The following is a 573,622-nucleotide window of genomic DNA, read 5'->3' as shown; positions in this document are numbered from 1 at the left end:
AAAGGAGAAATCAAAAAAGTACCTTAAGACAAGTGAAGATGGAAATATATATATCACTATACTGAACACCTGAAACTAATAAGACACTGTATGTTAACTAACTGGAATTAAAATAAAAACCTTTAAAAAAAGTTTACAACACAGAAATACGGCGCAATACAGTCAATATATTTAATATTATTGTTAGAGCCATTCTTTCCTATGCCAAACTTTAAATGATGAACTAAGTAGGAGACTTTCTTTTGAACATCCCAATAAAAACTACACAAGAAAAATGTTTAATGCCATACATAATGTTGATCATCATGGGATGTTAACAATTGAAAAATGATTCTCAACTGCACGTGTTATGAAAATCCTGTGGAATCCTGGGGTGCTGGGGTGGCTCAGTCAGGTAAGCGACTGACTCTTGATTATAGCTCAGGTCATGATTTCGGGGTGGTGAGATCGAGGCCTGTGTCCTCCTGCTTGAGATTCTCTCGCTTCCTCCCCTGCTTTCTTGCTCTCTCTCTCTCTAAAAAAAGAAGAAAAGAAAAAAAGAAAATCCTATGGAGTTCTGAGTCACAAGTTTTCATTTGCTAAGCTGCCAAAAATTCCACTATTAGCACGCAAAGGGTTGCTAGAATCGATCATGTTGCATAAGATAATGCTAAAACTACCCAAGCTAAAAAAAAACTCTGAAAATGCCCAGCACTTATTATCACAGACTTAGGTTGTAAAGCAAGCACAAAAGACTAATCAGAATTTGGTTTTTAAGTAAGGAGGCATTGTTTTGAACTACTCTTACAGATCCCTTTGAACCAAAATGACTAGAAAGAAAAAAAGAAAGAAAATGTAAATACAACTTACCAAAATCTGTGGGATACAGCAAAAGCAGTTTTAGGTGGGAAGTTCATAATGATAAAGGCCTACCTAAGGAAATAAGAAAAATCTTAAATAACCAACAAATTTACACCTAAAGAGAAAGGAACAAACAAAGCCCAAAGTCAGTAGGTATTTTTTTAAGGAAAGAAAAAGAAGAAAACAAAATAATTGTACAATGTTTTTGTGGCTTACAAAAGGCAACACAAAAGTGAGGACTATTAGGACAAATAACCTGGACAAAGCAAGGTCCATTCTTCCATTCTCTGTTAGATGCTATGACACAAGCCATAATACATGGCAAAATGTGTTCCCTGTAGTAAATCCTTCAAATGAGTTAACAGGTATGAACACAGATATGACAGATCTCTTAAGGAGCAAAAGAAGTCAGCTTGTGTTATCTGTGTGTTACAACCAGAACAGAGAGCCAGTTTTCAGCATCATTACTTCACTTGATCTTCACGCAAGCCCTCGGATATATGCTATGGACTGAATGTATGTGTCCACCACCACTGCCCTTAAGTTCAAAGCCCTAGCCCCAATGTGGCTGTATTTGGAGATGGAGCCTCCAAAGAAGTAATTAAGGTCAGGTGAAATCCTAAGGGTAGGGCCCTGATCCTTGTAAGAGACATCAGGAAGGCACTCCTTCTTTTTCTGAATGCAAGCATTGAGGAAAGGTCACATGAAGAGAGAGCAAGAAATTAGCCATCTGCAATCTACGAAGAGCGCTCTCACCAGAAACCAAATTTGCCGGCAACTGGATGTTGGCCTTCCCAACCTCCAGAACTGTGAGAAAACAAATTTCTGTTATTTAAGCCCCCGAGTCTGGACAGTTGGTTACAGCAGCCCCAAAAGACTAATATCACATGGGTATCATCACTATCATCTATGTTATCAATTAGAAAATTTTGACCAAGAAAGATTAATAATTTGTACAGGGTCACACAATAAGCCATAACCAGCTCTCAAATTCAGCTCTGTCTGATGCCACAATCCATGTTCTATCTGCTTTATCCCCTTCTCTCTAGGAGGGGAAAATGGTGACGATTTCAAGTGTGATTTGAGACACTGTATTCAGCCCTTCTAGGCCCCAAGACAAGTCCTTTATCAGGTGTCTCAGTTCCTGAAAATCCACCATTAAACAATCTTTGTTCCAAAGTGTTCTCCCACTTTTTGGAACCTCCTATAAAATTCTGAAACCCCTAGAATGCATAATATTTTAAGCAAGGAATCTGACATGTAGCCCTTTCCCAAAGGTATAGCCTACCTGAAATGTTCAGAACATTGCCTTTGTCTAAGTATCAAGACTATGGGCCAACCAGTTGCTCCCCAATGCCATGATGTTACAAACATCAAACAAGGAGGCTTGAATCAATAAGAGATCATAATTAAAACTAAACATAATTATTACGTGATTTAGAGCTACTAAATTCTATTATAATTTCATCTTGAAACTGGGATATAATGAAAGTTTATTGAGAAAAATATGAGAGAACAAGCCTTCCGTTATACCCTTGACATTTTTTTTTAAGTCTCATCAACACTTGCAAGCCAGACACAGACTTCTCTAATCCTCTTGTTATCAATTAAATATCCATGTGGACACACACTCTCACAGAACATTTCAGACTGTGTGGCTTAATCCTACAAAAACATGTAGATAACCCAGCCATTAACTTTTTTGGTTATCATTTCAAACCACCATTCATTTAAGCCTGCTCTTGTTCTCCTATTCCCTACCTCGGTTACCATCCACCCAATGGCCCCAAACCAGAAACTTAGGCACCATCCCTGCCTTTTCCCTCTCCCAGCAATTAATCTCAGTAAATCTGTGGATTCACCCTCATAACCAGCTCTCAAAACTATCAGCTTCACACCCATCCCAAGATCTCCCCATCCCACCTCAGGTGAGTATCATCACTCCCTGCCATGACTGCATCACCCTCCTAACCTGCCTCCCCACCAATTCACTCTACGTGGGGTGGGAAACCTCAAGCATGTTTAAGGAATACAGAACAGTAGGGTATTAATAAATGTTTTTATATTTACCATACTATCTGTATGTGTTTCTCTTGACACATATCTATATGGTTGCTCAGCATGTGAATGCTACTTTCATGAAAGGTCCTCAATTCTTGTCAGCACCTCAGGGTGTGATGTTTTATGGTTTGAGGACAAGTCACTTCAATTCTTTGAGCTTTGGTTTCCCTATCTGTAAAATGATGTTATACCTTAACATCTAAGGTTATACCAACATTCTGAGGTTCTTTGACGTCTTAAATAGGCTTAGCCACCCACTTTCAAGGTTTTATTTACTTTCGTAATTCAGTGCTAGGGATTCAGTGTGTACTTTGGTGAGGGACGTGCATCGTATTTAAGACTTTTAGAGCTTCATGACTGAAATCTTTCTTTGGTGTTCTACAGTCCACAAGGGGGCACCTACTTTCTAGCAAGTTGAACATCTGAGCCTTGGCTTCACAGAAATCATCTCTTAAATTTCGGGGAAATTTCAGTTAGCACAGAATTATAATTTAAACTGCGCCTGTAACCTATTGAGATATTTCAAAAAATAATTGTTAGTACAGATTGATTTCAATTTTAAGAAAAAGTATCTCCACAAATAGGTTGAATGTGTGATTTTACCCATGATATTGGGGTTCTGGAATATATGAAATTCATATGAAGTTGGACTTGAAGTTCTATTCAAAACTATAGAGAATCCCCCATTCCTTAGCCATGTTCCTACTTAATGGCTGTGTTTCCCATTTAATTCTGCTTAATCTACCCCAGAGGGTTTTATGGAGATTAATTTAGCATATATGAAAATGACTACCTGAATGTATTGTTAAAGGCAGGAGTTTATTGCTGAAAAATCAGGATTCAGGATGTGTGTTAATTATCTTAACTATAATCAGATATCTCTAGAAGAAAAAGGTAAAATGAAATAATAACAAATCCAATTTTTCTGAAATGTATTTATTTGAAATCCCCATCAAATAGAAGAAAGGTACCCACATAAACAGCATGTCTGTACTTAGCAACATCATATTTTTTATGTTACATGGTGGCTTTACCAAAATAAGGATACTGAGTCAAACACTTTCATTATAAAAATGATTCTGGGCACAATTCTTCACAAAAACAACAAAATATTTTGGAGAGCAAATAAGCAGTTTTGGGGGAAGATTCTTCTAACAGTTGAGTGAAGTTGATTCAAAAGTGCACGGTTATGGGCCCCAGGTAAATTATAGGGCAGTTTGGTGGTGGAGGTGTGGGGATGATGAAGGGGTGGGGCGCAGTGGGTAGGGACAAGGGAGGGGAAGGGGGGCGGGGAGACCAACTGGAAGGAGTCTGAACAGGGCAAACAAACTAATCAAAGGGACATTGTCAGGCCAGAAGACATGAGGTCAGCACTTCCCACACCAGAGGGCAGCGGCCAAGCCAAGTGGACTCAAAGAAGACTCAGAAAGTCCCATCAAAGACACAGCAGTCACCCAGAAGGATGGTCAAGGCATCGGGAGAAGATGTGAGAGATGATGTCCACAGGACTCCTTAGGAGGTGGTACAATTAGTTGAAAAACATGGGCTTTTTCAATTTGGGTTTGAGTGACCTTGAGAACAAAGATTAACATCTCCCAGCCTCAGTTTCTTCAACTGTAAGATGAGGATAAATAATACCCACCTCTCAGTGTTGTAAGGATTTCATAAATTAATACATAGAAAGCCACCCATGGTAAGTACTACAAAGACATCACCATTATCATGGCTCTCCTCTCTTTCTCTTCATCAGCATTTGCATCTTTATCATTATCCCCACGGATTGTTTCCCTTCTAAGGTCTGATGAGGAAAGTTCTTAAGTGTCCTGTGGGCCTTCCCACACATGAAAGCTAAATTGAACAAAACTCTAATAAATTTTAACATACACCTTCCCTGTGACCAAGCAATTCCATTCCTGGGTATTTACCAAAGAGAAATGAAAATGTGTGTAAATAAAAAGTCATGCACCCAATGTTCACTGCAATTTTTTATTGTAGTAAAAACATTTGACATCAGAGCTATGGTTTTAGCAAAATTTTAAGCGTAAAAAATAAGTATTGGTAACCACAGGCACAATGTCATACAGAAGATCTCTAGAACTTATTCATCATGCATAACTGCAACTCTTTTCCCATTAAATAACAACTCCCAATTTCCTCCTCTCTCCTGACCCTGGCAACCACCATTCTATGCTCTGCTTCTATGAGTTTGGCTAGTTTGGATACCTCATATAAGTGGAATCATGCAGTATTTGTCCTTTTGTGATGGTTTATTTTATTTAGCATAGTGTCCTCCAGATTCAGCCATGTTGTCCCATATCGCAGGATCTCCTTCCTTTGTAAGGCTTAATAATATTCCCTTGTGTGTATACACCACATCTTCTTTATCCATTCACCTGTCAATGGACATGCAGGTTATTTCGATATCGTGGCTGTTGTGAATAATGTTTTACTGCAGTTTAATTATAATGACCTCAAACTTTAAGCCACTCAAATGGCCACCAAGTGGTGAATTAATAAATAAATTACTCTATATTTACCCAGGGAACAAACTACCGACACAATCAATAACACAGATGAATCTCAAATACATCATGCTGAATGAAAGAAGCCAGACACAAAATAAGGCATTCTAATGATTTTACTATATGAAGTTGAATACGCCAAACTACTTTATGGTGATAGGTATCAGGACAGAGGTTGGTGGGGACAGGACCAGGGTGGTACAGACAGACTGGGAGCGGGCTTGGGGAAACTGTCTTGGGCAGTGGGAATGTTCTAATCCTGTTTATGGTGTAGTTTTCACAGGTACACACATTACACTGTCCACTTAAGCTTTGTGCATTTGACTTATGTAAATTATACCTCAATAACCTTGCAGTGCTCTGGAAAAATAAGAAAACCAGACAAACAAGTCCATGATATTTAGCCAAGAAGCTCTCGCAAAGCTAAGCTGAGCGACCAAGATATAGTGAAGGCAGCACGTGCAGAGCTAGCTTTCCTGGCAAACAGACAGAAGCATATAGTGATGAATAAAGCAAGAGCAACTTTCCAGAAGAGTGAGCACATCCACAGCCATTCAGAAAAATAATCAGCTGACAGAGGCCACCCCAGCAAAAGGATATCCTCTGTGAAAGCTGAATTGTCATCAAGCATAATCAAGGTCTGTGAAAAGGGTTGATGGGGCACATCCTGAGCATTTGTCTATTTTCTATTAATGTGTCTATCACTTTCCCACCAGGTCCTCTGCTCTCCCTACAAAGTACATCCCTAATCCGGCTGCTTCTCATGGACTTCGCTACAGCCCAAGCCACCGTCATCTCTAGCTTGATTATGGCAATAAGCTCAAGTGACTGGTGTCCTTGCTTCCACCCTTGACCTCTACAACCTATCCTCAGCACAGTAGCCAGAGAGATGTACCCAAAACTCCGCAATAGTTTTCCGTGATCCTTAAAATGAAATGCCCAATTTTCACTGTGGTCCCCAAGGTTCACATGAACCTGCTGCTGTCCACCTCTCCAACCTCAGCACCTCCCCTGAGGCACCCCCTACTGGCTTCCTACTCCGGCCATAGCGGCTTCTTACCCTAGCTCAGATGTTCTGGACTGGCCCTGGATACTTATTATTCCCTCCACCTGGAAGGGCCCACCAACACAGCTTCTTGCTTTTACTTCATTTAAGTCACTATTCAAATGGCCTCTCCTTGGAGATAACTTCCCTGACTCCCCTTTATAAAATGGCACCACTTTTCTTATGAACCCGGATGATGGTTAATTTTATGTGTCAATTTGACTGGGCCACAACGTGCCCAGGTATTTGGTAAAACATTATTCTGGGTCTTTCTGTGAGGGTATTGTTGAATGAGATTAACATTTAAATTGATAGACTGAGTAAGCAGATTGCCTTCTATACTGTGGGTGGGCCTCATCCAATCAGTTGAAGGTCTGAATAGAAGAAAAGGCTGACTCTCCCCAAAGTAAGAGAGAATTCTCCTGCATGGTGGCCTTTTAACTGAGACATCCACTCATCCTGCTACTACAATAGCCTGCCACCTTTTGGACTTGAACTGGAACTTTGGCTCTGTAGATTTTGGATTTGCCAGCTTTCGTAATTGTGTTAGCTGATTCCTTATTACTTCTCTTCCTGCACCGCCAAAAACTGTTGCCTATCTGTATGTCTTCTTCAGAAGAATCCAGAGCTCTTAACCACATGGCTATGCTGCCTTCCAGTGGCATCTCTTGCTTGGGTTATTTCAGCACTTTCCTAGCCCTGCTCCTGTTCGTTTGCCATGTCACATCCAACCCTACCTAAAGCTCCTCAGAGGCTTCTCACTGCCTTCAGAACACCATCCAAGCATCACACCATGGCCAATTGTGACCTGGCTTTACACCCCCACCAAGGTCACCCCCCCATGGTCACCATGTCCCCTGGCCTTCCTTGCTCCTTCACACACATTATATTTCAGCCTTGTCAAACGTGCTTTGGTCCCTCAGACTCAACACATATCCTCTACGGCTGGCCTGCAGAGTTCTCGCCTGACTCTCCTGCTTGCCTCCAGCCTACCCTTTGGTTTTTCATTCACATGCCGCTTCCTCCAAGAGGCCTCCTCGGACTTCTCCAAACTACTTTATGAGCTCCAGATAAGCGTTCCCAGAGAGCTCTGGGCCTCCCCTGTCACAGACCATCACCTTCCTTGGTTTTAGTAGTTTAACTTCCTGCCTTCCTAGCTGGACAGGAACTAGTCTCTTTCACTTGCGTTAGGACAAACAACTAGCATGCATAATATACATTGTGAAGTGGTTGATTGAATTTATGAGTAATAGAGATACGATTATCTGCCCTTAAGAACCCACCTACCCATCTGTATGCAGTTTCTAGAAAAGGGAAATCTACAGAGAAAGAAAGCAGATTGGTGTTTGCCAGGGACTGGGAGTGGGAATGGGGAGTGCCTGCCTAAAGGGCAGGAGGAATTTCTGGTGTGATTGAAATGATTTCAAATTGGATTGGGATAATAGTTGCACAATTCTATAAGTTAACTAAAAATTGTTGAATGGTACACTTGAAATGAGAGCCATAGCCATGGCGTGTTAAGTTATACCTCAATAATTTTGTTTTTGTTTTAAGGAATGCATCCAGTGTCTGTTGGCTCTTTGCCAGCCAGCTCCAGAGATTTTTCTGATGGCGGGAAAGACACCCCAAAATCTTATGTAGCTTCACATTTTTATAAAAGCAATAATATCCAGACTTGACATTTCACGGTTTCCTACACCACTCTACCTTCTCCGTGGAAAGTTATTTTGTTACTTTAGATTCTTCAGGATTTGCACTCATCAAGTTTCCCGGCAACAGATAAGGAAGCCCAGAATCATGTAGCCATGAGCATTTCTATACTGAACATTAAAAAAGAAATCTTTGTAGATGAATTTTCTCCAAGACTAGCACGATGTGCACATGTGTTGGACGAGGCCAGAGAAATGTCCCGGTGGGAGCAGGCCAGAGATGGGAAAATGACTCAGACCGTAGAAGCTCTTTTCTCCAATTTCTGAACCCTTGGTGGAAAGTTGTTAAACAGTGATGTGATTGCAAGGGGATAGAAGTTCTCTGATTTCCCTTCTGCAAACGGAGCAAGAATTTGGAGCTCTTGAGCCCAACATGGGGGAGCCTGTGTGGGAACAGGCAGGCCTTAGGACCCCAGTCATATTCCAGGAGGAGCTCCTTCTTTGCCCTGGTCTGGTCAAATGAGATGGGACAAGGAATGACTTGCTGAGGGGCTGCTGCTATACCCCTGAAGGTGCCAAGTGCTAGGACAGCATGCCGCAGGGCCCAAACTGAAGAACCATGCTGCTTCTCAGGCCCAAGATCCCTGGACGGCTCAAAGCTGGCTGCCCCCAAAGTCTCTTGATCCTGTGGAATCTGGGACTGCCCGAGGATTGATGGCAGATCAGCAAAGCCAGCAGGGGAGAACACTCCACCATTCCAGCCTCCGGCTGTCTCTTACTGGGCATTTGCTCGTTTGCATGGGAATTATTGAGGATAACTGATTGCCATGGAGTTGGTTCATGTCATTTTATAAGGTGGAAGAAACAGGTCTCAGGAGAAAGAGCGATGAGAGATTACTGGACTGGAATACAGAAGATCTGAATGCAAGTTCTGGTTCTATGACTAATCAGCTTGTGACTTTGGGGAAATCACGTTTCCCCTCTGAGCATCTGCTTGTTCATCTGTTAAATGAGAGGCTAGATGAATTTTAAGGGTTTTTTTTTTACTCTGATAATAAGAATAGTACTAATTGTTATCTCCTAATCATATCCCTAATCAGAGGTGCCAGGTACATTTGCATTCAGTCCTAAGAGACAGGCATAATATTCACTGTTTGCAAATGATGAAAAGGACGATGAGGCTGGCTAACCGAATTGCTCAAGTTCAAAATGCTTGAAAACAGAATTACTTGGCCTTGCCCAAATGGGTCTTCTCTATACCAGGTCTGGAGACCCAACTACACAGCAGAATGCTGAGGCAATTGTTCCTTATTTCCTGGGCTCAGGGGCACCATCGACATTTCCAAAGGCCACTCGCTGCTATAGAAAAGCCTCTAGATTCCCTCCCCCCAACATTGTATTTAGAAAACTTTTAAGCATAAGAAAAAACACCCTTATACTTGTTTTCTCCTAGCTCTCACTGCTTACTTTGCCACACATCGAGCCACCTAGCCTCTATCCCTCTCTTTTTCCATGGATCGATCTTATTTTTTATGGAAGCCTTTGATTTTGATTAATTTTGAGAAAGTCTTCTCCCATCAAATTTTCTCAGTCTTTTCTCCTGGCAACATACCGTTCAGTCATTACAAGAGCCAATGCAGCAGGCAGGATCCCGCCCTACGGATGAACAATCGGGCTCACGAAGGTAAGCCCCCGGCTCAGAGTCACTTCGCTGAGAAGCACTGGTCCATCTCTCTCAGGCTGAAGCTTAAGACTTTAAGCCTTATGTTCTCATGCCCTCTTACATGGCACTTTTCCAAACATGGGCGTTATGCCTTCACTTTGACCAATCTTTGTTAATTTCCACTGGGGATGTTTTTCCGTAGGCAATTAACGTCTTTTATAGCCAAATGAAACAACAACAACAAAAAAACACCTCAGGGCTTATTCATTCTACTATGACTAGAACTTTTTTTTTTTTTTAAGATTTTGTTTATTTATTTGAGAGAGAGAGAGAGAGCGTGCGCATGAGCGGGGGGGGGGGGGGGGGCAGAGGCAGAGGGAGAAGCAGACTCCCTGCTGAGCAGAGAGCCCAACGCAGGATTAGATCCCAGGACCCCGGGATTAAGACCTGAGCCAAAGGCAGACGCTTAACCGACAGAGCCACCCAGGCGCCCCTGCTATGACCAGAACTTTAAATACAGTATCTTAAAAGAGAACATGTAAATTATGTGGCCCTTCTTCCATAGAGTTTAATATTTACAGTTTGATTTTGAGTATATGTTTACATGTGGAGTGTGTATTTGTGTGTATTCCATAACTTTACAAATCTGTGCCTCTGAACTCAGTTCACAACCTTGTCTGGGTTTTATTTATTTCTTTGTTTTGTTTTTATGTTCTTGAAATAGGAGGGGAAGAAGTTCCATCAGGTGCATACGTGTGAGTATCAGCACTCGTGTGATACGGGATTGCTCAGATGGCTCAGCGTGCCTCTCAAGACCCAGGCTTATTACCCTCAACCTGTCAACTTGGCTCAAACAAGTAAACAAATTCCCTTGCCAATCCGACTGAGCAGAAGGGCGTTGTTCACCAGAAATACCTTGGATGAACCAAGACCCAATCACTATTTGTATTTTAGGCTAGTCTTCCCCTCTGCTTTCATTTACATATGGGTGTGTCTGCAGTTATGGGAACCATCGTAATTCAAATCTTACCTTCGAAATGCTTAAGTGTTTTGTGCCATGAGTCCCTTTGGCCATCTGGTAAAGCATTGGACCTCTTCTAGAAAAAGGGTTTTTAAATTAAGAAAACAAAATGCAGAAGATAGTAAAGAAAACTAATTTTATTAAAATGCAATTATCAAAATGGATTCTTCCAGAAGTTACTATAATTTCCAACTAATGACGAGTGTTAATGTTATTTCAAGCTATCTGAAATATCATCTGGATATTTCATAATCTGAAATGTCATGATTTATAATATGATGTTAATATTGAATGAAAATTTATGAGATGTCTGTGTGCAGCAAAGTCATAGAAATTGTTAATATTTGAATTTTGTTACCCAAACTCACAGTTGAAGGAAATGCTAAATACCAGTCAGTATTAGTAAAAGTAAAGGTGGTTTTTTTCCTCCCCCAGAGAAGTTTACATATGTCTGAAATTCTATGCCATCACAGGAATGCTTAGTTTGGAAAGGACATTAGCAATTCTGTCTCAGGAGTTCTAAACCTAGATGGGTTTCACAATAATTTAGTGAATACCGAAGAAATAGAAATTCCTGGGACCTAACCATGACTTACTGAATTAGAGTCTCTGAAGTAAAATCCATGTATTTTTTATAAATCCCAAAGGTGATTCTGATGCCAATTAGGGAATTCACTGAACTCTTAATATTTCCAAAGAATTTCTCTAAAAATTTCTGATGTATATTGCCTTTCCCCCCCCTCAGCTCTTATGGACCTCCTGGTATTTTGAAAGTCTTTATCTCAGTGTATGAGTTAGGTAAACATTAATTCCTTCCTCCTCCAAAAAAAGTAAGGTATAATTTACATACAGGAACGTTTATATTTTTTAGTGTATCATATAATCACACAACTACAACAACTATCAAGATATGAAACAGTTACATGACCCTAAAAACTTACCTGTGCCTCTTTGGAGATAGCCTTCCCCTCTATCTCCAGTCCCTGGCAACAACTGGTGTTTTCTGTCCTAGTTGTGTCTTTTCCAGATTGTCCTATAAATGATTCAAACAGGCCTTTGAGTCTGGTCTTCTTACATTTAGCATAATGCATTTGGGATTCACGCATGTTGTTGTGTGTATCAGTCTGTCCCCTTTTACTACTAAGTAATACTTATTTCATGGTATTGATGGACCAAGTTTGTTTAGCCACGCACCAGTTAAGGACACTTAGATTGTTCCCATAATTTCTGGCAATTATGAATAAAACAGCTATGAATACTTACATACAGATTTTATATGAATATAAGTTTCATTCCACTTGGGTGCATTTCTAGGAGTGGAGTTGCTGAGTCATATGCTAAATATATATTTAACTATATAAGAAACTGCCAAAATATTTTCCCAAGTGGCTGTATCATTTTGCATACACACACGCACATGCACGTGCACACACACACACACACACGACAAACATGTTCATAACAAAATAAGGAGGAATACTCATGAGAGTAACTGATCACATGCTCATAGTTGGTATTTGTTACTACCTACTTACACTACCCATTCTGGATTTCCTTTGCCTTCAGCAACCACCTCAGCTAGTCATGGTTCTGATAACACAGAGAATAAAAGAGAGTAAGCATTGCTAAGAGGGTTATTTAAAATGGAGGATATTGAGGGGCACCTGGGTGGCTCAATCAGTTGAGTGTCGGTCTCTTGCTTTCGGCTCAGGTCATGATCTCAGGGGGGTGGAATCAAGCCCCATGTGGGTCTCTGCGCTTGGTGGGGAGTCTGCTTGGGGTTCTCTCTCTCCCTCTGCCCCTCCTCCCAAAATAAATAAATAAATCTTAAAAAAAATAAAATGGAGGATGCATGGCTTCTGTCTCAAATTCTCAGAATTGTTGAGAACTCGGCTAAAATTCAGTTTAGAGGGGTGCCTGGGTGGCTCAGTCGGTTAAGTGTCTGCCTTCGGCTCAGGTCATGATCTCAGGATCCTGGGATCAAGCTCCGCATCGGGCTCCCTGCTCAGCAGGAAGCCTGCTTCTCTCTTTCCCTCTGCTGCTCCCCCTTGCTTGTATGCTCACTCTTGCTCTCTGTCTGTCAAATAAGTAAATAAATAAGTAAATAACATCTTTAAAAAAGAATTCAGCTTACAGGTGAGGAATCTAGAAAAGTTGAGCAACCTGACCGTGATCTGCCACCTGAAGGTTAGGACTCCCTCTAACCCAGGCAGGCTTTCAGGACTATAGGAGTGTTAGCCCGGTGGCCTAGTGCAAGTCATGCAACCTCTCAGAATTGCAATTTGTGATGTCACTGGGGGATAGTAAGACCTGTCTTGCAGGGGCGTCATGAAGATTAGATACAAAACATGCTTAGTACAGAATCCACATTGCAGCAATTTCTTCATAGCGTCCACTTCCTGTTGTTCCCATTTACTATGCACAATCTCTTTCTCTTCCCAATGCCTCGGTGAGATGAACAATGAAAGGAGGAGTCAGCAAGGACAGCAGGAGGCCATGGGGGTATGGCCCCAGTAAAGGACCTTGAAAACACTTATCAGTTTGGTCCAGGTGTGTCTGGCCAATGGAAGACAGACTACGAGCCATGCCATGAAACTAGACAGGGCGTATTTATGGACTGGACAATGGAGAGCCTCATTTGACCCATACAGGGCATTATTCCTGGCCCGCTTTGGGATTCTTAGGAAAAAACTGAGCCTACTCCTACAGTAACATCATACCCATCACAAGGACTGCTACAGAGTGCCAATGGCAGCACTAGTCCATACATCTCATCTCGTCCCCACTGCAACCCCAGGAAGGAAGGATTATTTTGCCTGTTTCATAGAGGAGGATATAAACCTAAGCTCACTTGGCTCATAAGCCCATGATCATAAAATACTGTACTTATTAGAAAAGACTGCTGGAGACAAAAGGGGGAGAAACCAATTCAATAGGCTGTAAGCAAAAGAGGAAATATTATTATGAAAGCAGTGTTCAACAGATTTCCTGAGTACAGAACCAGAACTGGAAACTAGAAAGCTGTGCATGTGCATGCGTGTCCCCACGTCCCACTCCACCACACCCACCATCTTTTACCTCAGTCTTCTCTCTGTCTCTGTGGAGCACCTTCCAACACTTCCTCAGCCCTGTGTAGAATGAGCCACTCCATACTTCTAAGGTTATATGCTACTGGTCTATCCTCTCATGATTCCTTTTCAACTTACCAGGAGAAGAATATTTTAATCCCCCCCCTTTTTTTTTATTATCCAGGTGGGGATGTGAAATCTGAGAGAGGCCACAGAAATTCCTGAGTCCAGCTTACTCCTATGGGTAAGTCTTGTGTATCCTCAAAATGTGCTCACCCATCTCCATTTGGACACCTCCAGAGCAGCCAGTTTCATTGTGGGAGACCTGGCTGTTAAAATACCCACCTGTGTATACTGCTCCTGCCTCTATTAATTCTCCTCCAAGGAGCATACCAAGGCGGAGGGGGCAGGCCTGGGAGGCAGGCTCAGCCCCAAGTTTTCCCAGTTCCTCCACCTGCCCCAGGCCCTGGCCCTGGCCCATGAGCTCTGGTCATCAATGTTCCTCTGAAATGAGTGCCTAACCACACCAGGCGAGACTGCCACCCTCCATGTCCAATCTCTGGACAAGATTTCCCTGCTGTTTTTTTCAGCCCAGCACATGGCAGCTGGTGCTCAAGGGGACATATTATTCCAGAGGAAGACCTGCTGTGGGTAGCTCAGGGGCCAGAGGCAATGATGAGGACAGAGGTGGGAGTGGAGACCCCTCTGCTCTTGAGGATGCACAGGGAGGTAGCGGCCCACAGGAGGGCCCAGCCAAGAGGGGAAGTGCAGAACCCAGTCCCACCCCCACCTCCCCACCCCCAGCCCAGCTCAGTCACAGGCCCTGTCTACGCCTTTCTGAGGATGTGGCCAGTGCCGAGGGTGGAGGGGAAATTGTGGAGAGGGGACTCTTTGATGTGGCTGAGGAGAATGAGGGCCCAGTGAGGGAGGGGCTCATCGGTGGAGGGTGGGGGGACCCCTGAGAAGACTGGGTCTCAGGATGAGGGGGGAAACTACAGGCCTTTCTCTTTCCCAACTCGGGGGTGCTCAGTGTTGCAGCCTGGGCCTTTTCCCACTCCACCCCCACCCCGCCTCCCTACCTACAATCCTCTGCATGGGCTGTGGCTAGCAGTAGGGGGAAATGTGAACTCTGAGAGAGGATGGACTCTGCAGATGTCGAGGGCACCGGGGGGCAGGTCAGGACAGAGTTGGAGACCCCCCTGTACCCAGAGCTTAGTCTCAGATGCCAGAACCAGCTGGCTCCCAGGAAAAGAATCCGACTGGTCCAGCTTGAGTGAGGTGTCTTCCGAAGTTCATACGCCGGTAGAGGACCAATAGGAGCACGGCAAGCCGGAACCCCCTCTGGGAACTGCTGAGCACAGAGAAAGGGGATTGATGCTCAGGATGGATACAAACTAGAAAAGGTATCCTCCACAGCTGTACTACTTTCCTAGCAGAGGTTCAAGCATTTATTCATTTCAGAGAATTCAAACCAAGCGTGGCCTGTATTAACATAAGCATTAATTGAGGAATGTGTAATGAAGATGTTAGGTGCCCAAAGACATTGATTTAGGTAGAAAAACTAGTAAACCTGGCGTGTGGAGTAACCAGTTGGAGTGCACCAAGCCAGCTGCCTGGTGGAGACCCTAAATATTTTCTGGTTTCTACAGCAGGGCTGTCTGATAGGCCAAAAAACAAACAAACAAATAAACAAAGCAAGCCACCCATGTAATTTTAAACATTCTAGCAGCCACATATTTTAAAAAGTGGAGAGAAAGAGGGTAAAATTCATGTGAGTGATACATTTTATTTAACCCAATATCCAAAATATGATCATTTCGACCCGTAATCGATAATATTGTGAATGAGCTGTTTTACATTTTTTGTCCTAAGTATTCAAAATCGGGTACATATTTCACATGTAGAGCACATGTTGGATGCGACATTTTCACTGGAAATACCTGATCTGTATTTAGATTTCCTAACATGTACGCTGAACAAGTAGGGCCGTAATCACATGTTCCAGTTTTTATGCTACCTCTCATTCGTTATGTGGGATGGAACTAATTCTCGTCGGCGTTCCCAGTTCTTGCTCACCGAGTTAGTCTATCGCCCAGATTGTTCTTCCTATGGAGAAGAGATCATTGGTAAAAATGACCAGGCTGGGATTGTGAACCCCACGAAGGAAAATCGTAGCTGGAACCTGGGAGCTACATTTGTTCATCTCTTTGCTTGGTTTATGTGACAACAAATCATTTTGTCGCAGATTAACTATACTGAGTATGTAGGAGATTTCTGAGATTTTGTTACTTTTTTCTTTTCATTGAAACCATCAAGTTTCCTTAGGGACAGCGCTTTCGTTGCCCCCCTGACATTCTCTAATGGCACATAGCAGGCCAGGGGATGCTGACGGGCAAATGACTGGTGATCACATACAAGCAGCGAATGCTCGGCCCTTTCTGGCACTTCCTGTGGATAGCGCGTATCAGCAGGGAGGAAACAGCTCGGTTAGAGAACACCCAGCAAGGTTTCAGACCGAATGCCAGGTCCTAAGCTACCGGTAGTTAAGGCGTCTGGGTAATGGTCATAAGTAAAATCACGTAAGGACAGCACAGGTCTCACAACTTCTACTCTGGTCCAGGGACCGTCCCCCGCAGCAGATATGCGTGCTAGAGCCGTCGAGGATGCTCTCCTTCTCACGCTCTTCTCTCCTTCGGATGGCCCGGCCTGGTGGGGCCTCGGATTGTCTTATTCTTTTTCTTATTAGTGTTTTGATTCGAGGAAGGGAGAGACAGCTCCAGCTCCCTTTTCTTGGCCTCCCAGTCTTCGTCCTGCTGGTCCAGAGGCAGCCCCTTCTGCCTGGCGGTGCGCCGGTGGTCCCGGCACTCGGGCTCAGCCCTGGAGAAAGGAACACGGCGGCCCTCAGCCCCCCGCTGGCCGGGAGAACCTGTCCTGGCTGCAGCATGGGCCCCTCTTCCGGCCCTCTGCACACAGCCTGGCCACGCCAGCAGTCCAGGGGAGAAGGAAGAAGGTCGAGTTCGAGCATCTCCCAGGGCACCTTTAGGGATGCCTTAGACACTAAAGAAATGACTGGGAGATGGAGAAAACTGGCAAGCCCCTGAGTGGGAAGTTCTAGAGCTACCAGCATCTTAGTAGGTGGAGGTTTTCCTTCATTTCTTTTCCAATTGTATTTTTTCCTAAATATAAGACCATGTCTGTCCATTGTGTAAGATTTTAAAGTATGGAAACATGTACAAAAGAAATAAAAAATACTCATAATCACATATGTATGGTATGTATAGATGGATTTATGAAAAGAATAGCTAGGTGATATATAGACAGATGACAGATACAGAACAATAGAATAGATAATAGAGAAATAAGTGAATAAACCATTATATACACATGGACAAGGGGAAGCATATGAAAGTATCATCTGAAGTAAAGTGCAAAGCATTACAAAAATCACGATTCAATCAGAAGACAGCAAACCTGTTTGCCCCTCAGCCCGCATCCCCCCAACAAGCTAGAAGTGACCATTCCATATTTAGACCACATGGTACCCCTCCTCTGCCCTGTTCTTTTGACCTTTTCCACGTTCTAGCTGTATTAGTGCTATTTATGTAAACAAGTACCTCCTCTCTCAGGGAACTTCATGTCCAGCACTGTCTCTGAGTCATCTTTAAATCCCTTTTAACATCTAGTTCAAAGCCATGGGCATGGTAGGGCTCAAAAATATTTGTGAATGAGAGATTTACTCAGAAAATTGTCAAGTACTATCTAGGTTTCTTCTGAAATTCTCTTATATCCTTTCTCTTCATTATCCTAGCCCGGGAGCCCACCTGCTTGCAACAGGGGGTGTTAAGAAATTCCTCAGTGATCCCCCATCCCTCCACTATCTCTGCACGTCCTCACACATACACACAACCTATGCACATTTCCAACTTGATGCCTTCACTCCAAATCAAGAATCTTTCTCCCTCCTTCATTAGTCAGATCTTAGCTGTCTTTCAAGGTCCAGATTAATTTCCCCTTAATCAGGATTCCTTCTCTCTGAACCGTCTTAACTGTCAAAAGGGAAGTTCCTCGTGGAAGATGATGATAACTAGAAATGACTTACACGTGATGTGGCTGACCTTTGTTGTTTTGTCAGCTCAGCTCTGCTTGCCCATTTTTCCTGGTAATGGCACCCCCCCCCCACTCTTTGGAGAACCTCTCCTCTTCCATTTCAGTTATGCTGAGATCATGTATCACACTCATCCACCCACTAGTGGGGAGGGGCTGAGATTTTTGCAGAGAGAGTCTCCTCTTCCATTTCAGTTATGCTGAGATCATGTATCACACTCATCCACCCACTAGTCACTGGGGAGGGGCTGAGATTTTTGCAGAGAGAGTCAGCAGAGGAAAGCCAAGGACAGGATCCCCAGGAATTTCAGCCTCTAAAAGTCATGCAAGAATAGGAGCTCAAGAAAATCATGAGAAGAAATGATCAGATAGGTAAAAGGAGAAATAGGAGAGAATAGCACCAGAGAAGAGAAAACGTTATCCAAAGAGACACGCCAAAAGAGAAGAGTAATCAGATATCAAATTAAGTGGAGGTAAGACGTGAGTTGAGAAGAGGCCATTGATTTCGCAACAAGGATCTCCCTGGATGAGCACTGATTCAGTACAAAATGGAAAAGAAGTGCAAAGGTGGATGAGGAAGACACCCACATAGATTAACATTAAATTACATAGATTAACATTTAAGTAGCATGGAAATGCAGGAAGAGTTCGAGCCCCATGTAGGGCTCCATGCTCAGCGTGGAGTCTCCTTAAGATTCTTTCCCTCTCCTTCTCCCTCTGCCCCCCCCCTCAAATAAAGAAATAAATCTTTAAAAAAAGAAGGAAAGAAATGCAGGAAGAAGAAAGAAACAGCAGACAGTAAAAGGACCTCTAAATGTTTGTGTGTTTGTTCAATAAGATCTATTTGAACATGTTCACAGGTCAGATAGGACTGAGGGGGGGAAGAAATAGAAAAAAGCTAAAAATACAGGAGAATAAAAGATGCAACAAAGAACACAGGAATGATGACATTGTAGGAGATATAAAGGTTTAGGTCGGGGTCTATATGGAGGGACAACATGTAGGAGGAGGTTTAAACATGTAAACCCTTGGCTTCAATATTTTCTATGCAGTAGAAAGCCTACTTTCTGAGGGACAGGCTGAGGTATGACAGGGATGTGAGCTGTCAATGAAGGAGCAGGACAGGGAGACAGATTGCCAAACTGTTCTGAGGGCTCAGCTGAAGATAGAAATCCCAGAACTTCTGGTGGTGCCCATGAACTTATTCCTGGGTTTTTTCTCTCCCAGACCAAGCACAGGAGTGAAGATGGAGACTGATACAAGGGTGGGAATTCTGGGTCACATGGTACAGGAGGACAAAAGGTTGGAAATTTAAGAATCATGCGAACAGAGAGGAAGAAGTAGTATATCATGGTGTCCAAATGGCAGACAGATGGAAGATCATGAAACCTTCAGGCTGATGATCAATCAGGAGAGAAAGAAGCAGTTGAATGAGAAGAGGTCTTGATGCACACAAATACCTGTGTGATGATCCAGGAACTGGCAAAATGAAGAAAGGGAGCTATGGTCACAGAGTGATATAGAGTTTTTAAACGTTCAGAGAACAATGTTGCAGATGCTGAGGTCCACAATGGATGGAGGTCACTGAATGTAGGAGATGACGCAGGAATGGAGAGAAGAGTCTTTGAGTCAGGACTCAAGGTTCTGCTTTTACCCCCCAAATCAATTTGATTATGATTTTGAACATTTTTTTAAAGATTTTATTTATTTATTTGACAGAGAGAGAGAGCACAAGCAGGGGGAGCGGCAAGCAGAAGGAGAGAGAGAAGCAGGCTCCCCGCTGAGCAGAGAGCCCAATGCGGGGCTCGATTCCAGGACCCTGGGACCACGACCTGAGCCGAAGCCAGATGATTAACTGACTGAGCCACCCAGGCGCCCCTGATTTTGAATACCACTGTTAAGAGAAAGTCTCTTGGGTTACTTCTACAGATATCTAATCACATCGTAAGCAACTCTAGTTTAACTTCTGGAAGATAACTTCATTTGCACGTTCTTAGAAGGGCATTATACAGTCATTCCCCCTTCCCACTGTGAACCGCCCTATAGATAGATTTTCTATGGATCTCATTTTGGTTTTCAAGCAACGCTGCCCTCATTCACTTACTTTACTGCCTCTTATACGAATTACTTATTAACTCAACCAGATTATAAATTCCCCAATTTTATTTCCATCCCTCCCAAAGCTGTACCTGTCAAGTACATAATTGATACGTAATTCTATTTGAATGCAGTGGGTGAGAGAAAAAAATTAACAAGTGCTAGAAAAGTCTTTGGTGAGTGTGTGAGTAGAAGATTCATAGATGAATAGAAGTTTTTAAAGGTAGAAGGGCCCTTACAGCTGATAGCCTAATTCACCAGCTTCCTTTTTAATATGAGAAACCTGAGGGTCAGCAAGGTGGCTTAACTTGCCCAAGGTCACACAGCTGGTTGGAATACCTTTCAGGGATCTGAAGGGGCTCCACGAATCTTCTACCATGACCCATTTTCAAATTTGGTGTCCCACCTCTCTTATCTGAGATAATTGTTCTATCGTCTAAAACAATAATTATAATAATTAAATATTGTTAAAATTATTATAAATATGTATCATTATAATAATTATAACTTTGGTATAATAGAAAAACAGTAGATTTCACATAATCTAAAACAATATAGTTTCCACCCAAACTAGTCATTTCAGGGAAAAGAAATAAAAACAACAGAAATGACAGTCAGCTGAATTTGCTCGTTTCATTTTCATGGACCTCAGACAACTGAGTCGGCAAAGACCTTGACCCCAGGCTCCTGTTTCTCTACCATTTCTCTAACTGGAAATAAATGAAACTTACTTATCCAGGAACGCCACACAGGCGGTCTGCCCGTAGATCTGTGCGATCCTCTTTGGTGTGTCTCCAAAGAAGTCGGGGGCATCGATGGCGGCGTGCAATGCATGGAGAACTTTGAGCACATTCACATGGCCTGACTCGGCTGCAAAATGAGCTGGAGTCCAGCCCACATCAGTTACCAGGCAGGGCCTGGCTCCATATTCTAGAAGGAGCTGCATCACCTCCATGTGCCCTTAGATGTACCAGGAAGAAACAGGAGGAGGTTAAGATTAAAATGTCTCTGCCTGACTAGGGCCAGACGTAGCCTGGATAGTGTAAAAGAAGGGATGACACTTGCTTTGAGGCCCTTCCTGGTTTCCTAGCATCATCCTCTCCTCCGTCTCCGTCTCTTACCTGGGACTCAGAGCCCCACCGTTACCTCAGGAACCTTGCTCCCACCAGAGTCCTGGGCTCTGCATGTATTCCATCTACTCCCTCCAGGATCCTCCCTTCCCCTGTTCATTCCCACAGGCCCTTCCTAGGAATCTTGCTTCCCCTCCCAAGTCACCTCTGCATGCCTATGTGGGCACTGGTAAGGCTCACTCCTTTTGGCAGCCTCAGTGGTGATTCAAAAGCAAGTATTTTGCAACAACATGGATGGAACTTGAGGGCGTTATGCTAAGTGAAGTAAGTCAGAGAAAAAGAAATATCATAGGATCTCTCTTATATGTAGAATCTAAAAAAACAAAAAGACACCAAGGTCAGAGGTACAGTGAAGAAACTGGTGGTTGCCAGAGGCAGGGGCTGAGGGGTTGGAGAAATGGGTAAAGGGGGTTAAAGGGTACAAACATCGGTTATAAAATAAGTAAGTCCTGGAAATGTAATGTACAGCATGGTGACTATCGTTAATAATACTGTTTTGCATATTTGGTAGTTGTTAAGAGAATAGATCTTAAAAGTTATTGCACGAAAACTTTTTGTAAAAAAAAAAAAACTTTTGTAACTATATGTGGTGATGGATTTTAACTTCACTTACTGTGGTGGTCATTTCATAATATCTACAAAAATTTCATTACGTTGTATACCTGAAAGTGATATAATGATGTATCTCAATTATACCTCAATAAAAAATATTTTAAGTCTCACCTACTTTATAGTTAGCCAGATTCAAAGCACAAGCTTTCCATCCACAAGATGTGGGCTCATACCTGCTGGTAAGTAACACTTGCTAACTGTGGAATAGCAGACAGGAAACAAAGGTCTGAGGCCCAGTTTCCTCATTTGTAAGTGAAAAACGTTATTACAGGCGCCTGGGTGGCTCAGTTGGTTAAGCGACTGCCTTCGGCTCAGGTCATGATCCTGGAGTCCCGGGATCGAGTCCCGCATCGGGCTCCCTGCTCGGCGGGGAGTCTGCTTCTCCCTCTGATCCTTCCCCTCTCATGCTTTCTGTCTCCCATTCTCTCTCAGATAAATAAATAAAATCTTTTAAAAAAATAAATAAAATCTTAAAAAAAAAAAAAAGAAAAACGTTATTACTTACCTCACCGAGTTCTTGTGAAGTACAAATGAAATCACGGACATAATGCATACAGCATGATGCCCAGCGTACAGCAAACGTTCACTCAAAGGGGCTTCAGTACAGTTACCATCACTTTGTACCCAAATTTCTGCAAAACTCTCCCAGCTGATTTCTCTGCGGCTGGCCTTGCTTCCAGCCAATGCATTCTCCATACAGAAATCCAAACAGTTTTTTTTTAAAAGCAAGTTGACTATAATACTCTCTTCCTTAACATTCTTCAATGGCGTTCTATTGCTGAAGGCCTTGACAAGCCCAATGGCTGAGTTTTTGCCACTATCCTCCTCCAAGTTCGTAACTGAGCCATGTGAGGGGTGGGGGATACAGCAGTGAACATGACAGAGTCCCTGTCCTACCTTTCCTGTTGGAGGTCAAGAGGGCAGAGCACTAATATTAATTGAGAGCAAACTATGTGCTAGGCATGTACACCCATTATCTTAGCGAATCCTCACCGCAAGACTCCAAGATAATGACAGTTCCCACTGTGTAGGTGAATAAATTAAGGCCTAGAGACATTAAATAACTTGCTTAAAGTGCTACAACCAGTAAGTGGTGTTGCCAGGGTCGACATGTTCCATTTGGCTCTCAAGAAATGTTCTTTCCACTACCGCACACAGACTACTGACTGGTAACTTCATGAAAGGTGGACTCAAAGGGATGGATTTTACCCAGGCACTGCCCACTCACCTTTGATTGCAGCCCAGTGAAGTGGGGTTCGGTCATTCCAGTCCACATCCTTGTAGTTTGGGTCACAGAGACCTTTTTTCAAAATCTTTCTCACTAAATTGTAGTCTCCTGCAGCCACAGCTTGGTGGAGCTTTGTCATGTCCGACATTTTGGTCAATTCCATGACCAAAAAAAAAAAAAAACCTATGGGAAAAACATACTGCTTAGGAAATTCTCTACAATTCTTTATTCCATAGGAATAAAGTGATTCCATAGGATTCTTTATCATTTACTTTCTTTCTTACCTCACAAATTCGCATGTGTGTGTTCTGTTGAGGGTGTATTTGGATTTCAGCCACTGAGATTAGTATATGCCAGTCCCCTACTGAAGAACTATCAATGGCTCCCCTCTGCCCCCAGGAATATAGGATGAACTCTTGGTTTGGGGTTTTCTATTTGGCCTCAAACCACTTATCAGTGTTATTCCCTACTCCTATTCCAAACTGTGTGATTCTGAATTAGTTGTGCAATTCTGTGCCTTACCTTTCTCATCTATGGCATGGATATAATTTGTCAGAGTTGCTGTGAGGATACAGGGACAATCCATGTGAAAAATTTACTGACTGGACACAGAGCAGGCACTCCATAGAAATTTAATACTATTGGCACACCAATTCAGATGGACAAGACGTAAACATGCAAATAAAATGCTTACAAATTTTTTACAGCATTAAGACATAAACTGACAATTCTTAAACTATAGTCTACAGATGCTTAGGAATCCTGACTCTTTCCGGGAATCCATGAGATCAAAACTATTTTCATTATCATATTAAAATGTCACTGGCCTTGTTCACTGTGCTGACATTTGCCCTCATGGTTCAAAAGCAACAATGTAGAAAGCAGCTGGTACCTTAGCACAAAACAAGGCAGTGGCAGTGGCACCGAACTAGATTAGCAGTCATGGTATTCTTCACCAGCACACACAGAGTCAAAAAAAAAAAAAAAGGAAAAAAAAGAAGCTAGTTTCAATAAGGAAACTAAAGTAGTAAGAGTTCTTTTTATAAATGTTGACCTTTGACTACATGACTTCGTAAAAAATGATTTTAAAATACTGTATAACAAAATGTGTCAACATTTGGAAAGTCTGCATAACTCCGTGAACAAAGGACAAGCGGATGATGTTACAAAATCATGCATGGGTAAAGAGACTCATTCAAGATAAGACAATGGATTTTAGTGAGACACAGTATGAAAAGTACGAGATTGTTTTAGATTCCAACTTACTTGTAAAGCACTACCACGTGTCCAGTTTTGGTGTAGTATTAAAGACAAATATCCACAGTTATCTGAAAAGGTTATAAAATACTCCTCCCTTTTCCAATTTTATATATGTGTGGAACCAGATTTTCTTTCTATATTTCTTTTTTTTTAAAGATTTTATTTATTTATTTGACAGAGAGAGAGAGAAAGAATAAGCAGGGGGAGCCCCAGGCAGAGGGAGAGGGAGAAGCAGGCTCCCCGCTGAGCAGGGAGCGCAACATGGGGCTCCATCCAGAACCCTGGGATCATGACCTGAGTCGAAGGCAGATGCTTAAAAGACTGAGCCACCTAGGTGCCCCTTCCTTCTATATTTCAACCAAAACAACAAACTGAATGCAGAATAGCTAAGAATACATCTGTCTTCTATTAAGTCACATAGCAAAGAGATTCAACTACATAAAAAATAAATAAATAAATAAATAAATAAATAAATAAATAAATAAGCTGTTCTCACTTCTTTTGCTTTAGAAAATATCATTTTTCATAAAAATATCATTCATCTTATTGTATATTAGGCTTACTATGATTTTGTAAATGATTTAATAAACATTTAAATTTTTTCTAATAAGGTTAATATTGATAGCTATAATCCATATAAACAAAAGCTTTCTGGGGTTCTCAGGAATTTTTAAGAGTGTAAAGGAGTCCTGAGACCAACAAGTTTGAGAATTACTGATATAAACAAATAAAGGGCTGGGACAGAAGAAAAGAATGAGGAGAGAGCCACTTGAGGTGGGGCTAGCAGGAATGTCTCTTTGATCTCAACATTTAAGTTGAGATCTCAAGAAGAGTTTGGAATCAGCCAGACACACTGTGGCCCAGCAGCGGCATCACCTAGGAATTTATTAGAAATGTGAATTTCATAAGTCAAACAGAGAAAGACATGTATCATATGATCTCACTGATATGAGGAATTCTTAATCGCAGGAAACAAACTGAGTGTTGTTGGAGTGGGGGGTGGGGTGGGAGGGATGGGGTGACTGGGTGATAGACACTGGGGAGGGTATGTGCTCTGGTAAGTGCTGTGAGTTGTGCAAGACTGTTGACTCTCAGATCTGTACCTCTGAAACAATGCAATATATGTTAAGAAAAAAAAAAGAAGAAGAAGAAGGTAGCGGGAGGGGAAGAATGAAGCGGGGGAAATCGGAGGGGTAGACGAACCATGAGAGACGATGGACTCTGAAAAACAAACGGGGTTCTGGAGGGGAGGGGGGTGGGAGGATGGGTTAGCCTGGTGGTGGGTATTGAGGAGGGCACGTTCTGCATGGAGCACTGGGTGTTATGCACAAACAATGAATCATGGAACACTTCATCTAAAACTAATGATGTAATGTATGGGGATTAACATAAGAATAAAAAAAAAGGAAAAAAAAAAAGAAATGTGAATTTCATATCAGACCAACTAATGTACACTGAAATACGAGGACAGCCCTAGAATGGGAGAGAAGTACATAACACAATTAACATCCAATCTCCTAAGTGTTATGATGGTGGTGATTTTCTGGGGATAGAGGGAAAGGACCATTCCCCAGGACTGGGAAGTAAAGGCACTTTTTTCTGAAAGTGACCTAAGCTGGGTCCCGAAGGGATGAGTAAGAGTCATCTTGGGCCCTGGCAGTGATGGGAGATCCAACTCAGGCACAGTGCGTGTGTGGGGGAGGCACATTCTGCAAAGGGCAAGTGGCTCCAGCTTTGATATACAGACCAAGGAGCCACAAATGTTTCCTGTAAAGGGCTGGGTACAAAATTTTTTTAGCCTCCGTAGGCCAAGAGGCAAAAATCAAGACTATGATGTAACATTACATAACTATTATGTAACGAGAGAAAATCTCCAGCCAGAGATGGGCCATCCTGGGGGAGGAAGGGGTGGTGGCGGTGGGTGAACATGCTTTGTGCTCAGTAGCCCTCAGCTGGTGACAATCTCAGGGGGAAGAGCAACCAGCTTGAGGTGGGGGGAGGGGTCTGGCTGGTAGGAAGTTTACTTTCCTTCTATCCCAGGAATGCCCAGATCCCAGCATGCCCTCTCTCCTTTCCAAGAGCCCAACCATTTCAAGTTGAAAGCTGGTGGGAGTCAAGGTGACTTCATTGAACTAGTTCTATTGCTCAGTGCCCAGAAACTGCTGACAACAGAGTTCCCGAAGTGTAGGTGGTGACCAGCAGGGCCCTGGGCAGAGGCCAGGCACAGCTGTGGGCTCAGGAGACAGACTAGGAGCAGACTTGGGAGCAGCTGGCTTCCCAAAGCTCACAGGCTCGCCCACTAAGTGCTACCATCATAGGCGGTGACCACGGGCCCGAAAAAATGGAGTGAGCCACACTTGGCCTGTAGACCATAGTTTACCAACCTCTGGTCTATATAAAGTATCTGGGATGTAGGTAAAATGCAGATTCTGGTCTAAGATGAGGCCTGAGGTCCTGCATTTGTAGCAAGTCCCCACAACAACTACTAGTTCATAGACCACACTGAGTAGCCTTGGCTCGCTGGCTCTACGGGAGGGGGGAGACCTGAGGTAAGGGAGAGGCACTAAGGATGTAGCTGCTCTTCTTCCCTGATGGACTACATGAGAATTACTGGTGGGTTTTAAAAAAATAGAGGCCTGGGCCTCAGCCTGCAGTGCTTCAGGGATCATTAGCTGTATCAGACAAGAACATGCCTTTTTGCACGAAGCAAGCACCAGTCCATGCTAGGTAACAGAAGATGGCATAGGATACGCTTTAACTTTTTGGCTTATTTGTTTTAGTAGAAAACCCTTACACTGGAGCATTGGATCAATGATAACATAAAATAGTAAACAGAAGTACTAGAGGATTTCTAACCTGCAGCTATCACAAAAAGCCAAACCAGTTTTAGAATCAGTGTCATGAAACCCATGCTTGCCTTTTACACAAACCTTGAAGCGGGTTTATGCTTAAATCAACCCCATTTGTTTCACACTTGAGTTCACACCAAGAAAATCCCACAACTTCGCACAGATAAGCTGTAATTCAAGTAGAAGTTTCCAATGAACTGCTTAATGTATTTGCAGAGAAACCGATGAACTGATCTTAAAAATTCATATGGAAATAAACGCAAGGGACTCAGAAGAATCAAAACAACCTTGCAAAAGAATGAAGTAGGAGGACTCAAACTTCCTGATTTCTAAACTTACTTCAAAGCTACAGTAATCAACTTGTGATATGAATGAAGTACACTGTGTGGCATAAAGATAGATATATAGAGTGAAATGGGATAGAATTGAGAGTCCAGAAATAAATGTTTACATTTATGGTCGACTGGTTTTCAATAAAGGTGCCAGGAAAATTCAGTGAGGAATAAATAATCCTCCCAAATGGTACTGACACAATTAGATATTGCACACAAATGAAGTCAATCCTTTCCCTCACGTCATAGACAAAACTTAAGTTAAAATAGATTACAGATCTAGGGGCACCTGGGTGGCTCTGTTCGTTGAGCGTCCGACTCTTGGTTTCAGCTCAGGTCATGATCTCAGGGTCCTGGGATCGAGCCCTGCCTTGGGCTCCGCTCTCGGCGCAGTCTGCCTGTCCCACTCCCTCTGCTCCTTCCCTCTCTTGTGATCTCTCTCTCTCTCTCTGTCTCAAATAAATAAATAAATAAATTCTTTTAAAAAATGGATTACAGACCTAAATATAAGACCTTAAACTAAAATTCTTAGAAGAAAACACGGGAGTAAATCTTCATCACATTGAGTTAAGCAGTGGTTCGTAGATATAACAACAAAAGCATAAGCCACAAAAGAAAAAATAAATAAATAAGCTGGATTTCACCAAAATTAAAAAAAATTTTTTTAAAGATTTTATTTATTTTTTGACAGAGAGAGAGAGACAGCGAGAGAGGGAACACAAGCAGGGGGAGTGGGAGAGGGAGAAGCAGGCTTCCCACAGAGCAGGAAGCCCGATGTGGGGTTTGATCCCAGGACCCCGGGATCATGACCTGAGCCGAAGGCAGATGCCCAACAACTGAGCCACCCAGCCGTCCCCAAATTTTTTTTTCTGTAAACAATACCTTTGAAAAAGTATAAAAGCAACTACAGGATGGGAGAAGATATTTGCAAATTACGTATCTGATAAGAGACTTGTATCCAGAATATATACAGAACTCTTACAATCCAACAATAAAACAATAGCTCAATTAAAAATGGCCAAGGAATATAAACAGAAGTTTCTCCAAAATAATATGCTCATGAAAATACGCCCAAAATAATAAGTACATGAAAAGATGTTCAACCTCATTAGTCATGAAGGAAATGCAAATCAAAACAACACTGACACACAGCTCACACCTTCTAGGATAACTATAATCAAAAAGACAGATATTATGAGTGTCGGTGAGGTTGCAAAGAAGTTGAAACCCTCATACATGTGGTAGGAATATAAAACAGTGCAGCCGCTTTGGTAGTCCTTCAAAAAGTTAAACATAGAGTTATCATATGACCTGTAACTCCACATTTAGGTATATACCTAAAAGAAATGAAAATATATGTCTACACAAAAACATGTATACAAATGTTTACAAGCAGCATGATTTATAATAATGAAAAAGTGGAAACAACCTAAATGTCCATTAGTGGATGAATGCATGAATAAAGTGTGGGAGCTCATACATATAATATTATTTGACACTAAAAAAGGAATAAAGTTTGGCCCCTGCTAAAACATGGATGAACTTTGAAAACATGCTAAATGAAAGAAGCCAGGCACAAGAGACCACATATAGTGTGATTCTATTTATGTGAAATGTCCGGAATAGGCAAATCCATAGAGATAGAGAGTAGATTATTGGTTGCCTAGAACTGGGATGAGGTAGGAGTGGGAAGTGACTACTAGTGAGTATAGGATTTCTTTGGGGGTGCTCGCTTTGGCAGCACATATACTAAAAATAGGATTTCTTTGGGGGATGAGGAAATGTTCTAAAATTAGACAGTGGAGCAAAGCAAAGTTATGCTTTCATAACTTTCAATATATTAAAAGTCACTGAATTATATACATAAATAAATGAATTTTATGGCATGTGGATTATGTCTCATTAAAGCTGTTTAAAAAATGACTATTAATTAGAGGTTTTCTTTAAAAAATTATTTGTAGAAAACACCCAATTCACTAGCCTAAACTGACTACTGAAATTCAGCAAATTCTCCTTCACATAAATCTTTGTAAATTTGATTAAGTACACCTAAATATCTATCTAAATGTAAAAAAGTAGTCAGTAGATATAAGTTCTAATAAACATGAATGATCTATAATAACTAGTAAACATCTGAAGGCAGGAGTAATGTAAAAATACTTACTACCTTGTTTGAAATCTGAGGCTCTCAGCACTGGCAGGCGTCTTAGGGGCCAGAGCTTTGTTGTGTTCATGCCATGGAAACTGGCCCCTCCTTCCTCATTAAAGCTTGCCTATCAACGTCAGCTTCGGGAAGGGGTGCCCGCTCCTGGAGAAGGGCCTGCCTCTCTGCCTGCACCCAAGCTGGCCCACATCCTGGTCAGCTTCTCTGGTCCTTGACAGCTTCTCTTCAAATAGCGTTTGATCGAAATGCATGAAAATTGAAAGAAAGAAAGAAAAAAAAAGATTGCCAGTCCACAGGGCACTGTGAGGGAGATAAGCTGCTTGGGAACCACCATGGGGTGGTGGAGACAACAGGGCCCCTCACTTTCAAAACCAGCTGTGAGATCTTGGGCAAGGCCCTTAACTTTGGTGAAACACTTACTTCTCACCAATGAAATGAAGTTTTAACTCTTTTCTCATAAGGCAATGAAAGCTGAATAGCTGAAATAATTTATAAAGCACCAGCAACAGGGTGCAGGAAGAAAAGGAGGGAGGAAGAAAAGCTTCAGGTCATTTCTCCTTGCCTCCTCTCTTTGATTCCTTACTCTAGCATCTGCTATCTTTATGATGATGCTGGTCTAAAAGGACTTCTTCCAGCCTTCCTCTTGCCTCTCTTCCTCCCTCCTTTCCTTCCTTCCATCTCCTCTTCCCTCTGCTTTTCCTCTTCCTCCTCCTTCTCCTCCTCCTCCTCCTTCTTCTTCTCCTTCTCCTCCTTCTTCTTCTCTCTCTCTCCCTCTCTCCCTCCCTCCTTTCCTTCCTTCCATCTCCTCTTCCCTCTGCTTTTCCTCCTCCTCCTCCTTCTCCTCCTCCTCCTCCTTCTTCTTCTCCTTCTCCTCCTTCTCCTCCTTCTTCTTCTCTCTCTCTCCCTCTCTCCCTCCCTCCCTCTCTCCCCCTGCCTTATATCTGCCAGACACTGTGCTGGGCCTGTGGAGAGAACAAGGCACGCGTGTTCCTTTCTTCCTTGAGTAGAAGAGAATCCAAAGTAAAAAACAGAATATTGAAAAGCATTTACCATGCAAATTCTGTATCCCATTAGCAGATCCTACTTCTCGTAGTGTACAAAGAATTAATATTTTTGTAAGATCAGGATTTATCTTGGTCTTATTTTTATAAAGCTTTGTGCGCTATTTGTGTCAAAATTTTAATTTTTTTAGAGTGTGACTGAATAAATAACTTCCATCTGGGGTTAATGTCAAAAATCTACCCTCGAGGGTCTCTTGCCCCTATTTTGATAGGTCACAGAGGCCACTGGGTAATATCTGTGGCCCAGCCATTTATCTTTGGTCACACTGGCTCAGACACTGGGACTAACATTTCTGACTGAGGTGACTTCCATGGAGTATTTTGTCCATAGAAACCATTTTTAGATCTGGAAGAGACTCTAGAAATCATGATTCAAAAATTCATTTTAGAGATGAGAATGTTGACATCATGTTATTTAATTAAAGTCACACTGATACTGTGCTTTAATACATCTCTTACCATCTCTCCCACCCTCACTAAGCTCAGGATACATAATAGATGCACAGTGACCACAAGTTCAAGGGTGGGCTGGGCTGACTTGCCATTCCCTTGCATATTTACTGCTTACTGTTGACCCCTGCTCAGGACACTGCAATTTGATTTTCTTCTACCTCCCTCCAACTCTAAAGAAGATAATAATAACAAACCCATATAGACTTTGTCCTCAAACCAATACTTGTGAAGGAGGTGATACAGTGAGGAAGACAGAATGGTGACCTCGCACCTGGAGGGACAAGAAGGAATGAGATATTTATTGAATGCTTTTGTGCATCAGGCATTGTTCTAGGTGTTTTAGGGATATTACTCATCAATATATATATTTTAATTTTATTTATTTATTTGAGAGAGAGAGAGAGCACAGAGGCAGAGAGGGAGAAGCAGGCTCCCCGCTGAGCAAGGAGCCCGATGCGGGACTTGATCCCAGGACACTGAGATCATGACCTGGGCTGAAGGCAGACGCTTAACTGACTGAGCCACCCAGGCGCTCCATTATTCATCAATCTTAATATCAAGTTCAGAATATAGTTTGCACACAAGGAAACTGAGGCTCAGAGGGCTTAAGCATACTCAGGCCAGATCTGTCTACTTCCGGTTGAGAGTTGAATGTGAGAGCTGGTGAGACTCAGTGCCTGACAGTGTTACTAGTGAAGCCAGATGTCAGGGAATTTCCAGGGTTCCTGTATCTGAGACTGTGAAGGTGAGTGTCAGATTCCATTTGTGGCTTCCAAATCATTTGTTCCCTTCTGTCTATGTCCACCCCGTAGGGGTTTTCATGGAGCCTCCTACTCAGGGAGGGGATCTCTGGTACCCGTCGGCCCTTCAACCTAGCATCTCTTGTCCAGACATTTCAAGGCACTGCACTGTGCCTTGTGGGGTTCCCGAAATCCTACTCTCACCTTGGTAAATAGTCCCTGTATCAAACACTCATCAAGTCATCCAGGTTGAGGAGGCCACATGCTTCCTGCCAGGATCTGGACCAATAAAGTAGAAATTCTACTAGCAAAGGGGATGACCCAACGTGGAGTCCAAATGGCTGCATGTAAAATGGATTGAACACGGAAAACTTACGTGAAAAGGAGGCCAGATCCTGGAGAGCCATACTTGCCCTGTCATGATATCTGGACTTTACTTCTCCCCATGTACAACAGGAAACATCGACAGGGTCTGAGCAGGGAAGTCAGATAATTGTAAGAGCACATTTTTAGACAATTTGCTGCAAGAAGGTGTAATGTATATGCACAGAAAGACTTAGAAGGCAATCAAAATGCATACACTGTGATTCCGGAAATCCATTTCTAGGGATGCATCACAAAGAAATAATTAAAAACAGGCACAAGGATTTAAATGCAAGGATCGTTACTAAAGTTAAAAATGGTGAATAACCCACATTTCTAGTAAGTAACTCAAATTTCAATAAGGGAAAATATTATATAGTCTCTTAAACTGATACTACCAATTGGCTTGGTAAAATATTAGGATTACATTGCTAAATTAAAATAGGATCTTAAAAAATGACCAATAATTTGGTATGTGTGTGCTTGCTTATATGGAGAAATGGTTAATAGGATACACACCAAATTGGTATTAAAAACCATTTTTCTGGGGCTCCTGGGTGGCTCAGTCAGTTAAGCATCTGCCTTTGGCTCAGGTCATGATCTCAGGGTCCTGGGATCGAGTCCCGCATTGGGCTCCCTGCTCAGCGGGGAGTCTGCTTCTCTCTCTCCCTCTCCCTTTGTGCTCTCTCTCTCTCTCAAATAAATAAAAAAAAATCTTTAAAAAAAATTTTTCCTATAATGAGCATGTATGACTTGTGTAAACAAAAGAAACATTTTGTAATTGTCAAGGGTAGAGCTTTTGAGGACCTTGATTAGCGTAGTGACGGCAGGAATGGGAAGGCAGCATTGCTGACACCGTGCCTGTAGGCTCACATAACTTGGCCACTGGATAAAAAAGCCAGCTGATCCTACATTACAGTGCCACTAAGAGAAACCTGGGAGTCTTGGACGTAGCACAATGCTTCCTACATCTTGACTGAGGTTAGTAAGGCTGTTATCAATGGCTTGGGCAAGAAAAAATGTCCTGGAGACCAGTTTGGCAAGCCAGATCATCGAGTCCAGTTACTGAACGCATACAAACAAGTCACTGGTGACATCCACAGTTTCAGGGTCTTTACGTAAACTAAGTCTACAAAGGGTATGTAGACACTGCCAAAGAAGAAGGAAGGCTTAGCCTGGCATTGGAAAATGAGTTCAGGAAATGGCTAAAATATTGGAGGTATTCTTTGTCTTCTCTCCATTTTAGAACCTTAGAGACATGACCATCTGGGACCTGTCATCCTCTGGAAATGAGTGCTTCACCTCTGAATTCTTCTGCTTCAAACACCAATCATGACCTTGTACCTTTCCACTTCTGTCACTCTGCCTCAGGGTAGGTTCTTCCAACCCACTCAAGTCACCCATATTTTTCAGTTACTCCTGGTTATTCATGTTATGTATGTATGTGTATTGATATACATGAATTCTCTTTCCCGTATGCATATAGATATATATGTGTGTATGTTTGTGTATATGTATACATAGATATATTTCAAGTGCTCACTCTGTTTGCCAAATATTGTTCTAAGCAACTTACGTGCACTATCCCTTTCAGTTCTTACTGCAACCCTGCAATACAAATGCTATTATTATTTCTATTGTGCAGATTAGGAAACTGAGGGTTTAAAAGGCTATGTTTAATGCCCTGAAGTTTCCTGTGCCAGAGGATAAATATATTGTTCAGGTGGATGCTGAAGAAAAAGAAGATGTAAAAAGTTGTGCCGAATTTTTGTCTCTCTCAAAGGCCAGGATTGAGGAATATGAAAAAGAGCTGGAGAAGATGAGAAACATAATTCCATTTGATCAGATGACCATTGAGGACCTGAATGAAGTCTTCCCAGAAACCAAATTAGACAAGAAGTATCCCTATTGGCCTCACAAGCCAATTGAGAATTTATAAACTTGAGTTGGGGAGAAAGCTCTGGCCCTTGTATTGTAAATGCTGGACATTGAAAATAATGATAGAGTATAAAAAAAAAAAAAAAAAGGCTATGTAACTTGCCAAAGGCCTTGAGAGCTAGTAAAGGTAGAGCTGGATTCAAGCCCAGGTCTGACTGACTCAGCCCTTTTAATTACTCCTCAATGTCTGGAAAATTGTCAGGAAGATATGTACCAAATGTTCAGTAATTACTTAATCAGGTTGGGGTTGGGGGACCCCCCACTTTCCATGTTTGTTATTTTGTTTTGTTTAGATTTCTAACAACAGGAATGTATTACTACACCTTAACTAGGAAAAAAAACCTTCTTTCAAATTACCATCAATCTTATTTGCCCTTGGCCAATCTGCTCCTTTCCAATTTTCCAAGACCAGATAAGCCTCCTCTCTGGCCTTGTTCCTGGAATAACAAACATCACAGGGAGAAGCACATGACCAGACCGACTTACTCCATGACTAAGGAGTGAATTCCAGCCACCATGGGGCTCAGAAAGCTTCAAACATCCTCAGTCAGAGCCCATGACCATCCCCCAGATTGTGACCTCATGCTCTCTCTCACCCAAGCTACAGCCCTATCTCTTTCCTTTTATTCTCCATCAAATATCTTAAAGGTGGTCTACACTCCTTGTCATTGTATCTCCATTTCTACTCCTTACTGACTCTCTGCCTTCACCCTTCTATTATGATGCAATTAGTTTTAGCAGCCATATGCCTTCCTAATTGCTGAGCCTCATGACACTTCCTTCAATCTTCATTCATCCTATTTAATCAACAGTGTTGGTGATACTTACCCTTAAAAACCTCTTTTCTCTCTTGACTTCCGCAGGACTTCTCTCTCCCATTCTCTACCCTCACTTTGACTAACGTCTCTCAGTTTCATTCACTAGCTCCTCTTCCTCCTACTGTCCACGATTGTGATGTTCTTCAGAATTCTGTCTTCTACCTCTGCTTCCTCTGCAAACCCTTGATGGCTAATCCCATGCGTTCTCAACATTTTCACTTCCAAATAAATGACTTGTGCCCAGAGACTGAGACTGAGCTTCAGATCTGCGTGACCAACGGCCCAGGAGATGGCTCCACCCAAAGGTGCTAGCTCACTGTAGGGGAAGAAAGGCTCATTTTGTAGTGTTTGTTGTTTCTGTGGCATGAAGCCCTCCCTCTGTCTGATTTCAAGATATCAGTGTGAAGTCACTGAATACAGAGCTGGAAGGAAATGTGCACAGACAGCTGCTGAGCAGGAATAAGATCAAATCCACCTACCACTTGGGCAAGTGGCAAAGGCTCTCAAACATTTTTTTGACATATGGTAGAAAATACATTCTATGTCAGTTACCTATGTATGTATACAGTGAAAGCAAAGTTTCTGTGAAACAACACTTAACCTTATCACATGTGAAATACTTTAAAATCTGTCATGTTCCATTTCATTAAAAAATATTTGTCTGGAGGGCGCCTGGGTGGCTCAGTTGGTTAAGCGACTGCCTTCGGCTCAGGTCATGATCCTGGAGTCCCGGGATCGAGTCCCACATCGGGCTCCTTGCTCGGCGGGGAGTCTGCTTCTCCCTCTGCCCTTCCCCCCTCTCATGCTCTCTCTCTCTAATAAATAAATAAATAAATCTTAAAAAAAAATATTTGTCTGGGGAGGGTGCCTGGGTGGCTTAGGTCTTGATCTCAGGGTTGTGAGTTTAAGCCCATGGGGCCTACTTAACAATAAAAAAAAAAATTTGTCTCAACTCACCAAGTACATTTAATAGGCCCTTAATGGTTCATGGCTCCCAAGTTAAAAACATCAGCCTCAGGTCTTTCAGACTCAATGTATACAGAATTGTGTTTATTATCTCACTTTTACAATCTGTTCCTTTTCCCAATTTTCCTTTGTCAATTAACGGCTCCATCACCTACCTGGTTTCCCCAGCTAGAGATCTCAAGGCCATTTTGGACTCATCCCTCTGCTGTCTCCTTCACCCCTTGCTGATATCTCTTCAGAAGATCTTCCTATCTCAGTTCCCACTGTCACTATCCTAGTTTATACTATCACCTTTCACCCCATAGCTTCCTAATTCATCCCCTGTTTTCAGTTTCTCCAATCTCAATGCATCTTTTTTTAGTAGAAAATTGTCTTCCAGAAACCAGTAATGCTACTGCTTAGCTTACAAATGTTGATGGTTCCCCATTGCCCCAAGACATTTTTCTTTCATTTAGAAAACATTTTTTTTGGGGGGGGGGCAACTACTGTGTGCTAGGCTCCATATTGGATGCAGGGGAATAAAAATGACATTAGACCCTGTCCTTAAGGAGCTCACAGTCCAAACCCCATTGCATTACTCGGAAGACTCTGTTGGTCGTGCCAACTTACCTTGTCATCCTTCCCTTCTGTGCCATCCTATCTATACACCTGAGGCTTGCCAATTGCTGAATGTCAAGTTCCCAAGGAATATCGTTCACTTTTAGGCCCTGTGCCTTTGCTTATGTAATTCCACATTCTGTTCCAGCATGCCACACACTCTTGCTCTCTTTCTTCCAGATGACTTCCTACTCATTCACAAAAGCCACTGTCTTGGGGAAGCCTTCCTTTTCACACATTCCTATTCTTGAAAAGTTTTAAATACTTAATCACTGTAATCATGTACATACTTCAAATAGCTAAATTGTTCTAAAGTACTAAAACATAAAAACCAGGCCCTCCCACCTCAGCCCACCCCAACCCCAGTCCAATTTCCCCAAAGATAATCACTCTTACAGTGTTTCTTGTTGGATTTCTGGTGATATCCATGTGTTTCCAAAATAATATGCTATACTATTATTTCTTGGTGTATCATCTTAGGCACCATCTAATTTTTAGTAGGAGAGTGAGCATTTAGCTCACAAACACACTGGCCCTATCTTTTCTCTTCCCTGAGCCTTCTGATAGAATTACATCTGTATACTCAGGCTCTCTGCTCTCTCCGCTGCAGAATTACTATGCATCTAGACCTTTACTTCTGTCCTACTAACTGTAAACAGTATCTCTTGACTCTCAGTTTTCTAAAATGAGTCCTTTAGTAACCTAACCTTCTGTCCACCCTGCTTCCTACTTCTTCCTCCTTCGACCTACCTACCTTTATTTTTACATTTAAAAAATTAATCATATTTCCATTCTCTTGTATAATCATAGTTAATTCTACTTTGGCTTGTTTATAAGGTGATTCTAAAAGTTGAAAACCAATAAGCAATGTTCCCACTATGAAATTATGTGAATATTGTTCCTTATAGTCTAGTAGAGTGCTCTGATTATACTTCCTTCTCTGGGCCATTCAGAGAAGTATATTCTTGGACTTCTGGCTTAAATGTAGTCTCTGTGTTTAGATACCACCCAGTAGTCCAAAATCAATCTCTTGTAAGCTGTGTCACACTGGTAGTATGCTTTTTCTGGACATTTCCTCCCTTGGAGCTCCTACGTGTAATTTTTTAAATTTTAAATTTAATTAACTTAATGTTTTAATTTTTTCCTTTGCATCCATCACCATCCAAGAGCCCCAGGGGTTTCCAAGTTCCTAATCAAAATTTCAGTTTTATTGAATCCCCTTTTCTCCTCCAGTTTATTATTTTCATCAGGATAGGTTGGCTTCCAGGCTAGGCCTAGCTGTCATCCTGGAATTCCCTTGCTCTGCTCATGTGTGGTGGAGCCTCTTTTCCTTGGATCCTGTGCAGCGAGGATAGTTTTGACTTCTACCCTTTCCAAGGACAATTAATAACTCACTTTTCTGAATTTTCACAGTCCTGTGTCTACCTAACGAGACAGCACTCTGTGTTGTGATTTCCTTAGCCGGCAGGACACAGTCTGAAATAGTAACTGACATACATTGGCCCTTAATAAATACTATTTGAAAATACTCTTAAACACATTATTACTATTTATTTATTTATTTTTAAAGATTTTATTTATTTATTTGAGACAGAGAGAGAATGAGAGACAGAGAGCATGAGAGGGAGGAGGGTCAGAGGGAGAAGCACTCCCCACCGAGCAGGAGCCCGATGTGGGACTCGATCCCGGGACTCCAGGATCATGACCTGAGCCGAAGGCAGTCGCTTAACCAACTGAGCCACCCAGGCGCCCACATTATTACTATTTAATCCAATATCTTGATTGAGGGGAGAGTCATCAGTTTTGCTTATATTAAAGAAGTATATAAGCACTGTTATGTTGATGGGAAACAGGAGTAAGAAATAAGAAACAGCTCAACAAAGAATCAACTTATAAAAACAAGTACACAATTTTTTCCTTTACTACATAATATTAAAACAAAATCCATATCAGACCCACTTTTTAATCTATATGTCCGTGAAAACTTGCCATTCTTTTGGAACGTGAGGCCCATTCTTTATTAATTTCACTGGACTGGGTTGCCAGATAAAAATAAAGGATGCCTAATTAAATTTGAACTTCAGATAAGCAATGAAGGATTATTAGTATAAGTATGTCCCATATATTGCATGGAATATACTTACACATACCTATATATAAGGTTTTTTAGCTTTTGGCTGTTTATCTGAAATTCAATTTTAACTGGATATCCTGTATTTTTATTTGCTAAATCTGGCCACCCTACACTGAATATTTTCTCAGGGCACTAACCTGCTGTCATCAACCAACCACTGTCATCCCAGCAGAGAATCTGGTCTGATTTTGATGGGGAAAGCACAGAGCTGGCATTGAAAGAAACAAATAAAATATATCATACTTGCCTTCCAGACCTGCTTTCAAAGTCCACCACCTTTATAGCTGTGGCGCTGAGTCTCCAGCTTCTTCATCTGGTCTTAAGGTCAAAAGGAGAAGGTCCTTAGAGATCTCTTAAGTAGGGCAAAATGTACCCTTTCGTATTAATATTAATATTACATTAATGTCACAGGAGGTTAGCCCAGGAAGTACAGGAAAATGTCATTAAGCTGATACAGTTTTGTTTTGTTTTTTTAATTTTATTTATTTATTTGACAGAGACAGAGACAGCGAGAGCTGGAACACAAGCAGGGGAGTGCGAGAGGGAGAAACAGGCTTCCCGCTGAGCAGGGAGCCCGATGTGGGGCTCGATCCCAGGACCCTGGGATCATGACCTGAGCCGAAGGCAGCCGCTTAACGACTGAGCCACCCAGGTGCCCCAAGCTGATACAGTTTTATTTAAATTTTCATCTATGGTTAGGTTTAAATAAGTCACTGCTTCTTTAAAAACACTGATATTAGGTAACAGCGTAAATGTTTCCCAGGTGCCCGCTCTGTCCTAGCATTTCAACCTCTGACTGATGTATTTTGATTAGCTCCATTTTACTGATGAGGAAACCGAGAAGCTGAAGAGATAAAAAAAAAAAAAAAAAAAAAAAACTGGCCCAAGTCACGCCACTAAGTGTGAGAAATGAGCTATAATCCATGCCTTGTTACCACAGAGTCCTCAGAATAAAAATAAAATAAATTTCATCTGCAGTTCCGTCACCTCACCCAAACCCAAAAATCACTATTTAAAAAAATACAGAACTTTCATAAGGTCGCCCATAAATTTCCAACTATTTTCCCGGAGTCTCCAAATGAAACTTTAAATGAATACGTTTTAATTAGAAGGTGGACCGAGGAGAAAGCATTGGAAAACGAAGGAGGGAATTTGAGCTAAACCCCAAGGAACTGGATTAAACCGAGTTATGAGATTGCCCCTTCTTCCAGCATTTCGCGCCAGAAATGCCCTTCTGATTGCCCTCCCCTGTGGCTCCACGCAGAAATGAAACTGAGCCAGCGGCGGGCCTTCCAGGCCCAGGCCCCGCGCGCGGATTTCTGAGTCGGGGGTCTAGCGCACAGGGCACGGAATTGAGGAGTGGGCACGGTCCTTCAGGATGACACAGGCAAGCAGAGTAACTCGAACGCTGGTAGGACAGACCAGGCTGGCTCGATGCCGAGTGAAGCAGGGAGCAGGCGTGATCGGAATGAAGTCTGCGAAGAGAAATCGGGAGGCACAGCACCCGCCCTCGGCACGTTTGCGTCCGCCCCCGGGCGTGTTAAGGTAACCCGAGGGTGCGGGTTGCGGGACCCCGGGCCCCGGGGCAGGTCTGGGTGCGCCTGAGCTCGCTGGCGTCCCAAGCGCCTCTGCCTTCAGGCGGCCGATGGCCACACGCTCCTCCCCGTCCCTCCTCCCGCCGCGCCGGGGCGGCCCGAGGCCCAAGCCGACGCGCAGCCCACCCACCGGCCGCGCGCCCGCGGGACTGGGGCTGGCGAGGCCCCCGGCGCTGGCGGCGAGGAGCAGTCGGGCTCGGCGCGCTCGGGTCCGGGGGCCCTGGTTCCGGCGAGCAGCTCACCGCAGCACCGGGTGAGGAGGGAGCGCGGGCCGAGGCGGGAGGCGGCGGAGGCGCGGGGCGCGCTGGGCTCGGGCGGGACCCGCGCAGCGCGGGAGGACCGCCATCCCCGAGCGGACAGGGCCACGGGCGGGGGGGGCTGGGGGGGGCAGGGACCGCACCATGTCCGGCCGGGGGCCGACTCGCTGTCCCTGACCCCTCGCGACAGCGCTGGGATCTTTACGGGGGGGGTGACGGAATTCGAACCCAGTTCCCTCAAACCTTTCCCGGGGGAGGCAGCCCTAACCTAAGAATTCGGTGCCGAGAGGGAACCGGGAACAGGGAGCACGGGGAGATTTCTTATCTCTAGATCTCCGCTGGGACAAAACAAACAAAGGAACACCTCTCTTTGTGGAGTATTGCATTTTCCGGAGCCCAGTTCAGAGTAGTTGTAGGACCAGAATTGTAAGAACAAAGCACTACCTCTGTTCTGCTCGCTTGCTCTGCACATCCCAGAGCTCCCCCACCGCGGCTCAGATAAGATCATGCCTGCTCTATCCTGAGTAAAGGGGAAGCTTGCTTATAAAAAGTCAAACAAAATCAGGCGGCAGAGAACACTGTCTTCCCCATCACACTCTGTAGAAGCTTCTAGCTCCCCAAACGAAAAGGTCAGGCTTGCATTCAGGCCTGTGGTTCTTGGGGTTGCTGCAGAGGTGATGAGGAGGGAGGGAGGGAGAGGTGTGTGGGGCTCATGAAGGGGAGCTTGCCGGGTTTTTTTGAAGGACACAGGAGCTCAGGTTTAGGAGAGATTTGTGTGAACAAATCAGTCTTGTGCAAATTACCTTTGACCCAAGTGAGAATCCTGAGCTGGGACACTGGTATGTTAAGTAGGAGCTAGAAAGTGTATCCCTTAAAGTGTCGACAATCCCAAAAGGCTCAGGACCAGATCTTGGGTTCCCATGCAACTCAGGGACCAGGGTATTAAGTATTGACCACCACAGGGCATGGGTGAGCTGCTGGCACCCCAGGGGATTTCCTCGCAGAGGGAATTCTGGTGGTCCCCTAGAAGCTGGTGAGAGAACCCACCTCCTTGGGATTTCCCAGCTTGCACTCATTGCCCGTGGGCCCAGAGGGTTCCTTCCCTTCCCCAGACATTCCTGCAGGAGTTGCTGCTGTGGACCGCATGGTGATGCTCTTCATGGAACTGGGCCCTTTGTACTCAAGGCTGACACCGGGAGTTGTGAGGGATATTAATCTGGTTCAGCCACTCATTTTACAGTTGGGAAATCCCTTCTGAGGTGTGGTAAGGGCTTGCCCAGCACCCCAGGGCTTTCCCAAAAACAGACCCCTCCTGGGCAGCTGGTTTCTTATTTCCTCTCCATTGGACGTCTGTGCCCTTTGAACTTCAGTAGTGAGGAATATGCATTCCCTACGCAGTGAGGTTTCCCCGGCTAATACAATTTACCATCCTGTTTGAGACTCTCATCATAGAGCAGTAAGGAAAGTGCTAACTAGGTACCTGAGCAGGCGTGGGACCCCTTAGGAATGTCAGCTGGAGTTTAGGAATCTGTATTCCTTTCAGTGACACCCCAGGAAATGGGTATTTCCTGGAAAAGAAGGTGATCATCAGGTTATTTATACCTTGGTTCATCTTAAGGCTCATCTGATAATTGGCTTGACTGACCTCTTGAGACATTGAGAAATTTCCATGAAAGTGAACCATTGAAGAGAAGGTATTGAGTGAAGGGCACCTGAAGGGGAACATCCCCTTCTAAAATTGCATTGTCCCAGGGTTCTGAGGAATCTCTGTATTTTAAAGGAAAGGGCAGCAGATTCTTACTGCCTCTTTCTATGAAGCCAGGCACCTGCCATGTGCCTTCATTGTTACTTGCTCCATTTTACAGATATGACTCATAACACACTAATAGAAACAGTCTAATATATACAGGCTTGTAGTTAAAAAAACAACTTAGCAGTTGAGGAGAAAGAAGAAGCCTGCTATTAAGAGCCAATACTGATTAGATTAAATAGCCTAGTTGATTCCTAGAGCAAGTTTTTTGTTCATTCCTTCTTTGGCTTCAAGAGATATTTATTGAGTACCTACTATGTGCCTGGCACTGAGTACAGAGCAGTGAGTAAGACAGATATGGTCTCTGTCCTTATGGAGTCCACATTCCAGAGTCGAGGGACGAGCAAGGTAAATTCAGATACTACTAGATGTTTTTGGAGAAAAAGAAACAGAGTGCTGGGGTAGAGTACTGTGATGTGTGTGTATGTGTGTGTGAGAGAGGGCAAGATGGCCACGTGGGAGGGGCCCCAGCTTCTTAGACTGGGTTTTATTTTATTTTTTTTAGATTTATTTATTTATTTATTTGAGAGAGAGAGCACGAGAGCAAGCAGGGGAAGGAGCAGAGAGGGAGAGGAACAAGCAGACTCTGCACTGAGCCGTGGAGTCTGACATGGGCTCAATCTCAGGACCCCAAGATCATGACCTGAGCCAAAACCAAGAGACGCTTTAATCAACTGAGCCACCCAGGTGCCCCCTTAGATTGGGTTTTAAGGAGAGATTTTTCTTTTCTTTTCTTTTCTTTTTAGGATTTTATTTATTTATTTGAGAGTGAGAGAGAGCAAGAGTGGGGAGGAGGGGCACAGGGAGAAGGAAAAGCAGACCCCCTGCTGAGCAGGGAGCCCAGACGCTGGGCTCGATCCCAGGACCCTGAGATCAGGACCTGAACTGAAGGCAGACGTTTAACCCACTGAGCCACCCAGGTGCCCCCTAAGGCGAGATTTTTCTGAGAGATGACCTTGAGACGAGCCCCCAAAACACTGACAGATTGTTCTGGTGCAGGGACTCACAATCACACAGGCATGACAACAAGCTCAGTGCGTTCCTCGCATAGTTGGAGGGCAGTGCAGGTGGAGGAGTGAGGTTGAGGGCCAGGGGCCAGGTCACGCAGAGCCTCGTAGGCTGAGGTACGCCATCTGGACTTGAAGTGCAGTGGGAAGCCCAAAGCAGAGGCGTGTTGTGATTCAGATTGTTTCAGAGGTTACCGTGGGTGCACTGTGAAGAGCGGCTCATAGGAGGAGAAGAAGAGCAGTAAGGAGACCTGCTCCAGGTTTATTACAGTGACCCAGCAGACCGTGGTAGCAGTAGGTGGGCAGAAGCTGTTTCAGGAGGTCGAGTGGGAAGTTCTTTTATGCTTCTCTCTCAGATTTCCCATCTACCTAGGGACGATGACATTGCTACATCTGGTCCACTTCTCTCGTAAAAATAAATAAACTAGTGATTACACTCTTGAAGGTAAAGTAAGACTGTATTACTACTTTTTGCAAATGATGTGTGACTTTGAATTTCCTGTGCTTCATTTTCAAAAATTTTATAATAAAATTCTTTTGACTTTTTTATTCTTTACAATAAATTATGTGTCTTGTACATAAAATGCATTTTGATCTGTTCAGAAGGTTGATACATCTTAACTGTTACCCACAAAATACAGCATCCTAGAATGGAGTGAAACTAATTCTACAATACTAGCTGGCTTACTTTGGGGAGTTAAACGTGATTAGATAGAACCCCACATAGAAGATTTGAGTCTGGAAACTGGAATAAAAATTCAAAAGGAAGTTAGCATGTTTGCCTTTGTCCTGGATACGGCTGCGTGCAGATATGAGTGTAAAGATTTGTTGATCATTGAAAAGCTATACGTGGCAGCAGAATTTCAGGAGAGGGCTGTGAACCAGAGTTGAATAGGATTGTTTCCCTTAGTGAAGCACTCTCTCTCACAGAGGACTCTTGAACTTTCTGTGGTTGATCACTGACGGAAGTATAGAGGGCCAGGGAAGAGTTTTGAAGTTGTTTACCAACGAGGGTAGGGATGACCTTCTCAGGGACAGGACAACTAACTGCCACAGGGAGGCAACCCTCTTTCTCCTTCCTGCCTCATTTTGACGTGCAGCTTACTAGGAAGAAAATAGAGGTCCTTCCTCGTTTACACGGTGTGCAGTGGAGGATTCTGCTCTTGGTGACTCGATGGACTCCTGATTATCTTCCCCATTAATGATTTATCGGCCAGAGCATCTGATTTCAGCTTGAAGTGGCTCGTCTGGTGATTCAAATTGCAGACAAAATATGACAGGGATTGTGGGATCTGGACAGTCCCTTAGGGTTGGGAGTGGTTGGGGCATCTTTAAGGGAGAGGTTATCGTTTCTCCTAGAGGTGCCTAATTATTCTGTTTGAGTTATGTAATATTTTAAACTGTTGAATTAGCTGCTATCCTTTAAAAATCAGGAGATTTTACATAGAAATGTGATTTTCCAGCTTTTCTTGAAAAAAATCTAGTAATATTAAAAATCAGGAGATTTTACATAGAAATATAATTTTCCAGATTTTCTTGGGAAAAAAAATCTAGTAATATGGAGCTCTCAACCCTACACACACACACTCACTCACACACACACACACACACACACACACACTACGTGGCGGCATCAGCTGGAACAGGATGGTGGCGTTCCTTTTCAGATGGTCTCCTTTGCCACAGTCCCCACCACTGTTTTGTCTATCACTCATGTCCGGTTTAGCTCATTTGAGTTACCTGGCTGGCCCTCACAGGCTTCTGATCTTTTTTTTTTTTTTTTAATATTTTATTTATTTATTTGAGACAGAGAGAATGAGAGACAGAGAGCACGAGAGGGGGGAGGGTCAGAGGGAGAAGCAGACTCCCCGCTGAGCAGGGAGCCCGATGCGGGACTCGATCCCGGGACTCCAGGATCATGACCCGTGCCGAAGGCAGTCGCTTAGCCAACTGAGCCACCCAGGCGCCCGGTATGAGGAATTCTTAATCTCAGGAAACAAACTGAGGGTTGCTGGAGGGGGGGTGGGGTGGGAGGGATGGGGTGACTGGGTGATGGACACTGGGGAGGGTATGTGCTCTGGTAAGCGCTGTGAATTGTGCAAGACTGTTGAATCTCAGATCTGTACCTCTGAAACAAATAATGCAATATATGTTAAGGAAAAAAAGAAGAAGAAGATAGCGGGAGGGGAAGAATGAAGCGGGGGAAATCGGAGGGGGAGACGAACCATGGGAGACGATGGACTTGAAAAACAAACTGAGGGTTCTGGAGGGGAGGGGGGTGGGAGGATGGGTTAGCCTGGTGGTGGGTATTGAGGAGGGCACGTTCTGCATGGAGCACTGGGTGTTATGCACAGACAATGAATCATGGAACACTTCATCTAAAACTAATGATGTAATGTATGGGGATTAACATAACAATTTTAAAAAGGGGGAAAGTAAAAAAAAAAAAAAATCTGCCCTGCTCCATGACCACAGGCCATGGCAGTGGTACAGGTCTGGCAGGAAGCATGGGGAGGGCAGAGCACTCCAGTCTTGCTTGGAGGACTTGGGGAAGCTCTTCTCTCACTCTTCCTGAGATTGTTACAGGGAAGATGTCACGAACCCCAAGGAGCTGTGACCAGGCAAACTTCCTTTGGGTTAGTGTGATGTCTCTAAAAAATCTCTGTTGACCTCCCTGTGTGTTTCACTTTGCCTTCCTTTTTCCTCATCGTTGTCCCTGTGATTTTCCAAATGGCCAAATGACACTCCTTTTATTCAGTCATGGGCTGTGAGCACTACGGGTGGAATTTTCTCAAGCCCTCTGCTCATGTCCCTGTACATACTTTCTGTGGATGATGTTATATGATGAAAGACCCAGTTGTGACTGTCCGTCAGCAGGAGAGTGCTGGAGGCTGGTGAGCAGATAGCCTGACTCTGGTTCAGCTTCTTCTGTTGGTTATTCGGGAAACTCAGTAGCGGTTTCTCTGGATTCAGACACAGTCCTCTGCGGTTGCCAAGGGTGCTGGCATGTAGCTCCAAATACAAATTAGGGCAAGAACAATGAGACAGACGCTCATCTCTTCGGAGAAAAATTTCTAACTCTTTATTAAGTCATCTTTTCAATCCAGGACGTTCCTGAACACATTAGCATCATTAAAAGAACCGTGTTCATTAACTTCAGAAGATTACCATTTTAGGGTGAAGAAAAATCGGTGCTACCCAAAGTTGGTGTGTTGTGCTTAAAAGCAGGGACTCAGATATTCTGGGTTCAAGCTCTGCCTCCAGCCCTTGCTAGCTGTGTGATGAGGACAAGTCAGTTAAATTCTCCTTGCCTCGATTTCCTCATCAATACAATGGGGATAATTAAACTTCCCTTACAGATTGTTAGCGATGACTGAATAAGATAACCTGTTCCAGAAACTGAAAAATGCTGGGCACATATTAAGCCTTCAAATGTTGGCAACATTGCTATTTTATTTAGTGAACAAACTTTTTAAAAAAAATATTTTATGGAGCGCCTGGGTGGCTCAGTTGTTAAGCGTCTGCCTTCGGCTCAGGTCATGATCCCACGGTCCTGGGATCAAGCCCCGCATCGGGTTCCCTCCTCAGCAGGAAGCCTGCTTCCCCTCTCACACTCCCCTTGCTTCTGTTCCCTCTCTCGCTGTCTCTCTCTCTGTCAAATAAATAAATAAAAATCTTTAAAATTTTTTTTTATTTATTTACTGAGAGAAAGTGAGAGAGCAAGAACAAGGGGAGGGGCAGAGGGAGAGGGAGAGAATCTCAAGCAGACTCCGTGCTGAGTGCAGAGCCAGATTTGGGGCTCAATCTCACGACCCTGAGATCATGACCTGACCTGAAACCAAGAGTTGAGCAGTTAACTGACTGAGCCACCCAGGTGCCCCAGTGAACAAACTTTTTTGAGCAACTCCTAAGTGCCATTTTAAAATAAAAAGACAAATTATAGTGCTAGGTACTCATATGAAAAGACTCTAAACATACTATCAAATTAAAAGTGTATCTTGAAACACTGGAAACAAATTTTAAAACTATTTTATATACGTATATTTATATGTATGCACGTATATGTGTGTATGTATTCTACATGCGTGTTCAAGCATAGAAATACATCTGGAAAAAATCCGTTAGCAAGTTATTATCAGTGAAGAGACAAATCAGTTTTTTGAAGGGAGAACTTCTAAAGGGTAAAGGTAATAGACCAATACAAGATAGTTTTTGCTAATAAGATGTTAGCATAGCGCCCAATTGTAATATCATTTCTTATTATCATGAGTCTAATATGCTGTTTGTGGGACTACAAATACTCATTCATGAAGTCTATAAACATTCACGCAACACGACTGCATTCCAGGCCCTCTGTTAGGCGGTGGGAACATACATAAGACCTGACCTCTGCCTTTGGGAAGGTTTCAGTATAGGAGGATTATAGAGATCCCCCAAAATAAAACATCATCAGCACCAAAACAGTCACAGCGGCGGCAGTATGATCATTTCATAATTGTGATGGAAACATTCGCCAAAACTTAGGGAGTGTTCACTAATGTGCTAGGCATGCTTATGGATATTATTATGATTGTGAGCTATGATTGTTACAGTTACTATAGTTTGATGGGCTATTCTTTTTTTAAGGATTTATTTATTTATTTTGGGGAGAGGGGGCAGGAGGGAGAGAGAATCTTAAGCAGACTCCGTGTTGAGCACAGAGCCCGATGTGGGGCTTGATCTCACGACCCTGAGATCCCAACCTGAGCTGAAACCAAGAGTTGGACACTTAACCAACTGCACCATCCAGGCGCCCCTTGATGCTATTCTTTATAACCAAACCAGACTGCTACAGAGTTAGAGAATGAGTGACCAGAAACCTACTATGACTGCTAGAAGTGTTATTTCTGTGCTCTACGATCCAGCATTAGCAAGGATTTTGCCACCCTGATGCCTTTCAAAAACCCAGTTCAGACAATGCATGTTGCTTTGTTTCCAGGTGCTTTCTTCCCTTAATAATATATAAAGTCGTGTTGCTAGTACCTTAATCGCACTGATTTGTCAGCCTATTTAAGCCCTCTTTATTGCGTGTTTTTTTTTTCTTTTAATAACCTGCCTTGAAGAAGGTTAAGCTGAAACCACTGCTCAGCTTCCAAGATGTTGCCATCCAAACTGCATGCGCTTTTCTGCCTCTGCAGCTGCCTCGCCCTGGTCCATCCTATTGACTGGCAAGACCTAAATCCTGTTGCCCATATTAGATCATCAGGTAAGAGGTCTCTTTGTTCAAGGGCTTGAGCAGATGGCCCGTTGCCAGACTCCACGTGGCCCCAGAGCAGTTGCATGTGTGGACTTCTAACCAAGTTTTATTAGAAGGAGGCTCATGGAGACCTTGTGTTCTCCTGGGGTAGGGGACAGAGCCTCACTTGCTCCTCAATCCAACTGCAACTGAACAAAGTCCTGTCTTCTTCAACATCAAGACTGCAGGACAGAACCAAGGTGAGGCATTTCCAGACAAACTGGAAGCTCAGCTCGCAACCACCATGGAGAACTTCCTCAACCCGGCCCCTTATCTCTCTCGCCACCATAACCTGCTGTCACGCAGGTGCAGTGACACACCCTCCCCGGCGCTCCCTCAGAGGCAACTGCAAAACCTGCTCCCATGGAGGGGGATGGACAGGCAGTTGTCGTGATCAACAGGTGTAGTCCTGATTCGTTCTGGGAGGAGATGTGAGAAAACGGCAAGTTAGGGTCTTGGGGCCCAGAGGGAAACAGTATTTTCGCTGTCATCACAGGAAGAGGTAGGGACAAGCTGAAGAGCTCCGGCTGAGAATGGACGTGCATCTCTTGCTCTTTCTTACCTTGTGGTGGGAGGGAAGGAGAGGAGGTGGAGGTTTAGTCAAGCCCAGAAGAGGTGGCCAGAGTGAGGGAGCCACCTCTAGACAAGTACATACGCCATCACTAAGAAAGATCTTTACTGCAAAGAGATTGCTTCTGGAGCTTTGCGAATGCCTGCAAGTCCCAGAGCGTTGTGATGCATGCTCTTCTCTATCCAGCTTCCCCTCAGGTGAACCACGTAGGTGGCTTCTGAATGGTGTCACAATGTCTGTGGCCACACACCTGGTCACTCTGGATCTAGCTGTTCGGGTTTGATGGGTGACTCCTTATTGTCACATTTACAAAAGAGCTTTCATCACCCTGTGCCTGATAAATATTGCTCTACTTCATAGTTAGGGAAGTAAAAGCATCCGTAGAAAGGACTGTATGTTGTATCTACATTTGCGTAGGAGATGGCATAATATCTCACAGGTCCACTCATTCAACAACACTTATCAGGAAGCTGAGGCACCAGTGACTGAGACAGTGAGCTTGTGGACAAGCTCAAGGAGCTTCCAGCCTAGTTAAATTAATTTTCCCAGTACCTTTTCCAAGGATTGGAAACAAGTAGCATCTTACATGATGAGCAGATTGTCAGCGAGGAGACATTTACATCAGGCACTTCCTGTTGGTACAGGGTGGGAATTTCAAAACATGTCTTATATCCCCCTCATGTTTGAAAATCATTGGAAAACTGCCATTGGACTGGCAGAAACTGGGGGAAAGAGACACAACTTTATTCATCTTTGTAGCCCCAGCCTTGAGCCCAATGCCCCATTCTCAGTGCTCAAAAATGAATGCAAAAATATTTTGTAAATTATTAGAAATCATTTATTAAATAAAGTATTAAAGTAATAGATAATTGTTTATATTCGTCTAGCCAAATGAATATAGAGGAAATATGGTTATGCAGGTAAAGTAGGGGCTGGAGATATCCTTTTTGTGAGTGGAGGACGTAAAGCTGTGTAAGAAAATGTCATATTCCTGGCATATATACAATCCGCCTCAAAACCCAGGAATGAATATCAGGAATACTTGACAAATGAACACCACCGGAAATGTGTAACAAGATTCATAGCACTCAATGGGTTCTAATGCTCCTATTAAGCTAAAGTTAAAGAAAAATAGGACTTGACATGCATAAGTTTATTTTATGTGTAACAAATGAAGTAAAATATTTATTTTTTTACCTTTTTTTATTATGTTCAATTAGCCAACATATAGAACATCATTAGTTTTTGATGTAGTGTTTAACGATTCATTAGTTTTGTGTAACACAACAGTGCTCATCACAACACATGCCCTCCTCAATACCCATCACCCAGTTACCCCATCTCCCAACCCCCCTCCCTTCTGTACCCTCAGTTTCGTTCCCGGAGTCCAAAGTCTCTCATGGTTTGTCTCCCTCTCTGATTTCTTCCCATTCAGTTTTCCCTCCCTTCCCCTGTGGTCTTCTGGTCTATTCCTTATGTTCCTCATATGAGTGAAACCATATAGTAATTGTCTTTCTCTGACTGGCTTATTTCACTTAGCATAATCCCCTCCAGTTCCATCCATGTTGATGCAAATCGTGGGTATTCATCATTTCTGATGGCTGAGTAACATTCCATTGTATATATGGACCACATCTTCTTTATCCATTCATCTGTTGAAGGGCATCTTGGCTACTTCCACAGTTTGGCTACTATGGACATTGCTGCTTTGAACATTGGGGTGCATCTTTACCTTTTTTTTGAATAGTTGTTATTTTTTTTTTCACATTTATTCATCATTTTATTTTTTTATATACAACTAATGAATCGTTGAACACTACATCACAAACTTACGATGTACTATATGCTGGCTAACTGGACATATATAAGTTCTGAACCACAAACTGCATCCTCTAAAGGGTGGCCATTCAACCTGACAAGTCTCCTCCTGCCTCATCCTTCATGATGAGCCCTGATGAGCCCTGATCTAACAGATGGTTCGAGAACAGGAAATCCAGGACCATGACTGGATTAGCTGCAGGCCGATGAAACTTTCCGGCAACCGCCCTGGCACTGAACAGCCACAGGGCTCTGTAGACCTACACCCCAACCTGGGTCAGCTCCAGGTTTCCTGAGGGGTCAAGTGTCTCAGAATAGGCAGCCCTGTAGCCTCATCTTGACCTGTGGCTCCTGAATGCTGAGTGAGGAGGCTTTGGGGTAGCCCAGGTTTTAGAGAACCAGGGTACTCCCAGGTGACTGAGAAAGGTTCCCAGAGCCTATGAGGCATTGAGATCTCATAAGAGAAGACTTGTGTGACTTGGAACCCTCCCAGGGCTCTAGAACTGAACTCCTACTTCCAGAGGTAGTACCTCCAAGGCAGCTGTGTGCTCTCTGGGGCTCCTCCTCAAAATGTGTGAGCCAGAGTCCTCCCCCCTCCAACGTGGTACTGTCACATCAGGGCTGATGTGGGTGGCGGTGCAGCAGGAAACAGCTGCTCCTCAAGGAGGGAAAGACAGGTGTGGCGTCTCCCTATGGATTGGGGTCTCCCTGTTTTCACCACAAATCACGGCTTGGTATACAGTCTTAAATGGGAAAGAAAGAGCCTTTCTAAATAGGACTGAAGATGTTCACCTTCTGGGTGAAGTTGTTTTTCTTGTTTTTTTGTTTTTTTTGTTTTTTGTTTTTTAATGTCTGAAGAAACACCTTGAATCTGCCCAAAGGGAAAATGGTATGGTCTAGTTTGGATCTGCTAACACTCCTCTAAGGGCTTAAATCTGGGTAGCCAGAGTTAACTAACTCTAGGTAAGGGCCACATAACAGCAGTTGTCTGCTGATTATGTGTTGTGTTCCGTGCTAGGCACTTGACTTACATTATCACTTCATTCTTATAGCTGTCCTGCGGCCTGGTCAAGTGTTTTTGCCCCACTTCACAAATGAGGATAAGAGAGGGGAGTGAATTGCTTAGGCCAGAGCATTATAGCATCAGAGGTCTAGCTGGAATCCAAAATAGGATCACCTGGCTCTAATACCCCAGGTCCATTCAGCTCCTGCCTTCCTTGGAACTCCTTCCTTACCTTTGGACTATGAATTGTTGACCCATGTGTCAGACCAGGTGGTCTGGTACCTTAGCCTAGTGCTTTTTCAACTTTAATAGGCACGGTTTTTCTGAGTCAGTAGCATTGGGCTAAGGCTAATGATCCTGCATTTCCAAGCTCCAAGGTGATGCCAGTGATGCTGATCCATGGACCAACTTTGAGAGCAAGCCTTATGTATGAAGGGCTTGTCACTGGCAGGTCTTCACACATTACTCACCAACATGAAAGATGGACTTCTTCTCATAACTCAAAACCTTTCTGGGTGATGCCCTGTGACATCAATGTAAGTTCCATATCTAACATAGCTCCAAGTGTCTCAGTGGCAGAGGCAGAATGTGATGGAAAGCTTGAAGGAATCTAACAGAGAAATAGACTCTCACAGTCCAGTAAAAGAAAATATGTAGGCAAGCTAAATCAAGAAATGCGAAAGTCTGGATATAGTGATATTTGGACTCACCATCTTACAAGTAAATACGGACTTGTATGGGGTTTAGAAAGGAGAACGGATAAAACTGTGCAGTTACTTTGAAGAGTTTTGGCACAAAACAGGGAGAAACAAGTTTCAAGAGTGGGTGGGTAAAAGGATATATGCCATAAAGCATTTGATGCAAATGAGAGCCCAGTGGCAATGAAAAGCTTAGCTCAGCTCTCTTCACGAATATTTACGGAGCACCAACTATGTGCCAACATTAAGATCTGAGGACCCAAAGACATGTACACAGCTCTTAAGAAATAGCCTAGTGAGGGAGACAGAGTATGCAAACACATCATTTTAATATATAGGATAAGAAGAATGATAAAAATATATACAGGAAATTGATTTAATACTGAGGTTGAAATGACTAAGTCTAGGGAGTGAGGGAGAGCTTCAGAGAAGACCTGACATCTGATCAAGATGTTAAAGGTTGAATAGGAGTTTGCCATTGGGATTTCAAACACAGGAAATAGAATTTATTAAGGTGCAGAGGCATCAGACAGCTCAGTGTGTAGCTTGTGCTGGAGCATGTGGAAGGTAGATAACTTAAAGGAAAAAGCAGAAGAAGAGGATAAGGCAGTGGACCTTCAGATCACAGAGGGTCTTTCTTACCGTGCCCAAGAACTTTAGATTTAACTTGTGAACCTACGAACATAGTAAAGGGCTCAAAACATGGAAGATATTGTCTTCCCTTGTCAGAGTGGTGGTCATACTCTTGGGATAGAGTACAAATGCAAGAAAGTGCCCTGTAGAGGAAAGAAATTAATGTACTTTTAGTGAGGTTGCTTCTCCAGTTTGTTCCAATAGCAATTTTGTATAATTAATTAGTGGAGACCCAAATACCTATGGGGAAGGGGAAGGGCTATGTCCACCTCTGTCTTTATCCCCACACAATACTTTGCTTACATCAGGCCCTCAGTAATTATTTGTGTATTTTACTAGTTGGGTAAAGAAATGAAGGAGGCCAGGAACTAAGGGGTGTAACTTGTTTCCCTTGGAATTTCCTTTTGCATAATAAAGTCTGGAGTGTAATGAATGACAGTGAGATAATATCTACCTTTTTTTTTCAGCATGGGCCAATAAGATACAAGCTCTGATGGCTGTTGCAACCGTTGGCCAATCTAAAATCCCCAAAGGAAATGGATCTTACTCTGTCGGTTGTACAGACTTGATGTTTGATTATACTGAAAAGGTAATGCTTTGATTAATACCACTTATGCTTATATTCTAATACTGACTGTTACTATTTCCCACTAGAGGGTTTTAAAACTTGCCCTTGCCCTCACCTGAGAACGACTCATTTTGCTATTTGTCTTGTCCCATAAGAAGCCTTTCGCTAGTTAAGTCATTCCCCAACTTGTTGCTGTCACCCGACTAATTTATCAATAAACTCTCTTTATTTTCCCCATCCTTAATGGTCGAAACCAACATGCTCATACTTTCTTTTCACGCAGAAAGCATATTGTTCTATTTTGCTTCTCTGTCTACTATATTTCAATCACCACAGCAGCTTAAAAAAGTTTTCTCTGGACCTCTCTGTGAACAACAAAGGTATTTGGGTCTCCACTAATTAAGGATGCAAAATAGCTATTGGAACATATTGGAGAAGCAACCTCACTAAAAGTACATTAATTTCTTTCCTCTACAGGGCACCTTCTTGCGTTTGTATTATCCATCCCAAGAGGATGACCACCACTCTGACACCCTTTGGATCCCAAACAAAGAATATTTTTTTGGTCTTAGTAAATATCTTGGAACACACTGGCTTATGGGCAAAATATTGAGCTTATTTTTTGGTAAGATTTCCATTGATCCTGCTTTGTAGGCTCTAGAATATAAGAAAACCTTGAAAACAGCCAAAGTTTCCGGCAAAGATCAAAGTAGATTTTCTCCAGTCTAAACTTAGTATTTCTTAAAAGCCCAGATAACCATCAGAGAATCAAGGGTTCTCATTTGGTTTGTTCTGCATATATTGGGGTAGATGGAGGGAGTGAAAGTGTCAGACTTTCTGATTGGCTGTAATATCTGTCTCTGGCTGGTCTTTCATTTTCCTGCTTACATACTGTGGGGGAGTAATAATCTGGTGCGTAAGTAGCAGGCTGGCTGAGATGCCCAGTGCCCTGGATGCTCGGTAGGAAGGTGAAAGCTAATTTCTCACCTATGGTAAATGAGAGACTCTACTCTCATTCCCATTGCCCACCCCCAAGGAACCAGCTTCTCTCACCAAGACAATCTGCTGTGCATTCATCACTTCGTTTGTCTACATATCACTAATATAGATGTTTCCTTCCTTATCTGTTTGACCAGACACTACAGTTGGGCCAGTGTTAACTATGTCTTCAAATTTCCCTCTCAAAACTACCTACAACTTTTCTTTTGGCATTTATTTTAAACATCTCCTTGGGGTTTTCTTAAAAACCACTTTATCACAGAAATATGGAAATACAACTACACCTCTTTATGGTGCTGAATAAGTTATAAATCACTTTACGTATCACTTTATAAATCACTTTGTATATCACAGAGCGGTCATCACATCCAATCTTCATGACTCCATCTCCGTTTTATAAATGAGAAAATGGAACACAAATAACTGAGCATAGTAATGACAACAGCAATTGAGAAGTGAAGGAAGGGAAGACAATATCTTCCATGTTTTGAGGCCCTTACTAATGTCACGAGATGGGTGCTTTGCATATATTCCCTACTTAGGTAACATTCTCACAAAAGCCCTGTAAGACATCATTTGCTCTATTTTACAAAAGAGGACGGTGAAACTCAGAGAGTTCTTGTAACTTGCTCAAGATCAATGGTAAGTGGGAGAGCTGCATCCAAAACCACAACTGAGTGTGAAGTCAATGGTCTGTTTCTCTTGATCATAACCAAATTAGAATGAAAGGAGTCCCTGATTTGAAGATTCTGGTTCTCAGTGTAATGCTCCTGAGGTTCAATTTGGTTTCAGAATATTCCCTTTGAAGTTTTGCCAACACCTGGGATTGCTACTACCCTGAATTGAATACACCTATAAGTAGGAAAGCGTCTCATCTTAAGCACAGAGCTGGCAGTGGGAACTGATGATTAATGATTTTTTAGTCTTGAGAAAAACTACATGCTTCAGGTCCTTGGTTGGTAGGTATCTAGTAGCAGACTTTTTAATTAATTTACTAGTAGTACATAAAAACATAAATATAAATTCCATGGGTCAGGATTTACATTAAGATGATGTAAGTTAAATTAACCAGCAACATTCAAGTCAGAGAAAACACTAATTATCATCTCTCATTGTCTAGGTTCAATGACAACTCCCGCAGACTGGAATTCCCCTCTGAGGACTGGTGAAAAATATCCACTAATTGTTTTTTCTCATGGTCTTGGAGCATTCCGGTAATGTTTGAAAGGCTGAACAATTTTAATTCCTAAGGACCAATGACCAAATGCATCCCCCCCACCAAAAGGAGAGCAGATTTTAGAGTATCATGCTGGCTCCTGTCTTGGAGGAATTGGGGTTCCTCAAATATTGGCTGTGGTCTGTTGGTCAGTCGAGCCCTATCTTGTCAAGTAGTTTGTTCCTTCCTTCTAGCTCTTGGGGACTAGCCTCATGACAAGAAGAGAAGGGTTTACATTTTTGGCTGTCACCCTGCTATATATTATAATATCTACACTCTCAAAACCACCCACTGGGTTAGGTCTTCTGAGAAATTGACACCAAGATTGGATTACCTGTAAAAGACATTTATTGAGAGAAATGTCTGTGAAGGATAGAGGGAATTGAGCAGGAAAAGATAGGGAGAAACTTCAGGTCATGATGCAGCTTGGACATATGAGAAAGAGATGGGGAATGGAGAGATTGATATAAAGAGTCTCAGATTATAGCACACTTCAAGGAGAGATGGGACCAGGCCACCTGAGGGAGTGCTTGACCAGAAGTTGCTCATCAAAGGAGTCCTGCATCTCACCAGAATGGGCCTACATTAGTACCTATGCTTTGCCCCGTCACTGGGTGCAGCCCACAGGAAGCTTAGCTGGTGGTGGTGGATCTAGAGGGACAGGGGCTGGGTGGGGTCTTTAATGAACTGTGCTCTCTGTGGCATGATCTCTGAGTGGCACATTTTCATGACCTCCATTCCCTCTCCTCTTCTATCTTCTCAGCTGCCTACCCTTCTTTCTACCTCAGAGGATTATAAGACTTTCAAAAATAGGTGGCTTTTAGCTGGCAAGAAGTTGGGTAGTATCTGCAATAGAAATTATCTTCAGGGGGTGCCTGGGTGGCTCAGTGGGTTAAATGTCTGACTCCTGATTTTGGCTCAGGTCATGATCTCAGGGTCATGAGATTGAGTCATGCAGCAGGCTCCACACTCAGTGGGGAGTCTGCTTGAGATTCTCTCCCTCTCGCTTTCCCTCTGCCCCTCCCTCTGCTCATGCTCTCTCTCTTTCTCTTTCTCTCTCTCTCAATAAATAAAGATAAATCAAAAGAAATTATCTTTGGTACTTTAATTGTAGTCTAGTTATTTGATTTCTACTTCATCCGGCCTGCTGCCTGTTTCTATGAATAAAGCTTTATTGAAACACAGCCACATTCATTCCACGTTTCGCATTGTCTGTGGCTACTTTGGTGCTACGACAGCAGAATTGAGTGGCTGTGACAGATACTGTATTGCCCACTAAGCTAGAAATATTTACGTCCTGGCCTTTGACAGAGAAGGTTTGCTGATCCCTTCCTGAGTAGGTTGCGTATCTTCAACAGTAGAAGACAGAGTTCCTACTACCTCCCTTTTGTTCTCTATTGCCATTTCCTATTGAATGCATGATATGAGAAGATTGTGCAGAATGAAGAATGGAAAGGGGGCATGAATGCAGTTGCTTAGCACATGATTCTGTGTCCAATCATTTAAATAAGAGTTGACCTATGTTCAGTCTTTACCCTGTTTTAGACACATAGTTACAAGCACTGAACATGTATTAACTTACTTCATCCTTACAGTAATCCCACCAGGTCCCCCACCATTACAGAGGAAAGATCAGTGACTTATCCAAGGCAGATCAGTGGTGGATCCAAATGCAGGGATTAGACTGCAGGTCCCGTTCTCCTAAGCACGACACCGCACTGCCTTCCTACATATGCTGTCTTACGAAAACTTTATAACTGTTCTAAAGCAAAGGCGTTGTTAGTCCCATTTTACAGGTACTGACAAAGATTCAGTAATTACCTAAAGTCATATAGCTGATAAGTAGTGGGGCCAAGATTAAAACCCAGAACTCTCAAAAGTGATATTTAGAATCACCGCATCAGGGTTTCTCAATGTTGGGACTACGGACATTTTGCAGGAAATAATTTCTTATGGTGGAGGGTGGTCCTATGCGCTGTAGGATGTTTAGCAACATCCCTCTACCCACTAGATGCCAGTAATCCCCTCTGCCCAGTCATGATGATGAAGATACCTCCAGACGTTGTCAAATATCCCCTGAGGGGCAGAGCTGCCCTCTTCGAGAACCACAGTTATCTGGTTTACTCCCGGGCACTACTACGGGGGTGTAATGGGTTACAAGTTCCCAGGTTTATTAGCGGACCCTGGACCTCAATGCCTTCCTATTTATTTATTTATTTATTTATTTATTTATTTATTTATTTGAGAGAGAGAATGAGATAGCATGAGAGGGGGGAGGGTCAGAGAGAGAGGCAGACTCCCTGCTGAGCAGGGAGCCCGACGTGGGACTCGATCCTGGGACTCCAGGATCATGACCTGAGCCGAAGGCAGTCGCTTAACCAACTGAGTCACCCAGGCGCCCAATGCTTTCCTCTTTTTGTTTTGAAGGACAATTTATTCTGCTATTGGCATTGATCTGGCATCGTATGGGTTCATAGTGGCTGCTGTAGAACACAGGTAGGTCACCTGGGCTCTAACTTTCAAAAAGATTCATAAAAAAAATCAATGAAATTGTCAACTGTGGTTACATGATGAGGAAAAAAATAAAAGGAGACTGAGTTAAACTGTCAAGAGTTAAAAAGCAGCTAGCATTTCTGGTGTTTATTGTGTGCCCTGTTCATTCACCATCATTTAATCTTTGTAAGAACACTTTTAAATGGTTACTATTATCACTGTTTTAAGGAGGAGGGAAACGAAGCTGGAAAAGGGTAAGTAATTTGCCTCACCACACGGTGAGTAAGTGGCAGCCCTGGGATTTGATTTCTGGTGTGAGTCTCCAAAGGACCTCCTAGAATTGTGAAGATAGAATGGGTGGACTTGACCCATAGCAAAGACGTTTTCTTAGACCTCCCTTGGGGGGCCTCTTTGACTTTAAAACAAAGGTAGAGTGGAAGAACCCAGGGAAGTCAGAAAGATCAGAGTGAAGTTGGGGGTGGGGAGCATGGGAGGGGATGGAGAAGAGCAAGAGCGAGTGTAAGTCATCGAATGAATCTGTTTGCATTGTAGAGATGGATCCGCCTCTGCGACTTACTATTTCAAAGACCAGTCTGCTGCAGAAATAGGGAACAAGTCTTGGCTCTATCTTCAAAGCCTCAAATCAGAGGAGGAGGAGATGCCCTTACGCAATGAGCAGGTAGATGGCAGCAGGAGGGGAGGAGGTATGGTGACTAAAAAGCATATGCAAAAGGATGATGCTTGCTCATGTCATTTACATACTGCAAGGTGTGCTCCCCACTCTCCTATTTCCTGTTCCCCAAAGACCTGTCAGAAGATTCTGAGTGATAAAATTCCCTTAATGAAAAGCCTGGATCATAGTAAAAACAAACATAAAAATCCTGAGAGAAGACAGTACATATTCAGAAATCTTTTGCCGTAGAACTTCTAATTTTAGAAACTCAGAAGTGCTAGAAAAGAAACTCACAAAGATCCTCCCTCCCAAGGCGATATTAAAGACAGAGATGCATGCAGTAGGGAATGGTAGTAAGAGGCCAGGCCTTAAAATCCAACATTCTATGTTTGAATGCTCATGCCATCACTTCAGAGTGGGCTGATCTTGGACAAGTTACTTACGCTGTTTTGCCTCTATGCTTTATTGTTTACAACATAATGAATAATAACAGTATCTTTTTCGCAGGGGTGTCTGGAAGATGAGGTGAGAGAAAGCACACTGGCTTTCACCTGTGGGCCAGGCTTTACAGTGGGTGCTTTACCTATGTGTCCTTGCATTTAATCCCACCCACATTTCACTGAGGCATTATCACACAATAAGTGTATCACACAATAAATTACCACACAATAGATGGTGTGAGCCCTGAGCTCACACAGCAGGTAAGCAACAGAGCTAGGATTTGCACTAAGCTATAACTACCTGCAAAGCTAGAGCCCATGTCATGATGCTGGGTTGTCTTCCAGTCACTGATCACTTGGATATTTCCAGTTTAGAAGCAATCAGCCACGTTTCCCCCATGCAACTCCTACACAAACTCTAAAATAAGTGTCACAGCTTTTTACTTTGTCATTTCCTTTTTCCAATAATCGTATTAGGTACAGAAAAGAGCAAAGGAGTGTTCCCAAGCTCTCGATTTGATTCTGGACATTGATCGTGGAAGGCCAGTGAAGAATGTATTAGATTTAGAGTTTGATTTGGAGCAACTGAAGGTGAGCTTAAGAAAAAGCCATTTCCCTTGTCCTGTCGTTCTTCATTGTTCCTTTTCATCTGCTTTTCTACTGTAATGCAAGGTAGGCCATGACAGAGGGCTGCAAATTAAAAAAAAAAGGATATGCGAAACATTACAGCAATGAGGAATGTATTACGTTGCACCAGATATGAAATGGCCAACAGCCAGCTTTGAGCTACAAAAATAGCAATTTCTCTGGTTCAACTCATTACCTCCAGGGGAAGTCGTGTAAGTTCTTGGAGGGCGCTTGCATTGTTTTTGAGCTTGATCCTGAAATGGTGGTCAAAAGTTTTCAGCAGACTATTGAGAGGGGGTGGAAGACCATCAAAGTGGACAGCATGAACAAAGACCCAAAATTGTGTGTGGAGGATGGAGTACAAGGGATAGAGAGAATTAGAAGTACTTCAGTTCAGGCAGAAGATGATGGTCTGTTCTCCTGACACAGAGAAGAGTTTTTGTCCCTTAGCCAGCCCCTCCCTCTCCTGCCTCCCTGCTTTTGTACATGTTGTTCCCTTGGCTTGACACATTCTTCTCCCTGAGTCTTGCTTGCTCTTCAAATCGGGCATCACCTCCTCCAGGAAGCTTTCTTGTATTCCACTGCCAACCCTGGGCTGGTGAGTTATCTATCACGTGTGCTCCTTGGCACCACCCTGATGTACTTGCATCACGTATCTGAATCTCTTTCTCCACTGGTGGACTGGGAGCCCACTGAAAATGGTCTACAGTGCCTGGCACAGAGCAGGTGCTCAACAGACACGCATGGAATGAACACATGAATTAAACGTGGAGTGGGGAGAGGCAGAAGTCAGCAATGATGTTGGTGTTTCAAGTGTGGGTGCCTAGGAAGATCATCAGGTTCACTTCTGAACTTCTATGAATGCTCAACATGTGTATTTGTGTGTATGTATATGTATATGCATATGTACGTGTATGTATATGTGTGTGTGAGTGCATGTGATTGTGTGTGTATTTCTCTTACAAGAAATCAGAGTACTTAACCATGTCCATGAAATGAATAAGAATTTTATAATTTGAAAAACCATTCTATTCTAACCAGCTGTGAGATAATGATGAATATGTATCGTGCTTTTTCATATAGGACTCTATCGACAGGAATAAGATAGCAGTAATTGGACACTCTTTTGGTGGAGCCACAGTGATTCAGACTCTTAGTGAAGACCAGAGATTCAGGTAAGAGAAGGAGGCAAAGAAAGAAAACAGTAAGTTACTGGAAGAGGCAAAGCGATAACCCACATGAGATAGAATATTTATCAAATTCTTAATGAGGAAAGGATCCTTCAGGGTTTATAAGTCTGTTCTTTTGCCTCCATAAAGTACCTTATATGAATTTTCCTAGACAAAAACCATCTACTTTGCTTGCTATTAAAAGCTTTCCCCATTCCTATATATTTTCCCTCATCATTCTTATTTATCTGCTTAAGGGCTTAATGTTTTCACTTGGAAATTTATCCTTATATATACATTTTATCTATGACATAATGGTTGTGATATCAGTAGTGTATCTTATAGTACTTCTAGACTTCCCCAATATGCAAGGCATTTTTAAATTTTTTTTTTCCATCTTTAAGATCGATAGAGGTCTTGGGGCACCTGGGTGGTTCAGTCAGTTAAGCGTCCAACTCTTGGTTTCAGCACAGGTCATGATCTCAGATTCATAAGAACAAGTCCCAAGTTGGGCTCTGCACTCAGTGCAGAGTCTGCTTGAGATTCTTTCCCTCTTCCTCTCCCTCCTCCTCTGCTCCTCCCTCCACTGGCTCTCTCTCTCTCTCAAATAAATAAATAAATAAATAAATAAATAAATAAATAAATAAATAAATAAATAAAATCTTCTTTAAAAAGATGGATAGAGGTCTTAAATTACAGTAGGTGAGAGTCAGGACCAGACACCAGTCTTACAACTTGAAAAATATTTTCTTTCTTGAACCACGGCATCACAGACTTGATGAGATCGTGAAGAGCCAACCATCTAGAAAATGGGTAGGACCCTTTATGAAACTTCATCTCACAAATTTTTAAAATCAGTTTCCATAAGGGAATTCTCTTCTTTTGCCCATTTAGCACATAAAGTGGAGTGTCCAAAAGGTCCAAAAACATAGGATAAACTTACTTGTAGAAAGCAAGTTACATTTTCAAATGATATACCCAGTATGTTTTTCTTCAACCTCCAGACACTTTTCCAGGTAAAGTACCTCTAAATATAAAGCAACTGGTCCAACAGTTAACTGTGAAAAAGGCATAATAAATCAACTGCAGAGTGTTCAGAAGGTCTGGAAACATAGGGGGGCAATAGGACATATATTGTATGCCTTCAGACACTCCACAGTTTTGGAGAAATTGTTATTTAAGAATTTATTTTGAAAGCAATGTAGCAAAAATGAATAAAACATTTTAAAGATACTATATCTTTCTAAAGGTCACAATTCCTAAATGTCTCCTAAAGAAAATGATTATATAATTCCAAGTCTGCTACCTTATAAAGCTAATCATATTCCCTTCCCACACTGAGGTATAATACCAGTGAGATAACCCATAATAAACCAGGATGGTGTATGCCCATTAAACCTAACATCATTAGAAATTCCACATGTCAGTCAGCGTGTAACCAGCCTTCTTTTGTCATTGTCCCCAAACTCCTGCAGGTGCGGGATTGCCCTGGATGCTTGGATGCTTCCTCTGGATGATGAGATATATTCCAGAATTCCTCAGCCCCTCTTTTTTATCAACTCAGAACGGTTCCAGTATCCTTCTAATATCAAAAAAATGGAAAAATACTACTCACCTGGCAAAGAAAGAAAAATGATTACAATCAGGTAAGTATTAGTAAGTGATTTATTTCATCATCTGAAACAGAAACTTGAAACTTGGATAAACACCAAAAGATACCATTTGGTAGGCATGATAGAGTTGTTAAATTCATTGTTTAGACTTTCAGTGAGGGAGAATATTAGATAATTTCAGGGTCTAAGTGCATTTATGCTTGCTCTTTTTTAAAATGCAGATGTTTTGAGTAGGTTTTTTTTTTTTTTATGTTATGTTAGTACATCACTAGTTTTTGTTGTAGTGTTCCATGATTCATTGTTTGCGTATAACACCCAGTGCTCCATACGATACATGCCCTCCTTGATACCCACCACCGGGCTACCCCATCCCCCACCCCCCTCCCCTCTGAAACCCGCAGTTTGTTTCTCAGAGTCCATAGTCTCTCATGATTCGTCTCCCTCTCTGATTTCCCCCCCTTCATTTGTCCCTTCCTTCTCCTAATGTCCTTCATGCTATTCCTTATGTTCCACATATGAGTGAAACCATATGATAATCGTCTTTCTCTGCTTGATTTATTTCACTTAGCCTAATCCCCTCCAGTTCCATCCATGTCGATGCAAATGGTAGGTATTCATCCTTTCTGATGGCTGAGTAATATTCCATTGTATATATGAACCACATCTTCTTTATCCATTCGTCTGTTGAAGGGCATCTCGGCTCCTTCCATAGTTTGGCTATTGTGGACATTGCTGCTATGAACATTGGGGTACATGTGCCCCTTCTTTTCATTACATCTGTGTCTTTGGGGTAAATACCCAGGAGTGCAATTGCTGGGTCATAGGGTAGCTCTATTTTTAACTTTTTGAGGAACCTCCATACTGTTTTCCAAAGTGGCTCTACCAACTTGCATTCCCACCAACAGTGTAATAGGGTTCCCCTTTTTCCATATCCTCGCCAACATTTGTTGTTTCCTGTCTTGTCAATTTTTGCCATTCTAACTGGTGTAAGATGGTATCTCAATGTGTTTTTGTTGTTTTTTTGTTTTGTTTTGTTTTGTTTTAACAGCAATAGAGACAGTGAGAGAGGGAATACAAGCAGGGAGAATGGGAGAGGGAGAAGCAGACTCGATCCCAGAACCCTGGGATCATGACCTGAGCCGAAGGCAGACGCTTAACAACTGAGTCACCCAGGCGCCCCCCAATGTGGTTTTGATTTGAATTTCCCTGATGGCTAATGATGTTGAACATTTTTTCAGGTGTCTGTTAGCCATTTGTATGTCTTCTTTGGAGAAGTCTGATCATGTCTTCTGCTCATTTTTTGACTTGATTATTTGTTTTTTGGGTGTTGAGTTTGAGTTCTTTATAGATCTTGGATACCAGCCCTTTATCTGTAGTGTCATTTGCAAATATCTTCTCCATTCCATGGGTTGCCCCTTTGTTTTTTTGACTGTTTCCTTTGCTGTGCAGAAGCTTTTTATCTTGATGAAGTCCCAAAAGTTCACTTTTGCTTTTGTTTCCCTTGCCTTTGGAGATGTGTCTTGAAAGAAGTTGCTGTGGCTGATGTCGAAGAGGTTACTGCCTGTTCTCCTCTAGGATTTTGATGGATTCCTGTCTCACATTGAAGTCTTTCATCCATTTAGAGTTTATCTTTGTGTATGGTGTAAGAGAATGGTCGAATTCCATTCTTCTGTATATAGCTGTCCAATTTTCCCAGCACCATTTCTTGAAGGAACTGTCTTTTTTCCATTGGATATTTTTTCCTGCTTTGTAGAAGATTAGTTGACCATAGAGTTAAGGGTCCATATCTGGGCTCTCTATTCTGTTCCATTGATCTATGTGTCTGTTTTTGTGCCAGTACCATGCTGTCTTGAGTAGAGTTAATGTAAGTTCTTCATATACTGATAATTAAAATTTGCATTAGGATACATGCTATTTTTATTTAAACACAGGAGCAGGCTTATGCATTTGGGGGCTGGGGTAGGGAGAAGTATTCCATCATCAGCCTAGACTAGGAACTCTTTGGGAAAAAGGGCAGAGCACTGAGATCTGCAATGTGTACCTGTTTAGAAAGAATATGAATTTATAAATTCCCCCAAAGCTATAATCAGATGCCCTTGAACATCAGTGATATGCTGATATCATGGGTGTGAAAAAGAAACCCCAATAGAGTTTTGAACTCACAGTGTGATGTTCCAAGGTAGGGCTCATCCCTCTTCTGAAACCTGGTTATTTCGAAGAAGAAAAAAAGAGGGGGTGGGAAGGAAACATAAACCGTATAGGCAGTAAACCCTGCGGGGTCAGAGAATGGTGTGTTCTCCACCTGAGGTGTTCAGGAGAGGCTGCTTGGAAGACATGGGAGTAGAATTTGTCTTGAAGGATCAAGAGACTTTAGAAAAATAGTGAGGAGGATCTAGGTAGTTTAGTTAAGGACCTCAATTTAGCTTCAAGTTAGTTAAGGACTTCCATATTTGGATGCGCAAGTCTATTTAATTTTAAAACAGAAATAATGCAGAATGCCTAGCCTGCCTCAACCCCACTTCTTTACTAGACTCTTACTCTACGTCTTTTCCTTCCTTTCACTGCTAGGAACCTGGAAAGAATAGTCCATCCTTACTTCCATTTACACTTTTTTTAAATTAATTTATTTTTAATTTAATTTTATTATGTTAGTCACCATACAATACATCATTAGATTTTGTGTCCATTTACAGTTTAATTCCTGTGGGCTAGCTTCCAAAACCCCCACCAGTGTACTGAAACTGGCCCTACCGAGGACATAAAAGGCCCAGCAGCCTATTGCAGCCTGGATCTTGCTCTCTGCATCCATTTGACCTTGACCTTGTGGACTTGCCCTATTTCTCCTTCCCGGGATACTACAACCCTGCTCTTTGCTGCTCCTGTCATCCTTTAGACTGCTCCCTCCCTTTCTCCCCCACCATCTCCTCCTGAGGCCATTCCTGCCCTGTTGGTAGCATCCGGGCTTCTGCTCCTGACCCTGTTTCTCCCTGCTTTGTGCTTCTGACACCCAGGTTGTGATTGGAAGCAGGGAAGAAGGAACAGGAGGCAGGTGGCCCCGGTTCGGGTATAGATAACAGAGGGTGGTGGTTGGCTTATAAGCAGCAGCAAAATGAAGAGGAAGAGGTGCACCAGGTGGGGCTGGAAAGATGTGTTCTAACCTTGGAATCTCTTAGCTTCAGCCAGGGAAATCTAGGTAGAGATGTCTGGCCACACACTGGGAAAGTAGAGAATTTGTGTATTATACATGAAATCTTTGGAGTAGATAAGACCACCCAGTGGGTAAAACTTGGTCTGAGAACAGAATCTTGAGGAATGTCTATATGTATGTGAAGAGCCAGTGGAGAACAGAGTGGTTAGGGGAAGAAGGGTAGGTACAAACAAGGGAAGAGAAGGTCAAGGAAACAAAGGGGGGAAAAAAACCTGCAAGAAAGTGTCAAATGTCTCAGAGGCAGTGGAAAATGAGAACTAAAAAAAGGCCATTGTACTTGATGTTAGGCTATCGGTGGATTTAAGGAGCCTCATAAATGATACCTATAAGATATAAGCTTAAATAATACAAGGAAAATGGTTTTTTCCCTTAAATCTACTTAATCCCAGGCTTACGTGCAGTGTGTTTTGATTAGCATCAAGTAAGAAGTTAGGTGGTGTTGGTAAGCAAATATAATAGGCTTCTGGCTCTGAGTACACAGTCCCTGTAACATGTAATACATTGTATCGGCTCAAAAAAAAAAAAAAAAAGAGCTGGAATCATTTCTTCTAAAGCCAAGATGCCAGCCTGTGACCCGCAAATACAGCTAAAGAGATCAAATCTACAAGTTTTATTCCCTTAGTTTTCAGTAAATAGCCAGCTAGGATACTTCCTGCACCCTAACTATAAAAATAATTTTGCCAAACTATGTGATTTATAAATGTCTCATTTCTCTTTCAGGGGTTCAGTCCATCAGAATTTTGCTGATTTCACTTTTGCCACTGGCAAAATAGTTGGATACATATTCACCTTAAAAGGAGATATAGATTCAAATGTAGCACTTGATCTTAGCAACAGAGCTTCATTAGCATTTTTACAAAAGCATTTAGGTAAGAAACTAAGAGTATTTCATGACATAAACCAGGTGATTCTTAGGGCAAAACTGTCTTAATCCAGCATTAGTCCTGTTTTAACTGTCTCCAGCTGGTTTACAAGGTAACATAGCAGTAAATCAGTCTGAAAACAAAAGCGTGAGAAATTTAATTCTGCTGCTTTGCATGCTTTGTATCCCAGACAGCAGCAAGTCTGCCTGTTAAAGGGAATAGTTTTTCTGTGCAGACCTGGCCGACTCCCATGCTGAGGGGCCTGGCAGCTCGGTGTCTAGTCCCATCTCTTACTCAGAAGCCCCAGCCGTGGGCAGCTCCCAGGGAGGGGACCTGGTCTCCGTAATCATCTGTCACTAGTGAGGCTGTGCTGCCACCTAGAGGCACTGAGCTGTTTCATGCTCTCAAAAAGTTTTCTATGCTTATTACCATTTCTATTTTACAGGACTGCAGAAAGATTTTGATCAGTGGGATTCTTTGATTGAAGGAGATGATGATAATCTTATTCCAGGGACCAACATTAACACAACCAGCCAACATGTCACTCTACAGAACTCTACAGGAACAGAGCAATAGAATTTAGATTAAAAGCACTTTTTAAAGTCTTGTTTAAAAATGGTCTGAAAGTATGTGTGTGTGTGTATGATTTTAATGTATTTTCTCAAATAAATCATATTGTAAAATGTAGACTATACCATAAAAGTGATTGAAGCTTGGACTAGGACTTTTTTTCTTTAAATGTAAAGAAAGACAGATGTATATCAAAACCATGCCAGCCTAATTTTAATTTTAGTAAAATGATGCTTTTTGGTGTCAAAATCACGACTTTTACATTACTTTAGTGGACAAGGGTATCAAAATGGGCACAATGCTAATGAAAACATGTTGCAATGACATAATCCTCCTTAAAAATACAATACAGGTTTTCATGCCCCCCCCCCCTTTCTTTTTTTATTGTGAGTAGAATTGAGTTTTAGCAACATGGTATTCTAGGTAGAATTTGGAAGCACTTCCTTTTGACTTTTGGTCTTGGGAAGAAAAATTAGATCAAGCAAATGATAAAAGCATTATTTTACCACAGGATTAGGGATACTAAACAATTTCAATATGGTAAATAAATGGGGAGTGGCCAAGGGTAAGAATATTGGAGACAAGGCAAATGCAGCAGATTAAAATGGATTAAAGAGAGTTGATAATCTGTTTGCCTTTACTTGGTTATCTCTGGTGGATTCTACCTACTCAAGAAAGGTGTGTAAGACAGGCCAGGGATTCCAGTTATAATACATTATTCACCCAAAGGCTGTGAAGGATAACAAAGGAAACATTCAGAATTACTTTTAACTGGTTGATTTTTCCAATTAGTTTTACTTATGTTCTTTAATTCTGTATGAAGTGGAAGCAGAATAGCACAATACATGCATATGTTGCTTTAGTGAGCATTGCAGTTTATTGCATTTCTTACAAGTTGAAGGTTCAAGATTTGAGTGGAGGAAGTAACAGCAGGTGGGGTGGAAATTGCAAGAGAACTTGGGGCGCCTGGGTGGCTCAGTTGGTTAAGCGACTGCCTTCGGCTCAGGTCATGATCCCGGAGTCCCGGGATCGAGTCCCACATCGGGCTCCTGCTCGGCGGGGAGTCTGCTTCTCCCTCTGACCCTCCTCTCTCTCATGCTCTCTGTCTCTCATTCTCTCTCTCTCAAATAAATGAAATCTTTAAAAAAAAAAAAATTGCAAGAGAACTTGATTCAAAGTGGGGCCTGAAGATGGGACTGACTTGCTTTATCATCTCATGATAAAACGTGAATGGCTGAGGAGTAGCTTCTTATGGATGAACAAAGAAAGTGGTTTCTTGAGATGGAATCTATCCCTCGTGGAGATGCTGTGCAGATCGTTGAAATGACCACAGAGGGTTTAGGATAGGAGTTACACTTAATTGAGAAAGCAGCAACAGGGTGTGAGAGGACTGACTCCAATTTGGAAAGAAGTTTCTGTGAGTAAAATGCTGTCAAACAGCATGCGTGAGAAATCGTTCATGGAAGGAAGAGTCCATCGATGTGGCAAGCTTCGTCAGCTTGCTGATCAGTCAGCAGTCACCAACATGGAGGCTCCACCAACAAGACCCTCCACTGACAAAAAGATCACGACTCACTGTAAGCTCAGATGATGGTTAGGTTATTTTTTTTTTAGCAATAAAGTAGTTTTTAATTAAGGTATGTACATTGCTTTGTTTAGATAATGCTATTGCACATTTAATAGACTACACTGCAGTGTAAACATAACTTTTATATGCACTGGGAAACCAAAAAAGTCATTTGACTCGTATCTGTAGTGGTTTGGAACTGAACCCATGTATCTCTGAGGTAGGTCTGTATATGGAGGTTTATATAAGCATAAAACTTTATGCTTATACATCTGGGAGTCATGAGAAATGGTTTTCGTTTCCTGAGGAATATAAAAATGTGTGCCACTCATTAGTTAAGTATATTTTGGCTTAATTATGGTCTGGTTCCTATGAATTCTTCTTAATTGTTTAAGCCTTGTGAACAGGGATAATCAGGACTTCGTAAGCAAGCCTGGTAAACTATTCCATCCCTACCCCTTGTGCTCAGTTAATAAGTAACTGTGTATTTTGATTTGACACTTCAGGCTATCTTAATGTTTCAGGGTGCAAAAACACTCACTTTGAGCAGTTTGACTTCTCCTATCCTATAGCCATTCTGATTTTAAAAATTTTTGAAGAGTTAAACTCCTTAGCATGAAACTGAAGGCTTTCTATAACCTGGCCCTAATGTATCTTCACTGACCTTTTCTGCCACTAATCCACATCCATATCACCTGCAGGAATGAACCAGACTTGTCTATTCTTATCCCAGGAACAAGCAATATGCTTTCTACCTCAACTATGTTTACTGCAAAACCCTCTCCTTTCTACTTACTGAAATTATACCCAGCTTTCAATGTCCTTAGTTCTCACTGTTGCCCCACCAGGCTTCAGGGTCTGATAATGTTTCACAGACGTACATCTTCCCCCGACCTTCATGTAGCAAACTTCCTTATTCATTTTAGAAATGGATAACACTTCCAATTGTCCTGATGTCTCATTCAGTAATATCTTTTTAAAATCCTTTGTCGGTGGTATATGCAGATGCTAAAGGAGAATATAACCACACAAAAAAAAGACCTAATGAGTTAAAACTTAAAAATATAATAATGACCCAATGTGCACATTGAGTATCTTTCAGGGAAAAGAATGCTATTTCCAGTCTTAAAAGCACTTCGAGAAAGGTTTTACTATCCCGCTTGACAGATGAGGAAGATCAGGTCTCAGAGGCCGTGTATAACCTGTCCAGGTCACATACCTCGTCAGCAGCACATGGCTAAGAAGTGTCCCACAGCTAGGATCGGTACCACCAGCTATACAAAACCCTGTTTTAACAGCATGGGCTTTGAAGTTAGATGGGTCTGCGTTTGATCAGGTTTCTGAGGCTCTCCAGCTCTTTGGCCTGTAGAGAAGTTATGTAACTTCTCTAAAAAGCATCAGTTTTCTCACCCATAAAATATGGACACTATTGCCCCCCCTTGTGGTTGAGAATTAAATGAGAAAGGCACTTACAGCACCAGTTGAGGGACTGACCTATAAGAGCTAATATTGACGATTGCTGTTTCCCCCATTACTACAGATAATCCAGAACCGCAGATGTTCCAGAATCATATTTCCTTTTTAATAAAATGAAACCACCACACCTTTCAGGAGAAACTTTATTCACATCTGGGGTCGTATTAGAATACTTCCAAAATCAAACGGAGTATTAGTCAAATGTTTAACTAGATAGACAAGGCAAAGCTTCAGAAACAAAAACAAAAAATCTGGAGGAGTTACTGCTAACAAAGCCATCCCCCAAAGTAGCATCATATGATATACTTGTCATAAACCTATAATTTTCTATTTTAATTTAAACACTATATTCAAAAGAAACAAAAATAGGGTTTTTTTTTTTTAATTTGAGTAATATGTTAGCAAACTGTTTAGCAAAATAAATCCTCCTAACTGATTAGGAACATAACACATTTAAAGGGAGAACAAAGATCCCAGATCCATATATACAGCAACACCACTATAAATCCACTGCATAATCACCCTGAGATCTATTTTGTTTTCAGTGCATATCAAAGTTTTCAAAAATGACAGCTTCTTGTGATTACATGCTCTCGATAGGCTCAAATGCTCTGTCAGTCTGGGTGAGATGCCACTTGTTTAAGAGCAGTTTCTGACTGACTGGCACATGTATGGATCCACTGTTAAATCTATATCACCTCCAGACCCCTTTTCTGGAAAAAAAAAAAAAGAGAAGGGGGGGGGAAACCTTCAAGTTGAAAAAGAAAGAAACAAGAAAATTATTTACATGGTGCTATCACAACAAATTTAATGTCCTCTCAAAATGGTGAGAATTATTCTGTGGAGAAATTCCCGCAGAGATTGCTGTTGTTGTTTTTTTTTTTTCTTTTAGTAATTTTGTTCTACACTCTACCTGTTATCAAACAAAGTTTCTCTAAAATATTATAAAATTGGCATATTTTGTATTTTGCTAGAATGATGTTAGCCAAGCTGATAACCAAATAGTTCTCTTTCATTAGTATGTATTTTTCGAATAATATATAGCCACCCAGAGCTGATTTCCTTCTCAGTGTACCTCAATTCTAAGAACCAGTGTGCTACTTATGAACAAGATCATGCAATAACCAGTAACTTTCAACAAATTGAATCTTATGAGCTAAACTGAAAACCCAGAAAGAAATTCCAAGAGATCATTTCACATACAAAGATCATTTGAATGTATGAGCTAATCAACACTGGAAAATTCTCTAAAGTACTTTAAAATATAAATTTATCAAATTCACAATGTAATTTTCAAGATGAATTCAATCAACAAATAAGTTTTCTTATAATATTTCAAGAAATCCTCTTCTTGGTTATTTATCCCCAGAAGCACATTTAATATTTCTAACTAAAGAGTTTTGTTTTGTTTTTTCTACTACTGACATCTAAGTAAATTGGTAAACCATTTTTATTTGAGGATTCATGATAATGGTATCTTTAAGACTTAGCAAAGTGGTGATAACAGTTATTTTATTTTAAAAACACAAGTTACCCTCAATTGTAGTATCAACTGATGACATAAAGTAAAGGTCTTGCCCCCGTTTGGAATATAGCCTAACAGAAGGAACCTTTGGATTACTACCAATTTTTTGTTACAGACACAAAATGATTAAAATCAGAAAGGGGACCATAGATAAACCAGAAAAATGGTAAGCAATGAAAAACTTACCCTTTTAAAAGTATGACAATCTGATTTTATAGCAAAGAATCATCTGAGTACATTTCTATCTTCCCAATACTCATTTCTCTGAAACATGTCTACTGGAGCATCCAACACAGGGAATAAAGTACCTTTTCCAATTTTTAGCTCCCAAACCAACAACTCTGGAGTCTGGTACATTTTTCAAAGGGCTACTGTTCAAACACATTATCCATGGTGAGCCACAGATCCTTTATTAAAGACTTGATGAAGAGGGATATTTCTCCTATACTCCTTTCAACAAATAATAGCACTGTGTGTGTACATGAGGCCTATACAGAAATTAATTCATGAGACATATTCTTACAGTGAAATGAAATCACTCAGATGAAAAAAATTTCTAAAAAATATGTAATCAGAAAGACTCCCAGATCACAGTGCCTTGACATATTACCAGAAAAGTCACGTACAATTTAATACCTCACAGTATCCACTTTTTAAGGAAAACCAGTTCATTTGTAGACACATATGTAAGAGTTTCTTCAAATTTAAGGAAAGGATCATTTCAATCTCATTAATAACCAAATTTTAAAAAGAAAAGCCTTACTCATAAGTAGTCTCTATATTTGCTAATCGATGTAAGGCCAGAATTATATCTATACTATTTTATGAACACTTTGTCTCAAATTGTTACCTTGTATTTGGCAGGTATAGGGTAGTTCATCCAAACAGAATCTTATATGTATCTATCTATGCATTTGGCTGTGGCTTCTTGAAAATTAATGAATGGAAAAGATCACAATGTAAAAGAACATTTTTTTAGGAAATACTGATGCAATATAAATGAAGCAAGTTGTTATTTTTGACAAGTAAACAAAAGCATGGAATTAATATAAGGCTGTAGAGAGAGATGTTCAATGATTTTTTATAGTGGAACATTTTAAATGACCTCAATGTGCACCACTGGGAGAAATGGTTTAACAAGTGACTAACCATTCATGTCATCTAATATTATGCAACTATGGCCTTCTGGTTGCAGCCAAGGCAGAATGAGCCAACTACGGCCTCTCTCTCACACTGATTACAATTAAAAATTCTGGAAAGGGGGGCGCCTGGGTGGCTCAGTCAGTTAAACGTCTGCCTTCAGCTCAGGTCATGATCCCAGGGTCCTGGGATGGAGTCCCACATTGGGCTCCCTGCTCAGCAGAGAGTCTGCTTCTCCCTCTGCCTGCTTCTCCCCCTGCTTGTGCTCTCTCTCTCTCTCTGACAAATGAATAAAAAAAATCTTTTTTAAAAAAAGGTAAAAAAAAAAAAAAAGTAAACTGACACTGGAACCAACAAACTCAGGAGAGACAGAACTTGTGGTATGAACCTAACAGTTGATCACCTGCTAAAACAAAAATTTCAATATTTTCTAGAAGATTTTAACAGGATCCAAAGTTTTACAACACAATATTCAAGACATTCAGGACATAATCCAAAATTATTCAACATACAAAGAATCAGGAAAAGTTAATCATTTTTCAAGGCAATCATTAAATGGCAAGCCCTGAGATGACCAGGTACTAGAACTATCTGACACAGATTTTAAAGCAAGAAGTTCAACAAACTCCAAACAGAATAAACTCAAATGCCCAGAGATTATAATGGCATAGGAATTTCCCACCATATAATTTTAAATGAAGAACATAGCATATAAAACTACGCAGAATGAAATAAATTATGCTCAAAATATGCAGATGATATACTTACATTCCATATAAACAGAAAAAAAATTATGAAAGAAAACAAAACTGATCAATCTCTTTGTCTTGGATAGATGTATTACAGGTGACAGATACTTTTTCCTTTTTAACTCTGCCATTTTTCCAGATTTTCTACATCAAACATATTTTATAAAGGTCTCAGACATCAAACAATTTTCATGTTTAAAATCCCTCCAAAAAATCAAAGAGTAAAACATTAATAACTGGTTTGCCCAAAGGGATACCTGGCATAAAATCCAGAATCACTGATTTTGTTACTGCTGTTTTTCATTGTTGTTATCCCAGTATTAGTATTTTTTTTTTCTCCATCATTCCCAACACAAGGGCTTTGGAAATAGCTTAAGTCATCTTTCAAAATGAAAGACAATGCTCTCGTTAATTAGTGTTTATATAATTCCATACCTCAAATGGACTCTTATCCAATTTGGGTATGCCATTCCAAACGTTCTCAGGGTTCACTATCTCCTCCATACCATTTGAAAGGTTCAAAACCTGCAAGAGAAAAAAAAATTAATAAAAACTGGTAGTTTCCAAAAACTGTAAGTGATTTATGGACCACAGCAATCCTTCTTCAAATGAAATACCTCAAAAGGCAATGAAGATAATTTTATTAAACTTCAATTTTACATTTCAACTCAACAGAACTTCTGTTCAATTAACATACTGTGTATCTATGCCTAGAGATCAAAGATGGTTAACAATGAGATCTCGAGAAGTTCAAAATTTTGTGGAGAAACAGATCTATAAGAAGAACATTACAATACAAAGTAGAAAGTACAGACTTCTGTAGCAGGAATAATAGGAATAATATAGGTATCAAGCCAAGGTTTTTTGGTAGGAGGGGGAGGGTGAAAAGATGGAGAGATTTAGAAAATAATGCTAGTGAATGCTTCCTGGAAGAGGCAGTGCAAAATGAAAATGAAGTTGCAATGAAAATCTTTCAAAAATAAGTGAAAATTAACCAGTCTAGGAGGGGGATAGAATACAAGTGAATAGAACTACATTACTTAATATATCAGAGGAGCCAAGTAGAATGGTATACATAAGAGAAATCAAGCAGTTTGATGTGCATCTAATATAAGGTACAAAACATAAACATAAAGCTGGAGAATAATATGGACACTCAAACCTAGAGCACTTCCAGGGCCTCTAGAGGACCATGCCATGTTAATGAGCCTGACTTTTCTATCCTAGACTACTGGTTCTCAAATTTTAATGGCATTAGAATGCACATTCCTTGTCCTCCCCCCCAGATATTCTGAATCAGCCAGCCAGGGCAAGATCTAGGCATCCACAATCTAAGAAACACAGCAGGTGATTCTGATACGGGTGGTTTTCAGATCACGGGAGAAGCACCATCAACTAGAAAGCCCCAGCAAGTTTTACATGCAGGAATGCCCTACTCAGATTTGCGTTGTAGAGAATCAACTGAGGAAGACTAGAAGTAAACCAAATAGAAGGGTAAATAGAGTAATCTACTTGTAAAAATGGGACTTAAAACGAAGGCAGTGGCATTAGGCATAAAAAGCTTTAACTACGTGGTAAGAAGTGGAAAGTGTAGAATTTGGTGACTGATGGGATTTCAGAGGCAAGGGAGCTGAAAGAGCCTAAGAAGGTTTCTTGCTAGGATGCTTATATATGAACTTTGAAATGACTTCTGCACTGCACCAAAAGTACAGACATTCAGGACATAATCCAAATTGGCACCAAATTATCAGGAGGAATGATCCAGAAAATGTCTGCTCAATTGCATTTTCTAATCTGGTAACTTCCAGTAAAATTTCCTTAACAGTCACCAAGTACATTTGGAGATGAAACACTCCCACTTCACTTACCCTTGTGCCTTCTTCAGCGATTTCCAGAATCTCACATTTAGACCATGTGTTTCTTAGATTTGACCACACAACACATTTGGATCCAACAGTAAATCCTTTCAGAGTGTAGGTTTTCTCTGGTTGAGCTGCCAAATTGAATAAAGCCTCAATGCATACCTCTTAATCCCTTGATACACAAGCAAAGCATTTTCTTAATCTGCACTCACTATTCCTATATAATCAGCATCATGTCTGGTCTGAGTTTGTCTCTTTTCCTGAATTTTTATTTTAAATTCTCCCGGTGCCCCTTCCCAATATAATTCCTTACGGCTTTCTTCAAAAAAACACCACTATGATGTGATGTGTCTTTTTTAGGATATGAATCGGATTCCTGACTTTGAAACTTACTCTTAAAAGCTGGTTACTGTTGCCACATGTGATGTGGTCAATGGTTACAAGAGCCATTCCTTTTTTTTTTTTTCTTTAAGATTTTATTTATTTATTTGACAGAGAGAGACACAGCGAGAGAGGGAACACAAGCAGGGGAAGTGGGGGAGGGAGAAGCAGGCTTCCCGCTGAGCAGGGAGCCCGATGCGGGGCTCGATGCAGGGCTCCATCCCAGGACCCTGGGATCATGACCTGAGCCGAAGGCAGACACTTAACCACTGAGCCACCCAGGCGCCCCTACAAGAGCCATTTCTTTAGCGAAGCAGCATATTACAAGTTAGCAGACATTCTTATCATAAGGCTATTACTTATTATTATTTAAATGTGGCAATGAGGACTAAAAATCTAGGGTAATACTTAAATAAACCACAGTATATCCACAGAGTGGCATACCATAGAATTAAAATATTTTGAAAGCATATTTAAGGGATTAAAATGCAGGATTCAACACTACGATTGTGATTTGTGTTTAGTTTTGAAAACTGTACGTAAATAGACACACACAGGGTGAAAGACAATAGCAAGCAAGTGCATTGCAGCTTATCAATGGTGGGATTACGGTAATTTTCATTCTCCCTAGACTGCTGCTTTCTCTCTTTTGTAGAATGGCTCATATTTAACAATATAAGAACTGACTTATAAAAAGTCTAACACTGATTATTTTAAAAATCCTAAAAGTTAGCCATTTCTTGTAACTTTTAAATCTTACTAAGTAGCCAAGAAAACATCAGTAAATGTAATTTGTAAAAAAGCTAATGACAATAAATGTTCTCCAATATTTACTCATGGCTGTTCTCTTGTATGGTTAATATAAGCTCCCTAAATCTAGTGTTTGTTTAGGGGTTTCTAAATCAATGGCAAGGTATATGCATAAAAGAAAAGAGTTAAATTTGAAAACTGCCAAAGTGATCCCTATCATCAATTCATGCCTATAGTTGTGCTTAGCAAAGGAATGCTGTTTTTTTAAGACTTACCAAAAAAATAACCCCTTGATTTTAAAGCTTGTTTACATTTTAAACATAATTTCTTTTTGGAAACACTGATTTAAAGCATTCTACTTTTAAACACAGTATTAACAATTCAGCATTTCATACAGCATGATTCCACATTGATTTCACAACTTAATCTCCCCACATTTAAGATGCCCTTCATGAAATCTAAATCTGATTCTCTTTCCAGGTTCTAAACTTTTTCCCCCAAAATTCATTTTAAAAACCAACCAAGACAAAAATAAATAAATAGTCATTATCTTTGAGACAAATAAGTACTTTTGAAAGACACGGAGTTAAATAAAGTCTGAGGAATCACCTACCTGAGACATGATCTTGTAAAGCATTATCATGGTGCTTCCTTCCGGCTCTGGATTCTTCTTCAGAGAACAAAGTCAATGATGAAATGGCATCTCTGTTGTTATACTCTATAAATTCTTCTTTATATATATTCGTTTCAGTCTGCATGTTGGGATCACGATTCTTCCCGTGTAGGTGCAGTGGTGACCAGCACTGGTCCTCGAAACATTCCACACAACTTGACTCTCTTGTGTCTTCCGTACACGTGGGTCCTTGGGCCTTCTGATCAGCTCTGAGCAACACAGGGTTTATTCTGTCATCCAGACACAGCTGGGCTGTGGGTAATGCGAGTTCCAGCTGCTTCTCCACGTCACAGCTGAGGGGAAGCCGCACCGTAAATGGCTGCAGGGTGCCTTCTGGGTCACAGCCCTGGGGCGGCGGCGCGATGGGAGGCCCCAGGCCTAGCTCTTCCTTCTCTTCGTCCCCGACGAGGGAATGCTGTAACTCAGTGGACTCCAGTTCCAGGAACTCTTTGGATTCATCATCAGGGGAAAGGGGCACCTCGAGGGAGTTCAGTTCTAGTATCTCCTTTGTTTCGCTCGCCTGCGGTAGTAACGCGTTGAATCCTGTCATGAGGTATTGGTCATCAAACTTGGCCTTGTCAACCAAATGGCACTCTATATCACCTTCCAGGACCTCGGGGCCAATTTTATCTTTGCATGGGTTTTCGAAAGCTTCAAAAATGTTATCAGTGTCAGGGGCATAGAATTTACTTGGCTTGGTTTCGAGAATGTTGAAGTCTTTTTCAACTCTTTCGGAGAGCTCATCTGTCTGTGGCTCTACATACGGTGTTTTCTCTTGTCCAGCTTTACTACTTGGTTTCTTAAGTCCAACCTCAGGACTGAGGGACCCAAGGGCTCCCTTTATCTCTGGGCCTTTTTTTTCATAGGGCAGATCACTGTTACTAATACCAATCTTAGAATATTTCTTCATTTTCTCATTAATACTCTCGCCTTTGCTTTTCAAGTCAACAACTGCTAAAGGGATATTACAAACATCCCTTTTGATTTCTAATATTGTTATCTCCAACACATCTTCTGTTACTATTTCATAAAAGTAGTCATTTCCCTCCTGAGGGCACACACCTTCTGAAATATTAAATCCTGAGAGGCAACATGGAAAGGCTTGCATGGGGACCACCAAAAGTTCAGAAGGAATGTTCCAGAGAGCTTTGGGGTCCACACAGTCTTCAATGTTTCCAAAGTCTACAAGTCTGACGGATACAAGATAATCATCACAAATACTGGTGATAAGTGCCCGATAATAATGTCCATCTTCTCTATATCTCACTATGCAAGGATCTCCAATATGAGGGCATGGGACACAACTTCGCCTATCTGTTACCTGTTCTCCAGCAGTTTGTACTTCTACTTCTAAATACTGAAGTTTCTCAGTATCGGCAAACTGACACCAAAAATACTCCGGTCCATCTATCACAGTGGCATAAGCCCTTACCATCTTCATCTTTGGATTATACCAGTTAAGAAACAGTGAAGTGTCAATGTCAGTTTTGTTTACAGACTTGGAGCAGGCACTTTCAATTATTTGATTAGAAAGTCCTACTTGAGATTTTTCACTGAAAGCATATCTGCTAATCATATCTTCTGCTATGATCCCATGTTCATCCACAAGAATAACTTCCCATCTGCCTTGAAATTTAACAAATTCACATCTTATTTGAACCTCATCTGTCCTTCGAGAAAAGTAATGCATCATTTCCTTACATTTTAAAATCTCAGGGACCCAAAGTCCCCTCAAGGAGCAGTGAATGCACAATCCTGGTAACAGTGCATTCATAAGGTCAAGCTTACCTACCTTGTTAGTATGAACCATAGAAACATTGCCATAATCTATAAATTGTACAGATAGAAGGTCATTGGGTTGCTGTTCCTTGACCACAGCTCGATACCATAAACTGTCTTCCGGAAAAATGGCACATATTACATCTCCTCTCTGCAAAGGTGGACCTGAATAATATTCTGGCCTCGTTCTAGCATCATTTAACCTCTCTGAAAGATGAGTGATTTCAGCTTCATCTTCTGTTAATTGAACATAAAAGTCTGAAAGGTCATTTATATGAGAAACATACACAGCTGTTTTAAAGCCAGGCATTATAATCTTCTGAGGGAAGTCAGAAAATTTTAAAGGCAAATCTTTGTTATATGAATCTCCTAGGTTTCTCTCTGAAGGAGTAGCTTCTAGTTTTGTCGCTTTCAAAGGTGGCTCAGCAAAACTTTCTTCTTTCTTTTCTGGTGTTAGGGGACACACTTGATTACCTTGATTTCCCACAGAGTCCTGATACTGAGTGACTATGTCTGTCTTTGTTGAACTTCGTAAAATCTTGGTTTCCTTACATGCTGAGGTGACCTTAGATTTGTAGGATGTTCCCAATATCTCCATACTACGTAATTTGTTTTCTACTGGTTTACTTATGTACTCTGCAGGCAACAACTTCGTATTTTGCTTCTTTATTTCAAGAGTTTCAGTTGCAGCAAGGAGTGCTTCACTTTCTTTTTTTTTGGTCCCACCTTTGTAGCCGAGTAGCCCCACCTTCTCATTAATGTTAGCATTAATTTGAATACTGTCATCATGTAGTTCTATAATCAGTCTTCCATCTGGATCTTTTGCTACAACCAAAGCCTTCAACGACTTATCTAAAATAGTCTCCTGAAACCATGTTGTAATTTCTTCTGGTATATGGTCAGGAATATCAGATAATGAACATTTAACAGCTTGCATGGGCAAAAGTAAGACATCATATGCATCACTAGGTATTGGAAGCAGATCCTCGTTTGTTACCACACAAATGTTTCCAAAATCCACAAAAAAGACTTTATTTGGTTCTTTTTCTATTATTATCCCCCTATACCAGTTTCCATCAGTATACTTGGCAAGGCACAAGGTTCCAGGGATCAAGGGAGATGTTTTTAAGTTCAGCAAAACTTTACTTAATTGTGTAATATTACAGGACAACTGTTCTAAAATACTCGCATTTCTTCCCAGTTGGCAATAAAATGTCCAAGGGTCATCAACATGTGTTATATACACGGATTCTTCATTTCCAATTTTCATATCGTGTGTCGAATAGTAGAAAGAATGCAACTGAACAGAGGCCTCCAGAGGCTTCTGAAGTTTAACTGGTCTTGCGAGTCTCTTTTCTACCAAAAAATGGCATGCGCTCTGAAAGGGTGTGAGCAAATCCACAACATTAAACAGTTCTTCATCTTGTACTGAAGCCAAAGCAAATATTGTGCATTTTAATTCGAGATTCTCTTCCCATGCATTGTCAACAAACTCACTAAAAGCTTGTATTGCCTTTTCATCCCAAGCAAAAGGATTTTGACCAGTTGGTTGAATTAAATTATAAAGACTGCACCGAAAAGCCTGAGCCTTAACTTTGAGAAATTCTTCACTAATTGAGTAAATATTCTTCACAGATACCATTTCTTTGTCTCCATAATCTACGAACATTACTTTGACATGCTCTGCAGATTGTGCCCTGCTAATCACAGCCCTGGACCATTTTCCATTTACTGTTCGTTTTGCCAAACAAGCGGGGGTGGTCCCCTGGTAAGGAGTAGCTGTGTTCTTGCAGTAGTCCTGGATATTACACATCAAAGTTTTAAATCCTTGAATGTTCCTGGTCAGCTGACACCAGAAGTAGCCAGGGTTTTCAACATAAGACACTTTGACTTCTACTGTACTTCCAACTTTCAGCTCTCCTTTACAAGAAGAGCCTGGCTTAATTTCCAAGAAATTCTGTATAAGAGAAGAATAAGCAGATACTCTTTTCTCTTTTTCCTGCACAACTAGTCCAGTTGGAATATCTGTAATGACTGTTGTATCAGCCAAAATTTCTGAAACAGATGTAGTTTTATTGTCGCTCTTGGCTTTCTGTTCTACTTCTACCTTTTTGGCAGGAGATATTTTATCATTCTCAGCAGTAAAATGGCTTGAAACATGCCCTGGAGAGTGGACATTTCCGGGAATATTTTCCTTTGTTTCAAATTCCTGATACTTGGCATACCCAGCTTGAGCAATTACCTTACTAATGTTTTCTTCCCCTGTTCTTGATTCATCAAGAATCTCAATAACATATTGATTATCCTGCTTATCAAGGACATGGATAACTAATTCTTTGTGGAGTACGGTCTTTTTAAAAAAGGAAACTGCCTCCTGGCTCCAATTTTTCCCCAAAGGCCAAATATCTGCTAGTGTGCACCTGAGAGCCAATATGGGTAGCCGCCTAAACTGGGGAAGCAACATCTTCACGTCATACCAATCCACATTTTCCAAACTGCCACGGTCAACTAGAAACACATCCACACTCTTGTCATCTAATCTGGTGACCATAGCCCGATAATAGCCGTTTTCTTTCCATTTGACACAGCAAAGGTCATCGGGTTCGGGTTTCAAAACTATGCCATCCAGCTTACTGGCTGAGGAATAGAAACTGCACATTCTTCTCATCAACTTGCTGAAAGTGCCTTTGTGTTTCCTCAGCCTAATCCAAAACTTGGAAGGATTTTTCACAAACTCCACCTGGGCATCATAGAAGGCGTTTATCTTTAACCTGATAGATCTTAAGGCCGGGAGTGAAATCTCTTCATCCACTTCTTCAGCAGGAGACTGAGACTGAAAAGCTGTTTCTTGTTCTTCCTCCTCCTCCTCCTCCACTCCCTGGCTCTGAAGGAACCGGTCCGCCAAGCAACAGGACTGGACTCCGAAGACACAATTCAGATTGATCCCATCTTCTCCATACAGGGTGACATAATAAACGTGCTCAAAGGAACAGTAAAATTCAATCTTTGCATTCACGGCCTGGCCCAGTATCAGGGCCTTCAGGTCACCGACCTGTGACCGAGACCAGCCTCGGCCACCGTCCCAGAGTCCATACAAAGCACAAGGGTAGGTCACCACCGGCATTCGGAAGTACGCAGGCAGCAAGTAGCGGAGGCTGCTACAACTCACTAACTCCTTCCTTCCATAGTCTACGTGGAGCACTTGGGCACAGCGCTGGGGCCGAAAAGTCTCAAGCAAGAGCGCTCTGTACCAATGTCCATCCAACCCACAGGATGCACACGGAGAGCCAGGCTTGTCTGGGCTCTCCTCCCTCTCCTCCCAGGTGGCACTGGTAGAGTTCTCATCCCCCGTCCCCGGGAAACCCCGGTAGATCTGGGCCATGCTCTCGGACAGGCGGTGGATCTCCTGCGAGAGGCTCCGGAGCTGGCAGTGAATGCGGTGGGGGTGGCACACCTGGGTCACCACCACGGGCTCCGTCACGCCCAGCTGCAGCTGCGGGTAGAAGTAATCCAGGCCAGGCTGCTCCTGCTTGGGAGGGACGCGCGGGAGGCCCGGGGCCCCGGAGCCCATGCTGACGGTGGCCGCCGTTAGGTAGCGCTTGAGCAGCGAGCGGAAGAGGCGGTCGGGCACCTGCCGCGCCAGGCCGAGCTCCTGCATCTGCTGGAACAGCCCGGGCACCTCCAGAAGGACCAGGCGATGGAGCAGCAGCACGTCCAGCACCCGCCCGTGCACCTGCTTGCCCTGCAGGCTGCTGAGGAAGTCCACGGCACTGGACGGCCAGTGCTGGGGCTCGCCCCCACCTCCGCCGCCGCCGCCCGCCGGCACTAGGCCGGCCAGCACGCAGCCCAGCACCTCGGACGGCAGGTGGAAGAAGTCGCTGCGCCCCGGCGCCAACGAGCCCGCGCCCGCCGTGATGGTGCGGCCCTCGTCGAGCAGGAAGACGCGGCTCTCCTGCGCCTGCTGGCTGACCACGCGGCAGCGGTGCCACATGAGCCCCACCTGCACCAGGCACAGCTCGCCCGGTGAGGCCGAGGCGCCGCCCAGCGCCCACGGGCCGCGCGTGGCCGCCGCCTCCTGAATCTCCCGGCTCAGCCGCACGTACTCCTCCCGCCGCTGGCCCACCAGCCCCCAGAGCTGCACGGGGATCACCTCAGGGTGCACGTCCACGAACGACACCCGCAGGACCAGCGAGGCGCCCGGCGTGGGCAGCCCGGGCGTGGAGCACATCTCCGAGGCGCGGCGCGGCCGTCGGCCCCCGAGCGGTGAGGGCGGCGCGTCCGGCCCGCCCACGCCCCGCGCCCGCTGGGGAGCCCCGCGGACTCAGGCTCAAGGCACAGGGGGCCGGGAGAGACGCCTGGCGAGGCGTCCCCTCGGCGACTCGCCCGGCGCCGCGCTCCCCGGACTCGGCCGACTGGTAAGACCGGCGGCGGGACCAACCGCCCACGGTCGCGCCGCGCAGGCATTTGCTGCGCGCGGCGCCCGGTTCCGGGCGCGGGAGGCGGGCCGGGCCGGCGGCGCGTCGCAGGGGAGCCGGACCCCCGGGGAGGGCGGGGGCGAGGCCGGGCGGAAGGGGCTTCGAGGGCCGTTCGGCGGCCCGCGCGGTGGCAGCTTCTCAGAGCGCCTCCCACCGTGCGGGACGCGGAGGGAAGGCCGGGCAGAGGGCGGGGCGCTGGGAACACCCCGAGTCGCTTGCCTTTCGGCCGGCCGCGTAGCCCTGAGCGAGCCCCGAGTGCCCGGCGCGGTGCTGGGCTGCGGGGAAACGGGAAGGAGACCTGGAGGCGCCAAAGGCACGTGCCCGGGGCGTTAGGGCCCGAACTCTCAAGAGGGCCCCGCGCTCCCGGCCGAGGCTGGGGCGGAGCGAATGCCCTTGTGCACCTTTAGGGTTGTGAGCCCCAGCAAGTTGCTTACCCTCTTCCATGAGCCGTTCGGTCACTTGAATTGATAGAGTTGTTGGGAGGGTTACAATAAAGTGAGAACATACTTGGAGACTGTTAAATCTTCCTTCTCCACAATTACTGGTCTGAGTTTCCCTGCTTTTTTGTTTGCCTGGTTCTGGCTTCCCAACCTTGGAGGCATGTATTCTTTTACTCACAGAGCTGGCACAGAACCGGACTTAAAAAGGGGGGTCTAGAGGAGCGGAAGAAACATGACTCGATACTCTTGCTGTATCTACTACGGCAGCGGACCTCTTGGCTGGACTCCTTGTTCTGTTCCCGCATCTAAATCTTAACGAAGGTAACTCTCAGAAGACTCGGGGAGGGAGGGGAAGGGAACCTACAGTGGATTTTCGTTCATTTGCCAAGTCAGGCACATTTGTGGGAGTTTCTTATGTCACTCCTTCACATTTTGAAATATCGAATACAATGTAGATAAAATCAAGACAGTGCTTAATATAATCCTGGCCTAACAGTGTAAATCTTCGCATTTTCAATCTATCCAGTTAGATGTAACCCCATGTTGCCAAAGCCTCCTGTGCTTTTTTCTTTTTTAAAGTTTTTATTGCTTGCTTGTTTGCAAGCTCTACATCATGGGGCTTGAACTCAGGACCCTGAGATCAAGAGGCACATGCTCTAAGGCACTGAGCCAGCTAAGAGCCTCTCCTGTGCTTACTTTTTAATGGCAGTTGTCCTTGAGCATTCCTGGAACCTATCATGGGGCTGAGGCAATAAATACTGAATGAATAAAAGAATCATTTGATTTCTTTAAAAAGTTAGATTTTTATCTGATAAACTCATCTTTGAAAATTCAGTTTTGTTTTACAAATTTAATTAATGCTTTATATTCATGATGGAAGAAAAATAAACATTTGATTTAAAAACATCTAGCAAGATCTAGCTGTGATGTCCTCTTCCTCTACTATCCACCCAGGTGGAATTGATTATCCCTTCCCTTTTACACACCTCTGTTATATTTAGTGTTTGTGACATATGATATATCTATCATGTCATGCAATTGTTTACTATTTCTCTTCCTACCAGAATATGAACTTCTTGAAGGCAAGGACTCCTTTCATATATTTAATATTCTCAGCGCCTAGCACGATATGGAACTTTTAGTCAACATGCAATAACTGTTTAACAAGAGAATAAGTGGATTACCTGGCACTGTGTCATTTATGGTGAAAGGAAGTTGTTCATTATAATATGGTCTTATTATCATCTGGAATTGTTTGATCATCCCATGGACTAATGGAGATTTCAATTCTCTATATTAGCTCAAGCAGTATAACCAAACTCTGATGGAGACTGCAGGGTTGTAGACAGAGTAAATGACTTCTGTTTTCTATCGAACTTGTCCCCCAACCTCCTTCTATGGTTCAGGGCCTTTACTCCTGGATAACAGCGGCATACCATTTGGCCATTATAGGCTGAAAGCCTTTTGCTCCCATCTTCCCAAATATTTCCAATGTCCCACGTCTGTGTCTAGGAGAGGTAGCTTTACTTGCTCTGTATTGCTCTGCTGCTGGACAGGGAACTTAAAAAATCAGACCACTGCACGTGAAGATTAAGCTCCTGCTACCACCATCCATCTCTAGAACTTTTCCATCATCCCCACCTCTGTTCCCATTAGACACTGACTTCTCATTCTCCCCTATTCCAGGCCATAGTAACCACTATTGTACTTTGTTTCTGTGAATCTGGTTATTCTAGTTATCTCATATAAGTAGGATCATACAATATGTGTTCATTTGTGTCTGTCTTATTTCACTCAGCATATTGTTTTCAAGATTCATCCATGTTGTATCATGTCTCAGAATTCCAATGCTTTTTGAGGCAGAATAATATTCCATTGTATGTGTGTGTGTGTGTGTGTGTATATATATATATATACACACACACACACATTTTGTTTATCCATTCATACTTTCATCTATGGACATTTGGGTTTCCACCTTTTGGCTATGTGAAAATGCTGCTATGGACATTGGTGTACAACTATCTGTCCAAGTCCCTGCTTTCAGTTCCTTGACTAGGTACCTAGAAGTGGACTGCTGGGTCATGTGATAATGTTATGTTTAATATTTTGAGGAAACCCTATACTGTTTTTTATATAGTAGCTACAACATTTTGCATTCTCACCAGCAATGCCCAAAGGTTCCAATTTCTCCACATTTCTCACCAATGCTTGTTATTTTCTGTTGTTGATGTTGTTGTTGTTAATAGCCATCCTAATGGGTATGAAGTAGCATTTATGAATTTTTGCACCTACGTTCCTAAGAGATATTGATCTGTAGTCATCTTTTTTATAAATGGATTTAAGCATTTTGGATGATAAGTAAAAAAACAAAAATAAAAACAAATGAGAAGTCAAGGCTGTCCTGAGCTCTCTTGGCTGCATTAGTGAGTTTGTAGTGCAACAGAGAATCCTGGAGCAGGACCAGATTTTAAAAGGCAGGGAGGAAGGATTTGTACAATATTTTTTGTACAGATACTTTTGTACACTATACAGAAGTTTGTACAATATTTGTGCAAAATTTGTACAGTATTTTCTGTAATATTGGGAAATGTCAGCTCACAAGGACTGTGGCCATCCTGGAAGAGGTATATAGTTGACAACTGAGAAAACCTGACTAAAGCCTGAGAACTGTGTAAGGGCCAGAAACACAGATAATGGCAACATCTATCATTTACTGAGCAATGGTGAATGTTTGGGAATTACCAGCTTAAGTGTAGTAGCTGAAGTCACAGAACTGCCTGACTCTTCCTAGAGACAGTGAAAAGTGACAAGAGGGCCAAGAACAGAACCTCAGAGAACCAAAATTTAAGTACGATGCAGCAAAGAAATGGCCAGTAGAGACTGAAAAATAGTAAGCAACAGAAGGAAATAGTCTCATGGAAATCAAAGTAGAATATGGTATTAAAAAAGAAGAGAATGACTCTCCAGTGTTTCAAGGCATTCCATTGTTCTCTTCCTCCTCTATCCTCAGCCAGTGACTGTGCCCAACACTGTAATTATCAGTTGTCAATCCTTTTTAGTCACAGCAGAACTGGACTAATAGGAGAACTGGATCACTAGCAGAGATGGATTTATTTTAAATTAATAAATTTATAGTGACAAGGCATAAGCATTCTTTTTTTTTTTTGCTAATATAAAGATTTCAAATCTGATACCTAAATTAAGCCAATTTTTATTTCAATTGTGAAAAGTAAAGATTAAGGTTTAAAAATTATCTCTAAATTTGCTATTACCATTTTAACTTAAAAATACATCAGGACAAAACCATGCCAGGACAAAAACAAAACCTTTTACAACCAATCAGGCATTTTAAGACATTTATTTTAAAAATCAGAATAATGCACTAGATTTACTCACATATATTCCTGTTTGTTACCAGATACTTTCAGCAAACAGACATCTTTAAGCATCTTCATCTGCTTTAATCAAACCTTCAAAGTGGTTCCTGCTGCTGTTGACAATCACAGCAGCCTGTTGGGGGTAAAGTACGGGGAGAGAAAAGTAATCATGTATTCTTCAAAATTCAAAAATAATAAAACACTTGAGTGGGTAAATGTGCATTTGTATGCTACCAATGAAGGTCAAAATAGTGATGTAATTTCCATACACACTGTAAAAGGAAGAATAATAGAAACTGGTCACATTATTAACTACTAACTAACCAAATATTTTGTATTAAACTATTAAATTCTCGGGGGGTTTTTTGTGAAATAGCTATTTAACTATTGAATATTTCTTAAACATTATAACAATTACATATGTTTAAACACACACGATCTTTTGAAAATGCAGTTAAGCAGTTAGTATGGTAAAGAATCTCATGAAATCACGTGTTACTGACCCAACGTTAATTATTCTGAAGGTAGGAGAAAAACAACATATGACTTTATCATGTTTGCTCCATATATACAGACACACATCCTCAGTAAGGGAAGCAGTAGGAGCACAGAAGTGTTGAAAATGTGGAAGTCTTCCGAGATAATTCTAGATATTAAAATAGGCTTTAACCCAAAAATGAGCATGAATGGGGGGTAGTGATGGGAGCAGAGTTAGATGGGGAGCACAGCAGGAGCACTGCATGAGAAGCAGCCAAGTGAAGAGCATCTCCAGAGAAAAAAGTGGAGCAGTGCATTTGCAAGGAGGTCGAGTGCAGGTATGCAGTGAAATGCAAGGGGTAGGAAAATGGCTTGGAGTCAGAATGAGAGGGTCCTGGATGTGGCATTAAAGATGCAGTTGAAAGTAAGAACTTAGGGTAACATGCCCAGAGTTGCCTGAACAAAGAGAACTCTGCTACTCTGTGAGGGAGGATTTTCTCCTGAGACAGGCCACCCATATAAAAAGTTTGTATTATACTTTAAGGCCTGGATAAACCTTAACCAAGTTTGAAATATGAGAAGTTAATCAAATTCAGGAAAAAGCAAATCCCCACAAATTTTTTAAAATCCTGGCTTTTTTCTCCATGACATCAATATAATGCTCACCCTCAAGTATATGCAAGTTAAGATTCTAGAAGATTCTAGAGTTCAGTCACTTCCTCATATAAAGAAATGGAAATCAAGAGAAATGAAAGGACTTGCTCATAGTTATGTTACTTTGTCAGAAGTAGAACCCGAATTGGATAAAGTTCTTTAGAATTCATGCTCAATCTGCCCTCCGCATTACCTGGCATTTAATAATAATATATATTTGTTTGATAGTCATTTTTAAAGAGTCCTGGTTTAATTGGGGAGAAGAGAATTGATTACCCCCCTCAATTTTTTAACCATCATGTATTATAATAAAATACACTTTTTTTTCCAGTGGAGGTTCTGAGGGAATCTGTTTTCATTAATGAGAAGAACATGTAAACTATTTCAGTTGTAAATAAATGGTTGTGCTTAAAAAGGTGAAGATGACAGAACAGCATTTTTTTTTACATTTAACACCTCCCTGAATTATTTCCTTTTTTTATTTCCTTAGCAAAAGGAAATTTCAGACTAGTCTATGATAGATTCTTAAAATAATGAAGACAAAATTAATTGATTTATGTTATATATAATTGTAATAAATTTTTGTTGAGTACCTAACAGCAAAGAAATACTAATGAGAGTAAAGATTTATATAAAAAAAAAAAAAGACATGGTCCTACTATTAGTGGGTTATAACGAAATAGGACTTGGAGCACTTGATAAAGACACTTTATTCCTTACTAAAAGCAAATTTAAGAAATGTTATCTCTAGATATACATACTAATTCACTTATACATATAAAAAACGATTGTATATAACTAAAAATAATTATTTTTCAATGAGAAAAAAATCATTTGGGAAGAGAAAAATGTGGAAGCTAAGCAAAACAAACTTAAATGCTAGGTATTCAATAGGATAAATACCACATTCAGTAGTATTATAATCAACAAGTGAGATTGAAATGGTTAAGTCTTTTAGTATGGACACAAAATTACTGAAATTTTTATTCCTTTTTATTTATTGTGGGTTATTTTGAAGAGGATCAAGATGATTTCAAGTTGGTAAAGATAGAGCAAAATTCCAAGACACATTAATGAATATGACTTCACCGGAAAAATATGAAATGTGAAGAGACATATGTGTTAGATATAAAGGATTTGGTCAGAAGGTGGAGGTCCTTAATGTTCAAGCTAAGGCATGGTGACTCCATTTTAAAATTTGTGTTAAAGACAATTCAGATTTATTTAAAATGTATAAGACAGAAAAATGTCATAAAGACAAATCTTTTTTTGGAAGATTCAAGAGCACTGGACTGGGTTGTTGTGAAGATAACATAAGGTATTGACTGTGTACTGAATTAGTATATAATAACTGCCAATTATAATAATAATAATTAGGAAATCTATATTTTTATCCAGGCTCTGTTATGAAGTAACCTATGAGCATAAGCAGCTCTACTTCTCTGGGCTTCTCTTTCATAACACGTAAAATGAGAGGATTAAACCAGATGATCCCAAGGAGTCACTTCAGGTTAAAAAATTCCAATTTCATGTTGAATCCAGATATCAAGGAACAGTCTCAGTATTTAAAACAGTGTTTTCACCCCACGCCCCTCAAAGAATAAAGCTAAATAATGTTTTTCATGGTCCAGTTGGTATATTTTGATCCAGGCTTTACTTAATTTTAAAAGTTATAAAACATGAAAACCCAAAGAGTTCCCAAAGGTGGTCCCAATGCAGAACACTTGGGAATTTAAGTACATAATATTATTTTAAATATATTTAACAACTCAATTCATACAGATTGACAGATGCAATGGAAAAGTAGACCACCAACAGATGTTGACTAAACTCCACATTCTGAAAGTTTCATAGAAAAACAATAAGCCACTGCATATTAGTACATCACATTAAAATATATTTTAAAGTATACTTCCCCTTTTAAATGGCAGTGATTATACATTAGTGCAACCACAGAGCACTTGTAAACTTTTTTTTTGTTCAACATCCTCTATGTCCATGACAAACTTTGTTGGGTTAACTCCAAGGTGTTTCTTGGGTCTAAGCTTTTTGAGTGTTCCTATGCCTCCAGAAATGCCCACTGTCTGAGGTTGGGGGAACAGGTGGCATATAGGTCAATCTGAAGAAAAATCTCACCTTTCTAAAATAAGAAGAGGGTATTTGATTCAATGATTGGAGACATAAATGTATACCATAGGCAGTTTATACTCATCACTCATTAGGCAGGAAGCTTTTCAGAACTGGGTAAGATTCAGGCTAGAGACAGCTTCAGTGTGATTTCTGAGTTCTCTCTCTCTGGCCCTTAGTGTTAGGGAAGGAGAGATGAGAAAGGATGCCTGTCTGAATTGGCTGACTTCATCTCAGCCTTGCTTTTGAAATGCCCCTGAAAGGCTGATAATAACAAGTTGCTTTATGAAAAGGACCTACCCACCTAAGCTTTACTCAAACAAGCTGCATTTTTTTATATATCGAGATTCTTGGGGGCCAGAGACAAACTCTGGTTGCAATGGCATATGTAACAAAGCAAATGCTCTTCTCTATGTTCATCAAGACTCAGTCTGTGGCTGTCGGGAAGTCCTTAGCATGTGCAGTGGAGTGCTAGTCAATAATGCAGATCTAACTAAAGATGGGACACTGCCAGAAAGAAGCTTCTCTCCTTGAAATCCAAGTATCATCTCAACTTGATGTTTTTTGTCCTCTTGTCAAGAAAAGGTACATCAACTTCCTTCACCACTAGGGAAATTCAAGATGTTTATTCATGAATTTTCATTCACCTCCCTTTAATTTACAGTATGTGCACTTTAACAACAGAAAAAGGAGTCATCAAATTTCAATTGAAAATACTGACAACAGTTTAAATATATTTCTGAATCACTACGTATGTATGTATTCTTCCAGATTCCTATTGTCTACTTCAGGTCTGAGATGCTGTCTCCCTTTTGGCAATTCTCTAAGTAGGCTCCTCAGCATAGAATAGCATCTCAAAGGTCAAATCTTCTCGCCCAAGTGCTCAGGATTCAAATCTTCTTGAAATTCTGTGCCGGGTCTCATTAGGTGGCCTTGTGTAATCCAACCAGATTGCTTTTGAACAAAAAGAGGAGTCAAAGAGAACTTGGGTTTCCAGAGAAAAACAAAGTGCTGCCCCCTATAAATCACAGTCTCTGTGGAGTAAGGTGTCTTCCTAAAGAGGTAGAAATAATAGGGGTGTGTGTTGTAGATGCCCATATTTCAATGATACTGAACACAGTATCTTTAAGGGCTGCATCTTTAAGGGCTTAAAATGGACTGACTCCACTCATCTCTCTGATTTTTTCATAAGTAAGCCAGAACACCAGTGACCAAGGGGTCTGAAAGATTAACCAAAGAAGTTAGTGCATATTTCAAAGTGATTATGAATATTCTACATTTATGCATATACATCTTTGAATGACAAAGTAATTTTGAATCCACTTAGGCTGAAAACAAATACTTTGGTATTTCACCTTTATAGAGCACTTTATAATTGACAAATATTTTCATGTCTTATTTCTCATAGATTTCTCTGAACAATTTGCAATAGAAAGGAAAGGTAATGATATCCCTATTTTACAGATGAGGACATTGAGGCTTAGTAATCAAAAAGCTGGAGTATAGGCTTCTGGCTTCCATTCTAGGGTTCCTTCTACTGAACCCTTCCTGGCTAAGAGGCTGAGACTCGGTATGCCTGAATTGTAGACTGGGCTTCTCTGTGTGTAGTTTGTCTGTGGAGCGTGACAAGGAGACAGTTAAGAACTTGAAAGTGAAGATGAAAGATTATCCTTTGAGAGTTAGATCATAAGCTCAACACCTGATATATCACAAAATGGATATAAAATTTCACATTAAATAGAGAAAAGAGTTTCCAGCTCAGAAAGACTTGACTAACTTGAATGAAGGTATAACCGCATCAAAAGGAATTATAAAGGGATGAGGGTTTTTCAACAACAGAAGATAAAAACAACAGAGACACAGAAGGAAATTGCAGAGGAAACACTGGAAGTAATCATCAGAGAAAGGGTATCTTGGATCCAGTTCCTGTCTGGTTTGGTTCATAGGTGATAAGTAATATTGACCAGAGAGAAACTATCATACTAGAGTCAAAAAAGAAGCTTGAGCAATTAGAATATAAAATGTATTTGGTTAGAGAGTTTGCACAGCAATATTTATGTCCTGTGTTTGGAAATACTGAGCATGTTACATTGGGAGACAGACTTTACCAGTGGATTTAGAACACATCTTGGCTAGTTAAATATAATGGAGACATGGACAAAATAAAGAATATATATATAATATTCTTGTGACAACAAAAATGAAGTGAGCCAGTGATATAACTGCAATCAGATCAAGAAATAGAGGTCTTAGTTAAGAGTGGATTATGTAATCATTCCTAGCTGCTCTGGTAGTCAGACTTCTGTATGCAAATGAAGTAAATATTAATCAGTGAGTGAGCAAAACATACTACCTTTACCTAGTGGAAGGGACTGAGGTTGAATGTAGCTGGGTTGTGAATAGAAGTTAAACAGGGAGATCAAATAGCCAATAACAGCAGTATTATACAAATGGCGTATACTGAGCCGCTGTGTGGGAGCACATGAGGGCATGGCATGTTTACTTGTTTTTTCTTCCGTAGCATAGTTATAACACGGTAAATAATGCAAGTGTATATGAACCCGTGTTGTCTGCTCTGGTCTGCCTGTTGGAAAACAGAGTCCTTCTCCGTGCCTTTTACTGTGGGGCTGAACATAAGGGCTCTTGGGTATTCCTAAATACTAAGATTATGAATAAGCTCCTCCTGTTACTATCCTATGTTTAGCAAGCAACCTTCTGATTATAACTTGCCTTCACGTATAGCTTGAATTTAGGAGGAAGCACACTGTTCAGAGGACTTCAGCATCTGGATCCCTTGCCAAGTGTGTTTCTCAACATGAATGAGTCAATACTGTGGTTTGATCATCAGTTTCAGTGAGTTCAGTTGAGGGTGAATCTGTATTTGCAAGGCCAATTTACTTGGAAGTGCCCATGAGTCAGCTTTTAAACTCAGGGTCATACACTGTGGCAGATCAACAAGGCAGTGCCACCCTGGTTACCTCTGGTGGTTAGCCAGCCTTTCTCTAGTAACATCTCTTTACCACTACACACTCTTTCCCCTGACAACTTTTATAACGAGCTGCAGGATGTGGAGACACTCCATATATTGTATTAGTTAGGAGCATGGGTTTAGAACTGAACAGACCTGCAGTCAGTTCGCAACTCTGCCACATACCAGGTATATATATGAACTTGAGCAAGTTTCTTATACTTGGAGCCATGGTTTTCTCATCTGAAAAATGAGGATAACACCACCTGTTTCCCTAGGTTCTTATAGGACTTAAAAACAAATAATGTGTATAAAGAGCTTAGCACAGTGTCGGTCATATATGACGTACTCTTTTTTCTCATTTATACTTCTTGAGTCTCATGCATAAAGAGAATGGGTCAGATTAAATCGTCTCAGTATTCCTTTGTCTTATTCTCCCTGCCCCCATACCTCCTGACCCTGATTCTGTTTTTCATTAATGGTCTCACCATCCTTACAGTCTTCCACACTAGAAATATAAAAGTTCCATTTCCTTCCGTCCCTCCCCCACCTTCTACATAGAGTCAATTATTAAATCCTGTAGAGCTAACCAAAAATGGCCCTAGAATCTGCATTCTCTCCATTTTTACAGTTATCTCCAGGCTAGACCAAGACTTCCTTTCTTGGGTTCTAGCTTTCAGTGTATCTTCTACATTGCTGCCAGAATAATCCTGTCCCCAAACAAACCTTAGTACTTTGCTCCCACAATTAAACAGCTCCTTGCTTACTACAGGTTCCACCTAAGCCACTCAACTTGCCCCACAAGGTCCTTCTTAACCTGGTCCTTAAGTACTTCTCTAGCATTCTGCCCCACCACATCCCCTCTGAGGACCTGTTCTTCAGCTATACTGAATTTTCTGCAGTTGTCCAAACCTATTGGGTCCACACATGACTTGATGCCTATGCTCATGTTGCTCCCTCATGACTTTCTTTTTAAATGCCCACTGATCTTTCAAAGCTCAGATCAGATATCATCTCTGTGAAAGACTTTGTGACTTCCTAAACAGGCAAAGCCATTTTTTACTTCACTATCCATGTTCTCACCCCATTTTGTTCATACCGTAAGTAGAGTACTAATACAACCTGCTTAGTAAGACCACGTCCTCTGGAGTCAAACTTCCTGGGTTTGATTCCTGACTCCATTAAATAATAACCACCTAACTTGGCCAAGTTATTCAGACTCTTTAAGCTTTTGTTTCTCCTCTGTAAAAGACATATGATAATAACCTACTGAAGAGATTATTGGGAGAATTCCGTGAGTTAAGCCATGAAAATGATTAGCACAGTGTTGGTGCTAATACCAAGTGATTTAATAAGACTGGCTTTATTATTCCTGAAATTTTAACTACTTACATGTCTGTCTTCTCCAACACATTATAAACTGCTCTCACGCAAAAAAATAAGCATCTTACTCCTTAGTGAGATAGTGCCTGGTTCATGCAGGCCAAATCAGGATCTTCCTTTCCATTAAGAAATATCCACAGATTTGAGATAATTTCAAGGTATAATCAAGACAATCAAAATAAGGTTTTATACTTGGGTACACTTTTGTATCAGATATTGCTAAGGGCTTTGGATATTAACTCCATGTCAATAGATACCCACTATTGCTTGGTGATGTCATTTATTCCCAGAACTTCAATTCCCATCTATATGTAGATGGTGCTCACCTCTAAATCTCCATCCCCATATGCTCTGTAAGATCCAGATCGATATATGAAGGAGCCATCTAGATATCTGTTCTTAGATGTCCTATGAATACCCAAAACTTAAAAAATCTAGAACTATGCTTGCTATTCTACCACGGAATCTTCCCTACAAATGATCTCCATGTTAGGAAACTACATCATCTGTTGCTCAATTTGGGAATCTGGGAATGAAGCCCAACTATCCTTATCTTCTCTGACCATTTTCCCCTCCCCATCCAGTCATGCTTCTAGCTCCTTGCTATCTCCTAAATTATTTTTTGAATCTTGTTCTGTCCCCATTGTAATACTCTCATGCAAGCTATCATTATGTCTCATCTACCACTACTCTGGGCCTTTCCCACATGGCAGCCAGAATGATCTTTTTAAAAACATACATGTCATCAAGCCGGTGCCCCTCATACTTACGGGTCCTACAGCCCTTCCCAAACTGGCCTCTGCCTGTCTCTGGCCTCATCTTGTGCCTCTTTCATCCATGTCTCCATGCCTTGGCCTGCTGGGTTTCCTTCAATTCCCTGAACTCATCATGTTCTCTGTCCACTCCAACTATCCCTCTACCCAGAATGTTTTTTCTGCTCCTTTTACCTGGCTAAGTCCACTCATTCTTCAGAACTCAATTTTAAAGTCCGTTCTCCAAGGTGTTTCTAATCTCCAAGCCTAGGCTGTGTGTGCTTGCTATATATTTTCATAACACCATGCACTTTTCCTTTACCACTCGTCACTTCTAGTTTTTTATTCAGTGTTTGGCCTTACCTAAATTAGAAGCTCCAGCACTAGAGGAAGGCCTGAGATTCTCCTGTTCATCCCAAAGCCAGGCATTGAGTACAGGGCTTTGCATGGACTAGGTGCTCAATTAATATTATTATATTGTGTAAAGTGTTGATTGTTTGAATTTCTAAATCCATGACTAGTTCATTCTTTCAAATATGTTCTAACTTACAAAATAATTGAGTACCTTATTTTTATTATATATCTTATGTTACTTGAATAAGTCGATCTAATTCTACATCTTAGCTTACCTCAGTAAAAAGTAATACCCAGATCAAATAAAAATGACATGCTTTCTTACTAAGCCGAGCTTTGTGGTAGTAAGTATTAATGGATATGCAACATTTGCCAGCAAAGTAACAAATTTTGTTTGAAACAGTAACATTTTCATAGGAACAGTCTCTAGTATAAAATCTTTATACCTGTCCCAAACTTACAATACTTTGGCTAAATGGACTATTAAAGGTTTTACATTGCAGAAAACCCTATCCACTGGCTTTCTAACAGAATGTCAACCTATTCATTTCTAGATGTAATTGAATTATTTTACTTTAATCCAGTAAGGAAGGTGATGGGACTCTGAGGAGAGGTAAAAAGAAAACAAAAAGAGATATAAAAAGGAGAGAAAGAATTGTGGTTTGGGGAAGAGCCATGCTAAAAACCAAAAGAGAAAAGGGAAAATATTTGTGTAGATTAAAAGCAATTTAAGTACAAAGAAAACAAAAACAAAGGAAGGAAAAACCTGACGTTACCATTCTCAGCCAAGATGGTAAAAAGCCTTTATATAGACTCATGAATCCTTCTCCTTGAACAGCCTGAATCAAGCAGTCAGTTGATGATTTATACAAAAGTCCCCTAAAAAGGAAAGTGGACAGTTTGCTAAACTTTTTGTGTGTAAATAGTTGTATAAATAACACATAAATTAAAAAATAATCTAAAGAAACTTACTATAAGGAAACTTAAACATTTTCTGCTATTTTAAAACAAATATTTGTGGTTCAGTATATATAAATCACCTCTTTTGAGTTTAAAGATAATTTCTTTAGGTGTCTAAGGTTGACTCTTCGGATTCATCCCACCCTTAGTCTTATACTTAGAATTCACTCCACCTGATCTCTTCCAGAGAGAACATACTGTTTTATATCAAATCAAATTCTCCATGTTACCTGTAAGTCATAAGCTTCTGAAGAAAGTGCTCTGTAAATTCTCAGCAGAGTATATTTTCATAAACTCTTTGAAAACAATAAAATCACAATAAATACCTTGTGTCTAAAGAATATGATCATTAAATTAACTTATATCCCCAAATGCACAGTATTTTTCCATCAGACAAAGAGCAGGTAATTACATAAAAACAGTTTGCTGGTTGAAGACATGATCACACAGATATATTTCTATCAAGAATAAATACAAGGAAACATCTTTAAGGAACATTATTATTACAGACATTTGAACACATGGAGAGTGATGACTTTGTATCTACCTTCCTTGTTTATCTCGTGGTTGATTCATTATTCGGCTTTTGATGACATCAGCAGGGGTTCCCAGAATAGAAGCTACCAGTCCAGAACATAAACTATAAATACAAATAAATGAATTTGAAGGATAATAAATATAGCGGTTTCTAAATTGTAAGAAAAGGAAATTTGATAGTTAGAAAGAATGGAATACTAAATATATTACTGTATTATTCTTCATAATAATCTTACTTTTGCTTAAAATCAATGCTTAATGAAATCATTAGAGGTAGAAAAAAATAAAAACTTTTTAAAAAGAATGTCCAGTCAACAAATATACATTGGACACCTACTGGTGACAGGCACTCTTCTAGGCAGTAAAGAGGACACATGGGATCCTGTCCCTGAGGCCCTTACTTAGGAAGAGGCAGAGAAGAAATGAATAATTTCAGATGCCGTTAAGTGCTACAAACAAAATAAAATGGGATAGCATGATAGGGAGTAACTGGGTGACAAGCCGTCATGGAGAGGCTCTTGAGTGACAGCAGAATGGTGAGGAACAATTATGTAAAGAATGAAGGAAGAATGTTACAGGCCAGAGGAACAGCCCAGGACAAGCCCTGACTCAGAAATGGCCATGGTGGGCTGAAGAGAGAGAGCGGCCGACATGGCCACGGCATCCTGAAGGAGTCCAGCCAGATGAAAGATTGAAGAAGCAGGCAGAGATCATCCCATGAAGGCTATTGAAGGAGTGTGATTTTATTCTAGATGTGAACAAAAGTCACTGAGAGGACCTTCCACAGGGCAATCACCTAATTTGGTTAATATTTAACCAATAAAAAAATCACTTTGACCAGTTTAAGCCTCACTCACTAAGCTATTCCATTTGAATATAATCTTACTTTCTTCTGTCCGTCCTAAGGAATCTAAAATACAAGCCTAATTATAACATTTTCCCTTACTTTATGCCATCTAAGACTCATTCCCTATTACCTGACTTAGCTCATACACTGGCTGTCATACATATTACTCCAAGATCATATCTCTCTTCACCCATTACACTCTGACAATATAACTAAGTGTAGCTCTGTATTTACCATACTATGCAACACCTCCATGCCTGCACCCCTACCTAACTGGACAATTCCTGTTTATCCTTCAGTCTATGCTCAGGCATAAAGTCTAATGAGTTTCTGTTTATCCCTTCTCCCTTTGTCCAACAAGGTTAATGGCTCCTTCTTGTCAGTTACTCAGAAGAGACAAAATGGCTGTGGTCAACCTACTGCAGAGTCAGTCGCAATTCAGTAAATGAGTGACTAAAAAGTTAAGAAATCACTAGTAGTTCATTATACTTGTGGGCATGAGAGGCAATACAGAGCATGAATTTCCACAAACTGAAAACCCACGAGCTGCTTTAAACTTTTCCACAAGAAAGACCTATGATGAGAAAAGGGGTGGTTGACCTGAGTCATGGAGAATGAAGTCCCGCATCCCATAAGCTGAATCTACAGAAACTGGGATCAAGGCAGCCTGAATAACAGCTTATGTTTGGCTAATGGAAACCTGGAAAGGAAAACTGTGAAAAACTTTTAGGTCCTTCTGGGACATCAAATACCTCACAAAAATAAGGACCACTGACTTCTGTCCCAAGGCTTTTGAAGTCTCTGAAGGCTCTATGGCAGGGAAGTTGAAGCTACCTAAGGAATCTTCATACTCTCTCTTACTCTAAACTGCTGTAGCAGAAAGTACCCAGATTTTGTCTACCTCTTTCAGGTCAGGATTTATAATTCAAAGGGGAACATTACTTTAGAAATACTTGAATTCAAGGGAAGGAACCCATATAACCTTTTTCACATTACAGCAAATGACCCAACTGTGCATGTAATGTCCTTGGGTCTCTGTCCACACGACAGGTATTGTCTATGTGGAAAGAGCTCTTGTTTCACCATATACATTCCAGTAGGTGTATACTACTGCTCTTTTTATATTCTTTCCTATTAGTTCAGATTCTTTGAAAGTTTAATACCATTGGTTTTAATATACCTTAATATTTTCACAAAGGAACCTCTTAACTAACACCTAATATAGTGTGATCTGGCTAGACTTCTTTAAAACATAAATATTAAAAGACAGAATAATGTATTCAGGAGGCCTCAAGGAAGATGGTATCTAGAGTCAAAGGGAAAAGATAGAGCAATAAAAGGAACATTGATTTCACCCAGGTTACTTGCACTGAAATGGACATTGCTGCTTTTTGCTATTGGCTTTCATCACTCCTGGCTAGCAACAGCCCAAAATGAAGCCAAGGACACAGCTGAAGTGATAACAGACAGAAAGTGACTGGGGGAGTCTTCTAATCTCTCCAGGAGGCCACGTGGCTATCTGCAAGACCAGGTTCAGATACTCCATCAGCACTGTTTCAGAGAAAGCCAGCCTCTTAAGGATGAACTAAACAAGCATGCTCATGTGTCATCTTCACACAGAGTAAACTCGCCTTTCTTACAGTTTTACCTCTCAACAGCCTCATGATTTAAAAAGAAGAAAAATAAGGTTATCCTGCTCTTTCTGTCCTATATCATTTCCTGACCATTAATTCAACTCCCTACTTTTCCTCTGTTTCCTTGATTAACATAACTTGCTACCTGCCTTCCCACCTCACTAAAATCCTGGCTTGTCTTTTCTGCTCCTGCCCTACCCCAGGACTTTTTACTTACCGCATTTTTAGAAATTGTGGTAAAATAAACACAACATACAATTTACCATTTTAATCATTTTTAAGCGCACAGTTCAGTGCTTACACCGTTTTTATTCTTCTTTATATCAAATTTTTTTTTTCCTTAGGTGTTGGATGTCTCATATAAAGCTCTCTGGTTGTACAGCTACAATCCCCTTCATTTTCTTCTAGGACACAGTATCCAGAACTTCCAGACCACATAGCACCATTTATCTACTTAGATTTGAGTTCATCATTAGCAACTTCTGAGCTGCCTCATATACCACACATATTCATACCAACCCATTTAAAAAACTGATCCAGTGGGTACAGCTTAAAAAGGAAACAAATGCCCATCATCCTAAAACCTGAATTAGAGAAGAGTAAGACTAAGTTATTTCACATTAGGACTGGAATATATACAGCTGGAAATCTTGTTTTTCCACAAAAGACAGATCTGTTTGGTAGGGTAGTATATGTTAGGAAGATTTACACCTGCCAGGAAATCCATGATTCTTTGGCTAGATGTGGTATTTCAAAGACCATTTGGATAGAAAGACAATGAAATAGAGTGTTAATATCAATGTGGTACTATAGGACAGACCTGAATATCTTGGTTCTGGAGTAGATCGTAACACCAGAACAGACCAGCATCTTGAAAGATGAAAACGTCTCACAAGGTGACTCAGCTGGGTAGAAACTGGAGACAAAAGTCTGGGCAGAGTGAACAGCATCAACAAAGATAGTGCAGGAAAGATGGCAAGGGTAGATACAGATATAATACATATGTTTATCAGGATGGAAATAAGAAGTGGAAGGAGGCCAAAATCCTCAGTTTTCTCTGAAAGAGGAGGCCAGACTATTGGCTACAGAAAGTCTGGTGTAGCTTGTGAACAAATCTGGGTGAGAATGTGGAGTGGAAAAGAATGGTAAGCAAAGACATAGACAAAGATTGCTCTAGTAGCACTAAAGATCACACTTATTTTAAGAGTGGAGGAATGAAGAAAAACTGCTCTAGGAATATAAAGCTAAGGTGAATCTGAATTAGGAATTGCTTATATCTATATATCTCCAAATCTCATTGGTTCAACACTATTAATATACTTTTGGGGTCATCTAAATAGCATAAAGCATTCTGGAATTTGGACACAAGATCAGAAGCTAAATGAAATGACTATAATGTTATGAACACTAGACATCTATAAAGTAACTCAATCTAATGGATAATCTGAAATTATGTTGCAAAGAGATAAGATACTGCTCCTTCCTGGAGTGCTCTTCTTCCTGTCTCTGTCAAGAGCTACAGCTCTTCAAAATACCTAATTCTAGCTCCTTTATAGGCCCCTCCAAGTGGTTTTTTTTTCTTCCTCTTCTGAATGCTACAGAAACTAGTCACTTTGTTTCAGCATTTAAGACTTTATTTATTTATTTGAGAGAGAGAGAGGGGAGGGGTAGTGGGAAAGGGAGAGGGAGAAGCAGACTCTCTGTTGAGCAGGGAGCATTGACAACGCAGGGCTCAATCCCAGGACCCTGGGATCATGACCTGAGCCAAAGGCAGATGCTTAACTGACTGAGCCACCCAGGTGCCCCTGTATATTTTTATATTTGTCTTGTTTTCCCCTTGGTCAACTCCCTGCAAAGGAGCCTGGATTACCCTTTGTACCCACTGCAGGGCCCTGCAGGTGCCTTTATCATAAAAGATGCTCAAACATATCTGTGGAATTGAATTGGAGAATTGATCAACAGAATCTGACCCCAGGAGGGTCCCATCAAGGTGCAAATATTTGGGACCATTTAATATGAAACATTCTGCAATTTTGTCTCTCTCTTCCCCATTTTAACTGCAAAAAATTTTAAGAAAATTGTTCTTTTTAAATGTACTATCACATTACTCTAAGGGTAATATCACTAGATTCTCGATCAAAAGAGACAAAAGGTTAGAATTTATGCCAAATATGAAGAAAAGTAATATAGAAAATAATTCAAACTAAAATAATCACCTACCTCGATAAACCATGAGTCATGATATTGTCCTCAAGTGGTGTATTCAGTACCAAATAGTGTTTCACTGTATCATAAGTGGTTAAATCTGGCAATAAAAAGAAAAAGAAGGCTGAAATATTCATTTGGCAATGAATTTCTTTTATGTTAAGAATATATTAGTCTTAGGATGCCTGGGTGGCTCAGTCGGTTAAGCCTCCGACTCTTGATTTTGGCTCAGGTCATGATCTCAGGGTCATGAGATCGAGCCCTATGTTGGGTTCCACACTGAGCATGGAGCCTGCTTAAGATTCTCTCTCTCTCCCCCTATCTCCCTGTCCCTCTCATCCCCCTGCTCACATACACACTCTCTCTCAAGAAAAAAAACATAAAGAATAGGTTAGGCTTGGGGCAGGAATGTGTACAAGGATGAAAGATACCATTATCATTCTCAAGCATGGGAAAGTGACCTACAGATGGAGGGGGAGAAAAAGAGGAAGAGAGACAGACACTCAATTATATTGTTTGAACATCTGAATCCAGCTATGCCTAATGTCAGCTCAACCCCTGGACTTCTTAGTATTTGAGATGATAAATTCCTTTTTTAATCCTAAGTAGGTTGAGTTGAAATTCTGTCACTTATAAATAAAAGGTCCTGGCCATTATTCTACATTAAGCTTTTTATATATTTTTTTTCTAATGACAATGAAGAGCTGTTGAAGAGCTTTAAACAGGGCAGTGATATATTACAACTCTGGAGTTTTATAATGACTACCTACAGTGAAGTACAGGAAGTAATTATAAAGAGGCAAGAATGGATAGATGCATTTGGTCATTCACCAAATATGTGTCTACTGTGTGGTAGTAAGCATTATTCTAGGTGCTAGGGTAAGAGCCATCGACAAACTGAACAAAATCCTCATTCTTTGTTGAGGGATGAGACAGCAAGCAAATACGTAAACCACAGCATTTCAGATAGTTGTAACTGCTCTGAAGACAAATAAGGCAAAGAAAGGGGATAAGAATATCAGAAGGTGGAGAAGAATGATGTATGTGAATTTTAAAGATATGATCAGGGAAAGCTTCTTAATAACATCTAAACAGAGACCTAAATGAAACATGAGGAAATAAACCTTATAGCTATCTAAGAAAGGGTGTCCCAGGAAAAACAACATATGTATTATATCCCTGAGGCAAAAGTCAGCTTGGTATGTTAGAGGAACAGCAAGAATACTGGTCTAACAGGAGCAGAGTAAGCAAGGGCTAGAGAAGTAGCAGAGTCCAGAAGATGGGGAGATACAGAAGCCAGGGCAGGATTTTGAGCAGAGCAGTGATGACTCTGGATTACTGTTTACACGGACATTTTGGCTGTTCTGCTGTGACTAGACTACAGGGAAACAAGACAGATTAGAGATGAGACTATTGCATTTATTCTGGTGAGAGATGATGATGGTTTGGATAAAGGAGTTGTGGAGCACTGGTCAGATTCTAGATATGTTTTGAAGGCGGAATCACCAAATTGAATAGAGGGAAAGAAAGGAATCAAAGATGACTACAAGATTTTGAGCTTAAACAGTTTGAAGGGCAGAGCTGCCATTTTTGGAGATGGTGAAAATGAGAATTGACTAATTTAAAATGTTTTAAGTAAGATGATGGAGTGGTGACCTTGATCAGAGCAGTTTCCAATGCATGGTGGGACAAAATGGCTGTGAGGTAGGTATAGGAAGACTAGTTTGGAGGCTTCGTAGTGATCCAGTAGAAGGAGGTAAATAATACTTGGACAAAGGAGTGGCTCCAGGGATGAAAAGAAATGGATGGATGTGAGATACAGCTAGGAGACAGAAGTGGTTGGACTTGGTGACTGATTGGCTATAAGGAGTAAGTGAAAGGAAAGAGACAAAACTCAGGCCTAGGTTTCTGCATTGTTCAAGTGAGAAGGTGAGATATCAAATATTGGGGTTGGGAAGAATGGAGAAGGAAGTAGTTTGATAAACGAGTTTGGTTTGGACACAAAGTGATATATTCAAGATAACCCAAATAAACATGCTGAGTAAATAGCTGGAAGCTGGAAGAGAAATCTGAGCTACAACAGATTTTGAAGCATCAAATTGAGAAATTACAATCAGTAAAGATTCCTGATAACTAAAATAGGTACCAATATGATGCAGTAGCCATGGATGGACTGAAATAGCAAAATAAAAAAAAAAAATAGATTTACTTCCTTTGATGTTTAAGTGATATGTTACTATTACCCTCAAAAAGGCCATTCTTGGGGCGCCTGGGTGGCTCAGTCATTAAGCACCTGCCTTCAGCTCAGGTCATGATCCCAGGGGCCTGGGATTGAGCCCCGCATCGGGCTCCCTGCTCGGCGGGAAGCCTGCTTCTCCCTCTCCCACTCCCCCTGCTTGTGTTCCCTCTCTCACTGTGTCTCTCTTTCATTTTCCCTTTTTTTTAAAAAAAGGCCATCCCTTCATTTCCTAGAATCATATAATTTTGGTCTTAGAAACAATCCTTTCATTCAATAATACGTTCATCAAATGTTTACTGACTACATAAGGGACTAGTTAAATAATGATAAATAAAACATCCTTGCCTTCAGGGGACTCATTATTGAGTAGAGGAGATAGACACACAGTAGAAAGCAATGGAATGAGGTACAAGTGATCACAGAGATAAGCACCAGGAACTACAGAAACTCATAAAAGGGCATCTCACACAACACGGCTAGGGAAGGGTGGTTGTAGGGTTCAGGAAAAATACAAGGTAAAGAGACATTTCAGTGGAGTATGAAAAGATCTGCAGAAGGATACCAAATAGAAGAAGAGGGAAGTTGAGAAAGTAGAAGATGAAGAGCAGCGTGATATGTGCAGGCAGAGGAACCTTCTAGCTCATGACTCTCTGCTTCACTCTTTACTCCTGAATCAGTGAATTGCTCAATTCCCTGAAGGCACCTGTTGGATTGTAAAAACCTTCTATATTATGTTATGAAATTTCCACTTTCTTCTGTGAGTGATGAGAAACCAGTAAAAGGTTATAAGGGTCCCAGTAACATGTTCAGACCTGTGTTTTAGATATATCCTTCTGGATACTGGGTATAAATTTGAGGACAGAGGAGAAGACCAGCCTGATGGCTATGGCAGTGCCCTAGCTGTGTGGCTTTGATAGTGAGAATTGTAAAAATGGTTATTTTAAAGACACTAAGGTGGTAGGTATTGGAGAGGGTACACTTTTAAGAAATATTTAGAAGACAGAAGCAAGGGATGCCTGGGTGGCTCAGTCAGTTAAGCATCTGCCTTCGGCTCAGGTCATGATCCCAAGGTCCTGGGATCGAGTCCTGCATCAGGCTCCCTGCTTCTCCCTCTGCCTGCTCTGCCTGCCGCCCCCCTCTGCTTGTATGTTCCCTCTCTCTCTGACAAATAAATAAATAAAATCTTAAAAAAAAAAAAAAAGACAGAAGCGGTTACTGACTGACTATGAGAAGTGAAGGGCAGGATGAGTTAAGGAAACGTTCAGATTTCCAGTCTGGGATGCCTGCTGCACAAGCTGGGGGAAGAGCTGGACATTCTGGATATAATGATTGTCACAAGGTTACATGTGCCAGTTTGGATCTTGGAGGAGAGTGTGGGTAGAGAGGAGGCCTTAGAAATAGTTTAGTCCTATCTCCTTATTGTCACAATTTGCTTGTTTTAGGAAATCCTTTTCATAGATCACCATGGAGAAAAGGGAAAATACTCTAGAGAAAATATTCAATTAAGGTGTTACAACATAAAAGAAGACTGCTGCCAATGTGTATTACTAAAAATAATAAAATAGAATTTTTCATTTTCCCTGATGTCAGTGCTTATCATTACAATGGTGAAGGCAGTTAGGACTTATCAGAGTTCAATAAAGTTTCCATTACCTCCCATATTCACCAGTGCTGCTCTTTGTATATTGGGTACCCAGCCTGCCCAAAGCCCACGTATTCCTCCTTCAGATAAGATTTTTGCAAATGCATGATGCACACCACGAAATCTAAAGGAAAAATAATAATGAAATGTGAAAATATGCATTTCTATGGAATGCAACTGGATAAACTTCACCTATAGCTGTTATGATTTGGAGTAAAATAACATCTTAATTATCCAGAACTGTTAGAAATTTTTAAAAAGTCAATCCTCACATATTCTCATAAAAGAAATGACATTTTTAGTCTAAAGAGTAGGGAGGCCAATCTTATAATAGAAGTTCTTAAAATTGAATACTTTTTTGGCTTATAAAAATTTACTACCCTATCCTGATTTTGTTCATTTTTTTTTTTTTTGTACACAGGTGAAAAATGGTGCTGAACCATGAATCAAATCTGGAAACCTCTGTTATAAAATAATAGTCTGGGTTTTATATAGTCAGAAATACCTAGAGTCCAATGCCACCTTTACCACTTAGTAGCTGAGTGGCTTTTACTTAGGTACTACATTCCCTGATTCTCACCAAAAAGATAATATGACATATTTATTGGGCATGCATAATTGCTATAATGTTACATGGGAAGTTATATTCACAAATGATGGTCATTGTAGTTAAAATCTGTTATGCACTTGTTAAGCACAAGACTTTTTATATACATAAGATAAATTTTATTCCTTAAAACTCTATGAAGTGTGAATTTACATTCCAATTTCCATCTGAGGAAACTGAGGCTTAGAGAAGTTAAGGAACTTGACTAGGGTCAGAGCTAAAATGTGGTAAAGGCTGGATACGAATCCCGGGTTGTCTGACCCCAAGGTTGATGTTTTTTACAATAGGAAATGTTTTTTACTACTATATCAAACCAAAAATTTCCAACAGTGAAGACAAAGGAAGGGGAAAAATTGATGAGATGAGTTAAAAACTCAGATTTTTCTGGATCCCAATAGTTCTCTCCATATAGCCAACCATGGCAACATCACTTCTTCCTGCTACTTTAGTAATTAATTAGAAGTTGTTACAAGATGACAAAATGGATCCTAGGATTCTGTAAACTACTTGGTTAAGTCTGAGTGGTACCCTTTTCTCCTCTGTGGTGGGTGTTCTCTCTGTTTGGAGGGCTCAAGGGGGGCCTGGACTGCCAAGCCCAACCTCAACTTCCACTGAGCCAGCCAGAGGAGCAGCACTGTGAAGAGCAGTGGTCAGTGAGAGTGATGGGCTCCCAAAGGAGGTCCCAAACCCTCCTTCACCTCTGGCCCAGCCACAGACCTGCAGTGTTCAGAGGAGCAGACCTCTTTATACTCAGCCCAAGGCATTCTGCACTTTTCCTCTTTTCTGGGAGAGGTCTATCAATCTCTAAGATTTTGCCCCTTTCCCAGAGAAACAGACTAAGTGGTATTTTAATAAATTGTTGAACATGAAGTCTTTTGAAGAAAGGCAGACTTCAATAATGTAGAGTAATGCAACAGGAGAATTTTGTATCACAAAGGCCTAATAAAAACCTTCCTTAAACTTGGGGAAAAGAGGAGGAATGGGATTAGACAAGGAAGTGGGAAGAACTTGTAAGGTCAATCTTGCTATTTCCCTTCTTTCAGGGATAAAGGGAAAGGAACCTAGCTTTTAGCCATGGAAGAGCTGAGGCAGTCTGTCATGCAAACCTTCTGAACAGTCCCTTTTAAAGATAAAGAAACAGAGAGTAGGAGTGCTAAGTGACTTCTACAACACTAAACCACAACAACAAAATTGGGGTTCATACTGGGGCAAATTGCAAATTTTAGTAATCAGACTCTTTATATCAAGCTGTAATGGGACAAGTCTAGCTGATTAGGCTGGGAAAAGCAGCAAACAACTACGAACACATATAATTTTTCTGATAGAGAACACGGGCACCTTATCATGCAATGAAAAGATCCGTGTTAGCCCTCCTCTTAATGAATACATCCTCCAAGTTGAAAGAGTCAGAATTAATGTCTTCACTGAATGTTGGATTACAAACATGCATAAATCAGTAGGTACATGTTCAAACTATGACGGGGGGAAGGAATGGAATCAGTTAATTGGAGAACTTACCGCAAAGGTTTTCCTTCAAGTTTCCTTTTTCCTTCCATTTGCATCTGAACCTTCACTAGATCAGTTGGGTTGGCTAAAAATTGGCCAACAACACCAGCCATCATGCCTCCAATTACTGATTTCCTAATTACAAAGGGAGATACATTTTTTAATAGTTTCTGTTAATTTTGCAAATTTTGTAGTGAACAGTACCAAGCTGGTCCAGCCCCTGCATAGGGGATTTAAGACAAAGTGAAGAAAAGGATGGACATACAAATCACAGAGGAAAGTAGATGGTTTGTCTGTTTATTGAAGGGAGGGTTAAAGGACTATAAGGAGTTGAAATTCAAATCTGGTTTCAGGGGCCTTCTATGGCCTGAAATCCAAAAGAAGGGCAGTTGCTTCAAAGTTATAAATATCTGAACCAACCATTTAATTGTAGTTTAATTCTGACCACAGGGGAATAAAAACAGCATAGATGTAATCAGTCTAACACACAAAAGCTGGTAAGTCAGAGTTTGTAAATTACTATTTTAGTAGTTTTGCAAAGTAAAGGGGGGTTGATAACTTTTTTCTCTTCGAAGAAACTCTCTCTGCCCCTAGACTCTTCCTTCTCCTCACCTCCCAAAGCCAACAGTGATCAAATCTAGACTACTATACTTAAACATGCTTTGAATCCATCCCCTCCTCTCCATTCCAGCTACTTGTGTTGCAGACCAGACTCTGATCATCTTTTACCTTTTCTTTGAAGAAAAGGGATAATTTCTTTCCTTTTACTCTAAAACTATATTTGAAGAGGTACAAACGGGTATAAAGTAAAAAGAGTCCCTATTATGAGTTCCCTTCCTCTGAAGCAATCACAATTACTAGTTTCTTATGATTTCCTGCACATAATAATAATGCATTCACTGATTGCTTATTATTTCAGGCCCTGTTCAAGCATTTTAAAAAACATTTATTTTTCATATCAACCCTATGACATTAGTACTACTGTTAAATCCTCTTTACAGATAAGGAAACTGAGGCATAAAAGCAGTTAAAGGACAGCTCAAATCACACAACTAGTGAGTGGTACGGCCAAGGTGTAACAGCAGGAAGTCTGAGCGCAGACCACACAGTCTTAAGCACTAAGTTACAATCGATAGTTTGTGTACACACAAATGTATATGTATAAATACTCATTTTTAAAAGAACATATGTAGGGGTGTCTGGGTGGTTCAGTCAGTTGAGCCGCCAGCTCTTGGTTTCTGCTCAGGTCATGATCTGGGGGGTCATGGAATCAAGCCTCACATCAGGCTCTGCACTCGGCTTGGGGTCTGCTTAGGATTCTCTCCCTCTCCCTCTGCCCTCCCCTTCCCCCACTTGAACTCTCTCTCTCTCTCTAAAATAAATAAATAAAATCTTAAAAAAAAAAAAAGCACAAATGTAGAATGCCAGGTTGTATACTGTTCCACACCTTAATTTTTCCCTAATAATATCCTTTAAGATATATTTTTCCTAATAATGTATCTCAAAAGTTATCAATTCATATAGAGCTGCTTCATTTTAAAAAAGTTTCATAACATTCCATTTTATGGACACATAACAATTTATTTAGACAGCTTAACTTTTAACTAAGAAATCTGAACATTTACATGGCATTTGATAGGCCCTGCAAATTGTTTTCCATAGAACTTGTATCAATCTCCATCAACACCAACAGCCTAGGAGAGTGCCTGGTTCTCACAATGATGAACACAGCACTGTTTTTTCTCTTTGAGAATGTCATAACTACTGCCTCCTCAGTAATTGTGACATAATTCTAATTGTTTAGGCATCTGTCTCTATTACTGTGTGCTCAGTGATATCTTTTTCATTACTCTAGCCTCGGTATTGGGTACAGGACAGGCACACCATGATCACTCAATCAAAAATACCTCTTGATTGAATTGTTCTGACTGGGTCAAAAGACATCAAGCCCATCTACCCTGAGAGTTGACTTCACAGTGAAATATTTCCTTTGAACCCTTTATACCTTTCTCTTCTGGGGGAATTACAGAATGTAAGGATTATTAATCTATTTCATCACTAATCCTGGGAAAACAATTAGTATAGCTTAGTACATTATAATTTTTTTAAACAAAGCCAAGAGATTTTACCTGAAAGGTGAAATTCAGCTTATTGCTATTTTCTTATAGTTGTGACTTAGATTTTTTTTAGCCCAGAAAAGATATTATAGACATCCTTATAGGTTAGTCATATAAAACCTACCTCATTCTTTCAAAGCTGTATATTATGCTTCCCTGTATATATTAAAATTTATCTACTTCCAAATTGATAGTTATTTAATTTTTTTAAAAAAAATACTATTCTCAACACTGCTACAGTCAATATCTGTGTGTGTGTGGGTCTGTGTGTTTATGCATAGGTACGGGTATTTCTGAATGTGAGTATATCATAAAGGAAGAGTTGCTGGGTCAAAAGATTACATATTTAAACACTTTAACAGGTACTATATTCTCCAAAAAGACTATATAGTAACTTACATTCCTGTTAACAGCTTAATGGCTAAAAGATAGTTTTAGTTAGTTTCCCTGATCACTGGTGAGGTTGAACATTTTTAAATGTTTAATGAACATTTATATTTTTTCTTTTGTGAATTTTGTCTGTTGATATCCTTTCTCTATTTTCTTTGTGTTTTTATATTTTTTTAATTTATTGGTATGAGTTCTATGTATATTATTTATAATAACTTATTTTTGTTTCTGTTACAAATATAAGTGATATGCACTTACATTCATTATCTCATCTAATCCTACAAAAACAAAAGCCTGATGGTAGGTATTACTTCTACAGCTAAGAAAACTGAAGATCAAAATGGTAAAGTAGTTTAACTGGATTACATACGTACTAGTAGAGCAGGAATTTGAGCCTATCTCTGTGTAATTCAAAAGCTTGTCTCCCAGTAGAAAGAGGCATGAACATTTGCAACGACGTGGATGGAACTGGAGGGTATTATGTTGAGTGAAATAAGTCAAACAGAGAAAGACATGTATCATATGATCTCACTGATATGAGGAATTCTTAATCGCAGGAAACAAACTGAGTGTTGTTGGAGTGGGGGTTGGGGTGGGAGGGATGGGGGGACTGGGTGATAGACACTGGGGAGGGTATGTGCTCTGGTAAGCGCTGTGAATTGTGCAAGACTGTTGAATCTCAGATCTGTACCTCTGAAACAAATAATGCAATATATGTTAAGGAAAAAAAAAGAAGAAGAAGAAGAAGAAGGTAGCGGGAGGGGAAGAATGAAGCGGGGGAAATAGGAGGGGTAGACGAACCATGAGAGACGATGGACTCTGAAAAACAAACAGGGTTCTAGAGGGGAGGGGGATGGGAGGATGGGTTAGCCTGGTGGTGGGTATTGAGGAGGGCACATTCTGCATGGAGCACTGGGTGTTATGCACAAACAATGAATCATGGAACACTTCATCTAAAACTAATGTTGTAATGTATGGGGGTTAACATAAGAATAAAAAAATGAAAAAAAAAAAAAAGAAAGAGGCATGAAGAAGGTGCTCTTTTAATATTGGGACACCTGGGTGGCTCAGCCAACTAATATTGGGACACCTGGGTGGCTTAGCCAGTTGATCTGCCTTCGGCTCAGGTCATGATCCCAGGGTCCTGGGATCGAGTTCTGCATCGGGCTCCCTGCTCAGCGGGGAGCCTGCTTTTCCCTCTGCCTGCCGCTCCCCCTGCTTGTGCTCTCTCTCTGACAAATAAATAAATAAAAGCCTTTTTTAAAAAAAGGAATTCTTGGGGCGCCTAGGTGGCTCAGTTGGTTAAGCGACTGCCTTCGGCTCGGGTCATGATCCCGGAGTCCCGGGATCGAGTCCTGCATCGGGCTCGGCAGGGAGTCTGCTTCTCCCTCTCCCTTTGCCTGCCTCTCTGCCTACTTGTTCTCTCCCTCTGTCAAATAAATAAAATCTTAAAAAAAATAAATAAATAAATAAAAAATAAAAGAATTCTTTTAATATTAAAATATTAAATAATATATATGCAAATTTTCATATACATATGCAAATGTATGTTTGTGTACAATGTGCAGTAAATGCTCACTTATTTGGATTTATATTCTAATTATTTATTATTTTAAGCCTATAACTTGAGGCAATTTGGGTACAAATACAAAATTTTATACAAATCTAATGGATACACATTAGTGCCTTAGGGTCAATAGTATATATTATTGTCAAAACAAAACTTACCAAAGGGGATAATGCTTATCTTCACTTTTGCCAAATACAACTTCACGAAGATGTTCGTAAGTGACCATGCGGCCTCCAGAGTACACTGTGTAGAATGGATCATTTAAAAGGTGAATTCAGCTAGATGTTTAATCAAACAAGAGGGCATTTGACCTGGCCAGTTGATCTCTCTAGCTGGGTTGTTCTCTCATGCACACGTGGTCTTTTCTTGATGTTTCTGTAAAGGTGGCATGCTTTCTTAAGCCTCAGGCCTTCTCACATGCTGCCTGATTTTTCTTGAATGGATTCTTCCTCTCTGCTTTGCTAACTCCTCCTAGTCCTCCAAGACTCAATTCAAAGAACATGTTTTCTAAAGAGTGCTCCCTGACCTCCAGTGTTCTAGACTGCCACTGCACCTGCCAAACTTCTCCTCTGTTCCCCCAGAACTACCCAGGCATACATTGAATATGACATTTATCACATTAACTAGAGATTAACTTGATTTTGTTGCTCATCTTTCCATCAGACCATGAGCTTTTCAGGGCAGGTTTTGTGTGTTTTCATTACTCTATGTGCCCTAATACGGAGCTTGGTACACAGCAGGCATTTTCATTTAATAAACATGCATAACTTCACAGGATAATTCATTATATTGGGGTAACTTTTTCAAAAAGTTTGTCAAAAGTATGAAATGAATCTTAACTGTAAAATACAAATGAAAAGAAGTGAAACTCAAAGCAAGCATGGGAAGCAAAGGAGAAAATATTAAAAAAAAGATTGGGAAATAAAAATCATTAAAATCAGTACATGGTATTCATAGAGAGCACTTTCCTTGATATTTCAGGAAGTCTGATAAAATATTTTAACATATTCACAAATACACAAAGCACTAAAACAACAATAGTCTCTGTACACACTTCTGGAAAGCTCTTGATGAAGACACTCTCACTCATCTGAAGAACTGAAGCTTTAAAAATCATAAGCTGGTAAGTGTTAGTACTGGACCCTTTTCTGGTCAAGGGTCCCTACGTACTTGCAGAAATATTATGAACGTAGGGGAGAAGAATGCCGCACCTGTCCGACCTCCATTTGAAGCCAAGTTTATGTTCTCCTGTCCACAAGCTGAAAACCCAACAACTATCTTTGTGAGTGCCACTGGAGAAGCAGAGCAGAAAAGTATTCTCACTGGCTGTGGCACAGTTACAATTATTTCCTTTTAAGAGGGACTAAAGGCCCACACAGGTAGGTAGGTAGCTTGGGGAACTGAGGCAAAAATCAGCTGCACTGCAATCACTCAATTGCCAGTATTGGATCAGTCATCCCTGTGCTCTTTCAGAGTTGCCTAGTCTGTAGTGTATGGGACAAAGACTAGTGATATTTGGCATTTTAGTCAAATATATTTTGGTTTTCAAAGAACATGAAAAATTTAAATTTTGTGTTTTAAAGTTTCTAAAGTGGAGGAAAATATCAATTGCTCATTTTTTTTCTTAAAAATCTTCGAACATTTAGAGAAGTAGAGAAAATAACTCCCTCTGTATCCTTGAGATGTATCAATTGCTAACATTTTTGCCATACTTGGTTCATTTTTCTGCTTACTTATTTTGAAGTACATTACAGACATCATGACAGTTCATCCCTAAATGTTTTTATATGCATTTCTAAAAATGTAAGGCAATCATTCCTTAATAATTGGTGGTTAATTTTCTTAAGAGAATATTCATTTATCACTGTAGTAGAAAAAACTACTGGATTTGGGCACAGCTAAACACAAAACCAGAGGACACAAACACAGAACTCATAACAAACTTACCAGCTGGAATCAAGATAGATACCTATGTGTCTGTAAATGGCAGGTGTCACTCCTTGCCAAAGCTTTAGAAAGCCTTCTTCTTGAATAATCCCTAGGGCTGTGCGTACCATGCCCCTATAGGGAGCAGATTCTCTTGCACTGTCTCCCAACCGAGCAAGGGCAGCTTCTCCTTGCATTTGGAGTCGAGTTTTTGTGAGATCGAGGGGAAAGGTTGCTAATAAAAAAACAAAATGAGGGGGAAACCCATAACATTCAGAGAAACAAACAAAAATTCTAAAATTCTAAAGTCACAGGACTAATATTTTAGTCACCACAAGATTAGTGATTCTCAAATTTTAGAATACATCAGAATTAGTTAGAGAAATTGTTAAAAATTATTTCCTAGCCCCATGCCTATGGATTCTGAGTAGGTTGATGGGGATTTAGAAATCATTTGATTCTTATGCACTCCCAAATTTAAGAATCACGTCCCAAAGCACCCCCACCCCCAGATCATCAGGAAAAAAAGTGACAAGACTTGGGTTCTTTTTACTCAGAAATTTCAGCCTAAAATCTATGTTAGTCCTTAATTTTTGCTTTCCAATGGGAATAATTTCAGCTATCCATATTCTGTGATGCTCCTTTGACTGCACCCATGATTAAGACCCAATGTGACTTTTAGAATACTATACTAATTCTGATAGGTTCATAATAAGTGCAGGTGAAGCTGCATTCTGTAATTTCATGGGTGATATTCACTGATCTGAAGTTTGAGATACAGAAAATGTAATATAAAGTTTACACAAGGGTAGCATGCTCAATATACTTTCAATTAAGGCATATATTGAGTTGTTTTTCCAGTACTGGGTTTTATGTGTGGCCTCCTCATGAGGACCAATTGTACTTGAAAAGTTTTTTTCTAACGATTACATTTTGAATTCAAGAATACATTTTACCTTGAAACAGTGAAGCTAACTGGCCCACATTAGGAAGATCAAGCTCATAACTTTATACTCATAATGTCCCGAATAACTGAAGTAATCAGATTCAGGTAAGTTCATGAACATTATTGACATTACATGAGTCTTTTCAATGACCACCACCTGATAGAAAATCATAGTTATGCTTTTTTCCAAGAGAAATCAGAGTAGGGGGAAGAGAATATTAAATCTTACCACTGGTCTTTGGAAAAAATATCTTGCTGATAGTTCCCCTAAAACAGAAGTAGTTTGCATGTAGAGAATTTAAACAATGCCTTATTAACATACGAACCCTGAAAAAACTATATAGGTTCTTCTATATTAACATGGGTTATGCCTCTCAAAATAATTCTGGTTTCCTTACTGGTTACTTAAATAATGTTTCAGGTTCTGATCCTAAAGTGTTTTGTACTTAAAACCATCCCATATTTTGATTTTCTAACTTCCCATCCCCAGCCCCCACACCATTCTCCACAAACCTTTAACAAAAGGAATGTTTCTTTGCCATTGGTCACAGGGGGAAACATCAGGTTAAAAAAAAAAGTTGGAAATATTTAATTCAGTAATCTGATTTTAAATTTTTTTTGAAAAAAGTTGAATTGTATTTCGGTAAAAACAGTGGATAACAGAAATTTTTCCCATCAGCTTTAAGAGAAGAGAAAGAGAAAAAATAGAGGGTCCAAAGGGCAAGAGTAGAAGAGCACAAAGGGCAAAACAATGGATCCTGTGCTGGCTGTGCTGGAAATACAAAATAAGTTAATTTTAGATGAGGACAAAGTAACATTTTCTAATGATAACACACCAAAACTGTTGCTTGTTTTGTTTTTCAACAGGCAAGAAAATGAAAGGGTAATCTTAAAATGCACAGTGAAGGCTTCACAGGGAACACACAGGCACTCTGCTCACAAAATTATTGGAAGGAACACCACCTGCTCATGCAAGGGCATCATAATTCTCCCTAGGTGGCCTCGAGTTTTCTCTGACTTGCTTATGCATAGGTAACTATCGGTCCTCTATGTTCTTACGATATTTAATGCTTTCATTATAATCAGTAGCACACCGTAACTGTCTGTCACTGCATGTCTCCCCACCCGCCTGTAAGAAAGGTCAGGGCTGAGTCTTTTAAGCACTATCACCACAGTCTAATATTGTAGTAATTACAACAATGTTGCAATTAATAGGTGCCCCGCCTTGGATTTCACATTTATATATTATCTACTTCTCAGACTCCTGAAACGCAGACACAGTATAGATGAGATAAGCTCAAGGAGGACAACTGGCAGATGTTGAGAAGATGCTCAGTAAGTGACAGGTTAATAACTTAAGTCCTGCGAGTCCACGAGAGATAATGGCATGGCGAGGCTATGTAAGAATATAAACCAGAGAGATTATTTCACTAAGGATGACGAGGGGACTGTGTTCTTAAAAGGTCATCCTCACAGATGGGAAAATGATTCCTAGAGACGAATGACAGCTCTTGCAGCTCCCAAGCGTAGACATTGAGACACAACAGCGCACCTCTGAGGGAGACGAAATTGGAAGGAAAAGACCTTAGTGACCTCCAGTGCCGCCTCGTCGCAAAGCCAGCCTTGTCCCCGCCCTGCCACAACGGCCAGGCAGGTGTGCAAGAAGAGGGCGCAACCCAGCGGGCCGCACACCCCGGGGGGCCGAAGCCGCCCGCCGATGCCCTCACCCCCCACCCGCAGCGCGGCACCTCGACGAGTCGCGGGGGAGGCCCAGGCGGGGGCGGCCGGGTACCTAGCTCGGCCACGGTAGCCGCGCAGCCTGACAGGAGGAACTTGCTCGCTCGGGGCCATCTCTGGGCAAGCGGCAAAAGCCTCTCCTCATCCTGTGGAACCGACATTCAGCAGCAAGACGGGACGACAATATACCCCTTCTGGCCGGCGCCCAGCGCCACGGCTGGCCTGCCGCTCTGCCAGGGCCGCCCGTCCTCAACCGGCGAGCGGTGGAGCGGGGACCATTTCCCTCGCTGGGCTCAGCCAGCCGGCCTCGCGAACCCGCAGCTTTCCTCGCAGCTCCGGGCTGGAGAGCTCCACAGAACTGATAGCTGAACAACAACGCGAAGCCCACGAGGCTTCTGGGAAATGTAGTCCCCCGGACCGCGCGCCTCTTGGGCGCCATTCTCTGATTGGCCGTGAGCGAGGCTCACTCGGCGCCGCCAGCCCCGGTCTCCATGGCAACAGAGCACGTTCTCCCCCCGCCTTCCACCCCTCGGCACCCGCACCAGTTTGGTCCAGCCCCTGCGCTGGGTCCAGCGTGGCCGGGTCTGGTAAGACTTGTGGAGGTGGGAGGAGGGAGCGATGATGCAGAAGTCATCTAAAAATTGGGGCGGGGAAAGCAGGCTACAGTTAGGAAGGCAAACAAACTGCGGAAGTTGTAGCAGACAAGTTGGGAGGTCCGGTAGGTGCCCCCACCCAGCGGGGAATGAGCAAGTGCCACGGCGGCAGGACTTTTCCCTTTTCTGATTCTGGAAGGTGCTAGACAAAAACATGGAACTAATTTCCCCGACAGTGATTATAATCCTAGGTTGCGTTGCTCTTTTATTATTCCTTCAGTGGAAGAATTTGCGTGGACCCCCGTGCATAAGGGGCTGGATTCCTTGGATTGGAGCTGGATTTGAGTTTGGGAAAGCCCCTCTAGAATTTATAGAGAAAGCAAGAATCAAGGTATGTGGCCTTAGCAGGTGGGGTTTCCGGAGGAGGTAATAATGTTTTCTTTTTTATTTTCTTTTTTTGGATCTCAAATGCAACATTAAAACACAGGCAACATACCTGCTGTCCACAGACGATCATTCCTCAGCTATCAACAGCTAAACCTTATGCAAGTTTTTTCGAAAGAAATGGATTTTTATTGGTTATTAATAGATTTTTATCAGCTTGTAGCTTCCTTTTTGGAAGTAGGTATTAATTTATAAATGCTAGTTACTTCATCGTAGTTTAAAAGTCCTAAAGGTACACATATTAACTAAACACTTGGCAATAATTCGGAAAGACAAAAATGAAATACGGTTAATTTAAATTTATGAAAACGTGTAATAAATTAGTATCCTAACTGAATTTAACACCAGGCTGCTGTAAAAATTACTTGCAAACTTAGTCTTCACAAATTTAGCCCGCACTGTATTTTCAGCTGGTGTTATTATTTGATGATGATGAGATCCATTTTCACTGCATACTAAGGAGATTAGTAAGTTGTTGTAGTAGATGTTTTTGTCCTTAAAATAGCTTTCAAATATAGTGTATCTTTCAAAAATAGTATGTAAGTTACTGCCAACTTTTTTCCTTTATTTCAACGAATGCTTCAGTGTACATTCCCGTGTGTGTTGTGGGGTTGTGCTTTTGGCACTTATCCAATTGTTTCCTCAGAATAAATTCCTAAAAGTGGAATTGCCTAGTCCAATGACATGAACATTTAAATTGTTCATCTTATTGTGTCACTCTTGCAAAAGAATGTAACAATATACAACTTTTCTTGATCTTTGAGTGTAGGGGATTGCCTAGTTCCTCATATTCTGGCCCACACTAGGTGCCATAATTATTAGGAGTTTGATATAGGAAAAATGTTATATTTTAAAGGAATATTTCTTTGTCTCCCATAGCCTTCCTTAGTCATGATTTTGATAAATTTTAAGGAACGTTATTTACAAGCATGTCTCAGAAGGTCAAGCAAGGTCAAAAAGATTATTCTGTTTGCTTCTAAAAGGTTTGTAGTTTTCCATTTTACGTTTAGGTCTGTGATCCATTTTGAGGGTTTTTTTTTTTTTTTTTTTTTTTGGTTTGGGTTTTTTTGTATGGTAAAAGTAAGGGGTGAGGTTACTTTCTTCCCCATCTTGATGTCCAGTTGTTCCAATATCACATCCTGAAGGACTGTCCTTCCTTCATTGATCGCCTTTGCAGCTTTTCAAAAATTAATTGGCCATATATATGTAGATCTATTTCTAGCCTTTCTATCCCAGTCCATTGATTATATACCCACTCCTTTGTTAATACTACACTGTCTTAAATACTCTAGTTTTATAATAAGTCTTTAAATCAGGCAGTGAAAGTTCTCCGTATTTCTCTGTAATTGACTTGGCTTTCAAGATTATTTGCATTTTACTCTAAGTTTTAGAACTGGCTTGTCAATATCTATCATAAAGACTGCTAGAATTATGAATGTAAGTTTGTTAAATCTATCGAAAAATTGGGGGAGAATTGACTTCATAACCATAGTAAGTCTTCAAATCTATGACTGCTGTGTATCTCTCCATTTATTTAGCTATATAATTTCTTTCAGAAGTGTTGTGTAGTTTTTGTGATGTGGTCTTGCCTGTGGTTGTTAACTATTTTATATTTTGAGGCTATTGTAAATAAGATTGCTTTTACTTTTGTTTTCCACTCGTATCCTGTTGAAACATAAAAAATACAACCTGTTTTCTGTATATTAACTTTATACCTTGTGACTTTATGCTAAATTCAGTTGATTACTTCTAGTAGTTACTTCAGAGATGCTTTAGGATTTTTATACATAAAACAATATGTCTTGTAAACAGATAAATTTACTTCCTTTTTTCTGATCTTGACGCTTTTTATTTCTTTTTTCTGTATTGTAATCAGTAGGATTTCTAGTATATTGATGAAGTGGTGAGAGTAGACAAGCTTGTCTTTTTCCTACTATTAGGGGAAATTGTTCGGTATTTCACCATTAAGTGTGATATTAACTGTAGATTTTTCAAAGGTGCCTATTTCAGTCCTGACCTTCGGCCCACACATAGAATTCATAGATGCCACCAAAGAAATAAATAGTGACTTATTATCTGTTCATGTCCATCGTTTCCCAGCTGCCAGTGAAATCCTTATTTCACCTGATTCTACCTCATCGTACACAGAAACAGAAGCATCTGCATTTGTTTTAAAAGTTGCAAAGTATTCCCTGAATCACAGTTTACCTAAACAGTGACTTAATGATTGACATAGTTTGTTTCCCATATTTTGCAGTTATAAATATTGTAGGAACAAGTGTCATTTCTATGTGTGAAAATGTATCAATAGAATGAATTATCAGATTCAAAGTATAAATGCATTTATAATTTAGAGTGAAATAGGAAACGTTTTGAGTGTGTTGAGCAGAGGAATGATGGGCTCTGATTTAAATCTTAAAGGTTCACTTTGGCTGCTCAGTTAAAAACAGGAATGCAAGAACAAAAGAAAGAAGATAAGTTGAAGGTTATTGCAATAATCCAAACTTAAGATCATTGTGGTTTCGGAGACTGTGGTTTCAACCATGGTGATGGCAGTGGAAATTTGGGAAGTGGCTGGATGTATTTTGAAGGTGGAAGCAGCAGGATTTACTGGCAAGTTGCATGTGGTGTGTAAAAGAATGAAAAGGGCCCAAGATGACTCCAAGAAGTTTGGCTTGAGTAGCTAGAAAATGAGATTTGCTGTCAAGTGAAACAGCCACAAATACAAGAACTTACTGGAAGGGAAGAAGTTATCAGAAGTTCCACTTTAGCTATGTTGGAGTTAGATAAAAAATAAAATAAAATAATTAAAATTTTAAAAATTAAAAAAAAGATATGGTGAGATATGTTGGAGTTTGGGATGTTGATATCCAAGTGGGAATACTGAGTTAAGCAGCTGGATAAATAAATTTGGAGCTTGCAAAAGATGTCCACTGATGCATAGTTTCAGTCTCTTCTACCAATCTTCTATAGCTGTCATTTCCCCTGAAATTCTTTTCACATATTTATTTCTATTTAATGTTTTTTTTTTCACATTTCTATACTCTCTTTTCCTTAGATTCTTTATTTCCTGTGGGTTATAGTCTCCCTTGTGCTTCTCATCATTGTCATCTCTCTTTCTCTTTTTTAAGATTTTATTTATTCATTTATTTGAGAGAGAGAGAGAGAGCACGCATGAGTGGGGGTGGAGGAGAGTGAGAAGAAAAGAAAGAATCAGACTCACCACTAAGCATGGAGCCCAAAGCGATGCAGGACTCCATACAAGGACCCTGAGATCATGACCTGAGCCGAAACCCAATTGGACACTTAACCAACTGAGCCACCCAGGCACCCCAGTCATTGTTATCTTTTATTCAAAAATGTCTTTATTGTTTCTTTCTTTCCTGCATTCCTTTATGTCCTAATTTTCCTCTTTTGTCTAGGTGCTTCTTCCATGGCTTCTTATATTTCTTCTTTGCTTATTTCCTTTGCAGTTGCAATTATTACATTAATTTTTTTATTCCAAAAATAATTTTATATTACAGGTTTTTTTTTCTCCTTCTTTTATCCATGGACATCTTTTTGTATTACAGGTTTTAGGTACCCCATGGAGGAATGTTTTTGGTGAGTTACTTCATCTATAAGGAAGTTCTGCTCTCCTTTTTTTTTTTTTTTTTTTTTTTTTAGAATTTTTCTTATAGTACTGAATTTTTCCTTTTTTGTTTAACTGTATTTTAAGGAGTTGAGTTGTCTCGGACCAAGGAGGTTTTGCTTGGGGGCAGTTGCCTTCCAGGTTTCTTAACCTTTTATCCTCCCTTGCTACAGGGAAAATATAGTGTCTCTATGCACCCATGGCTCTGCTTTTAGGATATAATCTTGCAGATTTGAGCTCTCGCTGCCTTTCTTCAATAGCTGCTGCTAGTAAAAGAGGCGACCCGTCTTCCCAGGTGTACTTTTCACTTTTAGAGGATAGTGCTTCCTGGAGCCCATTTTCTGTGTTATCTTTTGCTACCCCCCCTCAATATCCATGGCCTGTTTATCTTAGCCCATCTCATAGTGGTTCCAACTCTGTATATTTCGTTCTCATATCTCAGAGTGTATATTTCCGAGCTTTTCCCTTGTTGAGCCCCATCCCATGCACATCCCCTTTTTCTTTCCCACCATGCTGTGATATGTTCTAAGAGCAGAACTGAGGAGTTCTGTTGTTGGGGTTTGGGATGTTGATATCCAAGTGGTATCCAAGTGGATGTTGATATCCAGGGGCAGACTCTTGTAGTTAGTAGATTTTCTTCTTATTGTCTAGCTCAATATGTTGCTTGTGCACCTATGTTTCATTCTCCTTGTGGCTCTGTGTGATTTCCAGGAAAGAAGTGGAACAATTCAGAAAGAAGTTGCCATAATGTCACTACCAAAATTGGAAGTCAATCTTCTTAAAAATTAGGTGTTTTTTGCTTTTTTTTTCAGATAGGTCCATATTCTAAAGTCATGAACATATATACAATGAAAGATCTTCCTCTCATCTCTGTCCTCTAGCTGCCTATCTTCTCTTCCAACAAGAATATTTCCATTCTCTTGTATAACTTTCAGAGATATACTGTGAATGAAAAAAAAAATGAATTAGGAATGTTTGCTTCTGAAAAAATGGGGTAGTTGTACTTTCCCCATCCCTCCCACTAAGTGCAGCTAAATCATAATTGAACATTATACATAAAACAAACATAAGAAGATTCTCAAAGGTGGGGAGGGGAAGGCAGGCAGCTAGGGACCATGGGATCTGATGAACAATATGGCACTGAATTTCCTTGATTTTTTTCTGCTTCACATATCTAGATTGGACTCTAGAAAAGCCAGCAACCTGGAGATGCCTGTGGGTACAGATAAAAAAATAAGCCTCAAGACAAGCCTAATCTCTGTAGGTAAAGGGCCAGGAAAGGAGCAGCCTAGCAAGACAGAAAACTTTTAGACTGCAACTGCTCCAGGCAAACACCACAGGAAAAAATTATGGCATCACCTCAGTCAGCAAGTGCCAAGTGAAAAAGGCTATCCCTAAATCCTGGCCAGGCTGTAATGAAGTAACCCTCCCCCTCCTAGCAGGGGTGGTGTCAAAGGAGGTGTAGAGGAGGGTCATGACTTTCCATACTGTTCAGCAATAATGAGGCCATCCCCACTGCAGTGTTAATGGAGACCACTCCAAGAGCACAGGCCATACCACCAATGAGAAATAACAAGGAGTCCCCTCCTACTCACTGGAGTGGTGACCCATGAGCCTTAGAAGATGGGTCAGGAATTTCACTACCACTTAGCAAGAAAGAGGCTACTCCTCAAACACCTTCTCACCTCCAGGCCAGTGGAGGTCATGTGGGAGCAATAATGAGGAATCCCTTCTTATCCCAGCCAGAGTGATACAAGAAGAACCTAGTAGGGAGACTTGCTTTCACCCTCAACCAGCAGGAACAAGGAGTCCTCTCCCCATGCTGAGTGATAAACCTAAATTTCTATCCCCCGATGTGGCAATAATGAGGTGGCATTCCCCTTCTCACACCAGAATAATGCCAAAAGAAGCCTGGAAAAAAGATGAGTTAAATAAAATGCAGTGTCATAACATAATATCCAAAATATCCATATTTTAGTAGAAAATCACTCCTCATACCAAAAACCAGGAAGATTTCAACTTAAATAAGAAGAAACAATCAATAGATGACAGAGATACTAGAATTATCTGACAAGGATCTTAAGGCAGCCATAATAAAAATGCTTCAACAAGCAATTGTAAGCATGCTTTAAACAAATGAAAAAAATAGAAACAGAAAGTCTGTAAAGAAATAGTATATACAAAGAAGAAACATGGAAATTTTAGAACTGAAAAATACAATAACTAAAAAAGAAAAAAACCCTCAGTGGATGGGTACAACAGCACAATGGAGAAGAGTGAAAAGAATCAGTGAACTTCAACATAGGTCAATAAAAATTGCCAAATATGAAAAACAAAGAGAAAATAGACTGAGAAACAAACAAACAAACAAACAGAACTTCAGGGACTGTAAAAGACCTAACATGTCATCAGAGTCCTAAAAACAGAAAAGAAAGAGAGTGAGTCTGAAAAAGTATTTGTAGACAGTAGGGCTGAAAATTTCCCAAATGTGGCAACAGACATGAACCTACAGATTCAAAAAGCTAAGCTAATCCCAAACAGGATAAACCCAAGGAAGTCCACAGCAAGACAAATGACAGACAAACTTCTGAAAACTAAAGACAAATATAATTCTTAAAAGCAGCAAAAGACAAATGGAATTTTATCATAATGGGGAATGAAACTGGAATTATAGCAGATTCTTCATCAGAAACCATGGAGACCATGAGGAATGGCATATCAATTTTCAAGTGCTCAAGGAAAAGAACTGTCAACCTAGAATCCTATCTCCAGCAAAAAATATCCCTTAGGAATTGAGGAGCCAAGACATTCTCAGTTGAAGGAGAAAACTAAGAGAATTTTCTTCTAGAAGACCTACTATCCTAAACAAATGACTAGAAGTAGTTCTCTAAACAGAAAGGGACGAATGAAAGAAGAAATCTGGACATCAGGAAGGACACAGTAAACAGAAGATATGTAAATACAGTAGACTTTTTTTCTCCTTTTGTGACTTCTAAATTATGTTTGGTGGCTGAAGCAAAAATTATAACACTGCTTGATATTGTCCTAGATGTATGTATTACATTACAAATGGGAGAGGATAAAGTGATATAAAGGGAGATTCACTTGAAATGGTAAAATGGCCACACTATGCAGCCCTTGTGGAAGACAGTACGGAGTCTCCTCAAAAAGTTAAAACTTTTTAGAACTACCCTACTATCCAGTGATTGCACTACTGGCTATTTACCCCCAAAATACAAAAACTAATTCAAAGGGATGCATGCACCCCAATGTTTACTGCAATATATTTACAATAGCCAAGATATGGGAGCAGCCCAAGTGTCCATTCACAGATGAATGGGTAAAGAACATATGGTATATATATATACATATAATGGGATATTATTCAACCATAAAAAAAGAATGAAATCTTGCCATTTGCAACAACATGGATGGAGCTAAAGAGTATAAGGCTAGGCAAAATAAGTCAGTCAGAGCAAGACAAATACCATATTATTTCATTCATATGTGGAATTTAAGAAACAAAACAAACAAAGGGGAAAAAAAGGAGAGATAGAGACAAACCAAGGAATAGAGTCTTAAGTATTGAGGACAAACTGATGGTTACCAGAGGGGAGGTGGGTGGGGGAAGGGTGAAATAAGTGGATTAAAGAGTCACTTATGAGCACTAAGTAATGTATAGAAATGTTGAATCACTACATTGTTCACCTGAAACTAATATAACACTGTATGTTAACCAGGCTGGAATTAAAATTAAAAACTTCAAAAAGTGGCTGTATCAATTGACTATGATAAGTTATGTATATATACTGTAGTAGCAGGAGTAATCACTAAAAAATTCTACACAAAAAGGTCCACTTAAAAATACTACAGATAAGTCAATGGAATTCTAAACAATGTTCAACTAACACACAGGAAAGCAGATAAAACAGAAAAACAAAAACCAGGGAGAACAGAAAAATACAAATAAAATAACAGAGACTTAAACCCTAATACATCAATAATTTAAGCTATGAATGATATAAATATAATTATTAAAAGATATTTGCAAAATGGATTAAAAATGGTGCAACTATATGATGTATAATAGAAACTCACTTCAAATATAATAAGATAAGCAGGTGAAAAACAAGATTATGGAAAAAGATATATTGTGCAAGCATTATTCAAAAGAAAGTAGGAGTGGCTATGTTAATAGCAGAAAAAGTACCTTCAGAGCAAAGAAAATTACCAGAGACAGAGGGGGACATTATAAAATGATAAAGGGGTCAATATGCCACAAAGAGTTAGCAATTCTAAATGTGTATGCACCAAATTACAGAGCTGTGAATTATGTGAAACAAAAACTAAAACTGAAAGAAGAAATAGACAAATCTACAGTTAAAATTAGACATTTCAACAACCTGAACAATGGGTAGAACAGCTACATAGAAAATCAGCTAGAATATAAAAGACCACCAACCAAAAAAGATCTAATGAATATGTGTAGAACATTCTACTTAACAAAGCAGGTTATGTATTCTCTTCAAGTGCCTATGGGATATGACAAGATAGACCATATTCAGGGCCATACACCCCCACAAAATTTAAAAGAATTTGAATCATACAATGTATTCTCTGTCTACAATGGAATGAAACTAGAAATCAATAACAGGAAACTCTCCAAACACTTGGAAACAAACAACATATTTCTAAATAATCTATGAATTGAAGGGAAAGTCTCAAGGGAAATAAAAAATTATGCTGAATTGAAAGAAAATAAAAATGCAACCTATCAGAATTTGTGGGACACAGCTAAAGCAGTGCTGAGAGAGAAATTATCACTAAATATTTTCATTATAAAAGAGCATAAGTGTGAAATGAACAAAGCTTGTCTGTCAACCCCCTCCCCACAAAAGAGCAAAGTAAGCCCCAAACTAGAAAAAGGAAGGAAATATTAACAGCAATCAATGTAAGTGAAAACAAAAAAATATAGAAAAAATCAGTGAAAGAAAGAGCCAATTCTTTGAAAAGATCAATAACTTTGAAAGACCTCATACAAGAAAAAGAAAAAAAAGACACGATTATTAATGTCAGGAATAAAATAGGGCGTAGCATTGAAGACATCAAAAGGATGATAAGGGAACACTATATGCAACCCTACACATAGAAATTTGACAACTTAGATGAAAAGGACCTAATTCCCCCCGCAAAACGCAAACTACCACAACTATTAAGTATGAAATAGATAATTTGAATAGCCCTATATTTGTTAGGAAATTGGGTTCATAATTTTAAAACTCCCAAAAAAGAAATCTTAAGGCCCAGATTGTTTCACTGGAGAATTATGTCAAATGTTTAAAGAAGAATTAACATCAATTGTATAAACAATCTCCAGAAAATAGAAAAGTTTATTTTATGAAGCTAGGATCATCCTGATACCAAACCAGATAAAGACAGCACAAAAGAAGAAAGCTGCAGATCAGTATTCCTTATGAATACAGATGCAAAAGTCCTCAACAAAATACCAGCAAATAAAATCCAGCAATATATAAAAGGAATTATAGATCCCATGACTCCATGGGTCTCTTCCAGGGATTTAAGACTGGTCCAATATATGAAAATCAGTTAGTGCAAGCCACCATATTAACAGGTGAGAGAAGAAAAGGCACATGGACATATTGATTTGTACAGAAAAAGCATTTGACAAAATACCACACCCATTCATGAGTTTTAAAAATTATCAGAAAAGTAATAATAGAGGCTTGTTCAACTTATTAAAGAATATCTACAAAAATTTTACAGCTAACCTCAATCTTTTTTTTTTTAAAGATTTTATTTACTTATTTGACAGGGAAAGATACAGCGAGAGAGGGAACACAAGCAGGGGGAGTGGGAGAGGGAGAAGCAGGCTTCCCGTGGAGCAGGGAGCCCGATGCGGGGCTCGATCCCAGGACCCTGGGATCATGACCTGAGCCAAAGGTAGATGCCTAATGACTGAGCCACCCAGGTGCCCCTCAATCTTAATGGTGAAAGAATAACTGCTTCATCTCTGATTGTAAACAAAGCAGGGATGTCTACTGCCAACATTTTTATTTCACATAATGCTGGAAATTCTGGTGAGTACAATTAAGCAAGAAAAAAAAAATCATATGGAAATGTCTCTATTGGCAGATGATGTGATTGTTTACTTAGAAAATCTCAAGGAATCTACAAAAAATCTCCTGGAATTAATCAGTAAATTCAGCAAGATCACAGAATATAGTCAACATACAAAAATCAATTGTATCGCAACATACTAACAATGAACATGTGCAAATGGTAGTTAAAAATACAATACCATTTATAGTCACTCAAAAAGAGAAAGAAATATTTAGGTGTAAATCTAATAAAACATGTATAGAACTTTATGATGAAAACTAGAAAACCTTGATGAAAGAAATGAAAGAACTTAATGAAGAGACATACCGTGTTCATGGATTGGAAAAGACAACATAGTAAAGATGTCAGTTCTCCTTAAATTGACATATAAGTTTAATGCAAATTCTATCAAATTTCCAGTAAGGTGTAGATATAGACAAGATTATTAATAATCCATATGTAAAGGCAAAAGAACTAGAATAGCTAAAACAAGTTTAAAAAAAATAAAATGGGAAGAGTCGCTGTACTCAGTTTCAAGACTCATTACATAGCTACAGTAATCAAGATTATGTGGGTGGAGGGATAGATACAGAGATTGATGAAACAGAGTTGAGAACCCAGAAATAGACACACTAAATGTCCAATAGATTTTAGACAAACATGCAAAAGCAATTTATTGAAATAAAAGTAACCTTTTCAACAAATGGCAGTGAAGCAGTTAGACACCAATAAGCCAAAACCAAAACCAAAACAAAATGAACCTTGACCTAAGTCCTGAGTCGTATATAAAAATTAATTCAAAATAGATCACAGACTTTTATGTGAAACATAACACTATAAAATTTTTAGAAAAAAATAAGGAGACTGTCCTCTTAATCTGGGGCTGAAGAATAGTTCTTAGACTGAGCACCAAAAGCACAATCCATAAAAACAAAAACTGACAAATGGGACCTCATGAAAATTACAAGATTTTGCTCTGTGGAAGACCCTGTTAGGAGACTGGGAAGACAAGCTGTAGACGGAGAGAAAATATTTGCAAGCCACATATCTAATGAGAGACTGCTATCTACAATATGGAAAGAACTCTCTGCACTCAACATTTAAAGAACCCCAACAAGTCAACTAAAGAAATGGCAAATGACATGAACAAGTTCCTGAAAAGGATATAAAGCTGGCAAATGAACACATGAAAAGATATTCAACATCATTAGCCAGTTGAGGATATGCAAATGAAAACCACAATGAGATATCACTACACACCTATCAGAATGGCTAAATAAAAAAGAGTGACAGCGCTCAGATGTTAGTAAGGACAGAGAGAAACTGGATCATTCATAGATTGCTGGTGAAAATGTCAAGTGGGACAACTACTCTGGAAAGCACTTTGGCAGTTCTTTAAACAAGAAAGCACACAGCTGCCAGCAATTCCACTTCTAGAGAAATGAAAACATGCGTTCACACAAAAACCTGTGCACTGATGTTTGTAGCAACCTTATTTGTAATAGTCCTAAACTGAAAAGAATACAAACATTCTTCAACCATGTTTAAACAAGCTGTAGTACATCCATACTATGGAATACTACTCAGAAATGTAAAGAAATGAATTATTGATACATACAGCAACCTGGGTGGATCTCAGATGTTTATACCAAGTGGAAAAAAAGCCAATCTGCTGAAGTTTCCATTATTCCAAATATTCATCTTTTCATCTTCTATTTGTATACCATTGATTCTATTTGTATATCATTCCTGAAATTCAGGACTATAGAACTGGAGAACGGGTTAGTAGTTGTCAAGGGTAACCAAAGAGGTGGCGGTGAGAGTAAAATGGGTGTGACTATAAAAAGGCAACTTGAGTCATCTTCGTGGTGATGGATATACTCTGTACCTTGACTTCATCACTATCAGTGGCCTAGTTGTGATAACATTCGATAGTTTTGCAACATGTTTACACTAGGGGAAACAGAGTAATGCATACATGGGGTTGCTCTGTATTATTTCTTATAATTGCACATTACTCTATTGTTATCTCAAAATAAAATGCTCATGAAACAACACACAAGCACCATTTCTACAACATACTGTATGCACTTGCCTTTGCTTCATAACATCCAGACATTGCACAAAGGAGGACAAAAGCCAAGCAAGTAAGACAGATACACCCCCACTGCCATAGAATTTGTAACATCGGACGTGATCATTTGTACAGTGCACTTTTGCCGTAAGTTATTTTAAATACCTTGCATCAGCAGTTATGTCAATTCTTCAGTGTGTTTGAACTTGGCTGTTCTACACTGTGGTCCAGGTACCTATATGTGTTACATAGGCCACTTTCCTAATGGAAAGTTAAGAATTCTTATTTGTACAAAACTTAAAACAGTAGAAATTATTCATCTTCTAAATATTGATTAGCAAGTAATTGTAGATAAGTAATACTGGAAAGTCATGCAGACGTCCGGATCACCAGTGTAAGAAAATGAGACTTCACTGTTTGGTGGCTTCATGGTTTTCACGCCCACAGTTGCCTGATGAAGCCCAACAATGGGTTGTAGGAATGATCATGTGCCATTTCAGGGGCACCTAGAAATGACTGCAATATTGGAGTAGTGACAAGCATAATGTTTTGAAATACTTACAGTAACTGTAACAGGATATGAAAGTATGGGTGACTGTTCCAAGAACGTACATGTTGGATGTGGTATTGTAAAGTTAGTGCCAACACAGGAGGAAATGAGAAGGAGAGGTTCGAAGGAAGATGTTTATTATACTCACGGGTCTGAGAGGGGGGCCTCTGCAGGCCATGCAGGGCCACAGGGAAAAGCACTGGTATCAGTCAGGAGGCAGAAGATAACAGCCAGAGAAAAGCCTGTGCCTGAGCCTTTATTGGGGCTTCCTCAGGAAAGGCAAAGCAGGGCAGGGAAAACAATTTAGGATTGGCTACTTTGAATAATTCTTTTCGGCTTTGGGCTATACAGGTGGTTTCGGGTTGCCTGGTACCTAGCCTTGGAATGATTTTGGGCAGGGGAAATACTGGTGTGTGAGCATAAGATAAGGAAGTAGATGGGGATATAGACTGAAGATTGGTTGGTTTGCATGTGAAAGATATGCTTCTGGCTGGCTGAGCCCTTCACTCTCTCCAAGAACTGGCTAGCCCTGGGAGGGCAGTCTCCACCCAGTAGTGAAGCCTCCCAATAAAGTCATGGACTTCCTGAAATCAAACTCAGGACTAGCGTGTGTTTGTAGGCTGCTGGTAATCTCATAGAGGGCAGTTCTGATGATGTGGGATGACAGGAGGCATAGACATAGAATGAAGAGAAGGCAAGAACGTAGAGTCCATAACACAAGTGAGGGAGCACTGGCATTTCACAGGGGCAGGACCTCTCATCTGTGCTAACCTGGGGTGAGGCACAGAGAATGGGTACAAATGTGTATCTTTGCAAGATTTGGTGATAAGAAGTTGTGAGTGCTTTTACCTGATTGCCTGAGTTTCCTAGTGAGTTAGAAAGCAGGAACGGTAGATATCTCAGAGTGGAGAGGGTTGGTCAGGTATCCAGGGGAAATAGTAATTTTGGAAAGTGAGAAAGTGAACACATTAGAGAGCTTTTTAGGATTGCAGGACATTGTTGAGTGACCACAGATTTAAGTCAGCTGTTTTGTATCTTTTTCTTAAGGGTCTGGAAATATCACAAAACTGAGCTAGAGGTTGCTCGTAAGCCTACTGATATCTGGAAAACAATGTTTAAATATCACTGTTTGACATAATTTCTAATAATTATTTCTAGGGGCGCCTGGGTGGCTCAGTTGGTTGGGCGACTGCCTTCGGGCTCAGGTCATGATCCTGGAGTCCCAGGATTGAGCCCCACATTGGGCTCCCTGCTTAATGGGGAGTCTGCTTCTCCTTCTGACCCTCCCCCCTCTTGTGCTCTCTCTCTCTCTCTCTCATTCTCTCTCTCAAATAAATAAAATCTTTAAAAAAAATAATTATTTCTAATTATTATTTCCTACTACAAGAAAGGAAGTTTCAAATAACGATCAAAATGAAGGTTAAGTATTAGGACAGAATAAATTATGATTTGTATAATTTAGATTTGGCTGAATCCAGCAAAATTTATAATTAATTATCATATATAATCATAATAATTTGTATCTTGACTATAACTTCAGCATTAGGGTTCTTGCATAATCCATGGCCCAGTAACTTATTAGAAATCCTTACTAATATCTGTATTTGTGTTATCTTTCAGTATGGACCAGTATTTACAGTCTTTGTTATGGGCACCCGAATGACCTTTGTTACTGAAGAAGAGGGAATTAATGTGTTTCTAAAATCCAAAGAAGTAAATTTTGAACTAGCAGTGCAAAAGCCCGTCTATCGTACAGGTAAAGAATATTTTCAGATAGTTTGTTTGAAATACAACATCGGAGTCCAAGAGTAGCTTTGTTAACAATCATATCCTTGCTCCTCTAGCAAGAATGTTGACAGCCCCTTCCTTATTTTACTCTTTAAAATCAGGATGGAAGGTAGAAAGAGTATCTGATGAGTTTGGTCGTTGAAAAACAAATTATTGGCAGCCTCATGTAAGTCTTAATTAGATGTGGGTAAGAGATGAGGTTACCCCACTGCTCTTTATTTTGGAAAATATTTGGAATCTGTATCCTGTTACAGCTCCCAAGATGTCCTTCACTCTGCTCTGCTGCTGTGTAGACAATGCTTCACAGGCTATAGCTCTTGGCTTGATCACATGTTGCTACTCTGTTCACTGACAGTAGAATTCCACTGCTTAGTACGCCCTTTACTGTGGCATTTCCTGACACATTCCATAGGGCTATTAAGGTAAGTGGGGCTTGGCCTCATGTAATTGGTGGCCTTTTGTTCTCCCTTGTCAGAGACTGCTAAATTGTATTTGTCAGCATGCTTCCGGTGTAACTGTCCATTTTATTTCTTCCCAGGCTGCAAACATGCGGTGCTGAGGCCATTTGTCCTCCTAAGAATGGGGAGCTGTTTCATTTTGGTGCCCGATTCTTTCTCTGCTTCTCTAATGTCTGTGCTTGCTTCTGTTGTCTATGGCTTCTTTCTCTTGGTTTCCTTTTTGGCTTCTTTCTTAGGTTCCTCTTCATGTAGCCTCTCATGCATCTCTTGCCATTAAAACAAAACAAAACAAAATTTTAAAGCTGTCAGTGACCAAGAACATGATGGTTATTTCTTCTTGTCCGCATGAAGATCACAACATGTTGGTTAAATTCTTTGACTATTTAGTGCTTCTCGGTATTTAAACTATGGAATTCCAGATCAAAGAATATAAATATTTTGACGTCTGAAGGCTCTTGATCTGTAAGTTCACATATCCCTCCAGAAAAATATGCCAACTTACTCACCGATCAGGGATGCATGGAAATGATCAAGTTTTTTCACCTCTGCCTCCTCTGGGGATTTTCATGTTTAAATATTTCTATTTTAATAAACAAAATATGTTAATATGTGCTCTTGAGCCAGCCTCCCATTCCTCTCATATATCCCCCTACTAAGGAGAAGATGTATGTTTGGGAAATCGAAATATTATTTTTATTTTTATTTTTATTTTTATTTATTTATTTATTTTGGAGATTTAATTTTACATTTTTTTATTATGCTATATTAATCTCATACATTACATCATTAGTTTTTGATGTAGTGTTCCATGCATTGTTTGTGTATAACACCCAGTGCTCCATTCAGTACGTGCCCTCTTTAATACCCATCACCAGGCTAACCCATCCCCCTACCCCCTCCCCTCTAGAACCCTCAGTTTGTTTCTCAGAGTCCATAGTCTCTCATGGTTCGTCTCCCCCTCTGATTCCCCCCCTTCATTTTTCCCTTCCTACTATCTTCTTTTTTTTTAACATATAATGTATTATTTGTTTCAGAGGTACAGCTTGTGATTCATCAGTCTTACACAATTCACAGCGCTCACCATAGCACATACCCTCCCCAATGTCTATCACCCAGCCACCCCATCCCTCCCATCCCCCACCACTCCAGCAACCCTCAGTTTGTTTCCTGAGATTAAGAATTATTTTTAATTAATTTATACAAAATGTAACCTACACATAATAGGCTGACGAACTAGAAAACTAAGAACTATTTTTTGAAAAAGTTACTTTACAGACAATAAGACAGGATTAAAGAAAAATACAAAAGAATAATGAGTTTAAAAACTGATACTCTTACTAACCGAACTCAAGCAGGAGTGTGTATCATGGAAGGAACGTGAACACTAATACAAAGGAAGTAATGGAGCCAAAGCTCCTCATGGGGTTAGGAAGTGTAGACACTTGAAGGAGAAATCGAAGTTAGTAGAAGAAATGTGTGGCTTGTAGTTGTGGGTGTGTGGGAATGGGGTGAAGTTGGTCAGGGAGAGAGTGTTTTGAGCAGATAGAATGTCTAATAAAAGTACTGAGGAAATATGAATATAAATATTGGAAATATCACGCTGTACCTGAGATACAAATTTGCGGGGAGAAGGGTCTGGAAATATCACTGGAGAACTAGAAAGATGGTAGAAGGCCTTGTGTAAACTTTGTTAAGGGTAGGAAGCCAATGAAAGCTTTTAAATGTGGAAATAAAAATCACTAGATTTGTGTTTCCCAGAGGCCCTCCTAATCACCCATTTGTAGATCACCCCTGAACGTGAATTTCCCTATAGACTTTTACTATCTCATGGGATAGGTTGAATCTTTGCCTCCTTTTACTTGCAGGAGGTGATTTTATGTACTGGGAAGACTTTGGCTCCAGTCCCTACTGACCAAGTAGTAGTATAGGTAGATTGACTGTTTGCTTCAAGGAGTTGTTGCTTCTTTTGAAAATAGTTTTCTCTGTTTATAGCGTCAATTCCAAAGAATACTTTTTTAACACTGCATGAAAAACTTTATATCATGATGAAAGGGAAAATAGGGACTTTCAACCTATATCAACTCACTGGACAACTGACTGAAGAATTAAATGAGCAACTGGAGAACTTAGGCACTCACGGGACAATGGAGCTGAACAACTTAGTAAGGTAAATAGATGCATTAGTATTATTTGATCTTGTTGGTTTTTGTTTTGGGAGGTTTTTTTGGAATAAAAAACTTTGAAGCCTGTGCATTGAACTTTAAAAATTATCTGGTGGATTAATGAAGTCTATCTAGCTAGGTAATTAAGAGATTATATTAGTCTTCTAAATTTTAATTAATGGAGCAATTTTTCATTAGCACTCCAATTTTAAGGTGAGCCAATACAATCATTTTAATACACTTACAGTAATTTCTCCTCAGTTATTCCATGCCATGTAGAATGTACCTACCTAGAGGGGATGCTGAGCGACAGGTGAGACAGGGAAGGGTGCTGGAGGGAGTCAAGTGGCCTCAGCCATGTTCTGAAGCTTTCTGGCAAAGGTAAGGGCTGGGCCTAGGAACCTTGAGAAAAATTCTTCCAATGCATAAGGAGATTTGGTAAATTGAAGTTACCAGTTAGGCACTTTTCCATCTCAGTGGGATACTGGGATGCTGAAGGCAGGATTCAATAGTTCAGACTCATAAAAAGAACAACAGTTAATATTTTGTTAGAGGTCCAGAAAGAGAGAGAGGAAAAAACCAACCAAACAAACAAAACAAGGCAAGCAACCAACCAAACTTTTAGCGTGCCCAGTATCTACAATAAAACCAAGCAAATTCTTGGCTATCTTTGAAACTTTGGGGGAAGGAGATCCTGAAAATTTTCTAGTGAGGAAGGGATGGCAAATAAAACTGAAACAAACAGTACTCAGTGTACTAATCTAGGTCATATTAACAATCTTTGATATTCTTTCCCTTATGGATGCCACAGTAATCATTTTTCACTTATGGCAAAATGTAATGATGATAGGTACTATCCTTCAACGTGTAGTAGTTTAAATCTGTAGGATCCTGTGAGAGCTTGGCATATTTGGTAACTAGTATTGCCCTGATTCTTTGGCTCTCTTTTGCTGCTGTCTAAAGTCATGGACTGTATCTTAATTATTGCTATTATTTGCTAAATAAGTACTCGTTGAAATTATATTGAATCAATTTATTTCTACACATCATCTCACGTTTGTCAGGATCTAACAATGCTTGCTTAGAAAGCATTTTAAAATCTTCAGATAAATGAACCACAGTTTCAGTTACCCCTAAGTTATCTTGACCACAGTAAGCAAATATTAAAACCTTTCAAGAGTGACTCTTTCCCAAAAGAATCTGCCGCATATTATTATCTACCCCTAATATATAGCTATTAAATAATGCCCTTTATTGTGTCCTTTGCCTTTCTTCTTTGGTCGTTGGGTCTGACTTTCTATGTGTTTTTCTTTGTAGGCATCTCCTTTATCCAGTCACAATGAATATACTCTTTAAAAAAGGTTTGTTTCCCACAGATGAGAGAAAAATCAGGGAGTTCTATCAGCATTTTCAAGCTTATGACGAAGGTTTTGAGTACGGGTCCCAGATGCCAGAACATCTCCTAAGGTAGAGAGCTCTTCCCTACAATTAATTCACTGACCAAGCTCCTCCCAGCAATTCATACCCGTCTCATTTCCCTGTCCTATGTAGAGAGAGCAGCATCTACGAGGAAGAGACAGAAGCTACTTCTTAAGACCAGTTTGTTTTTGGTGTGTGTATGACTTGACGAAGGAACTGAAGAAGAAAGATGCATTATTTCCTTTTTTTTTTCTTATTTTGAGGAGCAAAAATTTAACAGGGAGTAAGAGAGAGACAGAGAAGATATGAGAATGAAACAAAGAATTTATTTTGAGGCCTTTTATCCTGTTTACTGCTTATTATGATCACATTCATTGCTATAGTTTGGAACCATGCTAAATCATCAAGTGTGACCCGTGGTTGTCCTTGTTCTCCCTGAGACAAAAGGAGGTGTGGTCAAATGTATTTTTCACAGCAGCCTCAGGGGTTTGAATGTAAAATAACACATGATTTTTTAAATGTCTTAGCAGTTGGTCTATAGTGGTGACTGGTCAAAAAATATGAAAAAGATCATAGCCAATTTGCTTTACCTGACTTAAGCCAGCACCTGTCACTGTGCTAGTTCTTCATCCTCCAGGAACTGGTAACAGCCAGAGTAAAAGTAGGACAAGCAGGTCATGGGCTCTGGTTTTTTGTTTGTTTTTGTCTTTGTTTTTTATTCAATGCCAATCCTATAGGGATTCAAACATTTTTTTGCAAAACACCCCACTAAGATGTGGCTGCCTACCCCCTTGATTTTCCTTGTGATCTAGTAAGTCTGAAGGTAGACCTCGAATGAAATTCTAGAAAAACTGAAGAAATTTGGAGAAATAATTATAATTCCATAGATATTCCTCCTTTAACGCCATGACCTGTTATTCCTGATGTGCTTTCACATTAATTTATGCACATGTTTTTTTCTTGCCTAGAAACTGGTCAAAATCCAAAAAGTGGCTTTTAGCACTTTTTGAGAAAACTATTCCAGATATGAAAACATATAGATCTGCAAAAGATAATTCCATGGTAAGTATCCCTGAGCTTTTTTTGTTAAAATATGTGGGATGAAAACAGTAATAAGCTATGATTTTTAAAATAATTTTTTTGTCAAAAATCATGAGATTATTTAGGTAACATTTTGTGTCAAGTACTGTGTTGGATTTCTACACTATTCTATTAAACAACCTCATAGTAATGAGGTAGGTATTAATAGTCTTCTACGTAAGAAAAAAACTAAGGCTACAGACAACAACATCTAACAAGGTGCTGAGGTTTTTATTGATTTATATATTATACAGTTGTGTCAACAGTGACAGGTGGGAGTTATGGCACATCAGACAAGGACAGCAGAGCTCTGCAAAGCAGACTTTGTTCTTGATGTCACTACCACTAATTATTTCTCTTTTCAAATAAAGGGAGGTAGTAGGTATAACTTGAAAAGCAAGGCACTGGAAGCCACTGTTCGAAGTGTCCTAGGTCTGTGGTTCTTCAGGTGTGGTTCCTAGGCCAATGGTACCAACATCGCCTGGGGACCACTCAGTCAGAGCCTCTGGGGTGGAGCCCACCAATCTGTGGTTGCATAGGCCTTCCAGGTGGTTCTGATGCTTGTGTAATGACAAGTTCTCAACCCTGCCTGCTTATCAGAATCTCTGGGAGCTTTTGAAAACTACCTGATTGTCCAGACCCCCCCCCACCTCGGAGACTGGGATTCACTTGGTCTGAATACGGGCTCAAATCCAGTCCCCAGTCTCATGACCTTGGGCATGGCACCTGGCCTCTTGGCTCAATTTCTACATCTACCTCATAGAATGTGGGGATTAAATGAGTTAATATTTGTGAAGCAGTTAGAGAGTAGTGAGGACTACATAAGAGTTTATACCGTGTGTTTATCATTAAAAATCAGACCTTTTATTTATTTTTTTGAAGATTTTTATTTATTTATTTGAGAGAGGAAGTGAGAGAGAGAGGGTGTGCATGCATGCACAAGCAGGGGCGAGGGGCAGAGGGAGAGGGAGAAGCGGACTCCCCACTGAGCAGGGAGCCCGACACGGGGCTCCATCCCAGGATCAGGAGATCATGACCTGACCCGAAGGCAGATGCTTAACCACCCAGGTGCCCCCAAAATCAGACCTTTTAGTATTTATAGATGATATCTAGTGCTTTTGTTCACTTGCCTTTCATAATTATAGCAAGTGTTATCACAAGCAACTCTACCTAACACTGGAGAGGAAGATTGCTTCAGAAAAAAAGGGATGTATGAATGTTTAGATATCTCCCACCTGAATAAAGGGAATAGAAAGCTACTCTGGAATGCCCCACATTGATAAACAGTGTTTCAGCTAAGGATTCTATTTTACAAACAGACCCAGACAAACACATTTTTGTTTGCATAATTTTCCAGGATTTAGGGGTGAAGAGGCATGTGTATAAAAGCTGCACCCAGGTAGATCTGTAATAGATGGGCCTGACAAACAGGGTTTTTAATGCCCCAACTAAAACTCTCCACTGACAGTACTTCTAGAGTAGCATTTCTTTTTCCTACTCTGAAGAAATGAGGCGTTTTTAATCCTACGTACTCTAACTCTCTATTTGAATAAAGACAGATTTTGAAGTTTGCTGAAGCTAATCCACTGTTTAAGACTTTGGGACAGAACTCAGTTTGAACATTCAGGAGCAGTTTTCATTTTTTTATGTATCATTTCTGTTTCTTCCAGCAGTATTCACACTGAGCTTGTGTTTTGTACCCAATTTTTTTTTAAATGTGGTCTAAGAAGAAAATAAAAGATTCTGTTGTCTTCTGTATAAGTAGATTTCAATGGCCTAGTTAAGCAGAAGACTGGAAGAAGTTTTCATTTTTTGGAAATATCACACACACATTTCATCACATCATAAACATCAAGTGTGGTGATTTCTCCCTTGTTATTCTAGATATGTATTAAACTAGTGTTTTCATTTAAAACGAACATTTCACCAGAATAGCATATCCAGAGAATGAAATCCATGTATAGGATTTTCCATGAGATGTAAACTTGGTGTTATAATAATTTTATGTTGTATGATAGAAACTAGCAGTAAATAAAATTTATACTTAAATGATTTTCAATTTTGCTAGCCCATTGTTACAGTAACAATAACAATAAGACATTGCTAACATTTATGGGGAGCTTACTCTGTGCTAGGCATAATATTACACATTTCACAAATTCGTGACTCATTTATTTTTCACAGCAACTCTAATACCCAGCAAACTGGGGATTATTAAAACCAGAAAGCTGAGGATTAGAGTGGTTAACCACTTTTGAAATATTACATGTCTTTGTAAGTCACAGTACTAGTCTCTCATCGTGTATTTTCTTTGATGGTGATTTAACAGTTGTTTCATGTATCCTAAGATCTGAAGCAAAACTACTACATGATGGTACAATACAATTCTCTTAATCCCTAGTCCATGAGAGTTGTGGGCTGTCTCTCTCATGGGGCAGTATAGGACAGTAGCTAAGAGTGTGGGCTCTGGAGCCAGGGCCAAGCTCACAGAGTTTGAATCCCAGCTCAACCACCGACAAGCCACCTGTCCTGGCAAAGTTCCCTAACTTAATTGTGCTTCAGTTTCCTCAAATGTGAAATGGTGAAGATAAAAGTATCTACTTCTTCGAATTGTGCTGAGGATTGAATGGTTCGATACTTGCAAAGCACTGAAAACAGTACTTGCCTTCGCAAGCAATGACTAGGCATTAGCTGCCATTATTTTTATCACCTGAACCTGAGTTATTTAAGATTCAAAATACATGAGTAACTTAATGAAAATGTGTCTGAATTTCTTCTCCATGATGGGGAATGACCATTGACAAAGGTGTGACTGGGAAACCTCCCAGTGAAGATAAATCTTTCATGGAATTTGTGTGATGACCTGAGAGCAACCATCAGTGGCCTTGGATGGGGCCCTGATCTTAGTTGGCACCATTCCAGTCAAATATCACTTCTCTGCATATTGTGGTATTTATACCATATCCTGGCTTGGCAGTGCTTTCTCCATGGTGTATAGGCTGAGAATCTTCATGGCAAATGGGGGAAGGGTTGTCTCTGGAATGCTCCAGATATCTGTGTTTCTGTGTTGCTTGCATTTTCCTAAAAGCAGAGGTTTATTTTAAAAATTTGTCAAAATGATAATATGTACTAAGTTTTGTTTTAAGCTCTTGATGGGTAGTAACTGATTTAATTCTCACAACAATCCTCTGAGGTAGGTACCATGTTATGACCATTTTATAGATGATGAAATTGAGACACAGAGCTTAAAGTAACTTGTCCAATGTTACCCAAGTCTTGACTAACTAAGCCAGGTTCTGGTTCCACATGTGAGGATCTTGGAAGTTGCCACTCCATCCTAACAACAAGTACAAGGCTGAACAGACCAATATTAGAATTATCAGACTGGGACTTTAAAACAACTATGATTAATATGCCAAGGGCTTTAATGCATAAATTTAGACAGCATGCCAGAACAGATAGACAATATAAGCAGAGAGATGGAAATCCTAAGAATGAACCACAATTAAATGCTAGATATAATAAACAATATAACATAAATGAAGGATGTCTTTGATGGGCTTATTTGTAGACTGGCAGAGCTGAGAAAAGAATCTCTAGAGGATATATCAGTTGAATCTCCAAAAACTGAAAAGCAAAGAGAACAAAGACTAAAAAAAGAACAGAATACCCAAAAACTATGGAACTGTGGGACAACTGTAAAAGGGATAGCATACATACAGTGGGAATACTAGAAGGAGAAGAAAGGGAAAAAGGAACAGAAGAAGTATTGGACACAATAATGACAGAATTTTCCACAATTGATGTCAGACACCAAACCATAGATCCAGGAAGCTCAGAGAACACCAAGCATGTAAACACCAAAAACATATCATTTTTAAATTACAAAAAAACAAAGATAAAAAATCCTAAAGAAGCCAGAAGGAAAAAACACCATATCAATAGAGGAACAAAGATAATAATTATATCTGACTTCCCCTTAGAAACCATGCAAAGCAAAAATAGTATAGAGTGAAATATTAAGAGTTGAGTGAGAAAAAAAAAAAAAGAAAACACACCAATCTGGAATTCTGCACCCTGTGAAATTATCCTTTAAAAGTGAAGGAGAAATAAAGGGTTTTGCAGACAAACAAAAAATGAGGGAGTTTGTTGTCAGTAGACCTTCCTTACAAGAAATATTAAAGGAAGTTCTTCAGCGAGAAGAAAAATAATACAGGTCAGAAATTCAGATCTACGTAAAGAAGGGAAGAGCATCAAAGAAGAAATAAGTAAAGGTGAAATAGAAATTTATTTTCCTATTCTTAATTGATCTAACAGGTAACAATTTGTTCAAATTATAGCAATACTATATTCAGATTATACACACACACACACACATATATAGACACACACACTTATGTGTGCTTATATATAAATGAAATCATTATGTGTGGTTATCTGCATGCCTGTCTGAATCCTTTATCATATCCTTCTATAATAATAATCCAGTAAATAAAATGTTTCTCTCACTTTTAGCCAATTAACTGAACCTGAGGAAGGGGTTGTGGGAACCTCTGATTTATACAGCCAGTCAGCTGGAAGTACAGATAGCAGCCTAGACTTGTAGCTGGCATCTGAAATCCAAGGAGGAGGCTCTTAGAACCTCCAATCTGTAGCCAGTTGGTCCAAAGTACAGGTAATAACCTGGGCTGTGACTGACATCTGAAGGGCAGGTGGGAGGTGGAGAAAGGGTATAGTCTTGTAGGACAAAACCCTTAACCTGCAGAACCTCATGCTGGGTAGATGGTGTCAGGATTGAGTTGAACTGAGTTGAATTATAGGGCACCCAGGTAGTGTTCTGAGTATTTTTATTGTTGTTTGGGACTCCTCCTTCCACATATACACACACATTAGAAATTGGTACCAGAACTCCAGAGCGAGGATGTCCTCTTTACCACTCCTTTTCAACATAGTACTGGAAGTCCTATGCAATAAATCAAGAAAGGAAATAAAAGTTACACATATTGGGAAAGAAGACATAAAACTGTCTTTGTTCACAGATGTCATGATCATATTTGTAGAAAATCCAAGAGAATCAACAAAAAACTACTGGAACTAACAAACAATTACAGCAAAGTTGCAGGATACAAGTTAATATCCAAAAGTTAATTGCTTTCCCATGTACCAATAAAGAATGTGTGGAGTATGAAATTAGAAACACAATGTGCCATTTACATTAGTATTCCCCAAAATGAAATACTTGGTATAAACCTGACAAAAGGTATATAAGCTCTGTATGAGGAAAGCTACAAAACTCTGATGAACAAAACAAAAGAACTATGTAAATAGATATTTTATGTTCATGGATAGGAAGATTCAATATTGTCAAGATGTCAGTTCTTCCCAACTCAACCTATACATTCAATGCAGTCTCAATCAAAATCCCAGTGAAGTTATTTTATGGATATCAACAAACTGATTCTAAAGTTTATATGGAGAGACAAAGACCCAGAATCACCAACACAATATTCAAGGAGAAGAACAAAGTTCTTCAAAAGAGCAATGCTACCCAACTTCAAGATTTACTGTAATGTTATAGTGTGGTATTGGTGAAAGAATAGACAAGTAGATCAATGGAACAGAATAGAGAGCCCAGAAATAGACCCCTTTAAATATAATCAGCTGACTTTGACAAAGAAGCAGGAGGCAATATAGTGAAACAAAGATAGACTCTTCAACAGATGGTGCAGGAACAACTGGACATCCACATGCAAAACAAACAAACAAAAAGAACACATCTAGATAGAGATCTTATACAATTCACAAAAATTCACTCAAATGAATCACAGACGTAAGTGTAGAATGCAAAAGTATAAAACTACTAGAAGATAACCTAGGAGAAAACCTAGTTTACCTTGGGTATGGTGATGCCTATTTAGATATAACATCAAATGCACAATCCATGAGAGAAGATGGAAGCATATGAAAAGATGCTCCACATCATATGTCTTCAGGGAAATGCAAATGAAAACAACCCTGAGATACCACTACACTCATTCTGGTCAGAATCTGGAACACTGACAACAGCTCACCTCCTGGTGAGGACGTGGAGCAACAGGAACTCTCCTTCATTGTTAATGGGAATGCAAAATGGTGCAGACACTTTGGAAGACACTTTGGTGGTTTCTTACAAAACAGAGCATACTCTTGCCATAAAATCTAGCAATTGTGCTCCTTGATATTTGCCCAAATGACTTGAAAACTTATGTCCACACTAAAACCTGCATATGGATGTTTATAATAGTTTTATTCATAACTGCTAAAACTTGGAAGCCACCAAGACTCCCTTTTAAATAAACTGTGGTACATTTAGGGAATGGAATATTATTCAGCGCTAAAAAGAAATGAGCCATCAAGCCATGAAAAGACATGAAGGAACCATAAATGTATATTACTAAGTGAAAGAGACCAATCTAAGAAGGCTATATAATGTATGGTTTCAGCTATATGACATTCTGCAAAAGGCAAGATGTGGAGAAAGGAAAAAGATCAGTGGTTGTTGGGGAGGGAGGAGAGATACATTGGCAGAGCATAGAGAATTTTTAGGGCAGTGAAAATAATTTGTATGACATTATAATGGTGGATATATATCATCATGCATTTGTCCCAACCCATGGATTTTACAATGCCAAGAGTGAACCCTAAGGTAAACTATGGAATTCAGGTGATTGTGATGTGTCAATGTCCTTGATCCATGGTAAAAAAAAAAAAATACCATTTTGCTGAATGGTATTGTTAAGTAGGGAAGACTATGCATGTGTGGGGGTAAGGGTTATATGGGAATTCTTTGTACTTTCAATTTTATTGTAAACTTAAAATTGCTCTAAAAAATAAAGTCTTTAAGAAAAAAAAAAACAAAACCAAAGCCAGGATTTGAACCAATGCAGTAAAGCAGTTGTGCTCTAGAGTCCCTATTCCTAATTACTATGCTACCGGTAAGTGTATAAAACCCTTAGCATGCCTCAAGCTGCAGACCTAGGAATGGCAGAAATAATATATTTGAGATTAAGGAAAAATTCACGGTCTTTGTTTATTAACATCATTCTTTGTCACATAGCTGTGGTTTGATAAAATGTCTTTCTTTTAACAGACGTTAATGCAGTCTATGCTGGATATCGTAGAGACGGAAAGAAAGGAAGAAATGAGCCCCAATTATGGGCTCTTATTACTTTGGGCTTCTCTGTCCAATGCTGTCCCTGTAAGTATATTAGTAAAGTAAGGATTACACTTCTGTCTACTGCAATTTCAGTTTTTTTCCTTCATTATTCTTTCTTTTTTTCGGTCTTTTCACTTCTTGATTATGGGAAAGAAAAAGGCTACAGTGGATTTGGTTGTGAGCTAGAAAAACAAAACTGAATGCCTAATGAAATCTGATAAGATCACAAAGGAGGCAGAGCAAGATGTCAAGTGAATTCTGCCCTCTGCAAGGCAAGCCTGTAGCAGGCTAAGGGAAAAACTTGCACCTTGGGGTTGGTTGTGACAACACCTGCTTATGGAGTACTTTCTTTGTCAGGCAACATGCTTAGTATTGGTGCTGCAAAGATGAGTAAGTCTTGACTCCAACATTGTATTGGGGAGAGAGTAGGTAAATGGATAGTCTGGGATAGAATTGGGCTTGAATCAAGATAACCCCCGCCAGAGCTATAGAATCTCATGGAGAGAATTTAAACCCTCAGCCTCCATTTCCTCATGGGTAACAAAGGGATAATACAACTCCTGATATGGTCCTAGGACTTGGGTACATAATAAATGGTAACCCTCCTTTCTCCACAAGGTGGTTGTGAGGATTCAGTGACATAAACCCAACTGGTGCCCAGTGAATATTAGTTCTTTGTCCTCTGCTCTACCCATTCTCCTTCAGCACACCATTCCTGTTTGTGTTTCTTGGCGTCTTGGTCCTGTAAGCTTCCCCATGAATGGAGCTGGTGACTTTGGAACTCACAATACTAAAGAGAGCAGAGACTTTTTAACTGTTTCTTTCTAAAGCTGTTATGAACTAGATTAAAGGCATGTGATATGTCTGCCCCTTCTTGCCTGATGCACATCAGGGAGGATCTCACATTAGCTTAAGCTGCACTGGTATTATTTGAGGAATTAAAGGGTGACCTTTTTTACATATTTGTTTTCTACTGAACAGGAATATTCAACCCATCTCTAATGATAAAGGTGGCCATTTTCTTTTTTCTTCTAGCAAATAGAAATGAGATATTTCAGGTATTATTTATTTCTCCTTCCTCTTAGTGAAGGCTTTTAAGTACTGATAGTCTAGTTTCTTTTCACATGTTATAAAACTGATTGAGTAAAGAGCAGAAATAGAAATTCTGGCCTCTCTGCTATATGTAGTTCATCTGGCATGGGCAAATAAAAATTGTCTAATCCTTTCCCCTTCTTTATGTACCTCTGATATTACGCCCTGATTTCTCTTTGCATTGCTTTCTTGGATACTGATTAAGCTATAGCAAAATGAAAAGGCGAACATCAGAACAGCTCCCAAAGCAGCAACAAAACAGCCACTCCTGTCACAGGATTAATTTTCAAGATCTCATTAGAGAGATCCTCCAGAAGAAAGGGACACAAAGCCCCATTGATCTGACTCAGGGGAAGTCAGTTCTTTGGAATTTGTTCCTGGCACCGGCCTGAAAGGATTTAAATAATGAATTTCAGAAAGAAAGTGTCTGATGATTAGTGAGAGTTCCATTTTGCTGGCTGTCGTTGGCACCTCCAAGAAGCAGCTGGTGTGCAGGCAGAGACCCTGGAAAGGCTTTAGAGTCAGGCCCAAAGCCAAATCCCAGTGCTGGGTGACAGCGAGCCAAGTGTTTAACCTCTCTGAGCCTCAGTATTCTTATCTATAAAATAGGATGAATGTTATTTACCTCATAGGATGGTCATGAGCATTATTATTTTTAAGATATGGAAAGTGGCTGACAGTCCCTTGAAGAAAGAAGGTGCTCAGTGAATGTTAGCTTTCTTCTTTTATAAAAAGTAAGGCCATCATTTCAATCATTACTTTCAATGGCCCATTAATAAACTGCCCTGACTTCCAAAACTGGACCACTCAAATGCCCCAGGGTGGGAGTGGCCACTGCTATCTGGCTTCTGTGATCTCCCATCAACACTTAGAGAACCCCAAAAAGCCCCGCCATTGGACAGGTGGTGGGGCCTGGCCTTTCTTGGTGCCCAGGTCAGATTCTCTTCTCTCCCATTCTGGGCTCTGCCTCAAAGCCCGTGGAACTCAGAGCTAGGGCTTGAGGTAGTCTGGGGACAGGACAGATCACTAGAAGGCTCCATGGTGGTCGAGGTGAACCTTGGTAGACTGGCCCAAAATATTAACCATAATCAGTGAAATCATTTGTATGGGAAAACCATTTCCAACTTACAAGAAATTCCTGCCAAATGAGATTTTTAGGAACATTTTTCCAAAACGAGTTTCACCGCTGACATTTTATCTTTGTTATCGCTTCTCCCAAGCTCTTTCTGAATCCTGACCCCACGACCCCCCCTCCCACCCCGCCTCACCCTCAACTCCCACAGCCTGTGTTGTCTATCCCACCCATTGCCTGTACACTTAGTTCTTTTTTTCTCCTGATTTTTATTTCATATCCCCAACTAGATGTGAAAGTTCTTTGGGCAGGAATGATACCTTATACGTGTTTGTGTTTACCATGATTGTAGAAGACTGTCTGACCTGTTATAGAGACTCCATCAGTATTTGTTAAATCTCTTTTGAATGGAGGAATAAGTGATGCTGAAGAACATACCCATTTCATCTTCTCTTACTGGGCAGGGCTTTCCTCCTTGTCCCTTTCACCTTTGTTCTTACTCCAAAAGAATTGCAGTGGCTGCTTGTGAAGTTCAGTGAGCCAGGTGGCCCTTCTCCTTTTTGAGCAGCCCTCATAGACCTAACCCCTTTGGCAAAATACTAATTGCTACTTTGGGGAGCAATTTTTAACTGGGAGTATGCAAAGATCCCAAGGTCATTTATTCTTGTTTGTTTCAGTAATATATGTAAATTTCTTATTTACTCATACCTGTCTTTTATGTGACTCTTCTTTTTTAAAAAATGTAATTGAGGGGCGCCTGGGTGGCTCAGTCGTTAAGCGTCTGCCTTCGGCTCAGGTCATGATCCCAGGGTCCTGGGATCGAGCCCCACATAGGGCTCCCTGCTCTGCGGAAAGCCTGCTTCTCCTTCTCCCACTCCCCCTGCTTGTGTTCCCTCTCTCGGGCTCTCTCTCTCTGTCAAATAAATAAATAAAATCTTTAAAAAAAAATAAAATAAAAATTAAAAAAATAAATAAATAAATGTAATTGAGTTTTTTACCAAGTTTAAAAATGATAAATAGCACCTTCATACAGCCATTTATAATTTAGCTGAATTCCTTGTGTTCATTACAAAATAAGTATTACCCAATTTTTGTGAATCTCTAAAACTCTAAGCACTATTTAGTATAACTCTGAACCCCTCTTTTGTATAACTGAAAATCTGTGTGCTATCACTAAGCTATTTTTCCCCCAGTATGAACTTTGACCCTTTAAATGAGATGAATTGAGTTTGGAGTGGTCATTAATTAAATCCAGTAATTCAGCACTTCCATCCGTAGATAATAGTAGCAGGGGCCTGAGTGGGGAGACAGAAGAGAGCTCTCTGAGCATGTTTCTTCTACTGTAAAATGGACTGGATAATGTCTAGGGTAAGTCTTCGGTACTCTGAATCATGCCACGGAAAGAGGCTCTCCAGATGGTGGTGGCCTTGGTTCTCTGGTACCGTATTTACCCTGGCACCAGTGGGTTTCATGCCCCAGGGCGGAAAACCATGAGGAGTATTGAATTTGGCTTACTTGACCGTTTCCCTTCAGACAGTTGCTCTTCCCTTTTTGGCCACAGAGGGGAGTATTGGGATTATGTAAAGGTACTTAAAGTTACCTCACAAAAGAAACAAAAAGACTTGTTTCAAATATGAAGTAGTTTCGGAGTCTTTCAGGACTGATTTTCCTAGATGAAATTTCTTTTACAATACGTGTTTACAGAAAAGAGGCAAGGGAAACCCAAACTTCTTTTATTGATTTTATACAGGTTTCCTCTAGTGTGTAATCTAAAAATAGAAACAGGGGCGCCTGGGTGGCTCAGTCGGTTGAGCGTCTGCCTTTGGCTCAGGTCATGGTCCCAGGGTCCTGGGATCAAGCCCCACATAGGGCTCCCTGCTCTGCGGGAAGCCTGCTTCTCCCTCTGCCCCTCCCCCTGCTTGTGTTCCCTCTCTCGCTGTGTGTCTCTCTGTCAAATAAATAAATAAAATCTTAAAAAAATAAATAAAAAATAAAAATAAAAATAGAAACAAAAACATCTACCCGAGTTAGTGGAAAATTAATTTTTGAAATATATGGCAGTATAATTTTAACCTTGTAATATCACAATGAGGAAAGATGTGAAATAATTTTCTTTGGTCTAGAGAGAGAATTTGCAAGCATGCTATGTTCAGTAACATTCAGGTGTGAAAGGACCATTATTTTTGTTATTGACTACTCTCATAATTTAGTTTATGGGATTTGAGGTATATTTTTCTGCACTTATTGAAAATTACCATATTTTATTTGCGGAATATATGATTTGCTCATTCATTTCTATTTCACGAAAATTAAATTTTAAAAAATATTTTCATTTGGATTAACATTTTAAGTGTCATAATTTGCTGTTTCTGAATATTTAATGCATGCATATATAATATTTTATAATGTGTATTAGTAAAAAGAATCCTTCATTTTGTAGTAAAGATAATTTATATAAACAACAGAATTAAACTATAGTGACAGAATAAAAGTATAGATTTGACCTCTCAGAGATCTGTAACATCTCTCTTGTTCATAAAATCTAGTTGTTTCCAAAACTGCTCCTTACTAGCATGCTTTTAAGTTTAATTTAAACATTTTCCTGGTTTCTTTTAATGTTTATGGTGAATACTAAGTATGCTTTTATTCACTGTCAAAGGAGGTTGTATTGTGTGATACATGTTTTTTGTTTTGTTTTTTTAAGGTTGCATTTTGGACACTTGCATTTGTCCTCTCTCATCCCACTGTCCATGAGACCATTCTGGAAGGCATATCTTCTGTGTTTGGCACAGCAGGTACTAAACCTGAATGAACTTACCTGGTTGCAGAGATATCTAATGTGTGCTTGTCACATGTTATGGGCAAAACTAAATGCCCAGAATTTTATAGAAATTGAGCATAATCCAAAATTGAACACAAGTTGTTGTGTGTTTCAGGATATAAACCGATCAGGAAGAGTCCTAGAATTTAATTACTGTCCAGGTGATTTTAGAGGGCATCTAGTCTAACCCCCTTACTTTCCAAATCATGAAAATGCTGGAGAGATTGTGATTTGCCTAATTTCCCTACTTAAATGTAAATACACACACACACACACACACATACACACACAGGCTTTTTCTTCAAATCTCTTGGCCCCTCAATTATTTTTGGAATTCAGGATTTTCTAGATTTTGTAAAAAGTAATACAGTGCATATATTACATAACACAGATGTCAAGTAAGGTTTTGTCACCAAAGGAATTGTTTTAAAAGTTAGAGATTTGGGGGGTTAGAACTGTAGATGGGGATTGACACCTTGTATTTTTTAGTTCAGATTTGGACTCTTCGATCATCATCTGTTTTAAAAAAGCAGAAATAAGCTTGAATGGAGAGAGCGTTCAACTACTTGTTTATTTGACCTGTTTGGAAGTAGTATCTTTTAGAAAAACCTAAATATGTCAAATTATGTATTCTGATATAAAAAGAATAATAAATTACTTGGAAAAAAACAATGTAATAGAACAAAAGGTAGGATGCCAATTGACAGCACCCCCCTGCTTCATGATTGCTGAAAATATTTTATTTGATATTTCATTCTTTATTTTCTACTGCTTCTTAATGAATTAAAGGCAGAAAGCAAATTGGCTTGCTCAACATCACTATCTAAGCCATACTGTCTCTTGAGCCTTGAGTCTTATCTCATAGAAATAGTGAGGATTAGAATCACTGAGTACAAACCATGCTAACAAGTTAGATTCTGGAGATACGTTAGTGAGTACAAGAGAAAACTACTTGCCTTTATGGAGCTTACCTCTACAAAGTTAGTGGAAATACTCATGCCTTTACATCCACAAACAATAAAAGGGAATGTGTCCTTGACCGTCACATTTCCGACTTCAGCATTTCCTTACTAGAGTCTACTCCTCATTTAGGGTTCTCCAAAATCCTGGTCTTTAGGAAATCAAGAAGTAGTTATGGGATGGTGGAGATAATGCTGGGAGCCTGTCTGACCCAAAGGCTACAACAGAAGTATTACATTCATCTAAGTGTCTACAATACTTGAATCTTGAACTCTTGAGCACAGTCCAATGGAGAAAGACAAAACCTTTATTCTTTTTCTACATTCTGGTTTATTTTTAGAACCCATTGTTCTCCACTGACAGACAAAGGCTCCTCCAAATAGTGATACCAGTGTATTAGCTACATATGTATCAATGCTTTCAGTTTTTAAGACTCTTGCAAACTTGAAAACAATTTACATAAAATATCAAATTTTTTTGCTGTGTTTATACGGAAGCAATTCAGATCAATTCATGTATAAGATGTAGTAGCAGCTCAGGAATTTAGATGTGAGAGGAAATTACTCACTCACTTTTGAAGGTTGATATTAAAGAAGATATCCACGTGCCCATACAAAGGATCCTGTCAAAGAAAGCACATTAGAGTGCATGGAACAAGAATCTGACTCAATACAGCAGTTCTCCATTCTTAGTTCTTCACTATTACAAGATGACCATTTCTTTCTTGGAGATGTCCTTAGTGACCTGGACACCTCTTCACATCTCTATGGCCTCAGGCATGTTGCTCAACTTTCTTATAAGTTTCAGGGCACAAGCTGCTATTGAATCATTGGTCCTTTGTGTCTGGCTTTTTTTCACTTAGCATAATGTTTTATTTTGTATCATGATGTTATACATTAATTGATTTTCACATGTTGAATCTCCCTTGCATTCCTGGGATAAATCCTACTTAGTCATGTGGTATAATACATAAAATTTTAATGGCTATAAAATATCCATATTACATATAGGTATTTATATCCATAGAGCATATATCATTTTTATGTTGCTGGATTCAATTTGCTAGTGTTTTATTAAGGAATTTTAGGAATTTTACATCTATATTAATAAGGGATATTGATTTATGGTTTTCTTTTCTTGTATTTGTCTGGGTTGGGTATCAGGATAATTCTGGCTTTATAGAATGACTTCAGAAGTATTCATTCCTCATATTTTTTGGAAGAGTTTGTGAAGGATTGATGTTAATTATTCTTTAACTATAGGATAGATTTACCAGTGAAGTGATCTGGTGCCGAGATTTTCTTTGTGTGAAGTTTTTGATTAATTCAATCACTCTACTTGTTACAGGTCTATTCAGGGTATATATTTCTTCTTTTTTATTAAAATATAACTGACACATAACATTGTATTAATTTTAGGTGTACAATGTAATGATTTGCAATATGCATATGCTATGAAATGATCACCACAATCAGTTTAGTTAACATCCATTATCACACAGCTATAATTTTTTTCTTGTGATGCAAACTTTTAAGATCTACTTTCTTATCAACTTTCAAATGCATAATACAGTGTTGCTAACTGGTTGCCATTGCTGTACATTACAGACCCAGAAAAATGGGGACACTGAACGAATTTGCATGTCATCCTTATGCAGGAGCCATGCTAAACTTCTCTGTATTGTTTTACATTTAGTAACACTATTTTTTCTTGGGTCAGTTTTGTAGTTTGTGTCTTTTTAAGGAATTTGTCCATTTCATCTAAGTTATTTAACTTGGTACATATAACTTCATATTATTGCCCACAATCTTTTTTATTTCTGTAAAATCACTAGAAAAGTATCTCCCTCATCCTTGATTTTAATAATTGTGTCCTATCTCTTTTTCCCTTGGTCAGTATAGCTAAAGGATTGTCCATTTTGTTTTCAAAGAACTAGCTTTTGGTTTTGTTGATTTTGTTTGATTTTATTTTTTTATATCACTTTTCTATTCACTATTTCATTTTTCTCTGTCCTCATCTTTATTATTTATAATTTATATCTCTTTATGAATATTCTTTATTTTGTTCTTTAAACACAATTTTTCTTAAAGTCTTTGACCATATTTAAAATCTCTTATTTAAAGTCTTTTTTTTTTTTCATAAGTCCAACATTTGGGTTTTTTCAGGGATAGTTTCTACTGATTGCTTTTTTCCCCTGTGTATGGTCTATGTTTTCTTGTTCCATGTATTATTGGATATTTCTCATTGCATGTCTTGCATTTTTTTTGAAAACTGGACATTTTAAATAATACAGTGTAGCAACTCTGGAAATCAGATTCTCCTGTTTCCTCATGGTTTATTGCTGTTGCTGCTTGTCATAGCCTTGTTTGTGTGTTTGTTTATTGACTTCATTAACTAATTCTGGAAATTGTGTATTATTACACTGTATTTTGTATTATTATCATGTGTGGCCACATATGTTTCTGCTTGGTTAGTTTAGTATTCAGCTAATAGTTGGACAAAGATTTCTTTACACTAAGAACCAATAAGACTCCCATATTTGCATGTTTAGGATTTTGTTTGCATGTTGGAGCATGCCTTCAACACTCAACTAAGCAGTTGGTAGCACTGCCTTAACTTTCACTTCCCACTTGCACAAAAACTCAAGGTCAGCCATAGGTAGACAGTAGAGCCTTCTCAGGTCTTTCCTGAGCCTGAATGAGGCCTTGGGCATTTGTGCAGTCCTACAAAATTGCATGCATTTTTATATTTCCAGGAATACACTGGACCTTTTAAAGCCCCGGGGGTGTCTCATTCCCTAGCTCTTCATTTTAATCTTTTTGGTTTGCCTGTTGTTTGTCCAAACTGTTATCTATTGCCTCCCGTAGCTGCAAAGTTAATTATCCTTAAAGGTTTCCAACCAACACCCCTGGGGGAAATTCCACTGTGTGAGTTCCAAGTCAGGTCAGATAAAGATAGTCTTATAAGTGGGACCTTTCGGGACCTGCCAGATAGGTCACATAATAAGAACTCTCTAGGAATGAGGTCTTGAAGGAGTTCCAATCTTATTCTGACCCCTCTGGTAACTGCTGGGCTGCTGGTTTGCACTGTGGTTGTAGGCTATTAGTTTTCAAGGCTACCTTGGAGCTATGGAGAGAGGGATGGGAATAGAGCAAGTTAAAGTGTCATTAAGCTTGTTCTTACGAAGATTTAGCCATTTTTCTTGGATAAACACTCCCTGGGTTGCTGCAAGCCTTTGGTTAATTTCCAAAGTTCTGAAAAAGTTGATTCTGACAAATTTTATCAGATTTTTCATTGATTTTAAAGAGGGACTCTTTGGAGTCCTTAGTCTGCCCCCATTTTTGCTGACATTACCCTGAACCGTAAGTTTTAAAATTTCCTTTAGGAAACCTTCCAGATTCATTGTTAACCCTTCATTCATCTATTTATCTGGTGGCCCTCAAATATCTTTTTGAGTACTCACTATGTCAAGGCATTATATGAAATACCAGGGCTAAGAAGATGAGTGTGTGGTGCATGCTCTCAAGGAAGTTCATGAATGAAGTGCGTTTTATAAAAATGAAAACAGATTTGGAAGTTTACAGAAGATGTTAGGAGAGAGAACGGAACATTTACGATGTTTCTTTGGAGATGTGCACTTGTTGATGAATTCTGTAGGTTCTCTGTACTTGGAACCTTTTCCTTGTTTTTATTCATCTTTCAGTCAGCTTGAATGTCATTTCCTCAGATAGATCTTTTAGGCTTGCCCTGTCTGAAGTCACTTTCCCTAACTCTGTGCTTAGTGATTCTCTGACTCACCTCACTATTTCCTTCATAAGAATGATTTTTTTGTTTATCTATATCTATCTATCTCTGCCTCCTTCATCAGAACATAGTCTCTCCAACAGCAGGAACAATGTCTGTCTTGGTCTCTATAGGATCCCCAGCTGCCTAAAACCCAAATTACACAACAAGTATTTTCTGAACAAATTTAATGAACAAATACAAGCATATATTTTAAGAGATGAATGTCTTAGTTTAGCTTTCATTTGCGGTTTTATCACCTATACCATTAGACAGCTTATATGAAATGAGTATTTTATGTAAAGAAGTTTCGGATAAGTTTCTGCCTCTAAGTTTTGAGATAATAGAACCCTAGTTTCAGCCAATATCTGGTCTGTGCTTTGAGACACTCAGTAGTCTCAAGTCCAAGAATCCACAAGAATGGTAATGAATGCTGAACATGTCTCTAGGGTTTTGAACTCTATAAAGTATCTTCTTGATTATGGTTTTATTGTACCCATTGATCCTGGGTGAAATATACATTATCAAATTATTGAGTATCTGATGAAGAATATTTTGCTTTGTTACAGAGTTTTTGGGCATAATTCCTGGAAATTAGTCATTTTGTTTTAAATTTTAATGTGTAGATCACCACACATTTTTTCAGTTGCCTGTCCTAACCTCAAAAACATAGTGCAGATATGGGGGTCAGAATGCCTGCATTCAAATCCAGTCTGAGATCCTTACTACTGGTTAATTCCTTATTCAAGTTGCCAAATTCTTTAAGGCTTTTTCCTCTTCAGGCAAATGGCAAAATAAGAATGCCCATCTCATGGAGTTACTAGGAGAATATGGTAAAATATAAAGTCGACAGCACAATGTCTTTCAAACTGTAATCATTTTATGAATCTTAGCCATGACCAAAACTGATATAACCGTATTAGTTATATGAAATTTTATAACCTTGCCATATCATGAAATTAGTAACTATTATGACTTCGAGTTTTTCTACTTCTAAATATTAGTCAGTGTTGTTTTTCAAAATATAGTTTTCCAGGTGCTTGGATGGCTCAGGCGGTTAAGCATCTGACTCTTGATTTCAGCTCAGGTCATGATCTCAGGGCTGTGAGATCAAGCCCCACATTGGGCTCCACCTGTCTCTCGGTCTCTCTGTCTCCCTCTGCCCCTCCCCTCTCTCACATGCACACATACATGTTTTCTCTTGGTCTCTCTAAAATAAAATGTATATATATGTATCATAGTTTTCTGGAGTGTTTACAGCAATAATTGAATTATTTTATATCAGTTGGTCATCCCTTTAAAGAGACTGAATGCAGTAGAAATATAGCATGAAGATATTTCTGTCTAATATTATCCTAGGAGGTAGAAATAGTAGCAACAATAATAGCTAACACTTAGCTAGCTCTTAGTAAGTACCAGGCCCTGTTCCAAGTGCTTTTCTTATTGACTCCCTAATCCTTGAATCATCCCTCCTAAATGTTATTATTTATATGCATTTTAAACATGAGGAAAATGATGTGCCAATTAGGTAGCTTACCCAAGACCACACAACTAGTAAGTGACAGAACTACAGTTTGAACCCATGTTGGCCTGGCTCAGGAGTTGATAATACAAATTATCAAATCTCCTTATTTCAAAATTATGCTCGGAATGTCTGAATTAACATGCTGAGGTCCAGTTTCCAGCTTAATTCCAAGGCGTGAACATATTAATCTTCCTAAAGCATACCTCTAATTACATTGCATGTGTATTCAGAATATATTCCTGGAGTAATGTTCATACCCCTGAGCCTGAAACCATAGCCTGATGGTCTGATCCACCTTTGCAATCAGTATAATAATCTAACTAAGGTGGCCCCTTGAATACCCTCTAAAACTCTCTTCATTTTCTTTCTGCTGTGCTATTTAGTGTAAATGTAACCCTAAATGTGATTTAATTTTGATGCCTTTAGAAGACCATACATAAGTAAACTTGTAGATTAGAAAAAGTATTTTCTAAACTATGTACTTCATTCTTGGGTCAGAAAATATGACTACTATGTTCATAACCAAGGTGATTTCTAAAACAAATGTATTATAACTGTCAGGAGAGTGTAATTTACCCCACCCAAAAAATGGTGACTGATAATAAACACCATAAAAGATAGCTAGTTTGTGGTTTATGTGTAGGATCATCTTTACTTATTGTGTACCTATGCCTTCTTCTGACCAAGGCCACCTGAACAGGTGGATCCCTAGTTAATGACCTCTGAGGCTCTGTTCCATTAATCACCAGTCCCTTGGTAAGTTCAGCTGCTCTACTGGCTCTTTGCCCTTGATCTGTCAGATCCAGGTACTCTGTACTCAGCAACATCGAGTGACTTCACATCTCACTCAGAATAAAATCTAAAGCCTTCATGTGCCCGTGGAGACTTTTTGTCATCTCAAAAATCTTGTCTCTGTCACCCTGCCTCTTATTTATTTCACCCCAGCCATATCCAGTCATTCATTGAACAAATATTTATTGAGCTCCTATTATGTGCCAACAACTATTTTAGGAGTTTGGAGTGCACAAGAAAAACAACAATTACTTCCCCTTTGGTGCTTACATTCTGGTAGGGGAGACAGACAATAAATCAATGTAATGCATAAGTAAGCCCTAAAAATATTAGATGGGGACAAATACTGTGTAGAAAGAAATCAGAGCAGAGCAGGGGAACAGGTGGGAGCATTCAGTAGCTGGATCAGTGTGGGTCTTAATGGCAGATGAGATCCAGGAAAGGACTTGAAGATGGTTAGGAGTTAGACAAGCAGGTATGCAAAGGAAGAGCTTGTTGGGGTCAGAGACTGCAGGTGTGGCCTCACTGTGTTCTCACAGAATTCTCTTGGATTGACATCATCTGTGGCATTTTTGTGGCATTTTGTCCAGAGAAGAATGTGAGCATATTTCTAACAAATGAGAAATAACCTGATTTACTATATTAGGAATATATAAAGAGGAGATGTCATGGTTTTCATTGCAGCAGACATCTTCCCCTTTTCTTGACAAGCATATGCCTCATCCTTCCTAGTTTCCATCCTCACAAGAACCTGCTAGAATCATGGCTTCCAGACTTCCGTTTTCACTGACCTTCTGCCCCTATGGATGGATATTTCAGGTGGAAAAAGTTCACTGTGGGACACCTGGGTGGCTCAGTGGGTTAAGTGTTTGACTCTTGATTTTGGCTCAGGTCATGATCTCAGGGTTGTGAAATCAAGCGTTGGGCCCTGTGCTGGGCGTGGAGCCTGCTTAAGATTCTCTCTCTGCCCCTTCCCCACCCACCCTGCTGTCCTCTCTCTCTCTCCCTTTCCAAAAAAAAAAAAAGTTCACTGCAAGGTGATTGCAGCAGAAAATCCGGGTGGATGTGTCTTCTCTTCCTCATCGAGCCCCTCTTACCACCACTGGAGATCACTCCCCTTCTCCTCCTGTGGCTCCATTCACTTGCCCGATAACGGAACTTTATCATTTCTTCTTTTTTTTCTCCACATTAGTCACTCTGGTTACTCCTTCTATAATTTATCAGCAAGGTTTCTTAGAGGTAGCTGCAGAACCTAACTAGGCTGATTTAGTGAAAAACCAAATGTATTACAAGTTTATGAGTTCACAGAATGTCTAGGAGGACCGAACACCTAGGCTTGGAGGATACACAGCCTGAAATCATGCTCCACATCAGGCTGCAGAGCTGCCGTGGCAAGCGCAACACTGCCACTAAATGCCGAGCACATTGTGGCCACCGGCCCAAGACCCTAACGATGCTGGGTCCTCAGGAACCTGATCCTGCGAAACTTGCAGTTGCTGCCCCAGAACACTCTACCAGTCTCCACTTCTTTAGGTCACTAACTCTTGACGCAAAGCTTGGATTGGTCAGTCTGACTGGTAAGGTCTTTTCTTCATGGTAACATCCTCGCTTCAAGGGTGGCAAAGAAAGCAAGAATCTGGCATTTTTTGACTTGATGATAGGCAAGCTTCTGTTAAAACATAGCGTTCAGATAGTGCATAGCCAAAACTAACACATATCAATATGTGTATGTAACATAATATATATCTTTACATAGGTACATGAGTATAGGAAATAAGTATATTATATTACTATATAAATATATTTTTATTAATATAAACACATTTCATAAATATAACTATGTACCGTTATATCTGTATATCTGTGTACATATTCACATGCATCCCTTACCTGTTCCCAGGTGAGGTGACCCCTTGCTAACAGATTCCATGAAAGGAGACAAAGTATAGTTAAGTCTTCTCACCTTTCTCAGGAAACGTCATACTTGTACGAACTATGAATTTTAAAAAACAGTGCAATAATTAACTGACACACCTTTGTATTGACCAAAGACAAATGCTCGTCTTCTTTATTCTGTTTATTTAAAAGTTCACGCACTTACAGTTCGAACAAACTTGTTATATGTGTTTGATAAAGAAAGGGAAGGTTTTTTTCTGAATCTCTTCTTCTTCCTATAGGGTTTTATCTAGTCTCAGTATCCTGAATGTTGTACCCGTAGAACTGTTCTAAGAAGAAAATTAAGTTACTCATATTTTTACTTTAACATTAAACTACATATTATGCCATGTTTGGCTTTATTTAAGTATTTACATTTTAATTTAAGTGTCCTTCCATTAACCTACCATAATGGTTTACTTCTCTTCTCTTTTTTATTTTACTTAAGGTGTAGAAATACATATTTAGATGCTTCTTGCATTTTTAGCATCATAATACTTTGTATTTTCAAGATAACTACTAAAGGACTGCTGGATCATAAGAGATTAACCAACACAACATAAATACTCATATTTATGAGCAACTGCCCAAAAGCAATCTCAGGCATTAACATTTGGGTCCTGTTCAGACTATTATAAAGCAATTTTCCTTTCTAATTCTGGACCCCCATGCTGAATGTCTGTCTGCCCACCAGGAGAGGGTCATTCTATCTTAAAAACAAAACAAATAAAAATGCAGTTGTAGTTTTTAGCTGGTTGTATTGGCCCTTTCTACCTATTCTTTTTAATGTAAGGGAGCATTAATACTTTTTTTCATGCAGTTTTACTGTGTGTTTATTTAAAGGAAAAATTCATAAAATTTTTATGTTAATATACAAGGAACCAGATTAGAAATAGAAATTAATAGAAATTGTATCTACATAGAAATGCATCCCTGTCTTCTACAGAGTCATCCATTTGTGCATCATAAAAGGTACATTACCAGATTTCCATTGGATTAGAGTCAGGAACTTGATTCATGAGTTTCAGTCGGGCCACTCACTAATAGTGTGACTTTGGATACAGGAGAAAATTTACTCATTGCCAACCATTGTTTTTTGGTTCCCTTGTGTTCTGATTTAGCAGCAGTCCTGACTGGAGACTACTGACATTGACGCTGTCCGAGTAGCCAGATGCTATTACTTGGTGACATTGACTTACATGGCTACATTCACCATACATTGGTGAGAAAAGATTCTGTCTCTGCTCCTAATTATAAACAAGTATAAAAACTAGCAGAGTGATAGGGGTGCCTGGGTGGCTCAGTCGTTAAGCGCCTGCCTTCGGCTTAGGTCATGATCCCGGGGTCCTGGGATCGAGTCCTGCATCGGGCTTCCTGCTCCATGGGAAGCCTGCTTCTCCCTCTCCCACTCCCCCTGCTTCTGTTCCCTCTCTCGCTGTGTCTCTCTCTGTCAAATAAATAAATAAATAATCTTAAAAAAAAAAAAAACTAGCAGAGTGATAAATGAAGTTCAGAACATATGGTGATGTCCTAGGCAGAGTCCATGTTGTTTGTATTATTTTAATTACTTCATCAGTTTTACTTCATCGCATTTAAACATTTTCATTTATTCTTGAAACCTTACCTATAGTCACTTCTTACCTATATTATACTTTGTATACAACTTCCCTCCACTTGAATGTGTCTCAATACCATCTTGCCAACCAATAACAACATTCTTGGGAGGACTCCATCATGGCATAACAGAGACCTAAGTCCTTCCGCTAACTGAAGAAGCTCACTCGCATTATCCCTCTGCAGCCTGCCAGGGTTCAATGGCTGATAGCCAAAGTTGTGTCTGTGATCAATTCTTAGCCCTTTGTTGCCCAAAATATTGAGAAAAGTGATCAAATAGCAGAGCCAAGGGCACTTCAATGGAGTCATGAACAGAGGAAAGTTATTAAAAAATTTCTCTCTACTCCCTCTGGTTGCTTGACAATATGAACTTAATATGGAGGTTTGGGAGGTTGTAACATCATACGGGAAATTTCTTGCATAGCCTTCTTTTCCTTTGCTAGCGCAGCTTTTTAAATATGGAATGGACCCAGCAAACATTCAGTTATGCTGGAGCTTCTCAAAAACTTCTTTTCATTCATCAACCTTGAAGACCTTACATCGATTACCTACGAAAGTATTTATTAATGGAGGACATTCCATCTGGAACTGTTCCATTCCACTCTAAATATATAATTTTCTCATCTTCTTTTTCCCTTGACCTTACAGACAAGATGGTGTCCCTTTAGAACGTACAACTTGTCACTTTCGAATCCATTACCTGAGCCATGAAGGCCAGGGTGAAACTTGCCGGTAAGATTTCTGTTCCTCGAGAGATTTCCCAGGTGGCTTTGTTTCTGCCAGCATTTCTTGCCTTTCATACCTGATGTGTGTCTTCTGATACTCTAACTCGGGAGACTGTGTGTGAAGTCACTCTCTCTTTTATTGCCTAGCTTCAACAGCCTGAAAGAGATCCTTCGGATAGCTGTAGATCATTTGATATCCTGTTCAAATTTACAAGCTTGGAGATGGGTCCTACTCTGGCGCTTCTCATTTTATTAAGTCTTCTGTTATCTCACTCAGTGGACACGTTCATCTGCTTTATTTATCCTCTACATTTTTCATTCTGACACAGCTCTTTTTCCAGTGTGTTCTGTTAGAGAATTATTCAGGTATTTGTATAATCTTTCTTCCCCTTTAGAAAATACTGAGGTAAAAGCCTTGAGGTTGAGTTGACAGGTCCAAAGAACACCATCTAAAAATTCAGAATCATTATGTAGAGTTTATAAATAAAGGGTATTTCTAGTTCAAAATATATTTAACATTTTATTATCTGCCTACTGTTGTCTTCTGTAGTCAGTCTCTCTCCCTTATATTTATTATCAATTGGACTATGTCCTTTATTCCTTGAAAAAGTCACTGTAATTATAGAGCAGGCTTCATTTCATGTTTCAGTAAATAGAGAAACCAATAACCTCTTTTCAATATATGAAAGAAATATTTCTGAAAATAACAGAAAGTATTATTTTTTTAGAGGAGAATCTTATATGGTTGACTTGGTATGGTGGCATTAAACTTTTTTTGAAATGATAGAATGGGATTTGGAATATTTTATATGTGTATGTATCAGAAGAAAGGGTGGGAGGGGTTGGTTTGTGGGTTATCAACTCCTGATCTTCCATCAGTAAAAATAACATTGTTCCAAGCAACATAGCATTCCTTGGTGCCTTTTTTTTTTTTTTAAGATTTTATTAATTTATTTTAGAGAGTGCGAGCAGTGGGGAACAACAGAGGGAGAGGGACAAGCAGACTCCCCACAGAGTGTGGAGCCTGATGTGGGGCTCAATCTCACGACCCTGAGATCATGACCTGAACTGAGATCAAGAGTCAGATGCTTAACCAACTGAGCCACTCAGGGGCCCCTCCTTGCTATTTTTCTCTGTCCATAGCTATCACTACCTCCTTCAAAGAGAGTCAGTCTATGGTTATGAATGCCAAACTGAAGTCACTGAGCAGAAGCTACTTCCAAAAGGTATTTCTTCTAATGTTTCAATAGATGTCAGCCCAAGTACCATGCACTGGTTATCAACCCCAGAGGAGGATTCTAAGCATTTCTGCCCATTGCAGCTTGGTATCAGAGTCTTCAGGAAAAAAAAAAATGCAGTGAAGCACTAGATGGAACAGCATTTCCATACATAGAGAAGAGACAGCAAACTTAGCTTTGGTAGTGGGTGTCAGTCCCCCTAGCTTACCTAAACTCTGTGCCTCAATGGAAGGGACTCTGTGCCCTCTCCCGTTGGAAGGACAGATAAAACAGTGTGGTTGGCCAGATGCCATATATTGCACATGCTTTAAGCAGAGACAAAGGGGCATTCACTACGCCTGAAACAAGGAAGGATATTCCCACACAAGGTGGTAAGACCAGCACAGGCCATGTGGGCTCTGTATTTCCTGGTGAGGAGTGCTCCAGGCCCAAGGCCCATTCTTATGCAACTGAGTAGGAGTCCAAAGACTGGCTTTCCCAATGACAGGAACATGCCTCTTTGATAATAAAATTTTATCTTAATTCCTTCAGATGCCAAAAAGTCATGTCTACCCCTAGAAAAATCAGAAGAACCAGAGCTGGAAGTTCCAAAATCACTGAGGGCTTGGAAGAAGCTGGAGGCTGGAAGAGAGAGTGAACTGTGGTTTGCCAGCCTCCAGTAATGCCCCAAAAGCCCCTAGTGCTCATATTCCCAGAATCTGTGGACAGCCTCTCAGCTGCTTCTTTGCTTTCTCATCTATATCCACTACCAATGCCTTAAACTGCCTTTTTTTTTAAAGCCTTCCTTTTCATTTTACATCTGTCCTTCCTATTCATTTAGCTGGTATTTGTCTTGTACAAAGAAATTGGGTTAGGACATGACCTATATAGAGGAGTTATAACATTTTATAAAAGTATAGTTTTAAACTAAACAACCTAAATAAAGAAAAAAGTACACATGTTCCTCTACAGAAAGGTTTAATATCATGAAAATGCCAACCCTTTTCAAGTTAATACATATTTAATCAATTTTAATGAGAATTTGATGGATTTGAGGTGGGGGAGAATTAGATAAATGACTTAGATTTTTTTTTTATTTAAAATGTAAATAAAAACAAATGTAAATAAAAATAAAAACTACTGGAAATATAAATTAGTAAGACTAGATTTGTCCTACGGATACTAAAATGTATTATAAAGCTGCTATAACAAAAGAGAACATAGTTGGTACAGGAAAAACAATTAATGAGCACAACCCTTATTATTTACCTTTTGCAAACAAGCAAACTCATGATCTTTTCTTACATCGGGCTCCCTGCTCAGCAGGGAGTCTGCTTCTCCCTCAGACCCTCCCCCCTCTCATGTGCTCTCTGTCTCTCTCATTCTCTCTCTCAAATAAATGATCTTTTCTTTCAAGATTAAAAAAAATTATAGGAAAAAACATTTCTAAAATTCTGTTTCACATTCTTGAGGCAAAAGTTTAAACTATCAACATTTGCGGGGCACCTGGGTGGCTCACTAGCTTGAGCGTCTGACTCTTGAGTTCAGCGGAGGTCATGATCTCACCTTCATGGGGGTAGAGCCCCACATCAGTCTCTATGCTGGGCATGGAGCCTGTTTGGGATTCTCTCTCTCCCTCTTCCTCTGCCCCTCCCCCACCTCTCTCTCTCTCTCTTAAAAAAAACTATCAACATTTGCAATGAATTAATATTCTAGAAACCTGCAGTCATTGGAGAGACTATACCTATCAAGAATTTATAGGAAACTGCAGTGAACTAAAAGCACTTAACTTCATAGGCTACCATGTACTTTATAAACTTTCATCTATTCTCATCTCGCTCTTGAATTTTCTATTAATTTAATGTCTTACAGAGTTTTGTCTCACAGAACATGTACAATAAGGCGCATGTGTAATAATGTGCATGCATAGAATGAAGTTAATATTTTGTAAGAAAGAAAGACCCAAAGACTACATCTTTTTTTTCCTCAAAGAAATATTGGAGAGATAATATAGAATACCGATTTTTAAATCAAATTTTTGCAGGGTCTCAGCACAATAAGTTCACAGTTTGCTTGATAAAATGGGAGCGCAAGCCTTGTATTTTCAAGAAGGGTAGAAATATCTTTTGCATATGTTTTCTCACCTCTGGAGCTTCTCTGAGTGGACCTCCCTCTCTCAGTCCTTTCTTCATATTCCAGAGGTTTCTGAGAGATAACTGAATGAGGCAACAGGATATAACTGACCTCAAGGGATCTCTTCTACTCTTTCTTTAGTTAACTCATTATCTTTTTCTTCCGTGTGTGTGTGTGTGTGTGTGTAAAATCGTACTTACTCCCTAATTATTTTAGGTGCCCCAATAAACTCCCATTCTATGTCCTCAGATGCCATAAATCCAGAGTCACCCTCTACTACATGGACAAGGATCTGAGCATTCGTCCAGAGGGAGGGGAAAGAGGCAGGAAGATAGGAGAGGAAAAGGGAGGAGGAAGGATTAGAGATTGGAAGACTGTCATCGTGTGGGATGGGTCCTTAAACAGCTCAGACCTCTGACACAAGGGAACCCCTGTTTTATTCCTCAGGCCCCACTACCCACTGACCTTTCTCCATCACTCTATCCCTTCTTAAAAATAAAACAGCCTTTCCCTTTCTCAACACACTGGTTTGTTTTTTTTTTAAATTTATTATGTTATGTTAATCACCATACATTACACCATTAGTTTTTGATGTAGTGTTCCATGATTCATTGTTTGTGTATAACACCCAGTGCTCCATTCAATACGTGCCCTCTTTAATACCCATCACCGGGCTAACCCATCCCCCCTCAACACACTGTTTATTCCTTTCACATCTGCTCTAAAAATTCCTTTAAACTTGATCTTTTCTGTTTAAAGACATTTGGTTGTGGTGTGCTCTGTGTCCTACCGATATGAGTGGGGCCTGGTCTTGTGGCCCATACTAACTGAAAAGGTCTAGCCCCAAACACAATCCACCACATCAGGGAAAACCTGGGTCTTGCTGTGCAGAATAATTACCTCATAATTTGCATCTTGCTTAAACAACTTCATTCTGTAACCTTGTTTTCTCACTACTTCTTTTCATCATTTTCTTCTTTCCATCCTTGCTACCCTTTGTTTCTCAGTTCTGGTCTACTCCTGTTCTAGGCCTTTCTCTCACTGTCTCTCAGTCCTCAGGAATAGAGGGAGGTACATATTTGGAGATAGGAAAGGTCATTGGAATCTTTATCCAAAATTAAAAATAAATTTTCCCTTCTAATAATCAGAGGTCAGTTTCACAATATTCTTTTTAAATTTAAGAGGATAATTGTAGAAAGCTATTGCTTTCCCCATTTGGGAGACAGGCCAACAAACAAATCTTCATCTCACTAAAAATTAGCAGAAATCTGTAACTAGCACATTCTTACTACCTGTTACTGTTATAGGGTCATCTGATATATAAAACTCGTTATAAATAGTGTTATCTATTTCAGGACATTTTATCCACTCTGATTCTATTTGAGATGTGCTAACTTTTCCCAGTAAATATAGGTTTCTCCTGGGAAGACAATAGCAATTTTGTAAAATAAGAAAATATTGCTGGAATAAATTAGAGGCTAAAAATTGAATTTTTGGACATTGTTTATCCTATGAAGTTTTTAAAATTCCTGAAGTGAAGGACTGGATGTAAGATAATTCTTTTCCCCTCTGGAATACTGTAAATTATTTATTAGTTCTCTTTAGCTTTGTCTCTGTTCTCTAAAAACTGGTATTTTTTTTTCAGGAGCTTATCTTGAGGTCCCTGGTTGAGAAAACATGCCAGAAAGCTAGTTTCCTGCCCTTATTTTCTGTCAGCAATTAATGTCAGTGCTTCATTATTTTTGAGTATAGGTTTTAGAAATGCTATGTTCTTTTCAAAGCTGTTATATAATTTCCCTAAATAAGTCTAAAGTAAACACTAGCTTTTTGTTATTTGATTTTTCTTTTTAAACAAATTATTATACAATTTTGGAAGCAAATTTCTTGATCACATTTTGGTGGGAATCATTGCTCAAGGCTATGACATCAGTTTATTTTTCAACCTTTGCCTCATGTATTTCTATAGGTTCATTGTCCTTCATGTGTACTGTGACCTTTTGTACACACCTGAGCTTCAGATATTTTAAGCAAGCTGCTCCATGAATATGAAAAGGCAACGTTTGTAAAGGATCTCCCAGCCTAGAATAGCAAACAGAACTGAGAATCCATGCTTTCAAAAGTAAAGAGAGAGATGATGGAATGTGTAGGGATGCACTCTTTACATTCCAGTGGGAGTTGATGATCTGCCTCTTGTCACCTTGCCATGTGTCCCTGGGTGGTAAATACACCTGTCTTTCACCGTGAAGGAGCACGGGGCCTCCTGGGTATTCCACCCCTACTTTGCAAACCCACCTTCTGATTCAGACTCCTTGGAATTATGTCTCAAAAGGTCTGAATGACTCAGCAAAAGCCTACTGTTCCCCTTTGTTTCTGTCAAAACATGGATTATTTCCCCAAAATTGTTAGTTGAATCTTTATGTAGTGTTGTTCCTGGTCTATAGATACAGAATATTTATACTGTACATACTTATTCACTTACTGGTTTTGGGTGCATGCAAGTATATGTGTGTGTTTGTGTGTAGGGGGGGTGTAAGGAGAAGGGGCTTGATTAAAGAACCAGAGGACTACAAAGAACAATTGACTTTAGTGATTCTACTTGAGTCATGTTCCTTTTTTTAAGTCCAAGAAATCATAGCTTTATGATTAATTTTGGAATTTAAGTTGCTTTTCTTTCTGCCTGGTTGAGTCCTACTCATCCTTCCAGGCTTAGCTGAAAGCCCAGCCGTAGGCAAGAGGGGATGAACACCCCTGCCACTTGTAGCCTCTCTGGTGAAGCTAATATTACAGTCATTTATATACAGAGAGTATTTTGTGTCCTTGTGTCCAAACTCCTTTAGGGCAGGGACTGTGTCTTTCTCATTCCTTTCTTCTCTTTCTCCTCTTAGGGGAAGTGGTGGGTCACGGTAAACAGGGACAGAGGTTTGAAGGCAAATCTGACATGTTCAGTTTGTCTCCTGGGGCACATTAACTCTGAGGCTTGATAGCTGGCAGGTAGTTACGAGGAATAAATGAAGTGGTCCAAGATATTTGTGACATTAGATGGTCAGTAAATTAGTATTCCTCTCTTCCTGTCTCTTACAGCACCTATGCCTGGGCAGGCACATAACAGATAGGAAGCAAATATATATTGAGTGAATTAATGGCTAACATAAAAGAATTCCAATATATAACACATGATTAACAGGTATGATTCATTGTGTTGTAACGTGCTTGCCATCATGACTATGGAATCCCAAACCATCTATATTTTAGAAATGTTTTACTGTTTCTGAATGCAAAATCATCCTTTCTCTTGTTTGGTTTCAAATATCCTAAGATGTGGTTTGACCTTTATTGCATTTATGCCAAGACTTAAAAGATGGTTTCTGAATTTTACCCCAAATCACCCATAGCTTCTTCCCTGGTTGTCTTCTGTACTGGTCCCAATCTCCGTTAGGCTCTAGTTCATTTGATGATTACCTTGGCAATCTTCCAGTGGAGCCATCTATTTTTAGAGTCAAAATGCTGGGAGGGCGCCTGGGTGGCTCAGTTGGTTAAGCAACTGCCTTCGGCTCAGGTCATGATCCTGGAGTCCTGGGATCGAGTCCCGCATCAGGCTCCCTGCTCGGCAGGGAGTCTGCTTCTCCCTCTGACCCTCCCCCCTTTCATGCGCTCTCTCTCTCATTCTCCCTCTCAAATAAATAAATAAAATCTTTAAAAAAAAAAAAAAAAAATGCTGGGAGAAGAAACCACAGATGTGCATTGAAATATGCACAGTATGGGTACAGAGCCATTTCTAAGACTTATAATAAGAAAAGCCTTTAACCTAAAGCTGTTGTTTGAAAACTTAGCATATTTCCTTTTCTTTTCCTTTGTCTAGTCCCAGAATACTACTCTGTTTGTCCAATATCACACTGGGATTTGAAAAACTAAAAATACTTTATCAGAACATCTATTTTCCAAGAGTACTCTGTATCTCTCATACATTTTGTTTAAAAAATATTAAAGAAGACAATTTAGGTGATAAAAGCAACCTTATTTAACACTTCATGAAATGGGCAGTCTCCTTTTTGCAAAATGGGGTGGGAGGCAGGAAGGTTTTATAGGATAAAGAATAAAGAACAAGGAAGAGACAAATAGAAAATACTGGCTGGGGCCACATAGTCAACTTTGTTTGGGGTGAAAAGAAACAAGAAAATAATAAATATAGAGCCCAGATGTGGCTTGGCATTTGGGGATTGGTCAACTGAAGCAATGTGTGTTTATGGTCAAGTGGAGCATTTACAGGGACATGAAAGTTATCTGAGTTTCTGATGTAACCCACTGAGCAGGAAGCTCCATCTTGGACCTAGAAAGTTCTTTCAACAACTTATATATCATATTAGACTTTAAATATTATTTTGAACTCAAAACAAACTTTTGTTTCTGTTATATAATACAAAACATTTTTGCTCTTTATAATTCAATTAGTTTAATAAGAATACTTATTTTAAATATTTATTTATTTATTTGTTTATTTTTTAAAGGAGCTCAGAAACTTCACTATCCTTAGGGTCAAAGTTCTTTAGGCCAGAATTATGCCTGTCTTATGATAGGTAGGTCACTTTGGAGTCACAGAGATCTGATTTTAAATACAAATCCTGCCTGCTGATAGTCATCTATCCTCAATCAAGTAGAAAAATATTTATTTTCTGTATCCTGTAGCTGCAGTAAAATAGAAAAAAAATAGAGGGATTGTTTGTCTAATGTAGATTCTCTAAATAGATTTTTAGAGAGAAAATAATTTTTTTCAAAGAAGAAGATTTAAAATCTGAATTGTAGGTCACTGCCAATTTATTTGTAGCATCCATTTGTCAAGGGCCCTAGCTTACTCAGGCCATCTTGGTTTTCAAGATAAGTGAAATTGGTCTGAAACCCTTTCCAGCATTCTAGGAATCCTTGAAGGGAGGAATGGGGAAGGCAGCAAGTAATGGAGGCCTGTATATCTTGTAGCTTTCTCTTGACTCCTGGCTCTTGCCTTTGCTGATTTCTCATTTCCCACTCTCTTTTCCCTTCTGCATGTTTTGCTCCTTTTTGGTATTGCATTGCCTCACTGGACATCACACAGATCTTTATTTCCCTAAGTGCTGACTTAAGGCTATGTCTTAGCAGACTTTTCAGAATATTAAAAATATGGAACGAGGAAAGAGAAAAATACGTTGCAGCCAGAAACAACTTAAAATTGAGTATTTGACATCAAGTTGAATATTCTGTTCTTAAAAGTCTTATTGACTATTGCCCTAAAGAATTTTCCTTGGCCTCCTATTAGGTAACCAGTTATCTGCCATGTAGCTGGGTTCCTTCTCTTCTCTCAGATCTCCAGCCTTGTCTTACTTACCTTGAAGACTCCAGCAATTCCAGTACCTTCTCACTTCCCTTTGTCTCACCAAGGACATTCAGGCTTTATACCATAGGGCTTCATCTTTTAATGCATGCCATTTGTCAGTGATTTTCTTTCCTTCTTTCTTCCTTTCTTCCCTTTTTCTTTTTTCTTTTCTTTCTTTTCTTTCATTTTCCCTCCCTCCCTTCATTCCTATCTTCCTTCCTTCCTTCCTTTCTTTGCTCAAATACACTCTAAAAGAATTTAGGATCCCCTCATACCTTTTTAATTTGATGTGTAAAATTTATTGTTCTGCATTTCAATAATCTCAAAGGATACCATTCCTGGTATATTGCCTACATGCTTTTAGTCTATTTAAAGTATTTAAATGTCAAAAATTGTAGATTTAGTTTGTTCGGTTATAGAAAATGGCTGCCTTATAACCTAATTCCCAAAGCCAGTTCTTATTACCAAATTAATCAACCAATCCAACTTGTTTTCTAAATGGAAAAAATCTGTTTTATTTTTCTCAATTCAATTCAAATAAATATGTTAATATGTGTCAGTCTGATGCTCATCTCACTCTTGAATTCTAAGATAGACATGTGGACAAACATGGAAACAGCTATATGGTTTGTGTGCAAGGGCTAGTGGACAAATAGATGAAATAAGACCTGTCTGTTTTCAATATTTCTTTTCTGTGTCTGCTTTACTTTGCTTTCAAGGGCTTCTCTTTTAGGTACAATGTGTTCTCTACTTGTCCTTTTGTTTGGCACTCAAGAGATTTTTATACTGCAGGGAAAATGTGCCAGTGTGAATACCAAGATGACTGAGAGGCAAACTTTTATAAAGTGAGGGAAAGTTGATGACCTTAGGGAGGTGGGGAAAGAGAACTGAACTACAGTTTTTTCTTACACAGACCAATTTCAGAAGAGAGTAAATACGGAAGTATCAGAAAATTGATTTCCTTAACATTATTGTGTCCATGTGCCCTCTGTTTATGAATGTGATTTGGAGCCATTATCGTACAGTATTTTTTTAAAAGATTTTATTTATTTATTTGACAGAAGAGAGAAAGAGAGCACAAGCAGGGGGAGCAGCAAGCAGAGGGAGAGGGAGAAGCAGGCTCCCACTGAGCAGGGAGCCGGACATGGAGCTCTATCCCAGGACCCTGGGATCATGACCCAAGCTGAAGGCAGACGCTTAACCAACTGAGCCACCCACGTGCCCCAGTATATTTTAAACAAAGGCATTTCTTTTCCTAAGAGGCAGTTTATATTTTCCATGTAAAATTGCCATATATTACAGGACTATTCAGATTCTATGCTAGCCATTGTCCACCTGACTTAGTTATATAAAAGATATATGTAATAGAGATCACACAGAATTTATAGTACTCGTAAAATTCAAATGAATTGGAATTAAATCTGAGCTTGTGAGCAATAGGAAGTACACTGAGGAGCAAACCAGGCACTTGTTCCTTTGAAGCCTATTAGTCAGAAATTGGCAAGCTTTTTCTATATAATGCCATATAGTAGTTGTTTTAGACTCTATGGAACATAAGGTCTCTGTCACCACTGCTCAACTATGCCATTATAATGTGAAAACAGCCCTTGACAATATATAAACAAATGAGTATTTTTGTATTCCAATAAAACTTTATTTGCAAAAAGAGATGACAGGATGGATTTGGTCTGTGGGCCATACTTTGCCAGCCCGTGCCCTTAGCTGTAGCCTCTTATAAGGGAGAAGAAGAATAAGACCTGATTATATGGCTACTTGTAAACTCAAGTCAATGACCTCCAGAAGGTACATTGGCATTCTAGTTCAGATGAAGATAGCGTCTTTGTAGCTATAAAAATGATAAAATTTTGGACCAGTTCTGAAATCCTGGCTAATTAAAAGTTCAGAGTTAATTATCACATTATTAAGTTTTAAGGTTCATAATAAATAAAACCCCTTTGCTATCTTGTACTTTCATGTTAAAAAAAGCTAGTGACTTTTGGTGTCAATACAGTTGACCATTAAACCACACTGGCTTGAAGTGTACGTGAATTGTTTAAAATAAATATATTGGACAATATTGTTATAGGTACTGACAGATGATTTATCTTATAAACAGATGATGTAAACTTATAGTATTCATAAATACGATACCCAATATTGTCAATGTATTCTCTTTTCCTTATGACTTTCTTAATAGCATTTTCTTTTCTCTGGCTTACTTTGTTCTAAGAATACAGTATATTATATATAATATACAAAATACGTATTGATCAACTGTTTATGTTATCAGTAAGGCTTCCAGTCAATAGTAGGCTACTGGGGGGGCTTGGGTGACTCAGTTGGTTAAGCGTCCAACTCTTGGTTTCAGCTGGGGTTGTGGTCTCCAGGCCGTGAGATCAAGCCCCATGTTGGGCTTCACACTCAGCATGGATTGTGCTTGGGATTCTATCTCTCTTCCTCTCCCTCTGCCCCTCCCCCATCTCACGTGCATGTGCGCTCATAGTAGGCTATTAGTAGTTAAATTGTTGGTGAGTCAAAAGTTATTACATGGATTTTTGACTGGGGGGTGGGAGGGCAGTCAGCACCCCTAATCCCTGCATTGTTCAAGAGTCAGTTGTGTATCCACTCAGAATTTCTAATTTAAATCTTATTTTTTGCCTACTCAGTGTGTTTCCCTCCATTGTCTTAAAGAGGTCATTTAAAAACTGATAATAAAAACTATTTTAAACCCAGATTATTTAATAAAATTCAAGCATTTCTTCTACTTCTTTCAATCTAGCACAGTGGTTCTTAAAGTATGGTTGCTGGGCCAGCAGCATCAGTAGCACCTGAGAACTTGCCAGAAATGCAGATTCTTAGGCCCCACTTCAGACTTACTGAATCAAAAACTTTGAGGGTAGGGCCTTTAGATCTGTGTTTTAACAAGCCTCCCAGGTAATGCTGAGGCATGCTTAGTGTTTGAGAACCACTGGTCTAGCATATACCAAGTTCTCAGTAAATTCTTATTTATTTAAAGATTCTCACATTCTCCCTCAGAAATGTCTCTAAAATTTGACTTCTCCTCTGCATCCCTCCCATTGTTGTTACACAAAATAAAAACTTCTTGATTTCTCCCTCCACTATTTTAGACGTTTATCCATTTACTCATTCAATAAAAATTTATCAAGTACCTACCACGTGCCAGACAGTGTGCTGGATACTAAGGATACATCAAAAAATAGAAAGAACAAGATTGTGAAAAATATGACATCATATCCAACAATCAACAATAAGCCAAATTATTTCATATATTAACAGGAAATCTAAAGGAAACAAAACAGCATGCTAGTGATTTGGGAGACATTAGCTGGTAAGGGAAGGGCTTCCTGAGGAGAAAATATTTTAGCAGAGGTCTGAAGGATAAGAAGGAGCTAGCCTTTCAAACAGTTGGAATAAGGCAGAAGAAATAATAATAATGATGATGGTTACATTTACTGAGTTTTGGCCATATGCCAGTCATAGTTGTAAGAACTTTACATGTATTAACTTTTTTAATCTTCACAACAACCATATAGGGCAGATACTTTCATTATTCCTATTTTGTAGGTGAGCAAACTGAAGCACAAAGAGGTTGGATCATTTATAAAAAGGTCACACAGCCCCCAGGATTCAGTATGAGATGAGATTAGAGTGTTAGATGGGGGTCTCATTTGCCAAAGTAAGAATTTTGGATTTAATTCTAAATAGCATTGAAGCCTTCAATGGGATCTGCACAGGGTACTGACCTGGTCTGATTTACGTAAGGATGATAGCAGAGCCAGGTGGGAGCAAGGAGCGTGATGGGGGCTATCACCATGGGCCAGCTGAAAAATGATGGTGCATTTGGACAAGAGTGATAGCTATGGAGATGGAGTGATGTGAATGGCAGTAAGATCTATTTGGCAGATAGAAACAACAGGTTTTGGTGATTAATTAAATGGGAGTAAAAGGGAAAGGGATGAATCATAGATGACTTGGGCTTGAGCAACTGGACAAATTTTGCTACCATTTGCAGTGATAGCAAGACCAAGGGAGGAAAGGCTTTATTCTGGTGGGGAAAATGAAGAGTTCAATGTTGGCCAAAGCATGCTTCAAGATGTCTTTTAGACATCCAAGCAGTGCTATCAAGAAGCCAGTTGGATAAACATAAGATGGATCTCAGAAAGGTGATCAAAGGCAGAAGATAAAATTCTTGGTATGACCAGCCTGTTGGTGGTATTTTATAGAAAAGCATTTGTTTGAATCCTCAAGAAAAAGAATCTACCTAGAGAAGAGAAGGCCCAGAAATGAAACCTAGGCACTCCTGGGTCACACTCAGAGGTTGGATAAAGGAGCCATCTCTCACTAGCTCTGGCTTCAGCTGGTATGGGCAGCCTGGGACTTCAGTGGAACACTGATCTAGTTGATCTAGTGACTTCCTGCACTGAACTCTATTCCAGCTAGCTGAATTCCTCTTCTGTGAACATGTCCTTCACTTTGGTGTATCCAATCCTTTGTTCTGGTTTTACTTCTTCTGGAAGCCTCTCTGACATCTCCTTCGCAACCACCCATCCCCACCGACCCCAGTCTGGTCATTGTCACCACTGTGCCCCATAGCACATTGTGTGCCTCAGTGCAGTAACCCTTACCCCATATTAACTACTTTTAGTTCTTTGCCTTCTCTATCAGACTATAAACTCCTTAAGAGCCAGGGCTCTTCCATTCATCTTCATCCTCAGCACTTGGACACTGCTCAGAGGTTCTCAGTAAATATCTGCTGGGTGAATGATTGAAAGACTTCCTCAGGCATGGTATCCAATTAGTATTGGATAGGCTCTCAAACTGTAGCTTTTCTCCCAACTGAGGTTTCAGGGAAAAGAATCATTTTATCAGCTATAAAACAAAAGTTGATCAGGAGGGTGTGGTTTCTAGAGTTATTACTAAATTCACACTAATAATAATGGTAACAGTAATAGATACTACCTTGTACTGAACACCTACCACATGTTAGTGCTGTAAGTTTGTGCATCATTTATAAACTCATAAATTAGAACCTCAGAATTCCTCATTTTAACACTGTCTGGGGAAAGCACTTACCCTTCCTTGCCTTTAGTTTCTTATATCCCCTGCGATGCTTAGTTAGCACTTTGCTCTCCACTAAATGCCAAAAAGATATTTGTTCATTTGATTTAGTAGTGATATCTCTGGCATTTGCAACAATTTCAGTCCTTTTTTCAAATAAAGAATTTCTAATTCCGACCATGGATTTTCTAAATTATTTTTTCTGAATTAGCTTAGAAAGTACAGGGATACTTCAAAAAAAGAGTAAAGAAGTACAATTTTGGTGCCATTAGCTTTCCATGGCATATCGAGATAGTTTTCTGATGGTAATAATGCCTTTGGCTTGCAATAACTGCTTGTTAGAGGATTTTCCACAGGCACACTCAGGCATATGGTATGTGCTGGTAATGCTCAGACAAATGAAAACCAGGGTTTGTTTGTTTTTTGGTTTTTGGGTTTTTTTTGAAAGATTGTCTTAGGATCCATAGCCATTACTTTATATAGCTAATTATCTTTTATGTCCTTGTTAAATAGCTATTGATGATGCCTGTATAGATAATGGGAGTTTTAAAAAGTTTGGGAACGTTGGCATAAATAGCTGTCTCTACTACAGGATTTCTCAAAACCTGTAATATGCTAATGTGTTCAGTGAATCACCAACAGAATATTAACATTTCCTGGTATTTGGTTGGCCATAAAACCTTTCGTCTGCTTTAAACATTTGACATCTTGAAAATGTTCTTTCATAGAGCACAATTTGGAAAAACTGTTATATTTAGGTTGTGAAGATGCAAAAGGCATACCTATTATTTTCCAGTCCTTGTAATGGAAAAGCAAAAGCAACAGTTTTGCGAGACACTGTCTGTGAAGGTTAAGCAAGTAGTCCACATTTGTCTCTCTTTAATATTAGGTTACTTAGGTCTGAGCAAATAAGCAGAAGGTCTTAATAAAGAACAGTGCTGTGGGGGTGCCTGGGTAGTGCAATCAGTTGAGTGTCCAACTCTTCGTTTCAGCTCAGGTCGTGATCTCAGGGTTGTGAGATCGAGCCCTTGTTGGGCTCTGTGCTCAGTGAAGAGTCTGCTTGGAACTCTCTCTCCCTTTCCCTCTGCCCCTCCATGCCACTCTCTCTCTGTCTCTCTGTCTTTCTCTCTCTCAAATAAATAAATAAATCTTAAAAAAAAAAAAAAAAGAACAATGCTGTGTATCACTATTTCATTGTTGAAGTTTTCATCCTCTCTTAGCCCAAGACAGGAAGTCCCCAAATTCCCTGGTCTCCACATTTTCCAGAATGGCCTTGAAGGTGGCCTATAATGGCCTCAGTGGATCTCTCACTGTTCCATCACATTTACCTCACCTTCTAGGCCCTCTACACCCATTACCATTTTCTGAACATACCCATGCTTTCTGCAGTCTTCCTTTTACTCTTCCTCTTTCCTTTGCCTGGAATATGCACTCATTTATCTCCCCATGTTGAAGCTGGACCATTTGTTAATTCAATATTTATTTACTAATGTCTACTCTCTGCAAAGAACTAATTATAGTTATAGTTTTAGAGGAAGACACTCACAGAATTTTTTGTTTTTCCTTTAGTTGGTCATGAACCTCCCTGCTTTTATATTAGAACAAAATACTGGAATAGTTTACATGTCACAGAACAGTTTCCTTGCTTGTGTGGTGTACCAGTTAACCGTGTGCTTGTCTCTTACCTTCTAGTAGACTAAGTATATTGCAAGAATGCCTTAATTGTTGTAACTCTAGTAGAGCCTAACTCAACTCCTGGCCCTTATTCAGAGCTCAAGAATCTGTCAAGTCGAATGGAATGTATAGATGCCCCTATGGGTACTAACAGAACTATAGCTCAAAAAGCCTGGTTCCCAGATTCCACCAAAGACATTTGCTTCTGACTGCTCAGGAATTCCATATGTACTGACAGATAAGATTTCCCAGGCAGCACCCACCTAGACCTCTCCTGTAGGTTGGGCTTGCTTTAGAACTAGCCTTATCCAGAGTGTAAGAGAGACATGCCTGGAGACCTTACATTTCACTCTTAACCCATTCATTCCCAATACAGTTGGGAAGCAAATGTGAAAGTTGACTTAACTAAACTGACAATGTTGTTGACTTTTATTAAGCAAATACTGTCAAAATCAAATTGAAAGCTGAGTTGTTTTAAATAATTTTCAAAATGCAAACATTTCATTTGAAATACCATTAACTGAAATGTCTAATTGGACTGAAAGACCCTAACCATATTTTGGGTCCTAAAAAGATTCACCCCAATCCTTTTTCAGGTGCCTTCAATCTAAACATAAGCTGAAGTATGCATATTACATTAGGAGTGTTTGATACACCTATGTTTAGAGGGAGAACTCATCATTCCAGATGTAATACATGTGCCCCATTGTCCCTTTCCTCATGTTCTTTTTGGGCCTTCTGAGATGTATGGTTGAAAAATCAAAAGCAAAAATAAAAATGAATCATCAGGGAAGAGGTAGAAGTAGTAAGGCAGATGGCTTCTCAGATCTTTTACTTTATGCTTTTGATGCCAATCTTTTATCACTGTTTCCTTAAGTAGAAGAAGAATTTGGACAAGAAAGAATGAAAGGAGTGAAAATTGAACACTTTTCTGATGGACCCTATCTTAATCATTTGATAGCCGTAGGAAGGTGAAGACCAAGGTTGGATCCCAGTCCATCACCTTGAAATAATCAACCATGGTTTAATTTGGGGGGCCATACATTTGATCTTGGTAAGAGGAAAATGATAAAAAGAGTCACTCAGTTACTAAACTTGGTATGCAAAAAGTAATAGCAATGCTAACATTTGTTGTCAGAGGCAGCTTCTAATCTGTGGGTTGATGATCTTCCATGAAATCACTTTCTGGCTTCTTTAAGTGCACCTTTTAAAAATTTTTTGGAATTCTCTTTACAGGTAGAGATAAGATGAAAGTATCTGAGGATGACTTGAAGAAACTCCCACTAATCAAGTGGTGTATTTTGGAAGCCATTCGTTTAAGAGCCCCTGGTATCATTACTAGAAAAGTGCTGAAGCCAGTTAAAATTTTGGTGAGCTTTGGTTTGGTTTTAAAAATGAGCACTGGGTATTATATAAGACTGATGAATCACTGAACTCTACCTCTGAAACCAATAATACATTATATGTTAATTAAATGAATTTAAATTAAAAATCAATCAAAAAGAGAAAAAAATAATCAACTTTGAAGGAAAAAGAGTACATATAATGCCCATATATTATTAGATAATTCCTTAAGTTCCATGAAACACTAATGATGCTGGAACAGTTTACTAATAAGAGTTGTGCAGCAGCATCTTATTAATATGGATATTTATCTGTTGACGACTATTTTAGCTAAAATATAACCCTTTAATAATTATTCTGGCTATGTGATTGCATATCAGAATTCGTATAATCCTATAGAAATCAAGCAGAAATGCTATGGATAATAGCAACTGATATTAGCAATCAGCACTGAGTGAGGGAGAGAAGTCCTTTCTTTTTTTTTTTTTTTTTTAAAGATTTTATTTATTTATTTGAGAGAGAGAGTGAGAGAGAGAAAGAGCACAAGAGGGGGGAGCAGGAGAGGGAGAAGCAAACTCCCTGCTGAGCAGGGAGCCCAATGTGGGACTCAGTCCCGGGACTCCAGGATCATGACCTGAGCCGAAGGCAGTCGCTTAACCAACTGAGCCACCCAGGCGCCCGAGAGGTCCTTTCTATGAGCAAAGTAGGAGAAAATTCTCAAGTGCTCCATAAAAGTTATGTGCATGTGGCTAACTTTCAATTTAATATTTGGCAAACCATGCAGAACAAAATATTTTTTTCAAAATGGCTTGACGTAGGGCCTGCATTATCCAGATAGATCACATTTAGTCAGCCCTCAACTCTTACTAGCTTTTTTACACACAGTTTGAGATGGCTTGGATTCAAACCAAGGAAAATTTTTAGTAGTAGAACACAAAAGAAACAAAAAATCCAAATTTTATAAAAATTGCAACTTGCTACATCTAAAGGAGACATAGTTTATTTAGCAGATCTTACATAAATTATAGCATTTAGTTTTAGTGGGATTTTAACAATTTTTGTGGGGTTTTTTGTTTGTTTTTTTTAAAGATTTTATTTAATTGAGAGAGAGAATGAGATAGAGAGCATGAGGGGGGGAGGGTCAGAGAGAGAGGCAGACTCCCTGCTGAGCAGGGAGCCCGACGTGGGACTCGATCCTGGGACTCCAGGATCATGACCTGAGCTGAAGGCAGTCGCTTAGCCAACTGAGCCACCCAGGCGCCCCAACAATTTTTGTTTTTAAATAATCTATTAAGTACTTTAAAATATGAGTATAAAAAGGGGTGCCTGGGTAGCTCAGTTGGTTAAGCATCTGACTCTTGATTTCAGCTCCAGTCAAGATCTCAGGTTCTTGGGATTAAGCCCCATATCGGGCTCCTCACTCAGAGGGGAGTGTGCTGGAGATTCTTTCTCCCCCTCTCCCTCTGTCCCTCCCCACCCCTTGCCCCTGCTCACACTCTCTCTCATAAACAAATAAATCTTTTTTTAAAAAAAATATGAGTATAAAAAGATATGCTTTGATGAGATATGGTCCAACAACTTGGTGCAATTTAGTAGAGGAATGTGTTTATTACTCTGAATAATACTATAGTTTTTATTGAAATTTTATTAGCTTTATATCTGGCTAACAGATAATTAGCTGAATTATGGAAGTTACTTACCTGCTAGTAGGTATCTTGATTGTTATTTTAAGTATACAGATCCTATACATGCTTTGTTACATTTATACCTAAATATTTCAGTTATTTGGAGCTTTTGTAAATGGTACTTTTAAAAATTTTGGTTCCCAATGGTATTACTTGTTTGTAGAAATGCAGTTGATTTTTATGTGTACACCTTGTATCAGCAACTTTGCAAAACTCAACATACTTATTGGTCCTACAAGTGTTGTTATAGATTCCTTGGGAGTTTCTATGTAGATAATATTTTACTTCTTTTATTTCTTTTTCTTGCCTTATTACACTGGCTCTAATGTCCAGCACTGTGTTGAATGATAGTAGTGACAACAGATATCCTTGCATTGTTCCTGATCTAAAGGAAAGTCTTTCACTATTAAGCTAAATGTTAGCTATAGGTTTTTGGTAGATACTTCTTTTTTTAAAAAATATTTTATTTATTTGACAGAGAGAGACACAGCGAGAGAGGGAACACAGCAGGGGGAGTGGAAGAGGGAGAAGCAGGCTTCCCATGGAGCAGGGAGCCCGATGAGGGGCTCGATCCCAGGACCCTGGGATCATGACCTGAGCCAAAGGCAGACACTTAATGACTGAGCCATCCAGGTTCCCCTGGTAGATACTTCTTATCAAGTTGAGGAATATCCCTCTATTTCTAATTTGCTGAGAATTTTAATTATGAATGGGTGTTGGATTTTGTCCAGTGTTTTTTCTGCATCAGTAGATATAATCATAAGCTTTTTCTTTTTAACATGTTGTGATGGATTACATTTATTGATTTAAATGTTGAACCAGCCTTTCATCCCTGGAATAAATCTCATTTGATCATGATGTATAATTCTTTTTATACATTGTTAAATTTGTTTTACTAATATTTTGTTGAGGATTTTTTGCATCTCAGTTCATGAGAGATAGTGGCCTGTAGTTTTCTTTTCTTTTCTTTTCTTTCTTTCTGTCTTTCTTTTGTACTGTTTTGTCTGGTTTCTATAACATGACAATCTCTTAAAAAATAGTTTATGCTTGTCTTTCCCCCTTTCTCATGAACACCCAGATTCCTTTCTTTACTTCTTTATTCTCTCTTCCACCCTCCCTTCTTACTCTTTCTCCTTCCTTCCTTCATTCTTTCCTTTCTTCTATCCTTCCTCCTTTTGCTTTCTTTATTTCTCTGTGTGTGTGTGTGTGTGTGTATGTGTGTGAAAGACTGTAAAAAGAAAAATCAGCAGTATGTTTTCCATCTTCTTCCTTAACTCTTTTCTTTTTCTCTCATTTCCTCTTTCTGATCTCAGATTATAAATTTATTGTGGCCATTAACATCTCATATTTTTTCAAAGGTAATTTTACTCATTCAAGAACTTTACCAAAAGAAACACCAAGCTCAAACACATGCACACACATATACACTTGTGCATGTACAACCCCGATGATCCTTTATCTAACTTGCTCCTTGTATGACATCAATACTGAAACCTATGTTTCATCATAGTATAAATCTTTGATTTAAACATTTTTTAAACATTATTATACTTTTCATGCTTCAGAGTTTTAATATTTATTTCAATGGCCTTATAATAGGCCACTGAATTGGTAGCTTAAATATTTAATTATTTCCTAACTCTTGAGAATTTAGATACTTTCCTTTGTGGTTATTTTAATATAGTAATTATTTGCATCTTTGTGCATAGTAAATTTTTTTAATGATTATTCTTGAACTTTGTTTTAATAGTGGATTATTGGTCCAAGGCAATAAGCATATTTATGATTCACTGCATATAATACCCTTACACAACTGAGCTGTTTTATAATTCTAACATTATGGATTCCCAATAAAAATTTTTAATTAAAAGTAATAGATGTCTGAAACAATTAGAGAAGTTATGAAAAGATCATAGTCTCTTACCTCCACTTCCTCACATTCACAGTTTCTTCCTAGAGGACATGAGGCCCAGATGGATCCAGGCTCACTCCAAGCCCTAGTGGTGGCTCTCTTAGTGATCGGGCAACCCAGAGACATGTACTCAGGATGCCATCTTCCAAGAATGCTCCAGAACTTCCTTTCCTTATTTTTCACAATATCTTTTTAATATTTGTAAAAGGTACAGCAGTGTCTTCTGTACTTACTATTTCTTTTATAAATAAAATAAATACAACCTTTCCTCCGAGGAAGCGTACGCTAATCCCTGTGAACTCCTCCCCTGCAGAGTTGAGGCTTTAACTCTGAAAATGACAACTTGCACAGCTTTTTCTTATTATTACATAAATAAATCATGGTAATTATTTTTCAGGAGGAAACCATTAAAAAAAGCTAAAAGAGGAAAATAAAGATTGCTCAAAATTTTACAAGTCTGATGACCACTAAGAACATTTTGGTATTCTCATAATTTCAGATTTTTTTCCTGTAGTCTGTGCATTTTAAAAAATTCAGTTGGGGCCATAGTGTGCTAATTTTCTCATAATCTGCTTTTATATTAATAGTAGTTCACCAAAGTTTTCTGTCTCAATAAAAGACATCTACACCACTTTGAATTGTAGCATAATAATCTAATATTGGACATAGTATTGATTTTTAAATCAGTTCCCTAATCCTGAATGTGTATGGCTTCCAGTTGTTTATAAACAGTGCAAAGATGGGCATCTGTATAGCCAAATCCTGGTACACATTAGTAATTATTTCCTTAGTATAAATTCATACAATGTGGTCCTTTTAACCTTCATAAGTTTTCTAAAACAGGTGAAAAGTCTGTTGAATATATTAATGGGTTCCCAGAAATTTGGATTATAAAAACATTTCAAATGGGGTCATCTGTGTCAAGTAGTGGCAGAGGTTCATGTTTCCTACACCGTTGGACAACTGGTCAAAGTTTCTTGCTGTGAACACAGCAAGTGCTCTCCCACTGCTCTTTCCTGATGTCATCTGAACATGGTCTCATCGTTTATTTTTTGCTTCTGTACTTACTCCTTTCTATATTTTTGGAACAAATTAAAACAGACAAATATTATCTACTTTCTTTGACTTATTCTATTCCTTCTTTTTCTTTACTATACTGTCTTTCCAAAACTTTTAAATTTCTACCAGTATTCTCTTTTCAAGGTTTTATACTTTTGGTACACAGTTAATCTGCAAGAATGCCCAGAAAAGAATAAACAAGGAAGTGTTGGAAAATATGAATTATTAAAGACTATTAATTATCTTCTCAAGGTATTAAAACATGTTATAAAACTACAACAATTAAAATGGCATGAAATTTAATAAAATAAAATGGTATGATAAGGTGTCATACTAGATGTTCAGTATCAGTATAACAGACTGGAAAAATAATACAGAAACAAACCATTTTGTACATAAGAATGTAATATAGGATAAATGAATCATTATAAGTCAATGAAGGGGAAGAGATTAATATGTGGTTTGGGATGACTGGCTAAAAAGTGGGTATTTTTTAACTTTCAGAGTAGCAGTTCTCAAACTTTCTGTTCTCAGCATTGCTTTGTATGCTTAGAATTATTGAGAACCCCAAAGAGTGTTATCTATGTGAATTATATCTACCAATATTAACTTTATTTTAAACTAAAGCTGAGAAATTGTTATAATATTTATTTGGTAAATAAAAATAACAGGAAACCTATTACGTGTTAAAATAATAACATGGTTTTATGAAACATAACTGTATTTTCCAAAACATAAAAAATGTAGAATAGCATCATTTTAAGTTTTTGCAGATCTGTCTAATGCCTTGCTAATAGAGGACATCTGGATTCCCATAAATGTGTCTGGAATCAATCTGTTGTGATTTATTATTTCCGTTCATGGAAATAAAGAAAATCCACAGACATGTCACTGGAAAAGGAATCAATATTACAATAGCCTTTTCAGATTGGCTGTTCTCTCATACCTCACTCAAACTCAACAGTGGGAGTTTCTCTCTCTCTTTTTTTAAAGATTTCATTTATTTATTTGAGAGAGAGAGAGCACGAGCAGGGGAGGGGGCAGAGGGAGAGGGAGAAGCAGACTCGCCACTGAGCAGGGAGCCCGATGAGGGGCTCAATCCCAGAACCCCGGGATCATGAGCCAAAGGCAGATGCTTAACCGACTGAGCCACCCAGGTGCCCCAAGAGTGGGAGTTTCTTAAAAGTTTGTTGCAATCTGAAATATCAGTGAATTTTTTGTACTCAGTTACATGAAAATCCTTTGGTTTATCCTATACTTTGAATGAGTCTTTTACCCAGGAATGATTTTTGACCTCGCAGAGCCTCTGAAAAGGTCTTGAGAACTCCCAGAAGTTTCTAGACCACCTTTGAGAACCACTATGTTAGAGAGAAAAGGGCTGCCAGAGCTTAGGGTTCATCAATGAAACCACAAAAATGAACAGATTTGAATATATTGCATTAAAATTTAACATGTCTTTTTTTTAAAGTATAATCCAAGTTAAATGTAAACCAAAAATTATGAACAAATATAAATATAAGTACAACACAGGGGTAAATAGTTTTAATATTTAAAGAACTTGCAGATCAATAAGTAAAGCATGAATATAACATAGATTATTGAGGACAGGACATGAACACAAGAGTTCATGGGAGAAAATAACTTAACATGGAAAAATGCTCAACAAAGACATAAAAATGTATATAGAAACCAAAAATAACCTATTAAAAATGTCAGATTAGCAGAGAAGAGGGCAATGAAATTGGCATTCATATATTACAGCTAGAAATATATTTAGGCGCAAGATTTGAGGGAACAGTTGAGCAAACCGTATTAACAGCCTTCAAAAATATCCATGCCCTATGTCTTCTGAACATCTATGTTAAAAGATTTTATATGAAAAATGCTTTGTGGAAGAAGATGCTTTTGATGGCATTTATTATAGAAAAGAACCTAGGGAATGATTAAATTATTTATGGTTTAACCTACCCAGTAAAAGATTAAACAAACATTGGAGATAAAACTTCACAATGTGTCTACCATATAAAGGAAAAAATACTTATGCTATAATATTAGGTGAACAAAGTAAGATTCAAAAATTAACTATTCAGCACGATAAAACTATGTTTAACAACAACAACAACAACAACAACAAAACACTAAACTGGTAAAAGTACTGGAGGGAAGTCTAGCCAGTTGATGACTGTTTTTTGATGTTAGCACTCTGGTTGTTTTCTAGCTTTTTCTATTTTTCTGAATTTTCTAAAATTTTGACAGCATTTTTTATCATGCAAAAATGTATGCTTTTTAATTTTTTTAAAAGATTTTATTTATGGGGCACCTGGGTGGCTCAGTTGGTTAAGCGCCTGCCTTCGGCTCAGGTCATGATCCTGGAGTCCCTGGATCGAGTCCCGCATTGGGCTCCCTGCTCGGCAGAGAGTCTGCTTCTCCCTCTGACCCTCCCGACTCTCCCCCCTCTCATGCTCTCTCTCTCTCTCATTCTCGCTCTCTCAAATAAATAAATAAAATCTTAAAAAAAAAAAGATTTTATTTATGTATTTTGAGAGAGAGAGCACGCATGAGCAGGGGGAGGGGCAGAGGAAGGGGGAGAGAGAGAACCTCAAGCTGACTCCATGCTCGAGTGGAGCCCAACGTGGGGCTCTACCCCAGACCCTTTATGCCATTCATCAGCCTGGCATCTGCCTCTGTGACAGGAACTTCTTTCTGGTCTGCTCCGTGTTAACTCTGTTACTGAGATTCCATTTGAAGTCTTTTATTAGCCAGTGTTGTAGGCTTTGGCAGCCGGTAGTCTCCAAGTCATAATTATGGCTCAAAAGCCACTAAAGGGGTCTATTTGGTATGGAGAGGAAGGGCAGCTGTTGACTTTCCTGGAGCCCTGTCCCAGGGGTCCCCAGCCCCGCCTCCAAATACACATCAGAGTCCTCATCAGCTGATCTCAGAGTCAGCCATGAGCTCTCTAACCCCAGTTCCAGGAGGGGTAGAAGAAACAGACAGGTTTGGGATCTTACAAGTCTTTCCCTACTTCAAAAACGGTAAGAGGGCACCAGCACAATCCTCGCTCTCTTCCCAGTTTGAGAGCTCTCTCCGGCACTTCTGGCACTGCAATTGCCAAACCTCAAGCAATATTCAGCCCCCACTGGAGCCAACAGGGCTTCTCTTTGGTTAAAAAATGGTGACCCCATGGTCAACTAATCTTTGACAAAACAGGAAAGAATGTCCAATGGAAAAAAGACAGTCTCTTCAACAAATGGTGTTGGGAAAATTGGACAGCCACATGCAGAAGAATGAAACTGGACCATTTCCTTACACCACACACAAAAATAGACTCCAAATGGTTGAAAGACCTCAATGTGAGACAGGAGTCCATCAAAATCCTAAAGGAGAACACAGGCAGCAACCTCTTCGACCTCAGCCGCAGCAACTTTTTCCTAGAAACATCACCAAAGGCAAGGGAAGCAAGGGCAAAAATGAACTATTGGGACTTCATCAAGATAAAAAGCTTTTGCAAAGCAAAGGAAACAGTCAACAAAACCAAAAGACAACTGACAGAATGGGAGAAGATATTTGCAAATGACATATCAGATAAAGGGCTAGTATCCAAAATCTGTAAAGAACTCATCAAACTCAACACCCAAAGAACAAAGAATCCAATCAAGAAATGGGCAGAAGATATGAACAGACATTCTTCCAAAGAAGACATCCAAATGGCCAACAGACACATGAAAAAGTGCTCAATATCGCTCGGCATCAGGGAAATCCAAATCAAAACCTCAAATGAGATACCACCTCACACCAGTCAGAATGGCTAAAATTAACAAGTCAGGAAATGACAGATGCTGGCAGGGATGCGGAGAAAGGGGAACCCTCCTACACTGTTGGTGGGAATGCAAGCTGGTGCAGCCACTCTGGAAAACAGTATGGAGGTTCCTCAAAAAGTTGAAAATAGAGCTACCATATGATCCAGCAATTGCACTACTGAGTATTTACCCCAAAGATACAAAAGTAGGGATCCGAAAGGGTACGTGCACCCCTATGTTTATAGCAGCAATGTCCACAATAGCCAAACTGTGGAAAGAGCCAAGATGTCCATCGACAGATGAATGGATAAAGAAGATGTGGTATATATACACAATGGAATATTATGCAGCCATCAAAAGGAATGAGATCTTGCCATTTGCAACGACGTGGATGGAACTGGAGAGTGTTATGCTGAGGGAAATAAGTCAATCAGAGAAAGACATGTATCATATGACCTCACTGACATGAGGAATTCTTGATCTCAGGAAACAAACTGAGGGTTGCTGGAGTGGGGGGTTGGGTGGGAGGGATGGGGTGACTGGGTGATGGACACTGGGGAGGGTATGTGCTCTGGTAAGTGCTGTGAATTGTGCAAGACTGTTGAATCTCAGATCTGTACCTCTGAAACAAATAATGCAATATATGTTAAGAAAGAAAAAAAAGAAGAAGAAGAATGTAGCAGGAGAGGAAGAATGAAGGGGGGGCAATCGGAGGGGTAGACTAACCATGAGAGACGATGGACTCTGAAAAACAAACTGAGGGTTCTAGAGGGGAGGGGGGTGGGAGGATGGGTTAACCTGGTGATGGGTATTGAGGAGGGCATGTTCTTCATGGAGCACTGAGTGTTATGCACAAACAATGAATCATGGAACACTACATCTAAAACTAATGGTGTAATGTATGGGGATTAACATAACAATAAAAAATTTTTTTAAAAATGATGACCCCAGGGTGCCTGGGTAGCTCAGTCGTTTAAGTGTCCGACTCTTGATTTCAGCTCAGGTCATGATCTTAGGATCATAAGATTGAGCCGCGTGTCAGGCTCTGAGCTGGGCATGGAGCCTGCTTAAGATTCTCTCTTTCCTTTGCCCCCCCCACCTCTAATTAAAAAAAAAAATAATGACCCCCCCTTCCCATACACCACTTCCTGCTACCATAAAAAGACATGTTTTTAATTGTAAGGTGCTTATATTCTAGGTGCATAAGGTAAGTGTTTTGCAAATATCTTGAGGACATTTCAAAATCCCGCAGGGTTAAATAGATAAGTGGCTTCCAGTGATTGGTTCTGGGAGTTACTAATAAAATGTTTCTGTCTCAGTAAAGCTGACAGCCATCTAGTGGTTACACACTATGGGAGAGCTCTTTGTCCTATGGTTCCTGAACATGATAATGGAAGAGTGATTTTATGACACGGTTTTTAGTTCTTAGAATAATTTATATATCATGAAAACCTACGATAGCATAAACAGGGAAGGACAATGCAGACTCTTCTGCTTGAGGAAACACGCTACTTAGCCTCAGTCCCACAGCCACAGCGATCCCAAACGCAAAATCAACCAAAGACACACACAATACTCGCTTTGTCCTATGTCTTCCTAACCAGTTGTCTTCATATTCTTTCTGCCCTAACAGTTGCTTCAGGAGTGAGGGGAAAAAAAAGAGAGAGAGAGAGAGAGGATCCACTGTCCCTTCCTTGACACTACGATGAGTGTCCCAGGGACAGAACACCCACTGCCCTGTCCTCGGTGCTACTATGGCCGGTGTCCTGTCTCAGATTTTTCTGTTCCACAACCATAACCTAGGGGTCCACTGTGGTTCCCATCATCAGAAGCACTTGCTGCAAACCCCAGTATCGAATATCAAAAGCTGCATCACAGCAGACATATACTAGTTTCTAAAATGTTCTCATTTATCTCATTTATCTAATATTTTTCCCGTGTAACCAAATTTATAGGCACATGTAACTAATCATCAGAATTAGAACATAGCCATCGCCTAAGCTGGAAAATAGAAATGATCCTTCCAGGAAGGGGTTAGATTTTCTCACCATTGATTATAAAATGTATGTGTCTTCCCTACAATATAGTTGGAGCATTATTTTTAATGACCCAAACTCTCCTGAAAGTAGATTTCAAAAAAATGACTTGAAACTGATTTTTCTATCATAGAATTACACGGTTCCTTCTGGTGACTTGTTGATGTTGTCTCCATTTTGGCTGCATAGAAATCCAAAATATTTTCCTGAACCTGAATTGTTCAAACCTGTAAGTTATCTCTTTCAATATACATTGTCCTTTGATTTTAATTTCTTTTAAACCAGGAGTATGAATTCATAGATTAACTATCCCTCTATCATTAAGCATCCCTATTCTCTGGTAACTAACAACCAAGTTGACTACAAAGGAAAAATTTAGACTTGTAATATGGATGGTATAACACAAATGAGATAGAAAAGTTTTTTAAGATTCACCAACTTTAAAATAAATGACCTGAAACCAGCAAAGTACATGAAAGTAAATATGTCTGGTTCTGACAGAAGACTTATTTTATATTTGTCAGGCAAATTGGTTTTGTTATTGGTTTCCAAGGAGTATAACAAAAGAAGAACAAGGCAAATTAAAACTACTTTGCTGTATCTTAAAATTGAGGAGTTATGGGGCTGAGCAGAATCTTAAGAGTTCATTTAGTCCATTCTCTGCCTTTAGGTAAACTTTTTAAAAAATGGCATCCAAATGTATTCATTCCACATCCCAAGTTCCCTCCAGTAAGCAGGACTGCCAGTAACTGACTGAATTTATTACCAAGGGCAATTCTGTGATGGAGCCTGAGACCTTATTATAAATAGTCTTCCTTTTCTGAGGTCAATTCCGTGGTTGATTTACATTATCATTTACATTTACCACTTAAGAGAATTCTTTTTAAACCTTTTTTATTTATTGGTTCACATTCCAAAAACACAATTGTGTCTGATATTAATAACAGGTTGGGAAAAAATTACCAACAGCCCTGCAACTTTATATGCAAGGATTAGCTGTACAAAGTCATTTTTAGCCTAGAGAAATAAAGTTAAGCTTATTTATATAAGGCTGATTTGGAAAAAAAAAAAAATGCTTTCTTCCCACAGGAACGTTGGAAAAAGGCAAACTTAGAGAAGCATGCTTTCTTGGACTGGTTCATGGCATTTGGAAGTGGGAAGTACCAGTGTCCTGGAAGGTCAGTGAGACAGCTGGGCCACATTTATCCAAAAAGTCTAAGAAAGATGATGGCTCTGAGGGGGGGGACATTTTGGCTTAATCACCCTTTTCTTTATTATCAAACTACAGGGAGATCCAGGAGACCGCGTTTTGTTTGGTTGGCTAGTTGTATTGTGCGATATCTTTGTGGGAATGTCTACAGTGGCTTCTGATGAACCTCATGAGAACAAAAATATTATAATTGCTGCTACATGATGAAAGCAGGGTTATTAAAAATTTTTTTATAGAATGGATTAGAGTGGGGTGTAACTTAGGTTATATAATCATGCTTATATTCCATGTGAGAGACATGGAGTGGTAGGATCTACCAGATTGGGAAAATAATCAGAAATAGGATGGGTCAAGGGGAAGGATTTGTGGAGGACTGTGGCTTGAATGTAGGTGGCTGGAAGACGTGATGGAAATAGAGAAATCAGGAACAAGAGCAAGTTTGGTGGACGAGATGTTAAGTTTTCCTTTGAAAACTACTTAGTCTGAGATGTGGCAAGTATGTATCATATAACCAAAGTCTGTAGGTTAAATCTGAATGTTGAATAAATGGAACAATAAATAAAACCTCCATAGTCTAGTTTTTCTGCTTTTAAAAGTCCTTAACTTTTCTATTTAAGTAGCCAAACCATGAAACGTTGTTTCTGAAGACAGAAAAGCAGAATTTTTCAGGAAAGTGATGACTTCATTTGGACAGTGTTCTAGCAAGATGGATCTTTGCACTAGAAACTTAATCCCATAGATCTTTAGTATAATCCTCAGAAAACTGCACCCATTCTAAATTTGTATACCAAGAGCCAATTTATCTTCTCATATACCAAATCCATAGTGAGTCAGAGAAAATTGCCTTTAAAGTAACTGACGATCAAAGTTCATCATGAACACGTAGCCTTATGGCCTTGCATCTGTCACCCCTTGGAGTTCTGGCCACTGAAGCAGTATGAGAACCCCTCTCATTAATGAACACAGAAGGTTTTGCTGAATTTAGTAAATAAGTATTCAGTGCTGCTATCAGCTGCCAACCAAAAATCACAATGGAAGAATATTGTTCCTGCTCTGAATAATGGGAATGATGGAAATATGTTTGGAGGAAGAACCCCTGCTAAGCACTTCCCCATTGCTGGGAAACCCTTGGAAACAGGTAGGAAGGGAACTCTTCCCAGGAATTCTATTGCTGGAGAAGTCTGGTAGTTTTGTAGAAAAACAGGAGAAAGCAGCAAGAACTACCAGACTTCTTCAGCAATGGTAGCATGCAGAATGAGGAGTTCGCCTTACAGTGGACATTCTCTTCTTAAACTAGGAATTTAAATGAAGGAATAGAACAGGGGATTTCCAGTGTCGAGTGGATATCTCTGAGAGTTGATGATCTCAGCACAAAGGAATGTGCTTCCTGTATTGTGCTTGTGTGGGCAGACACACACACATACACACACCACCCTCCATCCAACAGCCTTAATTTCCCTTGCTTCCCATCCCTGCAAGAGGATGCCTGGTGGGCTGTCTCACTGTGGTCGCTGATATGGGTTACATTCCAGTGTAAAACAATAACCCTGATCTTTGGCAAGATACCTCACTTACAAAAGCTTGCTTGGTTAAGAAGAGGGTTTAGTAAGAGTAAGTCTACAACAGTTGAGAAGTGGAAATGAAGCGTGGATTCCTCAGGAGTAGAAACTGTGATCTCTACTTTTTGTGTATGTGTTTGGGTCCTTCCTATATCCTGGGGCAGTACTAGGCAACACTTGTATTGAATTACTAATGAAAATTACACAGTGATGGGAAAATTAGTTCAAACATAGGTCTGGCTGATAGTAGATTAATAGTAGTAGGGTTCAACCTAACAGATATCTCTGGAGCACCTAATATTAGTATGTTTATTCTTCCATTCAGTAAATATTTACTGAGGGTATGCTCTATGCCAGGATAGGGTTCTACGAGCTACCTTGGAAAACAAAATAAGGGATGAAGTCCCTTCCCTCAAGGAGATTATTGTCTTAACTCCAGTCACTTCAGGAACCACTGGGGAAATTCAAAGATGCATAACATTCCTGAGTCACTTATAATGTAGCTGGGGAGATGAGACAGAGCAACATGAAAAACAAGCTCTACTTAACAGCATAAGATGACCCATGAGAAATGCCAAATGACATATGTACATAATAACCACCGTAGGAGTTTTGAGGAAGGAGATTAGAAAAGGCTTATGGACTCGATGAGAGTCATCAATAAGCAGCACAGAGGAAAGCTCACCTTCCCAAGGGGCAGTGATATCAAAGTTTGAGGGGAGCAAGAAAAGTAAGCACTCACAGGAATGGGATGGAATGCAATGTACCTGTACGTTGGGGTTTGTGAAGCTCTGCATACAGTTGGTTCTACATGTTTATTTGAATGATAATACAATCTTAATAACTGTGCCTTATTCAGTAAAGTATCCCGCAGTACTTGGAGAAGTACTTGTATACTTAGAAATAGTTGAGTGCTTTTGAGGAGGGAGCACACTCAAATCTCTGTGGATTTCATGATAAGTTGCAAAGTCAGTTTACTCTGAGGAGTTTGTTACATAAACAAATGTATCCCCTCAACTCCGGTTGTTAAGTAGACTTGAACAAACTGTATTTACTTACCTAATTGTTTCCTAACATTTTCACTATGCTGTGCACAAGTCCTGGGGGCGGGGGGGGGGGGGGGGCGGGGGCTATAAAAAAGAGTTGGGAGTGAGGGTGGAAAGGGGTAGATGTGGTCAATTCCCAGACAGAGTCAGGCTACCAGACCCCTTTATGAATTGTTAGCCCTGCTTCTCTCTCTTACTGCTTTACTGAGGAGCAGTGACTTGCTGAAAGGAGCCCAGAAACCATTGGCAAAATTGCAGTCAGCTCTTTCCCAGCCATTTCATTTTGACACTTCATTATGAGGCTAAGATTTAAGTCTGTCAAGCGCAGAAGAAGCAATTCAAGACTGACTTTTGATACTGGGGCCAAAGTGCTCCTAAAATAAAACATGTTCATTTCTGAGCAGAGAATGTCAGAGAAGACCCTCTTTTTCTTCTGTTTACAAACTAGATCTCCAGCCTGGAACACAGAATACCTGGATGGGATTTCCATCTGTGAGAGAAAGAAAGGACACTCTCTGCCTGGGTGTCTTCCACCGCTCTCCCCTCTTTGTTTTTGTTTGTTCGTTTGTTTGTTTGATGGGCTTTCTCCCTTCATCCAACTCAGTGACTGCTCTTTTTTTTCTTTTTTTTAGATTTTATTTATTTATTTGACAGAGAGAGACACAGCGAGAGAGAGAACACAAGCAGGGGGAGTGGGAGAGGGAGAAGCAGGCTTCCCGCGGAGCAGGGAGCGCGATGCAGGGCTCGATCCCAGGACCCTGGGATCATGACCTGAGCCGAAGGCAGATGCTTAACAACTGAGCCACCCGGGCGCCCCACAGTGACTGCTCTTGAGCAAGTTAGATGTCTCCTGTTCAGAAACAGGGTTTAATTCCCAGGAAATGAGGACTGAATTAAAACTGTACGGTGTCACCATACCGCCCATGGGCTATTGTCTACCCATTATCTAACATTCTCTTCCCTTCCTGACAGCCCTCGCTTTCGTTTGGGGATCCATGGGATTCTGGGGTGCTGATTCCGCCCCCAGCTCCATAGGAGTGGAGCACTGTTCCCTAAGCCCATCCGCAAATCCCATCCCTGTCCCCTCCCTCCTTCCCATAATGATCGGTTTCATTGTCAGAGTAGGTTTCAAGCAGTGCCATTAACTACCTAGGTTTCTGTTGAGACTTCTGGGTCAAACAATCATTCCCTGTGGGATGTGAATTACAGAAGCACTTGGCCCCCAAAACTGTTGGCAGCTATTTTGAGACAATGAAAGCAGGCAGTGTTAGGATGCAATTGGTCCCGTAGAGCAGAGCAGTGGAGGCAAACTGGCTTCCTGGGAACATCGCTGAGCTGCTGGAGTGATCTCTGCCTGAGGCCAGCACCAGCTCTGTTTTTCAGGTACATAAAGCAATGCATTGTCAACTTCCTCTAGATCAGTGATTCTTAAAGTGTGATCCCCAGACCACCAGTAGTAACACTACCCGGAAACTTGCAAAAAATGCACATTCTTGGGCCCTTCCCCAGACCTACCAAATCAGAAACTTTGGGAGAGGGGCACAGCGATCTGTGTTTTAACAAGCCTTCCAGGGGATTCTGACGCAGGTGAAAGTTTGACAACCACGAGCCCAGAATACTTTGCCTCCTGCCACCAGACTGATTTTATTTTCCTAAAAGACTTCAAAGGCGGATGAGGTTATGGGGAAAGTCCTTCCCCTTTAAGTCGAGTAGCCATGCATGCATGAAGGATGCCTGTGAAAGTCTGTCAGTCTGCTGCCTTCCCTGAATTCCAGGGCGAGATCATTCTATTTTCATAAGCCGCAGCTGGTAGCAACTCGGAATATACTTCAGAGCCCCTGCTCCTGGCAACCGTGGCAGTTTTCCAGCCCATGCTGCCATTGCCCGCAATGACTTCTAGTAGGGGGGGAAAAAAAAGCAAGAGATTTTCTTTTCAAAAGCAAGAGAGGGAGGCAATATCAAAATCAAGACGTTAAACTAAAATCTTTCGCTTCCCGTAATCTTAGCATTCCTTTTGTACCCCCTGTTTCTTTCTGATGGAGCCCTGTTCTAGACCCCTGGCCTTTTAGAGTGACCCTCTACTCCTCGCTCTCTTTGGCCTTCCATGATGGCTCCCACCTCCTAAACCAGGTCTTCATGCCCCACCATCAGGTGACATTAGAGTTTCCTAAGCCTTCTCCCAGGCTCTATTATCTCTTCTTTCAGTCCATCTTACTCGCTACCCACAGATTCATTGTCCTCAAATAATCATCTCAGACTCTCACTCTCATGAAGACTCTGGTGCTGCTGTCTGCAGGCCAAGCTCAACAGCCTAGAACTCCAGGCTCCCCACAATTTGATGCTGATTTACACCTTTCTGAACACGGGGAGGCGCCTCCCAGAGGGTCTACTAGCCCCCAGCTACAGTGCCCACTCCTTCGCTTGCTCATACGCTCTGCTGCGTGTGGAATGCCCGCACTCAACATGTCTACTTAGTTAAAGCCCGTTTCCTTCCGTCCAGGTCTAGCTCAGGTTTGACCTCCACCAGAGCTATCACCGATTGCTCCAGATCACAGCACTCTCTGCAGACTCCAAACGTCCACAGCCCTTTACTCATAGTGTCACCCTGTCTCTCCAGGTGCATTCCTAGCGTGAGATCTGTTGCGTCAGACTCTGTGCTCTCGAGGTCTGTGTAGTGCTCCCTGAATATTTATCTACAAACGGGGGAAACACCCAAGTACTAAGTATTTAAGGAATTTTCAACATGTTTATATTTTAATGAGCTTTATTTGTAGATGTGCAATGTTGTCCTTGTAAGTGTAAAAAATAAATTTGTTATAAATAATATGCCTCATTATTTTCACTGTTTTGACATAAGAGCATTAAGAAAACTTTCCTAACATGAACATAGCTCAGTTTGCTTCTGTAAAAATACAAATTTATGAAGCCCATTCTCTTTGACATAAAAGCTTTTAATGTTACAGGGACGTATAAGTTAGTCTCTGATATTTTAGGCATCAAACAAAATTCAAGAACATGGTAAAGGCTTGAAAACACTTTTTTGCGATTGTAGAAAAAATGACTAGTGAAAAATTGAGGTAATTTTCCTACAATATTCAAATATTTGGCTTTGGAGAAAAGTATCATTTTTAGTACATATTACTTACTATCTGTATTATTAATTCACTTTACCTTTCCTCTAACTAGGATATCAATCAAAATGCTTAGAACTAATATGAAATATGTTAACTTTATGCTCTTTTAATAACTAATACTAACTTAATAACTAAACTGACTTAACCCTCAAAGATAAAAGAAGAAAAATATTAAAGCCTCTCTCAAGCACAGTATGAATTGGTCAAAAGCCTCCATTATCATTTTACCTTATGGGAAGTGCAGTTTTATGATTTTAAAGAACATCGCAGGGACTCAAGTTAGTTAAGGAAATGCCTTACAGATTGTAGTGGGAAGCTCTTTTAATGAATTCATATTTTTCCAATTATTTCTAATCAAAATATATGTAGTATTGCTAACATGTCTACTCTTAAATAGCTTGTGGACATTGGTCTTGCTTACGTTCTCCTCTGCGTGTAGAGGAACTATATGTTGAGGGTCTTCTGTGTGTCATAATGCTTAAAGAAATGGCGTTTCCACACACAGGTAGAATTTTTCAATAAGCGCAATTTATTCACTAGGTCTACAGCACATTCAGGATCAAAGACCCAACACTGTCACTCAAGTCCTCCATGAACAGGATCATCCTGCTCCGCCAGCTTCATCTCTCATCACCTCACCTCCTAGAGGGCAGGGCGTGAAGCCCTCACAGGCCCCTCGATGTTCCAGGGCCCCTTGTGAGCCTGTACCTTGGAACAGGTTGTCCCTCTGCCCCGAGTGCCTTCCTCACTGGAACGGCCGCCACCCTGCCCCCCAGAGTGTTCATTGTCCTTAGGCTGCGGCAGTGCGTCTGCGGAAGTGCCAACGGTCCTCTATGCCAGGGGGCCCAGCTCATAGCTGTGCACTGCTCTCTAGCAGACTACTGTCAGACAAGGGCTAAAGCCAGAGCTGCAAGGAAATAGGATTTGTTTGGATCAAGTGGAACCTGCGAAACTGTTTTGTAATTCACAAATGCAGAACTAGCCAGTATTTCTCCAGTGCTGCCAGATAAGCGTTGAATACTAGGAAGCCACGGCTTATTCTACCCCCCAAAACGTCAGCTGGGTTATCTGAGAAAGGGATCTCATCTAATTTACTTCCAGGAAAGGAGCTAAGTACTGAGAATTGGTCATTTTAGTAACTGGGAACTTTGATACTGAATTTCATATGTTGGTTGGTGCCCGCCACATTTTTCATTTGATATGGGGGCTCGTCCCCTCCATGAAATACTTCATGGGGCTTTAGAGATAGCACACTTTTTTTGTTATTCTACCCCTTTGGCTACTCCTTCCCAGTGTCCTTTGCTCATCTTTCTCACCTTCCTGACCTCCAAATTTTGGAGTGTCCCAGAACTCTCTTGTCAAATATCTAGGTGTTTTGTTTTGTTTTGTTTTCCTATTTAACTTACTCCCTTAGTGAGTTCTCTTGTCCTATGGCTCTAAATAATCCTCTGAATAGTGATGACTCTGTATTTATATCTCATATGTCTCCAGTCCTGACTGAATCTCTCCTAAACATCAGGCCCATTTACCCAGCTTCCTCTCAGCGTCTGCACAAGCTATGCTTAACAGGTCCAAAACTGAGCTCCAGAAGACAGCTCCCCAGCCTGCTCTTCCTTCGTCCTCACTATTGCTGAGGTAAATAGCAACTGTATCCTTGCATTTCCTCAGGTCAAAAACTCATTGTCAAGTCAAAAGTCATTCTTGACTCTGTCTTCCACATCTATAATGCAAAGCCCATCATCCAGAGTATATCTGGTCTCTCACTCTGGCTCATGACTATTTCTGCCATCCTGGTCCAATTCACCACTTTCTATTGTCTGGAAAATTGTAATGGCTTCCTAATCAGTCTTCTGGCTTCCATCTCCATCACCTTATGTTTTATTCTCAATGTAGCAGTCAGAATAATTCTTTTGAAACCTAAGTCATGTTTGCTCAAAACTGTCCAATGGCTTCCCATCTCACCGAATAAAATGTAGTCTTCAGCATGCCCCGTGGGCTCTCTACTTGCCCGGGGTAGTTCTCTGACAGCACCCCCCCACCCCGCCTGTTCATGCTCATCTCTGGCAATACTAGCCTCCTCGCTGTTCCTTGTTCTCCTTTCTCTGGATTTGTGCACCTTCTACTCCTTCTGCATGGAATTCTGTACTCAGATATTCATATGGCATATTCTCCTCCTCCATTCCAGTATCTGCTGAAATGTCACCTCCTCAGGGAGACCTTCTTCACCTGAAATATTGTAGCCCACACCATCACTCCATTTCCCCTTATCTTGTCTTACTTATTATTTTAGTACTTATTCTTGTACTTTATATATGCATTCCTTGTTTATTTGCTGCCTACTTACTACCTCTCTGCTAGAATTTAAACATTTTTATGAAAGCATGAGTGGTTTTTTGTTTACAAAAGTAAATTTTGTTAAGTTCAGCACTTAGAAGAGCATAAAGCACAGAAAGACAATAAACATTGAATGGATAAATGAATGGAGATCTCATTTTATTATAAGAACTCTTAGTATGTAACCTAAGTGACAGTTCACTGTTCCCATAACTGTTACTCTTTTCCAGGAGGGGTAAGGAGGAAGGGCATGTGACTTATATCCACACCCTTAGTTGTCTCCTCCAAATTAGACCCTTAGTGTTCTGCGATGTTTGCCACGGTCCCAGCTCCTCGTGGAAGATGAGGTGCTGTTTCTTTCACACTATCTCCAGCAGAGAGAGGAAAGTGAGGCTCTTTACACTTTCTGTTATTTTATTATCTTTATTCTTCACAGCACTGTTGTACAGGACCATGTAAGTGCATCACTCGTGACTGCATTTAAAAAAAATTATACAGGTTTGATTCCAGACCATTGTAACAAAGCAATTATAGCAATAAAAGTGAGTCAAATGAAATTTTTGGGTTCCCAATGCATATAAAAGCTATGTTGTGGTCCGTTAAGTGTGCAATAGCATTATATCTAAAAAATGCATGTACCTCACTTTAAATACTTTATTGCTAAAAACATGCTAACTATAAGCTAAGCTGAACTTTCAGCTAGTGGTAATCACTGATCACAGATCACTATAACGAGTTTAATAATAATGAAGGTTTGAAATACTGTGAAAATTACCAAAATGTGATTGAAAGACACAAAGTGAGCAAATGCTGTTGGAAAAATGGTGCCCATAGACTTGCTCAATGCAGGGTTGCCACAAATCTTACATTTGTAAAAGAGGCAATATCTGTGAAATGCAATAAAACGAGGTATGCCTGTGGTATAGTCAGGAAAATATAAAAATTGTACATGGGCGCCTGGGTGACTTAGTCGGTTAAGCGTCCAACTTGTGATTTCAACTCAGGTCACGATTTCCTGTATCTTGAAATTGAGCCCACATCAGGCTCCTTGCTCAGCCCACTCAGCCAGGAGTCTGCTTGAGATTCTCTCCCTCTGCTCCGCCTCCTCCACTCATGTGCATGCGTGCTCTCTCTCTCTCTCAAATAAATAATCTTTTTGTAATTGTACATAAAATATTTCTTTTACCAGGGCACCTGGGTGGCTCAGTCAGTTAAGTGTCTGACTCTTGATTTTGGCTTGGGCCATGATCTCAGGGTTGTGGGATTGAGCCCCAAGTTCCCCAAGGGCTCATACCCCCCAGGGGCTCCATGCTCAGTGCAGAGTCTGCTGGAGATTCTCTCTCTCCCTCTCCTTCTGCCCCTCCCACTCATGCTCTCTCTCTCTCAAATAAATAAAATATTTAAAATATATATATTTCTTTTACCATAACTCAGGAGAAAAGCACTTCACAGGAAGTCCCCTGTCTCTACCATTGACTCCTGTACACAGGGCTGTGCTTGTCTGTTGCAAAATAGCCACAGAGCAGTCACCCTCCTTTTCACTTCATCCCTTCCCCAAGGACTTGCTTTCACTCCAAGATCCATCACGTTTCTCCATTAGTTCATTTCTCAAAGTCTGAGAATAATACTGGGGTCTTTCAGCACGACTGTCCACCATTGTCCTTGGGACTTGAGTTCCTCGAAACAGTTCTTCATGGGCATGGCACATCATCTCCCCCTCTCTTAAGATATGCTCAAAATGTGGATTCTTCAAATTCTGTACTGAATAATTGACTGCCATTTCAATATCTCTCTTTCTCTTTCACATAGCTCTCAAAGACAATCATCTTTCTTTCCTATGAGATGGTTTGCTCCAAATCTATAAAGAGGAAATTAAATATTTACCCCCAAATTATCAAGGCTGGTCTCTCTCACGATAAAGTTAGGGTATTATTATAAAGAACAATGGGAGGAACACTGAACATGTATTTCTTATAAATCACAGCATCACAGCTGAAGTTTTGCCAGCCTTTGTCCTGGGCCCATTTCTCTATCAGTCAATTAAAAAAAAAAAAAGAAAGAAATATAAACAAACAAACAAAAGAACAATGTTTACTTTTTTCTTTCAAATCTTCAAAGATGTTGTTCTGTTGTCTTCTGGCTTTCATAATTTCTGATGAGAAGTCCGTGATCATTTTAATTAAATAATTAATTAATTTGCTTATTTATTTATTTATTTATTTATTTACTTTTTATTTATTGTGTTCCCCCCCCCCCCGGCTGCTTTTAAGATTTTTTTTCTTTGTCACTGTTTTTTAACAATTTGATTATGATTTGCCTTGGAATAGTTTTCTTTATGTTTCTTTTGCTTTGGGTTCATTGTGATTCTTAGCTCTGTAAATTAATAGTTTTAACAAATTTGAAAATGTTTTAGCTATTATTTCTTCAAATATTTTTCCTGCCCACCTATCTGCATCACCAAATTACATGTATGTTAGACTCCTTGATACTATTTTATAGGTTACTTATACTCTGTTTATTTCTTTTTTCAGTCTTTTTAATTTATGTACTTCATTTTGGATGTTTCCCATTGTTCTGTTAAGCTCCATGATCTTTTCTTTTGCAGTGTCTTACCTTCTCTTAATCCATCCAGTGTGTTTTCATTGAAGAGACTGTATTCTTCAGTTTGAAACAGAAGTTCAGTTTTGTTTTGTTTTTTTATCTTCCGTTTCTTTCTTCATTGTGCTTCTACCTTTTTGAACATCTGGATTATATCTAACTGGCTGTCTGCAATGTCTGTCATTTCAGGCTCTATTTCTTTTGAATGATTTTTCTCTTACTTATGTGCCATATTTCCCTGTTTCTTCTAGGCATGGTAATTTTTTGAATAAATTCAAGACATAAATTTTAAATTTTAAGGTACTAGATTTTATTGTATTCCTTTAGTTTTAGGCTTTACTGTGGCATGTAGTTAGTTGCTCAGAAAAACAAGTTTTCAAGACTTGTTGTTAAGCTTTGTTAAGGTAATGCAGGAGTAGCATTTAATTTTAAGATAAGATAATACCACTTCCAAGGCAATAACCTTGTAAAGACTCTATTCAATTGTCCAAGCGTTACAAGATCTTCCCACTCTTGCATGTGGAAACACAGGCTTCCATATCTTGTGGGAGCCCTGGGCATTACTCAGGTTATAGCTCCTTAGCTTTATTTTTCATCTTTCATCTCCACCTCAGTAGCTTCCTTTCACATGCTGAGTTGAGTACTCAGCCAAATACCCAAGGAGACCCCATTGTATTTCTCTGAAGCACTCTTGCTCTCTCTGTGAAACTCCCTCCTCTCTTATTCTTTCCTCCAAATTCTAGTCTCTTTAGCTTCCCTGAACTTTGATCTCTGACTTTTTAATTTAGTGAGACTGTCAGGTCTGTGTGGGTTTTCCCCTCCTTGCACAGTGACCTGGAGACTGCCATGGACGGTGAGTTGGAGATTTCAGGGCTCACCTCATTTATTTCTTTTCTCTTGGGAATGTCCATCCTACACTATAAATCTTACTCAGTTTTTGAGTTATTTAGAGCAGGACATGGCCAGAAGTGGAAGTTCCATTTTGTTAGAAGTTTGACAAAAATTTAGTTGGGAGAAATTCTGAACCTGAACACAAATTAGCAGAATTGCCTTTTCTTAGAATTGCTCTTTGATTCGAATCAGTAAATACTGTGTATGTTTTATTTCATAAACATTGATAGTCTCTTAGAATAAATTGTTTTTAGCACATGTAAGTAAGTAGGGTTAAATTTGCATCATAAATATTTGTGAAGAGGTGATGTGTTATCCAAGTGGGTTTTAACAACACCTGGAGTACTCAAGATTTCATTTGAAGTAAAATATAGACAAGATGTTTCAAGAATACTAGTAGGAAACAAATGTAATTATCTGAGATGAATATAAGATCATCATATTCATTCAGTCACTCAGTAAATATTGAGGAGTCAATGGAACAATGGTTCCCACTGTTTGTGAATACTGTTGTTTATAAGGGAATACAGGCATGCAAACAATTTACTGAAATATGGTTAGATATAGTTGGATTGTAGATAAGGACATTGGTGGAAGAATATGTAAAGTGCCACAGGAACACAGAGAAGAAAGAAAGCTGGAAAGGGCAGGAAACTGAATTTGTTTTATGGAAGTCATCTCTTTCCATCATCTATTCATTCATTCATTCATTCATTCATTCATTACATTACATTCATAACATCATTTAGTCACCAGTACAGTGCTCTGCACTGATAAGTCCCAACAATACAATTCCTCCTCTAGGAGAGAAGTGGCTAATAAGCAATTGTAATTCAGTGCAATAGATGCTATGGCTGAGATGTGCACAGGGGACCACAGAAGTGGAGAGGAAGGGCACCTCATCATGGAAGCAAATGATCAGAGAATGCCTCCAGAGGAGACCTAGCCTCAGGTAGGGAAAGGGCTTGCAACAGAGAGCATCACCATTCAGGAAATGTTAGGTATACAGGGGGCTAGAGCATGGGTTTCAAAGAGGAGTCAGTGGGGAGGAAGCTAGGAGATAGATGGGGGCATATTTTCAAAAGGCTGTCTGTGTTCTCTTACGGCATTTTGAAGAAAAAAGGGAGCATTGACAGATTGTGTGTGTGTGTGTGTCTAAAATGAGGATAGTGATAGATTAATGTTTTAGAAAGTTCACTCCAATGGTAGAATGAAGGATAAAGTGGAGCAAAGTGAAACTGGAAGCAGGAAGATTAATCTGGAAGCTGAGCTAATTTAGTAATCCAGGAAACCAATCATGAAGAACCACACTGAGGAAGTAGTGGAGGGATTGGAGATAAGACAACAAGGAGAGGGATCGGGTAGTATTTAGAAGATAAAACAAAACAAAAGGACTCAATGCCAAATTGGATATAGAGGGTAAAGAGGAGGATTGAGTCTATGATGACTTCCAATTTTCTGACCAGTTGGACTAAATGTATTCATTAAGAGCTAGGACCCCTAAAAGGCATTACCTACCCCAAGGAGAGCTCAAAACAACCCACTGAGATGCAAGAAAAAATAGCAGAATTCCATTTATACTTTTCTCTATATTTTTTGTTTCTATTTGTGTGTGTCTTGCAAAATATATAGTAAACTAATATACTAGTATGTGTATATACTTTATAAGTAAATGAATATCAGTATATTGTCGGCTGTGCTCAAATATTTCATTATCAGGGTGTATGATAGAAAAGTTTGGAGACATCTGAGTGAAGGACTACAAAAGGAATAATAAATGTGGTAGTTATGGGGAATTTGGTAGTAATGGGGTAGTTATGGGTAGTTATTTGCCTATGAACAGTTAGGCAGTAATTTCTAGTGGGCAATAAGAGTCTAACTCAGACAAGAGCATCCAATAGAACTTTCTGTGATCATGCAAAATGTTCTAAAGATGTACTGTCCAGTATGGAGACCAGTAGCCACATATCGCTATTGAGCACTTGAAATATGACTGGTGCAACTGAGGAACTGAAAATTTTCATTTTGTTTAATTTTAATTTATTTAAGTTTGAATAGACACATGTAGCTAAATGGCTACAATGATAGGAAGCACTGATCTAAAACTTTGAAGAGAGACCTTCAGCTCTCATTTATTGAGTGCTTCCACTGGCTAAGCATTTTATATACATTTCTAAGCAATTCAATCATCCCAGCTACCCTCTGAAGTAGACAGTATTATAAAAGAAAAGAGTAAGTTCTTCCTTACTCTCTGCTTTTAATGGTCAAAGTTCATACTGTGAAGAAGAGCATACTTGCTCTGAAATATGTGTACATTCTAGATATTCTCTCTTGGTAGATATTTATGCATCTTTCACAACCAAGTGCCAATTTTATATTTTTCTTTCAGGTGGTTTGCTCTATTACAGATTCAAATATGTATTATTTTAATACTTTATAAATATGACTGTAGTCTTCTGGATCCATTACCAAAACAGGTAAGTGTTTTCAGAATTTTGAATATCATGGTTTTCAAATTTGCTATAAATTCTAACCCCTTGGTTTTAATTACTAGAGATAAGCTGCTAATTTCCTCACCTAGGCTTGATCTTAACAGGTGTCTTACATGGAACCGGACTGAGAAGATAACCCCTTAATTCCCTTACTTCTGAGTCTAATGTATATGCCATGGTAGCACAAGACCAAGACCAAATAGCAAAAAGCACCACTTACAGTGTGAAGAAGGTCCTCAGTGAATTCACCAATTTTGACACTGTTCCCTATGCTAAATAGGCATGGCCTTGATGTTGGGCTTGTTTCCCTAAAGAGGCATATCTGTGGGTCCCAAACTGAACCATCAGTTTTAGAGGCAAGTCATAGCCCTTAGTCCATTTGGGAAGCAATGTCATGGAAGAAAAGAGCAGACAGTGAGCAACCGTAAAGACAGTAAGCAAGGATAAAAAGCCTGTGACCTTATTCCTACCGCTGACCATTGAATGGTCTAATCATTGAACTCCTCTGTGTTTCTATAGGTCTGCTCTCCTAGACCAGTGGCTTTCAAACTGGTGCAAACATCAGAATGACCTGGAGGGTGGGGGGCTTTTTAGAACACAGAATACTGGGCCCCGCCCCTAGAGTTTCTGATCTAGGACATCTAGGGAGGGGCAATAATTTGCATTTTTAACCAGTTCCCGGTGCTGCTGATGCTGCTGGTCTGGATAACACTCTTAGGACCACTGCCCTAGGAAATAGGGAGAGTGCAATTTAATTCCAGATGTTTGGAAGTCATTTTGAAGACTCTGGATAAAATGTGCTGTTTCAGCTGAGGGTGAAGCTCAGAAGTTAAGCATTGCAATTTCAGGGCTATTCACATAGCATGTTGTGCTTTGATTTATTCTTGATATAATAAGGCTAGTGTATGGAGGGATAAATAAAACTCTTGGGTGACATTTCAATAGAAATTATGTAAGTGCTTAAGTGACACAGACAATATTGTATTACTCATAAATATGCACATTTCAGCACTTGCCCCTGATTTCTTTTGCACTTCTATTTTGAGTACACTAACTAGCAGTGCTGAAGAGCCCTCAAAATCCTACCATGAAAGGGAAATCAAAAAACCCTTCATAAAGGTTCTCAGCAAGTATAGTTTTATTATCAAAATGAAGAATAGGGCCAGGCATATACTCACAAAATACCAGTTCCTGGTCCACTGAGTTGGATGTCACAATTTTGCCCAGGACTGATTCCCCATCCAAATATTTTCCCACCAGTGAGAGGACACAAGAATGCCTTACCAGATTAGAAGGATGACATTTGTTAAAACCATGTAACAACTAACCCTAGCGATCAGTAATTTTTTTTTTAAAGATTTTATTTATTTATTTGAGAGAGCGAGAATGGAGAGAGAGAGTACATGAGAGGGGGGAGGGTTAGAGGGAGAAGCAGGCTCCTCACCGAGCAGGGAGCCCGATGCGGGACTCAATCCCGGAACTCCAGGATCATGACCTGAGCCGAAGGCAGTCGCTTAACCAACTGAGCCACCCAGGCGCCCCGCGATCAGTAATTTTGACCAGTTCCTTAGGCAAGATTTTGCCCAGTACTTTCTTCCTAGCTAAGAAGTCTATTAGTTATATTTATTATACTCTTATACACACATTCTATTTCTGTTTTGACGCTACTAAGAACATTTTTAAAGAAATATCTCAAAAAAAGGAAAGAAAGAAATATTATCTCAGTTTGTAAAAAGTGTGTAAGTGAATTCTCATGATCTCAAAGGGCATTTCATTTCATAATTCTTATTCTAGAAAGAGATGAATTGAAATTATGTAATTATTGGAATTGTTTTAATAAATTGTAAAATGAGGTGATCAAAAACTACAGGAAATGACCTTCAAATTGCCAGGCTCTTGTAGGAGCTGGGAGGGGATGTGTTGCCTGGGCATGTTCTGAACACTCTTGTCAAGCACGGGCACATCTCTGGGCTTGGAAATCAGCTTCCTCAAAGAAATATACTTGTCATAGTAGCAAAAATCAAATGCTAGAACCCCCAATTTTAATTTTGCAGAAGCCCAGTGTTTTATTTTATCTCAAAGGGTCTTAGGAAATTAATTTTAACTCTCATTAAGAACCAAACACTAAGCAAATACTATAAAGCTTCCCAAGATCCATGACCAGGCAGCAGTGTCCAGATGCTGGCAATGGGGGCTGTTCGTTTTGAAGCATTTATAAGACCAATTCAATTTTCTTGCAAAAGCAAGCACATTTTTGCTAATATAGTGAAGTTTTGCTTGTTTGGTTGGTTGGTTTTGTTCTGTTTTGTCTTTTGGGGGGTCATGAATCCTTAGATAATCTTACGAAGCCTATGGATCCCTTTCTAGAGAAGTACATAACTTTTCATACCCACAAATTTGTTTGCAATTTCGAGGAGTCCATGGCAACCCTGCACCTCGTTCTATCAACTCCCCTAGGGATCTCCTTCTTAAGAAGCCCATGCTGTGCCTTGTTGCATTCAAACTTGACCATAGACTGATGACTTAAATTGGACTGATTGTCTTTTCCTTACTCTTGATCTTCCCCCAACCCTCAAGGCTGATAGAACAAATTGCAAACGTTCTGTTCCTTGAATGGAAGGCTAAAATTGATGCTTGACATTATAAGACACTTCAAGTCTTCCAAGCAAACACTCTAGTCTCTTAAACCTAGACTCCGTACTTTTAGAGACAATTACACTTGAATAAACCTTCGGTCTAAAACTGTTGGCTTATGTCTCTTAATTTCTATATTTCTTCTGCATTTCTGCTTTTAGAGTCCTCTCCATTTGGTGGGTGTCCAACAGCCAGAAGGACAATGCCGAATTGAATTTAAACAAAGAAAATGACATCTGTTGGGCCTAAAGAGTGCCAGGGCCTTCTGGAAGAGTGACTGTCCCCATCCACTAGCCTGGCAGCATCTAGCTCTGAGCTCTACTAAAACATACGGCTTAACTTTGTTTTAGGATTTAGTTCAAGAGAATGTAGGTAGGTGTGTTTGGTAACTTAAGAGTAGACCAAGAATCTGATATCACTCTCACCGATATGAGATCTGAATATATGGTTTGTAGAAAATGTTTAAGTGATTTAAAGAAGAGGCGTTTCTTAAGGAGTTGTAATTTGGTTTCATGCATAACTGTATTAAAACTTTAATTAGAAATAATGCCTCTTGAGTGAAAATCTTAGTAAACTGTGAAGGCAACATACTTTAATTTCTGTTTTGAAAAAGGCTGAAAGTCTTAAACTCTAAGGAAATATTAAATAGTAATTTCTGGAAATTTTTTAGTTTTCTTAATATGATTCTCAGCTGGCAATTGGAATTCTTAAGTTCCATTCATATAATTCTTTATGGTAAATAGGACTAGTGCTGAAACAATGAATAAAATGATAGCTTTCTAAGACCTGCGAAGACAGGGAGCATGTCTTACACTCATTCCGTGCTCAACTACACCTAGGACATCCCCTTCGGTATAAGGTTTATTCAGTAAAGGTATACTGATTGATATATTGATTTGTATTTTAATTGAAGGTGAAAGCACTCTTTTGATTCAAGGCATTAGTAGTTATAGGTGAAGAGGTACTATTTTTGTGGGTAGAAACACAAATAAAGTGATGTCAAGGCAAATAACAGCATTTGAATGTATTACTTAGGACTTCTGCCTGAAATATTTACTAGGAAACCCTGAAAAGAAATTCCGTCATGCACCGGGGGAAACATACAACAGTAGTAACAGAGTGATCAGTGATGTCATGATTTGTCCTCTAATATTCAGTAAAATGCTGCTTGCCTCCTTTATTTCACAATAAATAAGCTTTGTGTGCATGTCGTCCTCTGGATTATTTGCTCCCCTGTGCTAGAATTATCCTGCAGAGTTGATAATGATTGCTTAGTCATCTATTTCCTATCAATGAGCAGATGACTCCCTAGGAGAAAATTAAGTACTCCGGAGTGCATTAACTCTTGCAGACTAATACAGAGATTCTGAAGCTTAGCTACCTGGTGCTTGCAGCTTAGCTTAGTGGGTTTGGGGTGTAGAGACTGGAGGGGCTGAAGGAAGCAGTTTAGAAGACCTGGCAGGGTTTGCTAAATATGGCAGGAGTGTTCTTGGGGCAGACATGTCTTCCTGAACATCTGAGGCCCACAATGAAACACTGTATTTGCCTGTAATATGCATTTCAGCTGAATTTGCGGCCACTCGGGGCTAGTGTTTATCTCCATATTCTTGCTTGGTAAGGATAAATGTTAGCTGACAAGTTTATGCACTTAAAAAAGAATGCAGACGCAGGAGATCCATTGACCTTTGATAAATATAAAATAATGGTAAAAGAAATATACTTGGAGGTCCCATATCTTTTTATTTTCCTAGCCTGGGATTTTATATTATATGTCTAAATCACTGCTCTGTCCAGGGTAAAGAGTTCAAAGCGGCTGGCTCTCCCCTGTAGTGCTGGTGTAGTAAGAACTCAGTATTGCCCTCTTCTGGTAGGTCAGGCATTCAGCTGGGGCAGTGACTATGTCTGCTTTGGTAAGAGCCTCCATCTTGTCAGCCATTGTCCAAATTTCCTTTCAGGCCTTGATCAACCAACCAAACATTTTGCCATTGCCCAAGAGTCTATGGATATTCTTACCTCAGACTATTTCTCCCTCTACACAAAGGACATGGCCCAGTATACTGCTCAAAACTCTGCCCAGTGGGAGAATTTCCCCTCACCACTGTCTTTTGGGGGCACTTCTGAATGTGGCTGAGTGGAGTGAAGTCAGTTTGCTCCATCATATCAAGCCAACCAATATGTCATCCGGGCCCAAGACTTTTTCTCTCCTCTCTGTCAACTAGTTATAGCCAGTGGGCCAAAGGTGTGAATTGAGAGAGATGCATCAGTCTAACAGAGGTAAGTGATGACCTGTTTATGTAACTGACTCCTGGACTTGCTCAAACCTGATCCCAAATGTACCATATTCATTGTATTATAGATTGCTGCTGCAATATACTTTTAATATACTTGGTAAATATAACAATACCCAGTTCATGATGCACAGCTCTGGTCAAATATTCACTTGGCATGTTCAGGCATTGGAGGCTGAGAAGTATGTCAGGAGTTGGTTTTCAAATGATAAATAGTTTTCAGCTGCAGAAGGCATGATCTTGCTCTGGAATCCTAGGGATCTACCCATCTATCTATTGGCCCATCACCACTGGTAGTGGTAGTGCTTGAAGTGCAGTCAGAGCTTGAAGATGGTACTGGTAAGCTGACAGTGGAAGTGGGAGTAATCTTGCTTGCCACTGATGAACTTGAAGGCATGTTCTTGTAGGGTGGACTTGCATGGAGGCACAAGATGGCCAAGCTCTTATCCTTTGGATAGACTTTCAGAAAGTACTCTGATGTCAAGTGCTTGTCGAGATCTGGGTAGATATTGAACTTGGGTAGCCCAGTCTTAGGAGGCAGGTTATCAAAGTCACCGTGGTTCTTGTACTTTTTCTACCTGAAGCCCATGTAAACACCGTAGAAGAACAGAGTTGCTGTTGCACAAGCAGTGTGCTGAAGAAGGCATAGGAGGAGAGAAACAGAGACACACATAACATGGAAGGGGTTTTCCTGTGAAGGGGAGAAAAGGGAGAGTGGTGTTTGGAAGGGGACATGAAAGGATTTCCTTCCTTCTTTCCTTCCTTCCTTCCTTCTTTCCTTCCTTCCTTCCTTCCTTCCTCTTCTCTCTCCCTCCCACCATCCCTCCCTTTCTTTTATACAAGGAAGACACTAGCATATTTCAATGTTTATGGGAAGAAGCCTGTAGAGAGAGATACATTGAAATAACAGTCAATGGAAAAGATAGTTTTTTGTGCCAGACCTCTGAGATGGGAGGTATTGGGATAGAGATCCTACACACAGGAATTAGCTGTAGACAGGAGGCAGGAAGGTGACATATTTCACTCTGAAAGAAACAAGGAGGAAGGACTCAGGGTAGAGGCAATAGCAGGAAATTGAGCAAATTCTCATTTGATGGGTTTTATTTTCCCTGTTAAATGGAAGGTGAGTTATTTCCTGAGAGTGAGAGGGTGGGAGAGGTGGGGGCAGCAATGACGGGAGGGGAGATATTCTCATGATGAAATGCCATGGCCGTTTTGTGTTTGAGCTCCCGAGGAACTTCCATCAGCCTGCAAGACAGCTGGGAAAATAAGATTAATGCAGATTGGGACTTTGACCATTGGAGGAATGTGTGGCAGGAGAGATGTGTGGTTGACAGTAACCTAAGGAGTATCAGGTGGAGAGGGAAGGAAGAGGAGGCAGAAGAAGCCCGAAAAGAAGAAACAGTCAGCTGGGGAACTTGAAGAATCAGTGTAGTGGGAACAGATAGTGAGAGACCCGGGAGGGCAGAAGGCTGTGGCCAGAGGACAGACTGTCTCAATTTAAAATTTCAGAGGACAAGGAGTTAGGGGTGGGATGACAGTGCTCGAGGGGAGGCTGACATGGTGGTCAGGTGAAGAGAATGGAGTTCAGAAGGTAGCCGTGATGGTATTTGTCATAGCCACCACCTTATAGCTGTGTCCATATGGTGGAAGGGTGAAGCATCTCTGTGGGCTCCCTTATAAGAATAGTAATCCCATTCGTGAGGGTTCCCCTCCCCCCCATGACCTAATCACCTCCCAAAGGCCTCACTCCTAATGCCATCAACTTTGGGCATTAGCATTGTACCATATGAATTTGTCGGGGATACAAACATTTAGACCATGGCAGGAAGTAACCCTCACAGTTGCTTACCTTTCTAAGTGGAGCTCAGGCTACGGATTTTGCTCTGATAGAGGACCCTGGACAGCACTCAAAAATGCCTCTCTGAGAACAAACTGGTGGTTGCCAGAGGGGAGGGGGATGGGGAGATGGGCAGAGTGGGTGAAGGGGAAAGAGAGATATGGGCTTCCAGTTATGGAATGAATACATCATGGGGATGAAAGGCACAGTATGGGGACTATAATCAATGATATTGTAAGAGTGACGGAACAGGACAGGTGGTAGCTAACACTGGTGGTGAGTACCACGTAACATACAGACTCTTGAGTCACTCTGTTATATGCCTGAAACTAATGTAATGTTGTGTGTCAATTATATTCAAATAAAAAAAAAATAAGACCCTACCCCACAAATGCTTCTCTGGGTCCTGTGCCTCTTGGTGTAGCAGTCCGGGAGATGGTGGTCACCTCTGTTACCCCCACGAGAGTGGACCACGGCACCCGGCTTTCATCAGCACAGTATCTTTTGTTTTAGAAAAGGTTTTAGAATACACATCCCCATATTTCTCCATTAATGTTGGCTTTGGGTTATCAAAATGAACTTGATTGGAGTTTTGTTGTTAGCTTTACAATCTCATTTTTTGGTATTTTAATAAATAGCTAAAGGTTATTACTGACTCGGGAAAAACTTGTATAAACTATTTTCTTGACAAAATAACTATTACTTTCTAGAAACCAACAGTAAGACTTTTTGTCACCTGAGCAGTTACCATATGCTGCTCACTTGGCTAAGCTCACCTCTCCATCCATTTATTTTAGTCTCATAAACACATTTAGTCTGATGTGTTCAGTTTGTTTCTATTATTATTCCTATTTTACAAATGAGAGAAATGGAGCTTGGAAAGACTGAGTGACTAACTCAAGATCACATGGCTAATAAGTGTTGGAGGCACGATATGAGCCCAGGGCTTCTGGCTGCAACACACAGCCTCGTAACACCAAACAGCACTGTATTCTTCCATAAGACAAAATGTTACCCACAAGTGACAGCACTTTTGACCTTTGTGTCATCGTAATCCACACTCTCAGTTCTCTCTTAACTCCCAGGGAAAACGTGGCTAACTTGTGGTGTAGCCTAGATTAGCAAGTATAGGAGGAAGAGGACTCCTGTTTTGCGCCAGTTTCCTTCCTCCTCAGCTTCCTTCTCCACCCCGACCCCCAACCCTCATGAGAACCTCCAGATTGACTGGCTTAGAGTGAGACCCCACAGATGGCGGAGGGGGCCATCCACTGTTTCAAGGAAAAAATCTGATAAAAAATGCATCTTTTGGTAGGGGTATATAAAAATATTGAAAAGATATCATAAGTTCCAATAATATATCATACATTGTCTATTGAGACAGCAATTGGCTTTTTTTTTTTCTTTTAGCATTGTTCTACCTCCTTCCTTGACAAAAACAGTCATTGACAAAAATATTGATCATTAGGGACCCAATAGGCCATAGGGTAAGAAAGATATATGGATTTTCTCTTCTGGCAGAGTCAGGTACTAGTTAAATACCAAATCGTCTTAGTTTAAGCTTTGTCTTCAGGTGACTCGGAACTTTGGGAAGAATTCTTTACAAGTGACCTAAAGCAAAGGGTGTGGTGTTTGCTTCACGATGCATATAAACTCTCCTTTGATTTTTATTGTTGTTGTTACTGAAAATAAACATGTGTAGAATACATAATTTGAGATATCAGCCTAACATCTGGTTTTACTGCTTAAGAAGCTAAAATCCAAGTTGGAGAATGTTATGTGCCCTTGTAGGATGTTCCGTGTTGGTGAAGACAGCCTTCTGAGCGAGACGGTTTAAGTGAGTGTTTCTCTGAAGACAGAAAAATGGAACAGATAAGTAAATTTCCAACTTCTTTGGACAGCAAAACTTTTCATTGCTCAACACATTGATGTGTAGATCTCCCAATAAAAAGACAGATAAAAGCTGATAAGTCCAACTTAGCGTTAGTTGAATATACTTCATTGTTTGTCGAACCCATTAAATGCACCCCTCTGCAGAGCCCCAGGGATCAAAACAGTACATGCTGAAAAACGCTGGACTAGATGAGCTCTGTGTGGCAGAGACATTTAATGCCTGCTGAATGGCAGGCGCTTCCCCAAACTTCCCAGGACCCGACAGTTATGCAGGGTCATGTGACTAGTTTGGGCCAATGGTCTGTAAGTAGAAATGATGGGTGTCAATTCCAAGTTGAAATATGGACGTAGGGATAAAAATCGTCTTTATTACCCTCTTTCCCCGATACTGTGATGGGGGAGCTAGCAGCAAAAAGAAGGCAGAGCCTGTATCCGCCTTGGTCCCTGAGTGTCGATGAGGAGGGAAGAATCCTTTCTCCAAAATTTGCGCGAGACAAATTTGCACGTGTGAGCAGGAAATACTGATATTTGCCAGACTGCCTGAGCAATCTCAGAAAGGAAATCTAGCTCGTGTTCTTTTTCATGCCTGTAGTCTTCTTTTCTGCAATCTAAAAAGCAATGAAATATTGGTAAATGTTACAACATGGATGAACCTTGAAAACATGCCTAGTGAAGAGGCCAGATAGAAAGGACTATGTATTGTATGATTCCATTTACATGAAATATCCAGAAAGGCAAATCTGCAAAGAGAGAAAGCAGATTAGTGATTGTCTAGGGCTTGGGGAGGAGAGGGGGGAGAAGGGTGAGATGCCTGAACGAGTGACAGCTAAGGGGCAGAGGGTTTCTTTTGGAGGCCATAAAATGTTTTAAATTGGTTGTGGTGATGGTTGTACATCTCTATGAATATATGAAAAGCCATTGACTCTTACACTTTAAATGGGTAAATTATATGGTATACCAATTATATCTTAATAAAGCTTGCCATTTGCAACGTGGATGGAACTGGAGAGTGTTATGCTGAGCAAAATAAGTCAAGCAGAGAAAGACATGTATCATATGACCTCACTGATATGAGGAATTCTTAATCTCATGAGACAAACTGAGGGTTGCTGGAGTGGGGGGGGATGGGAGGGATAGGGTGGCTGGGTGATAGACATTGGGGAGGGTATGTGCTATGGTGAGCTCTGTGAATTGTGCAAGACTGTTGAATCACAGACCTGTACCTCTGAAACAAATAATACATTATATGTTAAAAAAAAAGAAGAAGAAGAAGAAGATAGTAGGAAGGGGAGAATAAAGGGGGGGGAATCAGAGGGGGAGACGAACCATGAGAGATGATGGACTCTGAGAAACAAACTGAGGGTTCTAGAGGGGAGGGGGGTGGGGGGATGGGTTAGCCTGGTGATGGGTATTAAAGAGGGCACGTACTGAATGGAGCACTGGGTGTTATATGCAAACAATGAATCATGGAACACTACATCAAAAACTATTGATGTGATGTATGGTGATTAACATAACATAATAAAAAAATTAAAAAAATAAAGCTGTGAAGAATAAGCAATGTGGTATGACTCTTAGAACACAAAGCAGATGTGCAAAAAACACAACTTTTTTTCTTTTTAAGATTTATTTATTTATTTGAAAGAGAGAGAGTGCATGCAAGCGGGGGGAGGGGCAGAGGGAAAAGGAGAGAGAGAATCTCAAGCCAACCACCCACTGAGCATGGAGTCAGACCAGGGCTCAATCTCAGGAGTGAGGAGCCTGACATGGGGCTGATCTCATGACCCATGAGATCATGACCTGAGCTGAAATCAAGAATCGATGCTTAACCGACTGAGCCACTCAGGCGCCCCTCAAAACCACAACTTATTAAATACTCTATAAAGCATCAGAGTTCCAGATTCTGAGGTCCTGTTCTTTGGGGCCAGCAGCAAATCCTATATGAATAATTAATTCTGAGGCCCCTCTATCCCCGGAATCACAGTGAAATTAGGGATGTTCCCAGGTGCATAGAAAAAGGGACAAGTGCCCCTAATCACCAATGTTTCCAATCTGCCTCTGGCCTCACTGCCGTCCACTGAAGTCCCAGGACTTCTTGCAGTCTCTGTGCCTCCCTCCGCACAGCTAGAACCCTGGGGCTCTCACATCTCCATCAAGCTCTTCGGGACTTGGCTCTCCCAGACTCAGCCACCTCCCCCCTTGCCAGGCCAGTGGGAGCTCTTTCTAGTTAGGGAGTGCTTTTTGCTTCTCCAAACTGCACTGCGGTGCAGTTCTCCCTGTTCTTTAAGAGTTGGCCTTGAAGGCTCATAAAACCCCCAAGGTAGCTGAATTTGAAGGACAGACGGCGGTATGGTAGTATATCAGTAGATGCCCACTACAGGCAGAATTTGTGGGGCAATAAGTCCCAGCTACAGGCTTATCAGCATCTTCTGTCACAAAAGGAGGAAGGGCGAGGCAGCTCAGAGCAGTGGAAAGAACTGAGTTTAGACTCAAACCCCTACATCCCAGTCCTGGCTCGTGCATTTACTGCTTAGTGTCTCTCAGCAACAGTTTCCCAGCAGGCTAATTCCAACAGCCACCTCACCCTAGAGCTCAGACTGAATCACTTTGTGAATTCTGCTACCTATCCAGTGCCATATGGCAATAAGACACTGTGATGATTAAAATGTTTCTGGATCGACTTCTTGGCCCCTACCCTCCCCTGCAAACTGAAGTCTATATTCACCGCAGCCCTCGGCACTGCTAGACCTAGGAAATTTCTAGCTGTCATATTTTCAGGAACCCTGCTGTGTTTTTCTCCAGGAGCTGTAAGCCCTGCCACTCTGCTCTTCCTGTGACAAAAGTCCTCTCACTTCAGTTTTAGACAAACAAATCTCTTGTCTGAGCCCCACGCCCTTCACATTCTCCTCGGCCAGCTTGCTGTGACCAATTTGACTTCTTCTCTGACTGACTGTGTAGAGGTGTCTCTCCCCTCTGCTTTCTCTTGGGGAAGAGGCTACTGTGAACCCCTCAATGGCCTCTTCCGTGAACATGCTCTTTTCGGGTGAGGTGAAGGCCAACGCCAAACACAAAGGACAAAAAGACTTGTCTAGCCCCCAGTTGCATTTCCAGCATTCTTTTCCCAGGCTGTGCTAATCTGTCATCTGGCCAAAGGGAAAAATAAATACAAAATCAAATAAAAATAAGGCACTATCCCCCATACGTCAGGATCTGAAACATAAATAGATTATACTTCATAAAAATGTTTCTAGATGAGCCCCCAAACCGCAATCCAATTTGTAAGACTCTACACAGTGAGGTTTTGCTGAGGTTTTTCTATGTCATAATGTCTTTCAAGAAAGTACCTTTGAGGATATTCATTCACTCATTCATTCATTCATTCATCTAAAATGAGCCAACAGAGTGTCAGGCACTGGGTAAAGAGAGAGAGAGAACACATTCTGCTCTCAAGAATATCCATATTAATAGAGGAGTCAGACTATCTTCCTCCCAAGAGCCCTTCTAACATCACATACCCATTACAACCCTATGATCTATGATATAGGTACTAACATTCTCTCCATTTTCAAAAGAGGAAACTGAGGCACAGAAGGGTTGAGTAACGTTCCTAAGTCACACAGGCAGCAGGTGGTAAGCCAGGTGTCAATCTAGGCATTTTGGTTCCAGGATCTATGCTAGCTTTGGCTTTGCTTCCTTTTCTAGTCACTGTTCATATTTTACCCCAAAGGAGTGAGTCCATCGATGGTTCAGATATTGTGTTGAAGCCTTTCAAAGTCCCACACCTCTAAACACCACATAGGAAATCAGCTCTTCCAGTAACTTATAAGCCCAAGCATATCTGAGACGTTTTAAGTATCAGGGAGCAGTTCTGTCCACCGGGAGGTTGATTTAGTGCATTTTTAGTTCTTTAAAAAAAAAATCTGTTTTTGCTAAATCTTTGGGAGGAATAACATATAATCAGAGAAAGGAGACTCGAACCCTAGTAAAAAGCATTCAGTTGGGGGAAAAAGTCCATTCAACCTTCTACCAATTCCCCCACGTAGTTCGTTTCTATGAAACATTGTGCTGACTGCTGGATCTCAGCTCCCTGTCTGCCTCCCTTCTCAACAGCCATCCATTATCAACCCCCCACCCCCAGCACATACACACACACACACACACACACGCTCAGATACACCACACATTCTTGGGACTTTCTGAAATATGGGGCGTGCTTCCTTATCACAAGATTATATGAATACATTTCAATACAGAAAAAGAAAGCAGAGCATCTTTAAACACAGTGGATGCAGAATGAACTGCTGCTAACAAAATCCCAGAGTGGATGAAGGTCTTGTGTCACCTCCCAGCGAGGGGCATCATAGCCACACCTTCCAGAGCCCAGAGGAGGCTCTCCTGTTGTGATCCCCATCTTCCACGTGGACAGACAAAGGTCGAAACTGCAGACCCCTTGCTTTGTGCCTTTTCCCTTCATACAGTGCCACTTTCTCCTGTTTCCAGTTTCCCTTTCCTGACCCAGGAGCCTTTTCCGATTGTCACTGAGATCGCCAGACCCTTTTCCACCAAACTGTTTCTCCTTTCCTCCAGGAGACTCAGCATTACATTTCCCAGCCTTTCTTGCACTTGGGTGTAGTCACGTGACTGAGTTCTGAGCAGTGGAATTTGGACCTGAGTGGTAGACTTCTAGGCGAGCCTAGTAAAAACTTTCCATGTAACCACTCTCTTCTCTTCCTCTATCTGGGTATCTGGGTTTCAGTGAATGGCCCTGAGGCCCCAGTGGAAGGTGAAACCATGGACAGAAGAAGTTGGGGTCCCTGAATACTGTGTGGAGAAGGGTCACCTCCCACCAGCCCAACCCACATTGAAATGTAAAGAAAGTACTTGATAAAGATTTACAGTGTTGAGCCACTAAAATTTGGGGATTGTTAGTTCAGCAGATATCCAACCCCATGCGTTTACATAAGAATTGTGTAATAAAATTTAAATGCTGTGCTGTCCTCTGAATCAGATTTAAATAAACATCAGCATCACTTGAAAATTATTTCTGTTACCATGCCATGAAGAAAACTAAACTGAGTTTTCTTAGTTCGGAGTGCAAGTACCATAAAATGAAATGAAACAAAATTAATTTAAACCAGATTAAAATTTTATCTGATTTGATGTACTGCCTTTCATCCATCAATAAATGGAATGTGGTGAAATAGCTTTATATATCCTTCAAATGTTTATGTTCTATTTATATGACTCTTCAAGAGCTATGTCCCAACGAGCTTGTTTTTGTAATTCTGAACTCCTTCAGAAAGTAGTTTTATATTTAATGCAACATGTTTGATTGTTGCTAAGCATCCATTTGGTGCAAATTAATAAAAACACAAGCACTAGCTTCAAAAGCCAAAAACAGAATGGGGTTGGAGAGGAGTCCCTAGAATTATTTCCCTCTGATTTGGAAAAACAATGTTTCACATGTGAAACCCTACCAGGTTTTGTTGTTTTTTCTTTTTTCTTTTTTTTTTTTCTTTTTCTTTGCTTTGCTTTTGCTTTCCCCCTTTATCAGAGGCTTCTTCTCTAGTTGAGAAGAGAGCATAAGTGCAAAATTGTGATTGTTACATGCTTTTTTATTTTTTTTAAGTTTTTATTTAAATTCAAGTTAGTTAGGGGCGCCTGGGTGGCTCAGTCATTAAGCGTCTGCCTTCGGCTCAGGTCATGATCCCAGGGTCCTGGAATCGAGCCCCGCATCGGGCTCCCTGCTCCGTGGGAAGCCTGCTTCTCCCTCTCCCACTCCCCTTGCTTGTGTTCCCTCTCTCGCTTTGTCTCTGTCAAATAAATAAAATCTTTAAAAAAAAAATAAAATAAAAAATAAATTCAAGTTAGTTAAATATACAGTGTAATATTAGTTTCAGGTGTACAATTTGGTGATTCATCACTTCTATACATCACCCAGTGCTCCTCACAATTGTACTCAGTACTCCCCACCACCTGTTTCCCCCATCCCCCACCCACCTCCCCTCTGGTGACCATCAATGTGTTTCCCCGCTATGTGCATCTTTTTTGCTTCTTAAATTCCACATGTGAGTGAAATCATATGGTATTTGTCTTTCTCTGCTTGACTTATTTCACTTAGCATAATTCCCTCCAGTTCCATCCATGTCGATGCAAATGGTAGGTATTCATCTTTTCTGATGGCTGAATAATATTCCATATGAAACACATCTTTATCCATTCACCTATCAATGGACATCTGGGCTCTTTCCATAGTTTGGCTATTGTGGACATTGCTGCTATGAACATTAGGATGCATATGCCCCTTCTTTTCACTACATCTGTATCTTTGGAGTAAATACTTAGTAGTGCAATTTCTGGGTCATAGGGTAGTTCTATTTCTTTTTTTTTTTTAGTTTATTTATTTATTTATTTTATTATGTTACGCTAATCACCATACATTACATCATTAGTTTTTGATGTAGTGTTCCATGATTCATTGTTTGCGTATAACACCCAGAGCTCCATGCAGAACGTGCCCTCTTTAATACCCATCACCGGGCTAACCCATCCCCCCACCTCCCTCCCCTCTAGAACCCTCAGTTTGTTTCTCAGAGTCCATAGTCTCTCAGGGTTCGTCTCCCCCTCTAATTTCCCCCCGTTCATTTTTCTCTTCCTACTATCTTCTTCTTTCTTTTTTTTTTTTTTAACATATAATGTATTATTTGTTTCAGAGGTACAGGTCTGTGATTCATCAGTGAATTGTGTAAGACTGTGATTGTCACATGCTTAGAGGTTGGTTAACTCCTCTCTAATTCTTCAACCAGGGAAAAGCCTCATCTGCAGCCGGGAAGTGCCTGGCAGGTGGAGAAGGATGGCAGAGCCAGGACTGGACTTACTGCAGGTATGAAAGGATGAGAAATGACTCCATGTGGTCATTCCAGGCAGTGGAAACTGCAAAGGAAACCAAGGATTAGTTATTGCAGGAGAGACACTTGTAGGCACGTGAACCCGAAGACAGCTGCTAAGCCAGAAGATCGGAGACGCCAAGTCCAAGTTTAAAAAAGATATGCGTGACCGCACTGCAGTTAAGGGAGACTCTCAGGTTGCATGTGGCTAGCCCACCCGAGTCCCAAGTCTAAAGGCTTCCCCTTGACCATTTAGCCCCCCTCTGCAAGCTTGGTGGGCTCCATGGGGTTTATGAGTGCTTTGAGCAGTGGACCTGCTGCCAGAGGGGGAATAGGGTAGGGGATTCTCCACACACAGCAAGTCAAACTGGGCTGAAGCAAAGACACAGGGCTCAGACCAGGATCACCCTCCTGGTTGACAAATAGTCATCGTGCTGATTGCTGCTAAGGACAGTCTTCATCCTATGCCGGCAGGAAGGAAAACTAGCGTGGCCCTTGAGTATAGGAGATGTACAGGGCTCACAAGGTGGGAATGTAGGACACCAGGTCGGCTCCTCTTGGGCTCCTGGCTATGGCTCATGCACGGTGTTGATAGCAAAGAGGCCAGGCTATCTTCAGACACTGAGCCTGCTCCTCTGCCTGTTCCCTTCAGATCATGCCCACCACCCTCTCTCTTTTCCCTCTGACCTCTCTTGCTTATTTCCCTTTCATCTTTTCTTTCCTTCTGCCATATGATCTTTTTCTAATCTGGGGACTGTGGTGAACAGAAACCTTTCTTTTTCTCAAGTTCTATTTTGCCCAGATTTCATTGGCCAAAGCAAATCCTATGCCCTCGCTGAATGTCAGTGTGGTGAGCACTGGGGGGTGAGCAGTGGGGTGAGCATCCTCATATAGGGATTGGCCATCATCCGGCTCCAGCCCCTTCTAACAAGTCGGCTGTGGACAGGATTGGACCTGTAGACAGTGAGGGGACCAACTTATTCCACATTAGGGCATCAAGGAGGCAGAGGGAAAGGAGTTTGATTTGAACCTTGAAAGAACTATTGAAGTCAGACCCCAACCCCAGGCAGATTTTGGCCTCAGTGAGGAAAGAGTAAACCTTGGCACAATCCTAGGATTACTGAGCAGTAATTGATAAAATTTAGTTAATGGATGAGCCATGTGTTTGGTCAAATTAACTTGAAAGAGAAAAATGTTAACTAGCCTATCATATGCAATAGGAACTTTGAACCTTGGTTTTATGGGGTTTCGCGGGAATGGCAGCAGAAGGTAATAATGAAATCTTTGGGAAAAATTGTATTCGATGAGCCAGGGGACCTCCAAAGATACTCAGTTTGACAAATATTACTTAAATGTCAAATGAAGAGTTTCAGTCTATATTGGAAAGGAAACTTTTTCTTGTTTTCTTTGTTGTTGCTGTTGCTCCTGTTCCTTTAATTTCTCTTCCCCTCCTCCCCCTCCCCCACCTCCTCTCCTCCTCCTCCCCCTGATCTCCCCTCTTCCTCTCCCCCCTCTCCTCCTCCTCACCCTCTTCCTCTTCCCCCTCCTCCTCCCCCTCCTCCCCTTCCTCTCCCCTCCTCCTCATCCCCCCTCTTCCTCCTGCCCCTCCTCCTCCTCCCCCTCCTCCTCCTCCCCCCCTTCCTCCTGCCCCTCCTCCTCCTCCCCTCCTCTCCTCCTCCCCCTCCTCCTCCCCCACCTCCTCTCCCCTTCTCCTTCTCCCCTTCCTCTCCCCTCCTCCCCCTCTCCTCCTCCCCTTCCTCTCCCCTCCTCCTCCTCCTCTTCCTCTCCCCTCCTCCTCCCCTTCCTCTCCCCGCCTCCTCCTATCTTCCAACCTTTTTCTTCTTCTCCCTTTCCTCATCACTATTTCCATCACCACTTTTTGATTTCTTTGAGTGTTCAGTCAAGTCTTGTGGAGTTCTTCAAATTGTACTTTTTAATACTAAAATGTACACCATGGGGCACCTGGGTGGCTCAGTCGGTTAGGTGTCTGCCTTCAGCTCAGGTCATGATCCCAGAGTCCTAGGATCAAGCCCTGCATTGGGATCCCTGCTCAACGGGGAGCCTGCTTCTCCCTCTCCCTCAGCTTCTCCCCCTGCTTATGCTCTCTCTCTCTTTCTCAAATAAATACATAAAATCTAAAAAAAAAAAAAGTACACCAATTTTCTCACTTAGCATTATATTTGGCTACATAAAAGGAAAATTCCAAAGTAACAGTCATGTAAGCATACAAGGGCTCATTATGTCCCATTAAGGACATCCGAGGTCAGCAGCCCAAGACGGGCTTGACACTCCATAGTGTCACCAACCTGACACAGAGAAGGGCAAAGAGACCTGATAAGGTCCCATATCAAGTTAGTGGCCGAACTTGGACCACTGGAGCAGAAGACGAATTCCATAACTTGAACAATGAAACTCCAAATGATTTCTAAATTTAGCTTATTTTGAGCTTGCTTTTTATTCTCCTAACTTCCTTCTTTTCTGTGATTTCCTTCAGCTCCTTTGTTGGTTTTATCTTCCCTTTGCAGCTTCCATGTGATGAAACACACTGCTCAGTCTTATTCACCAGGAAAACCAGAGGTGTCAGAAACGCGGAAGTCGCCGCCTCTGAGGTGATACAGGCTACCTCCTGATGGTTCTGACAGGATTTTGGGAGGTAAGAAGAAATACTGCCCAGAGCCCAGAAACGGAATGTAAGAGAAAAAAAAAAAAAAAATCAGGGAGAATTCACCTGGTTACAAAATGGGACACAAAGGTCCTGTTGACTTAATCATTTTTGGTGCTTTTGGCCTTTTTCCCCTATAAATAACTGTTGGGCTAGACTAATATTATAAGAAGGCAGTAGATGTGGTAGAAAAGGAGGCAGGCTTTAATTTCAGGGCCTCTGGGCTTATGTTCAGATACCACCCATCTCCTAACTAAATGTCTTGGGTAAATTATTTCCATAGCCTCAATTTCCTCATGTGTCAAATAGAGGTAATAGTCTCCACTATTAGCAATAGTTTCCACCTCCACAGGCTGGTTGGCAGGATGAAATGAGATAATATAAATAGACATTTTGGCCCTCCTTCTTTATTTATTTATTTATTTACTTGTTTATTTAATTATTATTATTATTTTTTTTTTTTTTTAGAGAGAAAGAGCAGGGGAGGGGCAGAGGGAGAGAGAGAATCTTAAGCAGACTCCATGCCCAGCACAGGGCTCGTTCCACCACCCTGAGATCATGACTTGAGCTGAAATCAAGAGTCGCAGGCTTTAACCGACTGAACCACCCAGGTGCCCCACTGGCCCTTCTACGTTCAACAAATGACAATGAACTACAAAGAAAACAAGTCGTATGGAAATTCATGTTTACAGAATTAGGTAAATTAGTTACTGATAATTTGAATTTTTAAATAATAATTACAGTGGTTTAAAATATTCTATTCCCAAAGGAAGTGCGGCCATTCAATTTTTTAAAAAATATCCAACGTACAAACAATTCAAGGAACAGACTGACATCTATTTTACTTACTACTGTGTCCAGACTGGAATGGTTTGGGGTGCATGACAAATATTCAGTAAATATTTGTTGAATGAATAAATACATGAATGAATGAAACAACTTTCATTTATTCTCAATAAACTTGGCACCATAGTTATTGCTGGAAGCATAAATAAGACTCACCTTTCAGGAATCTCAGATTTTAAGTATAGACAAACCGACAAGATAATTTCAGGTAATGATTAAGTGCTGTGAGAAAAATTAAACAGGATTATATGATAGAAATTGACTCAAGAAATGTGAGGGGGCAAAAAGAGCTTTAGATCTGATGGTCAGAGAAGTCCTGAGTCTTAAAGGAACACTAGTCACAGCACGATATAGATGTATTGTTGAAGATTTCTTCAACAAGCACCGTATATACATTTATTTGACTTAAATGAATAGAACTCTGTTTAGTTCATTTTGGAAGTGTTTCTCCAGGCATTCATCACAAGGCTTCTAGTCACAGATATTGCTCTCTCCCAGATATTGCGAAACTTAAAAATCCTGAGGCTTTAGGATCTCCCTGGGACAACTTTGAAATTGTTATATTGAGCAGTGTTTTCTAAAGTATGTCTTCATGAAACATAAGACAGTCATAGAGGTCTGACAATAGAGTAACATGTATTACATACATCCTGATGTTTTCTCATCCTTCTTTTCTTTAGAGACAGAGAGAAAGAGAGAGAGAGAGAGAACATGCACAAGTGGGGGGGGGAGGCAGAGGGAGAGAGAGAGAGAGAGAGAATCCCAAGCAGCTTCCACACCCAGCACAGAGCCCAACATGGGACTTGATCTCACGATCCTGAGATCATGACCTGAGCTGAAATCAAGAGTCAGATGCTTAACCAGCTGAGCTACCCAGATGTCTGTCTCATCTTACTTTTAAATTTTTATTTTATTTTTTTAAGATTTATTCATTTATTTGGGAGAGAGAGCGCGCGCATATGTGCATGAACGGGAGGAGGGGCAGAGAGAAAAGGAAAGAAAGAATCCTCAAGCAGACTGCCCGCTGAGCACGGAGGGCTTGATTCCAGGACCCTGAGATTATGACCTGAGTTGAAATCGAGAGTCGGCTGCTTAACCAACTGAGCCACCCAGCACCCCAAATTTTATTTTAAATTTATTTTTTTCCTCTCTCTGTACACATATTAACATAAAAATACAGTTTGGGAAATACTGTTATTGTGTAAAAGATGAAACTTTGGTACAAATAGAAAGGGAAGAAGTTGGTCCTTTGTCCATAAGCCTTGCAATTCTAAAATGGGATATTTACACAGAGCTTTCAGAAACTTAAAATAAGCTCTAGATATCATATTTACCTACATTACCCACTTTGACTGAATCCATTGAACTGAGAAGAGTTACTCATGTTTAGTTTTTTTGGTTACTGGAGGTTTTCAAAAGTAGTCCTGATGTGAAAGGGGCATATACTTGGGTTCCCTTAATTTTGCTTCATGAGTATCAACAATGTTCAAGCAGATCTATCTCTGGTTTGGTTGGGTTGGCTTGGCTTGGCTTGGCTTTAGCATAAGGCAAGCAGTGAAATATGGCAGAAACTTCATGAGTTTTTTGGGGTTTTTTTAAGATTTTATTTATTTGAGAGAAAGAGTGAGTGAGAGCACGAGCAGGGTCAGGGGTTCAAGGGGCAGAGGGACAAGAAGACTCCCCGCTGAGTAGGGAGCCTGACTCAGGGCTCCATCCCAGGACCCCGGGATCATAGCTGAGTGGAAGTCAGATGCTTAACTGACTGAGCCACCCACTTCATGAGCTTTTGCGTATGAACACCACACTCAGTTCCTTTGCTCCATCACTCACTAGAAGTGATTTTAGACAAATTACTCAGACTCCCAAAGCTTCACTTTTCTCATCTGAAAATAGGGACCGTAATCACCATATCCTGCTTTTTGCAGGGGGAGTCAAGCTGATGGAAAGGGCCTGGAGGAGAGTGTCATTCTAGCCTCTTTCAGAAATGCTAGCATGGGAACTGTATATTCTCCCTCTAAACCTCTTTTCAAACCCCCACTGGAAATTCAATGGGAAAAACAGAATGTTTGCTCTTTGTTCCTGCAATGATGACTCACAGACTGCTGATTTATTGAATCAATTAGTGAAGAAGTAAAATTAGTGTCCTATTTTATAGGTGTGAAATGAGCTGTTCAGCAAGTACCTTGTAGGATATACAGCATTCTAAGCCAGCGCTTTTCTGGATACTTTACTTTGCTATTTCACCCAAACCAAGCTAACAGGAGTTCAAACTAACAGGAGTCCCTGGCTAATAAAATAATTTCTCCTTAGCTGCCTGAAATGTTCTAAAGATGTAGAAAATCTCAACAAGTAATGACTGAATTCATCACATCAGCTGTCTAATAATAACTATGAGCTCTCCAACTGTTCCCACCACAGCATCGTGGAGAAAAGTCAGATTGCCTACGTCTTGGATGACTACACCATTTTCAGCAGACCACACGCACAAAATTCAACACAATTTAACTTTGATAAGAACTGATTAACAACACCATTTTAGAAGATTGTTTAACAAAACATATTTTTAGGCCTTAGAAAATGTCCATGAAGGATTTCAAGCCCATAGCACACAATGTTTTCAGTTCTCAGGAATTGCTTCATGAGTCATTCCTAATATTAACCCAAAGTTGAACCAGTGGTATGTTCCTTTGCTTGGATTATTTAGTTTTAATCTAAATGTTGATTTCAGAGCTGCGGAATATAAAAGTAGACTCAGACTAACTGGCATGGAGAAAGAGAAGCAGTGTATCATTGGAATGAGGGGAGCCTGAACATTCCACCACATGTCCTTCCTTCTTCTAGGATGCATTGCCTCCTGATGGAAAGTGGCTACAATTATTGATTACATCCTGTTTCATCAGAATACCGTAGGAAAAATAAATCAGGACCAGAGTAGGAAAAATCCTGGACTTAGGAGGCAAGCCACTCTCTGAGTTTTACTTTGTTCTTCTGTAAACTGATGATTTCATAGATTATTTCTAAGAAATCTTCCAGTTTTCTGATTCTATCATGGTCCAAAATCCATACATAACTTTTCTCTTTTTTTTGACTTCTCAAGGCATCCAGATACCTTCCATGTTCTTTCTTTACAGTTTGCTTTCTGTTAAGTCTTTAACAAGAAGCCAAGTCAGTCTAGTCTCCCCAAGACAAATACTGGATTATTGGGAGAGAGGCTAAGGAGTGTTTGTGATGGTGGAGACCGACTCCCTTTTCCTGAAACAGAAAATCATGAAGTTGAACCTTTAGTTCTACCTGTTGGTCTTTTTCACTACCTGCTGCAAATAAAATTGATCATTAATTGGTGATCCTTTCATCAATCAAAAGTATCTTTTACCATCTTCTGTGACATGAATGATATGTCAGGAATTACTAGAATAGTAAGAAAAGTTAAGGGCTTTGTCTTTATTACTGAGGTTTTTACATTCCAACAAGAGTGAAAAGGCTTGTGTAAATAAATAGTTGATACCATAGACCAAAAAGATAGCATGTGTTAAATTGTGTGGTATTGGCAATAAGTGCATAGAAATTCCTTTGCAAGTTTTGTTTTGTTTTGTTTTTGTTTTTGTTTTTGTTTTTTTTGTGGGGAAAATAATTGGGGTAATGCTCCAGGGAGAAAAATGAATGCTAAACCTTGAGAGTGGGAAGAATTAGGACGGAAATGGCAGACATTGTAACAATTGAGGAAAGTTTAAGGAAAAAGATATGAAAAGGTGATGGGTAGGGGCACTGGTTCCCCATTATCTTCTCATCTTGTCAATTAAAACTTGCCAAATAGTGGCACCAAGGACAAAGCACATTGTGCCTGGCTAACATCTAAGGATGAGGAACTTTCCTGAAACAAAAGGGACAGGGGATGCACGCAGGAATGTACGATGCCGTCTGCAATTAGAAAATCCAGTAATTAACTTGAGTTTTCCCTAGCAATTGCAATAGTTGAGTTTATCCCAGGGCCTAAGGAATTCCCAGGTTTTAAGAAGGATCCTACTGGCTCTCCTTGCTTCATTAAGATTACCTCTCTTAGATAATGTGTCTTTTTCTGGGCATGTAGGTGAGGATCAGAACCTTCCTTAGGCATTGAGAGAGAAAGGTGACAGGAGTTAATTTATCAAGTCCAAAGACTGTTGAGAAATGTGGCAGTCATAGTAATTTTTTTCAAGCTAAAAGGGACACTTAAGATTACTGAGCTTTTCATTTATATATGGAAGAATAATGTCCAGAAGTTTAGGTGACTTACCCAAGGTTGTCACAACTGTTTTTATATGAGAACAGTTTGATTATAATTTCACTATAATGTTCTTCTTTTAGTGAAAAATATTTATATTATTTTTCCCATCTCTCTGCTATAATGATAAAATCCTTACCCAAACAAAAAAACAAAACCATTTTTTAACATCGCACGTGTACCCAAATTCTTGTCCTTGGACACTAATTTGAAGAAAAATTGCACAAGGGATACATATTTCTTATGGAAAATTTAAAAAGACAAGTAAATACAAAAGGGAAAATTAAAACAGTCTGCAATTTTGTCCTTAGAGAAAACCATGGCTATATATTCCATGTATCTTTCCTGTGCGTTATATACATATTTTTAATCTAAAAAATGAGATTTTACTGTTTTAATGGTGTGCTATTTTTCAGTTAATATTTGTAAGCAAGTTTTAATGTAAATGCACATACTTCTAAGCCTCATTCTTGACCCTACATAAAAAAAAGGAGTTGTAGTCATCCCTGGTGAATTGCTTAAATATATTCCATAAAATGCAAAGTTTCTTCAAAACTACTGACCTTGCTTGAAAAAAATATGCATTTGAGCATAGATATACAGAAATATGAAGCTCTTCCCCTTTTAAAATCAGATGATATTATCAACTCCTATTTTAAACTTGTTTATGGAACTAGAGTAATACGGAACATAGATATATAAAGGTGATTACAGCAGTGGAAGTTTGACCTTTGAAAAATCCTTCCCTGTATAAACAAAATCTGGAATGTTTTAAAACCTCCAAGCCAGTCAGTTTCTTTTTTTATTTATCACAAACCTGGATCAACATAGAATGTCCCCTTTATTTAGAGTATGGAATGAAAATGCCTCTGTTCCCTAATCATACATGAAGGAGGTGTTTCTGGACACCATGTGTTCTTTGCCTCAAACCCACCTGGCTCTGCTGGACTCTCAGGGCCCTGCAAACCTGGCCTCACCCTGCAGCCCTACCTGACTTCCCCGAATTAGTGGACCTGCTTGTTTGGTTCTGCTTGAGTTTTTCTTCACTGTCCCACACCCATCCTGTTCTTGCTCCCAGCTCCATTTTTATACTGATAAGGCTTCCAAAGAATATCCATCCTTTCCTATTCCAACCTATCCTTCCTTTACATTACTTCCTTTACTTTAGACCGTTTGGTATCCTGTGTGTGCCAAGCTTCTCCAAAATCACTTAAGACAAGAAATTTCCAAATCCTATGGTAAGTCTTCTAATGTCCTCTTAATGCCATGCCACATTATCTCCATGGACTACATTCTCCTTTATTGCAGTGAGCACAAATTCAGCTTGTTTAACTATAGGTGTGTTTATGGTGGTCTTTGGCTGGAGGACATTGACACCAGAGATTCCTTGAGCTATTAGAATCATAGTCCATTATCTTGACTTTATTTCTTTCAGGGAATGTGTATATTCTTTTGTTTCCTCCCATGTAAAGTCTCCAGACCAACAATGAATGAATGGAATGTGAAATTAAAAACATAGTACAATTTACATCAGTACCCCCCAATAAAATCTTTAGGTATAAATTTGACAGAATATATATAAGATCTATATGAGTAAAGCTACAGAACTCTGATAAAAGAAATCCAAGAAAAACTAGATAAATGGAGAGATATTCCATGTTCATGGATAAGAAGACTCAATATGGTCAAGATGTCAATTCTTCCCAAATTGACCTACAAATTCAATGCACTCTCTATCAAAATTCTGGCAAATTATTTTGTAGGTATTGACAAACTGATTCTAAAGTTTATATGGCGAGGAAAGACCCATAATGATCAACACAATATTGAAGGAGAAGAAAAAAGTTGGAGGAGTGATGGCACCTGACTTTAAGATATATATAAAACTACAGTAATGAGGACAGTGTGGTGTTGGTGAAAGAATAGATCAATAAATCAATGCAACAGAACAGAGAGCCCAGAAGTAAACTCACATAAATATGTGGACAAAGACGTACTGACAATGCAACTGAGCAAAGATAGTCTCTTCAGCAAATCCTCACAAAGATATTTATAATGTTATAGCGGCTTTATTCATAACTGGTGAAGCATCTTTAAAAACTATTAATGAATCGTTGAACACTACATCAAAAGCTAATAATGTACTATATGTTGGCTAACTAAACATAAGAAAAACAAAAAACAAAAAAACAAAATCTACAATGCCCAACATGCAAAAAAACCTAGGTGTTCTCATAGCCTGCTAGTGAGTGTCCATTATTAAGAATTTTTGAAGGGGCAATTTGGCAACATATATTAAAATCTACAACAATAAACATAAATCTGTTTTAGGAATTCCATTTCTAGGGATTGTTTTAACAAAATTATAGATTATGAAATGATTTATATTCAGACTAGTTCATTATATTATTTATAATAACAAAAAAAACCCCAGAAACAATTAAATGTTCAACAGAATGGGCCTGAAAAATAAGTTAGTTTTAAATCCAAATAATGAAATACCATTATGCCATTAACATTCAGATTGTTGTAAAAAAAAAAAAAAAAAAGCAAGAATCATGAATGTGAAAAAATGTCTATAGATTATTAAATAAAATAAGCAGGTTACAAAACATAATGTATAATATAATCTCACTTTGTTTTTATTAAGTGTCATGTTCTTACAACTTTCTTATAAATTTGAAGTTATTTCCAAAGAAATTTAAAAAGAAAGTATGTTTGTAGGTAGATAGATATAAAAACAGATAATGGATAGGTGGAAAGAAATATTGATATATAGATGGACACATAATCAGCAAACACGAAGGGGGGGCTTATTCTTTCTTAGGGAAATTGTAAACTAAATATTCCAAATATATAGGAATAGACTGCCTGATCAACATTAAATCAAGGCCGATTAGGAGACAGAGGACTGGAAATAAATACACTAACACATCAGCAGTGGATATCTTCAAATGGTGAGGTTGTGCTGATCTTCGTCCTTGTGCTTTCTCTCCCTCCTCTGACCCCTGAGGCACCCACATTTGGAACCTGGCATCTGCTGATCTGTGATATTAGTTTGCTTTTTATATCTGAGTGTTCTGCTTCTCAGAGATATTACAAGCGGAATATCCAGGAAGTATGAATGGACTGCCAGACCAACATTAAGTCAAGGCTGGTTCCGGGTCAAAAGATTTTAAATGAAAAAATGAAATGGAAAGCATAGGGGTTACCATTTCCTGTGGTAGTTTAAGGAAAGCACACATGGTGAAGTGGGAGACTTACTGCTTCAGTAAGTCCAGACCCTAAGTGGTTCAGAGCACAGGTCTGAAGCCCGGCTGCCTAGCCCTATGCAATTGCCCTCTGCCTCAGCTTCCTCCTCTGTAACGTGGGGATATTAACACTGTCCACAACAAAGAGTTGGCGTGAAAGTTACAACAAATTAATACTTGTAAAGCACCTAGGATAGTGTCTGGCACTCAAATATTAGTTCTTGTTATAAAGAATAATGTGTTTCTTTTCTCATTGTAAACATAATGCAGAAAATTCAGAAAGTAGATATAAGGAAAAATAACTATCCATCTTCCATATTGTCAATGCTCAGATATAAAGTTCTCAGATAAAATTACTCTTAGTATTCTGACACACAGGGCACCTGGGTGGCTCAGATGGTTAAGCGTCTGCCTTCGGCTCAGGTCATGATCCGGGATCGAGTCCCGCATCGGGCTCTCTCCTCGGCAGGGAGCCTGCTTCTCCCTCTCCCACTCCCCCTGCTCGTGCTTTCTCTCTCTGTCAAATAAATAAATAAAATCTTAAAAAAAAAATATTCTGACACACATATTTTCAATTTGTTTCTCTCTCTTTGTATGTATGTATTCACACATATTTTAACTCTTTTTACAAAAATGGAATCATACCAAAGAGAACTTTATAAACTTGTCTTTGTATTTACAATATGGGGATTATTTTTTATGTAATTAAATATTTATATGAACATTTTAAGATGTTCTAGTGTTATTTGAAAAACAACTAAACCATAAAATAAAATTAATTTAAAAATTTTAAAAAAACAACTAAACCAATAAAGGCAGATTTGACAATTGGAAGTATCGAATGTCTTTCATATGAGTCAATAAAGAGAATGAAACATAAGAAAAATGTAATTGTCTACTCTAAATATTCAAACAGTAAAATTAGGAAATGTCAAGAGATTGTGTATAGAGCTTTTAAAAGTGCTAAAAATAGTATTAAGGACATTTATAAACTAGCCATGTTCTCCTTTTAGGAGGAATTTGGTTACTTAATTTTATAAAATAAAGTATTAAATTATTTTCCCTCATTTTTTATTTTATGGCTATTTATAGAAAGAGAAATAGTTGTACTTTATTCCAAGAACAAGGAGATTTGAGCTAGTTCTTTGAATGCTTTTACAAATTTAGCCATGATCTGACAAAATCAAATACACTCCTCCAGCTATTTAAGAGTCTCATTCCAACTCCAGTGCAGGTGTGTTCTTGCCAGGTGGGAGAGGGATGGTCCTCCAGACACAGAGAAAGTGCTCTGGTGTAGTGTTTGCTGAGGAAAGAGAGCATGGTACAGATGATCTATGGGAGCTAGAAAGGGTGGGGAGGGGGAGGTGGCAGTTGGAATACCAATGACTTGGATTTGGGCTCCATACATGGCTCAGGAGCCAGATGCATGGGATCTAATCCTGCTACTGTAGCAATTCTGTAACTTCAAACAAGTCATTAACCTCTGGGTGCCTCATTTGCCCCTGGTTGTACCTCTCTCATAGAGCTCTAGTGAAGACCACATGGAAAGTGCTCATAACAGGGTCTAGCGTACACAGACTGTGCATCATAAGGGTTAGTGCTATCATCATCATCATCATCATTAATTTTTATGTTTTTTTAGGATTTTCCAAGGCTTAGACCTCCATGCTCTGCTGTAGATATCCCCGATAAAAAGAGAAGTCAGCAGGTGGAGAGGTCCTGGACCATCTCTGCATGTATGTGTGTCAGGGCAGAGACCTGAGGAAAAGCAGTTTGCACTGGCCCCTTCCATGCTACCCCCTGCCTCTACCCAACCATGGAAGAGAAATCACATAAAATAAAGAACACTCTAAATGGGAAAAAAAGAGCAGAACTGTCAGTGACTGTCAATGCATAAGCTTGCTGGGGACCAGGGGGTCTGACATACCTTGAACATGTGAAGGGACATGGGTTGACTATCTAGTTATAGAGATGAAGCCCAGGTTTATATTCATACCAACCTCTAAAGCCTCTTCTCACCAGTACCCCCCTGAGCCATGGCCCAGCAGTCTGGAGTTTTGGAAATCCGCCCCCGCATTTTCTGTACCCTGAGGTATAGAGGAAAGGAAATTTTCAGCTGAGGTAGGAGGTGTGAGACAGGTAGAAGGCAAGAGATCCAACATCCAGTTGTGAAGTGAAGACAATTTCCAAGGCATAACTGTCCCCTCTCCCATACTGCCATGATGCTACTTTCTGTGCCATCGACCCTGCAAGATGGTTTTCTTTCCCCCTTCATCTGAATTCTGCCTCTGAGATCCCCTTCTCACTCTTGGCTTCCAAATGTCCTTCTGTGTGGAACTCCAGAATCAGCTTTGAAAACTAGACTTATTCCTCTGGTCCGAGTCTCTGGCTGTCTTGGGAGCACCCCCGCTTGAGTATCTGCATAAAACCAGGAGTTCAACTTTTTAGAAACAGAACCATCCCCTCCAATTCAAATCAATTCAATTCTGAAAATGTTTCCTGAGGGCAAAGCCCCTTTCATGCAATTGAAATTATTAGTTTACTCCTTTACCTTAGCCTTACCCACTAGGTAAGGAACATAGGACCATGATTTTGCTTTTTAGATTTATAGCTCCAATGTCTGTCATAGTACTTGGTAGGTGGTGGATAGTAAATAAATACTTTTTGAGTGAATCATAGATTGAATGAATGAATGAATGAATGAGTAAAAAAATGATACAAAGATGAGTGTGTGCTGCCCCTGCTCTCCTCAGACTCTCATTTCTGTTTAAGAACACAAAACACACTGCAACAAGGCTATACAGAAGCACTTAGGAAGTGAACCAGGAGAAGAAGGGAGAAAATAAGTTCCATGAATGATCTGATGAAAAAGAGGAAAAACTTGGTCTTCAAAGCCTTGGTAAGACCTTCCTCAAATCGCCAATGACTGTCGGTAACACCACTGAGATGCTACTACAAATAACATGCTACCCTCACACTCTCACCTGGACATTCTAGAAATGATAGAGTACTTAGAGGTTGTTTGGGCCCATTCCCCCATTGAGCATATTAATCTTGCCTATAGTATACTGGTCTGGTGATTATGGAATCTCAGGCCAGATTACAGTTTACAATTCCAGATCTGGGATTAAAAATTGAAGCCACCCAAGAGATAATGATTGTTCTCTCTTCCTTAGGGAACATTATTCAACCCTTGCCCTTCAAATCCAGATGATTTCCAAGATCTTTTTTTTTTAAACTTGAAATGTCTGTGATGCAGTTGTTTCTTATAGCAGATAAGTTCTCTGTGCCTTTGAAAGAATGATAATGAAAACTTTGCTAGAACTGAAGTGAATACTTTATATATCTAATTTCCAATCCTCACTGCAACTCTACAAAATATGTATTTTTATATCAGTTAGGATGCTTTTTGGAAAGTGACACACAATCCAATTCCAACTGTTTTAAGCAAAAAGAGAGAATTTGTTGGCTTAGTCTGTAAAAAGCTCAGTTTGTGGAGTGCAGGCATGGCTGTATCCAGGAGTCCAAACAAGTTCTTTGACATCTTCTATCTTCATTTTTTGGTTGTTCTTTCTTTCATTGTGCAGGCAGGTTCTCTCTACATAATGATCTCCAAGAGCTCCATTCTTACATCTGTATAGCTCCAAGTCTAGGGCAATAAAGAATCCCTTAGCTCATAGGCCCAAATCTTAGCCAGTATCTCATTGTCCCCAGTTGGGTCATGTGATCATCCTAGATCTAATCATTGTTATGCTCTTACTGGCCTATCTTGGCTACAAGCTCAATCACATGCTCAAACATCACTGTGGAAGAAGTGTTCCTCCCTCCAACATTTAGGATAATGAATAAGAGATAGAGCAATCATAACAGGTTTGATCTTAATTTCACAAATGAGACAGGTGAGACTCAAAATAATTAAGCTCACACATCCAGGGAGCAGCTGTACCACCCAGGCTCTGGTAAGAAACAGAATCGAATTCAATGGGTTAAAGACCAACAGGCCACAGCAGAACCACTTTGAGGCCTGAGGGGCAAGACCTGGATCCCAAGAGGAGAGACCACCTGATAGCAGCAGTAGCAATGAGGGACACCACTGCCGAAAATGCAAACTGGAGAGGGAGCATGGGATGGAGGCAAGATCCCTTGACTTATTTCTCCTACACCCCAATCTTCTTCCCAGTAGGTCCCACTGGGAACTAGGAACCAGCCAGTTGGGGATGTAGCCAGAGCACAGAGCCGGGAAGAGAGGGACTGGGATGGATACAGAAGGAAAGAGGGAGAATAACTAAACATGGCAGCTATGTCAATTTCTGAACCCAGCCCCAGGTGCTCCAAAAGATTTGCCTACTCCCTTACCCATCTTTCATACTTAGGAGGAGTGTGTGTGGTTGGGCCTCTAGGTAAGAACCTCTAGATAATGAATCTATAGGTAAGATGTTGCTCCACTGTAAACTTAACTGACCTCTCCCTTAGCTTCTGACTCTCAGATACCTTGAATCCGTAGCTTCAGGTATTTGTTTCTATGGTGAACTTCCTCGTGGCAATACTCATCTCATCATTCTGGCACTAAGATTCAGAATATTTTTATTTGTTCAGTGCTTCACCAGAAAAAAAGCTTAAGCTGGGAGGAGTGCTAGCAGGGCCCTTTCAGATATGACCCACTTCTTTCCATCTAAAGGAGAATGCATTGATTATCCTTCAAGGAACCTCTGAGATCTGTGCTCGAGTTAAGATAGACTGCTGGGCTACAGGGCTCAGCATCTTAAAAATATAAGACTCCAGGGTTTATGTTAAATAAGGAAATGAAATGAGAATTCTGACCATTGAAGCAAATGCCCAATGCTATCTAAACCTGGGGACTATTGTTTTTCTGGCAGTATTGACACTATCCCTTCTAATCTAACACAGTGTGAACTCTCCAAGCCCTTCTCCCATAGGTGTGTAGAGGATATTTCTATGTTTTGACACAGAGATAGCTGGTATACCTTGTGATTATTTTGCATTCCAGAAAATACACTGGGTTCCACCTCACAAAAGATGATTGCTTTTGAGAAACCGAGGCAGATTAGCCATTGGCAGTCCTGCTTCTTGTCTTCCCGAAGGTTGACTGGCATCACCTTTTCTCGCCACCATCCCAGTGGTCTGCACTTGGACAGTTGGGAACAGTCCTGCACCCAGTCAGAGAAAGATCTGAAGGGTGCATTGAGGTCATGCACCCTGGTCTGCACCCAGGTCATGCACCCAGGTCATGCACCCAGGTCATGCCCTGGATCTGAAGGGTGCATTGAGGTCATGTCTACCAAAGTTTCACCTAAAATAGGCCGCAACATGGTCTCTGCCTGAAGATTTCAAGGCACCTGCCCTTTGCCTAAATTTGTGTTTAAAAATCCCTGTTTTATGGTAAAGTGGAATTCCATTTCTATCATTCTCTCTGGTGCTTTCCCTGCCTTCGAAATTGATGGTGAATAAGCAAACATTGTCTTGACCACATTTCATCTTTCCAAATCCTGAAGATAGTGATCACATATCTTTTTGATTTTTCTACAGAAACTCAAGCTAAAAATGTCTATTTTCTCCTAACCACTCATCACATGATTTGACTTATAGACTCCTTCTATCTTGGTTTCCCAGCAGCAAACACTTTCTAGTTTATCATTTCTCCAATAAAATGTGACTTATACTCCCAATGAGGCCTGACCCATGCAAAGCACCATGAGGTCACAGCTTCCAATAATCTGTTAGGGTTTTGTTTTGTTTTGTTTTGTTTTCTTGCTGCTGTGTCATGAACTTGGCTCACACTAAGCCTGACTTCAATAAAACCCTTGGATCTTTTCACAGGGACTCCTGCCAAGCCACAGCTCCTCCCTCAGTATTTGTGGTATTGATAATTTTTTTTAAAAAGTTTACATTTTCTTTTATTATAAAAGCAATACACAATAATTAAAGGGAATTTAGAAAATACAGTTAGGTAATTTGCTGACTTTTAAAAAAATCAGCAACCATCCCACTATCCAGAGATATCTGCAGCTAATACTTTGGTGATTATCAAGGGTAGCAAAGTAAAATGCCAAAAGGGTTCAGGCCAATATTGTAAATTTGTGAAACAGGCTGGGAGTGAAACAGTAGGGCATGGGTGTGCCTATTGCTGGCTAAAGATGGCAGCTATTACTCAGCTTGAATCACCTACTACTCTCTAGAGGTAAGGGCTACAAAAACCCAGAACCTGATATTATGATTTTCTTTTCCTCAGGAGACACTGTAAATGCAGAATTTTATGAGAAATCTGCTTATTAAGTGTTGGAAACCCATTTATTTTCATCGAAGTATTCATGTCTTTGGACTCTCTTGGGTCTTTGAGCTGCTAGTTGTATGGTTTCTCTGGTGACTATCCTTCCACCTTACTTTCTTTCTTCTCTCACCCTCATCTTCTTCACATAACCGACAACAACTTGTGATCACCTCAGTTAACTCTAACTATCTTGGCCTTGGCCAACCATCCTCATGGGCTCCCTTCCCAACATCACTCTTCTCCTCTTGGGCTGCCTTTCAATCTTGTCATCCACATATTTTTCTCATCCCCTCCTCAGAGCCTGTCCTGGGTTATATCCCTCCTGAGCTTCATTCCCTTTCATAACTCTCACTCCAATTTCAATATTTCCAACAAGATTTGGTCCAAAAACTACCCTCTTTTTGCTGTACTCACCACTTTCATGCTGTGGAAAATTTCAGGGTTTAAAGTCTGAATGACCCAGGTTCAAACCCAGATCTGTACTTGACTAGGTGTCTAACTCTGTGGAAAATTGCTTTGATATCTCTGAAACTTGGTGTCCTTAGGCATGATGTTGGAAATAATAATGTGTACCCTGAAAAACAGTTAGAGGGTAAATAACATAGAGAGAGCATCTCAGGAAACCATAACTGTTGTGATACCATTATACTTTATTTTAACCCAAGTGTAATTAACATTCAGTGTTATATTGGTTTCAGGTGTACAACATAATGATTCAAGAATTCTATACATTTCTCAGTGCTTATCAAGGTAAGTGTACTCTTAATCTCCTTTATCAATACTTGGTTTTATACTTGGTTTTAATCATCATCATAAGTCATAAGTGGATGCTTACATTAACTATTCCCCTCCAACTTGATTAGGAAATTGTAGCTACTTTAAAATATTCATTGAATATGTGATTAATAAAAGAATGAGTGAATGAAGCAAAATCTACAAGAAGGCTGAAGGATTCAAGTTTTTCTAAAATATAGAGATACAGGGAAGCAATCCAAACTCAGAAAGGAAGAAAAGAGCTCACACTGGGTGATTCTTGTTCTTTACTATCTGATACTATCTTTTTATGTTCCCAAAAATTGTTGGCATCAAATCAAGTATCTCATCAGACTGGTATTAGTGGTTCTAATTAGTTATTAAATAGCTTGTGGATTCTGCAATTTTTCAAATATGTAGGAAACAAAATTTTGAATTCATACCTTTTGGAAATATCTTATTTTATTAGAGATTTGTCCTTCAGTTGTCCAGTGGCAGACTTTTCCCGGAACATTTTATGAAGGCCTAGGAATACATATATGGCAGTGTCAGTCTCTGCACACGTGCTCACCCTGCTGTGCCCCCTGGAAGCTCCACCCAAGCCCTGAAGCCAGAAAATGCCATAGGATCTAAGAAGGTATCTTGTAGACCTAATAAATATTTTTTGAGTAAATTAATGGACCATTCTCACTCCCTGCTCTTTACTAACTGTATAACCCTGGAGAAAGTTATTTTAGTCTCTCTGAAACTTAGTTTCCTTGTCCACAATGTCAAGAATAATGATGCCTGGAGTCTCTCACTCTCTGTGACCTCCAAGTTAGGTTGCTTTGGGCTGCAAGTAAAAGAAAACCTGGCTAAAAATGGCTTAAACAATTGGGACATTTATTATCTTACTTACCAAGATGGCCAAAGATAGATGGCCCAGAAGTTCGCTGATAGCCTGTCTATGGTTCTCCTGGATCTCGTCATGGCCATACCATGGCCACCATCACATCCCCTCATGACAGCATTCAACACAGGAGGCAAAAAAAAAAAAAACTTCCTAGAAGCTACCAGCAGATTTCCCCTTATGTTGCCTGGCCAGACTTCAGCCACATTCTCATACCTAAAGAGGGAAAGGAATTATTATGATTGGCTTATACCAATCGTGGTTCATCCCCTGGGGCTAGAGCAGAGAGCACTTCTTTCCCGGGTATCTTGCATCCCCATATCTGAGTAAAATGGGGTGCTGAACTTCTGAGAAAAGGAAGAAATGCTTATTGAATAATGACAATTAATAGTAATAGCTATGTGCCAAGTTAGCTCTGTGCCAAGCACTGTTCTAGAGATTTGACATATGTGAATTCTTCATAACATATCTTTGTGAGGTAGGTGCTATTATCCACACTTTACGGATACAGAATCAGAGGTGTTGAGAAGTCGAGTTGGTCTCCCAAAGGTGCACAGGTAGCAAGCTGATAATAGGCTGACTGGCTCGGACACCCATGTGATTAACCCTTAATCTGTGCAGCTTCTCGCATTGGTCTGTCACCCTTTCCATTTGACGAAATAGTCCTGAACTCTCCAAAGTGAGGTCTTAGGAAAGTGAAATGAGTACCTGACAATTGAATAAGTACTTGAGTATTGTTGCCAGGGCCCATGCCTTGTGGATAATTTCTAACAATAACAATAATAATAAGACCTACCTATTGTAGGCCAGGGGTCCTTATGATATTATCTCGTTTGATCATTTGATTGACAGCAAGTTCACTATTCTTCCCCCCATTTTACAATGGAAAATGAGGTCGATTAACTTGCCCAAGGAGGTGAGACCTGGGTTTGATCTCAGTTTTCCTTGATTATAAGGTGTTTGCTCTTCCTCCTTCACTCCACAACCTATAAAAAATAATAAACTAATAAAGTTTACATCTGCATTAGTCAGGAATCAGAAAGCATCTCCAGTGTGGAGGGAATCCTACCAGTGAAATACTGACCAAGCAGAGTCACCACTCAAGGAGGCAGGAATTGTAAAGTTGTGCGAATTAACCAGCCAGTGGATTTGATCATGGACAGCAAGGGTCTTTATGAAGCTGGTCCTTAATATAGGGCTGACAAGAGTTTGTTTCCACTTCTATTAAGTTATTTACTACATTCCAGCCAATTTATAGTAAACTCATTGCTGTCCTATTCTCAAAATTAGACTGTAAGTTCTTTGAAGACAAAGTCACATTTTCCTTATCTCTTGATCTTTCATGGTGCCTAGCACAACTTTGTATTTACTGCATTCCCAAGAACTATGTGTGGCATTTAAAAAAAATAACTTTTTTATTTTGGAATAATTTCAGACTTACTAAAAAGTTCCAAAGATGGTACAGAGAGTTCCTGAACACTCTTCCCTCAATTTTCCTGGTATTAGCATTTTACATAAGCTGCATTATTTTTGATACCAAATTAACTAAGCTGTCGACTTTATTCAGATGTCACTAGTTTTTCCAGTAGTGTCCTTTTCTGTTCCAGGATTCAATCTAGGATATCACATTGCACTTAGTACGAGTGGCATTTTATTTTGAATATCTTTTATTACTTCAAATGTCTAAATGTGATAGGAAAGGAACAATATAAGTACATAGAGTTTCTGTGTGTAATAGTAATCTTAAAAATAGCCAGCAAAAAAAATTAAAAAAATAAAAAAATAATAAATAAATCTTTTAAAAAATAGCCAGCATTCACTAAGCTTTTACTAGGTGCATGCTGGGTACAGTTCTAAGAGTATACAATCTCCTTTTTTCCTTACAAAAGCTCTGTGAGGTACATGCCATCATTAACTCCATTTTATGGATAGGAAACTAAGGCAGGGGGCATCATGTCACTTAGCTACTAAGAGCCATGACTAAAAAGACAGTCAGACTCTCAAGTTAGATATAAATGTGATATTTGAGAATAAGCTGCAAAGATGTGAAAGAATGATTAAGCAGGCTTGTTTTACTATTGTGTTGTGGTGAGAGGTAAGACTAAAAAACTTGCTATTCCTTCCAGACTTGTTTTCCAGGTCTTCGATTTTTCCATCCACCTCTTGTGAATGAAAGAAGGACAGCAGCATGCTGGAACCCTGTGACTTTCGAAAACAGAACTGAAGGTCCTGACACTGAGTCTGAAATTCCCTTCCTGTCTTATGCACCAGAGTCTTGTGGCCAAGCCTGAGATATAAATGATAAATGAATGTGGTTGGTCATCACTTTTTCCCATCATAAGCCTCTGCCCAAGGGCTATCGTGCTGGAAGGGCAGAGGTGTTGAAAGAAAGAATGGAGGTGAACTGGCAGAATACCATGGAGAGGCTCAAATGGCAGGCTGGCATCTGCCAGACACAGAGTGTTCTAAATGTGTCTTAGTTACAGTGACTCAAGCTCCATTTAATTTACAATGGGGAGACTAATAAAACAACAGAAATGGAAAAAAAAATGCAAAACCAAACGTCTGTTCTTTAAATTCCCAAGTTTTCTTTTTCTTCTTCTTATTCAACACAAGAGTCTGTAAAATCGGCTTTTCATTCAAAAATTCCTATTGGGAGCACAGAAATTCATTGTGTCGGTTTATAGTTGTGGTTGGTGGTTGATAAACAAGCCTTTATATCTTTTTTTTCTTTTAATGATAGCAGTGGGACCAAGGAGTTAAGGGGTGGACTTGCAGCCGGCTACCAAAGCAGATCATAACAGATTCATGTATCTGTTCATTATTCTTTCAACAAACATGATTGAGTCCCTACATGTGTCAGACATGGGGCCACATCCTCTTTCTCTAGAAGAGGTGATAGACATGAGACCAGATCACTGAGTAGCACAGTCCCTCTGAAAGAAATAGCTCTGCACAGCTTTTACAAATTGTCAGTTATGACCCTTAGAGCATGCCGACACATGAAATAGAACAGATTAATGTTGAAAATATCTTAGTCCATTGCACAGAGTAAATAAAGGTATTCTTTCACAAACCTTTCATTTCAGCAATATACAGGGTGTGTGTGTGTGTGTGTGTGTGTGCGCACGTGCATATGTTCAGATGTGTCTATAAAATATATTTCTTATCATGGCTTGCCATCAAAGAAGTTCCAGCAGCATCGATCTGACCTTTAGTGGGGAAACAGAAGTGGAAGTGGTGAATTCTCTCTTGGAATAGAAGGAGGGCAGATAGAAAGAGTCTCCATGATATTGAGTTGCATCTTGAAGAATGGTTTTAACCAGGTGGATTATCAGACAAAGGACATTCTCAGCTAATGAGAGCAGAATAGCAAAGGCAGATGGGGACCCAGCAGCCTGACACAGTGTGGACACCACAAGGTCCGCTTTTCTCCTGAGATGTGAGCGCTAAGGAATCTCCAAGGCATACACCATCAGAGGGCCGGGAAGAACTGCTGCCCTGTGTGTGCCTGAGAGGAGAGCTTCTCAAATTCAGTGTGTACACAAGTCACTGGAGGACCTGGTTAAAATATACAACCTGGGGTGAGCCCTGACACTCTGCATTTCTAACCAACTCCCAGGTGATGATGATGCTTCTGGTCCAGGGACCACACTCTGAGAGGTAAGGCCGCTGAAGCCTGACAGGTATGCACAATACTCTTCCCATTTTATACGTAAGGAAATTGAATAACTTCCTCAAAGTCGTAGGGCATGGTGGAGCAAAGATTCGGATCTCAGGCTCATAGAGTCCTGGGCTAGGTGAATGGCTGGTATTGATGGTACATTCAGTCCTGTCTTTTTTCTGGGCAATTTGCTCATCCTCATTCAATTTTTTTTCTTCTATGAACTGGAATATAAGTGCTTATGAAGCAAAGTGGAAATAACACATACTTCACTAGGTTGTCTTAAGGGTTGAGTTAAATAATGCATATAAAGCACTCAGCATAGTGTCTGACACACAGTAGAAGGCCTATAAAATATTATTATTTAGATTCAAGCACTAGGTCTGAGACCTGAGATTCCAGAGGTTTTAGAACCAGAATCGCTTGTTCTCCCAACCCCCAACAATTCCTCAGGATTCTTAGACAGCTGGCTAGAAGATGGTGGGGGTTGGGGAATTTTTAATTTGTATTATTTGGGATAATTTTTGCATTTGTTTTGTTTGTTTTGTTGTTGTTGTTGTTGTGTGTGTATGTGTGTTTGTTTTTAGGGAGTGAAAGCAGAAGTTTCTGTTCTTAACCTGGTCAGAGAACTGAATCTCATTAAAGATATATGGCAGTGGAAACTGATTGGATTTTCTTGAGGTTCCTAATGCCGACTTTAGGTATATCCTTAGCCTATCATAGGGGCACAGTATCCTTATAGGTGACATGGAAATCCTGAGCTCAGATTCTATCAGATGCCACCAATCCCAGACCCAAACTGGGTGATGATAACCATATTTCCTCACTTCTTTTCCTCTAGGTAGTATTACCTTTGGCAGAGGGGTACTCTATCAAAGAAACAATATATTTTGTCCTGAGTTAAATTCCAGTCTCTGGTGGCACATGTTAAAATTAAGTGTATTGATTCTTTTTAAAGATTTTTTTTTCTGAAGTAATTTCAAATTCCCTTGAATTTTTAAATTCCTTTCCTCTTTATACCTTGCATGTGAAAATTCTGATAAATTATTATTACTTTACCACTTTGATCCTTAATTTGCTGTGTGTTGAGAAATGTCTCACTGAGTACAAGGCTTAAACCCAAAGAGCTATTATCGCCCAAGTGAAATTTGGCTGTGGGCAAGTGAGAATTAAATGAAATAAAATTAATTTAATAAGAGAAATGAATTTAATAAGAGAAATGAAACTAACTTCTCAGCCTTGGTTCCTTTTGGTGCATCTTTGGCCCTGAGATGAGATAAGGTTTCACTATTTCGCTGCCAAGTATGGAAAATGTAGGAGAACAGTTGGCAGATTGGCAAGTCTTTTCACAAGGAAGTAGAGGAAACTATTTTTATTGAATTCTGAAATATTAGATCTAGAAAGAACTTACAGATTGTATAAACCACACCCCTTCCCAATATTTTACAAATGAGGAAAGGGAGGCCCAGAGAACTTAGCTTCATGTCACATAGCTACTTCATTATAGACCAAGGAAAAGCTAGAAATTTGATTCTCTTTTCTACTTTTCAGCGGCAGTTTTATTTTTAGTGCTTATTCCATATTCCTCCCCAAACTATTATTCTAAGTGTGATAGGGGAGGTGGTTACAGTTGCCTTGAAGTTGAAACTACAGGTTGTATAATGTTTCCAAAATGCAGGTAAGAGGATATCAAAGGTTAGTATAAGCACTGCTAAACTGAAGAGCTCTGAGCTAAGGTCTGGGGCAGCTCCTGACCACACGAGTGGAGGGAGTAGGGTTTCATTGGATCCCAGGTAGTCTTCCTGGAGTGATAACTTTTTCTATCAGGTGACTAGTAGCCACCAAATACGTGCGTGCGTGCGTGTGTATGTGTGTGTGTGTGTGTGTGTGTGTTGAGGGATGGCGGAGAACCAAGGCATGTCTCAGATACTGCCACAGCCCAGTCTCACCCAGAAGTCACCGTGCTCCCATAATCCCCAGTTCCTAGTTGGTTGGGTCCCAGGCACGTTTCCCATGGATGTCCATGTAGCCCATCTGAACTGCTATTTCAGACCGAGTGTTCTAAATCAGGTTTTGTATTTTGGCAGAGGAACGGAACCCTTTTTCTAATATTACTTCTGTGGGAAAGTGTTTTCTGAGTTCCAAACAACTCAACTTACAAATACATTTTTGGAATATGACCCATTTATACATATATATATGTATATATGCTGAGGACTGCCTGTTCTGGGGGTAAAAACAACTTTATCATGTACAGCTCAGTGTACCAAATGCAGGTGTATCTTACATGAACTTATTCAAGGAATATTATACGATGGGCTTAAAATCTGAAGCATGTTTAGGCTTTCTTCCAGGAAGGGTTGGCTACAGGGTTAGCAACGCCCCATAGGATAGGATTTAAGGGTCCAAAGAGCCCCCCTTTCCCCATTCATGCCCTCAGCTTGGTCTTACCAAACTATCTGAAATTGTCAGTGCCAGTTAAGGCAGGGGGTCTATAGGTACAGAATCAGTTTGTTGGGAAAAACTTTTTCTTCAACCCAGGTTCTTTGTGTGGGTTTGATTTTTTATATTTCAGATTTCCAGGCTCCACTTCTGGAGACTCTGATAAGTAGGTGAGGGACGAGATTCAGGAAAGTATTTTTTTTAAAAGCTCTCTGGAAAATACTGGTCAAGTTACTTCTGAGTCAAGACATTTATTGATTCACTGATCGATTCATTCAATTATTCATTCCTTCATCAAATATCAAATTTGCTCATTGCTATATACATATGGGTACTGGGGATAGAATGACAAGAAAATCACGAGTATCACAAGAGAAGAAAGTGATATGAGTACTATTGATGTTGCCTGGTGAGATTTGGGATTGAAATCATAAGAGGCTTTGCAGAAGCATTGATCCAAAGGGTAACATAGTTGAGAAATAGAACAACCACATTCTTGAGCCAGATTGCCTGGATTCAAAGCCCAGCTTTACCACTTACCAGCTTATGACCTCTGTCAAGTTGCTTAAACTTTCTGTGCCTCAGTTTCCTCATCTGTAAAATGGGGGCAATCTTAGTACCTCCCACAGAGGGTTGATGTGAAAATCAAATGAGCTTATGTAGGACAAATGTTTAGAATACTTGTTTCGAGCTTTAGCGTGTGTCAGAATCCCTTGGAAGTCTTGTCAAACACAGATTTCTGGATATCGCCCCAAGTTTCTGAGTCAACAGATCTGAGGTGGGCCCGAGAATTTGCATTTCTCACTATTTGTCCAGTGATGCCAATGCTATGGGTCCTGGGACAACTCTTTGAGAATCACTGTCTTAAAATGTAATACATAGCATTTGTTGCTATTATTTTCAGTTGATCACTGATGGAAAAATTTGAGCTTGCCCAGCAAAGGCACCCAGGCAGAGGGAACTGCCAGTGCATAGCCTGGGAAACTGAAAGCAGAGGGCATGCTCCAGGAACAGGGAGAAACAGGCTGGCGAAAAGACAGGATGGATTGTGGCCATCAGACTCTGAAGAACCTGGCCCCATTTAAGTATAGATGTTATCTGAGAGTAACCAGAGACCCTATTATCCGCCATTACCACCTTAGCACAAATTCATTTATCAGTGTAATCTGTCACCTTGTCAAATCCTGGAGGAATCTGACTAATGCCTGGCAAATAGGGATGCCCTATGGGTGCTCCTTCTTTGGAAAATCAACCCACATTAATGAGTCACAGGCGTCCTTGAGGGCGATCAGTCATCCATACCCCTGCAGGAGGACTTACCTCACTACGGGACTTGGAGATCTGTTATCATACCTAGAATCAGCCTATTGACATCTGCACACTCATACTCCTGGTCCCCAAAGCATCTGCTTTTCTTTGCAGACTCAAAAAAAGTACAATAACAGGAGAAAGCTTCTTGTGTCCATCTAGGTATGAATATTTTCCACACTCTGGACCATGAAAGACTTACTTATATATACATTTTCTACTCCATGGACTGTCAAAGGAGCATTAAAACCAAAACACAACCTATCTGTCATTTTGTTTTTCTTTTTGTGGGGTTTTCTTTCCCTTTTTGGGAAAACCAAATCATTCATGAGTTTCAGTTTAACAGACAATTCCCATATCATAGCCAGCCCCTTGCACATTCTTGTTTCTGTGAAGGAAGCTCAGATCAGCCTGGCTGCCCTGTGGTTGTTCTTGTGCATGTCATTCTACCAACGTTTTAACTGTACAGCTTTATATACTCCACATGCTCCAAAGCCAAGTAAGATCCAACCTGGGCAATAGTGGCTTTTATCCTGGCATGGTGAACCTGAAGCCGCTGTGAAAGCAGACTAGATTATTTCGGGGCATAGCATGCTGTAATGAATGGGAAAAGAGAAATCTGAGCGATAATACTGATGTATCATGCAAAAATGAAGAAGGAGTCAGACAGAGGGAAACTGCTCTTACTGCTGTATCAAAATTGAAGGAGGAGGAGGTTGTGGGCGTAGAGAAATCATTTATAGGAGAAAATGCTCTGGTAGGCAGAAAGAAAGAAAACCCACATATAAGTTTGCAGTTGACTGCCTGTACATTGCTCTTCAGTTATAGGTGTCTTTGTGAGTGTAGGGTGTATGCACGTGTGTGTGTGCATGTATGTATGCATGCCCATGTGAGAGACACAGGGCTGTGCAGAGAGCTCTGTGCTTGCTTTAATGCTCTGCTGTCATCAGCTTGAAATTCTTAATCCTTTTTGATCAAAGGGCCCTGTATTTTCATTTTGTGCTGGGTCCCCCAAATTACATACCTGGTCCTGGAGAGAGAATTAGTTTCATTGATCTGAGATGACTGGAATATGGCATACAATTTTAATTCTTAATTTTTAAGACTATTTAAAACAAATGTGTGCCTCAACTTACCTGTTCAACCTTTCTTACTACTTTCTGTACTACCTCTGTGCTTTTTTCACATGGAAGTCCTTACAGCTGCCAACACAGCCATAGTCATTTGATTTCTTTTCTTGCTATAGAGTAGAAGTCGGCTAACTTTTTTTTTTTTTTTTTTGGTAGAGGAGGAGATAGCAAGTATTTTCAGCTTTGCCGGTCTTGAAGTCTCTATCGCAACTACTCAACTGCTGTTGTAGGAGAAACAGCCATAGACAATACATAAATGAATGAGTGTGGCTGTGTTCCAATAGAACTTGATTCACAAAAGCATGTTGGGGCTGGTTCGGCCTGGAAGCCATAATTTGAGGACCTCTATCTTAGAGCATTCTCCTCTTTTTGATGATGGTGATGCAGCCAATAAGGAAACAGACGATAGTGTTGATGATGATGATACGGTGATGGTAATGATGATGGCTATGATGGCTAAATTTTACTGAGGCCAGACATTGGGTCAAATGCTTTATAAACATTTTAGTATAATTTTCACAACAATGTATAGTATGGTTACCATGATCCTGACTTCACAGATGAGAAAACTGAGGTTTAGAGCAGTAATTTATTCAAAGACATCCAGCTAGTAAATAGCAGAATGGAGATGAAAACTTCAGACCTGCCCTGGGCCCCAGTATTTTCAGTCCTTCACTTCTTATACCCTTATTGCAATTCAGCTGCATGCTGGGCTCTAGAATTGATCCAAACTTTAGGCGAGAGGGATGTTGTAAGGAGCTCCAGCCTCAATGATACAATCAAGCTCTCCTTAGAGCCTCCTGAGCCTCTTGGTATCCAAAAACCATTTCCCACCTTAGGATCTTGGTAATGGAGTCTCTCTCTTGTCCTTTCTCCAAGGTTTTGTTTGTCAAGATGAGCCAGTGTTTCTATGGGAGACTTCTTGATGACAACAATGTGCTTAGACAGTTATTTTTGTCTTCTATGGTATTATTTGAGGATCACAGTGAGTCTTTTGGACTGGGTTTGGCCCAGTGTTAGAAGAATTTCCTCTCCCTCTGCCTCCATCTATTCTCCATCTCCATGCTTGTCCAGCCCTAAAGGTGAATCTTGTCCTGGCTGCTCCTCCCCTCCCCATCTCCCCCATGTTATAGTAAAGTTAACAAGGCCACAGATCATCCCCTACAGGGTTAGTGTGGCTCTTGAAAGGTCCACTGCCTTATTTTCTTCTCCAAAGTCAATTCATTTTGAAGACTAACCCAAGTCCTGACCTCTCTATAGCATCTTCCTGCACCGTTCCTATACTCACAGAACTTTTCTTTCTTTCATTGCCCATTACACAGCCCAATCTTTTGTTTTTCTCTAGTTGTCTTGGGAGACTTATGCTTATTCATTTCTCTTTCAAAATCCCTGTGATTTTGTACACATATTACTTTTGTTTATTTTTTTACATGTAAAAAGCGTGGTGGACATTAGGTAGTAGGTATTATTCATTATTATTAGGGATTATTGATGGGCTGGTAAGTTACATGAGATTGCCAAGGTGAGGGAGAGTTTATCTGTCACAGTGATGACATGTCACTAGTGAGAAAGAGAAAAGTGGCCTGAACAGCTATGATCTGTCAGGCATGATCAGCTTGGCCTTGGTGTTATCCTCTTGAATACAAACAGTTTCTCAAAATATCCTAGGACCATGAGGCATCAAGACAAAAGCAAGAGCTTCTGCAACCACATATAAACAGAAACAAAAATGTATCCAAACTAAAAAAAAATGATCAAACATTCCACTATCCTGGCTAATATGAAAAGTCTTTCCTTTGCCAAGTATAGCTGTAGACTTACTTCATTTCTCCTGCCTTATAGATAAGATTTTTTAATATTTATCCAAGCAAATTAGTATTCCTCCTTTCTAAGAGCATCCAATGTAGAGCAAAGCATTGCTTCCTCAAACCCTCTCCAAAATCACTTAAGACAAGTCTAAATCCTATGGTAAGTCTTCTAATGTCCTCTTAATGCCATGCCACATTATCTCCATGGAATACATTCTCCTTTATTACAGTGAGCATAAATTCAGCTTGTTTAACAATAGGTGTGTTTATGGTGGTCTTTGACTGGAGGACATTGACACCAGAGATTCCTTGAGCTATTAGAATCATAGTCCATCTCTTGACTTTATTTCTTTAAGGGAATATGTGTGTTCTTTTGTTTCCTCCCATGTAAAGTCTCTAGACCATATACCAACAATGAATGAATGGAATGTGAAATTAAAAACACAATACCACTTACATCAGTGTCCTCCAGTGAAATATTTAGGTATAAATTTAACTATATATATATATATAGTCATATATATATGACATATATGGGTAAAGCTACATAACTCTGATAAAAGAATTCCAAGAAAAACTAGACAAATGGAGAGATAGTCCGTGTTCATGGATAAGAAGACTCAATGTGGTCAAGATGTCAGTTCTTCCCAAGTTGACCTACAGATTCAATGCACTCTCTATCAAAATTCTGGCAAATTATTTTGTAGGTATTGACAAACTGATTCAAAAGTGTATATGGAGAGGCAAAAGATCCAGAATAGCCAACACAATATTAAAGAAGAACAAAATCAGAGGGCTGATTCAACCAGACTTCAAGACTTACTATAAATCTACAGTGATTAAGAGAGTGTGATATTCTTGAAAGAATAGATCAATAGATCAATAGAACAGAATAGAGAGTCCCTAAATAGAGCCACATAAATATAGTTAACTGGTGTTTGACAAAGGAGAAAAAGCAATACAATGGAGAAAAGATAGTCTTTTCAAGAAATAGTGCTGGAACAACTGGACATCCACATGTGAAAAAAATATGTTATACACACAGACACAGACCTGACATCCTTCATAAAAATTAACTCAAAATGTATTATATACCTAAATATAAAATGCTACAAAATATAAAACTCCTAGGAGATAAAATTGGACAAAATCCAGATAACTTTGGGTATTATGAAGACTTTTTAGATAAAACACTAAAGACACAATCCATGAAATAAATCATTGATGAGCTGGAACTCAATAAAATTAAAAACTTTTTTTCTGTAAAAGACATTGTTAAGAGGATGAGAAGTCCAGTCACAGAGTTGGAGAAATTATTTACAAAATACATATCTGATAAATAACTGTTATTCAAACTATAAGAGAATTTTTTTTAATTTTTTATTTATTCATTTGACAGAGAGAGACACAGCGAGAGAGGGAACACAAGCAGGGGGAGGGGGAGAGGGAGAAGCAGGCTCCCCGCAGAGCAGGGAGCCCGGCGTGGGGCTCGATCCCAGGACCCTGGGATCATGACCTGAGCGGAAGGCAGTCGCTTAACCGACTGAGCCACCCAGGCACCCTATAAGAGAATTTTTAAAACAATGACAACAAGAAACAAGAACAACAAGAAAGTGAACAACCCAATTAAGAAATGGGCAAAAAATATGAACAGACATCTCACCAAAGAATATATATAGTTGGCAAATAAGCATATGAAAAACTCAAAGAATGTACAACAGCAAAAGTGAACCCTAATGTAAACTATAGTATCAACTCTATGGTTGAAACTGATGTGTCAGAGGAAGTTCATCAATTGTAAAAAATGTACCAATTTGGTGGAAGATATTGGTAATGAGGGAGGCTATGACTTTGTGGGTGCAGGGAGTATATGTGATATATCCATAACTTCCACTCAATTTGTGATGAACCTTAACCTTTAAAAAACAAAGTCTATCAAAAAATAAGAATACCCTCTGCACTGTTGGTGGTAATGCAAACTGGCGCAGCCACTCTGGAAAACAGTATGGAGTTTCCTCAAAAAGTTAAAAATAGAACTACCCTATGAACCAGCAGTTGTACTGCTAGGTATTTACCCAAAGGATACAGAAATACAACTTCAAAGGTGTACATGCACCCGATCTATAGTAGCATTATCAACAATAGTCAAACTATGGAAAGAGCCCAAGTGTCCATCAACTGATGAATGGATAAAGAAGATGTGGTGTATATAATCAATGGACTATTACTCAGCCATCAAAAAGAATGAAATCTTGCCGTTTGCAACGATATGGATGGAGCTAGAGTGTATTAAGCTATGTGAAATAAGTCAGTCCAAGAAAGACAAATACCATATGATTTCATTCATATGTGGAATTTAAGAAACAGAACAGATGAACATATGGGAGGGTGGAAAAAGAGAGAGATAGGGAAACAAACCGTAAAAGACTCTTTAGGATAGAGAACAAACTGGGAGTTGATGGAGGGGGGTGGTGGGGGAGGAGCTAGATGGCTGATGCATATTAAGGAGGGCTTTTGTGATGAGCACTGAGTATTGTATATAAGTGATGAACCACTCAATTCTACTCTTGAAACCAATATGTTAACTAACTAGAATTTAAATAAAAATTTGAAACAAACAAACAAAAAGAATACTGTATCTCAGTGGGAGGAAAATGACCATGTTCACTTTTTATAATAGCTAAGATAAATTGAATGTTACATGTATTAATTAATCTTCACATTGAATCTTACGTTTTTCAGAGTTTCTGCAATAAACATATTACTTTCATCACCAGAAAATTTTCTTTGTAAATATCTATTTACAAAATAGATGCTATTAAGATCAAAGTCTTCAGGTTGGTGATGATTCTAGGAATTACTTACTGCAAGTGAGATTTTGTCTAAAGGATTAAGGATGTTTTACAGGGGGGTCTTGGAGTGAGTGAGACATGATGACTATCTTTACATATTAGAAACACAGTCATTTGGAAAAGGAGTTGGACTCTGTCTCCATGGCTTTAAAAAGTGAACTAGAACCAGTGAGTGAAAATCCCAGGAAGGCAAGATTGGGCTCAGTATATGAATGCCTTTTCAGCTGATTCTTTTTTTTCCCTTCTTCTTCTTTTAAAGATCCATTCATCCATTTTAGAGAGAGAGAGAGAGAGCACATGAAGGGGGGCTGAGGAGGGGCAGAGAGAGCGGGAGAGAAGCAGACTCCTGGCACTCTCTATCACTCTCCATCCCAGGAGCCTGAGATCATGACCTGAGAGGAAATCCAAGAGTCCTTTGCTTAACTGACTGAGCCACCCAGGCGCCCCAGGAACCAGAGAATTCTATTCAAAATTGGAATTCATCTAAATCAGTGAATATTGGGGCGCCTGGGTGGCTCAGTCGGTTAAGCGACTGCCTTCAGCTCAGGTCATGATCCTGGAGTCCCGGGATCGAGTCCCACATCGGGCTCCCTGCTCGGCGGGGGGTCTGCTTCTCCCTCTGATCCTCTTCCCTCTCGTGCTCTCTGTCTCTCATTCTCTCTCTCTCAAATAAATAAATAAAATCTTTAAAAAAAAAAAACTTAAAAAAAAATAAATCAGTGAATATTTATGAATTTATGCACCCAGAAGTTTGGAAGAGTAGGAGTCTAAGGCCATTTTCAACTCTGAAATTCTGTCTTTATTTATATTGGTGCAGATTAATCAGAGCGAAGAGCTAAGGTTTACCTTTTTGTTTTTGTTGTTTCTTGGTTTTGTTTAAGATGAAATTTTACATCAGCCTTGGAAAACACAAGGTGGTGTGTGGGTGAGGGAAGAATAATTGTGAAACTTATCCACGGCTTCAATGCAATTTTAATATCGTTATCAGGAAACAGAAAGGCATAAAAAGCAAAAGGAAAGAGGCCTATTTATATAGCAATGAGAAAGCAGAACCCAAAACTGATTTAAATATTATTTATTCCCTCTTTGAGTTGGTCCGCACTCCCACCCCCACCCGGCCCTTCTTCCTTCAACTTTCCCCACTTTCCCTATTCTGGTCTTGTACACTATTGACTTTCTCCTGCCATCAGCCCTTGTCACCCATGAGCCACAGGCTTCCTCAGGCTCTGAATTGCTGTATTTTGTAAAGCAGACGGTAAGCTTGTTGAGCAAACAGATCTAGCCTAGAATCTGCTTCACTTTCAACCGTTTGCTGTAGGATAGCAGCCTCCCACTTGTCGCCGGCTCTCACACAATAGGAGTCCTCGAAGCCCTCTGTCCCCAGGTCAGGCGGCTGCGAATCCTGGCAAAGCCGAGGAGCCCGTGCAGGGCACCTTCAGCGCGTGGGCGGGGCGGACGCAGGTCTCCAGCCAGAGGGCGCCACACCCACCCCGCGCAGACGCCCCGAGGGCGGTCCAGGGGCTTCCCGACCTTTCCCGACCGGAGTCGGGGGCTCAGTCTGCGTGTAAGAAAAGTCTCTCTTCCACTACTCCCCAACCACAGTTTGCTTCTCCGCCAGTTTCTTCTGGGCCGTCGCTGCCCAGTCATCCCTAGCTTCACAATCCCTGCCCACTCCGGCCCCCCAGGAGGCCCCCCACCCGGCGGTAACTCCGGGGAGCCCCTCCCCGCTGGGGCCGGGACTCCTGAGGACTGGCATCTGCGCTAGGGGGCCAGATGGGCTTCTCCGCTTCCTGGGCACTCCGAGGGGAAGGCGGGGTGTGGCGGGGGGAGGCTGAGGGCAGGGTGGGAGCCCGGAGAGCGGAGCGGGTGCGGGCTCGGGAAGGGCGCCGGGTCAGCGGGGGAGGGGAGGAGAGGAGGCCACACAGGGGCTTTCGGTTTCCTGGGGTCTGATTGGAGGTTGGCCCGATGAGTCGGAGCTGGGGGCGCGCCCATCTCCGCTGGCTCCGGCGAGAGCCGCCGGCTCGGCCCCTCCCCGGAGCCGCTTTGTCCCGGCTGACGGCGGCCGAGGTTGCGGGGAGGAGCGGGCGGGAGGCCGAGAGCCGGGGACGCACGGACCTCGAGACCGGGAGGCGGGGCGCGCCGCGCACGGCCCCACGCCCAGGCCCGCGGGCCCCGCGCCCGCCCCCACGCGCTCGCACCGGCGGGCAGGTGAGCAGACAGCGCCGCGCCCGCACTCTCCGGCCCCGCGGACGCCCGAGCCGCCGCCTCAGCCTCTGCCGGCGCATCGCGGACGCCCAGCAGGTCGGTTATGTAACCGCGCTGGCCCGCTCGCCCCTGCGCCCTGTCCTGTCGGGGCTGCGCGCTGCGCCCCGGCCGTGCGGGAGGACGCGGCAGGGGGCGGGCGAGCGCGGCGGGGCTCTGGGGCCGGGCAGGGGGAGGCAGCGGCGGAGGGGCGGGGGGTGGTCTGCTCCAGCTGTCAGCCCCCGCGGCCGCCTCGGGGGTGGGGATGGGGGGCAGAGGTCTGCCTTGACCCCCCTCTAGAGGGCGCGGGTCTCAGAGAGCCCCTGCCCCATTCCTAGTGGCCCAAGAGTTCGCCTTTCCAGTAGCAGCAGGTGCATAAGTAGAACAGCGAGGATGACGCCTGTGGCCCCCGGGACTGAGGTTTGGAGAGAGGGAAAGGGCGGGTGGACTACACTCTGAGAAAAAAGGAAGAAAACGGAGAAACTCCTTTCCCGGTGCTTACAAAGAAGTGCCGGGGACGAGGAAGGTACTTTGAGGCGCAGCGCGCTGGGAATTGTCCTGCCTGGGATTAGCGGGCATGGGTCATCTAAAAATAACTTCAAGTTTGAAAAGTGAAATAGAAGGGGTGTGCCGAGTTTGTCTGCCTGTGGGATGCTTCGCTCTAGAAGTCACCAGAGGGAACAGGCAAATCCCGGCCGCCTGGCCTCACTGGTTTCCAGGGTGTCTCGGTTTGACTTTTAGTTAATGATTTATTCTCCAAGGCACTGTCTTTTTCTTATCCCAGAATGAATTATAGCGGAGTGCATGTTTTCAAGTGTTCAATGGACATCTAATTTAGAGTTCGCTGCCCGAGCTTTTTTTTTTTTTTTTAGTAAAAACAAAAGTTTCTGGGCTCCCTTTAACATACAGTCCCACAAATGAAGGTGAAAAAAATGCTACAACGTTCCAGTCCATACTTCTTCCTTACTTCAGCTAGAATCCCACTTAACCTGGCACACAGAGGGTAGGCTTTAGAAAAAGTAGGACATTTTAAAAAATGCCACTCAACTTTATCACATATTACATCAACATCAAAACACAGGGCAAATATATCACAAGTACAGGGCAACACTTGCTAACTGGCCCCCTCCATTCTGGGGAAACAGTGAAGTCAGAAAATCTCAGAAGCTGGAAAGGATCAATAAGCAGGTCAGCACTGTGGAACAAGGCAGGGGAGTGAGCATTTGGCTGCTTTTCAGTCTAGCCATTGATTTTCTTTAGCCTTAGTGCTATTATCTTAAGTACAATCAGTCATTGCATTGAATTAGTCTACAATGTGAGTTGCACTTTGCTTTCAAATCCACTGCAAATCAAATCAGCATTTATTGAGCACCTACTACCCGAGTCCAGTCCACAGAATTTTGTGAGGGGAAAAGTGTCCTCAAATAAAGCTGCAGGATTGCAGGAGCTTTCAGAATGTCTGGTGTGTGCAGGCCCTGCAGAACCCAACTAAATCTGGGAGGATGTGGTGCTCTCTCTCCATTGATGAACATTTAAGAAGCCTAAGTGGGAACTTGAGAGATTTGCCATTTGCAAGTTCGTATCACACTCTTTTGAAAAGTACTTACATAATCGTTTGCAGTTAGTTATATATATTACAGAAATGAGCTTTAATTGAGATCAGCTTTGATAGTCACTGAGGTCTCATTTTTTTTTTTTTATTCCTTTTACTTTGGGTACCATCCACTTGGTTTATTCAACAATTCTTTGTCACGCATGTACTGTGTGTTATGTAGGGCCTGTGACAGTGGATAAAAGAAGGAGGCCCATGCCTTTCAGGAATCAATCTAGCAGAAAAGAAGGATAAGAAAATGAGTGATAGTGATCAGTGTGGTGAATGGTTAGTGGAGATAGGAACAAGTTCATTGGAAGCCCAGAGAAGAAGGGTGGAGGGAATCTGAAAGAGCTTGCAGAAAAGTTCATGTTTGGGCTACATTCCAGTAGACAATTGCAATTTTCTAGAGAAGGGGCTAGGTAGGTGTTCCACATGGGAGTAAAGTTTGTGTTGAAAGAACATCTGGGTGCTCTGAAGTGAGGGGGTGGCAGGAGAGTTGTGGGGGGATGTTTCAATGAGCCTGGGATATGAATATACTCTGCTGAAGAGGAGAAATTATACAGCCTTTATGAGAGAAATGATTTGATCTAATTTGCATTTTTTTTAAAGATTTTATTTATTTATTTGAGAGAGAGAATGAGACAGAGAGCATGAGAGAGGGGAGGGCCAGAGGGAGAAGCAGACTCCCTGCGGACTTGATGCCGGGACTCCAGGATCATGACCTGAGCCGAAGGCAGTCACCCAACCAACTGAGCCACCCAGGCGCCCCTAATTTGCATTTTGCACAAGTGACTTTGGAGGTGATAAGTAGGTGGTGTTGCAAAAGGGGAAGGAGCTGAGATTTTAGACCACTGGAGTGATCCAAGCAAAAATAAATAAATAGATAAAATTAGTTGTGCCTGAACCAGGTAGAATAGAGAAAGAGAAGAGAGATCCTCAGAGAGCCATTTCGGAGGGAAAATCAGAGGCACTAGGTCACCAAGTGGGTAAGTGTGTGTAAGGAGTTGATGTCTAGATGGATGGTCAGATTTTTAACTGAGTTAGGAATTAAGTGAGAAAGATTAGGTTTGAGAAAGATGGGGAATTTTAACTGAAATCGTTTCCTCTAAGATCAGGAACAAAACAAGGATGCTCACTCTTGCCACATAGTTCTGGAAGTCTTAAATACAGAGCAATTAGGCCAGAAAAGTAAATAAATTGAAAGGCACCAAATAAGCAAGGAAGAAGTAAAACTCTCTATTTGCGGGGTGCCTGGGTGGCTCAGTTGGTTAGGCGGCTGCCTTCGGCTCAGGTCATGATCCTGGAGTCCCTGGATCGAGTCCCACGTTGGGCTCCCTGCTCGGCGGGGAGTCTGCTTCTCCCTCTGACCCTGCCCCCTCTCATGCTCTCTCTCTATCTCATTCTCTCTTAAATAAATAAATAAAATCTTTAAAAAACAAACAAACAAAAAAAACCTCTCTATTTGCAGATGACATATATATATATATAAAACTCTAAAGACTTCACTAAAAAACTGTTAGAACTAATAAACAAATTCAGTAAAGTTGCAGAATATAAAATCAATATACAAAAATAAGTTGCATTTCTTTTTTTTTTATTTTTTTTTAAAGATTTTATTTATTTATTTGAAGAGAGAGACACAGCGAGAGAGGGAACACAAGCAGGGGGAGTGGCAGAGAGAGACGCAGGCTTCCCGCCAAGCAGGGAGCCCAATGTGGGGCTCGATCCCAGGACCCTGGGATCACGACCTCAGCCAAAGGCAGACACTTAACGACTGAGCCACCCAGGCGCCCCTAAGTTGCATTTCTATACACTAATAATGAACTATCAGAAAGGGAAAGTAAAGAAACAATCCCATTTATAATTAAATCAACAAGAATAAAATACTAGGAATAAATTTGTCCAAGGAGGTGAAAGACTTGTACACTGAAAACTATGACATTGATGAAAGAAATTGAAGAAGGCACAAATAAATGGAGAGATACTCCATGCTCATGGGTTGGAAGAATTACTATTGTTAGAATGTCCATACCACTCAAAGCAATCTACAGATTCAGTGCAATCCCTATCAAAATACCAATGGCTTTTTCACAGAAATAGAACAAACAATCCTAAAATTTGTATGGAACCACAAAGACCCCAAACAGTCAAAACAATCTCAAGAAAGAAGAACAAGCAGGAGGCATCACACTTTCTGATTTTAAACTATGTTACAAAATTATGGTAACCAAAACAACATGGCATAAAAACAAATACATAAATCAGTGGAACAGAATAGAGATCTCCAAAATAAACCCACAAATATATGGTTAATTATTTTATGACAAGGGAGCCAAGAATATACAATGAGGAAAGGATAGTTTCTTCAATAATGGTGTTAGGAAAACTGGACAGCCATATGCAAAAGAATAAAGCTGGACCACTGTCTTATACCATACACAAAAATTAATTCAAAATGGATGAAAGTCTTGAATGTAAGATTTGAAGCCATGAAATTTCTATAAGAGAACATGGGGGGTAATGCCCTTTACGTTGGTCTTGGCAATGATTTCTTGGATTTGTCAACAAAAGCAGTGAAAACAAAAGCAAAAATAAATGGGACTACATCAAACTTCTTCAAAACAAAGAAAACCATTAACAAAATGAAAAGGCAACCCATGGAGTAGGATAAACTATTTGTAAATCATTTATCTGAAAAGGGTTACTATCCAAAGTATATAAAGAACACATATAACTCAATAGCAAAAAAAAAACCCTAAACAATCCAATTAAAAAATGGACAGAGGATCTGAATACACACATTTTTTTTTTCAAAGAACACAGGCACATGGCCAATAAGTACGTAGAGAAGTGCTCAACATGACTAACCATCAGGGAAGTGGAAATCAAAACCACAATGAGGTATCACCTGACACCTATTAGAATGACTATTACCAAAACAAAACAAAAAACAAAACAAAAAAACAAAAGGTAAGTGTTATCAGGTGTGTGGGAAAAAGGGAATCCCTGTGCACTGTTGGTGGGAATATAAATTGGTGTGGCCATTATGGAGAACAGCATGGAAGTTCCTAAATGAATTAAAAGTAGAACTATTACATGATCCAGCAACCCCACTTTTGGAAATTTATCAGGAGGAAACAAAATCACTATCTTGAGAAAATATCTGCACCGCGTGTTCACTGCAGCATTATTTACAATAGCCAAGAGATGGAAGCAACCCCAGTGTCCACAGATGAATGAATGGATATATATAGAATAGAATAGAATAGAATAGAATAGAATAGAATAGAATATTAATCAGCCATAAGAAGAAGAAAATCCTGTCATTTGCAACAACATGGATGGACCTTGAGGGCATTTTACTAAATGAATAAGTCAGACAGAGAAAGATAAGTACTGCATGATCTCATTTATATGTGGAATTTAAAGAAACCAAGCTCATAGATACAGGGAAGAGATTTGTGGTTGCCAGAGAGTGGGGGATGGGAGGTGGACAAAATGGGAGAAGGGGGTCAAAAGGTACAAACTTCCAGTTATAAATAAGCCCTGGGGATGTAATATATAGCATGGTGATTATAGTTAATAATCCTGTACTGTATATTTGAAAGTTGCCTAGAGAGTAGATCTTAAAAGTTGTCATCATAAGGAAAAAAAAGTGTAACTATGTGAGGTGCTGGATGTTTACTGAACTTACTGTGGCAGTCACTTTGCAATATATACAAACACCAAATCATTATGATATACACCTAAAATAAATATAATATTATATATTATATATCAATAAAACTGAGGGAAAGGGGAAGTTAATGAGAAAGTAGGTTTGAGAAAGATGGGGAATTTTGACTTTCAACATCAAATGAAAATGCTCCGTAGGCAATTTTATTTGCAAAGGTAATTTCTTTATTTCTGGTGCTAACCTTCTACTCATCTCACCTTCATTCCTGAGACTGTTAGGCCTGCCTTTAGAGAAGATGGAGATGAATTTGATAGCAGAAAGTTGTTTCTACCTACTTCCCCAAAGGTGAAAGTATGAGCTGTCAATTATCTGAACTAGACTAGTAGTAACAGTAAAAATAATTTTAATGATAATAATAATATAACATTCATTCATTGTTTATGCTGAGCACAAAGAAGTTAGAGCTCCATGAATTATCACATTTGACCCACACAATAACCGAATGAGGCAGACGCTATTGTTATTTTCATAATTGATAAGAGACCCAAGGCAAAGAGAGAGTACCTTATCTAGGCCACACAATAAGAGGCCTGACCAGCACTCTGAATCACCAGTGTGAATTAATACCATTGGAATAAGTCCTATGAGTCTGGAATGTGTTTTTTACCCTATGTTTGAATATTTGTGGCTAATGCTGTAAAAGAGAACAGCCCTGAGTCAGGAGGCCTGGCTCGCGTCTGGGCTCTACACCTGATTTGTTGTGTGACCTCTGCCAAATTACAGCCCTTCTTAGGCGTTAGTTGTTTTAAATCTGTACATTAATGGGAGAAGAGCTTGACTAGATGATCTCTAGAGTCTTGACATTTTGAAGTCCTGCCACCATGTCTCAAATTGTACATTAGAGCCACTGATTTAGGTTAAAATCATGCCTGCCTGGTAACTTTTAGTTTATTCTTTTTTTAATTTTTTTTGAGAGAGAGAGAGAGGGAGAGAGTACGAGGGGGGAAGACGTGGATGGAGAGGGAATCTTAAGCACATTCCACACTCAGCGTAGACCCCGTCAAGGGGCTCAATCTCACCACCCTGAGATCACGACCTGAGCTGAAATCCAGAGTCAGATGCCCAACTGACTAAGCCACCCAGGTGCCTGCTCACTTTTAGGACAGGAATATGACTACTACTCCTGTTACCACTACCTCTTCTTTTTCTTCTCCTCCTTCTTAACAGTATAGTGATTCAGTGGTTCTATACATGACATGGTTCTATACAGTGCTCATGGATAAGTGTACTCTTAATCCCCTTTATCTATTTCACCCATCCCCCCACCCCCCACCCCTCTGGCAACCATGTTTGTTCTCTATATTTAAGAGTCTGATTTTTGTCTTTTTGTTTGTTTTGTTTCTTCTTAAATTCCACACAGGAGTGAAATCATATGGTATTTCTCTTTCTCTGACTGACATATTTCACTTAGCATAATACCCTTTAGATGCATCCACGTTGTTGCAAATGGCACGATCTCATTTTTTTTTTTTTTTTATGGCGGAGTAATACTCCATTGTATATATATACCACCTCTTCTTTATCATTTCATCTATGGATGGACACTTGGGCTGCTTCCCTATCTTGGCTATTGTCAATAATGCTGCAGTAAACATAGGGGTGCATATATCTTTTTGAATTAGTGTTTTTGTTTTCTTTGGGTAAATACCCAGTAGTGGAATTCCTGAATCATATGATTCTATTTTTAATGTTTTGAGGAACCTCCATACCAATTTCCACCAACAGTGCCGGGCATGGAGCCTGCTTGAGGCTCTCTCCCTTTCTCTTTGCCCCAACCCCGCTTGCACCCCCCCCAAATAAATAAATCAATCTTACAAAATTTAAAAAATGAAGAAGACTAACTCAAATGATGGCCTGTCCTTAACTGTGTGATGTGAACTAGTCTATAGTGCAGGTACTAACTAACACAGGGGTGTCTGATGTTGGGGGAGCCCAGTTCAGTGAGGGGAAACCTGAATGAGCACCTATGTGGAAGACCGTTCCATAGTCACTGATCAGTTTCTTTATCTTAGATGGGTCACTCAACTTCTATGGGACTTAGTTTCCTCATCTCTGAATAATTAGGGTGATTCATGTACATGTTGCATGGCTGCAGTAAGGAGTGACAAAGATAACAAAGTAGGCACTGCCTACCCGAGTGCCTCGTTGGAGGGGCTCAGCCAATGGGAGTCCTAACCCCTTATTCCCAGCAGAACAGACAAAAGGAGGTAGAGCGTTTCTTAAGAAAGCCTTCTTCTACTTCATAGTTTGGCTCAGGGCCACCCCTTAACGAGCATCATTTCTCTTAGAAAGTAGTAGATATTGAGAATATAAAAACACATGGCATGTTAAAAACCTTCCAAGATGTGAATCTCAAAGTATCCATTAGTAGATACAAAGAAGGACTTGACCAGACCGGGCCAGGAGGAGGCTGACCAGGCTGTAGAAGTGGGTCCTGCTGGTGAAGAGGGGGTGGAGAACAAGAGTTACAGACAAGAGGTAACTGCCGGAGGGGTGTTTTAGTATAAACAGAGAAGGCTGAAAGTCATGGTGAAATCATACAAGGGAATGCTATGCAGATACTGAAAACAGTGTTCACAAAGATTGTTGACTTTACATGAAAAGTAAATTCTTCCATGTAAAGAAGCTTCAACGTTCCATAACACAAAGTTTTAGGCTCTCCTTTTGTCATATCATAAATAGGCCAAGATTACCATTAAAGAAATAGTATGCCTAGGGTTGGCAATCCTGGATCCCATTATTATGGGATTATTACTATGGCATCAAATAAATGTCGACAGAGTTTTCTTATTAACTTCCTACTCTGTGTTTGTGTGCATGTTGCCTTTGCCTTTAACATGTTCCCTGTCCTTGTGTTGTCAGCCGCCAGGTGTCACATGTTGTAAGTTAATTAATCGAGTTGAAGCTTTTTTTAAGAAGCAGCCTTGAACTCAACCAAAGCTGTTTTTCAAGTCTCTTAAAGTGTACCATCATGAATGGTACTTTCTGGAAGCTAGAGAAAAGTTTCCAAAAATAGCTCAAACTTCCTGAAGTTCAGAATGCCCACAGAAAAGACTTTCTATTATTAGTATGGAAAAGGGACTTATTTTCATATCTGATTTCCCCCTACACAACTCACTTTGACACGGGGATGAAACTTGGGTTTCCTACGCTTTGGAATGTGTGCATAAGAAGATAGCGTCACAGTTAACAGTTGCTGTTGGAACAAAGAATTGTATGATTTGAGAGCTATATCCTAGTTTTTATTCCAGTTGCCTTAGCTCTTTGTGGGAATAGCTGCTTTGTTGTTACATGCACTTGAGATAGGCCTCCTACAAAATATTACAAGTTCTTTGAGGGCACGAGCCATGCCCTAATACTCCTCTTACGGTGATGGGGACAAAGTAGAAAAAGCATGGACTTGGCATGAAAAGGCCTGCATTCTCATCCTGGTGCTGTCACTTCCCAGCTATGTAACCTTGAGCTTTTCATTGACCTAACAGTTATAGGAGCTGGTATTTGTTGAATGCTGCCCTTGTTCCAGACCCTGTGCTCAGCACCCTGCATATGTTATCTCATTTAATCCTTACAACAACTCCACCATGCGGGTGTTATCATCACTATTTACAGATGGGCGCACCCTGAGGATGGGGGGCGGGGGGAGCAAGCCACTCAGAGCCCATTCGCTGGATCGCCGTTTCCTTAGCTGTACAAAATTAGGAAAAGAATACTTGATCTTCCCACCTTACAGAATCATGAGGATGAAATGCTGTGAGTCTGTGAATGTGCACTGAAAAATGCAAAGCCCTGCATGGATGCTAAGGATGATTGCCACGGTGGGGACCTCCCAAGAGATCAGTTATAGTTGGGCCTGGGGTAGTTGGGGAGGGAGGGCCACTGTGTATAAAATGCTTTTATAGAATGCATTACGCAACCTGTATTTCCTGGCCCTGTTTATTGGTTAGTTTGTTTGTGATGCCTGTTTTTTTCAAGGGTAACTTGTCTGTACTAAGACTTGACCAGACTGGGCCAGGAGGAGGCTGACCAGGCTGTAGAAGTGGGTCCTGCTGGTGAAGGGGGGGTGGAGAACAAGATTTACAGACAAGAGGTAACTGCCAGAGGGGTGTTTTAGTATAAACAGAGAAGGCTGAAAGTCAAAGCCGAGGTCGAGAAAGGCATAGACCTGATGTGGAGTATAAGAAATCATCACCAGAGCTTAAGTGCGAGAGACAGGTGGAACATGGAATCTGCTCAGGAAGGCTAGAAATATTCCCCCAGTGTCTGCTGAGGTCTGTCTCCTTGGCAGGAAGACTAGAGACCCTCTGGCCTGATTTTTTAATGGTTTCTTTTTCTTGGACATAGGTGCTTTCTATAAAATTAAAACAGAAGAGTATAAAAAGAGAAAATTAAAATCACATGTATTACTATGAGCAAATGATAATTACTACTAACATTTTGTTGTATGTCCTTTCAGGCTTTTTATATGCATTCCCAACGTAGAATTGGGATTGTACTGTGTATAGAATTTTGCATTCTGTGCATTTCACCAAATGTTTTAAATAACTTTTCATGTAAAGTCGACAATCTTTGTGAACATTGTTTTCAGTATCTCCATAGCATTCCCTTGTATGATTTTACCAAATTCATTTACCTTCCCCCCATTGTTGAGCATTTAGATGATTCCCAATTAACCAAATTATCAAATTACTTTAACTCAAATAGATGGACCTTCTTAAGGCTTTCTCTGCATGTTGACTTTGCATTTAATTGTTGTTCCAGGAGGTTGTAGCAGTTAACAGTCCCACAAGCAGTGCGTTAAAATGTAGGTCTCACCTCTGTCCTGCTTACAGGCACTTTTTTGGTGGAAGTGAGGGATGGTTGGTATTAGTGCTTTCCAGAGATAACCTTTACTCTGGAAATGTGCCTGCTTAACAATTACTTCAGGGAGGTTGGGCTTTTTTTGTGGGAGTTGAGAATGTGTGGGTGGAGGGATCTGGTAGATTTTACATGCATGAGGGTTTGTAGGAGAGTTGACGATAGTGGATTCACTTTTCTCCCTGTGGTTCTTTTATCAGGGGCTTGGCATATGATGCTCTGGGCCGTGTGGGGCCAGAACCCTGGCAACTGTCATTGCAGCCTTTTGAGTTACTAAAGCTGACTTAAATGAAGTAGAATAAGCAACCTCTGCTTAAGGGAGAACTGGTTCAGTTTGCCTTTAAATCCTGAAAAATAGGCACAGCAGGTTTGCATCCTTATTTACTTGAGTTGGGTTTGACTGGTTCCCTTTCACTGTTGGCAGGGCCTTTGGGGCAAGCTTCAGACAAGCATGTCTTTTTCACCTTCCAGGAAATGGAACACGATGCAGAGTAAACTATTTTGTATAAATAACTAGGTTTTCCATTGGAATCTTCTTGAAATCACTTAAATGGTTATCATTCTAGAATTTTAACTTGGTGATTTATCAGATTAGTCTTTCACCAAAAGTCTCTGCATTCACTATTAGGCTATCATCAACCATGTTGGCTATATTGACCAATTTATTGAGATAAACAGCCAATTTGTATCATTTTCCCCCATGAAATTTTCTGCAAGACAGGCTAAATGCATATAATTTGTTTTTTATTTTGACTTCTGTAGCCATTAAAGATAAAAGTCTAGTATTGGGGTCTCACCAGGACAAATCAAAGTCCAATTTATATGTATCTCTTGAGGTTTAATAATTTGTCCAGAAAGAAATTATTTATTTGATTATAGGTATCATATGAATTTGGAAATAGAGGATGGTAAATTCAGATAAATTAATGGTAGTTCAGGCAAAAATTTGTATGCTCAAGAGCAAAGTCCCAGCTTTGACAAGACAAGTGAAAGCAAAGTATTAATTCATGAATGTTAATTTTTTCCTGCTGTGTTGCATTAATGATATTCATTTGATCTTTTATGATGTATGGACAGCCATTTATAAAAAGATTAAATTTTGGTCAGCCAAGATATTCAGCAACTGATCTATCGTAAATGTGTTTATTTGGTATCCTTTATTTTCTTATTTTTCTGTCTCTTGGTGATTTCTGTGCCACACACAGCTGTTGTTTAGCATTAAACCTCAAAATTTGACAAGGTGACATTTGGGTGAAGCTCTGTATTGAAATACTTGCTCGGTCAGATATTCAAGGCGTACCTTCTGACCTTGCGTCTAAGTGCCACAGTTCATGGAGACCCCAAGGGGATTCTTGGCTCACATCTTGGATGTTGGTTTGGGTTCTGCCTCCTGGGATATCATGGGTGGGGAGAGGGGATTCCTCATTCTGGTCTGCAACTACACTAGGAGGGCTGGTGTCCTTCTGGAGGGCCAGGGAGGTTGGCACGGCCCCCCCACCTGTGTGTGGACTGATTTGGAAAGGTTGTCTCCTGGTAGAGGTGAGATAAATGGTAAACCTGGACAGCTCGCCTTGCCTCCCCTAGATGCAAGTTACTCTGATTCAAGACTTCCTTCAGGCTGTGTGAAAACTGTTCAGACCATTAAACCAGAAACTGAGGACATTAAGAAATTTAGCCTGGCTCTACATAGGCTCAATTGTATATTAGTGACATTATTAATAGCTTACATGGGACATGGGACAGTCCACAGTGGTCCTGTGGGAAAACCCAGATGTGTGGTTTTGCCTGTGTGGTGCTCTGCTTTTTTCATGCTGCTTTTTATTAATCTAAGCAGCTCCCAGGAGGCTGCAAGGCAGGTGCTGTAGGGATGACCCTGTTATTCCTGAAATGGCCTTCAGCGTCTCCGAATGTGGAAATCTTCAAATGTAGTGGCTCCTCATGAGGCTTCTAGTTTTATTCTTTAAAATTGCTTTTTAAAAATCTTACATTTAAGTAGGACTCTACTTTTTGCAAAAGCTCTTGTCTTGGTGAGAAGGCCCAGTTGTATACCAGGCCTTCAGTGTTTCTTCTCACCTTGAATAGAACCCCTTCCTCACAGGACGCCTGGCTGGTTCAGTTGTTAAGCGGCTGCCTTTGGCTCAGGTCATGATCCCGGGGTCCTGGGATCGAGCACCGCATCGGGCTCCTCGCTAAGTGGGGAGTCTGCTTCTCCCTCTGCCTGCCACTCCCCCTGCTTGTGTGTGCTCTCTCTGACAAATAAATAAATAAATAAAATCTTAAAAAAAGAGAGAGAGCGAGAAAAGAACCTCTTCCTCTTAGCCCAGCTGTCACGATACTCTCACAGCCCTACCTGGCTATTGTCTTACAACTCAAGCCAAGGTGTGATACTATGAGAAGGTTATTTTATCTGAACAAAATCAGAAGTAGGTTAATGGATATTCATGAAAACCAATCCTAGGTATTTTTATGACAGTGTAAATTTCAAGGACATATCATTAAGGAAAGAAGATCCAAAGAATAATAAAGATTAGAGACATTCACTAACTGGTGTTTGGGGGCTGTTCCCAGTGTTTCTGCCAGCCTGATGTGGTGGATTTCCCAAGAGATCCCAGTAGCACCCATTCTGCCCCACCTCCCATCGACCATGAGCTCTCTTTGAGTTATTCTATTTCTAGAAGGCTGATTCTAGATCATGACAGAGTCCTCCCTCTGACTTTGTTCAGAGACTTTCCTTTTAGAATCTGTCACCCCCATTTTTCTTCTCAGGGCCCCTCATCTCAGTGATCCTAGGCTTTGAAAAGCTAAAATAATACTTCTTCCTTCCAAAAGACTGGATAAACAAGTAAAGTTACAGATAATCTTCTTCCTGCAAAAAAAAAAAAAAAAAGTGATGTTCTGACAGTAGAATATAAACACTTAGCTAAAGGATATTTTTTTAAAAGATTTTATTTATTTGAGAGAGAATGAGAGAGAGAGAGAGAGCATGAGGTGTGGGGGGGAAGGGTCAGAGAGAGAAGCAGACTCCCTGCTGAGCAGGGAGCCTGATGCAGGACTTGATCCCGGGACTCCAGGATCATGACCTGAGCCGAAGGCAGCCGCTTAACCAACTGAGCCACCCAGGTGCCCTTAAAGGATATTTTTTTTAATGTAAAAAAAGGAGAAACTTATAGTCATTTGAGATCATCTCAATTTAAGAACATCTAGTAGAAATGGGTCATTATCTAGTTTGGCGACAGATCCTCCCTGAGACAGTTATTTTCCTTGCCAGATGTTTTTTTATTCAGTTTTAATTATTCTTTTTTGATCAGGCCAGTCCTTTTAGTGATTTTCCAAAATTATGTCTCTTTTTTGCTTTTGGTTTCCTACTATTGAGATATTTGGTTTTTTTTTTTAAGATTTTATTTATTTGAGAGAGAGAGAGAAAGAGGGAGAGAGGGAATGAGCAGTGGGGAGGGGCAGAGGGAGAGGGAGAAGCAGACTCCCCGCTGAGCAGGGAGCCCAACCCTGGGCTGGACCCCGGGGTCATGACCGGAGCAGAAGGCAGACAGTTAACCTACTGAGCCACCCAGGTGCCCCTTAAGATACTTGTATGCAGTCTTTATAGTATCCTGCTCATTGCTTAAGCCATTCATATACCTCTTTTCTTATCCTAGGATTGGTGGTGGCTTATTTTTAATATACGAATACCATTATGAGGTTATTCCTTGTATGTTGCAGAGCTTCTGTCAGTCTTGTCTGCTGTCAATCATGTCAATGTGAACACTGCCAAATATGCACATTCCTTTCCTAATTACAAATTGACTTTTTTATGGCTACTTATCAGTGAACCCCAGGAGACCAATAATAATCATTGAGACAGGGCTGCTAGAGACCAGATATTATTTGTGCAGTTTCCTATTCTAATAAATAATGAACCACTAAGTTGTTTATCAATAAATCAAAAGTCCTTATAATAAATAAACTAAGAAGCAGTTGCATACAATTTGCGGATATAGAATATTATAGAAAGGCTACACATAGTAATAATTAGGATAAGAACCGTTTTACTAATGAGAACTAATTTAGAGCACATTGCAAACGGTATAAAATTATAGGTGGACATTCTCCTGTTTCTGCTTCTTAAAATTCTGGTCTTCCTTCAAGTTCCCTCTTTTCTAGATTTCCCCAAGCCCTGAGCCCTCTAAAGAGCCACTCTTTTTTTTTTTTTTTTTTTGAACCTGTATTTATGGCACATACATGGGCTAATCTTTATATCTCATTCACTCATTCATTCATTCACTCACACCTATTATACATCAGGTCTGTGTTAGCCACTGGGGTATGAAAGCCAGTAGGGCGGAGTCCTTGTCTTTAGTGAGGTTAGGGTCCAGTAGATTTGAAGCTTACTTGTTTGCCTACACCTCCTCTGGACACTAAGTGCCCTGAGGGTGAGCTGCCTCTCCTCCTTGGTGCTGTGACCCCCACTGTACTCCTCACCACCGCCGCCCTTCGGGGGCACTCAGTCAGTGGTAAAATGAACTGGTCATTAAATCCAGCCTAAATAATTCGGAAGCACAAGAATAATGATCCCACCACCTTCCAGTATCTTGAAAGCCTTTGTTCTCCTCACATAATTGCTAACTGTAAAAATAAGGAACTCCAAAGATAAGTGTGTCTGCTTTTACTTGGTGTGTCAAAAGGCCTCGTCTCAGAAAGGGGTCTGCTGTCGCATCCCTCTTCCATTCCGCAGCCCAGGGATGGCCCGTGGGGTGTCTGGACCTCCCGCAGGCAGACGTCCTAAAGGCTTCTGTCTCAAACTCAAATTATTTTGAAATGCTTCTGTTGTGGTAAGACAGTGTGTTTTCCCCCCCTCCCCTTTTTTTTTTGGTGAGGCTGGGATGTGTGACTAAACAGAAATAATTGTGGCTATTGAGTCCCTGTTAAGCAGCAGGCATCGGGCTAAGCACTTTCCACATGTTACCACACATGTCGTCTCTTCACAGCCCGCTGAGCTAGGCTCTATTTTTATCCCTGTTCATTTAGATGCGGGGACTGAGGCTGGGGGAAGTGGAGTACCTTGCCTAAGGCTTGCAGGTAAACACGAGGTGGCGCCAGGCTTCACCAGGGGCCCCTCGGCCTCTGCTGCCCATCACTCCCGGTCACAGTGAGGCCCGTGGAGGCATTCCTGGGCGAGGGGCATAGGACCGATGCATGGGGACATTTAAATTTTGAGGGCTTTTTTACCTCACTGATAATCCAAAAGGATATTAGCCTATTCTGGGTCATCCAGATGACCATCTATTAATGAATAATGGTGCCATGTGATTTTGGTGCCTGAATGTATGTTTTTATGTCCAGTCATGTTGGTGCAAATACTACTTTCGTTGCCATGGGCTTATAGGAATGGACTGGTGGGCTTCTGTCATTTGCCACACGTGATGGCATGTGATGGTGTAGAGCACTAGTTAGTTTTGCAGGGAATGGCCTGTAAAATGAGGGAAGAGAGGCCTACTTCAAGGTGGGTGGTGAGAGCATTCAGAACTCCAGAACATCCATGTTGCTGTTCTTAGTATGAGTCACAGTGAGAGTGGAGGGTTATTTTAGCAAAACAGCATCACCTGAATATCACATCAATGTTGTTCATTTGAATTGGATTTTTTAAAAAAATTTTCCTTGTTAAGCATCTGCCTTGGGCTCAGGTCATGATCCCAGGGTCCTGGGTTCGAGCCCCGCATCTGGCTCCCTGCTTGGTGGGAAGCCTGCTTCTCCCTCTCCCACTCCCCCTGCCTGTGTTCCCTCTCTCGCTGTCTCTGTCTGTCAAATAAATAAAATCTTTAAAAAAAAGAAAATAAAAAAAATTTTCCTTTGTATTTGGTTAGAATATTTAGTTGGAGTGTGATGGTTTCAGAGGAATTGAAACCTAAGAACTTAGTTTTCTGTTTGGACATATTTAAATATTGTCACAATAAGAATGGTTTAAGTCAAAATTGGGACAGAGGCAGTATATATTTCTTTTCCTAAAAAAAAGCGGTCTGTACATTTTTCAGATCTGAGCAAACTGAATTCCTCTGCACTCCATGGTGAAAACTTCCAAAACAATGCTCCTCCACCCACCAAGGGTCTGGCCTTTAGGGGTGAGGCGTTGACATTTCCTTTCAACCTGTCAACCGTATCTGGGAAGGTTAAGGTCTGACCTTAGAAGAAATTCTCCCTTGCTGTGGTTCTCTGACCAGCCCTATTAATCGAGGTGCCGTTATATTCTTTGTTACTCTTTGTCCTGACTCCCATAACTGACAGTGGTGTGTGCCCATCACCCACGGTTTATGATCACTTGCTCAGCACCACCATGAAGATTTGTGAATGCCAGCTAAGAAGTAGTACCAGCCCCACGTAAGCAGAGGAGATAATGACAGTGTATTGAGATTTAAAAGGCTTGATTCAAAAGGTTTGAAAGGTCTTTCATTCTGTCCAAAATTACTACATCCGTTGCTTTTTTGGGTAAAGAAAAGGAAAGCCCTGTTAAATGCAGACACTCAGAGAGGAGGGAACATGGGACAGTGTGTTTATCCTTAGCTCTTTAGTATTGCTTCCGACGAATCCCTGGTAAGATTTTTGTAGCCCCGGAACAGACGCCAGCGAGTTGTGGTGCCGAGAAAGGAGAGGTCGGTTTTGCAGCATGTGGGCAAGCCGCGCGGCTTGTGGGCTGAGGTCTGCAAAGCTGGGAAATAAACCTGGCATGAGAGCAATTTGGAGAGCCTTTAGAAGAGAGGGCATTTTTGTTTGTTTGTTTCTGCATTCAATTTATTGGCCTTCTCTTGTGTAACATTTTAATAAGATTTCCCTACTTTAGTAAAATGTGTAGAAGAGCGTCAAACACCTTGAAGTGCCCAATTGGTATATGTGACTACTATTACCACCGTCTAGTACTGTCCTGACAGCCTGCGTGGTACAGAGAGAACGCCGTGAGGTGCAGAGCAGGGAAATCAGAAGAGCTGGGCTTTTGTCCTGGGTGGGCTGTGATTTCCCCACGAGAGATGGGGCCTTCCCTTACCCACTTGGGCCTCGGATTTCTAGTTTATACCATTAAGGGGTTGGACAAATTCACAACCAAAGTTCCTGCCAACTCTTTCTTTTTTTTTTTTTAAAGATTTATTTATTTGACAGAGAGAGAGACAGCGAGAGCAGGAACACAAGCAGGGGGAGTGGGAGAGGGAGAAGCAGGCTTCCCGCGGAGCAGGGAGCCCGATGCGGGGCTCGATCCCAGGACCCCGGGATCATGACCTGAGCCGAAGGCAGACGCTTAGCGACTGAGCCACCCAGGCGCCCCCCTGCCAACTCTTTCATCCTTTATATATTCTCGGGTCTTTGCAACAGATTATTATAGTGTCCTTAGAACCTGCATTTCATTAATGAGAATGGCCATCTGTTATTTTTTTTTTAAATGCTCACCTTGAAATGCAGGGCTCTTCTTAGGCAGGGGCTATGGAAATTCTTACTTTGGTCATCTCTAATGATAAAGGTATTCAGTAGCTTTCCAGGACGTCATTGGGAAGTGCTTGAACGAAAAGCTCAGCAAATATTTCCATGTGTTTAGAATTAGCCATTAAATGGTAGGAGCTGTGGCCATTCCTTTCTTCAACGTTATTTTTAACTGTACTGCCTTCTGCAAGGGTACTTTCATTGTAAAGATGGCAAGATGGATGGATCCTAAATCCCAGCCAAGTCTTCAAATGACCTTGGGGAGAAAAGGATAGCACTGATTTTGTAGGAATCATTAACTTTACCTTATTTTTATGCCTGGCATCTCTTTTCAGTAGATACTAGTTATACCACTAGTTAACACCTGTCTAGCTTTTATTATGTGCAAGGGGTTAAGACTTTTTTACCTGTAACATGACTTTGATCATTACAGTATCTCTGTCCATTTTGGACAGATGAAGAAATTGAGGCCCAAGGAAGTTAACTGACTCCCCCAAAGTCACACAGCTGATCAGTGGCTCGGCTGGGATTCAAAGCCAAGCAGCGGTGTTCCAGCATCTGTGGTTTTAACGCTATTTGACACTCGCTTTTATACAAAATTACACAAAATGGCATGGACTCAATTTTACTATTTTTATGAATTGAGCCTTAAAGAGCTCACCAGTAATTTTATCCTAAAAAGGATCAGAATCTTTGCCCCTGCATCCCCATTTTTGACTTTTTATGCTAGTAAGTAAGCTATTGGGCATCCGTAGAGTTCTTGCAACATTAGGTTCTAGAGTTGTAGAGGGGAGAAAGGAGGACTCTGTGGAAGGAGAGATGCTACTGAGCGCTAACTGTAGCCGAGGCTTTCATTTGCTTTCTTCCTGTTTACTACTTTCATGACTTCAGTGACACAGAGGCCTGCACCCATCACTCAATACAGATGTATTGAGTGCAGAACCAAGGTAAGGTAGGGAGCTCAAGCCAAAGGACCTGGCCGCCTCCAGGAACCTTACAACCTATGAGGGTTGCTTCCGTGTGTCATGACTCACCATTGTGTCTACTATGCGTGAGTGCCTTGCCTATTAGAAGCCCTCATGAAATATTATTGGAAAGTTTTGGATTGATTAGGTGACTGTTGATAGCATTGTAATTATGTTACTACGAGTATTCACTGTGTTGTTTTCTACCTAATCATCAAAAGAAATCTTTCATAAGCTTTATGGATCACTTATTTTAGTTGCATGCCATGTACATGGCCATGCATGAAATATATATATTTAATTTTTTTCTCATTATATTAAGATTCAGGAGATCTTCATTCTAGTCCCGATTCTGCTTTTCTAGCTGTGAGACATTGGGCAAGTCATTTAACCGCTCATTTTCTACTCTATACAATGAGAATTGTAATATCTGCCCTGTGATCTCATAAGGCTGTGTGGAGGATCAGATAGGTTTGGGGATGACAGATGAAAAACATTAGTATTTTCAGCATCACCCATCAGTGCTTCCTCATTATCTAGTCCTGACTCCTTCATGGTGTCACCTTGCCCATCTGCATATTTTTTCTTTCATTTCAAGTTTTAAAAGGGAGTCCATGAGCACACCTGTTAGACTAACACTGAAAAGGTAAAAGAGAAGGAAGACCCCTTTTGGTGACTGATGACATCCCCACTTGACTCTGAAAGCTTTGACAGCACAGATCTTGGTTGTCATTTTGCTTTGTTTTGTTCATCAGGAGCCTGATAGACCCTCAATATTTGTTTGTTGAATGAATAAACATAACTCTTGACCCCCCAGTGTTGGCTCGTGGAATCAAAGAGCCATCCTGCTCTGCGCCAAAGCAGAAATAGCACTTATCCTCAGACACTGGAGAGTATAGCATTTCAACAACTCTTTTTGCATAATTCAGAAATTAACCAGAGTGGAGGGAGATAGGTGATTATAGCAAACTAAATATTAAATTGAAATAAGTAAAGACTGAATTCCAGTTGTTTTGCCTGTTTGAAGAGAAGTGAAGCCTTGAAAATCATCCTTAACTTCCCTTCAAGTAGATTGACCTGGAGAAATAAGGTAGGAATAGCAACCTGCTCTCATCTCCTTTAAAAAAAAAAAGCACCCCCACCCAACCTCCATGGACTTAACAATTCACTGCCTGCCAGCAGTTAAAAATAAGCCACTGGTATTTACTGTCAAGGAGTTAGCCTGGCCAGAAAATGACTTTTAAACTGTCAGAAGTATGCTCAAATGAGTTTTGTTTGTTTGTTTGATTGTTTGTTTGTTCGAAAAATGGCCAAGAGATGCTTCTATGATCCTGTCCATGCTTGCTCCTGTAGAATTAGTAGAAGGTAACATGCAACTCTTAACAGGGTTTCTCCTTAACTAATAGCCATAGACTCCTAAGAAAAGGGTCCTCGGTCATGTGCAGAATGACCTCACCCCCAACCTGATTTCCAGGTGACCAGTTATTACCAGGTGGTTATTGACCTCCCTCTAAGACATGTACTAGCTGCTGAGGGCCCAAACTGTGTTCTTTCCATGGTCAGATGGGGCCTCTTCCTGTTAGAATGTGGACTGGAGCCGAGATAAAAGAACTTTTTCCATCTAAACTGGTTGCGGGTTAATGATGCCAAGGCCAAGGAGGAAATGCTCAAGTCAAGAATGGCACAGTATTCTTAGGCAGGTTTTGATGTTACTCAACCCTGAACAACACCGACGCATGTCAGGGCTTTCTGGGGATTTTTTGAAAATTGCTTTAACATCAGCTTCAATGAAAATAAAGGATTTTCAGGTATTTACCTGGACCAAGAGGATACATTTCCAAAGCTTCTGGGACATCCTTATGCAGAGAAACAGGAAAGTCATTTTAATCTGGTATTTGTCAGCAATTGAACAAAACACCTAAACAAATCCTTGGAAATCCCCACCAGTGCCTGAAAGAACTGCTTTACCAAAAAAAAAAAAAAAAAAAAAGCATTCAAACCATAAGACAGATATGTTCACCTAGAGAAAAACAAGCCTTGACTTTCTCCTAAGGATACAGTGGGACTTTGGCATATCATATCTGGAAAGAAAATTCTATACCTTTTACTGCCTGTTTTCCTTTCCCAGCTACTCACTCCTTTATCTTGTACAATTTATCTTTTGTTCCTCTTTTTTGTAGCTGACCTTTCAAAGGTCATGGAACCCGTAATCTGGAAACCAAGGTTACTTCTTAGTCTTTAGCTTCCCCTTGTATGTAGCATGAATGCCATTGACCATTCTTCCCTTCCTGAAACCCATTCCCTTTACTTCTGTGAGGTTTTTTAAAAAAAGGTTTCCTGATTTCCCACCTTATCCATCTCCACCCATTTCTTACTTTTCAAACCTACCATCGCTTCCTGTATTAGTCCGCTCAGGCTGCCAAAACAAAATACCATAGACTGAGTGGCTTAAACAATAGAAATTTATTTCTCACAGCTTTGGAGGCTGAGAAGTCCAAGATTAAGGTGCTGGCTGGTTCTGTTCTTGGTGAGAGCTCTCTTCCTGGTGTGCAGACAGCTGCCTTCTCACTGTATCCTCCCATGACCTCTTCTTTGTGGCTGTGTGGAGAGAAAGAGAGAAAGAGAGAGAAATCTTTCTCTTCCTCTTCTTATAAAGTTACCAGTCCTATCAGATTAGGGCCTCATCCTTATGACCTCAGTTAACTTTAATTTTCTTCTAAAGAGCCTTCTACAAATATAGTCACATATTGGGAGTTAGGCTTCAATATATGAACTGGAGGGGGGGGGACACAATTCAGTCCATGGCAATCTGCTCCTGGTCCCCAAAATTCATGTTCCCCTCACATGCAAAATACATTCACTCCACTCCACTACCCCCAAAGGCTTAACCCATTCCAGCGTCAACTCTAGAGTCTAAAATCGGAAGTCTCATCCAAATCAGATATGGGTGAGACTGGACCTCAGATCATCCTGAGGCGGAATTCCTCACCAGCTGCGAACCTGTGAAATCAGACACGTTGTGTGTGTCCAAAATATAATGGTGATACAGACATACGTTAAATATTCCCATCTCAAAAGGGAGAAACCAGAAGAAAGAGAGAGGTGATGGGTTCCAAGCAAGTCTAAAACCTAACAAGGCAAACTCCATGAGATCTTGAGGCTCAAGAGTGATCCTCTTTGGTTCTGCCCTACAGGCCCACTGGGGTGGCAGAGCCACCCCCATGACTCTGTGGGATGGCCCTGTCCCTTTGGCCCCATGGGGTGCCACCCCCTCACCTGTCCGGGAGGGCCTCCCCTATGTGGCTCTGTGCCCAGGCCAAGCCCTCTTTAGCCAAGTAGGAAGCAGCTCTTCCTACTTGGGGCAGAGGTGGGAGTGGGAGCCCTATGATCTCTAAATCATCTTGGGGGTCTTTCTTCCCTTTTCTTGTTTATTCCATTCTCTACAAAGGTGGAAGCTTTCTTTATAGCTGTCCTCTTCTCTTTCTGAGCTATCACTGAAATCGCCTTTAACATCCGCATTTCTACCAAGCGTCCCCTTCTTGGCAATCACGCCTTTCCTAGCATGCACCTCAGAACTCTTCCAGCCTTCGATCAGTACCCAGTTCCAAAGCCACTTTCATGGTTTTAGTTATTCGTTACAGCAGCACCCAATTCTTAGTCCCTAAATTAGTCTGAGTGGGCTGCCATAACAAAATACCATAGTCTGAGTGCCTTAAACAAGAGAAGTTTATTTCTCTCAGCATGCTGGAGGCTGAGAAGTCCAAGGCCAAGGTGTCAATTGGGTGCCTGATGCAGACTCTCTTCCTGACTTGCAGACAGCTGCCTTTTCGTGTTCTCGTATGATCCCTTCTTTGTGTGCACTGTGCGGGCTTGGGGGGTGGGGTGTGCGCTCTTCCTCTTCTCATAAAGCCAGGAATCCTATCAGATTAGGGCCCCACCCTTCTGACTTCTTTTAACCTTAATCACCTCCTAAAGGCCCCATCTCCAAATACAGAGAAAGTGGGGTCTAGGGCTTAACATATGAATTTGGAGAAGAGGGGGCACAATTTAGTCCCAAACACTTCTTGCAGAATCCTATTGATAGCTGCTTAGGGCCACTTCCAACCATATACGCCTCTCACCCTTACCTGAGTTCTTGGGAATTGTGTTAAAATGAGTATCTGATGATGGCACTCTGCTGCTTCAGCAACATTCCCCAGCCCTGGCTTTTACCAATCAGCAAGATGCAGATTTTATGTCTGAAATGTACATGACAGGATGGCCTCACTCCTACTTCTCTCCCATGCCTGAGTTTAAACTCCTATAATTTTCTGAATATTTGTGGAGCTCTCCCTCTTCCATGCATTTGCTCAAGATTTTCCTTCAGCCTAGAGTGTTCTCCCCCTCTTCCCACTCTCCTTCCCCTGCCCTTTCCCTAAATGTCTGCTGCCTCCTCACTCTCTATTCCCCAATACTGCCTGCTTCTAAATCATTTTTGGATCCTCCTCTCCACCTGGATCCCTGCCTCCTTTGAATCCGCAGAGCACTGCCTATTCCTCTCTTCTGTACTCACCTCATCCTCATCGCTCCCTCCATCCTGGGTCTGGGTGTCCCTCTGGAATCATGGTGCCTCTCCTTTACCACCTGCTCAGCAGTGGGTCTTTCTGTCCAATTCCAAATCATCTAAGAGCCCTTTGCACACAGTAGGTTCTCAATACAAAATCTTAAAGGGGGCATATATGAGGTTGTATGTAATAGCCAAAAGTTAAAATAGTATCTCCGCTTTCTAAATTCGCTCTCATTCTTTTCATGAGGAGTTATGTAAACTGTGCTCATAAAGATGGAATTACAGAAGAAAATGGTTTACTCCCCGTGGATATCTTAAATAAATTATTCAGACCTGAATGTAACCAGCAGTCTTTTATTATCTGCTGTAAAAATATTTCAGTGATTGATCTGACAGTTATCAGGTGAAAAAAAAAATCCCACGTTAGTTTTAGATAACATGTGGTTTCATCTGTAAAAATACTGCTCAGGCCAGACACTGGCTGAGCCTCCACTGCACAAGCGCTGTCACTGATGGGCATGGTATTCCCCTGTGATTACTTTAGGTTCCTGGTGGTGACATGGACAAGTCCAGACCATTAGAATTCTGAGATTTTACTGGTGACTTATAAATTATAGTTTATCATTAAATAGAATAAAGAGAGGGGTGCCTGGGTGGCTCAGTAGGTTGGGTGTCTGCCTTTGGCTCAGGTCATGATTCCAGGGTCCTGGGATGGAGCCCCACATAGGGCTCCCTGCTCAGCCGGGAGCCTGCTTCTCCCTACCTCTGCCTGCTGCTTCCCCTTCTTATTCCCTCTCTGTCTCTCTGTCTCTCTCTCTCTCGTGAGTGGCATGCGTGCTCTGTCAAATGAATAAATAAAATCTTAAAAAAAAAGAATAAAGAGAAGAAAAAAATAGCACAGGCAGCCAGTTAATTCAGTACACAAGACATTGATTGAGTGCCTATTGTATGCTGGGTATTGAGATATAAGACAGAGTGTGTGTGTGTGTGTGTGTGTGTAACATAATCCTTGCTATTGAGAAGCTATAGAGTAGGGTCATAATTGATCTTGGTGAATCAAACTGTACCATAAGACATTGCATATAGCAGAAGAAAGGAGAAGAAAGCATGGGTATATTTTAGGAGTTTCCAAATTAATGGGAGAAGACATAAATGTATATGTACATTTAAATATGGTTTATAGCAACAGAAAAGCATGCATGCACGTAACTAGTCAAATTGTCCTAAAGCACGACTCCTAATTGTTCAGACCTGTGAAGCCTAGGGAAATCACATTGTCATTTAAGCAAAAACTACAGACTTGAAGCTTGATACTCAGGCAGCCCCGATGCTAGTCCTGTGAATGCTTTCCTTCTCTGTGGGCTGCTAAAAGCCACACCTAGTAGTTCTACTCTGGAAATAAATACCCCTATCTTACTACTTCAGAAGAATGCTCCTCCCATACCTTCCTTCTCAGATTGATTGGCTTAATTCCTTTGGAAGAGTCCTCTGGATTCCTTCTTCTTTCAAGGAAGCTTATGTGTCTTGGAGTGGGCTAACACCAAGGTTAAGTTTTGATTTCCCCATTCATTCCAGAAATTCTAGTGATTCCCAACTAGGTATCACAGATACAGCCCAGCGTTTGCAGACTTCGTTGGAAAGAAGGCAATTAAACAGTTCCAGTACAGCAAGATTAGGGCTATGATGGAGAAATACAGCATGACCGAGAATTTATCTTGGAGTTAAAAATTTTCAGTGGCCTATTTGTTGCCTGGGTGAGTACTGGGGATGGAGTGAGGAGAGTTGAAGATAAACTAAGACAGGAGCTACAAAGAGACTATCTCTGGACTTTGTTAGTTGCCGTTGGGTATCTAAAATATAGCCATAGGTTACAGAATGTTGCTGTTCAAAGAAGGTGCCCATATATCCACTTTTAGAATTTATGTGGTGCTTTTATGTTAGGAGGCATCTGCCCCCTTTTAAAATAGAGGTTTCTGTTGGGTTGTTTGGAATTTGAAAAGTATTTTCTCGAAGAAATGTCAGAAATTATGACCAGGTCCCCCAGTCTGGCTAGCCCAAAAGGCTGTTATATGCATAATGTACTTGATATAAAGTACCAGCTTTTTGGTTTGAGAGATCTTAGAAACTGTCTATGTTGCTGCAGGAAAATGTTCAGAATTCCGTGTTGGAATCTAAGCAAGAGAGTTTTTTTCCTCTGTAGCCTCCATGGGGACAACAAGATTTCCTTTTTACTCACCCCCCTTTTTACTATGCAACATGAAGAGAAATTCTACCAGGTTCAGGGCCAAGGGACTTGGGATTGGTGCTCTAGGAGAGGAGGGGCTGGCCGGTGGGGAAAAGTGTGTATGCATGATTGTTGATGGTTGAAGGAGGTTCTCAGCAGTATTTTAAGTGCTTTACATGTATTATCTCATCAGATTGTTACAACACATCCAGGAGATGCTACCATCGTGATTCCTGTAAGATGCTGGTATGTTCCAGGACTCAGACCTTGGACTTCCGCTCTGTCTGAACTCCCTTGTCCAGTCCCATGGCTTTACGTATCATCTGTGTTATCCCCCTCCCCGCTAAACTCTAGACTCAGCATTAACTGCTCATCACTGAGATGAATGATAGGAATCTTCTCCTTAAATGTCCCAATATGAACTTCCATAGTCTTCTCCATCTTTGTAAATGGCAGCTTCTAGGTGCTTCTAGGTGCTCAGGTCAACAACACTGTGGCATTATCCTAGAATCTTACCCTGCTCCATATCCAGTCCATCAGCAAATGCTTCCAGATAGATAAAAACTATCTGGAATCCTTTTGCCTCTCGCTATTTCAGTTGCTACCTCTCTGGTGCCTACCACCATTATCTCCTTCCTGAATTCCTAGCAGTAGATTCCTAATTGGTCCCCTCCTTCTGTCCTTGCTCTCTTGGTCTACTCTCCAAAGAGTGGCCAGAGAAATTATTTTAAAACATAAGTCAGTTCATGAACTCCTTTATTCAAAATCCTTGGAGTAAAAAGTCAAGTCCTCTCCTAGGCCTTGTACTACCAAGAGGAGTACGTGTCCTGGCCTCCTGCTTTCCCTCTGGATGCATTTCCCACCACCCTCCCTTCCTCACCATACTTCAGCTACAGAAGCCTCCCAGCTGTTCCCCAAACACACCAAGCTCCTCTGGCTGTGGGCCTTTTTCCCCTTCCCTGCTGGCCTCTTTACCTGATCGGTCCTTCTTCTAGATACCAACATGGCTCACCCACTTCCTTCTTTCTCAGAGACAGAGTCCTGACATCTCTCCATAAAATATATGAAAGAACAAGTGGCCTATGCTAATCATGCTACCCAGGTTTTAGGAGACTGGAGGAGTCCTCTGAAGGGTATCTGTGCCTGATGGTGTGGCGGGTCACAGCACCAGGAGGGAGGGGAACAAAGACTGAGCTAAGCAAGTTGCAGACAGACTTCATTCTCCCCCATGTCCATGTCAAGGCCAAACCATCTTAAAGTGGATCATTACACTTTTTTTTTCCCCCCTCATGTGATGTACTTCCCATGTCCTTTTTTAAATACCCATACACTGAGTACATGTTTATTTTACTTTTATTTTTATTTTATTTTGAGGGAGAGAGAGAGCACACACATGTGGGCCCAAGCCGTCGGGGAGGGGCAGAGGGAGAGGGAGAGAGAGAATCTCAAGCAGGCTCCACACCCAGCACGGAGCCCTCCATGCCCCAATCCCATGCCCCTGAGATCATGACCTGAGCCAAAATCAACAGTCCGTCGCTTAACCGACTGAGCCACCCAGGTGTCCCCCACTGAGTACATTTTTAGTGTTTTATGTCTAGCATTTGAAGTAATTGTACATTATAAGTGAAAAGACTACCAAGGTTCTGTTTGGAAGAAGAGAAAACCCAGTTTTAAGAAGTGTTAAGAAATGGAGGAGATGAGAAAGTACAGGAACTGGTGGAGAGAAGGAAAATGAAGAATTGTCTGGGTTGGTGAAACAAATATTTTTGGGCATCTGCTCTGTGACAGACGCTGTCACCCAAAAGGCAGAACTATTAGGTAGCTATAAAAAGAGACAAACAGCAATGGCTTCTCAAAAAGCTACACTAGCCTAAAATAATGTCACTCATCTTTCCTACTCCCCCTGTACTGAGTTAGGCTTTAGGGATCCGGTGGGGTCTTTGACCATCTTAATAAGAAGCTTTGACATCTTAATGAGAAGCTTCAGTTTTGTTGGCTGTTTTCCAGTTAAACATGTGGAGTGATGCTGGGATTCGCTAGAAGAGCAGGAAGTTGAAGGGACCCTAGTGTTCTCCCCTAATGTAAAGAGGCTTCCAATGCCGTGCTGGAATGCTTGGCACGCCCCTCAGACTGTTCTAGTTGTACTGGGCAGGAGTCTGCAGGTCACAGTGGTGAAGCTGCCATTTGATTATCATGGTGTCTGCCATGATGATTTCTGCTCATTAAAGGTACAAGGGTTTCCATCTGCTCTTTTGGAGAAGTAGAGAGATGATTTACATCCTCCTCCCACTTCATTTCTTTTTTTTCTTTTTGTACTTTTAAGTTTTTATTTGAATTCCAATTAGTTCCTACTTCATTTCAAGCATGGCCTTTGGCGTCGGGCCACGTAGAGCAATGTAGAGCAATGTAGAGCAAAGGTGGCCACCAGTTCTTAGAAGGTATATATATAAAGTGATTAATCCACTACCTGTGTCTTCCACTGACTCAGTCTCTCTCCCTAAACCTTCTGTTGGTCTCCCCCAGAAACCTTACTGCCAACGCAGGTTCTATCCTCTATCCTCCATGAGCCTGGCCCCTGATCTGTGGCTGGCAGAGTGAGAGATGGGGTGAATTGGCCCCTCAAAATAAATGGTCCCACTTGCAGCAGGCCCAAAGGACTTTAATGAAGGTTTTGGTTTGGTTTTTTCCTAAGCTAGAATCTGGGTCAGCTCTGTCTTGTAAACAACACATGGCACCAGAAGTGGGGGACTAATTTTGGATCCTCCTGACTTGTGAGTTTCTGACAATGTGGAGGACACAGGCCAGCCTGTGTTGGCTTCTCCAGTTGGGGCCCTTGGTTGAACAGACTGAGGGCAGGCAGCTGCTCCTGGAAAGGAGAAGAGATGCTCTAGGGTGCAATGCGGAAGTCCAATCAGCATTTGCTCCTGTAGGAACCTAATAGATACTGTGCCTGTAAGTTTGAAAGAGGGAGAGGGGAGAAAGAATGAACATTTTCAGCCAGAAAATATAAAAAGGGAAGGATTTTAAAAAGTGAACCGAAGCCATCAGGGCTATGACTTACTTTCAGATCAAGAGTGAACTGGTAAATGTGCCAGCAATGAATGATAAGGAAAGAGAGGGTGGGAACACACAACTTGGATTTAACACAGCAGGAGACAATGGAAATCTGAGACTCAGGAAGTCACTCACTTGAGAAAGTGGTAATCAAAGGTGAACAAAGCTCTGGGACATCTATTAGGAGAGAGAGGTTGGTGGTGGGGGAGAGGGACAGAATGAATGGGAGAATAGTGATAGCTCTGGGTGGGTGGAGGCTGGGGTGTTATATTCCATTAGTCTTGCCAGCACAGAAGATCAGGAGCCCTGCTGGGTGCCAGCCATTACCGGAAGAAGCAAGAATGCTCAACATATGGGAGGAGATGTAACAATGTCAATAAATGGGTTCCGTTTGCCAAATGTTGTAAATAACAACGCATGTGCAGAGAGGCAAGCGGAGGGGAGGCACTGGGCAGCCCTCCCAGGGTGGAAGATGCATGGCTGGTGTTGGGGGGCCTCTAACAGGGGGGAGAACTTTTCTGTGAAGCACCCTGGAGCCTGGTTGAGCACTGTGGCATTTTTAGCTAAGTTGGAGAAGTGTGCCGAAGGGAAAGAGAATGGCAAGTGACACTTTTAAGTCTGAAGCAGGGAACATGTATTAGCAAGCTAAATACACAGGCTGAGAAACTCCAGCAAAGTCCTAATTCTTGCTCTTAAAGTCACGTGAGACCCTGGGCCTAACCCAAAATACGCCTTCCTTGGAGAGTAAGCAATTATCTGAGAACACGTAAGTAGTCAAAGGTGCAACCAACCATACGATTAACAAGTGCAAGCCAGTGGTCCTAGCAAAGGCTAGCGTTTCCTGAGTGATTATAGCTGCTGCCTCTGGCCTAAATTCTTCACCAGGATGATCTCACTTGAACCTCTCAATAGCCTTCTTCCCCTCCCCCGCCATCCCCCTCCTCCCCGCCCCAAAGAGAGAGAGACAAACCAAGAAACAGACTCTTAACTATAGAGAACAAACTGATGGTCACCAGAGGAGAGGTGGATGGGAGGATGGGGGAAATAGGGGATGGGGATTACAGAGTGCACTTACTATAATTAAAAAAAACAATGAAAAAAAAAAAGAAACTCTCAATAGTCCTGATTTATAACTCTGGAAACTGAGGCTTTGTGAGTGAAACTAACTTGCCTAAAATCATCAAGTAAAATGGCTGTGGAAGGAGGATTCAGACCTAGACCCTAGAGCCCAGCCACCACCACCAGTCAGCAATGGGTGGAGAGCTGGGATTTGAATCTGGGTTTGTCTGACTTCTGAGTTCTTGCATTTCTTACCATAGAAGCACAAACTCTTCTGAAGACCTGAAAAATGGAATGCTCACCAAAAATTTGGGCATTTGGGAGTGGAGGAAGGGTGTATTTAATCCATATAATAACCCTATGAAGTTGGTGCCCTTATGGTCTCCGTACTGCTCAGTAACATGTCCGAGGTCGCACAGCTAGAAAGTAGCAATGCCAGGATTCAGACCTGAAAGACCCAACTCCAAAGCCCACACTTCACTTTCCTCTATACTCTGTGCCTTGCTGTGACTGATGACTCCAGGAACGAGGAGAAGATGTCATGTGAGAGACAGTTACAGAATTGCTCTGTTGAGGACTAAGATGGCCAATACTAAAAATTGTTAACATTTATTGAGCACTCACAGTGTGTCCTAGTCATTGTTCTAAATGCTTTATTTGTGTTAGCTATGAAATCCTCAGACCAGTCCTGTTCCCTACTGTTAAAGAAGAAAAATTCACCTAAGTAATTTGAAGATCTAATTGGCTTTATTAAGTGATTCATGAATTGGGCAGTATCCCATCCAACAAGTAGAGGGGAGCTGCGAAGAGTTATACAACATGGAGGGTGGGACAAGAAAGTTATCAGCCACAGGAAAGATAGGATTGTTTCAGGCAAGATCACCTTCCCCTTCCTGGAAGGCAGGAGGGTCTTATCAAGTGGATGGCCATATCTTCCTTTGGTGGTGGTGGTGGGGGGGAATGGAGAGGGCCCATGTGACAGGTTACCATTGCTGCTGATCAGAAAATTCCTGACTACCTGGTTAAGACCTCATTTGGGGGGGAGGTTGAAACTACAATTAGCTTAGTATTAAGCCCGCGTTTGGTGACTTGGCCTTGCCATAAGGGATGCCAGTTCAGGCGCTTGGTTTTCTTCTTCTTCTTTTTTTTTTTTTAAAGATTTTATTTATTTATTTGAGAGAGAGAGAATGAGAGAGAGCAAGCACATGAGAGGGGGGAGGGTCAGAGGGAGAAGCAGACTCCCTGCCGAGCGGGGAGCCCGATGCGGGACTCGATCCAGGGATTCCAGGATCATGACCTGAGCCGAAGGCAGTCGCTTAACCAACTGAGCCACCCTGGCGCCCCCTTGGTTTTCTTCTTAATGCTACTTTATGGGTAAGGAAATTGAACACAGAGAAATTAAGTAACTTTCCAAGGTCAGGCAGCTAGTATGTTGGGAAGCTGAGAATCACATTCAGAACTTGAACTCCATTCAATTCAAGAAAGGCGACCTTCCAAGGATAGGGTCCTATTGAGCAGCTCCTGGGGATATCCAGGTGGGGAAGACCCAGCCACAGCCCCTGCCCTCAACACCGGTGAGGGCGGGGGGGGGGGGGAGATTAAGAAAAGCACAAGGAGCAGCAAAATGAAGTGTCTTGAGAGGTGGGACAAACATGTGACAATGGGGTCAGCCAGGGATGATCTCATCTCGGTGCAGTGCGGCTCAGAGTGGGGTCTGAAGGCAGTGGCCCCAGAAATGACTTCAGGGTGAGTGGCGTGTTGCTAGGAGGGGCTGGGGGTGGCAGGAGCAAAGCTCAGAAGTGAGGAAAGCTCAAGGAAGTTGGTCAGGGCCACCCAGCCATCTGTCAATGTCATACGAAAGGAGCGGTCAATAATTGCTTGATGCTGTTGTTATTACTGAGAGAGCCGGAACTTGGGGCTGAGACTAGGGAGAATTTTCCTTCTCGGCCCTAGTGAGAAAGGAGGTACATTTGGACAGGAAGACCGTCGTCTTCTTGTAGGGGTCCTGGTTTGCTGGGCCAAAGAACGGTTTTTACTGAATTTGATAGATCTTAGGGAGTTACGGAAGATTTTTAATGTGGAGGTGACATGGTCTTTTAGCTGTATTTGAGGGAAAAAAGTAGCATATTGTATGCAGGGCTCTGAAATAAGGCTATTTCTCTCTCTTCCTCATTCTTTGCCCTATTGCATTAAAAAGAGCTTACAATCAAGCAGATCATCCTCTGCTAATCTTATCAGAGAGAGTGCTACCTGCCTCCTTGGCCTCCTAATGAGTTCTGAGCAGCTTTCTAACCCTCCCCCTCCCCCTCTAAGCAGGCTTTCAGTCTGCCTTTACTTTCTTTCTTAGAAGGTCTGAACAACTCTGACCCTTCTTGGCTGGATTTTCTCAGAGGTGGGGTGCCCCATCTCTCCCTCTGTGCTCTAGATCCTTTTCACTGTGTTTCTCCCCAGTCCTCTGAAAGCAGAAGGTGAAAGATGACAGGATAAATCTGACTTTAGCTACCATAGCAACCTTCACCTGCTTTGCTGCTCACTTTTGAAGTGTTACCCTCCTGTGAAAAGTTATTTTGCATATAATTGCTAGGCTCATCCAGAGGCTTGGGGCTTTCTTTAAACTGCTTCTGATAGCAATAATGAAAGGATGGTCTTGTGCCTCCACCCTGGGCTCAAGAATACAGAGTCCACAATGGTGCACGCTCATGGTTGCTCATTCCCCTTTCATTCTTCCTGTTCTTAAAAAAACACGCAGTAAGAAATGGTGAATCTGTGGCGATGTTATACAGGCTGATTTGAGCTGCCATTTACAAATGGCTCAGGTTTAAATACTTAAATCAAGTTCTATGAAATGTTTAGATTACTATCCAGTTATAAAGACTGCCTGATCTCTTCACTTGACCCCAGGAACCTCTCTCTCCATCACTTCTGTTGTGTACTGTGCTCCCAGTGGCTGAGCCGTAGGCTCCACATTAGAGTTCCCTTGCCCTCTGGCTTGCGATTGGGTCTGGCCAATGGAAGGTGCCAGCAGGTCATAGAAAGAGTGCAAGATGGGGATATTTATCCCTCTAGTTCCCTCTTTGTGGTGCCACCGTGGATTGCTATACCCCTCAACCAAAGGTCTGTCAGGCTATTGCTAGCCCAGGGTTTTGAAATATCTTTTGTGGTTTCCTTATCCCCTGCCCACACTTCTGCAAACAGCTGCATTATTAAACTCTTTTCAAATGATCCAGTTTGAGTATGCCATCTGTTTCCTACTGGGACCTTGACTAATACAATGACCAAAGCTCTTCTCCTTTGGATGGTATGTTCTAATTATTGCTTATTTTATCTAATAAACTTGGGGTTCATTGTGGGTCATTCTTTGTAGAAATAGATTTTCCTGTCGTGAAGAACAACCTCCTCAGTCCTCCCACGCTTCATAAAAGATGGTGTTTTCTCTACTTGCCTCTTCTCTTGCAACAAGTCTGTTTGAAACGTGTTTTCTTGATGATGTCAGTTAGTATTGTGGGAGTAGAATACAAATGCCCTATCTGCTTGTTCCATCTGACCCTGAGTAAATTTGAGATTCTTCTTTCCCTTTTTATTTTGCCCATTGGAAGAATGTTCAGGATTTGCAATCTTCCTGGGAGACCGTGGGCATTAAAACCCTGCATGCACATTATTCTGGTCAAGTTTGTAGACCCATCACTTCTATAGATTCCAGTACAAAAGGAGATGATGAAATGACTCCTCCTCCTCCCCAATTTCATCAAAATTCCTGAGAAGCTGCTTCCTTGGGAAACTGAATTAATTGAATTATTTTCCTGTGGGTGCTTAAGGTAGAACAGTGGTGCCAGAAGGTGTCCTAAAGGGAGCCATGACTGAGGAATATGGATAATTTCCTTTGAAAACCATGAGTGGAAAACTGTATGTTCCTGATTCTTTCAGGACTGATCCCAAATGGTATCAAGAATAGCATGAAGTTCACGCAACTCAGCAGGTGTGAAAATTCTGCCACCGAATTAAATAGGTCCCATTATATTTCAGAAAGAGCTCTAATGGGTTTCTACGGAGCAGAGCCTAAGAATATCATGTCTCTCCTTTGTATGTCAGGATGGCTCGGATGGTTTGTTGTTACTAATATTATACTTCAGTCTCCCTTTAAGATGGACAAAAATGATCAAAAGGCCTGGTGTATCCCTAAGAAGGTCTAGATATTAAAATACCAAAAGGGCATCAAAAAGACCTACCCATTAGGCCAGACCAAAAATGATAGCTGAGGATATGATTTAATTTAAAATGATTATTGTTGTTCATATAAAAGTTTTCTTCTTTGTCCCAGCTATCACTAAAGGATCAATTTTAGAGCCAAAGGGATTTTAAACACTGTAAAACTTAAGAGTTTTCTATTCTTTGAAAGTTTGAACTGGATTCATTTAACCTTATATTCAACTTAAAAAAAAAATAGCTGTAGACATTTCTTCTCTATTAATGCAACATTGCATTCTTAGTTGTTATCCTTACTAGTCAATTTGGCATTGTCATATTTAAGTTCCTCCAAACCAACAAACCTCCCATAATCCCTTGACTTGTTTTTCAGTCAAAATTGAACTTAAAGTCAAAGTGAATTATTCATTAATCATTTCCAGCTATCCTCTTTCCTTATTTATCCTGCTTAGATGGCCATAGCATGGAATTGAGGTATTTTTTTTCCTGTTTATTGCTCTTATTGCAAAAAGTCTTACATTCCTGTTCTTCATTTAAAAAGCAGACAAGTTAAATCTTTAACATTCTTGTCTAAGGAAAAAGAAACCCAGTGTAAGTTGCTTTTTTTTAAGTCTAGCTCATTTCCCCCCCTTTGTGGATCATTATTTACTGTTTAAAAAATTCTTACTTTCTGGTTTGAGTAACCTGGAAAATGAAAACTATAGGCAGATATGAGTATCAAATTAAAGATTTCAACACTGGAGAAAGCTTTTGTTTAAAGGTTATAAATCTCCCTTTCTTGAGCATCGTTAAACCCAGAGAGAAATAGTAACCTCTTTTGTGTATTTTTTTCTAAACATGGAAAGATAAAACTCCCCAGGTGAGAAGAGACCATAACAGAAATGCCAGCCAGCCAGCCCCCTAGTCCTTGGATTCTCTCTGGGACCATTCCGCTGGATGTTTGTCACCTGCTCTGTGGAGCTTACTCAGTGGCTGTCACCGATATAAGTTGCTCACTAAGACATGAGGCAGGACATTTCTGTTTCAACCTGAATTGTTGAAAGATCCATGGCACCTTTCATTAAACTGTATTCTTTCTCCTTGGTTTGACTTCTTTCTTAGCACCATATACAAACATTCTATTTCCTCTTTCAGAAGTTGAAGGCAACTATGACTTCACTCAAGACTCCCTTCCTCTGCTTTCCTAGGCTATGTCTTCCCATGCCCCTGTTTTTCAGATGACATGACTTTTGGCCCCTGGATAAGCCTAAATAATGTCCTTAGAAAGACTTCTAGTTTTTCTGTAGTGAGTGGTACTCAGAATTGACTGTGATGTTCTCTCCATGTTGAGGGGACTCAAGATAGATTACTACCACCCTAGCCCTTCCAAGGTGGTGTTAGCCTTTTTATAGGACACACCTCACACTATTAATGGGATGATTTTACTTGGTAGTGAAGCTAGTATAAATATGAGTATCTCCGTGGAGGTTTACAATCTGGTTTTTGTTTTTATATTTTTTTGTTTTGTTTTGTTTGCCATGGCTCTCTGCTGTTCTCATGGGATTATTTGTAATTACCCCTCCTTTTATATCCAGACTTATATAAGACTTTCTTTTTTTTTTAAAGATTTTATTTATTTTTTAGAGAGAGAGAGAGAGAGAGAGAGAGAGAGCGCAAGTAGGGGGAGGGGCAGAGGGAGAGGGAGAAGCAGGCTCCCCGCTGAGCAGGGAGCCCAGCACCCCAACACTTTCTAGACCAGAAACCCTATGAGCAAATGCATGGCTTCCCATTTGCATGAGATATACCGTATTCCCCGAAAGGTGGAATTTTTTTAGAATTCTGAATTCAGAAATCTGAATCTCATGCATATTGATAACACTGTGACAATAATGATATCCAACAGAATCAGATGCCTCTATGAAGTCCCTTCTCCTGGGTTTAAGTGTACCAAATAAATGTTTGCAGGGAATGAAAAGTAGGGGTTTTGGAAAGCTTAAATCCTTGTGTAGAAACCCAGCAATACATTATTCTTGTTTATCGAGGGAGAATTTATTCCCTTATCTGTGCAATAAACATTTATTCATTTGCTCATTCTTTGATCTATAGGCATCTTTAAGTTTCAGGTGACTAGTCTTCATAGTAGGAGCTGTACCATCTTCAAGTCTTTTAATGTTTAATAAGTGCTATAAGGTTATCTGAGGATCTTGGATAAAATCATTTTCACATTATAGCAAAATAGTGAAATAGTTGAAAAATCTTCCTGTCTTCAAGCTTCCTCCTTCATTAAAATGAGTCAAATTCAAGCATTTATATTCTCATTGCTACTAACTTTGTAGGATTATAACCATTATGTGTTGTTAGTGGTGTTTGGGAGGGACAGGATTGTTTGTTTTCTTTTCTTTTTCTTTTTTTTTTTTTTTAAAGATTTTATTTATTTATTTGAGAGAGAGAGAGTGAGAGAGCACAAGAGGGGGGAGCGGGAGAGGGAGAAGCAGGCTCCCCGCAGAGCAGGGAGCCCGATGTGGGACTCGATCCCGGGACCCTGGGGTCATGACCTGAGCCGAAGGCAGATGCTTAACCAACTGAGCCACCCAGGCGCCCAGGATTGTTTGTTTTCTATTTGAATTGCTCCCTTTTGTGTTACAGTCATCATTGCCTCCTACTGGAGTCACCAGCCACACTCCTACCAAATATTGGAGCAGCAGCTCTATTCGTTTCTCATTTTAATGATATGGGCTTAACCCTCATGGACATTCACGTGTTCACACACTTAACAGTAGGGATGGCAACCACCTCCATAGGGCCAGGTTCCTCTGCTATTGCCTTGCTCTGGATGAGCCAAGAAGGAGTAATAAATAGCTTTAATTCACATATTATTTTGGAGGCTTCCAAAGACATTCGTGTGCTTCATCTCGTTTGACGGTCATACTTGACCATAAGATAGACAAAGTCGTGTTCTTTCTCCATTTTGCTGATGTGAAGACCACAGTCCAGAAGGCACGCAACATTGAGAAGGAGTGGAGCCTAAGTGTCCCTGTGGGGCCCCTGCCAGCATCTCATAAAGATGTGTCTTCTCTGCATGTGAAGAAGTTTTGAGGTTCTTCCAGGGGACCCTTTATATTTTAATAGTGAATAAGGTTTTCCTTTACCAGATGCACATGGTGATGGAAATTTATGCTTTCTAAATATCAAATAACAGAAGAATGGTTAAATAAATTATGACAGATCCATATACTGGGATACTATGTGTCTATTAAAATTAGTGTTTTCAAAGAATGTATAATGGTACAGGGAACTGCTCTTGATTTTATCAATGTTTTGAGAAAGAATTGGGATACGAAACAGCAGGATCCCAGTTTTTTTCAGAAATTATATGTGTGAAAAAGCACTAGAACTAAATATACCAAAACATTAGTACAATTTTCTCCAGATAGTAGGATTGTGGTTTGCTTTTATTTTCTTTTTAAAATACCTTTCTGAATTTTTCAGTTCTTTTCTTCAGTGAACTTGTATAATTAAAAAACATCAATGTTATTTTAATTACACACTGCAGATTTTTCATTTTAGCTAGAGGAATCCTTTGAGTGGTTCTTGCTATCTTCCATTTATAAAATTCCATTTTATAAATCTAACCTTAACATCGAAGTGAGTAGGTTGTTTTCGGTATTAGTGGATACATTTGAAGTAAGTATCATTCATGTATATATTTTAAGTTGACTACTATAACTCATTTGCTTGTCTGTTATTTTTTGAACATGACTCCTTTTTACATAATTCATTAATTCCGTCAAACATCATTTTGAGGCCTTTCTATATGAACCAGGCTGAAGATACACCGATGAAGACAGGTCAGTGTCTCTTCTCAAGAGACACCTAGACTAGTAAAGCAGTAAGCACAGTGCAGGATGATCCATGGGAGAAGGCTGTGCAGGGCGCTCAAAGCGGGCAGAGGAAGGAGGCCATGTTCACGGGCCAAGGGGGAGGTTGGGAAACCTTCCCAGAAGAGGTGCCTCTTGAGCTGAAGGCAGCTCTTCTCTTTCGGATGACCAACCTCAGACTTAGAAGTAAGAATCATACATGTAAAGGCAATGGTTGCTTCAAAGTTGTTTTACAACAGTTCAGAGTTTTGAAATGAATTTAAAAAGATAAACGAGTTCTTTGGGGCTCTCTAGGACCTTCACATTTCTTTTTAGGAGTTCTTTTGGTCTTCAGAGCTTCCCTTTCTTTCTCTTTGCTTGCGTTTACTAAAGGTTAGTGGTAATACCAAAGCATAATAATCTTGCTCTGAGATTATCATAATGTCGTGTTTTTACAGCATTTTATATTACTTATCCTTTTATGTACTGGTTAATGCTGATGTTGATCAGTTCTTCCATTTCTCTTTCATTGCCCCACCTCTTCCTCCTCTGCAGAGGAAGGGAGGCAGAGATGTTTTTGTTCTCCTTTTATAAAGATAAACTGAGTCATCGAATGATCGATTGACTTCTTCAGATTACGAGCTGACTCAGTAATGGGACTGGAAAGAGAAATCAGGGTTCCTTTGTACAAAGCTCTGACTTCTAAAATATTTCTCCATATAAGTAGAATAGGTTGTTTGCCAAAAATGCATCCACCTTTTAAATCTTTACTGCAAGTAATGAGCTTAAAATAAAGTCTCTTGAAGATAATCGTATTGTTACAGCTTAGAACAGAAGTTAAGGCTATTTGAGTAGATTAAAATGAGCCCCGAGTAAGGCTTAATATTCCATCTATTTAATTAATTAGTTCAGCAATGGATTTTTATTTCCTTCGGAAAAAGAGTAATTGAAACATTCTCAGAAAACATTTAGGAACATTTTGGGATCAGTTTTGATTAATTTAAAATTTTTAAATAAGAGGGACAGGATTAAAAATAAAATCAGTATTGACACATAATAGCTATACTTCATGCTACTGGATGATTCTGACTTCATTATTAAGAGGTTTCCTAAAGGGGCTCCTGGTTGGCTCAGTTGGTTAAGCGACTGCCTTCGGCTCAGGTCATGATCCTGGAGTCCTGGGATCGAGTCGCGCATCAGGCTCCCTGTTCTGCGGGGAGTCTGCTTCTCCCCCTGACCCTCCCCACTCTCATGCTCTCTCTCTCATTCTTTCTCTCTCAAATAAATAAATAAAATCTTTAAAAAAAAAAAAAGAGGTTTCCTATAATCCATTGATGAAAATTATACTATTTTAATGCTCTTAGTAATTATTCTTACTATTAAAGTAATTAGTACTCTAATAATAAATGATGGTTATTATGCATATTACAGTAAATATTTGAAACAACAGTATAAATATGAATATGAAGGAAAACAAATACAAGTATTGCATTCAAATATTTGTAATTACAAATATTCATATATTTTGGATTAATTACAGAATAAAACAAAGTTTGAAAGCTGTACTATATTTTTATTTAAAATAAATACTTTGGGACACCTGGGTGGCTTAGTTGGTTAAGCGTCTGCTTTCGGCTCAGGTCATGATCCCAGGGTCCTGGGATCGAGCCCTGGATTGGGCTCCCTGCTCTGCGGGGAGGCTGCTTCTCCCTCTGCCTGCAGCTCCCCCTGCTTGTGCTCTCTCTCTCTCTGTCAAATAAATAAATAAAATCTTTAAAAAAATTAAAAAATCAAATCAAATAAATACTTTGTTGATATAAATATAGCAAATGTATTAATTGGAATTTTAAGAACTTTAAAATACAGGAATGGTTCTGTTATATTTTATGTGGAATAACATTTTTATTTACCACAACTACAATGATCTGCTTTTAGAGTTATTACCTCACATTTTTAAATTTTTGGCTCCTGTCCCAACCAGACCCAAGATTTTATATGAAATGCATTATTTATATTACCATCAAGTGATGCTTATCAGGTTCCCACTTGGGCTTTGTTTCTAGGAAAAATAGAAACAGAAATACATAACCTCATCACCTGAATGATATATTCAGAGTTCAAGAGAGATATACACGGGAACCCCTACTTGTCTGGGGATCAGAATTTGGGTCTAACAAATGTCATGAGGGCAGAGAGATATTCTGTGGCACCCACCCATCTGTCCTGTACTCGGCAATGCTGGGACTGGGGAAATGGAACTTACTGAAGATGACCCAGCGGCCACATTAGAGGTTTCTCTTGGTCTCACTTGTGTACCCATGGACAAATTATCTCACCTTCAGGGCTTCTAATTACTGAGCATGACAGGCATGAAAATAGATACAAAAGAAAAAGGTAGATACTGTCCTCAAAGTATGTGGGGAGACTGATAAAATCTATTGCAATGTATCAGTATCAAAAAATGATAAAACTCTCCAACTGGCTGCAGCTGGGTAGAATTTTGAAATGTTGGAGTGAAGAAATAATAGAATGAATACAGCTAGGTAAGATGAATACTAGAAAGTTCTGTGATGTGGGCAATGAGGAAAGGGAATCTGTATCTATATACTGTGGATTAGCCAAGATAGTACTTATTTTCAAAATCCAGGATTCACAAATTACTTAGAGTAATCATGCCAGGCAGAAGGCACAGGGGTGTGTGTGTGTGTGTGTGTGTGTGTGTGTCTTCATTATGGATAAACCATTAACTATTAGAGTTACCACAATGAGGATTCGGGTGGTGATGAAGTAGATTGTACTTCCTGAAATACAGACTTGTACTGATTTTGTCCTGTTTCATTTCTGTGGTCCAGGGAAGTGAGCTGTGGTGCCAAACTCTCTGGATTTGAATTCTGGTCCTGCCATTTTATCATTGACATAGTAAAAGTTACTTCCTTGCTTTGTTCTTCAGTTTTTCCATCTGTAAAATGGGGATAACATTGGTACCAATCTCACAGACTATTGTGAAAATTTAATAGGTTAGTTGATGCATGTTGATCATTTGGAACAGTCCCTGGAACTCGATAAAGGACAGGCATTAGTAGTAGTGGTGGTGGGAGTGGTATATAATTCATCCTCTAACTCGTCAAAGCCTTTCCTGAGTCTGTTTGATTTTCATAAGGAAGCAAAGGCTCATATAACTTTCCCGGGTCCCATATCTAGCAAATGCTGGGCAGCTGAGCTAGAGCCCCCAGCCTCCAATTCATATCTTGGTTAAGTGGGGTTTTTTGACCATAGAGCTGACTGGATTGTTGCCTGGAGGCAGAGCTGGATGGGAAATAGTGACTCAGAGATCAAGGGGGTAATGTGAACTTTCTGGGTCTTCCCCCTTCTCATAGTCCCTGCTTCTAATCACACTCCCCTGCGCTGCCCCACACACTCCAGAACCGTGGCCTTAGAACCAAGTGTGAAGGAATCAATGTCTACTCTAACACGCGTCCGTCTTTGTGTCCTCAGGAATGAGGGGAGAATCTTACTTCATTGGAATGAGGAGCCTGGGGCAGCAGGGGCACATCCCAGAGGATGGAGGACTTTTCTTGCTCTGCTGCATAGACAGAGACTGGGCTGTAACTCGGTGTTTTGCAGAGGAAGCCTTTCAAGCAATCACTGACTTCAACGACCTCCCCAACTCATTGTTTGCGTGCAACGTTCACCAGTCAGTGTTTGAAGGAGAAGAGAGCAAGGTAATGAGCCTTTTTTGCTCCAAAATCATGGGGAGATGTGGCATTATCCCAAAATATTTCCATGGCTTATTTGTGATTGATGTTTTGAAGTTTTGGAAAATGTGTTGTTGGCTCTATTCTTGGCATGCATAGCAGGAGGAGAAAAACTTCTCTGTTATCAACTAACTGTGACAAGGTTGTGGATGTTGAATTAGATCTCATCCTCAGAGACTCACTGGCCTATCTAACAGAGCAAGTGGTATTAGGAATAGCGATTGCAGGAGATACTCCTTGGGCTAGGAAGCAGATGTTGTTTAAAAAAGTTTTATTTTTTCCTATTCTGCCAAAACCATGATTTGCCTTTCTCAAAATGGTGCAAGCTCTCTTGTACCCCTACCCCTCATGCAGTTTGGCGAATGTTCCAAACATAGCTGTGAGCGGAGTCCCACAGGTGTTATTAGAAAGGTAAGTTGGCCGGTCATCTGAGTCTTGCTTTGCTCAGTGACACCACACAGGGTGGAATTGTTAAGTGTGTGGTAAGAATTTGAGGAAAAGTTGTTGATTTGAAATGATTGGGCAATGAGGTTGTCTGTGTACAAGTATTTTCCAGAAAATGAAGTTTCTCATTTTAAGAAACAAACTTGATTCAATGTAAGTATTCTTGGAAATCAGAGTTAAATATTCTGCTGGGAGATCTTTTTAAATGCATTATTTTAGATTTCTCTGACCTTTTTAGTGGGGTCTCTGAATAGATCAAAGCTTCCCTGTGATGTGGATTTCTAATTGCAAACACCCACTATTATAGTATATTATAAAACATGGGCAACATCTTTTGGGGGGAAGGGCCTTTTTTCCTAACCTAAAGTATATGCCTCTGTGTGAGATGTAAGAGTAGGATTTATGATTGTCATTTCACAAACTTGGGCTGATTTTGCCAATTGCTGAACGTTCCAAACTCCTTTGCCTGAAAACGATTACTGGAAGTCTTTTTTTTTTTTTTTTACCTGGATTTTATTGGTTTTGTAAGCAATTCTGATAGCCTGGAGGATTAGGAATTATAAAGATAATTTTATATTGATATTACTTTGGAGTTGAACATTAAAAAGATAGGCTAAAAATAGCTTGAAGTCCAAGGCCTTAGATGTGATTAGAACCTCCAGTGTTGTGATCCCGTGACTATTTGGAGTAAGAAAATGGCACATGATCTCTTTGAAAGAAACTGAGAATTTTGCTCTTGGATTATAACCAGTTTATAACACAGATTATAATTTACTCAGAGACAGTAATTTCCCCCCTGAAATCTGCCTGACATTAACTATGAAATAAGATTCTGTGTTTTCTCATTCTATCATCTGTTTATCTAAATTAATCAACAATTAGAAAGATTTTCCTTAGAGGCCAAAAGAGGATTTTGATTCTTTCCTGATTAAGTACTTCCTGGCAGATTGAAACAGTAAGACCTAGGGAGAGCTTATCCCATTCTGGAGTGCTGCTCAAGCATAACTGATCTACTGAACCAGGATTGGTTATATAGGAAGACAGAAGCTTGGGGAGAGTTCCCGCATCTATTCTGATACTCTGATCTGTGATTGAATCATGGATTACAGAATACTCTCATTTAATTTGTATACAAAGTTGGTACATTGCAGCTTGACCAAAGTATTTGGTTTTAAAATGACCTCGATAAAATATTGAGTTGAAATCAACAAGATGTAGTTCAATGGAGCCAGTTTCAAATTATTTAGACCACATTTTTATAGCCAAGGAGGTGAATTTTATAATTGGCCAATGTCTACATAATTAGACTTATTTTTTTATTTTTATTTTTTTTTTAAAGATTTTATTTATTTATTTATTTGAGAGAGAGAGAGAGTGAGAGAGCACAAGAGGGGGGAGCGGGAGAGGGAGGAGCAGACTCCCTGCTGAGCAGGGAGCCCGGTACGGGACTCAATCCAGGGACTCCAGGATCATGACCTGAGCCGAAGGCAGTCGCTTAACCAACTGAGCCACCCAGGCGCCCCATAATTAGACTTATTAAATCAGATAGAAAGTCTTCTACCCTGAATGATTTTATGGCTCCCGTTTGAGGAAAGTCTATGGGATATCAAATAATCTGATCTAGATTCAGTTTTGATTCAACTCTATGTACTAACTATATATATATATGGTTAAGGATGACAAAGCAAGATGATCAGATACCAAATGAGTTGACAATAGCAAGGAGGCATGATCATGGGACACTGGAAAAATGTATTTGGGGAGCTTGGGACCCCTCATTTTCCCTGCACATCTTTCTCTTTAAGTTCTAGACCTTTATAATCTTCCTTTTTCCTCCATTGTTTTTCAGTATCTTAACAAAACTCATTTGTTTTGTATGCCAATCTCTCAGGAAATTCTTTCCACAATGTTCAAAGTTCATGAATCTAACTCACAAAGTCTGATGATCATTATCTTTCCCAAAGGGTGGACATTTTAGGCACCATGCTAAGTTGGTGAAGAGATATTTTTAGGTGGAGGGAAAAGGAACAAGAAGCATTTCTAGCACTCCTGCATTTGCCCGTGGACAAAGATGGCCATGGTGATGTTCTAAAATATTTGGCCTTGGGAAGATGCACTTAGCAGCCTGAAGTTATACCAGGGGGACAAGGCATTGGAAATGATGCTTAGTATTCATTGCAGAGGTCCAGGTGGGTAGCTGGCAACATATAGAACTTGTTAGGGCAGAGTCCTTTCTTTCTTGGCACGGTCTACTTCTGGTTCATTGTTTCTTGATATTGATGGACTATAGTTTAGATTGTTTCTTGCAGTTATTATAAAGCATACATTTTTAACTTCCTTAGCTGGGTAGGAATTTAAGTTTTTGCTTTCTGACTATCATGAATGAGTCTTGCACCAATCTCTTCTCTGTCTTCCCACTTGTCTGAGATGATTTTTCTGAGCTCTTCTCCTTTTTGAACTAATTTGGAAGCCACTAAATGGGACTATTAATATAGGTAACACCACAGGATATGATCTTATTATGCTTGTTTCTGTTTATCAAAGTAATAAATATTCTGATAAGTTCCTTTTTGCTATCCTGTTTATCCTATTCTGACACCTAAAGAACATTTTAAAAACTGCTTTGTGAAAATTGTTCACTCCAATTTTCTGTTAGGCAGAATTCTGTGAGATTATATTTTGATTTGATGCTTTTTGCAAGGAGTGAGCACATACTTCAGAGTGGCTTGTTGTGGTCCAGATGGTTGAGATTTGTTTATATAACACAGAAGAGAACTGGAGCTGGAGGAAATTGGCATCTGCAACCAATAAATGCAGATTGCTGTTTGCATGCTACAGCTTGAAACATAAATATTTTTGTAGGAAGCACATTTAGAACTGGGGTCTTCACAGCATGCAACACCTAAAAGCTACTAGGGTTCATTTCCCTTTGGCATGCTCCCCTTGGTTTGCCTTTCTGGATCCAGCTGGACTACAGAGACTCATCTTGAGACAGGTGAGGCTGGAGGGATATCCTGGGGGCTGCCCTGCATCTGTTCTAAAGATAGGTGAGGGTTTGCTCAATGGGATATTGGCATTCACTAGTAGGTAAAGGAGAACAGGGAAACAACCACCATGAAACATTTAGTCAAATGCAATTCAGTAAGGAGAAGCCTGACTTGATAATGGCCTCCAAAATGATGAATTTATTCAGTTCAGTTTAATAATAATAATAATCAGCAATAATAGCAGCAAATATTTATGTAGCATATAGCAAGGTGCCAGGTGCTCTTCCAGATGCTTTACAAACAGTAAAGCCTTTAATTGTCGCGACTACCCAATAAGGGTGGTGTCTTTCTGCTTCTCTACCTCCTGAGCCTGTATCAGAGTTGTCTTCCCTGGACCCCTCTGCCTGGTTCTGCCCAATGTGTAAGCAGAAGTGACCCATCACTTCCAGGTCAAGCATTTAATTACGAATGTTTGACCCTGAAGAATGTTCTTTTCACGCTGCTGGGGCAACTGGCATTGTGCCAGGTGGTGCCTGCTCAGGCAGTTTGGATTGTGGGGTGAGGAGAGTGATGACACAGAGCGGAGTCCTGGCCAACCCATGAGGAACATGTAACATGACAAGAAAAAAAAAAAAAAAGCCTTTGTTGCTTTAAACCACTGGGAGTTGGGGGTTTATTCTTAAGAGTGTAACTTGGATACAGTAAGCACAAGTCCTCTTGACCTTTAATTCTAGTTCATTACCCACCATACCTCACCATTTCTAAACTCTACTATGGAAAACAGGTTCTAGAAATAAATTTGGCCATCCACCAGCATCAACATTCAAGTAAAAGAATATAAGGCAGAGAACTCAGGTAATTTAATAGCAAGACTCAAGGTAAACATAAATGTGTTGGTTGAGTCCAAATCAGTTCGGTTGTAAATGTGTAGCAAAGGATAAACAAGAAGATGATTTATTGTAGTTTAAGCGTCGCTGAAGATACGTTGAAAAAATAAAAAATGAAGTAGTCTATAGTGACCTAAGGGTGGGAAAATGATAACTGAGCATTTGTTTTAAATACTAAAGCAGTTAACAGTTAAATTAGCTACCACGTATTTAAGGAATACTTACAAGTTTCACTGTTTTTCTTGTGCTATTCATCCTTGATAGGTGAAAGTGACATTTACAAATAGGTTTGTTGCTTTAAAGAAGATCTAAATTGTAAAAAAGACAGTGAGTATCGTTGTACTCAGTGAAGTTATTCCTGTTTTGTCTTTTCTCTGGACGATGACTGGGAACCATAATTAGTCACCGCTAATCACTTGGGGGCACCTGCCAGATGAGCGGCCCAGCGTGGGGCAGATTTGAAAGCTGCTTTGGACATTCCCTGGAACCTTAACCTTTCCTAAAGTGACTGAAATATTCCAGAGGCATATTTAGTGCCTTGCTTTTCCACAGCACTGAGTGACCCCCTGGGGCTCGAGTGTCTGACAAGCCACTCTAAATGCCCCACTTAACTACCTGAAAATAATTGAGGCCGTGGAAAGAATTAAGCCTGATGCATACAGAGTTGAGAGTATTTGGTTTCTGTGCCAAAAAGCAGGTGAGCATATATTCTTGATGGCACCTGGGAAAAATGGCTGCCATGTTCCAATTAGTCCAGGATAATATTAAAGAGGGACAGGAAGCTTTTTTCCCTTCTTGGAAAAACGAAGGTACTTGGAAACCATTTCAGATGGTTTCCATCAGAGCTGTGGCTAGCTTATACAGTGACCCTGTGAATGATGAGAAGGTGCCCCTGTGGGCAGAAGCAATCTTAGGACATAACTGCCTGGGCCAAGATGGGTGAATTTGAAAAAATGGTGCCCTTTTCCCTGAGCTGAAGGGGTGGATGCAGCCCTGAGCAGTTGTGAGTGGCTTCGCAAGTGGAGGGCAGGCTCGGTTTCATTCTCTACTTTCTTCCCAGGCCAGGAGCCCCCGAAAAGTGCACACAAGACACAACCATCCCAGTGGCCCTAGTCATAATGGACAATTTTCAGTTACTTCAAATTTAAAAGGATGTATAAATTTGAGGATAACTGTTGAGTTGTGTTGCCTAAGAACTTTCTTTTTTTAAGAGGCAGTTTCAGAGCTGGAGCCCCAGGGAAGAGCAGGGGAAGGGGCTTTATTATTATTTTTCTTTGCTTCCACCAGCTAAAAATGGCATTGGCTTCACCCTACCTTTATGGACTTCTTTGATTCTGTTCTTAGGTCAGTGGTCTGAAATTCTGGGCCTGTTCAGAGGTAACCAGAGAAAGTCAGAGAGTTTGGACGTGAACTTTAAAGCAACACCCAGGTATCCTTCACAGCAGGCCTGACATTTAGCTCCATGGATGAGATCAGTGTGATATGGATGAGCTGAGAGCCAATTGCATTAATATCGTATGATCTTTGCTGTATGAGAGTGGGGTTATTAGAGCATTGCTCATACTTCACTGTTATCTACTCATTTATAATTACCTACCCATTTATAATTTTGCATACAGCGTTCAACTATACTCTCCTGCCTTTTAAGAAGAATGGATATATAGAAACAGAACCTGTGTATTTTTTTTTTTAAGTTTGATCAATTTCTGGTGATGTTTTGGTAATATGTTTTGCTGGGGATGTTTTATTATACAACATAACCATTGTTTGAACTATAAGCACCATAATCTTCCATCCGTGTTTTGAGGTGGAGACCCATTGATCAGATACATGACATGGGTAAGATTTTTCATCAAACATGTTGAAATATCATATCTTGTACTTTGTTCAAAGCCTACAATTTCCCCCCATATTTGCAGCTATTACTAACTCCAGGTCATTTAGTCTATTATTTATGCATAGAATACACTGCCTCATATGATGGTCTGGTCTTACATTCCAGCTGGATGATTGTAAGTGTCTTGAGGGCAATAGAGCAAGATCATGATTCTTCTGCATCCTGTAACCTCCCCTGAGGTCCTGGATATAACGTGGGCACTTACACACTTACACCCTGTGTGAGGACTTTGGATCTAGATCCTGCCTCTACTGCATACTAGTTAGGTGATCTTGGCCGACTTAACTTCTCTGAATCTCCGTTCTCTCTTTTATAAAATGGGGTTGACCATACCTTCTTTATAGGTTTGTTACATGGTGAAATGAGGTGAAATGGGTAAGAGGAGGTGGTAAAACGCTAGGTCTTCTTGGTAAACATTGGTTCCCTTCCCCATTCTCTTTCATCCCCCTCCCCACTACCCAGCCTGTGACTCTCTGTCCCTGGTTCCAGGAAGGAAATCCCCCATGGCCCATGTCCTGTGGAGGTAGGAAGAAAGGCTGGGTTTAGCCACTCTTTGTAGAATCCTAACGAAATTATGCTTTGCTAGGAAAGCCTTGGGTTTCAAGAAAGTTTAATTTCAGCCTTTGCCACATGAAAACTGTTTCTGTGTTTGTTCTAGGATACATGTTGTTCAGGGTTCCCCAAATAAGGTTCATGTGTTGTTTCTTTCAGAGCATAGTACTGAGAAAACTTTGTTTACTTTGGGGAACTGGTATTTTTCTCTCTAGGAAGATTATGTAACCTCCATGTTTTCTTTTCTTAGCTTCCAGGAAGCTCAAATTAAAAATTAATACTCAATCATGGCTACTGTATTTATTCTTAGTGATCTTGATATTCTGTTTCTTTTGGACCTAATTTGGACCAAACCTTCTTTTGGACCATAACCTAATTATGCATAGGTATAATGCAAGAACATTTTCTGAATTATCTCATCAAACTTTGCTCATATCTTCATGAGAACTTTAACTATTGTGTCTTTAAATATATAAGGAGACTGGCCCAGGAGTCACTAAGGTTATATTTTGCAGACGTTTTAAATGCCACTATGAATAGAGAAAAACAAATCACCTAAATTAGTAGAGTATATATTTTTAGAATAATATATACACATTTTTTTGCTGTAATTCATATTGTTTGGAAGAATGGTTTTAACATATCTTCAAGGAAAAAAATGTTACGTGGCAATCACAGTTAACAACACCTCCCACTGCAAATGTGGGCTTCGTGTGTTTAGAAAAGCACCTGGTCACATAACTTCAGCTTGACTCTTAAATCTGACTGTTATTCTGATATTTAATTGGTGAGAAAACGAACACATATAAGCCACTTGAGGATATGTGTATTTAAGTTTGAGCTTCTAACGTTATCAGTCTAGTTTTGACTCCTAAACACCTAGAGCCAAATTATTTCATGGGAAGGTGCTCTGGTTTCAATGCCTGATCCTTGAGAATTATATTCTTTCCTTCAAGTAGATTATATTCCTCCTTGGTACTACATTCTCTCCAGTCGTAAGACTTGGACCAGAAGTGCATTTTAACTTTATCGCTATGTGGATGAAGTTCGAGGTTTTGCGAGGAGCATAGAAGAAGAAAGGAGTTTAGCACTTCAAATAGTTTCTTTCAAAATTTTCAGAGGAACGAGCCTTCAATGTGAGAAATTTGGCACCAATAACTAGCTTTCATTAAATTTGCTTCCTACCCCTACTCCTGCTCTAAATGTGGGAGTCAGGGGGGGCGGTCATCATGATTTAGAAAGAGGGGGGGAAGGTGAGTTTACATTTGGTTTCCTGGCCCTGCCCTTGCCCTGCTTCCTGTTGACAAATGGGCTCTCAGCTCCATTGGGGTTGTCTTTTCCCTAAAGGAACTTCTCTGAGTTTACATATCTAAGCAACTACGGTCTCTTTCAAAAGGACTCCTCTTTGGGCATCCCTGATAGCATGCTTTGCAGTGTTTTGAGTGAGTTGCAAAGCCTTCATATTTAGGGTGGGTTTGAAGTTGTGGAAACAAACTTAGAGCCGTGTATGGTGATTCAGGGGGGTAACTAACCCTAGTAAAATAATTTTTATTTAAAAGCAATATACCATAATGAAAAATCGCTACAAAATAATATGAATGGTTTTCTTTTGGTGATTGGGACCTAACTTTGGGGAATTCCAGAAATACACAATGAAAGCATTGTTGCAACAAGGTCACCTTTTTGAAAAAGAAACAGTCTTACATGTAAGACCTAGTGTATTGAATAGGATGCAGTTGGGTTTTGTTTTTTTTTTTTTAATTGTATCTATTTATAATGCCCCCAGCCTTGACTTTCAAACCCCTGTCTCTGGCTTTGTTTCTTGCTGAACAGAGCAAGCCTTAAGAACAAGTACATTGGCTCTGTGGTGTGGGAAACGTGTTCCCAAGTATCTCCTACAGTGCTCTATAGTCTTTTGGACTTGAAGATTATTTTTTTCATTTTTTTAAAAAATTCAATAGCCAACCTATTAGTTTCAGATGTAAAGAGTTCAGTAATCCATCAGTTGCATATAACACTCAGTGCTCATCACATCACGTGCCCTCCTTAACGCCCATCACCCAGTTACCCCATCCCCCCACCCATGTCCCCTCCAGTAACCCTCAGTTTGTTTCCTATAGTTAAGAGTCTCTCATGGTTTGTCTCCCTCTCCGATGACTTCCCATCAGTTTTCCCTCCCTTCCCCTATGATCCTCTGTGCTGTTTCTTATATTCCACATATGAGTGAAACCATATGATAATTGTCTTTCTCCGATTGCCTTATTTCAGTCAGCATAATCCCCTCCAGTTCCATCCATGTCGATGTAAGTGGTAAGTATTCATCCTTTCTGATGGCTGAGTAATGTTCCATTGCATATATGAACCACATCTTCTTTATTCATTCATGTCAATGGACATCTCATCTCTTTCCATAGTTTGGCTGTTGTAGACATTGCTGCTGTAAACACTGGGGTGCAGGTGCCCCTTCAGATCACTACTACATTTATATCTTTGAAGATTATTTTCTGATCAAGAATTCCCATCCCTAGAAGATACTATATCCTAAGGTATACTTAAGATAAATCCTAAGATGTACAATCTACATACCCAGGGAAGGGCAGTGAGTCATTAGTATGGTGGCAAGGAGAGAGTACTGCATTAATTGAGAAACAAAGGCAGAAGAAAAATGGTTACATTTCTTTACTACTTACAGCCTATTGACAAGTCCTTGAAACAGGCAGAGTGACATTCCTCTAGGAACTCAGCTGCCTCGATGTTAATACTTTGCTAAGGGCAAAAGACAATCTTAGCCCAACCCCCAGGATCCTCTAAGTCTACGTTAACATATAAAAATTCCTTTGGAAGCTTCCTTTATCTCAGCCCTCCACCCCCAGGATACATGTTGGCAATCATCCTCCGAACATATGACCCACCAATGTACGTTTGAAGGGTCTCATGACTGAGGGTTTACTACACAATAATAAATGACATTTTCCTAAAAATAGCTAGCCCCCTCAGGATCCTGGAAACCTTGTTTCCAAAATACCTGGGAGGCTTATGCCGCTATCCCTAACCACCTCCCAACTTAAAGGTGGAGAATGGGCCACTCCTCTTGACCCCAGTGCAGCTCTTTCTGACCACGGGTCCTGTCCCCGTGCTTTCACAAAACTACCTTTTTACACCAAAGACGTCTCAAGAATTCTTTCTTGTCCATCAGCTTCGAACCCTAACATCTTTCCTACATCATTCATCAGTCTACTCAATCCAGCCATCAAATTTTAAACGATTATTGAATATCTACCATGTCCCAAACATTGCTCTTGGCGACTGAGAGTATAAAAATGAATGAGGTGCGAGCCCTCGTGAAGCATTACGTTTCCTGGGGTCTGGTAATGATAGCACAAGTCGGGTGAAGTGAGAGATGGAGATGGACGCAACATATATAGGAGCACAGGGGAGGGGCACACCTAAGAGGGGAGGGAGAAGCCTCTGGGATATGTTTCTGTTTTTTGTTCGGAGCCCCTTCCTTGCCCCCGTACAACCGTCTGGACCCAAATGGACCCATCCTTTGCAGTGCAGTGTGCTGACTGCGGTGTCCTGAGGACAGATTTTTCAGCCTGCCTCTTGTGTAATCAGCACTGTTGTCCTGTCTCATAGGCCCTGCTCTGAAAGGACAACGGATGCGTGTGGGTGGCAGAGGGAAAGAACGGACTCTGACTCTGGCAGGGGCTTCCTCAGCAAGCGAACCAGGCCACCATGACTTGCGTCGCGTGGATGGAACATTCTATATGTGACCCACATGTCCTAATTTTCTCCTTCAGTGTGTGACATTTTTGCTTTCCTCAGAAGGTGAGCTGTGAGCTTGCTTCTTTTAAAAGCTGCAACCTGTGAAGAGAGAGGGTGTTCTTTGACAACATTACATCATTGAAGCCTCTAGGTGTTGAGTCATCATTATTTTTAGGCAGCTCCATGCTTTTTTTGGTTGTTCTAAGAATAGCCCTTGTGTCTGGACTCTACAGAAAGTCACTTCAGTCAAGATCCTGTCACCACTCCAAGTTGGAATGGAATGCTTTCTTAATTGCCAGATTCAGGGCACACTCTTTAGAATTTTGCCTCCCAAACATTCTGCATTTTTAGGTTTTCCACAGTCAACATGATGACTTTGTCAGGAGCTGTCACTTGGATTTTTTCAGCCCTTTGTCAGACTTACATATTGTTGCAAACACCAGGAACAACAAAATAAAAAGCCTTCCTCCCTGAAGGGTTGGCTCCTTCTCGTTTTTACTCAGTGCCCATTTTGGTTTGCGAATTCCTTAGTCAGTGACTTTACCTGTTTTGACATTTCAAGACGCATTTCCATGCCTTGTGTTTCATTAAGCAACTCTAGATTCCTCACATTTGGGGCAGGGTAGAGGGTGCTACTGTTGGCATTTGTGCAGGATCAACTAAAAGCAGCCAAAACAAATGTTATTAGAGGCTGTTAAACTAAATAAGCATGTAGATTGTAAACCGTATTAGAACTTGATGACAGGGCAGTAAAAGGGACTGAGCAAGCTTAGAAATGGAACTCTGTGGGTCAATATAGAGGCTGGTTTTCCCATTGCCTATTCAGAGCATATGCCCGAATATGATCAATTTATTTTATGTGGCACTTTTAAGCCCATAGGAGTACTAATGGCTTGTGAGCATAGCCAAATGCTATTCTAACTGAAGCATAAAGGGAAGCAACTGCTTGGAATAAAATGAGCCAGCTGTTTAATATCATAGGATAGTATACCTTTTGTGTCTGGAGGTGACGGAAGGGCAATCACGAGATCGGTGTCTGTGTATGGCTGAAAGCACCAGTGTTGGTGTGATGGACTTGCTGGGAAGACAGCTTTGTTTTGAGCCATCCACAGGGTCGGTTCTTCTTTTGTTATCTCAGATCTCAAAACCCTCCCCACATGGGCCACCCTGTCTCTAGAGAAATGGTGTAGCACAGTGATTAGGAGAGAGGGGCTCTAGCACCTTTTAGCCTGGTCTAAAACCCAGCCCCACTGCTTGTCACTTGTGTGACCATGGGCAGTTTATTGAACCTTTCCAAACCTCAGCGTCTTCACCTGTAAAGCATCAAGTAAGAGTATTTACCTCATAGGGTGGTTGTGAAGATGTAAGTGACATAATCCATGATGCCTTGATCACAGTAACTGCAAATGTTGGCTAGTAATAATAATTTCTGCCCATTCGTCTGATCTTTTGCATTTGGCATCATTTAAAACTCATAGGACTCGGGGCGCCTGGGTGGCTCATTCAGTTAAGCATCTGTCTTCGGCTCAGGTCATGATCTCAGGGTCCTGGGATAGAGCCCCGCGTCGGGCTCCCTGCTCAGCAGGGAGTCTGCCTCTTCTTCTCCTTCTGTCACTCCCCCCTGCCCATTCTCTCTCTCTCTCTCTCAAATAAATAAATAAATCTTAAAAAAAAGAAAAAAGGAAAAAACCTCATAGGACTTGTTTTCCTTGTCTTATGGTTGTTGCCTAACTCATCAAGAAGCAGTGCACTGGTCGGCCTGCCCTTGTCCATTCCCTCTGCCCCCAGAACTTCTAAATCAAGATCAGGGGTAAATGAGATGACTTTCTTTTGGAATTTGAACAAATACCAGTTTATTCCCAAGAACGAGCCCAGAGGAAAGCTCATTTGCTATCTGTCCTACATACAGTGCCTTGAACAGCCATACGTGCCTTTATCGCACCAGTAAATTGCCAATCCTGAATTGTCGTTCTCCTAACACCTACCAGAAAGCTTCCTTTTCTTTTATGTTGAATGTCAAGTTAAAAAGGCTAGCTATAGTCATTTGGCTATTGCATTTATATACTTCAGTGAGAAGCCTGATGCATGTTGGACTTTATGTTACAGTCTGAACAATGTCCTTAGAAGTTTCTTGAAAAGACAAGTGAGTTTTGCCTTCATGATTTTCTTCCCATTTGGTTTATCGTTTCATCAGTTTCCAAAGAAAACTGGCTTGGTCAACCGAGCCTTCTTTATGAGTAATTACAGTCATTTCAAATTTTAATTTCAGGAAACAGAAGTGTACTGAATACAAGATACTTGTCTTTGCTGGTGTCTCATCCTTACTTGTAGCAAATTTCGAGTATGTGTTAATTGCGATTGGCAACGTAAGTGGGCCCAATTACTTTAGAAGGGATTAACATTTACATTAGAAAGAGAAGGTAAATGTGAAAATCAGAATATGATTTTTTTTCATATTCATTAAGTACTTTAAGAGTTTTGTTTGGAAGATTCTTCACTTAATCCAAGCATATTTTTCTGAAGAAAATAGTACAGGAAACACAACAAAATAGATGAATGAAAAGTGGCATTTCTGTGGAAGAGAAACATCATTATAAAAAAGATTTAAATTTGTATGAATGACTTGGTTATACTTAAAGAAGTGATTTAAAAAATAATTCTCTAGGGCGCCTGGGTGGCTCAGTCGTTAAGCGTCTGCCTTCGGCTCAGGTCATGATCCCAGGGTCCTGGGATCGAGTCCCACATCGGGTTTCCGGCTCTGCGGGAAGCCTGCTTCTCCCTCTCCCACTTCCCCTGCTTGTGTTCCTGCTCTTGCTATGTCTCTCTCTGTTAAATAAATAAAATCTTTAAAAAAAAAATAATTCTCTAGAGAATCCTATACAGTTGAGGTAGACAGAACAATAGTTCATGCCATTTATGTTAACTTTTAAAATTTCCTTTGGCACAGGTTGTTATTCCTGTAATACTGATTATTGCTTGGCACAAACAAGGTGTGAGGATTTATGTTCTGATCTATACAGAAATCTCATCATTAATAAAAAATGCATTGCAACAACATATTTCACTGTCAGAGATTTTGTTGCTAGGAATAGATGTAATATGGGAGGCATAGAGCCATGGCCTGATCTAGTTCAGGGCTTCTCCATTTTGTCACTATTGACATTCTGAACTGATAATTCTTTATGTGGGGCTGCCCTGTGCATTGTAGGATGTTCACTAGCATCCCTGGCCTCTCTACCCACTAGATGCTGGTAGTATCTCCCGCCACCCCACCCACCAAGCTTTGACAGCCCAAAATGTCCCCAGACCTTGCCAAATGTCCCCTGGGGGGGCAGAATCACCCCGGGTTTGTGAAACACTGGTCTAGTTGATAGTTTCTAACCACAGATTAGAGGAACTGCCTGGACATTTCTTAATCCCAATTCTAGGACCTCATATCACTGGATAAGAATCTCCTGGGGTGAGTTTCTGGAAGCAACGCTTGAAGAAAAAGTTACAATCCAATTGTTGACATCTCATTCTGAGTTCTTTTCTTTCCTCCATTCCAAATGAGGAGGCTGAAATTTTTCAAGTTTTCTCTTCATAAACCTCCTTTGGACAGTCATTGGCTTAGTGACATGGAGACTCCTGTAAGGCAGCCCACTGAGAGGTTCTTCCTTCATTCCCAAAAAGCTCTTTTGGAAGATCGCACAAGAATGTGTCTCCTCAGACCACAGGAGACACTGAAGCTTCCCATTTAGCTGCTGCCGTGACTGCCCCACACCCAGGATGCCAGAAAGGGTGGCATTCAGGCCAATGAAGATTTTTGAGAGAATTTGTTGAGTTGTCATTGATTGGTGTCACTGGTATCATGGGTAGCAAGTCCTCATGTGGTGGGACTCAGCACTTTTATAATTTTGGCATATATTTGGTGTGCCAGGAAGAACTGCTGTCTTTGTCAGGCGTGTGGTGTGAATGGGGCTTGAAGAAAGGTGGCGTTGGGAAAATGGCTAATCATCAGCACATTCACCAGCTGAAGGAAATTTTAAAGTACTGAAGATAAATTCATGACCCTCTGAGAATGACACGGAAGTCTCGGATCAGGGTTTTATAGGTATCCTATGTTATTAGTGCCATTTTATGGTTATACCCAGTGGTATGTTGATAGTGAGTTCTTACCAGCTTAGCAGATTGTGAGCAGCGTCTTACAGCGTAGCTTAAAATTGGCCATGGGAATATTTACACTATGGAAATGAGCCAGCTCTGTAAATCAGATTTGTTTGTTTTCCTACAGTATTAGTGCCCTGTAGCTGCTGTAACAAATGACCATAATTTTCAGCATTGTAAAAAAGAACACTAAGATTTGATATTACATCCCTGATGATTATTATTGTTAACCTAAATTTGTATGACACATAGAGTTGAAGAAGTTAGTTACTTAACCAAAGCCACCTTGAGAATGCTCATAATTTAGGGCTTTCTTAATTGGTGAGCCAAGGTTGGTTGGTTTTTTTTTTTTTTCCCCTCAAAAGTAAAATAACAAGTATACTTAAAATCCGAGGATAATGTTGTTCAATATGTTACAGAGAGCACACACTGGTTCTCAGGTTTATACTAACTTAACTTTTTAACTCTTAATAGAGCAGAATGACATATATATCCCACTTTCTCATGCATGGTGGTGAAATGACACAATTAAACAAGCCTCCTCAACTAAATTATTTATTATCACAGTTTAAGATTTTGGTATTGCTAATACCTTCAGTGCATTATCAGTTGCCTAATTATGGTAGTAGTTGAGTTAATGAACCCGTTGGCCAAGTTTGCTGCTAACTGGTTCTTTTTAAGCTTCCTGTGCAGCATTGTTTTTAAAGACATGGATGGCTTTTGATGAAGCACATAAAACAAGTAGAATCAGAAGATGAAATCAACACACAAATTCATTATTATGGTGAATTAGCTTTCCTAAGCTGATACAAAGTGTAGTTAAAATTTTAAGTACAGCTTTTAAACTGTCTTGAAGAACAGTGTATAATTCATTAGTAGGGAAGTGGAGTGAGAGCAACTGAGAGAATTTCCTATAAGCCTTCTACTTCAGTCCCAACATTTTTGTCTCTGTGTTTGGGCCTCTGTCTATCTAATTTTGAACAGAATTGCCATGATTTTGCTATATAAGTATGCAGAGGTAGCTTGTGATGCAAACTCAAAAAATTCCAGGGCTTCCTTTTTCCTATTTTAATTGGAAATTACATAAAATTATTCTGATACTGTGAAAGTAGGAATTCGTTCTAGTGCTAATGACACTTTTAAATGTTGGCTAGAATATTGGCCTGGGTGAATCAGTGGACACTCTAGGGCCTTTTTTCCCCTTTTTATCTCCAACTTTTAAATCACTGTCAGGTTGAAATGAAAAGAGGCCAGTAAATAAATGGCTTACTGCTGTTCTACTTACGTGAGGACTGTAATGTGTGCACTTCTTGTGGAATTCGAGAGCAATTTTAATAATATGACATGAATCGCTTTGCTGGCCCCTAGGAACAAATACTTCTAGTTCTTCTAATACTTGAGAGCAACATGACGGCGCATGAATCACCACCAGCATTTCACTGTTGTTGAGTCCTAACCAGGACAAGGAGTTGACTTTTTAAGGTTGTTTTTCCCCGAGTGAATTTATTGAGGGCTGATATGTATTAAATAATACCTTTGGTGTAATGCTATTTTTTTTCTCTAGAGGTTTTCATTAACATTTAAAAGTGAGTCATTTTTCTTTTTAAATAAGGATCTGCCATGATGTCTAAAATTCAAACAGGAAAATACAAGTGTGTGTGTGTATGTGTGTGTGTGTGTGTATGTCTGTATCTATTATATATGTATTGATATGTGTAGATAGATACAGATGTATATATAGATACATAGATGTATATAGATAGATATAGAGATACACACACACATATGATTCTGGGAAGATAGTTAACGAGAAGAAAATCATTTAGCTGTTGCTTGAACTTTCCAGCAAAAAATCCCTCCAGGAGCACATGCCACTTCCATATTCTGTTTCTGCCATCATTCATTCATTATTTATACCAGCCATATTCTTCTCTGCCAGAGATCATTTTCCTGATTGATGGCATCTGGAGCCCTCTACACAAAAGTATTTTAAAGGCTGTATCAGGGAAGATGACTTTTTCTTTTCCCTCGTCCCTCAATATTTAATAACTCTTAGACCCTACAGCTAATAGCCTCCCTTAGTTTCCTTCTCTGTAGTTTCCCATTTCATACAAATGTGCTGGGAATTTGCTATTGCTCATCTCTTTAAAGAATGCAACCTTTTATTTCTCAGTCAGAATAAATCAAAGGGAAACCACACCAAGTAGGTGATAGGGGGTTGCAAATACAAACTGCCCATGAGACGTTCAGTTTTAAACCACATTAGGGAGACTAGGTGGATTCAATTTAACTATAAACGTAAGTGCATATATTCCTTTTGTCTCTCACTTTATTCTCCTGAACAGTTTCCTCCAAGCCTTTAATTGCCCCCTACACCCTAATTAGTAACTGCCAAAATTCTTCCCTGATCTAAACCACCTTCCTGAGCCAGGTAGCCAATAGCTCCTCTTGAAATTCAGCATGTTCTAAATTAAACTCTTGTTCTTTTCCTGCTCACCACGTTTCCTTCCACTTTTCCCTGCATTCCTGACCTGAACGTCCCTTCACCCAGTTCTTCAGATGAGCAGCTCTCCTCTCCCTCACCCTCACCATCAACAACCAATCCTGATGATTCTATCCCCTAAAGTCCTGTCCAATTTGACCATTTTCTTTTATCCCTGGTCCAAGTATCTTCCATGTGGACTGTTGGAGTTACCTCTTTCCTGATCTCTGACTAGCTCCCTCTTGCTGCTCTTCAATCCATTTCACTCTGTACATGGAGTCTTTGTGTTGTTCTTGTTACTGTTTCAAATCTTAAGTCTTATTGTGTGTAATAACTCACCAAAGTCTTCCCATTCCCTTGACGATAAAGAAATGATCCTTTAAATTGTAGTATTCTTGGCCTGGTCATCCAGGCCCACCCACCTCATAGCTTTTCCCTCACATTCTCACATCTCCTGGGCTCTCTGCCTTCTTTCAGTTTTCAGGAGTTGTCATGTCCCCAGGGCCTTTGCATGTGCTGCTGCGTCTGCCAGCATCTGCCATATGCACCCTCATCCCTACCCCTCCCGTGCCAGTCCCAGACCTCATTAATTCCTCTGTTATGCATTTTCATGGTGTGTGTTTCTTTCCTTCAGAGTGCTCATCTCACCATGAATGATCCATCTATTTATAGGATTAACGAAACTCTAGGGTCCGTGAGAGAAACATGTACGCCTTACTTGACATTTTCCAGCACTTAGCACTGTGCCTGGTGTCCACATTTGTTGAGGAAATGAATGTGTGATACTTTTAATATTTTCTATACAAAATTTTTATATTTCTATATATTTAGGTATACTTAGAAATCAGTCCCTCCAGTGCTGCTTATACGGATGGAGACATCTCACATGGAACCAATCTATTTCTTCCAGAAATTAAAACTTTGCTTACTCTAAAGATAATTTTTTCCTTCTTCAGTATAATAATTAAGACAACTCTGAAGAGTTGGCCGCCACCTACAAAGGACGTCACCTGAGTTACTTCATTTGACTCCTACTGCAAAGATGTGAGCTAGATGTGGTATGCTGGTATTCACAGAGATGTGGCATAATCCAGGCTTGAACTGTGTCTTTTGGTCCAAGACCAGATGCCTCTGTTGTGATAAGTTGCCTCTTAAATGGCACGTTCAAGGTATACCCCCTAGATGTGTTTCTGCAATTCTGTTATTCGTGCATATTTTGTATCCTGTGTTCCCCTATATTGAATGGAATACTTTAGGTGCAGTTCCCTAACGGACCCTGGTTTTTATAATCTTAGGTCATCATAGTTTCTGCCTATTTCTCACACTGTGGTTTGCTTTTTAAAATCATTATAAATATAATTTATATTTTATTATAAGCTTTTACTCAGTTGATTGCCTGGCACTGTTTCTGAGGCTGAGGTCATCCGCCTTTATTTTCTGAATATTTATGTTATTTACATTTAAAGGTGACACCTTGACTGTATGAATTTATCTCCTCTCATTCTTGATAGTAAAGATGTATTGGTTTCTCCTATTTCTCTTGAAAAACCAGAGCCCATTGTTGATCATATATCAATACAGATATATTGCTTTGAAGGTCATGTGACTCTGAGAGCTGGGTTAAGGAAGTAGGATGTTAATAAGCATTTAAAATGTGCGTTGTTACATTCATCTGATAGATATGTCAGCATTTATTTATTCAATACAGATACTTATCCAGTCCTGACATGCATCAAGTCCTTGGGAAACAATTTGATGAAAAATAATGGCTAATATTTATTGAGCTCTTACTATATGCCTGGCACTGTTTTAGTTATTTTATATATGTGAACTCCTTTAGCCTTAATAACAATGCAATGCAGAAGGTACCACTATTTATGCTGACTTACCAGTGAGGAATTGAATCACAGGTTCAGCAACTAGTCCAAGATCAAGTAGGGATGGGGATCTAGAAAATCTGGCTCTAAAGCTTACGCACATAACCACTAAGCTGGGCTGCTGAGAGGAATCAGTAGCATTTCTTAATGAACATCAAACGAACATAGTAATCAAGGACAATGTGGTTTTTGCAAAAGGAATTGACTATAATTTTTTGTGATTATTTATTTAATTTCCCTGAGATTTTGGCTTACATGGTTCATTTAGTCAGTCTTTAAATAATGTGTAAGCATTAATCAAGATTTCTTATTCTTAGGATTTCTAAATTCAGTCTTAATTATTTTAGGGGTTCAGGAAACCATCCCAGTGATAGTCCTCCCGCTTCATCCCCCTCAATGAGGTGATCCTCCCTTCCATCTACTCCCTATGACCGATCCTACATGGAAGGGGCGTTGTCATCACCATTCTGTTTAGGGGAGTGAAGGCACTTTCCCAAGGTCACGTAGCTACTAAGTGGTAACAAAAGTTTTGCAGACTCAAACCCTCTGCTGTGTTTGTTACAAGTCTCCCATAGTTCAAATCCTTTCCCTACCACTTCCTAACTATGCCCTGGAGCAAGGGATTTAATATTTCTGTGCTTTGGCTTCCTCATTTGTAGTATGAATGTAAGAATAACTAAGGGTGAAGATTAAAGTAAAATAATTTGTATAAAGTGCATAGAACATGGCCTGTTTTGCAGTAATTGCTCAATAAAAAGTACCTCCTCTGCGACCTGCAGATCTGCTTGTTTTTCTTTTCCATTCCAGTATGCTAGGTGGGTTTTGTATTGAGGAGGAATTTTGGTTTTTCATTCATTTACCTTTACATCTTTGCATTAGCCAGCTGTTCCTTTTCTTCAAGACTGGTACGCACTATGGAGTGTTCAGCTGAGTGCTGTTTTCCCATATACATTAATGAAATTGGTCAGTACGGGAAGCAATAAAATTGGATGTCTTTTTCAAAACTGCTTGAGGATGAAAAGATTACAGTTGCAGAAAGCCCCTGTTGTCTTCAGAAACATTTATAGGAATACTGAAAATAAAACTTAGAGAAGGACCTTTAAGTATAGTGAAATGCAGTTATGAAACCATTTTAACTATGTCTAGAAACAAAAGAATTTTATTCATTTAAAATAGCAATTACATAATGATGTAATTTCTTTGGGAAGGAGTATGACACACCTTTAAAAGAAGTCATCAGTTTCTCTCTGAACCAACTGAGAGTTAAAACTATTGCTAAGTGAACCACTGAGAACTGTTTCATATATAATCTTTAGTAGGGAAGTAAACTCTATTTCATAAGGTTGGCTGTGCTTCTGAAGATCAAGAATTAAGGTTTTGATATTTGCTTGTTTCTTTTTTTTTAAGGTGAGTAGGCACTTAAATATGCAACTCAAGAAACGAATCGTAGGTCCTCGTACTTTATGTAGTTCAAATTGTAATTTAAAATTTTCAGCTTCTGATTTTAGAAAAATAAGCAAGAAGACATCAGTAGAGATGGAGAAGTAAATTTAAATATCTTTTTTTGAGGGGGAGCGCTTGGGTGGCTCAGTCAGTGGATCATCCAACTCTTGATTTCGGCTCAGGTCATGATCTCAGGGTCATGGGTTCGAGCCCTGTGTCAGGCTCTGTGCTCAGTGGTGTGGGTGGGGCGGTGGGGAAGGAGAGTCTTCTTGAAGATTCTCTCTCTCCCTCTCCCTCTGCCTCTCCCCCCACTTGCGTTCTCTCTCTCTCTCAAATCTTCAAAAATAAATAAATATCTTTTCTTTAAAGCTGGTGTCAGTCTAAATATGTTTTCACTAGAATAACAGTTGTTAAAGTATAGTCTGAAGATCCCTGGTGGTGCCAAGACCCTTTTAGAGGTCTGCGAAGTAACCACAACACTAAGACATCTTTGCCCTTTTCACTCTCCTTCCCTCACAGGTGCACGGTGGAACTTTCTAGAGGCCACATGATATATGATGATGCCATCTCTCCAACAACTAACGTGAGGTGCTCTGTGCATTCTCATGTTTTAAAATTATCTGTTTGAATTTTTAATGTGGAAGATATCTACTGATGTAACCCAAACAAACAAACGCTGCTTGGGATCCTCAATAATTTTTCAAAGCATAACAGGTCCCTGAGACCAAAATGTTTGAGAACCTCTGCCCTAGAAAAATAACTTCAGACAGATGAGGCAGTCATCTTGCAAGTGCTGCTGATGTCCAGCCAGTTGAAAGACGGGGAGCCACAGACATGGCCGTAGACATTTCGTTTTCATTGCCCATTGCATTACTTGATATGTGTCTTGTAGCCACCAGCTCCCAGGTCTTGGGCCAGTCCTCCCCACAAGAACACCAGCTCCGTGAGGGTGAGGGCTCTGCTGCTTTGTCCACTGCCACCTGCCCAGTGCTTCCAACAGTATCCGCGAGCCCCCCAGTATGTCTTGTTGAAGGAATGGATTTTAAACCACGACACTGAAATCTCTAGGACGATGAGCTAATTGCATGAGGCGCGTGATCTCTCCGATTCCCAGCAGCCCTGTGTGGGAGGTGCTGTTGTGACTCCATTCTGTCTCCACTCTGCAGAAGTGGGGCTCCTTGCCCAGGCCACATAGCTAGTCTGTGGCAGCTCAAGGACTGACCGGGTCTGTGGACCTCACTGCCTGCCCTCCACGTGAACGACTCTGCTCTAGTGGCCCCTGGTTCAGGTCAGGTAAGCCGGGGCTTTGGCAGGCATCGCAAAGCTAAGGAATTCCATCTAGAGAGGTCCATTCATTCAGGGGAAAAAAAGCAAGGCGTTCCAGGGGAAGGTAGCAGGCAGGATCTTGTGTCGAGTTTGGGCCAGAAAGGAGGCACTGGAGGTGGACTGAGAGACTGACTCCATGACAAAGGCAGGCCACTTCCTGGCTGGTTTCACGCTTTTTGCTTGTGGGGTGGGACTCCGTAGTGGTTAAGAAGGGAGGGCTCCAGAGCGCGGCTGCTCAGATGTGAGACCCGGTTCTTCCGTCTGCTGGCTATGTAACCTTTGGCAACTTGCTGAAGCTTCCCTGTGTTCTCTGTACAGTGCGTGCGATGATAATATTTTCATCGACCTCATAGGATTGTTTGGGATTAAATGAACTAATAAGATATGTGTAACCAGATGGTGCATTGTACTAGCAAATTCTATGTATGTCCATGAAAGCGGGAGCTATTTTTTTTATTGGTGATTGTCTGGGACTCATCAGTGTTGACTGAGAGCAAAAGAGGTGAATCCAGGTTCCAAGAGAGTCAGAAGCAGGGCTGTTAGGATGGTGTGGCCCAGTGGTTAGCACACAGGCTCAGGAACCAGAGTTTGGCTACTTGCTCGCTGTATAATCTTGAATTATTACCTTTTTGTGCCTTAGCTCCCTTCACAGAGAAGAGTGCTCACCTCAATGAATTATAGAAAACAGTGAGTTAATGACTAGAAACTGTTTAGAAGAGTGTCTGGACCACAGTAAGTACTTGACATAGTTCATGCTGTGTAATTGAATTACATCTTCAGTGATTGGAAAATACAAGTTCAGTCCAATCTCAAAAAATCAATCAAAGAAGTGGCAAAAATCATAATTATTTAAGACAGTAAGATTTTAAAGAGTTTAACTCAATCACAGTAAAAACGATGAACGAATGGGGCTCCCACAGTTTGTACAGTGGGTAGAAAATTTACAAAGAAGGCAGAGCCCTGTGCGTGGATTCCTGAGAGGAAGGGTCAGTCTTCTTTTTTTACCTCATGGCTCCCTAGTGCATGAGGGAGGGAGTAGGGTTGGGCCAGAGCTGCAGCCAAAAGGTCAGGTGTTCGGTAGGTAGGAAGCTCTCACTCTGTCTCTTTTCCTTTCTTTTCTGCTTCTTATGGAAACCAGAGTTTCAGTTCGGTCTGCCATAAGGAACAGGGTGACCCTAGATAAGCCACTTGACCTCCTGGGACCACCGTCTCCTCATTTGGAAAGGGGAAGGGCAGATTGAATTATTCTTAAAGTCCCTTCCTAGGCTGACTCTGGGAATTCACTTGAGCTATCCAGAAATACTGGGACTTCTGGAATGAAATTAGGAATTCAGATGGTCTAGCACACATGCTTGGGCCCACCCCTTCAGAGGGCGCTGGATATCCCAAACGAAACATCTGGAGATCCCCAGGAAGGAAGGTCCTCCTGATCTGGTGGCCTGGAAACCAGGGGAGGACAGCCTGAGGCAAGTTTGTGAGCGGTGTCCTGAAGTGATGAGCGTACTTAACAAGTAGTTCGTTATCTTAACACAGTCATCACTCCCTATGAAAAATGCCCTTGAGAGCTTTCTGTCCTCTTCCCCTCCTTGTCAGTACCTCATCAGGACTCCTGTGCTCACGGTCCTATTGTTATCACATTTTAAAATTAGCTTCTTGGGACCGCTGGGTGGCTCAGTCGGTTGAGCGTCTGCCTTTGGCTCAGGTCATGGTCCCAGGGTCCTGGGATCGAGCCCCACATCAGGCTCCCAGCTCAGCGGGAAGTCTGCTTCGCCCTCTGCCTCTGCTCCCCCTGCTTGTGCTCGCTCGCTCACTCTCTCACAAATAAATAAATAAAATCTTTAAAAATAAAATAAAATTAGCTTCTTAATCCTTTGGGTATTTTCAACTTCTCTGCCTTGAGATAGGCATGCACCTGGATGCGGTTTTGCGCAGCGTTTGTGTAGCATGATGGCAGGTAGAGATGCCCTCCCTGTCCTAGACGTCCTCACTCAATGAAGTACATTTCCTCATTGTTCTTATTTTTGTTCTTGGTGAAATAAACCGGAATTTTCTCAAATAAGTTTGGCTTTGAAACTCAATGGCTCTTTCTTTATCTTCATTCACTAAATGTCTGTAGCATTTTAAGCCTCTGCCTGGACTATGTCCTCCGTTGTGAGTGATGGCACCCTTTTTCTATGAGGCTTTGACTCAGTTTCTTTTCCTTCCACTTCCTTTCTTCTCTTGACTGCCTCCACTTTCCTATCCTTAGCTCTTGCTTTTTCTTTCTATTCTTTTTTTTTAAATTTTATTATGTTAGTCACCATGCATTACATCATTAGTTTTTGATGTAGTGTTCCATGATTCATTGTTTGCGTATAACACCCACTGCTCCATGCAGAACGTGCCCTCCTCAATACCCACCACCAGGCTAACCCATCCCCCCACACCCCTCCCCTTTAGAACCCTCAGTTTGTTTCTCAGAGTCCATAGTCTCTCATGGTTCTCCTCTTACTCCTGTTGAAAAACAAAATCTAACCACGTAGACTGGAAGATCAGACTGTCTTTATTAAGCAATGTATGTGGGTAGCATCCCATTTAGCAAGGGGAGGGGAGCTCTAAGGACCTGTACCAAATGGAAGGTTTTTGTAGGAAGGAGGGTGAGGCAAGAAAATTATTAGCAAAAAAAAAGATTGTTTCAGGAACAGTCACCTTCCCTTAGGGGGAAGGCGAGGGGGTCTTATAAGGTAGATTACCTCATCTTTGGGGGATGGAGAGAGCCCATATGACAAATATCCTTGCCACTGCTGAGCTGAAAGTTCCTGACTGATAGGTAAAGACCACATTATAGAGGGCGGGGGCTGAGGGGGTGGTTGAACCTGCAGTTAGGTATTAAGACCAGATTTGGTGACGTGGCTTAAGTGACACTATTTTGAGCCTATAGTTTTCTTTTTAACACTTGGGAATTGTGTCTATTAATAGCTTCATATCCCCTTTAAGCAGATGCCTTCCAAATCCTATATTTTGATATTTAGATTTTTTTCCCTTGGTTAGTTATGTATATCGTTCACTAGACATTTATTGCATACCTTGAATAGTGCACCGTGTTGGTGCTGAGGATATAAAGATGGGTGACTTTTTAACATAACATAATAAAATTAAAAAAAAAAAACGGGTGACTTTCTCTGCTTTCAGCAGTTCTAATGGAGTCTAATTGAAGTAACAGACACCCAGTCTGATAAAGCCAACCAGTCTGATAAAGCCAACCCAAAAAGACGGTGCTAGAGTATTTTAAAAACTACTTTTGGAATATGGGGAACTAAATAAATCTCCAAGGGCTATCAAACAAAGGCTTCCCAGACAAGAGGTCATGGGAGGTGGGTCTTGAAGGTTGAGTAGGAGTTTGTGAGCTGTGACATCTCCAGACTTCCTTCTGTTCTATTTTTCTGGTGTTCTGCTGTCACCTCAAACTCAACATGTCAGAGTTAAAGAATACATTTTTTTCCCTAAATTCTATCACCCACTTGACTTTGCTATTTAATTCTTCCCCCCGAGTCATTCAGGGAATACACTGTAGTCATTTTTGTCTCTTTTCTCTTTATTGCATTACTGTCAGACAGAGAGTCATCCCCATTTTTCATTTGTCTTTTCCTTCAGTCATGCCCACTGCCCCAGTCAGCTCATACTCTGTCACCTGCTGTCTGGATTATTCCCGTGGACTCCTAGATGGCCATTCTGCCAGAGGTCACCTTCCCCATTTAATCTTTGAAGTCATTGCCATATCAATCTTTCATAAACACATTTGATTTTGTCACTCATCTACTCAAAAATAATGGCACCCTGACATTTGTTCAGTGCTTAGTTTGTAAAGTGCGTTTCTTATTTTTTTATAAAAGATTTTATTTATTTATTTGACAGAGAGAGAGCGCGTGCGCAAGCATACAAGCAGGGGGAGCGGCAGGCAGAAGGAGAGGGAGAAGCAGGCTCCCCGTGGAGCAGGGAGCCCTACAAGGGGCTTAATCCCAGGACCCTTGGATCATGACCTGAGCTGAAGGCAGACGCTTAATGGACTCAGCCACCCAGGTGCCCCTAAAGTACGTTTCTCTGCTTGACTTACTTCACTTAGTATGATCCCCTCCAGTTCCGTCCATGTCGATGCAAATGGTGGGTATTCAAAGCAGTAGCACGGAGGACCATAGGGGAAGGGAGGGAAATCTGAAGGGGGAGAAATCAGAGAGGGAGATGCACCAAGAGAAGTGACTATGGAGTCCGGGAAGCAAACTGAGGGTTTCAGAGGGGATGGGGGTGGGGGGATGGGGTAACCTGGTGATGGGTATTAAGGAGGGCACGTGTTGTGATAAGCACTGGGTGTTACACACAACCAATGAATCATTGAACACTACATCAAAAATTAATGATGTACTATACAGTAGCTAACTGAACATAATAAAAAATCTACATTTTATAATCATCACATTTTTTGCTGTGGGATTAAAAGTTATTTGCAAATAAAAAAAGTGCGTTTCTTTAAACGATCTCATCTAATTATCACAACAGTCTTGTGAAAGAAATTCTATAATTCCCTGAAGATCTCTTAAATTTAGGATCCAGTAGTCTGTGAGGTCCTGGAGGCAGAGATGACATATTGTTCATCTTAGCATCCTCAGTGCCTAGGACTGTGCCACCAGAAATGATGTCCAGTAAATACTGTGCTGTGTATTTGTTTCTCCCTCCTATCAGCACATCGTATGTGCTCCCAAATTAATTTGATCAGAAGTCATTGAGATTAAGTCATAAAAAGGGCAGTTTCCCCCCCTTGTTTCAGTGCTCATACTATTTGTCCGTGCACTGCCCAGCAATCAATCACCTCCTTAGGCCAGGACACTTACTATTGCTGGACCTTCCTGGAACCTCAAGATCCCTAATGGATTCTGAACATCCAGTGCTGTGTAGACGCAGAACCACTCCTTGTGATTAGCTTTCCTTAATTAGGCAAAGACCTTGTGCACACAGTAGGTTTTTTAATATAATTCTTAAAAAAAATTATTTATTTGAAAGGGAGAGTGTGTGAGCTGGAGGAGGGGCAGAAGGAGAGGGAGAGGGAGAGAATCTCAAGCAGACTCCCCATTGAGTGCGGAGCCCTACGTGGGGCTTAGTCTCATGACCCTGAGATCATTACCTGAGCTAAAATTGAGAGTCAGGCACAACCGACTGAGCCACCCAGGCGCCCCTTTTACATCATTCTTAATATCAGACTCAATTTACTTGCCTTGTGTGCTTTTCGGTGATGCTGTATGGTAGTATGGACCTAGAGAGTCTAAATGCACTAGTTTTTCATGTTTAAAAATGTGGGGATTCTGTGGCTTATAATGTGTTCTCTTTATTTCCAGATCTTGTGTCCTGAATTAATAAGAAAACTGGTTGTAGAAGTGATAACATTAAAAAAACTTAAAAAACGTTAATGAAGTAAAACAATTTGGATCTGAATCTGTAAGAATTTGAAATTTTGAAACCTGGCAGCACAGAATAGCCAGAAACTCTACTCCTGTCTGACAGGGACCAATTTGCATAAAAAGAGTGAATAGCTTTTTTGGTTGTTACTCGCCTTAGGAAACCATAGAACATAATTTATCTCGCATTTTATTTTATTTTTTTTCATAAACTATCTTGCATTTTAAAAGGCAGTTTGCTGACATGAGGAATATGATGAACCAGCAAATGACTTGGAAACGTGCTTGACTTTGCAATAACAATTGAAGTTCTTTCTTAGCCCAAATGCTTTTGAACGCGTCAGGCTTTCTTTCGAAGAGCCTCTGCTGCCATCTGCTGGTCTGCATTCAGCAGCACACTTCTAAATGAAGGGATGACACGGTTCAAGAAGGTGTTACTTTGAGGGAAAAAAAAGCATCTTCTAGTTTAATTATGTTTTAAAAATAGAAGTAAACACTAAAATGAGATGAGGTTACAAATAATCACTTAGAAAAAAGTGCCTTTTTATAGAATCTTAGACATAAATATAAGATAAAGCAGGGATTTGCACTGGGTCCCCGGAAAGTCGTACATTTTCCTGTAGAGGAAAAGTATAAGAAGCACGGGAAACTTACTTCTATGGGTGAAGTCCGGTTGTGTGAAGCAGAGATAGATTTGAAGTGAGTCAAGCTCCAAACTTAGGCATTGTGCGTGTGGATGAGGGAGAACTGGACTGGGTAATGATAGAGGGAGGGCCCCGGGGGGATTGGAGATGGGCGGGAAAGGCCTTCTCAGCCAGCCTGCTCCAACACTGGCTGCATCAGAATCCCCCAGAAGGCTTGGTCAGATGAAGATTGTTGGGCCTCATGCTGTGATCGACTGAGAAATGTTTAACAGCTGGCTCTTTGGGGAAAAAGACTTTGATTTGTAGCGGTGTCTGATACCCATAGCGTAGGTTCTCCCACTGTGGCTGATTTCAGGCTACCCACGTGGCACCACTAAATGCCGAGTCAAGAAGAGATGCACTGTAACACACCAGCATACAGCATTTCCGCCATACACCTGCGCTAGGTGCAAATAACCTCAAGGGCAGAGCTAATAGTAAAAGGAAGCAGTGAATTTCGAATATTTATTGTTTCCATTCCAAATGCAGTTCATCTACTTGAAAGCTTATATAGTTTCATATTTAGCAGTGGTTGTGTTGAACAATCAGCTGGTAGATTTCCTAGGAATTTCACAGTTGGGTCTCCAATATGGGTGGGAGCTGGCCCCAGCACACACTCCATCTCCAGAGTGGCCTGGGTAGATTTCTGGGGTCTGGGGTGGGGCCCAAGAATTTGCATCTGTAACATTCCCAGGTGATGCTGGTGCAGCTCTCCATGGCCCATCTGAAGCTCTGCGCTGGAACGGAACACTGGAAAGTGACTGGGGGTGTTGAGTTTGCGTGGGGAAGGGAGGTTCTCTGAGAGGGAAACATTTGAACGGAGCCCTGAACCACGAGACAACTCCAGCCTTGGAAACGCCTTGATCCCAATCAAGGGCACTGTGCAGGATTTGCCTTGCATGATGGGAGCAGGGTTAACTCATCCAGCGTGACCGAGATGGGCAGTTATCAGGGGGAGTGGGAAGTGAGCCAGTCCCTGGAGGATTGCTGCCTTATTCTCCACTCTGAAGAGGGCAGGCTCCTCAGCCAGAGGTGGGGAAGAGCATTGTGTATTTGAGATGCAAAGTAGCCATTTTGGAGTGGGAGAAAAACAGATATTCCAAGGCAGTCTATTTAGAATTCGACAATGTTAAGTGGCCATTGGAGATTTTTGGTTATGAATGTAAAGTGAGATCAATTGGCAAGACTTGTCATTTTCTCTAGTAACGCTGAGTTGCCAGGGCGCTGGTACAGAGGAGGTGGGTGATGGAGGAGCCTGAGCTTGGTCAGACGGGAATCATGGAGGAAGGGATCTATGCAGTGATTAAGGGTGCTTGCTGGCGAGGCATCTGAGTTATGTGAGGAATTAAGGACATGGGGTGACCTCGATGCCGGATGGTGGGAAAGGGGGAGCCCCACTGATCAGAGGGCTGAGAGAAGTGCAAGAATTGTTGGAAAGGTCAGAGAGAGGGATGCATGAAGTGTTTTCTTTAGACACTCAAGTTGTTTTTTTTCTCTGCTGTCATCATAATGATACACTTTAGCCCACTACAGTATTTAAGATACTTTGTTGAGATCCTGGGAAATCCCTATATTACCATAATTTTCCTTTCTTGAAGTTCAAGTAAGGTTAATAATGATAATGATACTAACTTGTCTCCCAGATTGTTAATGTCAAATGACATACCAGATTGGAGGGGGATTTGCGTGAGAGCACAGTCCAGGCAGCTGGACTGGAGTTTCAGATCGCTTCATAGCTGTGTGGCTCAGGGCACAACACAGTGGCTCTGAGCCTCGATTTTCTCATCTGAGAAATGGGTCTGATAGGTTCCCCCATAACGTGTTAGAGTTAATAGTGTGTGTAAGTCATGGCACAGTGCCTCGCTCTTAGGAAATGGCAGCTTCATTCTTATTCCAGTATCATTAGACCTTGAATACAAATACTTAGGAGAAAGTTTTAGCTTGTTTCTCTGAAATATACCACCCTAAGTGAAATTGAATATGTTGGATCATGTCAATGAGATGTGTATAAAGAATACGAGAAAATTGGTGCATCCAGTCTTTTGCCCCAGCTCCTGTGATTGCTTGGGGAAGAACAGGGACTTCAGAAAATGACCAGAAGGATTAATAGCAACTGAATGGGAGAGAGATTCTTTCCCTGCAGTACTCGGTTATCATAAATGAAGAGCTCCTTTCTCTTTGTCCAAATTGATATGTCCCTCTGTTGGTTTTATAGAACTAAATTTTAGTCTGTGTTCATTTTCATAATCTTTTTTCATCAGTTTGTTTCTCTCTGTTGCCTTTTTAATCAGGAAGCTTAGAAACAAATCACAGGTCTTGAAGGAGAATCTTATTTGAGAACTCTTTGAGCTAAGATAGGCAAATTAAACCAACAGTGAGATACGGTTTTTATCTCCCCAATAGGCAAAGTGAGTGAAAAGAAAATGATGATACTCAGTAGGGGAGAACGTGCAGTGAATCCCCACTTGAAGGATTGTAAATTGGTACCATCTTTCTGAAAATCCATTTGATAATACAGCAAGAGTCATAAAAATGCCCATGTATTTTGACAGAGCAATTCCCCATTTAAGCATATATTCTAAGGAAATAGTAAAACGGTATTGGATAAGAATTTAGGAATAAATATATTCATTACAATGAAAATAACAAAATAAATAAAGGGGCGATAAACCAAAGTCTAGCCATAGGAGAATGATTTTCAAATGATGACACATCCATATGATGGTAAAAATTGAATTTTTTTTTTAAATGGATATAAAACAGAGTGGTTCTCGTGATTTCAAGTCTATAAATAATCACAGAAAAAATGTACTGAAATAAATCTATCACACCACGAACCATTGTTATCCCAGTACGGTAGAAAATTGGATGATTTTCATTTTGTCCTTTTTTTAAGCCCCTCTACATTTTCCAAATACTTCACAGTAACGATGTATTGTTTTTATTTTAAAGATAAAAGATTAAGAATTGTTGAACTTATTAAAAGGTACAAGACTAGATCCTTCCACTTTTCAACCCCCTTTTTATTTTCAACAGTTGGATTCCTGCCATTCCTTCTCTACTGGAATTGCTCTCTTTTTTAAAGTATGTATGTATGTATGTATGTATGTATGTATGTATTTATTTATTTATTTAACAGAGAGAGAGAGAGAGAGAGTACAAGCAGGGGGAGCAGCAGAGGGAGAGGGAGAAGCAGGCTCCCCGCTCGATCCCAGGATCCCAAGATCATGACCTGAGCCAGAGACAGATGCTTAACTGACTAAGCCACCAGGTGCCCCAGGAATTGCTCTTTTTGAGGTTATTTGTACCTTTAACTGACAACTCCACCGCCCTCAGTCTACTTAATTTCTCTATATCATCTTACACAGTCGATTATCCCTTTATTCCTTGTTAATACTGGCTTTATTTAGACATATTCACATACAATAAAATTCACCCTTTTAACATGTGCAGTCACTCCTTTATTAAAATACTCTTCTTTTTAGGGGCGCCTGGGTGGCTCAGTCGTTAGGCATCTGCCTTCGGCTCAGGTCATGATCCCAGGGTCCTGGGATCGAGCCCCGCATCGGGCTCCCTGCTCCGCGGGAAGCCTGCTTCTCCCTCTCCCACTCCCCCTGCTTGTGTTCCCTCTCTCACTGTGTCTCTCTCTGTCAAATAAATAAATAAAATCTTAAAAAAAAAAAAACCTCTTCTTTTTAAATTTCTATGGCTGGGCAGTATCCTGGTTTGTTTGTTTGTTTGTTTTAGTCATTGGGTATCACCCACATGCCAGGCACCTGTTCTCCTAACTTTACTCTGCCATTCCTCTTCAGTCCTCCTTGCTGGGTCCTCTTCCTCTGTCCTGTGAAGCATCTGTGAAGCTCTCTTCTCTCTCTCAGCATTGTGCCTGTAGCTGGTCTAGTAGATGCTCTCAGCTCACCTCAGCCCAGTGTATCTCCTGAGTTCCTTCACCCACGTGCACTATTAATGCCTGCAAGCTGCAGGTCCATGGCTAAACTCGACTCTCTGTGTCCCCAGCCCGACATTTTCATTCCTGTGCCTCTTTCTGTATTTCGAACCTGATTAATGCTGTCGCAGGTCCTGCAAGTCAATCACAGTAGTTCTAGAGGCACATTTGACTGTGACTGTTCTTCCTTTACCACCCTGTCTATTTAAAGTATCCTGATGCTATAGCTTTCAAGCCATTCCTAAACCAGTGCCTTGGGTTTGCCCTTGTTAGCTTGGCCTCTCTCATACGGATAAAGCAGTCGTCTCTGGGAAGCCTGTCTCTATTTTCCACACAGATGCCAGAGTCGTACTCCTAATGATTGCCCTGGTTATGTTGCTCTTCTGCTCCAAAACCATTCCATCAGAATAAAGCTCAAGCTCCTTGGCTCAGGAGACATACAAGACGTACATGATCTGGTCCCGGACTGCTCTTCCAGGCCGACATATCACTATAGCGCCCTGTAACTCACATGCAGTCCAGCCCAATTTGAGAATTCATGATCCCTGGGCACACAGCCTTTACTTACCCATCACAGTGTACTTACTTTCACCATTCACTTTCTCCTCTGTCTCTCCTCATTAAAATATGGCCCATTTTCCAAGACCAGTTCAAATGATCCACCTTCTAGGAAGTCCTTTGTCATTCCTCTAACTGTGAGTAACCTTTCCCACCTTTCACTCCCGTAGCTATTTGTCTGGAAACTTCTAGCACTTGCCAGAATCTACAAGGCCTTTGCAGTTTTGCCATTTGTGTTGATCTCCCTCTTATACTAATGGAGCTGCTGTGCCTTACTTCTCTTTGTATAATTCATGATATCGGCACAGGGTGCTCTGCAAAATGAGCACTTAATAAATATATTTAGCCTTGAAAGGGAACTCAACATACTGGCATTTTCGCCTCTAATCTGGTTTCTTTCTTTTTTTTTTTTTTTTAAGATTTTATTTATTTATTTGAGAGAGAGAGAATGAGAGACAGAGCATGAGAGGGAGGAGGGTCAGAAGGAGAAGCAGACTCCCTGCCGAGCAGGGAGCCTGATGCGGGACTCGATCCCAGGACTCCAGGATCATGACCTGAGCCGAAGGCAGTCGCTTAACCAACTGAGCCACCCAGGTGCCCCTCTAATCTGGTTTCTAATGCACAGTGTTCAGGGCCCCCACAGATTGGCGGATTACCCCCACCTCCTTGCCACCTTTCGATATCTCTGAATGTTTCGAAATAGAGACAAACACTTAGTTACTCTTTTTGGGGGTCAAGTGGCTCCCTCAAACTGATGGGAAAAACTCTAGGACTGGTCACCGAGCTTTGTCTGGGCCCCATTCCTCACTCCAATCCACCAGTGATAGCAGGTAGCACTTCTCCCTCATTCAAGGAAGTCACACTTTCACTCTGCAGGGGGTTGATCCGGCCGGTTGGGTGAGCAGAAGTAGTTCGGAACTGTGTGCTCTGCTCTGCAACCATAAAGAGACTTCATTTTCCAGAATCTTCACCTGTTAGCATCCTCAGCAGGGGGCAAAGAGAAAAGACAGGAAAGGGGCATTTAGTGCTCACTACTGGAGTCAACTTGGATCTAAAATATCCATCAACATATGCTCGAAAAGGTTTTTTACAGTCACAAAGTTAAAAAAACAACAACAACAAACCCAAAACTCTTAACATATCAAATTGCACTCACGCTGTTGTTCCATTGTAATGATTTCCTTCAGTGGTATCTTCCGATTAAGCTAATCCACAAGTTAAGAGAGGACTTTAACTGCCCTACAGAACTGGAGGGAATTTTCCATCTAAAAATCTAAACAAGACATCTATCTTGATTTCCTAATTTAATTAACCTAATTAATGTATATAAGTACTGACTATTAATGTGTTTTCAAGATGTAATTTGTTCTTTAAAAGACACACACACTTCTGTTCTTGTATTATTTTCATTCAGTTTGTCTCTGAGAATCTTTTGACTCAATGCTGCCTCTTTCCTCCTGGGGGGAGTTTTGTTTATATATATATATAAAATGAAGTTTTGTTTCTCTTTTTTTACTTATATAATCTACCAGTATGAGTGAAAGTGCTTTTCTTTAGTAGAAGTTAAATCTTTAATACTACCCAGTTTATTCATTGCACCTTATTAGAACAGCAATTCTGGCTAAAGAGAAAAGAGAAAGGATCATTTTTGAAATGAAGAAAAGGGATTAAGTATAAGAACATAAAATTATGGAATTTCTTTATAATTTATTCTTGGCTCATTTGGTTCTAAGTTATTTGGAAATTTGAAAATAGATGTACAATATTACATAGAATGGAAAACTATTAATTCCTCTTGATAACTAACTGTACAGGCTAAATTTAAATCAAGAGAACGAATTGTAGGAGCGCCTGGGTGGCTCAGTCGGTTAAGCCGCTGCCTTCGGCTCAGGTCATGATCCCGGGATCCTGGGATCGAGCCCCGCATCGGGCTCCCTGCTCGGCGGGAAGCCTGCTTCTCCCTCTCCCTCTGACTGCCTCTCTGCCTACTTGTTCTCTTTCTCTCTCTCTGTCAAATAAATGAATAAAATCTTAAAAAAAAAAAAAAAGAGAACGAATTGTAGCATTGGCTGTAGGGGGATAAGGGTCAGTAATGGACGAGACACAGCCTAAGTTTCTTTCCCCTTCTATGAGCTCTTAAGCTGCCATTGGTGTTGTAAGAATAACCATGGGTACGCCCAACAGGCAGCCAAGATTGAGCACCTGCCATGTGGTAAGCGCTTTACGTATGTTATCTCTAACCTTTAAAGTAATAGGAAAGGTTGACCAGCTCTATTTTATGGATAAGAGCTCAAGAGATGTTACATGGCTTGTCCAAGGGCATCCAGAAAGTAAGCAGAGTAACCAAGTTCAATCTCATAGGGTTTAGAACTGGGGTGACACTAAGAAGAGGTGATAGAGTAAGTCATTCCTTGCTGAGAGGATGTTCTAAGTTTAAATATTTGACTCCAAGCATCCCACTTTTTATCCTTTATTTATGCACACACTTCTACTCTAGCAATTCTTGAGTGCCTCAAGTCCTTCAGGACAGACCTCCAATCCATCCCTTTTCATGACCTTACTACCTCCTTACCAACTTAAAGGTTATGCCCCATCACTATAATGGCCTCCTTCGGAATGCTCTCAATATTTTTGTTACCTTTACTATATTCTCCTGAGAAAGACTTCACCCTAGCTTACCTCAGTTCACGTGTCTGCCCCTGCTGGAGAAGAATACACAACTGGCTGACTCTTCTCCCTTTATATTCAATAAAAGAAACCACAATTGGACATTTAATCCTACTGGTGTTTCTAGTGTAGATGTTCACTTTTTCACTCTCTTAAATGGTTGTTTCACACCTTCATCTTTCCTACAGAGCCAGTCTCAGATGATGATGGTGCATCATGCTTCATTGAGGAGCAAGCAGGATCTCTCCACCTTCATCTTTCTTCATGCCTCCTGGTGTACCAACCTGATTCCATATTAACTCATGTTCTCTGCCTTGTCTCCTTTTGCAAAGGTGGAAGTATCTCTGCCCCTAGCAAGGGCCCAACCTTTTCACTGTGCTCAGAGTCCCAACCTATCTTGCCCCCCAAACTTTTTGTATCTACAGTGAGCCTTCACCCCCACATGATGAATTGCTTTCTTCCTACTGGATTTTTCCTATCGGCATATAGAGATATCTCCTCTCCTTGAAACAAAACAGTCTCCTCTCTGCCCTATGTCTTTTTTCAACTATTTCTTTTGTCCCCTTTACAGAAAATCTTCTTTTTTCTATAATCACTGTCTCCCTACCTCATATGGATTCCTCAGCCTGCTTCCAATCAGACATCTCTGCCCGTTAATCCACTAAGAAGCTGTCATCAAAGTGATAATGACCTTCCTGCTGCCAAACCTGATAGTTATCTTTTTCCATATCATTCTTGACCTCTCAAGAACATTTGACAAAGTTGACCATTACTTCCTCTTCAAAATTCTTTTGTCTTTCATGACACTATAATCTCCATTTCTCTTTCTTACTGATTACTTCTTCTCAGGGTCCTGTTCTCCTTTCCCTCATCTAAACTTGAAGTGCCCCTTAGGTACGTAATCGGCCACCTTCTATTTTTTTTTTTCTTTTAAAGATTTTATTTATTTGAGAGAGAGAGAATGAGAAAGAGAGTACATGAGAGGGGGGAGGGTCCGAGGGAGAAGCAGACTCCCCGCCAAGCAGGGAGCCCGATGCGGGACTCGATCCCGGGACTCCAGGATCATGACCTGAGCCGAAGGCAGTCGCTTAACCAACTGAGCCACCCAGGCGCCCCTCTATTTTTTATTTATATATTCTCCATAGGTGGTCTCATTCACCCATGTCAATGCCAGTGACCCTTTGACTGCCTACCTCTAGCCTTGTCTGTGCTTCGGAACTCCAGGCTCAAAGATTTAATTGTCCACTGGACACTTCCATGTAAGTTGAAACTTCTCCTCAAACTTAATGTGGGTAAAGCAGACCTTTTGGTACCCTCTCAGGAAGCCTGTTTGTCCTGCTACATCTCCATAAACACCATTACCACCCACTCAGTTATTCAAGTCAAAAATCCAGGAGACATTCATCTTCCTTTTCCTCCCTTAACATATAATCTATATACAAGTTCTGTAAGATCTGTGTCTTAAAAAATCCTGGATCAGACTTCTTCACTCTATCTCTACCACTCTCATTTCAGATTAAGACACCATTATCTCTTGCTTGTAATAGTCTCCTAGTTGGTCCTCCTGCTTCTGCTATTGGGCTGTCTACAATCCATGCTCCTCACAGCATCCAGAGAGACTTTTACAAAGTGCAAATAGGATGATTATGTCAATTCTTTATTTAAAGCCCTCCAATCACTTCCCAACATACTTAGAATAAAGTTCAGAGCTCCTTACTCTGCTTATGCCCTGCTGACCTTTCAGATATTATCTCATCTATTCTTCTCACCCATTATGTTTCCGCCACACATTCTCTCTCTTTCCCTCCCCCCTCCTTCCTTGAGCCAGCTCTTCTTTCTTCTGCAGACACTCTTCTTCTTGATCATGATAGGATTGGATGTTTCTTTTCATTCAGATCTCAACTTAAGTGTCTTATCCTTAGAGATGAGACTTACTCTCATATCACTTTTTCATTCTCTACTTGAAAATGATCTGATAAAAAATCGCTTCTTTTATGATTTGCTGGTTGGTTAGTTAGTTCATTTCGCTCTCTCCCAATCAGCTCCATGAGAGAAGGACCTTGTGTGAACCCCTTTCTGCTCTATTCTCCATGCCCGTATCCATTTTGTTGATGAATGAATGAATGCACCAGTATGCCAGAAATAAAATCTACTCACAAGTCTTGTTTCAGGGATAGAATGGACAGCGAACGAAAAGAGTGGGTTGGTACAAGAAGCAATGAAACTATGCATGTCTTCTATGTTAGTTTGAGGAACTTGAAATGTATGAAATAAAAACAGTAATAAGCCATTCAGAACTACTGAGTAAGACTGGGGAGGGGTCAATATGCCAAAAACTACCCCGAAGTAGCTGCTGTGTTCTGGCGTTTTTGATATAATTTAATTTTGTCATGGTGGAAGGACCAAAGAACAATGAAATGACCCAAGCAGGAAAAAAAAAAAAAGCAACATTAACTCAAGTAATCCACGGATGAAATGACCAGCCCTTAAATAATTGAGAACTTACTACATTTTCTAAAAATGTATATAACTAAAACCATATATAAATAAAAATATATAAACCATATTAACTCATGCTCTCTGCCTTGTCTCCTTTTGCAAAGGTGGAAGTATCTCTGCCCCTAGCAAGGGCCCAACCTTTTCACTGTGTGAAAATAATAAATAAATAAAAACCATATATAAATAAAAATGCGTATAACTTTACTGTCTTTTGCTACCCGAGAATCAGCTGAGTAGGCTGGGCAGCTGTACCTGAGTAGTTCTTCTTACCCAAACTGTACCTCTTCAAGGGTGTCCAGGGGGATGCCCTGGTCCTACAGGAGGAATGGGGTCCCCTATGACGGTCCACTGCTTCCTGTGCCCTTACTGTCTTTCTAAGGGCCGGCCTGCTATTGTGCTCTGGCTGATCGGTTCACTTACATGCTTGCTGAGGACTTGCATGTACCAGGCACTGTGCTGGGCCCAGGGCTGCTACTGCTGCCTTCCCTGCCTGTCCAGTTGCTTCATCTCCTTCAGGTTTCCCAAATACTGCCACCTGTCACACCACTTTGTCCCTGAGCAAGGGCATTAGTAGGAAATATTTTTCTAGCATAAAAATACTTCCCAGGCAGGGACGCCTGGGTGGCTCAGTCGGTTAAGCGTCTGCCTTCGGCTCAGGTCATGATCCCGGGGTCCTGGGATCGAGTCCCGCATCGGGCTCCCTGCTCTGCGGGGAGCCTGCTTCTCCCTCTGCCTCTGTCTCTCTCTCTGTCTCTCATGAATAAATAAATAAAATCTTTAAAAAAAAAATACTTCCCAGGCAGAGACTATGACTTTTTTTCATTGATTGGTTATGGAGGTGGCTGTCCATGATCTGTATTGGTAAATATTTTCTTGTAACAATCTTTTAATTTAGTTGTGTGGAGTCCATTGATTAATGGATTGATTCCAACATTTCCTTAGTTTCAAGCACTGAACTAGATGCATGGATGCAGAGAGCAAAAGGACCCTGTCTTTGCTCTCTGAAATTAAATCTGGTGAGGAAAACCATGTTTCCGCTCAGCTTCTAACCATGTATTTTTTTGAAAATACCAAAGAGTGACCTAACTCCACACTAAAGACCTAGGGCAGATCTAGTAGATAATTAATTGCACAGGCTCCAGAGACCTGTTGAAAACCCAGCTCTGCCACTTAGTAACTGGGGCCTTGCAGAAGGTCCTTAATATCTCTGACCCTTGGTCCTTCATATGTTAAATGTCAGGAGAGTTAGAATGTAGGAAAAGTACACAGAGTAAGTGTTCATAAGTAGTAGCTACAATTATAATAAGAAATAATTGTTACTTGACACTCTTATTTAAATATTAAAAAGTCACTAAGGGTTCCTTTCAACAAAAAACATGATACGTAGATGAATAACATTATAACAGACCCTTCTTAATATTTTTGTTTGTTGAGTTGTTTCCTGGGGGGCAACAACAATCATGTCTCTAATTCAGGTCTTTTGCGGTTTTTGCTTGTTCTGTAGAGAACCATAGTACCCTGTAGTGAAATTTTTGAGCATCTTCATGTGAATAAAGGACTTCACTGAATACCCCATCCAACCCCTGTTGATGCTTTGCTGAAGGCAGGTTTTGGCTACCTTTCCTAAGTACTGCACGTACACACTTTCCCCACTTCCCTCCACTCTGTTTTCCACCACTTGCCAGTCCTTCCATCACCATCCTTTGCAAGGAGCAACACAGATTTATGACTTTCCCGACACACCAAGCAGGGTACCCAGACTCTACTCAGGGACCTGGTCTCTTCATGCAACCTAGTCTGGCTTATTAGTATGGATGACTTAAAATCTGTTAGTCCTATTCTATGACTAAATGGTAATTATAGGACTCTATTTTATAGCATGAGCCATCTCCTAGACTCAGCCAATGACATTGCCTTTGAAAACTTGAGTTTCTATATGGCAGAGGGAGGCGCCAGCCACTAGGTCATAGAATGGTGTTGGTCATAATTCCTTGCGGGTCAGAGCCTTGGTGCTGGCTTTGATTTCTTACCTTAAAAGCCTATCTCACCTCAAGTAACACAAGCAATGGGAGCCACATTCTTTTCAAATTCACCAGAAAGTTTAAAACTTGCCTTTAGTGAGCACGACCCCTGTGTTCTTAGATAGCATATCCTACATCAGGGTGCAAGCTGTTGAACTGTCTCTAAACAGTAAAAACCCCTCTGGACAGACACACCTCAGTCAGTCTGGTGGAGAGGTCTGGTAACTTCTTTGCCAGAGAGGATAGCCTCAGGTCCATCGTTTGAAGCCCCTGGCCCTCATTTCATTGGTCACTGTTAAGTGATCAATGGCAGCACGATAGCAGAGTAGGAGAGCTGTTAGAGCTTCTAGAAGCTCCTGTTCACCTGACACTTCACCATGGGCCAGGTGTTTCTCTAACTTTGTGCGTGTGTTAAAATACACATAACAAAGAATAAAAAAAAATAAATATTAAAAAAAAATAATAAAATAAAATACACATAACATAAAATTCACCATTTTCACCATTTGGAAGTATCCACCTCAGGGACAGTAAATACACCCACGCTGTTGTGCGACACCTCGATCCCACCATCAATCTCTGGGAATTTTGTCGCCTCGTGAAACTGAAACTCTAGAGCCATTAAAGGAATTCCCCATTCCTCCCTCCCCCCCAGCCTCTGGTACCCTTGTGTCTACTTTCTGTCTCTATGACTTTGATTACTCTAGGTACTTTATATAAGTGGAATCATGCAATATTTGTCCTTTTGCATCTGGCTTATTTCAGTTAGGAGAAGGTCCTCGAGATGCACTGATGTTGCAGCATGTGCCAGAATTTGTTTCCTTTTTAAGACTGAATAATATTTCATTGTAGGTATATACAGTAGTCCGCTTATCCACAGAAGATATGTTCTAAGAGCCCCAGTGGATGCCTGAAACTGCGGATAGTACTGAACCCTATATGTACAATATATTTTCCTATACCTACATACCGATGGTAAAGTTTAATTTATAAATTAGGCACAGTATGACATTAATCATGACTGATAATAAAATAGGACACTTATACAGTATACTCTAATGAAAGTTATGTGACTGTGGTCTCTGTCGTTCTCTCAAAATATTTGATTGTGCTGAACTCACCCTTCTTCTTGTGATGACATGATATGATTACATGCCCACGTGATGAGATGAAGTGAGGGGAATGACGTAGGCACTATGACGTAGCATTAAGCTGACCTGCTGTTGATCTTCTGACGGTGTCAGAAGGAGGAGCATCTGCTTCCAGGCCTCAGTCGACCAAGGTAACTGAAACTGGTGGAAAGCAAAGCTGTGGGTAAAGGGGAGGACTACTGTACCTCATTGTTTATTCATCTGTCAGTGGGTGCTCTGTGTCCTTTTAGATAGGGTATATTCTATCAGATCTTCCCAGCCACCAGAGGCTCTTCTTACTGTTGGATATTTGAAGCAAGTGTCTTCAAAGGTTTCAGGTATTTGTTCATGGTTACATGCTAAAAAGTGGAGTTGCTGATAGGCAAACCTATCCCTGCTGAGCTACAGAGCCCGTGAGTTTTCTCCCCCTCCCAGCTTCCTGTGTGCACCAGCCACTGTTCAACAGTAAGGATGGCCGACATCGTGCTTGCAAAAGGACTTCGAAAGCCACAAATTGACAAATAGCGTAAGATCATATTATCCTGTTAACATTAAATATTTTCCAAATAACACTGTTAATTTATGTGCTTTTGAATTACCCAAAGAAGATTTGCTCTACAAGGTAGAATTTTTCACAGAATAAGAAAATCATATTTCCTACAGGCTATTCTTAAGAGTCTGCTTCTTATCTGGAACCATAACCAAGACTAGGCACTCAGAAAATATTTGAACACCACAGTAACAGGCAAGGGATTGTATTTGTAAAAGCTGGTCTGGTCCCAGAACCGGTTGACTTTTTGTCAGGCATGCATTCTGCCTTGTGGCCAGAAGGTGGAGCCATACCATTTCAAATACCCTAGGTGCTGTTTACTATTCAGCCTTTTTTAGCATGTCCTAATCAACTTCAAATAGAATGGGGTCTATTATTGAGAATATCTCACATCACCTGCTATCTCAGACCTTCGGTCCAAAATATTTTATGAGTTTTTACATAGAGAAAAATTTATAAAGGGATGCAAGAGAGAGTAAAATATTAGCGTAGTTCCTGGTACCTCATGGGCTCCTTTTACATAGTGAAAGAATGAAGGAATGAATGAATGATTCATTTGAAAGCCTGTTATAAAAAAGTGAGATTGGAGAAAATGGCCCATGGAAGCAAACCACAGTCCACCTTTTGTGGCCTCTCCCCTCTTAACGTTGTGGAATGAAAGTGTGGGGTCTAGTTGTAAACATCTATACTACACATTTTAGAAATGCAATGCCACGGAAGTCAATTGAATATGTAAACTGCAGCCAGAATTGATTAAGTGGTATTCGAAGCCCATAAAGGAGTTAAGAAACCTTTGAAAGGTGAAGAAGAATAATGTAAGAACAAACTCTGTTATATTATTTCTGGTTTTATTATATAACTTTTCTGTATCTGCTAAATGTGATTTTTAGTATTGCATTCATATTTGCTCATAGAATTGTATACAAAAGAAAGTTGATCTGTAGGATTCTGGGATTGGATGAGAATGTTGAAAGATCCTTTTAGGCTATTCCCTTTCTTTACACAGAATGCCTAATATTTATTTATGAACTATGTTCCTAAAAACTCTAAGATAACGTCAAATAAATCAACATAAAGGAATCTAGTCTATTAGCATAATTTAAGACATCTTAATGGCAAGCGATCTTGGTTTGGATTTTTGTGGTTTGATATAACCCTATGAAATTCACAGGCCTTGGAATGTCTCCCAATTCCCAAGGTTTTAGGTGATGGTTGGCCCTTTCTTCACTCCTCTTGACTTTCTGACATAGAAAAAGCAATGTGCAGGAGTAAACGTGATGCTAGCCATCCCTAGGAGGATGGCATTTCTCTTGGCCAAACTCCTTCTTGTTGGAAAAAGCAAAACCAGCAAACCAGGTAGAAATGTCCTTCCCTCGCCAAGCCCCTAACCAATCTATTTCATATTCCTTATTATCTGGATACTCAAAGTGGTTGAATAACTCAGTCAGGTAGAGCGCCAAGATAGAGAAGTGAAGGAGACGAGTTCCTTCTCTGCGTGGCTGGCAGCTTTGCTCTCTTTGGCTGGCAGGAAGGAACTATACCCTAACCTTGGTCCCTGCACTAGGAGTCCTAGTGGTGCATTGGGCATCAGTCTGTCACCATCACCAGAAACAGGAACCGTGCTGGAAATACTCAAGTTACGCGTGCTTCCCTCCTAGCAGAATCTTCAGTACGGGAAAGGCAGCCCATCCAGCTCTGCTTTTATAATAGAGGGAGGCCAGGCTAACGTGCGAGCTAATTAGTCACCATCTTCCATAGCAGGGCAAAGGAACCCATGCTGCAGTCTGAGCGGCTCACCAGCTGGTACCATCTGCGGCAGGTTGCCACCAAGAGCCTGCAGACATCCCAGCTGTTCCGCCCTGTATCGGATGGCTCTAAACATGTAAACAGGTACCCGGGCAAAGTAGGGAAGTAATAGGAACATCGTCAGTGAAAGCTCTCTCTTCCAGGTATCCCACAGAGGCTGCCTAGGAAACAAAATGTTTGTGATTCCAGAAGGACTCCGACTAGAAAAGCCTCAGAAGTTGTTTTAGAAACAGCTTCTCTCCTGAGGGAATAATCATGGATTTTGTAAATATCAATCTCCACAGACTGATGACTTTGAAAAATCAAAGCTGCTTCTTTCCAGATGGGCAGTTTCAGGGTTGGACAGTACCATTCCATTTTAATCTCCAATTTCTTATTTTATTATACTTCTTTGGGACATACTCAGGCTTTAATTTTTATATAGTCTTCAATCAGTATTCTTCTTCTTCTTTTTTTTTTTTTTTTTCTCCTCCCTTTCCCTTTAGAGGCATACTTCTAAAGGCCTGGCCCTCTCTAAGATCAGATCATCTCACCTTTATTTTTATCGAGTACTGTTAAATCACCCATCCATCGGAAAGTCTCTGGAATTGCCTAAAGAGACACCTTGGGAACTTTGGCATCTCTGGAGGCCCATGTGGCTCAAATCTGAGCTGTATCCCACTCACCTGGCTCCTAGTTAAAACCAGCAGGCCCCACCCTTAGGGATTCTGCTTCAGTAGGTCTGCTAAGGGGCCTGAGCCTTTGTGCATCTGCCAGGTTCCTGGGAGTTGCTGATTTTGTTGCAGCAACTGGTGCAGGGACCGCACTTAGAGAACCACAGCTGTAGGTCAAGGTATGGGTTTCCAGACTCAGTTGAACATAAAATCACCTAAATAACTTAATGACAAATGCAAATTTCCTGACCCTGTCACAAAACAGGATATTAACATCTACAAAATAAAATGATATATAATTATCAATCTTGAAGTAGACTTCTTTACCCCAACCCCCACAGATATTTTTAAAAATCCTTATCCTTCAAGGGGCTCCTGGGTGGCTCAGTCAGTAAAGTGTCTGACTCTGGATCTGAGCTCAGGTCTTGCTCTCAGAGTCACCAGTTCAAGCCCTGTGTTGGGCTCCATACTGGGGGTGGAACCTACCTAAAAAAAAAATCGTTATCCTTCAAGGTCTAGTACTCTGTCCATGAAGCAGTTCCTGGCAGCAAGAATGCTTTCATTCTTTTTTTAATTTTTTTTAGATAAGAGGAAAAATTTTAATGTTATGATTTTATATTGATGAATGTTTTCCCAGACACAATATAATATGATAGATCATACAACCTCAGTGACTACTGATAAACTTTTTTTTTTACTTTTACTTTTTTAATACATTTTTAAAAATTTTATTATACTGTGTTATGTTAGTCACCATACATTACATCATTAGTTTTTTTTGTTTATTTTTTTTTAGATTTTTATTTATTTATTTGACAGAGAGAGAGACAGCGAGAGAGGGAACACAAGCAAGGGGAGTGTGAGAGGGAGAAGCAGGCTTCCCGCGGAGCGAGGAGCCCGATGCGGGGCTCGATCCCAGGACCCTGGGATCATGACCTGAGCCGAAGGCAGACGCTTGACGACTGAGCCATCCAGGCACCCCACATCATTAGTTTTTGATGTAGTGTTCCATGATTCATTGTTTGCGTATAACACCCAGTGCTCCATGCAATACGTGGGGCCCTCCTTAATACCCATCACCAGGCTAACCCATCCCCCCACCCCCCAAGAGTGCTTTTATTCTCATGAACAATCAAAATATTGTATTTTTCCCGTTCTTACTACTATTTGAATGTAGACTTTTTGAAGATGGGGTTTTTGCCTGAGTGTTCTTGGAATTCTTCTTGAGGACTTCGATAAAGCGACTGACTGTTTAAAAATTTTTAAATCATTACTTTCTTTGTTTCTCATGAAAAATCCAAGTTTCATTTCCACTGAGGTCTTTGTAGTTGAGTGGCTGCTACCGTATAAGGAAAGATGCAGTTTTGTTTTGTTTTGTCTTATTTTTAAATAAGTGTGTACTACCATTAACTCCTGACTGCATTAGCTTCGGACCTGGTTTCATGTAAATCTGGTTATGCTGAGGATGCTGAGAGGGAGCTCTTGCTGTGTTGCGTTTCTGCGTGTTGGGCTTTATCTCTTTTCGTGCCTCCTTCCACGTCCCTACCCCTCCGGGAGTCTATGGCTACTTTACCAAGTAGTCCGCCCAGAAGAGTTGATGAGGAACAGAGCCACTGAATGTTTTTCTGCCACTGGGGGGCATTACAGTCTCAGTCCCATGCTCCAGGAGCTCAGACTTTGGAGTTCTAGGGTCAGTTTTAGAGGTTTCTGTCACGTTTATTAGACAGCGAAGGTCATGGGACCCAGTTTTTGGATATTTGTTGCTGAATCCCCCAGCACCTAATTGTATAGCTAGTTTCCAAAGGAAATACTGTGATTTTTATTTCAGAGAAACATAAAATGTTTGTCTAGTTTTCTGAAACATAAAATGATGGGAATAAATCATAAAGTGGAAGGGATTAAAGTGCTATTATTTCCACTGGTAATTTATAGCCACGCCATTCAAGGAAGTAGCCTCTAAAACTGTAAAATGTGTCTTTTAAAGTGTTTACAGACAGCTTATGTTAAAGCCAAGGGTTTACTAGAAGCAGAGCGCTAAGACCTGTTTCTCTCTCGAGTCATTTGTAAACATTAACAAAAAGAGGGGACAGAAACATTTCTTTCAAATTGCTGTAAACCTCAAACAGCTCTCCCTGGTCTCCCATCAAAATCCTTAATGCCTGTGAAGGCTGAGTGGTCAGTGAGGACCGAACTAAAGGTTTATGCCTTGGATAAGCACATTTGAAGCCTGAGAAAGAAATGAGAACAGACCAAGAAATATCTGCCAGAATTTAATGACATTTGGAGCAATGGCTTTATCTGAGAAAATTAGATAATACTATCTTTTTTTTTACATTGAGTATACGTGGCAACACTCACATCCAAATTTGCCAAGCCTGTTACAAGATGGTAGAGTGAATCTTGGCATATTAAATGTCCTGGTATGCCACCTTTTATTGCAAAATAGATTGCATCCAGCTATTGCTTAATTTTTACAATACATTTATGAGATCATAACTGGTTTTCTTCAGAAGAAAGAACTGCTCAGAATTCAGGGAAGTGCTTTTATCCTGGCATGTAGAAAAGGAAATGAGAGCTGTGATACAGTCTTACAGGGGTTATATGGGTTTTTTTTCTACAGCTTCCTATGGAGAAGCTGATATGGCAATGTGGTAAGCATCTGCCTGGTGTCATATAATTCAGATTTCCCAGACCCTGCCTTCCATTTAACTACCAGGTTGCCTTTTTTCCATTTTTGCAACATTTAACCTCTAACAATTTGTTTGTATTACATTTAGAAAGGAATTGGTAGGTTCAAAATCAATGTATTTGATGTATCCCAAAGAACTACTTTTTTTTTTTTTTAATTTAAATTCAACTAGCCAGCATCTAATACATCATTAGTTTTTGGATGTAGTGTTCAATGATTCCTTAGTTGTGTATAACGCCCAGTGCTGATCACATCACATGCCCTCCTTAAATGCCCATCACCCAGTTATCACAAGGAACTCATTTTCTGAACTGTATTAAAAGTATATTTATTTTGTGGATTATACTACATTTCTAGAATAATTTTTATTCCAGCCCACATTTAAGAATTGAATATATAGCTAGTACAGTACTCTAGACCTGGCCGCAGGGTAAATGTTGACAAGAGTAGGGTTTTAAGAACAGCTTTAATAAGCAGATCCCAAATAACATAAACAAAAATATACTTAAGTACTTACTTTATAACAAATTATCTTTATATAGCACCTTAGATACAAATACTTAATGGTTATGAAATTATAAAGATTGATATTTCAAGCAGCATGGTCTGTGACCAAAAGAGAAATCCCATTCCTCTTGCAAATCACCTGCTCTATGCTTAGACCTCCCCCCACCCTGTACCCTGCCCCAAAACACAAATGCCAAGTGGCCAGTCCCCACCTCAGAGGCCCAGAACACTTGCTCTCTGTACAGTACTGTACAGTGATCTTGGGAGTTTTTGGTAAACTTTTTTGTGCATGCCAAACTTTTGCTACTGTTAATAACTCACTTTGTGTGAAGCTCTATTTTAAATAGTGTGTGAGCAGGTAAGGGTAGATAGGAATGAAAAATATATTCGCGATTCCACCCTTTGATGACACATCCCACTAACCAGAATCTAGCCAGCAGGCCTTGGAAAAGCTAAATATCCAAGGTCGAGAACTACCCAGCAGTCGGGCCTTGCAGAATTATTTTTTATCACAACACACACACACACACACACATCTAGCCATACAACACACAGGTAAAATATTTTTCTTCGCACATAATAAGTGCTTGGTAACCATATGCTGGTTGGTGAGCTGAATCCAGCTCTTTTGGGAATCCAGCTCTTTAGGGTTTTGTACTCAAACTTCTGCTACTTGAGCTTTTCAGATGCCACGTTTGCCACGTAACTAAAGATGTGTTAATGGTTGTGGTGGATTCGGAAAGCTTACAGGAAATCTTAGGGCAGAAATGAACTTAACACCAACTACTTGCGCTTGCACGGTTCACGAGTGACTTTGAAACTCATCCGATCCCACTGGGGGCAGCCCGGGCCAGCCTCCTGCACACCTCAAGTCAGACTCAAGCAGGCACACGCCCTCCTGGGGAAAGCTTTGGGGGGGGGGGTCTCTTGCTGTGCTTTTTTTCTCTGTGCGCTTCTTAATACCTTGGACAATGAGAGCTGGTGGGGAAAGGCACCCAAATCTCAATGTTCTTTCCAGAATTCAGACTGTAAGGAGACCCTTGGGAGCACTGGCAATGGCCCAGTAGTAGGGATGGGAGATACATTCCCCAAACACGAAGCAGAAAGAGAGAAGACAGTGGGCTGGTTCCTGCCCAGGTGGGAAGGATGGAGGAGGAAAGGTGATTCTGGGGCTGTGAGGGTCTGATGCGAACCTATGGGCAGTGTTGTGCTGCAGGAAGGGCTCTGTGAGGGAACAGCTTTGCCTAATTTCATGCTGAGAAGCACGCTGTGCTGTTTACTTGTGATTATACTGGGAGATGGTTCTCAGAACCTAGCCTGTGGGAGGACCACTGGGAAACTTGCTAAAAAACAGAGTTCTGGGTCCTTTCCCAGAGGTTCTGTTATAGTGGCCTAGAATCGGGCTTAGAAGGGTGCATGTTTAACCACTATTAGGGGTGTTTCTCATTTGGGTGGTCAGGGGAGGAGATATATATTTATATAATATATAATATATATAATTATATATATTATTTTATATGTTATATAGAATTGTATATAATATAATTATCTTATATGTTAAATTATAAATTATATAATTATATGATATATATTTATATATAAAATGTATATAATATACAAATTGTATATACATATATATAATTATATAATTTATTTATTTAAATTCAATTAGCCAACATATAACAAATCATAAGTTTTTGTTTTATTTATTTTTTATTATGTTATGTTAATCATTGTACATTACATCATTGGTTTTTGATGTAGTGTTTCATGATTCATTGTTTGAATATAACACCCAGTCATAAGTTTTTGATGTGATGTTCATTGATTCATTAGTTGAGTGTAACACCCAGTGCTCATCACATTACGTGCCCTCCTTAATGCCCATCACCCAGTTGCCCCATCTCCCACCCACCACCCCTTCAGCGACCCTCAGTTTGTTTCCTGGAGTTCCGAGTCTCTCATTGTTTGTCTCCCTCTCTTATTTCTTGCCCTTCAGTTTTCCCTCCCTGTCCCTATGATCCTCTGTGGTTTCCTTATATTCCATATATGAGTGAAACCATATGATAATTGTCTTTTTCTGATTGACTTATTTCACTTAGCATATGCCTGGGTGGCTCAGTTGATTTAAGTGGAGGGTATATTTTAAGGAGCACCGTCTGTCACAGAGAACAGGGTCTGAAGCAGAAGGAAGCCTTTCTTTTCTTACAAATATTGGTCTTTTTTTTTTTTTTCTTGAGTATGGCCAGTACCACCTTGTCCCCCCACTGCTATGGGATAGTAGACACAGGAGCCTTAGCCCAGGGCTCCCCTACCTGCAGTGGGGTGTGGAAAATGCCCTGGGATTTCTGGGCCATAGGAGTCAATGCTGATGTGAGGGCAGGGGCAAGAGGAAGAAGCAATGAAAAGCATCACCTGTCAGGAACTAATGAGAGACACTGACTCCCAGGCAGGGTCAGGCTGCCTTCACCTCTAAGAACAACCAATCATGTCTCCCCGCTGTTTGCATTCTGGTCCAAGAAAAATGGTAGTTGAGGATGAGAGGGGGTAGGGAATGAGCTTTCCTGGAAGCCTGGACTCAGTGGGCTTTAGTAAATGCTAAGGAGAATGGAAGACCAGGCCAGGTAGAGAAATCAGTGAAAGCCAGGCAGCCGTCTCAGTGGAGGTGATCGTATGAATGGGCAAAGAAGAGGGAAACTCCCATTTTAGGCAGAAATATGGGAAACCAATGACTAGAGGTGGAATCCAGAGCCTGGAGGAAATTTCCAGATATAGGATGTTTGTTTCTGGCTAGGAGATAATGGGTGGGATACTCGGTATTCCATGAACGAGAAAGTTCACTTTGCAATTGCCCTTGTGTAGTGCTTTGAACTGTGCCCCTCCCCCAAAGATAAATCCATCCAGTACCTGTGAATGGGACTTTATTTGGTAAAAGGGTCTTTGTAAATATAATTAAGTTGAAGATCTCAGGGTAAGATCATTCTGGACTAGGGTGAGCTCCAAGTCCAATGACAAGTGTCCTGAGAAGAGGAGAAGAGAGGCAAGGGGAGGAGAGGCAAGAGGAGGAGAGGGGGAGAAACGTGGTGGCAGGGATTGGAGTGCTGTGTCTACGAGCCAAGACACAACAAGGATGGCCGGCTGAGAAGGGGACTGTCCCCTGGAGCCTCCAGAAGAAACCAACCCTGCCAACACCTTGATTTCAGACCCCTAGCTTTCAGAGCAGTGAGAGAATGCATTTCTGTTGTTTTAAACCACAGAGTTTGTGGTAATTTGCAACCCTAGGAAACAAATACACCTTTCCTGCAGTTCTCCATGTTATAGATTTAGGCAGCTTGGCACTCTGCTTTGAAAATGCAGATATCTCAGAGAGTTAAGTGGTTATTAGCCATTTGAAACAATTTTTGTTAATTAAACATTTTTCCCTCCTAATGATCTGGGAAAGGAAAATAGTTGTTATTATCAGAGATTGGAGGGAAAAACTCAGGGAATTGGAATCAAACACTTTACTTCAGGCCTATTTTGTTACTAGCTGTTTGACCACGGGAACACCACTTAACCTCTCTGAAACTGTTTTGCTATCTACAAAATGAGAATTTTAATGCTTATTTATCAGGCTGCTGTGATATGAGGAGTCAGGAAGATAGGCCCGGTGGAGCTGTTTGTAAACTTTGGGCAATTCTATGTCTGAGCGCACTTGTTTTGCAGCAGGAAATACTTTTAGAGAGAAGAATTGCTAGATTTGGGGAAGAGGTAGAGCTAGAATGAAGCAGAAGATAAGGACAGGTAGCCCCAAACCTCTGCTATAAAATGTTTCCTGGTCTAATGAAAAAGGAAAGGAAAACTTGTCTTTTAAAATGTACTCCAGGACACATCATTCTTCCTGGCCCAGGAACATTTTATATTAAAAAGGCTTTGATCGGGCGCCTGGGTGGCTCATTCGGTTAAGCTTCTGCCTTTGGCTCAGGTCGTGATCCCAGGTTCCTGGGATGGAGCCCCTGCATCGGGCTTCCTGCTCAACGGGAGTCTGCTTCTCCGTCTACCTCTCCCTCCTGCTCGTGATCTCTCTCATGCTCTTTCTCTTTCTCTCTCTCTCTCAAATAAAGAAATAAAATCTTTAAAAAATAAATAGAAGGGCTTTGGTCAACTGATCTGGGATCCTAACATGGTTTTTAATGTAATTTCCATGAGTAAAAAAAATGTATTTGAGGTTCCAAATAATACAGCACCCAACTTGTGGAACTGGATCCCTTTCTCTGTTTGTGACATGGTGTTAGGAGCATCAGTGCATAAGATGAAGTGACAGCTTAGCGTCCTGAGTTTATGTAGCTTCTAAAGGTACCGTGTTCATGTGTGGGGAGCATTTTTTTGTTCTAGAACAGTGCTTATCAAACCTGGGCAGTATGCAGACACTTCAAAAAAGACAAAGATTTTTCTAGACTTCAATTTAATATTTTTCACAGTATGCTACTTAAGTGAATACAACACAAAACTCAGTAGGCACAGGATCTCATTGAACGACATGCTAGCTCTCCAGATTGCTGTTTTCTTTGCAAGCTGCACAAGGCCCACATGGAAGCGCTACATCTAAGGGACCTGCAGTTGGCATTGATCTTGGCACCACCTCCTATTGTGTGGGTGTCTTCCAGCACGGGAAAGTGGAAATAATTGCCAACGATCAGGGAAACTAAACCACCCCAAGCTGTCACTTTTACTGACATCAAACGATTGATCAGCAATGCTGCAAAGAACGAAGTTGCAGTGAACCCCACCAACACAGTTTTTGATGTCAAATGCCTGATCGGACATAAAGTCGATGATGCTCTTGTCCAATCTGATATGGAGCATTGGCTCTTCATGGTGGGGACTGATGCTGGCAGGCCCAAGGTCTAAGTAAAATACAAGGGAAAGAAGAGGTGTCCTCTGTGGTTTTGACAAAGATGAAGGAAATCACAGGGGCTTAGACAGAAAGGTTGGCGCTGAAAGGAATGTGCTCATCTTTGACGTAGGAGGTGGCACTTTTGATGTCTCAATCCCCACCATTGAAATGGGATATTTAAGGTCAAATCTACAGCTGGAGACACCCACTTAGGTGTAGAAGACTTTGACAACCGAATGGTCAACCATTTTATTGTGAAGTTCAAGTGCAAACATAAGAAGGACATCCACAAGAACAAGAGGGCAGTCCATCACCTCCAGACTGCTTACGAGTGTGCTAAGCATACATTGTCTTCCAGCAACGAGGCCAGTATTGAGATTGATGCTCTGTATGAAGGAATTGACTTCCATACCTCTATGACTTGTCCCCGATTTGAAGAATTAAATGCTGACCTGTTCTGTGGCACCCTGGACCTTATAGAGAAAGCCCTTTGGGATGCCAAGCTACACAAGTGTCAGATCAATAATATTGTCCTGGTGGGTGGTTCTATCCATATCCCCAAGATTCAGAAACTTCTGCAAGACTTCTTCAATGGAAAGGAACTGAACAAGAGCATCAGCCCTGATGAGGCTGTTGCTTATGGTGCAGCTGTCCAGACAGCCATCCCTTCTGGAGACAAGTCTGAAAATGTTCAGGATTCCCTGCTGTTGGATGTCACTCCTCTTTCTCTTGGCTTTGAAACTGCTGGAGGAGTCATGACTGTCCTCACCAAGTGCAATACTACCATTCCTACCAAACAGATGCAGACCTTCCCTACCTACTCTGACAACCAGCCTGGTGTGCTCGTTCAGGTTTATGAAGGTGAGCGTGCCATAACCATGGATAACAACCTACTTGGGGTGCCTGGGTGGCTCAGTCGTTAAGCGTCTGCCTTCGGCTCAGGTCATGATCCCAGGGTCCTGGGATCGAGCCCCACATCAGGCTCCCTCCTGGGGGGAAGCCTGCTTCTCCCTCTCCCCCTCCCGCTGCTTGTGTTCCTGCTCTCGCTATGTCTCTCTGTCAAATAAATAAATAAAATCTTAAAAACAACAACAACCACCACCACCTACTTGGCAAGTTTGAACTCATAGGCATACCTCCTGCCCCCCGTGGTGCTCCTTCTGTTGAAGTCACCTTTGATATTGATGCTAATGGCATCCTCAGTGTCTCTTCTATGGATAAGAGCTCAGGAATAAAACTGAAATAAATAAAATAATAATAAAATATAAAAATAAAAGAAATAAAACTGAATTTAAAATTGGCACCAGAAAATTAAATAAATAGGCACAAAATCCCTGTGCTTATTGCTTTCACATAGGCCAAAACATTAAATACAATAAAAACTAAAAACAACCGCTATAAAACGCTGGTTCATTTAGTGTGACTGATGATACTCTTTGCTACAGTTTAATCACTGATCACTTTGTGAATTGGATAATGAATGCTGACACAACTTCTTCTTTTTTTTTTTTTTATTTGACAGAGGCACAGTGAGAGAGGGAACACAAGCAGGGGGAGTGGGAGAGGGAGAAGCAGGCTTCCCGCCGAGCAGGGAGCCCGATGTGGGGCTCGATCCCAGGACCCTGGGATCATGACCTGAGCCGAAGGCAGACGCTTAACCGACTGAGCCACCCAGGCGCCCCTATTTTATTTATTTTTTAAAAGATTTTACTTATTTATTTGAGAGAGAGCGTGCACGTGCACTCACACAGGAGCAGGGGGAGGGGCAGAGAAGCGGACTCCGCGCCGAGCAGGGAGCCAGACGCAGGGGCTCCATCCCAGGACCCCGGGATCATGACCTGAGCTGAAGGCAGACGCCTGACGACTGAGCCACCCAGGCGCCCCATGACACAAGTTCTTTTGAGTTTGGCATGCCTGGTATTCCCCAGGACTTTCTCTATTGGAAATTCTGCAAACCCTAATTTGTGCAGTGGGCTGTGGCCTTTACCAACTGCAAATACATCACCTATTACATTTGATTCTGTTTCTTTTCTCGTTAGTCTGTGAGAATTAGAGTGGTAGCACTTGTCAACCTTGCAGACATAAAACTAAATGCAAATATGGGCACTGGTCATCTCTAAGATACCATGATCATCCAGATGATCCAAACTATGTCTCTATCATTATGTTAAGGTTGTCATCTTAATGAAAACACCACACTAAAAATTCTCATAGTGGTAGTCATGGACCACTTTGAAAATATCTTTGGAACTCCAGCCACTCCCCACAGTTGAGAAACACTGGTATTATACAGAACTGGGTTTAATATATGCATTACTTTTTTTCATTTTATATTTACTACAAATGTAATAAACATTCACTGTAGACATTTTAGAAAACTGAAATAATTCAAAAAATAAAAGAACCATTGTAATGCCATCACACAGAGAAAAACTACCATTAACATTTAAATATTTCTTGTTTCCCTCTGCAAATACACTGTATACATATTGTTCTATACCCTATTTAAGAAATTTTTCTCACTTAGCCAAACATTGAGGGCAGCTTTCTGGATTACTAGGTATTCTTCTACAATAACATTTTGATTGCCTTCAATTTGTCAATTCTGGGTGTCTGTCAGAATGTTCTTAATTGAATATTTATACTATTTCCAGTTTTCTGCCATCACAAACTTGCTGTGATAAATGTGCTTATTCCTAAGTTTTGTTGCACATAAATAATGAGCCTATTTACTCGTAGGATATTTTTCTAGTATTAGAACTTCTCTATAAATGAGAATTTAGGAGGCACCTGGGTGGCTCAGTCGTTAAATGTCTGCCTTCGGCTCAGGTCATGATCCCAGGGGCCTGAGATCGAGCCCCGCATCGGGCTCCCTGCTCCGCAGGAAGCCTGCTTCTCCCTCTCCCACTCCCCCTGCCTGTGTTCCCTCCCTCACTGTCTCTCTCTCTGTCAAATAAATAAAATCTTTTTAAAAAGAGAGAGGGAGAATTCAGAATTTAAAAGATTTGTGCACATACTAATTTTATGAATCAAATATGTTATATATAACGATGTGGCATTGATAACTCATAACTGGGTGAGAATGCACGGCTTAGCTGATCGCCAAAAACTACTTGTCTGTTTTTGGTACTTGGGGACAGAAGAGTTGACTTAAAATGGAAACTTTTTAATATCATAGGACATCAATTTATTTACATATAAAGGGTCTGTTATTGCCATTGCCTATTAAATAGTCTTCCTTTTTTGCTCTGATTCCCCACACAGGAATGAGAGAGATCCTGTTTAAAAGGTAAGGCAGATCCTCTCTCCCCTTTGCTCCCAACACTCCACTGGCTCCCATTTCACTAAGGATGAAAGCAAAAGGTCTTACAGTATCCCGCAAAGTCACATGTGACCTACTTTTTATGGAGAAAATTTAAAAGAAAAGGAAAATTAGAGGGCATGAATAAAAACTAGCAGTATCTCAGACAGGGAGAAACTTCCACTTATCTATTAAAATCCTGAGAATCAGTTATACATAACCCATGTCTATAATAAGAAATCTCAACATGAGCCTGAATGTCCTAACTTGGGGACCAGTTTTTTTATCCATTGGACTGTGTTCAAGAATTATACCACACCACGCTTTTATTCTTCTAGCGTGCCCAGCCACATTTTGAACTAATAAGTCCTAAATGTGGGACTGACATAGGCATTAATAAAAAGTAATGCAGGACATATTCAGCACATTTTAATTTACGCAAATGCCAAATCCTAGACACTCCACTGACGTCTCTCGGTTAAGACCCGTGTAGGAAGACCTTATTTCGGCACCTTTCTGTCTAAATTTATTGCTGCTGACGAATCGAGTTCTTGAATTCTAGGGTGCTCAGCACCTGTCCAGGACTTAAATCCGATCACTGTTAATAACAACGCAGTATCACTTCCTCACCAAACAAGAGAAGCATTAGCTATTGTTAGAACAACGCATCCTTTTGAGTAGACACTGCAGGGCATTGTCACAAAGCATGAGCCTCGGAGAGTTGACTGGTGGCTCAGCTTTCAAACGTAAGTCATCTTGTGTGTTACTTAGCTTTCCGACTTGAACTCACAGACCTAAGAACCTACATTTCCTCAGCGTTCAGACATGTTCCATTGCCTGCCAAAGAAATGAAGCAAGAGTTGTTGATTTACTCTGGAAGCTTGCTCACCCTGTTGGCCACGCTGGGGATGGCAGCAGGCAGGGCGGGGAAGACCTGAGGGGAAGCCGTACCACTGGTAGACTGGGGAGCAAGCAGGCAGGTGGGAGAGAAAATGTAGGAGGCTCCACCAACTACCACAAACTCGACCAACTAAAATAAAGCAGAAAAAGAAAAAAATAAAGGATAGGGAAGAGGCTCTAAGAGGCAAGAAAAAAAGTAGTAAGGGGTCAGGCATTCACTGGAGAAGCCAGTAGGTGCTAGAGAAGGTAGGCAGCAGAAGGCAGAAGGAGGACCTTAGGGAAATGAATAATGTGGAGGAGGAAGAGAAAACCATCCTTTTAGGAACCAACTGTGATGCTTGTCTACTTCCCTGGCAATAGGGGCCAGGGTTTCAAGTATTACATGCTAAAGAAGGCAATCTGTTTCTTTTCTTTCTTTTTTTAAATTTTTTTTTTTTTTAAGAGAGACAGAGTGTGCATGTGCAAGTAGGGGTGAGCGGTGGGAGGAAGGGGCAGAGGGAGAGGGGGAGAGAGAATCCGAAGCAGGCTCCACGCCCAGTGCGGAGTGTGTTTATTGTGCTCACCAGGCTTGATCTCACGACCCTGAGATCATAACCTAAGCCGGATCCAAGAGTCAGATGCTCAACCAACTGAGCCCCCCAGGTGCCCCTCAGTGAATTCTCATAGCACCACAAGTCAGTAATGTTATTATTCCCGGTGTCACGGGGGTCGAAACTGAAAGTTAAATAGCTTTCCTGTGGCTGGTTTGAGCCATGGCTTTAAATTAACAGACATCAGCTCCAAAACCCCACGCTTAAACAAATGTACTGCATTTTGGTAGTGCATAATCATTGGAAAACTATTAGGAAGAATTTCAAGGTCATCTGGTTCTGTTTTCAAATTCCAGGCTCTGGACTATTTCAGGCTGAAGATGAGATTTTTGATGGTCTGTTGCAAAATTAGAAAAGTAAGGCCAATGTTATGAAATTTTGATATAACCAAATTTACTTACAGAACTTTTTATTCTGATATTGTGTCATTCTTTTTTTGTAAGCCCCTAAAAAATGACATTTCTTTAATGAGAAGATGTTAATAATAGTAGGGTTTCTATTAATGTACTTAGGAATATAAAAACTTGGTGATCCTGTGTTGCTACCTGCCATGTTTTCAATTGTACTGGTCTAGGAAATCCAAAGCTCTTGGGACCACTGATCCATTTTTAACTCATACTTAGCGATTCCCCACAACAGCCCTGAAAGATGGCCACGCAGGTTTTGGTTTTCACGTTCCCGATGATAGAATCCACTACTTTTTGACAGAGTTCATGCTCTATTGGGAGAAATTTCTTCCTTTTATTGAAATACAGTCTATCTTTATCTCATTAATGGAACAACAAAGAATAAGCATATCCTACTAGATCTGAAGGCAAGTGTGTGAGGCACACATCACGTACACTTTCATCCTTCCAGAAATTATTCTCTGTTTTCTTGTGTATTGGCTGTCTTTCCCATTATGCATTCAATGTCAGCTTCATGAAGGCAGAGAGCCTTGCCCCAGCATCTAGGACAGCGCCTGGCACAGAAGCAGTGAGCAGTCAATATTTGTCAAATGAGTACTTTGTAAATAGAGACATTCAATAAGTACTTGCTCAGTTTAATAATAAAGCTAATTCATCGTCTACTTGATGGCCCTTCAGATTTTACATAGTCCAAGTCCCCTCTCATGCCCCCCCCAATAAGTCTTCTTTCTTTTTCCAGACTAAGAATGATCAGTCCCCTGAGTTGCTTCCCCTGTGGCAGAGTTTCCAGACTCTCACTGGTGTTCTGCCTTTGCACCACCCAGAGCATCAGTGGAGGTGCTACTGGGAGCATTGTCCAAACACCGAAGAAGACAGGGCACGGCACCATGAGGCTTGGCCATGGCCAGCTCCGGGGGGTCTCTTTCTTCTCTGACCTTCATAACATGGCTGAAGTCTATCTTGCTTAGGTCACACCATATGGTTATCTGTTAAGCTTGTCCTTGAGACATCTCCTAAATCCTTGTTGCGTTTATTTCTATGAGGTAAGATGTCCGCCATTTGGCAAAGCTTAATATGTATCCCCTTTCTATTGCATCTGGAGTTTTGACCTATAATTTAGCCTATTGAAAGCTCTTTAAATCTTGACTTTTCATTCATTCATTCATTCATTCATTCATTCATTCATTCACTCACTCAACCAGTGGTTCCTGAGCATCTACAAAGCATCAGGACTCCTCTTCAGAGCCCACCTCCTCTCTGCCTTTGTGTCACTGGTGAGCACAATAAACACACTCGGTGTTGTCATCGCCCTGATCCGCTGCAGTCTTCTGAGTTGGCATCTTCCAACAATCAGTGCTCTTGTGATCGGTAGCTTAATGAGCTAGGAATCCCCCAGCTTCTCCTGTCATCTAGCCCTTGCTCTGCTTAGGACAGAATGGGAGCCTTGTCCATGGTTTTGTTAGCTCTTGCTCTCAAGATCTGAATTGTGGCCCTGGGAACAGAGCAGATGGCCCCCTGAAGAAGGAAATAGATGGAAAGGTACTCTGCTATTCATGTCAGCCTTATAAGCAAAGACCCCCCCCCCCCCCGCTGCCCCATGCATGCACAGCTTCCAACAGAGCCAGGTATCATAACTCTTCCCAAACACGGTGGGCTGAGGACATCAATTCTCTTACACCTGCCCTGCCCTTCCTGCCCATCAGCTGCCATTTAGCAGCCACATCTTTGGGGAATCCTTATGTGCCAGGCACTTTCCTTTTGTGACCTGAATCATTTCCTACAACTGCCCCATGAAGTGCAGGAACTGTTACTAACCCCATGTCACAAACAAGGAAACTGAGGCACAGGGTGGTTGTGAAACTTGCCCAAGTCTGGGAGTTGGAGAAATGGTGCTGGCGTATGTGCCAGGCTGCCTGAGCCCACAGAACCCACCGCTCCCCTCTGACACAGGAGCTGTGGTTTCGGGGCCTGGCTGGCCTTTGCCTCAACTTCCTTTGCTCAGGGCTGTCCCCAAAGACTCTCATTCTCCCCGCCATTCATATGGCTGCTATGACATCCATATACCCTGCTGTCCACTTCACATACATTTTCTCACTCAACTGCATACAAGGGAGCTGTTGTTATTACTGTTCTATGGGTCAGGACACAGAAAGAGAAAGTAGCTTTCTCAAGATCAGTATGCTTCCAAAAAGGATTCTCCCCGCTCCTGGGTCTGATTTGCTCTGCTTCCATCTACCTACTTCTTAGGCCTCTAGATGAAGTCATTCCCAGCACTCTGCTGATGCCATTCCCTGAGAGTCTAGTCTTCTTCATAGAAACGAGGTTAACGTGACTCAACTGGACTTCTGCCAAGCAGTGGAAGTTTATAGCAATCGCAGTTTTTTGTTTGTTTATTTTGTTTGATTTTTAATGATAACAGGTCAATAACTAAACTTAAATGCATTATGTAAAAAGCTTGAAAAGAAGATAGGAAAGTTCCAAATGTCACATCCCATGGAGAACCTACCTATAGTTGTGTTTTATGCAATGATTTATAGAATAATCATAGTTGGGGACAAAGGTGTCAGGTGGGACTTGGAACAATTTCACAATGTTACAGTCCGGGGCATAGAATTTGTGTTCTTTCTGCGCCCTGAGTTCTCTTCAAGTTGCTTCCACTTCAGTAAGATCATTCTCTGACATCAACTGCTTGAAAATCCCCTCCCTCTGGTTTTCCCGTGATCGTATTTTCAACGGTTTTGCTTGTACCATCAAGCAAACCCTTCACACTTCAATATTATAACCAGAATTAGTTCAAAGAGAGTGGTCTGGTCAGTTTTTCAGTTTTACTTGGTCTGAATAATGATGGTATTTCTCTTTATTCTTGTCATTTCATAAGGCAAAGTATCATTGAGGTGGAAGTTTGACAAAAGCACTTCTTATTATGGGATAGGGGAATTTTGCCATCGTTCCTTTAGCTTCCATCCCCAAAATCGTCTGACCTGCTAGTGACAGAGGCTCTCTGGCAAGCTTGATACCCACTTGAAATACCGCTCCATCAGAACGTGGCAACCTAATCGAAGGCAAGACGTTCGGACTCAGTGGAGACAGTAGGTGGAGGACATTGGTGAGTCCTGAAGCCACTTCAGGAAATCTATAAAGCCACTACCTCATTTTCTTTGCATTCACAAGCCACATAGAAAAACCAGCCCCAGAACAGCTCTACAAGAGTGCGGCAAAGACTCACCATGCACCTGCCGAGTCCTAAGCCCCAAACACGGTCCTGCAAGTAGAGATGCATAGCACAGGATGGAGCCGTGGAGGAGCTGAGGATGGACTAGTGGGGAGGCTAGCACCTGAGCAGATCATGTCACTATCATCGGGGCATGGGGGGGGACCTGAGGTTCGGGGGACCCTTCCCGAGGGAAGTAATTGCTAAGCTGAGTAAAGAAAGACATTCCAGTGAGAGGGAACAGCAGGAGAAAAACTGAGGAGGCCTGGAACAGCAGGCAGAGTGCAAATAGCTACAAAAATGTTGCTATCAACGGCGTGCAGAGAAGGAGCCAGGAGAGACGGGAGATGAAGCTGCTCTGGCGGTTGGCACAGAATCTGGCTTGCCTTCCTCCTGCAGAGTCCAGACTGCATCCTATCATTACAGGGAGACTTTGCCATTTTTTGTTCTTTTAAATAATCAGTATTTGCCTGATCTTCATCTTCTGGCTCTTTGTGTTGTTGGTTGTTTTTTTTTTTTTCTTTTTCACTTTCCTCCAAAGTTGCTCACAACATTTTCTGCTTCTAGAATTTTGACTCCTTTGCATGTCTTCATATGTTTTGCATTTCTCCTTCCTCCTACCAATCATGCTCTGCTCTTTCCAGCCTGAGTATTATTTATGGTGATAGAAAAGGTGCAAACTTGGAGTAGGGCAATGGATTGAAAGCAGTTCCTTGGTATGTTGTAGGATGCTGTGGCTTCTCTGATTGGCTGCCCAGTTCCCCTTCTTGTGGATTTGTACGGCTCATGTGTATTTCCCTTGGGTGGGAATCGTCCTCCCGTGTTTGAGTATACTGCAAAAGGTTTTGGAGCAAAGTGGTTGGTAGGAAAAGCTTGAGCCTTAAGGTCAGAGAAACCTAGAGATTCCTTTGATGGTTTTTCTTTTTCTTTTTTTAAAGATTTATTTATTTATTTATTTATTTGACAGAGAGAGACAGCGAGAGAGGGAACACAAGCAGGGGGAGTGGGAGAGGGAGAAGCAGGATCCCCGCCGAGCAGGGAGCCGGATGCGAGGCTCAATCCCAGGACCCCAGGATCATGACCTGAGCCGAAGGCAGACACCCAGTGACTGAGCCACCCAGGCACCCCCTTTTGATGGTTTTTAATGATGTTTTATTATGGACACTTTCAAACACGTATGATGAGCCCCGTCACCCAGCTTCTGCCTTTCCTAGCACTCTGCCTTTCTTCTTGGATCCAGGACTCCGCTCACTCCTCATGCTTCACGAGATTGGTTGTTTTCAGGGTTTTATTTGCAGTATAAAAATATTTAAATATTTCCTTTATTTCAGTGTAAAATATATTTACAAATTTGTACATAACATCGTAATGTGAAATCTTAACTATACAATTTGGACAAATATATATTCATCTGTGTGCCCCCTCCCCCTTTCACCACAGAGACCGCTTCTCCAGAAAGCTCCCTTGTATCACTTCCCAGTTCATTTCCCCATCACTGAGAGGCAAACACTGTTTGACTTACTTCACCCTTGGTAAGTTTTGCCCATTCTAGAAGTTCATATAAATGGAGTCACGGGGCGCCTGGGTGGCTCAGTTGTTTGAGCATCTGCCTTCGGCTCAGTTGTTTGAGCATCTGCCTTCGGCCCCCAGGTCCTGGGGTCCTGGGATCGAGCACCATGTCGGGCTGCCCACTCGGCGGGAAGGTTGTTTCTCTCTCTGCCTGCCACTCCCCCTGCTTGTGCGCTCTCTCTTTCTCTCTCTCTCTGACAAATAAATAAAATCTAAAAAAAAAATAAAAATAAATTAAAAAACAGAATCATGTAGTATAATTTTTGTGTAGGACCTCATTTGTTCAGCATCATGTGACAGACTTGTTTTTGAATTTTGTGTTTTTTTGTATCTGTCATCGGATGAGTTATGAGCCTCTTTGAGACTCAGTTCCCTTCTCTAGAAAACAGAATGGCAATAAAAATTAACAAAAATTAAATGGGCTTTAGCATAATAGAAATGTCCTCTGTAAGGCTAAATAATACTAATCTTGTTGTACCAAGATGTGGGAATGTGGTCACCTTCAGGGTTTACTTCTTGTCTGCAAAGATAGTCCATATTTGCTAGTTTTCAATCAATAACGGCTTGTCTTCAAATGTGATACCTGGATAGGCATAATAGATTGGTCAGCGTCCCAGCAGGAAAACAGACCTCACGCCGGATGGTTCATCAGAAGGAATTTAATACTGGGAACTAGTTGAAAGGTGTTTGAAGCGCTGAGGAACCAAACAGGAAGCTACGAGGCAAACTGGAAATTAAAAAAGCAGGAATCTAGCTGTACTGCCAGAGTCCCAGGGCCGTCAGGAAGATGCGGTGTTCCCAGGGCCCAGCAGTAGGGCCACCTGCAGGATCTGGAACCTCATAGGAGGCTGCTGGGGATATGGAAAAATGCAGCCACTGCCAGGGATGCCTCCCAAAGTCGAGGTGGGGGAGTGTGTGGAGGTGGGCCCTCCCCTGCCTCTTGCACCCAGCCTCCTGCTAAGGTATCCAGTGTCTAGGGAGCCTGGGAAAGAGGCAGGGGCCAGTGATCCCCACTGACTCTCCGGCAGACTAGGGAAGTGAGGGATCAACAAGAAAATGATTAGCACGTGCAGGCAAAAAAAAGACAGAAGAAAACATAAAACGTATATAGAGATAGTTAAGAAAATCGTACTCAGTAATAATCAACGTTTGAGATCTTTCTAACCTTCCAGGTGGTACTGACAGATAGAATTTTCTGTGATGATGGAAACGTTCTGTATCTGCACTGTCCCTTAAGGTAGCCACTAGCCACATGTGGCTACTGAACTCTTAAGAAGTGGCTAGTGCGGGCGCCTGGGTGGCTCAGTTGGTTAAGCGACTGCCTTCGGCTCAGGTCATGATCCTGGAGTCCCGGGATCGAATCCCGCATCGGGCTCCCTGCTCGGCAGGGAGTCTGCTTCTCCCTCTGACCCTCCTCCCTCTCATGCTCTCTGTCTCTCATTCTCTCTGTCTCAAATAAATAAATAAAATCTTTAAAAAAAAAAAAAAGAAAAGAAGTGGCTAGTGCAACAGAGGAACCAAATTTTTCAATTTTATTTTACTTTAATGAATTTAAATTTGGATAAATGGCTAGTAGCCACCATATTGAACAGCACAGCTTATAGAACATCCATTCATTAATTCATATGTATATTCAGTAAGCGTCTGTTGAGTAGCGGGGCCCAAACACCATACTGGGAACAAAGAACATCCAATAGACTAGAACTGTGCATCTGATCTTGAGGGACTCAAACTTTCCTTATCCAACAGGACAGATTTAAGAAGTGGTGTCGAAGAGTTGTTTCCTTTGAAAGGTGTAAGGGCTGGGGAAGAGAAATTGGCAAAGTGGCTACGGCTCAGCCTTTGTCTAGCCTGGTCTGACTCCTGGGTAGCCCTCCCTCCCCACCCCTGTTCTCTCCGTCTCCTCTTCCCAACTCTCCTCTCTTCGAGGTACACTTCCAGTGCCTCCTCCTCCACTAAGCCTTCCCTGGTTGCTTCTCCAGCTGTTTAAAGTAAACTCTGGTATTTTGTCTCCACTCACCACTTTTGTTACTTTCTACTTTGTGCTCAAGTTCTGTTTTTTTTTAAAGATTTTATTTATTTATTTGAGAAAGAGAATAAGAGACAGAGAGCACAAGAGGGAAGAGGGTCAGAGGGAGAAGCAGACTCCCCGCTGAGCAGGGAGCCCGATGCGGGACTCGATTCCGGGACTCCAGGATCATGACCTGTGCTGAAGGCAGTGCTTAACCAGCTGAGCCACCCAGGCGCCCATGTGCTCAAGTTCTTGATCTAGCTTTGTTTCTCTCTCTGACCAGACTGTTAGCTCCTTGATGAGAGGATTTAGGTTGGTTCTGTCCTTTGCCCCCCCCATTGCATTTAGTACCAAATATTGCATATTGGAGATGCTTCATACTGTTTGAAGACTGGTTGGGGACCAAGCCTTCCCTTTCTGCCCCTGTAGCTGTTGAAGGGTGAACAAATTACCCCACAAACCCAAGCCCACCACCTAGAGGCCGTAGGAAGTAACTTCAAGCTAAGCCTGTCAAGGAGAGAGGTTTATTTTTCTCAGACTGTTTTGTTTTGTTTTGTTTTTGACATGTTTCCAGGAATCAATTGTAATGAAAAATCTGCTTTCCATTTCCATTTCCATATACAGGCCATTCTGTTCATCTACAATTAGAATTTATTTTGACTTGATAGTCTAGACTACTTTTATGTGGTCTTATTTTGCTTAAGAAACACAGGAATCTTAACAAAAATACAAGATGACTACAGCAGTATTTAAGTGAAATCATGCACCGGAGTGCTTTTATTAATAGAACCACCCGAGGTAGGCAGTGTGATGTCTCTAAACTCACCTGGAGTTTGTTTTGCTGGGTTTGCATCATTTGCACATGTGCCACTGGGTCGGCTTGAGTTCAGGAGAGTACAAATGGAACTGTTTTCATTCTTCTGGGAATTGTGAGCTTCGGGTCAAGGAGGGGGAGGTTTCTGTCTCACCATGGCTTCCGGAGGACTCCGGGGCTTCGTTGAAGGTAGTTTCCATGACCGAAGCTGGAGAGTAGCTGGAAAATGGACATCACATTTCAGTCAGGAGCTCTTGCTGTGTGAGGTATTGTTGTAGGTAGTGGTCTAGATTTTTACTGAAGAATAAAATTTAATACTCCCGGTCATATTGTGAGAAAGGGGCTACTAGTATTCCCAGTTTACAGATGTGCAAATCAGAACCTGGAGAAGTTAAATGAATTAATCAGGGTGTAAATTAACTATTGGGAAGCAGTCGAATGCCCAACGGCCCCTATCCTCAACCATCTCACTATATTGCCTCCCGCATGAGCCTGTAAAAGCTAGAAAGCATGTGTTAGAGAATATCAGCCAATGCCTCACAGGGCTATTTACTTTGTAGGGTAGTTGGTGAAGCCAAGAAAGTCCTTGAAGACATGACTTTGCCAGATAAGAGACAAAGTGCCAAAGAGTTTGTTTCAGACAGCTGGATGCTGTTACCTCTGATCCAAGGTGAGCAGGTAGGAACAGGATGCAGTGATCTTGGCTGAAGTTGCCTCATTGGACTGTGGCCACAGCAAAGAGAATTCTTGTAAGGACTGAGCTTTCCTTTGTGAGACTTTTTGTTTCATAGTATCAATAGCCATTATGGGAAAGCCACTGCAAATAAAAATCTGCCTATAATGTGGAACCCTAATATATAGTAGGATTACAACAGAAAGGCTCAATACCCTGAAACCCAGTTCAGCTTGTATTTCTCTTTCCCACCTGGGTTTATGGAATGGGAGACAGCTCATCCCATGTTCATTCTCACTGGATTCCTGTATTTTCTTTTCTTTCTTTCTTTTTTTCTTTAGAGAAGGCGAGAGAAAGGGAGGAGAGGTAGAGGGAGGGGAAGAGAGAGAATCTCAAGCAGGCTCCAAGCCCAACTTGGATCTTACAACTCAGGATCTTACAACCCTGAGATCACGACCTGAGCTGAAACCAGGAGTTGGACGCTTAACCGACTGAGCCACCCAGGTGCTCCAGGATTCCTGTGTTTTCACCCCTGCCCTCAGTTTGTAGAGTTTAATTCCAGGAACTGGGGGAAAAAATAAAAGCAGCAGCTAAGACACCTGAACTAGAAAAGCAGTGCTAAGAGCTGGGAGGTGATGCCCAGAGAGAGCAGAGGACTTGCACAAGGTCACCCCGTTCACTGGTGGCAGAGTTGGAATTAGAAGTCAGGTTTCCTGGGGTGCCTGGGTGGCTCAGTCAGTTAAGCGTCTGCCTTTGGCTCAGGTCATGATCCCAGGGTTCTGAGATCGAGCCCTGCATAGGGCTCCCGGCTCAGCGGGGAGTCTACTCCCTCTCCCTCTGACCCTCCACCCAGCTTGTGCGCTCTCTCTCTCTCTCTCTCTCTGTCTCAAATAAATAAAAACTTAAAAAAAGAAGTCAGGTTTCCTGACTCTCACTCTTTCCATTGTTTTATCTGCCTCTGGGGATTATTCTCTTTGCTCCACACAGCAGAATGTCACCCGTCTTTCAAACTTATAAGTCTTTTCTGGAATGATATGGGGTAGGGCCTATGAAAATGTATTCACATACATACTTGATTGAATATTTCAGTCTCTTCGCATATTGTCACGTTATATTGTGAACTGAGTGAGAACATGACTTGGGGTCTCCCAGAGACAGGACACCCAAGGGTAGGAAATATTGTGAGCATATTTTTCTTATGTCATTTTTCCAGGCATGGAAGTGCCATTTTCCACATTTAACTTATTTACTTTCTCTTATTATATATCCTTGATCTCCTAATTAACTTACGTTCCACTTAATACTGATGTTATTTCATTCTTATTTAAAATAACTAATATATACATAGTACCTTATAGTTTAAAAGGCTTTTTTACATGCACTGTCTCTTTACCTCTTCAAAACAACCCTGCTAAACAAAAAAGGACAGGTAGACTCCATCCTCACTTGGCAGATGGGAAATTAATTTCCTTAAAGGTTCTGTGTCACAGCTAGTTAACCAGGACTCCAGTTCTCTTTACTCCTAGACCAGTGTTTATGCTGAACCGTTCTAGGAATGGTTCTTGCCCCGAAGTGGGTTTCAGAATCTCCCAGAAGACTTATTAAACACAGATTGGTTGGCCCCAACTCCAGAGTTTCTGATCCAGTAAGTCTGGGGTGGGATCTGAGAATTCCCATTTCTAACACATTGCCAGGGGATGCTGATGCTGCCCGTCTAGGGACCACAGTTTGAGAACCGCTGCTCTGCAGCTTGGCCGTAACACCTTTGAACATTTGGCAGGTAATCCATCCCTCATCTGCTCAGTGCTGAAATCCAAAAAGCTCTGAATACTGAACATTTTTTCCTGAAGGTTGACACGGTCTCACTTGGCAGCAAATCCCGACCTGCACTGAGGTGGGACTACGTCGTCTTTCTTTACCCCTTGGTATGACTATTCATACAGTTTACTGCAGAAGCATTTCTGTTAGATTACAGGGGATGTCCCACACCTTTCTGGGGTCGGGGGTGTTCTGTAACATACCCGCCATAATTCCTTTTAGAATCTGAAAAACCCTGAAATCCAAAACGCATCTAGTGCCAAAGATTTCAGATAAGGGACTAAAGATGTGTACTAACCTGATATAAGGGGTCACATTCTTTGCTTTTGATTCTGGGAAAGTACCATTTTGGGAGAACCACAGAAGCAGACACATTTGAACTCAGTATATACCTTTTGAGACATCTTTTTGGAGGATTTTTTCAAAGGCTTCTGTCCTTCAGCTGCAGAAATGTTGCTGCCTGCTGAACTGTGAGAAAAAAGTGTTGAGCAGACCTTCCCCCCAGATACCTGGGCAAGTCCCAAGGACACGGTGATCTGGAATGAGTATTTCCTGCAGCTTAATTACCTTTAATAGGGACACCATCAATAACAACATTCACGCTGATGATCATACTTCCTCTAAAGCTTTGATTTTCCACCTGGGAACGAGATGCCATTAAGGCTGCAGGTCAGGTTGAGGAGGAAGGAGAGGAGAGCTTACTATTTTTATTTAATCATGAGTCAGGCTTAAATCATGAGACAATTATTCCAATCCCCCAAACATCATTTCATTTAAATGAGAATGCTTCTTAGACCTATTATAAAACCATAAAAAGCACATTCATCAGGAAACATGAACACATATTGTAACTGGATTGCAGGAGATTGCCTGAGCTAAAATGAGTTACAGAGAAAAAATATTTTAAACCCTCACGATTCATTTGTCTGGAGCTTACGATTTTATGTTCTAATCCCCGGATCACTGAGGTTCACGGTCACTGAGCTGATGTAGCCGTGGTGCTTCGCCATGCTTTCCAGAAGCCCCTGTCTCCTGGATGGCGCTCTAGAGACCCAGAGCAGTTTAATCATTTTTGGAGACTGGTGTCTCGTGTCTGGAGAGTAGGATGCCTGGAAACATCAGCCTCCCTCCCCAGCAGCAAGGAGGCTCTTTGTTGTCTGGTTTCTGGCCCATGTTTCACATACCCACGTAAGGAGCAAACTCCTTCTGCCCTCGTGGAGACTTCTTTCTCCTTCCTCTCTGTGTGGTGCTCACTCCTCTGCCTTCTATGTTCTAGATCTTTGTGCACTCTCAACGAGGTCCCGAACACATTCGCCTGAGTAACCATATCACACTTACAAAGCTCGTTGTGTCCCCTGTTCGGCTACCAGACCCTGGGAGGCCTATTTCCTGTGTCAGGCCACTGTTTCAGTCAAATAATTTGATTCAATGTGTACTTTAGGTCCAGAACCCTGTAGATAGACCCAAAGTATAATCGATCCGGTTTTCCAAAAGGAATAACTCTCTTTTAGCCTGATAAACCAACTTGTCAAGCATCTCCTCAAAATGGATACCAATTGTGTTCTTAAGAAACTTCTCTTCTGGGTTCAGTATCTTCAAGAAGAGCCAGGTTTCATAGTCGAGCACTGTTTAGCAAGGCTGCTGCAACATTGATTTGTACACTCCATAACCCTCAGGGCCTCCTGATTCGTGCAACTGGTGCCTGGAAGCTTGTGCGGTGCGCAACCTGCAGAACCAAATGTGGCAGCTCTTGTTAGCCTCACCCTTTATTAGTAAATATTCCAAGAATACGGGACTTAACTGAACCATCTTCAAGTCCATACATCCCAATATGTATGGGATTTACATAAATCCCAAGCGGTTAATTCTTCTATAAACCCTGCATTTTTGTCTGGACAGGATCATGATACCGCAAGGCCAGGTTTCAAGCTGAAGCCATAGAATGATGATCATAATCGCACCTACCACTTTTTTGAGTGGCTTAGGCCTTGGGCCAAGTATCTGCTAGCTTCACTGAGCAGCCTGCAGCTCCAGCTGTCGATGTTGAGTAATGTTTGTTAAGTTGTCTTTCATCACTTTCTATTCCCTGTCTCATGTTTACTCACTCATAAGAGGCAGTTTATAAATGACAAGCCTTGACTATTTATAAACAAATCCTGAAACTCATGACATCTGTGAGGCCAGTCTCAGCCTCTCTGAACTGGCACCATGATTAGCAAATGAATGGCCATCAGCTGAATGGTAAGAAATTAGCTAATCTAGCAGCACGGATTTCGTTAGCACCTACTATGTGCTAGCTGCCGTGACCGATGGGGGTGCAGATAATTAGGGACCTTTATGAGGTCCCTGGCAGTATTTCTATTTTGTAGAGGAGGGAACGGAGGTACAGAGCAGATAGAGTAACCCAAGATCACATAATTAATAAGTGGTCACATGGGGGATTGAACCCAGGTCTTGCGGGCTCCCCACTTTGTGCTCTGAATTACTATCCTCTACTATTCTTTGCTCCCTGACCTCCCAGGCTGGCCAGGAGGTAGCCTCTGGATACAACTTTAGATAGAGTGAATGCAAATGCTTTATAACCAGCAGGAAGATCCTTATTTATGCCAACTAAATAGTATTGATAGCACAAATCGGGAGTGACCTCAAGAGGCTCTCTGCTCCATTAGCTAACTTCGGCCAGAAAGAGACAGCTGGGCTCTTGGCTCTGATGGTCTTCCTCGGTGAGTTAAGCATAAATAACTCTGCACACCAAGTCCCTTGTTCTTTCACTTGGAACTACACTTCACAGCTGACTCACCCTGCCTGTTCCATCGGGAGTTAATGCTACTCTGGATCTAGTCATGTTAAAAAAGCATATGGGAAAAAAAAAAAAAGCATATGGAAGTGTTCCTCCTGCCAGGATGGGACATTGCCCACTCTGAACATTTTCCAAGCTAGAGTCATCTCCACGAGGCTCTTTGGAGGAGATCTCTGGGGTCTTAATTAAATCCTTGAACCAGCGGTTAAGGGGCATCCAGGCTTCCCCTTTGAGCCCACCGGTGACTTTGTGGGTATGCTCCCCTGAGCCTCTGTCTGGGATGCAGTGTGTTTCGGTCCTTCCATTTTCAGGGAAAGAATGCCAGTTCTACCTTTCTCTCATTTAGATGCCATCCCTTGCCAGAGATCTAGCCTGAGGCCTCCAGCCTATCAACTGTGGGTCTCTGACCTTGAAGAAGAAGCATTGCGGAAGATGGGCTGGAGGATGTGGGTCCCCGAGTCTGCCTTGGGTATGTGCTAAGTTCTGTCTTGGTTTCAAATCAGAGCTCCAGAAAGCAGCATCCTGGGACCTTTTCTCCTCATGGAATTGCCTTGGCATTTCCCAAGGTGTTCTGAGAGACAGCCGTATAAAAATCATATTTTTTTTTTTGGAATATTAATAGTCATGTAGGACAGTATCCAGCCTGTCACCAAATGCCCTACACAAATTTCCACATGAACAAATGCTTTTAAAACCTAATGCCAGGGTGGAAATGTCATAAAACTTTGCTTCTGTTCATGTTGTGTCTTTCCTCCTTTCTGATAAGACCTTGTAATCGTCACCTTTGCCTTTTAGCAAGGAGGCCCAGAGCCCAGCCTCAGTGGTGGCATCAGCCTTTATGATGTGCTCATCCCAACTTGTGTGGTCTCAGCTCTCTGGTTTGACTTCATTATCAATTCTCTACGTAGGTTTTGGAAAGAGGCAAGGAATTGATTTTTATAATTAAGCAAACATTTACTGAGTGTTGATTCTGTGCGAGGCATCGTGTAGCAGGGGGAAGAGTTGAATTAGACACAGGATCACAGAGAATTGTATCTAGTGAACTTGTACATAACAACAGGCAAAGCTGACTATATCAAGTTTCTTTTCGGGGAGCAGAAGGGAAGAAGCGCGGGGAACCTCTGAGAGGAATTGATACCTATTCCGGGAAGTATGGTATTCGAGCTACGCACTGGAGGATGAAAAGGAATTCATAGATGAGAAGAAAAGAAAGACATGGCAGGCAGGACAGGTGGAATGTCATAGAACAGAGGTTCACGCACTTAAGGCCTGTAGGCCGGATCTGGCCAACTTCATGTTTGTGTGTGGTCTGGGTGCTAAGGACGGTTTTACATGTTTAAATGATTGGGTAAAAAATCAAAAGAAATATATTTCATGACATGTGAAAATGATATGAAATCTGTTTATTTTTTTTAAAGATTTTATTTATTTATTTGTCATGGAGAGAGAGAAGGAGTGGCAGACAGAGGAAAAAGCAGGCTCCCTGCTGAGCAGGGAGCCCGATGCCGAACTCGATCCCAGGACCCGAGGATCATGCCCTGAGCCGAAGGCAGACGCTTAACCAACTGAGCCACCCAGACGCCCCAATGATATGAAATTTAAACTTGAGTTTCTGTAAGTGAAGTTTTACCAGAACCTGGATGCACCCATTCTTTTACGTATTGCCCACATACTGGTGACGTTTGCACCAATACTGGCAGAGTAGAGTAGTTTTTTTTATTATTATTTTTTTTTTATTATGTTATGTTAATCACCATACATTACATCATTAGTTTCTGATGTAGTGTTCCATGATTCATTGTTTGTGCATAACACCCAGTGCTCCATGCAGAATGTGCCCTCCTCAATACCCATTACCAGGCTAACCCATCCTCCCACGCCCCTCCTCTCTAGAACCCTCAGTTTGTTTCTCAGAGTCCATAGAGTTGAGTAGTTTTGACAGAGACTGTATGGCCTGCAAAGCCTTAGACATTTCCTCTCTGGCTCTTTACTAAAAAAGTTTGCTGAACCCTGACAGAGAAGCATAAATATGGAGTATTATTTTCCTAGAATGGCAAATTGGGCTGATAAAGTGGGTGCATGGGGCAGAGAAAATGCCAGAAAGAAAACAGGGGCCACATTTAAGAAGGTTTTGTCTTTAGAACTTTAGTTTACAAGTAATGTGTTGCCATTGAAAGGCTATGAATGAGGGAAGGGTATGATCCTCGGGAATGACATGATCATGTCTGTGTTTGAGAAGAAAACTATGCAGGTTGAGATAGGGCAGGATTGAAAGAGGAGGCCAGCACAAGAAATAAGTATGGGAAGAGTATTCTGGGCCAGTTTTATTTTTCAAATAACCATGTGGTGATTTTCATGGACTCTCACGGGTTGAACTTTAAACTGAGTACCAGATGTGGAATCTTTTTCCTTGCCAGCAAACGTGTTTACTTTCATCTTTCCTCACTATCTGAAAAATACGCATTGCATTTCTTTGGATTCCAGACTGTACTGCTAGAAATATGGTTTGATAAAGAAAAAGAAAGATGCTGGGCTATGTCAAGCTTACAGAGGCAGGCTTCATGAATTTAAGTGTGAAATAGGGGGTGAAATTTTCACACGGTTTTATTTTTCATTGTCAAAATTTAGGCTTCTTTACAGTGTTACACCTATGGAATCTAGAAATCATTTTAAAAAAATAAAATACAATCCTAGATTCAAAAGGCTGAAAGTGGTTGTGGGTGTTACAGTTTATCAGCCTCATATTTTATCCGTTCGTTTATACAACAAATATCAAACATCACTCCCTCCCTCTTTTTCCCTCTCCCTTCCCACCCCCCCCATATATATATATAAGGCTTTGTGGAATAGGATACTAAAATATTAAAAATTATTTTCTGTTGAAGAGCTGGATCAACATGTATGATATGTTAAAATAATAGAACTAGATAGAACATGATTATGCACCATAGAAATGCAGAGGAAGAAGCCATTGGAGTGGCCACGAAGATGGAAGGATTTGTTTAGCATAAAAAAACCAGGGGAAGGTATTCTGGTAGAGGGCATAGCAGGTGAAAGTAGAAGAAGTTTTGATGTAATAGGTACGCAGAGCAGGTTGGGGAGCAGGTTCATGTAACCAGTAGTTTAGTAAGTGTGTTCTATGTACTAAGCACTGTGCTACACCATGGGGAGATCAAGATGAATAGGACATGGTCCCTGCCCTCAAGGAGCTTACAGTCTGCTAGGGGGAGCAATTAAATAATTATAATAGATGTTGAGTTCTGTAATGCAGGCAGCATTACAACCCATCCTGCTGGATTGGCATGGTGCAAGAGGGTTTTAGGGAATGTTTCTGTGATGGCATCTGTTGGCTGGAACATCAGGGGATAGACTTCTGAGTATCCAAGACAGGTCTGGGACTGGTTCTAAGGTTGGGGGAGAAGGGAGTAGGGGATAGTGGTTGAGGGTGGGCTGGAGTCAGGGGTGGAGGGAGAAAGAGAGACAGAGATGGACTCATCTTCTCTTTTCTCATATATCAAGGGTCTCGGTCAACAAGTTCTGCCCTAGGGCTGTGTTTGCTACTGTTATTAGGTGCCCATGTCTCTCTTGTTTGTGTTTTACTGTATTAGTAAAATACCGTATCACCATCTTCTTTGAGTAATTATTTGAAGATAAGGAAACATATGGGGACAACTGTAGTGATACATTTTCCTCTGCTTAAGGACTAGTTAGTTCTTACTGTGTGAAAAGAAAATACCAACCTAATAAAAGCAGAAGATTCTCAGGTTTTATGTCTCTTGACCCTGTAGCTTAACTTTAGTTTACTGGCCAACAAGCGAACTGCATATCAACCAACAAAAATTAAATAACAGTAATTTCTTCTAAATTCAAAGAAAGGAGTCTTCATGAAGCAACACCAAATTGTCCGATGGCCTCACTGTAGCTTACTGCTGGGGTATGTTCATGACTGATGACATATCGAGTGAACACCAGCCCAACAGTCGGAGACCTGGATGCTGATTCCAGCTCCCCTATTCACTAGGAGTGTGGTAAGACCCTAGGGACTCCCTTTCTCCAGGACTCATTTTCCTTTGATCCCAGGATCTCTTATGTCTTTTCCAGATCCAAAATATCATTTTGTTTTTATTTTCTTATAAGCTCAGAACACTTATCTTATAGTATCCTTGGGGCAAGTGTTCTTTTCATTATTTTAAAGTGGAATGATCTGGACTTCTGATAGTAAAAGGATCCAGTAGGACATGAGCTGAGAAATACAAAGCTCTTCTTTTGACAGCTAGCCCTTGGCATGGCTTTTTTTTTTTTTTTAATTGGTGTAAGAGGTCGAATTTAGTGATTCATCAGTTGCATGTAACACCCAGTGCTCATTATGTCAAGTGCCCTCCTTAATGCCCATCACTCATTACTCCATCTCCCCCTGCTTTTCCAGAAGCCCTCAGTTTGTTTCCTAGGGTTCAGCGTCTCCTATGGTTTGTCTCCCTCTCAATTTTCATCTTATTTTCTTTTTCCTTCCCTTCCCCCATGTTCATCTGTTTTGTTTCTTAAATTCCACATATGAGTGAAATCATATGATATTTGTCTTTCTCTGACTGACTTATTTTGCTTAGCATAATACCCTCTAGTTCTATCCATGTCATTGCAAATGGTAAGACCTCATTCTCTTCTGAGTAATATTCCATTGTGTATATATATATCTTCTTTATCCATTCATGTCTTGACGGACATCTGGGCTCTTTCCACATTTTGGCTATTGTGGACATTGAAGTTGGCATAGCCTTTGAGGAGCCATGAGAACACATGGCTTTCTGTTTTCTTGGTTGGAAAATGACCAGGGAAAGTCTTGGGTTGGCTTTGCTCCCAAACTGGAAGGACTCCACTATAGGTGTGACTAACCAAATCCTTTTCCTCATTTTGTAATATCCAAGAACAATTGACAAGGACACTTTCTGAGTGATCATATTTGAAATAATCTTGACCACTTAGCAATTCATATAATGCACGCGACCTAGAGATTTTGCTTAGGAAAAGGAATCCTGGGGGTGCCTGGGTGGCTCAGTTGGTTAAGCGACTGCCTTCGGCTCAGGTCATGATCCTGGAGTCCCGGGATCGAGTCCCGCATCGGGCTCCCTGCTCAGCAGGGAGTCTGCTTCTCCCTCTGACCCTCCTCCCTCTCATGCTCTCTGTCTCTCATTCTCTCTCTCGCAAATAAATAATAATAATAAAAAAAAATTAAAAAAAAAAAAAGAAAAAAGAAAAGGAATCCTGGAGTGCCTGGGTGGCTCTGTCGGTTGAGTGTCTGCCTTTGGCTAGGCTCGTGATCCTGGGGTCCTGGGATTGAGCCCCGCACACCTGCTTCTCCCTCTCCTCCCTGCTCATGCTCTCTTCTCACTATCTCTGTCTGTCTCTCTCTCAAATAAATAAATAAAATTAAAAAAAAAAAAAGGAAAAGGAATCCTTTAGAATTTCTGACTTGCAGCACTACTGGAGGAGAAGAAGAAAAGAAGAATCCCTGAGGGTGTCTTGGTTAATGTCCATGACTCTTAGTTTGGGGACTGCAGAGTGGCAAGCTTGGATTTACAGGTAATCTTAGGCAACAGGCTTCACCTCCAAGATTCAATGTCCTGATCTGTAAATTGATGAAATAGTACTTAGCTCATAGAGTTATTGTAGTGTTTAAATTAAACAATAAAATGTATTGAGTGTCAAGCACACTGCTTGGTGCAAACAAAGTGCTCAAAACATGGTAGTCACCGCTGTTGAAGTCTTGACCACTTTATTCTATCTCATCCGTTTTGTGTCTCTAGTCCCAGTTGACTGCTAGGAAATATGATTATTGCAATCAGGTACAATTTTTCAGCATTATCTTTTCCACGGGTAATGAGAAACACCTTGGGCATGCTGCCCAGGAGAGAATTCTTCCTTTGGTAATATTCCATATAGTTCTCATACATTAATTTTGAATTAGAGTTGGAAGGGATGTCTGTGGTTACCTAGTCTAACCCTGGTTCCAGGTGACACATGTGATGGTTCAGTAAATTTGGTTTCTATTCAGCACATATTTATTGAACATTTGTGCTCTGCTGCCTGTTTATGAGATCTGATTGATCCAAACTAAATTTCAATGATAGACCAAAATGTTATTTTTACAGAGACATGCAATCATAAAAGGAGGAACAACTTTGAATCTGACAACTGTATTGGGCATTGTTGGTGTTCCGCCATCAACTCTCCTTTTCTTCTTAGAGAACCCCATTTTTTTTCAGGTACGTCCACTGTTCCCACATTCAGTCCATATGCATCAGGGGAAGCTGACCCTATCTTGATCTCCACCATAAGCCTGATGAGTCCAAGAGTAATCTTATCCCATTTGTCAGGCACTGGCATACCAGTGGGGATCCAGGCTTCAAGTTAGGTAAACAAGACAATCTACATCTGTCTAAACGGATTTGAGTTGGGTTTTCTATTATTTGAGGTCAAAAGCATTCTAACTGATACACACATTTAGCACGAATCAATTCTGTGTATGAATGATGCAGACTTTTTGACCTGTTTATCCCTTTTACAAGTTGCGCTCAATATTGAGGGGCAAATGGCTGTCAAGTAGAACTGCCATGAGATAGAATGACTAAAGCCTAATACATAGCCCCAGGCACGGCCAGCAGCCCTGTACTTATATTTCTAAGGTGTCATCTGACAATATTAAGTAATGTAATTTAGAATCTTGTATAATTTAGGGCAAAGGATAGGAAAAAAATTATGTAGTTTATTGGTAGGGAATTCTTCTGCCCCTCTGTACTTACTCACCCCTGAGAAGGCACAGTGACACATTTAGTTGATAAATTTGGGGAAAATAATTGCAAATGTTTGGCTTAGCTCATCATTTTCTTCTTCCTTTTGGGATTGGGCCTGCCTAAGGGAAGCAGGGATTCTCTTCTATCCTCCATGTTTTAAGTCTTACTTGGACAAACTTATTGTGGAAAAGTCTGCCCTGACCCAGCTTTGGATTGTGATTGGATGAGTAGGTCTGGCCGGGCCCATTTGGCTCTTACTTACTAAGTTACTTAGCTTACCTTACACTTGCCTCTGTGATTAATAAGAGTGATATTTTGGCTACCATCTTTACTTGCTTAATTTATTCCCCCAGTTGTTTAGAACTTAGGTTATTTTTTTGACACCCAGCAGAGTTGATTCTCATTATAAATAAGGAATTGTCAGAATTCACTGCCTAGGGTAAAAACACTGTAAGAATCATATGCCACTAATTAAAATGGTAGAACAGGTCCCCTCTTGCATATCTTCCTTTCCATCTTTAGTTAAAATTAATTCTTAGCCATTTGGGCCATCAATCTTTTGAAAAGTTGATGAAAAATTCAGACCTTCTCCCCAGGAAAATGCACAAACACACAATTTTTATACAGTGCTGGAATATGTGTGTATCACTCTGCAGACCTACCCATGTAACCCTTTGGGTCCACATACCGCAGGTTAAGACCCCTGAGGTATATATACCTCACTGAGCAGTGAGTATAAATTGAAGAAGAAAGAAGCCTGCAAATGACAAGGCTGTGGTGCTGAAGGTGACTCATGGTGGTACCCTGGGAAGGCACATCCAATATGGAGAGGGAAGTATATACGGGAGCTGGGTACTAACTGAGTTCTGGGAGTACTACAAAGGTAAAAGTTCAGGATTCAGGTAGGATTCTAGCAGGAAACAGAATCACTCAGAAGCTTTAAACAGAGACTTCAATGAAGAGACTACCCCCTGAAATGTAGGTAGTATTATAATAACTAAGCTGAGTATTGAGGCATTCAGGCCAGCAACAGTAGAGAAGTGTTACCCTCAGGGCCAAAGGAGCAAGGAGGAGAAATAGTATTATTCGGCCTTGTTGGGTTTGGATAGTTTGCCTAGAGGGAGTCACGCAAGATTGCAAACATGCCCCCAACTCTGTCTTCCTGCCCACTGAGCTCTTGCTGGCGCCTCCACATTGGCTGCCCTCAACCAGAAGATAGGGGAGCTGGGGGGATGCATTCCATGGGGGCAGCCTCCTGGGGCACAGAGTAGGGTGGAGAAGAGTAAAGAATGAATATAGGATATAAACAGAGAACAACCAGGATAGAGGATGAAGCAAAACTAAAGAAAAGGGCAAAGTGAATGGTACTTACAGGTGCTAAGGAGCCACTGGCAGGGGCTTGTCTGTGTATAGACTAGAGATGTACGCTGAGGACCAAGTCCTCAAGAAAGGTAATCTGAATGTGGAAGAACCAAGGCCAAGAGCCCTTTACAGAAAAAATTTGCCCACCTCTGCCCTAGACCAAAAGATAAATAGCTCTTAAATTATATATCTGGGTACTATAAGCAATTTAGAGCAGAGAGTAGAGAAAAGTTTGTTGGAACCAGTTGAATTTGAGAGGAACTTAGGAGAAGGCAAGCCAAGATACATTTGCTTTTAATGGTCTTTTGCTCATATGTGCGTTTCAAAATGCTAGAATTAATTTCCAGCTATGTAAACAAAAAAATGGAAATTACATTATACATAGAAAAGAGAAAAATATTTCAGCCTACATGTAGTTTATTTTTGTGATCTTATAATCTGAGATTATACCTATTTCAAGAGTAAGAAAAATTAAATCAGCAAGAAAAATCTCATACTTAGTTTAAAAGATGATGTGCAGAGTAGATCACCTATTGCTGTTGATAAAAGATCCAGCCGTACGAAAAGAAAGAAAAAGGAAGAATGACTCTCCATCTTGACTGAAAATAATGGGTGAGAATAATTAAATGACTTAGCTTAATCTTGAGCTGACATTTCAAATTCATCTCAACCTGCCAAGCCTTTGAAGTTTCACAGTGACATAATTTTAATACTGGGGCTTTCAAGAGCTTTCTAAATAGGTCAGCATTTCATGTAATCTTCAGACTGTCACTAGAAATTTTGGATATTTTTTTGGTAAGAACAGGTGTTCTTTTGAACCTTCTCCTTTAAAAAAAAAATACAGTAATTCCATCTGATGGCATGATTTATAAGCCTAGAATTATCAATGGCTTGTGAAGAAAAATAACCAAATAAAATGCATGCCTGATAGTACATTCAGTCAAGACTTTTCCATTTCCAAAACCATTCCTTAAACTAGACTAGTAATAATTTACATTTGAGATGGTTGCTTCTCTACTATGAGCCCCCTAATGATATAAACAGAAGTCCCCTTTCATGTTCCATTTAAATTTGCATGTGTTACAAAATGATTAAAGAAGACAACGTAGGTGTTACAAACAAATTTTAACACTTTGTGAAGCAATCTCTATTTGGAGAACTGGAAAATGGGGCAGAAGACAGAAAGCTAGTATAGGATAAAAAATAAGGAGCAAGGAAGTAAGTATAGAGCCCAGAGTTGGTTGGCATTTAGAGATTGGCTGACTGGATAATACTCTGTTTCTGCTAAAGCTGAGTATTTACAGGGACGCAAAAGCTATCTGTTTCCATTTGCTGACGTGGAATCTTGGCAGGAGTGGCTCCATTTTGGCCTTAGAAAGTTAAACCCATGTAATTCTCTAAAGGTTTAACCATCAGCAAGGATAGATATGTCCAAGAGAATTAAAAATGAAAGAAAAAAGAGAAATGCTTATGGGAGGTGGGGAAATGGGAGGTGGGCAGGAGAGAAGAAATCTAAAGGAAAAGTGAGAGAGAAGAGTATGGCCAGTGATCTCTGGGATTTTTGCCAGGAGGGGCCCAAGAGAAATGGCCTTTTCTCAGCGTAGCAGAAAGATGTCTGGATACTTTAGGCATCCTGGGTCTTGGGATTTTTGCCTGGAGAGCCATTTGGAAAGGTCTTGACTTTATCCGGAAGATATAAAAGTGGAATTTATCTCAAGCTGAGAATGAGAGATAAGGCCGCAGAAAAGGGAACCTGGTTTCTTAGGGCAGCAACCAAAGAAGTTGAGCAGGAACCACACTGTGTTGATTCTGGGTGATTGCTGTGGCTATAGGAAAGAGTAGTTATAATTCCAGGTTCTAGAATCAAGTTCAAATCCTGGCCTGACCCATCCAGCTGTATAATATTGAACCAATTACCTAATTACCTACTCCTTGTACATCATTTCCCCATCTATAAATTGGGGATAATAAAAGCACTTACCTAATAGGGTTGTTCTGAAAGTTAAGTCACATAATGCAGGCAGAGCACCTACCATAATGCCTGACACAGAAAGTCACCAGTAATGTTACCTAGTATTCTTTAAAATCTGCTTATAGATAGTTTGTATGCTAGAATTCCTTAAACTGTATTATTTTCTCATCAAATAAGTAGCTAAGTGAGCTATATCTGATGATTGATGATGATAGGGAGAAAAAAATTTTCTTCTACCCCTCCAGGTTCTTTGGCTGGTCTAATGATCAAATTAACGTAAAACATTAACAAGAGAAAAACAAATTTAATTATGCATGTATGGAAGCCCCATAAGAATATAAGACCCAAGGACAAGCTGGGGCAGGTGAGGATTATATGCCATCTTGGACTAAAGAATAGGTTATGGGCCGGGCGCCTGGGTGGCTCAGTCGGTTAAGCGACTGCCTTCAGCTCAGGTCATGATCCTGGAGTCCCGGGATCGAGTCCCACATCGGGCTCCCTGCCCGGCGGGGGGTCTGCTTCTCCCTCTGCCCCTCCACCCTGCTTGTGCTCTCGTGCATGCTCTCTCTCTCTCATTCGCTCTCTCTCAAATAAATAAATAAAAATCTTTAAAAAAATCACAGGTGTTAAGAATAGGTTATGGGCCTGCCTGGGGCTTCACAGGGGAAGGAGGGTGATTCACAGGATGATAAGAAGAGCAGGTGTTTGGTAATTAGATATTTGTCCTGCCATACAGATAGGTCATATATATGTATAACCATCTTGGTAATAGCTCTTTTTCTGGGGCCAGGTCTCCTATCTAAATTCTTTTAGGTAGTTTAAGGGAGCAGTAAAGTTTTTCTTAAGTCTCAATTGCCTTCAGCTCAAAATAACCCATATTCCAAAGTGGCATATTTGAGAAGACTTCCTTTGAACCCCTTCAATGATTAAGGAAGAGAAATGAAGAACAAATATGTGGGGCTTAAAGTAGATCCTTTAAATCTATCAACTGAGATTTTAAATTCTTAGGTAAGTACTGGAAGAGGTCATCAAGAGGACTTGGCCTCCAGTTGTCCTGCAAGCTGCACCTGGTAAATCAGGCTCCTCACTCTCTCCCCTTTGGAACGTATGTTCTGCCCACCATTCTCACAGTAGGATGCAGCCTTGAGAGATCAGTGTGTCGTTGAGATCATCTGGACTGAGTTTATGACTGAACCCAGTTAAGACCTCTATGTAAACTTTTAAGATTCTTTTTTTTTTTTTTAAGATTTTATTTATTTATTTGAGAGAGAGAGAGAGCATGAGAGGGGGGAGAGTCGGGAGGGTCAGAGGGAGAAGCAGACTCCCTGCCGAGCAGGGAGCCCGACGCGGGACTCGATCCCGGGACTCCAGGATCATGACCTGAGCTGAAGGCAGCTGCTTAACCAACTGAGCCACCCAGGCGCCCCAACTTTTAAGATTCTTGTTGGCTGATACAGAGATCTACTCATCTTGCAGCCACCCAACAGAGAACTCTTAGGTAAGTTCCCTGCGTATTAAACCCCCCTACCCATCTAGAGTGGTCGGCTTGTTCCTTCAGTCTCTTCTTGCCCTCCGCGTATGGGGGCCAGTTTCAGATTTCAGCCACGAAACTTCCAAGGTTGGCAACTGACAATAAGGAGGTAGAAGCAAGACCACTGAAGAAATTCACAGTTTCCTGACAGTCACTAGTATTTCTCAATATGCCTTATAGTGAAAATGAAAGAAATGCTCAAAATTCTTATCTGTATTTAGATAAACCATTAAGACTGGTCTGGTGGGTTGGCAGGTAGGACAAGCCACCTGAAAGCAAAAATTTGTATAAGGTTATCTGTACAGAGGGAAGGTGCCTCCTGGGAAGAGATAGGGAGGATGGCCTGCCTGCTGTAGCTATCATCCACCAGCTCTTGTACCAGCGATTCAGCTCCAGACACTGAAGAAGCTGTTGTTGCAGAGAATGTTACATTAAACACACACACATGCACACACACACACACACAGGGGCAGTGCTTAGGGAGAGAGATCTTCTCATTTCATTCAACATTTAACCAATACCTCAGCACCTCTTATATGCTCAGCATTGTGCTGGACATGCAGTAGTGAACAAAATCGACAAAAACTTCTGCCTTTGTGTGTATTCCATGGTGATGGAGGAAGTCAATATGGGTAGGAAAAATAATTTTCCCTCTACCCCTCCAAGGTCTTGGCTGAGACCCCTATAATAAAAGGCAGATTAACAAGAGAAAAACACTTTAAACAAGAGAAAAATAAATAGAAGTTTAATATCTCATGTGTACTTGAGAGATACCCAGGAAAAATGATAAACTTCCCCAAGGTGGCCCAAGCTACTACCTTAAATACCATCTTTTGCTAAAGACCAAGAAAAAGAAGTTGTATGTGTGTGTGTGTTGGGGGGGGGAGTTATGGGAGGTTACCAGGAAAAGCATGGTAAAAAATGATAAGGTTGTTATGCAGATTTAAGTCAGTGTCTTCTTCATTGATTAGATTTTCCTGTGACTTACAGTCATGCTTCTCTTCCTGGTATGTAAAGGAAGACACATACAAATGGAGATTTCCTTAATTTATGTGAATTTCTTTTACAAAAGGGTAGCTTATAGACTGTTTTTAGAGATTCTCCTGTGTCTGCTGTTTCTCAAAAATAACCAGCTCAAAATAACTCTTACGCCAAAGGCGCATATTTTGGGATGGCATATTCTACTCTCCTTTATCAGACAAGAAATAAGTAAAAGTATGTACTATATTGGACTGTGAGACCTGATAAAAAAATAAGCAAATAAGCAGGGCAAAATGATGGGAAGTGTCAGGGTGGGATAAGGTTTGTAATTTTAGGAAGAATGGCCAGGGAAGGCTTCAGTAAGATGGTGACATTTGAGTGAAGACCTGAAGGAGATGTGGGAATGGCTTATGCTGGTACCTGGAGGAAGAACAGTCTGAACCAAGGGAAGAGACTGGGTTCAAAGAATAGCAAGGAAGCTGCTGTGGCTGTAGCAGAGTGAGCAAGAGGGAGAATTGTGATGTAGGAAAGATGTTAGTGTTGGAAGCTGACGGCCAAGAAAGAATTCTTGAGACATCTTTGGTACAAAAAGGTCGTTTAATTATTAAAGCATGGGGACAGGACCCCTGGGCAGAAAGAGCTGCACCAGGGTAATGAGGAGTGGCCCATGATATGCTTTCAGGTTGGGAGGGGGTTAGTGATAGCATAAGTCTCTCAGGAATTTTGGAAGCAAGGTTTCTAGGACCTTGAGGGGGCAAGCTATTGTTGGGAAAAGGTCATTTATTACCATCTAATAAAACCTTAGTCATGAGACCCTTCAGATGTATATGGGTGGGCCATGTGCTTGGGGGATGATTGCCAAAACGTATCTTGGGGGGTTTAGAGATAAAAGAAGTTTCCAAAGGAATTTTTATATCTTAAAGTAGACTTACAGGATCCTGGGGTCACGGGGGTGGTTCAGGCTAGGATTGCCTTTTGTTCTTAGCAAAGTATTAACATTGAGGCAGTTGAGCCCCCAGACGGATGTCACTCTGCCTGTTTCAAGGACTTGTCAGTGGGCTGTAGGTAGTAAGGAAATTTAATAATTTTTCCTCTTCCTTTGTTTCTCACATCAAATTGTATGAGATAAGGTCATTTCTCCCTGGAACCTTGGCCCACCAAGGACTCCAGGGAACATAGGGCCTCCCTGGCCGCTGAGGGATAGCAGTTAGGGGAGGTACTTGATGATAGTGCCCCTGGCAAGGGCATCAGAACTCTCAGGGTGGGCATTAGCAGCAGGGGCTGCAGTGAGTTCTCAAACAGCTTCTCAGACAGCAGGTACCCTCCCCTTGGCCAGAGAAAAAGAGAAAGCATACATCATGTTGCAGAGACTAAGGGACAGGTTTGGGAGACAATCTCTAAGGTCTCAAGCCGAATTGGGTGAAGCTAATCACACAGCTCAAGTCCCACACAATCTGTGGAAACAAGAGTCTATGGTGTTTGGATTAACAACAAGCTAGCGAGTATTGGAGAACCTGGAGTTATATCAGATTATCTGGTTTACACCTAACCTATATCAATTTAAAAAATCAGCTGACATTTCCAAGCTTTTCCCCTTTCCTTATGTTTGTGTTCTTGGAAGTAATGTTGAAAGGGCCAGGACAGTTGTGGGTTCTTATCTAACTACAAAAAAATAAAAAAATAAAACCAGGGAGGAAATTTACATTGTGAAAGTATGATCTGTGTTGGGAAGGAAACATTTTACCCTACCTCTCAAGATTCTATTGGCTGGTCTAAGAATTAAATTGACATGAAGCAGATTAACAGGAGAAAATAAAATTTAATTATGTACAATATGGGGAATCCACATAAACATGAGCGATTCCAAAAACAGGCAAAATAGGTATAGCTCTGGGACTTCGAAAGGAAAGAAAGCAATTCACAGAAAGCTGAAAAAGAATAAATGTTTGCTGGGTAAACAAATGTTTGCTGGGCCATATAGAAACAATAGGACAGAGAGAGGAATTTTAACAAACAGATTTTGCTAGGTTCCTCCTTGTCTACCATTCTAATTCATATTATACTATAGTTATCTATGGTAATAACTCCCTTCCTGATACAAGTCTTCTATCTAAATTTTTTTAGGCAGTTAGGGGGTTTCTCTGTTTCTTCTTGAGACCCTGTTTCTTAAAAATAATCAGCTTAAAATAATCCACATGCCAAAGAGACACATTTTGGGGTGGCAAGTTTTGTTCCTCTGTATCTGCTTTTGCATGTCACACCTTTGTTCTCCTTCACCCCCTTTTCTTTAGTTCTTTGTAAAGGTTAACCAACATGAAGAGAACGAATCTATGGCATAAGTCAATATACTATAGGGGAAAATTGTTGAAGACTTGGAAATGAACCAAAAAGATGACTGAGTGTCATCAATGAAGACTAGGCATTGTCTAACGTATCCTTCCTGGTTATCTGATTCTATAGCCTCTCTGAGTCTTTCATTGTCTTTGAACTATTTAAGACCTAAATTGTAGATAACGAACAGCAGTGCAAATGTTCTTGTCCGCAGACGTGCAAATGTTCTTGTCCGCAGACATGCAAATGACTTTTTCTAGTGGAGGTTCTATTTATTTACCTCCCTCACTGTGGAAGAAGTCACTTTTGTATCTACTAAAAAACAAAATGCAACTGAGTACATTTTAAAGACCTTATTGCCTTTATTCAGCAACTCATGAATTGGGCAGCACCCAATTTAGTAGATAGAAGGGAGATCAAAATAGCTATACCAGTCTAAGGGATTTTATAGGCAGAAGGGAGCAGGAAAAAAAGCAGGTTAGTTATTCCCTATAGAGGCTGGCAGGGGTCTAGCAAGTAGATTACCTAACAGGGATCAGGTGATTCCTGATGGACTGGTTTAAGATTCCATTTGTGGCAGAGCTGAAACTGTAATTATTTTTTTTTTTAAGATTTATTTACTTATTTTGAGAGAGGGAGAGAGAGCATAGGGGAGGGGCAGAGGGAGAGAGAGCCTTAAGCAGACTCTCAATCTCACAACCCTGAGATCATGACCTGAGTTGAAACCAAGAGTTGGCAGCTTAACCAACTGCGCCACCCAGGCACCCCTGAAACTGTAATTAAATCTCTGTTTGGTTACTGAGAACTTGCATAAGTGACTCCATTTTAGGCCTATTATTTTATTTTTAACATATCTATTAACCAAATTCATTTCAGTATTCCTGAAATATGTATGTGTTTACACTTTGGATTCTTTTTTAACCTGTTTTTAACATCTTAGTAGTTCCCTTATTAATGAGTTAAGCAAAACTTTTTATCTTATATATATTTATACATATACATATTTATGCATATACATACATTTTATATGTTTGTAAATAACCACTTAAAAATCACTTGTTTTTTTTTTTTCATTATGGGGAGGGAGTTATGGGGAAGGGGGTCATGGGAAGGCGGTCAGCAGGAGAGGATCATGGGAATAGAGGGTCAGAGTGGGGGTTCATGGGGAGAGGAGGCTCAGCGGGAGGGTGTAGCCCAATAGTGTGGCTTGGTGACCATCCATGGTGTCACCTTGGGTTCCATGACCTCACATTAGGGGTGATGGTTCTGCAGGGATAGGAGCAGTGCAGGGGCCTGCTTAGTGCCCATCCTGCGCCCAGTGTCCTAAAGTACCCCAGAAGTACGGGTGTGGAGGCCAAGAGGAAGAAGAGAGCCTGCAGACTACCACGGGGAAGACTGTGCCTTCCTCTGTCCCTCTTCCCAGCTGGTCCACTTCCCCCCAGGGGCGTTTCTTCCCTGTGTGCTCCCCTCCAACCCCACTGTACCTTCTCTGGGGCTTTGATTTATTGTTTACTCCTCTTCTTGAATTTACTTTTTGGAAAATATATTTTCCCAGAGTCTGTCCATGTGAGGGCACTGTTCAGGATGTTGAGAATATGTCATGAAAGGTCTGATGATAGGAGACAGGAAAGGATGAAGTGAGACAGCATGTCACATGGGCTTGAGTGTGAGGAAGCAGGTCCAAAGGGAAGGGGAGTGTCAAGAAGGTTCCACAGGAAGGTTATTTGAGCCAGGCTTGGAGCAGAGAGAGCAAGGATTGGTGATAGCTAGGCAAAGAGTGCTCAGAGTAGAAGGGGGGAAAATGTCCCTTGAGACTCCTGGGAGGACGATGTCTACAACAGGGCCAGTAAGGGCAGAGGCACAGATGCCATCAGGTAGGAAAAAGGCCTCACTGTTGGGGCAAGGGCCCAAAGGGGATTGTATCACCTTCACATTTTCCAGTGAGCTATGGAAAACTATCAGCTGGCTGAAGGAGAAGAGTGAAATATATATTATACATTATATAGTGAGTTAAACAAAACCTTTCATTTTATATTTGTAAGAGAGTCGTGTTTTTACCTTTTTAAAATAATCTTTTTTTTTTTTTAATTTGGGGAGACAAATTAATGTTCAGAGACTGGCATTGTCTTTGCCAATAGTTTATTTAACACAAGTTCACCGTGGGAATTATTCTAATTTCACAAGCCAGAATCATAAAGGATAATGTCTCTTAATAAACTACTAAAGAAATAACCTACTCCAAATCAATAATAGACTAATCACATTATTGTTCCGGGTAAGGGGAGGTGAAAGGAATAACATCCAAATTTAGTTGAGGTGTATACCTTTATGTGAGTCGGTACTCAGGAGAAATAGCTTAGCCAACCAAGAACTGAAGTCCAGTTGCCAGTGCAGAAAGTAGAAGTCCCTTGTTGCTAGGGCATGTTGCTAGGGAACGATGGTACTGGTGTTGATGGGCAAGATGATCTTCTTCTCAGGAGATTGCTCTGATACCACTGCTGATAAGAGAGTCACCTTTACCATGTCAGGAGCTAATTGCCCCAAGGTCTTCAGAGAGCTATTTTATTTTTCAATTTTTTAAGTATTTTAAAAAATTGTTGAAGTATAGTTGACATACAATGCTCTATTAGTTTCAGGTGTACAACCTAGTGATTGGACAGTTCTATATATTACTTAATACTCACTACAGTAAGTGTAGTTACCACCTATCACCATATAAAGTTATTAAGTATTATTGACTATATTCCCTATGCTGTACTTTTCATCACCATGACTTGTTTATTTTATAAATGGAAGTTTGTACCTCTTAATGAGTGTGTGTCTTCATCTGTTCCCGAGCCCACCTTCCCTCTGGCAACCACCAATTTGTTCTCTGTATTTAAGAGTCTGTTGTTTTGTTTGTTCATTCATTTATTTTGTCTTTTAGATTCCACATATAAGTGAGATCACATGGTCTTTGTCTTTCTCTGTCCAACTTATCCCATTTAGCATGATACCCTTTAGGTCCATCCAGGTTGTCATCTCAGACCAATCAGAATGGCAAGTATCAGAGACAACAAATATTAAGTGTTGGTGAGGATGTGGGGAAAAGGGAACCCTCCTGCGCTGTTTTGGGGGATGCAAATTGGTACAACCACTGTGGAAAACAGTATGGAGATTCTTCAAAAAACTAAAAATAAGAATACCATATGATCTAGGAATTTCACTATGGGGTATTTACCCAAAGAAAATGAAAACACTAATTCAAAAAGATATATGCATCCCAATGTTGCATCATTATTTACAATATAGTAGCCAAGATATGGAAGCAACCCAAGTATCCAGTGATAGATGAATGGATAAAGAAAATGGGGTATGTATATGCAATGGACTATTACTCCACCATAAAAAAATGAAATCTTGCCATTTCAGAGAGCTATTTTAGATCAACAGAGTTGTCTCACGCAGACTGAACACTCTCTGACAGTCTTCACAAACTCTTGGTATTTATAGTCTAAACGTCCTTTGCCATAGTTGCTTATTCATATGTTTTTATCAATAAGCCACCCATGAGACCCCTCAGCAGCTGAGCTATTGAGTTCTTGTCAATGAGAACTGATGAGATGACATCCTGACACAATTGACTTCATTCTTATATAAAAACAACTTTTTTTTTGGCCTTTGTCATAAGTGAATTAAAACAGCTTCGTTTCGGTCATAAACAAGTGGATTTGAAATGGTATCAAATCAATACACATCTTTTAACCAAACTTTGTAGTTACACCTCCTATAAAATAAGTAGTAAAGGAAGTCCCCAAAGATAATAAGCAAGTGCCAAAATTAAAGTCAGTTAATTTCCTTCTATGCTAGTCCATTCATTTCTGTGGTTTTGAGGGTAAGCTCCTTAATGCATGCCTAAGTAAGAAGGGGAAATAAATCATGGACCTTACCTATCCTTCAGCTCAATTCCTATTTATAGATCTTCAGAATTTTCTTCCTACTTCTCATGGTTGTTTTAACTTACTCTCCTAGTTTCTTATTTTGAGTATGATTTAGCTTGTTTTGTTTTTAAAGAATAATGTACTTCTAAGTTGGAATTCACTAAGTTGGAAAATTGTAAGATTAGAAATAATGTGTTTCTTTCCAAATTCCTGAAATACTTACTATTCATTATACTGTAGCCTGTGCTCAGCTCAATTACACAATATGGTAGAACCTCAAAATCTGATTTTGGATACACACGAGAAAAGAAAGTCAAATGAAACAGCACATTTAGACACTGGTAGTGTTCTTCACTATTTGAAACAAAAAAGAGGTGGTGGTTTTCATAGAGATTTGAGTTTCCTATTAATTCCCCCTTTATACTCCTGGATTATTTTTGTTAGAGAATTAGTCAGGTTTTTTTTGTTTTTGTTTTTTTTCCAAAAGGCGTAATTATCATCACATGCCATTGAACAGAAGACAAACTCCTTGAAAAGTTTCTGTATTAAAGTTAGTCTTAATAATTTCTGCATCACACAATACAAATACCATGTATAGTAAATGATAGTTCAAAATCTGTGTTATCAGTGCTTTATACCCTGAGCGAAGGAATGAGCTAAAGCAGTCTCACTGAGTTTTCTATGGGTATGCATGAGAACAGGATGCTGTGGATACATTTTGGCATGAAGAAATGTATTTATTCCATTAACAATGAAAGTTCATAAAGGGGAGAAAATTACTGCAAAGTAACTTGTCTTCTCACTGTGATCATGAAGAAAATATCAGCTAGGTCCATATATATCATCATCATGCCTTTCCTTAGGTTATTTGGACTTCCCCTCTGAAGCCAAGTTACAGTCAGAGGGGGAAAGAATACAAAATGAAAATACAGAACCATGGCATAATCAAATTACTAGCATAATGCAGGCTTTAATAAAATGGTCAGCCTCCTGTATGATAAGTTTGTGGCAATATAAGATTGCCAGCTCTTCAAGGATTTATTTGATTTGTCACCCCATTGATTAACATTTCCTTTTGGTGAATGGATGGCTTGCCATATAATGAAGGGGAAATCCTATAGCATTTATGATTTGCAGAAAATCCTGGCTGGTCCATTCATTTTCTCTAAAATAAATCTGTGTTGCTTAGATCCACTCCTCTTGAGCAGAAAAAAAGTTATTAATAAATGTTCCTATTTAAATATAAAGTCTTTGATCATGTATGGTCCCAAAATGGGTGACACATTCATGGCAGAGGTGTTGTCACTGTCCTAAGTTAGGTCTATGACAAACATCACTTTTTGGTGCTGTCTGATACTAGATCTCAGAATCCTTCTCAACACGCTAGTCCATAAGAATTGATCAGAGTCAGTTTGTGAGATGAAACATATTTCAAAGTCCAAGGCTTTAGTAAAGATTTAAATTTCAAATCCCTGTTTTAGTGATGTTTTTCTCAGTCTCTTAAAACTTTATCTGCTCAAATTCTCAAATCATGATGATAGGTATTTGAAAAGTTCAGATGAAATATGTAAGCTCTCATTGTTTAATCTAGCTAAAGAAGAGTGGCCATAGATTAGGATTCCCCTAAACCCTCTTTAGGTACCAACAATATCTCTAGTCTTTCTCATCTCTGAAATAAAACCTTCAGTAGCAGGGACTGTGTAAAGACAACCTCTTGGCATCATTTCTGCTAAGAAAATTTAAACTAATACATAGGTCAACAAATCTAGGTGTTACTTCACCCCAAGAAAAATTGGCGCCCCAGTTCTTGAGTAAAGCACACTATAAAAAAGTGTTAGTTTTCCAGATTTACAAGGTAGCTCTTTCTTTCACTAGGCAGACATGTCATTTTATTCAACTATAATCTTGGTAAAGTCAAGAGCCCAAGGCAACATCAACATGACTTCTAAAGAGCTTGTTTAATCATTATTTCAGATAATAACATAGTTAAACTAGTTTTCTCCTAAAAATTTTTTAAAAAATAAAAACAGTTGATTGGATTTCTTTCTGGAACTTGTGGAATGATGGAAATCCAGTGTGAACTGGAAGTCCAGGTAGTACAGCTGAAGCCTGTGTAGCTTTCTATTTCTTACTGTAAAACCTGGCCCTTGTCAAAGAGCTTCCTGTTCCTGTATATTCCTATGGACTCTGGCAGTGTCACTCCATCTTAATTCTTGTCCCCAGAGATTTCAGCTTATTTCACTTTGATTTCCAGCGTCATTCCAGGCAACTCAACTTTCTCTCGCCCTTCCCCCCAGGACAATGTTCTTGGTGTCGCTTCTCATACTCTGGGCCTGCTGTGCAGCCAAATCGATTTCCTCTTTACCATGTCAGGGCTGCAATCCATAGAGAAATTCTGGAAACACAGAAATGTTTGAAAAATACTAGCATTGGTTTGGAACAAGGTCTAGCCTAAAACCACTCTGTGATGGAAAGAGCATCCAGATGTTTTGACATAAATCACTATTGCTGTGTGTGGTCGAGTTATTTTTCTAAAGACCCAGGTGAAGTTTTACACATACATGGGAGTAAGGGGAACTCCTGTCATTATATTATCTCTCTGCAGCCACTGCTGTATAGATGTAATGAGAATTTAAACACATGCATTAGAACCATAGACAGGTGCACTTCTCTCTCGTATCAACAGGTAAGTCACCTTTCCAGATTCTTCCCCACTGTAGCCAAGCGGAAGTTCATTGGATTGAACTCAATACAGATTATGGTTCTTTGCCTATTTGGTACCAAACAGATGGTTGATTGACTATTTACAAGCAAAATGTAACCAGCTGTTTTTGTATTTTGTAAGCCCCACTTCTGCTCCATTCCTTAACCTCCATTTCTTAAGCCAATGACATCTCCTTCAAAGTAGTTCTTTTGGAAGTTTGTTGTTGCCTTTTCTCACTTACATAAAGCTGTCTTTCAACCCAGATCTCCTAAAACCTTGATAGGAAGTGTGATTCATGGAGCAACAGCATCCGCCATCACCTGGGAGCCGGTTTGAAAATGCAGAATCATAGGCCCCACCATAGAGTCTGCATTTTTCACAAGATCCCTCAGGGATTATCATCACATGAAAGTTTGAGAAGCCCTAGATTAGGAAAGCTAGTGATTTTCCAGAGCCCCTGAGTAGGTGAAACAAAGGAACAGGGTATGTGGAGTGAGGGACAAGAGATACAGCAATGGAATGTGCCCGGGCTTTGGAGTCAGACACACCCAGATTCACATCTTGGCTCTTGTTCCTGTGAGCTCTAGAAGCTTAGACTAATGACTTGTGATCTCTGACCCTCGGCTCTAGCATCTGCACATTGTAATTCCTGTTGTCATACTACTTTTGTTGAGAGATAGACAAGATATAGTCACACAAATGGATATACTCACAAACAATTGATGCTTAATACATGTCAATCTCCTCATCCATCCTCTGCCATATACCTTTCCATTCTCAATGGTTCTGTCTTTTGGGCATCCCAAATCATTCAGAGCCATGATTACGTACTTTTTATGTGTTCAGACATAGCTTGAATATATCCAAATATATATGTCCAGAAAACCATCATAAATAACCTAATTCATAAAATATGAATAGTTGAAAGATTATAAACAGATTCACTGGAGAGTTCTGACAGAATTGGAATGAAATTATTGATGAAATCCACACAGGCTCTGACATTTTTACCTTCTGTGATTTGACTGGCAAATAGCTCCAGGCTTGAGGCCCAGTGTGGACAGAGATGGAGTGTGTCTTTGCTGTCTTCTCACTTCTCATCTACTTTGCATTTTTATGCCCAGTGTCTCTACAGCACATTTTAACCATCCAGACTGCCTGTGGGGCTGATCCTGGCAGCCCTATGTAAGTGTTTTTCTCAATTATTTGTCTCTAACAAAAATCACTTGTCCTGGGTTCTATTCCTGATGCTGTTGAAGTCTGGTGCTCACTGTGCCTTAGAGCAGTGCTCTCCACAATGTGACCTCTGGAGTGGCAGTAGCATCACTTGAGAACTTGGTTAGAAATGCAAGTTCTTGTGTCCTTATCCGAGAACTAATGAGTCAGAATGTCTGGGGGTGGGGCCCGGAAGGCTGTGTTTTCACAAGCTCTCCGTGTGATTCTGATATGCTCATGTTTGGGAACCAACTGCATTAGAAGGAACCACAGAGTACTAGAGATGGATGGGACTGCAAGACCCCCTCCCTTTTTTTTTTAATTTGAGAGAGAGAACACACAAGCAGGGGGTGTAGGAGGAGGCAGGAGGGAGAGGGAGAAGCAGGCTCCCCAATGAGCAGAGAACCCGAGGTGGGACTTGATCCCAGGATCATGACCTGAGCCAAAGGCAGATGCTTAAACAACTGAGCCACCTAGGCACCCCTCCTACAAGACTTTTTTTTTTTTTTTTAAGATTTTATTTATTTATTCATAAGAGACAGAGAGAGAGAGGCAGAGAGAGAGAAGCAGGCTCCCTGCTGAGCAGGAAGCCCGATGCGGGACTCGATCCCAGGACCCTGGGATTACGACCCGAGCTGAAGGCAGACACCTAACCATCTGAGCCACCCAGGCGCCCCTCCTCTTAGAAGACTTTTAACGCAGTAGGATTCTCCTGCTGCGAGGGGCCCCTAGCCATCTCCTGACCCGGTGATTTTTCGCTCTGGCCGCATATTTGAATTGCCTGGCAGCTTTAAACAATACTGATTCTTGGGTCTCACCCCTGAGGATTCTGATTTCATTGGCCGGAAGTATAGCCTAGGCACTGGGATTTTTCCTAATTTCTTAGGTGGTTCTGATGTACAGCCTGGGCTGGGAACCACTGATGGAGACCACCATGGGCAGCATATTCAAGTCACCTGGGGCTCTAACAGTTCATATAGCTGGGCCCGACTCCCAACCAATTGAAACCAAATCTCATGGAGCCTGTGCATCTGTAGGTTGTAAAAGGGCCTCTTCCCTGATGCCTGGGGAAAGATACATGAGAATCAACCTCATCAAGTTTAATGCCTCACTTTATATGAGAAAATGTAAAAACTCTCCAAAAGTTCATGTTTGGGGTCAGTATCTGCTAATGTCCCCACTACATCGGGCATTCACATTTTAACTGGGGACTTGTCAGTTAAGACTAGAGAAGGTCAAGGGTGGGAGAATCCCAGGCCCTTTGACCAGCCCTTGGAAATTTCTGGGGGTCTGGGCCCCTTCTCCCCTGGGGAGGGGGTGTCTTCCCTTCTTCTGTCACCATCCCTGCCTCAAATAAGCTGCCCCGAGAAGCCCTTTTCAAGTGTGCTTATGACAGTTAGTAGGCAGGAGGCCCCAAACACACAGTATGATCATTATTGAAGTGTATTTTTCATTGACTTGATAAATTCTGTTTCACCCCATAGGATTTACAAAAGTAGAAGAAGGGATTTCTGCAGCAGGGTCTAATGAGGTTTTAAAATGCCACAACCACCATTCCTAGGACCGCAAAAGTGCTTTTGCCTAGATAAATGTCATCCTAGACCTAGGGCACCACCAGGATTATAACGTTATTGAATTTTCCGTCTGTACCTCTGATTTGCATGTTGTAAAAATAAACTAAAGATGTTATACAAAAATTAGTTCTGAGGTGGCCGGATAGATTTTTCCAATTCACATTAAGCCTATACGTCCTCTGGTGAGGAGAAGGAAAGATAATATCTTGGCTGGAAGTTGGGAGTGACTCCAAGACATTTCGAGTCTCTTTCTGCCCTGGACAAGGTGAAAACCGAACTACTTCAAACACTTTCTTTTCTAGCCTCTTCTTTATGTGGTCTGCTTCTTCCGGGCAGTTTGCAATTCCTCTTGCTAACACCTGCCAGAGGGTTGGTATCCTAGTTAAGAAATCCTTATGAACAATTAAAACCGTCATTGTTCAACACTTACTAGCTGTGTGACCTTGAACATGTCAACCCCTCTGGGCTGCTGCAGCCCTATCTCTAACACAGGGAGGATACTATAGGGCCTCTCTCACAGTGTTTCTGGGGGGACTAGATAGTTATTATGGGTTTTAAAGCACTCAGTGCCTGGCATGCAATAAGCAATATATGAATGTTTTATGTTTTATTACCATGATATATTTACAGTCATTACCTAAATGTTGCTAGCCAATACCTAACTCCTGAACTAAGGCCTGGTTTCCATTCCATAAATTATCCTGGTGATAATTAGGAACTATTTTTTATGAACCACCTCCACATTTCCACCGGAATTTTAAAGACACAGCCAAGATATGGATACTTCTCTAGGGCCTAGCATCTCCTCTAATGGGAAGCCCCAGGTTCAGCCTTCTCAACCCCCATTTAGTTGCCCTGAGGTTTGTCTTTAGCTGGGATGACCAACCATCCTGGTTTTCCCAAGACTGACGGGGTTTCCAGAATGCAGGACTTCCAGTGCTAATGCTGGGGCACACTCAAGCACAGTGGGGATGAATTTGCCACTCTGTCTTCAGCCTGTGGCCAGCTGGGCCCTCAGGTCTTGGGCAGTGGCAGCTGGGTGGGGCAGCCTGCTCCACTTACTCCTTACTAGTGAGATAGCCTAATCCCTGGCAATACCAGGCCCGCATAGCAGGGGAGGGTCAAGTTCATCACAACAGAATTATAAGGAGAACTGAATGAATCAAGGCTGGCCTCAGAAAATAAATATTGGAAAGACTAGAAAGTTCTGTTTAATTTTCTAGCCGATAAACTTGGACAGATCCCTTCACCTCTCTGAGTTTCAGTTTTCCTATTTGGTAAAATGGGTATAATACAACCTTCATATCGCAGGGGGGTTGAAATGCCTGCTTTGGACAATGTATGGGGAAGCAATGTCTGTACCCCTCTGTAAGTGTTCATTGCAGAGAAACAGCATGCTGGTATGTGAAAAGCCAGGCCCTGAGTTAGAATGCCGTTTCTCCCATTTACTCATTGTAGGACTTTGGCAAGTTTCCCTACCTCTCTGAGTTCCAGTTTTCTCCTCAATGACATTGAGAATGCCAGCATTCCCCTTGCAGAGCTTTTCCAGCCCACCAGAGCATGGACCTGCACAGGTGCCCAGATCCCTCCATGCCTCTTCCCTGACCACATGGAGTGCATCTGTATCTGAGAGGGGTGGTTTCCCCCAGGAAACTTCTGGTGGGCTGGAAACGTTCTCAACTCTGGATGCACATTAGAGTCACTTGAGAAAACCTAAAAAAAAAAAAAAAAATACCACCCTCTGGGCTTCACTCCAGACAAATGAAATCCAAGTCTCAGGGAGTGTGGTCCTGGAACCACTGAGCTAGAGGGAGGGCACACATCTGACCCAAAGAGCAGAACAAGAGAAGACAGCTACTTTATGGGTCCCAGGTCAACACAAGAAGATCAGAGGAGGAACGTGAATCAGAATTGGCCTTTATATTTGTCAGTTCAGTTTACTGAGCTGGCAGGTGTGTGAATAGGAACGTGACCTCTGATCCTTCATGCCATCCATCTTACTTCACTTAGTCGCTGACTCGCTGACTCAGTTTCCAAGAGTGCCTTGTGAAGTAGGACCATCATATGAGCCTTACCTGGCCCTCAGGATGATTCATGTCTGTGTCTTCATGGCAGATGTTCTAATCCAAGACTACTCTGTAGCCTTCCTCTTCCTGAGGTAGCCTTTTGGCTGTGGCAGGTTGGAGATTCAACCATCTGGGTCAGTAAGAAAGGGCTTGGCCAGTCTGAATGGACAGTACACCAGCCCCTAGGCCACTCAGGCCAAACATGGAAATACATTATTTCCCCACTTTGATTTTTGAGCATTTTAACCAAAGGGCTTCCTTAGGTTCCTTGGATTGGCCTCTGGAGGTCACCCCAAGCTTTATCTGAGTCATGAGTCATTGCTCAACATCTTTTCATTTCTCTGCCTTCCTTGGAACTCTTGAAAGTAAAAGATGAGTTTCTTAGGTTACCCAATGAGCAGTGGAAATGGTAGTACCAAGGATTTCCCAAAGCTGAGTTCATGACTAGCTATTCTGTGATGCTGGGCTTTGCATGCTGTATGAACTAGCCAGAGAATCAGTGATTTTTAGAAGTATTTTAAGCTGTAACGTCTGAACTGAGTGAGCTTGGGTTTAATCACGACCTCCTAGAGGGAATAGGGTCATAGCCACCATTGCTTCTTAACTTACAGACAAGGATGCCAAGGGCTGGCATAGGGATGCCACTAGCCCTGTGTCCAGCCTCGTTGACCAAGGAGCCAGAGCCCCCCTCTCCCTCAGAAGGCAGAATAGCTTCTATTAAACCCTGCAGCCTTCCCGACAGGGATTCTGGAACTTACTGAGAAATCTATGAACCACTTGCTTTTGCATCTTCCTATTGGAGGAGAGAGTCTCTAGGTTTCATCTTATTCTCAAAGTGGTCTTTGATCCAAAATAAATAACCAGTGGTCTAGCGCTTTGCCACATAAGTTTACTCTTTCAAATTTCTTTCATAATGGTTATTAGACATATGTGTGGCATACTAAAGAGATAATAATTACAGTACTATGCCAATCCTACAAGTCATAAAGCATTACTTTTTGTTTGTTTGTTTTGGGGCCAGGACTAGGATTCTCTCATCCTAAAGCACTAAAACACGTAAGAAATCGAAGCACAGAATTCTATGAAAACTCCAAGAAGATTTTGAATAATCCACAATTTTAGATTCCTGTTTCTATTTATACTTTTAAAAAGGATACAGTTCTTAATTTGGCACCAAGAGGAAATGACACATATCTACGGTTATTTAAAGACAAAAAGAACCTGGGCTAGCTTTATCATCTTCTCTCCTGCCATGCTGTGATATCATTCCTGATGCCACTGGCACAAAGACACTGTCTGTGAGGGTGGTTGTGATGAGATCGTTGAGGGTGACCACAGCCTTCACCTGGTCACTCTCGTAATGTGGTGGCATGACATAGACTGCTAGCTGCCCACATTGGGATGGTCCTTGAGCAGCAGCGGCCCCAGTCCCTGGGAATTGTTAGAAAGGTAGAAGCTCAGTTCTACTCCCCTCCTTCTGACCTGGATTCTGCATTTTTACGAGACCCTCAGGTGAATTTGGGCACAATAAAATCTGAGAAGCATGGTTGTATATGGTCGAAGATCTCAGTTACAAACAGCAAGGCTGTGGTGACTACAGTTAACAACACTGTATTGTATACTTGAGGGTTGCTGAGAGAGTAGATCTTAAAAGTGCTCATCACTTTAAAGCAACATCATCTGCAGTAGCCCAATTATAGAAGTAGCCCAAGTGTCCACTGACTGATGAGTGGATAAAGAAGATGTGGTATAAATATACAATGGAATATTACTCAGCCATAAAAGAGAATGAAATCTTGCTATTTGTAATGAAGATGGATGGAGCTAGAGAGTATTAGGCTAAGCGAAATAGTCAGAGAAAGACAAATACCATATCATTTCACTCATATGTGGAATTTAAGAAACAAAACAAATGAGCAAAGGGGAAAAATAGAGAGACAAACCAAGAAACAGACTCTTAACCATAGAGAACAAGCTGATGGTTACCAGGGGATGGTTAAATAGGTGATGGGGAAGAAGATAGGCACCTGTGATGAGCACTGGGTCATGTATGGAAGTGCTGAATCACTATATTGTACACCTGAAACTAATATTATGCTGTACGTTAACTAACCAGAATTTAAATAAAAACTTTTAAAAAAAGTTCTCATCACAAGAAAATAATTGTAGCTAAGTGTGGTGATGAATGGTAACTAGACTTATTGTGATCATCGTGCAGTGTACACAGAGATCAAATCATTATGTTGTACACCTGAAACTAATATAATGTTATATGTCAGTTGTATATCAATTAAAAAATTGGGGTGCCTGGGTGGCTCAGTCGGTTAAGTGTTAGGCTCTTGGTTTCGGCTCCGGGTCGTGGGATGAGTCCCTCCACCCACCCCACCCCACCACCCACCCCCGCCGCCCTTGAAGATTGTCCCTCTCCCCTCTCCCTCTGCTCCTCCCCCCACTCGCGTGTATGTGGTCTCTCTCTCTCTCTCTCAAATAAATAAATAAATAAATCTTTAAAAAATTGAAAAGACATACAATTATATACTCCCCACTTTACCCCATAATGTGGGTGTTTTTCATGTTTTTCTGCCTATATCATTATGTGCTTGGTCCCCACAGATGTTGTTTATGATCACGGGCCTGGAAGATTTGGCTGCCCCTCTAGTTCTGTGGTAACCAGAAAAAGAGATCAGATCTAAAATTGGGCTAAGAAGGTATGAATATAGGTGAAATCACTCCATTGAATATACCTTTGAATTGGCTACCATGACTGCTTGTGTTTGTCCTAAATTTGCCTTGCTGAGAACTTGTAATAAAAATACTACTTACTCTTTAAAAAACCAGCAAGCCCTACTCTCATAGTGATCTAACAGCGTCACTGTCCTTAGGCTTGTTTGGTGATCATGTCAATGTAGGCGATAGGTTAAGATCAAGTATAAATTATTAGCTATTAGTTTTCTTTTACATCGCTTACCTATCGAATTATATATGTGGACATGCAAGTGGCAGCTATTGTGGAAAAATAATTTGTCTTCTTTTTGTCGTTTTCATTTTTCACTGTATTCCTCTGGAGCAGTCTTACTTCCCATACTATTGTACATTCTCATGTGGAGGACATAACTTACTACTTGTGCAGAGCCCTATTGGACACATATTTTTAGCCTGTGGGGAATGGGAGCTATGTGACTAATTTAGTCTCATTAGAAACCTCTCTGGGTCTCCTGACCATGGAAGGCTTCCGTGTTTGAAATATGCTCTATTTTGCCAATGAAGGAAGCAATGACCTAACGATGCAATTTTTTTTGCATTATTTTGCAATTTTCCTTTTTTTTCTTTTTGCAATACTCCTTCTCAGTCTGCATGCGTATGGATATATGGAGAGGATTTCCTGAGAGTCTTTTAATAACTAACATCACATAGGGCTGACACACAGCAGTCAAGACCAGAGCTGTAGAATTTTAGATTGAGAAATAAATTTATTGCAAATTCACCTTCATTTTAGGCTGATATCTAAATAAGATCTTTTGCCTTTATTTATTATTTGGGGAAACAAATTCTGGTTGTGCATTGCAAAAGTTTTGAAGTTCAGTAGTATCTATTAACAACAAATAGAATATTCTTTTATTTTTGACTCACTTTCGTTGTGGGAAAAGTGTGTCTATATTTTTATTTGCAATGGTAATTATTCAAGTCTCTAGGCCATAATAACATGTTCATTCCTGCCACTGTGAACAATTGCTGGGAAACCCTTAGGGTGAATGAATGTCTGTTCAAATACAATTTAGGAATTATTTACAAAGTTAACAAAGCATTCTGCCTAAAACATATATATATTTGCTAGAGTATTAGTAAACTCATAATAAATATTTTGTTCAGCAATTGAAATGTGCTTTATTACTATTAAATTGATAAGCAATGTGTGAGGAGATTGTGAAATATGTAGACATCAGGTAACTAGATGGAAAAGATCAGTGATTCTACATTGGCCTCACTTTGTAATCACCTGGGGAGGGGGGAGGCTTTAAAAAAGACTGACTCCAAGGTCTCACCCCAAGAACTTCTGGTTTAATCGGTCCAGCCTATGGCCTGTGCTTCAGGATTTTCTGACTTTTTATTTTGAAATAATTATAGACTCACAGGAAGTTGCAAAGATCATGTAGAGAAGTCTCTTGTACCCTCCAGCCAGCTTTTCCTAGTGGCAACATCAAAGCCAAGAAACTGACATTGGAATCATAATGGTAACTAGAGGACCACAGCCCATGTTTGGATGTCACTAGTTTGATGATCAGGACTTTTAAAAGCTCCCCAGGTGATTCTACTCCATGTGTGTGCAAATGTGGACCACGCTCACACATCCACACCCTAAACACTTAAAACTTTTAGTAACAGACTGCAGGATAAAAGTGACTGACATTTAGAAGCAAACTTAACTGCTGGAAAACTGCACTTCACAATTGTACCAAATATATCTTGGTTTAGATCCTACATTAAACAAAATATGTCTACACACCTGAGAAAGTAAACTAGGGGTTATGACTCCCAGAATTAAAGTCTGTATACGGAATGGGAAGAAAATTCTGTGGATCTTGAAAATGTCATTTATAGACAATTTAAGTTTGAAAGTCTGGTAACATGGAAAGAGACTTCTTGTGTCCATAATTATGTATATAAAATTCCCCTTTATCATACTCCAAATGCATGTAAGCAACTGCTGTTCTCTTTAAATAAATCAGTGTTTCCTTCTTTGCCACCTGGGAAATTAAACACTGTCCTGGGCGAGTGTCCATACTTTTTCTCTTTAAAAAGGGTTGAAATGAGTATTAATCAGTTAAGCAGTGGGAGTAATGAATAAACCCCACATCTCATCCTAGTGTCTACTCTCAGGTATTAACTTTGAGGTTAAATAGGGACATTTATAACCATAATAAGCTCTAAGCCGAACTTGGGTCCGAGCACAAAACTGGCCCTCACCTTATACAAAAAGGAGATTTCTCCTTATTTGAGGTGAAATTTTTATCAAGTGAATAGAGAACCTTGCCCTAGTGGCTGGGGTTCATTTACTAAGGGTTGTCTGTGCAGGACCCATCAGCCTTCACTTGCTCCTACCTACAGCTGCACTGGTCTGGAGGTCTTCCAGAATGCCCCCTCCGAGAACAGATCATGGCCGAAGGTTTCAGATGTGGAATGGGTGACTCTTGTCTTCAGAGGTCTTCTTCCTTGTCAGTGACAGAGTTCCACTTTTTCTCTGATCCCTCCAAGGTACTCTGTGTCCCCGGGTTACCCTGACAACTTCCTGTTCCTGGCCTGGAGCCTGGATCTCCCAGGGGAATTTTACTTGGATGAGTTCCACCAAGTTATAGAGCATAATGAATGTTTGAGTCAGAGTTTTGAGAATATTTTTTCTATCTAATATTCTAGGGGAAGGTTCAGGTTTGGAATGGCATTTATAGGAGCTCAGGGAGGCCTGTTGAAGACCATCATATACTTCAGCCAAGGGGAAGAGGCTGAGGGAGCCTATTCATCCAGATGATGAAATCAGTCCTCGGAGAAGAAAGATGGGCTGGGATGGTGGGTAATGGGCCATTCTTAGAGATTTTTGGTACAAATAATCATTCCTTCCTCTTTGTCCTATTGATTAACCCATCATTTTTTACTTAAAGCTATGAATTTATAGCCCCCTGGTTAAAGTCATTGGAACATATTATTATAGATCAGCTGGATTAAGACAACAGTATTTTGGATGTTCATCAATTCAAGACTTTCCTATGAACAGAGATGATGATTGGCTAGTTACTGTGGTTTCAGAGATCTCAGTAGGGGCCTACTCTAGCATTTCCTTCTTCCACTGGGGAATACCCTAATGGTACACCTTAATGTACACCTTTATGCCCATGGCTTATGCTTAGTGGGGGCCTGTTGAAATATAGTTATAATCTGAAATGGGTAACATTATTTTAAAGATAAAAGTCATTTAGTCACAGTATAATCGGTAGTGTCTGACTCCTTCTAGAATGCTGGCTTCTAGAGGGAGAGAAGGCTTCTACAGGGAGAGGAGGGGGCCTGGATGGTGCAGTCGGTTAAGCATCCGACTCTTGGTTTCAGCTTAGGTCATGATCTCAGGGTCGTGAGAGGGAGCCCCGCGTTGGGCTCCACGCTCAGCGTGGAGTCTGCTGGAGATTCTCTCTCTCCCTCTCCCTCTCCCCCTCCCACTCGTGCACACATACTCTGTCTCTCAAATAAGTAAATAAATCTTTTTTTAAAAAACAACAGAGAGAGGAGATAAAGCGCAAAGAACATTCTAAGTACATTGAATTCCTGAGGACCTAGGAAGGGAAGTCTGGAGAGCTGATTGCCACAGACAAATGCCATTCCTCTCAATTTCCTGGCTTCCTACCCACCCCGCCCTAATTATAAAAATAAATGAAAACAATCTGCACCATCAACTCCCTGAACCACCTACAACCACATGCAGGTGTATTTTGTTTTGTTCATTCCTCATTGCCAACGGTATTCATTATCTGGGTCCCACTGAATCACTTATTTCCCTGTCTGTGAGGTGGCCTATTTTGCCAGCTTGGCGGTGTGTGCTGTTTACTAGAGGGCTATTGAATTTTTCACCTGTATATCTTATGAGAGCTGCAGCTGGAAGATAAAGCCTCTTGGAGTGTGGAGCATTGGTATGCGAGAGACTTTCCAGGACGTGGCTTCCTTCTGATCCCTGCTAAGGCATCTCGGAACAGAATCGAAATGAAATGTCCACATGAGCTGCCCTTATGGTGTCAGCACTCCACCATAACAAGACATGTTCCAGGCTTGAAACATCTTGACTAGAATGCTAGATAATCAACAGGTTCTACATACAGAATTAGATCTATAGGCAGATAGCACCAAAAAAACACCCCACAACAAGCCTGACGGGAAACAGAAAGCTTTGACTGAGAATTGTCAAATACCAGAAGGATTCCAGCAGTGTTATCAACTGACGGGAGCTAGCAGGAGTGCAAGAATAAGAGCTTTGGAGCCAGACATAGCTGGGCTAAAATCCTGGCCCTGCTTACCAGCGAGGTGCCTCTGGGAAAGCTGTTTGACACCTGTATTTGATCTGGTAATTCCATTGCTAGGAACTGATTCTATGGATACAGTGACAATAGGTAGGATGCTTACTGTGTGCCAGGCCCTTTTCTGGGCACTTTACATATGTTAACTCACTGAAGCCTCATGACAACCCTAAGAGGTACCACTGTTGTTATCCACAGGAAACTGAGGCACAGAGAGGAGGGCCTGCCCAAGGTTGAGTGAGTCAGCACTCCTGGGAGGCAGCATGGCGCATGGTGAACCGGGTGGCCTCCAGGGCCAGGCTTCTTGAGTTCCGCTCCCAGCTTTGCTGTTAACTAGCTGTGTGAAGGGCTAGCATCGTGCCTGCGACATAAGAACTCCCATGCAGTACTTTACTCTGAGGGAAATAGAATTTTCCCTTATGTCACTGATGCATGCAGTGTTGGCTGATTTCAAAGTAATCTCTGTTTGCAGAAACAAGAGCCATGGGAACTCAATCTCTATAGTGGCAGTGACTCCTGTGTATCCTATTCAGTGGTTTGGTTCATCCCATAGCTGATCAGTTTTAATATTCTGATTCTTGGGATATATACCCTATTACCCAGAAGCTATGTAATTTTTACCAAATGGCTCTCCTCAAATGCTCTATTTCCGGGATCACTTGCTTCCCTCCCGCTATGTAGCTGGTGGCTTTGCATGCTCCAGACCCAGGAGGACCTGCCTTCAACATGAGACAGACATATCTCTGTCTAGGCTGCTCACCTCTCAAATGGAACAAAATCTTTTAACATCAACCATGGTCCTGGCAGATAATCTAAAAGTGGGGACACACACTATAAAATGATGTTCCTTGGTGTTGTTCAGTATAAGGTTTTTCTCCAATTTCTAGCTGTCTCCTACATTCATTCATTCACTCATTCATACAGTTGTTGAACAAGCATTTATTGAGAAGCTACTATGTGCCTGCCACCCACTATTATAGGTGCGGGGTCTGCAGCAGTGAATGCAACCTTCAATGTTCCTGCGCTCAGAGACCTTACGTTCTAGTGGAGAAACCAGTAAAAAAGTAAGCAAATAAATATATGATGTGGGAGGTGGTAATAAGTGCAATTGGGAAGCATAAAGCAGGATAAGGTGTTAGGGAATGGGCAGGTGCTGTTTTGGACAGGATCGTAAGGAAAGCCTACCCTGAAGAGAGGACATCCGAAGACAGGCCTGAATGAAGTGAAGGAGTCATGTGAAGGTCTGGAGGAAGAGCATTCCATGCAAAGCTAGCAACAGTACAAGGGCCCTGGGGTAAGGAGTATGGTTGGTGGGTTAAAGCAACCGCAAGAACATCTTAATGGCTGGAACATAGTAAAGAAGAAGCAGAGTAGTGAAAATCAGGTCAAGTGGGGGCCAAGACCAGAAGAGGTAAGTTCTTTAGACCATGATGAAGAGTTTGGATCTTCTTCTCAGTGTAATAGGAAGTCATGGGGAGGTGAGAACAGGAAACAGCATGGACGGATTGGCTTCTGTAAAGGTGTGTATTTCTGGCTTCTGCGTGGAATAGATTGTATTAGAACTGGAAGGGAAGCCGGGAGACTAGTCAGGAGGTTATGACGTTAGTCCATGAGAGAAGATAATGGTTTGAACCAGGGTGTGAGGGGTGGAAGAGACAAGAATGGTCAGAGCTGCGATAGACTTTGGAGGTTCCATCAACAGGATTTGCATATGGGTTGGATGTGGATGAGAGAGAAAGAGAAGAAGCAAGGAGGACTCCAGGGTGAAGAGTGCTGTCTTCCTCTGAGATGGGCATCTCTGTGTTGACCTCTGTTACCTGTGTATAGGTTCCTTGCCTACTAGATTTAAAACCTCTTGAGACTGGGAATCCTTAGTTATTCTTCTTACCTTTCCTCTTTCTCTCCCCTTGGTAGTGACTGCCAGTACTTGCACAAATGCACAGTAAAAGCCATAAAACAAGTAATAGGACGCATAAGGTGTTTAATAGGACGCATAAGGTGTTTAATAGGATGCATAAGATGTTTAATAGGACGCATAAGGTGTTTAATAGGACGCATAAGATGTTTAATAGGACGCATAAGGTGTTTAATAGGACGCATAAGGTGTTTAATAGGACGCATAAAATGTTTAATAGGACGCATAAGATGTTTATTAGTGAATAAGTGTTCCTAAACTTCAGTATTTGGCCTATGGCCATAGTACCGTGAACACGCCCGATCTCATCTAAATTTCAGTATTTGTTCTGGATTGGCTGTATGGTTTAGAGAAAATAGCTCACTTCCTGGCAGAATTTTCTTATTGTGAAATAGGGTTCATAATACTTGCCTTTATAATGTAAATGCAACATCAGTATACCTAATGGTGGGTAGCAAACAACATGGGGATGTGGGACAGAGAGTCTTCAATTATCTGTAGTGAGGAAGAAAGAATAGTGGAAATAATTTGGGGAAAATGTCTTACTGAGGTGTAGCTCAACACCATGACTTCAGACTAGGAGGTTTTATCGTCACCGCTCTCCTACGTCACAGACAGACATTGATGACTGAATGGTCTTTTGTGGGAGCTCTGGAAACAGCCTCAGGTTCGTTCTCAGCAGGGCACTCCGTGTGGCTCTCCCTGCCTCACCCAACCCACTCATCTAACAGTTGAGGAAATGAAAGCCCAGAGGTTATAAATGACTTTCCCCATTCCAGCCAAGCATAGGGGGCAAAACCAGAGCCTGAACCTGTGATGTGTTTTTAAGCCTGAACCAATGTGCTTTTAAGTAGATGTTGATTAAATGATAAAGGCTTATGCAGACAAGGTCAGATGTGACAGGAAGAAGCTTTATGTGTGCATGAAGGGGGTGTGTGAAGGGCAGTGAGTGGGGCTTCAGAATCAGCCCCTCAAAACAGGCTTGGAATAGAAGCAAGTCCCAGAGTCCATTGCCCCAAAAGATGTTCCCTGCTTCTCAGAGGAAAGCTGACTGTCACCTAGGATTCTCATTTTATTTGATGACTGTTTAAGGACAAAAGACATATACATATCCTCTTTTATCCAATCAAATCATGGAGAATGTGATCTGACATACTGATCCTGTCATTGAGTGTGGATTTTTTTTTCTCCTTTTATTAAATGCTTAAAGAATTGTTTATTTGAGAGTATGCCTGGGAGAGAGAGTAAGAGCATGAATGGGGGAAGGGGCAGAGGGAGAGGGAGAAGCAGACTCCCCACTGAGCAGCGAGCCTGATGTGGGACTCGATCCCAGGACCGTGGGATCATGATCTGAACTGAAGGCAGATATTTAACCAACTGAGCCACCCAGGTGCTCCTAAATGCTTAAAGAATTAAAAAGCATTCTCTCATTGTCTACTGAAACTGGGTTCAGTCACCTTAGATCCACTACAAATTGGCTGTTTAATTTCCTCAACACAGAAAGTGATACAAACATTTTTTTCAGTTGCTTTACTAGATGTCCTGTCAGGGGAAATCTAGTCTTTATGTTTGAAAATGATGGCTGCTTTGATTTAAATCACAATATGGGATTCTGCTCAGGTCTTACAAATAGCCAAGCTGTCCTCTTCAGACTGAACAATAAAGGGTCTTGATTATTCATTCTCACACAGGCTCAATTTACTCATTCATATGCCAAAAAAGAAATATATGCCTTCTGTTTTTTAAAAAAGTTTATATTAAACAGATTTCTCTTAGTGAGTCAATCCAAATTCTGGATGCAGGAATGATCTTTAAGCTGAACCTTTCATTGAGTGAAACCTGGACACTTTGAGCAGTGACTAGTTTTCTTTTCTTTCTTTCTTTCTTTTTTTTTTTGTGGCAGAATTCTTTGATAGGCTATGCAGCTTTTTTTGTGCTGTTGACAATTCTAATCGTGATGGATTATATTAATTTGAGATTTTAGTGAATTGGAATATTTTAGGTAACCAAGAAAAATATTAAAATTTAGGTAGGAAAAAAACCATTTCTTGTAAAATATATAAAGGTTACCTCTCCCTTGCATTTTTATTGAAATGGTTAATAGTATACTTGTAAGCATAAGTTTAAGTACTTTACTTAAGTGCTTTGAATTTATGGCTTAAACCAGAATCAATCTCCTTGTGTCAAAGGCCAAAGGCCAGTGATTACATCAGAAGAATTTTTGTACACCTGACGACATGTCATTTTCCTCACATTGTGCCCGAAAGTGAAAGGCATGGTATTGGGAGGAGGGAAATCCCGATTCTAGACTTGACTCTATCACTAACTATGCATGATCTGATACACAAGTTACATATGTCCATCCTGGAGGGGGAGCTCTATTTCCCCGTCTATAAAATGCAGGCTTAGAGCTGATTAATTTCAGAGGTTCTTCAGAGAAATACCATTCTGTAAATTATGGTGTTGCATTATCCAGATTTTTGTTTAAACAACTGATTGGATCTTTTTTTCTATTATTAAAGTGGCACACTTACATCACAGATAATTCGGAAAGTACAGCAAAATAAAAGATGAAAACAAAATTACTAGCAATCCCTCTAATCCAGAGTTGGGCATTGCTAATGTTTTGGTGCATTTCTTTCCATGATTTTTCTATGGAGGTATATTACACTAGATCAGACTACATTTTTTTTTTACTTCTGTCTTTTCCCATGTCATCAGTTCCTTTGAGCACATACTTTTAATAGATGCATAATGTCTCACCCTATAGATTTGTCATAATTTATTTAAATGGTCCCTAATGGTTGGACATATATTTTTACTGTTAAAATTCTTGTGCATAAATATTTATGAGATTTCTAAACATGTTACCTGTAAAAGATTATGCATATTTAATGTCTTGAACAACGTTTGGCATCAGCATTATGCTGCACTCATAAAATGAGTTGGCCAGTGTTCCTTCCTGCTCTATTTTCTGAAAGATCTTGTGTAAAATTGGTGCTTAGTTTATTAATTTTACTGTTCTTTTCAATGTAGGCACTTAAAGCTATGTATTTCCTTCTATGCACTGCTTTAGCTATGTCCCATAAATTTTGCTATATTGTATCATTATCATTTGGTTTAAATTTTTTTAAATTTCCCATTAGGTTTCTTCTTTGACTGAATGATTATTCATAAGAGTATTGTCTTATTTCCAAATACTTAGGCGTTTTATGTGTCTTACTTATATTGACTTCTAACTTAATTTCATTGTGTTCAGGGAATATATTCCATATCAGTGGCTCTCAAAAATTTTGTATTACCATCTTTACACTCCTAAAAATTATTGAAGACCCCGAAGAACTTTCATTTATGTGTGTTATATCTATTTATATTTGTCATATTACATATTAAAACAGAAGCTTAAAAATATTTACTAAGCCATTTAAAAATAGCATTTTAATGTAAATAACATTTTTATGAGAAATAATTATATTTTCCAAGACAAAAAAAAATAGTGAACCGAATGAGACTGACTTCTATTTTTGTAAGCCTCTTTAATGTCTCGCTTAATGGAAAACAAGTGAATTTTCACACTTCTTCTTTTTTTTTTTTTAAGATTTTATTTATTTGACAGAGAGAGAGACAGTGAGAGAGGGAACACAAGCAGGGGGGGTGGGAGAGGGAGAAGCAGGCTTCCTGCAGAGCAGGAGCCCGATGTGGGGCTCAATCCCAGGACCCTGGGATCATGACCTGAGCTGAAGGCAGACGCTTAATGACTGAGCCACCCAGGCACCCCTCACACTTACTTCTTCATTCAGTCTGTTGTGGAAGCACAAGTCAGTCAGCTTCCGAAAAACTCCACTCTACACTCATGAGAGAATGAGAATAAAAGAGAAAAATTATGTCTCAATTCTTCAAAAATAGTTTTGACCTTTTGAACCTCCTAAAAGGGTCTCTGGGACCCTGTGGGTTCCCTGGACCATATTTTGAGAACTTCTGATCTACATGATTTTGATCCTTTTCAACTTATTGACACTTGTTTTATAATGCAGCATATGGTCTATCATGGTGAGTGTTCTGTGTACTTCTGAAAAGAATGTGTATTTCTGCAGTTGTTGGGTACAGCGTTCTATAAATGTCAAGTAGGTCAAATTGGTTTGTGGAGTCATTCGAATGTTCTTTATCTCTTTATCTCTACTGATTTTTCTCTATTAATTTGAGAGGATTTTTTTTCTACTAATTTCCATTAATTCCTGAATTAATTTTCTACTAATTTCTATTGTAAAATATCCAGTAGTAATTGTAAATCTGTATTTCTCCCTTTAGTTCTGTCAAATTCTGCTTCATATATTTTGAATTTTTGTTATTAACTACATTCATATCTAAGATTGTTATATTTTCCTAAATGTATTTTTTTTATATCCCAGAAATATAAGAAAAGAAAAGGGCAGGGTGAGTTAAGATATTTAAAGACAGAGACAAAGAAAACTTTATATTCTCTTGATTTTAGAATGATAAAATATCTACTCTTATATCCTTATCTCTGGTAATTCTCTTTATATTAAAGTCTACTTTGTGTGATACAAATGTAGACACACCAAATTTCTTATGCTTACTATTTGCATAGTTTATATTTTTCTAATCTTTTATTTTTAAGGAGTCTGTCTCTTTAGATTTAAAATATGTTTTGTATACACATGTGTGTGGATATAGATATAAAGATATTCTTGCTTTCTTACTTTTTTATCCAGTGTGATATTTTCTGCCTTTTAATTCAAGTGTTTACAGTCCATTCACACTTAAAGTAATTTTCAGTATGGTTGTGTTTAAGCCCACCATCTTGCCATTTGTTTTCTATTTGTTCCATCTGGTTTGTTACTCTAGTTCTCCTTTATTGCTGTCTCTTGGATAAATCAATTATTTTTTTAGTATTCCATTTGATCCCTTTCTGTGGACTTTTTAGCTAGTCCTCCTTGTGTTATTTTTGATGATTATTTGTATTATAGAGACTACAATATGCATCTTTAGCATATCACAGTTTACCTTTAATAATATTGTATTACTTCACAAAGTAAGAACATCACAATGTAATTCCTTTCTCACCTACCCAATCTTTGTGCTCTTGTCATATAATTAACTTCTGCATACACTGTAAACTCCACAATTCATTATTGTTGTATTACTTTAAATAATGAATCATTTTTAAAGAATTTTAAAATAAATATAATACGAACGTCTTGTATATTTACCCATAAATTTACCCCTCTAATGCTCTTCATACCTTCCTGTCAATCTGAGTTTCCACTGGGGATTACTTCTCTTTAGTAGAAAGAATATTCTTTATCATTTCTAGTAGTTTAGATAAGTAGTAGATGAGTTCTCTGTCCTTTTTTTATTGTTGAATATGTTTTTTAAATTTTGTCTTCATATTGTTTAACAACTTTATTGAGGCATAAATTACATTCCATAAAACACACCCATTTTAAGTGTATAATTCAGTGATTATTAGTAAGCTTTTAGGGTTGTACAACTATCACCAAAATCCAGTTTTAGAATATTTTCATTCCCCCAAAAAGTTCGTTCATGCCCATTGCAGACAGTGCCCTTTTCACCCACAGCTGCAGGCAATCATTTATCTATTTTTATGAATATTTCATATACATGAAATTATACAACATGTGATCTTTTGCTTCTTTTCATTTAGCAAATGTTTGTGAGGCTTAATGATGTTACAGCATGTCAGTAGTTCATTCCTTTCTATTGATGAATAGTAAGTATTTTATTGTATGAATATACTACATTTTGATTATCCATTCACCAGTTGATAGACATTTGTCTTGTTTCCAATTTTTGGCCATTATAATAATGCTACTATGAATATTGGCATACATGTCTTTGTGTCAACATATGCCTTCATTTCCCTTTGGTAAATACATAGTAGTAGAACACAGTAGTAGTAGTAGTAGAACTTTAAAATCATATTTTAAACTAATATTTAACTTACTAAGGAACTACCAAACTGTTTTCCAAAGTGGCTGTACTACTCTACATTTTCACAAGCAACAGATAAGTGTTTGCCTTCATATTTGAAAGTAATTTTTTGTTGTATTCTTTACTTTAAATATGTTTTTCCATTGCATTATGGCTGCCATTGTTTCTCTAAGAAGTCAGTTGTCATTTTCATTGTTGTTCCCCTTTATGTATTGTATCTTTTTCTTGCTCTTGCTTTTAATATTTCTCTTTAGTTTTGAATTTTAGGAGTTCAACTATAATGTATCTAGATCTGCTGATCTTGAGGTTTAATGAGCTTCTTGGGTGTATGCATTGACATCTTTAATCAATTTAGAGAAAATCTTGGCCATTATCTTTTCAAATATTTCTTCTGCATCATTCTCTCTTCTATTTTGGGGACTTATGCTTTAATACTTTATAGAGTCCCACAGATCTCTTTTTCTTTATTTTAGTTTTGGTCTCAGTAAACTATTGGCTTTACAAACATGCTCTTCATCTGGGACTCTATGGGATTCAAATCCGTTATTCCAGCCCACGTGAAACCATAAAAGTTTCTGAGGAGTTTATCTCATCTCTTATATCTGTCTCTGGTAAATTCTTCTTTCTCCCACTATTACATGAAAGATGAAAGCATTCATATATTTCTTCTCTCATGAGAAGGGCTCATTACTTTATGGAATTTAGTTCACTTAGGTTTCTTTTTCTTTAACTCTCTTATGGGGTGTTTAAAACCTGTGATTGCATAGTTTGTGTAACTTATTTTTTTTGACAGAGTGAAACAATGGCTTCTTACAACTTTCTGTATTTAACAGGAAGAAGTTTCTGTGTGTTTTATTTATTTATTTATAGATTTTAAATATTTATTTGAGAGAGCACATGAGAGAGAGAGAGCATGAGCTGGGGGGATGGGCAGGGGAAGAGGGAGAAGCAGGATCTCTGCTGAGCAAGGAACCTGATGCTGGGCTTGATCCCAGGACCCTGAGATCTTTTTTTCTCTACTTTTGATACTCCAATTCTATGAAAACACTCAAAAGACATATCTCAGTCAAAGAAAGAATGTGATTTCTCAAAGTTTTGGAAATTTCCGAAGGTATTGCCATGCCCAGCAGACATCCCCAACCCAAATCCCAATCTGGATGGTATGAATGTGTATAATCAGCCTGACATCTAATACCAGAAACATCTCTTTTGTGCATTCCATGTGGCTTCTTACCTCTCCTTCTTTACCTTTCTCTGTTCTAGTTTTACTACTTATTACAAAAAAAAAAGGGGGGGGAACGTAAAATGAAAGAAGATATGGCTTATGAAAGAAGATTGACTTTTTTAGATGCCTTCCTTCTCTAGCCCGAGAATGTTTAGAAATACAGAGCAAGTCATTTGATGGCCCTACCTGACATTTTTAGGCAGATGGAATCTTCTTAAAGTGTGAGGTATTAGCAGTCTGAAGCTTGACAAGATCCAGTGACATAATCATAATGTATTTCTCATTATTTCTAAGTTATATTTCTTATACATAATTCTAATGATTTATTTATTTGAAATCTAACCAGTCATAATCACTGTTTATTTCTAATTCAGTTGTTTAAAAAATTATGAACTTTACCAGAAAATCTTTTCTGATCTGATTCATTTTATCTTTTATGTTTTCCAGCTCTTTTCTCAAGCTCCATTTTTTTCCCATGGTCTCTGTCTTGACACATACTGACCATTATACATAAAATAACATTATGAGTACCTGTTTACTTGCTAATTTAAGACATTCAAATTAAATTTTAAAATGAAAGATTTTCCACATTCAAGGATTAGTCTTCTTTAAAAATAAAAAAGATTTTATTTATTTATTTGAGAGAGAGAGAATGAGAGAGAGAGAGAGAGATTCACAAGCAGGGGAGAGGGGTAGAGGAGAAGCAGACTTCTGCTGAGCAGGGAGCCCGATGTGGGGCTCAATCCCAGGACCCCGGGATCATGACCTGAGCTGAAGGCAGACATTTAACTGACTGAGCCACCCAGGTACTCTAAATAGTCTTACTTATGGTTCTATCCCCATTTTGTTTTTGATTCTGTATAAAATTGGATTTTACTTTCACACATATTCTCATACACGCACATGGATGCTGTATTAGTTACAGTGATGATGTCTGCTATACCAGAGATGCTCTAAAATCTCAGGGGCTTAACAGAAAAGAGGTTTATTTTCCACTCATGTAAAACCCCATTAGAAGTGTGGTAGAGGAGGATGATGAAAGGTATAGGAATGTGCTCCATGCAGTCATTCAAAGACCTAGGCTGACATAGGCTCTACCATCTTCAAAACTTGGCTCCAAAGATCAGTTTGAAGAAAAATGAGGGTCCTGCAGCTGGTTCTTACAGGCCAGGCCTGAAAGTGGCATACATTAATTCTGTTTCTACTCCATTGGACAGAACAATCACAGGATCACCCGTGGAATGAGAACTGTAGCCCTGATGGGAAATTACAGTTCTATACTATTGAAGGAGCACAAGCCTTTGGTGGACTTTCAGCCACTTCTCTTTATACACGTAAATGCATCTGAGTCTTCATGGCTATGCTTCTTAGTTCTTCCAGTGTAAATCTCTAAGACTCTCAAAGCTTGAGGAGTTAAAGAATAGGGTGGTGGGGCAGGGGACTTAATGCTAAGCACCAAAGTCTAAAGCAAATAGAGCTGTTGCTATGGTAGAACAACTCAGAACTAATCCATCCATAAAAGGAAGTGAGAATGGCATTAACTTGTTTTGTCTTTCACTTATGCATTCTTTTACCCATTTATCAGACATTATCTTGATTACTTGCTGTATGCTTTATGCTTAGCAACATGCTGAGTGCTGAGTATATAATAAAACATTTAAACCATTCGGTGAGGTAAGAGCTATAATGGATTTGTGTGCATTATGTATATGGAAGTAATGTGCATTATTTTAGTGGTGGAGGCTGACCTTCCACTAAGGTAGCATGAGAAATTTCCAGCACAAGTCTTAAGGGCCTATTTGCCTTTTGGATTTTTAATATTCCTTACTATATTCTTTTGCCTATATGTAGCCCTGGTTCCAGCTTTGCACTCCGCTCTTATGGATAGTAATATGATTATATTTCCTTAGTAGAAAGATCTGTCTGGCCGCACATGGTTTGCAAGATAGATACAATAGCAGTGAAATTAGAAGCAGGGAGAGTCAAGGGGCTACTATGATAGCCTTCATTGGTTCTCTCTCTCTCTCTCTCTTTATGGAACAAAATTGAAATTCCTATCTATAACTCACAAAACTCTTTATGGTCAGGCCTTTGCCTAACAGTCTAGGTGCATTTTCCATGGCTCTCTACCCCTAATCTCTGACTCCACCTGGGAATTTCTGCAGTATTAGTCTACTCATCGTTTCTCATACTTAGCTACATCATGCCATGCTCCTGCCTACACTTAATAGTGACTTCCCTACTTGCTTGCCCATCTGGAAGACTAACAAATTACTTAACTTTCAAAGTTTAGCAAAATATTCCCTTCTTAGGGAAACCTTCTCTAAATGCCCCCTCTCTAAGGCAAACTTAGATACTTCTTATCCTATGCTCATGCTATACTTTGTACCAACATTTTGTAGAAAATAAAATTTATATTACATAATATTCTATTCTGTCCTAGCCTGTCTTATCAGATTGTAATTCTTTACTACCTTTACCATGACCTCCTTGAGGAAGGAGATAGTGACTTATCTTTCTATGGCCAATTGCCTTGCTGTGTACTGGGTCATATAATATGTTCAATAAATAACCATTGAATGGAAGGGGTGGTTGAATGAAGGAATTGCAGTGATAGGAAATAACCTATGCAAAGCAGAGTAGTTTTAATAATATGTCATATATCAAGAACTTCAGTTCATTTGGAAAATAGGATTGTGCAGAGCAGTAGTTAGAAAAAAAAATGGTTGGAGAAGTAGGTTGGTGTCACCATATTAAAAAAAAAAAAACCCACTTTTAATTCTACCATCAGTAGGAAAACAATGAAGATATTGAGCCAGGGAGTAATGTCACCAGAACTAGTTCCAGATGAATCTGGTGGTGTTAAATAAAAATTAAATAAAAAGATGAGTGGGCAGGGAGGCATAGTGGGTAGGAGGCTGATAGTAGAACCTTGTTATTTTTGAGCTGTCCAGCATCCCACCCTGTTCTATGTTGAGGAAGTCTCCCCTCTATGATCCTTGGTAGGGTTACCATCTCTTACTAAGAGGCTATGGACCAAAATTTCCCTAACTAGATATCCTGGCAGCTGGGCTTGGGGTACATGACTCAGGCTTGACTAACTGAACTCAGAGAGTATTACACAAAATCGCAGGAACCGTTAGATATCACTCAGGGCAGCAGAAAAGTGATGAGTCTGATGGTTGTGGGTTCCAGTGGTAGCATCCTATTTCATTTGTTCCTACAGCATCATCTCAGAGGTCATCTTCTGTAGTTTAGACCCTCTTCATTCCAACCTACTTTCTGAAGCTATTTCTCAAAATTGTTAATTCTGTAGGAGCTACCTGCTAACTTCCTTATATGCTGCTTTTCTGCTAGTAGCCAAGAGCAGTTTCTATCATTTGCAACCGAAAGCCTATTCTGAAAGGTATAGAATTGAAACAGTGGTAGACATTGGTGGATGCCCATCCAGCATCCATCCCTCTCCTAACCCAGGTACTTGTTTGCACATCCATCCATTCTCATGCAACCCTACTTCAAGGAAAACCAACACCACTTCTTACTGGAGGAGTGGATCCAAATTGGCTTAAGCTAATCAGCATATTCCTTACCCCAGCCACAGTCATGTTCACAGGTGAACAGGTGACTTAAGTGGGCCAGTTGTAGAATGAAATAGAGGCAGTGCTTGCTACTGAGAGCCATCCTGGGAATCAGCTTTAGAATGACACTGACCTTCAGAAGACAGAGTCAGAGAGACAGGGCCCTTTGACAACCTCACTGAGGCTCTGGATCAATCAGCTCCTCTGGGCTGCCAGTGGAAGGAATCAAAGGTGACTAGGGGTATGATGCAAGGTGACTGGGTGGAAGGTGTTGTCACAATTGAGAGAGGGAGCACAGGAAGAGTAGCAAACTTGGTTAGATTAGAAGTTCAGGTCCAAAAATGGTACATTTGCTTTTCCAGAAGTATTTTTGTGCTTCATAAGTTGTTAGTTTCAAATAAAGAGCAAGACTTACCAAATACTTTCATATATTTACATGTCAAACTAAAGCCTCAGCCTTTTTAAAACAGAGTAGAGATAGTTGTGTAGAATGATCACTGTTCATAGATTTGCAGGTTATTTTTCCCATGTCTTAGGTTTTAACCTGAGAAGGAGAATGGGCTGAGATGGGGGGCATGTTTCTAGAGTTTTAACTAGTCAGAACTATAACAGTTTTGTAGTAATGTCCATCCCTGATTAATACCTATAAAGACTAGTACCTATTACCACTACAAGTCATAATCTCAGGTTTTACCTTTAGCCTTCTTTTTTGCTTTTTTGTTGTTCTTGTTAATGTAAACATTAATGATATTAGCTAAAGATTGAAATGAACAACTGTGAATGTGTCTGTCATGGATATATAAAACTGATCACATTTTAACATACCTAAGTTATTTCAGATAAAGTTAACCATATCTACCTAGGCTTAGAACCTTAGAATCTCCTTCTCTCCCTGCCTCCCCTTCTCTTTTTTTCTGGTATCTCCATCCTGCCTCCCTCCTCGTGTTACTCCCCATCCCCAGCCCATTACATTGGCAGCCAATTAATTGTTAAATCCTAAACATTTTATCTCCATGGTGTTTCTCATATCCACCCTTTTCCTTAAATTACTATTCCATCTCCATAATCCATCCCCTCAGTGCCTAAGAGTCTGGACACAGGGCTCAATCCCATGACCCTGAAATCACGACCCTGAGATCACGACCTGAGCCGAAACCAAGAGTCAGTTGCTTAACCGACTACACTACCCAGGTGCCCTAAGGCTTTCTTGATTTTGCTGGTAGATGGAATCTTTCATCTCTATAAGAAACCCACTCTTGTCACTGGCACCATCTCCTTGAAGATGAGACTCTGATACTTTCCAATCCAGCCTTCACATCACCACTAGAATGCTTTCAAAAGTGCAGATGTGTTCATGTTCTGTCCCCCAGAACGTTAAAGTTTATGTAGCAGAGAAGTTAAGAGTTCACACTTGGAGATAAGTGGTTTAGATTTAACCTAGCTCTACCACTTTCTAGCTACTTCACCTGAGTCAAATGACTTCCTCATTCTCTAAGTGGGGCCTATTGTGAAGTTTAAACAACACAATGCTGATGAATTAGGTTAACCCTAATTAAGTGATGTATGACAGGACCATAAATTCCAAGTTGCAACTGAGACACAATAAAATAAAAATATGATAGTCCAAGTAGACGTAGGTATCAGACCAATATGCAGATTTTCAAAGCAGGTGACCAAATACTAGTTAGATAGCTCCAAAACCTGAAAAGGGGATTAGCAGGGCAAAACCATCAGAGATGGCAAGATGATTCTGTGAGGCGGTTTTCTTTGCAGAGATCCATCCTGGGACTCCTGCTGGTACTTCAGGAGGGCTTTAGGATGGTGCCAGCTCACTCACCCCTAATGTAAATAGGCGGAGGGGTAGTTTCAATGAGACGGTTGGAAAACCTGATGAATGACTCCCACTTTATTGTCCCCTTTGTCCCCTGTTATTTAATCTAGGGCTGTGTGTGTGTGTGTGTGCGCATGTGTATGTGAGTTAGCTAGGACTTTTTTGGTTGTTAGTGACAGAAATAGTATCTGAATTGGCTTGCGGAAAGAGGGAGGCATTGGTTGGAATAATACTAGAATATCATTGATATTCTCCTGACCCAGTTTTGGTTTGGAAAATCCTCATGAGAACTCTGACTGGCTTAGTCTGATCAGGGCCACCTCAGATGAATCCAGGATGGAAGGAGGAGGAGCAGTTCCCAGAGAAATAAATGTCCAAAGACAGGAGTGCTAAGCAAACAGCCTATTTGTTTTTCATCCCTGTCATTTTTCAAGTACATCAGCTTCTTAGGCATAGCACTGCCTCTATAAAAATGCACCATCCGATTCAGATGTGGAGGTTTGAAAGGGGAAATATGTCTTCTTAAAGGAAGGATCAAGGCAGGGATAAGACCCTGGGAACTGGGGAAGAGGGCAAGGCAAAGAAGAAATGGTGATGGCTTCCTCAGCATGCCAGTTGGGATTAGCTGTCAGAGATTTGTAGGACTTCAGTAGGTGCTAACTGCTCACATACCCACAGTGATGGAATGGCTGTCCTTGAGTCTGAATGAGGGCATTGCAGCTACACATGGCATAGGGCTGTCTGCTGCAAACTGGGGCATTTGATTTTGATTTTGTGTTCCTCATTCTCCCCTTTCAGCATCGCTTTCACTTCTTATGGACCTCCCCTGCCCCCACCTCACCATCCCCACTGCCCAGTGACCTGAGGCACCTTCATTGGCCTCACTCTCCCTTCTCAGGCTCATTCTCCTTCAGAGGGACCCGTTTTATACACTTACATCTTGTCCATGTCCCCGGCAGCACCTGTCCTTAGTCACCACTCAGAGCAAAAGGATTTCACTTATTCAGTTATTCATTCACCCAACACATGTTCATTGAGCTCTCATTGTGCACCAGGCCCCATTGTAGGCACATAGGGAAACCATAGTGAACAAGTTAGGGGAGCCCTGCCCCCATGGAGCTTGCATTCCCATGGGAGAGATAAAATGAAACTACACAAATAAATGTATACCATCAGTTAGTGATAAGTTCTTTGAAGAGAAATAAAACAAGAGGAAGAAGATAGTCAGAGGGTGCTACTTAGTGAGAGACAGATGAGGGTAGACTTCTCTGACGTGGGCCATTGAGCAGAGACCTGCCTTCCGTGGAGGAGTGAGCCCTGCTAAGATGGGGGACATGGCATTCAAGGCAAGGGATGCCACCTGCAAGAGACCTGGGGTGAGAATGTGTTTGACCTGTGATGACCGGACCTAAGTGAGGTATCACAGAAAAAGAAGTGTAAATGGCTCTTAACTGCAGGAGCCAATGCTCCACTTTGCTCTTAAGAGTAATGCGAACAAAGCTCATTGAGGCCTTCTGGGGTGTGTTTAGGATGTCTTGCTTGCTCAGGTGAGAAACAGAACCTGAATTAGCTGGAGAAAAGATAGTGGGGATTGACTAGAACAATGCTGTACTAGTGCACATACAGAAAGACCCATATATGTGTCCATAATAAGAGAAGTGCAAATCAAAACTCCACACTGGACTAAATGCATCTTGCTCACCAGATGGGCAAATGTCTAATACATTCCACAACACATGCTGCGGGGAAACACTTTCTCATAAATTGCTGGTTTGGAAGCAAAGTGACACAACTTCTATGGAGGAGAGTTTGGCTGGATCTAGCAAAATCACATATACACTTGCCTTTTAACCCAGCAATTCCACTTCTGGAGTCAGTCCCCAAACGTGAAAAAGCATGAGCAAAGTCTATCCATGGCTGCATTATTTAATAGCCGAAGACTAGAAACAGTCCTAATGCCTATCAATAGGGGCCTAGTTTCGCAAACTTCATAAATGGTGGAATACTATACAGCTATAAAAAGGAATAAGAATATTACTATATATTACTATGGAATGATCTCTAGGGCCACATTTTTTAATGATAAAAGCAAGAGAATAAAGTGTGCAAATATGCTCTCATTTGTCTAAAAAGGAGAGGGAAAATAAACATATATATTTGCTAGTTTGGCTTTTTTTGGTAACAAAAGAATGGATAAACAATAAAGATGAAATAACAGTGACCTGTATGGGAGGGAGGAGGGGAATGGGGTGAAGGAGACAGGGATAAAAGCTCTATTTCTTTGTAGATTTGTAGTTTTGAATTTTGAACCATGCAATATTTTTTATAATTATAAAACAAAATTAAGTTTAATGGGAATGATAATCCTTATGAATTCAAAGATGTTACTTTGGAAAAAAAGCAAACAACTTTGGAAACATTTTAGAAACAAATGAACCTTACAAAGTAAATGTTTCTAAAAGTAACAAATTTTGAAACCAATGAACCTAACTTTTTATCCAGTTGGTGGGATAGAGGAACTATTTCAAATGATGGTAAGACACTGTAACTTGTATCTCCTTTATGGGATATACCCAAAGGGGAAAAAGAACTGGGAAAAAAATCTTAAATTGTTCCTTGTAGTATTAATCATGTGATTCCAAGACTGCTGTACAGATAGTATGGGATAAGGCAAGTGAATAATTATGTTTTTGGTAATGACCAAGATATTTGATGTAGAAGAAAGGGGATACAGATATAAGACTGATGCATCTCAGCAAAAACACTGTAGTCTTGGATTTGAAATCATCAGTCTGAACTCATATGCTATCTTTTAAATACATTTATATAATTCCTAGCTCTGTCCACTGAAATGCTTATAAACAATAACCAACCCGGTGCGAAGAGCACCTCTCTATAAGTATATAAATTATGATCTGAAAATATGTTAAAATGCTTGCTAAGTGGAACTGAGGCTCCTTGGAGAAATTGTTGATTCTTTATCTGAAACAGGAAATGGACAAGATGAGCCTGGAATATCTTGTCATGCCAGAAGGAGAGGTAGCCCTCGAAGACATTGGGATTATGTCAAAAGGACACCAGAGCCAACCTGATTAGACTCTCACCAACCAAAATGGGCAATTGAAGCATCAATAAAATAAAACTACAGTGGATTTAAACTCACTATTAGACTCTCACCAGCCAAAGATGGGCAATTGAAGCATCAATAAAATAAAACTACACAGTATTTAAACTCACTAAATATATTTAATTCATGAGTTCATAATGATACTTAAAAAAACCTCAATGATCTTCTTTGAAGGATAATAAGGAAACAAATTATTTTTAAAAACTAGCTAATAAAGGAAAAGAGTAAAGTGTGTATTTTGCCTGTCTCACACAAATGTAGATGAGTAGTTCCTCTTCATGGAAGTAGTCCATGAACACATGAAGAAGGAGTACCATTATTCCGCAAATCCTAAAGAAAGAATGAGTCTAGGCATTTGCATTAAAGGAGAGACAGCCTTGCATTACGTACCCCCTGATGGAAGAACACAATACCATCTAGGAAGGAGGTCCTGCCACACCTGAATCCATCAGTCTTCTGAATCTAACTAACAGGAGCTACAGGTAACAGAGAAACCAGTTAAATGACACTGTGTGGAGCTCATCATGAAAATACAGACTGGGGAAACTAAAGGACAAATGACATGATTTCATCATCAACAGCAAACTCCAAGGAAGAAGAAGAAGAAAAAAAAGAAGGGATGTGGGAGAATTCTATAGATTAAAAGAGACAATGAAGACACCACAGCTTGGATCCCAATTTAGACCAACAAACTTAACAAATGAAGGAAAGAAGGAAGGAAGGAGACAGCAGATGAGACTGGGGAGGGAGCAGAGAGTGGATGAGAAAAAAGAGAATATTGGTAGTTTGGAGCAATGTGCACACTGGCAGGATATTTGATGATATACTGAGGAAGTAGTCTTTCTTTTGGGTTGTGTGATGATAGGTATTGTGATTTCCAAAGAGGAACCCTTATCTTTTCGAGATATATACTGAAATATTTACAGGTGATAGGGTCAGACATCTGTTTCAAAATAACTGGGAGTGAGTAGGGACATGAAGCAGTGATCCTCGGACTTGGCTTTGCATTGGAATCACCTGGAGGGCTTATTAAAATACAGATACCAGCCTCGCCTCCAGAGATTCTCATTCAGTCTTGGGCGGGATTCAAGAATTTGCCTTTCTAGCAAGTTTCCAGATGATGCTGATGCTGTTGGTGGGGACCACACTCTGAAACCCACTGGCAGAGAAGAAGCAAGATTGGCCCCCAAAGTTATTCTTGCATCTGACTGGTGGGTATGTGAAGGCTTATTATTATATCCCTTCTAGTTCTGAATATGTTTGAGGTTTTCGATGATAAATATTAAAAACAAGTGATACCAAAAGACATGTAGAGGAGCAAAGCCTTTGACATCCCATAGCTTTCATGGGAATATCTGTGCTTATTAGCAAGGCAGATTTGGCTTCTGCCTCTGGATTAAAAGATGCACATCTCCTCCTGCCTACTTAGAGGTGACTGTAAGAATTGCCTGGCCAGAGGGGCAGGAAAGTGATCTTTGTCTAAAGGGTCTGCATCATGTTGCATCCATTTTCTTAACGTGGTCAGTCATTGGAAGAGCAGTGGTTTGGATGAATTGTATGATTTTATGGCCACTTCTGCTGGGAAGGGTGCTCCTGAGCAGAGCTGTGCCAGGATTCAGCTGTCAGGAAAGGGGGTGATCACAGAACTTCTATGCCCATATACCTTCCTGCAAGGACCTTCCTAAAACTCCTAGATCAGAAGGCACCTCTTTTGGGTTGAGTCCCTCTACTTGTCTTTTAAGATGCATTCATCCATTCATGCATCAGATATTTAATAGAACACCTCCTAAGTGTCAGGCACTCTTCTAGCCCTTGAGAAAAGCAGTGAACAGACTAGGCAAAATCTCTGCTTTTGTGAAGATTAAATTCTAGTTGGAGGAACAAACAATAAATTAAAAAGTGAACAGTAATTTCAGAGAATGAAAAGTGCTATGAATAAAATTAAAATGAAGATGCTGGGATAGGAATTGATTCTGTGTGTGTGTGTGCACATGCATGCATATGTTTGTGTACACATTTTATTTTACGTGATCAGGGAGAGTTTCTCCAAGGGGATGGTATCTGAGCTGAGAGATGGATGATAGGAAGGATCCGGCCATGAAGAGATCTGGATATGTTCAGACAAAGGCAATAGCAAAGTACAAAGGCCCTGAGATGAGAAGGAACTAGGTGCTTCTTTGGAATGCAGAGAAAACCAGTGGGTCTGGGACATGGAGAGCACAGGGAAAAATGGTATGAGACGAGATGGAGAGTGGGTAGGAGCCAGGGTATGTAGGGCCTTATAGTCATCAGCCAGCGTGCTTATATACATACCTCAGACACCTCCAAGCCTGTCAGTCATCTCCCAGCTATAAAAAGTACACTCTATCTAGAGAAACAGGACACTATTTTAACATGGAAGCCCCTTAGGAGCTCTGGTCTATAGGAAAATGACTGCTTTTGTAGAGGCAATTGAATTGTATTGTATATCCAATTTGTTGAACCAACCTATTTTAAAAGCCCAATAATTTTATTTTAGAATCACCATATGCTCTCAATGCATATAATTCCACCCTAAAAACACATTTACTCAACTTAATACTCGGTCCCCTTGTTAAAATACAGATTCCTCTGTGATGGGTAATACTCTGAATTATCAGTCATTTCATGCTAATATAAATGAGTTGATAGCTGTATCCTTGAAAAGAGTTTTAAGAGAGGAAAGCATAAAGTTAGTGGTTTCTGGAGCACAGGAAGGAATCTCCAGTGCAGAAACAAATCAGAATGGAGAAACTAAGGATGCATCAGAAAAAAATACTTACGTTACAATTTTGAGTGGGTCTCTGCCTCCTGGATAGACTAATGTCCTCCTGCCAAGACTTATCATAGCATGGCTGTTTTTCTTGAAATAACATATGTGAGTCCTTTCTAGCTCTTTCCTACATAGAAAGTGTGAAAGAATGCACAGATCCCAGTGATTACAATGCGTTTTTCCTACTGCCCTGCTGTTCCTTGTTGGGCTCTGGACATGCATGCTGGACCTAACCTCTGCAGATGAAGTGTTTTCAGGACTGAAACAGTGGTCCGCTGCAGGCAGCTCAATCAGCTGATGTGAACAGACCATAGGCATCGCTTCCCAACTTCACATTCAAGTGACTTCATATTAGTTGCTTGCAATCAGCCCTGATAAGAATATTTACACCACAGAAATCAGCAAACACTACACCCTGGGCTTTTCTTTTCAGCGAGCTGATTGTTAGACACTTACCAGCACGCCGCTGGTGTGAAATTTTACAAAAGTCAATTTTAGCATACGCCATGGCATATGGAAAGAGTAGTGATGTCTGTTTTGCCTCTTGAACAGATGTCGATGGTATTCAAAATTATATTCATCTTTGTATATACTTTACATTTTGGCTATATTTATGTATATATAAGCTCCATATATGTTCTCAAAAACTTTTCCTGGCATTCCATGGGCAACTGGGTAGACACTAAGGGTCCCTCAAGGCTTTGAGTCATCTGTCTCTTGTTCCCTTGTCTACCCCTGGCTACAGTCAAATTTGAGCTTCAGTATGCCTTGCCCCTCAAATAACCTATTCTTTTTTTGGTCTGAGCACTTCTAGTCTGCTGCCCCTGTCTGATGGGCTCCCCTCACCTTCTCTGTCTACCCCTTCTCTGTCTACCGTAGCCTTACCCATGTTGCAAGATCAGAGCAGAGGCCATGTCCTCCTTCTTGATGCTCACCTGCCACAGCTGCTTTCATTATCCATTGCTCTTCCTCCAGGGTTGCCACTAAATGCTGTCCGTAGCTCCTTAGCCACCATCTCGACGGCCACTGGCTCATTGTATAGATGTTTGTCTCCATGTCTTATCTCCTCCGCTGGATTTTAAGCCCCATGAGGATAGTGAATTTTGCTTATTCATCATTTTACCCTTAAGAGCATCTGGTGCAGAGCTTTGCATATAGTCATCACTCAGTAAGTGTTAGTTAAATTATCTGCGTATATAACTTCATATTCCCCATAGTGGCCTGGACATCATAGTAAGTGCCACACAGACACACACAGATACACACAGACAGACACACCCACAAAATTTCATCAAATATTTGTATTTGTGGACTGCTTTCATTTAGCATGGGAAATCTCTTACTGAAGGGGAACGGACACTAGGTCCAATTGTAATCCAATGAGGACCAACCACAAAACTTGTACTTGTGGTCTGAAAAGTCACCTTTCTCATCTGCCTGCAAAATTGGAACACTTTGTCCAATCATGTGTTAGAAAGGTGCCAATCTGATGCTCTCATGGCCACCAAAGATGCCACCGCATTCCCGGGGGAACAAATCCTGCGAGAATGTTAGTGAGTTCTACTGGGACTTTTACAAAACTAATGATAAAATAAAAACTCATCTGATATTTTCTCTTTGCTCATCCCTGCCGTCAAAGAAGGCTATTCCTGTTTAGTTGATTCATTCATTAAACAATTATTGCCTTCTCTCTCCACTCTGCTCAAGTCTCAGATACAAAGATGAATTATCCATGGCCCTGCCCCTCAATGATTCACAATCAGGAAGAGAAACCAGAAAAAGCAACCAGACACGTTCAAAGTCTCAGGCGAAATAGAGCCCCGAGGCTCTGACAGTGACCCACATCAGTGCATTTGCCCATTAGATTCTGCCATCTGTCCCCGCATGAGACGTTTGCTGTAACTCCTTTTCCACGATTGCTTTTGGTTTGAATGACCTTGGAGATAGTCTGAAATCTCGTGCTTGGAAGGGTGCTTTTAGAGTTGCTGGTCTGCACTTACGTGCTTCAAATAGAATTTTACAAACCTAATCTTCTCCTACCAGGCCGCCTAAATGACTGACGACCAGCTCTTTAGTCACTCCAAGAATGGATTTCTATTCAGCCCGTGCCTGGGATGCATTAGGATGTCCAGAACACGTGTGGCTGCTTAGCGGCACAGGGCAATGAGCAGAAGCCAAGCAATTTGCAAAATGCCTCAACTTCCTGCTCATCTCTGAGGCAGAAAATTGTCACACCTTAACCTCAGGAGGCTCATCTGCAGAATTATTTACCCACCCTCCCGAAGCAGAGCCTCTCGTGTCAGATTCTCCCCCTTGCTTTTTGCAAACATAAGCACTCGGCTGAAACAACAGCTATGACTCAGTTCCTAGCGAATGCCGCCTGAATTGATTTAGTCTGAGTTCAGATTTAGCACATAATCATGTTCAATTTGCTCCACTGCACTGCCTAGAGATAAAAGGCTTGGGGGGGAAAAAATAGCTTCAGCTTGTGTCAGTCTTGGTGGTGATGTCATTGCCATGAGAGAGCCGGGGCCGTTCATTAGTCTGCTGTGCAGCCTCAGACGCGGGCTGCGTGCGTGCAGAGGGAGCGGGCTCCAGGTGCCGAGCGCCGGCGATCCCCAGGGCGAGGCGGCACCCGGGGCCGGCCACGGCCACATCCACCTGGAGGCTCTTCCCATCACGCACAGCTCTGAGGTCGCCTAGCTCTTGATTGAAAATTCAGGAGGGGGAATGCCAGCCCCTAGCATGGACTGTGATGTTTCCACTCTGGTTGCCTGTGTGGTGGATGTCGAGGTCTTTACCAATCAGGAGGTTAAGGTATGCACCTGCAATCTTCCTTTTCATTGTTGCTGGTAGTGAAGCTGCTCGGCAGAGCCTTTTTTCGCTTAAGGAGACAGGCAGGACTTTGGTTAATAGTTTTCAGCTCACAGTCTGCGCTAGGAATGCAAGTGGGGAGTGCATGCCTGTGTTTAATTAGAATAAGTTAGAAGAGGGACTGGCACATGAATTTCGAATGTGATAAGGTCCACCATTGTCTGGTTTTTTTTTTCCTTGTCTCTTCTATTAGGTGACCCCCACCCCCACCCCCAGGCATCCCTTTCATAGTAGACATGTTTTCGTAGTCTCGTATCTGTGTGTCAGTAAGGAGAATTTGCCAGTCCGTAGTGTTGAGAGGGGTATTGATCGCGGATTCAATGAAGAAAGCACACATAATAAACGTCGCACCCAGGACACCCTGAGAGTGGGACAGTAAGCCCTTCAGGGCCCGTCACTGCACTGTGCCATGCATGATGTGGTCTTCCAGTGGAACAAAAGCTGTCCTACAGATGACAGGTTCAATCTCTAGCTCTCTGGAAATCAAAGTTGCAGAGCAGCTGCTGAAATTTTCTTTGTCAGGCAAAGGAAGCAAGTCATTTTCCCTCAGCAGTTGTCCATCAAGAAAGTTCAGCCATAAATAAATTCGGCATCTTAAGATGTAGGACTCCAGGCTGTTGGTCCCCACAGATTGTCTGCAGCAATCATTTAATTGTCTAGGTAATTGTCCCCTGATGATAGTCGGTCTTTTTTTTCCCTCCTCATTTGGTTTTATATTATGAAAAAGAGTCCATGCTTGGAAAATGGGGATTTTGCTTTCTTCTCTCGTATGGCAAAGAAGAGCTAGCAGAAGCCTCTTACTTGAACAGTTCACACAGAGAAAGGACAGTTACTCATTGTGTAACAGGAGGAAGCAAAGGGGAATTACAGTGCATAATCATTTTCCGCCTTCACCTTAGTCTGTACTCAAAGGAAAACCCTGCATTCTGCATTGTTGAGTGTGTGTAGGTGACACCCCGGGGCTTGGCAGGTGGGGATTTATGCGTTCACTAGCATATCACCAGCCTAACACTTGGCTCTGTCATTCAGGACTGCGGTTTCGAACCCTCTCTTGACATGGATTCAAGAATCCGGTTTGTTGTTCCTGAATATTTCAAATGTGTGGCTCCGTGTTTACCAATTCTGCTGGTGCTGTGCCTGTGTCTACCACCTGTCATATTGAGGTTCGGAAAATTAGGATAGCATGGTTTGGTGCTGCCTATGATTGTGTCCGAAATGGAAACGTGCGTGCAGAGACCCCCGGTGCAGCCGGTCAGACCTGCCGTAAGCACCCCAGGAGAGAGAGCAGCCATGAAAGCCCCTCCGGTTTAAAACCAACTTCCAGTCCCGTGCAGGTAGCTGGATAGAGAGACATCTTCCAGCAACTGCTGGTACAGAATTATGTGTCTGCCGAGTCAAACTTCCTAGTTCCCCTCTGTCCTTAACAGTTATCTGTTGATTACATGCGTGCTCTGCAAACGTCATAAGATGATCTGAACTTTTTTTAGTCCAAGAAATGATAGTGAGAACATTTTTATTCAGGATCTGCAATATGCCAGGTATTGTGCTTATTCAGGAAGGAGCTTAAAAATATGCTTGTATGACAGATGGGTCTGTGATAAAGACATATGCTATTTCTTAAAGATGGAGTGTTTTGTGGAATTAAGGGGACACAGCATTCCTACAGCTGATTGTCCTTGAGTGGCTGGGAGGGCTTTGTGGAGAAAGTGATGCTTGCACTTAAAGGTGGGTAGATTTTGATACAGAAGAGGGGCGGCACAGGGATGGAAAGCATTCCATTTTGCAGTCGGGTGAGTCAATGCATTTGACTGCAGTAGGTTCTCTGTGAGGGATTGGATGGGAAACCGGGGAGTGAGTCAGGGCCAGATTATAACGCAGCTGACACTGTTCATCAGAAATGTATGGGTTTTTCTGGCAAGACTCTCCCCAGAAAGATGTGTTAGATGTCTTTACTGCTAGACACCACTGAATCACAGTGGATTTGTTTCTTTGCGGCAAGTTACCTAATCTTTCTTGTGCCTTATTTTCTCACCTGTAATGTCGCTATAATAGTAGTTTCTACCTCATTGGCTTGGTAGAAGGATTAAAGAAAATTATACATGTGAGATAATTAACACAGTGCCTGACACGTATTTAGTGTTCAATAACTGTTAGCTCTAGCTGTAACTGTCCCCGTCATCTTTTTAGACATCCTCTGAAGGTGATAGTTTCCTTTTGCCAGTTAACTGGAATGTCTTAACTCCAGCTGAGTTTACAGTGATAATCCAGGACACTGAACCTCCTTTCCCTCCCAAATCCCCAAACACACACACACACATACACACACACGCACACACACTAGCAACTTAGAAAACACAGCACTTCCTTTTAGACATTTAATGTAAAACGGTGACATTATTGGGGCGCCTGGGTGGCTCAGTCGTTAAGCATCTGCCTTCGGCTCAGGTCATGATCCCAGGGTCCTGGGATCGAGCCCCGCATCGGGCTCCCTGCTCGGCAGGAAGCCTGATTCTCCCTCTTCCACTCCCCCTGCTTGTGTTCCCTCTCTTGCTGTGTCTCTCTCTGTCAAATAAATAAATAAGATCTTAAAAAAAAAAAAAAAGGTGACATTATTATCAAGCAAAGATCTACTTTGTGCTTATTAAAAAAGGGGAAAAAATGCACAAACTAAGGCAGGCCAAAGAGGTTTGTTGAGAAAAACCACATGTTCCTTGTTTAGAAGTGAGCATTGCTTCTTGTCAGGAAGAGATGTTCAAATGTAAAATTCTGGCACCGAAGTTTCTCCAAAGGTAAATTTCATTAATTACCAATCTTTTATACATGATGGAGCCAGGAGTTCCTTTCTTCAAAGTCTTTAATATTTAGTGTTAGAGAAAAGGGAAGCACTTGGGGCGGGGGGCATTGTCTCACATGCCTGCAATCCGGCTTGCTTGATCTCAGGCTTTCTTGCGTTTTACAGACTCTCCCTTTATACAGGTAGTGCCCTTGGGAAAGCAACCACACCAGGGTTATGCAACCAGCAAGCACTCTTCACAAGTGCAGTGGTTTATTTGAAAGGAGTGGATACATATGCAAATCTAACATCCTATTGCAACTTAGAAGACCTTATCCTCAATGGGGGATCTCAGCTGGTTGCATTGAGGTCCCTTTGGGCTCCAGTGTCCTAAATTTCATCAAAACTGCTAGAGCAATAGTACCAAAAAGAGGGGGAAATCAGGCAAATAGAATTCTGCCATATTTGTCTTTCTCCAGATACTCCATTGGTGGTGGTATGAACTTAGCTGTCTGTCTTATGGCATAAGAATGCTCAGACAGAGGAAGAAATATGAAGCCCTCCCAATAGAAGGAAAATGATAGGATGAAAGGTAGATTATGTATGTGTGTGTGTATACGTGTGTAGGGTTGGTTTTGTACGGTATTCTTCCCATATTTCTGAGAATGGTCTTCCTCCTCCACATGGAGCCAAATCCTTCGAAAAAATGAAAGGGCTCCAGATATGGGTAATGAAATTTATATTTTGCTTTAGTCCAGTGGTTCTTAACCCTGCTTGACCATTGGGATCCCCTGGAGAACTTTTAAAAATATTGACAGTGCCCAGGCCCCAAGCCCAGAACTTGGCCGGTGGGAATGGAGCCCAGACACAGATTATCCTATAAAGTCAGGATCTTGTCTCTTCTAGGCTCAGATGGATGCAGGTGGGGTCAGGGAAGAATTACCTAAAGTAACCTCTGCTTAAACACTTTGACCCATATCCCCCAAATGAAGATTTGGCATATGCAATTTAGAAGCAGTATCTCCAAGCTGTCAGAAATGTTGAGACTCACCCAACATTTTTTGACCAGTTCACCACACCTGCAGTTCTTCCACCTGGTTCCCAGCCAATGATAAACACTCTTCTCCGCTGCTGGCCACGGTGGGTGCCTTCCCAGAGCTGCAGAGGCAGCCTGCAGAAGAATGTTCTCCCTCCCCTTGGGGCAGCCTAGCCTGGGGCCATCCCTCCTCTGCAATGAAAGCTTCCCCTATGGAAAAGAGGTGGATGCCTCCTTTCTGGGCTAGAGGGCTTCTGTTTCATATTCCATGGATCCAGTCTTTTGTTCATGGACATTCATATGGGGGACAAGGGGCTCACAAAGCTCCTTTCTGCTCACTGGGAAACAGGCAGAAGGTGTGATAGGTCTTATTAGAAGAACAAAAGTTTCAAAGACTGTTGGAGCTAGAGATTTGTTCATTCCTTCAAAAACATGTGTATGTGCACTTAACTACGAGCCAGGCAATGCTTTAGGCACTGGGAGGTGGACAAGACAGACATCCCTGCCCTCACGGAGTGTATGTTTTAACAGGGGAGGTAGATAATCAACTAGTAAACAGATAAATGTATTCTGTAATTTCAGGTATAATAAGGGCTATGAAGAAAAATGAAGCAGAGGGAGGATAAATTGTTGGAAGGGGAGTTGCTTTGGGGGTCCTTTGAGCTCCGATTTCCTAAATTTTGCTAAAGCTGCCAGAGCAATAGTAACAAAAAGAGGAGGAAATCAGGAAAATAGAGTTCTGCCATATTTGTCTTTCTCCAGAAATTCCACTGACCACTTTTTGAATGGATGGCCAGTGGAACCATTTCTGAGAGGTGACAGTTTATTTTTTTTATTAACATATAATGTATTATTTGTTTCAGGGGTACAGGTCTGTGATTCATCAGTCTTACACAATTCACAGTGCTCACCATAGCACATACCCTCCCCAATGTCCATCACCCAGCCACCCCATCCCTCCCACCCCCCTCCACTCCAGCAACCCTCAGTTTGTTTCCTGAGATTAAGAGTCTCTTATGGTTTGTCTCCCTCTCTGGTTTCATCTTGTTTCATTTTTCCCTCCCTTCCCTTATTGTCCTCTGTCTTGTTTCTCAAATTCTTCATATCAGTGAGATCATATGATAATTCTTTCTCTGATTGACTTATTTCGCTTATCATAATACCTTCTAGTTCCATCCACGTTGTTGCAAGAGGTGGCAGTTTGTTAAATGTCATTGTTCCAATGTCATTCAGACATCTAAATGAAATGAGTGAGAGAGCCATGTATAGATCTGAGGGCAAAGCATTCCAGTAGGGGGAACAGTAAATGCAAAGAGAGGCTATCTTATTTGAAGTTCTTCTATTTTACCCAGCCCCTCATTTAGCCTATTTCAACCATTCATTCATTTCAGGGACCTACTGAGGCTATTACTATTTTATGTCATTATGTATATTTTTAAAAGATGCTCCTTTCTAGAAACTGTGCTTAAGCAGATTTCCTCATGCTACATTTAATGCATGTTGGTTCTCTCGGGTGAGGAAGTAATATAAGCAGAAACTTGTTCTCTGCATAATAATTCTTCCTATGCTTGGAATCTTAGGATTGCTATAGGACTTCCCCTCACCCCCCATTTCTGAAAGGCCAGGGCCTTTTAAGGTAACTCATAACTCCTATTTTCTCTCCTCTGCTTTTAAAAATGTGCCAGTATCCTTCCAATCCATGTAACCTTGGGCAAATCTCTTAACTTTTCTGGACACATGATAATCATGCTGAGAAAAATGCTCAGTGCTTTGTGTATTTTGTTTTCCTTTTCACGTAATAGTATGAGGTGACTGACTCATGGTCTGTGTCATGCTGTTGTGTGAGTTATGTAAGAAACCAGCACATCGGGGCCACTTAATACAATGAAATCTCTGTCATTTTGAACCACTGGAAATTTCAAATTACTTGTTTTGTTTGGCGGGAGTCGTAGGAGGAGAAGGATGGAGCAGAGCTGGTATGATACACTTTCTACTGTACTTTGAGGAGAGACAAGTGACACAAGTGAATATGTGGGTGATGGGTTTCACGGATTGATTTGGAAGAAATGCTATGAGTATTTGTCAGGGGAACCACTCAAGCCTCGTGCCTATTTCTCATGCTTCTCACGAACACAATGCTGGGTGGAAGGTCTGATCGCAGCCATGACCTTATGGCTCTACAGAGCTCTACAGCTCTTTCAGAGTCTTCAGAAACCATTGTGCTCACTTGGTAACTTAGATGACTTCGAGCTGTACATGATTTAATTTCAAAAATTGAAACCTTCTAGAGTATTCATGGTAACATGGAGTAACCAAAATGTTAACAGAAATTCTCATACTGTCATGGATGGCTATAATATTAAACGGCATTTGTTTCATATATCTGTCCACCTTTAGTTTCTGAAAACCAAAAGGGAGTGTATGGGAGGGTGGGTGGGTTGGCATGTTCATAACAGATCTTACCTCTCTAGCAAAACAAAACCTTGCTCTTTCTCAGGGCGCCTGGGTGGCTCAGTCTGTTAAGCATCTGCCTTCAGCTCAGGTCATGATCTCAGAGTCCTGGGATCGAGCCTGCATTGGGCTCCCCACTCAGTGGGGAGTCTGCTTCTCTCCCTATCACTCTGCCCCTCCCCCCCATACATGCTCACTCTCTCTCAAATAAATAAAATCTTTTAAAAATTTTGCTATTTCTCTGATAATAAAATGGACCGGAACTGAGGCCATTTTTGAAAATAAATGAATAATGCAAAACTGAACATTAGAAATTAACCCTAAAAATACTTTAAGAAATTTAACATTCTTAAAGGGCCATATTGAATATTTTCTGAAGAAAGTAGCAAACATCTTTCACAGAGTGGGAAGAAGTGATTTTATGCAAGTGACAGATGCTCCTTGAGAAGGTTAACAGACAGATTTCTCAGCCACCTGTCATGTTAGGAGATGACAAGGTACAGTATTCAACTAAAGACATTGTCAAGCAGGAAAGTCAACTAAAAACTTATCTGTTTAAAGAGTCTTTTAACTGTTGGAAAGTAACTGAGACACTGACAGTTTCTACCTCTAACCTAAGTGTCAGATTTATTGAGCAACAACAAGGATGCCACAACATCCTCGTTAACTCATTCTCCTAAAGCAATAGATCTGAGTGTAAAAATGGGAGTACCATTTGCATCTGATTCTGTTCAAATACAACTATCCATAACTTATAATAGCCTGTTTTAGTACTTTCTGATGAAGCTTAAAATTGACAATAAGAAAGAAAATGACATTTGAAACATTTGTTATCATTTGATCTGTTTAGATTGTAAGCTTAAGAGGCATCATGACTTTGTGGTGAGCAGCTCAGCTTTCCAGGGAGGTCATAAACTCTCCAACCCACGCCTGGCCTAGAATTTCTTTATGTAAAGGGAACGTATCCCTTCCCAGCTCTAAATCTAAGCTCATTCCAAATACAACTTTAAAAAAAAGCAACATCATTTAATGAAGATTTTTTTAAATTTAAATTCAATTCGCGAAGGTATAGTACATCATTGGTTTGATATAATGTTCAATGATTCATCAGTTCAGTATAACACCCAGTGCTTTTATTTATTTATTTGACAGAGAGCGAGAGAGAGAGCACATAAGCAGAGGGGAGGAGCAGAGGGAAAAGGAGAAGCAGACCCCTGTGGATCAGGGAGCCCAACACGGGGTTCATTCCCAGGACCCCGAGATCATGACCTGAGCTGAAGGCAGACGCTTAACTGACTGAGCCACCCGGGTGCCCCATAATGAGGATTTCAAGTGGGTAGAAGTTATGTCCTCTCCACTCTGTCTAGAATGGAGAATTTAAAAGTAGTTGAGAATAAAATATCTACCAAGTTAGACCTTCCCTAGAAAATACTCACTATATGTGCTTTCATAGTCCTCTTTTCACTAAATGTATCTAGGTGGAAAATACACACATACACACGCACACAACATACACACAAACATATGGTGTATTGCATATATATACTAAATATTTTTCTTCCTTTTTCTTTTTCCCCCTTCCACAACCATGGAATGTTTCTTCTGTACTACTCTGGCCTGTCTAACTAGATCTTAAACTTGTCAGGGGATAAAGAGTCCAGGGACGGTGCTGATGAGCACTGGGTGTTACATACAACTGATGAATTGTTGAACACTACATCAAAAACTAATGCTGTACTATATGTTGGCTAACTGAACATAATTAAAAAAAAAAAAAAAAGAGTCTAGAGAAGGTTCCTGGCAAAAAAGGCTGAACAGAAGTCTAAACAATTCCTACAGGCAGGGGAAACACTAAGAAACCCATTGCCTTTTCTCTTATTATTATAAACCAAAGGGATGTGTACGTTCTTATAGTCCAGTAGCCCAATTACATTCTCCAGAATCCAATATGCCAGCACTGAATTGTGAACATTTTTTAAAGGTTTTCAAAAAGATCTTGACCCTTCAGCTTCCAGAAAGATGATGTTAGCGAATTTATCCTTCTCTGTTAGATTGACCATGGACCAGCTTTCATCCCTCCAAATGGCACTTTCCTTAATATTCTACTTGTCTCAACAATAGGGTAGTTTGCTGCTTAGTTGTAAGATATCCCCCCCCATCTCAGGTGGTTCTAAAGGAATCAGTGGGCAATGTTCCTGTTGTGCATCAAAGAGTTGATTTGGGGGAGTCATTTAATAAGTTGATCATTAAACATGACAATAGATGTAAACCCCAAGAGATTTTCATCTCCATAGATCAATATTATATGTTATCAAGATAAGCAATTTAGAAATTCTAACAGGGCACCTGGGTGGCTTGGTCAGTTGGGCGTCTGCTTTTGGCTCAGGTCATGATACCAGGGTCCTGGGATCGAGTCCTGCATCGGGCTCCCTGCTCCTTGGGGAGCCTGCTTCTCCCTCTGCCTCTGCCTCTCTCTCTCTCTGTCTCTCATGAATAAATAAATAAAATCTTAAAAAAAAAAAAAGAAGAAATTCTAACAGCTCCTCGCATTCACTGAGTACTTCTAAAGGCCAGGCACAAGGCACACACCAGGTATTCCTTGACATCCCCATAAGAGACCTAAGCATCTATTTTCTTGCCCCATTAGAAACAGGTTCCTGATCAGAGAAACAAAACTTTCGCACCAGATTGCACAGCTAGAACTTAAAAGAACTGGGACTCAAACTTCAGTTTGCTTCATTCTTCTGCTACTAAAATATTCCTAAGGATTAATTAACAAGCCATTAATTAATTATTAGGAACAAAGATGTAAGTCTTAGAGGATCAGACATTGAACTCATATGCAGTATTTCTTCTAGTGTCCAAAACAACTCTTTGGCTTGTATTTCTTATCAGAGGCAGGAGTACTCCTTTTATAGAAATCAGTAGTTGAGATCATTTTACTTTTCTCAATAAATCTAACATTGTGACACTCCTAGGCAGAGCATTTGTTCTGGATTTCATTTTAAAATTTGTTTCAAAATCTAATAATGCCATCTTGTCGGGGAGAAAAAAAAAAGTAAAGTCTTCTGGAAAACCCAGGGGCTCACCAACAGGCTGATAACACCTGGCATGACAGCCCTTTTGCTCCTTTCCTGGTGTCACCGAATATTTTCCATCAAGGGAGAGGGGTGATCTGTGAAGTGTGGAGCAGCAGTGGTGAGAGTGTTAATCACAATAATAGTATTTGACTCGTGGGCAGTGCTTTGCGAATTATGCAAAACTCCGCTTTATAGGACACCTCCAAGGTAAATAAGATCACACAGTTCATAAGGGGAAGCTGGGACTGGTATTTTGTTCACGATGCAGGATCTCACGGGGGTATCATCGTAGCCTGATCAATAGTACGTCTAATAGAATTGATTTCCTCTTCTGTGACTTCCCTGTGCCTTTAGGTATTGCTAAGACAGTCCTCTCAGGCCCCCTTTCCTAGAACAGCAAAGGCAAGCAATGAGCACCCTTAATAATTGCAACAGTATATCGAGTACTTACTATTTGTCAGGCACTGTTCAAAGTGCTTTTATTCATTAATTCTTTCATTCATTCATCCATCAAATATGTATTGGGTGCCTTCCTTGTTCAAGGCCTCACACTAGACTCCAGAGACATGGAGATTAACAGTCCTCTTGGGTACAGAAGCCTGTGCTCTGTCATGGTGCAGTGTTGGCCTTTATTCCAGTCCATTTCATTTTTCCCAAAAAGGACCACGCTGTTTCGACCTCTAAAGAAGCCTCCTTCACTGACATGGGGCAAGTGAGAAGGAAGCAAGCCCGGCCTCCAAATCAGACACCCTACTGAGAATTCTCTATTTGGCTCCTCGGACACTTACTGACTGTGACCTTGAGCAAGGAGACTTATACTTTGCTTCAAGTTTCCTCAACTGCACAAGGAAGAAAATACTAGTACTTCCCTCATCGATTGGTGGTGAGAAGTACATGCATTTAAGTATATGAAAAACTTAACACAGTGGCTAGCACACAGAACAGGCACCAGTAAAGTTAGCCTTCATCACCACCACCATCATCATGCTCAATAGTAGTAGACGTCTTTTTTTTTTTTTTTAAGATTTTATTTATTTATTTGAGAGAGAGAGAGCACAAGCAGGGGGAGCGGCAGGCAGAGGGAGAAGCAGGCTCCCCATTGAGCAGGGAGCCCGATGCAGGACTCGATCCCAGCACCCTGGGACCATGACCTGAGCCGAAGGCAGACGCTTAATCGACTGAGCCCCACCAGGCACCCCAGTAGTAGACTTCTTATATAGTTTTGGGTTATCTTGCCGGGGTAAGATGTGCCCATCATTATGTCAGACTCTTGCTCTGCAGTTTTCCACTCCACTTTGCACTTCCTCAGTGATACTCTCAGGTCACAGAACCAGAGTGGGAAGCCACTGGCTCAGTGAAGGAGCAAGGAGCCACAGACCCAGATAGGTGGCAAGGATGCTGTGGTTGTCGGGCTGTGTCTCTTCCCTGCTTTGTGACTTTTCTCGTCCAGATGTCCCTAGGTCAGTTCCCCTCTTGAGAGCAGGCAGCAGCAGGAAATGAGGTGTCTGGACAAACAGGAAGTATCTCACTGTGCAGCCACTTGGGGTTGGGGGGGCAGGGAAGCCATTCGGAAGTTGCCTAGATGACTTAGTTAATGGAAAGGGAAGGAGTCTGGAAACCCCCCGCCCCCACTTGACTAAAATTCAGAGGCTCAGTGGTTCCCATCTCAGAACAAAGCCCAAGTCCTTGCTGTGGTCCTCAAGGTTCATCTGACCTTGCCCCAACTGCTTTGTCCATCTCATCTCTTCTGTATTTGACTCAAACTACCTTGCTCCCTGCATGTGCCAAGCATCCCCTTTAACTTGTGTTTGCTGTGCCCTCTGCTCGGAATGGTCTTCCTCCTGGTGGTCCACCTGGCTTGCTCCTCTGTTATGGAGCCATTCCTTGACCACCCAATCTAAAAGAGCACAGCCCGGGGTGCCTGGGTGGCTCAGTTGGTTAAGCATCTGACTCTTGATTTCCGCTCAAGTCATGAATGCAGCGTTGTGAGATCAAGCCCCACGTGAGGCTCCCCGTTCAGTGGGGAGTCTGCTTGAGATTCTTTCTCTCCCTCTCCCTCTGTCTCTACTCTTCCGTGGCTCTCTTTCTCTCTCTCTCTCAAATAAATAAATAAATCTTAAAATAAATAAAATAAAATAAAAGAGCACACAGCCTGCTGGTCACTTCTCACCCCATGCCCTGCCTTGCTTTCTCTCATGGCACAATCACAAGGTGACATACTCTGAGTTTATTTATTGGGTCATTGTCTATAGCCATCCCCTCCTACCAAATGCAAGCTTCATGAGGGCAGGGGCTTTTCCCTTTGTCCACCGCTGTGTTCCTAGAGACTGTCATGCGGTAACATCAAGAAAATGTGTGTTAACAAAGGAATGATAGGCTCCAATTCTCAGTATCCTTGAACGTGCAGTTAGGCCACCTTCTTTGAAAGGGAAGTGAAGATTCGGGTTTCCAGATAAAAGGCCAGGTTTAATAAGCAGTCAGAGAGAGGTATGTATGGAGGAATACAGGAGTTTAAGGTAGGATGCCCATTTAACGTAAAGAGAGGTTGAACATAGAACCTAATTTTTTCAAAATATATTTAAACACCTCTCTCTGAGCAGGAATTTTAAATGGGCTTATAGACTATTTTCACCACAGTAATGCTAAACTATAATTGCAGTTCTTTCAATATTGACCTTCACTTCTCATTTCTATTTTAAAACTGCAGAGATAGGTGGAAATTAGATTAATTACCCAAGCTGAGCTGAATTTCTCTTTTGCTTAATAGGCTTCTTGCCCTAAAAACTTTGTATCCTGCCATGTGCACCTACCTCTGACTGCTTATTAACTTGTGTCATAAAACTAGTAAACAGTTCTGTGATACTTAAAACAAACAAAAAAGAACTGAACTTAAAAGTGCTACTATTCATTGCCTGAATAAAGAAGCAGTAGATCTGAATTATTAATGAGCAGGTTAGTGGATGGTCTATTTTATATTCTCACATTGTAAGGAAGCGCTCCATACTTTATGGTGCTCAGCAAAATAATATTCTATATTTAAATAACACCCTATTATTAACAGCAATCAACATTTACGTAAGCCTCAGAGGACTGAGCCTTCTTTCATTGAATGCTTATTCATGCCAACCCTTTGATGCAGGTGGGAAGTATTCTCTCAATGAGGAATTCAGGTTAGAAGTGTTCCCCCAGATGATGTACCCAATCAATAGAGACTTTTTAAAGTTTGCTTATTTTTCTTTCACATTCTCATTGCATAGTTCTTGGAGGTGGAACCAAGAAGCAACTAGGTATAATGATTTAGTGGAAAGCAACCTGGTCTTTGGAAGCAAAAAGACCTGAATTCATGCTCTGTCTTATTTATGGATTTTCTTATTTATGTAAAGAAAAGATATAGATTTAGGTTAAGGGCTATTGGAATATACATTATTACTGATGTCTGTGAGGCATCTCATCCATTCCTCCCATATTTATCAAAGATGATGGAGCACTTGTTAGATAGTAAGCACTGATTCCATACTTGGGAATTCAGGAATGGAGACATGCCTCCTGCCATCAAGGAGCTCACAGGTTGATGGAGAAGTAGAGGTGGTAAATAGATACATAGAGTTTAGAAAACGCTATGGTTTGGGTAAGCCTAGTGTGCTTTGGGAATCTATAATAGGGTGGTCTGGGATGATGAGGAAAGGCTTCCTCAAGGAGATAACTCTTGAATTACAGCTTTATAGTTTAAGTAGGTGTTTGATAGGTGTAGGAACGATGGAAGTAGTAGGAGGGGGTATTTCTGGGGGTGGAAAGAGGGCCTGCATCAGAGAGTGGTGATGCTATGAAGAAGTAGCACCTGGGTAGATGCTGGATTATACAGAGGCTGGGCCCACATTATGGAGGAGTTGGACCTTATGCTTGAGTCCAGTCGGATTGGGCCATGGCAAGCATTGTAAGCAGAAGAGTGACTCATCCTCCTGCTCTGGCAGTCCTCTGGGAAGTCCTCTCTGGTTGTAGCATGACTGTGGCCACACCAAGGCTGATGCTGCAGAGCCATCAAAGAGGAGGGGGCTGCCTCATCCCAGCCAGACAGGAAGAGGGCCTGCAGACCCAGTGCAGAGTCCCAGCATCTCCAGATAACCTTGTTAATTGTCTTTGGTTATCCCTCTGCCTTTTCTTTTTAAAGAGGAAAGAAGTCAAAATAGAAAGGCCACCATCTGGAGGATGTCATTAGATTGCCATTCAGCAAGGTTGTTCTTGGGGAAAGGAAGGTGTATATGTTAGCACTACACCTGGGGTATTCAGAAAGTACATTCCCTTCAGCAGGCATGTATTGATTGTCTTCTAGAGCTAGGAATCTAAAATCAGGAATCCAAGCCCTAGTCCCTGGGGAATTGCTTAGTCTGTGGGCAAAGGAGATGAACTTACAGGCACAGGCAGATGTCCTTTATCTGAAAAGTCTGCCCTAATGCCTCTTCAAATTTTTAATAACTTGGGAAGAGAAATTCAGTGATGTTAAATGCAGGACCTAGAATATTCTGCCCCCGCCCCGAAAGCAAATAAACATGCAGAACAAACAAACAAAAAATAACAACTCAGTATTCTATTACTGCAAAAATATGTTCACAGGGGCTAAGATTCCCTGCATACATGAAGCAAAGAGAAAGAAACATTTGCTGCCATGTCCTTGTAGTTAACTGTGGCCATCATGTCAGCAGTCTTACCTCAGTACAATAGTCAACATTTAATAGATGGTGAATAAAAGTGAGATGGGGCCATGAATTAACAGTGCCTGAGTTTGTGGCTGGTCTTGTTTTAGGCAGCAGGATGGAGGAATGGGGAGGGCAGGGAGCCTCTCTGCCTGTGAGGGCAGGCTCCAAAAGTTGCACTCATCCATTTCACTTAATCCCAGATTCAACTGGAAAACATGCTGCATGGACACAACCAGATGCAAGAGAGTCTGAGAATGTTCCTGGTGGCCCTGTGACCAACAAAATATCAGGATTATAAACAGAAGAGGAGGGTGGATATCGAGGGATGAGTGGCAATTTCTAGTGCAGGTGACAATATACTCTTTAAACAAATGACTTGGGAACTCAGGTTCCAGAATTCACATATGTTGAATGATAGCACAGGAGTTAATGAATCCTCAAACTACACAGTCTTAGGAGAAATTTGTCCAGTTTTAGGAAACAGGGAAGCTTTGATCTGGGGTTTGAAAAGCATGGCTCCTACTAGGCGCTGTCCAATGTAGCTGCTTCCTTTTAGATCAGCTGGTGAAATGAGAGCCCAGCAGGCAGACTCTCCAGTCCCATCTCAATGCCGTGGCACTTGCCATGTGTCCATGCTGACTGGGTGTCCTACACACTTATCCTACTTTATGTATGGCTGCTATCCACTTGGGTAGTTTTGTCTGTTTGCAGATAGATCTTTATTAACAGATGTCAATTGATCTCTAATCAGATCCAGAGTATCATTCAGGTCCTTCGAAGTCATTGGATAGGGCTAGAATAATGTTGAATAAGCCAGCAAGTCTCTGCCCCCATGGCTACTGAGATGTCTTCAGCCTTCCTCTGCCTTTCAGAGATGCAACAAAGCCCATGATGCACCAAGAGCTGTAGGGAGACAGAAAGGACTGAACCAGGAGCAAGTAGTTTAATTTCCCTGATAGTCCACTGGAATGCAAGACCTCCAGATGAGCAGTGGGTAGCATGTAGAGAGAGAATGGGTTTTAGAGCCAGACCAGCCTGGGCTGGAACCATGACCCTAACAGTTACCAGTTTTGTAGTCTTGGGAAGTTTTCTTTATCTTGGAGTCAGTTTTCTCATTTGTAAAGTATAATCATGCTATTCTTCAGGGTGTACTAAATGGAGTAAGAATGTACTTAAAGCACACAGCCACTCCATAAATGGCTATTATTTTTTCTTGCCTCTTTCCTCTCTAAACTTGATGATAAAAATACCTTAAATTCCACTGAGTCCAACCATGAGATTTAGCTCTGTTAAAGACACAGCAGTTCTTCTCTACTGTAGATCACATTTTAGCTCCAGCCACAAAATTATATGTCATTTTTCTGAAATCCACGAATTTTCTGAGTAACATTCCTGCATAGAGCATCAGCCATTTTAGTGAAAAAAATAAAAATGCATCAAGTCTTTCAAGGCTGCAAAAATGGTAACACAGACAAATTCTCCCATGAGGTTGCTAATATTGATGATACCAATTTCTTCCTTTGGTTCAACACTGTGGCAAAAACCGAAAATTGTTAAGAGCAGCTATTTATTTGCCAATACTAAGGTGAGATAAACAAGCAGGAATCTTGTGTTAGGTCAACTAAGAGATTTCTTTGGAAGAATTATGAATCCATCTTTATTCTTTTTCACGAATATCGGGAAACAGAGTTTCTTCACTGAGTATATTAGAACAGGACAGTATGTGCCCTCATTCAGTCCTCCTTCTAATTTGTGTTATAGAATAGAAGCTCTAAGCACAAAAATTCTATAAAGACTTCCTGGTGGTGTTCCAGCTCCAGATTCTTTCTTGTACGTGGAAATAAAATAAACCCAAAAGTACTTTACGCTCTTGAGTCTGAATGAGTATAATATAAAACACTGAATGTCTCAGCTTCCCCTTGAACCTTCTGCTTGATCCACCTACACTGTTTTTCCAGGCAATTATTGTCATTACCCAGGCTTGGAGTCTGGAACCTTTCTCACCAACCCCTTTTATTGACTTCAAATGTAAGCAAAACCAAATCTTTTCAAGTCTTTTTCTACTAAATCCAAGTTCACAAATTGTTCATAGGTACCTAATCTGAATGGAGCATCATGTTAATCCTCAAAGGCTAGAAAACTTGTTCCCTCAAAATCATAGAGTCTAGTGTAAGTGCCCTGAGAAAGGTGCACATTTAGTAACATGGGGCTTCCAGGAATCATGGCTGCCTTCAAGTTGGGCATACGAAGAAGACCAGCTTCATCTAAAAGGTACATCTTTAGATCAGAAGTTGCAACAGGGCCACCTGTGAACTAGATTTATAGGTTGGTTTTATTCATCCTGTACCATGTTATTTTATTAAATTTAATGAATTGCTAGCCTTTAAAAATTAGGGAAAATTTACCTTTAATATCTGCATCCTATCTTCTCTTAAAGGATTGGTAGAACTGGCATCACTGAATCTATTTTCCCATAGACTACCACTGACTTCCCAGAATTATGGTGAGAATTAAACAAAACATTTTGGACAGTCTTCAAGGACTATATTATTATCACCTCCTGACTCTACTTCTTAGCTCAAAATGAGCTAAGTCTGCTCTTTTCAACAAAGCAAGCATTCTGTAATTCCCACCACTCTCTATTGTCCTACACCTATCCTACTGCAGTATACGCAGAGTAGGGGAAGATAAGGCTGTAGAGGGAGGAGTGAGGATGGGTAATGTTGTGGATGACCTTGAGCAGCAACCAAAGCATTGTAATTATTCCCATGAGCCATATGAATCACTAGAGTGTTAAGAGCCATAATTTAGGAAGATCACAGGACCCCAGGAGTCCAGCCTAAATTGGAGAAAGGAGAAAAACATGAGGAGGGAGAGGGGAGAGGCAGGGAAATCAGTAAGGAGGCTGTTAAAATGGTTTAAACACCCATGTCTCCATTTTTATCCCTCTTTCATAATCCTGCATGGAGATTGTGTAGAGTGAACTGGAAAGAATGGTGGACTAGAAGTTACAAAACTGGGCTTAAGTTACAGGTCTGCCCTTGCTGGCAGAATGCATGGGCAAGACCTGAGCTTTCTAGCTCTCCTTTGCCCATGTTTGAAAGGGCAATGAGGGTAATATTAATCCAGACCTATGGTGAGGATTGAACAAAACAATATTTGGGGCATGGACTGTATTATCATCACCTCCTGACTTTATATCTACAAACCTCCTTATCAGCAGGTTCACCTCCATCTCTTATCTGTTGATCAGCTTTGAGTTTATTCAAAGTATTTCCAGGCTTCGAGCCCTCTAGGGCTTCTCACTATTTTTTGCCTCCTTTGTTGAGGCTTTATGTCAGGACTTCAGGGTTGGGAAGAACTTGAGAGACAACAAAGGGCCCCCTACTTGATGTAGCCATCTCCCCTCCAGTATTCCAACCTGTCCTTGAACCCCTGCAATGATGGAGCCCTCCCTTATGCCTTAGTGTGACTGTTTTCATGCTTCTTTGTTTTTTCTCTGCAACCCTGTAACTTTAACCCATTTGTCCCTTTAGTAGTAGTATGCTCTGTGAGTAAACAGAGCAGGTTTGCTCTTTCTTTGCCAGAAAAATGCTTTTGTTCTTTGTTTTCTGTTGTTGTTTGTTTGTTTTTTAAGGAGGCTCCACACCCATTGTGGGGCTTGAACTCATGACCCTGAGATCAAGAGTCACATGTTCTACCGACTGAGCCAGCCGGGCGCCCCAGCTTTTGTTCTTTGAAGACAGTTACTCTGCCATCCTTCACACATCCAGAACTTCCTTTCCAGACTAACTTTGAAGTTTCTTCAGCTTATTGTTTACATGACATGGCTGTAAATTCCCCGCTCCCATCCTACAGGTCTGCCCAGCTTACACCCTATTTCACACTGTCAGCAGCTGTTCTTTCCTTCTCTCACTTGCTCAGCAGTTCTGGATTTAGATGCTTTGGTCTCATTCCACCCTAGACTCTGCCAAAAAAAGCACCCTCAGCCCTACCCAACCCAACATTTGCCTCGCCTCTCCCTTAGTTCAGACTTCTCACATTTTATGCTGCAAAGAGGCCAGTTGGTCTAAGAGAAGAGTTTATGTTCTCTAGGGTCATTGCAGAAGCCATATTTGGCTTCCTAATAACATTTGACAGTGATGCGTGCTTGCTGCTTGCCAACCCCTCTCCTTTAGTGTGTTTCCATATCATCTCACTGTATCTTCACACTCCTGTGGAAAGTAAGTACTGTTATCACCATTTCTCTTTCACAGTGGGGAGAGTAAGGCTTTGCAAGATTAAGGAACTGCCCAGGTCAGCCAGCGCAAAAGTGGCAGAGCTAGGATCCCAACTCTAGCTGCCTGGGCAGCGCCTGCGCTCCTCAGCACCGCACTGGGGCTCCTCTCCACATCTTTGTCTGATGCCTATTTCTGAATGTCCTTTCATTTGTCTATTTCTTGGATAATTACTTTAGGGCTTTCACAGGAAAGTCCTTTTTTTAATAGAAAATGTTATTACTATTATCATTACTATAACGCATGAAGGCTTCTTTCCTTCTTCCTGCTTCTTTAAGAAAGCCTCAAATACCGTAGGCAGGCCACCACCATCTGCAAGAAAATTTCTAATGGAGTTTTTGGAGATGATCCACAGAGAAGTGGAAGTATTTGAATGCTGAGCATTGCAATGCATATCCTCATCTCTCTTTACCCCTCTTCCTTGCTCTGTTTTTGTCCATAGCCCTTATTTTATAATATATTATATAAAGCACCTATTTATTTTATTAGCTGTCTCTTCTCACTATAACATAAGCTCCATGAGGGCAAAAATGTTTGTCTTTTTTCTTTATTGCTGCATCCCACCTTGGCACAGAATAGGAACACAGCAAATATATGCTGAATGAATGATACAATAAGAAAACAATTTCATCACCTTTTGAACATAGATTTTTGCGCTTTGAGGTTCATTGTTCTCAACTACCACCATGACCCCCTGCCTTCCTCTCTCTATCTTCACATAGACTCTCTGGTTAATATCTATTCAGCCTTGAAGCCTCAGCTCACCAGGGCTTTGATTTCTGCCATAGCCCTAGCTGATCTTTGAGGCATACATGTTCTCCTCTGTGTTTCCTCAACGCCCTGTGTTTGTCTCTATCATTGTACCTGCTGCATTGTATTATAGTAGCCCATGCTTGTAGAAGTCCCCACACTAACCCTAAGCTCTTTGAAGGCAAGGACCCTATATTCCCTGACTTTTTTTTTTTTTAAGATTTTATTTATTTATTTGACAGAGAGAGAGATAGCGAGCAGGAACACAAGCAGGGGGAGTGGGAGAGGGAGAAGCAGGCCTCCCGCTGAGCAGGGAGTCCGATGCGGGGCTCGATCCCAGGACCCTGGGATCATGACCTGAGCCAAAGGCAGCCGCTTAACGACTGAGCCACCCAGGCGCCCCTTCCCTGACTTCTTCCTGTTCGCTTCTCCAACACCCAGCACAGTGCCTGGCATAGAGTCAGTGCTCAATGAACAGTTAATTTGTGAATTAAAAAAATATTGTTTCTCTAAATGGAGATTTGGAACCACAAGGGGAGGCATAAACTAGCTCTGAGTGGGTTTAAAAACAGAAATTGCCATTTGGGGATGGAAGTTCTTTAGTCAATCAGAATTTACGGAGTGTCCATTATATGCCAGGTCCTATTCTACATATAGGGAGATGTCAGCCAACAAAATGACTACCATGGAACATTTTAGCAGGAGGAGAGAGATGATAAGAAAAATAATAAATAAGTTACATAGTGTGCTTGAAGTGATTTGTGCTAAAGAGAAAAGGTAAAAGCAATGTGAGAATGGAGGGTTTTGTGAGTTGGGATGGGAGGTGGAATTTTTAATAGGGTGGCAAGAATACCCTAATTGAGAAGATGGCATTTAAGCAAAGGCTTCAGAAGCCTTCCAGAAACATTTTTGCTGAGGTACTGCAATGAGCAAGGCACTGTGTGAAAGCCTGAGAATTCCAAAATAGAGCTCTCACACTAGTGAGAAGACTGTCAAGTCAACCAGAATATGATAAACGTGAGGGCAGCTGAAGTAAAATGGGATGCCAGTAGGCTGTGTGAACAGAGAGAACTGATTTTCAGAAGCTACATGAATGTCACCAGCGCCATCCTCATCCTCATCTCTCTTTAACTCTCCCCTGCTCTTTTCTCCATTGTCTCATGGCCTTTAAAATTGCCCACAGCGTGAGGATGGTCACTCCAGAATATGCACATTTATTGGGAAGAGTTCTAAAGTGTAGCTCTCTGGGGTTGTAGGAGCCTTGAGGGTATCAGGCGGTGACCATGGGTCTGGAAGTGTCAGTACGCCTTCTCCATTTGGTGATGCACAGCATCACTTTTGCCCTGGGATTCCTGCAGGAGAAGTGCACTGAGCAGGCCGGGGAGAAAGTGATTTCAATTGAACCATCTGTTGACAGCCCTTGTTGTTTGGCTCTTTAGACATGAAAACAAGCCAATCTGGGAGCCACACAGCCCCTTCAGATGTCACACTGTTGTTGACATGCTGCTACTTCTTACTGCATTCCTTTACATCAGGTGGCATTTTGCACAGCACAGCTCCACTCTGTAGCACACTGGCTCTAGCCACAGCACACTTTCACTACTGCCTTTGCGGTGCCTATAAAGGCCCCCTCTTGACCACCTCCGCAACATGTTCTGAGTACCTCAGCTTACCAGGAGTGGTACCAGGCATACAAGATGGCGATCATGACCAAAAAGGCCTCCAATTGAGAACAGGACTATGCCATGGTTGTGGGAGCCAATGATGAGTTCACATTTCCTGGACAGTCAGCTTCTTACTGCATTTCTCACAACCCGAATTGATTTAACTGAGTTCAATGCCTTGATGAGCTCATGAACCAACATAATTTTGATCCTGATCTTGGACCCTTTCCAACAGCTGTCTACAGAGAAATATTTTCAGCTTTGTGGCTAACAGTGAATCATGTTGATTCTTGAATGAATTATCCTTGTAGCGACATATGTAGCTGATTGGTCGGATTTTATTCATAATGGTATCTTCCCTATAAAAGGTATGAGTCTTCCTTTAAAGCTATAAAAGTGTGAAATTGATCCACATTTGAAATCTAATGAAGTCAAATGAATCAAGCAGAAATCTTACTGAGTGCCCTCTTAGCCTGGGTGCCCAGAAAGCAGAGCCTGAGATAAAAGCTGGAATGCAGGTGTTTTACTGGGAAGTGGGAGCTCAAGACCAGGGATGGAGGCCACACAGTGGGAAGCAGGGAAGGAACTGGGGCCAGTGCAAAGATAATGGGTAGTGGAGCGGGCCCCTGCTATGGTGACTGGTTGCTGGATTCCATGGAAAGCCTGAGAAGCTGTATGAAATAGGGTACAGAACCTTCTGTCCAAGGAAAGGAACAGGGACTCGTTTACTCATTGGCTCCCAGCCACCAGGGGCCCAAGTTTCTCCCCACATATCATAAATCCCCTGCCCTTCAGAGTTGTGCATGCATGAATACCAAATATGTTCTTGGGGTACCTGCCTCTGTATCAACAGAGAAGCCTGGGATTGAAAGAAACAGGCACTGAGGTAGAACAAGACCCTCAGATTGCAACTGCATGAAGCTGATCAGAACCCACACAGAATGGTTACTGCAGCAGTGGTTGGAGTAAGACATAGTTGGGGCCAAGGGAATGTGAAGTGATGCACTAGAAATATCCAGTACCAACACTGGATACTTGTGACTCTTTATTTATTTATAGTCCACCTTGTTCTAAGAAAGGCAGAAGGTTGTTTGTATACCTACTGTTTGTGCAGCACTCTGCTGGGACCCTGTTTTAGACCTGGTCAGGAAATTATAGTAACTGCTGAGTGAGATGTTGACTATTGTCTTTATCAAAAGCGTGGGGGTGGTATCAGTGCAAGGCTCAATATGGGCCAGATTTGTCTGATGGTTGCTACTGTTATTTTCTCTCAAGAAAAAAAGTCTCCCCACCAACTCCAGCTATAAGTCCTTGATTTCTACCTTCCTCTGCATACCACCAAAGCTTCCCATACATTGTCACCTGCTTGGGCACCACTGTGCTCCTTCCCTGCTGGCATCCCAACACCTTTCTTCTTGTATGCCTAAAAAAGTTTAATTGTCAGCATTTTCCAAACCTGTCAAATACACACAACTTCTAAATGGTTTCTGAGCTTCCTGAGTTTAAAGAGGCAAGATTTAGGGTGGGCAAAGATTTCTTTAAAAAGACACAAAAAGCACTAACCATAATAAGGAGGTGGATAAATTGGCCTTTATTAAAAATTAAGAACTCGTTCTCATCAAAAGGTACCACTCAGAGAATAAAAAGGCAAGCCACAGACTGAAAGAAGATATTCACAATACATATATCTGACAAAGAAGGACTCACCTCCAGAATATATCAAGAAACCCTAAACATTACTAAGAGGAAGACAAATAATTCAACTAAAAATCGGCAAAGTACTTGAACAAACATTTCAAAAAAGAAGATAATCCAAATGGCCAAAACCATTATTCATCAGGGAAATGCAATTTAAACCACAATGAGATACCATTACACAGCCAACAGAGTGGTAAAAGCAAAAAGACAGTCAATGCCAAGGGTTGGCAAGACTGTGGAACAACTGGAACTCTCATTTATTGCTGGTAGGAGGGAAAATTATTACAAACACTTTGGAAAACTGCAGTGTCTTCTAGAACTAAATATATATCTACACTGTGATCTAGTAATTCTATTTCCCTAGACAAATGAGTGTATATGTTCACCAGGCAACATGCATGGAATGTTGATAGCAGCCTTATTCATAATAGTCCTAAAGGGGAAAATACCCAAATGTCCATCACCAGGAGAATGGATGAATAAGTCTAGATATATTCACACAATGGAATGCTACATAGCAATATATAAGAATAAGCTACTATATGCAACATGGATGGATCTCACAATTATAATGTAAAGTAAAAGAAAGATTTTAAAAGTAAATATTCCATTTAAATAAAGTTTAGGAACAGACAAAGCTAATCTATGGCTATAGACTTCAGGATAGTGGTTATCTCAGAGAATGGGGAAGGTGGTTATTGTCTGGAAAGGGGCTCAATGGAGCCATATAAGGTGCTGGAAAGATTTTATATCTAGAGCTAGGAGTAGTTACATTGATGGTGGTTATACTGTAAAAATTCATTGAAGTGGATGCTTAAGATTATGCATTATATATATGTATATTAAATCCCAATAAAAATAAATTAAGATGGGGCAAGTTTGAGAACAGGAAGTTGATGACCCATCTCATCAGGAGAGGCTCCAAGACCTCATTGTCAAGTGGGAGAGGAGATGGCACCATAATAAAATTGGGAATTTTTGAATTAGACATTGACTCAAGAAACCTGATCTTTAAATTTTAACTCTTTACTAATTTGCCATGTAATCCTGGAAAGTAGCCTGTTTAGACCCAGTTTCCCAGCCTGTAAAATGGCCGACTGCTGAAGATACCTTGGGTCCTCCCGAATCACAAGGTCCCAGCAAACTGCCTTCCCACCCAAGGCCAGTATGAAGATGTGTGTCTTGTGTTGGTTCTGCTCTGCTGAATGACACTGAGGAGCACAGGGTCCCAAGCTGAAGAGGGGATAGAGCTTGGAACTCTACACATTCTATGTAGAGTCCTACCATGGCAGATTATATAATAGCCCGTGCTACAGTGAATGCACCACGTAGGCTGCTGCAGTTCCCATACCACCACCATATGGATCATGAATTTTCTTTCAGACTCTCACTGAGTCATCTGTAGTCATGGCAGGGAAAACTTGCTTAAGACAATGCAGAGCAGTGGTAACTGATGATGTATTTGGGGGGGTCAATGTGATCTGGGCTTGAAACCCAGCCCTTACACTGTTTGTGACCTTAGACAGGTCACATAAGACCCTAAGCCTCAGTTTTCTCATCTGCAAAATAGGATAGTTGCCACTAGTTCAGAATTATTCTTGTAAGGATTAAATGGGATAAAGTATGCCAAAGCCCTTAGTACATGGGTCCTTCATCGCTTGTACTCAATGAAGTGTAGCCATTATTCATTATTTTTAGTGTAGCCAGTGCCTCCTTTGCCCATCATCAATGACCTAAAATTTGGTTGACACCAAGTTTAGTTATAAAATAGCTTTTTAGATTCATAAAGTAGTAAAGCAAGAAAGCACCTTAGAAATGATCTTTTTAACAAGGATTTGTTAAAGTCCTTTTGGGTTGCAAACAATAGATGGTGAAAAGCTAAAAAGAGCAATTGATTGACAGGATGCAGGAGCATCTTATGCAGTCACAGGAAAAGCTAAACAGCAGGACTACAGAATGGCAGAAACCAGGACTTCCTGAGGACAGCAGGATTTGCAGATCCTCACCTGGACATCACCATTAATGTGACTCAGCTCTGAAGTCTTCAGAACCACGACCCAACACGTCACTTGGTGTCTAATACAGCATTTATATGTAACCTGGTGAAACAATTCTGGTTAATCCCCCCCAAACCTGCTCCTCTCACAGTCTTCTCCATTTCAGGAAATTGTACTATCAGCCACTCAGTCACTCAGACCATGAGCAAAACAGTCTTTCCTGACTGTATTCTTTCCCACACTCCCCATGTCAGCAAATCCTATTGATTTCACCTCCAAACTCCACTTCTTACACCATCTCCCCACTGTAACCATAGTCATATCACTTTCCTTCTGGACACTGAAGTCATCTCCTCCTTGCTCTCCTATAATCCAGTCTCTACCCCTGTCTCTGGATCACTCAGCCAGAGTGATCTTTTGAAACCACAAATTGGGTCATGTTATTCTATGACCAAACCTTCCAATGGCTCCCTCTTGCACTGAGAATAAAATCCAAACACATTACCATGTCCTATAAGGCCCTACATGATTTGATCTGTTTGTCTAAACTCATCTCTATTTGCTCACTCCCTAGTCTTATGTTCCAGGCCACACTGGCCTTCTTTCTGTTTCTGCCTGGAATGATTTCCCTTAGATTTTCTATGTGATTGACTCCTTGTCATCACGTCCCCAGAAATACTTTTCTCACCACCCAGTTTGAAGTAGATGCTCACTTACTCAGTCCCATTGTTAAACTTTCACCATTGCATAGGATCTCATATTTCCTTGTTTGTTGTGTGTATCCTCTAATAGAATGTAAGGACTAAGAGGATAATATCTTTCTCAGTCTTATTCAACAGAGATTAGAACAGTGCCCTTAGTAGACACTCAATAGATATTTGTTGAATGAATGAATGAGTTAACTTCTTTGTGAAATGTCAAATGCCAGAGAGAATCTGATTGTCCCAGATGAGGGGCTACAAAGCCTACCCCTGGGCTAGTCACCTCTGGCCAAGGTGCCAGCGTCCCTGAACACAGGCACAGCTATCTGGAGGCCCATTCCTCTGTATCTTTGCAGTCCTAACAGCCACCCTAAGAGGGTTTAGTCCTCACTTTACAGATGTAGACACTGAGGCACAGAGTGATTAAAGGACATTCTCAGTTATTGAACCATGTTATTTTCTGTAACCAACTGTGCTTTATCTGTTCTTGTTGAAACAACTCCACATCTCTGTCTTTTAAAACCAATAGTGTTAACTATATGTTGATAAATATTTTCTTCATTTACACCTACTCTATGTTAACACTAGTGCTGGGATTCTCATTTCCTCCTACAAGAAAGAAATATGGCCCAGATTTTCACTGTGGGACAAGATGTTTCAGTTTACCCACGCCAGGTTTTTTTTTTTCCACTTCTGAGTTTTTTTAAATGATAATAGAGTCTTGCTGCCCCTTCAGTTGCTACAGTCTTACTTTAGAAAGCTATCTGTTTTGTTTTACTTTGTTTTAATTAAGGCCTACACTGCCTGGGGAATTCTGAAAATAGGATCCCATTTTAGTTTCCTCTTTTAGCTAAATGAAATCTTTAGAATGTGGTCATTTAATAGTGAAAGATGTGCCTAATCCATGACAGGAATTCAAATTTGCTTTTAGCTAGTTAGAATTCATATACGACTTTCAATCTAACATTCCTGCTCAGTGATTATTCTATTTTATCTGAATTCCATCCAAATGAATAAATGTCATAACATATGCTTTCAAATAAACTAAAAAGGTATTAATAAATTTGATATGGTAGCTCTCGAGCATATGAGACAAGGTATTAAGATGAATTCAGTTTTATTTCCTAGTCTTATTTCTCAGAGCTCTGTGAGTTCTTTAACAGGGAGATAATTAGAGATCAGAGATTTAGATACGGATATGGTGATTGTACATTTTAAATTTTTATGTATTCATTTCTGTGGTAATAAAAATTTAATATAGCCCTGCCAGCTTTTGTTGTTAGTGTTTACATGTTATATCTTGTTCCATTCTTTGACTTTAAACCTATAGATGACTTTGTATTTAAAGTGGACTTCTTGTCAGTGGCATAGAGTTGGGTGTTGCTTTTTTACCCAATCTGATAATCTTTGTCTTTTAATTCACTTGTTTAGATCATTTACATTTAATGTAATTACTGCTATGATTGGATTGAAGTCCATTACATTTCTAATTGTTTTCTACTTATTCTATTTGTTTTTATTTGCTTTTTTTCTTTTTCTGCCTGCTTTTGGATTGAGTATTTTTGATTATTCCATTTTATCTCAACTATTGGATTCTTTTAATATCTCTTTTTAAAACTTTACTAGTTGTCCTAGAGTTTACAATATACATACAATATGCACCTTTAATTAATTAGTCTCTCTTCATGTATATGACAAATTTAATATAATTAGAATCTGAATTATTGGTATGATCACCTTATTATTAATTGAGCATTGAAGCTGTCTCTCAGTTCCCATGTTTATATTTTTCTTAATCATTGTATTTATAATTACAATAATAATATATAACAATTAAAAGCATTTACTTTGTGCCAAACATTATTGTGAGAAGTTTTATATTTATTGACTTATTTGATCCTCACAATAATCCAGTGTGAGTAGGTCCTGTTTATATATCTCCATTTTACAGATGAGAAAGAGGAGGCAGAGAGAAGTCAAATAACCCCCCACAGGTTTCAAGGCACTAAGTGGCAATATTGCTTTTACTTAGGAGAAAAGAACAAGATAGGATTTATCCCATAAAAAGGGAAAGGAGACTGAAGTTTTTTAGTTGCTCAGGTTCCCATGCAAGAAAAGGAGGAAAAGCTATATTCTCAGGACAGGATGGTAGTGGTGAGCCACACTGGAACGATCCTGTGTAGATAGGCCAGCACCCCATTATCCCTGTGAGCCACTGCTAATTTGAAGTAGTACTGGTTTTGTAATTTGTATCTAATTTGACTATATGGGTGTTTTTAAAAAAATAATTTTATAAGAGCTTTAAGAATAAGATGGTTATACCTAGTTCTATGTTCATGCATATTTAAATAACATTAAAATAAAAATGAATTAAGTCAGCACTAGAGATCTTTGAGAATTTTTTTCTGTATGTGTGGTCTATGGACCTTTTGGTTCAAGGACACACTGGCCTTCTAAGTGTGATAGCATTGTCTCAGGTTCCCTAATTTTGCTAAAGTGTAGATGAGTGATTCAGATGCTTATCAACTTTAAATTATAAGCTTCATACAGGGATCATTGAGAAGAGTGCTGAGTGGCTGATATTTATCCATATTTTGTTCAGGTAATTTTGCTCTACTATTTCCAGACATTGTGTAGAGTCCTGCAAAGAGGCTTCTGGAGGTCTCTGGTTTCTAGATGTGTAGCAAGCCACCCACCATTTCTCTGAAGTTCACTTTTCTCATCTATTAAATGGGGATAAGACCTACCATGCAGAGTTTTTGTGATATTGAATGAGATCATACAAATTAAATGTCCAATACAGAGTAAGTACTCAAACAGTATCAGTATTATTGTTGTTATTGATAGCAATTCTGATCAAGTTCTCTAATATGAACTACAAGTCCTAAAAATGTTTGCATTAGAGGGGCCAGTAATGGTACTCTTGAGAGCCATATGCATTGAAGATATGACCCTAAGAAGCCAGCCTTCAAAACTGCACTATGCTTATGTTCAGATGATATTTTGATTTCTGCTATGGACTGAATGTTTGTGTCCCTAAAATTCATGTGTTGAAACCTCATCTCCCATGTGATGGTATTGTTGGTGGGGACTTTGGGAGATGCTTAGGTCATGAGAGTGGAGCCCTCATGAATGAGATTAGCGTATCTTACAAAAGCTTTTATAAAAGCTCCCTTTGAGTTCCCTTGCCTTCCACCCTGTAAGGACACAGCAAGAAGGGAGCCATCAATGAACTTAGTAAGCAGGCTCTCTCTAGATACTAAATCTGCTGACACCTTGATCTTGGACTTCCCAACCAAGTGAGAATAAATTTCTGTTGTTTACAATCCACTCAGTCTACTGTACTTTGTTATAGCAACCCAAATGAACTCAGGCAGTTTCTACTCTTTTGTAAGTTGGGTAACTTTTCGATTAATTTGTATGGTGTTTACCAAACTGAGAGAGAATCTTTTGGCCTGTAAGAATATTAAGGTTTGCCAAATAAAAAAAATATCGATTTAGCATAAGTACTAGTAGTATTGCATTGTAAAAATTGAGCCATCGATAGAAAATAGAGTTTAAAGTCAAGAAGCTTAAGCCAGACATCAAAGAGCGTGCTACCTGGTTTGCTTGCTATTTCCCTCACTGCTGCTCCCAGCCCAACATTATTTTTAATTAGTTGAACACTATCATGATGCTACCGCCCTAGACTGAATGACATTTATGACAATCCCATAAAAAAATCAGTCTTATTTACAATTAGGAATGAATGTCGCCTAACTTGGGAAAGCATTTACAGTATCTCACAGTATTGAAGGAAAATTATTTTCTGAATTATTTTTAGGATTTTTATCCCCTTGTAAGCTGCTGAGAAGGTAATTGCATTTTGAAACCACAATATTAATGTTAGGCACTCTGTCGTTAAGGATTAAAACAGACTTTGTAATGCAATTTACATAAATTAACAACTTTCTTCTGATGTTTGTTGGACCTTGAGGCCTGGACTAGAGCTTTCAAGCTAGTGTGACTTTGGCAAAATATTGAGCAGGTAAAATTTATTTCAAGATGTTCCACTTCTACTTTCTCCCACTTTTTCCCTCTTTGGGGGGAAGTTCTCACTGCAGACTATTAGTTCTTTCTCTGCTCATTCTCTCTATTAAACATTTTGGGGCAGAAAGAATTACAGTTAAATGACTTTCACAGAAAAGTAGAATCAATGCCTTTATTTTAACTACTACTTAATTTAACTATTTTTTAATCTGAAAATGTCTTAAGATATTTCTCTCTCTTAGTCAATAGTATAAATTTAAAAAAATGGAGTTTTCTTATCAATTCAAAGAGTTAGAGACTGGTAGTCTTCATTGCCATTAGAATGATTGAATCCACAGTGAGAAATATTTTAGAATACATGGACAAATTCAATTTTAATTTGGTCCTTGAGGGATTCTGAAAAAAACATCTGTGTTCTGTGCTTCCACCTATGGAAAATCCTAGCACCTCTTAACATTTCTCTTCCACATTATTTTATTTGTTTATTTACTTATTTTTGGTTGATTCTATCTGTTCAGACTATGCAGTGGTTGTTATTTAAGTAAGAACTCAGACTTGGGGTTGGTTAGCGCTTCTGCACCCTGTGGAAGGTAAAGGAGAGACATTGGTTGTATACAACCCTTTCACGGTTCCACGGCTAAGGAGCTGTACTCTAATTATTCCCTTAAGGAGAAAGGGTAGCCTTACCCTCTGAAGTGATAAGAGGCTGCCTGGCAGACCTGGCAGAGCCCCTGCTGAGCCAATCAGTGTCTGCAGATCCTTTGCCCTGAAATCCTTTTTTTTTTTTTTTTTTTTTGTAAAACTGGATCCATTGCCAGGGTACCTGCTGCAGTGAGAGGGTACCTGGGCTGCAGAGCTGGCCAAGTTCAAGACCAGGCCCTTAAAACATAATAAAGGGTTGCTGCAGGTCAGATAGAGGCTTTATCACAACGTTCTCTTGGGGAGGGCTCAGAAAAGAGAAAAAAAAATTAGGAGAGTTTCCACTGTAAAGAAAGAAAATGAAGAAGGAACTTCGAGTATCTGGGGTGGTGCGTCGGGGTATCATGGAAAGAGACAGGATTGGACTTCTTCAAGGCCTGACTGGACGGGCTACCTATGCAGCCACTCCATGAAAAGCAGAAACTGGTAGTGGGAAGGATTTATAGGAGATATATTTTTTAACTTATTGCATTAGAGGATGGTTTAGTATTAGAATGAATCTTGTCATGGGTGGTTGGTAGTTCATTTGTTTTTTATGCCATTTATCTTTGCCTGGAGCTTTTCAGAACATCATAGGCACTTGTTCAGGGAGTATTTATGTACAAATAAGAGGCCAGATGGTGGGTCAGATGGCCTCTGGGTGTCAGATAAGTTTATCCTATGCTGCTATTCCTCCCTCCATTATGATTCAGGTTTTAATGATTCATAGTGGAGAAAAATTGTTTTATATTTTAAAAATTTATAATAAAATATAAACTTCAATTGGATACTACAAATAATGTATTAAGTAAATGCAGCCTTAAAGAAGGAAAGAGAAACATAAGTATTTGTTTGTTTATTAGGTATCTTCAAAGTCAGATGGGATCTACTCAGGATTAATTAAACTCTCTGTTTTGTGTAATTATTTTTAAGTAAGAAGGGAATGTATGATTCCCAAAATTTGCCATCAGAGAAAGCAACAGGTGGTGTCCCCAGATGACCTTGTGTTGTGGGAGTCTTTATTACATCCAGCAAATAACCCTCCATTTTTGTGACCCAGAAAGCTGGTATTGTCAACATTCCAAGAGTGGCTCAATCTCTTTGGACCACATGCAAACTCATAAGAGACTGATGTATAAACCAAGCCACTTCATTAATATGCACTGAGGAATAGAGCCACAAAAGTAACTGGGTATTCACATGCTCTGACTAGCTCTCCATGTAGGGAGATCAACATGGCAGGCCAAAGATAATCCCAAGATTGCTTGATGATCATAGAACCAGAGCAAGGGTTGTGTGTTTAATGGCTTAGCATTATGGCTATTGTACTAGTTTGCTAGGGCCACCATTAAAATGTACCATAACAGGGTGACTTAAAACACAGAAATGTATTGTCTTATAGTTCTGGAGGCTAGAAGTCTGAGATCAAGGTGTTGGCAGGGATGGTTCCTTCTGAGGGCTGTGAGAGAGAATCTACTCCATGAATCCAGCTGAGCTTCTGGCAACTTGCCGGCAATCTTTAGCATTCCTTGGCTTGAAGAAGTGTCACCCCAATCTCTGCCTTCATTTTCACATGGCATGAAGTGTGTCTGTGTGAGTGTCTCTCAATTTCCCCTTCTTATAAGGACACCAGTCACATTGGGTTCAGGCCTCCCCTAATGACCTCATTTCAACTTGATTGTCTCTCTAACAAATTGTATCTTCCAGATAAGGTCACATTCTGAGGTACTGGGAGTTAGAACGCCAACATATATTTTTGGGGGAGACACAATTTAACCCATCACAACTGTTATATATCTCCTTCTGGATTTGAGGTGGATCTGCTGGAGACCCCAGCCTCTACAGTGTACAGGGAGGGCCCAGCAAGCCTTTGCCAATTCCGGCCGGGCATGATATCCAACCTCATTTTGAAACCAACAGCCTCAGATATGCTCAAGGTTATGGCCAGGGCTCCAGATTAGGGTACTTTTCAATTATATGTCTTATTGCTTGGTTAATAGGTGACTTAACACAATTTCATCCTTAAAAGCTATCCTGATTTTTAAATTTTGGGGAAGACTTTGCTATTATCCTTGTGTAATTCATTTAAACAGTCCTATCCTATTACACATTTAGGGGGCTTTCAATATCTCACTATTATAAACAACACTGCAATAATAATGAGGGCTTACTCTCTACCACTCTATATGTATTGGCTCATTTATAATCCTCATGACAAGAGGACAATTCAATATCATACTCATTTTTTTACAGATGAGAAAACAGACCCAGAGTGGCTCAGTGTGATAGAAGCAGAATTTGCACCCAGGTAGTTTAGCTCCAGAGCCCATGTGCTTAGCACTGAGTGATCCCAGTGCCCTGCTTCTTAGCCTCATGATCTTACACAAATCTTTGATGCCAATAAGCAAAAGCAGAAATAATAACAGGACTTACTTTATGAGATTGCATCTTAGAACAATAACTACTATATAGTATGTGCACAGTAAGTGTTAGCAAAAACAACCCCCTCCTCCCCTAGGTCTCCCACCTCCCCAAGTGGAGTACAAACCCAGACAGTCTGACTCTAGGGCATTCTTAACCATTGCGCAAGAGGTGGCCCTATAGCCAGCGTAGTGCTTTTGATAAGTTTGCCTCTTCCTTCTTCCCGCCCTTCCTATTTTATTGGAAGAAGTATTTCTTCTTTAGCCCAAGATACCACTTGGTTCTAGACCCTGTCTTCTGCTGCTGCCCTCTCGGATCCGTCACTGTCCTAATTTTCAAATGCCCCCTCTTCCCTGGCTCCTTTCTCTCCAGCCACAAACCTGTACCCACGTGTCCTCCATGTTAACAATGGCTGCAGTCTTAAAGCCATGCTCCCTCCAGCCACTTCCCATCTTTTTTCCTTCTCTTTGCTGTTCAGGGTCTTTAAACAGCAGACTGTTTTCCCATGCTTTCTGTCTCTCTTCAATTCACTGAAGTCCTCCCTTCATCCTCTGCCTGTGGAAACTGCCTTTGCTTACTGCCCAGTCTGATGGACACTTCTCAGTCTTGACCTTGTCCCTTCCTCTGCCTTTCACACAGGTCACCCCTCCCCACTTCCTGGCATGAATTTCTTCATGGGCTCCTGTCGGGTGCTTCTTTTATGCTTTTCATCTCTTCTCCAGCTATTTTGCATCTTCATTCTGATCTTCTCTTCTTCCATCCTTCACATCAGTGTTAGTCTTCCCAGGTTCTGTCTTTGGCCTGCACTTCATCTCTATGTTATGCATCCCAAATTCTGAGTCAGGTTTTACATATGTCCTGATGACGTTCGTGTCTGTCTCTCAGGCCCAGTCTGTCACCTGAGGCCCCGATCTGTAAAGGGAACTCTTAATTGGACATCTCCACATGGATAGTCCAAAGGCACAGCTAACAAAACATGTCCAAAGTGGAGTGTTTCATTTCTTTATTCCTGCAAATCTGATGCTCCCTAGGATCACCAGGAATCTGAGAGCCACCCAGGTCCTCCTTCCTCTTGTGGCCCTGTCCCAAGCAATATGGACTCTTCTGAGGACTTTTTCTCCTTAATGTTCTTTGAGGCTTTCTTTTCTTCTCTATCCTCCGGCTACCATGTTGGCCCGGGCCCCTACTTTTTCCCTTTTGGATTATTACAGCAGCCCCTGAGTGTGGGCTTCCTGTCTCAATTCTCTGTCACCCTCCAGTTCAGCCTACACATCACAGGTAAATTAATATTGCCCTTTTTAGAAATAATTGAAAATATAAAAATGACACATGCTCATACTATTTTTCTTAAACCTTGGGAAATGGCTTGTAAATATAGCAAAGAAAATGAAAGCTTTTCATTATCTTAAAGCTCAGATATAACCATTATAAACATAGATGCCTTGCATTCTAGCTTAAAAAGAAATGAATGCATAGTTTTTTCTAATCACCACTGGGATCATGCTCCATATAGCGTTTTATTACTTGATATCTTCCCATAACGCATAATGCATTATCCCATATCATTAGAAATTATTTAAAAATATTATTTTAATGACTACCTCATAGTCTAGAAAATAAAACAAATAAACCATAATTTAATGTCTCCTCTATTGTGGAGCACGTGGATTGCATCTATTTTTTTATTATTTTAATTAACAAGTGAACAACTTTGTGCTTGAGTCTTTAACTCTTACCTCTCATTTCCTTGGGAGCAATTGCTAGAAGGGGAATTATTGGGTTAAAAAATGAGTATTTTTGAGGTTTTCAATATATTTTACTCAATTGCTTCACAGGAAAAAAGTAACAAATTATTCCCTCTGTAATGTTCGAGACTGAATGTCTCACTCACACTTGTCAGAATTGAAGCTCACATTTAAGGAGTGTATTTTCTGATTCAGTAATCGAAAAATGAAACCTTGGCACTTTCTAAATGAAGTCGGACGTGTTTTAATATGTTTATTAGCTATAGCTATTTCTTTTTTTTTTTTAAAGATTTTATTTATTTATTTGAGAGAGAGAGTGAGAGACAGAGAGCATGAGAGGGAGGAGGGTGAGAGGGAGAAGCAGACTCCCTGCTGAGCGGGGAGCCCGATGCGGGACTCGAACCCAGGACTCCAGGATCATGACCTGAGCTGAAGGCAGTCGCTTAACCAACTGAGCCACCCAGGCGCCCTAGCTATAGCTATTTCTTATTCTGTGAATTGCCTATTTATGTTTTCAGTTTGTTTTTATATTAAGGTATTATTATTATTATTACTTTGCATGAGTGAGCAGTCATTCTGAAATTCAAATCCTTTGTTTTCCCTGTAACTCTCCGAGTAAAGTGGAAATCCTCTAGCTTGGCACACAGTGCCCTCTATTATTTTGCCCTTGACCATCTGCCCTTGCTGCACCAAGATGCACACAAATACACCACAGGCTATTCTGAACTATTTCCAGTTCTCAGAATAATGTATTTGCTCTATATGCCTCATTTCTGTGCAACATGCTCTCTTTCCCTGCCCCAGTCACCATTTTGCACCTGTCCCCTGTTTTGCCTACCAAACTGCCAGTCACCTTCAAACTCACTCAGGACATACCTCCCTTAAGTGGGAACTCCCTGTGGCTCTTGGTCTGCATTATGTGTCTCTCTACTCAGAGCTCTTATACCATCTGGGCAAGCCTCTTCAATAGCCCTCACCACACTGTATATTTTTTCCTATTCACAGAGAGGACAAGTCCTGTTTCTGCTTTCCCAGGGCCAAACAATAGCTAGCAGATAATAGATACACAATAAAGATTGAAGAAACAGAGGGAAGAATGAATGAAACTGCTATTCTGTACTAAAAAGGGCCATATTGGAAGTGCCTGAGTGGCGCAGTCGGTTAAGTTCATTATCTCAGGATCCTGAGTTCAAGCCCTGTGTCAGGCTCTGCACTCAACATGGAGTCTGCTTGGGAGTCTCTCTCTATTCTCGCTCTGCCCCTCCCCCTGCTCACGCTCACTCTCTAAAATAAATAAATAAATAAATAAATAAATAAATAAATAAATAAATAAATTCTAAAAAAAGTTAAAAAATTAAAATAAACAAAAGCTATATTTGCCCTGGGAATTTTATCCCAATTTGAATGTCCTATCTGAATATTGTAGTAATATATTCTGACTCTTCATCTGTCCAAATAGGTAGTGGTCTAGTATTTTGCTTATTTATTAAAGCCCCTATGTATAGGATTTGATTACCATACATGTAGTGTCCATACTTTATCATGAAGTTGTTGAAAAAGAATTCTTTAGCATGAATTTGATTATCTCCAGAATTCATTTACTATTAAGCACAAAGAATTAGAAATTCATGAGCTTAGTTATCATAGTATTTTATTTCTCAACTTAATTCTAAGGAGAACACAGCGAGATGTGAAGAACATAGAGAAGGGCAGGAGGGCAAGATGATAAATGGATGGATGGATGGATGGATGGATGGAAAATATATCTCACATTTACTTGTTGATTAGAAAACATGTTCATTTGGAAAAGATAAACTTATCTGTTGCCTTAGTCCATTCAGGCTCTTATAACAAAATGCCATAAATTGGGCTACTTATTAACAACAAAATATTTATTTCTCATAGTTCTGGAGACTGGGAAGTCCACGATCATGTATATAGTGAAAACCAGCTTCTTGAGAGACAGCCATCTTCTCTCAATAATTTCACTTGGCAGAAAGACACTAGGGAGCTCTATGGGGTCTCCTTTTTAAGGGCACTAGTCTCACTCATGAGAGTTCCACCTTAATGACTGAGCACCTCCCAAAGGCCCCACTTCCTAATATCATCACTTGGCTATTAGATTTTAACATACGAATTTTGGGATGGGGGCACACAAATATTCAGGCTATAGCACTCTGTTATCTAAGAATACATCTGTGTCATTTTGGCAGACCATTTGAGTTTCAATTAAATTACACACTAAAATAAAAAATAATTAAAACTTTAAAAAGGGAAACTGACAAAATCTTGTACAATTAGAACAAAACAAAATTAAAAAAGTCTTTCCCAAGGATTTGTCAAACAGCATAATAAGAACATCCCAAATCAATTAATTATATTAGGAAGCCATGATTCACTTTTTTTTAAGGAGGCTGTACGCCCAACATGGGGCTCAAACTCATGACCATGAGATCAAGAGTCTCATGCTCTACCAACTGAGCCAGCCAGGTGCCCCCCCAAGATTCACTTTTGAGACACATTTGTCTTGGAGAAAATTGAAATAATAATTGGATGCCTATAATTTACTTGATTGGTTTGCTTAATGATTTGGACACCAACCAACCTCTCAAGTACGGAGTCAGCCAAGTTTGTCAATGTCTGTAGCCTTCATAATAGCCTTCTGAGCGCTACCATTTTATCTGCTCCTCTCTATGGAACAGGAAAGAACTTAAATGGGCATTATACCATTTGCCTGACTGACTAATCACAATTCAGTGTAATAAGTTTGCTGATGGAGCAATTTCGGGAAGTATTTGCATTTTCAACCTTTTAATTCCAGTTTTGGAGTGTAAGAAATTCTAGGCATCCGTAAGCAACCAGAAAGATCCAAGCTGTTTGTGCCGGTTGCTGAATACTGTCTGCTTACTTATGCTTGAAACAACCATTCATTACTTCAAATCCCTCTCTTACTGGTCAGGGGTTCCTAATGGAAAAGCGTGTGTGCTGCCACCATACAATAAAGGTTCCTCGTTAGGCATGCATCCGACACAGCAAAACTGCATTTCTAGGACAGATATATCCTTGAAAGTCATTGATGAAAGGAGTCCTCACAAAATGAGGCTACAGAATTGCAAAACGTGTGTGGTTGTGAAATGGAATGTCTTCTTCTAGATGAAGGTGACCTTGTCTATGGAGGGGGCGGAAATAGAATTTAAGGTATGTGTGCAAAATTCTTTTTTTAGTTATCAAGAAAAAGACACCAGCTATCATTCCCTTTCCTTCCTAAAGCACCCTCAACTCTGAGCTTTTAATCAAAGCGCTGCAGCGCCTGGGAAGGGGTGTGGGGAGATCCCTGAAGGGAACAGCACCTGACCCTACCCACCAGCTCTGTGTTGGCCCTGTGGCACTCCAGAGCAACCTCACTGCGGACCACTTGTTACTCAGCATCAGGAAGACTCGCTCATTCCTTCTCATTTTCCTTCCTGGCCTCCCACCCTACTTGATTTTATTTAAAAAGCCAAAATAACAACAGTGAAAACACTGGTTAATTATATTGAATGTCTTTCAGTTCAGCTGGATTCAGCTCTCTTGGTGAATTTTTAAGATGTTAATAAAAGACCTCTAAGAAACACCCTGATTACATTTCTTCCTTCTTATTTCATGATTGAAGCCTCTCTTGTCCTCTTCTACCCTTTCCTAGACCTCAGGGAGCTGCCTTTCACGTCCCCTGGACCTGAACTCCGCCTCTTGGAACTTAAACTTATCTGTTAGGTGCTGGACTGGATGTAATTGGGCCCTGGTTATGCTTATTCTTAGTTTATTAGGTCAGGAATTGTGAGGAAATGGCATAATATCAATTTTACTATTCCCCATGAGTTTTAATAAGGATTCCAAATCCTACCCTGAAATTTCAAAATTTCCTCTGAGTAATTTTACTTCAACCCTATCATCATGATCTTGCTACTCTCTTTCCTCAGACTAATGCTGACTGGAGGAGATATAATTCTTTCCTTCAGGGTTCCATCTTCCTGTGTTTAGTCATATATCTTTGACTAGAGCCTATGAACTTGACAGTGCGGTATTCATTTCTCTCTACACTTTTCCTGGATTTGCGAGATAAATATTTTTTCCCTTTTTTTTTTCTTAAAAGAAAAAAATTATTGGAGGCACACAATTTACTGATCCTCAAAACTGTTCTGGAACAATAGTTCACAGAAAATGTAAGGGTGACATGACTTAACAGTGAAGGAGGGAAGGAGTTCAAATGAAGTTCTAGCGATGCCGAGTTTCATTTGTCATTGAACAGAGCAATAAACCAAGAACAGATAAAGTGGCCTCCCGTAATCTTCACTCCCATTCATCTTGCTGTATTTTTCTGTTTCTCATAATTTGACATCTCAGCACTGACTTGTCATGATTTTCTGTGTTTTTCCAGCATATTCCAAGAATGCTAGATGGATAGAATTCTCTATTAATTCTCTATTATTAAAGCACTGTAGAAAGAGAACTAAAGATGTAGTACCTTACATTAGAGGGAAATGTTTTTTTGTTTGTTTTTTTTTTTTTTGCCTAACAGTTTGAGAGTAGCTGGTAGTACATGGTGGGTCAGTAACTCTGCTCCACCGTGTCATCCGGGGATCCTGGCAGCACGCCCTGCCATGTTCCCTACATGGCTCCACCTCTGGGTGCAAGGTGGCTGAGTGCTCCAGTTTTCTCCATTTCTCAGCCTAGACAAAAGAAAAATGTGAAGTAGAGGACAACCAGGTTTCTTTAAAAGTTAGACTGAGAAGGTGCGTGCATCACTTCCACTTACATTCCAGTGGCTCAAACTTAGCTTATGGCCTTACTTAGCTGCAAAGGAGGTGGGGAAATGTAGTCTCTAGATGAACAGCCATGTTCCCAGGGCCTCAGCATTAGTAGCCTAGTCATCCAGTGTTAAAATCCTCTAATCAGCCTTTAGTTTCCCAGAGTTACAGGGGTACACAAGGTTGGTGAACTCAGGACCTGCCTTACAGGTGGGCAGTGGGTGCAGCCACTGGAGGTTACATACCAGATCCAGGAAGCTCCCCTCTCCTCATTCTGCCACTCCCTTCCTCCCTGCTAGAGCCTTGGATTTCTGAATGGGAGGAATTCCTCATCAGAGAAGAAGCTTCAGTGCCAAGAAAGCTGGCCGACCCTCCAAAAGTCACTGCCGTATTTGCTTGTTTCTATTAGCTATTTCATTTAGTTGACTGTTTTGTGTTGTTTCTTCATACAGTGTTTTGTGGGCTCTGTACTTTCTCCCTGCCCCAGCTCTCTGTTGCTGCCACTTGAGAATGGAAGGCACAGAAAGGGACACTGAGGGGCAGAGGGTTTGACTGCATTCTTCCTGAGATTCTTGACTATGAAGAATGCTAAGGAATATATTTATCTGGTAAATAAGAGTAAGACCCCCACTCTGCCAGTGTTTCCCAAAGTGTGATCTTGGGCCACTGCATCAGGCCACTTAGAGTGATTATGTAAAATGTAGAGCCCCAGACTCCATCCCTGGAAATGTGATGGAGCTTATTATCTGTTTATATAGTTAAATATACATTTTATTAAATATATTACATGTTGTTGTGGATAATTTCTCACACAGAGCACGGGGTTCAGTAAGGTTCCAGGTTATGCGTGTCTGTGTATGTTCAGGTGAAGGTAAAGAAATTAAGAGCTGGTGTCTATTAGAGAACCCATAAATATTAAGGAAAGCAAGGCAAACACATATTGATAAGTGAATAGACATAATAAAATGGCATATAATCAAATACTAACTGTGTGGTATAGAATCTGATTCCAGTAGTTGTAATTGCTCCATGTCCTAGAGCTTCATGTCCATTCAGGAATCATCAAAACTCAAATGTCAGTTCCTCAGGTACCAAGTGTCTGGTATGGCACTTACCTATGGGCTCTGGCCTATTGAATTTTATTAAAATTAACTATTTTTCGGGCGCCTGGGTGGCTCAGATGGTTAAGTGTCTGCCTTCGGCTCAGGTCATGATCCCAGGGTCCTGGGATCGAGTCCCGCATCGGGCTCCCTGCTCTTTGGGAGCCTGCTTCTCCCTCTGCCTCTCTCTCTCTCTCATGAATAAATAAATAAAATCTTAAAAAAAAATTAACTATTTTTCTTCCCTTTACCAATTTTGAAGTCCATGTTTACAGACCACTCACTCCCTTTCAACTAAATATTCCGACACTGATTATAAATAAATAATAGACATTTCTTTTGCACTCAGCAGTTTATAAAGGGGCAACTCTGGTTAATCTTGCCTTCCTTCTTCCTAGCCCCAGGCTTTAGTCAAGTACTTCTTTTACCTCAGCCTAGAGGATTCTAGGTTAGGGTCTAAAGTCCTCTGGATTTTAGAGGTAATGTCTTCCTGAGGCCACCCATGATCAAAAGGTTTATGATCAACTCCTTCCAAATGCAGCTGTGGCTACTTCAGGTCCCAGACCTTCCTACACAGAGGGCAGCTGATTACCATCCCTCCCACCACCACCACGGCCACCGCCACTATCCAGCATCCATATACTAATATCTCTTAATAGTGGTCTCCTGGACTCTCCTTTTTGTTTCCAATTATGTTGGCAGAAACTCAGGAGGAGATTAAGAAGTGCTCCCTTCTTTTTGGTATTTAGAGTTCTTAAGCCTTCCCCACCGTTTTTGCAAGGAGAAGGGACAAATTCACTGCTCCTCTTCATTTTAACTCTATCCCTTTATCCTTTAAAGGATAGTAGTAGTTCAAACTATCCTTCAATTGTATAAAAAAACAATAAAGTATTCTCTGAAGGAGGTTGATGTTATAACCAAGTTTACCAGAACATTATTTCAAAAATACATAGAACACTTATTTCCCCTTTTTTTTTTAAATCACTTGGCACCTGCAATGTGACCAGCTCCACTCTGGATTCAGTGTCTAAGTCTTTAGGAAGGTTTGTGGAGTATGAAGGAAATCCAGCACAAAATGGGTCCTGGGTCAGTACTTATGTTATTTCTGCCAAAGGAAGGCCCACCTCTTTTTTCTCCACTTGAAATCCATGTGATGATTTTGTAATATTTATATTTAATTACAGTAGTCAGGAATTATCTTAAAACAGTATAAGCAGCTAACTGAACATAATGATAATAATAAAAAAAAAAACAATATTAGCAAATGGAAAAGGATTCTTATCTCTCAGTTAACTGGGCCCACAGGAACTATATCCAAACTGTTACGTTGATGGCAACCCACCATCAAGGTAGGCGAGTATTGAGGACAAAGAAACAAAGTAGTTTTGATTAAGACCACACATGCATCTTGGGAGGGGAATCAGAAAACCAGGGGTTTTGGATGCTATCCTGAAGTTCTTTCTAACCCTAAAAACCTGAGGTTTTATTTTATACGTTTAATATTTAGAGGAAAAGATAGGCTTGACTTGGAGCCAGAATTCTGCCTTTACCCCTGAAATTGGCTTTTGGGAAAGGGTGTGATGCTCTATTTGCATTTGAAGGCCAGGAAGAGCCTCAAAGCTATTCTCTGCCAAATTGATCTGTAGGCTTTGGCCCATCAATAACTCCCAGTGCCAGATTACTATGGCGCCCTCATTGCATCATAAAGATGGGTGGTTCTTCCCAGGCTCTAGCTCAGTGGTCCACAAAGCAGGCTTTGGTTTCATGGTGCAATTTAGAAAGTGAATACAAACATTTTCAATAGATGAAGACAGAGAGAGGGCTTCTTTACAGAGGAATTTAAGGATTAAGATCGCATCATTTTCTCTTAACACATCGGATGACCTATATTTGAGTTATCAGTAACCACAAGAATAGAGCAGTGACCTAATTGCATGTTGGCTATTTGAGTGGTTTCTTTTTGATAAGCATATTCAAATCACTAGGGAAAATGTGAATTATTTGTTCTAAAACACACATCTTGAAACTTTCTATTTTATGCAGTTAGAAAAAAAAAAAACAATTTGGCAGCTCAGGATTCTGCTAGACTTTGGGAAAATGGAAATAAACAAGACAGAAGGGGTTCCTGGCCTCATGGTGCTTCCAGTATATTGGTTACTCAGTGAAAGAAAGATATCCTTTAAGGTGATAATGGGAGGCAGATTAGTAGAGTGGTTAATAATGCAGGCTCTGGGGAAATGCAGCTGCTTAATCACTCTGAAACCTTGGTCGAATTAGTTACTTAACATCTCTGAGCCTTGGTCTCCTTATCTGTAAAGTGGAGGCAGTAATACTTACAAGTCTTTTGATAAAATAAGAAATACTAATGCTTTATTGTGTCTTTGGAAGGATCACTCACGTATCGTAAGTGCTAATACATGCTATTTCTGACTATTAATAAATTAAGTCACCAATAAGAATAAACAAAGAAAAATGAGGGGGAAAAGGTTGAGCTTAGTTCTCTCCTTCTAGCGCCTTTTGGAGCGCGTGCTCATTGAAAGCGTATGAACGCTGTTACATCACATCTGGGCCTTCCCTCTTTCCGATTAAGTGATTCAGATCCTCCTTTTCACTTGGTGTAAAGAAATGCCATCTTTCTGAACCATTGGCATCTTCCTATTTTTTTTTTAAGATTTTATTTATTTATTTGAGACAGAGAATGAGAGAGACATAGAACACATGAAAGGGGGGAGGGTCAGAGGGAGAAGCAGACCCCCTGCCGAGCAGGGAGCCCGATGCGGGACTCAATCCCGGGACTCCAGGATCATGACCTGAGCCGAAGGCAGTCGCTTAACCAACTGAGCCACCCAGTGTATTTTTTTAATACACTTTTGAGGAATAGGTCAAAACCGTAGCTCCTCAAGCATCACTGGGGAAGCTTGTTTAAAACACACACTCCCAGACAGCCGCTCCAGAAATGTGTAATTGAGACAAGCAAACTGAGGGATTCTCATGCACAGAGCAGCTGTGCACACAAGTTTGAGAAACTCTTCCCTTGAGAGCCAGATGCAAACCTATGCTTACAAAATAAAGCCGGATTTCATATACTGGACATCCACACCCACCTGTAAAAATATCAAGCTCACTCCCTACCACTATTCCTAACTAGCTGCTGCCCAGAGTCCTGAGCACTCCTCTTTCCCCCTCTTATCCGCCTCCCCCACCCGCTACCTGACCCTTCCCCCCAGGACCCTCCCAAACAACCAGGAACAAAAGAGCCTAGCAGGGCATGGGCCTCCGCCATTAGGGACGTGGCTGATGTCTGCTCTAGAACTGGACCGTTGATACATAGCTTTAATATTGACCTTGAATAGGGACCGATCATAAGGAAACGATGACAGTTCCATTCCTGGATAAAAACACCCCCCCACACACACACAGAGATACCACACCGTGTGTGTAGATGCCTGTGTGCCCACACACCTCACCAAGGTACCTCCAGCTTGCTAACTACTTTACCAAGAGTCCTTCAGTATAATTAATACCCAACTTCTTTACTGAAGAGGAGAAAGAACAGGATGACAAAGGCTGCCAACCCACAGGATATGATGAATGAACTACTCTGGCCTATTATTTCATAAGAAGCTACAGCCTCTTGGCAGTAGAAGTAATTCTCCAAGGCTTCATAGGAACAGATAGAATCCCACTTAAATACAGCTCTGTAGGGAGAGCAAGATCCCTTAGTTCTTTATCTTATAATATTGCGCGCCTGGCAATGCCTGCTCTTTGGTGTAGTTTTTTTAGCCCAGAGTAGTCATATCCACTATGTTCATCTGCCTGTTTTCATAGACAAAGGTTATTTTAACAATTAAGGGTTGACATCATACAAAGGCTCAGGTCTGGTATGCCAGTTCTTCGCTTGAAGAGATTAAAGTATTCCTTTTTTTTTTTTTTTTAAGATTTTATTTATTTGACAGAGAGACACAGTGAGAGAGGGAACACAAGCAGGGGGAGTGGGAGAGGGAGAAGCAGGCTTCCCGCGGAGCAGGGAGCCTGATGTGGGACTCGATCCCAGGACCCTGGGATCATGACCTGAGCCGAAGGCAGACGCTCAATGACTGAGCCACCCAGGTTGCCCCGAGATTCAAGTATTCCTAATACTTTTCTGTTCCCTTTTTAAAAAATTATTTTCAGAGGATGGTACTTAAGAGATTCTGTGCCTTTAAATGCTCCCTTGAACAGCATTGTTCCCACTTCTCTAATTCAGAATGCTTAATCACCTCACCTGCATTGCCAAGTCCTGGTTATCACAGCTCTGCACAGAGCTCATCTGGCCAATAGCTTCATCTTCCTGGAATTGTCATTGATCTTTTAAAGCTTGGAGTGGGGTAAAGAACATTTTGCTGGGAGTGTTAGGCATGGGCTCTGCTTCTAGTTCTGTCATGTAGCAGCTATTCGACCTTGACCAAGACTTGATCCCTCGGTGACAGAATTTCTTCATCAGTGAGGATGATGACAATACTGCTAATATCTACTGAGATCTTACCATGTGCCAGGCACTATTCTCACCACTTTACAGAAACTATTTCATTAAGAAATCCTTTTTTGAGCAGATGTTATTGACCGGATACATTTTATATGCTATCTTATTGAATTCTCCCAACAACTCTATGAAGGAGCTATTATGATTCCCATTTTGCAGACGAGAAGACTGAGAACTACAAAGGCTGAGTTCCTTGAGCGAGGCTCTCCTACAGAAATTGGCAGAGCAAAACATTGAACCCAGTACAGTCTGATAACGAAGCCACTGTTTATAACCACGTATACATTATACTGGCCCTGATCCAGCTAGTCTTAGAAGACAAGTGGAATTTAGACAGGTGGAGATGGATGTGAAGAGTAGTTTGATCAAAGTCCTAGAGGCAAGTCTAGAGCAGTGGTTCTCAACAGGGGGCAAGTCCCACCTCCCCAGGGGACATTTGACAATGTCTGGAGATAATTTTTCTTGTCACAATTAGGGGATGCTACTTGCATTTATTGGCTCAAAGCCAGGACTGGCACTAAACATCCTACAATGCACAAGACAGCCCCACACAATAAAAATTATCTGGCTGCAAATGTGCCCAGATGATAGTGCCAAGGTGGAGAAAGCTCTTGCTCTAGAACAAGACCATTCTGCTTGTGCATCTCCAAAGGAGATGGTTGGGCACTCTATTGGTGTTGTCTGATGATATAAAGTACCCACATATGTTTATTAGGTAATATAGAATTCCAGCTATCAAGTGGTAGGGCACAGTGAGAACCAACAAATCTTGTCAGCAAGCAAGACTTTGGCATTTATTAATCAAGTTTAATGCAAGATGGGTTGAATGGAAAGATCTTCCAATGATGTGAGTTCTCATATTTGCCAAGAAGACTTAACACCTGTTCAAAAGTGGGGGGCAGGGGAGGGAGGGAATCCCTGGCTGCACATTAAAATCACCTGGAAAGCTTTTTAAATACTGCATTTCAGTTTCAGTCCGAGATTCTGGTTAATATGGTCTGGTGTGGTCCAGGTTGAGAGTCACTGGCTATATTGGACCAATGTGGACGGTTGCTGAATAGAAGATGAACCAGCAGCTTTAGGGATGAGATGACCATTAAAAAATAAGCATCCAGTACAGGACACTTTAAAACACTTGCAACAGCCTTCCAGAGATGTATGACCTGAGCCTAATCATGAGGAAACAGCAGACAAACCCAAACTGAGGGATATTCTAGAAAATACCTGGTTTGAACACTTCAAAAATGTCAATTTCAAAAGCTGAGGAATGTTCTAGAACAAAGAAGACTAAAGAGACATGATAACTGAGTTCAACACATGATGTGGGATTTTCTTACTATAAAGGACATTAATGGAACAGTTGGCAAAAATGAAAATGGTTGGTAGATTATTGTATTGATGTTAATTTCCTGATTTTGATAACTACGGTGGTTATGTAAGCAAATGTTCTGGTTTTAGTAGACATACATAAAACTTTTAAAAACAAAGGGCATCTTATCTGCAACATTTTTCCAAATGATTCAGAAGAAAAGTGTGTGTGTGTGTGTGTGTATGTGTGTGTGTGTGTGATGTAGGATGGGAGGGATTAAAGGATAAAACAAATGGGATAAAATGTTAACAGTTGAGGAATCTGGAGGAAGAGTATATGAGGGTAATTTGTACTATTCTATTCTTGCAATTTTTCTATAAATCTTGAAATTATACCAAAATAAAAAGTTAAAACACTCCAAAGACTGTAAGGAGGGTCCTGTCTCTGGAGTCCTTGAGAACTAAGATACATGTCTACCTTTCATGATGGGTGACTTAAATGACATGTTTTGTGCAAAGAAAAGGGAATAGATGGAAATGCACAATGGGAAGCCTGAAGGTTGTGAAATAACTTTTTTTTTTTTTTTTTTTTTTTTTACAGTCAGGGAAATTCGTTGTGACTTCTAAGACCCCCACCCCCAAGTGAGTCTTCTGACAGGGCTAAGTCACTTCTAGGGAGGTGCTCTTTCATTGAGCACCTAATGTGAATCAAGGTTATCTAAGTCAGCCCTTGTGATGTCCTCATTACCTAAGTGCTATAGCTTCCTTTAGCATCTTGTCTCAGAGAATATGTTCCTCCTCGTTTTAAATTCCTTATTCATGACAGGGGAAGGGGGGATGGGAGGAGTATATCAGGCCCCATCTATGCCTCCCTCTGGCATAAATAAAAAATAGGTGGAAAAAAAGAGTACAGGGATTGTTCCTTCCCAACGGACAATAAAATAGGAAATAAAATTAAAATCTACTTTCTAGTAAAAAAGAGAAAAAATGAAGTAAATGAGCATTTCTGGACACAAAGGTCATTATCTATTTGGGGAAAGTGATTTTGTTAACTGTTCTTTGTGATCGTAGGTAGGGTGACCACACATCTGCATTTGCCCAGTACAGTCCCAGTAGGTACCAGTCCTCCCAGCAGAATTATCAATGCCTCCTTTCACACTCACAGATGTCCCAGGTGGGATATTACCTTCTACAGTCATCCCCCTGAGGAAATAGCCATTTCTCCTCCTGCGGGAGAATATTGTACACCAACACCAAGGTTGGTATTTTACTCAGATCACTGGGCTTCATAAGAGAAAAATTAACCAGATCTAGGTAAATCACCATGGGGGAATCTGAGCCCATTTGAGGTAAGAACAGCGATGGATATACAAAGAGAAAGGAAACATGTTCTACAAATGAAACAATCGGAGACTTGAGGACAGAAAGTCTATTCAACAGGACAGTTTCCCTGATCTTTTTTCCCAACCACCATATTCTAAATTATTTTTTGGCAGAATAAAGCTGTGTTTCCTCCTGAACTTCCAGGCCGAACCTCACATTCTCAGCCACCATTCCACAAAAGGGCCCAACAGCACTGACGGTATCTGCCCAAGAACTTAAAGAAACTCACATCGAGTTTCAGAGGAAGCCCATCCAGGTATTTGCTGGAGGCTGCTACTCCCTGCCTCTGAATCTTTCAGCCAGCTTCTGGCCCAGCCTCACTCACAAAATGATGCCCACACTCACAGCTCTGTTCAACTCATCTGGGAAGCCAAGGCTCCATCAAGATGAAATAAACTGTAGCTGATGCATAGCCAAGGGACGACTTAACACAGTCCAGAGAGTTTTCAATGCAATTTCAACTCCCATGCTTGAGCATTGCAAAAGTGTGACTGCAGTTTAAATTATTTATGAGAGTATGGGATGGCTCCTTTCAAACACAAACAGCCTTTTATGTTTAAAGTGTTCCCCAAAGCAGCATTTTGAGGGAAAGACTGTGGGTAGCTCATAAGATCTGAGACAAGGACAGTTTGATTGTGACAAGATTGGAATTTAAACACCTTCTTCCTGTTTTAGCTGAGGCAGACCTCAGGTCTCATGGATGCCTCTTATGATGGAGGAACTAAACTCCTGGAGCTGCAGAACCCCTCGCTAATGCCACACCTCACGAACTCCTGGACACAGTTGTCGTTCCTGGTGGTTTACCTCTCCTCAAATATTGTGTTGTGGCAAAATATGCCCTATGATGGGCACTGCTGACTTCCATAGCTGAAGGCAAACCTTATAAGCTCTGTCCTAACCCTTTAGGAAATCTTTTAATGGTATATTAAGACATCCAATAGAATTCTCCACATCAAACCTTGACCCCATATTTCATCCTCTGGAACACTTTTCTTTCGGAAAAAGAAACCAGTTCACTGAAATGCTGATGAACTCATAGTGGCTATTCCTCCATTTTTGTTCCAGTTGTAGGTCGTATCCCATGTTTTAGGAAACTTTCTAATCTGATTTTACCATTTTTATGTGCCATTTGTACGGATTGCACATGAGAAGCTAACCAGCTTCTAAGAGTAAAGGGTGGGGAAGAGCCTGTGTTTCAGGAGCCATGTAGCAAAATGGGGTCTTAGTTCTGTGGTTGTTCCATAGCGCTTTGTCGTCACTGGCCTTGACATCCAAATAGCTTTTCTCTTTCAAGAATTACAAAATAAATGATGTTTATACCAACCTAACAAAAAAGCCCTCATTACTTTTAGTGGCTTATAAGAGTGATTATGTGCGCCATCTGATGGCTTAGATGAGGTCTGTGTTTGGGAGAAGATGGGGGCCAAGTCCAGTCTTGGCAAAATGGCTGACTGTATTTCATTGTGACTGCGATCTCATAGGGAGCTCTCGAGGCGCACAGAAAGTATAGACTTAATGGGCCATTGACTCAGGAATATGAAAGCAATAAGGTCCTTTATTTTTGTTAGCCAAAATAAATAGTATCTGCTGTGAAACTCTAGCCTTCTGATTGTAAAAATCACTCTTGGCTTTTCTCATAATTGCTACAGGGTTTTCTCAGTCACTTTAGACCACATCCAAACCAATGTGGAATGTAAAACACTTATGCATGGTCACAGTGTTGAGCTATGGTTCTTGAGGGTGAGGGTGGCCTTGTTTAAATGTAGCCAATCAAAATCCACTACCGTAACCTCAGGCTACTGCTCCCTAGTCATCTGCATCCATCTGTCCCAGCATGAAGTGCCCATGTTTCCATCAGCAACCCTCTTAAAAGACTGGAAGGTTACTCTCTATTCTTTTTTTTTTTTTTAAGTTTTTATTTAAATTCCAGTTAATTAACATACAGTGTAATTTTAGTTGCAGGTGTACAATACGGTGACTCAACACTTCCATACATGACCCAGTGCTCATCACAAGTGCCCTCCTTAATCCCCATCACCTAGTTCCCCCATCTTCCTACCCACCTCTCCTCTGGTAACCATCCGTTTCTTCTCCATAGTTAAGAGTCTGTCTCTTGGTTTACCTCTCTCTCTCTCTCCCTTTATTTTTCCCTATACTCATTTATTTTAGGTTACTCTCTATTCTTGTTCTGATTGTGTCTCCTGGGTCTCCTGGCCTCCCTGCCTACATTGTCAATCCTCTTGAAAGAACTCAAAAAGTGTTTAGAGCTCTTCTAACACTTTTGACACTCAAGAACTATGGGAAATCCACTGGGGCTGCCTTGGGTGCTCTCCACCAGGACATGCCCCACACCCATGTCCACTCTTCTGTTCCTGTACAAGATTGTATGTGTGTGGGTGTGCTGGGGATTGTTCTAGGGCCTTACTGCTCTCCTGGACACCCTTCTCCTCCAAGTAAGTAAGACACAGTGCTTTCTGTTCTTAGATCTCCAAACTCATTTGGGGATCGCAGAATTCTACCTGCCCCTTTGAGGTTTTGGCTAAGATTGGGGCAGGATATAGGGCACCTACTGAGACCCATGCCAACACATAATTGTATTTCTCTCTCCTCCAGCTCTCTCTCTCTCTAGTCTGGAGAATTTTGTCTTCTTTGATGGAAACATCGGACTCTGCAGATATTCTAAATATTTTATATTGGCAGCTGGAACACATCTTTTGAACTCTAAAGCTAAGAATCTGACCCCCTTGTTTTCTACTTTCACAGTTGAGGGAGTAGATGATCCACATTTAGCTACCTGAATAGAGTAATGGGATTCGAAGAGTTAATACATCCCTCAACAAATACAACCAAAGTTCCAAAAACAGAAGTTCAGCAAACACTTCACTTGTGTTATCAAAGGTTTGCAGGTTGAACCCCTTCTTGTCTGAACTAAGTTCTGTGTTAATCTCTGGATCACAAACAGGAAAGCAGTTAAACTGCTGCTAGGAAGTGGATGGTAAAACAATCACAGTCCACATTTTGCTGGCCGCGTGATCCACAGGAAACCTCCATCCTGCATCCCATTCAGCCAAAATTCTTGTCATCCTCTTTATCAGCATTTTATGCATCCAGCCTTTCACAGAGCTGACTAAAGGCCAGCTTTGTCCTAAGACCCAAATACAGTGGTTAGGCTTGTTCACAAAAGAAACACACAAATCATGAGTTTCCCCCTTTGGCCACATTCTTTCAGCTTTCTAAAGAGGAGATGATCATGATTTGGGCAACAGCCACAATTCCATTTAGAGAAAACACCCATGCCATAGATGGGACACAGTCACAGCTAAGTCTACATCCATATCCTTTCTGCACTGTGTAAGAAGGAAATACATTCATGTTTGCAGATATGTAGGGTACCATTTACATCTGTTTACATATACCATCCAGGCATTTTTAAAATCCTGCACAAGTAGATTTTTTTAAGCAAAGAAAGATGGTAATAATTTTCAGTTATTCTAACTAGAAGGAAGACATTGACTTCAGCAGAGGAAAATCACTCAAGCTCCTTAAGTCTTATTTGATCTGAAAAATGGTAATAGTAATAATGCTTCCCCTGGGGCACCTGGGTGGCTCAGTTGGTTGAGCGTCCAACTCTTGATTTCAGCTTGGGTCGTGATCCCAGGGTCCAGGGTCATGGGATCGAGCCCCACATCAGGCTCCATGCTCAGTGTGAAGTCTGCTTGAGATTCTCTCCCTTTCCCTCACCCTCTGCCCCTTCCCCTGCTCATGTGTGCTTGCTCTCTCTCCTCTCTCTCTCTAAAATGAAAAAATAAATCTTTAAAAAATAATGTTTCCATTACATACCTCAGAGAGTTGTGAACATTAAGATTTAATCTTTATCAAAGATAGATTACACAGGTAAAAGCAATATAAAAGCCTAAAGTACAATAAAAACACCTGCTGTTCATGTTTTTATCATCATTAGTGGTAGGATATAACACGTTTTCATGGATGCAACAGAGAAAGAGAAATTCTGAAGTTCATGCCTTCATCTTCAATGAAAGGAGAAACAAATTTTTGGAAGTCTATTGGCCCAAATGCTTCACTGGCCAAAAGGACAGCATAATGTTGATACCATCAGGAAGGGCACTAAGAAAAATGGTGTCAGCATGAACCACCGATGTCCAATATTTGGAACACTAGCTCCTAAAATAAATAACAGCACAGCTCTGGTTATCATTCCTTGAGATAAACATAGCCAAGGCCTACAAGGGCATAAAAGCAGGACAGGTAAAATATTCTAGAACATTTGAAAACATTAGGTACCCTTAAACTCAAACAAAAATGCAACGTGAAAGATGCTTACCCAGGGGGCCTACATGGGGTGAACACAGCCCTTACTCATAACTTGTTAGTGTAGCAAAACCATTAGAAACTTACAAAAACCAAACTCAGGACAAAAAAAGAAAAAAAAAAAAAAGAATCTATACTTTTACAGAAATACCTACTAAATCTGGAACAAACATGGAACTAATTCTTTTAGGGGTGATGCAGGCTGAAAATATTATTTTAATTCAAAAAGTCTTGTTTCACCCTTAATAACATTTATGTTTTTTCTAATTATAGAAACATGACATAGCTATAGAAAAAATGAAAAAAAAAGATAAAGAATATTAATTTAGTTCCATAACAGAAAAACATTTTGATGTTTTTTCCAATTATTTTCCAATTATTTTCCTTTTTGTGTAATTTATTTTGTAATATTTAATATAAATAAAAGTGTTTACTTAACATATATGTAAGTTGTGAAGCATAATAAAATAAATCCCTATAAACCTACCAGCTAACTTAGGCACAAATCATTGTTCCTTATCTCAAGAGGCTAATACTATAGTTTCATCAGAGGTAAGACTATAAATTGGTGCAGCCACTGTGGAATCCAGTATGGAGGCTCCTCAAAAAATTAAAAATAGGAATGCCATATGATCTGCCAGTTCCACTTCTAGGCATGTATCCAAAGAAAATGAAATAACCCTTGAAGAGATATCTGCATCTCCGTATCCACTGCAGCATTATTTACAACAGCCAAGACAAAGAAACAACCCAAGTGTCCATCAACGGATGAATGGAGAAAGAAAATGTGGTATTCATACACAACGGAACATTACTCAGTCATAAAAAAAAAAAAAAAAAAAAAAAGGAAATCCTGCCATTTGTGACAACATGGATGGACCTTGAGGGCATTGTGCTAAGTAAAATAACTCAGACAAAGAAAGAAAAATACCGTAGATATCACTTATGTATGGAATCTAAAAAAAACCAAAAAACCAAATCATAGAAACAAAGAACAAGTTGGTGGTAGCCAGGGGCAGGAACAGGCTGTGGAGTGGGGAGGCAGGTACAGACCTCTAGTTGTAAGACGAGTAAGTTCTGGGGATATAATGTACAACATGGTGACTGTAGTCAACGATACTGTATTATATATTTGAAAGTTGCCAAAAGAATAGATTCTCAGTACAAAAATAAAAATGGTAACTATAAAAACTATAAAATAAAAATGGTGTTAACTAACCCTAAGGTGATAATCACTTTGAAATCTATACATATATCAAATCATTATGTTGGACATCTTAAACTCACACAATGACATATGTCAACTGTATCTCAATAAAGCTAGGGAAAAAAAGAACCTCATTAAAAAAAAATAATCAGAAAAGGCCGGGATAGTTTTACCAGGCTGTGGGTGAGGGGACAAGTGGAAGTTGAGAGAGACCTTCTAAAGGGTATTCTGCATTTAACTTCATTCTGAATGTTTAGATGATTGTTAGGAGGATAATATTTTGCTACATCTATCTTTTTAGCAATACCAGCTATTTTGGATAACAATGGGCAGCATGTTGTGAGCACTTGAAAAAGTCTTGCTGTATTGAAAACATTGGTGTTAAAACCCCAGCTGCTTCTGGCAAGGTCTTTAACTTCTTTACAAGAGTTTCTTCTGTAAAAAGGGATGATCTCTGTTACAGTTTTAACGATACGAAGCTTATACCTAAAGAGTGTTAAAGGTTGGCATTAAATGACCCAATCACCATAGTGTAGAGCCAAGTCCCCTATTTTGCTGTCCCTTGAGGCGGTGTGTATGCCACTCACCCTGTTTTTCAGAGACACAGAATGTTTACCACCTGTCACCTTTGTGGGAGGTGGGCGTCTACTCAAAGATGTTTTCCCACATAACAGAAAATATTAAGAAAGAAGAAGATAGGAGATACAAAAAGTGGTAGAAATAACCACTAGTAAGAACACACTGGTGCTTGTCAGAGGGGAAGGGAGTGGGGGATGGGCAAAATAGATGAAGGGGATCAAGAGGTACAAGCAGCCAGTTATAAAATAAGTATGTCACGGAGATGAAAAGAACAGCATCGGGAATACAGTCAATAATATTGTAAGAACTTCGGTGACAGATGGTGACTACACTTCTGTGATGAGCATCACATAATGTATATAAATGTCAAATCACTATCTTGTATGCCGGAAAACTAATATAATATGGTATGTCAACTATGCTTTCATAAGCCAGTTAGAATGTCTACTTGACAGCGTTGTTACAGAATTAAATGAAATAACAGAGGAGAAAATGTCCAGCATAGTGGTTTGATATCACAGCAGAGCTGAACTGTAAGTTCCCTGCCTTAGAATTGGAGAATAAATGCATTTTTTAAAAAGGAAAAAGATACCCTCTTTAAAAAGTTGATGATTCGTGTTATTTCCTTAAAGAGAGTTTTGAAGGTATTCCTTGGTTTATCTGGTTTATTTTAGGCCCCATGGACTCAGGGTTTGTTAGACTGAGCCACGTGAAATGGCCAATATTCGATGGTTTTTAAACTCCATAAAATGCAATTCCATGTGGTTCAACCTAATGTGATTCAGCAAGAAGTCCCTAGTGCACTTCGGGCTCAAAATAGCAAGCTTAGAAAGTGTTTAACTCCCCCCTCATTCTTCCATGAGAGACTATGGACTCTGAGAAACAAACTGAGGGTTCTAGAGGGGACGGGGGTGGGGGGATGGGTTAGCCCGGTGATGGGTATTAAAGAGGGCACGTTCTGCATGGAGCTTTGGGTGTTACACGCAAACAATGAATCATGGAACGCTACATCAAAAACTAGTGATGTAATGTATGGTGATTAATGTAACATAATAATAATAAAAAAAGAAAGTGTTTAACTGCTCTCTCTACTAAAACGTCTCTGAGATGGCAGGTACGAACTTAACAAGAAGCAGCAGCGAGCCGTGGCATTGGAAATCGGAGCGAGTGCCATCAGAAGTCTCGGAAGACAGCAGGCAGGGTGGGAGTCCCTGGGCAGGAGCAGGCTGCCCCAGCGATGGCCCCTGTTCTCTCAGACCCCAGAGGAGCACGCAGCTCTCTGAGCATCGCTCTGGCCAACCAGGCGGAGCGGCCCGGGTTCTACAGGGCAGCCACCGCGGGGCCTCTCTACATTCATGCTCGCAGCCTCAGCATTTGCTCCCAGGCTGAACCCTGTGGGTAAACAATCATGAAATAAAGTGGGGAGTCAGCCTTTGAGGTTTCTTGAAGAGTGTTGGGGATGCAGGAGAAAGAGCAGAGCCTGAGGGAATCTGAGTCAAATCACTTTCAGAATGACACTGAGGCAGAGCTGCGGGCTCGGCCCCCATCCCAGAGTCAGGCCACCCTGGTTGGCTAGCCCTGGGTTCCTGTACTCAGCAGACTCCTCCCCGTGTCTGCATTCGGCAGCCTGTCAGTACATCCCCCCTGCGCACCCTCAGAGTCCTCCAGGTCCTCCCAGCACGCAGGGAGGCGTGAGGCGTGCATGCCCCAGTCTCGGAAGCATTGGCAATGGAAGGTTCTCAGCTGAAGAGAACAGCCCTCAGCCCAGGACAGGGGAGGGGCACCTCACCATGGCCATCTGGAGGGAGAGTTTTCATCCAGTGACTGGCCTAAGGGATATAAGGCACTGAACCAGAGACACCACAGGATGTGCTAAGGTCTTTGTGGGGACCGTCAGTCTAATGCAATGGCAGAATATGTACATATATGTCAGTGCGGTGACTCAGAATGTCCACTCACTGTCACCTTTGTGGGGGAGGCCATCTCCTCAAAGCTGTTTTCCCATGTAACAGAAAATATTAATTCAAGAAAGAGAAAGATAGGAGATACATAAAATGGTAGACATAAGCCAAGACTGAGATGAAAAGGAATCTTGTCATGACTGATGTACAACAGGCCTAAAATTGAACCAGTGGGGTGCGGGCCTCAGCATTGCTGGGGTTCTGTGGTGAGACACTTCAAGAATCCACTGATATAAAACAAATTGCATAATTAGGACCCTGGACGTAAAATTTCGTAGTGTTACTAATGGAATAAAAGCTTATCTCTCTTCTCTCAAATAAAAATAGAAAGGCATTTGGAAATTCTAGGAAGGAAAAATGAGACAGATGTGATTCCGTGATGAAACAAGCGAAAATGTGTGCCCTTGATGAAGTGAAACAAATAATGTTTTCCGAAACGACAAATCCAAACCCAGACACGTCAAGAAATTTAAAAGGGAGGGCAATGAGGAGTGTCACAAATAGTTCCAGTCAGTTTACTTAATGCTATTATGTGTCCCACTTGTGGTTACTTCCCCATGCTGCTATTTCTTTCCTACTAGTGCTTTTGGTTCTATTTCCTTTTTGCTGTATTTTTTTTTTAAGTAGACTCAGGTTCTTTTTTTAATTCAAAAATAGAGGTTTTCAATTTGACTGAGACATCAGCATTATCTTCTGATTTTCATGAGATGGGGGACTTAGGTGTTATACCTGGAACAAACCCATTTTTCTTAAGACCTTTTCTTTAAAAGTTCAGAAGACTCCTCTGGGAGTCTTGTGTTGAAGAAACCTTTTTCTGAAAGCCAGCAATTTCTTATCTTTCTTTAAATCTTTTTTTCTGATAAATTTAAGTAAAATTGATCAATGACCTCATATTATTGTCGTGTGCCTTTAACATTTAACAAATCACTTCTCCTCTTTGGCCTTGGCTTTTTGAGAGGGAAAATTGGGATGAAATTTGTATTTGAGACTTTCTTGAAAAAAAATTATCACAGACCTGTTTTCGTTAGGGAATATATGATTTCCAGCACTACACTGCTGAATATCTTTGGATTATTCAAAGCCTTGCATCGTTCACAAGGTCAAAACATATCAGAGGAGATTTTTTATTTTTAAAATTGCTGTAATGTCTTCTTGATTTTAAAAATCGTGTCTGTACATTCAAGACCCAAATTCAAGTGCAGTTTTGCCTCTGACTAGTGATGAGGCCTTGGGTGTGTTACCTCCTGCCCTGCTCTTTCGCTTTTCAAGTAAAGCAGTTGGAATAGGTCACCTCTACTGTCCCTTCTAAGAATAGAGATGAAAGTGATGTTGCAGAGAAAACTTGATCACTGGGAACCTTTGGGAAAAGTCATTAAAACTGAGTGAGCATTAAGGAAGGCACATGATGTGATGAGCACTGGGTGTTACACACAACTGATGGAATTATTGAACACTACATCTGAAATGAATGATGCACTATATGTTGGCTAAATGAATTTAAATTAAAAGAAACTGAGTGAGATAAGGAGGTCTGATGCTTACATTCATGTTGAAAAGCTAAGGTTGGTATCGTTCTTACGTAAATACTGCTTGGTCTCAAATGTACCTTGATTAAGCGACACGCAACAGAAATAAATTATTCTGGAGATTTTCAAGGCAGATTGCAGTTCATGTTATTGATCAGCTGAGGCCAAAGCTTGTACTATTTGGAAATCTTTTCAGGTTCTCCTCTTCACTTGTTCATGGGAACCTCCCACACAGTGCCCCACCTACCCGATGGGCTCCTTCTTTGTAGTGGGAAAAACACCAGTGAAAACAAAGAACTTGCAAAGAACAAGAGAATAATCAAAGTAAAAACAGTGTAGTGATGGTACAAGCAAAGCAATCAATGGGTGTCATCGCTCACCATAACTCTACAAATGTATTGATAAATGCAAAAAATTGAAAACCGCTCATCTCCAAGGACAGCACTAATAATTTCCAACAGCACAGTTCCATAGATCAGTGTGTTCTCTGAGTTGGGAAGCTCGTATACCTCAAATTGTCCAACCCATGTCTTCCAGTCTGATGCTACTCAAACGTAAATGGGATGCTGATCATCTGGGGGTCTTGTGGAAATGCAGATTCTGAATCAGTGGGTCTCGGGGGTTTATGGGACTGAGATATTACTTACTTAACAAGCCCCCTGGGGCTGCCGCTGCTGGTCTGTGGTCTACAGGTTGTACTCACAGGATGACATACAGCACTTAGAACCCTGCCTGCACTTAGCGAGGTCTGTTAAGTGTTGGTGATGAAGGCGATAATTTCCGTAACCCTTAAGAATCTATTCTGTCACTGTCTCATTCGATTACAAATAAGTAGCCCTTAGTAGAAGGAAAGTCTCTAATATGTGCATGCCTTGCTGCTATGAACAGCAGAGCAGGCTGGCACGTCCAGACAGGATGCACCCATCAGCAAAACTGTCATGTTTTCCTAGGGCTCTGGGGACCACAGTTTTGGAATTACTGGTTCAGAGGCTCAGCCAACTGATGACCACATGCCCAGCATGCCCTGAACAGCCCTGATGTTGCAGTATAATCAATGGCACTCCCCCTTCAAAGTGTCCTGGCTCCGACAAGACATGGTATAGTGATTCTCATTCTAGTGGACACTGACGACAGATTACTGGCTTCATCCAATTTGCATGCCTTTCCCCAAACTTTCTGTCACAGGGAGAGAAGGGAATGTTTAGGCAAATCATTCTTCTTGGCTGACAATGGTTTCGGCCCTAAATCAGGCTTATGTCCGACAGTCCTGAACTTCGTGTGTAAAACACACACACACACACACACAAATGTGGGTATTGTGGGGAAAAAATACACTTTCATTACTATGATACTATCTGCAGCCACTTCTAGTCTGAAATGCCGATGTGAAGCTCCTATCCTTTCGACAGGAGAAGCTTCTTTTCAGGCTCCAGCCATTTCTCCTAGGAAGACACCAGAATTCTTCACCCTGCTGCTCCGTGAGATGTGCATGAGCAAGGTTAACTGAAGACATAAGATGCATCCATCTCATTGGGTGAGATGCAACAGAAGGGATAAAGTCAACCTACCTTCTCTCTGTCCTCAGTGGGATAGCCTAGAGGTTAAGACTAGAACTCCAGCTACTGAACTACCTGGGATGAAGCGTGCATTCTCTCCCTGACTGGCTGGCCACATAAGGGAAATGTTGAGGCTCTCAACCCATTTCTTCCTCTGCCTCATGAGCTTTATTGTCAGATTGAAATGTATTGTCACACGTAAGGGGCTTAGAGAGGGGTTAGCTGTTTCATAAATGTCCAGGTGAAAATCTAATCACTGTGCAAAAGTGCAATCCCAAATCATGCTCATTGTGAGCTACAGCTGCAGGGTTGGTGTTGTTTTTAGTAGGTCCCTTTCAGCCAGATGTTGACTGTCATGTTTCAATCTGGAAAGCTTTCATTCAGGTAGCTTGTCTCCCAAATTTGTAACAGATTGAAACAATCATTTCAGTCTCAAATCTCAAGGAATTTGAACATGAGGGATTTAATTTTATATAAAGTTTTGTCATTAACAAGTATTCTTTTTATGTCATTACATAAAGAACAGAGAGAATAGAAGCTGAATAAACAAGAAAAAGCATAAATGAGAGGAGGAAAAAGAACAGTGAAGAGAACCATTAGGAGCATAGCAAACTACATTTTCTTTCTAGATTTAAAGATTGAGTCATAAAAAGTTGCTCATATCTGCATCTCAAAAGAATGCAAATGCCACTTCAATTTCATGGGAAAAATAAGTTAAGGATACCAGGCTGCCTTTGAAAAGCTTGTTTTGATCCTAAGCCAAATGGTCAAATGAATGGATTAAATTTTAAATTGCCAATCTTCAGAAAGATGCGATATGGAACATATTTAGGATTTAGCCCTTTAATTTAACATTATACACACTAAAAATGTCCTCATCAATTATTGACTGCCTGTTATTAAAACAGAGGCTTCACTTCAATCTGGGGAAGACAGAATACTATTTGTTTTTAGAAGTACATTTCCTACCTCTTTCAATTACAACACAGTGTGGCATTCAGGAAAGGGGTCATTTCCAAAATTGGTCTCTGAGCCGGTAAGCACTTTTGTCCCATGTGCATCAGCCAGCCCACAACCCGTAGTTTAGAATTCAAATAAAATGTAGTCAGTGGAGCATATCGCCAAGAAAATAAATGGCGTAAGAAACATGTAAGAGCTGACTCTTAAAATAATAGAGTCTCAAATCTCCTTTTTGTCGCATTTTCCGCAATTTTGTAAGTATTTAGTAGCAGTTATGAGTGTGCCACAAGGCCAGGCCTAAGGAAATACGGCTTAGGTTAAACTATTCTTTTTGTCCTCTTTTTTCTCAGTCCCCCGATATGCCTTGCCTTAGAGGTGACATCAGATTCCTAGGAATATATAAATGCTTTGATCATGACTGCTGTCCTGCCTGGAGCAAAAAGCTTCTTCAAAAGTCCCCCACCACCACTCATTTCCACACATCAGTATTCCATCCATCTGTCATATACCATTTCTTCCCTGAAGTCTTTCTTGACCATGCGCATGCGCGCACACACATACACACTTTGATGACTCATTATTCTGAAAGGAGATTCAGAGTGTGTGAAATAATCAAAGGAAGTGGAGGCTAACCCCAAAGGGAAAGAGGGTATGTCAAGGGAAGGGGTCAACGAAGACTTCAGGGAAGAAGTGTGGACAATTTGATGTTGGCTTCCCTATTATAGTATGGAGGATCTTCATCCATGTGTTTAGTACACATTTATTGATTTTATTGAAGGGTGACTTTGAAGAAAAGAGAAGATTCACCAAAAAGCATGGGGGAGGAGGGAGGTCTGTTCTCTCCACACTGCCTTGTTCATTTCATTACCAAGGGAGTCCTTCCCATAGTGCAGGGGTCCTGCATGGTACACAGTTGGCACTCAATAATGCATGCATGTGAAAGGACACAAGGGTAAAAATGACACCATTTCTGCCCTTGAAGTTTCTAGTTAGGGAGGAAGCAGTTACTGTCACTAACTAGATCACTGTGTTGTCAGGGGCACAATGGAAGAATGTCTTAACCTCCACGGGATTCAGGAGGGATTTCTTGGATATAACACCTAAGCTAGAGCTCGAGAGACCATCAGAAGTTACCCGATGGGGGTAAAGTACAGCACAATGACAGTAGTTAACAACGCTGTATATTGTATATTTGAAAGTTGCTAAGGGAGTAGATCTTAAAAATTCTCCTCGCAAGAAAAGAACTTGGTAACTGGTTGAGGAGATCTATTTTAACTAAATGTATTGTGGTGATCTTTCATTTCCCAGTCTATACATATATCACATCGTTATATTGGACACCTTCAAGTTGTGCCAGGTTAAATGGGCCAAGTATATTTCAATAAAACTGGACAAAAGAATATGAGGGTAAGAGTTCACCAAAGGAATAAGGGTGTCACTGGCAGAAGAAGCAAGTGAGAGAAGGCCTGGAGATACAGAATCGACTGCCTTGGGAGGCTGTGAGTGGAAGTTTGGCTGGTATACAGGAGATGGGTTAGGAAAGGGGTAGAATATGAGCTTAGTGGGATGAGTGATGGCTGTTTTATAAAGGGCCTTCAGTGCTAAGCCAAGCCATATTCTAAAAGCCGTGTGAAGCGATTGAAGGATTTTATAGAGGAACTGTATAATCAGAACGTTGTCTTTTAGAAAGACCTCTCTGTGGCACACTCTCGGAGTTGATTCCAGAACCGAGTCTAGAGAGACCTAATGCCGTAATTGGTGGAAGGGTGAAGGGTTGGAAGAACACAGGGGTTGTTGAGTGGTAGGATGTGGGAGGGGTGTAGGCAGATGTGAGGAGGAGGGAGAGGGAAAAGACCAGGTGACCCACAGCTTCCAGGCTTGAGCAGCTGGGTAGGTGGAGGCCATTCATGGAGAGAAAGGGGTAGCAGATTTAGAGGCCCCAGCAGAGAATTCAGCTTTGGAGCTATTAAGTTTACGGTACCTATTGGATATCTCTAAGGAAATGTTCAGGGAACAGTTGAAGATGGGGAATAGAGTTCTGGAGCTGGGCTTGTCTAAATGATAGTTGAAGTGTGTTAGAGGGGCAAAAGGAGCCAGGTGCGAGGGGCTTAATGAATCTCTTATGTATCCGAACTTCAAACACTTCTGGTAGTGGCTTACTATCTCTCTGAGGCCCAGCACCTGCTGATGGTATGGGATCTCCAAAGGGAACAGTTGACACCAATTACCCTTTTGATACCTCCTTAGAATTATTGACTTTACCATGCTGTTTTTGTAGAGAAAACGTTTAAAGCTTAGCAGCCAAGAAAGAAATTGTGATGGTTAATTTGGACTCAGTGACTTAAGTAGATATTAACATCAGTAAAATCATACTAGTATAATTAGTCCTAATTTTATATGAACTATTACTCTGAGCATTCCTATAATTGCTCCTTACAGTCTGTAAGGATTAGATACAGGTAGTAAGTATAGATCTTGATCTGGATATAGGGAGATTTGCGCATCTAGGGCTACCAGGCCAAATATAGACATGTAAATGAAACATTGTTTTTCTTCCAATCTGGTATTCGTAACAGTAACAGCTTACAAACACTTGTGCGTCGTACCTTCCTAAGTGACTAAAATAGACTAATTCATTTGATATTCAGGAAAACCCTATAACATAGAGACTGTTATTATTCTATTCCCATTTTACAGATATGGAAACTGAGGTGTCAAATAGATCAGTCAATTGCTCAAGGTTGCACAAATCCTGGGTTCAGGATTTTAACCAGGGAGTGTGGCTCTAGAGTCTGTGCTAGTAACATGTCTTTATGCTTTATCTAATAGATGAAACAATATCTAAATGAATTTAAAATGCAAATCCTGGTCTTACAAGCTATAAAGGACGTTGTGCATTTCATCAATTACACATGGGCAATTAGAGCTTGTATCTAGTCAGGGCTGGGGACAGCCATAGGCACTCTTGCAGATTAATGATCAAAGAAGAGGAGTTGATGGCCCAGAGAAGGATAAAGCTTTCATTCACCCTCAAGAAATGCCCTGAACCAAGGCAGCCATTTTTTTCTTTCTTTTTTTTTTTGATACTGTGCACTGTAATGGGGCAGCTATAAAAGGGTCATTAGATCTTTCCTTTGTATTTAAAAGCATGCAGATATGTCCAATTTGCAGCATGTAACAGAGATCTGTGCTCATAATTACTCTCTCAGAGGTCTGGAGTTTGCCTAGTTTACCCCCTCCCCACCCTTAATACATGTGGGGCTGCCCCTTTCTGCTCTTCCCTAGGTATTCAGAGACCCCTTGGGATGCTTACAAGCATCCTGCGGCAGGCAGGGAGCACGTAGGCATCCACAGATGGTATCTTGCTTGGTACAGACAGGATCGATACCCCCCTGGGCACTCTTGGTAGGGGCAGGGTGACCCACCAGAACCAGCCCTGGCTTCAGGTGCTACAAGGGTCTCACTCGCCCAAAGGGTGGGCATTTGCTGCACAGAGTTAGACCCAACCAAGGTCCTAGGCACGCAGACAGTGCCTCTGGGAGGTTTCTCTCTGAGTCATCATCAAGCACTCGTCATCCTTTATTGAACAGTTGCTGGGACAGGTTCCAAGCACCCAGCTTACTGACTCCTCCTCCGGCCTCTATCTTGGGAGTTTACAAAATGGGTTCTGGTGTGTGTGGCAGGGCAGCCTCAGCCATGTCTATGATCCACGTACTGAAACTCTCCAGATTCGAGTTTCTTGGCTTTCATTCTGATGATTCAAACATCAAGGGAAAGGGTCCTCATCAGCTGAGAGTGATACCAGCAGTATAGTTGTTTTAGCCGTCTTGTACACCTGGACTCCAGACTGCTTTGTGATGGCACAGTATCCTTGTCATTCTCTTAGGCATATTTCCTGGAAACTGAGTGAAGTTTCAGCTTTAAGGTCCTCTTTGCATGAGCCTATACCCAGGCCCCAGCAGGGCCCTGACAATGTGTTTCACAGGGTCATATATCTTTTTGTAAAATTTATAAAACCTATCTCTTATGAATTTTTTGTCCTCATTAAAAAATATTCCATTTTGGTACCTCCTTTGTATTATTTTGCCCAAAGAGGGTGTCCCACATTATCAAAGCTTTAAGCTCCACAGAGCTGAAGTTGACCCCCATTCAAGGATCATTCCAGTTTGTAACCCCTGTGCATTTTCTTGGCTTAGAGGAGTTTTGGGGCATTTGTCTTTCCAGTTCTAAATGTGTGGATGGCACCACAGTGAAATCAGGGAAATGGAGACTTCCTTCACTAGAATGGAGTGAACGTGAGCTCTCGCATTGGAAATGTTACCCAGCCACCGTGGGCTTTAAGGGTGGGAACGAAAGGACAGACTGGGACACAGACCATGAAAAGCGTTCTGCTGAGAGAAGCAGGTGATGAGGTTTTAGGGCAAAGTGGGTCCTTTTAGAGTTTGGAGCTGAGTTTTAGATCTTTGTCTCTCACAAAGACTCCACTGAGAAAGGAGAAAGGCTTTTGTGCCTTTACCAGCTAATTCTCTTCTCCCAAAGCAGTCACATGATACAAGGTCTGTCCACTTCTTTTATCAGTGAAGAAGGGGTGAGAGCCTCCTTTTCATCGTGATTTTCTATTTAGGTAACATCAGGACCACAAAAGAAACAAAGCATGATTTCATACCAATCTGCCTGGCCTGAGAAATCCTGACAGGTTAAAAATCCAGATGTACAAATCCCCCTCTGCACTCCTACTATCCCTTTCACTGAAGCAGTCTGCATTATGGCAGATTAACAACAGCAGTCCTTCTGACAGGAGGCCCTCCCAAGCGGCCTGCAAAATCCAGTATGATCCCTAAACATGAGATTTGCCCAGGACTTGTCAGTGGAACCCATTGAGAGGTGGTAAACTGAAATGAATTGTCTCATTCCTCAGCAAGTTCTGGGAGGTATTATCTGCCCGATGAGAGCCCTGTGATTTTGAGAGAAGCTGAATTTCTCATAAGATAATTTATACCCAAAGGGACAGTAAGTGAGAAAACTGAAGCATACATAAAGGCATACAGCACCGTTTGGAATGCGGATGAAGGCAGCATCGGGCTTCCCTAGCAGTGGGATCTTTAAGGATAGCATTCTTCCTTCAGATTGACAAAGCTGGCTTTCTTACTCTCATTTTTCAGACTGCTCACTTGTCTGCATGTTCTCAGTGACACATCATCTAAACGACTTGAGCTTACTGGTTCTGGTTTTGCTAACCTGGTAGTCGAGTGACTTTGTGGAGGTCATTAACTTCCAGATGATTCATGTGTTATTCAAAGACAATAACAATCTCAACTCTCCCTCAGACGGTCTGTCCAGAAAAGTGAGCATTCAGTGACATAACAAAATTGTTTATGTGCAGCCAGTCTGGTTTGGAGTTAAATGGAAGGCAATATTTTAGTATTCTAATATTCTTTCTACAAAATACCCTGGGGTTTTGTATCAGCCAATCGAGTAGAATACATTGAGCACTTCCTAAGTCTTCCTAAGTTTACAAAACAACGGTTGCTTCCATCTTTTAAAAAGATTTTATTTATTCACTTGTCAGAGAGGGAGAGGGAGAGAGAGCACAAGCAGGGGGAGAGGCAGAGGGAGAAGCAGTCTCCCAGCTGAGCAAGGATCCCGATGCAGGACTCGATCCCAGGACCCTGGGATCATGACCTGAGCCGAAGGCAGACGCTTAACCAACTGAGCCACCCGGGCATCCCAGTCGCTTCCATTTTGTTAGGAAACTATAATGGTTCACCTGCGTAATTTCTGAGGACAGTGTTCTTCACATCACTGGAGCTTCTTGGTGAAGACTCTGGACAGATCCACCTGCCTGGTTTTAAGGCCAGGCTCATGTTTACCCTCAGGACGCTGAGAGGATTATATCTCTGGTGAGGAATGCCGTATCGTGTTAGCTTTGAGAGAGATTAGAAGCAAAATGTTGGCCCACCCATGGCCCATGTTGAAGACCCCATGAGAAGCTTTTCCGATTTTCAAGAAGGCATCCTGTCAGAAGGACTATTATTGTAAATCTTTCATAATGTAGACTCCTCATGTGAAAAGAGTAACTAGACCTTCTTGGCTCCAATTTATGTTTCTACCCTTGTCTTCCTCTTTTATTTCTATACTCAGTTTCTATTTTATTTTGTTCTTATATGTCTTCATAAGCCATGTTTGAATCTTTTTAAAAACGTGGGGCACGGGGTGCCTGGGTGGCTCAGCCAGTTAAGCATCTGCCTTCAGCTCAGGTCACAATCCCAGGGTCCTGGATCGAGTCCCAAGTCTGGCTCCCTGCTCAGCGAGGAGTTGGCTTCTCTCTCTGCCTTCCACTTGCCCTGCTTGTGCTCATGCTCTATCTCTCTGTCAAAATAATAATAATAATAATAATAATAATAATACACAAATAAACAAATAATAATAACAGAGATGAAGTTAAGAAGATTAAAGGAAAACTGCAGGGAGCTTCTCCAAGTAAAAAAATGCACACTTTCATTTGTAGCAGACCATCCATTTGGGTCTCCACAATTTCCAGACTGCTCAAGAAAAGCAAATACATTCAAAGTGAGGGAATTTAAAATCCCAAAGTGTTCATGTCTGAGACTGAGTTACCCCCCTTTCTTGTTCCACCCCCCCCCCCACATATATGTTGTATATACACACCTGTCTTGCACAAGCCACTCTGGAATGAGCCAATATCCACTTACCACTCACCTGGAAAAAAATGGTAGAACTGCATCGGCTGGCTCTATTAAAACCATCTGATTCCGAGTTTGATTTGGTCCCTTAGTGCTACATAACTGCCTGCATTAGTGTCCTAGGCTGCTCTCACAAACTACCACAAACTGAGAGCCTAAAGTCACAGCAGTTTATTACCTCACAGTTCTGGAGGCTAGAACACCAAAATCAAGGTGTCAGCCGGCTGTGCTCCCTCTGAAACCAGGAGAGGACTCTTTCCTCATCTCTTCTTAGCTAGTGGTAGTTGCAATCTGCCGGCAATCTTTGGCCTTCCTTGACTTATAGAAGCATCCCTTCAATCCTCTGTCTTCACATGATACTTTCCTTATGTCTCTCTGTCTTCCCGTGGCTGTCTTCTTATGAGGACAACAGGCATCTTGGATTAGGGGCTCCACTCCAGTATGACCCCCTCTTAACAAGCTACATCTTTAGTGACCCTGTTTCCTGATGAGGTCATATTCTGAGGTACTGGGGACTTCAGCTTAGCCTTGGGTGGGGGGGGCATAATTCAACCCATTACACTGTTCTTTGACTCATCCACATTTACTCTCCTTACCTCTAGCTCCTCAAGCCCTCAGTCTCCCTTTACCTTCCACTTCCCTGTGATGAGAAAGCCATTCAGTTTTACTTGTTCCATTTCCAAACTCCTCCATCCTGACCTATCAGCTCCTCTCTCACAGGAAGAAATGCCTGCAAGTCTTCCTAGAGCCTCCTCTTCTTGTCCCCACCATCTACTACTTCCTCTCTCTCCTGTCTCCTCTCTTTCCTTCATCATAGTTTCATTTCGTCAACCAGTGTCTCTCCACACTACTAAAAATCTTGGGATCTGACTTCCCGTGTATTTGTCACCCCAGCTCCCTCTTTCTTGTTGCCAAGCTATCTTTCTCCACCTTTCCCCCTCCACTCACCCCTCAATCCATAATAATCCATATTTCACCTCCACATCCGTTCAAATAGCTCTCAGGAGGATCACCAGTGGTCTCCCACTGGCCAAGACCATCTTCATCCTCTTCATCATCCCTGCAGCATTCAGTGATGATCACCACTCTTTCTCAAGTGATAGCTCTTCTTTGATTTCCATTATGTTGTATTCTTAAGATTCTCACTAGACCTTTTGTCTTCAACCCAAGCCAACTAAATCCTTACTTTCTCGGAGATGTTATGGTACCACAGTTCTCCAAGGATGGTCTACAGACTCCTACAAGTTCCCAAGATCATTCTCCAAGAGGTCAAAACCATTTCCATAATAAGACTAAGACACTGATGGTTAAAACTGCTGGTACTTGGGTGCAAGTCAGTGCAGGCGCAGCAAACTGTACCAGTATTACTTGTATTCCTCACAGCCACACACTCACAATTAAAAAAAAAAAAGGGGAAAAGAAAGTAAGAAAGAAAAATACCAATTTTCCTTAATGGCCCCGAGGAAGCCATAGAATTTATTAATTGTATTAACTCTGTATCCTTGAGCATATACCTTTTTAATAATCTGAATAACAAAATGGGAAGAACACATAAAGTATACTTCTGCAGCATCCCAAAATAAAACATATCACTTGAGGAAACACTGGAGGCTGTTCTAAGCTGAACTAGACATTTAGTTTTCTCACGGAACACCATTTTTACTTGGAAGAACAACTAACAACCAAACTGTAGTTATGCAGACTTAGGTATTTGGCAGACATTGTCCCAAAAATGAATGAATGGGCGTGTCACTCCAAGGAAAGTAACTGGCAGTGTTTGTCGCCAATGATTAGGAAAGAGGGATGCCTGGGTGGCTCAGTCGGTTAAGTGTCTGCCTTCAGCTCAGTTCATGATCCCAGGGTCCTGGGATCAAGTCCCACATCAGGCTCCTTGCTCAGTGGGGAGCCTGCTTCTCCCTCTGCCTGCCACTCCCCCTGCTTTTGCTCTCTCTCTCTCTGACAAATAAATAAAATCTTTAAAAAAAAAAAAAAAGGAAAGAACTTTCAAGCTAAAAGTAGAATTTTGGAAAACTTATATTAACAACATGAATCTGACAGCTTTCTAATTTCTAAGGACTTTTTAATAATATAGGTGATAATATTAATGAATGTGATTTTTTTATACTGTGTAATGAAACATGTCAACATTTGGAAAAGCTGCATAACTCAAGGAACCACAATTTTTCAAGTGACCAACGTACGCCATTTCAGAATTGTGCATGGGTGAAAAAAACCATTAAAGGTGCAAAATAGATAAATAGATCTTAATATAATCCAATAAAAATGTTACTTGAGTATAGCTTCAGATGTAACATTGTAATATACTTTAAGAAACTGCCACTTGTTGAGTTTTGATGAAGTATCAAGAAAGGCTATTCACAAGGAATTTCAAAGAAATATTTGAAAGGCTATTAAGTTACTCCTCCCTTTTCCAACCCTATATTTGGGTGAGGCCAGCTTTGGGTCACACCCTTCAGACAAAACAGCATAGTGTAACAGATTGAACATAGGAACAAATGGGAGATTTCAGGTCTCTTCTATTAAATCAGAAATTAAAGAGATTTGCTGATCTCACTAAAGATGCCGATCTCACTAAATTCTCTCTTGTTTTGGAAAACAGTTATTTTTCATAAAAATATTATTTTAACATAGAATGGGCTTATTATTGTTACTTTATATATATTTATAAATGTATATTTTTAAAAGCTTCTAGTACAGTAAACACTGGTAGATGAAACCCACATAAACAAAAGTTCTTTAGGATTCTTCATAATTTTTAAGTGTGTAGCGAGGTCTGGAGACCAGAATTTGAGATAACTGCTATGGAACTTTATTCAGACCAACGATTACAAAGAGAACTTACTGTTGAGGAAACGAGGAATTTATTGGGTTTGTGGGTACCAGACTAGAGGAAACAGGCAGCCAGAAGACAATGAAGTATCACTGTGTGTCTGGGGGAAACCTGAACATCGGAAGCGTAGATTTGCTGTACAGGCAGCTGAGAGACCCTTGTGGCTGGCTCTGTTCAGGACGCTGTGTTGCCTAAGGGTAGGTTGCTGTGCTGCACCTGCCTCTAACCAATTTTGTCTCGTGTTCTGTTGCCTCTGCCAGTGAAATGTTTATCATGTCACTAATGGAAGAAAAGAGAGTTGGCTGATGAATCCCCAATTCTTGGCCAGCTGTCACCTCCTGCCACTGCAAATTCCCAAAGACTTGTGCAGAGAGGACAAACCAAGAAAATGTTAGTCGATGGTGATGATGATGATCACTGTAGAGTTTGTGAAAACCCTGGCCCCTGAGCTCTGGGCTGCACCCCAGGTTTGGTGAAAGACCTCTTTTGATTATCAGCCTAAGCCCCAAACAAGGGCTATCAAAGAGGTTCTTGTCACTTGCCAACTCTAGCTTGATGCAGTAGCTGCCTGGGGCCCTCTTTTGAGGATCAGTGGAGAAAACAATTGCATTCAGTTATTGACATCTGCCAAAGCCTCCCAAGGAGTGGGCACATAGGCCATTCAGTGTCAGCCCTCCCCTAAGCCCAAAGCCAGGACTCTGAATTTTTTTTTCCCTTATCCAAGCTCTTGAGGCCAAAGAGCTCTGAACGACTGAGATGTGAGGCATAAAGAAGAAATATAAAATGCAAACAAGGGATTAGAGTCAAAGGAAAAGAACACCTCCCCTCCAAGGCTGGTCTCCAGGCCCACACTCAGGCCCTGGGGAGAGGGTAGGGAAGTGAAATTGGCAGTGGGAAAATATAGAGCTACAAAGACCCAAGAATATTGTCCTAAGAAATATGAATATTTCTCTATAGAAATAAGAGCTTTTAATCCCTTCATTCCCTTCATTCCTGAAAATTCCCCAAATTAATGAAATCATCAACCGTGATATGACCAGCTGAGAGTACTGTCATTGTGAGGAACCAGAAAGCATTGTATATACCAGGACTCCTATTCAGGAAAACACAACACTGTTGGGAAATAATTCCTTAATGAGCCCTCTTGGAGTGGTGGTGGAGGCCTCAGCCCCAGGGGTTGGCTGATCCCAAGGCTTGAGAAATGAGGGAAAAACTGCCTAAGGAGTAGAAAAGAAAAGATTCTTGTTTTGTTCTTGAGAGGGAAAGGGGAGTAAGAATAAGAAAAGGGGAGAAAGAACCCCTCAAATCTCCAGGAATGTCATGAAACTTAAAAAAAAAAAAAAATCTTGCTCTGAATGTATCATTTGTGGTTCTGGACTGGATAGATAGGATATAAAGAGAAAGAAACAGGAGTTAAAAACGGGAAGAACAAACGGCATGCCCTGGGGAATCTCAAAAATGGGCCAAGCATTTGGAAGGGTCACAGGCCGTGGTCTTTAGGGTCTAAGACATGTTCATCTGGGTGCCCAACAGACAAGGAGGCCTTCTCTAACATCTGGGTGGTTCTTCCTCTGCAATTCCAGAGGTCAGTGATGTTCCAGCCCCCCATCATGTTGCTGATTCTGCTAGATGTGGTCACATACGAGCCTTGGGTCAGTTTATTGCTCCCCATCTCTGACTCCTGCTACAGCACTTCTCTCTTTGTCTCAGTCCAGCAGTGTTAATTCTTTATAGAGTGGAAAGCATCTCCATATTCAGGGTCACAAGGACTTTGGCCTCATGGAAGCTCTGCCACTAACTGCCCATGTGACATGGTGGGTCCTTGTCTCTTCAGACTTCAGGATCCTGATCCGTAAAATGACAGAGGTGAGGAAGGAAAAGGTTAATATCGCTTAGGTCCCTTACAAATCAAAATTCAGTGAATCTTGCTGCTCCTTGGTGCATCTTCGTTCCTACTTATACTCACACTTGTGATACACCTTTCATTGTAGAAATAAAAGAATGGGGGTTTGTTGGTTTGTTTGTTTAAATAGAAGTTATTTACTTGGTAGCAATTTTCTCCACTGAGAACATAATTTAGTTTAACATGCACTGGTTTTGCTACTTAGAACGAGAACTTTTTTAAAGCTAAAAGGAACCAGACAGATGGTGTTTATATGTATATAAATACATATTTTTAATTTTATATTTACATATAAATGTATACTTTTTAAAAAAAATGAATATATATTTGTATGTTTTATGTATATGTGTGTGTATATATGTGTGTGTATATGTGTGTGTATATATAGATAGATAGATAGATAATTCTCTGATTCTCCTTTTATGCCTTTCCCCAGCCTTTTGGGCATTCTCTTATTTGTGTCCATGTCTGCCTCTCCCAATAGATTGTTAGACCATTGAGAGTCAGAATATAATGATACTCATCTCTGTATCCTCCTAAAGCCTAGAGACCATGCCTTATGTAAAGTGAGCATTTAATAGAGATTTGTTTGGTTGAATTGAAATTGTACCAAATCAAAATTTTTAAATGATTGCTTTGTACTGTAATAGGTTTGGTTATGCTGTTGGAATAACGTAATCTCCAGATCTCAGTGGTTTAATGCAATAGAGATTTGTTTGTTGTTTTTTGGTTTGGGGGTTTTTTTTGTTGGTTTTTTTTTTTTTTTGCCAAAACAAAGTCAACTATAGGATGGGTGAAAGATATTTCTGCCCCACAGAGGCCACTCAGGGACCGAGGCTGAGGAGAATCCTGCTTCCAAATGGTATACCATCTGGCATACATGGCATCTTCAGAGAAAGAGATAAAACAAATTCTTAAGTGCTTTTTCTTGCCTTCTGCACACATTTCATGAACCAGGACTAATCACATGGCACCATCGAACTAGCGCCACCAAGACTGATAATCGCTAATAATATCTATCACATACGGTACTCGATAGCTCTAATATTTCAGCAATAACAGACTTCTCTGAGAATCTTCTGACAACTATGATCCCTCTCCCCAGAAAAAAAATATATATACACACAGAAACTTATTCAACACTTCTGCATAATTTTCAGGTTTTTTTATGCATTTCAAACCTCGTTGACTGTTCCTCTACAGATCTCAGGACGCAGGCTATGAATCCTTCCACTGAATCCACAAGCATGTTTAACACCTGGTAACAGACCAACAGATGAAAAAAAAAGACATAACTAAGACGAAATCAGAGAGGGAGACAAACCATAAGAGACTCTTAACTATAGGAAACAAACTGAGGGTTGCTGGAGGGGAGGTGGCTGGGGTGGGTGGGGTAAGTGGGTGATGGGCAATAAGGAGGGCACGGGATGGAATGAGCCCTGGGTGTGTATGCAACTGGTGAATCGCTGACCTCTACATCTGAAACTAATAATACACTATACGTTAATTAATTGATTTTAAATTAAAAAAATACATTACTAGTGTTCTGTTTTATGTTGAGAACAGCCTATTCATTTACTTAGTTATTTACTTAGTTAATTTGTGTCAGATCAGGCATCATGCAAGATACATGACCAGTGGATTTTCCTCTCTCTTTTTTTTTTTTTTTTCTTAATCAGGAAAAATTTGAGGGTCTGTTTCGGACTTACGATGACTGCGTGACGTTCCAGCTGTTTAAGAGTTTCAGACGTGTCCGAATAAACTTCAGCAATCCCAAATCTGCAGCCCGAGCCAGGATAGAGCTTCATGAAACCCAGTTCAGAGGGAAAAAATTAAAACTCTACTTTGCACAGGTAAGGTAATTCTTCCTCTACACTATCTTTTGCTTTTTTTTTTTTTAATATTATATTTGTTTATTTGACAGAGAGAGACACAGTGAGAGAGGGAACACAGGAGGGGGAGTGGGAAAGGGAGAAGCAGGCTTCCCACAGAGCAGGGAGCCCGATGCGGGGCTCGATCCCAGGACCCTGGGATCATGACCTGAGCCGAAGGCAGACACCTAACGACTGAGCCACCCAGGCACCCCAATTATCTTTTGCTTTTTAAAAAATGTAAATGGAGCCCTTTCTACTTTCAGGCTGGTTTGTAGTCTATAATTAGTTCACAAAGAAATAAACCTACACCATGGATTCCCAGGCAGGGACATCACAGAGGTTTAGAAAGCAGACTCTGAGGGCTGACAGCCTGGGCTCTCACCTGGGCAAGTTGCATACTCTCAGTGGGCCTCAGTTTCCTCACCTGTAAAAGTAGGAGGATGATACAAACCCCAGACTGTTGCTGGGAGGATTAGATGAACTATTATTGTGTGTTCAAGTGCCTGGCATTTGGTAAATGCACAGTAAACACCAGCTGGTGGTTGTAGTAAGAATGGTCTATTCACAACTACTCCTAAACTTCCTAGCAGGGTTATGATAAAATTTCAGTTATATCCTAGTTTTAGTGGACTGTATACCTTTCCAATGACTCCTATTCATGAGAAAGCATGACAAACATATGGAAATCAATTTTGTGTTTTATTTCATCCAGAAATAAATACTAGCTTTCCAAAAGGGAATGGGCAGTTCTTGGCAACACTCATAAGTCCACAGCAATAGAAAGTCAATGTCCTAGGGGCGCCTAGGGGCTCAGTCGGTTAAGCCTCTGCCTTTGGCTCAGATCATGAGCCCAGGGTCCTAGGATTGAGTCCCGCATCAGGCTCCCTGCTTGTGCTTGCTCTCTCTCTCTCTCTGACAAATAAATAAATAAAATCTTAAAAAAAAAGAAAAAGAAAAAGAAAACCAGTGTCTTAATATTAGTTCCATCAGTGTCTTCCCTTCATCATCAGATATCTTGATCCATTTCTTATGGGTCAATAAGCATTGTTCCCATCTTTGAGCTCTGCAAAGATGGCACAATGAAAAAACATAGACTTTGCTTCTTTTTAAGGCTGAATAGTATTCCATTGTATGTAAATGCCACATTCTCTTTACCCATTCATCTGTCGATGGACATTTATGTCATTCCCATGTTATTATGAATAGTGCTGCAGTGAACACAAGAGTGTTAATATTTCTTCAGAAGCCTGATTTCAATTATTTTGGATAAATACCCAGAAGTGGAATTGCTCAGACGGTGGTTCTATCTTTTATTTTTTGGAGGAACCTCCCTTTTGTTTTCTGTAGTGGCTGCATCATTATGCATTCCCACCAACAGTATACAAGCGTTCCAATTTTTCCATATCCTTGCCAGTGCTTGTTGTCTTTTATTTATTTATTGGATTTTGATAATACCCATCCTGACAGGTGTGAGGTTATATCTCTCTGTGGTTTTGATTTGCATTTCCCTGGTGCTTAGTGGCCTAAATATTTTTTCATATACCTGTTGGCCATTTATGTATCTTCTTTGGAGAAATGTCTATTTGAGTCTTTAGATCATTTTTTAACTGAGTTATTAAGCTTAATTTGGGGGGCGGGGTTTGTTGTTTGGGGAATTTTTTTTCTTGGAGTTAAGGAGTTCCTTAACTCTTTATCCTATATATGGATAAGGAGATTAACCTATCCTCTATATGATTTGTAAATATTTTCTCCCATTCGCAGATTGCCTTTTCACTTTGTTGATATTTCTTTTGCTGTGTAGAAGACTTGGTTTGATGTAGTCCTGCTTGTGCTTTTGGTGTCATATCTATGAAAACATTATCAAGGCCAGTGTCATGAAGCTTTCCACTATATTTTCTTCTAGGATATTGGCAGTTTCAGGTCTTACGTTTTGAGTCTTTAATCCATTTTGAGTTAATTTTTGTATATGGTGTAAGATAAGGTTTCAGTTTCATTCTTCTGTATGTGCATATCCAGTTTTCCCAACACCATTTGTTGAAGAGACTATCTTTTCCTCATTGTGTACTTCTAGCACCCTTGTTGAAGGTCAGTTGACCCTATATGTGTGGATTCATTTCTGAGCTCTCTGTTCTATATGTCTATTGGTCTATATGTCTGTCTTAATGCCAGTACCATACTATCTTGCTTACTGTAGCTTTGTAATATATTTTTAAATCAGGAAGTGTGATCTTCTTTCTCAAGATTGATTTGGCTATTTGTGGACTTTTGCGATTCTATATGAATTTTAGAATTGTTTTTTACTATTTCTGTAAAAAAAAAAAGCCATTGGGATTTTGGTAAGGGTTGCATTAAATCTGTAGATTGCTTTGGACAGTGTGGACATTCTGCAATATGGATAAACCTTGAGGACATGAGGCTAAGTGAGATAAGCCAGTCACAGAAAGACAAATATTACATGATTCCACTTATTTGAGGGACCTAAAATCCTAAAATTCATAGAACCAAAGAGTAGAATGGTAGTTGTCAGGGACTAGGAAGAGGAGAAAATGATGAGTTACTGATCAACAGGTATAAAATTTCAATTAAAGAAGATGAATATACTTTAGAGATCTACTGTACAACACTGTACCTACAGTCAACAATAATATATTGTAGACTTAAACATTTGTTAAAAGGGTAGATCTTTTGGGGGGCCTGGGTGGCTTAGGCAGTTAAGTGCCTGCCTTCAGCTCAGGTCATGATCCCAGGGGTCCTGGGATCAAACCCCCTACTCAGCGGGGAACCTGCTTCTTCCTGCCCTTCCCCCTGCTTGTGCTCTCTCTCTCTCTCAAATAAATAAATAAAATCCTTTAAAGAAAAAAGAGGGCAGATCTCTTATTAAATGTTCTTATCACAATTAAATTAAATCTAAAAAAGAAGAATTTAGACTTTGGCCTCAGACCCATGTTTGAATCGCATGCTTCTAGTAACTACTTGTAAAAACCTCACTTTTATCTACTGAAACCCCTCTTGTTTCCTTACAAACAGAGTTACCATCTGACCCAGCAAATACCCACTCTTAGGTATATATCTAAAAGACTTGAAAATAGATCTCAAAGGGCACCTGGGTGGCTCAATCGTTAAGCGTCTGCCTTCAGCTCAGGTCATGATCCTGGGGACCTGGGATGGAGTCCCGCATCAGGCTTCCTGCTCCACGGGAAGCCTGCTTCTCCCTCTTCCACTCCCCCTGCTTGTGTTCCCTCTCTCTTTGTGTCTCTCTCTGTCAAAAAAAAAAAAAAAAAACTTAAAAAAAGAATCCCTTAAAAAAAGAATCCCTTAAAAAAAATAGACCTCAAAAAAATACCTGTACACATATATTCATGGTGGTACTACGCACACTAGCCAAAAGGTAGAAATAAGCCAAATGTGCATCACTGGATGAACAGATAAACAAGTCGTGGCCCATCACTCATTGAAATGTTACGAAACCATGAAAAGGGATGAAGTACCGGTGTGTGCTATGACATGGATGAACCCCGTAAATATGCGAAGGAAAAGAAGCTAGACACGAAACGGTCACATATTCTGATTCTGTTTCTGGGAAATGTCCAGAACAGGCAAATCCATAGAGACGGAAAGCAGATTGGTGGTTGCCAGGGTCTGACTAGAGACAAACATGGTAGTAACTGTTTAATGGGCACAGGGTTTCCTTTGGGGCAATACAGATGCTTTGCCTCTAGGCAGCACCATGCCGGGTGTGTCCTCCATGCCCCTGATTGTTTCCGTTAGAATGCTTCATTTCATATGATGCGAAGATCACCCCCACAAGAATGAGAGAGAAAGAGGAAAGAAAGGGAGCAAGGAGTCTGGGCACCAACAGCCTCACCCTCACGTGGGTACTTGCTCAATGCAGATTCCCGGGCCCCACCCCAGCTCTGCTGAATCAGACGCTCCAGGGGTGGGGCTCCACTCTGCTTTCAGAAGCTGTCCAGATAATCACCATGCACGCTACAAGTCGAGATCCACAGTTTTAAGGATGAGATAGGATAACTGAGCATATGGTGGATGGTAAGCAGTGATTATTATGAGAGCCTGGTTCACTGGTTCCTTTGTCACAGGCTGAAAATGAGATTCTGCATCTCCGGGTCCCAACACGGCCCATCTGAGGCCCTAATGAATCCTGTGTCTTCGTTTCTCCTCTGTTTGAAAGGTTCAGACTCCAGAGACAGACGGCGATAAGCTGCATCTGGCGCCACCGCAGCCCGCCAAACAATTCCTCATCTCACCCCCGGCATCCCCTCCCGTTGGCTGGCAGCCCATCAGCGACGCCACGCCAGTGCTCAACTACGACCTCCTCTATGCTGTGGCCAAGCTAGGACCAGGTATGCTCTGTGACCCCTTTGGAAAATAAACATTGTCGGCAACCTCGAAAAGCCAAATGGGATTAACAGCCTTGAAATCCGGGGCTCATGGTAACATGTGCATTTCTAATGGGTTTATTGCTGTGTGTGAAGGGCGAGAGGGCTGATGGATGAGAGAGAAAGAACCAGCATCAGATTTTGTCCCTGTTTAACAGCAATTCGGGAACCGGGACTAAAATGTCTGTCCGTGCTGCTTCTGCATTGCAATGCAGATACTTTATGATTGGAAAGAGCTACCTAATTCTTACGGGATTCCTCTCTATACCATAAGGAATTTTGGTATATTTGGTATATTCCAGTATATTCTGGTTTTCTCAGAATAGGCGAAATAAGCTCTACCAGTTGGCATGAGGCTTCTATGCTGTGCAACGTTCCTTTATTGCTGCCATAGGAAAGCCCAGGAACCCTCTGAAACAAGACAGTCTTCCTGCCAAGGTGAAGCCCCTTGGTCTCCAAGAAGCTGGTCACAGTAGCCTTTACCTTAAGAAAAAATCTTATGGTCACTTCCTTCCAATGTTGGTATATGTGGCTCAGAATCTCTCGTTTTCAGGGCAGTATAGTATTCCACTGGACAAATAAATAAATACACACACACACACACACACACACACACCATCACACTTGATTCATCCAGTTTCCTGAGTTGGACATTTAGACTGTTTGCAGTTTCTCGCCGTTCCAGTCAAAGCTACAGTTAACATCCTTGTACATATCTCCTATGCACTGATCTGAAATTTCTTTATGCCGATACCTAGAAGTGATATCATCCTCACTTTCAGCAGACATTGCCACCTCGCTGGAAAAATACTCCCAAGTATTGTGATAGGTGAAATGAAATGGGGTCACTTATGTCAAGGGACTTCAAAATGGAGCTGGAGGGCGCCTGGGTGGCTCAGTTGGTTAAGCGACTGCCTTCGGCTCAGGTCATGATCCTGGAGTCCCGCATCGGGCTCCCTGCTCAGCGGGGAGTTTGCTTCTCCCTCTGACCCTCCCCCTTCTCATGTGCTCTCTCTCTCTCATTCTCTCGCTCTCAAATAAATAAATAAAATCTTTAAAATAAATAAAATAAAATGGAGCTGGAAGGCCCGTTAAAGAGATGGGACATAGGCACATCCTCACCCAGTAGGACCATGAACTTTTGAACTGGGCCCAACCACATACGATATTCCAAGAACTCAGCCTGCAACTTTCTATACTAAGAGATTTTGCTTAGTGACAGCCTTAGCAACAAGTCACCAGCCAAGATATTCTGCCACCAAGACCCACCAAAATTCTTCTTAAACAACGTATACAGGCATTCCCTTTTGTCTTTAAAAATGCTTGATTTTTGTTCCCTAGGGTGAGCAAACTATTTGGTTTGCTGCCCATATCTGTGTCCCCCAAACTGCAATTCTGAGACCCTAAAGAAATGCTTTTAGTTTTTACTGGCTCAGCCTCTTTTTTTTGGTTGACAGTATTTTTCCTGTATTATAGCAGGAGGGGAAGTGGTGGGAGGTGCAGGGGCTGCAACCGGGCGCAGCTGACGGTTTAGGCACTGTGGATCCGAGGGTAAATAATGCCCATCATGTCTGCTACTAGCTGGTCTCCTGGTGTGAGAGAAGACTTTAAAAATACAATCCCAGGGCGCCTGGGTGGCTCAGTTGGTTAAGCGACTGCCTTCGGCTCAGGTCATGATCCTGGAGTCCCGGAATCGAGTCCCGCATCGGGCTCCCTGCTCGGCAGGGAGTCTGCTTCTCCCTCTGACCCTCCTCCCTCTCATGCTCTCTGTCTCTCATTCTCTCTCTCTCAAATAAATAAAATCTTTGAAAAATAAATAAATAAATAAATAAATAAATAAATAAAAATACAATCCCAATGCCCTGATTGCACCCTAAGAGATTCTGATTTAATTGATTTGGTCAAGTTCAGGCATTAGTATTTTTTTAAAAGCTCCCCGGAACTCTCAAAAACCACTGACAGCCAAGTGACAAAAGGGCAGCGATGATAAACATATAATGAGTTGCTACCAGTGTTTCTTGGTGTGCTCAGGAAGACACTTGGACCAGAATCACCCACCCCAGAGGTCTGCAGTTTTATTTTATTTTATTTTTTTATTTTTTTTTTAAAGATTTTATTTATTTATTTGACAGAGAGAGAGATAGCGAGAGCAGTAACACAAGCAGGGGGAACAGGAGAGGGAGAAGCAGGCTTCTTGCCGAGCAGGGAGCCCGATGCAGGGCTTGATCCCAGGACCCTGAGATCATGACCTGAGCCGAAGGCAGACGCTTAACGACTGAGCCACCCAGGCGCCCGAGGTCTGCAGTTTTAATCATCACACGTGATGATTCTTGTACCCATGGAAATTTGAGGACCCTGGTTATTAGGGCAACCACTCCTAGGGCGATCACCCAGGATGACCAGTCCTGGATGAACCAGAACAGAATCACTGTTCTGGTTCACCCAGGACTGAAGGCTTCCTGGGAATTTTCAGTGTCAAACACAGGAAATTCCCAGGCAAACCAGGAAGGGAGGGCACCCTAGTGGGTCCTCAGATTAGGATGAGGCTGGTTTGAGTAATAAGCTCTCCCTGCAGAGACTAACTGGCCAAGTGGCCACTTGGGATAGGCCACTATCCCAAGTGGCCCGGAATTTAAATTATAGCACTCCCGAGAGCAAGCTACCTGGGGTTTCTTCCTAATTGCCGTCAAGACACTCAGCATCTCGGGGACCTTTACACACTGGCCATGGGCTGCCCCCCTCAAAGAGCCGTTGTGAGAAGCAGTAGGTGCCTGACTAAGAGGAGCTGAGGGCAGAAGCAATATAATAAGAAGAGTGGTATTCTCGAAATGTGATTTCTTTGAAAGCCTCATCCACGTGCAGGAAATCCGGAGCCAATGTACTTCCCATGCAAAGAGCCGTGTCTGTGATATGAATGAATGTGGAGTATATGCAATAAGTTGGGTCTGCCCAAGTCAAGCCTTGTGAGAGCATTTCCCACGGTAATTCAGGACACTCCAGAAGCAGGCACCCACAGCCCCGGATGGACCGGCTAGAGCCAAGGGCCTTGGAGCTGCTGGCTTGACTCTCCTGCACAGATGCTGACGACAACACGTTTGAACACCTCGTCGTACCGTTGCGCGAATGTCAGGAAGGGGAGCTTCAGAGAATCACTGAGGTCTTGGCTGGAGGACGTAGGAGTCCCTGGGCTGCCTGCATTTTACAGGAGGCGGAACCGAGAGGCCCAGACAGGGGAGAAGCCACTTGCCAGTGACAGAGCCCGGGGGTCCATGGCAATGCTCTTCCTCCTGCACTGTGTATAAGGGAGGCCCAGGCCAAGCCGGACATCCTGACTGCCAGATCCCAGCTGGCCTCAGGCGCGCTCTTGGAGCCAGGAATCCAGTAAATGCAAATCATTTTCTCCAAAATGGGAAGGGGAATTCATGTGTAGTTAATGTTCTCAAAGCTTGATGCAAAGATAGGATGAGGGCGGGTCTCCGGTACCCTCACTGGCTAAGGGAGCAGAGTCCCAGGTCTGGAAGACACGGCCAGGGGCGGGGGTGACCGGGAGCTGATGGAGGCAGAAGGGACAGATGGAGCAGGAGTTTGGCCTCAGAAGGGAGGCTTACAGAGCCTGGCACAGGGGAGGGAGGAAGGAGGAATGAAAGGGTCTTCAAGAGGCAGAGAAAACAAGGGGCTTCTTTTGAGAGCTGTGAATAACTTATCGACAGTGGTGAAAATGCATGCCCTCTACCTTAGTGGTGCTGCTGACCTCTGAGCCTTGCTTTCCCTTGCCCAGTGAATGTCCTCTAAAGCACTCGAGAGAGCAATTATTAATATTCCCATTCCCACTGGGAATATTAATGGCGCTCTTCTGTAATATTCTTACAGATCAGAACACTAAGCTGGAGAGAGATGAGCCAGTTTGCCCAAAGGGACACAGCTGGTTGGTGGCAGAGAAGAGTGTCAAGCCTGGCTCTGGTGACCCCCCCCCCCATGTGGCCAGATCCCCTGGCCTTTGACTGAGGACACTGGTGGCCTCGGTGGACGTGAGGCCCCCTCTGCTGTGACGCTGACGAAACACTTATCCTAACCGTGAATTGACAGTTATCCCTGGCGCCACTGTGACTCTCAGAAAGCCAAACCCAGGTGTGGCAGGCGTGCAAATGGAGGCCCGTGCACCATGTGTGTGTGTAAGGGCGAATACCGAGGGATTTCTGCTTTTGAAATGATGACTGATACTGTGTCCCGGGTGTGTTCTCTGGGATATGGTTCCCTCCATTCTTTGCCAGAAACTCGAGGCTGCTTCTCTTAAATTTTTTTATTTTTTAAAGATTTTTATTTATTTATTTGACAGAGAGAGAGAGAGCGCTAGAGAGGGAACACAAGCAGGGGGAGTGGGAGAGGGAGAAGCAGGCTTCCCGCGGAGCAGGGAGCCCGATGCGGGGCTCGATCCCAGGACCCTGGGATCATGACCTGAGCCGAAGGCGCTTAACGAAGGCTCAGACGCTTAACGACTGAGCCACCCAGGCGCCCCGAGGCTGCTTCTCTTTATTTAGTTCTCCACTTGTCCTCTTCCTGTGTCCTTGAAGCTTCTTTACCCCACACAGATGGATGATTCGCAGCCGACAACTGAGTTGAAAATATCACGGAGGCTGTGTTAGAAGCCTGGGTGTCAGTGGCTATTTCAGCCACAACAGTGAAGGAGCATAGCCACACCCCGTGTCCTGTCCTCCCCCCCCCCCCCACCACGAGGTGCCAAGGCAGGGACTTGTTCCTTCAAGCTCCTCATGGCACTTTGCACAAGTACTCCTGTACTCCTCCTAAGGTAGTTCTCTACTGTTCAACTCACTGCCTTCTCGACTTTTGGTACTCCCAGTGCCTGGTAGCACCTTGCACATAGTAGATGCTCAATAAATATTGCATGAATGCATACATGCATGAATGAGTGAATAGATCAGAGCCCTCAGCCTGCCTAGGGATCATTTCTTCACCAGCAAATTGTTGCTTTCTTACGGCTTTATCCAGACTGAGTCAGCAACACTAAATTAATGTTTTCTTCCAGGAGAGGTATTTGAGCGTTTCCGTTTGGGGGAAAAAAAAAAAAGATTTCGTGAGATTCATTTTTAATCCTTGGGCAGAAGCATTTCAGTAAGGAATTATAACTCATTCCGTGTTAAGGGATGGCTGCCTCAGTTCCGGGAGTATGGAAACACGGTAACATCAGAGCAGAGCAAGCAACTCAGAGGAATGGGGTTTGCTTCGGAGGAGTGACTAACACTGCTAAATTGGGAGAGCTGAGTGACTGAGAAGAGATGTGAGAATTGAAAGATGCTGAGCTAAAGTAAGTCTGAAGAAAGATCATCGTGGAGCAGGGATCCAGGGCAAGATGGCGCTCGGTCTGAGGGAGGATCACCTCAGCAAACCAGCTGGCTCACGGGAATGGGAATGTGCCCAGCCGCCCTGAAAGGCAAGGACGTGCATTACTAAGACCCTTTCGTGGAGGACACTCATGGAGGCTCCGACGAGCAGGAGCAGAACAGGACTCCCCTTCTTTGGGAAAGGAACAGTGGTGACCCTCTTCCAGACAGGAACAGCTCATGCTCATGGAACTTGTGGAGAGGCTCTTGAAATAAGCATAGAGAGTGCAATTACAGTGGAACCATGATCAAACCCAAGCCTGTGGGATTCCTTTGAAATCCTTCACAGGCTGTTATAACACTTCTTATGACATAAGGGCCCCATAACCCTGGAGAAGCAAGTCTGGTTCTATTTATTGCAGTGAGAACAAGTTTATACTCAGGAAAATGTGAGAGGCACCATTTCAAGCATTCTTCACTGTGTCCCCATGACTGTATGTTCTGTTTTTGATCCAAAGTAAGTAAAATAGACAAATTAGGAAAAAAAATTTTAAATAGAAACAGCAGTTAAAACATATATAGGGCTTACTGTGTGCCAGGCACTGTTCTGGATACCTTACTATATTATCTCCGTTAATGCTCACAGCGACTCCATGAGACAAGAATTGCTATTCTCTTCGTAGATCTAGCTGGGGCATGTGAAGCACAGAGTGGTTAAGTAACTTGCCCAAGGCTGCACAGCTGGTAGGTTAAAATATGTTCCTCTGCCACTGGGAAGAAGCAGAAAGAATTGATTGAGCGAGCACCTTTGCCCTGGGGAGTGAAAAGTTTGAGAAACCAGAGAGGTCTCTTGAATCGTAAAATTAATTTCTCTAGAAGAAATTCAAGACTGTTGCTAAAGGAAAATTTTAAAACGCAAAACAACTTACACAATGTGTTCCTCCACCTTTCATTTCTGCACTTATCGGCACCCCCCATCCCCCCCCCGCAACACAGCCACTGGGTCAGGCTTTAAGGCCTGTTCAGTGCTTTTCTCTGTGGCCCCGTGGGACACGGGGATCAGAATTTGCCTTCTGCTCTGCTTCAAAGACAGCTACGGGCTCTGTAAAACAGAGGCTTTCTACATTGCCATTAGTCCTCCTGGTGAATTTAGAGAAGCCCATCATCTAACAATCATCTAGACAAAAGAAGAAGGGCTTTGACCTAGTGGAGGATGAATCGAATATTTATTTTGGTTTATTTTATAGCTATTATTCCTGACTCCAGAAAGAGTACGGTGCTATGTTCTTTTCAGATATAAAACCCAGCCCAGCAAGACAGCTTATCTCTACCCATCAGCCAAAATGGAAACACAAAGATGTTACAATGTACTAAATGGGTGGCAAATCAGAGGTGGGATGTGAAATGCCAGGCTTTGTTCTGCTCTCTAGGATGGCTCTGGAAGGTCATGTTCATTGTCGCTGAAAATGCCTGCAGGGAATGATATGAAAGTCATTGTCTATTCCTTTTTTTTTTCTCCTGTTATTTTTAGCTCTTGTTAGGGAGATCAATTTTAGTTAACTGCAGAGGAGGGCTTAAAATGGTGCCCAAGTTTCAAGTTGCGTATATCTGCTATATTTAGCCTTTTTTTCCCCCCCAAATTCTTCTCCATCAAAACATGCTATAGTAAAGCAGTTTTGCTGGTTTGCTGCCTAGTGCACGGCGTTTCCTCTACATGGAAAATATATTTCATTAATTCATGTAACTTACAAGGAAGAAACAGTTTCTATTCCAGGCTCACTGATTCAAAGGTAGAGAAAATTCCATTTTTTAAATATAGATGAACACCTATATTTTGGGCGCATGTGGTATGACTATTACATAAGCTTCCAGTTCTTGTTCAACAACTGCTATTTTCTGATCACAGATATGAAAAGCAAATAAAACAGTCAGGCTCCAGCGTTCCCACTCGCGCGGTCTCTTCCGTCATTCCCCACCCAAGGCACGCAGATTTGTGATTCTGCACCACATGCTCAGAATTTTCCATTTCCTTTCAAAGAATTTTCCCTGGAGGGGCGCCTGGGTGGCTCAGTTGGTTAAATGTCCGACTCTTGATCTCAGCTCAGGTCTTGATCTCAGAGTTGTGAGTTCAAGCCCCGCGTTGGGCTCCACTCTGAGCATGGAGCCTACTTAAAAACAAAACAATAACAAACAAACAAACAAAACCTATGATTTAAGAAATTTCCCTGGGGGAAAAAGTGTCTGAAAAGCTTTTCGTCTCAGCATATATTCCACAATTATTTTTAATCACTGTTGAGTAGCAACATAAAATACTTCTTTTTCTTCTTTCACAGGTAAAATACGCACATGGTAGAATAATAGAAAAGACACATGACCATCCCCAGAGCTATGCCCTTAGCCAAGCCCCTAATATCAGGAAAGGTCAAACAGGATGGTCATTTCTAGAGAGGAAAACCTCACGCCTCTCTGACCAAGCAGCTCTTTCTCTCCTTCTGTTGCTACTTTTCTGTCATCTGTGTGGATGAGCCCTACCTCACAGGCTTCAGAGAACCCCTTTACTCGGTCTCCCTTTATCTTCCCACCCCTACTCCCTCCGTGGTTTCCCTAGTCTCCTTGGTCCATACCTTCCCTGGAGGGCTCCACTTCCTTGTCTCAGCTGTGAATTCAGGTCCTCAGTCAACTGGTTGTCCCCATGAAGTACTTTAGATCCTAAATGACCTAGGAGGGAATGAAGATCCGTGCCCCTGCCTCATCCAGTCTAAGAGGGAAACCCCCAAAAGATAAACAAACTTTCCGTTATTGAAATAGGACACCTCTTCTAACAAAATGATAGAAGCATTCTCTTTTCCTTCGCCCTCTCTTTGGCATCCCCATCTCTTCCTCTCCTCCCACCCCATTTTACCAAGGGGACCCTTTATGTTTTCCTACTTTGATGTGGGTTGGGACTAAGGATGAGAGGGAAGGAGGAAGAACCCCCAATGTTTATGTGGATAATAGTTTCCTGATGTGAGCTCATGCTAGACCCGCTGAGGTAAAGCCTGTGTGCCACCCTGATGAGAGGCAATATGGCAGTCATGCTTTGGCCTTGGCATACCTCAATTGGAGTCCTAGCTCCACTCGTTTGAGGTGACCTTGAGCAATTTACTTCACTTCTCTGCACCTCTTTTTTTTTCTTTTCAATGGTGATTTTTGACAATTTGCAAGGTCATCATGAGGATGGAATAATTAATACACATGAGGTACCTGGTCCAGTGCCTGGCACACAGGAACTACCAGATCCATGATGTGTGTGATGGTCATTTTGCTCTGAGCAGTATCGTTTAGCAGGACATCCTCTGAGAGATGTTTCCTGTGCCAGTATATGTATTGAGGTATGGAAAGCACTTGGAATAGTGTCTACCAGCCAGCGAGAACCATATTCCTATCCTTCGTGACGGTGGTGGTGGTGATTTACCTGGGCTTGTTCTCTGAACTTTACATGGGCATGGGGTGGTCTGTGCTTTGCTTTATACTCTTTGCCTCCCAAGCTTAGAGGACATTCTTTGACAGAAGCAGCTGCTGCACGAAGGATAAGGGACAGAGTTGCCATTCAGTGATTTGACCCCACCCTCAAAATTACCTACAGCACTTTTCTCTGGGGTTGAGCAAAATGAAATGTGAGCTCATGGAAACACAAAGGTATGGGAGAGAAGAAATGTGCAAAGGACTTCTCTCTCTGGAATGTTTCTTCCTCCCGGGAATATTGGTTTTAATCGAGAATCCTCTTTCCACTTCTACTTAGAAAATAAGTTCTTTCTCCACTCCCAGATTGAGCTTGAATAGGCAGTTGTGATATACACCTCTCCAGGAAGCCCCTCTGCCCTGGGACACCTCCTCTTCTCTTTTGTAGCTGTCTGTGAGGCTCCAACATGAAGAAAGATATTTCTCTTGCTTTACGACGATGACTAAAACTCGGAGTGTGAGTTTGAATCCAGGCACCACCTCTTACTAGCTGTGTGACCTGGAGAAACTTTCTTAACCCCTCTGTGCCTCCTCAACAGTAAAATCAGATTGTTAGAGGTATCAAATGAGATAACCTGTATGAATCTATATGTCCAACACAGGACGTGGTGAATGCTCAGTGTGGGTTACCTATTTTTGGTCACTCAATTTTTAAACCATATCTTAAGTCTTTTATTAAAATGTAAATGTGCCTACGTTAAGCTCTTTGCTCAGTGTTTCTCAGTGCGAAAGCTGTGATATTTTGGAACTGACAGTCCTACACATCGCAGTCCGTTTAGCATCTTTGGGCATCACCTGCTAAATGCCAGTATCCACACGCAACCCAGTCCCTGTGAAAACCAAAAAATGAAAATTAAAAAAAAAAAAATCCCTGTTGCATTTCCAGACATCACTGGCAGCTTAGCACCCTTGTTTGAGAACAATACTGATTACACTTCTGCACTATTTATCAGGTGGTTCTCGAATGCGAGAGAGACGTAGAGGTAAGCAGTGCCTAGGAAGAGGTCAAAGGTGCCAGTGTGAGGCAGACAAAAGAGGAGTGAGAGAGGGGAGCAGTCCAGAGAGGTGTCACCAGCCACCCCCCTTCCCGAGACCCACCCACACACTTTCTTTCCTCCCCTTTGGGAGAAGATGAGCTTGCTGGTAGATAACTTTAAAATACCGTTAAATCATGTATGGGGGCGGTGGTACAGCTTTTGGAAACTTCCTGATGTTTTATACCATAATTCCTCCCTTTCTTGGGGAGCACTTTTGGGCCCGAAGCAAACCAGCATTAGCCCTGCCAGGACTGAGAGAGGCTTAAAAGACATGATGACTTCAGACACAGCCAGGGTCTGGGAGGAAGAAAGGAAGTGCAACTCACCACACCCCTACTTCCTGCAGCTGCAGGTGGCTCTCCTGCCGCGCCCCCCAACTCTGACCCTCCCCCCCAGTCCTCTGAGAGCTACCTCAGGGCCAGGCACCTCTGTCTCTGCTGTTGACAAGGGAGTGGTAGAGCGGGGCTTGGCAGCCTAGCTCACCTTGCCCACCCTGCCGAATTGAAGTCCCAAACCTAATACATGAAAGGAAAGGAAATCTAAGTGTGAGCACCTTTCAAGCACATTTCAGATTACACACACTCTTCCCTCAGTCTGTTTTAAATCCCGTGAACAGGCAACATGCTCAGTAAAACTAACACATAGAAATTCCATGTTTTTGTTCCATAGATCAGGACGGATGCCCCCTCGTTCTCTTGAAAATAGCACATTCACAATAAAAATACTGAGGAAAGGGGTTTGTAGGGCCTTCTGTGAGAAGCCTGAAATCACTGTAATATTGGAATCAACCTTCCTCATCTTACTCAAATATAAAGGGCTCTTAATTTAGATCAAGTTCAATGCGTGCACACAACCCAGCATGGTTCTGTGTTCAAGGGCCCTGTTGGAAATGGTCTTCGCCCTTGCCTTGATAAGCCACTCTTAAAATTCAGTGCAGATTAATAACAGAGGCCTTCTTTTCCCTATTCGGTTCAGAACTCACTGAGGGTTAGATAAGACTAAGACAGAGGAGATGAATAATGCCAGCTCTGTTTCTGAGGCTGTGCTGAAGCCCAGAATGTGGCTGGGTTGAGCACCAGCCAGGGCTTGCCAATGCTGAAATCCAGAGCCGAGCAGTCGGGACTCCCCCTGCCTGCCCACAGACTGCCCCACACGGGGCGGGGTCTCCTGTGCTGGCCTTCACACATGGCCGAGAGCTGAGCAGGGCACAGGCCCTTTGCAGGCAGGGGTGGCCCAAAGAGCAAAGTGGAGAGGGTGAGCTGAGCAGTTTCAGTTCTTTTGCCCTAAGTTGTCGCTCTCCTTCCACTGGAGAGGAGTAAGAAAGCGGCCACAGAGAGAGGTCCCAAGTGGCTTGCTCGTGCAGCTTCATCCATAAGGAAGGAAGGATGGAGACTGGTGTGGTATCCAGTCTAATGTAACACGTGAGCAGAGAAAAGAGGATAAAGCACAAGCAATTCATTTCAACTAAAGTTGTAGTGGCTTAGCTTGCTTCTGAGCAAAGAGAACTTGTATGACCCATAACTTACCAATTGCCACATAACAGACTATCCCGAAATGAAGGCCTTGAAACAACAACAATCTTTTTTTTTTGCTCACAAATCTTCTATTTAGGCAGGGCTCAGGGGGACAGCTCATCTCTGCTCCATGCAACATTGCTCAGGCCCCTCAGCCGGAGACTGGCAAATCAACTTTCAAGATGGCTTACTCACATGGCTGGCACATCGGTGTGGCTGTTGGCTGAAAGCTCAGACAGGTTGTAGGTGAGGGACCCTGGTTCCTCTCCACGTGAGCCTCTTCATGGGCTGCTTGCGCTTCCTTACAACATGGACACAAGGTTCTAGGAATGAGCATCCTGACAGAGCAAGGTAGAAGTGCGTGTGTTTTTGCGACGCAACCCAGAATTCACACTGATTACTTCTGCCACGGTGTATTAGTGAAGGCAGTCAGAAAGGCCTGTCCAGATTTGAGGGGAGAGGACACAGTGGGAACAATCCTCCATGAAGAACAGGCAAAGTTATTGAAGAGTAATGTTTAGCAAGAAATATTATGGCCGTCACTGTGAAACACGATCAATCCACTAAGACCCTAACTTTCCTATTGAGAATTCACTATCCATATGAGAGACTATAAAATTAAGACCAGAAGGAAAGATAGAAAATTTTTTTCAGAGTCCCAGGCTACCATAAGAGATGTAAGTCAAATCACTTTATAATATATAGCCCTTTTTTTTTCATAATTGATTGTTATCTTTTGAGACGATTCACTGTCAAGGAGACCATGCCTAGAATAACTACCAATTGGCCAGAACAAAAAGAGGCAAGATGTTCCTCTTTAGCTAGAGAACAAATATTCACTAAAATATAAGTTGCCTTAAGGACGTATTAAAAGTAAAAGTTAAACCCAGCTCCCTTTCAGGAGTGTCTCTTGTCAAACATGACCCAGTGGGAGTCAGGACGGGAAGTGCCAGAGAGTGATTATGAGCACATTCTTTGAGGTCTGATGGGCCCGAGTTTGAATCCTGGCTCTGTCATATACTTCCTCTGTGATCTCAATTTCCTCTTGGATTAACTAGACAGGATGCCACCCACAGTACAGAGCTGTCGTCATCATTAAATACCCAGTTGATGTGAAGTACTGAGAGCTGTGTCTGGCATTTAGTAAGGGTGTGGGAAATAGTCGTTGTGATATTTAAAGCAGATGGTAAGTTTCCATGACACCCCTCTGCCAGCACACTGAAAATTGGGTAAATACTTGCCCTTACTTGGTTTAAGCTTAGCTGAAAATCTAAAACTTACACACCTTAAACACTAGGAGAAAAATTCACATTGCGAGTACGTACTGGACATTGTACAAATATGTCAAACGGCCAAGGTTGGGGCCTTTTATAAATCAGCAATGTATTTATTGAGCATTTACTTGTATGTGAAGCTGAAGCCATCACCGAAACCACCACTTTAGCAGCTTGGAATATAAAACATCGCCAGATGAAACAACTAATGTATAATGTAAAAGGTGATATGATTAGGCATTACAAACAAGTGATTCAGAAAAAGAAAGAGATCTCGTTTAAAATCAGTTTAAGAGTTGGTCCTTCTCATGGGGACACAAGCGTGGAAAAGGTGGGGAGAGAGGAACTTACCGATGGGGGTTGGGCAGTAGCAAGGAGAGCAAGGGTCGTTCCATCTTGAAGGTCGGAATTTACGACACTCCCCTGTGCATTTGAGCTGAGGGACTCAGCATGTCATCATCCACCCTTCTTGCTGTTTACAGCCGTGACTCCACTGAGTAGAAGCTCTTTGGAATGACTCACCTGCTTAATTCTTCAGCTGCTTTGTGGTGTGACTAGATGAGTTCATCATATTGAAAACGGGAAGTTATTTGGGGCAGCAGCACTGACCACCATGTCACCTTAAATCATCATGTCATGAATCTCAGGAGGGCTTTCTTACGTATCTGACAAATATTCCTTTATTTCATAGCATCAGTGTGGTTGTTATTCCCATTTTGCTGATGGGGAAAACTGAGGCATAGGATGTTATGTGTCTCTCAGCATCACGCCACGACTACGTGATGAGGCGATGTCCCCAAATGTTGTTTCAGGAAGCTTATTGTGACAGGGAGGATTAGTTCCTATGGTGGGGAAACCAGCTGAGAGTCGCTGGGGTGGGAGGAGGTGAACTGTGAATGGGGGCATTACGAGCAGGAGGTTGTGAGGGAGCCTATGGAGGAATGTTTCAAAGCAGGACTGAATAACGCTCCTGGGCAGGTTAACTACCATGGATGGAAGGCAGAGGAGCTTCCAGGATGACCAGCTCTGCGGATTGGCACTAGAAGATGGAACCTCCCAGAGAAATGTGATAGCTGGAAAGGAAACATAGATGGACAGGGAACATAACTAGTTCTACTTTGGATATGTGAGTTTAGAGAAGAGTGGGAGATTTTTGTAGAGATGTCCATATAAGGCCAGATGCAGGTGTGCGTTCAGGCTGAGGACATAGCGTCTCATAGAGACAGACATTGAGAGCTCTTGATGCTCCAGAGAGAGACTCTTCAGAGAAGAATGGCAGCCATGCGAGGCATAAAGCAGACCCTCGCCTCATGCCTGCTCCACTCTCCAGTCTTTTGAAAGCCTCTGGGACGGGGGTTCCATCTCCTGGAGCTCCAGCTCACATGAGGACCTGCCCAAGGAAAGGAAACCCTTTCCTTCTATCTCAAGAGTTTTCTGATTAGGTATCTGAACCGTCTCGGCTCTGCTATCATGTGCGTAAATATAGCTTTGTAACATCTTCCTGCCCTTACCACATCTCATTATGCTGATTTTTAGAGACCGTGCTTAATCACACTGATTATTTTAGAGAGAATTCAAGAAGGGGCCAACTCCTGGCCCACAAGCTGAGGGTGGCAGCATGATGGGGAACCTCCGGGGGTACTCGGACCAGCAGTCACCCACACACGTCACCTTGTCCCCCAGCCCCCTGCTCAGAACAGGGGTGTGACCGTCTCCCTCCTGAGAGCAGGAAGCAGCCCATGGACACCTCCACTTCCTCCAGACTTGCAGGAATCAGGACGTGGTGGAGGGTTTGAACACAGACGTAAGGATTGGGAGTGTCATGGGTGACCCTCTGCTCGTCCTTTCAAAGAAATGCTCCAATGGCCATGCTCCGTGGAGTGTGGCAGCACCAGCCCCCCCTGAGGGGACAGGGCCCCCACGGGGTCCTTGTCTCCTGCCAAGTCCAGTTGGTCACCCTGCAGGGTGACAGCATTGACGTCAGCCCTCATGGTAGGGAATTAGCTCAAGCCCAAAGGGAAAGAGAGGCCAAAAAAAGAAAACTTCAATCCAGCCACACCAAAGCTGCTACTTTTTATTTTGTGGGGCTCTTAACAGCTGTTAAGCTTTGCTGGATTTTGATAGTAAGAAAGTTTCCAAAAATAGAACAGTGAAATGTCAGAGTTAATGGGATCACAGCGATAAAATAGCTCTACTACCAAGCAGCCTGACTTTGTTAGCTCGACGGGCTCCACAATGTGAGAGTTGCCCAGCATCTTTCCGGCCCCATCCTGAGTGTGCCCTCAGCACACCGACTGGAGAGGAAAGCGCTCAGGTTTGAATTGGTAAACACATTGCAACTAGAGGTATCTTTAAGGCAATGTTCTTTATCCAAGCCAGGGCGAACAAATGGCTTAATTAAAAGGCTAGCTTCATGAAGTATATTTTACTACAATATACACATAAATATAAATATATATATAAAGCTAGCAACTAGCTTCTTGCCGACAGATGAGGAAAGGGGCAGGGTGTCTGGTCAGCCCCCTGGCTGGGGTCCCCGCCGCCCCCCCTTCACCCCGCCCCCGGCCCCACCATCTGCAGGCTCGCTGGGTGATGGCAGATTCTCTCCTGTCGTCCCGAGACCACCACCACCTCACCCTGCATCACACCCAGCAAGGCGCCGGGCTCCAGCAGCCACTCCGGTTTCCTCTCTAAACCGGCAGAACTTCGAAGAAATCCCTTTCGCAACAAGAATGACCTCACCGTGTGTTTACTCTCTTTCTCCGTCTCTTGTTGGAGGGCGTCTCTCCTTCAGAATTGCAAGGCATTCCCAAAGGAAAGAGAACATTTTGGAAACCGCGGATACGATGAACTCATCACCGTTTGCTGTGGAACTTCGAGGGGCTTGTTGCTGTCCCAGAAACAGATGAGAAAGAAGACCACCGAGGAAATCGTGCTGCTGGCTGGGGGTGGCTGTGGGGCTGATACGGAGCCCTTGCTGCTTTTCCGTCCTGCGTCCTCAGCGTCCCTACCTCTGCCCTTGACCTGCGCTGTTGGCCCTTTCCCGTGAAAAATTGACCGTGCAGAATGGAGGGCGGGAGGAGGCAGGTTAGGTGCAGGCCAGCGCCCTAGCAGGATTGCAGCCCCCTGCCGGCCACACAAACCCGTGTCACACCGGCCGCCCTGAAACATAGGGAAGCGCGTGGCAGGGGGGTGGCGCTGGGTTCCAAAGGAGATGTCACCAAGTCAGAATTTGCAGTGTTGCAGCCTCATACGAGTACACTCTATTATTTATTCATTCATTCATTCATTCATTCATTTATTTCGGGGGGGTGCAGCGGGAGAGGGAGAGAGAATATTTTTTTTTTAAGATTTTTTATTTATTTATTTGAGAGAGAGAATGAGAGACAGAGAGCACGAAAGGGAAGAGGGCAGAGGGAGAAGCAGACTCCCCGCCGACCAGGAGCCCGATGCGGGACTCGATCCCGGGACTCCAGGATCATGACCTGAGCCGAAGGCAGTGGCTTAACCAACTGAGCCACCCAGGCGCCCCGAGAGAGAGAATCTTAAGCAGGCTCCCTGCCCAGCGCAGAGTCGGACTTGGGGCTCGATCTCACCACCCTGAGATCATGACCCAAGCCGAAATACAGAATCCGACGTTCCACCAACTGAGCCACTCAGGAGCGCCCCCAGTAAATTCTGATTTTAACAAGCACCTCCAGTAAGCTGTCAGGAGTTTGAGAAGCGCTGCTCAAAGATGCCGCCAACCAGGTCTCTGCCCAGCCAGGGCCCGGCCCCTTTTATGCAAGAGCTGGTGTCCTGTAGATTCCGCTCCTTGGCAATAGCTGAAGTGGTTCTTTTCCCTCGAGATTTTGATAAACGGGACAAAATGCTTTAAAGGAGAACGGAACACAATTGAATGAGCTGTAAATAGCGTTGCTAGGTCCACCACAGCCGTGAGCATAGGCCTTGGAAGGACTTCAGAGGGGATCAGGGAAGCAAAGCGGAGCTCCGATGACTCAGGCAGGTGTCTCTTTCCTGGTTCTGCTCCATGTCCCCTGGTTTTGTCACTGTCCTCTGCTGAATCCAAACTGGTCCACTTATGCCAGAGATTTCATACCTGCTGCCACAATTCTCTCTACCTACAAGTTCGCCAAATCTAGACTTTAAATTGCAGCGTCTTTATGAGCCATATTTCTATGGCTCTGGCTAGTTCTGTCCCTCTTGGCTACTGCCAATATCCAGCGAAATCCTGGAGCTGAAACACTCCATTTTTGTGAAATATCCCTGCCCTCACCCAGGAAAGCCTTTGCTCTATACACCAGGATGTCAAAAGCGGTCCAACAAGGACTTGTCTGACTCTTAACAGAAAGAGAACACTCTTAGCAGCACATGGCTATATTAGTTTGCTAGGCCTGCCACAAAACCAAGTACCGAAAACTGAGCGGATTAAAAAACAAAAATTAAAAAAAAAATTAGGGGCGCCTGGGTGGCTCAGTCCGTTAAGCGTCTGCCTTCGGCTCAGGTGGTGATCTCAAGGTCCTGGGATCGAGCCCCAAGTCGGGCTCCCTGCTCAGTGGGGAGCTTCTGCCACTCCCCACCTGCTCGTTCTCTCTCTCTCTCAAATAAATAAAATCTTAAAAAAAAAAAAGTTGCAAGGCATCACAGGAAAGGACATTCCAGATAGTTACAGATTTTATCTTATGTGCAAGGCTGTCTGACCTTAATCTTATGGGAATCAGGGAGGTGTTTTTTGTTTTTCTTATGTTTACGTTTGGAATGCTCCTTTTTGGTTTCCTCTGTTTGTTTGTTTTTTAACGAAGCCAACTTACAATGTGTGCTCAGGGCAGAAATACAGCCCATGCTTTGAGGTTTTGCTGAGTCATTTTGGCCTTGGTAAATGTTAAAGGATAGCTTCCCTGGGAGACCAGGAGCAGAGCCCACAAACATTAAAGTCAAAAATTTCCTTTATCAGTAGGTACGAGGATGTGGCTGTCGTGACTGGTAAGAGATTGTGCAGGGTCTTCTGTCCTAGTCTGAGAAACGAGGATTTGATCTGGTGAGACCTGGAAAGCCACTGACCAGGAGGATGTCTGGGAGACACTGCTTTTAGATTTTCCCCATTTGTGAAGGATGGGGAGTGAAGGGTGGGATGTCAGGAGAAGGTTAAGATGAGTATGTCAACAGTTAAGTTGAGAAGTTAAAAGCATGCAGATGGAGAATGCCCCCTCCTCCTGCCTGACCACCCGGAGGTCTTCTACTTGTCTTTTAGACCTAAGTCAATTTCACCTCCACCGGGAAGCCTTTCAGTGTTACTTTCTCCTTACAATTTGGTGCCATAGTCCTTGACATCTGTTGCCACGCTGGCACTTACCGTGGTATTTTGTAATACTTCCTGTTTCCACATGCGGCCACCGGGCTGTGCTCTTGCGGTAGACACAAATGTTTTTTAGTGTGCATGTAGCCTTTATCACAGCAATAGACCAGACCATGGAAAATGCTCAGTAAATACCTCCTGAAGTGAAACAAAGACAGGAAGCCAGCCAGCTAACAGCCATTTGGCTGTAAGATGAGCCAGTCAAGAAGGACAGACTCTTGGAACTTGAAGGGACCTTGACAGTCATCTAACCCCCGTCACCCAGTAGCCACCGCAAATCCCGGACAAGTGATGATCCTGCCTTAGTCCATCCTGGGGCAGCTCTTACTACTAAAGTGTGCGGCTGGAGGAGACTTCAGAGACTGCCCTGGGGAGAATGTGAAGAAGTGACGCTGTTGGCCCAAGGTCACTCAGCAATTAGCAACAATGATGGGAAACAGAAGAGAAACCGAGAACTAGCTGCCAGACCCACTCAGTCATCACCACGACCCCATGGGCTGTCGCTGTGACCGTGTTGAAGTTTACAGTTGAGGATGCTGAGGCTGCGAGAGAGCGAGTGGCCCGTTGCAGGTTGTCCGGTTGATAGGTGGTAGAGATACAGTGACCGAGCAGTCTCACTCCATTTTGCGATGCCCCGTGCCATTCCTGGATTACACCCGGGTTTCCTGAGACCCTGTAAAATGTTCTCCTTACTTCCAGAACGAACGTTGCCAAAGAATCTGCTTTGAGCTCCCTTCCCCTTTATCATCCCCCTTTTTCTTGCCTTTCAGGAGAGAAGTATGAGCTCCATGCAGGAACTGAGTCCACCCCAAGTGTCGTCGTGCACGTGTGCGACAGTGACATAGAGGAAGAAGAGGATCCAAAGACTTCCCCAAAGCCAAAAATCATCCAAACCCGGCGTCCCGGCCTGCCACCCTCCGTGTCCAACTGAGCTCACCGCTCCGCCTCAACGATAATATCTGTCTCCTCTTTATCATGCTTTCTTGCCCTCTGTTGTTTGTTTGTCGAAAAAAAAAATAATTGCCTTTCAATCCCTGGGTGTTTGGTTGTTTGAGATTCCTTCCTTGTAATCAAGCCTCTCGGACAAAAGGGCTAGGAAAAGGTGATAAGTTTCCTGATCATATCATACCCATCGAGTAATAATCCATTATTTAGAAGGTTCTAGGGAAAAAAGGTAGTATTTTCTTATTAAAGTATCAGCACAGCCTATATCTTCATTCTCCCATGTTGATCCAAGCCAGAGACATCAGTAACAAATAGCACTCGTGTTGTTTGTGATCTGTTTCAGTCCCAGTCCTGACGTGTGTGCGTTGTTTCTTCCTGGCCACTTAAGTAGGACCATAAGTAAACTTGACTTTGACTGCATGAGATATCCCTATCTGGTCTCACTCAGTCCTCTGCATCCCAACATTCCCAGGACATGCATGATCACCAGCATTTATTTTCATGATTCGAGGATATACTATAACTCACAGATTGTCAGCATCCAGCCATGTCCTATCTAGACTAGAAAAATTATCAGCATCATCCAGCTCAACAAGTCTGGGTATATCCACTATTTTGAGTCAATACTTCATAGCTCTATTAAAATTCCTGGAGGCAACACTGAGCTTGGCCCCAAAGATATTCCTCCGTAGATTCTGAACACCACTTCCGTAGAGTACTTTCCCAGACTCACGGGGGAGGCTTGTCCAGGGTGATAGAGACCGATTTCAGACAAACCTATTTATTACAAAAGTTTCATGGTGTCTGAATGATTGTTTTTTCTCTTTGTATATTTGTACAAATGTTTCAGCTGTGCTTTTAAAATCTGGATGTTTTTTATTTAGTGATTGTTTAGCTGCTTAAAAACATAACACGTGCATTGCTTATGAATGCATTCATATACTAATACAGATAATCTGATAATATTATGCTCTATTATGGATAATGCTGAATTCTGGAAGGGCACAAAACTTCTCATGCCAATATATAAATGATTAGCCAACATCTTTGCTATCAAGAACACTTGTTTTCAAATAAAGTGAAGAGGCAAGTGTCCGTCGTAGACAATTTGGATGCAGCTAGATCGCCAGAATGTAGCGGCTACTGAGTGTTTGAAAAAGGAAAGGATGGTAGATCAACAAACGTATACCAATCCTACTCAGGCAATGGCCATGTTGCTCAGAAACATTTGTTTTCGTCACATGTGATATTTCTATTTCTGTAGCCCGAAGTGCATTACCGAAGATACACCTATAAAACCATTACCTTCTGCTATATGTGCAAGGCCTCATCTCCTGCTGTACATTAATGAATTACTTTAGATGCAAACGCCAGTTACCAGGGAGTGGGGAAATACTTTCGTTACCCAAGCCTCAGAAAAACTCGCGAGAACAATAACACAGCCATTTTATGGAAGGATTGTTGTGGTTTTTGACTAAGGTGTATGTTAGTTTCATCAGAAACTTAAAACAGACTGATCACTCAGAAATTAGAAGTCCGTTCTACTGTGAATATAGCAATATCGTACTGGACAGAATACAGGTGAAACTGAGGACAGCGTTGCTTGTAAAACCCTGAGTTTCCATGAGAAGAAATGCAGGCTTCTTTTAAAAATAAAATCTGAGGAGTGTATAAAAAGCAAATGCTTTGACTTGACTTTGCTGCGGAGGTTTTTGGTTTTTCATTAGCGAATGGAAGATTAGACTTAAAAGTGGAGGAATGCTGCCCTCTAGTGGAAGAAATATTTTCTGAGCTCTTGAGACTGACGGAGACCGGCCGCCTTCAGCCGTTTTGTGCTGAACCTCTTCGCAGTCTTCTGGGGGTCATTTGACTTTTTAAGCTACTCAGAGTTTTCAGAATGCAGGTTCTAAAGAAATATGGATGAGGAAAACATATTTGGAAATAATTTCTTAAGTGTTTTAAAGCAGATACCATCAGTCATTTCCAGCCAAATTTAGCCAAAGTTAAAATGACCATCCTGTGCAGTCACAAAATAAAAACACAGTGGAGTGGATGACCTAAGTGGTTAGTCTCGGTGAAATTTATTGCGACGTTTCCATGTTAATCTGTCTCAGGTCAAGTAGTTCTTTCATTAGGGTGGGTTTGGGGAGAGGGAAAGCGGAACTTTTCCCAGGAGAGCGGTGAGCAACGGGGAGCCCTTGGTGTCAGGGGGCCCTCTCTGCACTGTGAAAGTCAGAATTGCCTCAGCATTTCCATGACGCACCTTATGCAAACCTCTTTAGCACTACTTTCAGTTTGAAAAGTTTAAATATGGAGGGGAAGGGGGAGATTTCCACCAACCGAATCATTTGTGCACGTGTACAGCTCAAAGAGCTTAGACTTCAAATATACCTGGTGAATGACTCTTTGTCCGTGTAGTATAATTTCTGTGTTGTCCGTCTGAGCTATTTTTGAGTGGTGATTGTGGAAGAGCGCAATTCGGCCTATAGTCTTTCTAAAAAGTTACCAACAGATGGGATTAACTCAGCTGAGTGCTTACTGAAAGGAGCAGAGGGGGAACCTGGTTGGCAGCCATCTCACGAAGGAACGGGAATTTGAGCAAGGCCTGAAGGGATGGGTTGGGCTCTCATAAGGGGAACTATTTTATTGTCATGCGTCAACCGTCTTTGTCCAAGGGCCATTTCAAATGTACAAAGGACCCTCTTTAAACATCGCTCCCACACTATTCTGTTTTAAAACCCTAGAAGAGACCCAAAGTGGGAAAGATTTTATTATGGAGAACACAAAAAGCACTATCATAAAATAAAAGATGGGCACATTGTATTTCATGAAGAGCATCTGTTTATCAAATTATATCATTAGGAGAGTGAAAAGGAAAGTCTCAGACTGGGGAAGATATTTGCAATACATACAGTTCTTAAATAACTCCTAACCAAAACATAAGATGAACTCCTACAAATCAATAAGACAAAGACAGACAATCCATCTTTTGAAAATGGCCAAAATGTTTAAATAGGGACTCCACATACATAGGCAACTCACGCATATACACACATACCTGAAATACCCATATGACCCATACACATTAAAAAAAGTAGTCAGCCTCATTTTGCATCAGAGAAATGCAAATCAAAACCCAAGGAGGCATACCACATGCCTATCAGAATGGTAAACGTTGAGTGTGGGGAAGTACCAAGTGCTGGTGACAATATGGAGCAAGACAGAGTAAACCGGTACCACCACCTGGGAGCACTGTTTCATGGTGTCTATGAAGGCCAAACATACGCCTATCTGGAAGCAGTTCCCCAGCAGATAGGAGTTCTCGTGTCCACCAAAATACCTGTATAGCGATGTCCCCAAGATCACGGCTTACAACAGCCATCAACTGGATACAACCCAAGTGTCCTTCAACTCTAGAATGAATCAATAAACTGGTACATTCACACAAAGGAATATCACAGAGCGATTCCTGAGACCAGCAAAGAAAGATAGGCATGAAAGAATACATGAGGTATGACTCCACTTATGATATTCAGAAACAGTCAAAAGTGACCTATATGGATAGAAATCATAATAGCGGTTGCCTCTTGGAAGGCATTGACTGAGAGGGGACACCTGCCAACCTCCCCACAAGGGAAGCTATAAACAAACATTCCATCTAGATCTCCATGGATGGATACAGATGTAAAAGTCATCTAAAATGTGCGCAATATACTGCATGTAATTACACCTCAACCACCATGAGAACAGGAGGGAGGAGCCATTAGTTGCAAAAAGGGTTTGGAATGTCCTCAGCCTAAAACACATCTCATCCATCCTATGTGTCTGGGATACTTCTACATATACAGAGCCTTCCATTAAAATCTATAAGTATTTTGTAAAATAGGAAGCATAGGACTTAAGCTCTGGGTGGGGGACAAATATTTCCCAAAGAACTACCCTGACCTGACACTGGGAATGGTGGTGACCATGGCCCTGCCGATTTAGGAAGGAGGGTCTAGTGTGGGAAAGAGATAATAAACAAAGAAATAAGCAAATAAATTACAAGTTCTGAGAGGCACACGCAGTGAGAAAAAGCAAGAGCACACTACAAGGACAGAGAATATAAGTGGAAGATCAGGGTCAGGGACGGCCTTTGACCTTGAAGCTGACCTGTAGAGGCAATGTGCCATTGAAGGGCGAGAAGAACATTCTAGGCAGCAGGGGTGGAGGCTGTGGTTTTGGAAAGTCCTCCTCATGTTGGAGGGACCTGCAGGGGGTCATCAGCATGGCGGGGTACAGAGAATGGGCTTGAGCATGCCCCAAATGAGGTGGGGGAAGGGGGCAGGGCCTGGGCTACCTGCAACTTGGCAGGCCAAGCCAGGGGGTTTGGGATTCATTTTAAGCACAAGAGAAGGGTTTTCAACTGGAGAATATGTGATGAAATCCATCTTGTGGGTCATTCTGCTCTGGGAGAAGCTTCCTAACACAAGGCAACAGCCCTAAATGTCCAGATACTCTAGTGTGAGGACCCCCCAATGTCCACTTTAGGCTTGAAGAGAGATGGCTTTGAAGAGCTGTGTTCATCATCACTGTGGTCTGATCAGCCAAGTGAATTCTCAGGAACCAACCTCAATATGCAGTATCTTCCATGGTTCTAGAAAAGTTTGGGTTTTTTTTTTTCTACCCCTACCCAGATCATCTAGAAGGCCATGGCACAGGAAAGGGGGAACAGAACGAGTGATAAAGAACGATAAGTCAGTGTTTCAGGAAAACATTCATTTAGCTGCTGGTACAGAGTATCCCTGCCAGGAGCCACCATGCAGAGCATCACTGAACACTTGGCAGGCTTTCCCCTCAAATTTATGTAATCTGAGAAAGGGGAACATTTCAAGCAAAAGTTTTCTGTCAAACTCATTCATCTGCTCCTTTTAAAGATAGTCTAATGTTATTGGAGTTGATTCAGGAGTTTATGTTTCTAAAAAGAAGTTATATCCAAGGTTAACTCTGGGTGTGGGTGTGGGTGTGGGTGTGGGTGTGGGTGTGGGTGTGTGTGTACCCAAGCGCATTTGATATAAGTTGGAAAGAGAAAACCCAGAATGGGCTGAAATGGCTGAAATACTTCATGCTGACAATCTGCACACACAATACCTCCTTGGCTCTTTTGCATTATTTTCTCTTCCCACACCATAATGGACCTTGAAGACTCTTAGGGCTGGGCAGGAGTGTGGGGACTCCTTGGTTGATTGCAATCATTAATGAAATCATTATCATTTCACAAACAGACTTTGCATTTGCCTATGGGGTCATTTCCTCTTGAAGCAAGGTTGTAGCTGTTTTTATAATGCTGCCAAGCTCTGCACCGGATAGCCTGCATGATGTGCCGCAGGGAGTGGGTGCTGTGGTCTGAGTCACAGCTCTGCCTTCAGAGTGCAAGCACTGGTGCCCCTGGATGCTGGGGGGTTGGTGGCTCACAACCCTCCGCTGAGTGGCCAGGCACTGCACTCCCCCCAACCCCACAGTCACACGCCCTGCCCCAGGGACAATGTGCATGCAGTGACCAGTCATGTGGGAGTAAGAAAGCCCCATCCTATGGCTCTGAAGGGCCACCCCAGCTCCAGATACACCTGTGGGCTCACCTGAGGTCTCTGCATCTCCAGTCAACTCTCCCCTCTGCCTAAACATACGTCTTCACTTCACCACTGGTGTGGACACTATGGCTCCCCAGCAAACAGCCCGCATGCACCTCTCCCTCTCAGAGTCCGTGCATTCTCTCCATTTCTTCGAGCTGTCTAGAATTGTACCACCTTTCTCCAACTGGGCCATTGCCCATGCATGCCTAACAGGGGTTAGTAGTCGTTTTTCCAAAGCAACACAGCAAAGTTCCACTCCGCGCTTTCTTTCTGTTGTTCCGCTGTGTTCAGGCGGCAGGGAATAGAAGCGCGAGTCCCATGGTGAGAATGGAGGGCTTCTCCCAATCACCCCCATGGTATGACAAGGACAGCAAATACTGTTCAGCTGTTGTCAGAGACCCTTATGAAAAACACGGGGGTCTGTGGCAAGGAGAGGAGGACCCCGATTCTGACCTGTGTGCCTCGTGCATGAGAAGGAGATAGAGATTGTGTATATGACATTGGGTAAGTTTACTAAAGTCCCTAAACCTGTTTTCTCTCCTATAAAATGGGTATAAAACCCCACCTTGGTTATGAGGGCTTAAAAAGGCAACACTAGTAACAGTAACAATTACAACTCATGACTAAATTCCCAGATTTTGGTGCCATGTGATCTGGGTGTAAACCCCAACTCTGCCATCTAGCAAACTTGTGGTCTTCTGCAAGGTTCTTAAGCTAAGTCTTGGTTTGCACGTGTGCTAAGAGGGCAGGATATTAGTACCCACCTCACAGAGGGACAGGAATTAAACGAGAAAACACACCAAGGCTGGGCACATAGGCAGTCCACGGCCAATACTTCCTAGGCATCCGTCCTCACATGGAGCACTTGACCTTCACAGTCTCACATGATCTTCAAGGCGGTGCTCTCATTGCTCCCATTTTTCATAAAAAACAGTCAGTTTATCGAGTGCTTACTCTGCAGCAGGTGCTCTTCTAACATTTTTACATTCTAGGAGGAAGGTACTGATGTCCCGTTTTGCATGTGAGGCAACCCAAACCTGGAAGTGTTATGTCCTACATACTCAAAGCGTGTTCCCTGCAATGTCCACATCTGCATGGCTTCCCCAGAAGCTGGTGAGAGATGCAGAGTCTCAGCCCCACCAAGATCTCCTGAATCAGAATCTGCATTTTAATGAGATCCTCCCTCCCGTGATTCCCATTCACTTTACAGTTTAAACAGCACCCCAGATCAAGGGCCAAATCAAATCCACGGCTGGGCTAGGACGGTGGAGCGGACACTAAACTGCTTCAACGTGTAGGGTGCTCACCAAAGAAAGTGCCCCAGGTATATAAATCCCTTTCCCCCTGTAATTATTTATTTGGCCAAGCTGCCTTCTCTCAACCTATCCACATGCCATCCTTTGCATTTTGCTGACCTTGGTGTTGTGACTAAAATACCCAGGTGTCGCTGCCATGCTCCAGGCTCAGATGAAGTCTTGCCAATGGCCATTCCAATGATTTCCAGTAAATGTGCTTCTGAATAAGTTCCAGTGTGATTTCCAGAAAGGAAGTTATACCCTAGGGCCACACCAGAGTTCTGGGAAACAGCCACTCCAATAACAGGATGGTCTCAGGCAAGCAGGCTGGTACTACATATCCTGAGCTACCCCAAAACTAGAGTCATCTCCACTAATCAGGGTATGTGACCCACCTAGAAAACCGCTGTCTTTATTCTTATTCTCGGATACCACGCGAGGAATATGGGAAGCCATGTTAGGATACAATGCCAACCCTGATGAACTGGGACCAAGACTGATACGTTACCATTAACCAAAGTTCATAGGCAATCAATTTATCCAGAGAAGAGTTGTCCAACCTCCTGCCTAGAGGGTTGAGGTCTGGCGACCTGTATTCTGGGGGCCAACAGAGAGGCAGCCTTCCAGCCTGTGGCCTGTTCTCAGTGCAGAGGCTCACCACACCCACCACCACAGGCCTCCAGCTGTACCCACTCGCCCTGATACCCAGGTGTTTCTAGTAGACTCTCCCAAGGGAGTCTGGCCTCGAGGGAGTCTGAAAAAAGGAAAGGCCACAACAGAAAACACCAAATGATATCACCAGAGGAAGTAGGAATCTTTATAATAGAGCCCAAAATGACCATAGTCTATCAAATGAAATCCTGTGCCTGAAATCCTAGGCAGGGAGGCTGAGTGAGGATTCTAACTGCCTGTTATTTATTACATGTTTCAAATAATCTTCCTTTTTTCTAACCTACCTGCACCCCCACTTTCAGAGGGACATGGGCTTCATATGACTGAGGTCCTTCCCCATGCACCAGCCCCAGCCTGCCTCCAGCACCTACTGAGAATTTAGCTCTCTCTAGTCTGGGAAGTGAGCAGCCATGCTTTCTTCAGCTGTCTAGCTTCCAAAATGTTGTTGCTCTTCTCCTTTCCCATCCCCCTTGTCCTCATGGGCTTATAACTATCTTTTTTTTTTTTCCATCAAGATTTTGAAGAAAGTAAAAATGAACTCACGAGTTTAATTCACCACGTGTAGCCAGAAATTGGACTGACTGTCTTTTGTAGGCATCTTTTTGACCAAAAGACTTTGCTATTCCTTAGACTGCCAAGGGCTCAGAGGCATGGAGTCCTCTCGAAAGGAACATTCTAGTCCATAGTCTTTCATACCCTTTCACCATGCGGGATTACAGAATGTCTAAAAATGGGACTGGAAGCTCTCCTATCTATTGGATATGTCACAATGAGAAATGTGTCACCAAGTAACCTTGAGTGAAGCCAGAGAAGAAAGAAACAAATGTGTTAAACCTCCCTCAGTTTCCCACAAACGGTAACAGTGCTAAACAAAAGTTTCCTAACAGCCTGTGCTTTTCCCAAGGCCTTACACATGATTTCCTTCAGGGCCGATGATCTCCCCTCGCCTGCAGAAGTGCATTATCTCTTTTTCGTTGTTCTGTGACAATTCCTAATATCTAAATGTACCTTCTTCTGGCCTTTAGCTGGACCATTGCAATCTGTATGATGGCACTAACTCGAAAGAGAGCATAAAGGAAAAGAGACCAAAGACAAGTTAGCACCCAGCTCTGCCCACTGGAGGAACAATAAGGAACATGGATTGACTACTTTGTTCCTGGTCCTGTCCTTTATATACTTTTCCTCATTTACGCCTCATGATAGACTACAAAGTTGATCCTTCTTATTCCTCCACTTTGCAGGTGAGGAAGGCTGGATTCGCAAAGTGCTCGTCTTCAAGCTCACATGGTCTAGGTGTGAAGCCCACAGTTTGAAACAAGACACGGTGCTCCACTCCCATAGGAGGTGTGCTTCTGATGGTACAGAGGCAGCTATGGCCCCTAACCCATACAGCCTCATTGTACCTTCGGCTTGGTAAAGCGCCCCCATGCACGCTGTATTATTTGACCTCACTGAACGCCCACAGGAAGCGAAGCGAGCCAATGCCATGGGTGGAATACCCTACATTAAATAGCAGAGACAACGCAAAGAATGAAATCTCTAGGGAGAATGGCAACAGTAACCAGGCGTTACCCTCACTCCTGTTCTTGGATCTGCTCTAGCCCCTCTCTGGGTCGGCTACCAGCTCAGCGATTTCCAGGAGAGCATGCAGCCTTGCTTTGTGTCTAATGAGCATTGTTTTTGGTCCCAGAAGGAGGCTGACTTTTCCAGGAGGGGCAGGCTCAAGTAAGGAGAGCTCAGATCCTTGTTCCTTCTCCCCGTCATTCTTTCCTGCTAAAATTGGACAGTGGAAGTTGATGTTGGGTCCGGTGATTCATAGATCCAGGGGCAGAAAGAAACATGAGAAAGGCTGGGGATCAGTCTCCTATGCTTGGACAGGATTGTATCTGATCTATTCAGGGCCCATGGGAAGCTAGCCAAGTCATCAAACCTGAGGAAAGTCATAACAAAATAAGTGGGACTTTGCAAAAATGCAAAGATGTAAAATGTGAGTCATATTATTTCAAGATTAATGAGTGACTGGGCAAGTCTGAGCAGCCGGCCAGTCTTGGGCTCTGGAGGTCTGGCCGTGATTCCATCTCGTAGTGATTGTCCTCATTAGCTTAAATATCAGTAGGGAAAATTCTGGGTTCTGTGGGCTGTCTGAGATTCCCAGGACAGCAGCGAAGATTCAAGGGACCTCACTGTAGATGTTGGCCCAGTATGAGATAAGGTGAGGTGGATCCTAAGAACATGGAGACCCTCCGACCCCTTGCCTGCCTCTGGAGACAGGTTGCCCACCAGGCCCCGCCAGGCCCTTCCATCCCTTCCTTGTCCTCCTTTTTCCCCTTCCTGAACCTTTAAAGATAAACATTTGAACCTGCTTCTATTTGTGTATAAGAGTATAGCTGAAGATGGGAGCCCATCACCAAAGGCTCATTTTGTATTTTCTCAGCTGCCTTATAGTAGAGTTTTATACTAGTGAGTTTTTAGGCATTTCTTGAGCTTACCTGAGCTACTTCATCGATCCTTAAAGAGCTCTGCCATAAAGAAATCTCTACCATTAGCTAGCAGGTATCCTGTGTGTTTTAAATAGGATTGTATTCTCTTATTAGTCCAAGGGAAGGGAACCAATCTTTTCGATAGTTCAGTTATGTATATTATAATTGTGTGGTTACATAGCTGCTTCCTGTGCTGACCACATCCCTCAGCAAGCACATGACAAGTGCCTTGAGAGCAAGGGTGAGTGCCTTATGCTGCTTAGCTTGACCTCAAACACCTAGTCCTGTGCTGAGCATCTATTAAGTGCTCAATAAATCTTTGGTGAGTAAAATGGGTAAATAAATCAGATGATTTAAAATCCCAATGATATAGACAAATCATAACAAAGCTGAAAAAAAAAGAATAAACCTTCACACAAGATTACAAGAAAACTGTCCATGAAAAAATAAATCTACTTGACCTATTCTCATAGACTTCTTCAATTGCAATATCAATTTAATGGAAGAAAACAAGGCCATAATTCACTCACTTGACAAATGATTTATTGAGGACTTACTATGCTCCAGGCACTGAAATAGGCCTTTGAAAAATGAGACATCTTGCTGGAAAAGACTATCCAAGTTCCTACCTGAACTGAGCTCACTTTTATAGCGGTTAGTGGTTGGAAAGTGTTCTGGATTGAATTGTGTCCCCCAAAATCCATATGTTGAAGCCCTAACACCCAATGTGACTGTATTTGGAGATAGGACCTTCAGGGAGATAGTTAATATTAAATGAGTTCATAAGTGTGGGGCTCTAATCAGATAGGATTGGTATCCTTATAACAAGAAGAAGAGACAACAGAGATCTCTCTCTGCTGAGAAAATAAATTTCTGAGTTTGAGCCACGCAACCTGTGGTATTTTGGTACAGCAGCCCGAGCAGACCAATACGAAGAGTGTCAGTGTAAGAAGAGAGGAGAGGAGAAAGGCAAGAAAGGAAATTGCTTACAGAACAGAATGATTTTGATCACCAATTAAAGTTTTTGTCATTTACTTGATGAGTTAAGATCACTACTATTTTTAGGGATTCCAGGAAAGGAAAATCTACAACTTCCCTTGATAATCCCCTTGAAGATTACTTAGCTTTCTCAACCCTGTCTAAAGCCTTTCACTGCATGGTTATGTTTAATGTTTATCTACCTCCTGAGGCTCATAGCCTACTCCCAAAGCAAGTCTCCGCCTGGTTCACATGCAGCTTCCGCGGCTCAGAGTCTGGCCTAACTATAGCTGCATCCCTCCCAGGGTTTTCTCATTTCTCCTGGGAACCACATTCTTTGATTCTCAGTTCTAGTTTTAATTGGCCAACTGGGTAATTTATTTCCACATATAAGCCATCTCTTTGCAGTATTTCTGAATCACCAAAGAGAGTCTACCTTCCCTTGGCTCTTGGAATTAGGTAAGCATATACCTCAGCTAAATGCTGCATGGGCCTGGTCTCTGCTCACACAGCTAAACTTGGGGTGTTTACATATATCTATTGCCACTTAATAAATTACCACAAAGTTAGCAGTTTAAACAACACAGACTTACTATCTCTGTGTTTGTGGGTCAGGGATGCAGCCTAGCTGGATCCTCTACTTCTGGTCTCTCACAGACTGCATCAAGTTATTGACAGGACTGGGCTCTTATCTGAAAGTTTGACTGGGGAAGGATCCACTTTCCAGCTCACTCAGATTGTTGGCAGAATTCTGTTCCTTACAGGCTGCTGGACTGAGGGCTTCGGGTTCCTGACAGCTGCTGGCCAAGCCCACTGTCACTTCCTTGCCACGTGGTCCTCTTCAACATGTTCATTACTTCAGCAAAGCATGAGAGCCAAGAGGGCACACAGAATCTGTTAGCAAGACAGAAGTTACAATCACTTGTAACTTAATCATGGAAATGACATCTCATCACCTTTGCCATTGTCCTATTGATCAGAAACAAGTCACTAGGTCTAAACCACTCAAGGCAGTTGTGGGTTGATTACATGAAAATGTGAGTAGTAGGAGAGGGCCATCACCAGGGGCCATCTTAGAAGCTACCCACCACAGTGTTGGTGAGCAGAAAATAAGCCACTGTGATCTCTCAGTCATCTCTACGTTTCTCCTGCATCCTTGGAAGAACTAGTTACCTCCCTGTTTCTTAAGAAAAGGAAGTCTAGGAAGGTGATATTGGTTTCACCGTGATCATCAACCTCTTAGAACTCAGAAATTCTACCTATGCGATTTCTCCTGCACTCTTTACATCCATTACCGTTGGCCACTTGGCTGACTGACAGGCACCACCTACTAAATGCATCCTGGACAGAACTTACATAATGTCTGCCAAAAACGACTCTTCGTCTCCCAGGAGACAGACCATCCTATAGCAGTTTCTCAAGCCAGAAACTATGAAGTAGGCCGGTTTCCGTAGTGTAGTGGTTATCACGTTCGCCTCACAGAAACTATGAAGTTACCCCTGACTCCTTCCTTTCTCTCTCTCACTGCCTTCATGGAGTAAAATAATAAACAAGTAGTTAGATGAAGTATGATAAGTTATCTGGCATGGAACCTACATGGCAATAGGGGTAGTTATTTGGTGATACTGGGGCAACAAGGGGATCCCATTGTGATTTGGGTAAATTAATTTACCTCTCTAAGGTCTAGTTTTTTTAACTAAAAAAAACGTGGGTAATAATAGGAGACATACGTCAGAGTTGTGAGGATAAAATGAGATGACGTCTGTAAAAAGTTTAGCATGTTATCTTACATCTTATGAGCCCTCAGTATATGTTTGCGGCTGTCCAGCGATTAGGGAACCACACTGTGGCCATCTTCATTTGCTCACCACCTCAACAGTCTCTTCTCAAAACCTCCCCTTTAGAAGCTAACAAACTGATAAGAAACTAAATACACATTTTCCCCACCCCCTGTGTAGCTGCAGATGTCTGGGGACACAGTTCTTAGAAATGTTTTGTTCTTCTGATAAGAACCTCTTCCTTCCTTAAACATGGATGGTGTCTCCAGCTTCAGCAGCCATTTGCATCCATGAGATAACGAGCATGTGGTTGAAGAGCCACACACTAAGGATGGGGGAGGAGACGGAGACTGTGTCTCTGATGACGTTGTCCAGCAGCAGAGCCGAAGCCAACATCCAGCTGCCTTCAAGCTTCTTGTCATCGAAGGAAAAGAAACCTCTGAATGGGAAAGCCACTGTCGGTCAGGCATTCTGTAATTTGCGATTGAAAACTCTCCTCACAGGTACATGTTTCAATACACTGCAACTCAAATAGCTGAAATTTTAAGCCAGAAAGTTGGACAAAGGTCACAATCTCCATCAATTTTGAAATTCTATCTTTTTCCACAATTAGGCAGCTTCTCATAGATGGTATAAACACAGGAAAATAGTGTGAACTTTATAACCTGCTCTATTTGTTCTTCTCATTATTAATTTATTACATATATTTAAAAATTATATTCCTGACAGTGAAAGAGTTCTAATATTATGTCAAAGAAGCAGCAAAGAGAAAAGGCATGAGCAGAAAAAAGAGGCAGAATGTCTGAGACAACAAACAAAAGAAGAAGAAGAAAAGTATATTGATATAACCATAGACAGCATCAGCCCTTAATTTCCCAAGTTTTTAGAGAATTGATCTTAGATTTTGCCTCCGAGGGTATATTCATTATGAGACTTTCCCCTCATTTTATCTCTTCCTAAGAAGTCTCAAGAGTGGCATTTTGGGATCATGAAAGATATATAGATATATATATATAGATATATATATATATAGTTATCAGATGGGCAATATGAGAAGTAGATTTGTGCCTAACTCGTGTAAATTCAGGGCCCAGTGAGGACTTGCCTGCTGCAAAATATCTCATCCACAGTCTTGCCTAGAAATGTTAATACCTGGCTGAAAATGCTGCCATGAGAATTCCTGCAGTGCAGCTGACCCACCAGAGAGACTGGTTCTAGAATCTCAGTGACCACTGGCTATGAAACACTTGAAATGTGGCCAGTGCCCCACGTTGAAATGAAAATATTTGGTATACATTTTAGAACATAGAATAAAACATGTTCTAAAATTAATTTAATCTGTGTCCTTTATTTTAATATGGTCACTAGAAAATTTTAATTTCTCCCTGTGCCTCTTGCTACATTTTTATGAAAGTCCTGCTCTCAACATGCCTCTCATAAGAACAGTGACCCAACTTCATTTACCAGATTGAAAGAATTGAGCTCCCAATGGACTAGCCACTGGGTGTGGACATTTCCATGTGCAGGGCAGATAGGGCTAAGCAGAAGTGGGTATGATTCTGACAAATGGGGAGCATGCTTAATTAGGTCTATGAGAGGCTGGGGAGTGTGGAGGAAAAAGGAAAATCCTTATGATAGTTGGCTGCAAAATTTTGTTCAGGCCATGGTACAATCCCACCCAGGGCTCATTCCATCCACCTTGGGCTGTTCTCTGCTTCTTGTAGTATCTGTCCACCTTGGTCACCTTCCCAGGGATGTTTGGTCTCCATGACCTATTTCACATAGCTGCTTCTTCCAGTACCTTCCATGCCTGACAGCATGATGGATTTCAATGCCCTGAGACCACTGCTATGGAATTCTAGTTGCAAAGTAAGCAAATGGAGCCAAAGTGACAAATGTTCTGCTGCACAGCAGAGATCCAGGCAGTTAACTCAGGCACAGAACTGCTGAACTCTTCTTGAAATGAGCTACAGGTAGAGAGTCTCATCCATCTTCTGCTTGGAGCCTTCAAGGCCTCCATCCCCTGTGATATATTGTCAGTTACCATTATGAGCCTGGAGTCCCATAGCACTTCCTCTCTGAAGAGCATTGGCTGTGCTAGAGAAACTCATTAAACGAACAAGTCAGTGGAGCTTTAATAAACAATCAGATTAACGGCCCAGTAGGAGAGTTATAATCCCGAAAGTGTTAGATTTAAAACCTCACTAAGCCCAAGTTGTGGTTCAGCAGAAGCGTTCGCCTCCAAATGATTTTTGGACAAAAAGCCATTACATTACCTGGCGGTCTCAGTGGGTTCCTTTTAAATTTAGTCTTATTTGAGAGTATTTACCAAAAAAGGCATTTTCCAGATGACAAGACTTTTGTTTTATAATGTTCTGTGAGCCAAACCCCAAACCATCCACATTTTTAAAATTAATGAAGAAAAAAAAAAAAACACATTTACTTGGGGGTGGAGTTGTTAGTCAGATTTTAAAGGATGTTTAACTCCAACAAATGCCCTCTGTTTAGGGGGTCTCCTGGCAAGGGTTTCTCTTTATCTTTGTAGCAGAAGCCAAGCTATTCCAGGGCCTCGAGTCTTCAGCCAGCTTAGTTAGTATGGAAGGGAGGCAAAGAGTCTAGAAGAAAGCTTCCCTCCCCTTGTCCCAAATCAGTTGGTGAACAGCTGCCAGAAAGGTCATGTATCACGTCTGAATTAGAGAGCTGGAAATAGAGGGAAGCCATTTATAAGGGAGTGTGAACCTGAGACCATACTTCACTTGCCTGTAGACAGCATCCAGGAAGACAGAACCAGGAGTCAGAAGACTGAATGCATTGGCTGAAGTTGCTAAGGAAACTCACCTACCTCAAGAGGAATGTTCCTTGCTGTGTGCTTACTCTGGAAGGTCAGCCAAGCCATGGCTGGGTAAAAATTCACCCTAGGAAAAGTGGCCAGTTTCCTTGGCAGTGTCTCTATACTCCCTCACAGAAGGACGTGGGAATCCATTGACTTGCTTGGTGAGAAAGTTGGCGTGATGCCCCCATGCTGGTGTTCTTGAGATACCAACATTTGACTCTGGGGTTTGGCCAATACACTATGTCCACATCTATCTCCTTTCTATGGTCCATGAAGTGGTCACTTGACGTCTGTGGCAGATGCTATTGGTTGCTTTTCCCAAATCAGTATCACTGGGTGAAAAGCAAGGTGTCAGCATGGCCACACTCCATCCAGATGCTCTAAGGGAGCATGGGTTTCTTGACTCTCTCAGCCTCCAGTGGCTGTTGGCATTCCTTAGTGTGGCCACACCACTCAGTCTCTGCCTCTGTGGTCCCATTGACTTCTCTTCTTCTGGGTGGTGTCAAGTCTCCTTCTGCTTCCCTCTCATAGAGACACCTGAGATGGCATTTAGGGCCCACGTGGATGATCTGGGAAGATCTCCCTATCTCAAAGCCCTTTTTTTTTTTTTGCCATATAAAAATAACATGCACAGGTTCCAGGAACTAGAGTGCAGATATCTTCAGGGGGATGCTATTTTCCAGCCAACACATTCCCTGTGGAAATGGAGGAAGGATGAGATGTCCAGAGCTGTGGATGCCAACTAATGATCACAGAGGGACAAGCCGGAGGAACCAGAGCAGAAGGAAGGAATGCAGCTGGGTTCTGACCCGGTTATGCTGCTGACATAGCCAAACCTGGAATCATCACCCCTGGCCTTGCATTTAAGTGAGATAACAAACCTCAAAGTTTAAGGTACCTGGAACTGAGGGTAATGTTACCACAGATTAGTTCCTAATGGACACAGCTACCGACTTCTTATTTTTATCTTTTTTACCTAAGAAGATGATAAAGATAAAGATGATATGCTAAATGTCGGCTAACAGACACCTGAAAAGATGCTCAATATCACTCATCATCAGGGAAATACATCATCAGGAAAATGCAACTCAAAACCTCACACCTGTAGGAATGGCTAAAATCATCAACACAGAAACAACAGGTGTTAGTGAGGATGGAGAAAAAAAGAACACTCATGCACTGTTGGTGGGAATGCAAACTGGTGCAGCCACTCTGGAGAACAGTATGGAGGTTCCTCAAAAAGTTAAAAACAGAACTGCCCTGGGGCACCGGGTGGCTCTGTCGGTTAAGCATCTGCCTTTGGCTCGGGTCATGATCCCAGGACATGACCCATCCCAGCCCCACATTGGGCTCCCTGCTCAGTGGGGAGCCTGCCTCTCCCTCTCCCTCTGCCTACTTTTCCCCCTTCTTGTGCTCTCTTTCTCTAATAAATAAATAAATAAAACCCTTAAAAAATAAAAATAGAACTGCCCTATGACCCAGCAATTGCACTACTAGGTATTAACCCAAAGGTTACAAAAATACAGATTCAAAGGGACACATGCACCCTGCTGTTTATAGCAGCATTATCAACAAAAGCCAAGCTATGGAGAGAGTCCAGATGTCCATTGACTGATGAATGGATGAAGATGTGCTATGTATATACAATGGAATATTACTCAGCCATCCAAAAGAATGAAATCTTGCCATTTGCAATGACATGGATGGAGCTAGGGAGTATAATGCTAAGTGAAATAAGTCAGTCAGAGAAAGAAAATACCATAAGATCTCATTCATATGTGGAATTAAAGAAAGAAAACAGATGAACATATGGGAAGGGGAAAAGATAAAAAGGAGAGAGGGAAACAAATCATAAGAAACTCTTAATGATAGGGGCACCTGGGTGGCTCAGTCGTTAAGCATCCGCCTTCAGCTCTGATCATGATCCCAGGGTCCAGGGATCGAGCCCTGCATCGGGTTCCCTGCGCAGCAAGAAGCCTGCTTCTCCCTTTCCCACTCCCCCTGCTTGTGTTCCCTCTCTCGCTGTGTCTCTCTCTGTAAAATAAATAAAAATCTTAAAAAAAAAAAAAGAAAGAAACTCTTAATGATAGAGAGCAAACTGAGGGTTGATGGAGGGAGGTGGGTGGGGGATGGGCTAGATGGGAGATGGACATTAAGGAGGACACTTGTGATGAGCCCTGGGTGCTGTGTATAAAGTGATGAGCCACTGAATTCTACTCCTGAAACCAATATTGCACTGTATGTTAACCAACTAAAATCTAAATTTAAAAGAGATAATAAGCTAAATGTAAAGGGGTCACTTTTGCCATTATTCTTATAAAAGATTTTGTGATTCACATAATCTTTTGATGTTATTCCCTTTTATAATATTCTAATTGCTTTCCTGCATCTGTATTATTGTTCTCACAAAACAGAGAGCTCGATAGGAACAGGGATGCTAAATCATTTGACTCTTACCTATGACACACTGCTGGGGCAAAGGAAATACTCATTAAATTATTAGCTACTCAATCAATTTGAATATTAAAGTCCTTCATTAGAATTGATTATATTTGGATTATCTGTGGATTTCCAGTGTAAATGGTAAGATAGTTTCCTATAAGAATTAATAACTATGCTGTGTTCACATTTCATATGCAGAATACAGTTTCCATTATTTTCTTGAGGGTTCATACTGCTCCAAGCACTATGCCAAGTAAATAACATTCCCTGTCTCTGTCTCTCCCTCTGTCTCTCTGTCTCTGTCTCTTTCACACACACACACACATTTCTTATTTAACTCTCATACCATTCTTCTAGAAGATTATCTCCAGCTTACAAATGAGGAACCTGAAACACCCGTTGGCTAAATAACTAACACAGAATCACAAAGCTAGTAAGGACCAGAGCCTAGATTCAAACCAATATCCAACGGATTCCAAACTCTGTGAGCCCTCTCTCACACATGCTGCCTCCCACATTCTATACTATTTCCATAAAGTGATCCAAGATCTTTCTCAGAAAGATTTGGGGGGAAAGGATTTAAGAAAAGGAAAATATAAATAAATACATACATACATACCATTTGGGTTGATTGCCTTATCCCACATTTGAAGCCAAGAATAAGAAGAAAAGTGGGAAAGATACTGTGGGAAGAAGAGAGGAAATCGGGGAAAGACAGGAAAAGAAAGAGGAAGAAGGTCTTAGCCCCTTTGGGGACCTGCCTTCTTGATAATGGTAACCATGGGAACTCTGGCCACCCACTTTAGTAGAAATCACCAGTTTCTACTTGTGATAATTTATTTGTAACTGAACATGCCTCAATCACCAGCATTTCAGAACTAAGGCTGAGTTTACCCCTTAAAGTACAATGGAAATGTCATTGCCTAAGACTGGGCAAAGCAGTCATCCAGTGGAGAGGAGAATTTCCCTAGTGATAAAGTTTAAAGGGAGGACAGGAAATAAGAACAAAATCCTGCCTATTCAAAATACATATATTGCATATATTATAGGGTTTTATATTTACATATAGGCAACTATATATAATTGTGTATATATGTTTACGTATTTCCCAAGACATACTATTACCTGATAAAAAGAATAATGCATACAACATAAATACCACTTATGTCAAAAAAGAACAAACCAACAAGTCCAGAGTATTCTTATTTTGACTTTCCTTATTCTACCTTGGAAATTTTCAGTATTTAAAAATTCCAATAAAATTCAACAAACTAATACCAATTCCAAGCATTCCTTTTCTCTCACATTTACCGCCTCCACAGTTTTTAAACACAACAGTGGTATCTGATAGTGTATCATCAATGATGCCAACTCTCTCCAAAAACAACTAGACGGGATGGAAATTAACTATTAAAAGATCTTAAATCTTTCTGTTTAGAGATTCTGACTATTTCAGCAACTTCTCAATGGCCAAGATAAGTAAACATTTTATGCATGGGTCAACATGATTTAACTATTCCAGAAAATTCTTGCTCAGGAAATGAGACTGTTAACCAATAAATAACTTGATTGTTGTCAGGAATTCCTCCAAGTACATGTGTCCAGAAAGGTGTTTCCTTAGATGGAGAAGCAGTTCTCCTATTGAGACAATGGCATACTCAACAGTGTCCTTATCTAGACTCACTTCCAGATCCATGCTTTGTCGCATCCACCAATCCAAAATACATGATGCCATAAATTTTATCCAATTCTCAATCAGTTTTCTGCCTTGAAAGAACTGCCTTAAACCACTTGACCCCAAGCAACAAAATCCAATAAATAACCTCTCTGCCCACCCTTCTGGGGCATGTTAAGACTGTTAAAGTGGAATTCTCCTTCACCGCAGTGGGTCTAATAAACTTAGCTTTATTTGATTGATACGTTTTCCAGTGGTCTTTTGGGGAGCTGACAGTCAACACCTCTACCAGTCTGTGAGTTACATTTGTTTCCTTAAATAAGATTCAGTAAGTTCCAAATTCTGGCCTGGTCCACAGGGTGGGTAAAATTGTAGGTGAGGGATCGCAAACGGTTGCTTGTTCTCGTCTGACATCTTCCTTTTCAGCTTCCCAGAGGCCACTCTGTGGTTTCCTGCTCCCACCTATTCTCAAAGAGAGGTTCTTCCCACTGCAGAGAAAGTCATTATGGGGAAGCAAGAGAAGGGCTCCCCCAGGTAGCTGCACTGGGGGTCTTGTTCCTTTTGTGCTTCCAGTGCCTGGCAGAGTGCCTGTTTTCTAGTTCTCTCAAATGTGCCGCTGAGGCCCTTACTCTGAGAATGATGGGAGATAAGTACCCCTCCATTCTAAAGGCACTAGGCCCATTCCTCATGGGATCTAGTTACAAATAGCACAACTGGGCCTGTAACCTCTACCCCATCCCCCACCTCCAGCCGATAAAAGAGAAGACTGTCTGTTTGAAGGTGGGCTTGGGAAGTGCCATCAGGGTTGCCAGCCTGGTAAGTGTGGCTATTGCATTTCCTTCCCTGCCCCACCTCGTTTTTTAAATCGGTTTATATTGGGACCCATAATTGAAAATACATTTCAGACTTAGGCTGCAGTAGTGTTTTTCTAGATATGTCTCCTGAGGCAAGGGAAACAAAAGCAAAAATGAACTACCGGGACCACATCAAAATAAAAAGCTTCTGCACAGCAGAGGAAACAACAAAACTAAAAGACAACCTATTGAATGGGAGAAGATATTTGCAAATGATATATCCAATAAGGGGTTAGTATCCAAAATATATAAAGAACTGATACAGCTCAACACCCAAAAAAACAAATAATCCAATGAAAAAATAGGCAGAAGACACGAACAGACATTTCTCTAAAGAAGACATACAGATGGCCAATAGACACATGAAAAGATGCTCAACACCACTCATCATCAGAGAAATGCCAATCAAAACCACGATGAGATATCACCTCACACCTGTCAGAATGGCTAAAATCAAAAACACTAGGAACAACAAGTGCTGGTAAGGATGTGGAGAAAAACGGACCCTCATGCACTGCTGGTAGGAATGCAAACTGGTGTAGCCACTGTGGAAAACAGTATAGAGATTCCTCAAAAAATTAAAAATAGAATTACCATATGGTCCAGTAATTGCATTGCTGGGTATTTACCCATAGAATATGAAAACACTAATTCAAAGAGATATATGCACCTCTATGTTTATTGCAGCATTATTTATAGTAGACAAAATAAGGAAGCAACCCAAGTGTCCATCAACTGATGGATGGATAAAGATGTGATAGATAGATAGATAGATAATGGAATATTCAGCCATAAAAAAGAATGAAGTCTTGCCATTTGCAACGACATGGATGGCATTGCCATGGAAGGCATATAATGCTAAGTGCAGTAAGTCAGTCAGAGAAAGACAAATGCTATATTATTTCACTCATATGTGGAATTAAAGAAACAAAACAAACTATCAAAGAAAAGAAGAGACAAACAAAAAACAGACTGTTTTTTGGGGAAAGTGAGTGGGGAGATGGGTGAAATAAGTGAAGGGAATTAAAAGTGCACTTACCATGATGAGCACTGAGTAATGTGTAGAATTGCTGAATCTCTGCATTGTACACCTGAAACTAATATAACACTGTATGTTAACTACAAGAATTTAGAAAATTCAGTAAATTTTTAAAAAGAAAATACTTTTTACATCAAGACTCATTGCATGAATACATATGTGTGTGTTTAAACTGAAATAAAGTTTTTACAAAATAATGCCTGTCCTCATTACATGTGATGCACTCTGACATTTTCTATTCCAATTCAGTGTATTCTATTTTATTATTTTTAAAATGTAGTCACCAACCACGAGATGAATTTGACAACCAATGAACCACAAGCCCCAAGTTGAAAAACAATCTCAGAGATACACCTATAGAAATTGGGGCACCTAATGAAATGGCGGCCAACATCTTAGTCCTGGCTGGGTGTTGAGAATCTCAGCTTTGACTTTGGAATCGCAGTTCAAGGAAGTCATGGAGCCAAAATGAGTCAGGCTGAATTGATTTTCAGGCTTCCTAATGGATCACAACCCATGGAACAAAAAATAATAACAAACTCAGGTTCTTTCCTAGACTTCATTTGGATGGCCAATTCCCCATTTGGATAGGGTTGAGAGAAACAAGATCCATTCAACCTCTCTCTTGCAGAGCCAGTTAATCCTTGGGACACAATTTCTCACAATGCTCTCTTCTTCTCTCCTTTCTCCTGTGGATGGTGATCCTAGAATCCAGGATGTGCAAGAAAAAAGAAAATTTGTCCCAAGTCTCCTGGTAACTGGAGAAGAAATGGCTCTCTCAGTTCCCAGTTGAGGACAGGAATAACAAATGCTCTGTCAGGAAGAAATATTCTTTGCTTGAGATGAAGAGGCTCCATTCCAAAGCCTGGCTAGACACAGCATGATTTTTCCTGGGTAGGTGCATGTATGTGAATGCACACAGCTTTTATTATTATCGTCCAGAAAAGAAAGACCTTTTCCATGTTGAGAAACCACAGTACAGAAAGTTGTTTAAAATTCTAAAAATCCTAATAATGAGGGTGAAGCAATATTGTAAGCACATCCTTTGACTTCTGTTGAGAAAAGTAGCTGTATATGTAAAAATCGGAAAAATAACTTTCATTATTCTAGCTATATAAGGAGCTTTTTTCCCCCCATCTCTTCAGAAACAAAGACACTAATGACCTGTTTCCTAACCAGCTCTGACTCCTCCCACTGAAATAGAATGCCATGTTTAGAGTCAGACATGAACAGAAGTTGTGAAATATCATTTTTATAAAGATCAAATAGATTCTTAGTTCATGCTGAATGATTTAAGCTAGAAAGTAGGAAGAGGATAAGAGAAATAGAATATGTAACTGTTCCTACATTTGGCAAATTTGACTTTGCCCAAGCAAGAGCATTCTGACTCTGAAACCAAGCTAGTTATGGAGAAAGAAGTTACCCAGAGAACAGAAGCATAAAAAACCCTGGAGGGACATGTGCATCCAGTTGGTTCAGAAGCCACCACATGGTCCAAACCATCACAACAAGCATCATTGGACTGTCCCTCCCTGCTGCCTTACAAACCCCTCTGGTCACACGCTTTAGGGCTCCTTTATTCCCTCAAGGCCACCAACTACACTCCCCTTAGACTGGGGACTGGTGGGGACTGGAGGCAGGAGAGAACACAGTGTAACTTTCCCTGGATTCATGCCCCCAAGGGCCGTTCTGTGACTTCCCCTGCAAGGCTGATAGTGTCTGGGAGGGACAGTGATGAACACAAAAATAGAATACCCCAAAAGGAACAAAACACTCTCTCCAGTAGCCACCTCCAACAGCCCTGACACAGTTCAACTCTCTGCTAAAGTAGGGGAAATAATAACTTTAAAAACGTGATTAATATATCTCTTTATTATTTAACCTTATGACAACACTAGGAAGAGAAGCAAGAAAAAGATCAGGGAAATTTCCCCATTCTACAGCTAAAAAAAACAGGAAGAGAAGTACAGATTCTCCTAATGTTACTCAGTCTAGTCAGAGGCAGAACCAAGACTCAAGCCAGTTATAACTCCAAGGTCCATGTTCTCTCTCTCCTAGGGCTTCTTGGGTGAAGAGGGGGCAGAGGGACTCTGGGAGAGAAACAGTGAGGTAAAATGACAAAGGCCTGCCACTGAGGCCGAGATGTCAGGTCAGCATCCCTCTGGGACTGAGATTCTGAGATTCTAGAAAATATTTCATTCTGGGAGAGGGAAAATTATATTAACTCCATGTTACATTTATTACATTTATTATATTAACTCCATGTTACATTTTATTAACACATTTACCTGTGTTTAATAAAACTCTATTTGGGATGAAACACATTTACCTGGGTTTAATAAAACTCTATTTGGGATGAAACACATTTACCTGGGTTTAATAAAAACTCTATTTGGGATGAAATAATTTGTTCAACCATTTTGGGATGAAGTGATTTAATCCTAAAGGAATGTAGGGTTTTTTTTTTTTTATTTTGAAGGAGAATGTGTAGTTAGTTTAATTATTTCTCAGGTCATTTGAATTAATCTTTTTTTTTTATTCTTATGTTAATCCCCATACATTACATCATTAGTTTTAGATGAAGTGTTCCATGATTCATTGTTTGTGCATAACACCCAGTGCTCCATGCAGAATGTGCCCTCCTCAATACCCACCACCAGGCTAACCCATCCTCCCAACCCCCCCCCTCTAGAACCCTGTTTGTTTTTCAGAGTCCATCGTCTCTCATGGTTCGTCTACCCCTCCGATTTCCCCCGCTTCATTCTTCCCCTCCCGCTACCTTCTTCTTCTTTTTTTTTTTCTTAACATATATTGCATTATTTGTTTCAGAGGTACAGATCTGAGATTCAATAGTCTTGCACAATTCACAGCGCTTACCAGAGCACATACCCTCCCCAGTGTCTATCACCCAGTCACCCCATCCCTCCCACCCCACCCCCTACTCCAACAACACTCAGTTTGTTTCCTGCGATTAAGAATTCCTCATATCAGTGAGATCATACGATACATGTCTTTCTCTGTTTGACTTATTTCACTCAACATAATACCCTCCAGTTCCATCCACATCGTTGCAAATGGCAAGATCTCATTCCTTTTGATGGCTGCATAATATTCCATTGTATATATATACCACCTCTTCTTTATCCATTCATCTGTCGATGGACATCTTGGCTCTTTCCACACTTTGGCTATTGTGGACATTGCTGCTATAAACATCGGGGTGCACGTACCCCTTCGGATCCCTACTTTTGTATCTTTGGGGTAAATACCCAGTAGTGCAATTGCTGGATCATATGGTAGCTCTATTTTCAACTTTTTGAGGAACCTCCATACTGTTTTCCAGAGTAGCTGCACCAGCTCGCATTCCCACCAACAGTGTAGGAGGGTTCCCCTTTCTCCGCATCCCCGCCAACATCTGTCATTTCCTGACTTGTTAATTTTAGCCATTCTGACTGGTGTGAGGTGGTATCTCATTAAGGTTTTGATTTGGATTTCCCTGATGCTGAGCGATATTGAGCATTTTTTCATGTGTCTGTTGGCCATTTGGATGTCTTCTTTGGAAAAATGTCTGTTCATGTCTTCTGCCCATTTCTTGATTGGATTCTTTGTTCTTTGGGTGTTGAGTTTGATAAGTTCTTTATAGATTTTGGATACTAGCCCTTTATCTGATATGTCATTTGCAAATATCTTCTCCCATTCTGTCGGTTGTCCTTTGGTTTTGTTGACTGTTTCCTTTGCTTTGCAAAAGCTTTTTATCTTGATGAAGTTCCAATAGTTCATTTTTGCCCTTGCTTCCCTTGCCTTTGGCGATGTTTCTAGGAAGAAGTTGCTTTGTCTGAGGTCAAAGAGGTTGCTGTCTGTGTTCTCCTTTAGGATTTTGATGGACTCCTATCTCACATTGAGGTCTTTCAACCATTTGGAGTCTATTTTTGTGTGTGGTGTAAGGAAATGGTCCAGTTTCATTCTTCTGCATGTGGCTATCCAATTTTCCCAACACCATTTGTTGAAGAGACTGTCTTTGTTCCATTGGACATTCTTTCCTGCTTTGTCGAAGATTAGTTGACCATAGAGTTGAGGGTCCATTTCTGGGCTCTCTATTCTGTTCCACTGATCTATGTGTCTGTTTTTGTGCCAGTAACATGCTGTCTTGATGATGACAGCTTTGTAATAGAGCTTGAAGTCCGGAATTCTGATGCCGCCGGCTTTGCTTTTCTTTTTCAACATTCCTCTGGCTATGTGGGGTCTTTTCTGGTTCCATACAAATTTTAGGATTATTTGTTCCATTTCTTTGAAAAAAGTGGATGGTATTTTGATGGAGATTGCATTGAATGTGTAGATTGCTCTAGGTAGCATTGACATCTTCACAATATTTGTTCTTCCAATCCATGAGCATGGAACGTTTTTCCATTTCTTTGTGTCTTCCTCAATTTCTTTTTTTTTTTTTTTTCCCTCAATTTCTTTCATGAGTATTTTATAGTTTTCTGAGTACAGATCCTTTGTCTCTTTGGTTAGATTTATTCCTAGGTATCTTATGGTTTTGGGTGCAATTGTAAATGGGATCGACTCCTTAATTTCTCTTTCTTCTGTCTTGTTGTTGGTGTATAGGAATGCCACTGACTTCTGTGCATTGATTTTATATCCTGCCACTTTACTGAATTCCTGTATGAGTTCTAGCAGTTTTGGGGTGGAGTCTTTTCGGTTTTCCACATAAAGTATCATATCATCTGCAAAGAGTGAGAGTTTGGCTTCTTCTTTGCCAATTTGGATGCCTTTGATTTCTTTTTGTTGTCTGATTGCTGTGGCTAGGACTTCCAATACTATGTTGAATAGCAGTGGTGATAGTGGACATCCCTGCCGTGTTCCTGACCTTAGGGGGAAAGCTCTCAGTTTTTCCCCATTGAGAATAATATTCGCTGTAGGTTTTTCATAGATGGCTTTTATGATATTGTGGTATGTACCCTCGATCCCTATACTCTGAAGAGTTTTGATCAAGAAAGGATGCTGTACTTTGTCAAAAGCTTTTTCTGCATCTATTGAGAGGATCATATGATTCTTGTTCTTTCTTTTGTTAATGTATTGTATCACATTGATTGATTTGCGGATGTTGAACCAACCTTGCAGCCCAGGGATAAATCCCACTTGGTCATGAATAATCCTTTTAATGTACTGTTGGATCCTATTGGCTAGTATTTTGGTGAGAATTTTTGCATCCATGTTCATCAGGGATATTGGTCTGTAATTCTCCTTTTTGATGGGGTCTTTGTCTGGCTTTGGGATCAAGGTAATGGTGGCCTCATAAAATGAGTTTGGAAGTTTTCCTTCCGTTTCTATTTTTTGGAACAGTTTCAGAAGAATAGGTATTAATTCTTCTTGAAATGTTTGGTAGAATTCCCCTGGGAAGCCATCTGGCCCTGGGCTTTTGTTTTTTGGGAGATTTTTGATGACTGCTTCAATTTCCTTAGTGGTTATAGGTCTGTTCAGGTTTTCTATTTCATCCTGGTTCAGTTTTGGTAGTTGATACATCTCTAGGAATGCATCCATCTCTTCCAGGTTATCTAATTTGCTGGCATAGAGTTGCTCATATGTTCTTATAATTGTTTGTATTTCTTTGGTGTTGGTTGTGATCTCTCCTCTTTCATTCATGATTTTGTTGATTTGGGTCATTTCTCTTCTCTTTTTGATAAGTCTGGCCAGGGGTTTATCAATCTTGTTAATTCTTTCAAAGAACCAGCTCCTAGTTTCGTTGATCTGTTCTACTGTTCTTTTAGTTTCTATTTCATTGATTTCTGCTCTGATCTTTATGATTTCTCTTCTCCTGCTGGGTTTAGGCTTTATTTGCTGTTCTTTCCCCAGCTCCTGTAGGTGTAGAGTTAGGTTGTGTACTTGAGACCTTTCTTGTTTCTTGAGAAAGGCTTGTATTGCTATATACTTTCCTCTTAGGACTGCCTTTGCTGCATCCCAAAGATTTTGAACAGTTGTGTTTTCATTTTCATTGGTTTCCATGTATTTTTTTAATTCTTCTTTAATTTCCTGGTTGACCCATTCATTCTTCAGTAGGATGCTCTTTAGCCTCCATGTATTTGAGTTCTTTCCGACTTTCCTCTTGTGATTGAGTTCTAGTTTCAAAGCATTGTGGTCTGAAAATAGGCAGGGAATGATCCCAGTCTTTTGGTACCGGTTGAGACCTGATTTATGACCTAGGATGTGATCGATTCTGGAGAATGTTCCATGGGCACTAGAGAAGAATGTGTATTCCGTTGCTTTGGGGTGGAATGTTCTGAATATGTCTGTGAAGTCTATTTGGTCCAGTGTGTCGTTTAAAGTCTTTATTTCCTTGTTGATCTTTTGCTTAGACGATCTGTCCATTTCAGTGAGGGGGATGTTAAAGTCCCCCACTATTATTGTATTGTTGTCGATGTGTTTCTTTGCTTTTGTTCTTAATTGCCTTATATAATTGGCTGCTCCCATGTTAGGGGCATAGATATTTACAATTGTTAGATCTTCTTGTTGGATAGATCCTTTAAGTATGACATAGTGTCCTTCCTCATCTCTTATTACAGTCTTTGGTTTAAAATCTAATTTGTCTGATATAAGGATTGCCACCCCAGCTTTCTTTTGGTGTCCATTAGCATGGTAAATGGTTTTCCACCCCCTCACTTTCAATCTGGGGGTGTCTTTGGTTCTAAAATGAGTCTCTTGCAGACAGCATATCGATGGGTCTTGTTTTTTAATCCAGTCTGTTAGCCTGTGTCTTTTGATTGGGGCATTTAGCCCATTTACATTCAGGGTAACTATTTGAAGATAGGAATTTAGTGCCATTGTATTGCCTGTAAGGTGACTGTTACCGTATATTGTCTGTGTTCCTTTCTGGTCTATGTTGCTTTTAGGCACTCTCTTTGCTTAGAGGACCCCTTTCAAGATTTCCTGTAGGGTTGGTTTTGTGTTTGCAAATTCCTTTAGTTTTTGTTTGTCCTGGAAGCTTTTTATCTCTCCTTCAATTTTCAATGACAGCCTAGCTGGATAGAGTATTCTTGGCTGCATATTTTTCTCATTTAGTGCTCTGAATATATCCTGCCAGTCCTTTCTGGCCTGCCAGGTCTCTGTGGATAGGTCTGTTGCCAATCTAATGTTTCTACCCTTGTAGGTTACATATCTCTTCTCCCGAGCTGCTTTCAGGATTTTCTCTTTGTCTATGAGACTCGTAAGTTTTACTATTAGATGTCGGGGTGTTGACCTATTTTTATTGATTTTGAGAGGGGTTCTCTGTGCTTCCTGGATTTTCATGCCTGTTTCTTTCCCCAAATTAGGGAAGTTCTCTGCTATAATTTGCTCCATTATGCCTTCTGCCCCTCTCTCTCTTTCTTCTTCTTCTGGGATCCCAATTATTCTAATGTTGTTTCGTCTTATGGTATCGCTTATCTCTCGAATTCTGCCCTCGTGATCCAGTAGTTGTTTATCTCTCTTTTTCTCAGCTTCTTTATTTTCCATCATTTCATCTTCTATATTACTGATTCTCTCTTCTGCCTCATTTATTCTAGCACTTAGCGCCCCCATTTTTGATTGCACCTCATTAATAGCCTTTTTGATTTCTACTTGGTTGGATTTTAGCTCTTTTACTTCTTCAGAAAGGGTTTCTCTAATAACTTCCATATTTTTTTCAAGCCCAGCTAGTATCTTTAAAGTGATGATTCTGAACTCTAGATCTGACATCGTACTAATGTCCGTATTGAGTAGGTCCCTGGCAGTCGGTACTAACTCTTGTTCTTTTTGTTGAGGTGCTTTTTTCTGTCTTGTCATTTTGTGCAGAGGAGAATAGATTAATGAGAGAACAAAATGCTAGCAGAGTAACCACATCCCCAGAAAATATACTCTAAACAAATCAGAAAAGACCTGAAGCAGTGGGATAAGAAAGGGAAAGAGAGAAAAAAGAAAAAGAAAAAAAAGATAAAGATAAAGATAAAGATAAAAACAAAAACAAACAAAACAAAACAACAACAACAACAACAACAAAACCCCAGAATGTGATCAAATATGATCAGGCTGGTATATAGATCAGTGCCACACACTAGATTTGGGGTGTATTTTGGTCTTTTAGAAGAAAGTGCCTCCCAAAATTTTAAAGAAAGAAAAACTTATATATGTACAAAAATAAGGGTTGATATGATGAAGGGATGGAATATGACTGTAAAGATGGAAATTATAAAAAATTTTATAAAAGGAATTGATAAGAAGTTGTTTGAAAAAAGAAAGAAGAGGATTTAAAAAAAGAAAAAGAAAAAAAAGGGAGAGGATGTGATCAGGCAGGGGAATAGAAAACACCATATACTAGAGATTTAGGGTATATTTTAATCTGTTAGAAGAAACTATCTCAAAATTTTAAAGAGAGAACAACTTATATATAAGCCAAAAATATGGGTAACTACTATTAAGGGATAGAATATGACTCTAAAAATGAAAAATAAAAATGTTTTTTTAAAAAAAGGGATTGATAAGATGTTGGTTGGAAAAGGGAAAAAGAAAAATTCAAAAAAAAAAAGAAAAAAAGACAGTTAAAAAAAAATTATCTTTGAAAGACTAAAGAATCATGGTAAAAAAGCCAGGAATTCTATGTACAGTATTCCCCTAGCGCTGGAGTTCTGCCATTCTCATTGATCGGTAAACTTGGTCTTGGCTGGCTGTTCTCGCTGATCTTCTGGGGAGGGGCCTGTTGCCGTGGTTCCCAAATGTCTTTGCCGGAGGCGGAAGTGCCCCGCCCTTGCCCCCTCCCGGCTAAGTAATCTGCTCGGGTTTGCTCTCCGGGGCTTTTGTTCCCTGCGAGCTTTCCGTCCAGCTTTGGAGGCGGAGAGTGAAGATGGCGGCCTCCCAATCTCCGCCCCGGAGGAGCCGAGAACTCGGGGCCCCCTCCTCAGTGCGCCCCCAGGAAAAAGCCGTCAGTCCCTCCCGTCTCCCCGGTCTCCGGCCGCACTCCGTGCTCACCCGGCCTGTGACCGCGCGTTTCTCTCTCTGGCACCCGACCCCGGGTGGAGTCTCCAAACCCAGCAGATCCCTGCGGTGCACTCCCGTGCGGCTCCTCCCGGGGGAGGAAGGTGAGTCTCCCCGGATCTGCCGCTTGTTGGGTCCCTGCTGGAGGAGCAGGGGCCCGACTGGGCCGCGGATCACGGTTCATGGCCACCCCGAGCTGAGAGCCCGCGCCTGGGCTCTGCCTCTGCAGCCGGCTTCCCCGCTCCATTACCTGGGAGCTCGGCCACACTCAGGGACCCCCGGTCTTTCTGTGACCCCGAGGGTCCTGAGACCACACTGTCCCGGAGGGTTCCACCCCCCGCTTAGCCACCAGAGTGACGTCCCTCGGCGGAGCAGACTTTTAAAAGTTCCGATTTTGTGCTCCGCGGCTCTATCACTTGCCAGAAGCGGCCGACGGAGGCCCCTCCCCCACTGTCTATCCTCCCGAATATCGCCGCGGATTCACTTCTCCGCACGTCCTACCTTCCAGAAAGTGGCCGCTTTTCTGATGAGAGAGTTGTTGCTCTTCTTTTCTTTGATCTCCTGTTGAGTTTGTAGGTGTTCAGAATGGTTTGATCCCTATCCAGCTGAATTCCTGAGAGGAGGCGAAATCCAGGTCTCCTACTCCTCCGCCATCTTGCTCCGCCCCCCCCATTTGAATTAATCTTAAAGATACGCTTTAAAACAGAGAAACATCCAGACACCCATCCCACATTGTTCTCCAAGTTTTTCTAATGCAGAGTATTTCGGTATCAGAGTAGGTCCCGGACATTCTGCTTCATGGTTTACACATCTTCCCTTTGGAGCCAGGACAAGTTTAATCTTACTGTTTTTTACTTACTCACTTAAGAAATGTTGAGCTGAGTGCTGTATGGCTGGCATTAGGAACACACTGGTATCTGCTCTCAAAAAACCCACAGACAAGTGGAGGAGAAGGGCTAACGACATGATTTAGATGACGAAGAGAAAAAACCTGCTAATCTGGTGCTGAGCCCTTGAGCCACTTCTGACTGCTATCTTTTACTGGTGATTTTATTGGCGCTATCAATCGAAACAGTCCCACCGTGTATTGCTTAACTTTACTGTCTCAAATGAGCCGAATGCAGGCTGCTCTGTGGAAACTTTATAAACAGCTGCTTGTAAAACAGTTGCCACTTTGGGCCCAGTTCAAGAGCTCATTGGTTGGGAAGGAAGCTGGAGTTTCAAAATGGAGTCTCTCATGTCCCCAGACTTCACACATCCCACAGATATGTCCTGCCACATAGGCATCTTGTGAGGATTAATAAGCAAATACATGTAAGGACTAGGCATTGCCTAGAACATGGTAAGATCTCAGGAGGTATCGGGCGCCTGGGTGGCTCAGTTGGTTAAGCGACTGTGTCCGGCTCAGATCATGATCCTGGAGTCCCTGGATTGAGTCCCGCATCGGGCTCCCTGCTCGGCAGGGAGCCTGCTTCTCCCTCTGACCTTCCCCCCTCTCATGTGCTCTCTGTCTCTCTCATTCTCTCTGTCTCAGATAAATAAATAAAATCTTAAAAAAAAAAAAAAAAAAGATCTCAGGAGGTATCAGTAATCATTAGCATTGAGTGTTACAGAATCACCGAGCCCCTGACTGAGCCTTGACTGAGGAGAAGCAGGAAGACCCTCCCCAGAAATGGGGACAACAGAGCAAAAAGTGGCAGCATGATGAGCAGCAGTTCTCCAGCAGTAAGTAGAGACATATAGGAAGAGTCATACGAGGGCCAGAAGTTGCCCCTCACCCGGGGACATTTAGCAGTGTCTGGAGACATTTTGGGCTCTCACCAAGAGGGGTGGATGCTAATGGCTTCTAGTGAGCAGGGGCTGGGGAAGCTGCTGGCCTGCTACAAAATGCAGACAGGCAGCCCCCAGACAAAACCTGGGCAGGTCCCAAATATCTGTAGTGCTGAAGTTGAGCGATCCTCGTGCAAAGCATGGGTTCTGTGGCCAGAATGCCTGGGTTTTTGGGGGGGAGGAAAAGCTTTCTCCTCTGTCGTCAGGTTTAACGATGAGCCTGCCAATTAAACTGGTGATTCTAACAGGAGCCAAGGGTGTATTCGTTTGCACACGGAGGCCCACACACGATGTCACTGGCTCCTTCAATGACTGAAGTGGAAGGCTTTATACAGCTAACTTAGTAGAGGCAGAGAGAGGGGAAAGAGGCTTCCACGGGAAGAGCAAATAGGTTTCTTTAGGAAAGACAAATGGGTCTTAGAAGAACAGGAGATGAAGTTTGGGACAGCGAGTGGTCTTTCTGTCTTCTTCAGGACCGTACTGCTCCCCCAGAGAGGGGATTTATGGCAGGTTTACTCTTGGTCGCTCTCTTGGGAGTAGAAGTTGTCCCTAAGGTGGATCTTAAGGCAGTCCTCATTTCTCAGAAGTTTCTGCTCTGGGTCGGATAAGGGAAACTCCGAGAAGGCTTCTTTCTACATCTGTTGAATTTCAAGTGCCTGCAGCTTAAAATAACCTGCAGCAGCTCTGCAGTTCCAAGTGTGCCTCCCCAGGATTAATTCTGGCTCTGTCACTCACTAGCTGGGTGACTTTGGGCAAGTCACTGAACCTTTCATTTACCTCGTTTGTAAGGGAGCACTTCAGAAAACGGAGTTAACATTGATAGAGAGAACATAGTAAGTAGTACTACGTTATACTTAACATAAATTCCAATGTCTATGTAAGTCCTAAAGCATATTTTCCCCCAAATCAGGAGTAATCACCTACTGACACCCACTCTTTCTATGTCCTATATAGCTGCCAGGGAGATCACTCTGAGTTCCATGAATTTTTAGTAATTATTTCCTTTGGACTCTGTATCTCAGTCTCAGTCTGGCTTACTTGGCTCAGCCCAGTGTGATCTAAAAGTCACACACAAGATGTGCAACAGAGAAGCCCGGCCCATTCGGGATGCTGCTGGAGAAAGGGTGGGAGGGGGCAGGGAAGAAGCAGAGCCAGGGAAGGGACCACCACTAGCCTTCGCCTTTGTGACTCTGGCTTTTTTTATTTTTATGCTTTTTTTTTTTTTAATTTTTCCTTTCTATTCAAGCCTTGTATCTCTAACACCCTCAATATGATCCTCTGCTACTTTCTTCTTAAGAGATACTACGATAAAGCATTTATGGCTTCTCTCTGCTTAAGGGCATTTTAGAGTAACAACCTGTGCTGGGATTGCTGAAGAACAGATGAGAAGTCAGAGTCTTGGATTTCTTTACGATTTAAAGAAATCCTTTAAAATTCAGTCTCTTGGGCGCCTGGGTGGCTCAGTCGGTTAAGCGTCTGCCTTCGGCTCGGGTCATGATCCTGGGGTCCTGGGATTGAGCCCCACGTCTGGCTCCCTGCTCAGCGGAGAGCCTGCTTCTCCCTCTCCCTCTGCCTGCCACTCTGCCTACTTGTGCTCTCTGTCTCTCTGTCAAATAAATAAATAAAATCTTAAAAATAAAATAAAAATAAACTTCAGTCTCTTCACTGAGCAAGACGGCAGCAGCACAGACGGATTGACACAAACACTGCGTGTGAGCCACTCGTGAAAAGGAAAGGCTTGGAATCACCAGCCTCTGACAAGCGAGGTTTTGTTTTTGTTTAAGATTTATTTATGTATTTGAGAGAGAGAGAGAGAGCAAGGGGAGGCACAGAAGGAGAGGGAGAATCTCAAGCTGACTCCCCAGTGCAGGGCTTGATCTCACAACCCTGAAATCATGACCTAAGCCAAAGCCAAAAGTCAGACGCTTAACCGACTGAGCCACCCAGCTCCCTGACAAGTGAGTTTAGTATGGAGCATGGAGGAGGCTGTAAGCGGGGTGATGCTTCTTTTCTCTGAACACTTCTTCTGTACTCTTTTCTTCCCCATGCCTCGTGATTATGAAAGTCTGTCCTTCAGGCTGTACGCTTGCAGAAATTCCATCTGCACTCCTCTCAAGACTTTCCGAACCTAACCGAGAACCCAGGGAGGGCCTTGAAACTTGAACCCACTCACAGACACAGGCATCCCTCTTCCTGAAGACGTCCTTCTTCTGGATCATTTCACTGTCTCGTTCCTTGTTTGTTTTGGTCCTCAGGCCAGAGAAAGTCCAAAGCATCAACACTATCTGAAGGGTCAACCAAATCCAGAAATTATATCAGGACATTCAAAACAGGATGAGGGAAGGGCCCAGCTCTGCAATGCTTTGATGTCTTGATGTCTCCACAGTGTCAATCAATGTGTTGATGAGACACAGCCCATCAGGTTGCTTATTTAGTTTCTTCAGAATAGATGCAGCTAAAGAATGAATTAGTCAAATGGAAAATCAGAAGGAAATATCTCAGTAAGAAGAAGGATTAAATAGATAGAAAATTGAGAAGCTAAGCATACCCCACCCTGTCCCTATTATATGGTATCAAATCTCCCCTCTCAAGATAATCAGTCACTTATTCCCCCATTAACGTAACTCCCTTCTGATCCACTGGTATAAGCCCAAAGTGGCCAGATGGTGACATAGCTGCAAATTTAGTAGAACCCTTCATTTCTCTGCTAGTCTAGGCTTATCCCCTCCCGGGAACTGAGATCTTTAACTTAGCAGCACCTGAAGTTATGAAAAGGGGAAGAGCAAATTCCACAAATGGGTCAGTGGGATCAAAAGTATAGGGACCACTCCTACTTCCGCACCTTGGTTTCCAGACCTATGAACTCTAACAATTGAGGATATAGCACCAAATATTGCCTTTATTTTAGTATGTGTACACCAAAACAGAGGCCTAAACTCTAACCCTCATGGTGTCTTCTCTAAGAGGCCACTGTGCTTTTCAACTGGGCCAGTCGCTTCTGGCTGATGGGATATATGGTGAAACTGGTGAGTTCTGTGACCCCTGCCGCACCTCCTTTGCAGTAAAATTAGTCCCTTACCTGAGGAAATGTTGCAGGATACCATGTTGATAGATTAGACATTCAGATGCCTTTTGATGGAGATACTGATTCTTAACTAGTATAGATATAAATTCTGGTAAGGACAAACTGCTTTTCTCCTCATTTGAGGGCTTAGCATTGGTCTCTGGTGCTGATGTTCCACAGTAACTGGATAAATCTTGGTGGGCTGAATTCCATTCGATTAGACACCAAGGTTTTTGAACTCCTACTCTGCCTTTTATTTCAATATAAAGTGACCATCTTTAACCCAATGTCATTTCAATTCTAAAGATGGCTCCTCTCTGGGGAACCACTCCAGTCCCATTTGCTTACCCTCTTACACAGTGTCTGTGTGCTGGCTGTTGAAGAAGAGACTGTGAGATCTCCCTGTTTCCGTATCACCTGATAATGGAACTGAGTTATTCAACTGGCCTGCAAAATACCAAATCCCCCTTCCATAGATGGGGACCTGGGCCCTGGCACTCCTCCCCTGTGCTCTACTCCCCTTAGATTCATTCCACGGAAGACCTCCAGGCCGAGGAGGAAATCCAGAATCCCCAACTCCGATGTGAAGACCACAGACCCGTTGTCAACAAGCAGCTGGGCGTGGTTCCTACAGAGCTAAGGTCTTGTCAGTCTGAAGACCAAGTCTGTCCCCAGAATCTCTCTCTCATGTCCACACTTTCGGGTCTTACTGAGCTGAACTTATAGCCTGGTTCTGCCACTTCCTAGTTGCGTGATCTTAAATGAGTTACTCAGCATCCCCAAGATCCCTTTTCCTGAGCTGGCATAGGAAAAGACTTATTTGCCTTTCACAAGGCTGTGGTGTTGCTTGACACAGTGCCTGCTCACGGTAGTGGGGCACAGTAAACTTGCTGACCCATCTATATACAGATTCAACCTACTATTTTTTAAATAACAGCTATTGAGCTATAATCCACATAACATGAAATTCACCCATTTAAAGTATAAAATTCAATGTTAGCACTGGTATCTGGTTCCCACTAAACAAGAGATATTGTTATTATAATTTTAGTAATATTGTTATTTACCTCGTTTCATGCCCACTTGCCCTCCTGTGCGGGTGACCATTATTCCAGCTTTATAACTATCCCACAATCCCCATCTCTTCGATAATTCCTCGTAGTCCTACATACAGCTGCCTAGTGGACTTGGCTTTTTTTTTCAATGAGGCTATAGTACCTGGCAACTTTGAAAATGTCCCTCCTACTTTTTTCCTTGCCTTATGTACCATCTCCTTTTCTATTGACTTTATGATTAATAAAAATGTGCAAACAAACTGACAGCATATGACAATGAAGTTGCTTCCACAAACGACTGGAAAGCATACATTCATTTGTGCTGACGTGCCTATTTCTTCTGACGCACAAGGCTGTGATTTAATGACAGGTTCACATCCTAAAATTGGGGTGGCACTGAAAACATGCCATGACAGCATGTACACTAGAAACAGGCCAATAGATGTCACCAAGAAAAAGCAAGAAAAGAAAAGTACATTGATTCCTAATGCGTACTCAATGAAAAGCCAAAGTACTTTACATTTTTCAGTAGAGAGTCCAAAGAATGGGTTGGCCTGAGCCATGGCAGGAGAACTGGCAATTCCTGCCAAATGAATTCGTTAAAGAAGCAATGTCAATTTCAATGTCAATTAAACGTGACATTAGTTCAATGTCAGCTTGCTGGGCCCCTGGGCCACCTAGCACCACTGGTGATTCAAACATGATTTTCACTGCTTTGGTCACACTGTGCCCTCCCACAGAAACCTTCAACTGCCCCCCACTGTCCACAAGGACAACTCCAAACTCCTAGTTCAGTTTCCAAGATCTTTTAGCATGGGGGGTCTCTATTAGCTACCCCCATACCCTGGACTTTCCCCCCTCATGATTTTGCTTACAGTCTTCTCTGTTCCATCTATTCTGTTGAAATCCCACCTGTCTTTCAAGCCTCTCCATGTCTACTACCACCGTGAAATCCCAATGTCTTCTTCAGTCAGAGCTAATTTCTCAGTCCTATGTATTTCTCTATTACTTCTGTTTGTTCTTCTCTTCTAGAAATTATTATATTTTGCCCTGTATTCAAATGTTTAAATATGTAGCTTTGGTTAAGTCACTCGTTCCAACTGAACATAAGAGAGCGGCCATGAGAAGCAAACTGAACAACGTTGGCAAAGTGTTCAAAACATACATCAAAAACTATTAAGCACTATACAAAGGTAAAAGGGTCTCATTATTCTATTCATGTCCTGTGAAGGAATATTTGGTTAATTCCATAGAATGATCATTTTTAGTGACATCACTTGGTTAAAGCAGGCCAAGGAGACTTTATATGGCGGTTAACATTGAATTTTATACTTTAAATGGGTGAATTTCATGTTATGTGGATTATATATAGCTCAATAGCTGTTATTTAAAAAATAGTAGGTTGAATCTGTATATAGATGGGTCAGCAAGTTTACTGTGCCCCACTACCGTGAGCAGAGCTCACTCTGACCAGTGATGAATCCAAACGTGCATACATCTTTCGTTCTAAACAAGAATAGATGAGTAAATCAGCAAAACTCCATTCACACTGACTGGATGGATCCTCCTATGAAACAGGGTCACCATTAGAGAGCAGAGAAGGAACGAGGCCAGCAGGTGGCTCACACTCAGATGAGGTGGGGATGGAATCCTTTGTGAAATTGGACAATAGGTGACAACAGGTATAAATGAATAAAGATGAAAGTGACTTGAAGAGTAGCAAAGCTCTCAAGGATTTTATATGAGGAAATTCATGAGATGTTGAGTTTTCTGATGAATCTTGACATTTACTACGAATTCTCTAGACCAAAGGCTATTCCAAAAAGTGAAGGAAAAACATGAAGCACCTCCATAAACCCAATGTTCCCTTTGTCACCTGTGACTTTATACCTCCTTTCAGTGGTCTGCTGCTTAATGAGCAGAGTTTGCCTTAAGCAAGTTATGAGAGATGTCAGCTTTGGGTTGGCTCCCCTTTCTTTTTTTGTTTTCACCTTCCTCTAAGTGCTGGTCTATTTACTCATCTCTCAAAAGAAAATGCCCAACCTACTGATCCATTCCTCTTGGCCTTTCTCGCCAGCAAAATATGCCGCTTTGAGTGATTCTGAGAGACTTAGTCACACACATGTGTAAGTAAATGGCTAATAGAGGTGGATCTGACATGGTTCCTGGGAAAAAAGCCATAAGGCAGAGAGATGAATTTCTGATTATGACATTGGAGCCATGCAGGAAAGGGGCAGGGAGAAGCCTCCCCTGATTTTTCCCACCCTGCCCTCCGAGAAAAACCATAGAGCTGTGAAGCAATCAGTACCCGCTTTGCCTCTTAGTAAAGTGTAATACTTGGGGCGCCTGGGTGGCTCAGTCGATTAAGCGTCTGCCTTTGGCTCAGATCATGATCCCAGAGTCCAGGGATGGGGTCCCGCATTACATCGGGCTCCCTGCTCAGCGGGGAGCCTGCTTCTCCCTCTCCCTCAGCCCCTCCCCCTGCTTGTGTGCTCTCTCTCTCAAATAAATAAATAAAATCTTTTTTAAAAAAGTGTAATACTTATCAAAGGCCCCATTGTACCCTTAAGCAACATATTAGTTGCAAAGGATGTCTACATGTACATTTTAAATGTAACAATACCTAGAGTGGAAAGAAATGTCTTTTTGATCTGGGAGGAGGACAATATATTTTAGGTCCTCCCACACTCACAGTAAATTGGCAGAATTGTAACACCCATGAGAAGCCAGTACTTTTCCAAGTAAATGGTGAGGTTACGCTAAGTGCTCTGAGGTTTCCTCTGGCTGTATTCTTCAAGAAGACCGGTGGGCGTGGCTGTGACTAAGTGTGTTCGCCCCCCGCGCCACGAACACATGCGCAGTTTTGTACTGAGAGTGTGTCTTTCAAAATAGGCCTCCAATCAGAGACCAAAAGACAAGTGTCCCTCTGCCTGCATGAGTACATCCACGACTGATGGAGTTATTCAACAGATGACATTCAGTCCCAGCCTAGAAAATAATCATTCTTTCTTTGCTGAGTAATTCCCAGACGTCACTCCATAAGGTGAGAGAACATGAAAACCAGCAGAGCCAGGCCCCAGGGGATTCCTACACTTGCAAGTTCTGCTCTCCTGCAGACTGAGCTAATAGACTCTGTGACACACCAAAAAGTGACCAAGAAGAAACAAACACCACTAGGCCTGATTCATGAACCTTTGGGCGGGTGATCACAGATTAGGACTTATTTTTCGCTACTATTGTTTCTTGAGGTAAAATTTACATATGGTAGAATGAAATATTTTCAGGTGTATCATTCTCTGAATTTTGACAAACTTAGACGATCAGAGAGACACCATCACAATCAAAATTCCCTCATATCAGAAAGTTCCCTTGTGCCCCTTTGTAGCCAATGCCCTCCCTTTACCACCAATCTGATTTCTGTCCTTATCGTTTTGTCTTTTCTAGAAGGTCATATAAATGCAATCAAACAGGAAATAGCCAATGTGTATTTGGCTTCTTTCACTTAACAAAATGCTTTTGAGACTCATCCATGTGATTGTATGTATCACTACTTCATTCCTTCTTCGCGATGAACAGTATTCCACTTTTGGATAGACCACAATTTGTTTATCTATTCACAGTTCAGAGACATTTGGGTTGTTTCTAGTTTTTAATGGTTATGAATAAAGCTGCTAATAAAATTTGGTTACAAGTTTTGAGAGGTCATCTTCTTCATTTCTCTTGTCTAAATACCCATGAGTGGAATTCCTGGCTTACATGATACATGAATATTTAACTTTGTAAGACACTTCCAAACCATTTTGTAAAGGGGCCATATCATTCCCGCCAGCAACATATGATAGTTGCAGTTCCTTGGCATCCTCCTCAGCACTAGATGTTGTCAGTTTCCTTGATCTGAACCATTTTCATAATTTTTCATGAACTTTTGATCTAGGCTGAGCTATAAAATTAAACATTCTGAAAAAAATATTAAACATTCTGCTAGCTGCATATACTGGTTGAATATGTCTCCCTCAAATTTGCATTCACCTGGAACCTCAGAATGTGACCTTATTGGAAAATAGGATCTTTGCAGATGCAATTAGATTTGTTTAGATGAGGTCCTCCTGGATTAAAGTGGGCCTTAATTCCAATGGCTAGTGTCATTATATGAGGCCATATGAAGACACAGAGGAGACCACCACGTGGCCATGGAGGCAACAGATGGAGCTGGCTGCAACAAGCCGAGGAACATCAGAAACCACCAGAAGCTGGAAGAGACAAGGAAAGATTCTTAGGGCCTCTGGAGGGAGTGTGGCCCTGCCAACACCTTAATGTCAGACTTCTAGTCTCCAAAACTGTGAGAAAATGAATTCCTGTTGTTGTCAGCCACCTAGTTTGTCATAGTTTGTTACAGTAGCCCTACGAAAATGATACACTATAAACAGAATTTACGAAATACAAGAATACAAAGAACTTTAGAAGGTTATATTTGGCTTACATAAAGCTTTCTGAGGAAAAAAATATAATAATTGTGTGAAAAAATAGTTTTAATAGGTACAAATATATCATTAGCAGCCTAAATTACTAACAGCTATAAACTACTTGGACTAAGTCTTGAATAATCTATAATTCAACTTTTTATTCATCAGGCTGAACTTCTGTTAGTAAATCCAAATTAGTGAAGACCTACTTTTTATCAAGAATCAAGGTCATTCCAGAACCAGAGTCCCAACGGTTCCTAACCTATGGCTATTGAATATGTGAGACCCACATTTTGCAGTCTGGTCTATAAAGGATCATGAGATAGACTTTGTTTTAGTTTGGTAGTTTTTGTGGTTTAACGTATTGCAACCTTACAGGCATTGTAAAATAATTTGTTCATTTCCCCTGCCACGGGACAGACACTAGTTTTAAAAACAAAACTTCTGTGGCAGAGCCAGTCTTGGCTATTTTCTTCATAAAGTACACTTCACATTTCAGCTTTCACACAAGCCTCTTCCAGCTCCTGAGGAAGAAAATAATCCAGCCCTCAAACCCCTATCAGACTTCCTTAGGTAGGCAGAGGGCCCCCCTTCTCACTCCAAAACTCATGAAAGAAGTTGATTCTTCTCATACTCCATTACTCACAAACATATTACTAGCTTGAAGATGATTATCTTAACTCAATAACATAAAATAAAGGAATAGTCCATCAATAACAGTAACAGGTTCCGGCTTATGCCACCATGATGTCCTGAGTAGTTATTACAACAGGACAGAAGTTGAGACAACAGGGCAGGAGACCTGGTACAGATGTAAGCAGGAATTCCATTTTTTTTTTATAATCATTACTCTATTTATACTATTCAAGCCTGACTGTTTTCCCCCCATTACTGACATGAGATATACAACAAGCCTATCAGTCGAACACCACATGTTGTCATATGGAGATCTGGGAAGAGTCTCTGGCCCTCGCTGAGCTCCTCCTGAGTCATTTTCCGTATCGTGTGCCGTAGGGAACAGCTGTACCATGCCTACATCACTGGGGTAGCTGGTGAACACAATCACGCATTCCATAAAAAGTTTGCAGAGTAAGGCCAAGTGTCATCACCTGAACAGAGTCCAAAATCGTTCAGTGACCCAGATAAAAGTCTGGTCTTCACTCCCCCTGCTCATTAGTCAGCATGCACTGTTCTTTGAGTGTCTGGGAAAACACAGGGTTGGCCTATTGGTTGGGGCAGTGAGGGGGGTGTGGAGACAAGGGCTTATAATATTGGACCACCCCGTTCCAAGCTTGGACAACTTCAAAGCACAGGGCTTAAGGAACTTGGAACAAACTGTACAACTTCACTGTCGCTGGGTCTGGCTAAAAACAGAAACCAGCCTCTCTAATCCCCACCCCACCTGTGGAGAACCATAAATTCAGGTTACTACAAATAAAAGGTCATGGAAGAGTGCCCAGATGCCCTTTGGGATGTTCGATGCAATCAGAAGGGAGCGATTGGGGTAGGGGCTGTCCTTCCACAAGAAGTTGAGGGAAAGAGAAAAAAAAATGACCAAAATGTTTGCCTTGTTTAAATATCAGCAAGAATGTCTATTTATTTTACAGTTCCAGTACACTAGACAGGGAGCTGGGGGGCAGGAGCTCCAGGGAGGAGCCAAAGCCACTGGCTTTGCTCTATTTTATGGGCTAACTAGATGTTTAAACTTAGATTGTGACAGCCAGGCACATATTATTTTCCATTGCAGGGTGGTCAGAATTAGGCCTGGGGACCCTTCCAGGGAGCTCAAGGTCATTGTTACAACTTATAGTAAATATAGTTGAGATCGAATTGACAAACCATGCCCTTGCCCACACACAAACAGGGCCCCTAACAAACCAGAAGACTTCCTGAGAGAGGAAATGAGACCTGATGTTTGTAGTCTGACTGCGTGTTTGGAAACAAAGCTGAGAAGCAGAGTCTCCAGTCTGGATGAAACCATCAGAGTAGCTGGTCAGCCTCCACCCCTGGGCAGATTAACCCACTCCTGAACCTGGCATGGTTGATTTCAAGCGGTTTCAGGTACCACTGAGACCTTACACTGCAAAAACCTGGTGCTTATGTTGCAAAAACCTGCAACATTGGGGCTGCAGACCTGACCAAATTAAACCCTTCGAAACCAGATTTTTCTGAGGTAAAGCAGGTCATACCAGCTAATAAAGAGTTAAAATGTCATTGTCCCGTCGACTTTCTGGGGCGTTCAAGTGTTCCTCAGAGCAAAGTCCAGGGCATGGGGTCACCAATTTTTGATAAGAAAAAAACAGAGTAACAAAAAAACCTTGAGAGATCAGATAAGAAAATAAAAGTACTTTCAACCACAACAGTGAGTGTTGACAAACCACTGGGGTAGGGCTTTATAATCGTTCTACATCGCCGACGACAACGTAACTGCCCGGCAAGAAAAGGCCACACCGCAGGAGGATGTGTGACCAGGCAGACAGGGGACCTCAGGGAGGACCCAGCAGCGGCCATGTTGGCCTCCGCGACCCCTGGGGCCTCCCGACGATCCTCCGCTCCCGCAGGCTGTGCCCTCTCCACCCTCCAGACGCAGGCAGCGCCCGCCCCCCGCCCCCCGCCCCCAGGCCCGCTGATTGGCAGGCGGTGCAGCGACTCCTAGAGCCCGGCTTTGGTTGGGCAGGTCCAGCGGAGGGCACCGTCCTACCCCAGCCAATAGGAGGCAAGAGGCGGGACCTGCGGCCGGGAGGCGGTGCTGGTCAGGTGCTCCGCGCCGAGGCTGCGTGCAGGTGAGCCGCTGCAAGTTCAAGGGGCGATCCTGGCTTCCGCTACCTCCTCGCTATTGCCCCCGGGTCTGCGTGAGGGACCCCCCCCCTCCTGACCCTCCGTCCTCTTGTCCCAAGCTCACGCGGACCGTCCGGATCGCTGCGAGGGTAAGAGACCAGGGGAGTGGGCTGCTTCCCTCCTGGGGACCCACACGGCTCCTGTTGTCCCCTCAGACCACCCCCCCCTTTCCTCTGCACACGCACACAGCCCACGTGGGGACACCTGCCGGCCTCGGTGGGCGGGAGGTCTGCGAATTGCGAACGTATTCAACGCCCCGACCCTGCCCAGTGACTAGGTTGGAATCCCAGGGGGAAAGATGGGGCACTACATCGTTCTCTCGACGTCTAGTCCCTCTAAACACACCGACTCCTCCTTCACTTGCCCTTTCTCCGCGCTTCTTGGCGCCCCTTCCCTCAATTTCCAAGGCTGCCTGTAGGGGAAGGATTGGAGGGGTGGAGAAACTGGAAAGCAGCCCGGTGAAATCTGGACCCAGAACTAGGGATTTCACTGCACTGTGCAGCAGTTTGTGCAGCAGAAAAGAACGAAATCTGCTATTTCTTTCATCCCCACCCCCATCTCTCTCTTTATTGCTTTATGTCATCGATGTGATAATACTGATTCTTCTTACCAAACATTCCTAAGCTGTAGACAACACTTAGCCTTTGTTTATTTTCTTTTGTCCAGGAAATGAGTTCTTTCCTACTTACCACAGTCGCTGAATTAATTTACTTAGAGGAGCGATTCTCGGCCTTTTGGCTAAGATCACGTGTAGTATCTGTTCTTATCAGTTTAATTTACTTAGAGGAAAATCAGGTGTTTCATGTAGTTGATTTTTTTTTTTAGCCTTAAATTATATTTGTTTCATAACAGCTTTCCTGCCTTGTGTTAGGAAGGTGAAGGAGAAGGGAAAAGGGAGAGGAGACAGCATCCTCAGCCAGATGTTAGTAAATATAGTTGGCGTTCCTTATTGGAACTGATTTTTAAATGTTCCTTCCAGAATTGGAAACATTATTGCCATTTGAAAAATAGTTTTTAAATTTAATTTTTGAACCATTGTCTGGAGACCAATACCTAACGCAATTTCAGTTTAAGTAATGTTCTAGGTATGGTGAAATCATAGTTAAAAATTACTGTATCTGAAAGCAAAGCAAGCACGCCAAGCAGTTTTTATTTACCTATACCTATAATATAGCAAGCGAGGCAAGACAGGATCTGTTTTTGAGGTTTAAAATATCTTCAGCATATTCAAATTAGCAAGGTGTCAAAAGCTGAATTCAAGAGACTTCTTGGCACAGAAGTGTGGATAGATCCAAGTTTTGGTGGGCTTACAAATACCTTCATGCAAGAATGGACAAGAAAAGGAGAGAACCAAAAATACTTGCTTGATTTGCAAGCCCAATGAGAGCTCACAAAATTTACCTACGTGTTGTTTATCCCTATTGCCTTTTGTTAGCTTTCTTGAGTAGAATAAAAGCTTTTTAGATGTATATGCAGATTTAAAGAAAATGAACCAACCAACAACCTTGATCCAAAGGGAGTCTTTAATCCTGGCAAGTGCCTTTTCCACACATATCACTAAGATGAAATATGGACGAATTTTAGCTTTCAGAAAATCAACACCAAATTTCAGAATTATGTTTCTGTTCATACAGAAACTGTTTTAGTTTAAGGAAGGCTATGCTTTAATTATGAAATAAATGAATGCAGTTTACATTTCACAAGTATATTTGAGTATCACAAATTTTATGGCACTTCAAAAAACCAAGTTCATCTATTTTCTTTCTTGAATAATATCCCTAACCGTGATGAACCAAACATAAGGCTTTGGCTTTGAAAAATAGAAATGTATATGTTGTTTTTTTTTTTTAAACATTATTACTGGATTTACTAATGGTACTTTCTTGTTTCTAGGCTCCTGTAGTTGGTCTAACCATAATGATAAATACATTCATAGATATTAATTTGACTATATAAACTTTACTGGCCAGAAGTCAGAAGTCTGGGTCCCCTGCAAAAGTTTCTGAAAAGTTTTTGTTTTTCTCAAAAGTAAATTATATTTTAAAATGATATCTGGCGAGTTTACTTAAATAATTACTTTGAGAAATGTTTTGATAAATTCTTGGAAAGTAACAGTTTCTAAAATGCAACTAAATTTCCTAGCTTTATTATACAGGAAGCCCCAGGTCTCTTATTTAAGATGGAGCAACATAATTCTTCCAGGCTGTGATTTATTATATGACTGGGATTACTAAGTACCATCACTGTCAGTTTTGGGTAAGGTATACCAAAAAAAAAAAGATATTGCCATTGACTTCTATGTGTTTTTTTATACAGATTGTCTTACACTGAACTGATCAAATACTTTGAAAATGACTTCAAAACTCCTCTGGGGGTCCTTCGTACTTGCTGCACTAATATTCTCAGTTACATTTTCTCTCCAACCAGACCAGCAAAAGGTTCTACTCGTTTCATTTGATGGATTCCGTTGGGATTACTTATATAGAGTGCCAACACCCCATTTTCATTATGTTATGAAGTATGGTGTTCATGTGAAGCAAGTTACTAATATTTTTATCACAAAGACCTACCCTAACCATTATACTTTGGTAACTGGCCTCTTTGCAGAGAATCATGGGATTGTTGCAAATGACATGTTTGATCCTATTCTGAATAAATCTTTCTCCTTGGATAACATGACTATTTATGATTCTGAGTTTTGGGAAGAAGCGACGCCAATATGGATCACAAATCAGAGAGCAGGACATTCTAGTGGTGCAGCCATGTGGCCTGGAGCTGATGTAAAAATACATAATAGCTTTCCTACTCACTACATGCCTTACAATGAGTCTGTGTCATTTGAAGATAGAGTTGCCAAGATTATTGAATGGTTTACATCAAAAGAGCCCATAAGTCTTGGTCTTCTTTATTGGGAAGACCCTGATGATATGGGCCACCACTTGGGACCTGAGAGTCCGCTCATGGGGCCTGTCATTTCGGATATTGACAACAAGTTGGGATATCTCATACAAATGCTGAAAAAGGCCAAGTTGTGGAACATTCTGAACCTAATCATCACAAGTGATCACGGAATGACCCAGTGTTCTGAGGAAAGGATAATAGAACTTGATCGGTATCTGGATAAAGACCACTATATCCTGATTGACCAATCTCCAGTAGCGGCCATCTTGCCAAAAGAAGGTAAGTCTGACTGAGTGGTGATCTGGGGCTGGGGCTGGATGTGCCCAGTGCAACTGAATGGAGAATTTTTGTTTCTGTATCTTCAAAATATACTTGCCTGTGTCATGGTAATAGTCTAGGGTGTAATCCTTAGACTCTGAAAAGACAAAATCTCTTTTCTCAGCATGTAATTTTTCACTTTTCCCAAGAATTTTGAAATTGATGTTCTCTCTGTATTTATGGCAGATGGATTTAAACCATCTTGGAACCACCAAAGATGATGAAAGCTATAGCCTCCTTTCTCAGAAAAATTGAGATGGAAAGAGACATACAGAATTTGCATGCAATTACAGTGATTTTATGGAAGCCCTAAATTTAGCCTACTATGGATCCTTTTGTGGGACCTGCTTATTAGGGAAGCAGTGCAGTAGAGGAAGGAGAAAGCATGGGTCAAGCTGAAAATTTCTTTTCCCTGATTATAAATTGAGGAAGTCATAACAATACATTGAACTTCTTACAAACCTTTCCTCAAAGCCTCATAAGTGTTGTCACCTAAGTGTTACTTCTATTTTAAAGACAGGTGAACTAGCTCAAGTTTAACCTCCCCAGATCACAAAGGAAGTGCAGAGCAAGACTCAGACTTCTGACTTCTGTTTTATCACCATCTAGAGTTAATCTAGATATCAAATGAGAGAACAGATTGCCTTATATCCCTCACAAGGGAATCAAGAGGATCATATGAAACAGCGAATGTTAAAATATACATGTGCACCTGCACACAAACTTTTTAACAAACTTTTAAAATTTTAACAAATTTAACAAATAACAAGTCTTTTGTTGTTTGAGGAAATCACATTAACTCTTCAATTTTCCTTATAAAATTGGAATGTGTCCTGTGTTGGGGTGTTGCGAGGCAGGGAGGAAGCCCCAACAAATGGATTTGAAAAACAAGAAAAGGATTAAAGACGCTGCATTTGCAGTTACAGGGAGTACTTCTGCCACACCTCCAGGGTGTTAAAGAACTCTTCGTTTCAGAAGCTGTGTTCTGGTCTGCCCTTCTCAAGTGCTGCCTCACCCTCCAGTCAGACATTCTCTGTGCTCCTAACTATCAGAACTTAGCCTTCGTTTCATTTGAGTAAACATTTTACTTAGTGCAGCCAATTGGGGGTGTGTGTGTGTGTGTGTAGTTAAGTCTTTACATTAGAGATTTCTAGTTCTATATAATGTCCTCTCAGTTCTGTAAAGTGAATTTACGTCCCGCAGAAGATGAATCATTTCTGTTTCCCCCTCAAGATTCTTTCCTCAAGGGGATAAGAGTCTTCAGGTATCTGGCTGTATTTCCCTATGTTCTGCCCGCTGGTGGTTTACCTCAGGAAGACATATTCATTGGCCTCTGTTGCCTGGGTGGTTTCTCTGATTGTAACAGTGAATGCCTGGTTCTGAGTGCCTCTCCGTATCCTTCCTCTTTGAGGTAAATTGGACGAAGTCTATGCAGCCCTAGCTCATGCCCATCCTAATCTTACTGTTTACAAAAGAGAAGAGATTCCAGAAAGATGGCATTATAAGTACAACCATCGAATTCAACCCATCATCGCCGTGGCTGACGAAGGGTGGTATATTCTACAGAATAAGTCAGATAACTTTCTGTGTGAGTATGTCGCACCGTTTCTTCCCATTCTGCTCGTTGTTTGTTGGAGTGGATGCTGTCGGTAATAATGCAGCAGTGTATTTACGAATCAAATAACTTAACTGGCGTCCTACAATAATAGCAAATCACAGATCCTTGGGACTTTAAAAAGAGGTAAGTCCCTAAACATTCATTTCTCTGGAAGTCATCAGACCAAAGACATGCAGAGTGACCTCAATGGCTAATTATAGCCATCATGTTCCTGAGAAAAACCTAATTGGAAATTTACAAATGGAACGATTTTCTGCATCTGTTTTATGTTCTACTTTCATAATGTAATCTCTATTTTTATTTGCAGTTGTTAGCTTTCTAGTTTCCTATGCCCTTCTGGCTCTACCAGATACAGGCCACCTTTATTTTAACCCTTGGAAACACTGCAAAAAAGAAGTGCAAATGGCATGGAGGATCATATATCAAAATGTATTTTTCTAATACCTAGTGATAAAATTTTGGAGATATTTCCACTGGATTAATCTTAAATATATTGGACATCCCATTTGAAGTTCACACATGCACAAGAAGGGGCTTTCTGCCATCCTTAACGTGTAATTTTTCTCTTACATAGCTTCTAACAAGGTAGTCAAATGGAAAAGCCATCCACAGGATTTTACTCATCTTTAATGGGCCCGTCATGTGCCTATTTGCTCTTTAACTCCCCGCTTTGTATTGCCGGGGACTGACTTCTACAGACTAAATTTCCCAGGCTCCTTTGCCAACTGGTTTCTGGTTAGATGTGGCCAAAATCATAGAAGACACCCGCAGGAGTTTGGGAGGCAGGAGTTGGGAAGAAGCCAGGGTATTTGCCCCGCACATTCTCTGTCTTAGGCGATGTCGCTCATGTTGACTTCATTTCCTCTGTGATCCCAGCTCCCTCTGGACAACTTCTCTCTCTACAGCCTCAGCTCCTACTGGGCAGTCCTGGCCTTTGGGCTCTGGTCACACCACCTCCTCCCTTCTGTCCCTCCAGCCATCGGGGGGACCAAGGGGCTGTTCCTAATCCCTTGCCATCATCCCGTGGGTGCTTCTCAGCTCTTAGCACTTTCCCCATATGAGCTGCCGTCTGGTGGACTACCTTGCACGCCTGCGCCTTTGTTGGTGGACGTAGATGTTAACGCGATGACTGATCAGCTCCCCGGGGACTTGTTTCTCCTCTGTTACCGGGATAATGAAGGAACCACATTGTATCGAAACTACACAGGGATGCTTTCTTCAGCCTTGGTCCGTGATATATCTAGGAGATGTACAGAAATGTCCCCGGAGGTAGAATTGGGTTCCTATCGTATTTATTGACAAAAAGAAAAGCGGTTGCCTGACCATGGCGTTCGTGGTACACTTGGGAGTCACAGTGGCAGATACGGGTGCCTGGTTTCTGGCTCTTAACACAGGTTTTACACACAGAGAATGATCTGTAAGCCGATATTTGTGCACACCAGGGGAGCTGTTTTAAGGAAGCCTTTAAAAAATAATCTTTTGGGGCACCTGGGTGGCTCAGTTGGTTAAGCAACTGCCTTCAGCTCAGGTCATGATCCTGGAGTCCCGGGATCGAGTCCCGCATCGGGCTCCTTGCTCGTCAGGGAGTCTCCTTCTCCCTCTGACCCTCCTCCCTCTCATGCTCTCTGTCTCTCATTCTCTCTCTCGCAAATAAATAAAAAAAAAAAAATCTAAAAAATAAATAAATAAAATAAAATAAAAAATAATCTTTTGGGGGCGCCTGGGTGGCTCAGTCGGTGAAGCATCTGCCTTAGGCTCAGATCACAGTCCCAGGGTCCTGGGATCGAGTCCTGCGTCAGGCTCCCTGCTCCACGGGGAGCCTGCTTCTCCCTCTCCCTTTGCCCCTCCCCCCACTTGTGCTCTCTCTCACTTTCTCTTTCTCTCTCTGTCAAATAAATACAGTCTTAACAATAATTTCTTTCAAAAAAATTTCTTTGGCCATGAGAAGAACTGCTACTTTTATATGTTCAGATTCTCATGTACTGTGCAGATAGCTCGTATGGTAGAGGGGTTGCTCAAAAAAGGACTGCTATCTCTGAGGAGATTTGTACTTTTACAGTTAATGTAAATCTGAGGGGCTCTCTTGAAATTTTGGTGTGGTGAACTACAATTACACAATAGATGGGTCAGACCTATTTTTGATAGAAAGCCTTAATAACGCTCCTATTCATGTTATGTTCAACATGATTATTTCTTCAACAAATAAATACATGAAACAATTATTTCTTCCACAAATAATTAAGTGTTGGCCAGTATATTCCTTCTCAACCTGAGTTCCACAAGAGAATGAAGTCCTGATGTCTGAAAGCATATGGTTCTCAAAATATGTTCCCTGTAGGGCGTCCGGGTGGCTCAGTAAGTTAAGCGTCCGACTCTTGATCTCAGCTTGGGTCTTGATCACAGGGTCGTGAGTTCAAGCCCCGCATTGGGCTCCATGCTGGGCATGGAGCCTACTTAAAATAATAATAATAATAAAATGTTTTCGTGCTTCAATTTTATATCTCTTGATAAATCAGAAGACTTCTAAAGCTTTTACTTTATTTGTAGCTGCACAAGCACACAGTGCTAAATTGTTTTGGTCTGAACCACCAATATCAAGATTTTACCCAAAAGTCCTGACCTTTATTTATCCGTAGTGGATTATAGCTGTCACTAGGGGTTTGATTTTTGGGGTGTCTTTTGTTTTCTTTATTAATTGTGTGTCCCCTTTTGTTGGTAATGATGAATTTACTGTCTTTATGACTAAGAGCACCTTTATCCCTTCATCTTTAAAACATAATTGGAACAAAGTAGATACCTAACAAGTAGTGAATATTAGCTTACCTGCCACCAAAAAAAGAAAAGTAAAGAAAAAATCACTTTCATTTCCTCTGACTTGGCTCAGCTTTGCTCGTTACCCCTCCTCCTCTGCTGTTCCCGGTCGCTTCCGCCTGCGAGAAAGATGTGTCATCACTTTGACTTTTCATTTTCTGAAGTCAACATGATGGTGTTGACAGCAGCAGAGATTGTTCCTAAAAGATTATTTTCTTTTAAAAGATCAGTGAGTTAAACTTTGCATTTAAGTTCGGAATTGGACAGCACAGCAGTTATTTTCGTCTTTAATGCCCTCCAGGGGGCTAACGTATTCGTTCGTGTTACCTTCCCAGTAGGCAACCACGGTTACGATAACGCGCTAGCCGACATGCATCCGCTGTTTTTGGCCCACGGTCCTGCCTTCAGGAAGAATTTCACGAAGGAAGCCATGAGCTCCACAGATCTGTACCCTCTGCTCTGCCACCTCCTCAACGTCACCGGCATGCCGCACAACGGGTCGCTCGAGAGCGTCCGGGATCTGCTCCGCTCCGCAAGCCCGGGAGCGCGTCCTCGCGCACCGAGCCCCACGCTCGTCCGTGGCCGCGCGGAGCCCGGAGAAGACGAGCGTGAGGAGCCCTATGCTTATTTCCTGGGGGTGTCGCTCGGCAGCATTTTGGTGATTGTCTTTTTTGTAATTTTCAGTAGACATTTACTTCGCAGTCAAGTACCTGCCTTACCGGACGTGCAGGCTGAAATCGCGCAACCGTTGTTACAAGCCTAATGCTGCTTTGAAGTGGAGATGGTGTACTTATTTCAGTGTTTAAAGGTTTCAGATTCTAGGAAACCAGTTTCAGGCATTTGCCCGGATCATTAGGCAGTTATAAACAGAGACAGGAGCGCGCGTGCACGCACACACACACACATCATTAGGCAGTTACAGACAGGAGCGTGTGCGCGCGTGTGCACACACACACACACACACACACCAAGTACACATACCCACAAAGGATTAAAGTGGGGAAGTATGAATCTCTTACTCTCTCTGGCTTAGGGGAAGATAAAATCCTGCTTTATTTGGACATGGCACATATAATATATATATATTTAGCACCTTTGCACTAATTAAAGTACCTTATGTATTGCACTTTAAATTACTCTCCTAATGGGTACTTTTATATGAAATGCACTTTACTGACGATTATGTCTTATAATTTGGTTGAAAAAGACAAATTTTTTTTCTGCCCACATCACAGAATACTTGTTATTTGTTGTTCAAACTGAATGAAATTTCAAATAATTCCTGAAAAATGTCAAAATCTGTCTCCTTAAACCGGGAGTGCAAAAAGAAAGTCAAAACTGTTGGAAATTAAATGTGACAACCTTTGTACATCAAATTTTGGAGAGATGCATTCCCAACAGCAGGATGCATCTGTGGGCATTCCTTCTCATACTTCTTTCTAAAGGACATGGGTTTTCATTTTATTTTTCTTAAAAAAAAAAAAAAAGTTTCAAGTACTGACGGATTCATTCTAAACATGCCATATCTGTCATGAAATTCATGATTGCTGTTTTCTGAGGAGTCATTTTGCTCTGATTCTATAATAATGAAGACACCGTGATATCCGTGTCCTTCCTATGTAGTCCAGTCCGTGTCCTTCCTATGTAGTCTACTGTGAACAGAAGCCATCGGAGACCATCCCAGCAATAAGCTTTTCTTCTTGTTCTGTAGTTATTCGCTTCTTTGAAAACTAAATCACTATTAATCACATTAAAAATCACATAAGATACAACAATGTTTTCTTTTTGGTAACATGTAGTAAGAGAGCACGAGCATCTTTAAGACTTGAGCATTTGCAGATCCAGTCCCAAGAGAGCACAAGCTATGTTAGGTAAAATGTAGGCCACTTGATCCACAAGAAGGGCTGTGCGGAGCTAGGGAAGGAAAATTAGGTGGGACCTTGTCTGAGATGTTCCCACTGTCCCTAGAGCAGTGCTGAAGGGTGCCTTATGGCAGAAACCAGTGAAATAGCTCTTAGCGGGGACAGGTATTGAAACAAGAGGAACTGAGATCATAGCCTCGGTTCCTGAAATAGTGGGACACCCACTCACCAGGTGCTCAGAGGGATCAAAGATGAAGTCAGGTTCACAGACATCTGTATGGTCACTCAGCTCCTCTCGTTTCAACCACCAAAGCTGTGCTTTAGATCTCTGAAGTAGTCAGGTTGGGGGGACCTAGGGTTTACCTGTCGTTTCTTAGAGGAAAGAGAAAACCCTGGAAAGAACAGCTTTCTTTGAAAAAAAAATTATATAGACAGATGGCCCATAGATGATACTGTGATTTTGTGTATATTAATGCACCAACTGGCTCATGATTAGGTAAAATGGTGTAGGTATTCTAGAAAGAAAAGGTAAAGCAGATATAAAGAACAAAAGTCGTTTCACCTTCAAAATAGAGTTGAATTTAAGTACTATTTAGAATAAAGCGAATGCGTTATTTTTTAAATGATACCAATAAAGAAGTTTGGCCCTTGATTCTCATTTCATTGCAAAGCCTTTTAATCAAATAGAATGGAATTCCTGGACGGGTACTGGCATTAAAAAGCTGAGAAGTTAGATGGTAGGTGGCAAACTCAAGAAGTCTCTGAAGGAGACATTTTGGAATCCTCAGTGGCCACTCCTCTTGGCTTGCTGCATAGCTGTGAACTTTACCAGCATCACTGAGATGCCAGGATAATGACCAAAAGATGAAACTGGTCGATTTAAACGCATTACTGTTTAAATGCTGTCTGTACATTAAAAAATTGTTGCATTAAATTCATTTTAGAATTGCCTTAGTAGTAAGAGGAAAGCAAATGCTGTACCATTGATGAAATCATTAAAATTCTGATCTGAATATTGGATTACTGCATGGTTTCTTTTATTTACACGTACTTCGTTTCCTGTAAAATATAAGCAGTAGAGTTTACCTGAAGGAAAGTACAATTTTAACTTTCGCTGGGACATCTAGTCACGCATCACACCTCGAGAGCTTTTTTGTTGTTTTATCTGCACATCTGCATGGTCAAGCTTTGTATGCACTGAACACAAATGAGCACATAGAAATAAAATTTAGGCTAGCTGATCTTACAAATTGTGAGAATTTTTTTAAGGTCAGAAGAATGGAGTACCTCCCCCGCCCAACCCCGCCATTTTTGCTGAACATCACCCATCAACCATTTTGTACAATCTATTAATTGATAAGATTTGTCTTCACTGTACGTTTTGCAATTTCTTCTCCCTTATACCACCTGACATTGAAATTTAAACCTGCTTTTCAAAATGCTCTCTCACCTCTTCAGGTAAAACTAGGATCCTGTTAACTTCAGTTTCTTACAAGAACCTATTACCTCTAGAAAATCTAATGGAGGTACTAGCTCTTCAAGTTGGTAAATTTTTCTAGCTGTTCATTACCTAAGGGGGACAGACTCGAGAATCCCTAGAGCCGGGAAGGATCTTAGGGACTGTTCAACCCCCTTGACAGCTGTGGAATGATGTGCATGCCCGTAGGAATGTCAGCTGGAAGCAGGACCCAGGATCAGATCTGATGCGCACTGGGCGGGACAGGACTTCAACAGAATGAATGTTGAGGGGACACAATTCAGTGCATTTGGCACTCATGATAGTTGGATGTTGAACCTTCTGACTTGGTTGATTGTTTATCTCCTTGAATATTTCCCAACTCTGTTGCTGTTATACCACTTGAGAGACTTCATCTTCCAAGCCATAGCCTTTTCATTTTTTTTTTTTACACATTAAAAGTCATATTTTTTAGTTATCCCAAGTTCTTGCTTGTTCTGTTCTTTGTAATACTATATTATTTATTTTAACTTCCTTAAAGTAAAACATACTCAAACGTGTACAAAGGGTAAATGAGGCCAATTATCAGAAAGTGAGTAAATCCATGTAACTGTCACTTTAGAGGAGAGAGAGAAAATATAACATTACCAGTTCTCCAGAAAGATCCTCGGTTCTCTTCCCAAGCACTCCCTCCTCCTTCCGGCTAAAGGGGACTCTGTCCTGACTTGGAATGCAATAGAATAGCTTCCCCTATTTTAAATGTTATCTAAATGATCAATACGACATTTTTTTTAAAGATTTCATTTATTTGTGAGAGAGCATGCAAGAGTGGTGGGGAGGGGCAGAGGGAGAGGGAGAAGCAGAATACCCCCTGAGGTGGGAGGAGGGGGGAAGGCTCAATCCCAGGACCCTGAGATCACGACCTGAGCCCAAGGCAGACGCTTAA

The 573,622-nt window shown here is 41.2% G+C and overlaps 7 protein-coding genes, 2 long non-coding RNA genes, 1 other non-coding gene and 2 pseudogenes across 26 annotated transcripts; 7 read left to right on the top strand and 5 right to left on the bottom strand.

The window, feature by feature from the left end:
• Positions 1-4,970: 4,970 nt before the first annotated feature.
• On the bottom strand, positions 4,971-12,032 carry LOC123836959 (uncharacterized). Its single transcript, XR_006789128.3, has 3 exons — positions 11,743-12,032; positions 10,811-10,877; positions 4,971-5,294 (listed from the first exon to the last, which is right to left on the bottom strand). It is a non-coding gene; the product is annotated as an uncharacterized LOC123836959 (long non-coding RNA).
• Positions 12,033-15,646: 3,614 nt separating this feature from the next.
• ANKRD66 (ankyrin repeat domain 66) lies at positions 15,647-23,216 on the bottom strand. The gene is made up of 3 exons (XM_045866000.3): positions 23,041-23,216; positions 20,802-21,030; positions 15,647-16,746 (listed from the first exon to the last, which is right to left on the bottom strand). The coding sequence occupies exons 1-3, from the start codon at positions 23,201-23,203 to the stop codon at positions 16,545-16,547; spliced, it is 594 nt and encodes a 197-aa protein (XP_045721956.1). The 5' UTR covers positions 23,204-23,216; the 3' UTR covers positions 15,647-16,544.
• Positions 23,217-40,055: 16,839 nt separating this feature from the next.
• Positions 40,056-67,967, top strand: PLA2G7 (phospholipase A2 group VII). 4 transcript variants are annotated; one of them, XM_064597687.1, is made up of 12 exons: positions 40,056-40,260; positions 48,487-48,629; positions 53,850-53,971; positions 54,428-54,575; positions 56,070-56,163; positions 58,593-58,661; positions 59,211-59,337; positions 60,249-60,362; positions 61,482-61,573; positions 63,043-63,213; positions 67,109-67,257; positions 67,697-67,967. In XM_064597687.1, exons 2-12 carry the CDS (start codon positions 48,521-48,523, stop codon positions 67,825-67,827), a joined length of 1,326 nt encoding a protein of 441 aa, XP_064453757.1. In that variant the 5' UTR covers positions 40,056-40,260; positions 48,487-48,520; the 3' UTR covers positions 67,828-67,967. The 4 variants fall into 4 exon arrangements, with proteins under 4 accessions (XP_064453757.1, XP_045722940.1, XP_064453758.1 ...); XM_064597688.1 differs by lacking the exon at positions 40,056-40,260 and adding an exon at positions 40,296-40,563 and having other exon boundaries at positions 48,490-48,629; XM_045866983.3 differs by lacking the exon at positions 40,056-40,260 and adding an exon at positions 40,296-40,563.
• Positions 67,968-71,028: 3,061 nt separating this feature from the next.
• On the bottom strand, positions 71,029-83,992 carry TDRD6 (tudor domain containing 6). 3 transcript variants are annotated; one of them, XM_045866982.3, is made up of 4 exons: positions 77,885-83,992; positions 76,147-76,271; positions 74,714-74,803; positions 71,029-71,577 (listed from the first exon to the last, which is right to left on the bottom strand). In XM_045866982.3, exons 1-4 carry the CDS (start codon positions 83,949-83,951, stop codon positions 71,554-71,556), a joined length of 6,306 nt encoding a protein of 2,101 aa, XP_045722938.1. In that variant the 5' UTR covers positions 83,952-83,992; the 3' UTR covers positions 71,029-71,553. The 3 variants fall into 3 exon arrangements, with proteins under 3 accessions (XP_045722938.1, XP_064453756.1, XP_064453755.1); XM_064597686.1 differs by lacking the exon at positions 71,029-71,577 and having other exon boundaries at positions 73,472-74,803; XM_064597685.1 differs by lacking the exons at positions 71,029-71,577; positions 74,714-74,803 and having other exon boundaries at positions 75,077-76,271.
• A 6,434-nt stretch (positions 83,993-90,426) lies between these two features.
• SLC25A27 (solute carrier family 25 member 27) lies at positions 90,427-118,039 on the bottom strand. Of its 4 annotated transcripts, XM_064597684.1 has the most exons (10): positions 117,652-117,955; positions 116,089-116,126; positions 114,957-115,148; positions 113,146-113,230; positions 108,923-109,045; positions 106,809-106,921; positions 102,932-103,016; positions 98,241-98,333; positions 97,510-97,612; positions 90,427-92,230 (listed from the first exon to the last, which is right to left on the bottom strand). In XM_064597684.1, the coding sequence occupies exons 1-10, from the start codon at positions 117,708-117,710 to the stop codon at positions 92,138-92,140; spliced, it is 984 nt and encodes a 327-aa protein (XP_064453754.1). In that variant the 5' UTR covers positions 117,711-117,955; the 3' UTR covers positions 90,427-92,137. The 4 variants fall into 4 exon arrangements, with proteins under 4 accessions (XP_064453754.1, XP_045722936.2, XP_045722935.2 ...); XM_045866980.3 differs by lacking the exon at positions 116,089-116,126 and having other exon boundaries at positions 90,427-92,496; positions 117,652-118,039; XM_045866979.3 differs by lacking the exon at positions 116,089-116,126 and having other exon boundaries at positions 117,652-118,039.
• On the top strand, positions 118,036-206,922 carry LOC123837783 (24-hydroxycholesterol 7-alpha-hydroxylase). Of its 3 annotated transcripts, XM_045866978.3 has the most exons (13): positions 118,041-118,183; positions 118,470-118,580; positions 132,629-132,764; positions 135,247-135,421; positions 136,734-136,883; positions 137,804-137,897; positions 145,045-145,152; positions 149,979-150,069; positions 178,113-178,246; positions 188,843-188,938; positions 189,799-189,887; positions 203,871-203,958; positions 206,769-206,922. In XM_045866978.3, the coding sequence occupies exons 1-13, from the start codon at positions 118,088-118,090 to the stop codon at positions 206,838-206,840; spliced, it is 1,440 nt and encodes a 479-aa protein (XP_045722934.2). In that variant the 5' UTR covers positions 118,041-118,087; the 3' UTR covers positions 206,841-206,922. The 3 variants fall into 3 exon arrangements, with proteins under 3 accessions (XP_054361375.2, XP_064453753.1, XP_045722934.2); XM_064597683.1 differs by lacking the exons at positions 203,871-203,958; positions 206,769-206,922 and adding an exon at positions 193,157-195,315 and having other exon boundaries at positions 118,039-118,183; XM_054505400.2 differs by lacking the exons at positions 188,843-188,938; positions 189,799-189,887; positions 203,871-203,958; positions 206,769-206,922 and adding an exon at positions 181,852-183,888 and having other exon boundaries at positions 118,036-118,183.
• On the bottom strand, positions 152,668-152,774 carry LOC123838055 (U6 spliceosomal RNA). Its single transcript, XR_006789394.1, has one exon. It is a non-coding gene; the product is annotated as a U6 spliceosomal RNA (small nuclear RNA).
• Positions 206,923-219,345: 12,423 nt separating the features above from the next.
• On the top strand, positions 219,346-240,992 carry LOC135365485 (uncharacterized). Its single transcript, XR_010413420.1, has 6 exons — positions 219,346-219,508; positions 222,038-222,165; positions 222,643-222,872; positions 237,520-237,571; positions 238,044-238,211; positions 240,590-240,992. It is a non-coding gene; the product is annotated as an uncharacterized LOC135365485 (long non-coding RNA).
• Positions 240,993-253,710: 12,718 nt separating this feature from the next.
• Positions 253,711-520,227, top strand: RCAN2 (regulator of calcineurin 2). 5 transcript variants are annotated; one of them, XM_064597680.1, is made up of 6 exons: positions 253,711-253,875; positions 294,933-295,159; positions 371,250-371,363; positions 494,263-494,436; positions 498,647-498,818; positions 517,646-520,227. In XM_064597680.1, the coding sequence occupies exons 2-6, from the start codon at positions 294,935-294,937 to the stop codon at positions 517,804-517,806; spliced, it is 846 nt and encodes a 281-aa protein (XP_064453750.1). In that variant the 5' UTR covers positions 253,711-253,875; positions 294,933-294,934; the 3' UTR covers positions 517,807-520,227. The 5 variants fall into 5 exon arrangements, with proteins under 5 accessions (XP_064453750.1, XP_064453748.1, XP_064453752.1 ...); XM_064597678.1 differs by having other exon boundaries at positions 253,711-253,968; XM_064597679.1 differs by lacking the exon at positions 253,711-253,875 and adding an exon at positions 254,256-254,434.
• On the top strand, positions 346,835-348,586 carry LOC123837782 (heat shock cognate 71 kDa protein-like; annotated as a pseudogene). The gene is made up of 2 exons (XR_010413640.1): positions 346,835-347,887; positions 348,103-348,586. The product of XR_010413640.1 is annotated as a heat shock cognate 71 kDa protein-like (transcript).
• A 41,313-nt stretch (positions 520,228-561,540) lies between the features above and the next one.
• On the top strand, positions 561,541-572,240 carry ENPP5 (ectonucleotide pyrophosphatase/phosphodiesterase family member 5). 2 transcript variants are annotated; one of them, XM_045866976.2, is made up of 4 exons: positions 561,541-561,655; positions 564,027-564,890; positions 566,341-566,517; positions 569,694-572,240. In XM_045866976.2, exons 2-4 carry the CDS (start codon positions 564,062-564,064, stop codon positions 570,119-570,121), a joined length of 1,434 nt encoding a protein of 477 aa, XP_045722932.1. In that variant the 5' UTR covers positions 561,541-561,655; positions 564,027-564,061; the 3' UTR covers positions 570,122-572,240. The 2 variants fall into 2 exon arrangements, with proteins under 2 accessions (XP_045722932.1, XP_045722931.1); XM_045866975.3 differs by having other exon boundaries at positions 561,600-561,799.
• Positions 562,429-562,546, top strand: LOC123838100 (U2 spliceosomal RNA; annotated as a pseudogene).
• Positions 572,241-573,622: the final 1,382 nt, after the last annotated feature.

Source organism: Mirounga angustirostris, unplaced genomic scaffold, assembly GCF_029215605.1.
Source record: "Mirounga angustirostris isolate CCGP_5_RB_7025 unplaced genomic scaffold, mMirAng1.0.hap1 SCAF_8, whole genome shotgun sequence".
Taxonomy (NCBI): domain Eukaryota; kingdom Metazoa; phylum Chordata; class Mammalia; order Carnivora; family Phocidae; genus Mirounga; species Mirounga angustirostris.
This window is presented reverse-complemented; position numbering and strand designations above follow the sequence as displayed.

Excerpts from the sequence above, each read along its gene's own strand:
- ANKRD66 (XM_045866000.3), bottom strand. The coding sequence starts at position 23,203 with ATGGAATTGACCAAAATGTCGGACATGACAAAGCTCCACCAAGCTGTG. Across the intron at positions 21,031-23,040 it reads TCACTGGGCTGCAATCAAAG|GGCACATGGAGGTGATGCAG; the intron begins GTGAGTGGGCAG and ends GGTACATCTAAG. Across the intron at positions 16,747-20,801 it reads TGTGTGGCGTTCCTGGATAA|GGCTGAGCCCGAGTGCCGGG; the intron begins GTAAGTTTCATT and ends TCCTTTCTCCAG.
- TDRD6 (XM_064597685.1), bottom strand. The coding sequence starts at position 83,951 with ATGTGCTCCACGCCCGGGCTGCCCACGCCGGGCGCCTCGCTGGTCCTG. Across the intron at positions 76,272-77,884 it reads TTTACAAGATCATGTCTCAG|CTCAACCAGAGAAAACCTAC; the intron begins GTAGGTGATTCC and ends TCAATTTGGCAG.
- SLC25A27 (XM_045866979.3), bottom strand. The coding sequence starts at position 117,757 with ATGTCGGTTCCACAGGATGAGGAGAGGCTTTTGCCGCTTGCCCAGAGA. Across the intron at positions 98,334-102,931 it reads ATGACTCATGGTTTATCGAG|TTTATGTTCTGGACTGGTAG; the intron begins GTAGGTGATTAT and ends TTGTATTTATAG. Across the intron at positions 97,613-98,240 it reads CCACGAGATAAACAAGGAAG|GGGACTTTTGTATAAATCAT; the intron begins GTAGATACAAAG and ends TTTCCTTTTTAG.
- PLA2G7 (XM_064597687.1), top strand. The coding sequence starts at position 48,521 with ATGTTGCCATCCAAACTGCATGCGCTTTTCTGCCTCTGCAGCTGCCTC. Across the intron at positions 56,164-58,592 it reads CATGGTCTTGGAGCATTCCG|GACAATTTATTCTGCTATTG; the intron begins GTAATGTTTGAA and ends TTTGTTTTGAAG. Across the intron at positions 58,662-59,210 it reads GTGGCTGCTGTAGAACACAG|AGATGGATCCGCCTCTGCGA; the intron begins GTAGGTCACCTG and ends TTTGCATTGTAG.
- LOC123837783 (XM_045866978.3), top strand. The coding sequence starts at position 118,088 with ATGGCAACAGAGCACGTTCTCCCCCCGCCTTCCACCCCTCGGCACCCG. Across the intron at positions 136,884-137,803 it reads ATGCCAGAACATCTCCTAAG|AAACTGGTCAAAATCCAAAA; the intron begins GTAGAGAGCTCT and ends TTTCTTGCCTAG. Across the intron at positions 137,898-145,044 it reads CTGCAAAAGATAATTCCATG|ACGTTAATGCAGTCTATGCT; the intron begins GTAAGTATCCCT and ends TTCTTTTAACAG.
- RCAN2 (XM_064597680.1), top strand. The coding sequence starts at position 294,935 with ATGAGGGGAGAATCTTACTTCATTGGAATGAGGAGCCTGGGGCAGCAG. Across the intron at positions 371,364-494,262 it reads AGAACCCCATTTTTTTTCAG|GAAAAATTTGAGGGTCTGTT; the intron begins GTACGTCCACTG and ends TTTCTTAATCAG. Across the intron at positions 494,437-498,646 it reads TAAAACTCTACTTTGCACAG|GTTCAGACTCCAGAGACAGA; the intron begins GTAAGGTAATTC and ends TCTGTTTGAAAG.
- ENPP5 (XM_045866976.2), top strand. The coding sequence starts at position 564,062 with ATGACTTCAAAACTCCTCTGGGGGTCCTTCGTACTTGCTGCACTAATA. Across the intron at positions 564,891-566,340 it reads GGCCATCTTGCCAAAAGAAG|GTAAATTGGACGAAGTCTAT; the intron begins GTAAGTCTGACT and ends TTCCTCTTTGAG. Across the intron at positions 566,518-569,693 it reads TAAGTCAGATAACTTTCTGT|TAGGCAACCACGGTTACGAT; the intron begins GTGAGTATGTCG and ends TTACCTTCCCAG.